We start from the raw sequence: 576,716 nt of genomic DNA, 5'->3' as shown, positions 1-576,716 counted from the left end.
GTCTGTGCACCATCTGCATGGCTGAATCATGAGGAAGTCAGAAGGCGTCTTTGGTTCCTATAGAACTTGAGTGGCTGATGATTGGGATCTGCTCTCTGGGTACTGGGAATCAAATCAAGGATCACTGCAACACCAGCAAATCCTCTTAACTTCTCAACCACCTCTCCAGCCCCAAGAAACCGAATTTCAATTCAACATTTAGCAGTGAACTTGACCACTCCCTCCTTACACCAGTGAACAATTTCCCTTTTGTTTTGAAACCACCGAATGTTTCATTTGAAAATTCATTGTTTTCACATTAGCACAAAAAGCGATGTGTCACAAAAAATAGCAAATTTTTGGGACTTCTGGGGTTTTAGAACAGTTTTCTTCAGCATGAGGCTCATTTTGGAAATTGCTCTGGTGCCTGGCCCCAAGCCTTTTGGCAAAGGCTACCTTTAATTCTGTTTTCAAGATAAAGTACTGCTGACCTGGACCCCTGAGGATGTCAGAGACAGTTTCTGGACCTGCAGGACATTCCCTGGGGCTAAGTGGGGTGGTGAGTGTCCAGTGTCCAATGACTCAGACCTTCAAATGACTCAGACCTCCTCCCTGCTCCCCCGGGAGAAACACACACACTGAGTCAGGAGTCTATCGAAGAAGAATGTCACTTAATTGCATCAGGCAGGAACTTATATAGGCTGCGATAGGGGGTGAGAAGCCTGGAATGAGTCAAGGCAGAGCAAGAAACAAGGGCCAATAATATTCTGCCACATTAAGGGTGGCTGGGCAGAGGCAGGCTTAGGTCTGGTATCCAGAGACAGGTCTCCAAAGTCGAGCTAGGCTCTGGAAGTTACACTAGGCCTCACCAAACTCAAGTTAGGCTTAGGAACTTACACTGGGCCTCATGGCCAGGCCTCATGTGGCCCAACATTTTCTCTTTTTTTTTTCTAGTTTTACGAATTTTTATTGAAACTAACACATCAAGATGACAGCAATTCAGTGTTTTGAAAACAGTAACAAAAAGGAACCCAAACTCAGGCCAGCCAGATACTGACACCACTGAGTTTGTCCCCGCCTGCCCAGCAGAAACAAAGGGTATATTGGTAACTTCTGCTGACAGGTGACAGGAACCTACACCAACAGGCACATCTGTGGCATCACCATGGAAATCAAGATGGGTGTAGAACAGGTTCATTCACACTAATCTCAAAGAGATCGTCCTACTGAGAATCTAGGTGGTTGCTATAGGGGTTCAAGTTCTTTTAGAATGAGCAATAGCAGCCACTGTGACATCCTTGCTCACTTAAGACACAGGTCCCCAGCCGAACAGCACATGCTGGAACTGAAGAAGGGTGGGTGCTTTGACAAAGTTGTCATGGTAACACTGTCACCATTACAGGTGAAGTAAGGAGTGGACAACTTTCCATGGTGGCCAGTCCTCAGGATCATTCAGCTTAATGGAGAATATGGCAGTGGGTTCTGAAGTTTGTGTTGAGGACAGTTATTGCTGAGCGAAATCACATGATCTATAGTTTCATCCTGGTGACTTATTGCCTTAGGTAGGACTGGACAACCAGCCACTCTAGTTAAAAAGGTCCTTAGTGCACACAGTGTCGGGCAACGATTGCAAAGCTGCACCTGGAAATCAGACATCTGAGTTGCCATTGAATCTACAATCTACTGCTTTGATTTGGAAGGACAGGCAGGACTGAATATTGCTTACGTCCACAGCGAGGCTCCAGCAGGGATAGGCTATCGACACTGGACACAGACGATGAGGACTTTTGTGTGGCTTCAGTCCGTTCCCCAGTTTTTACTAGCAAGGTGCCAGCACTCAGGTCTGGCTTTAGACATCTCTGGCCAGCCGAGGGGATGTTTGGAGTACACTAGCCTCGTGCACTGTGGTTCTGGGACTGCAGGCAGCCATCCCTTCCCCATTTCTGGACTCTTCTAGAGAGGCTGTGTCTGGACAAGCCTTCAAGGAGGACTAGGTCAGGGGTGAAATGTCCCAGAGAGTGAAGTGAGGATCTGCATGCACGTGGAGAGCCCAGCACTGCCTGCTGTCCCTGTGGTCCATTGGCTCAGAAGGATCGTGGGTCCACTGCCCATCCACAAAGAACTTGTACTGATGCTCTCCTTCAGGCAGATCCAGGATGGCTACGAAGTTATTTTGGCTTCTTGTGAGGGGAAGTCTGCTCCAGTTGTTGAAGGACCCAGACAAGTAGACCTCTTTTCCACCCCCTGTCCATCGAAACACAGTTGGCCGAGCCTGGGCGGGGGCTTTATCGTTCACTTCAAGATCATGCTGCCAGGCCAGGAACTCTTCCTTCTCTGGAGCCTTGATTTCCTCGGAGTGGAAGATGTCGGCTGTGGATTTCGGGGCTGTCCATCAGGATCTTGGGCCTGTCCCCATCCTTGGCGCCCCCCGAGCTGTCCCTCCGCGCCATCTTATGGCCGCCCTGCCATTCCAGCTCGACGCGCTCGCTGCTCATGTTGCCCATGGCGGGGGTCTGTTCGGGCAGCCGCGGCTACAACTCCCGTGGCCCAACATTTTCCTATCTTAATGTGTGTATTGTATGACTGGCATACATGCGTGGGGTGTATGTCATTTGTGGGCATGCATGTGGAGAGTCTAGGTGAATGCTGAAAACTGTTGTCAATTGCTCTTTAATCTTACTTATTGAGACAGTGTCTCTCAAGCATATCCAGAGATGTTGGTACAGCTGGCCTTGCTTGCCAGTTTACTCTGGGCATAGCGTGTCTTCTTCCAAGGCTGGAATTCCATGTGGTCATGGCAGATGTGATATGGATCCTGGGACTGCTGCACCCACCTGACACGTATGTGGGTTATGAGGATCTAAACTTTGGTCCTCATTTTTACATGGCAAGGACCTTAAAAAAACCACCATGGAATTTTTTTTGATCATTATTCCTTCAGTCCAGCAGTATAATAACTATCTACTCAACATTGACGTGATATTGTGTGTTAAAGACATCTGGAAGATGATGTTCCATGTGGGAGAATGTGTGCAGGTGAGAAACAATCACCATGCTATTTTATAGAAAAGGCTTGGACACCCACAGATTCCGGTTCCCAGGACGGTTATTGAACCCATGCCCCACGGATACAAGGAAACAGTGCATAGAACAGGACATCAGCACTCTGGTGCATATATGTAAACTATCCTATCACAACTAAAACTAAGGCACGTAGTAATGATGCCAACAATAATTAGAAATATTAGAAACTGTCTACACAGTTGTGGGAGGTATTGGATCAACAAGTGCCATCATTTTATTTTAAGGTTTGTTACTAGATTTATAAATTAGGCTTTCAGGCCAATGACAATGGATACTTTCAGAAGAAAAGAAATACATAAATATTAACTCATAGATTGTCAAAGATCAATAAAAAATTCATGTTTCTCTCTATTCATCCCATGTACGTATATGCATTAGTTGCGGTTTCTGTTGCTGTGAATGAGAGACCATGACCACAGCAACTATTATAAAGGAAAACATTTAATTGAGGTGGTGGCTTACAGTTTCAGAGGTCCAGTCCATTATCATCACGGCACAGAACATGGCAGCGTGCAAGCAGACATAATGCTGGAGAAGCAGCTGAAGAGTCCTACATTCTACAGGCAACAGGAAGTTGACTGAGACACTGGGTGCTATTCTGAGCATAGAAAACCTCAAAGCCCACCCCCATAGTGACACACTTCCTCCAACAAGGCCACACCCACTCCATTAAAGCCACACCTCCTAATAGGGCCACTCCCTATGAGACTATGAGAGCTAATTACATTCAAGCTACCACAGCATAACACTGATCCTGGAGACAAGGAACTGCAAAATAAAGCAGAAAAGACATAGGAAAACACCAAACATACAATGGAATGTATTGGTATTTAATTCACAACTAATTGATCATGAGTTGGTCAGTTTCTTTCCTTTAACTTGTGTGTATTCTTTCACGTGGTTTCTCATGAGAAACACTGAAAATCATAGATAGAATTCAGGAAACATTATTACAATGTTAAACTACAATGCAGGGAGACTTACTTTCTATAGCCAATACTAGCTCTTTTCTTCTCTGAATAAAAACAAAGTGTTTACTCCATTGAGCAGAAAGCTGTGCCACTTGACTTTTTGTCTGTTTAGAAATCCTCCAAGGTCCGCTCAGAAGGAGAGTGGAAGTCTTTGATGGGAGTTAGCAGGGCACGTACTACAGAAGGGAAATTCGGACCAGGGTTTTAGAGACGACTTAACATGGGACTAATAAACACACAAATGAAGCTCATGACCAGAAAACAGTTGACAATTATGTAGAGGTGAGAATGATTCTGAAGGGCCTTTTCCTTAGCAGAGTAAACTGAGGCAGAGGCAAATGGACAGGGAAATGATAAACATTAAGTTCCCAAATCTTTAATGGATATCAACCAGGTGTTACTAATTTGAATAAGCCATTTTTTTTAATTTATAAAAATTTCCACTTCTGCCCCTCCTACCAATACCCTCCCACTCCCCCCACTCCCTCTCCTCCCCCTTCTCCAGTCCTAAGAGCAGTCAGGGTTTCCTGCCCTGTGGGAAGTTCAAGTTCCTCCGCGCTCTCTCCAGGTCTAGGAAGGTGAGCATCCAAACAGACTAGAATCCCAAAAAGCCAGTACATGCAGACGAAACAAGACCCAGTGCAATTGTCAATGGCTTCTCAGTCAGCCCCCATGTCAGCCACATTCAGAGACTCCAGTTTGACCACATGCTCGTTCAGTCCTAGTCCAGCTGGCCTTGGTGAGCTCTCATTAGATCAGTCACCTGGTATTAGTGGGTGATCGCACCCCTCGCACTCCTGACTTCCTTGTTCATGTTCTCCCTCCTTCTGCTCCTCATTTGGACCTTGGGGGACTCAGTCCAGTGCTCCAATGTGGGTCTCCGTCTCTATCTCCATCCATCGTCAGATGAAGATTCCCTCTCATCCTGACTTTCTTGCTCACGTTCTCCCTCCTTCTGCTTTTCATATCGACCTAGGGAGTTAAGTCCAGTGTTCCAATGTGGGTCTCTGTCACTATCTCTATCCATCGCCAGATGAAGGTTCTATGGTGATATGCAAAATATTCATCAGTATAGTTATGGGCCAAGGCCAATTCAGGAACCCTCTGCTCTGCTGTCCAGGGAACAATCTGGGGACCTCTCTTTGAACCTGGGAACCCCTCTAGAATCAAGTTTCTTGCAAACCCTAAAATGGTTCCCTTAGTTGAGATATATACTTCCCTGCTCCCATATCCTTCCTTCTTCCCTCCCCCTCATCCCATTCCCCCAAGCTATCCCCCATCCTCCCCTACTCCCTTCTCTCTAACAATTTCCCCTTCCTTCCACCCCCCCACCGCCCCGTGCACCCAAGGTTGCCTGGAAATCTTGTCTACTTCCAATATCCAGGAGGATAACTATATGATTTTCTTCAGGTTCACCTTCTTATTTAGCTTCTCTAGGATCATGAATTATAGACCCAAAGACATTTAACTATGGCTAGAATCCACTTATGAGTGAGTACATACCATATTCCTCTTTTTGGGTCTGGGTTACAACACTCAGTAAAGTGTTTTCTATTTCCATCCATTTGCATGCAAAATTCAAGATGTCATTGTATTTTACCGCTGAGTAAAACTCTAATGTGTATATGTTCCACACCTTCTTTAACCATTCTTCTATTGAGGGGCACCTAGGTTGTTTCCAGGTTCTGGCTATTACAAATAGTGCTGCTATGAACATAGTTGAACAAATGCTTTTGTAGTATGATAGGGCATCTCTTGGGTATATTTCCAAGAGTGGGATTGCTGGGTCCTGAGGGAGGTTGACTCCCAGTTTCCTGAGAAACCACCACACTGATTTCCACAGTGGCTGCACAAGTTTGCATTCCCACCAACAATGGATGAGTATTCCCCTCATTCCACATCCTCTCCAGCATAGGCTTATCTTTGGTGTTTTTGAGTTTGGCTATTCTGAAAGGTGTAAGATGGTATCTCAAAGTGGTTTTGATTTGCATTTCCCTGATCGCTAAGGAGGTTGAGCATGACCTTAAGTGTCTTCTGGCCATTCGAAGTTCATCTGTTGAGAATTCTCTGTTCAGATCAGTACCCCATTTTTTAATTGGGTTAATTAGAGTTTTAGTGTCTAGTTTCTTGAGTTCTTTGCATATTTTGGAGATCAGACCTTTGTCTGATGAGGGGTTGGAGAAGATCTTCTCCCAGTCCGAAGGTAGCCATTTGTCTTACTGACAGTGTTTTTTGCTTTATAGAAGCTTCTCAGTTTCAGGAGGTCCCATTTACTCATTTATTCTCTTATTGTCTGTGCTACTGGGGTTCTACCTAAGAAGTGGTCTCCTGTGCCTATATCTTGTAGACTACTTCCCACTTTCTCTTCTATCAGGTTCAAAGTGGTCAGATTAATGTTGAGGTCTTTAATCCATTTGAACTTGAGTTTTGTGCATGATGATAGATATGGATCTACTTTCATTCTTCTACATGTTGACATCCAGTTATGCCAGCACCATTTGTTAAAGATGCTTTCCTTCTTCCATTGTATACCTTTAGCTCCCTTGTCGAAAATCAGGTGTACATAGGTTTGTGGGATAATATCCGGGTCTTCTATTCGATTCCATAGGTCGACTTCTCTGTTCTTATGCTAATACCAAGCTGTTTTCAATACTGTAGCTGTGTAATAGAGTTTGAAGTCAGGGATGGTAATACCTCCAGTAGTTCCTTTATTATATAAGATTGTTTTGGCTATCCTGGGTTTTTTACTTTCCATATAAAGTTGATTATTATTCTCTCAAGGTCTGTGATGAATTTTGATGGGATTTTGACGGGGGATTGCATTGAATCTATAGATTGATTTTGGTAGAATTGCCATTTTAACTATGTTGATCCTCCCAATCCAAGAGCAAGGGAGATCTTTCCATTTTCTGGTATCCTCCTCAATTTATTTCCTCAAAGACTTAAAGTTCTTGTCAAATAGGTCTTTCACTTCCTTGGTTAGAGTAACCTCAAGATATTTTATGCTATTTGTGGTTATCATGAAAGGTGAAGTTTCTCTGATTTCCCTCCCTGATTCTTTATCCTTTGTGTATAGGAGGGCAACTGATTTTTTGGAGTTGATCTTGTATCCTGCCACATTACTAAAGGTGTTTATCAGCTGTAGGAGTTCTTTGGTAGAATTTTTGAGGTTGCTTCTGTACACTATCATATCATCTGCAAATAATGAGAGTTTAACTTCTTCCTTTTCAATTTGAATTCCCTTGATCTCCTTATGTTGTCTTATTGCTATTGCTAGAACTTCAAGCACTATATTGAAGAGGTGTGGTGAGAGTGGCAGCCTTGTCGTGTTCTGGATTTTAGTGGAATGGCTTTGAGTTTCTCTCCACTCAGTTTGATGTTAGCTGTCGGCTTGCTGTAAATAGCTTTTATTATATTTAGGTATGATCCTTGTATCCCCAATAGCTCCAACACCTTTATCATAAAGGGGTGTTGGATTTTGTCAAATGCTTTTTCAGCATCTAATGAGATGATCATATGATTTTTTTCTTTCAGTTTATTTATATGATGGATTACATTGATAGATTTGTGTATGTTGAACCAGCCCTGCATCTCTGGGATGAAGCCTACTTGATCATAATGGATAATTTTTCTAATGTGTTCTTGGAATCGTTTTGCCAGGATTTGGTTGAGAATTTTTGCGTCGATGTTCATGAGTGAGATTGGCCTGTAATTCTCTTTCTTGGGTGTGTCTTTGTGTGGTTTTGGTATCAGGGTAACTGTAGCTTCATAAAAAGAATTTGGCAATGACTCTTCTGTTTCTATATTGTGAATACATTAAGGAGTACAGGTATTAGCTCTTCTTGGAAGTTCTGGTAGAATTCTGCATTGAAACCATTTGATCCTGAGCTTTTTTTTGGTAGGGAGGTTTTTGATAACAGCTTGTAATTCTTCGCGACTAACAGGTCTATTTAGATTGTTCACCTGGTCTTGATTTAACTTTGGTAAATGGTACTTATCTAAAAACCAGTCCATTTCTTGTACATTTTCTAACTTTGTGGCATATAAGCTTTCGTAGTAAGATCTAATGATTCTCTGAATTTCCTCTGTGTCTGTGGTTATGTCCCCCTTTTCATTTCTGATCTTATTAATTTGAGTGTTCTCTCTCTGTCGTTTGATTAGTTTGGGTAGGGGTTTGTCAATCTTGTTGATTTTCTCCAAGAACCAACTTTTTGTTTCATTGGTTCTTTGGATTGTTTTCTGTATTTCTATTTCATTGACTTCAGCCCTCAGTTTCATTATTTCCAGTCTTCTACTCCTCCAGGGTGAGTCTGCTTCTTTTTGTTCCAGAGCTTTCAGGTGTGCTGTTAAGTCTCCAATGTGTGCTTTCTTCATTTTTTAATTGGGCACTTAGTGCTGTGAACTTTCCTCTTAGCACTGCTTTCATTGTGTCCCATGGGTATGTTTCTTTATTTTCACTAAATTCAAGGAAGACTTTAATTTCTTTATTTATTTCTTCCTTGACCCAGGGGTGATTCAGTAGTTGACTGTTCAGCTTCCATGAGTTTATAGGCTTTCTGGTGTTAGAATTGTTATTGAATTCTAACTTTATTCCATGGTGATCTGACAAGACACAGGTGGTTACTAATATTTTTTTGTATCTGTGGAAGTTTGCTTTGTTACCAAGTATGTGGTCAATTTTCGAGAAGGTTCCATGAGCTGCAGAGAAGAAGGTATATTCTTTCTTATTTGGGTGGAATATTCTATAGATATCTGTTAAGTCCATTTGATTCATTACCTCTATTAATTCTCTTATTTCTCTGTTGGGTTTCTGTCTGATTGACCTGTCCATTGGTGAGAGAGGTGTGTTGAAGTCTCCTACTATTAGTGTGTGTGTTTTGATAACTGCCTTGAGTTCTAGAAGTGTTTCTTTTACATAAGTGGGTGCTTTCATATTAGAGGCAAAGATATTCAGGATTGAGACTTCCTCCTGATGAATTGTTCCTGTTATGAGTATAAAATGTCCATCTCCATCTCTTCTGATTGATTTTAGTTTGAAGTCAATTTTGTTGGAAATTAGAATGACCACACCTGCTTGTTTCTTAGGTCTGTTTGCTTGAAAAACCTTTCCCAACGTTTTACTCTGAGTAGATGTCTGTCTTTGTGGTTGAGGAGTGTTTCTAGTAAACAGCAGAATGTTGGAACCTGTTTTCACATCCAATCTCTTAGCCTGTGCCTTTTTATAGGTGAGTTGAGGCCATTAATATTAAGTGATAATAATGACCAGTGGTTGTTGACTCCAGCTATTTTTTTATTTTATTTTATTGTTTTGTGTAGTAGAGTTTGTGTGTTTCCCTTCTTTGAGTTGTGCTTGTGAAAGGTTGCTAGATGTCTGAGTTATTGTAGGCAGTGTTGGCAAAGTTTTAGTTGGCCAAAGGTTGTGACCATCTCATGAAACTCCCCAGACCCTGCCAAAGGAGTCACTCACATGGTGGAAACTGGAGTTTGGCATATCCCAAAAGAACATGGCCTCTTCCCACTTCCTCTCTGCCTCCATGGACCCATTCCAGGTTGCTATATGTTTGCACCATTCTCTACATATGACATTAATAAACCAGGACTAGTACAGAAAGTGTTTCTCAGGGCCTGCGAGGCACTGTAGGGACCTCTAAAGCGGAAGCATTCTCACAAGGTTGAGCCCTTTACCTGGTGTTTGACACCAATCCCAAGGAGCTTGTATCAGCATTTAGTTGGATCAGATGTCCATTTAAGAGCCACTGGAAATTCTGCTTATGTGGGAAAATCTGCAGAAACATCCAGCATTAATTGAGAGTGTATGAGTGCAGGAGAAAATTGTGCTTTTTCTTATTTCTTAGGACTTTATTGTTCTCTATTATTAAATTGTCCTTTTAATAGCAATAGTTTTCATGTGTTGGAAATTTGAGCCTTGAATTCATATTCCAATGACATCTTCAGGGAAACTTTGTGAGGTAAGCAAGATTATAGCAGGCCATGGGGTCTGTCTTTCTCAGTGACATAAAGGGAATTGAAAGGAGAGAAGGGCCCTGAGCTCTGTTCATTCATTCTGTTTCCCCATGAGGTGCCTTCTGAACAGCGTTCACCAGATGTAAGTGCCTCCAAAGCCATTGAGCTACACAAACCTCTGTCCGTTATAAGCCTGGTTTGTGGTGTTTTGCTATAGCAACAGAAAATGAGCTAAGACTGAAGGCTGAGTCCGAGGGCAGAACTCTTTGTATGGTGAAAACCAGAAATGTTGAAGTAGTTCTGGAGCCAGATAGATGATAGAAGAGTTTTGAAGTGAACAGGAAAGGCCTTGTTCTCATGAGTGATTGAAGCATTGAGAAAAATTTCAGCAAGAACCTAAGAAATAAGGAAAGACTCTAGAGTCCAGAAATCCTTTGAGATTAAGTCATTGAAAACATGAACCACAAAAGTCATTCTGAAGAATTCTCCAATGGAAATAAGAAACACCTTGTTGGAAGCTGGAAGGGAAATGATTTGTTCATTCTTCATGGCCCTGTGTAAAGCTAGACTTGGAGTGATGAAGAAGGACTTTCAGAAGAAGGAATAACTAAGCACCTAACACCCAAGGAGCGGTGCCAAGCCAACAATGGAGAGCAGTTACTTTAAAGGCAGAATTTATAAGGAAAAGGGTAAGCAGGCAGTAACTAAAATTTCAGAAAATCCCTAGCCAGTCATGGAAAGAGGGGGGAAAGGAGTGAAAATAAAAACCTAACAGCTATTGACGGAAGAGAGAGATGGGGTAGATAAGAGGGAGTCAAAGCATTAGCATTTGGAACAACAGGACAAGGACCCTAAAGGCATCTCACTGACTCTGATACTACCCTTCCCATTACAGGCCAGAGGTTGGGGGTTGGGGTGCGGGTGCAGAATGAGCAGTGTGACATGCCCTTAGACACCTCATGATGTCACTCTGGGGGGTGGGCAGAAAGAGCAGGGAGACATGTCCTAAGGCACCTCATGACCTCAGGGAGTGGGGGAGGCAGGATGAGCAGGGAGACTTGTTTCAAGGCACCTCATGACCTCACTTTAAGGGGTGTACCAGGCCCTTGCTCCTTACTTCACAACTCCTTCACTCCTCCAACAAAGGCACAGACAGCCTTAATTGGAACCTCATCCATCACTCCACCAGGATAAGAAATTTTAACCATATTGTTCATTCCTGTGCTCAAGTAATCTTCCTGACTCAGCCCTTAATGCACCTGGAACAATTGGTACATGCAAGAACTCACAACTTGCTATCTTTGACTTACTAACACTTTTCTCTTATTGATTGAAAGAGTTTGTTACAGTTAAGTAGATTCACTTTTTAATGCAATCTATAATCTTTATTGAAAAGATTTTTACAGGTTTAAAAAAACTATAACATTATCACATAATCTTTTTGAAGCTGTGTAAATTTACCCTTTACAGCCCTGTGGTTTACATCAAGTCAACCGAAGGCTTAGATCTTTGTGAGAAAGCTGAACAAGAACCCAGGCCTTCTTCTCAGGGTAAAAATACTATGGTATCTAGAACATTGATAATGCTTGCAGAAAATTTACTCAGATAACAAAACTATTCATAACTGGTTAATTTCTAATTATCACAAGTAAAAATTAATCCAAATGATGGAAAACAATATCAAGATAATTTCTAATATATCAAGTAAAAGTTCTCCTACAATCCTACATCTCAAGGTTAATAACAAATGTCAGGCCAGCAAACTTGAAAGAGGTGAGTCAAAGACAGACTCAGAAGCTGGAAGAACGGGTGGGGTCTGACTCAGTGATAGAGTATGCTCCTTGTATGCTCAACATCCTAAATTTGATTATACATGAACAAAGAGCAAAATTTATGGTCATGCATTGTTGATGCACAGTATTTAAGAGACTAAGGCAGCACTGTAAGTTCAAACTCAGTCTATACTACATAATAAATTCATGACCAGGTTGGGCTACATAATAAAAATTGAGACTCTATCAAACAAATAAACAAACAAGAATTTTGAAAGCCATAATAAACTTGGAAGCTAACACTGTGAATCAATCAGATAATGGCAAAGGTTTATAGTTGCCCCAGAATCTTTCTTTAATGATGAGAATTGTCCTCACTACAAGTGGCCATCCAGACTCTCTTGCAGCTACATCTGGGTGAATGAGAGATGGGGGTAGTGGAAATGACATGTAAGTTCTTTGTCATGACATGAAAAGTAAGTTGTTTGCCAAACCCTTCTTCATCTTTTTACAAACTGGCATGTGGTTGCATGTGGTTGGCTATATGATGATTTCAACTACATGGACAGAAATATTCTAGGGTGAGCAAAAACAAAACAAATTTGAAAAGATGAACAACTCATGGAACATACCTTTACATTTCCTATGAAACCCTAATCAACACAGACTTTCATAAAAGATAAAGCAAACTCTACACAATAAAATATATTTTCCAAGCTAACTATGTTGTATTGTTGAGGCAGCCTAAGTTTGTTTGTAAAGGCTACTTTTTGAAGGTGCCCTGGAAGTCCTAGAGAAGTGGAGCCTAAAGTCTCTCTCTGTTATGAAGACAGTCTACTTCATTTTCATCTGTGCTTTTGTTGGACTGATTCCAGAGATAGTAGAAAAGGGAAGCAGTGGAAGGAAGTCTGAAATGCATGAATGGAAAAGGATAGAATTGGGAATCCAGTGGATCAGTACAGATATGGTGTGCTAAAGATGCTTGGTAGGGAGAAGAGAGATGGCGAATATTAGCAGAGAAAAAAGTTATCACAGAACAAAAGAGAGTGGAAGGAAGGCAAGACAGAGTGACACTCACTAATAGAGTGCAAAACATTCACTTAAACAAATAACCAATCACAATGTATGCTGAATTTACCCAATCTGAAAGTAGAAGAGGCACTAAAAGCTTTTAAATTCATTATGTATTAAATGTTCAGACTTAAATTGGTTTACACTTCTGCCATTATTTTAACTCACACATATATCTGCAACAAGTAAAAAGACAATCTTCTGTAATTTACTTATTAATATAGTAAATGTTTAATTTCTGTGAAATTGTATGTGAGTAGCTCTCTTCAGGATTCCCAGGGAAGCTGAGATTACATGTACCAAACAAACTTTAATGAAAAACAAGAAATTATCTTTTGCCTTTAAAGTTTGTCATCAGGCTGGACAGTGGTGGCACACACCTTCATCCCAGCACTAGGGAGGCAGAGGTAGGCAGATCTCTGTGCGTTTGAGGTCAGCCTGGTCTACAAAGCAAGTTCCAGGATAGTCAGAGCTGTTACACAGAGAAACACTGTTCTGAAAATCAAAAAGAAAAAATTGTAGTCAGGAGCTGGGGTTGTAACTAAGCCAGCAGAGTGATTTTTTAATAACTCCAAGTCCAAAGTTCTATCCCTGTCACTACATAAAACCAGGCATAGTAACACACAACTGTTATCCAAGCTCATGGGAAGTAGAGGCAAGAGGATCAGACGTTCAGCTACATAGAAAGTCAGAGCCTAAGATAGCCTGAAGGCAATCTAGCCTCAAAAAAGAAATAAGTTCTTTGACATTAAAGCTTTCTCATTGTTGTTTACAAGTATGTAACTGATACCCACTGGCAGGTGTATTCTTCATTGAATTAACAAACTAAAGGATGAATGGGGAGGTGGGAGGACCTGAGACGAGATGGGGGAGGGAAAACCATGATCAAAACGTATCTTGTGAAAATATTTACTTTGAATAAAAAAAACCCTGCAAATCTTAAATAAAAAAGAAACAGAGTGAAAAAGGACAGAGTATATGGTGAGCCTTAGAGACTCCATGGACAGAGAAGGCAGCCTCCTCTCCTGGAAGAACACTGACTTTAAGACGATTGGGTTATCATTTGAGATTAAAATGTTCTCACTTCCCCCCTTCTCTATTACTTCAAAGGCATCTGTGTACTCCTTCTATAACAGAAATTGAGTCTCTGTCTCTCAAGTGTTGGTTGGTTGGAATCAGTATGGAAACTGTAACTTCCTCTGCTCTTTATGCTATGACAGACAGACAGACATCTATCATATGTGAGGAGAAATTGAGACTCTACTGTTAAAATAAAAAAGCCACAAGAAATGAAAACTTGCTGCCTATTGCTGGGGACAAAAATCCATAAGAAAACCACACTTCAAACTGGGATTATTATGATCCTCCTTTGCCCATTCTGGGGTTCCATGGCCTCAGAAGGAAATTTAAAATGATAAAGCTAACAGGTGTATTTGAGAAATACTAAATCAAAACACTAGGACTGTTGTATTTGTGAGATCATTTCAACTATAGTTTGAGCTGGGCACATGTCTATCATTCTAGTAATCTGGAGGAAAGGTAAGAAGATTATAAGCTGGAGACCAGTTTAAGCTAAGCAGTGATTTTTGAAATTAGACAGGATTGCATAGTAAAGCCTTGTGGATCAATTTATTTGTTTTGTTTAGCGGAGTTGTTCCTGGTTTTAGTGGGATCACTTTGAGTTTCTCTCCATTTAATTTTATGCCAACTGTCAGCTTGCTGTATATTGCTTTTATTATGTTTAAATATGTTGCTTGTATCCTTGATCTCTTTAACACCTTCAGCAAGAAGGGGTGTTGGATGTTGTCAAATGCTTTTTCAAAATCTAATGAAATGATCATATTTTTTCTTCCAGTTTATTTATGTGCTGGATTGCATTGGTAGATTTTTGTATGTTGCACCATCCCTGCATCTCTGGGATGAAGCCAACTTGATCATGGTGGATGAAATTTTTATGTGTTCTCAGATTCGGTTTGCCAGTATTTTATTGAGTATTTTTGCATCAATGTTAATGAGAGAGATTGGTCTTTAATTCTCTTTCTTGGTTGAGTCTTTGTGTGATTTTGGCATCAGGGTAACTGTAGCCTCATAAAAAAAGTTTCTTCTGTTTCTATTATGTGGAATACTTTGAGAAGTATAGGTATTAGCTCTTCTTTGAAGTTCTGGTAGAATTCTGCACTGCAACCATCTATCTCTGGGATCTTTTTGTTTGGGAAGCTATTGATGAGAACTTCTATTTCCTTGCAGGATATAGGTCTATTTAAATTGTCCACCTGGTCTTGATTTAAATTTGGTATGTGGGCTTCCCAGAGAGGTGAGTGGGTGCTCGCCTGTGCAACCTGCCTGTCCGGGAAGAGAGCACAGCCCCTCCCCCCTCAGCTTCTGCGGCAGGGTCTTCGGTGTTCCACGGGACCCCTCCCTCCCCCCACTGCTGCGGGCCCTTTGTCTCCTGGGTCCTGGGAAGACCAGTTAGCCCTGTTGCACTGCTGAGAAGCTCTTCCCAGAGAGTGCTGAGGAGCTTTATCCAGAGAGTGCTGAGAAGTCCTACCCAGAGAGTGTTGAGGAGTTCTATCCAGAAAGTGCTGAGGAGTTTCATCCAGAGTGGAGGAGATGGGCAGGCACCAATGCAAGAATTCCTCCAACAACCTGAAAGGCAACATGACATCTCCAGAATCCAGGGAGCTCGAAACTAGAAGAATTGAACACCCTACTCCAGAAGAAATAGAAGAAATCGACTCTAAGTGGATCTTTATGAAAATAATAGAGGATCTTAAACAGGAGGTGAAAATCTGCTGTAAAGAAATGGAAGATAAGTATAACAAAAAGATTGAGGAAATGAGAAAAGAAATGGAAGAGAAATATACCAAAAAGTTTGAAGAAATGAGTAAATCCGTAAATGAAATTCTGGGAAACCAAGAAAAAACAATCAAACAGGTAATAGAAACAGTTCAAGATTTGAAAACTGAAATGGAGTCAATGAAGAAATCACAAACTGAGGGCCGGCTGGCTAAGGAAAATCTAGGTAAATGAACAGAGACTTCAGAAACAAGCATAACCAACAGAATACAAGAGATAGAAGAACGAATCTCAGACTCTGAGGACACCATAGAGAAATTAAACACTCTGACCAAAGAAAACAGCAAATCCAACAAATTCTCATCACAAAACATTCAGGAACTGTGGGACACAATAAAAAAAAAACCCAATCTAAGAATAATAGGAGTAGAAGAAGGAGAAGAATTGCATTTCAAAGGCCCAGAAAATATACTCAACAAAATTATAGAAGAAAACTTTCCCATCCTAAAGAATGATATTCCTATGAAGGTTCAAGAAGCATACAGAACACCGAATAGACTGGATCAGAAAAAACATCCCCTCGTCATATAATTATCAAAACACAAAGCATTCAGACTAAAGAAAGGATATTGAGAGCTGCAAAGGAAAAAGGTCAAGTAACTTATAAAAGTAAACCTATCAGACTTACACCAGACTTCTCTATGGAAACCATGAAAGCCAGAAGGTCCTGGATAGAGGTACTGCAAAAACTAAGAGACCATGAATGCAAGCCCAGACTACTTTACCCAGCCAAGCTATTGTTCACTATCAACAGAGAAAACAAAATATTCCAGGATAAAAACAAATTTAAACAATACGTAGCTACTAATCCAGCCTTACAGAGAATATTAGAAGGAAAATCACAACCCAAGGAATCCAACATTCCCAACACTGCCTACATTAACTCAGACATCTAGCGACCCTTCACAAGCACAACTCAAAGAAGGAAAACACATACACTCTACTACCCAAAAAATTGACCGGAGTCATCAATCACTGGTCATTAATATCACTCAATATCAATGGACTCAACTCACCTATAAAGAGGCACAGACTTAGAGATTGGATACGAAAACAGGATCCAACATTCTTCTGTTTACAAGAAACACACCTCAACCACAAAGACAGACACCTACTCAGAGTAAAGGGTTGGGAAAAGGTTTTCCAAGCAAATGGACCTAAGAGACAAGCAGGTGTGGCCATTCTAATATCTAACAAAATCGACTTCAAACTAAAATCAATCAGAAGAGATGGAGATGGACATTTCATACTCATAACAGGAACAATTCATCAGGAAGAAGTCTCAATCTTGAATATCTATGCCCCTAATGTAAAGGCACCCAAATATGTAAAAGAAACTCTTCTAGAACTCAAGGCAGTCATCAAACCACACACACTAATAGTAGGAGACTTCTACACTCCTTTCTCACCAATGGACAGGTCAATCAGACAGAAACCCAACAGAGAAATAAGAGTTTTATTGGAGGTACAGAGTCAAATGGACTTAACAGACATCTATAGAACACTCCACCCAAATAGGAAAGAACATACCTTCTTCTCTGCAGCTCATGGAACCTTCTCGAAAATTGACCACATACTTGGTAACAAAGCAAACTTCCACAGATACAAAAAAATATTAGTAACCACCTGTGTCTTGTCAGATCACCATGGATTAAAATTAGAATTCAACAACAATGGTACCCCCAGGAAGCCAACAAACTCATGGAAGTTGAACAGTCAACTACTAAATCACCCCTGGGTCAAGGAAGAAATAAAGAAAGAAATTAAAGTCTTCCTTGAATTTAATGAAAACAAAGACACAACATACTCAAACCTATGGGACACTTTGAAAGCAGTGCTAAGAGGAAAGTTCATAGCAATAGGTGCCCAAATAAAGAAAACGGAGAAAGCACACATTGGAAACCTAACAGCACACTTGAAAGATCTAGAAAAAAAAAAGAAGCTGATTCACCCAGGAGGAGTAGATTGGAAATAATCAAACTGAGGGCTGAAATCAACAAAATGGAAACACAGAAAACAATCCAAAGAATCAATGAAGCAAAAAGTTGGTTCTTGGAGAAAATCAACAAGATTGACAAACCCCTATCCAAACTAATCAAACGGCAGAGAGAGAACTTGCAAATTAATAGGATCAGAAATGAAAAGGGGGACATAACCACAGACACAGAGGAAATTCAGAGAATCATTAGATCTTACTATGAAAGTTTATATGCCACAAAGTTGGAAAATGTAAAAGAAATAAACATTTTTTTAGATAAGTACCATATACCAAAGTTGAACCAAGACCAGGTTAACAATCTAAATAGACCTGTTAGTCGTGAAGAATTAGAAGCTGTTATCAAAAATCTCCCTACCAAAAAAAGCCCAGGACCAGATGGTTTCAATGCAGAATTCTACCAGAACTTCCAGGAAGAGCTAATACCTATACTCCTTAATGTATTCCACAATATAGAAACAGAAGAGTCATTGCCAAATTCTTTTTATGAAGCTACAGTCACCCTAATATCAAAACCACACAAAGACACAACCAAGAAAGAGAATTACAGGCCAATCTCACTCATGAACATTGATGTGAAAATTCTCAATAAAATACTGGCAAACCGAATCCAAGAACACATTAGAAAAATTATCCATTATAATCAAGTAGGCTTCATTCCAGAGATGCAGGGCTGGTTCAACATATGCAAATCTATCAATGTAATCCATCATATAAATAAACAGAAAGAAAAAAACCATATGATCATTTCATTAGATGCTGAAAAAGCATTTGACAAAATTCAACACCCATTTATGATAAAGGTGTTGGAGAGACTGGGGATACAAGGATCATACCTAAATATAATAAAAGCAATATACAGTAAGCCGACAGCTAACATCAAATTGAATGGAGAGAAACTCAAAGCTTTTCCACTAAAATCAGGAACACGACAAGGCTGTCCACTCTCTCCATACCTCTTCAATATAGTGCTTGAAGTTCTAGCAATAGCAATAAGACAACATAAGGAGATCAAGGGGATTGGAATTGGAAAGGATGAAGTTAAACTTTCGTTATTTGCTGACGACATGATAGTGTACATAAGAGACTCCAAAACCTCTACCAAAGAACTCCTACAGCTGATAAACACCTTTAGTAATGTGGCAGGATACAAGATCAACTCCAAAAAATCAGTGGCCCTCCTATACACAAAGGATAAAGAAGCGGAGAGGGAAATCAGAGAAACATCACCTTTCACGATAGCCACAAATAGCATAAAATATCTTGGGGTTACTCAAACCAAGGAAGTGAAAGACCTATTTGACAAGAATTTTAAGCCTTTGAAGAAAGAAATTGAGGAGGATACCAGAAAATGGAAAGATCTCCCCTGCTCTTGGATTGGGAGAATCAACATAGTAAAAATGGCAATTCTACCAAAATCAATCTATAGATTCAATGCAATCCCCATCAAAATCCCATCAAACTTCTTCACAGACCTTGAGACAACAATAATCAAGTTTATATGGAAAAACAAAAAACCCAGGATAGCCAAAACAATCTTATACAATAAAGGAACTTCTGGAGGCATTACTATCCCTGACTTCAAACTCTATTACAGAGCTACAGTATTGAAAACAGCTTGGTATTGGCATAAGAACAGAGAAGTCACCTATGGAATCGAATAGAAGACCCAGATACTAACCTTCAAACCTATGAACACCTAATTTTCGACAAGGGAGCTAAAGGTATACAATGGAAGAAGGAAAGCATCTTTAACAAATGGTGCTGGCATAACTGGATGTCAACCTGTAGAAGAATGAAAGTAGATCCATATCTATCACCATGAACAAAACTCAAGTCCAAATGGATTAAAGACATCAACATCAATCTGTCCACTTTGAACCTGATAGAAGAGAAAGTGGGAAGTAGTCTACAAGATATAGGCACAGGAGGCCACTTCCTAAGTAGGACCCCAGTAGCACAGACAATAAGAGAAACAATGAATAAATGGGACCTGCTGAAACTGAGAAGCTTCTGTAAAGCAAAGGACATTGTCACTAAGACAAAAAGGCTGCCTTCTGACTGGGAGAAGATCTTCACCAACCCCTCATCAGACAAAGGTCTGATCTCCAGAATATACAAAGAACTCAAGAAACTAGACACTAAAACTCTAATTAACCCAATTAAAAAATGGGGTACTGATCTGAACAGAGAATTCACAACAGATGAACTTCGAATGGCCAGAAGACACTTAAGGTCATGCTCAACTTCCTTAGCAATCAGGGAAATGCAAATCAAAACCACTTTGAGATACCATCTTACACCTTTCAGAATAGCTGAACTCAAAAACACCAATGATAAGCCTATGCTGGAGAGGATGTGGAATGAGGGAAACACTCATCCATTGTTGGTGGGAATGCAAACTTGTGCAGCCACTGTGGAAATCAGTGTGGTGGTTTCTCAGGAAACTGGGAGTCAACCTCCCTCAGGACCCAGCAATTCCACTCATGGGAATATACCCAAGAGATGCCCTATCATACTACAAAAATATTTGTTCAACTCTGTTCATAGCTGCACTATTTGTAATAGCCAGAACCTGGAAACAACCTAGGTGCCCCTCAATAGAAGAATGGTTAAAAAAAGGTGTGGAACATATATACATTAGAGCTTTACTCAGCGGTAAAGAACTATGACATCTTGAATTTTGCATGCAAATAGATGGAAATAGAAAACACTTTACTGAGTGAGGTAACCCAGACCCAAAAAGAGGAATATGGTATGTACTCACTCATAAGTGGATTCTAGCCATAGTTAAATGTCTTTGGGTCTATAATTTGTGATCCTAGAGAAGCTAGATAATAAGGGGAACCTGAAGAAAATTTATATAGTTATCCTCCTGGATAATAGAACTAGGCAAGATTGCCAAGCAAAGTTGGGTGCATGGGGGGTGGGGGGTGGAAGTAAGGGAAGATGGTTAGGGAGAGGGGAGAGGGCGAGAATTGGGGATGGCTTGGGAGAATGGGAGGGGGGGAGGGAGGAAGGATGTTTATGGGAGCAGGGAAGTTTATATCGCAACTAAGTGAGCCATTCTAGGGTTTGCAAGAGACTTGATTTTTGAGGGGTTCCCAGTAAAAATTTAAAAATAAATAAATAAATAAATAAATAAATAAATAAATAAATAAATAAAAAGAAAAATAAAAAAAAAAGAAAAAGAAAACGCTTTACTGAGTCAGGTAAGCCAGACCCAAAAAGAGGAATAAGGTATGTATTCACTCATAAGTGGATTCTAACCATAATTAAAGGTCTTTGAGCCTATTATTCGTTATCCTAGAGAAGCTAAATAAGAAGGTGAACCTGAAGAAAATTCAGGTAGTTTTCCTCCTGGAGATTGGAAATAGACAAGAGTTCCAGGTAACCAAGAGTGCATGAGGGGTTGGGAGGGTAGTTGGAAGGGGAGGAGGTTAGAGAGAAGGGAGCAGGGGAGGAATGAGAAATGCTCGGGGGGACTGGGAGGGGGGAGGGAGGAAGGATAGATATGGGTTCAGGGAAGAATATATCTCAACTATGGAAGTCAGTTTAGGGTTTACTAGAGACTTGACTGTAAATGGGATCCCAGGTCCAAGGAGAGATCCCCAGATTGTTCTCTGGACAGAGGAGAGGGTGCCTGAACTGGCCTTGGCCCATAACCATACTGATGAATATTTTGCTTATCACCATAGATCCTTCATCTGGCAATAGATGGAGATAGAGACGGGGACCCACGTTGGAACACTGGACTTAACTCCCTAGGTCCAACCGAGAAGCAGAAGGAAGAAGAACGTGAGCAGGGAGGGCAAGATCAGAGGGAACCTTCATCCGGCGATGGATGGCGATGCAGATGGAGACCCACATTGGAGCACCGGACTGAGCCCCCCAAGGGCTCCAAAGGAGGAGCAGAAGGAAGAAGAACATGAAAAAGGAAATCAGAACCGCAAGGGGAGCGATCACCCACTGATACAAGGCGACTGATCTAATGAGAGTTCACCATGGCCAGTTGACTGGGACTGAAGGAGCGCTTGATCCAACCAGATTCTCTGGAGGAGGTTGGATTCTCTGAATGTGGCTGGCCCAAAGTCTTTCTAAAAAGCCATTGACAATGACTCTGGGACTTGTTTCCTCTGCATATTCTGGATTTTTGGGGATCCAGTCTGATTGGATACTCACCTTCCTGGTCCTGGAGGGAGCAGGGAGGAACTTGAACTACCCACAAGGCAGGAAACCCTGACTGCTCTTAGGGATGGAGAGGGAAGAGAAGAGGGAGTGGGGGGAGTGGGAGGGTGTTGGGAGGAGGGGTGAAAATGGAAACTTTTATATTTTAATAAACTTTAAAAAAATAAAATAAAATAAAATAAAATAGAAAAGCATTATAAAGGGTTGGAATTATTTAGCAACAAGTTAGAATGGGTTGTATATGCCTTGAAAAGAACAGATTTAATAAATATAATGTATAATCATTGTGAAAAAAAAATTTGGTATGTGGTACCTATCCAGAAAGTTGTTCATTTCTTTTTCATTTTTAAATTTTATGGAGTACATGTTTTTGTAGTATGACCTAATGATTCTCTGAATTTCTTCAGTGTCTGATGTTATGTTCCCCTTTTCATTTCTCATTTTGTTAATTTGGATTCTCTCTCTCTCTCTCTCTCTCTCTCTCTCTCTCTCTCTCTCCCTCTCTCTCTCTCTCTGCTATTTGATTAGTTTGGACAAGGGTTTGTCTATCTTGTTGATTATACAGCCCTACAGAAAGCACTAGAAGGAAACCCCAACCAAAGAAAGCTAACTGCACCCACATAAACAGAGGCAATAGATAACTTCACACCAAAAAAATGCAAAGAAGGGAAACACACACTACCACTGAAAAAAAAAATAAGGATTAACATTCACTGATCATTAATATCTCCTAATATCAATGGACTCACTTCACCTGTAAAAAGACACAGGCTAAGAAAATAGATATGAAAGCAGAATCCATCCTTCTGCTGTATATAAGAAACACACCTCAACCTCAAGGACAGTGATTACCTCAGAGTAAAGTGTTAGGAAAAGATTTTCCAATCTAATGAACCTAAGAAACAAGCAGGTGTATCTATCCTAATATCTAACAAAATAGACTTCAATCAAAATCAATCAAAAGAGATGGAGGATACTTTATACTCATAACAGAAACAATCCATCAAGATGAATTCTTAATCCTGAACGTCTATGCCCCAAATAAAATGAAACACACATATGTAAAAGAAACATTACTAAAGCTTAAATCACACATCAAACTCCACACACTAATAATAGGGGGCTTCAACACCCCACTATTCCCAGTGGACAGGTCAACCAGACAGAAACCTAACAGAGAATAAGAGATCTAGCAGATATCACGGCTCAATTTGGAATTAACAGACATTTATAGAACATTTCACCCAAACAGAAAAGAATATAGCTTCTTCTCAGCACCATGAGGTGCTGAGAACCTTCTCTAAAACTGACCACATACTTAGTAACAAAACAAACCTCAACAGATACAAAAAAAAAATGGAGTAACCCCCTGTATCTTATCGGATCACCATGGTTTAAAATTAGAATTCAACAACAACACTAATTTCAGAAAGTTCACAAACACATGGAAATTAAACAATGCTCTATTGAACTACCCCTTGGTCAAGAAAGAAATGAAGAAAAAAATTAAAGACATCCTAGAATTCAACAAAAATGAAGGCACAAGCAGTACTAAGTAGAAAGTTCATAGCACTAAGTGCCTACATAAACAAAGCAGAGAACCCTCACACTAGTGACTTAACCGCACACCCAAAAGCTCTAGAAAAAAAAAAGAAGTAGACTCACCCAGGAGGAGTAGAGGACAGGAAATAATCAAATCAAGAGCTGAAATCAATAAAATAGAAACAAAGAAAACAATACAAAGAATCAATGAAACAAAGAGCTCATTCTTTGCAAAGCTGTTTTTTTAAAGAGCAAATTGAATGGTGTTTTCTTTATTTTCAATGTATAACTTATAACATGAAGCTCTTTTATGGGTTAGTAAGTAGTAAGAAGGACACAGAACACCAAAGGTGTTTGATAAAGCCTCAAGGAATCATATTATTTCATATTTACCTAAAATTACATAAAATACATGAATCTGTATAACAAGATTGTGCCCCTTGGGCTAACAGTGCTCCACACAAAATCCATAGAATAACAAAAACACTAGTATTGAACACAAAAACCCTCCTTTCATGTCCAAGCGGTTCCCTCAAATAATACAAACAATTGCTATAGGCCATGGATACCCACAAGAGGTTGAAGGTAAGGCCTTATTGCTAAAGTCTTACACTTTGGTCACAGGACTCAGGTGGTTCAATAAGTATCTAGCCTGAAAGCCTCCATTCTGCCGTCTAGCTTCCATACTATCAGAAAGTACTGTGAAAATTGCCAAGGAAAACAGTTAAGTCTTACCTGTCTGTGACACAGCAATGACCAGTATAGCAAGATATCTGTAAGAGTGTAATAAGGGCCGTTCACAGATTGATAGTGAGTGACAGCTGTCTAACTAGACTGAAGGCCCACTCAACAGGAGGGAAATTAGTTCTAGTAGTAGAAACCAGGCTCACTACAAAGAGCTAGTGAGGTCATGGTCTAAGAGGAGATCTACAGCTATCACTTTATCAAACCAGCAGAGCTCTAAACCTTAGACTCACAGACAAATGCAGCTGTCAAAGAACCTTCTATTTACAACAAGGAGACCGTTACAGAAAGCTACAACTACACACAGTCCAGAGATCCAGGACATGAGGACCCTGTGACAACGGATGTATCTGAATGACAGCCCCTGCATCTATTGCTTAGAGAACACTGCGTGAGAGCGGGGAGAAAGATTGTAAGATTTAGAATGCAAGGAGGTGGGCTAGGAGACCCACCTGCTAGAAATGGCTTCGTAAAGGAGACCTAAGCAACGGCAATATCAACAGACATCCTAACTGGGAAGGGGAAAGTCTCATGGACTTCCCACCCCTAGATAAAAAACACAGGCAACTAATGACTGTGGAGATAGAGCTATTGTCCTCTCTCCAGGATGAGCCCCCTTTATGGTTACCCATTACAAACTGGTTACCCTGAAAACATGTACACACAGCAACAAAAATGAACTCAGCAGACCATATTTACATATTTGTGTTTATATGCATGTACTTATGTAAATTTGCATATGTAAATACAGTATTATAAATGTATATACACACAGGTGTGTATGTGTGTGTGAATAAAAAAGGGAAAGTCATCAATTTGAAAGTACGGATGGGATGAGTGGGTACAAAGTACATAAGACGGGTTGGCGGAAAGAGAGGAAAGGGAGAAGTGATATAATTTTATTTTAGTTAAAATGTATTTAAAAGTAAATAAAATTTGAAATGATAAAAACAAATTCTTAACTCCAGATTAGATTCCAACTTTTATTCTCAGTACTATTCATTTACAAACTTCCCTAAGTGTAACATGGAGAGCCAGCTTGTTGGAGTTTCTACTCTGCCTGGTACCCCACAACCAGCAAACCCCAAAGAAAATCACACAGAGATCTCCATAAAATTATAAACGGATTGGCCCAGTAACTCAGGCTTCTTGTTAACTCTTGTAGCTTATATTAACCCACTATTTTTATTTATGTTAGCCATAGTACCTTTCTCAGTGGGGCAGGTCATATGTTGCTTCTCGGTGGTCTGGGCAGGAATGGGGGGAATGGGCTTCCTTCTTCCCAGAACACTCCTGTTCTCCTCGCCCCACCTCTACTTCCTGTCTGGTTGACCAGCCTATACTTCCTGCCTGGCCAATCAGAGTTTATTTAAAATATGATTGACAGAATACAGACAATTCTCCCACACCACCTAAGAGTTGCTTTAATGAGAAATTATAGTATCACTTACCGTTCCTCTTCACTTCCTATCACAGCCACACCCACTGTACTTGTGAGTTCAGCTCTACTAAATTGCTGCTATTGTAGTCCTGCGTAGTCTGGATGGCATCAATGCCAGCATCCTCAGCCAGCTCTTCTAGACTCTGTTTATACACTGTCCTTGAGCTTCAGTCTTCTTGCTTGTTTCTCGGCCACTCACTCCTCTCTACTGCCCAAGCCCTTCCTGCTTGTAGCATTCGTGTAAAGTCTCATACGATATTACAAACTGAAGACAGTGCACTGAGCAGCACTTCAACCATGATGTGTATTAATAAGACTTGGGAGGTGGTGATACCACTGATCACACAGCATTAGTTACAAATTAATTTGTGGACTGAGGAGCAAGCAGGACATTTTGGGCTTGATGCAATTATTCATAACCAGTTCACAGTAGTAAAAGAAATGTTAACCATGTGTTTGGAGGCAGATTTTGCTTTGGTTTTATTTAGCAGTCCTGATAGATTGCTCCGTTTCATCTTGAATTCCTCGTTTCCGTAGGTCCTCAGAGATCAGTCTTATTTATGAGTATTATAAGTTTGCTTACTACGGCTAACCTTGGCATATTTTTGTGTTCAGAAAAAATACTCCATTTTTCTATAAACTATGCATACCATTTGCTGTTTTTATGAGTGTTGTTGTGTCTTGAATATGAAATACACTGTGAAGTTATACAGCCTCTTCACCTGACTACTGGGCATGCAGCTACAGAACATAGTGATTGTTTCTGGCTTCCAGCCTTGGTTGAATTGCAACCTTTCTTTATTCTCTCTTCTGTTGCATGAATTCTAATTGGTCTTGTTAATAATAAAAACCTGGAGTCAGATATCGGAGTAAACGCTGAACGATTAGAGAAGTAAAGGAACCAGTTACTAGAGGGACTTTTTACCTCAACTGAAGGATATCATGACTCTAGGGATCCTCAGACTGAAAACCTTGATCTTCTGTCTCCTCCTGCCTTATATTCCTCTCTCATCTCAACCATATCCATTCCTGTCTCCATTTCCCTACTGCTGGGATTAAAGGCCTGTGACTTGCAAGTACTGTGTTTAAAGGTATGAACCACCACTGCCTGGCCTCTATGACTAACTAGTGACTAGCTCTGCATTCTGATCTTCAGGCTAGCTTTATTTGTTAGATCACAAACAAAGTATGACCGTACTCTTCCTCTCTGAAATAAGAACCTGTATTCTATATCATTGTGTGTTTTAAGTACGTAACCTTCTTGTAATTTGACTTTAGAGGTTCTCACATCTAAGAGCTAGCTTTGAGTCTTTGTAGGGACTTTGGGCTTTTGAGTAAGATGGTACTGCTGACACTTTGGAGATGGACTAAATGCACTTTGCATTAACAGATGACCATGAGACTTTGGATGCCAAAAAAATAATGGTGTCATAACAAAGCCTGGGAACCTTAAAATAAAAAAATTAATCATAAGGAAAATAATTCTTGACTTACTGAAACTTCTTTCAATTATTTTCATTAAAAATATCCCATTGTGCTGGACTGTGGTGGCCCATGCCTTTAATTCCAGGAATTAGAAGGCAGAGACAGGCAGAACTCTAAGTTGGAGGCCTACCTAGTCTACAAAGCAATGTCTGGGACAGTCAGCATTACACAGAGAAACCCAGTTCAGAAAAAGAAAAATCTCACTGATATTATGTAACATAGGTTGGGAGTGTGGTTTTTTTTTTTGGATGATGCAAATGCGTATGAATAAATGTAGTGTTTGAAGCTACTCAGTTTGTACTTACTCATCACATTATTTAGCTTTCATATGCATTTCTCTTTCCTTATAAGTTATTGCAAGTGCTTTGAAAAACTATTGATCCTTCTTCCTATGAATGTTTTAAATTTTCCCCCTAGAAACTTTTCCATTCATAGCAGAATTAATCTGACTATTTGCAGTTGGAATTCTTAAATAATACAACATTAACTTGGAAGCTGTACAGAAACCAGTATTCCATAATTATTTGGTAGCTGATATCCCAGAGATATCAACCAAACATGGTATAACAAGTTACAATAAGCCTAGGCACATACAAGGCTGGATGAGGTAACGCAGTCAGAGGAAAACGGTCCCAAGAGCAGGCAATAGTCAGAGACAACCTCTGCTCTCACTGTTAGGAGTCTGACAAAAGTTACACAACAATAACATATATGCAGAGGACCTAGGTCAGACCTAAACAGGTTCCCTGGTTGCTGGTTCAGTCTCTGGGAGCCCCTATGAGCCCAAATCAGTTGATTCTTTGGGTTCTTTGCTTTTTTTTTGTTCTTGACTACCCTGGCTCCTATAATCCCTCCTTCCCTTCTTCTGAAGGATTCCCAAACTCTGCCTAATGTTTGGCTAATGGGTCTCTGAGTCTGCTCCTGTCAGTTACTGGATGAAGCCTCTCTGACGACAATTATACTAGTCTCCTATGAGAATGGTAACATATCATTAGAAATCACTTCATTCACTTCATTGGCATTCATTCATTCACTCATTCGTTTGTTTGTTTGGTTTTTGACAGCTATGTTTGGTTCTATCATAGGTCTCTGATCTATCCAGCCTCTGGGTCCTTGGCCTCCGGGTGGTGTCAGGAACAGGCTCGCTCTCAGGGCATTGGCCTCAAGTTACTATTCATTCATTCTCAGTTGGGGAACATCTGGAATGCTTCCAGTTACTGGCTCATATGAACAAAGCTGCTGTAAACATGGTTGATCAAGTGTTCTTGAGGTAGGAGGGCGTGTCCTCTGGGCATATGCCCAGGAGTGGTATAGCCTGGTCTCGAAGTAGATCCGTTTCCAATTATCTGAGAAACTACAATATTGGTTTCCCAAGTGACTGTACAAGTTTACACTCCCACCAGCAATGGAGGCAGTTGCTTTGCAACCTCACCAGCATGAATTGTCCCTTGTGTTTCTGATCTTTGCCATTCTGACAGGTGTAAGATAGAATCTTAAAGCTGTTTTAATTTCCATTTCCCTGATGGCTAAGGATGTTGAAAATCTTTTAAAAGTGTTTTTTAGCCATTTTGGTTGCTTATGTTGAGAATTCTCTGTTTAGATCTGTACTCAATTTTAAATTGAATTATTTGGTTTGTTGATGTCTAGTTTCTTGAATTCTTTATGTATTTTGGATATTAGACCTCTGTTGGACATGGAGTTGGTGGGAAAATGGAGCCCCATTCTGTAGGCTACTGCTTTATATTATTGATGGTGTACTTTGCCTTAAAGAAGCTTTCAGTTTCATGGGATTCTGTTTATTAATTGTTCATGTTAGTGCCTTGCTATTGGTGTTCTGTTTAGGAAGTTTTCTCCTATGCCAATGTACTCAAGGCTATTCCCTACTTTCTCTTCTATCAGATAGTTCAGTGTGCCTGGATTTACACTGAGGTCTGATCTATTTGGACTTGCATTTTGTGCAGGATTATAGATATGAATTTATTTGCATTCTTCTACATGTAAACATCCAGTGAGACAAAGCTATTTTCTGAAGATGAATTCTTTTTCCATTGTTTATTTCTGGCTTCTTTATCAAAAATCAGATGTCCATAGGTGTGTGGTTTTATGTCTGGGTCTTTGATTCAATTCTGCTGATCAACCTGTCTGTTTTTATGCCAATACCATGCATTTTTATTACTATAGCTCTTTATTACAGATTGAAATCAGGGACAGTGATACCTCCAAAAGTTCTTGTATTGTATAGGATTGTTTTTGCTTTCCTGCGTTTTTACTTTTCTATATGAAGATGAGTATTATTCTTTCAAGATCTGTAAAGAATTGTGTTGGGATTTTAATGGAAATTACATTGAATCTGTAGAATGCTTTTGGTTAGATGGCCTTAGGTGGCAATCTTTACTGTGCCAAATCTACTGATTTATGAGCATGGCTGATCTTTCCGTCTTCTGATAGCCTCTTCAGTTTCTTTCTGTAAAGATTTGAAGTTATTGTCATGCAGATTTTTCATTAGCTTGGTTAGAATTACACCAAGATGTTTTATATCATTTGTAGCTATTGTCAAGGGTGTTGTTTCCTTGATTTCTTTATCAATCCATGTATTGTTTTATATAGGAGGGCTATTGACCTTTTTTAGTTAATCTTGTATCCTGCCACTTCACTAAAGATGTCTGTCAGCTGTAGGAGTTCCTGGGTAGAATTGTTGGAGCAGCTTATGTATACTATTATATCATCTGCAAATAATGATTGCTGTGAAATATTTGTATAAAATGTAAAGATGTATTGCTTTGATTGGTGGAATAAAAGTTGAATGGCCAATAGCTAGGCAGGAGAGATAGGCGGAACTTCTGGGCAGAGAAAGAATGCTGGGAAAAAGAAGGTGGATTGAATCACCAGCCTCACTCAGAGGAAGCATCATGGGGAGTATGGAAATGAGGTAATGAGCCTCTTGGAAAAATGTAGATTTTAAAATGGGTTAATTTAAGTTATAAGAACTAGTTAGGAACAAGCCTAAGTTAAGCATCAGGAAATGCTGTGAGGAGCCTCTCATAGGCCCTCATGTCAAATTTGGTTTAGCCATTCCCTGTGACCATGAAGGAAACTCCTTCCCAATGCAATTTGTGAACCTAACGCCTACTTTAAGAAACCATACTGCTCTGGATGATAGAACAGCTTATAGAAGATAAAAATTGCAGGAAAAACCATAAAGCAAATATTTTGGCAAACTCCAATAAATGATCGAAGACAAATAATACAAATAAACGACATTATCATTGAAAGTCTTATAGACATAGGTGCAAATGAGACATTAATTGCACGGGAATCTTGATATCCAAATTGCAGGAGGTAAATGTTCAGTTTTTAGGGATTGAAACTTTATCTCAGGTAAAACAGAACATAAAAGAGTCAAATATATAGGGTCAGAAGACACGGGAAAATCCAAGCTATATGTGACTAGCATAACATGAATTTATGGGGACATGTGATGTGGGATCCCCCTCTGTATGCTGTGAATATGTTCTATTACCACTGTTTTGTCCTATAGCAGGGTAAAATATAGAATGGTAGGAAATCAAAGCAGAGATAGAGGAGGAAGGAAGTCAGGCAGATGCAATGTAGCAGCCAAAAGAGAAAGATGTCAGATCCTTACCAGTAAGCCACAGCCTCATGACAATATACAGAAGATAGAAATAGGTTAACTTAAGATCTAAGAGCTAGCTAGAAATATGTGAGCCATTGGCCAGTATTGTAATTAATAAAGTTTTGTGTGATTATTCAGGTCTGGGTGACTGGGAAACAAAATCACAGTCTCCATTTATATAGTGATACCAAATATTCAGTAACATGCATCCACATAAAGTCTATGAAAGTTTAATTTAAAATGTTTACAGACCCACAAAAACTGAAGTCATTTGGAACTTCTTAGTAGCCACATTTTTTCAGATAGGCTCTGTTTGCTGCAGTCAGCAGAGGCATGGCTTCTTTAAGAGACAGATTTCTGGGTCATGCTGGCAGCAAGAATAACTCTGGCTCTTTGGAGAAGCCCTGCTATGAAGCTCTTAAATGGTGTTTGTGAGAAGCATGCTACTAGTTAGTTAATGGTGACAAAGACCGTCTGCATCCCTGGAGCAAGGGCAGTGAACATGGCTTGCAGTGGTGATAAATATACCCTTGGTTAGACAAGGTAGAATCAATAGGGAAAGCCTCAGTGTTAGTTTAAAACACACCAACATAGCATTTTTTAAAAGTCAAAAAAAAAGGATTACAGATACAGTAAAGACAGATTCAGATTTTTAAATAGACAATAGTAAGTTTAATAAATGTGCATGGGCTTAAGACAGAGGAGGATAAAAGATAGAGTCATAGAAAAAAATAATTTAAGGACATTAAATGAGGTTCATAAATGAAAAATAGAATTTAAAAAATCATAATAGGCCATGGAAAGATTGAAAACACAGAGAGAGTCTGGATTTTGTGTATTATTGTGTTTTATTTGGATTTTTTTGACTGTTAATGAGCTAACTGCTAAAAAACGTTTGATTCTGGAGTATGTTAAGCTTAACCAAAATATATTTTTAAAGGTATCTTGACTTCAAAATTTGAGTTTAAGAGTATGTTGCTTTGAAAAATGTCCTGCTTCTGTTTCCACAGAAGATGAGAACCTGTGGATTCCTTCCAGGATAATGTGGTTTGATGGAGCAAGAGCCCCTGAAAGGTTTCCATGAACCTTAAAAATACTTCACCAACAAACAACAGGAAGCAGTTTGGAGAAAACAATGTCAAAATTCTCAAAAATGGTTGCTTATAAATGTTTGTTTTCATTTAAATTAGGTTGATTATAAGTGGATAATTGTCACAGTCAATCCATTTCTTAAAAAGGGGGAAATGATATAGAAATGAATACTTTAAATTGGTGTGGATTTTGGTTTTTTGAGACAAATTTGAGATCAATTTGGATATATATATATATATATATATATATACATACATATATCTTGTTTAAGGTATGTTTATACAGCCATCTCTGTCAATTCTAGAGCTTTGAAGGCTACTTATAATGTACTTGCTGTCTAATTAGGTAATATTATATCCTTTAGGAGTCTTTGATGGAATTGAAGAATAGATAGCTATAATTATAGTTTTCCTTAGCTATTATAAAGAATGAATTAGATATAAAACTTTAGACTCACAAAGATAAAATAGATGATAAAATATTTTCTTTAATTTTTCAGATACAAATAGACTAAATATTAAATCTACTTTTTGCTTGATTGCTGTTTTGTTATATGTAATTTTACTATGTTAAAGTTAAAACCTTCCTTTCTATTTAGACAGTAAGGGGAGATAATATGGGATTCCCCTCTGTATGCTATGAATATGTTTTATTACCATTGTTAATAAAGAAGCTGCTTTGATCAATGGTAGAACATAATATAGCAAGGTGGGAAATCCAAGCAGAGATAGAGGAGGAAAGAAGTCAGAGTCACGTAAATTCCATGTAGTTGCCAAAGGGGAAAGATGCCATATACTTACTGGAAAGCCACAGCCTCGTGGAAATACACAGATTAATAGAAATAGGTAAATTTAGGATGTAAGAGTGAGCTAGAATTATGCCTAAGCCATTGACCAAACAATGTTGTAATTTATATAGGTTTTGCATGATTATTTGAGTCTGGGTGACTGAGAAACAAAAGTGTACTTTCTGTTTACACATGTGATTTGTTGCAGAAATGGAATATCCAAGTTAACATTCTTCCAATATAAGAAAAAACTGTAAATTAACATATGTTTCTGGGAAATATATTAAGAGGTATTATGAAAAAATAGTGACCAACCATTCAGGTTGTACAAGAACAGGGCAAAGCAGTTGCTGATCTTTCAAAAATATCAAGAGTCCTATCTTTAAAATGGCTAATAGACAACCCTGTATGGGTTAAACACTGGCCTTTAACATTGCTAAATTGAGAAATTACAGGCCTTAGAAGAGCTTGGTACAGGAGAAGCTAAATATTCATCATACTGAAGAAACAATCAGCCTTTGGAATCCTTCTATGTTTGTTGTTAAAAAGAAATATGGAAAATGGAGAATGGTAACAGATCTAATAGCTGTTAATAAGGTGATTCAGACAATGGGTTCTCTAAAGCCCAGAATTTCTTTGCCTTCTTTATTACGTAAAAATGGCCTCTTAGAGTTATTGATTTAAAGGACTGTTTCTTCACTATACCTTTACAAAAAAAGTAAAGAGAAAAATTAGCCTTCATGATGCCTATTTATAATTCTCAGCCTGTTCAGAGATAGTAATGGAAGATTCTCCCATAGGGAATATTAAATAGTCTCACCTTGTGACAATATTTTGTATGTTAGTCATTGTAAATAATAGGTAAATGATATCCTAAGTCTATAGTTTATCATTATATGGACAATATTTTACTAGCTAATTAAAGAAGTAAAGAAAGTTTTGCCTTGCTGGGTACTGTAAATTGCTCTTGAAAAAATACAAAGAGGAGATTTTGTTAATATTAAGGATATAAAATGATTCTATAAAAAAAATCTTATCCCAAAATGTCTAATTAGGAGAGGTCAATTGCAGACTCTTAACAACTTTCAAAGATTTCTGGGAGATGTGGCCCATCTGTTGCCCACTATTAGAGTAACAAATCTAGAACTTATTAATTTGTTCCAAAATTTGAAATGTGATAAGTACTTAAATAGTTCCAGAGAATTATCAGTGAAGTTGAGAAAGAATTGGTTTTGTAGAGAAGAAATTACAGGATGCACATGTGAATCATTTGGAACCAGAACATAATGTCATTCTGGTTGTTTTACCCTCCATAAATTCCCCTATAAAAGTTTTCATGCAGAGGGAAGATACTATGTTAAAATAGATATTTTAAAATCTTAACATTTTTACCACATAAACTGTGTAAAAAGTTAAAAGCTTACATGAAAAAAGTTTCTGAGTTGATTCAAAATGGAAAATTGAAACTGCATCAATTACTAGGAACAGATCCAGCAAAAATTGTAGTACATTTTACTAATGATAAAATTGACTCATTATGGGCAGAAAATGAACTTTTGCAAAGAGTTTGAAGTAATTTTTGAGGAAGAGATTAACAACAAATATCCCCAAAGCAAATTAATTCAATTTATAAAGAGAACTAGCTGGTCATTTCTCACATTGTACAGGAAAGACCAATATCTGGAGCCCCTATATTTTAAATTGTTGCAAATAAATCAGGAAAGGCATGTTATAAACCAGAAAATTCAAGTGTTTGTCTCAAAGACTTTATGAGTCTGTGCAAAAGTCAGAATTATATATTATTCCCATGGTACTATTAGATTTTTCAAAATCTCTTAACATAGCTACTTATTCTCAATATGCAGAAAGAATGTTCTACATATTGAAACTGCTGAATTAGTACCAATTATACAAAAATGCCTTTCTTATTCATTCAATTGCAAAAAAATGATCAGAAATAGAAAGATCACTTATATATAACCCATATTAGATCCCATATGGCTCTGCCAGGTCCTCTAGGAAAAGGTCATGAGGAAATTGATCAACTGTTTATAGGAAATGTGCTGAAGGCCTCAGAATTTCACAGAAATATTATATCAATAGCAAGGGCTTGAAAAAAAGATTTTCCCATCCCTTGGCAACAAGTCAGGGAAATTATAATGAAGTCCCCTGCTTCTTTATACAACCAAACTCCACTATCTATAGGATATAACCCAAAAGGTACTCAAAGAAAATAAATATGACAAGTGTACATGTTTCGTTTTATAGAATTTAGAAAAATAAGATATACACAGTACCGCAGATACATGTTCAGGATTTCAATAGGCAGTTGCTCTGAGTTCTGAAAAAGACTGATTTGTATTCACACATTTTATAGATGTTATGACCACCATGGATATATCTGTAAAAATAGAGGCTGACAATGCTCCAGCATATATATTTAATAAAATGAAACAGTTTTTGAATATTATAATATAAAGCATATTACAGGTATACCACACAATCCTACAGGTCAGGCAGTTACAGAAAAGTCAAATTAAACTCTAAAAGATATGCTTAATAAAGAGAAAGAAGTAATAAAGTTTCCCAGAAATCGATTGTATAATGCTTTAAATTTTCTAAACACTAATGAGAAAGGAACGACAGATTCCTTTCTTTGTCAATGACAAGGAAGACATATTGGACAATAGAAAAGCTACTGAACTAAATCACTCTGTGTACTTTTAAAATGTGTTGACCTCAGAATGGAAACCAGTATATGTTTTATGTTGGGGAAGGGGTTTTGGTTTTGTTTCCATAGGATAAGAAAAGCTAAGGATACCATCAAAATTGACAAAGGTTAGATTTGAACAAGAGAGACCACTTGACTAAAAGAGGTGATAGTTCATCAAAAAGCATGACCATCCTATCTAAACTAAATAAAACTATCCAATGCTTTTCATTTGATCAGATAAAACTTGCCAAAAGGGAACCTCCCCAAAGTTAGGATTGGGGCGAGATTTTGTTTTTGTCTTTCAGGAGAATGAAGGCATTCAGCTAAGTAACATTCAAACCACTGGACAAATGAGACATGCGAAGAAAAGGGACAGATCATCCATAAAAAAATGTCTCAATAAAAAGCATAATTTGGCCTATTGGTGTATCATATTTCCAATAGAATAACATTTCATAAATTTTCCCAAATGTTTGTTTCTGCCATTATCTACAGATATAGAATGCAAATGGTCTTTTTGTAGTTCCAGTCCAATTAAAAATTATAGCTAAATTTGGAATTTTTGCATGGCTCTCTCCTTCTCTCAACCCAAGCATGCTTATTCAAGGAAAATTCAAAATCTCTGTCTCATGTCAGAAAAGCCACTTGATATGAAACAGAAGAAAAACCAAAATTAAGAACTATTTTATTGCCACTATTTAATAATTCTTTGGTTTTACTTTGTCTTCTTAAAACTTTTTATAAGGTATAAATATATCTCAAAATTTATGATTAATATATACTAATTTTTTCATTGCATTAATGGTCATATAGAATATTTATTTATTCTAGGAAAAGGCTCATCGAGCTTTCTATACATGATTTCATGTTAGAGTTTCTATCAGGTAACTGGGAATTAAGTTTTTACACTCTGCATGTACATGACAAATATTGATCCTTTAACCTCTTTGAGATCTGTTGCATATGACATTTAAAATGTTTTCCTTCAGTGAGCCAAGACCATGCCTAACAGCAATCTTTGAAGTCTCCAAAAAGATTATGGGGCCCCAAAATGATGATTCCATCTAGATTATAATAATTCCATTAAGCTGACAAACACTACCTATAAACTGCTCAGGAAAATTTCAAGGTGGCTAGCTGAGATGGTTCAGCCTTACAGATTACTCTAGTCATGAATTGAGACAAACCCTGCAATTTCCATTACATGGAAATTGACAACAAATGATACAGCTACTCTTCCAGGTCTTGAGAATTAAACTTTTTTCAGGCTCCCCTAAAGGTGCTATCACCCCTCAGAGAGCTTTAAGTAATTTCAAGAATGTAACAGCCTCATTTTCAAGAGATGGAGCAAATGCTTTTTGATTGTTCAATGGGTTATAGCTATCTGTCATGGTTCTCAGTTACTGTTGGTAATAGTCATGAAAAAAGCTGAAAAAAGAAGATTGAATTCAAGTATTTCATTCTAAAAAGAAAACAAGGGGGATATAGATATAATAAGATAATAGGATAGATTATTTGATCTACTTTTAAAATATAAAAGCAACTACTAGTTTTAGATATTTTACATTGGCTTGGATTTTTGTGTATTTATACAAAATTGAACTCATTTTTGCTATATCATATGTGTGTTATAAACATGATTGGATAAAAGGGCAGATTATTGAATCCACTTTTCAACTAGAAAAACTTGTACTAATACTAATTTTGAATGTTTTACATTCAAAGTGATTTTTGTATATTGGTGCAAATGTAAGGTTTTTTTCAGAACATACTGTATATATGTGTCTACACTTGTTCAAGGTATTGTACCTATACAGCTCATTTAACAATTTAATACAAATTTCTAGTCCTTCAAAGTTTCTATCATAAACTATTTAAGATAATAAAAAAGTGTAGACTAGTAGTTAGTCACCTATAATTAAACTTATAGGCATGTTAGATATGTTTTCAAGGTCAGAGATATATTTTAGGTAGACAGGTAGTCTTCAAACACGTTAGAGATCTACAGAATATGGAATTTAAGAAGCTCTGATAGCACAGGTTCTTTATTTTTATGACAAGGAGATATGTCTGTTCCTAGCAGTACCAATCAGAGAAGATGGCGGGCATCAAGAAAAAACTCCACATGGAGTTTACGTCCTTCGTATCAAAAGTTTGCCATTGGGCAAGAAAGTGCTCTTGCCTTGACTGCTGAAAGTATTGTTCAAATTGGACAAGCAGGACACAAAAGAAAGTGAACTGCCAAACTTTACCAAAACAAAGTAGGACAGCCCTTTGAATACCCTGCTTCACAGAAAAGTCTGTCATATATTCTAGGCCTCTAGGCCAGAGACAGGTGTCATCCCTGGGTGACTGTAAAGGCATCCAGCTCTTTCTGTCATTTCTCATACTTTTTGAAAGTCACTTACTTGCACTTTCCATTTACTTAGCTAATAATATTTTCTTCCTCAGTCTGTGATGGAGTTGACGACTAGATGGTAATATTTGTAGTTTTTCCTTGTTAACAAATTCAGAAAAGAAATTCATACAAAGTGGTGTAACATTTATAGGGTTGACAGACATCAAAAGATTGTTTGGGGTTGGTAATACAAGTTAGGGTTGAAAGAGAATTAGGTGCAACACTTTGTACTTACTGCCTGTATATATCTGTAAATAGTTACTGTACTTATTGTACACAGTTTTTTATGTTAGTTATAACCTTCTCTTTTTATTTTAGACAAAAAGTGGGAAACGTGATGTTTTGTTTCTATACTGACAAATAAAGCTTGCTTGGAGATCATAGGGTAGAACTAGCCACTAGTTAACCATAGAGGTCTGAAGGATTATATAGACAGACAAGAAGTGATCAGGCTGGATGCAGAGAGGAAGTGATAAGGCAGAATGGAGACAGGAACTGATTTCTTTCTGATCTGAGCATCTGGAGAGGTAAGAGGTCATTTGGCTGGTCCCTTACTACTCTGATCTTTCCGTTTTTACCCCAATATCTGACTTTGGGTTTTTATTAATAAGATTTAAAAGGATCTCACATCACTGGTTTATTTTGAATTTGTCTTTATCATGAACTATCTTGTTTCTATATTTATATCTTGCTGGGTATAGTTGCCAGGCTGGTATCTGTGGTCTCTTAAAGTCTGCAAGACATCTGCTTGGGCCCTTCTTGCTTTTAGAATCTTCACTGGGAAGTTTGGTGTAATTCAGATAGATCTGCCTTTATATGTTACTTAGTTTTTTTCATTTGCAGCTTTTCATAATCTTCTTTTGTTCTATATGTTTAGTGTGTTGATTATCATATGGATTTCCTTTCTGATTCACTCTACTTGATGTTCTATAAGCTTCTTGTACCTTCAAAAGCATGTTCTTCTTTAGGTTAGGAAAATTTTCTTCTATGATTTTATTAAAAATATTTCCTGGGCCTTTGAGGTAGGATTCCTTTCTTTCTTTCCTCTATCCCTATTATTCTTAGGTTTTGTCTATTCATAGTGTCCCAGATTTTCTGGATGCTTTTTGTCAGAAAGTTTATAATTTAACATTTTCTTTGATTGATGTGGAATTTCCCTCTGTTTACTGTGAATATGTTTTATTACCATTGGTTATTAAAGAATCTGTTTTGGCCTATGATAGGACAGAATGGAGATAGGTAAGAAAACTAAACTGAATGCTGGAAGAACAAAGACAGAGTCAGAGAGACTCCATGTAGCTGTGGAAGGAGAAGGACACTATGATGTGGGAGAATTGTCTGTATTCTGTCAATCATGAATTTTAATAAAACGCTGATTGGCCAGGCAGGAAGTATAGGCAGGAAAACCAGACAGGAAGTAGAGGTGATGCAATGAGAACAGAAGAATTCTGGGAATTCTGGGAATTCAGGAGAATTCAGAAGCTTCCTCTGCCATTCCTTCACAGACCACTGAAGAGGCAACATGTAAGCTGTCACACTGGAAAAGGTACTGAGCCATTATGGCTAACATAGATAAGAATAATGGGTTAATATAAGCTATAAGAGTTAACAAGAAGCCTGACCTAATGGGCCAATCAGTTTATAATGTTAAGGAGTCCTGTGTGTGATTTCTCTTTGGGGCATACCCACTGTGGGGTGCCGGGCAGGACAGATACCCCAACAAGCTGGCCTTCATGTTACAACACTAGAACCTTACCAGTAAGCCACAGCCTCGTGGTGATACACAGTTTAATAGAAATGGGTTCATTTAAGATATGAGCTAACCAGAAATATGCCTAAGCTGTTGGCCAAGAAGTGCTGCAACTAATATAGTGTCTGTATGATTTTGCACAACTGGATAGCCAGGAAATAAAGGCCCAATGACTGTCTACAGATGTATCTATGTCTTCTATCATGTCCTCAACACTGAGGTTCACTCTTTCATCTCTTGTATTCTGTTGGTGATGCTTGCACCTATAGTTCCTGTTTCCTTACCTAGATTTTCCGTTTCCAGAATACCCTCAGTATGTGTTTTCTTTATTGCTTATATTTCCATTTTCAGGTCTTGAATAGTTTTATTCATTGTCTTCACTTGTTTGTTTCCTTGTTTTTTTTCCTTAAAGGTTGTTATATATTTCCTCTAATTGTTTGCCTGTGTTTTCCTAGATTTCATTAAGAGATTTATTTATTTCCTCTCCAAGAACCTCTATCACCTTCATAAATATGGTTTGAGGTCATTTTCTTAGGCTTCAGTTGTATTAGAATATGTGGGGCTTGTTATAGTAGGATAGTTGCACTCTGGTAGTAACATATTGGCCTGGTTGTTGTTCTTAACTTGGCATTTAGACATCTGAGTTAGGGGTTATTATATGTCTAGGTGATGATTTCTGAGTTTGTCTTCATTGGATATGTGTTGTCTTCCTAGGCTTCTGTTTTCTCTTTGGTCTTCTTGTTTTGTGGCCTGGATTTCTGTTGTCCATGAAATGACTTCTAGTCCAGAAGTGAGTCTCTGGTACGGAAGAATTGTCTGTATTCTATCAATCATGTTTTAAATAAATGCTGATTGGCCAGGCAGGAAGTGTAGGTGGGAAAACCAGGCAGGAAGTAGAAATGATGCAATGAGAACAGGAGAATTCTGGGAAGGAGGAAGTTGATTCCTCCCAGTCCTGCCCAGATCACCGAAGCAGCAGGATGTGACCTGCCCATTGAAAAAGGTACTAAGCCACATGGCTAACATAGATCAGAATAATGGGTCAATATAAGCTATAAGAACTAATAAATAGCCTGTCCTAATAGGCCAATCAGCTTTAAAACTTACAGAGTCCTCTGTGTGATTTTCTTTGGGACTTGCTGGCTGTGGGATATCGGGTGGGACAGAAACCCCAACAAGCAGGCTCCTTCATGTTACAAGTCTCTGTACAAATTTATGGCTGAATTTCAGGAGGTCCAGAAGTGCTCTCTGCCCAAGTTGGAGAATGGAGTTCTGGTGACTGGCATGATCTCTAGTCCAGCATCTAAGTTTCCTTATATGATTTTCTGACTGGCATGACCTGCACCTATTCTTCAGACTAATATAACCTGCAGTTGTTGTGATATGGTCTGCACCTGAATAGCAGATATGAGCCTGAGGTGAATGTAGGGGCACAGTAGGAGGCATTGGCAGTGGGCAGGTAGGGTGGCAACAGGTTGGTTCTTTAGGATCCAAATCAAGGGTGTGGGAAGTTTCCAAGGGCAGGTGGGTCTCAGGTACCATCCCCTGAGCATCATATATCCACCCATGTCCCAGTATTCTTTACTGACCTCATTGCCAGCCATAGAATTAGACTTGTCAAAAATGGAAATGGACTGAATAGAAGAACCCCAGTGAGTTAGAGTCTACTTAAGTGAAAGATTTACATTAATTATGAATCAATCCTAACCAACAGATTTGGACAGGAAGTCAAGAAATTGTTGTTGGTACTGACCTATAAATATTACTTTTTTGAATTGTACACACACAGACACACACACACACACACACATACACACACACACTTTCACATAAATTCTGTCAGGTGGCTTCCTTGCTTTGTTTCCTATAACTACATCATTTTTCTTCTATGTAGAGGACCTTCCTCACTTTAGCTGCTTTGGCTGTTACCCTTCTTTGTTTCTATGCCATTGTTTGTTCATACAAATGACACTAACGAGCAGGAATGTCTATGACAAAAAAATCGTCTTCTTTTAAGGTCAACTGTTCCACATCACAGTTGAATTCTACCTGTCACTCAATGACAATATAAAATACTAATGCTTTTGTCTGTCTCTTTCAGCTTTTCCACCAAGCTTCTTGTCAACCTATTTTCAGTCAGGAATTTGCAGTATTTCTTGTGAAGATTTCTTTGCATAAATATTTTGTTTCTTAATTTTGTGCCACATTTCTCCCTTGCTTTTTAAAGCCCTGTTTCTCAAACTGAAAAATCTCATCCTGTCTTGGCATGTTAAAACAACAAACAGATGTTGTACACATCACTGTTGGTTTTCTGTTTCTGTAGGAGGAAGTTGGATGAGAGAATCTATGTTGATCAGTCCTCAATGCCAGTACCATCACTGCCATCCTTAGAATGTTCCTTCCTGTCTGTTATCCCATTGTACACTGGCTACTGTGAGCATACAGAGTCATTTCATGCCATGCCACACTTACACACAACCTTGGTACAACTGTACAACAATCATTTTGTTACTTTTTAGTATAACTGACTAAAATTATTGCCACTACTTTTTAAAAAAAAACCATTTTCTGTTCAATTTTCTGTTTTTTACTAAAATGTAAGCTTTCTGAGAGAGAAGACTCCCTGAAGAAAGATATTTTGGATTCAAAACTTCTCCAAATCTGACTTTTGGATAGCTTGGCAATATCATTTATTATGCAGATTTTATTTAAGAACGTATATAGTTATAACGAAGGCTCTCAATTTGAAAATATGTGTAAAGAGCAACTAAGCATCTGTATAAGAATATATTCAATTTTGTAGATATTTTTACTTCAGCCATTAAACTTCCTCAAGAGTACATAGATTACATGGATTATTTTATATTACTAACTTATGTTAACTCATTTCACTTACCTAACACTTAAGCAGTGCAAGATGACTATAGGATCTTCCCTTTTCAAATGCCCAGTTCTTGGTCAACCAGATGCAGATGCATACACAAAAGCCACAAGATTGTCTTTAAGCATAGTTTAAAATGGTATCCTTCTCTGTTGCGTTAGTATAATTCTTCCCAATAACCAACACTGAACAAAAAGGATGAATTACAAAATGATTAGATGAAAATAATGGTCTAGGTATCAACATTTTGTTAATAATGGTAAGTTACATAAAGATTTGTATAACTAACACAGACAAAACCCTTTCAAACACATTTACTATAGGTTTACTTTCATCTTTGTTTTGAATGATCTAATACAACAGATCCCTATTTTAACTACTTAATGAAACCAAGTATTTCAAAATAAAAATAGTATTCCTGTCTTATTGTCAACTCAGAGACTTCAGCTTAATAGGAATTAGTCTTGACCTACACTGGAAAGGTCCGAGCATATTAATCCAGAGCAGTCTTCTCCTGCCAAAATACAGCCAGAAAGCTATCAGTTTTGTTGGGTTCGTTCATATTGCTCTGTTCTGTCTCGCTCTATTGTAGCCATCACCAGCATTCTACGCTCAGTCAACACCTTTCTTAGATACAAACACAAGGGAAGATTTTTTTGAAGTGCCAACCAGCCCAGAGCTTTCCTATGCATGGATATATGGAAACTTCAACCCTTGGAGAATTGATATTTCTTAGCTATGGCGGAGAATCGTGGAAGAAAGAAGTTGAGTGCCTGCTTTGAACTTCCAAAAGATGAGCTGTAATCCGTTTATCTCATTAGAAGTGAATCACAATTTCTGTCTTTAATCTTTTAAGAGTATAAAATGCGAGTGAGGGCTGCAACAGTGTAAGACAGGAGAAAGCAAACGTAAGTGAAAGAAAGAGAAATTCTTAATTCTGAAAGAGAGAATGCAATTCTGACAGTATTTTAGATAGGGCTTCTTAGCAAGGGAGAATGTACATATATTAATGTGCTTTGGAAGTTTGTAGATTTGAATCTTAAACCCAACAGAGTAAACTGATTCTAAAAAAAGTGAAGAGGAGTTATCTTATTGTCATAGAACATGAATGGAGTCCTTAAACAGAAGGACATTCAGAATAATACAGACAGTGGAGCCTCTTGGAAATACAGAAGTGGGCCTTCTCCACAGCATCTACTTTTCGGTCACTCCCCCAGGAGAGCTGTTGAAGTTTAAACATTAAAGTTTAGAAAGCACTGTATCTGGAGGTTTCTGTCTTGCCTGCCAGTTCCTGAAGTGCACACTGAGGCTTAATATTAATTAAAAACTGTTTGGTCTGTTAGCTCAGATTTCTTATTAACCAGCTCTTACTACTAAAGTAACCCATTTCTAATAGTCTATACCACGAGGCTCGTTGTACGTTACCTCACACCTTGTTTCTCTAGTGGCTGCTGGTGTCTCTCTGACTCTGCCTTCTTTCCCCCGCTCTCTCTCAGCTTGCATTTCCCACCTAACTTTTGTAGTATGAATAATAAAAACCCAGAGACAGATATTGGGGTTCAGCCTGAAGATCAGAAAAACAAAGCAGCCAGCCACTAGAGCAACCTTTTACCTCTACCAAATCTTCAGACTGAAGGGGCAAGATCCTGTCTCCATGTATCCTCAAACTCCATGCTCCACTGAATTCCTGTCTCTCCCCCTTTACATTCCTCTCTCTGCCCAGCCATATCACTCTGTCTCTACCTCCCTAGTGCTGGGATTAAAAGTGTGTGATCCCAAACGCTAGGATCACCATTCTTTTAGACTGATTCAAACATGTACAATCCTGTATCCTGGGATTAAAGGTGTATGCTACCGTTCCCTGGCCTGTGGAGCTGAGTAGTATGGCTTCTTTGCCCTCTGATCTTCAGGCAAGCTTTATTTATTAAAACGCAAACAATATACCACTATAAACTGTATTCTGCCTGGCCATGTGCTAAAGCAGCTTCTTTATTAACCAATGGTAATAAAACCTATTCACAGCATTCAGAAGGGCATCCCACAACAAAGCACTGCTCCCAAGCCCTATATCATCTCTCTTCCCCTACACTTACTTCCTTGGCAACTGTCTTCATGTATCTTTTCCTGCTGCCTCACCCCTTTTTCAACTCTGCAAAGGTTTTAGAGTTCTGTTGTGACTAGGACCAGTCTGTGAACAGGAAGAATATCAGTGGTGGGTGAACTTTGTCTTCCAGGTCACTCCCATTCCAGTCCTTAGCTCTAAGAATACTACACAGAAGTGGAAGAAATCTGTTGCCAAGAAACCAGGTCAAAACCATTAGAGTCAAGCTTAGTTAATTCATGCTGACTCATATGCAAAATATTGTCTATTGGCTTGAAATAAAGCTAGACACATAAGCCTCCAAAATTAGGATTTGACAAATATTAATAGATATAGTTTTTAAATGATACAAAGTAGCAAAGCCTAAAATGCTTAATCAACCACAACTCTCCATTGGTTAAATTCAGTAATTGACTTTATCTGTTCATGTGTGTGTGTGTGTGTGTGTGTGTGTATCTGTCTGCATATGTGTGTTACTGGAGACTGAATCCAGAACCATGCACAGGCTCAGCAATAACTCTGCCACTAAGCTGTGTCTGTAGCCTCTTTTTTTCATTTTTATTTTGAGGGAGGATCTAACAAAGCTGTCTTTTCTGGCTTTGGTGTTGAAATCATCCTGTTTCAAACTCCCTAAGTGACTGGGATTGCTGTAGTTTCTCTGTCAATAAAAGAAGATCTAATCTTCATATTTTGTTTGCCCTTTCTCATCACCCATAAAAAATCTCCTGGTCACTTACACTCCAGTTCTAAAATTGTCTTTAATGTGTTGATTTTGGAGCAGATATTCATGGAATCTTAACAATTTTTTCGTCTTAATGTCTATATATTCCATCTTTTCTATTGCCGCTTCTATTCTCTGAGTGACATCTGTATCAACACTGACCTTGAGGAGCACAGAGAATACCAGACTGAATTTCATAAATTTCCTATTCCTTTATACTAGTTGATTTTACACACACTTCTAGAATATCTACACTGTCTCCATAGCAAGTTTTGTTACTCTTTGTCTTTGTTTTTTGAGATAGGGTTTTTCTGTAGCTTTGGAACCTGCCCTGGAATTCACTCTGTAGACCGGGCTGACCTTGAACTTACAGAGATCCGCCTGCCTCTGCCTACTGAGTACTGGGATTAAAGGCATGCACCAACTGCCCTGCAAGTTTTGTTACTCTTAACTGCTTAATATTTACACATCGTAGCTAGGCAGTGGTGGCACACACCTTTAACCCCAACACTGGGAAGGCATAGGCAGGTGGATTTCTGTAAGTTTGAGGTCAGCCTTGTCTACTACAAAGTGAGTTCTAGGACAGCCAGATGTGTTACACAGAGAAACCCTGTCTCAGAAAGACACATCATAATAGTTTTGTACTATCTTAGCATTGTGTCTCTCTGTTGGGGGCATTATGATGTTCCTAGCAGTAACATCATGAAAAGAGGTTATGGTGCCTTTTCTGACTTGTCAGCTTGACTATATCTGAAATTAACCAAAATCCAAAACTGAGGGCACAGCTGTGAGAGATTTTTACTTAATTTAAAGTGGGATATTCTACTTCTACTGTGGGTCTTTGACACATCTTTAATTCAGATCTTTTGAACTGGGAAACCCATTGCTAATCTGGCCTATGCCTTCTGCTGGAAGCCTATATAAGGACATGGAAGGAGGAAGCTTTTGTTCTTTGCCTGTTTTATTTGCTCTTGCTAACATCCCATTCTTTCACTGGCATTAGAGTCTACTTCTTGTGGTTCCAGAATATATTGAGGACCAGGTGGAACAACCAGTCCTTATGGACTGAGCATCTACTGGATTCTCTAGTCTTTTCATTCATAGCCAACCATTGTTGCATTAGCAGAACCACAGTTTATGATTCATCCTAATAAACTCCCTTTCTATACAGAGAGATATCCATTCTATAAATTTTGTTACTCTAGAGAGCTCTGACTAATAGAGTAGCTAAAAGCAGAGTTCTCTCCAGTGTATGCCAGAGAGAATTCGGCACTGTGGAGAACTTCCCAGCTTCTGTCTATTGTGTGTCCTGCTAAATACATGTCTTTCTGCTCCCCTTTGTTCACACATGTTTTTTCTGGGCTAGCTTTTTCAATTTTCAATCACTCTGGCCTCTGCTGTTTTCCTAGCTGTCTCATTTTTGTCCTGTGTGATGACGGCTGTCTCCCTTCAGCACTCAATACTGAGAAGCTTCATCCTGAAAGGATACATTTGAATCCATTTTTTAAGGATGAAAGGGTATGAAAAAATCTTGTCTCCTGTCTTTTCTATTCATCTAACAGCTCCTGAACAGACCCAACTCCACGTCCCCTTTATAAATCCAACATGCCTCCCTTCTTCTAAGAAAGAACAGATTACACTACCCACATAAGGCAAGCATTTCATATTCTTCAGAAGATTTAGAGTATCTTATCATTTTAACTACATCATGCATCCTTCCTTTCTCCAGCTATATGCCCTTTGTAAACTTTGAATGTATCTTTTCTTTCATATAGGGTTCCTGTGGGTTTGTATCTGTGATGATGCAAGTTACAAAATAATCCCACACTAGTTCAGAATTATGTAAAATAGAGGGTTATTTATTTATGGGTAGGCTTATAAATCACAGGCCTAGATCACAGTCCTCTGCACTGACATGGACAGGAACTGAATCTAGCAGCCAGAAGCAAGAGCCAGGAAGTGAAAGAGAGCGAGCGCAGGCTTTGCAGCTGCTTTTATAGTCCAGAGACCACGCCCAAGTGGGCTGGGACCTTAAAGGCTGTTGGCTGAAGGAGCTCTCACAGCACTTCCCCTTTTGTTTGAATAAGAGAATTCCAAACCCAATACAAAACTATGAACACTAGGACCAGATATCAAGTATAAAGTTAGAATTACAACCACCATAAACAGTATTAAGCAAGAAACATGTGATAAATGTTTCAATAATTATCCTATCCTAAGGCATATTATAAATGACTTGACCAAGTCATGAAAGGAAATTAACTATGACTATCTAGTCTTCAACCCCATCTAAGACCCAAGAAGTGAAATAATGCTACTTGAGTAAGCAGTAAGTAAAATCAAGGAACTTCCAAAATATGCAACAAATAACAGAGACAACTGGCTACCTGAGCAATCACCCAAAGTTTCATTTGCAATGTTGGAGCAACCAACTTTGACTAAGGCCTAGAATAACTGACAGACCACTTTTAAAGGGAGGAAATTTTTCAAAACCGTCTTATCCTGTCTTGGCAAGATTTGACAGTCCTGCTTATCCATTTCCGGATACTATGTTTATTGTCAGTGGTTGAGGCATGGACATTTCTTTCCCCAAAGGCCAGTTTTGCCAAAAAGAAAACAAGCTCCAAGTGGAGTGTCTTTGGTACTCAACATTTTCTCGGGAATAGATTAGTGCTGCCAGGAGCAATCGTGTCTCATTTCAATAGAACCCTAAGTTATTTAAATGCCATATTCTACAGCTCTTTGAAGTGGTTGAAGATTACCTATCCAGAAAGAATCAAAAAGCAAAGGGAAATCTGGCTTATGATGCTGTATCATCTGCATGGTAAAACTTGATTGTTTGGACATGTGTACATCTGTACTTAAAAATAAGAGCTGTCTTTGGAGTTGGACAATGGCTATCCTTCTCTAAATCCAACCATGCTGTTAAAAGAAAAATTCAGAATTTCTTTCTCATGTAAGGAGCCATCTGGTACAGGACAGAAAGGAGATAGATTTTCAAGAAAATATTTTAGTTTTCTCCATGCCAATTTTGTCTATATTGTGTTTTTCATTGTATATATGTCTATATGAATAATGTCTAAGTTTTCCACAATGAACAATAGATTTTCCTGCAGTAAACTTTGAAGCTTCCAGTGCCTACCAGGCTTGACTCCAGGCCTAGCTTTCTCCTCAAATTTATCCATTCCCACTTCTCTGGTCCCACTCTACTCCACCCAGTTCTCCCTCTTTTCCTCTTCTCTGGTCATGCACCCCCACATCTTCTTGTGTACCCTCTTTCTCAGGCTCTCCTACCACCTCTCTCTCAGGTTCAGGCTCTCAACTCATTGTGGGTGGTTCTTCTTCTAGGAAAGAGGGAGGAGGACCTGAGTTGCACAGTTGCTGTCTGACTGGGCTTAGGAGCCTGTTGGAGGGACCTCCTTCCCGCTGTCCTGGGGCTTTGATACTTTTCCAATGGAATTCTTACCCTTTCCATGTTGTCCAATCAGAAGACCAGAGGATGGAGGAACATCTGCTGTCATGTGTGAGAAACTTAGACAAGAGCTTTCTAGCCATGACTACACTCTATAATCAAAAAATGTGGAAGTCACCAATGAGATCCTGAACATTAGTACCAAGGACTGGACACAGTACATTATGCCCCTGGTCCTTTGCAGCTTTCCATGATGACACTTTATATTCATTGGATGTGGAAGTCACCAGTGAGATCCAAAATATCCCATACAAAGGGTTGGACATAGTGCATTGCATCCCTCATCCTTTGTAGCTTTCTGACTTGCACAGTTATGGTTAAAGAGTTTACAATTGACCCATTACCCTGAGGACTGGACCCTGCTGGCTTCTAACAGGTCTGCCCATACATAGCTTCTTCCTGCGTTTCCACATGTATAATAAAGAAGACCTTTGACACCTACTACCTGAATTTCCATGGCCTCATTTGTCACCATCGCCTATGGTGATGCCTTCATTCCCACCTTCATTGCCTGTGAATGACTGCTAGTGAGAGCTCCGGTGTCCCCAGATCTGTCAGAGCCTGAGTTCATCTTACACATGTGCTCCAATACCTGATCCAAACCTGGTGAGAGCAGCAATGAAAACTTGACTACACACCAGAGAAGGCAACGGTGGACAAGAAACTCCAGAGCTGACCAATTCCTTATCACTCTCCTTCCTTCTTCCCTTCTCATGCTGTTTAAAGTTCTGTAATTTAATTTGTGAACTATAAAGACATAAGAAGAGGAGAAGAAAGAAGAGAAGAAGAAGAGAAAGAGGAGGAAGAGGAGGCATCAATGAATACTGTACAGGACAGGACCCAATCAAGTCCTGGAATGGGGTTCCTATTCCTCACATTTAGGATATGTCTTCCCACTTTAGTTAACCTTATCATGACAACTACTAGCAGACAGTTCTTGACATTTGTTTGTGGGTAATTTGAGATTCTGACAAGTTCACAGTCAACACAACTCATAGCCTATTCTCAGGCAAAAAAAAGCCTGGGTGGGATCCCAAGCTCCTCATTGGTGAGAAGTAGTGTCTAGCCTCTTTTCTTAGTAAGAAGTTGGGTTGGAGTTCCTGGCTTTTTTAGGAGAAGCTGAGTGGCTGCCTCATGTTTTTTATGCTTATGAGATGAAGAAGTTGTTTTAGAGTTCTCAGCCTTTGTGCAAGTTAGCCCTAGTTATGAACTGGGAACAGCAGTGATCCGGAGACAGCTCCATGTTGCCACCTGCAGCAGTCTGCTCACTTCTTTAAAGACATCTCTGCTAGGACAGAGGCCTGATTCTTGATTTTCCTGAAGAAAAGGCTCTTGGAGGAATCCAGTAGGAAGCACAGTTGGGGAAGAAATTACTTTAAAGATAAATTTAAACACAGACCCAGGCAAAGAGTGGTGCTTTGAGGAAGTATAGGATACACAAAATGTGAGTACAGACTCTGGAGAACTGGGCTTACATGTTTTGGCAATAGCCATATATAAGATTTTAGTGACTTTTGAGCCACATCACAAGGTATTGCTTAGAAACTCTTTTTATCCTTTCCCATGTTTTAAATAACCAAGATTATAGAGTAGCTTCAGAAGGGACTTGGATAAGATTGCAATATGATAAGATAAAACCATGGGTCGCAAGAGTTGTGCAGGTTTAAGTCTTGTCTTTTACTGTTAATGGGAATTCTTGTCTGAGAGAGAAAACTATGGGATCACAAGTATGAAAGGAGAAAAGTAATACTCAAACACCATATATATTGAGGTCTTAAGCAAAGTTCATTGCTATTATAACTTTATGTGGGATATCTTGATAAAAAATAAGAACATTGTCACTATGTAGCCAAATTTTTTGTTTGTTCATTTGTTTTGCTTTGCTTTCGAAACAGGGTTTCTCTGCATTGCTTTGGAGCCTCCTGGAACTAGCTCTTGTAGACCAGGCTGGCCTCGAACTCACAGAGATCCGCCTGCTTCTGCCTCCTGAGTGTTGGGTTTAGAGGCATGCGTCACTACCACCCAGCAAACAGAAATCTTGTCAGAAGTGGGATTCGAACCCACACCTCCAGGGGAGACTTTTACCTGAACACAGCGCCTTGAAATGCTCAGCCATCCCAACATGTACCAAATTTTATATCAAATGTTATGATGAAATCCTGGACTCAGCTCACAATATACTTTAGCCAGACTCTAGGACGAGGCATTCCTGTCCTTTCCCATGTTTTCTCCATCTCCTCCAGCATCTCCGTCTTGTCTCTGTATCCATCTCCATCCATCTCAGATTTCCCTGCCTTTTTATCCTGCCTCAGAAGCATCTCAGCAAGGTCAACCTTCTCTTCTTTCTGGAATTGCTTTTACCTTTAGGCTCCAGGACAAAGATGATGTTTTTCTTTCCTTATTGTCTTTTCCAAGGACAATATAAGAGCTGAATGGCATCTCTAGGAGACTATGCTACACTCTAAAGCCTCTCCTTCCTGTTGCTCCTGCTCCTCCTCCTTCCATACCCGAGTCCTTCACAACCTGCTTCCCCCATCTCTCTACTCATCACTACCAAACACCCATCCAGTCTCAGTCACTGCATTCCCTGCAGCCACTAAATCGCTAAATTTGGACTGTCTTTTCCCATGAGAGGTTCTCAGGAGACTCTGACGGGTCCAAAAGCAACCGCTGGAGCCTAAGCCCAAAACAAAAACGGAAATAGAAATCACAATGGATATCAGGTGCTTGAGAATCTTGAGGTTCATTTAAAGAGCTACTTGATACATCTCACGCTCCCACCTAACATTTAATCCACAGACTCTTTAAGACTGGATAACAATAAAATTATATGAAATGAAAAATTTCCAGAAATTTCCAGACAAATGAAAGTCTCCATAACATATATTGGTAAGAGTGTTAGTCCCATACTATATAGTATACTTAGTTTGTGTTATTCTGCCAGAAACAACATTCAAGTTAACAAATATAAAATAGAAATAAATCAGTAAATTTGTATTGCTGTGCTCACCTGCTTCAGTGTTGTAGCTTGTGGATTTCAATAGTTATTTCCTTTTCCCTTATCTGTATCGACAGTTTAGAAAATTATACTTTTGAGAACAGAAATAAAACGCTTAATTTTGTCCTCTGTCCTTGATCTTTCTATAATTGGAAAACTTATTGAACTTATGCAAATAACTATATTCTTATTTTCATGGTCATATTTTAATTTGCATAAGTCCAATAAGAATCTATCTTTTTTGTAATAGAACATAATTAGAAAAAATGATTATATAAATAAGACTTTGAAATGACATATTCCAAAATAATGAATGGAATTACACAAATGATCAGAAACTCTTTTAAGGAACAAAGATTGATTTTATGTGGATTTGTTCTTATAAAGTTCTCTTCAAAACACATCCTGGTAGCTGGTAACTGACTTATAAGATTCTTGGGCTTACTGATAAGTAAGGAAAGCCATTTCCGACAAAGGCTAGGGATGCTGAAACACTCTCAGAACTCTGAGAAGACAATTTAGCCAGATCTTAAAGTATTGTACTGAATTTGGAAGTGAGCTTGACTTTTTACCCTTAAGGGTCTTTTAAATTCAAGTACAAAGTTCTTATAAAAACTGGCCCCAAAATAAAATGTGAGACCTGTGCGGTCATTATTATTCTTGCTACAAGCTGAATCCAATGAAATCACACTTAATTTATAAATGAAAAACAAAAGATGGTAGAGCGCAAAGAGACATTAAGTCTCAATGGATAACGGCACCAGCACACCTCTGTAGATTATAAGGTTTCATTCATATATATCACTGTGAGGGTTATTTTGTTGTGTGTTTGTTAAATCTGTCTGTAAAGTAGACCGGATGTGACTGTCCTGACTATTTTGTCAGTGCTCATCAGATACCAAAGTATTCTAATTCCTCCAGTACTTGATTATTTCCAAACTAAGATTTCCTTTATTACAAAGGACCGTTTGGGAAAACAATATAAACAGGGTTGATCATGGGAACTGGTTCATACACCAGACACCAGAGAGTTCCATGATGTACTTGGAGACACTGAGAAGCTAGAGGTGTTACATCAGGCAAGCGTGAAAGTCAGAAAATCTAAGGAAAGCAATTATGTAAGTCCTAGCCAAGAGCGCGGTATGAGAAGGAAAAGCTCTTAAGAGCCAAACACAGGAAAGGACAAAGTTCACCCACTTCTGCATGCTGCTCTCCTCGAGCGTTCCGAGCGGTGCCCACCTGTGTTGGCAATGGTAAATGTTTTTAATCAATCATTGATTCAAATGCAAATAGTGTCCCGCGAGATCCTCAGTGTCATTTCCAGGCAAAACGATGAGATTCGTTCATACATAGTTATATGGGGTAAGTCCAAGATATGCAGTTGTCAGATTGCTCATCCTTTTACTGATACCAGTTTCGGGTATTTGCTACTAACTTCACGTGATAGACACAAGGACTTCCTACACTTTGGAGGTGGACAGGCCTGAGACAGGTCTGCTTTATTCTAAGATAAAGTGATGGAATGTGGTCATGTTTATGAAGGGTCTCTAGAACTACAACCTACACTCTTCTGCTTTGCTTCTGCAAGGAAAAATCCTCTAATCCCCTGCTAGAGAGCAGAAACATGAGTGTCACCGAGGAAATGGAAGTTGAACCAGTTCAGTTTTTTACGTAGATTTTTACTGAAATATTTCATTTCTGTGAACCACTAAAATCCTCATCTGGCTTATTGCCAAAAACTGCAAAATCTCTCATTTTCAACCCATTCAAAGTATAAATGCTCAGTGCCCTGCTTCACTGAGGAAGGGAGTGGGATTACCCAGTATGAACTAAAGGGTCTTTGGGAAAGAAAGAACCTGCCATCACATCGGAAGGGATTCCAAACTCCACTGTATTAAGGTAGCTTCATAGTCATCAAGTCTCTAGCTTATCCGAATCTGCTCTAGATAACGCCAATTTCGTTCTGCCTTCCTTTCTCCCTCACTTGCTGTGACATTTATCTTGCTATTAGAAGCAAATAACTGACAAGAATCGACTTGGGGGCTGGCAAGCTCGCTGCAAAAGTAAGGACACTACAACCAAGTGTGACTGCCCAAGTTCAGTCCCCAAAGCCCACCTGTTGTGAGCACAGAACTGGCTCCCCAAACCGTGCACTTTGATCTCCAAAAACTAGCTACAGCATACACATACACACAATGAATAAGTAAATGTGACAAAAAACATTCTAAAAGTCAACTTAAAGGAGGAAGGGCTTATTTTTTACAATACATTGCGGTAGAGAAAATGGTGACCCAAGCAGGGGACATCTGGTCCACTGTGTCATCAGTAGAGAGCTGATAGGAAGAGAAGCTGGGCCATGTTTGCTCTTGGTGATCCACTTCCTTCAGCAAGATTCTACCTCCATAGTACCTCACAAACTTCCTAAACAGCCCACAAGCAAGAGATCAAGTTTCAAGCACATGCGATTATGGGCAGCATTTCACTTCAAATTAACACTTGACCTTCCCATTAGGATGTGCATATGTGTCATTTTATTAACCACCATATTTCACGTTCTAAAAATGTCATGTATTCTCAACAAAGCAAAATTTACAACCCAAGTAACCTGCAGAAACAGCATCAAAATATAGTTCACTGATGTGGTCAGAGCCTCATAATCTACAGCAGTGGTCCTCAACCTTCCTAGTGCTCAAACCCTTTAATAATTAATGCCATTGTGACTCCCAACCAGAAAAGCATTTCATTGCTACTTCATAACTGTAGTTTTGCAACTGTTATGAATCATAATGTAAATATCTAATATGCAGGAAATCTAAGATGTGGTCCCTGCGAAGCAGCGGTTCAAACTCCCAAAGGCGTTGACATCCACAGGTTTCAGAACCATTGTTCTAGTACTTCTGAATGCCGTCATAATGGCCACTACATCTCATTTTCTATTTTATAACTGCATTTATTTTCTATTTCCTTTTTTATTTGTGCATCTATCTATATCTATTTATTTATGTGTAGGTGTGTGTGTGTGTGTGACATGAGTGTCACCACACTTGTGCAGAGGTCAAAGCACAACTTGAAGAATCTATTCTCTCCATCTGACGTAGTTTCAGAGATCGAACTCCGGATATCAGACTTGCCTTTTACCACTGAGCCTCCCTGCCTGCATGACAATTAGATTTCAACAGAAGCTTACAGTCAACATTCCAAACAGATCTGTATTTAGTGGCTGGTTGGGAACATGTGGGTAAAAGAACCTTCCTGTCTAGGTAGAAGGAAATGCCCAAAGCCATCAGAATATGCAGGTAAGTGAAGTGATTGACAGAAGAAGGCTTTTCACAGGGACAAACCAAATGGACAAGAGGTGACAGTGACAAGAGCTGATTTGGTCAGCCACAGCAGCAATTAACTACAGCTTGTCTGATACTTGAACTCTAGGAGACCATTATGAGATTATCAAAGTAAATCTTTCCAAGTATCAATAAGGGAGATGGTTTGTCGTTACAGGCCCAGATGCGAAATAACGTGCCCAGAGTTTCAGAACTAATAGGGCAAAATCAGGATCTAGATACAGGGGGTAGGTTCCATGATGGGATGATTTCTTCTGCTAATTCATTTCATTCTAACAAGAGCTATATTTTGTCATTATCTTCTATATCCAAGTCAGAAAATTGAGGGTACCTTAACTCCTAGAGCTTGGATCAGCTACTGGAACACACTGTCGCTCCGTTGGTCTTTATAATAAGAGATAAGTGTGTGTACAAACTAAGAGCAAAAGCATGGTTGGAAAAGAAATGAAGTCCAAAAAAACGCATAAGATTTATTATTTTGGGGACCAGAAAAACTCAGCCCTGGTTTGTAGCTCTATTTTATCGTTTATTAGCTATATGCCCTTGGGCAAGTGCGATAAACTCCCTGTGCCTCAGTTTCATTATCTATAAAGTGTGGAAAATAATATCAGCTTCTACACCTCATAAAGCTTCAGGGGAAGCTGCAGCGGAGCCCGTGGCTGCCTCCAACCGGAAAAGCTAAGCAAATGCCTGCTGCTGGTTTGTTACTATTGTGAAAAGACAACTGCTACCGAGACACTCAATAACCTGAAAATGGAGCCACATAAAAGTTATTTTATGCTTACATGAATGGAAATTATTCAGAAACATAATTTTAAAAATCAGAAAAGATAGAAGTTTGACTTTGCAATTAGAAAGAAATGAAACACACTTAAAGCCCAGCACAAGAAGTTAACATATGGACTGGAAGCAGTGGTGCCACTGAAGAGTCTTTGGGCTTTTATTCCTTCAATTAAGGAAAAAGAAAGAGAGAATATGCATACATATGGGTCATAAAGCACAAAGAGACCCTCACTGGAGAAGTTAAAACATATTTTTAGAGTGTACTCTTTGGCTCTCCAAAATTAGTGTATTTCCATTTATTTATTTATTGTAAATCTATCAACCGAAACTGTTACTAAGTCATAGTATTCCCAAGAGAAAACAATTAAAATCCGTAAACTTTTGTCTTCCTCAGGCTCAAATAAAGTGTAATAAAAGAGAAGTTAATGAAAAATAATTCATACAACAGAATTTTTCAAGTATTACCTTGAAGTTAAGTTTGATTTCTAATCCCATGAACGGTTTCATTTAAAATATAAACTCAGGACCAGCAAGAGGTTCAGCAAGAGGCATGTGTCATGTCTGACCACATGAGTTCATTTCTTTCAAGTTACACATTGTTAAGAGCTGATACCTGCAAATTGTTCTGTGACCTTATATGTGAGTGCACGCACACACATATACACACACACACACAGTGATAGGACACACAAAAATAGATATAGATAGACAGACAGGCAGACAGAGAGATGACAGATAGATAGAGATAGATAATTGTATCTTTCCCCTTAGTTTGATGATATCCCCAAAATACTGGAAAAGAAATATTGACCTTTCCCCTTTTGTTCAGTTTTATTGCCATACCCAGGATAGAGAAAGACAGGGCTCAACTCCTAGAATCTACTTAATAAAAGTCTTAAGGACATTTTTGCCTTTAGACCCTTTTAAAATGGGAACAATGCCTTCTATGGATAAAGGAATTCCAATGCTGAAGTGTGTGATGCACAAATGAACAACCTATAGGAAATTGAGCACACAGGCCATCCTTTGACACCACGTCCCAGGTGGGCCAATTTCAGAGTAATCCGTCTCTCAGAAAGTAGACTCCCAAACAGAATCTCACCATCTCCAGAAGATAAAAAAGGGACTAAAGGTTTGAGAACAGCTTATTAACATTCCAAGGTGACTCTTCTTTATGTATGGGGGCTGTCCTCGAACTTCTGAAATAAAAAGTGAAATACAGTTGCCATTGTGGTGGCATTAGGAAGCCCCAGAGCAGGGGTTCTGAACCTATGGGATTTGACGTCTCTGGGGTCTAGCAGACCTTGTTCCAGGACCACATACCAGAGGTTCTATGATCAGATATTCACATTGAGATTCATAACAGAAGCAAAATCACAGTTATGAAGTAGCAATGAAATGGCTTTATGGTTGTAGTCACCACGACACGGGGAAATGTGTTAGAGTTCTCAGCGTTAGAACGGCTGAGACACTGCTCTCAGCACATGGGTGAACTGTAGTTTGATGCTGTTCCTGCAGGTTACCCATCTCAAGGGTTTGGCCTCCTTTCCCTCTTCTTCTTTCTTCCTTTCTTTATAGATACTTTCTCCCTCTTTCCCCTACTCTCCTTTACTGCTTCCCTCTTTTCAAGATTTCTTGCCATGTGATACCTTTTGTATAGTATACTGCATTCAACATAGTCCCTCATTATATGAAGTCTCTTGATTTTGGGGCTTCACAGTTTCCAGATCTAGGAACTAAATAAATCTCTATTCTTTATAATTTGTTTATATGTATTCTGCTATAGAAAGAAAAACTATACTGAAAGGGGTGAAGTAAGTTATGTTTTCCAGAGTCCTTAATGAAAATAAACATAAGTATTTGGTTTATCCACTTAGTTTTCCCATCACCTACTCTGCGCTTCTGCAATGACATGCATTTGTGGTGAATTCTGTTTGTGGTGATCTGAATAGGTATGGCCGGCACAGACTCATGTGTTTGAATACTGGGTCCATAGTGCAGCGGCACTCTTTGAAGGTGTGCCCTTGTTGGAGGAAGTGTGTCACTGTGGAGACAGACTTTGAGGTCTCATATGTTCAAGTTATGCACATTGTGGTACACAGTCCTGCTGCCTGTAGATTAAGGTGTAGATCTCTTAGCTTCTTCCCCAGCACCATGTCTGCCTGCATGCTGCCATGCTTGGGTGGTTCACTTACAGTTCAGAAGAAGCTCAATCCATTATCATCATGGTGGGACATAGTGACATGCAGGCAGACTGAGAGTTAACATAACGACATGCAGTTAACAGGAAATGGTCTGAATGTCACACTGAGGGAAGCTGGAACAAAAGAGATCCCAACATTAACACACTTCTTCCAACAAGACCACACCTACTCCAACAAAGCCACTCCTGGTAATAGTACCACTCCCTTTGAGGGACATTTTCTTACAAATCCCTACAGTAAGTCAGTTCCAAAAAAAAAATGTTTTCTGAGTTTTCATGGTTGTAGTGTCTCTTCACAGCAATAGAAACCCTAAGACATGGCTTTTATTTCTATCATTTTAATATAAGATGCAGGAAACCTGAGTGACACTGTGATTCTAGTCAGCAGTACACCAGGGAATGATTCTGTGCCTAAAACTTTAAGACTTTGTGCCACTAGCTAGCTATCAGGGGCAGCTTGTTGCATGGTTGCCCTGTCTACATACCGAGATGAGAACTCTACTGAATATATATAAATGACAGAGACCAAGACCTCTTTTCCTTTGCATGTGTTTTTCAATGTCTGTGTGGAGGGACACATTTGTAGAAGTCATAAGTCAATGTTGCATGTCTTCCTCGATCTCTCTCCATTTTATTTATGGAGGTGGGGTCTCTTACCTAGCTCAATAATTCCGCTAATTAGTTAGTTTTCCATAGAGATCCTGTCTCTGCCTCCCAAGTTCCAGGGTCACAGGCAGGGCAACATGCCTATGTGAAAGTTGAATGTGTTCCCAGAGAACCAAAGTCTGCTTGCTATGTTTGTGTAGTAAGCATTTGTCCACCGAGCCCTCTCAACAGTACAAAGTGAAGGTGTTAATCCTAGTAACTCAGGAGCTGTTGCAACATGATGGAAAAATGAGAAGGATGGTGGGAAACCATCTGAGCAAAAACTGAGATTTACCAGATTCAGCTTTCTGTGTGCTCTCTACTTGCAGTGGTAAGAGATGATGCCGAGGTGAGCGACTCTGGATCCTTCAGAGTCTGGTGTTTCCTCTGCCAACAGAAGATGAAAACTCTTCACAGCCATGCCAAGCCCACCTGAAGCTGCTCTGCCCATTCCAGGAAATGGTCATGGTCTTTTTCTCCCAGTGTTTTCACAAGATTTTCTTATGTGACGGAGACTATGAGTATTCTTTAGATACCAAATAAAACTTGGACTTTCCAGTGGGAAGCACTCCACAAGAAATTCATCTACTGGACTAAGATGACTGCCATGGGCCAGCTCTCTATTTGTGACTCCACTATCATTACTGTTTTCTTTTCTACTTTCTAGTTGGAGTCGCACCAACTTCCAAGCATATGATTGGTCAGTTGCTCTTTTGCCATGACTATCAGGCTTGCTCCTGCTAACCTGTCCCACAAACAACTCACCCTAATTTGTAGGAGAACGTTGTCCAAATTCTCTGTGTTTTCCCTCTAGCATGTTGACAGTATTTACACATTGTGTATGTAGACCCCACACAGCCAATGGTCATGAAAAGTCAAGTCAAGGCAGGGCACATAAGGTCCATACCTCTAGAGCAGATGTCATCACCCTTGAGTGTAATATCTTGGGAGATATTCTGCACCTTCCCAAATAGAGCTCTCTCTATAAATTACTGTGGGAATTGCCTCCCCACAATTTTCATTCCCTGAAGGAACAGCAACTTTTCACCCACTCAGGGCATGCCTTTCTGCTTAATATCCTGTAGATCTGCTCCAGAAGGCCAGCAAGACTCCTCCTCCCAAGGGTTCCATAATCTCCCTCCTAAAATGCCACTAGCACCCTTGCATTCAGAAACAGAAGCACATAGGGATATATCTGATGTAAACCCTCAACATTCAGCCTCTAGACCCTATAGGCTCATGGCTATCTCCTGAGGTACCATGTATTTAGTCCAACTTTAAAAATTTCCAAATGTAAAGGTTTTAGACCTAAGGCAATCTCCTAAGTGTAACCCCAAGTAACATAAAATAAAAATCCATTAAAAAAAAACAAATTACAAAGCTTGAGAAATGGTCTAGAGTTAAGAGCACTTTCTTCTCTTGCAGAGGGCTCAGGTTCTATTTCCAGCACCCACACAGAGTGGCTCACAACATCCAGTAACTCCAAATCCAGAAAATCTGTCATATTCACATGCATATATTCATATAAGGACATAATTTGGAAGAAAAATAATTCATTTAAAATTATTTCTTCTGTTTTTTTATGATTATAATTGCACCGTTTCCCTCTTAAATACACACACACACACACACACACACACACACACACACACACACCACATATATATTCTTAAATAAGTGCAACTGATTCATCTGTACAATGTCACGTGTGTGTATGCTTTCAAAGCTAATCGTTAGGCATTAGATAATCAAGTGGTGTGTTCTCCCCTGGGGAAAAGTATTTCTTCTGCTCTTAGCAGTCATTAGTTGCCTATAGTTCTGTGTGAGGTTGAGGCCCCTTTGTCTTTCCCTATCCACTTTGCCGTATCTATTGTCATTGTCCTTGTTCCACTCATGACTAGGCAGACCTGCTAAAAGACACAATCTCACAGCAAACTACCTGCCCTCTGGCTCTTGCCATCTTTCCAACCCCTTTTCCAGAATTATTCCTCAGTCTTCAACACAGGACTTGTGTTATAGATGTATCCACCAGGGCAAGGCTATGCAATTCTTCATTTTGGCTGGTTGTGACTTTCTGCATTAGTCTCTGCCTGTTGAAAAGTTAAGTTTCATTGATGCAGAATCAGGATAACACTTGCCTATGGGTAAAAGAACAAATATTTATAATGTACATATATACATAAGTAAAATTAAAAATAAATCTGTAAAAATTTCTTTGACATCTTCAAACATAAAAATGGTCATTATTTTTTTTTAAAAAAATAATACTTACAAAATACCATGATACAGAATGTATATTCCCAATACCAAGAGAGAAACTGGGATACATTAAGGAAAGACTAGACCAAAGCAAAACCAAAACCCAGAAGGTTAACATTAAATAATTCAGCTTCAAGTCTGATATCTATAATTTCAGTTTCAAAGGTCTTAGATCTACACACAGAAGCAGAAAGTGTGGCGAGACTTTTGTCTAAGTTAGGGTTTCTATTGTTGTGACATAACACTGTCACTAAGAAGCAGGTTGGGTCAGAAAGGGCTTATTAGGCTTAGACTTCTGCATTGCTGTTCATCGGTGAAGGACAGGAACTCAAAGAGGGAAGGAACATGGAGACAGGAGCTGATGCAGAGGCCATGGAGGAGTGTTTCTTACTGGCTTGCTTCCTGTGACTTGCTCAGCCCACCTTTTTGTAGAACCCAGGACCAACAGTCCAGGGATGGCATCATCCACCATGGCCCTGAGTCCTGCCCCATTGATTACTAAATGTCTTCCAGCTGGATCTCAGCTGAGGCTCCTTCCTCTGATGACTCCAGCTTATGTCAAGTTGACCTACAAAACCAGCCCGGCAACTATAAATTCTCAAAATCTGCCTCCAGTGATATACGTCCTCCATCAAGTCTGTCTCCTTAACATTCCATAATATCCCCAAATGGTGCTGCCAACTAGGGACCAAGTGTTAAAATATATGTGCTTGTGGGAGGCGTTTCTCACTTTAACTGCCATGCACCCTCACTCTCAGATGACATACAACAGGATCCACTGTCTCTTGGGGATCTGGTCGTCATGGAATACATACTGAATTTAGTTATAGTTGTTTCTTCTCTTAAAAAATACAAAATTTGGAAATAGAAAAAAAGCTGTTCACATAAGAAACAATAGGATACAGTTTGGGGTTGAAAACTACGCAGAGGAAGGGCTATGATGCAAAAATCTCAAAGGCATTGGAGTGTGAGGTTGATGAAATGGTGCCAAAGGTATTTCCAGGAGCCTCCAGAAGCTGGCCTGACCCACAGAAGGTTACGTTTGTAGACCACGCTCATTGCATTTAAGATTTTAGTCACAGCTAAGCTCTAAGGCCCCCACACTAGCTGAGGAATACAGTGTTGTGGGTCACAGTATGTAGAAATCTCTCACGGGTGCATTTAAAATAAACAGCATTTGTTAACATCTACAATTTTCCAGAGTATTTGGCTAACACTACCTGTCATTACCTAAGATAAATAGGCAAATGTTAATGTCATACTCCCTGTGTCACAAACCTGCACCAGTTATCTTTGTCAACTTGACACAGCCTACAAGTCATTTGAAAAGGAAATCTCAGTTGAGCCATTACCTCATCAGATTGACCTGGAGCATGTCTGGGGGTTGCCTTGATTGATTTGGATGGTCCATGTTACTGTGGGCAGCATCATTTTCTGGTGAGTATCTCTTGAGCTATATAAGAGAGCCATCAAAGTGTAAGTCTGTGCATGAACTAGCAAGCAGGATTTCTCTGTGGTTTCAGGTTCAAGCTCCTGCTTGAGCTTGTGGCTTGCCTGAAGTATCAGACACATAAACCCTTCCCTACCTTAACTCGTTTTCTGTTAGAGTGTTTGTCACAGCAAGGGAATGAAGCTAGAACAAGACCTAGTGGTCTGTTAACTAGTCAGTAGGCATTTGTATAGATACTGATAGGTGCTTACTTTCATAGTTATGTGTGTAAATAGATAGAAATAAAGACAGGTAGATATTTAAAAAGAGAGATGTAGATATGAAGATGCACATGACTCAAATACATAGAGAGAGATAAAGATATATGATTCTGAGAAGTCCCTATAGAAAAATCTGCAGTGATGATGAGAAAAATCCATAATTTTCACATATCTTCTGCCTTTCACTCTCAGCTTACTCTTATATCATCTGTTCCTATATCTAATATTCAAGTGGAGCTTCAAGACTTTTTATTTTTAACTATTTTAGTCAATGTACAAGATAATGGGTTTCAGGATTTGGTTCATATATAATGTAAATAATTATAGAAAACTACAACCACTATATTCTCTGTACTGGCATTACCTTTTTAAAAATTTTTAGTATTTTTCCTTGCTCCTGTTCTCTTTACTATTTATATTAGTTTCTATTCTCACTACTAACAATCCCAGTTCAAAAATACAGTGCTGTTTTATCAGCACAGTGTATAATGAAATCTTACAATCATTTCTTAGCTTCTCCAAACCTGAAACACCTTCTTTCTTTTTCTTAAGAACAAATACTAGAAAGAAAAAGACCTTTAAATTGCTACAACTAACTAAATGGCTAGGCAAGGGAGAATTATACAAATTCTATTGTGTTCATGATTTTCCACTGCCATGACAAATGTCTGAGAAAAATGTTCTAGAAATGGAAAGGTCCGTTTCAGTTCATAGTTTCAGTCCTTTGTTGACTTGGGGTTTCAGGGTCTGTGGTAAGGTAGGACATCATGACTGAAGGTGACCGCAGAAGGAAGATGTTCGGTTCATGGTGGCCAGAAGCAAAGAAAGCAAGAGCAAGACACTGGAGACCCAGCTGACTTTTCACAGGTTTATTTAGTCGCATCAGCCAGCATTCATTTGTAGTTATAAGAAGACTACATTTTATATTAAAGTAGTAGACTTCTTTTTCTCATGGAAATAAATTGTTCTTAATTGTTATGGGTGGAATGTAAAGTGTACCCCAAGGGCTCTTGCCCTGAAGTCCCCAAAGGCCCTTGTAAAGCGTTAGTTCTCAGTGTTAGGGAAGGGATTGGATTATGAAGGTCTGACTTCATTGCTGGATTCATAATTTTATGGTGATATTTGGAGTTGGTGGAGGATGTAAATGATACCTGCACACACACATACATGAATAAAATAGATCTTTAAAAATATATCAAAGGTAACCAAAGACATTTCCTGGTAATGCTTGAGAATATAATAAAATACTAATAAACACAATAAGCTGCTACATAATTATTAAGCTCTATATTATTGCACAGTTGTTAGCACACTTCAGAAACACTAATTTTTGCCATTGTAATGATTTAATATAATTAAATAGATGTTACTTAGAATGATTTAATTTAAAATAATATTTTAAAAATAATTATCATCATTTGTCAAATTTTAGTGAAATTTCTTTCATGTTGTCCAAAAAAGTCATTTTCTCATAAGATATTCTGTCAGCCATTACAAAATACCATATTGTTAAATTTTCAGAAAATTAAAGGCAACTGTTTAAAGTATGGCATTTGCATTTATTTTTCTTTGAAAATTTTTGTAAAGCATTACTTTTCAGTAAAACCATAATTATCTTCAATTCTTATGTTCAATGTCCATCTCCTTTGCCACTTTTAGAAACTTTCAACAAAAATGATTTCTTAATTTAAAAATCTCTCAGCAGCTGTATGCGACAGTTGGACCTACCTTATTTTCCACGGGCACCAACAGAAGCATGAACTAGAAAAGGAAAGCAAACGTAATGAAAGGCCTTTTCCTTACTAAGCACTTTCCAGACTGAAATACTGCAGTCACACTCTGTGGAAGGAAACCTTTGCAAGTTGGTTAACATGTCTCCCCTCCTAGTGTTCTCCTGCCTCCCAACTCCTTCCTACACAAGAAAGCATGTCAACTATCATGTCAGACAGTCATTATCCTCAAATTTCTCCAGTGCTAGGTCAAAAATTAGAAGGCTCCCTCTGGGGTCTGGATGGAGGTGATCACCAGATGTTTAATGCTGTTGTAGGCTATGTTGTACCAATGCTGAGTAGGGATCTCAAGTAATGGGAGTTTTCTTTGTAAAATGTGGTTTCTGTCAAGTGTGTTTTGTCTTTGTATCTGTGCTACAAAGACTTATCTCACCTGATGGTTCTATTGCTCAGGTCACGTGTTCAAAGTTAAAGAAGCACCTGCTGAAAAGGAAATGAACTCTCAGCATTGTGGTATGCCTCTGCACATTGTCTCACGCCTACCTGATCAGGACTGCCATTTATGAGTCATTTCGTCTATTATGAGTTCAGTTTGTCCACAACAGTATTTGATATTTCACATACTCTGTGTACTTGGACAGTCAGCAGTGGAGCAGAGTGCCCACTGGGTCCCATCCAACACTGGACAATCAGACTAAACTATACTTATGACACAGAAAGCACCAGAAAGGGAGAAGGCTGTGTATCACACTCCTGCGCAATACCTTTCTCCACGATTCCGAGGACACTCATCTATCTGAAGCCTACAGGAGACCTCAGGAGCAAGAATTTCTCTGAGGATTTGGAAAGTGAATACTTAAAAAAGAAAATAAATGAATAAACAAGATATCGATTTTTCACACCCTCAAATAGGATATTTATATGTACCAAAGGAAAATAAATTTGTGTGGAATTGTTACTTAATCTTTGTCCGAGCAGAATTCAATCAGGACAAGGGGCCTGATCAAATTACTATGATGACTATCAAAGTTATAAATGCGACATTCCCACAACAGACAGCGTACTGCACTGCCCTTGTGTATGAGCATACAGTGCATGAAGAAAACATGGCTCAGAATGTGAATCATGTTAGGGTAACATGAATGGTTTTATGTTGATAAAATCTATTAAATATGTACCTAAATACTAATAATCATATATATATATATATTCACTAATATATTTAGATTAGCTTGAATAACTACAGTAGAATTTTTTATTAAAAATCTGTATTGAACTAAAGTTACAGTATAAATAAACAAATCAAAATACTAATTTATAAAGAAATACTAAAATAATTAAATACATGAAAGTTAGAAATTAAAAGACTGTTAGTATAATAATCTTATGCAATACTTGAAAAGAATAGACTTTAGTATGACAGGTATTTTCAATTGTAAATTAAAAAAAGTAAAGGAAATTACAATCTTCCTTAAGAATCAAAAACATTTTGTAAGCTAAAGGAGTAGGAAAGAGAAAGACGAGGGGGACATGATTGTTAGGCTGAGTCAGTGACAGCTATCACCAATTCAGAGCACCAAAATATTTCTGCTGAATGTTTCCAAATTTGAATTCAAAGACACCAGAAGGAGTGTGTGAGTCACAGAGATGCCCTGCTCTGGCTCCCTTCCTGTTTCAAGTGCTACAAATGCACTTTGCTAAATGAAGAAGAGGACAAAGAAACCAGTTACTCGTAGCACACAGAGCTGGACTGTCCAACTCCCATGTCATGTGCACCCTTTGACCCTAAACTCGTGCATAAAGAGAGGTGTTTTCAATTCCAGTGTTTTGAATTTCTTTTCGAATCAGATAAAGTTAAAAAAAAAGTGTGCCTCTCACCCTAATTTAAGACATAAAAGCCAGATTTGCTACAAAAGTCATGGGTTTTTTAACATATCAAAGAAATGGGAAAATAATGAAAGTCAAACAAACAAATCTTAAGAGTGAGTCACCAGGGCTATACAGAGAAACTCTGTCTCAAAACACCAAATATGGAGGAAAAATAACAATGAGCCAAATCTTTTGTGAAAGAAACGGGACACTAGATCTCTGAGGAAGAAATAGTCCGTGAGAATGAGGTAAGGAAAAGAAAGAAACAAAATTAGACACAGACTTTTCAGGATTGTTAAGACCCATGTGTGGGTTGTCACAGTAGACAGACATTGGAGGAATTCTACCCACAGACCAAACAACATCCATCTGCCAACTTTTGCTCATGAGTATTTGCCATCTTTAGAAAGTGATACCCCACAAGCAAAGAGTTAGTGTGGGGAGTGGGAGCTAAAATATTAGAGTGTCCCATAGTGTTCTGTCTTCAACTGCTAAATCTTCTCAGAGTAGGTTGAGTTGGAGCAAGGAATCAAGTAGAGAGAACTTTGTTATCTGAGAGATGCGGAATGTGTCAAAGACAATAAACGGACAGATGGGCAGACAGGCAGTCCAACAGACATGCATGCATGTGCTTATATACATGTTTGGCAGTCCCTTTAGTAAGCAAGCTTAAAAAGAAGTCTCTGCCAGGTGTCCAGCGTCTGCACAGCATATAGACCTGCAGTTAGGTCAAGACTGAGGTTCCAAGAACTGCTCTGAAGGCCTTCAAGATTCAAAAGCAAGATGGAGGACAAAAGCAAGGAAACTCCTCAGAGACCAAACATGGCCAGGCATCCATACCAGAGAGAGCTATTCCAACACTCTAAAGAATGGTAACTCTGTTTGGAATTCTGTGAAAACATCTGAACTGTTGTCCACATTCAGATACCAAACCCAGTAAAGGGGAAAGTCCTGACTTAATTTTAAAGCATTTGAATACAGTTGAAAACTAAATTAATATGAATTTGAAATAAAGCGTAAACAGAAATCAGCATTGTCTTATCTCTTACTTCGAATTGCTGCATTGAGAAGTGCAGCCAATGGGGACCACTGAGATGAGGCACCGGCCACAAGTTTGATGACCTAAGACCTCTGTGATCAAAAGAGAACAATGGCCCTCTTAAGTTGACCAGTCTACCAGGGTCACACTGTGATACCAGCCAACACCTACCCCAATAAAATAAAATCAAAATAAACAAGTGTACTTTCAAAACAGAAGCAAATGTTCTATTATTTATGCAGAATGGCTTAGAAGCAATGAAAAGTTATACGGCAAACACAAAAAGAAAAACATATGAATAGTCAACAGAGAGAAAGCAGTCCATAAAACCAAATCCCAAGATAGCTCAGATGTTGAAATTATCCCACTGAGAACTTGGAAGAACCGAGACATACATATTAAGGGATACAGTGAGAGAACTGGGGAATCCGGCAAAGACAACTGCATAAGATCCTAAACAGAAACGCTGTACGGCATGCCTGCCTAGCCCATCACCCTAGTCTATACAAAAACGCTGCATGGCAAGCCTGCCCAGCCCATCACCCTAGTCTGAGGCCCAGCCACACACCAGTGCTCTCACGGACCCACCTTGTCCTGCCTTCATTTCTCATATGTCTTCTGCTCTAAGCTCTGTCACCAAGCTACTTTATTGATCCCATGTTTTCATTTATCAAGAAAAATGAACGATACATATGCTGTGTGACAGCCACTCATTAGATAACAACTAATTACTGAATAAAAAGAAACTTTACTTTTTATTAAAATAATAAAACTCATAATAGTAAAACTAATTATAAATTCACTAGATATGCTGGAGCAGAATATCGATGAACTTGAGGGCTGATCAATAAAAAGCTATCTAAACAGACACTAAGAGAAAAATCAAAGGAGCTAAGATGGAGAAGAATGGAATAAATTGATGACTGCCAAGATAAAAGAATGAGGAAGATAAACTGTTAGAAATAAATGCTGTCAGGTTTATAAACCTGATTTTTTAAAAAAATAAATCGAACTATAGATTCATATAGCTCAGTGAGTCCTAAGTGGGGTAAAGACCAAAGGACAAATGAGTAGAAACAAAATCCAAAGCTTATAGGCACACTATAATGAATCTCTTGAAAACCAAGAGTGATGAGGTTAACTTGAACTACCCAAGGAGCAGGAACACTCTACACAAAGCAGACCAGCTCCACTTCTTCAGACTGTGTGTGTGTGTGTGTGCCTCGCGCGCGCGTGCGCGGCTTCTCTGTATATGCAGCATCTCGCAGTATCCAGAACTGGGTATTGGATTATGAACCTTCCAACGTGGTGCTGAGAACCAAACCTCAGTCCTCTGCCAGTGCATTGTGAATCACGGAGCCATCTCCTTGGTCCCTGGAGCACTATGGTTTGTGAGCACTGACTTCTCAAGAGAAGTCATGGACCAGAAGACAAGGGAAGGATGTCTGTCACGTGTTGAGTGTGGGAAGACGGTGAATCTAGAATTAAAGATTTGACTAAAACGCTTGCTCCTCTGGACGAGTATTCTCTCTACCACAGAGCTGTATCCCCATTTGCGCAAACACAGTATTTATTTACATGCCTATTTCTATTCATTTCTGTATGGCAGCAGAGAAGACTAAAGGAGGAAATACAAACTAGAAGCCCAGTGCACTGTTTCCTGCCCCGTTATTCGATTCACAGGCTCCTACAAACTCAGGCTGAAGTAACTTCCTGCCTCGATGTCCCAGTTTCGTCGCTGCTCTGAGAAAACACTATGACCCAAAGCCCCTTAGGGAAAGCACGGATTCATTTGGCTCACATTTCCAGGCAACAGATGATCTTTAAGGCAGTCGGGGCAGGAATTCACGCAGGAGCCTGGAACAGAGCCACGGAGGCAAACTATTTTCTGACTCACTTGGCGCTCAGGCTCAGCTAGCCCGTTTCCACAGTCCTGGGCCCAGCCCAGGGCTAGTGCTGCCCACTGAACTGGACCTTCCCACACCATTTAATTATCAGGACAATCTCCCACAGACAAGGTCCTGGCCAGTCCAACGGGGCCATCACCCAGCTGAGACTGTCTTTTCAGCTGGCTCAAGGCTGTGGTAAACTCATCCGTAGAGACAATTAGGAAGGACATTTGGCTAAAACCAGTGAGGGAAGAAAGAAAAGCCATTTTAACCAGATCCAAGAGCAGAAAATTTATATGGTCCTTGCGATGATTTGAACGAAAATGTCCCTCATAGGCTCATTATTTGAACACGTGGTCTCCAGTTGGTGGCGTGGTATAGCTGGGAACATGGGCACTTTAAGAGACACAGCCTTACTGGAGGAACCTCATCACTGGGGACAAGCTTAGGGATTTACAGTTCTCTCTCTGTCTCTCTATCTCTCTCCTTTTCTCTCTCCCTCCTTCCTACCCCCTTTTTTTCTGTGGTGAATGTACAAACACAAATGTGTTCAGCAGCTTCGCACTCCTGCCTCGTGCTACCATGCTTTCTTGCAATTATGAAGTTTATACCTCCGGAATTGTAACCCAGATGAACCTTCTTCCTAAGTTACTCCTGTCATAGGGTTTAGCACAGTAGCAGAAAGGGGATGACCAAATCCCTGTAGGTAATAAATACCTCATACTAAATACTTCGTTTTAGCTAATTATCGTCACTCATTATGTGATCCATTGAAAATCTGTTCGTTCAAACTTGGTGTTCTTTTCTACTTACAATAGAAATTTCATTCCTTTGATGTAGCCAGTAACCCTCTTCCTTTCTCATACTTGTAGATGACAGTAGTATTAATCACAGACCTCTGCTCGCCCAGCCAGGAATGGCTGCAGAATTTTTCTCACTGCACAACCTGTGACAACGACTACCAAAGAGTGAAAGTGGTGAGACGCAATGTTAGCCATTCTGTGGCAACCTTGCTTGGTGGAAATTCTATAGTCAACAGTGAGGGGAGTCATATTTATAACTTAAATCAAGTAGTCAGGAGCTCAGTACTCAAAGCAACCCTGGATCTCCCTGCTTCAAATAGCACCGACACTGTGTGAGTTAAATTAAGTGGCAGTGTGCTTGACTTGCTCAGTGTGACTGAAGGAACGGGCTGAGGGTGAACACTTATGCGTTGCTGCTTTCATAATGTGTTTATTAGACCAGTGCTAACAAATTAGGGGGAAAACCATGCTTTGTAAAATAATGTACAATCTTGAGACCAGATCATATGTCTGGAAACAATGTAAATATCTTTGTTCATGATATAAAGATTTCAGACCTTTCATAATTACTTCTAAAGATCTATTTCTTCCATAGAAATGAAATTTTTACGTGAAAAGATTTGGAGACAGAGTCTCCCTGTAGTTCAGACTGTTCTAGAACTCACTATGAAGTTCAGGCTGCCCTCTAATTTATGGTGACCCTCCTGCCTTCACTTCCAACACGCGGGGACTACAGGTGTCAATCACCACACCCGGATTTGGAGGTAGAACTTTTCTATTTTTATTGTTAATTTAAATCTTTTTGAGAATTTTAACATTAGTACTATATTCATGGTGTTGCTAGTCCTTTCTCCTCTACCTGTAACTCTTCCCATGCCTCCCCCACACGTTGCCTCTAAGTTCATGACATATTCTTTAGTTAATGTTTTTTATGTCTATTCTCCTATATGTATGGAAATACAACCTACCAAGTCCATTGAGTGTTGCTTGTGTGTGTAGGTGTTTAGGGCTGACCACATGGGTTTGGATAACCTACCATGATGCTCATCCGTAAGAGTAGACCAGTTCTCCCCCTCTCGGCAGCTATTAATGTCTGTGACTCTTCATGGCAGGAGGTGAGGTGTGTTTGTGTGTGTGAGATCTCCCCCAGCTACACTGGCATGCCATAGCCAGAGGTTAGAGATTTCATGGGTGCAGCTTTCCTGCTATGCAAAAGATACATTGGAGAGAGGACAGTTTTGTCCATAAAAATTCACAATCTAAATATGCATTATAACTAATCTACACAATTCAGTTTTAAAATAAAAATTATTATACCTTGCATGGAAAAGTTCTTTGTCAACTTAAAACCCAGATTGCTTTTTTTTTCCTCCTTTGAAGTGACCATTTCACTAAATTATAGCTGCCCTGTGGTCATCTAAGTAGAAACACCCTTGTTTCAGGTCAGTTTCTGAGGTTCAGAAAGATTCATATATATTCGGGGTTGTGTAGACCAGGTGAAAAATTCAAATAAAATTAATGGGAAATAAAGAGAAAGCAATATTCAGGGGGAATTATGCTTTCTTCTATTTGCATGTTTTAAGTAATTTTTGCAGCGAGAATCCAGTCAGGTGATGAAAGATGATGCATTCTTCAGTCTTCAAGCAAATATTGAGAGAAGCCTCTCTATTAGCTGAAAGTAAACAGCCCAAAATATTTAACTCTAGAATCTGGACCATAAGACACAGTGCTATCATGATTCAAGAAATTAATATTTATATGTTTTTCTCGCCTCACTCACTACAAATTGAATCTTAATGCAGTGAATTCAACTCAAATGGGACAATCTTTCTAGTTTCTAATAGTCCCCAGTATGTTCTTAATTCCTAAGCTTATTAAAAATAATTTAAAATCTGTAAAATGTATTTAAGAAGCAGAAACTAGTAAAGGCTGAGCATTTGGTCAGAACAGTGCTGCATATGGAGCTGGCTTGTGGAAAGCGTGTTTCCTGCCTTCTTCCTGGGGTCCAGAACCTAACTGTCTGACCTGTACCTACTCCCTTCCATCTGCTTTCATAGTTCACAAGCCATAGTCCCCTCAGGGCACATATACCTTATTCTCTTTTTTTATAGTAAAGTTTATTCAAGATGACAATCTAAGATCTGTTTTTCCTAGTTGCTCTCTGGGTTCCATAGCTGTCCATTTAAGCAAGGTTTGGCAAATGACAGATTAGTATGATTTGCTTAAAAAATATCCACCCTAGATTCATGTTCTAATTTTTTTTTAAAGAAGAATGCTATGTAGCCTAGACTGGCCTCAAATTCACTTTGTAGCAGAAGATGACCTTGAACTCAGGATTCTCTAAACTCCATCTTCCTACAGTTGGGAATTACAAGAATGAGCAAGTACACCCAGTTTACAAGCTAATGCTTTGAATTCTCAATTCCCAGATCATGGCAAGTAGTCTTTGAGAGCTGTAGAGCCTGCAGGAGATGGAACATAACTGAAAAAGTGGGGATAGATATTTGGAAGCTACACTCACTCATTTTTCTAATCTAGCTTTCTCTGTTTTCTGGTCAACATGATGGCTTTCTTATCACTGTGGAACAAATGCTCCAAAATCCTGATCTAATAAGTACACCCTCCCTTAAGTTGTTTCTGATAAGTGTTTTTGGTCACAGAAATGAGAAATATGACCAAGGCAGAAATCCTGGAGGAATTTTAGGAGATGACAAGAGAAAGCTCCACATGGTGAATGGAACCTGCCCTTTCCAGGACTGGGACATTGCTGTGGCTCTTCCTTCTGCCCTTAGAGGTCTTCCAGGACCATAGCCCCAACGGCACTGACATCTTGGGCTGTAACATACACACAGAATCAAGCATTTGTTAAACCTCTGAGCTGTTGGAATGTTCCGCCATAAACTCTGCTCCAGTTACCTTAGCTAATATAGACATCTTCCCATAACTCTTGCATTGCTACAAAAACACTTGAAATAATTGTTTTGTGGAATAATTGCTTTTTATAATATTTCAACTTATTTACTAACATTTTCCCTGTTAATGCCTTTTTTTTAAAGTCTCCCTCAATAACTCTATGCCCAGGAGCAAGGTGGAAAGATGGGAAGGTGCAATGGGTAAAGATAAATTTGGCCAAATCACATCTTTATGGTTAATATTTCAAACATTTGTGGATTAATCATACACTAAATGAGCAATTCTATTGTCATTTAAAATGCATTGATCTGAACACAAGTTTTTTTTTTTTCCTGTAAACCAATATACATTGATGATCCAGGACTAGCAGAATTACTCAGTTTTGTCAGGGTTTTTATCCTTCTCTTTATTTTGCAAATTCTGGGTTTTATTTATCAGTTTTTTTTATTTGTTTGTGTTTTTTAACTATATTACAAAAGGTCCCACCATATCCACACTGGAACATCAGAGAAGAAGGAAAGGAAGTAGAGACAGGGAGCACACTGGGTCAGTAGGTAAGTTCATTTTATTCTAGATGACTCAGTCATAAACTGTGTATATTACATGAGCAGACTACAAGGGAGGACATGTGTCTGACTCTGACATCTGGTTAACTAGACAGCGGAGGCAAACATGAGAATGGACGTAGGGGAGCTACCACTTCCGTCACAGAGACCCACAGGGCACATGAGATCCAGCTGTCATGAGGTTCTGCAGGACACCCGAGAATAGAGGGAATTCCTTGCTTTAATAAAATGCAAAAATGAGGAAGCTGAAATACCTCACTGAAAAGGAAAGAAACATTCCAGCATACACAATCCCAAGTCATGTTCAGTTGGCATCAATGTAAATTAAGGAAAGGGGCCACAGCCCATTGCTCAAGAACTTGTTTCTCATTTGCAAAGTCATCCGGTTCATCTGTACTCCCAGCAGCAGGTGTTTTTTTTTTTTTTTTTTTTTTTTGCCACCAACCAGCTCCCAAATCATGACACAAACTTATTAGTTTGAATGCTCAGCCTAGCTTAGGATCATTTCTGGCTACCTTTTTTTTCCTTTAATTTAAATTAACCTGGTTTTTGCTATCTACCTTTTGTCTTGGGGCATTTTACTTTGCTTTCCATGTATCCTGTGGTCTCCATTTGTGGGTGGCTAGAAGCTGCCTGACCTGTTCCATGTCCCAGGTGTGTCCCTCCTCTTTTCCCCATTCTCTTCTTCTTCTTCTCTTCTTTTTCTTCCACACTTGAGCCAGATTTCTCCTCTTATTTATTCTCCCTGCCTGCCAGCCTCACCTATCCCTTCCCTACCTAGCCATTGGACCTTCAGCTCTTTATTAGGCCAATCAGATGCCTAAGAAAGCAAGGAAAAACAAATGCGACACATCTTTACATAATTAAACAAATACAACATAACCAAAAGTAACACATCTTCATACAGTTAAAGTAATATTCTGTAGCATTAAAAATGTAACATAACTTTTCCCAGTTAAAATGATATACAATTCCTAGCAAATAATAATGACAATAATATATAATATTTATATACTATATATTACTATCCATTAGGTAATGTACTACGACAATTATGAAAAATATCCCTAATTCAACCATGACACCAGGCTTTCTTATTCAGAATTTTAATTTTATGCTCATTGCAATAACTTTTAAAGATGTACTTATATATAAATATTATCACAGATCATATTACTGTTTTTTGTCTTTCTGACTACACAAAAAATTTATCACTCCTGGATCATTGCATCTACTTTCTAATGATATTTAAAATGGTATGAAGATCAGTGTATGTTATACATCTATCAATGGTCATTATGAGCAACCAGAATTATTACATGAAGAGGCAACTGCCACAAGATCCTTACCATATAAAATATGCTCTAAACTCAGAGATATGCAGTGGTACTTCATTTGTTTCTTAACAAATACAACTTGTCTGAAGATCAGAGAGTAAAACAGCCCTACTGGTCAGTCTTACAGAACAGGCAGTGGTAACACACACCTTTAATCCTAGGAGACACACTAGTTTGCCATAGAAACTGAGTGGTGCATGCCTTTAATCCCAGGGTTACACACCTTTAATCCCATGGGATAACACTTTTAATCCCAGAACTAGAAAGAATTATAGACAGGAGAGACAACCTTCAGTCTCAGTCTCAGTCTGAGGTTTCATGGAGTCAGGATCACCATTTTTTGACTGAGTTCAAGTTAACGGTAAATGACTGACTGTTTTGTTTTTTGGATCTTCAGGTTGAACCCCAGCTTTTCTCTCTGAGTTTTATTAATAATGCTTTATTTGGCACCCAGAGTGGGGCATGAATTTCCACCTGAGGAAAAAAAATATTTCAGACAGCAAAAGAACAAAGTCAAACATAGCTTATTGATAACCATCTTTTCTCTGGTAGGCTCTGTTTGTTAGAGGCAAACAGAAGCTTCCTAACTCAGCCTTAGCAGCAAAATCTTGCAGCTCTTTTAAGAGGCCCTGCCACCAAACATTTAAATGGTATTTACGAGTAGCCACTGGCATGCTTCTTGGTGGTGGCATAGACCTAGAAACTCCATAGAGTTGTTGCTTAAAAAAAAGTGTGTGAGTATGTGTGTGTGTGTGTGTGTGTGTGTGTGTGTATTCAACATATATATTCTGAAAATGCCTTGACTTCAAATTTTGAGTCAAAAGATATATTACTGAAGAGAAGAGATTTTGCTTTTGTTTCCACAGGAAATGCCTGAATCGGCCGTGGCCCATGACCATACTGATGTATATTTTGCTTATCACCATAGATCCTTCGTCTGGCGAAGGACGGCTATGCAGTCGGAGGCCCACATTGAAGCAACGGATTGAGCCCCCCTGAGGTCCGGAGGGGGAGCGGAAGGAGGAGGAACATGAAAGACGAAATCAGTACTGCGAGGGATGCTATCACCCACTGATACAAGGGAACGGATCTGATGAGAATTTACCAGGGCCAGTCGGACTGGGACTGAACGAGGACGTGATCTAGCCAGATTCTCGGAATTTGGCCGGATTCTCTGACTGTGGCTGGCCCGGGGTCTTTCTGAAAAGCCATTGACTATGACACTGGGACCTGTTTCCTCTGCATATGCTGGATTTTGGGGATCCAGTCTGTTTGGACGCTCGCCTTCCTGGACCTGGAGGGAGGGGGAGGGAGCTGGAGCTTCCCACAGGGCAGGAAACCCTGACTGCCCTGGGGGACGGAGGGGAAGGAGGGGGGGAGTGGGGGGAGTGGGAGGATGTTGGGAGGGGGGGGCGGAAATGGAAACTTTTATAATTTAATAAAATTTACAAAAAAAAAAAAAGAAAAAAGAAAAATAACGTTTGATCAAGGAAGATCCCCTGAAAAATCTCTAATGGGTACAGATGGCCCAGATGATCCAATGTTTCAAGTACCTCTGTTGCAGTTTCCTCTGAGTTCTATATTCAGAACAGCTTCAATACTGCTGGTTGAGATGATTCAGCCTCACAGACTACTCCAGTCAGGACTTGATCATGATCCTAAATTTTCTTTAGGAGCCCATAATAATATCAGCATGCCCCCAATCAGCACGAAGTAGACTAGAAAACTAGGCCCACCTTCACAAAAAACTGCGTTATGAAGGTTTGCCTTTGCTTAGAGTATTGGTTACAAGTTGTTATTGATAATGGTCAGGAAAAAAGCTAAACAAAGGAGATTAGATTCAGAATTTTGAAAAGAAAAAAAGAGGAAGCACTGTGGGATATCACTCTTGTATCCTGTAAAGATGTATCACTGGTGTTGGTTTAATAAAATGCTGATTGGCCAGTAGTCAGTCAGGAAGTATAGGCAGGGCAACCAGATTAGGAAAATTCTGGGAAGAGGAAAGACTCAGTCTGCACTCACCACCCAGACACAGAGGAAGCAATATGAAATTGCTGCACTGAGAAAAGGTACCAAGCAACATGGCTAAATTCAGATAATAATTATGGGTTAATTTAAGTTGTAAGAGCTAATCAGTAATAAGCCAAAGCCGTTGGTCAAACAGTTTGTAACTAATATAAGCCTCTGTGTGTTTATGTGGAACTGAACGGCTGCAGGACGAGGTGGTACAGAACCTTCTGTTTAAAGAGATGTTTCAATGCTGAAAACAGAAAGTGCGTCTTCAGAAGACTTAAAGAAGAGACAAATACTGTACTGTGTGAGCTTGCACTTCCTTCTCTACCTGCTGTTGTGGGAATCCATTCAGCCAATCAGCCTTTGGGGAACAGGCCCTTTGGGCATGGTCTGAGGTGCTATGTGTCCACTGATAAACTACAAGAGAAAGCATGCTAGCACTCTTGCTCTGGCTCTCACTCAGCATGAGGGGACACCCAGGACTGCTGAGAGACAATGCAGGATCCGTGACAGCTTCTGCCATTTTAATGTAACTGTGAGTCTGTCCCTTTCCATTGCAAACCCTTAGTAAACCGGTTTCATTTACCACGGTGTGATTAACCAATAATCTGCACTCATTTTTTTTGGCTGTGTTTTATTTTTGAGTACCATGGATCTTGCATTGTGATATCTTATTTTGTGGGAATTTTTGTAGTTGTTTCTTTGTTATGTATTCACGATGTGTGTTCACAGTTCAAATGTAACTGCAGGTACATGTGTGTGCATGTGCATGCAGAGAACAGAGACTGACATTAAGTGGCTTCCATTGCTTTCCACCTTATATACTGAGGCAAGGTCTCTTGCTGAACCCCGATCTAGCAGCTATGGCTAACATGGTAGATAACTTGCTCCAGGAGATTCCTGTCCTCACATCCCATACTACAGAACAACCAAGGAGAGGTACAGGAAGGACTAGTTTAGGCATGACTCAATGCCTACCTGGGTTTTACACAAGTACTGGGGATTTGAACCTTGGTCCTCATGCTTATATGGCAAGCACTTTACCTATTGAGCCACCTCCCCACCTTCATTTTGTTGTGAGCACTTATGATTGTGATTTTATAGGATGTGACCACCATTTCTACTCTAGATGCCACTTAGAAGCACAGTGTTCTAAGCACATAAGTAATATGTTATGAGATACCTATAACATATTACTAGAATAAAGACATTATAGAATAACATTACTAGAATAAAATTTAAATAATGATATCTTCATCAGCAAACACATATTACTGCAATGATTAGCAATTGAATTTCAGAAAGAAAGAAGAAAGAAGAATCAAGACATTCGCTCTATCATTGTTTAGTGAGAAAGTACAGGTATTGCTAACATTGACCAGCCAGCAAAACACCGGCTTAATGAATTTCAAATTTTCAGTGAACTAAAAGCAAAACTGTCACTGGAGCAAATGCATTTCAGCTACCAGCTAGAGTTTCTGTGAAGGCAAGAATCCATTCTCTGGCTCAGAGTCTCAGATGAGGCCAGCATTCAGGCACACTGGGAACACATTCATTTCAAGGCTGTGCTTGGAACCAATGGGTGCCTCAAAGCTTCCCACTCCCTGAGGTGTGTGTTGGCTCTGGGGCAGTGTCGTTGGGTTCTTCCACACATAGCAGTGGACTTTCCTCAGAGTGAGCAAGAAAACAAAAAGTAGAAGCTTCCTCTCTTCATAGCTTAGCTTTGGAAATGACATCTCGTTGTTGTTGCCATGGTTCATCAGGTCGAAGAAAGTCCTAAGTCTAGCTCACGCCTAAGTTACACAAAGTTGATAAAGGTCTCTGACACAATGGAAAAAATAAATAAAATCAAGGGAGTCAATTTGGCAGTTAATGAAACCACTTGCCCCTGTTGCAGGAGTATTTTTCTTCATTTTACACAACCGCATACATGTGGGGAACACCCCTGTGTTGTACTTCTTGTCTTAACATCTACATAAATAGGTGCATATTCCCATTCTCTCTGAGTTCTTGTACATTTTTATACCCTGATATAACCACTGAAACATCCTCAGAACCAGCCTGTTCCATGACTCTCTTCCATATGGCTTATCTTACATACCTAATATATTCTTCACACTGTCCTTCCCCAACAAAACCCTTCTTGCTTCCTTATTTCTAACTTCTCCTCTGTTGCAAAGGTAGAGGCCGATCTTTGTGCTGTGTGTTCGTATGCGTGTCTAAGTCAGATAACTCCGTGCTGCGTGTCCACAAGTATATCTGAGTCAGATGCCCCCATAATGCATGTCCACATGCGTGTCTGAGTCAGATACCTCCATACTGCATGTCCTCATGCATGTCTAAGTCAGATACCCCTGTGCTGCATGTCCACATGTGTGTCTGAGTCAGATAACCCCGTGCTGTATGTCTGCTTGTGTGTCTAAGTCAGATACCCCCAAAGCTATGATGAAGAAGCAGGGGGTTAGTCATACTAAAGGACTTCCTAAACAGTGGCAGCAGATTCCAAGATGTTTATATTACCTAGCTTGGTTAGTCATGGAAGAACCCTACCCAACTAGGAAGCACCTTCTGCTGGTTCTCATCTATTACTTGCTTCTAAGCCATTACTTGGGCTCTTTCGCATGACAACATGGCTTTTCCTATTTTCAATTTTCTGAGAAACTATCTCATCATATTTGAGGATATAGTGCAAGCTTCATCTCTTCTTGCAAGGTCTTCTCTATTGCTTATTTAACAAAGTCTATTATGAAATGAAATCTCCATTTGACACACATTGTTTGGGGACAGTTCTTCCATGAGAACTGCTTTCAACTTTAACAAAATTTCACATAAAAGTCAGATTTTTTTTAAGGAAGTGGTTGTTTCCTAGTATGCTGCATCATTTACAGTATGTTAACTCTCTATGTAGGAAACTCTCCAACAGATTGATCTCCACAAATATAAAGCTAAGGATATAAAGCTAATTGTTTCTCTTGTCCTAACTCTGTCATGGACTTTTTACTTTAGTGATGAATCCAGAACAAAGCATACTTTGAATCTGCTTTAATCTACAACCATCTGGTATACAACCACCCATAAACAAATCTTTAATGTAGTCAAGCAAAATTGAAGTTTTTTACTGGGAACTCATATGCAAAATTTATTTAAAAACCAATTACAGTTTAAATCAATATTAATTATGAAAACCATTTTATATAATTTACTTATACTAATAAATAAAATCAATAATTAATTTAAAATTATTAGTAGCTGTGTTGAAAAACTCTTGGGGAATTAAAAAGCCACTTTAGAAAGACAAATTTAATTGCCAAAATTTGTGGCCTGTATTTCCACATATCTGTGTGAGGAGGTCAAGTGGAGGTTTCCAGCTAAGTCAAAAACTTCTCATCTTCTTTCCGTAGCAATCTATACTTAAAGAAGTTAAAGCAGGACCTCAAGTGCTTTGCTAAAACAGAGAACATCACGACAAGAGGAACTGACGTTTTCTCTTTCCAAACATAATCTAGTTTGGGGAAAGGAAACTCTTACTAGGTTATAGCGTGTTAAGTAAGGTTCCAAGGGCAGAGAATGACTCAGTGTGAATGCTAAGAATAAAACATGGGCTTTACACCCTAGAAAGCTTCTCCGTAAAATAAAAAATTGAAAACCCACTTGTAACTGAAGAGGTATTTTTACAATTGTCTAAGTGGTTCACTAAGAAGTTTGCCTCTCGCTGTCCCTGTCTCGCTCCCTTTCACTTGCTGTTATTCTTTCTCTCATTTTTAAAGTGAGCATTTGAAAAAAATGGTATATTGGGTAGGGTGTGTGTGTATGTGTGCGCGCACATGCGTATGCAGTTAAGAGGACAACATGCAGGAGTTGGCTGTCTGCATCTACTTTGTGGTTCCCTGGGACCGACCACTCATCATCCAGCTTAGAGAGAGGCACTTTAACCCACTGAGTCAACTTACTGTCCCTAATTAAGGTTTAGAAGCCTAAACTCTGGAGAGCTAAAAAAAAAAAAAGAAAGAAAGAAAGAAAGAACAAAGGGGAAGGGAAATTACATGAAGTTACATGTATTTTTGTGACAGTTGCCCTATTTTAATGAATACTTCTGTCGCAGAACATGGCATGCCGTGCAGAGTATAATTTCTTATTTATTTATTTTTAAAAAAATTATCTTTTCCCGTTTTACACGACAAATCCACTTCTCACTCTCTTCCCTCCATCTGCTTCTTCCACTTCACGCTCTCCCACCCCTTATTCCATGCCCCATCCACTCCTCAGAGATGGTAAGGAATCCCAGGGGAGTCAACAAAGTCTAACCCATTGCTTTGAGGCAGAAACAAGGCCCTCCACCCTCTGTCTAGGCTGAGCAAGCTATCCTTCCAGAGAGAACGGGTTCCAAAAAGCCAGAACAAGCAGTAGGGATAAATCCTGGTCTTACTGTCAGTGGCCCTGCAGTCTGCCCCAGCCATACAATTGTCACCCATATTCCGAGGTGCTGGGATTATATTAAGGAAGCAGTTTCCTGTGTCCATGCATTGAAGGTTACTTCCCACTTTTTCTTCTATCAGGATCAGTGTGGTCAGATTTACATTGAGGTTTTTTTAATCCATTTACTTGAGTTTTGTGCATGGGGATAAGAATGGATCTCTTTGTATTCTTCTACAAGTTGACAGTTAGTCCAGCACCATTTGTTGAAGGTGCTTTTTTCTATTTTATAATTTTAGCTCCTTTGTCAAAAATCAGGTTTTCATAGGTGTGTGGATTAATATTCGGGTCTCCAATTCAATTCCATGGGTCAACCTGTCAATTTTTATGCCAATACCAAGCTGTTTTCATTACTGTATCTCTATAATCTGTGGATTACTTTTGGTATGGCCGTCATTTTTATTGTGTTGATCCTACCTATCCAAGAACATGGGAGATTTTTCCATATTCTGATATCTTTTTCAATTTCATTCTTCAAAGACTTAAAGTTCTTGACGAATAGGTCTTTCACTTGTTAGAGTTAGAGTTACCCCCAAGATATTTTATGTTATTTGTAGCTATTGTGAAGGGTGATGTTTCTATGATGTCTTTCTCAGATTCTTAATTATTTGTATATAGAAGGTCTACTGATTTTTTTAATTGATCTTGTATCCTGCCACATTACTGAAGGTGTTTATCAACTGTAGGAGTTCCCTGGTTGAATTCTTGGGGACACTTATTTATACTATACTATACTATACCATATTTATACTTATTTATACTTATACTATACCATACTATATTATACTATACTATATTTATATCTGCAAATAGCCAAAGTTTTACTTCTTCCTTTTCAATTTATATCTCCTGATCTTTTTTATTGTCCTATTGTTCTAGCTAGAACCTCAAGAACTATGTTGAACAGATATGGAGAGAGTAGACAGCCTTGTCATGTTCCTTTGAGCTTCTCTACTTTTAATTTGATGTTTACTGTCGGCTTGCTATATATTGCTTTTACTACACTTAGATTCCTTTCTTGCATCCCTGATGTCTCCAAGACCTTTATCATGAAGGGATGTTCAATTTTGTCAAATGCTTTTTCAGCATCTAAAGGGATGATCATATGTTTTTTCTTTCAGTTTATTTATATAGTGGATTGCATTGATAGATTTTCATATGTTGAACCATCTCTTCATCTCTGTAATGAAGCTGATTTGATCATGGTGGGTGATTTTTTCTTATGTGTTCTTGGATTCGATTTGCCTATATTTTTAATGGGTATTTTTTCATCAATGTTCATGAGGGAGATTGATCTGTAATTCTCTTTCTAGGTTGAGTCTTTATGTGGTTTTGGCATCAGGGTAACTGTGGCCTCATAGAAAGAGATTGTCAATGTCCCTTCTGTTTCTATTATGTGGAACACTTTGAGGAGTATAAGTATTAGCTCTTCTTTGAAGTTCTGGTAGAATTCTCCGCTAAAACCATCAGGCCCTGAGCTTTCTTTAGTTGTGAAGCTTTTGATGGCAGCTTCTATTTCTTTGTAGGTTGTGGGTTTATTTAAATTGCTCACCTGTGTAGTATGAGGGGCCAGCTTGTTGGGGTATCTGTTCCCACCCGGTACCCTATAGCCGGCAAGTCCCAGAGAAAATCAATCACACAGAGATCTCTATAAGTTATAAAGCTGATTGGCCCATTAGGTCAGGCTACTTATTAGCTCTTATAACTTATGCTACCCCATTATCCTTATCTACGTTAGCACATGGCTCAGTACCTTTTCCAGCTGTCAGCTCACATGTTGCTGCTTCGGTGATCTGCGCAGGAGTGGCAGAGGAAACTTCCTCATCCCTAGCCTTCTCCTATTCTCATTGCCCCACCTCTACTTCCTGTCTGTTTGACCCACCTATACTTCCTGCCGGGCCAATCAGCATTTTATTATAATACATGATTGACAGAATACAGACAATTCTCCTGCACCAAACCTGGTCTTGATCTATTTTTGGTACGTGGTACCAATACAGAAAATTTTCCATTTCTTTTACATTTTCTGATTTTGTGGAGTACAAGTTTCTGTAGTATGACCTAATGATTCTCTGGACTTCTTCAATGTCTGCTGTTATTTCCCCCTTTTCATTTCTGATTTTGTTAACTTGGATAGTCTCTCTCTGCCTTTTGATTAGTTTGAATAAAGGTTTGTCTGACTTGTTGATTTTCTCAAGAACCAGCTCTTTTATTGATTCTTTCTATTGTTTTCTTTGCTTCTATTTTATTGATTTCATCCCTCAATTTGATTATTTCTTGGAATCTATTCCTCCTGGGTGAGTTGTTTCTTTTTGTTCTAGAGTTTTCAGGTGTGCTGTTAAGTCACTAATGTGAGATTTCTCCACTTTCTTTATGTAGGCACTTAGTGCTATGAACTCTCCTCTTAGCACTGCTTTCATAGTGTCCCATAGGTTTGGGTACATTGTGTCTTCATTTTCTTTCAATTTTAGGAAGTTTTTAATTTCTTTATTTTTATATGTATATATTTATTATGTATATAATATACTTTCTGTGTGTATACCTGAAGACCAGACATCATGACAGATGATTGTGAACCACCATGTGGTTGCTGGAAATTGAACTCAGGACCTTTGGAAGAGCAGGCAATGCTCTTAACCACTAAGCCATCTCTCTAGCCCCTAATTTCTTTCTTTATTTTTTCCTTGACACAGGGGTGATTTAATTATGCACTGTTCAATTTCCATGAGTTTATAGGATTTCTGCAATTAGTGTTGTTGTATAATTATGCTTTTAAACCATGGTGATCTGATAAGATACAGGAGGTTATTACAATTTTTTGATATCTGTTGAGGCTTGCAAGCCCATACTACTATACCCAGCAAAGCTTTCCACCACCATTGATAGAAAAAACAAGATATTCCATGACAAAACCAAATTTAAACAATACCTATTCACAAACCCAGCCCCTCAGAAAGTACTAGAGTAAAACTGAAATCCAAGGAAGCTAACTACATCCACAAAAACACAGGAAACAGATAAGCTCACACCAGCAAACCCGAAAGAAGGTAAACACATAAATGCTACCACCAGAAAATAACAAGAATTAATAATATTGGTCATTAATATCTCTTAATATCTATGGACTCAAATCACCTATAAAAAGACACAGGCAATTGAATGGCGACAATGGCAAGATCCATCCTTCTGCAGTATACAAGAAACACATCTCGACCTCAAAGACAGACATTACCTCAGAGTAAAGGGATGGGAAAAAATTTTCAACCAAATGAACCTAAGAAACAAGCAGTGTAGCTATCCTAATATCTATCAAAATTGACTTTAAAGTGAAATCAATCAGAATAGACAAAGAAGGACACTTTGTATTCAACAAAGGAAAAATCCATGAAGATGAAATCTCAATCCTGAACATTTATGCCTGAAATACAAGAGCATGCACATATGTAAAAGAAATATTACTAAAGCTTAAATCACACATCAAACCACACACACTAATAGTAGGAGACTTCAACACTCCACCCTCATCACTGGACAGGTCAACCAGACAGACACTTAACAGAGAAATAAGAGAAGAGATGTTGTGACTCAAATGGACTTAATAGACATCTATAGAACATTCCACCCAACGTTTTTCTCAACACCTTATGGAACCGTCTCTAAAACTGATACCTTCTTGGTAACAAAGTAGAGTAAAATTTCTAAACTCTGTTAATGGGAAATTTTATTCCATACTTAAGTTAGTCACTTAGCTTGAATTTCATGGTCTTTTTTTTTCCTTTTTTAAATTACTTTTTTATAACAATCTTTTCTCATTTTATATAGCAATTCCAGCTCCCAGTACCTCCCCTCCTCCCATTCCCTCCACTTTCTCCCCCTCCACCCCCATCTTCTACTCAGAGAAAGTAAGGTTGCCCATGGGGTGTCAACAAAGTCTGACACATCACTCTGAGACAGTACCAAGACCCTCCCCTCCTATATCTAGGCTGAGCAAGGTATCCCTCCAAAGAGAATGGGCTCCAAAAAGCCAGTTCAAAACAGCTCTGAGATACCATTTTACACCAGTGAGAATGGCTAAGATCAAAAACACCAATGACAGCTTATGCTGGAGAAGATGTGGAGTAAGGGGAACATGCCGCCATTCCTGGTGGGAGTGCAAACTTGTACAACCACTCTGGAAATCAGTATGATGGCTTCTCAGAAAATTGAGAATCAATCTACCTCAAGACCCAGAAATACTGCTCTTGGGCATCTTGGACATATACTCAAAGGATGCACATTCACACCACAAGGGCATTTGTTCACCTATGTTGATAGCAGCATTATTCATAATATCCAGAACCTGGAAAGAACCTGGAAGCCCCTCAACTGAAGAATGGATGAAGAAAATGTGGTATATTTACACAATGGAGTACTACTCAGTGGGTGGAGGGGGAAATACATCTTAAAATTGCAGGCAAATGGATGGAACTAAAAAAAATGATCCTGAGTGATGTAACCCAGACCCAAAAAGACAAACACAGTTTGTACTCACTCATAAGTGGATATTATACATAAATCAAAGATAACCAGCCTAAAATCTATGATGCCTGAGAAGCTAGGTAACAAGGAGAACCATAAGAGAGACATATATGGATCCCCCTGTGAAAGGGAAATAGACAAGACCTCCTGAGCAAATTGGATGCATGTTGATGGGTGGGGCAGAGAGAATGGAGGGTACAAAGGGAAGGGGAGGGAGAAGAGGAGGGAGGAGGAGAACATGATGAAATGGGATGGCCGAGATGGGGGAAGAACAGAAAGTGTGAGCAAGGAAAGAGGTATCTTGACTGAAGGAGAGAGTCATTATGGGGCTATCGAGAATCTGGAATTGTATTTCTTGTTTTTATAACTTAAGTTACAGCTAAGTATGTAGTCCAGAGTATAGCTACAAACTCTGAAGTCTACACTTTTAAAATAGTGTTTATTCTCTAAGACTTTATGTGATTTTCCCAGGTGCATGAGAGACTAGTGGCTACCTATAAAAAAGATGAAATGAAATCTCACCACTCCTTTCTTTCATGTTTCTCCTTTATTTTCAGGTCATGCCTAACAATATCTCCTCCCGCATTCTGTCACCTCTGTTTTCTACTCTCAAGCAAGAAGAGGACAGAATATCCATCTTGGCATATGCACACCTATAGAGATGTGTGCTGATGAAAGCATATGCACACCTATAGAGATGTGTGCTAATGAAGGTGTATGCACACCCATAGAGATGTGTGCTAGTGAAGGCATATGCACACCTATAGATATGTGTGCTAATGAAGGTGTATGCACACCTATAGAGATCTGAGCTAATGAAGGCAAATGCACACCTATAGAGATGTGTGCTAATGAAGGTCTATGCACACCTATAGAGATGTGTGCTAATGAAGGCGAATGCACATCTACAGAGATGTGTGCTAATGAGGGTGTATGGGGTGTATGCACACCTACAGAGATGTGTGCTAATGAAGGCATATGCACACCTATAGAGATGTGTGTTAATGAAGGCATATGCACACCTATAGAGATGTGTGCTAATGAAGGTCTATGCACACCTATAGAGATGTGTGCTAATGAAGGTCTATGCACACCTATAGAGATATGTGCTAATGAAGGTGTATGCACACCTATAGAGATCTGAGCTAATGAAGGCAAATGCACACCTATAGAGATCTGTGCTAATGAGGCAAATGCACACCTATAGAGATGTGTGCTAATGAAGGCGAATGCACACCTACAGAGATGTGTGCTAATGAAGGCAAATGCACACCTATCGAGATGTTTGCTAATGAAAGTCTATGCACACCTATAGAGATGTGTGCTGATGAAGGTGTATGCACACCTACAGAGATGTGTGCTAATGGAGGCAAATGCACACCTATAGAGATGTGTACTAATGAGGGTGTATGCACACCTATAGAGAGGTGTGCTAATGAAGGCCTATGCAGGAATGGAAATCTTCTCCATCTGCATAGCACTTTATCAATGGGAAACAAAAGACATTGTCCACTGTCCTTGTCATGCCTTAGATCTGCTAATATCATAGATCATGATCGCATAACACAGAAGCTACACCAGGCAAAAAACAGGTGATATTTGGAATAACACCAAGTTTTTACACCAGTACTCAAGACATAAGATGCAAGCCAGTAGCATGCACCCAACTTCTACTTAGTTTTTAAATTTTTCACAGACAATATCCAGGTATGTGCCTTTCTTCACAGGGCTCTGGTTGGTTTAAAGGAGCTTGGCACCCCACAGATCAAGACCCCTATGAAGCAAAGCTGCCCAACATGAATTATAGTCACTTTTAAATATGGAACTGAAAGTAATATAAATAGAATTTAAAGTCAAATATAATTCAGACAGATTTGCGTTTATGGATTCAATGACTAGCAAGGCATATTTTCACTTTCTTGTCCTAGAGACATCCTAAATGTGTGAAACCAACTTCTTCTGCACTATGTAAGAAAATTAAGTGAAATAGCAAACAGTCCTCCACAATCTGATGGTCTTGGCCTTGTGGCAATTTGAGACTAGAGCAATTGTGGACCATCTAATAGGCTTGTTTCCCCCTTTAGAACAGTAGAGAGTATGTACAGATGCCCAAAATTCATAGTTATTGAACCAAGAAATCTAATACAGCTTTCATATTGATCCCCAGGGACCCAGGCATTTGTCTATGCTTTCTAATGTACTTTTCAAACCTTGATTTTTAACTTGGAATATGTTTGATTTTTCCCACAACAGAATCGTAAGCTATAACATATATAATATAGCTACAGCATATATTTTAATAGTATTGGTATGTTTCTTATTTAGTTTTTATGTTTCAGCTGTAATACTATTTTGTTCAACACCATAAGTCTTAATAAATATTTGTGATCTAAGGGCTATAAATAGTGAACAATTTATAAATTTCATGCAAGTATTTACAAAGATGTTCAGTGGTAATTTTTGTTCATTTTAAGATCCATTTCTGGGCTTGGAGAGATAGTTAAGTGATAAAGAGTACTTCCCACTCTTCCATGAACCTGAGTTTGGTTCTCAAACCCACATTGGGCAGCTCACAACTGCCTGTAATGCCAGTTCTAGAAGTTTTGATGCCCCCCTAAGCATAAACTCATACAGAGTTCCATACATATACAAAAATACAAATAAATCTTTTAAATAATCTCCTAGTGTTTGTAATATATGCAATACATGACCCTTCATTATAAAAGTACTGTATATATATATATATATATTTCTCCTAAATATATTTATATATAATGTAGTGCCTATAATACTATCATAGTTTTAGTTTTCTTAAGAACCTTGGAATCTTTTAGTTCCTGAGTCTCAGTCTTGGTTTTCCATGTTCATTAATCCTCAATTCTTCCTTTGAGGTATAAAGTTCGTCGTCCCCAGATCCCCTCAAATCTCCCTCTCCGGCCAGGAGTCCCCTGCCATTCGTCAGGCTGCCTAGCCTTCTCTGGCCAGCGATCAATTGTACTGCAGCCTTTCGGAACCTCTACATCAGTGCCCCGAGCTCCAGTGGAGAAAATCACACAACTGCTTGGATCGATTCTAATTCCAAGTTATGGCTTTCACATCCACTGGGCACTCACAACTGCCTGGCAACCCTCTCCCAGTCTCAAATTGGCAATTTCAAATGTTCTCCTTCTCACACCTCCTACCCTGTGTTGTAATCTGTCTCTTTCAACACTACTGAGCTAGAGAAAGAGAGAGAGAGAGAGAGAGAGAGAGAGAGAGAGAGAGAGAGAATTTCCTTTACAAAACTGGCCCTCTGTGATACCCTGGGTTCAGCCCTTGAGGTCCCTGCTCTCCCCTGCATCTCTAGTTTTTGTTTCTACTTCTTTATATTTTGGAGGGGCTTGTGTAGCTCAGGCTAGCTTGGACAGGTTTATATAGCTAAGGTTGGCCTTGATCTGATTCTCCCGTCTCCACCTCCAAGTACTGGTGTGATTGGTGTGTGCCCCCAACTCAACAATTGCTGTATCTTCATGATCCTCTCTCCACACAGTTTTCTACCCTCCATTACTCGCCCTACCCAAGATCTGTCCGTGTTAAAATAAACATTCCAGACCTTCCTTGTCTAACCTACTTCGACATTTGTCTCCCACACGTTTCTCAATTTCCTACACCCACTCCCCTATCCTTTAAAACACCCCTGCCAAGACACAAATGATCTCCTTTTATTGAATCCAATGATGTTTCTTAAGCCTTCCCTTGATCTTTGGGGTCCACCAGATACTTTCAGTTTCTGTTCCTCTGCTGAGCTCTTCCCTTGTTGCTAGGACACCAAGCTCTCCTCATTGGCCTCCCAGCGCATCCCATGCTCTTTTTCTCTCGGCTGTTGATCCCTTTAAAACAGGCTTCTTGAGGCCCCACCTGCAGTGGCCTCCTTCTCCTCCTCTGCCAAATACATGTCCTGGATGATTTAGTCCACTTTGAAAAATCATTGCAGTCTTTGAGCTGATAGCTTCTAGAATTATAGTTCTGACGTCTCTACTAAAACTCAGACCTATATAAATGACTCTTGTGAGACCCTTTTTTTTTTGTAGTAGTACATGCAATGGTCTTAAAATTTATGTGGCAAAAGCATAGCTTACCATATACTCACTGGGCTTGTGGTAAACCATTGATCCTCTCCTAGGCCACTGTGAATTTTCTGGCCTAGAAAATGACATCCGAATTCCCTCAGTTTCTCAAGTCAGAGACATATATACCTGTGCACGTGTGTGTATGGGTGTGTGTGTGTGTGTGGATGTAAAAACTGATGGATATTTATGTCTGTAGTGTTATTCTTATATCACATTACACTAGACACTAAATCCATCCTATCAGTCACTGCTGTCCTACTGCTGTTACAACGTTGACTTGGCTCCTGGCTCCTATGTAATCCACCCAAGAAGAACACTGCAGCCAGACATAAATCTTCTCTGTAATCTCCCACTGTCTCTCATATATTAGGAAAGCACCACAATCTGGCTTTCACTGAGCCACATCCCATCCCATACATCTTGAGAGCCTTTTCTCACAGGCGCTGGCGGGTGGAGTCCATGGATGCTCTGCCCATGCCTTGCTCTCTTTATTCTCGACTCCTAGCACACATCGAGATGGTGAGACACATCACTCAGCCTGCCGTCCCTCTTCCGAGTAATTGCACATCCCTTCCATGGTCTGCAGTCAGAGAATATCACCCAGAACAAACCTTTCACTGTGCTCTAGCTATAAGTCTGTGGCTTCACAATGGTGCTTTGTCCCTCTGTGAGCATCTCTGTGACACTGTAACCTCACACACACACACATAAAAACACAATAAGGTTAGGCCCAATTTAAAAAAGCAGTTTTGAATGAATGAAGAGCTTATGGGCTCATTATTTTTATTATTATTATTATTATTATTATCATTATCCCACAGACAGACTTAAACAAGTGTTTATGTCATATTCATACTTCATTTCCAGGGAAAGATGAATGAAAAGGAAATCTTTATCACCTCTGCCTAGGACGTATATCTATTTTAAATTAGTATTTCATGCTTGCAATAATCTCTCAGCATGTGGCACAGATAGACAATGGACCCAGGATGTGGTTAAATGTGATTGTAGCCAGGCAGGCCAGCAGCCGAGAACCAGAACACTAGTTGCTTGTCATCAGTTATAAGGCCCATCAACCTGTAAGCTTATAAACCCTATCAGTCACCGCTGTTCACATGTGGGTCATGTCTAGTTCATAGGCTCTGTGTACTAAATATGTAAAACTTCGGTGAGAGGTGGCAATACAAGAGTCTGTGAAAATACATGACCACTGGTTCTGCCGGCAACTCAACACAAAGAAACTACTGGGAGCAGAACCCTAATTAAACACTGAACTGAATCCTCAAGAAAAATTCAAAACTTTTTTTTCAGTGGAAACTTTTCTTTTTCTATTTAATGTACAAATTAGAAAGTCATTTAACTTAGCTCCTCTTACAAACACAATATAAGGATTCTCTGGTCTAAGTTCCTCTTACAAACACAATATAAGGACTCTCTGGTCTCAGCAAAAGCAGAAAGGCTTCATCGCTATCCTCTGTCCTTTGCTTCTTCGGGTAACTGACCTTTCCTCTCTGTGACTCCATGCAGAGTCTTCAGGTCTATTCAGGGATCGGCCTGGTGACTTCCTCTACAGTACTAAAATGTCTCACCGTTTATTTTATCATAGAAGTGGTATTACAGCCTGGGCAAAAAAAGAAACACTAACACTTCCTGTCCCACGTTGCACAGGTACCAAGTGAACAACCTAGACACCAGGAACTGATGCCCTACTTGGCCAACTTGTTAATAAAAAGTAGGTTATCTGCCACTGGGTGGGGTTGACAGAGAATGCATAGGATATAAAGTCACATTTGCGTTTCAGACAAACAGGTAATAATTTTTAGTATATGTACGTCTATGTGATATTTGGTGCATCCATACCAACAATATTCAGTGTTCATCTGAACTCAAATTTAACTACATAGCTTATCATTTTACATAATAAATCCCAGCTGTGAGGGTTGACACTAGGGAGTCATTTCAGAAGTCACCTTTCCTGCCAAGCCCCACACACATCTTCCCTGTTTTTGGTAAGGTCTCGTGTAGCCCAGACTGGGCAGGAACTATATAGGCAAGGATGGCCTTAAACTTCTGATGTTTCTGCCTCCAGCTCACAAGTGTTAGGATTGCGGGAATGCAGCACCATGTCCAGTGTGGTTGCTAGTGATTGACTTTGTGCTAGGCAGGCACTCCACCAGCTCGGCAGCATTCCCAATGCACCATCTACGTCTTGAAAATTTCCACTGAAAGAATTTACCAAGGACACACAACCTGCGAGCTCGGTATCTCCAGTCTGCACTCGAGTGAGAGCCCACCTTCCTAGTTTTCTGTGGAGGCAGCAGTTGTTCAGAAGTCAGAGTTCACCAATTAGAACAAGAACACACTATCATGACTGCCAGATCTTTGGTGGGCTCCCAGTTTTACTGTTTTCTTTAGCTACAAATCCAGCATTCTGTGTGCTACTTTAAGATCTAAGTAAAAAGAATTTTAAGTAGTCATTTTCTTTGGATTCCACCAAGTGTTGCTAAGCTTGGTTGGGCAAGAGATTGGTTTTGGTCTTTTCTCAGAAGCTCTAAAGGTGATTTCAATAGTCTTTTAATGGAATAGCTACAACATGATGCTAAGCAGGATGATGTTTAACCAAAGAATGAAGATATGGGTGTGGATATGCAGAAAAGAGTTAGGTACTGCAGATGTCTACAAGTCCACAAAACTGGAGATGCCTCTGAACACCGGTGTGCTCTCATGACTGTACAAGAACCTTAGTAGCCCAGTGGCAGGATTGATGTGGGAGAATTGTCTGTATTTTGTCAATCATGTTTTAAATAAATGCTGATTGGCCAGACAGGAAATATAGGTGGAAAAACAAGACATAAAATAGAGGTGATACAATGAAAACAGGAAAATTCTGGAAAAAAGGAAACTGATACCCCCCAATATAGCCAAGGTCACCAAAGCAAAAGTACCCCACTAAAAAAGGTACTGAGACACATGGCTAACATAGATCAAAATAATGGGTTAATATAGGCTACAAAAATGGACAGGAAGCCTGACCTAATGGGCCAATCAGCTTTGTAACTTATAGAGATCTCTGTGTGATTTTTCCTTGGGGCTTGCTGGCTGTGGGGTACCGGACAGGACGAAAACCCCAACAAGCAGGCCACTTCATGTTACACAGGATATAGATCTAAAAACAGCTGATGGAAAGAGATGCATTTGTAAAATAATTTAAAGTGATTGTGTCCCATTGCTTGAAGGCAACTACCAGTGCAAAACAAAAGTGTGGACCTCTCTCCCTAGGAACTAAATCTTCTTCTATCCTCCAGAAGAGCAAAGGTAGACCCCCACAGGTGCTGTGGATGTGACCAGTTTCTCATGTGTGATATGGCTTTAATGTTATAATGCCATAGGTATAAGGCTCTCAAGACTATCCTCTGCAGTGGGTAATTTTATGTGTCCATTTAACTGAGCCACTGGGTAAGTAGATACTTGGTCAAGCATTGTTCCAATCAGGCCAGCCTAGCTCCAGTTTGCTGGTTGCTACCTTCACATATACTGAGATAGCTATAAAGCCATTACAACACACTTGTAGATAACAACACCATATTGCAATTTTTAAAGGTTGGAAATTCTATTCAGTGTTTCTGTGAGGATACATTAGATGAAAATAGCTTTTGATAGACTGAATGAAGAGCTTTTCCTCTTTACTGAGGGTAGATGTCATCCAGTTTGGTACAGGTATGAATGGAACAAAATGCTAAGACTTCTGTTGCCCTGTTCCAATACCTTTGAGACAGGATAACAGTCTTTAGCTTTTGGGATGGAACTGAAGCAGATGCCATCAACTCTCCTGGTTCTAATGGAGGTCTCACCCTTTCATAATCATGTGAGTCAATGCCTTATAATTATCATCTATTTATCTATTATCTAATTTTCCATAATCTATTTATCTGTCATCTTTCTTTCTTTATGGCTATAATATATCATATGTTGTCTATCTCTTATTATCTCTTATTCAAATATTTATCCATCATATATATCATGTGCTACCTGTCATCTATCCAATCTCCAGTTGGCTCTATTTCTCTGCCTTCTTTGACTCCCTTCTTTGATTACAGTTTCTTAGGACTATAGTCACTGTGGAAACAATAGACTGAGAAAGGAAATGTCTCAGTGCCCATGGAAATGATGATCAGTCTGCTGTGTATCTTTCAAACAAGCTGAGATAGTGTGCTTTTCCTTATTCACAACATGGAAACTTAAAAGATAGGCGAGTGGTTTGGAAGAAGAGGCTCTAGCTGGCATGATAGAAACAGAAATCACTGTATCAAGAATTAAGGAGACCTAACGATCACACTAACTATGCAGAGAGCATACCTTGAACCAAAAAGGCTGAGCAAAAAGCACTTGTACCCCTCCAGTGTACGGTATTTGTGAAAAATAAAGATGGAGAAATAGTTCAAGGACAAAAACCACAGAGACATTTAAAGTAGAAATCTGTAAAAACAAACAGATAGAATGTGATGGACCCAGCTCTTAGCAACTCCTGAGAGCCAACTCCTTGTACGGTGACATCATGTGGGTATCATGAAAGTGGCAATCGTAGGGATGGTTCTATAGAGAAAATAACAAATCTTAAGCGTTTGTGCTTCTTGTTTTATTTTCTACTCCTCATTTATTTGTTTGAGAAGCATCTTAGTAATACAATAGAGGAAGTGTGGGAGGGAACAGTACTAGACTAAAAACAGCAGGGTTCCTTTGAAGAGCGAGTTGGGCAGAGGATGTGCTCTTTGAAGCAGAGAAGGCAGATTCAGAAGTAGATTGAGAAAGAACTATCGGCCATAATACCCCCAGATCTCAGAGCCTACCTAGAATCTAGTTCAGGATGGAAATCTATGAATTTTATTTCAAATTTTATCAAAACCAGGAAAGGGGAATATGTGAAAAGTTTATTTATATTTACAAATCAATATGTCTTGAATTTGTCCATTTTTATTTTTATTTACTTTCTTCCCAAAGTCTCTTGGAAATTTCGAATCTTATGCTTGCTGGTCTAACATAATCTCTAACCTTAGTCATGAAACGTCCAAATGAAGTTTTCAGAACTGGTACAAAAAATAGGGAGGGGGACACCAAAGCAGAAAGAAAAGGGATGAGATGTTCAACTTCAGCTCCTTCAAAAGGAAGCTAATAATTACCCCCACCAAGCATAGAACTCCTGGAATTTGCAAACCATCCCCCGGGAACTGCACAAGACACAATAGCAAAAGTCTTAAATGTAATAATGAAGGCTCAGATGGCATCCTCAGCGATAGCCCTTGTATTTGCCCAACAATATCAGAATGGATCATTAATTTGCTTTTTCTGTGACTTCAAGGCTGGGATGAGCCTTAAACACTGTGTTTGTATAGACAAGCAGATAATTGCTTTTGCAATGTAACAGGAGATAATTGCTAAGCTTATTCCAATGAATAAAGGTAAAAAGAAGACGTTTTCTATACAAGTTTTGCAGTCCTGTAAAAAATTTTAAGAACTATTTTAATTATCAAACTCCCCCATTTGTGCAATGAGTACATTTGACCTCTTGGCTTGAAGAAGCTACATTATTTACTATTGCAAATATGACATTAATTTTGCAGGATATCTAAAATAGTATTTAATGATTGCATCATGCATAAGTATGTGATACATTTATTTATAAACTGATATTTTTCTGCTTAGAGCTTATATAAAATCCTTCCCTGGGTACAAGAAAAATAGTTCAATGGTAAAGAGTACATCCTGCTCTTTCAGAGGACTGGAGTTCCGCTCCTCACACCCACATGGGGTGACTCACACCTGTATTTGCAGATCCAGGAGATCTGACACCCCTTTCTGGCTCCTCAAGTACCAACATCCCTGTGTACAGACACACAGGGAGATTACGCATGTACACATAAACAATAAAATTTAAAAACTTTTAAAAAACAGAACCCTTCAGTGACTCTTTATTAAAAATTATTTCAACTATAGTTCAACAATATATCCACTTAAAGGTATATATAAAGATCAATAATCTTAGTGTAAATTATGTTAATAATTCTTATTTATCTATTCTTTGATAATTTCATGTATATATGTATATAATATATTTTGTTCAACAAGTATATCCTCAGGCATCTCCCAGAGTCCCACTAGTTAATAATCAATTATTTTGAAGCCTAAATGTTAGTGAGGGGGAAACACCCAGGTTGCTAATAGAAAAACTCAAGTCCAAATTTTAACTCTAGGTATTTCTAGTACTGAAATTCATTGCTTCCCTGAAAAAGAAATATCTATGTAGTATCTAGTGATTGAAGGCCATAAAGTATTAAAGTAGATGTGGTATTTAACAATGCAAACTGAATGTAGACAATGCAAGTTTACTGAAAGCAAAACATTCTGATGTCTAGGCGACACTGCCTTCTTTAAAGATCCCCTCAACTAGGGTCATCTTCGGTCCCTAATCCTTCTGCCTAAATTCTTGTTAAATGGCTTTAACAGAACAGTAACTGGACCCTGCAAGACTAACGGTCTCTATAATGCTTTCCGCCTGTAAGTGTTCATTTCTAACCCCGTGGTCGCTTTCTCATTCATGTGAATACTTTCCTATTCACTGGCTCAGGAGGAAACTGCATTACTGTGTTAAAGGTGTTAGAGAATCTGTATTGCATTTGCCTGGCACCTGTAATAAAACATCCTCTTCTCTTCCGCTATGAGAAAGGTCTTTACACACACCAACAGAGAGTGTTGCAGCTGTATTCCTACAGGTACAGCCTTGCTTTAAACTATTTGCTTTTAATATTATCTCATGTTTCTTTAACAATATAGCCTTGGTGTATCAGCTTTTTACATTAATTTCCTTGACAACTAAAAGCAAAGCAAAGCTCAGAAGGTTTCTCAGTTGACATGATTTATTCGATTTTATACTGACCTATGTCTGAAAACCACTTATCAATATGCAAATTAAATCAACATGAAGAAGGTACTGCCTGTGAGTAATTCTCTCTGCTGAATTCCCAAGGATGACTTTCATGCTATGCTGTACATGGATGTCACCTCTCTGGAGTTGTTCAGTACACAGTCCACGTGGACATCCATGATGTATTCATCTGCTTGTGGGTTCCACTTGACTACAATTACAAATAAAACTTAAGAGCCAATCATATGAGTCTGTGCCTTTCAACAATGTCTACTACTGATATTTCTTAAAATATGTACATTTGTGGCAGATAGATAATAGACATATATATATATATATACATACATATATACATATGTATGTATGTATGGAGAGACAGAGAGAGAGAGGGAGAGAGAGAGAGAGAATTTTACCCTAAAATGAGGCAACTACCTCTCTACTAGACACACAGGCTAAGAGATTTAAAAGTCCAATACTAAGAATGTATTATGTCTTTTAAAGTTGTTGCCAAATAAGGCCTCATGGACTAGCAAACATTATGTCTATTGCCATTGTTCTTTGTTAACACTCCAGACTCTAGCTTTGAACATAACATACACTTGACAAACCAAGCATAGAACAATCATTCTGGTATTGATCTAGATACTTCAACCCTACTGGCCAGGTGTCATAGTTTTGGGAGGTGCTATATACTCCATTAAAGCAGAACAATAACCATCCATCATACCCAGCTGTGAACTCTGTGAGCTACAACTGATCTGACAAGATATGTCAACTGGTGAAATATTGGAACAATTGTTATGAGAGTAGTCAACTACTTTCTGATGGGATGTAAGACCCACTCAACAAAGACAGCCCACACCAGGAGCAGTTATCAGGCCCAAGAAGCCATGACTAGACAAGTCATAAACCCTAGAGGAGAACTTACCAATCTTCTTCTACTAAATGAACATAATATTAAAGCAACCCCAATGACTCATCATTATACCCATGGATTAGTGCATTTCTCCTCCATTATTAGACAAGCTTCTTTTGGCAGTATATGGCAATTAGCACAGAGACCCTCAACTGGTCAAGGTACTGAGAATAAGAGATGGCAGAATGTTCAGGCTTCAACATCTATATTATGCTTCCTCTTCCTAAGGCTCAGTGATCTTTGTGAAGAGGAAGAGCAAAGGGAGAGCCAGAAATGGTAGCTGACTCAAGGGAAATAATACCTTATCAATCCAGCATTTGAACGCAAGGTGTTTGTACCAGCATGCCACAAGTCCTGAGAAAGCTCAAGCTAGACAAAATTCTAACATGGAGAGGGAATATATGCACAGATACTCCAGATAAGGAGTTTTTATCAGTTCATAGCTGATGAGAGAGAGAGAGAGAGAGAGAGAGAGAGAGAGAGAGAGTTTTCTTTAAGAGTATGCCCGCTGATTGGTCAACCATGCTCGGGCAGATGGCCACTTGCCAAAGAGTATACAGGCAGAACAAATTGGAGAGTATGCACACTTGAAATGAGGACACAAATTAAGTGGATAATGAAGAGGATAAATCTGAAAGGAGTTGAGGATAGAGAAGGTACTATGATCAACATACATTGTATGAACTACTAGAAAGCATTAATAAAATATTTTTAAAAGGTAAGAACACACAACAAATGCAGACAATAAAATTTAAAGCATAAATTAATTAAAAATCATTAGAAAGTAATTTAGTAAAATGAGCTCAGAAAGAATTAAGTCCTAAAGGATGCTCATGCCTTGGTACAGTAGTCTTCCCCCAGGAATGCAAGACATGCAAAATTTAAAACTCAGTCAATAGTGTCTACCACAATAGTAAATTAAAGAAGATAAACCACAGATCATTTCATTTGGTGTAAACAAACATTGGACAATGCCTTATATTTGATTATTATCTAAATATCAGTCATAAATATTATAAAAGAAGAGGGAAACTGCCTTTTGTCTAATTAACAGAAGTTACAATACACCTGCAACTAACGTCACACTGTACAGTGAACGCTTGGCTTGTAGCTCTTATCATGGTTTGAATGAGAAACCATCCACATAACCAGGATATTTGAATACTTGCTTGCCAGCTGATGGCACTGTTTTGGAAGGTTTTGGAGGTACAACCTTGCTGGGGGAAGTATATTAGAGGTAGCAGACTTTAAAGTTATACAGTGTAACAAGGCCCCAGACATTAGTAGGTCTCCATATGTGAGCCCAACTGACTCTGTGGTGGAAGTACACTCACTCAGGCTGTAAAACTCAGCATGTGGGGATCCCCAAGAGGCTGCAGAGCTGTGCACTGGGTCATGAACAACTTACCAGTGACCTTTGTCTCTGTGGTGACTACAATGGATGCTTTCAAAATTGTTTGCTATGTTAAAAACATTTAGTAGCCTTACAGTATGGAAGCTACTGCGGAGATCTGTATGTCAAACAGCAGCAGAGGTGAGCCAGTAGGAAGAAGGCAGCAAGAGGGGCAGACAAGCTTATTGGCAAGCTGAGGCTGCAGACACCTCATCCAGCTGACTCTTCCAGCTTTGGAGTGCACCAGGACACATTCAGATAATAATCGGCTTCAGAAATTATGTGAAAAGGGCTGAAAATAGTCTGTTAAGTCTTAATGCCGCAACATGAAGATCTGAGTTTTTGCAGAACTGACATTAAATAACTGATCATGGTGAAGTACACTTGCAATCCCAGTGCAGGGGAGGTGGCAGACTCTTGGGCCTGCCAGTCTAGGCTAGAAAACAATCACAGAAATCAGTGAGGTCTGATCCCGAAAAGCAAGGTGAATTGGTTCTAAAGAACAATGTCCAAAGTTGTTCTTAGCTCCCATATGTATACACACACACACACACACACACACACACGCACATGCACATGCATGCACACGCACACACAAAGTGTAACATTCAAGGTAGTTCTTTTTAAAATGGTTGGTTTTAGTCTATAGATATACTTCATAAACTATATATGTATAGAGTATAAAGTTTGAGAATAATTTTTTAAGAAAGAAAAGATGAATTTGTGAGATGTAACACTCAGTAAATGCACTGCTGCCAAGTCTGAGGACCTGAGTTCAATCCCAGAGACCTACGTGGTGGCAAAAGAAAACCAGTTCCTCAGGTGTCCTCTGACAGAGCCGTGCCCTGTGCACGCGCGCGCACACACACACACACACACACGAGATAAATGTGTTTTTCATTTTTCAGAATAATAAAGGATATATGAAGCTTTATAAGATGTATTTGTGCATGTCATATCTCTGTAAAAGATAAGGCTGTATAATGGTAAGAGCACAGAGTTCTATCTCTGTCTAGCCAAAGACGTATAGCAAATTGTTCTTAATGTTTCCCATTTTCTGTGCTTATTTCTCTCTTCTAAATTATGTTTTCTCCTTTTGTATTGTTTGAGAATTTCATACATGCAGATAACACATTTCTGATCTAATCAATACACTCCTCCTTTGCAGTTCCTCTTTTGTCCCTGCCACTTTTCCCTCTGAACGAAGGTCCATTTGTTGCTGCCTTAGAACCGCCTCTGAGAACTCGGGCCCCTGAAGAACAGTCATTCCTCCTTCTCTACCACGCATCAAGTGCCAACAGCTTCTCAGCTAGGAACAGACAAAAACCTTCTAAATTATTTTTATGTCCCCATTGATTTTAAACTATGGAAGGAAACCCACACATATCATGTGCCTTGCAGAGAGAAGGCTGGGGAGCTGGTGGGCAAGGCCTGGAGACACGTGATCTGTAAGTGGGCGGGGCCACGTGGCAGATCGTTTTATTCCTGAGAGCCCTCCGAAGCTCCCCAGCAGGTTGGCCTAGGATTGGGACCGTTGGCCCAATAGATGCTGTGGCAGACCTGAACCACACAGGTAGGAAGCCGTTGACTGTACTCTCTGCCCGGAGAGTGCAGCGGTTGGCCGGTTTGTTGGAGGAAAAACGGTGTCTGCAAGGGGATGCCTGAGCGACAAGAACCTAGATCTCCTCTCTAACTTCCCAGGCAGAAGGGGAAATGATGAAATACTACTTATGGACAACCCTTCCTCTGGGCAGTTAGAGCTGATGCAGAGAGGAACAATTCAAAACTGATGCCTTCTTTTGGAACCGCTTAACCGTTCTCACTGGAGGGGGTCGGTACTCTGTTTCCATTTTCAATGAGATGAGAAAGGATAAGGTCCTACTCCGTTTCATGAATAATAAGGGCTTTCTATTTTCCTTTTCCTTTATCCTAACTGCTATTCCTTCCTAAACAGTACGGATTGAAAATATTTGTTCTGGCAGGAGATGGTGTCTGCTATGCTCTGGATTTTAACATTTTAACAAATGATACTTTGCGCATGGCCGTTACTGTGCACTGAAGGTCTTAGCTATAAGCCTGACAAGATGGCTCCTGCATATAATCTCAGCACTTGGGAGGCCAAGTCAAGTGGGTTGCATGAGCTTGAGGCCAGCCTGGGAGCACTCAGGTAGTGAGTTCGAGACCAGCCTGAAGTGCAAAGCGAAACCAGGTAGATCCGTGGCTGGCTGGCTGGCTGGCTGGGTGGATGGATGAACAGACAAATGGACAGGTAGGCAGACACACAAACATAGTAAGGAGGTCAATCTAAGCTCTTCTCTATAGTATAGAAACCGTGTCATCTTTGCACCCTGACATACCCGGCATGAAATAAGACTGATCAGACTGAGTGGGTGGATGGATACCCACCACAGAGAGCTTTCATTCAAAGGTGGTTCAGCATGAGCAGTGAAAAACAGCTTTAAATCTTTATTTAATATAATTTACAATTCATATTCTTTACCTATAAAATATTTATAGGCATCAGTAAAGGTCTCGTTTTGAAACACTAGGGGAGTGCTTGTCATTTTAGTAAAGCCACTAATTTGAAGTGCTTGAAACGTCACATGGTCTGATAAATAATTTTGTATGGTCCCTTTTGATTTAATGTTATACACACTGGAGGGCTCAAGTGAGCTTTAATGTTGCGCACACCAGTGAGAGCTTGGATGCAGGAGGCATTCTCTTTTCCGCGGACTGTGGTGGCATGATGCCTTGTGCCAGCATGAGTTTTCCGTGTTTCCTTCATATATGACAAAGGACAAATTAAAGCTAGAAGAATGTGTGGGAAGTAAGATGGAGAGAAAGGTGGAAACGCTTCTGTCTGCCTGGCTGCAGCTCTGGCGTGGTCAGAGACCATGGCCTCATCCATGTATCCTGGCAGGCCTGGCACACATTGAGCACTTTGACAGGCTGGTGCTGATGTGGGGAAGGATAGACCTGGAGGAAGGCAATGTGGTGCCTGGCCTCACACACACCGATTAAAGCTTCAAAAGCTCTTCTGTGAGTGTGCAGGTCTGTCTAACTTCACTATTTGCCTTCTGAATGTGCAGGTCTGTCTAACTTCACTATTTGCCTTCTGAATGTGCAGGTCTGTCTAACTTCACTATTTGCCTTCTGTGAGTGTGCAGGTCTGTCTAACTTCACTATTTGCCTTCTGAATGTGCAGGTCTGTCTAACTTCACTATTTGCCTTCTGTGAGTGTGCAGGTCTGTCTAACTTCACTAGTTGCCATGGTGAGCAACACAAACATAATCAAGATTGAACTGCGATGTTGTTTTGTTCCACAAGTGGACTTTCTACTGAAGTACGTAGCCAGTATTGTTCAGTCTGTTTTTCATCTATGTTATTATAACCAAATGGTAAAATATTCCCATCTGGCCATTTTCAAAGAAATTTTAAAAACTATTCAAGAAAAAAAAAGAGATTTTTTTTTCTTACCCACAGTTAAGGATGAGAGTCACTTTTGAGGTGATAACTTCAAAATGGTAGGTTGCCCATGCCCTAGCGAATGACGCCATCCCATGTATATATGGGATGTATATAAGACTCAATGTAGCACATCAAAAAGGAAGACACAAAACAGAGAAGGGGGGGCAATGTGTTGTAGGGGAACCTAGAGAGAGGCACAGAAAAGGAATTTGTGGTGGATATGATCAAGATGCATTGAATACATGTATTTCATTTGCAAAAAGTAAATTTGTTTTAAAAAATGGAAGAGTCTGTGCATTGTCCATCGGAAGACAGAAAACACAGCTGGGAAGCTGATCAATGCACAGAAGAGAGCCAGCAAGTGCACAAACCCTAAGACACGTGACCTCAAAATGACCTCCAGGTCTCAGCCCAAGGGTATTGCTCACTGCAAGAATTTGACTGTGAACTGTTTTTCTTTTCTTATTGTTCTTTATCTGACACATCAGTACAGAGCCGATGACAAGGTGTCCCAACAGTGCGAAACCTGGGTAGACAGTGATCCAACACCATATGCACAAGGGTTTTAAAGCCGTTTCCATCAGAGTGCCTGGAATTTATCTCCCAACTAGTCTAGGATATAGAGAGTCAGTTCCTTGGAAAGCAACGTTGAAGTTGTAACATTGTGCACCCATAAACAGCCTTGCTGGATTCGTTCAAGGATGTTGTAAAATAAAATATTATAGCGGTCTGGCTCAAAGATCGCCAGAATAGAGACCATAACTTATCACTGCTCTGGCTAAATTTCAAAATACACATGATAAATGAGCAGAGGCCATCTGTCCAACGAGAGCAACATTTCCTAATTGTCTAATTTTTAAGGAATTGCTGAGCAATAATAACGGAAATAATAAAAATGGCAATCATGATAGAAATAATAATTAGCATTTATCAGGCAGTTACAGAGAAGCCTCCTCTGTGCTCATACCTGAGGTTGCAACCGTCCTTAACCCCTTTTATAAATGAGGGTGTGAGAAGCCCACACTGTGGCTCTTAGCAGCATCATTTCAAATTCTCTGTATAATAGGATTGTTGTAAAATGACCTGGGGAGCAAAGATGTGGTTTTGCCTCCCCATCTTTGCAAACTTCCAGGGCTTGATGGTTTGCTGTATTATTTGATACAGCACAGCCCTATGTGCAGCTATGTCCATCTGTCCTGAAACACGCAGGACTGGTGGATCTGGAACCACTAATATTTTATGGACAGTCTCAGAAGGTAACTGAGAAAGTAGTTTACACGAGAGAAGTGTTAGGATACGTCCCTTTCACCTTGATCGGTAGAATCTGAAGCTGACATCACACTGCAATCTAGAGTTAGATGACAAGTTGAACACCAATATGTTTTGAGTGTATCCTTTAATAGGAAATGCTACCGGGGGATGCGCAGTGCTCTGGGAAATGGAATCTGAGCTGGCAATTCCCATCCTTCCCGTGGCTTTCCTAGCTCTTCCATGATGCTCCTCGCTTTGGGCTGACCTAAGTTGTACACACATGCCTTCAGGACTAAGCACTGGCATACGGGATCTAAATTTAAGAAAATTAATTTCTTCCTACAAGAAGAAATGGTGGTTTTCTTTATTCAAAATGTGTTTGGAAATACAGCGTTAATAATATTTCTCTGACTTTCCTCAGACACCTTTGGCTCACTCAGGGCAGCTTTCGAGCTTCTGGCACTCGACCTGGGCCTGAGTCTCTCTGCTAGAGTGGTTTTCTGTGGAAAATTCTGCATTGTGAGTGTTCATCCGATTTCCCATGCACGGCTGCTCTGCTCACCCACCTCTTCTCATTTAAACTCCTATTAGCCAGCACTCAGGCGGAAGAATCCAGCACTGTCTTTAAAGACCACTTAAGTTGCAGCCAGAGAAGGCATTGCATTGTCATTCCCTCAAAGAGGAAAAAAAAGAGTTGCGATCTTAGCTTGTTAGAAATCCACGTGGTTTGTTAATGTGGAGTTGCCGGCAAAATAATGACTGCTTCACTGATCTCTTGTTCAGACATTTGGAAACTTGAACATAAGCTGCTGAAAATAAGAACTAGAATATTCCAGTGGCCTCCGTGTGAGCTTGCCAGGAGATATACATACACAACACATGAATCTCTTAGCTGCTTGACCACGGCTTGTGTAAAGGCCTCAGAAGCTCAGGTCTCCCAATAACCCCTTATCACTTATATTTAGTAGTACCATGAGCAGCTCAATAGTCAGGTTCCAAATGAGGGATAGACTGAGAGAGACATGCGCATTAGAGTCGAGAATGAGTGAAGAGACATGCACATTAGAGTTGAGACTGAGGGGAGAGACATGCGCATTAGAGTTGAGACTGAGGGGAGAGACATGCGCATTAGAGTTGAGACTGAGGGGAGAGACATGCGCATTAGAGTCAAGACTGAGGGGAGAGACATGCACATTAGAGTTGAGACTGAGGGGAGAGACATGCGCATTAGAGTCAAGACTGAGGGGAGAGACATGCGCATTAGAGTTGAGACTGAGGGGAGAGACATGCGCACTAGAGTCAAGACTGAGGGGAGAGACATGCACATTAGAGTCAAGACTGAGGGGAGAGACATGCGCATTAGAGTAGAGACTGAGGGGAGAGACATGCGCATTAGAGTCAAGACTGAGGGGAGAGACATGCACATTAGAGTAGAGACTGAGGGGAGAGACATGCGCACTAGAGTCAAGACTGGGGGGAGAGACATGCACATTAGAGTCAAGACTGAGGGGAGAGACATACACATTAGAGTAGAGACTGAGGGGAGAGACATGCGCATTAGAGTCAAGACTGAGGGGAGAGACACGCACATTAGAGTTGAGACTGAGTGAAGAGACATGCACATTAGAGTCGAGACTGAGGGGAGAGACATGCGCATTAGAGTCGACACCGTTTCAGCTTCACGGATCTGCATGGAAGTCTTTTTCATGGTCCAGACAGTTTTTGTTTGGTTTTGTTTGTTTTGTTTTGTTTTAACCAGTCCTGTGAGTATAAAAACAGAAGTCTAGCCTCCCACGGGAGCATTATCTTTGGCAGCTAGCACTTCCTCCCTGTTTTTCTCCCATGTTCTTGTCACGTGGGGCTCTTCATGCTTCCATCTGTCTTTGGCCATAGAACTTAATTGACCGGAACCAGCGGGTGCCTGCCTTCCTTGTCGCCAGGTTTTGTTCTAGTCTTTCAATGACAACTTCCACTTTTCTCCAAACTCACAACTTCTCAGCCCCCTTCCCTCCAGGCCTGTCAGAGCCATACTGTGCTATTGGGAACAGTGGGATGGCGTGTGAGGAAGAAGGGACAAGCGGAGAGTCACTCTGGGTCCTGCTTCCTCTCTGTCTCAGAGTCTGATGGTGCTGCTTCTGTCTGGGGTAATCTTAGCTGGAAATTTATTGTGCGGGTCTGGGTTGCTCTTTATTTAAAAGGACAGCAGAAGCAGATGATTGATTTTATACTAAAATACATTGAGTAGACTCTGGAGGCCCCATTCGTGCTACGTTAGAATACAGGAACTGGAGAGAGATACTGTTAAAACTTTCCAGTCAAAGAGAATTTAGTAATGATTTAATCACTACTCTGAGAGGAATGGAGAGATGGCTCAGTGGTTAAGAGCATTGCCTGCTCTCGCAGAGGTCCTGCGTTCAAATCCCAGTACCACATGGCAGCTCACAACTGTCGGCAGCTCCCGTTCCAGGGGATCGTTCGTCCTCTTCCAGTCTTTGTGAGCAGCAAGCTCACAGGCAGGGGACAGACAGACATGCAGGCAACACATCCCTCCATCCACATGCCAAACAAGTAGAGCAAACAACGACAACCCCCCCCCCCCCACTTCACCGGGTAATATTTACTAAGGCTGAACTCCAGGGAGCTTCAGTTCTGTTTTCCTTCTGGAATGGTTATGATTTCCTTCCTTCTCAGTACAGACGGGAGGAGAAAGTCCGTTACTGCAAGATGGTGAGGAACCTTGTACCACTGTCCTCTCTGCTCCTGCCTGACTTCCTCCTTCCCTCCTTTTCACAAAGTCTGGGGCTGACAGAAAGAAAGCCCCTTACCATGAGGCCTTCACTCAACCATGTTGTCCCAAAATTTCACCGTGTCATGACCCACCACTTGCTCACACAAACCTTTTAGATAACTCATAATGTAGACTTTGCAATATTCACAAATTAAAAGCATTTCCAAATTGCTGATACCAGTTTACGTTCATAGCTACTGTGAGAGTTCTAGTTACATTGTAAAGCCACCAATTATGACCATTGAGATGGAACTGTTGTGGTTATAGACCTATTTCAACTTACATATCTTGGTGCTGATGGTTAATGAAATTGATAGTCTTTCTATACATGTATTAGCCACTTGGATTCTCATTTTGGCATACCTATTAATATTTGGGGATCATTCCACAATTGAGTCATCTTCCCTTTTCATGTTTATCTGTAGGAGCCCTTTGTATGTGCTAGACATGAGTCCAGGTCAGACACACGTGTTACAATACACATTACAGATAATTTCCCTATTCTGTGAGTTGTCCTTTCATCTTTCAGTAGTGGGTTTTGATTAACAAGAATCATTACAGGTTCTATGGCCCATATCCAAAACACAGAGAAACAGAGTTTTATTTTTCAGTTTGTGATATTTACACATAAGATATAGATATATGCGTAGCTAAAAATCAAAAGGAAGGGATTTCAGGCCTACACATGTATTTCACTTGTTTCATGTAAAGCTTTAACTGTATAGTCTTTCTAGTGCCCCTGCATTTTGACCACATCTTGTCGCATGAGGAATTATCCACCCGTGATGTCTTGTCAGCCCTCCTTGCATTTCAGAACTTGGAGGGTTTGAGACTCCAAATTTGGGATTTTCAGATTAGAGATGCTCAGGTTTTACTCCCAATACAACAGAATCTGTAGTTTAGGTCCTGTCTAAGAAATCCTTCTTACTCTAACCATGAAAATGCTTCATTGTTTTCTAAAGATATGGAGAGTCTTTCATGTCTAGTTTTCCAATACATTTATGACTTCCGTTTTGTATATATTTTATGTAAATCTGAAGTCAAAATTTACTTTTTCCTCTGTGTCCTCTGAGCCAAGCACCACTTATTTTAAACATCACAATTCTGCCTGGGCATCTCATCACATGTGAAGTGACCATTTATGTGTAAATCTATTTCTGGGTTTCTATTCTGTTCGAATGGTGGGACTATTTATCCTTGCATCGAGAGCTGCCCTAATTACCACAGCAGGATTTATGCCAGCTCCTGGTGTCTGGCTGTTTTAAGTTGTCCAGATTTATTTATTTTTTTCAAGATTAGCAGGGCAACTCTTGGCCTTCTGTATATAGAACGTAGATTTTGAATTTTCTGCCTCTTTGCTCATAAGTGCGGCATTGCCAGTTGTGTAAAGATTTCGTGTGCACTTGAGAGAAAAGGCACACTGTGTGCTTCTTTGACTCTGACTTCCAGGGGTTAAGCCAAGTTTGGGCCTTGTTTTGTACAGAGCTTCTCTGTTCTGACCTGGTCCTACCTCTAAGCAATTGAAAGACCATGCATTATATTTCCTAGTATGATTGGAAATTTGATAATTTCTCCCTTTTTATAAATTTTGGCATTGTGTATTTTAAGCCATGGTATTAATAATACCAATTTAAAGCAGTAATTTTTTTCCTCATCCTCATTTCACAATAAAAACCTGATGTCCATTAAAGTAGCGTCAGGAGGTAGACTCTGAACACATGTCCAGTAACACGTTGTTAACGCCTGCCGACAAGGGTGACCCTCTCTGACGCACTGGGGCTCACAGCAGCTGTGACTGTCTGCACACTGCACAAGGTCTGCCGAGCTCTGAGCCCAAAAGCTTCCTGTCCTGCAGGGCAGAGCAGCTCACACGGTCCAGTCCCTGCCTCGGGGTTTATACACAGTTAAAGACTGAGGGAGAAAGACAGATAGACATCTTCAGTTGGGCAGCCATTGTAAGCTGTCTACACTCCTGTAAAGAAACCTCATCCTTCCTCCTGTAAGCATCCTAATGAAACCCACTTTGGTCACAAAATAAGTAAGTAAGTAACTGACAGACATGAAAGCAAAATGGGGAATTAGTTGGGAGAAGGAAAGGTCTCTGCAGGAGTGCTAGGTAAATAAGAAGGGGGATACTGGGAGACAGTGAAGCAACTCAGCTGGTAAGGGTGCTGCCACCAAGCCTGACAACTGAGTTTGATTCCTGAGCCCTCGCGGTGGAAGAGAGAACTGACTCCCGTGAGTTGTCCTCTGACCTCTACATGTGGCAGGCATGGGCACACACATGCACAATCACACACAGACATGCACTCATACTAAATAAATAGCTCTTAGTTTTTTCATTCTACATAACAACCCAAGTTCCCCTCCCTCCCCTTCTCCTGCACCCCCACCTCCTCTCATCCACTCCTCAGAGAGGGTAAGGCCTCCCTTGTAGAGTTGACAAAGTCTGGCACACCATGCTGAGGCAGGACCAAGTCCTCCCACCCCCACCATATCAAGGCTGAGCAAGATGCCCCACCACAGGGAATGGGTTCCAAAAAGCCTGTACATGCACCCAAAATAAGTCTTGGTCCCATTGCCACCCCCCAACATATCAGCCACATTCAGAGGGCCTAAGTCCAGTCCTCTTGCAGGTTGCCCAGCTGTAAGTTCAGAGTCAGTGAGTTCCCACTAGCTCCATCAGCTGGCTCTGTGGTTTTCCCCATCATGATCTTGATCCCTTTAGCTCATGTGGTCCCTGCTCCCTCTCAGCTGAACTCGAGGAGCTCAGTCCAGTGCTCTGCTGTGGCTCCCTGCCTCTGCTTCCATCAGTTGCTGGATGTAGGTTTTATGGTGACAATTAGAGTAGTTATGAATCTGATTACAGGGGAAGGCCAGCTCAGGCACCCTCTCCACTATTGCTCAGAGTCTTAACTGGGTCATCCATGTGGATTCCTGGGAATTTCCCTAGCACCAGGTTTCTCTCTAACCCCATAATTGGTCCTTCTATCAAGATATCGATTTCATTGTTCTCCCTCTCTGTCTGTCCCCCAACTCAGCCATCTCAGTCCCTCATGTTCACATCACCTCATTCCCTCCTTTTTACCCCCTTCCCAGTTGTCCCAGGAGATTTTATCTATTTCCCCTTCCTGGGGCTCTCCATTCATGTCCCTTTTCAGGTCCTCCTTTTTACCTGGCTTCTCTGGGTTTGTGGAGTGTAGCCTGGTTATCCTTTGCTTTACATCTAATGTCCACTTATGAGTGAGTACATGCCATGTTTGTCTTTCTGGGTCTGGGTTACCTCACTCGGGATGTTTTTTTCTAATTCAATTTATTTGCCTGCAAATTTCCAGATTTCATTGTTTTTTACCTCTGAGTAGTACTCCATTGTGTAAATATACCATATTTTCTTCGTCCATTCTTCAATTGAGGGGCATCTAGGTTGTTTCCAGGTTCTGACTATTATAGATAATGTTGCCATGAACATGGCTGAGCAAATGTCCTTGTGGTATGAGTATGCATCTTTAGGGTATATGCACAAGAGTGGTATTGCTGGGTTTTGGGGTAGACTGATTCCCAAATTTCTGAGAAACTACCATACTAATTTCCAAAGTGGGTGAACAAGTTTGCACTTCCACTCATAGTGGAGGAGTGTTCCCCTGACTCCACATTCTCTCCAGCACAAGCTATCATTGGTGGTCTTGATCTTAGCCATTCTGACTGGTGTAAGATGGTATCTCAGAGCCATTTTATTTGCCTTTCCCTGGTGACTAAAGGTGTTGAACAATTCCTTCAGCGTCTTTCGGCCATTTGAGGTTCTCCTGTTGAGAATTCTCTGTTTAGATCTTTACCCCATTTTTAAATTGAATTATTTAGTATTTTGATGTCTAGTTTCTTGAGTTCTTTATATATTTTGAAGATCAGCCTTCTGTCAGATGTGGGATTGGTGAAGATGATCCTTTCCCATTCTGTAGGCTGCTGTTTTTGTCTTATTGACTGTGTCCTCTGCCTTATAGAAGCTTTACAGTTTCAGGAGGTCCCATTTATTGATTGTTGATCTCGATGTCTATAGTGATATTTTATTTACACTTTAATAAATAAAGCTTGCCTGAGGATCAGAAGGTAAAACTAAGTCACTAGAGACAAGGCAATAGTGTCAGTTACCTTTAACCTCAGAATTTGGGAGAAAAAGGCAGATGGGTTTCTGTGAATTCAAGGCCACCCTGAGCTACACAAGATCAATGTAGAAACAGATCTAGGTGGTGGTGGCTCACAACTTTAATTTCGGTACTAGGGAGTTACATGCATTTAATCCCAGCACTAAAGGGGAATATAATATGGAATGAGACAGAGACTCGGAGCTCAGTCTGCAGTAATCCATCCTTGGTAAAAGTAAAACTTCTCTAGTGGCTTGCTGCCTTGCTTTTCTAATCTTCAGGTTGAACCCTAAAATCTATCTCTATGTTTTTATTATTTGTGCTACAAGTGTCTGTGTTACTGGTGTTATATTCAGGAAGTAGTTTCCTATGCCAATGCATTCAAGGTTACTTCCCGCTTTCTCTTCTATCAGCCTCAGTGTAACTGGGGTTATGTTGAGGTCTTTGATCCACTTGGACTTGAGTTTTGTAGAGGACAATAGATATGGATCCATTTGCATTCTTCTATGTGAAGAAATCCAGTTAGACCAACACCATTTGTTGTAATATGTTTTCTTTTTTGCACTGTATATTTTTGGTTTCTTTGTCAAAAATCAGACATTCATAGGAATGTGGACTTATGTCAATGTCTTTGATTCAATTCCATTGATCCATGTGTCTATTTCTATGCCAATGCCAAACTGTTTTATTACTGTCGCTTATAGTAGAGCTTGAAGTCAAGAATGGTGATACCTTCAGAAGTTCTTCTATTGTTCAGGATTGTTTTTAGCTATCCTGGGTTTTTTTGTTTTTACATATGAAGTTGAGTATGTTCTTTAGAGGTCTGTAAAGAATTGTGTTGGGATTTTGTTGGGAGTTGCAATGAATCTGTAGATTGCTTTGGGTAGGATTGTCACTTTGCCATGTTAATCTTACTGATCCATGAGCGTGAGAGATTTTTACATTTTCTGATCTCTTCCACAATTTCTTTCTTCAAAGACTTAAAATCCTTGGGATAGGTCTTTCACCTTTTCTTAGAATTACCCCCAGACACTTTATATTATTTGTGGCTATTGTAAAGGATGTTGTTTTCTGAATTTTTGGGAGGGGGGTTTCAAGACAGGATTTCTCTGTATCTTTGGAGCCTGTCCTGAGAATTAGCTCTTGTAGACCTGGCTGACCTCGAACTCACAGAGATCTGGGAATAAAGGTGTGCACCACCACCACCTGTCTCTATTTTTTTCTCAGCACATTTATCATTTATACATAGGAGGGCTACTGATTTTTTGATTAATTTTGTATCCAGTCACATTACTGAACATGTTTATCAGCTGTAAGAATTCCCTGGTAGACGTTTTAGAGTCACTTATGTATATTATCATATTATCTGCAAATAGTGAACGTTTGACTTCTTCCTTTCTAATTTGTATCCCCTTGATCTCCTTTTGTTGCCTTATTGCTCTAGCAGAACTTTGAGTGCTGTACTGAATAGATATGGAGAGAGTGAACAGCCTTGTCTTGTCCCTAATTTTAGTGGAATCACTTTGAGTTTCACTCCATTTAATTTGATGTTGGCTGTCATCTTGCTGTATATAACCTTTAGTATGTTTATGTATATACCTTGTGTCCCTGTTCTCTTGAGAACCTTTATCATGAAGGGGTATTAGATTTTGCCAAAGGCTTTTTCAGCATCTAATGAAATAATCACATGGATTTTTTTTTCTTTCAGCTTGTTTATATAGTAAATTACATTGACAGATTTGTGTTGTGGGACAATGGCTTTACCCTGTAAAGATTTTTTTTCTTGTACTTGTTTAACAAAATGCTGATTGGCCAGTAGCCAGGCAGGAAGTATAAGTTGGGCAACCAGGCAGGAAGTAGAGGCAGGGCTGTGAGAACAGGAAGGGAAAAATTTGGGTGCAGTCATCCCCAAACACAGAGGAAACAAGATATGACTGCCTTGCTGAAAAGGTACCAAGCCATGTGACTAACACAGAAAAGAATTATGGGCTAATATAAGTTTAAGAGTTAATAAGCAGCCTAAGCTAATAGGCCAATCAGTTTATAATTAATGTAGGCCTCTGTGTGTCTATTTGGAACAATCAGATGTGGAACCTGGTGGGACAGAAACTTCTGTCAACAGATTTGTTTATATTGAACTATTCCTGCATCTCTGGGATGAAGCCTACTTGGTCATGGTGGATGAAATGCCAGTGTTTTATTGAATATTTTTTTTCAACAATGTTCATGAGGGAGACTGGTTTGTAATTCTCTTTCTTTGTTGCATCTTTATTTGTGATGTGGGATTCCCCTCTGTATGCTGTGAATACCATTGGTTAATAGCGAAAACTGGCTTGGGCCTGCACAAAGAATAGAGGTAGGTGGGGGAAACTAAACTAAATGCTGGGAGAAAGGAGGCAGAGGCAGAGAGAAGCCACAGAGCTGCCACTGGAGATAGATGAGCTGAAACTTTGCTGGTATGCCATGGCCTCGTGGTGATGCACAGATTAATAGAGATGAGTTCAATTAAGATGTAAGAGTTAGAAAATAAGAACTAGAGCTAATGGGCCAAGCAGTGATTTCATTAGTGCAGATACTGTGTGACTATCTCAGGGCTAAGCAGCCAGGAACCAACAAGCGCCCTCCTACAACAAATTGGCACTCACATGACCAAATAAAATCCATTTAAAACCTGAGAGAACTTGCAAAGGAATTCTAGACAAAGTTTAGCCACAGTTTTTCCCAAAGGGGCTTTGGTTTCTGGCAGAATGCTGCAGCTCCTTTAAGAGAGATCTTATTGATTCAAATGGAGTAGAAAAAAGCCACACCATTTTTGAAATGCCAGCTTTCTGAGCCATGCTGCCAGCGTGAATTCTGACTGTGGAACATTTAAATGGGGTTTTGTGAGCATGGTGCAACAACTACCTAATGGCTTGACATAGACCCACTACATACTTGAAAGTGGAGCAATATGCACAGCTTGCAGAGGCGATGAACAGACTTCCACCATGCTGGACTGTGCAGAGCAAGCAGGAAGTACCGTATATACACTAGTAATGCCACAGCTTAAGTTTTTAAGAAGCACTTAGCAGTTTTAAGAAGTACTCCTGGACAGTAAAGAATTACAAATATGCAATAAAGACAAATTCAGATGGAGAAGACTGCTAAATGCATCAGAGTTTGGGGAAAATGTGTGTAGGCATGGGAGAAAGAAGAAAAGGAGTAAATCATTTTAAAAAACAAAGTCTTTAAAGAGACAGAGTACAGACAGTCATAGATTAAAGGAGTAAAGATAATAAAATAAACCACATAAAGATGAAATATACACAGAGACTTTGGATTATGTATATTATTGTATCTTTAAAATTTTTACTGTGAAGTAACTAAATACAGAGAGACATTTCATTGTATGGGCTGCTAAGCTAAACCAGCATGTATATTATAAAGTTGTCTTGACTTCAAAATTTGAGTCTAAGGATTTGTGCTTTGGAAAAGAGGTTCTTCTTTTGCTTCTACAGAAAATGAGAACCTGTAGATTCATTCCAGGCTAATGTGATTTGATAGACCACAAACCTCTGAGAGGTCACTGTGAACACTCTCAAAAAATTACTTCACCCAGTGAACAACAGGAAGCAGTATGACGAGAACTATAGCTATATTCCCAAATATTGTTTATAAATATTTGTTTACATTTAAAGGGGGATATGCTATAGAGATTTGTATTGGTATGGATCTTTATTGATACAAATTTAAGGTCAGTTTTGTTCTACTGTGTGTGTATATATATATATATATATATATATATATATATATATATTTCTGCTCTTCATGACGGTATTGTGTTTGTGCCACTCATTTGAAAATGTATTATATAATTGGGAAATATAGGTTAACAGATAATCATCTATAACAGTCAAGTTTGTAATCATGGTAGTAAGAGTTTCTAGATGTACAGAGATGTATTTCAAATAAATAGGCATTCTTCAAACCTTTCAAAGACTACAGAATATGGCATCTAAAATGTTTTAAGAACTTAGAGAGATGGCTCAGTAGTTAAGAGCACTGACTGCTCTTTCAGTGGTCCAGAGTTCAATTCTCAGCAACCACACAGTGGCTCACAAACATCTGTAATGAGATCTGTTGCCCTCTTCTAACCTGCAGGTATACATGCAGACAGAACCCTGTATACATAATAAATATTTTTTTTTAAAAAAAAGAAGAACTTAGGACTTTTCCTGACAATGAGACACATCTGCTCCTGGCAGTTCCAATCTACTTCAAGAGGATTATGGGCATCAAAGGGGCTCCTTGTGGAGTGGGTTAGCCATTTGGACAAAAAAAAAAACTGTTCTTGCCTGGACGGCTTGACTGGGCATGCAGGACCCACAGAGAAATGACTGCTGAACTTGCCTAAAGGTGAGAAAGAGCCTTTGGGCTTCCTGTTTCATGAAAGAGTCTGCTAGACATTCTGCAGAACACAGAAGAAAGTAACTGACAAACTGCCATTACAAGGCACAACAGATCTTCAAATTTTCTGCTTTGTGGAAAAGTCTGACAGATACAGTGCCTGTAGACTAAAGATGGATGCCCCAATGGCAGAAGAACTTTGGGTGACTATCCAAGTAGCGAGATGTCTCTGTCAATTCTAGAGTTTTGGAAATTGCTTACAATGCACTTCCTATTTACTTAGGTAATATTATATCCTTCTGGAGTCTTTGATGGAGTTGAAGAATTTATAGTTATAGTTTTTCTTAGTTATGATAAAAGATAAAGTAGATATAAATATTGTAACTGTAGTTCGTGCTTGATAGCTGTTTTGTTTTATGTAATTTTACTATGTCAACATTAAAACCTTCCTTTTATTTAAACAGAAAAGGGGAGGTGATATGGGATTCCCCTCTGTATGCTGTGAATACCATTGGTTAATAAAGAAAACTGGTTTGAGCCTGTATAGGGAATAGAGGTAGGTAGGGAAAACTAAACTGAATGCTGGGGGATAGAATGCTGAGTCAAAGAGAAGTCATGTTGCCCCACGGAGACCAGATGCCGAAACTTTAGCCAGTAAGTCACAGCCACATGGTGATACACAGATTAATAGATATGGGTTAAATTAAGATATAAGAGTTAGCCAATGAGAAGCTAGAGCTAATGGGCCAAGCAGTGATTTAATTAATACAGTTTTTGTGTAGTTATTTCAAGGCCAAGCCACCGGGAACCGATAAGCAGACTTCCTTACAACGTGTTTGGTTTGAGTATAAGGACAACTGTGACCTTATTGAAAAAATGGCAATATTCTGTCTGTTTCTATTGTATGGATCAATTTGAGGAGTATTGGTATTACCTCTTCTTTGAAATTCTGATAGAATTCTGAAATAAAAACATATATCCCTGGGTTTTCCTGTTTGGGAAACTTTTCATCACAGTGTATATTTCTTTAGGGTTTTATAGATCTGTTTAAATTGTTTATCAGGTCTTGATTTAATTTTGATATAAGGTACCTATCAAGAAAGTTGTCCATTTCCTTTAGATTTTACAATTTCATGAGTACAGGTTTTGGAAGTATAACATGATATTTCTTTGGATCTCTCAGAGTCTGTTATGTCCCTCTTTTTGTTTCTGATTTTTTAATTTGGATATTGTCTCTCTGTTTTTTGGTTAGTTTGAAAAGGGTTTCTCTATCTTGTTGATTTTCTCAATGAACCAACTCTGTTTCATTGATTCTTTGTATTGTTCTCTTTGTTTCAATTTTATTTATTTCAGTCCTGAGTTTGATTCTTTCCTGCTATCTACTTCTTCTAGGTTAACTTGCTTCTTTTTGGTCTAGAGCTCTCAGGCATTCTGTTAAGTTGCTTATGTAAGATTTCTCCAAATCCTTTATGGAGGCACTTAGTGCTATAAACTTTCCTCTTAGCACTGTTTTCATTGTGTCTCCTAAGTTTGGGCATGTTGTGGATTCATTTTCATTGAATTCTGGAAAGACTTAATGTTTTTTCTTATTTCTTCCTTGACCCAGAGGTGGTTCAGTTGAGGTTTGTTCAGTTTTTGTGAGACTGAAGGCTTTCTGTAGTTGGTGTCATTGTTGAGCTCTAACTTTAATCCACTGTGTCCAATAAGATACAAGGGGTTCTTCCAATTTTTTGTGTCTATTGATATTTGCTTTATAAGTATGTGGTCAGTTTTACAGAAGGTTCCATTAGGTGCTGAGAAGAAGGTATATTCTATTGTGTTTAGATGAAATGTTCTATAGATTATCTATTGAGTCCATTTGAGTCATAGTGTCTGTTAGTTCCCTTGTTTCTCTGTTAAGTTTCTGTCTAACAGACCTGTCCACTGGTGAGAGTCAGGTATTGAGGTCTCCCACTATTAGTGTGTGGGGTTTAATGTGTGATTTAAGCTTTAGTAATGTTTCTTTTACAAATATGGGTGCCCTTGTGTTTAAGGCATTGATGTTCAGTATTGAGACTTGATTTTGATGGATTTTTCCTTTGATGAATATAAAATGTCCTCCATCTCTTTTGAGTAATTTTAGTTTGAAGCCTTCTTGTTAAGTATAGGGATAACTACACTGGCTTGCTTCATAGATCCATTTGATTGGAAAATCTTTTCCCAAACTTTTACTCTGAGGTAATGTTGTCTTTGAAGTTGAGGTATTTTTCTTGTATGCAACAGAAGGATGGATCCTGTTTTCATATCTATTCTGTTAGCCTACATCTTTTTATTGATGAATTGAGTCCATTGATATTAAGAGATGTTATTGACCAATGACTGTTAATTCTTGTTATTTTTTGGTTTGGGTGGTGGTAATGGTAGTGTGTGTGTGTGTGTGTGTGTGTGTGTGTGTGTGTGTGTGTGTATGTGTGTGTTTCCCTTCTTTGGGTTTTGCTGCTGTGAGTTTAGGTATTATATATGCCTTTGTTTTTGTGGATGTAACTGAGTTCCTTGGATTGAAGTTTTCCTTCTAGCACTTTCTGTAGTACTGGATTATTGGATAGGTATTGTTTAAATCTGATTTTACCCAAAATGTCTTATTATCTTCATCTATGTTGATTGAAAGTTTTTTTGGGTATAATAATCTTGGTTGGTATCCATCATCCTTTAGTGTCTGTAAAAAGGCTGTCAAGAACCTCCTGAATTTAGAATCTGCATTAAGAAGTCAGGTGTAATTCTGGTATGTCTGCTTTTATATGCTACTTGGCCTATTTTCCTTTGCAGCTCTTAAATTTTTTCTTTATTCTCTGTATATAGTGCTTTGATTACTATATGGTGAGGGGACTTTTTTTGTTCCAGGCTATTTGGTGTTCTGTAAGCTTCTTGTACCTTTATAGGCATGTCCTTCTTAAGGTTGGGAAAGTTTTCTTCTATGATTTGTTGAATATGTTTTCTGTGCCTTTGAGCTGAGGTTCTTCTCTTTTTATCCCTATTATCCTTCAGTTTGGTCTTTTCATGGTGTCCCAGATTTCCTGAATGTTTTGTGTTAGAAATTTATTGGAGTTAACATTTCCTTTGACTGATGAATCTATTTCTTCTATCATATCTTCAATGCCTGAGATTCTATCTTCTGTCTCTTGTGTTCTGTTGGTGATGTTTGTGTTTGTTGTTTCTATTTTCTTCCCCAGTATTTCCATTTTCAAAATTCCCTTGCTTTATATTTTCTTCATTGTTTCTATTTGTGTTTTCAAGTCTTGAACCATTTCACATTACCTGTAGGGTTGATTTTTCTTGGTTTTCTTTGCTTTCTTTAAAGGATTTATTGATTTTTTCAATTTTTTCTTAGTCTTTTCCTCCACTTCCTTAAGGGAATTTTTTGTTTCCTCTATCATATTCATGAAGTAACTCTTAGGTTTGTTTTCTTGTGTTTCAGCTGTATTGGAATGTCTAGGTTTTGCTGTTGTGGGATCACTGGGTCTGGTGCTGCCATATTGCTCTTTTGGTTGTTGAATGTATTCTTATACTAGCCTTCATCCATCTTTTCTTCCAACTGCTATGGCCTGTGCCTGTGCTTGTAGTTACACTGCACCTCTGTAATCTGCTGTTTTTCCCATTGGTGTGATTTGCATTTGTGCCTACGTAGTCTGCTGAGGTTGCAGGAGAGGGCTGGCCAAGGGGAGGACTTTCAGTGCTTGGGATTGGGCAGCAAAGTGGGTCTTGGTGTGACAGGATCCAGTGGGTTGTAGGGTGGGGGTGTAGACTATAAGCAGAAATCTCACCTGCCTGCAGCTGGTGGGGACTGCAGCAGATTTATTAATTTTTTTAATTAAATAAATGATAATAGAGTAAACTTGATACATACATATTTGAAAATATAGTGGAATCTGTCATATATAGTTAACATATGCTAATACGTTCATATGATTAAATAATAAAGAAATGAACAATATTAATTACAAAACAGGTAGAGAGACTGTAGCGTTCTTGACATAAATAACATGAACACTGAAAATTAGAAGATTTCCTTCAAGGCTAAGATTCATGCTTGCTATGAAAAAGCAAAGCTGTCATGGGAACTTCCGGTAATGGAATTTCCTTGCCCTGAAATCAGAAGAGAGGCATGACTGTGGTGACGTTCACAAAGAGGACACATGTCCTCTACTGCACAGGGAGAGCCAGTCCTACAGAGAACAATGCTGCCTGGACCCCTACATGCAGGGCCCTGCTGCTAGTGGGAACGGAGCAGAAGGAGAAAGCCTTCTTCTATCTCCCTCTTCTATCCCTGTATGGTTTCTCTCACCCTGTATGAAAAGAGCTAATTTCCAGCCAGCCAGAACTGTTGAACTGGAGCCTACAGATTTCAGTTCCAATATCAGAATACAGTGGGTTTGGAGCTGGCAGACAGGAAGTTAATAACTGGCACCCCTTCTCTGCTTCCAGTTAAGCTGCTTGCCATACTGTCAGCTCTGATACTAATAGAGCCATCCCCTCATCCTGGTTGGTGACTGTGTGCTATGCCCTACTGTGTGGTTCTGTTTCAACTTTTCTTTCTTCTATTTAAGGCATGTATCTCCTAACCAGAATATAGGCAGGGACTGAATTATTCTTCCAAGATAAGAGTCTTAGACCTAATTAAGATATTTAGCACTTCTAAACGTAAAATTTATCACTGGTGTATTTCAGTTGATATCTACAATATCTGGTTTCTATTTGGTCTCTGTGTTTCTTATCCTTTGGGGCTAATGAATAAACTGTATGATCTCTCTAGTTCATTTGGTATATGTTTCATGTTAATCTTTGTTTTTGGTGTTTGAGATAGGATCTTGTACAAATCAGACTCATCTCTACTCAGTGGCCCTGAGCTGCAGATTCTCCCCCCGCCCTGTACTACAGCCATGTGCCCCCATTCTGGTGGATGTACTTGGTGGGTACTGAGGATGGAAGCACATGCCATATGTATGTTACACTGCACTCCACAACTTAACTACATCCTCAGCTCGAGCTGTTACACATTTGGATCATTCCTTGATGTTTAATCTATAAATTAAAACATGACTTTTTTATTTATTGCATTCTAAATCAGTTAATTTTAGCAAGTCCATACAAGTTTTTAAACTCTAGAATACTTTAACTCTGTTACCCTCTCCAATATTTTGCATCATGTTCAACTATTATTTTTATTCTACACACATTTAAACCTTTCAGACATGTTTCCTCTGTTTTCTCATTATGAATAGTTGAACTTACATTTTGGTAATTTCACTCCTTCTTAATCTTATCTTTCCCAGCTTTCTCCTACCACTCCGCTAACTCTCCATGCATCCCTCTCTCACCTCCATGTCTTTTTATGTCCTTTTATTTTTAATGACCCATTAAGTCTACTCACAAATGTGGGACCATTTAACAGAGACAGGAAGACCTGCCAGTAGTCATATTCCTAAAGAAAAATGACTCTGTCTTCCCACAGCAGCCATCAATTGCCAATAACTCTTCCTTCATCTGTGTGTGGGGCCTCATGAGTCTCACCCTCACCCGTATTAGAATGACTGAATTGATTTGGTGCAGGTTCTAGGCAATAACCATAACTTCTGTGAACTCATGAGTACATCCGCCACATTGTATCAGAAGACCAACTTTCTCAGAAACACTACCCATCCTCTGGCTGTTAAACTATTTTCACCCTCTCACCCTCTCTTCCTTGCTGTTCACTGAGCCTTGGACACACACACACACACACACACACACACACACACACACATCACATTTAGGGTCAAGCACTCAAAAGTCATTTATTCTAAGCACTGTGACCAGTTATAGTCTTTGAACCACTCCCCACTGCAAAAAGAAGCTTCTCTGGCTGCAGCTGAAAGCAGTGCTAATCTGTAGACATGAATAATTAAAAACGGTTTGGTAATCTGACTATTTAGCAAAATAACAGCAGTGGATTTCTCCTAGGGCCTATGATCTCCCAGCCATGGATTTTGACCAGGTTTACAATACCACGCACGGTTTATCTCCTGTGAAGCAGGCCTCATCCGGGCTAGATGCTGTCAGTTATATTCCTAACAGTCATGCCACTGTTCCACCCACAGGGTAGGTAGGTCGGCCTTGTGGTATGTAGGGTAAACCCCTGGGTAAGACCATTGGTGACTTTATTCTGCCAGCAGCCTGTATAACACTTGAAAGGGTACCTACATAGTATTCTGAAAGCTAGACAGCAGGGAAGAAGTTGCCAGTCAATTCCTGTGTAATTTCTTATAGCAACATTTCTGTTTTTATTGTTTAATATGGGCGATCAACTGTCATTATACACACTGTATGTGTATGTTTACATAATTACCTTTCATTACCCTCCATTGCCTCCCATAATTCCCTTATGCTTTTTCTGTTTCACTCTCTTTGTGTTTCTTGTGGGACTCGTAAAAGACTTTGTCTGAAATTCTTCCTATATTTTCCATTATTTTATCCCACTATTTAAATTTAGGTACTTCCTGTTGATTGTTTCTTTGCGTTTACTAATCCTAGCTTCTGATACATTTAATTTATATTGCAACTCATTTAAGGAGTTAATTTCAGAGATTACATTTCTCAGTTTTGGAATTTTTATTTAGTCTCTTATTATAAATTCCAGTGATCTTGGCCACCAACAACTTTATAATCCCCCTCTCATCTTAAATATATTAGTTATTTTAAGTTGCTCAACTAGTTTCAATATCTTATTCACCCACGAGTGTATCTCTGCCATCTACATGTTCTTTTGCTTTTTTATTATGGGATCACAAATATTTTGCATAATTAATATTTTCTATTAAATGCTGAGGATTGTGTTTCGGAAATTAGTGATGATACACACGATTGAACTTCCTCTGTATCTGTAAATAATCTCTATAATGAATTAATATTTGCACAGTAGATGACATAATGGATCATTGTAGATGATACACAAGATCTAACTGGAATTGGAGCGCGCTATGAGGACCAAGATGACTTTGAACTCACAGAGTTCCACCCGCTTCTGCCTTCCAAGTGCTAGAGGTGTGTCATCATGCCCAGATCATTTTAAATTTTTTTGGAACAGTTGTTCTAGTTCCCGTCTCTGTTGCTACAGTAAAATTCTGAAAGTAACTTGGAGAGGAAAGGCTTTACCTGGTTTATGGGTTACAGTCCATCACAAGATGGGGAGTCAAGGAAGGAACTCAAGGCAGGAGCTGGAAGCATTAACCATGGAGGAGTGTTGCTTACTGGCCTGCTTCCCATGGCTTGCTCAGCTACCTTTCTTATACAATCCAAGACCACCTGCTCAGATTAGCACCACCCACAGTGGGCCAGGCCCCTCCACACCACCATTAATCAAGAACATGCCCCACAGCTATGCCCACAAGCCAGTCTGATGGAAATCATTCGTCAACTGGTGCTCCCTCTCACCAGATTATGGAATTCTCTAGATTGTGTCTTTGACAACAACAACAAAATGATAAGCACAATGATACATTGTGTCTCCAAGCTCTAAATAGTGTTTGAAAGTATTTTGTGATATTATCTTCAGTAAAGACATCAAAGCCAAAACTTGGTCAAAGAACCAGGTAAGCCCTACCTTTGGCTTTGCCTTGCAGTGACTGGACATTCACAGAGTAGGGATGCTCCTCAGACCCTCCCATCCCTTTTCCCCAGTCCCTGTGTTAGGTGCCACCACAGCGTTGTTGATTCATTCTCAGGCAGATCCCATTTTTCAAACTTTTGTCCAGCCATGTCTTACGTGATAAAAATGATCCTCTATCCTACAATTTTTTTATAATACTCTTTTTCCCACGTGTGCGCATATGTGTACATGCACGTGCGTGTGCACCCGCGTGTAGTAGTGTACATATAATCAAGTATGCATGTCTTTAAGAGTCTTTTAAGCATGTATAACCACAGATGCCTGACAGTTGAAGGTTGAAGTCAGAGGTCTTCCTTGACTATTACTCTCTGCTTCATTTAGTGAGGCAGGACATTACAGCAGAAGCCAGAGTTCCCTTACTCGGTTTGTCTTTCTATGGATCCAAACTCCCATTATGGTGTTCCATGGTCCTCTATTCAACTTGTACAAGGAAGGACAGTTTTATGATTAACTTAAATGTATTATAAAATATTGTAATGACGGAATGAAAGTTTTATTATAAGACATGTTTAGGGAAATGATTCCTGTTTTTATTCTATATTCCTACCACACTCCAAAGGTGGTTTACTGAGGTTTCTAATGATCTTGGCTAAGGATCACTATCAATTTCAACACCAGGAGAAAATCAATTTGAGAAAGTGTCAGCTCCACACCTAACTCAACACACACACACACACACACACACACACACACACGAGATTCATTTTTCTATTCAATTGTCATAGGCTCTTTGGTTAAGGATGTGATGCCACTGGCAAGTAGGTCAGCTGTCCTTGTTGGTGGCCGGTGCTTTCCTGTGTCACACGTGGTGTGTTTACTGCTATGGCAGGTGCTCTCTGTAGAGAACGTGCAGTGTTCTAGGTGACAGAGTGGTCCTTCACATGCTATCTGTTAATCCTTTAGTCTTATCTATAAGCAATGAATTACCATATAATAAATGAATTCTCACTCATAGTTGTTTTTTTTAATGAGGAAGCCAAGTTCTTTCAAAGTGAAATCACTTGAGACACATTCTTCAGTAAACAAAATGCTGAGTTAAGACTGGGATCATCCGAAAGCCCAGATTCATATTTTGTCTCTATTGTTTCCTCACTCATTGAGTTTGGAACAATGTTCTGTGAAAGAGAGATAGCAGTTCTGACATTGTTCATCATCTTCACAATGCAAAGCCACACAAGGCCCAGAGAGGCTGAGCAGCGGTCTCGAGCTGTGGGCTGCAACCCCTGTGGGGGTCACATGTCAGATATCCTGCATGCCAGATATTTATAGTGTAATTCATAATAGCAAAATCACAGTTATGAAGTGGCAGTGAAATAATTTCGTGGTTGGGGTCACCCCAGCATGAGGAACTGTACTAAAGGGCCACAGCTTAGGAAAGCTGAGGACCACTGCCCTGAAGGGAAAGAGACAGAGTCACGGCAATCACATTCAGCGTGTTGTTCTAGACTGGATCTTATACTAAAGGAAAAATAAGCAATAAAACAATTTTACTGAGCCAACTGAAAAAAGGAGCAGTGGCTGTCGACTGAGCCTAGCTCTGTGTAGCCGTGAGCGGGACAGCTCTGTGTAGCCGTGAGCGGGACAGCTCTGTGAAATGAGGAGACGGACTCTGAGCTATGATGGTATAACAATGTATGATGCAGGTAGCAAATGACTTTAGAAGTAAATAATGAAAGCTGCACATACAGCAGACGTAAAGTAGGAACTATGTCTAATGTACTCAGCTTCTAGGTGCAGTTAGAGGACATTTGTGAGTTGTTACTCTCTCACAACTTTTCTGTAAGCTTAAAGTTATTTCAAAGAAAAAATTGAAGATGGATTTCCCACCTCTGGGTACATTCTACTTTAATACAAGTTTAAGAGCAAATTCTAAAATACTTATTTTTATAGTTCTTTAAATAATTCTTTATCTTTTGAAATTAAAATATAATTATTAGTTCCACTTCAATCCCCTCCCTCCAACTCTTTCCATGAATTTTCCCCATTTCAAATTCACGACCTTTGTTTTTGTCGCTGTTGTGTGTGTGTGTCCAGTTATGAGACCTATAAGCAACAACAATGACCAGCACTGCTTAATAATCTTAAAGGTACAGTAGCAGCATGCATATTTTGTTGGTGACCAATAGCTCTCTAATTGGACTTAAGCTCTGAAAGAGGGAAATTATACCAGCTACTAGAAACCTAACCAACTACCAGGCGTTAGCGGGATAATATATCTTTACTCTCTAATAAATATCTGCTTTCTTATACCGGAAGAATTCTTTGTTGTTGTTGTTGTTGTTGTTGCTTTGTAGACCAGGGTGACCTTGAACTCAAAGAGATCCGCCTGCCTCTGCCTCCCAAGTGTTGGGATTAAAGGTGTGTTCCACCACCGTTCAGTTCCAGCAGAATTCTTAACTGTATTGTAAATATTTATCTTTATACTCACAGGTAATTACAGCTCTCATCCCTCATCAAAGAAACTTTTCTTCGCAACAAACAAAAGACTCTTACTGAAAATCCCAACTCATTAAAATGGAGAGAACACATGGCTATGGTGCCTGGCCGCAGTGTTCTATACGCAATGTAACTCTGTGCTGAAAAGCTAGGAAATACTGCAGAAGAGGGGGACAGCATGATTGTATCAGAAGAACAGGAAGTGTGCCGTGACATTGTGTCTCCTAGAAATGTCAGGGAAGTAACATCCCTGAGGTCTCACCAACATGGCTACCTAAACACAGGTCAGACAAGGTCAACATCAACAGACACGCTAACTAGAAAGGACGCTAATATGGAAGGGTTGACTCTCATGGGGTCTCAACGCCAGACAAAGCACAGTGGGGGATGCTGAGAGAGTGAGAGATAGTCTTCCATGGGGGATGACCTAAGATATCTTTTTAAACCTTCATTTCATGGTTACTGTCCCTTACTTCTGTCGGCATCAGCAGGTAAAAGGCTGAAACGTGGCAGTCATGACATCTGTTTGATTTGGTGTGCTAGCAGGAGCGGCAGAGCGAAGGAGACAAGCCACTCAAAAGCTCTGAAGTGGGGCTATGATCTGCTGCCCTGTGTGGCAGTCAGCGAGGGACATCACCTGCCCAGAGATTCCGTCTCCAAAACAGAGAAATTGGTCTATGCTGGAAAGTCTCTCCATCTAGATATATTCTTTCTGAAAGGTTAAGGAACAAAATGTAAAAGTCTAGGAAATAAAAACTTTACCAGCAGAATAACTGGCCAAACTTAAAGTAATTTTTTCCTTACACAGTAATATGGAATCTACCCTCTTTCAAAAAATCAGAACTTTGATGACTTTTCTAGTTGGGTGGTAGTACTGACAGCAATGCTCTAAAGAAACACTCCAAATGAGAGTCAGACTTTGTCTCAGAATACTCGTGACCTTGGCAGACTGGCTGTACTTGTTCCAGGAATAATTGTAGGCAAAGGGCTCTGAATTACCCTGAGCTGTGACTCCTTCGAGCCTCCCATTCTTCCACACAAATAACTTACTGGCTTCACAACCAAATCAGAGCAAAAACTTCCTTACAGACCACACTCTTAGTAATGACAAGATGCACTACCAACTCTTTTCTGTACAGGACTGCAGGTTTTAACTGAGTGACCTTTATGAGAACTAAAGAAAATCAAAGAAAATACTTATTTCCCAGCAAAGCCTAAAATAAAGCCAGCTGGGATAGGTGCTTCACAAATATTGTTGATTTAGAGTAGCAAATGGACAATCAACCAAACTAGGCTCAGAAAAGTACAGGACAGAAAGAATCAAAGGCCTGCATGTCTGGAGAAGCACGCAAGGAGAAGCCCATTGTAAAAGGGCAGCTTATGCTTGGATCACTCCAGCTAAGCTGTAATGTATAAGTTGGATCGCAACAACAAAAGAAAGTGAAGCTCGCTTGAACTGCGTACTAAAGTCAGATACAATCAGAGAGTCCTCCAGTCAACAAACAGGGTGCGTCTTCTGTCTCAAACACACTCCGGCTACATGGCATGAATGATAGTCTGCAAATTACTGATCAGTGGTGGTTAAGAACTACTGAAAGAATAAGATGGATGTGTGATTGGAAGCTGTTGATTTCAGATCATCAAAGAAGGCTTTGTGTAGAAGAGGTGTCTAAGGTAGATAACATTGAACTTAGAAAGACCCAATGGGGAGAACGTTCCCCACGCCATAAAGTACAACATATCTGAGGTTGGAGCGAGCTTGTTTAATGAGGTGGATTAACCATTATAGACTTGAGCAATGAGGGAGGGGCTGATGAATCTCCAGAGGGAGCAAGGACATCAGGGATCATAGTCTATTATAGGTGTCATGAGCATCCATGGGAAGGAAGGCTTCCAGTAAAAACAGGGTGGGATACGGGAGCGGAGTAAGTGCTGAGACTTTCATTCAAGAGAATGACTGTGCCTGCTGCGTGAGCAAGCAGTTGCGGAAATTTAGATGCAAGGTGGTGGGTCCTCAAGACTATCAATAATGCATGTGGATATAGTTAACAAAACCAATTATTAATTATAGACTGGATACTGAAGGAGAGGAAAGCACAAAATGCAGCTCGTAAAGTTTCTCCTAGACAGCTGGGTGGATTTGAGTGCCATGTTCTAGGAATTTGAGAGAATGAGAATTAAGATATTAGATTGGGAATTATATATATATATATATATATATATATATATATATATATATGAATATGCCATAAATCCAGTTCTTGATTCTTGAACTATATAATAGTCTATTGGAAGCTACAGAACTGGATCAGACATGGTCACCTAAGTTCCCAGCTACAGCTGGGAAAAGAGCCTCTGGTGCTTAACGCAGTGGAAAGTGAGATCCAGCAATCCCAGCGGCTGGGAATGAACGGTGAATAAAGCAGAGGACAACCGAATGATCATGGCCTCGCTGCGGATTAAAAGAATATTCCACCTAAGACGAAGTTGTCCAATGTGAAGATCGCTCTCTAGAGCTTCAGTTAATGCAAGCCTAGGGGTCACTGGATTTGAAACGTGGAGGTGATTGCTAGTCTATAACAGAAGTCTTGGCAGAATGGTTGGGCCTTCAAGGAGACAGACGGCGAAGAGATTATGAGACAGTATGTGAGGAACTCCTTCTGTGTTTCTGCAGGGGAGTGGAGCCTTGACACATGATGGCAGTTGGCAGCACCCTGGAGTCCACAGAAGGTTTTAGTCTTGTTTCTCGTGAGGTCTGCTAGATCGGCATGTACATCAGCGAACGAGTCTGGTGCCAAGAGAACAACTGGTGACTTGCAAAGGTCTTCGTCTTGGTTATGGCTGATATTTCCATGATAAAAGATCATGACGAAAACCAGCCTGGAGAGGGAAGGGTTAATGTGGCTTACCCACCCTGAATCATAGTCCGCTGAGGGAAGCCAAGGCAGGTGCTCTAACAGAGAGGGAACTCAGAGGCCAGAGCTGATGCAGAGGCCATGGAGGAGGTCTGGTTAATGGCTTAATCTTTGTGCCCTGCTCAGCCTGCTTTCTTAATAGAACCTGGGGCCCCCAGCTCAGGGGTGTCAACAATAGTCAGGGCATCCCACATCAATTACTAACTAAGAAAATGCCCTAAATAGGCTTGCCTGCCTACAGGCCCATCTTATGGAGGCATTGGGATTCCCTAGTCTCAGGTGACTCTAGCTTGTGTCAGGTTGACAGAGAACCAGCCAGGGCACTAGCGATGGCTAGAGTATAATCCCTGAGAGGAGGAAGAAACACAATCCTCAGCAAGGAGGGGGCAGAGGCACCGGCAAGGAGCTGTGTGCGGAACTGTGAAACCCCTTAGGGCGCTGTTCTGCACATCACCCATCTGCGTCTTCCATGACACTCACAACTCTGAAAGTCACTTAAACAACTGGATAGTTTCCCTTAGGGCATGCCATTGATGAATAACAAGCCTAGAGTTCAAGCTGTTGTTGCAGCCCACACTGAACACTCTCTCCACTATGTAATGCCTCTGTGACGTACCCCTCTGACACCAATGTGCACGGTATGCTGGGACAAGCAATGCAGCTGCTTTAGTGAATGACTCACACTGGGTGACCTAGTGAGCAGCAAGTGCTTTGACATTGCATTTGAGGTCTCCAGACTCTATTCATGTGGAAGGTTTATGCCCACATTCTTTTTGTTTATTTAATGACTTCTGGAATATAATAGGTCTGTAATTATATCTACAACTAAAGATCTTTTAAAGCTCATGACATCTTTTATTTCTTTCTCAACAAATTTTGTTCATATACTTAAATTAACCGTAAAATTGTGTTTATCTTATTATATTAGAGGGAGTCTCACCCAATAAAACAGCAATATAGTTAAACACCTGGTTATAAAATGAATAAAAGAAAACATGTTTCGTGTGAGGGAAGTAAAAGTCCCTATCACCTGGGTCCATGGAAAAGAAAATATTTTCATGTGATCCTAAAGCTGTGGAATTTGTTATCAACTGCCCTGAGTTCGAGTGTCAGGTATGGCCAACTCCCTTGATTACTTTCTACTTCTTCAACATCATGGCTTCTCTTTTGGTATAATTAAGGTAATAATATTAATACAGAGACATTGTGAGAGAGAAGGACTCAATCCTGTAAGATAACCTTACAAGCCCAGAGCACCTCTGTTGTTGGTGTTTTGGGAGTCTTAGTCCATGCTCTGCTTTACTTGGTCCATACACATATACTGTGAGGCAAACCCACCCCTCCCTCCAATAGCAGACCACTGTTCCTCCCAGCCTCCCTTGGGTGAAACAGAAGAGGAACCTCTGGGATGGGGACATTGACCCTCCCTTCTCAGAAACTCACTTCCAGACTCCTTGAAAACTGCCTCAGCTTGGCAGTCTTACCAAAGCAGGAATATTATCACTGCTACACACCTCGGCCACACCTCTCTAGTAGCACAAGGCCTGCTGGACTCTAGGTTCTACAAAAACTGCGCATTCACATGGGAAAGGGGTTAGGATTCATCTCAACTCCTTGCAGCTCAGTCTTGTAAGAGAGCTTGTTCCAGAAAGGGGTTGTTTATCTCTACACCTCCCCGCCCATCCTCCACCCCAGCTTTCTCCCAGCTGTGAGCATTGACAGGCCAAGACCTGGTCAACTTTAGCTTTCCTGCGGCTCCTAGCCCAGCGTGCTGATCATGGTTGAAGGCCTTAGTATGTGACTATTAGACAAGGGGGATATTTTGGAGAATGTTTTTAAAAATAACAATGTGTTCTGGTAGACTAACAAGCAAGGTGTTTTTCCTCATAATGTCTCTCTGGTTACATTTAACAGCAAGTTAAAATTAGATCGTTTTTTAAAGAAAGAAAACCATAGCAACTGTGATGTTGAATGTTTCAGAGAGCACATTTATAAGGATTCTCTTCTTCTCAATTGCCCAGGTTTGAACTGTCGGCTTCAGGAAAAAAAATCTAATAATTTGTTTTACTAATAATCATGTAAACTATGATTGAGTGTAGGTAATAGTCACCCCCAAGTGGAGCCGAAAGCTTGATGTCATGCTTGAAGTAAAAAATAAAGGAAGAAAGAAACAACAGCAGCAAAAGTCAAAGCAGAACTGCAAATACACCGACTAAAGTGTAATCTGATTGAGCATTGAACTCTGTTCCTGTATGTGTGTTTATTACAAGCCCCCAGAAACCATGCAAATCTTCTCTATTGGCATCTGCTGGAGATCTTCCTTATCTGTGCCTGTGGATATGAGGGAATCCACCCTACTATGCTGACTTCTAAGTTTAAAAAAAAAAAGCATTTTTTTTCAGAATGCCACCTACAAATACATTTGACATTCATGATGGACGACAAATAGTTTTCCCTGAAAGTATTTTTTGTTGAAATAAAGATGAAAATGTAACCTTGGAAACACTGACTAATGCCATGTTAATCAACTTGACTACTAAAACAGTGAAGAGGTTGATAGTTTAAATCTGGTTCTTGCGTGACTCATTTGAACAATCGAGAAGAAAATGTACTTCACCTAGGATGAGATTAAAACAAAGCAAAACAAAATCCATCAAAACTGCTCATATTCAACTTTTTATGAAAAGTTTTTGCTTTACTGTCAGAAAAAGATCCAGCGCTGGTTGGGCCCAATACCACAGGCATCCCAGATACTCAGGAGGCTGAGCCTGGGCTGCAGAGCTCTCAGATGCGTCCTGGGCTGCAGAGTGGATTGAAGACAAGTCTCGGAAACGTAAGAAACGTCTCAATAAGAAAGAGAGAGGGAAGGAGAATCATGAAACTGGGAGGTAAATATATGAAAGACCGCATGGAATGGGGAAACAGTCCCAGAGAGACAAATTGTGCAGGTTCTCTTCCACCTGAGGCTCCTATCTCCAAATCTTCAGATGTGAGTCCCTACCCTGGATTAACTGCAGAAACAAGGAAAGTTAAATGGGAGCACTGCCAAGATGGGGAGATTGGGGTGCAATAGAGAACAGAAGGGTATATGAGTGACCTGATCAGGAAAACGGGGCCTCTAATTAGGGAGAGAGAAAAATACAGAAGAAGGAAAGCGTGTAATATTTCAGTATGGTGTCTTTTAAAGTCATAAGGAATCATACTCTTAACTACCTAAAAATACCTATTGCATATAAGTCAGTGCATAAATATACATGTATAGTTTAGGTGATATTTCTCATCTGGATTAACAATGTTCCCTCCAGGAGCTGAAAACTACATAACAACAACCCCATATCAGGTATGAGAAGCCCTCTTTTGAATTATTAGTCAGGGTTGTCCAAGAGATTTCTGGAACATTGCAGACTACTGCTATTGCCGTTGGTTGCCCCCCAGAGATGGAATAAAAATCCCAATTGCTGAAGACATCACGTCTTCAAAAACGGGGCCCAGAAACCCCAGTGCTAGAACTGACCTGAATGCCTCCTCTCTGAGGGCTAACTTTCATGGCATTAGGAGACACCATGCAAACTTACCAAAGGAGGGAGCAACCAACAGTCCTATCCAGCTACGATGCCTGTGAACCACAGCAAACAACGTGGTGTGATAACTAAGGTTGCAGTAACAGTATGCATACGTGCTACTACTTGGAGGTAACTCACAGCTCTCTAATTGAACTTAAGACTCAACAAGAAAGAAATCTAGCCCAATACACAGGGCTGGTGAAGTCATGATCTTAGAGGAGATCCTACCATCACCAAGTAACTAAACTATCATAATCCCTAATTAAATCCTAAATATTTGTCTGCAACAGATAGAAACTGTTACATAAAACCACAGCCAATCACAATGCAGAGTTATAGGGGCCAGACCCAGTCACACATCTGCAATGCAGCTCTGGAATCTAAGTCTCAATAATCACTGGGGACCAGAGGTGGGGAGGTCGTAAGAGCCAGAGGACCAGGGAGTTTGCTGTGAGACTGTGTCTCCTCACAATGTCAGGAGCTACACCCATAAAGTCTCAGCAACATGACTGCATCCACATGAACTGAACAAGGTCAAGAGCAATAGGCATGTCAACATGAATGGAGGAAAGCCCACAAGACTGCTAACACAGAGAGCTGCAGGCAAGTAAGGAATGCTGAGAGTGGAGAAATAGTCTCCAGGGAAGAGCACACCAACTGATTATCCGTACCAAATGCCCAGCCTTGAAAACAAACGTATGAGTAGCATTATTCAGACTGAGCAAGTTATGTTTATATATTTAGAGATATACATGTATGTATATACGATGTGTAGCAATAATTGGTGGAAAAGAGTTCATGGATTTGAAAGAGAAAAAGGAGAAGTATATGGAAGGCTTTGGAAGAAGGAAAGGAAGGGGGAAATAACATATTTTCAAAAAATAAGCTATAACTAAAAGAACAAGGAAGGTTGAAATTTTTACTCCATAGTAGAATTCTTGCCTTGAATAACTTTGATTATTCCCCAGGTCTTAAAAAATTCCATGTGGGAGACTATTTCTCTTGCATTCAATATTCCATAATTGCCAATAGTTCTTTGTATAGGTTGAGGCTTCCTGGCTTTTCCAATTTCCCCATCCACATTAGTGTGTCTGTTGCTGTCCTTGTCTGGCTCATGTTTGGGCGATCACTGCAGGTGTGGCTTCTGACATTCACAGGAGACACAATCTCATGGCAAACCCTGCTCCCCTGGCTCTTACAATCTTTCCACCACCTCTTCTGCAATGATCAAGAAGACTAGGATTTTGAAGGAGAGAAAAGAGATACACGAGAGGAATCAAAGGGCAGAAAGGGAAGAGAACTGAAGGGAAGTATATCATCATCTCAGAATGCAAAAGAATCTTTTTTTTAGGTTCCAGCTTTATTTTCTCAAGGTGCCTGGTCTCTGTTTTACAGCATATGTTTTGACCTACATTTTTTGAACAACTTTGTGCAGAACATTGTGCTAATGTCTGAGTAAGCAGAGAATGACTCCGCTTTTAGACAGCTTATGGGGAGAAGGCAGCCGTGCATACATAACCGATCTGCTTGGGAAAGACAGAGACTGTGTTAGGACAGGTAAATGAGGTAGGAACATGATGGGAAAGTCCTAGCAGGCGGTCTGAAAATGAGCATCTTCTGGAATTAGCAGAGTGCTCATCTCAAGTTCAGTGAGTAGGAAATAAGGTCAGTGTGTGAGGTTACGGGGGGAAGACCTTGTGAACCACACCGCTTCCCTGCAGTTCCCTAAGCCCTGGAAATGCTACGAACAGTTCCAAAGCTCTTCTCCCAGGCACCATGGCCTTGCTAAGGAGCATCGTCTATCTCTAAGATTAAAGACACTTGCCCAGCTGCCACCACTGTGACACAGAGATTGGCTTGGGCCCTGCTCTTTCAGAGTGTCAATTTAAGGATACATGTTGACATTCAGGATGGAATTCTGTGTGGAGGACAAGGGACTTATATTTCTTGTTTCTTGAACAAGTTTGGAGTGACTGACCTTTCAGATGTCTGGATATTAAAGGTTTTCTCATCTGTTCAAAACCTCTGAACACTCTGTGAACAACACTGCCTGCTTTCTGCCCGTCTACTACTATTGTTTCTCTGAATCTATTGGGGCATTCAAAATGATGATTTCTGTAGAAAGGCTTAAGGGTCACTGCAGAAGCACTCTGAAGCCTCTGTCATACAAAAAAAGAAAAAAACAATAAAATCTTTCGTCTTGCCCTGAGAGAAAGACATGTCTTCGGGGCCAGGTGAGAAGAGATGAGGGGAAACGAGGGGAAGGTAAATGTGAAGACAATGGAGGAAGGAGAAGCAATCACCCTTCAGGAGAAGCAATTACAAAGATGGTTATGAATTACATGTTGAAGATGTGACGTCAACACTGGTAGTGTTGCTGTAGGTGCCAAAGTGTTATAGCAACAACAACGGACAAGCTGATATGTTTTAGCTTTGGTGCTTGGCATAAACCGCTGAGATAAGATTCCCGAGAGAAAGTCTTGGAACAGCTCACCTACGAACACTGATTGTTCATATTTATATATAGTCTATTATGAGAACGAATCTCACCAGCAGCTATTTTGAGTATCAGGAAAATTTCAAAAGCTGTACCTGTTACTAAAAACATTCCTGACATAGATGTTGTCTGGGACTCCACCCACTGGAGATCCCAACTAAAGCCCTGAAACTATTTCCACTCCACCCGAATCCTTCATGGTGCAAGAACAGAGTGACGGCTGGCACTGCCTTTGTCTCTGCCTTGGGTAGACTACTACAGATGTGCCTTGGTCAAAGGCAAGTGGTGGCGCCGGACCTGAGATTCACTGCTGTGCCCCTCCCCTTTAGGAAGAACTAGAGCTGAACTTGGCAAAGATTGTAGTCTTTCAGAAATTAATTCTGTCGATAAAATTTTTCCAGGCAATCATGACTCTAGTATTTACCTTTTGATAACTAATACCCAAGGTAATTATTTTAGAATTAGCTATTTCTCTGTATGCATGTGTATACCTGCGTGCAGGTGAACATAGAAGGTCAGGGAGAAATGGTGGCTGTCTTCCTCTGTCACCCCCCCCCCCCCACCATCTTATTTATTTTTTTAAGACAGTCTCTCACTGAGCCTGAAGCTCAATGTTTTCATTAGGGCAGTTGGCCAGCAAGCTCCTTTGGTTTTCTTGTCTCTGCCCCAAGGCAGTGGCGTTACAGGCTCACATAGCCATGCTTGGCTTTCATGTGGATACTGGGGACTTGAACTCAGAACCGCTTGCTTTCACGGTAGTTTCTCTTACCAATTTGGTCTTTCTTATGAGGTGATAAAACTGTCATGGTGCCTTCTGTAATATCTTCATATATAATGTAAACCTTTTTTGTAACAAGGTTACAAAGGCAGGGAAAGGAAAATTTTTTTAACCTCAAATGTTGAAGCACAGTTTTGTGTTGTGCCTTGCACTTTTTTCCTTAAGGTTGATTTGGGTCTCGGTTCACGACGTTTCAAAGATTCTCTGTAGCCCAACTGCTGCTCTCTCAAACAGGCAAAGGAAAGCTCTCGATATTAGCAAAATAATAGGCTTGGAAAAGCTTCTCAAGTATTTTCCCTTAGTAGGTTAGAAGAAACACATGAGATTTTTGTCTCATTGTCTATTATTAACATATTCAGCTGTGCTCTGGCTATTTTCTTGTCTCTTTTTCTCTGATGTAAATATACATCGTCTTTCCATAATACATATATAGGCCATTGCTCTACTCAAACGCAACATAACGTGGAGGAAAGACTCTAAGCAACAAGTTAGTGAGTACCCAGTGGTTGGTTCTGCTGAAAGCAGTACTGTGTCCATGGAGAAGCACCAGTGCCCCCACTGCCACCCTTTAGATTCTGTGTAAAATAAGGAAAAAGTTTGTGCACAGTACAGACTTTAAGTCAGAGAATCATATAAGATAGGAACCAATTATTGTCAATAATGATTAGATTTTAGAGCATTTTCTATTTTTCAGCAAATCTAGAAGCAGAGTTAGCATGAACAGTCCTCTGGATCGGGACTGTTGGGTGTGGTGAGCACCAGTGTGCTGAGAAACTGCTTCATACTGTGAAGCCCGTTAGCATCCATTCTGCAGAACCAGCAGCATAGCCGACTCTAGGGGAACACTTGGCTTGGAGTTGCTGGGAGCTCAAGGTCACTTTCTTCTAGTCTGAAAGCCTGTTTTAACGAACAGCTGTCTTTAAAGATGCCTCAATGTGAGGCTTTTGTTACTAATAGAGTAAACATATGAAGGAAACACTGTGCTCACATTTCTGGAAGCTTTACAGAAGAACTGGGTTTGCTTTCTGCTCCCAATCCACTGTGCAGTTAGCAGTGGGCTTTGAAATGAGTTCAAGACCACCTACCTTTCTGAGGAAATTAATATAGAAATGGACCTTTTTAACTTTTTTGTCTTTTGTGACGATTTATAAGATGTTTTTTATCCAATGCTTTGGTCTTCTCATAAAAAGGTTCATTCTGTGCTGTTCAGCTGTAAATTATTTTTTCAGACATCTAGATGTAGTTTGAGGAATCCTAACCTTAGTGAGCTTTGTGATTGCAGCATCATTGGTCTGGGAGGATGGCCAGTGGACGGTACAAATGCAGTTGATTCTAAGTAATAAGTATCTGTGGTGAGTAAAACAGTATCTGAAGTGCAGCGAAGCTAAACCACTGGGGGTTCGAAATCATTGTCTGAATGGCTTTCCTCCTCTCCCCCGCAGGAGTCTGGGATGCACCGATGGATTCCGGCAAGAGTAGGAATGTGGAGACTACGGTAAGGAGAGTCTACCGCGACCTGCTTACTCCAAAGATGAATGCAAGCAAGAAAATGTCCACCTTACCAAACTCACCCACCAGCCTGGAAGTGTCACCCGAAATCAGGAAGAGCAGTGGAGAAAAGCAAACAGAAATCACAGCGGAGAGAGTAAAACTCACAAAGGGCATCAGAGAGAAGCAAAGCAATGAGTCGGAGAAAGTGACCCTTAAACGGAAGGCTGAAGGGGAAGAAAAGCTGGCTGGAAGGAAAGAGGCAAAGATAATGGAACTTGACAATCAGCTAGTCACCACCGTTCCTCTGCCTCACATCCCTCTAAAGAACATAATGGATGTCGAAATGAAGCTTGTCTATGTTGATGAAGAGGATGTGAGCTATGAATTTGCCCAGCCCCACATGTGTGCTGCGCTTCAGACAACAGGCCAGACTGCCACCATGATGCCACCTGAAAGTGCGCAGAATCTCACCGCCCTGCCACAGATTGACAAATGGCTTCAGGTAGCTTTAAAAGATGCCAGCACTTGCTATAGACAGAAGAAATACGCCGTGGCAGCCGGGCAGTTCAGAACAGCCCTTGAGGTATGAGATTAAAGACAGTATAGATGGCCAGGGCTATAAAATGAAAAGTTGCAGTTACACCAAGGGGTTCTAATCCCAAAGTAGTGAGCAGTGGTCATGGGTTAGAAATATTGAATGCCTGAATCAAGAGTTCCAAAGTTATAGAAAGAAGGTAAGATGTGTCTGTAGGTTACTATCCCTGCACGCTCTTCTGCTTACAAACCCAGGAGCAAATGGCAGCATATATACAAATGTGGTTGGTTTTGTAGCTTGGGTTATACCTATAAAACCCATGGAGTGTCAGTATAGGGTAGTGTGCTGAATATAATCCTTTCTAAATGCAGGCCTTCCAAGAATCCATAAACCGTCCCCCTTTTTATAGTCTCTGTGAGAAAACCCTTAGTTCACATGCAATACTTAATATAAACAACACGATTTTCCTTAAGGTGAGCTTTACTTAAAATATCGTTACTGTTCCAACAAGTTTTATGACCATTGTTATGCTATCTGCAAACAGGGGAAGTTTGTCTCCTTCATGGAATTGAGAAGTTGCTAGTAAATGGAAATAAACCTAAGAATCATTGTTAAACACAGAATAAGGCATGAGAAAAAGTGTGTGGTCTGACTCATTAAGCATTTGGAATAAGTAAATGTCATATCTAGAAATCCCAATGGCCTAGCACAATTGGCTGTGTATTTCAATAATTACAAAAGAACTTCTCAGTGAATTCTAGATATGCCTGCTGAGCATGAAGACTTCAAAGGTGGGTGAAAGAAAGTGTGATTCCTCTTGCCTTTTCATCTTGAAGGGATCAGTACAGTAATAGGATATAAATGTGACATCAAGGAAAACCTGAACCTCCATGAGGGCCAGAGGGAGGCATGGAGTTAAATGTAAGGTGATGAAGTATACATTTAAGGAGGAAAAAATTTCCGCCAACATGTCTAAATCTATAAAGAATTACTAATATGAAATAATGAACAATGTTTTCTCTAAATATTTAAAAAGGAACTGAACATAGACACACTCATGCCCAAATAGATATGAAGTGATACAGGAGCACACAGACAGCTCATGAGATCTCATAAAGGATCAACCACACCCCGAATGGAAGTGGGATGTACCATGTAAAGCTCGGAATGCTATTTCCATAAACTGTTATTGTAATTGGTAAGTGCTGGAAGACTGGGCTACCCACCAGCCTCTACAACCCCACCTCTACTTTGAGCTGTTCCGGTCCCCAGCTCTCTGGCCAAGGAAGACTCCATGTAGACATCACACATTTCTGCAAGGAAATTTCTGCAAATGTGTACTGGTGTTTGCTCCACTAAGTATATTCTTTATGGTGGAGGGCAGAAAGAAAAGATCATTTTTCAATGAATATATATATTTCATATATATATATATGAAATTTTGCTATAAAACTTCAAGTTAAGAATATGTAAGAGAGCAGGAGATGTCAGTATAAACTAGAAGAAAATATTCATAAAACCCGGAGTTCATTGTGCTACAAATCCATGTGAAGATTTAATGACCTAAAGTGATTGTGCTGGACTCTCTCTCTCTCTCTCTCTCTCTCTCTCTCTCCCTCCCTCCCTCCCTCCATCTTCCCCCTTCTCTCTCACTCTGCATTCTCTTCTCCCACCCCCTCCCCAACTTTTCTTCCTCTCCTTCCCCTTTCTCTCTCCCCTGGATTTTAGGGAAGCTTTGGATGCTGACACTAATTACTGGTAATTAACAAAGGTAATTATTTTGAGACCAAAACTTTAGCTTAGACATCTGGCCTAGCTTTTGTTTAATTACCTTGGGAGTTAACTTTGAAATCTTCTCTAGAATGTCTCTTAATAAACCAAAGCTACTGGGAATAGAACAGCTTCTTCGCTTCTTTACCCTTCTTCTCTTGGATATAAACTTCTAAATGCAATACTCCCTCAGAGTTCTCAAGTGATGTCATGCAGCATACCCTTTTCCTCATTACTTGGTGTGACTTTTAAGCAAGGCAGGGCATAAGCAAGGTGAAATGACAACCATGACACTAGAGGGAAGGATATATTAGCAAATATCTGAGTGTGTAAACTTGGGTAATATTTAACCAAAAATGGCAAAACTCTGAAATGGGTGTTCGGTGAAAGCTGGAGATATGTTTGTCTCGTGGAAGCACATGTAGCCAATAGGACTGTCAGAACACCAAAGTATAACGACGTCTCTTAAGAGGAAGGGACCTTATTATCCAAAATAGCTGATCTTGCTATGCTTTCTAGAAAACCAAAAGGATAAAATAATTGAGAGAGAGACGCATGGTAGAAGCACCTGCCCCAGTGCTGTGCCCAGCATTCCCACTGCTTTTCCATTGACCAGAATTTCATCAAGTAAGCACATAAGCTGCAGGAGAGCCTGAGAAAAACAGTGTTCCAGACAGCCTTCCCGCTAAGAAGACCTAGGATATAGGAAGCAAGATAAATAAGGAGCCTCTCGCCCCCTGAGTGCTTACTGTTGGAAACATATTGGGAGGCACATAACAGGCTGGCTAAGTGAGTAAGACACAATCAGTTATGGGAGCCTACAGAGGCTGGATAGCTTGTGGTTGACGATAGGACCAGCAAATGAAACAGGAAATCATGTTCTAGCCAAAACTCCTGGAGATTTGTAAATATTTATTGATTGGTATATTTTCCAATACATCTAATAATCCTTTTGAGGTGGTTTAAATAGGAATGCCATATATATATATATATATATATATATGTATATATATATATATATATATATGGGGAGTGGAGCTACTTGACAGGGAGTAGGAGGTGTGGCCTTGATGGAGAAAGTGTGTCACTGAGGATGGACTTCACTTTTAAGTTTCAAATGCTCTAGCCAGGCCCAGTGCCTTTCTCTTCCTACTGCCTTTGGCTCTGGATATAGAATTCTCAGCTATCAACGCTCAGCTACCTGTGTGGCACCATGTTTCCCATCATAAGAATAATGAACTCAGCCTCTGAAACTGTAAGCCAGCCCCATTTAAATGCTTTCCTTCATAAGAAATTCTGTGGTCATGGTGTCTCTTCACAGCAATAGAACACTGGATAAGACACCTTTGTTTTTGAAAGTCACCACCAATAAAGAAACTTTATAATAATTTTTATGTAAAATAAACTAGTATGCAAAGACTCAGAAGACAGGTAAACTCCTCAGAAGTGGCTGATTTTGGCATTTCAGAAAATATCTGGTATTTATGTAAATGTGATTGGAGAAATAATTTGTGTGTGTGTGTGTGTTATTTTTGTCATGTAAACATGAACCAATTATGCAGATCAGATTAGTCCTTAAGTTTCATTCAAATCATTCATCATTCGCTCTCGTATTTGTATTCATATCAGAAGTTGAGTCATTCAATCAAAAGGTAGAAACTGATGACAGAACCCTAACTCTCATCATGTTCATTCCTGGATGCCATAGCCCTATAATTTGGGGAGATAACTGTATAAATTCTGTCACTGGGGCCTATGAGACGACTCAACATTTCTTTTGGTAGAAGTCTGAATACCTCAGTTTGATCCCTGGAACCCATAGTAAAGAAGAGAACCAACTCCTGAAAGATGTCCATGTCTTCAACTAGTGTGCATGTGTACACACACTCAACAATAATAAATGAAAATGTAAAAAAAAAATCTACTCATTATCAAAATCATAGAACTTCCCTGAGTAAAACCACAAGGTGGGTTTCATGTAATCACTCTTATATATTAATAACTGCACACTACCATTCAATAGCTAAAACATGCCAACCAAAACATAGGAAAAACATGGACTAGAAGGCTCAACACCCATGTTTCTCTTTCAGAGGACGTGAGTTTGGTGGTGCATCCATGTCAGTACTCCCAACTACTTGTAACTCCAGCTCCAGAGGATCAAACACCCTCTTCTGGGTCCTGCAGGCACCGACAAACAGACACACACACAAATAAAAAGATTGTCCTGGAACTCTATTTGTAGACCAGGTTGGCATCGAACTCACAAAGATCTGCCTTCTTTTGCCTCCTGTGCTGGAATTAAAGGAGTGTGCCACCACCACCACACTATAAAAATATTTTTAAGTCAGAAGATATTAGTCAAACATTATAAAAAAAACATCCTCATGGGGTGTATAATTAAAAACAATTGCCAACGTCCAAGAATATAGTAATCAGGGAATTTTGCTACTTACAGGCAAAATACTCAAAAGAAAAACACCAATAACAACAACAAATATCCCAGACTCTGTGTGGCCTGCAGCCTGATTCCATGGCCTCCACCTTAATGGCAGGATTTTAGTCATTCCAAAGCCTCCATCTTCTGAACTAGAACAGGTCTGTGGGTGCCCTTTCAGATTTACAGCTTCAAATAGCTCCTCTTGAAAACAGCCCTAGGAAACAAGACTTGTCCTCCCCAAGCAAGGCTGTCAGTTCTGATTGGAACACTCAGGAAAGGGCTCCTGGGCACTAATCTTTTCTGTCTTAATGCCATCACTGACCTTACTGTTAAGTAATTACTCACATCAAAGAGCTTGTTCAGTGCGTTAAGTGCTGTGTTTTATATGTTTTATATTCTGGGATACTTTCACTCGCTCTTCCCTTTTTTTCCCAAACAAGTCATGACATAGGGTGTTATGTTGCTGTCATTACTCATGAGAAAGTCAAGTGGCAACCGGTTAAATAACCTGTTCATGGGTCTCCTGCTAAAAGACTTTGGAGCCCCATGTTCAGGACTCACCAGCTTAGCTGCTGTGTCTGTGTTTCCGAGTGTATGCTGGCTGGAAATAGAAGATACCAGAGGGTCCCAGAACTGCAGAGGTGGAAACTACATTTAGACAAATCCCAGGTGGCACTGAGCACACAAGGACTCAAGAGCACTGTGTTTGAATGTGCCTGGCTCGATCATTTCCTGTAATAGCATGTGTGTTGAACGTCCCCCCACAGGCCCATGTGCTGGACTTGGACACAAGGTAACACTTCAGAAACTGAGCACCACTGGGAGGAGTAGTAAGGGATGTTGGCTCCTGAAGATGTGTTTGAAGGAACTGATGGACACCCAAGCTCTTCCTTTCTCTTTACCCTTCAGATCATGGTGTGCATGAGTTTGTTCAGCAATTATTTCTGTCATGGTATGCTTATGCCACTGTACCTCAAGTCTAAAATGGGCCACCAATCATAAACTGGGACTTTCAAACTTGTGGAACATAGCAACATATTTTATAGTTTGAATATCTCAAGAGTTGCGTTGCAGTGACAAAAAGGAAACATATTCGCCTCTAGTTATCACGCTATAGCTTCCTCTCTAGCAGTCTTTTATGCCCAACAGTTGACCTGGAAGAATGACTTTCCATTTGAGCAGTTGTTTCAATATCAGTGGTTCAGAAATTGGGGATGTCCCAATTTATAAATGGGGTACAGACCTAAACAGAGAATTCTCAACAGAAGAATCTCAAATGACCAAATGAAACTTAAGGAATTGTTCATCATCCTTAGCCATCATGGAAATACAAATCAAAATAACTGTGAGTTATCATCTTACACCTGTCACAATGGCTAAGATCAAAAGCGCCAATGATATTTTATGCTGGAGAGGATGTGGAGTCAGGGGAACACTCCTCTATTGCTAGTCGGAGTGCAAACTTGCACAACGACTTTGGAAATCAGTAGGATGGTTTCTCAGAAAATTGGGAATCAATCTATGACAAAACCCAGCAATACCACTCTTGGGCATATACCCAAAGGATGCACTTTCATATCACAAGGACATTTGCTCAACCGTGTTCATAGCAGCATTATTCACAATAGTCAGAACCTGGAAACAACCTGGAAGCCCCTTAACCAAAGAATGGATAAAGAATATGTGATACACATACACAATGGAGTACTACTCAGTGGGAAAAAAAAACGACATCTGGAAATTCACAGGCAAGGATGGAAAGAGAAAAACCATCCTGAGTGAGGTAACCCAGACCCACAAAGACATACACAGTATGTACTCACTCATAAGTGCATATCAGACATAAAACAAAGGATAACCAGTCTGTAGTCTACAACCCCAGAGAAGTTAGGTAACAAGAAGAACCCTAAGAGAGATGGAAAAGGAAAGGGAAATAGACAAGCCCTCCTGAGAAAATTGGGAGTGAGGGGAGAGGCGGAGAGAGGAAGAGTGATAATATAAGCCAAGGAGGCAAGACCATGATGGGACGACTCACAGAATCAGCTGGCCTGAGCTAGTGGGAGCTCACTGAGTCCAGACTGATAGTGGAGGAACTTGCAGAGAACCAAGTCCTCTAAATGTGGGTGACAGTTGTGTGGCTTGGACAATCTGTGGGGTCATGGGCAGTGAGACCAGGACTTATCCCAAGGGTTTGAACTAGCTTTTTGGAGCCCATTCTATTTGGAGGGATATTTTGCTCAGCCTAAATATAAGGGGAAGGGTATTGGTCCTGTCTCAAAAATGCTGTGTCAGACTTTGTTGACTCCCCATAAGAAGACTTACTTACCCTCTCTAAGGAGTGGATGGGGAGGGGGTTGGAGGAAGGTGGGGGAGGGATTGGGAGCTGGGATAGTTATGTAAAATGAGAAAAAAAATCTTTTTAAGAAAAAAATTAAAAATACAAAAAAAAAGAAATTGGGGATTTCAAGCATCTGTAAAAACAAATTTCTCAGGGGTGTTTTAGTTAGGGTTTCTGCTGCTGTGATGAACACCATGACCAAAAGCAGTCAGGGAGGAAAGGGCTCATTTCAGTTTATAGCCCTCAGCTTCTAGTCCATCACTGAGGGAAGTCAAGGCAGCAACTCAAGCCAGGAACCTGGAGGCAAAAACTGAAGCTGAAGCCATGAAGGAGTGCTCCATATCGGCTTGCTTGCCTTGGCTTGTTCATGTTCAGCCTATTTTCTTTTATACCCAAGACCACCTTCTCAAGGGTGGCCTGGCATGAGCCCTTCCACATCAGTCAGCACTCAAAAGAGTGCTCTTCAGACTTGCCTCCAGGCTGTCTTGGAGAGGCATTTCCGCTGCTGAAGCTCCTCTGACCAGATGACTGTAACTTGTGTCAAGCTGACAGAAACCAGCACCCAGGACAGTGGGCGGAGGTGCGAAAGAGTGGGCACTGCATCTCTGTCATGCAAGGCAAGAACAGTACAAACTTTCTACCGGAATGTCACCAAGGATGCAGCAGCTTAACACCCCCCCAAAAAAAGTAAAAAATTAAAAAATTAAAAAGTTAGAATAGAAGGAAAATGGAACAGATGGAAAGGTCATACTAAGTAGATTATAGTGTAATTTCATAGAAAGTTCACTAAGTTGTCTGTTTCTTATTTCTCTTTGGATTAGTAAAGCATGGGTCTGAGAACCATCTTTTGGGAATCATTGTTCTAGAACGCATTTCCCTTATGGTAAACGTTAGGTCTGCAGGACGGTGGAGTCTGTACCAGGCCTTCTGATGAGATTACTTCCAGTGTAATGGAATTTGGTAGGAGGCAGGTCCATTTTGGAGCCCATTCAAGGGGGTTTATTTAATGAAGTAGCAAAAATATCTCATTATAGGGCAGCCTCACCTATAATTGCTCTACTGAGAATAATTCTGTAGCGAGTCTCCGGGGTCTCACAATGTGGAGATCCCAGAAAGCTTAATTTAAATGGATTCTCGCACAGTATTGCTGTGTGCAGTAGAGTCAGGTTCTGAGTACCTGGCTGTTGTATTACACAGCCCTGAGTTCCTTCCTGATTTCAGTGCCTAGTTCTTTTTTATTGTTTTTAATTAGCATACAAAGAAATCAGATATATTATTATATTCTCATAAACAGATCACTATACCTTATTCTTATAGCTACCCACTGACTTCCTATCTTTCTCATCCTTTCTGTCTTCTAGATGAACTGTTTCTCCCACTATTAATCCCCCTTTACTTTTATTTTTTCACATATATCATATACATATGTATATATATCGTTACCTTTTCTTATAAGCCCTCGATATAGATCTCTTTCTCCTATTTCATAGAACCCGTTCTATTTTAATGTCCTACACACACACACACACACACACACACACAAATCTAAATTCTGCATGTGGTATTTGTCATACTGAGTCTGGCTTATTTCGTTTAACATGATAACCTTCGGTTCTATCAATTTTTCTGAAAATGCTATATAAAGTCATAGATATAGATATAGATAGATAGATAATAGGTAGGTAGGAGAGAGAGAGAGAGAGAGAGAGAGAGAGAGAGAGAGAGAGAGAGAGAGAGAGATTCTTTATCCTGTAGGTGTACATATCTAGGCTGGTTCCTAATGCTGGCAGTGGTGACTAGGGTAGTAATAAGTATTGACGTGAAAGTACGTGTGTAGTATGTTGACTTAGAGTCTTTCAAGTGCATACCCAAGAGAAGTACACTTAAATCATAAAATCTTTACATTTGGGTCTTTTTGAGATTTCCATAGTCACTGGACTAGAATGCATCCACACAGAATTCTTCTTTCTCAACTTCCTCACAATAATGAGAACAAATATTTGGTATTTGCTTTCATCTAACTGAGTAATGGCATATAGAATCTTATAGGAATTCAAAAAGCTAAATAACTGAGTAAAGCACTCAATAAGTGGGCTAATGAATCAAATTGACAGTTCTCAAAGGAAAAATTTCTAATGGCTAATAAATATTTTCAAATGTGTTCAACATGACTAGCCCTCAAGGGAATTCAAAATCCAACTGCCTTGAGGCCCCATCTTACCCCAGTCAGAAAGTCTTCTGTCAAGAAAACCAGGGGAAGTGGGGCAACCTGCAAGGTAGGGCACGGCCCTAAACTCTTTCTAGTTCAAGACACTCACATTCAAATACACCATCACAGCACCTCCTTAAAGTAGTTTTCATGCCTCCTTGTAGAGACGACAAAACTGATGCTTTCCAAAGCAAAGCAGCTTCCTTAAGGTGCCGCACCCAGTCTGCAGCAGGACTCTTCCTGCCCCAACTTCTTCCCTCTTCCCAGTAGAAGGTATGTAGATGTTGTACAGGGACATTGTTTAAAATGCCTCTTGGACATGCTAGATGACACACCAGAGGCCTCACTTCAAAATAAGTTCCCAGATATTGGCAATGCTGTTGCTCCAGCAGCCTTCCTGAGCAGAAGGGCCATGCCTAGCCAGCACTGCTGCTCCGAGAGCGCTCTGGGTAGCAAGGGCTATGACCAGCTAATAGTTGGTTGTCAGGGGCTGTCATCACCCCTTGTGCGTGTCACCAGGAAACTGTTCTGTACACTGGGCAGCCACAGAATGCAGGGCTGTAATGAACATGATGCTGGGTTTGGAGTCAGATTCTCTGTCTGATGTTGTCCTGTGTGGTGGTGTGATCAACTTCCTTTACTCTTTAAAATCAGAAAGGTAGAAATGACAAGAACTTGTGGCCAAATTGCTATTACAGATGATGCCAGCAACTGCTTACATGAAATCAACAATGGAATCTCATTTATGTACAAGTGATAACAGAACTCAACTTCTTGAGTCTCGCACAGTGCGTTTAAAACTAAAAATTTAAATCTCAGCGTCCCAGAGGGTTTGTTCGACTTTTTGTTGTCAGCATTGCTAGTCCACAGTCCTCTTCTTCGCTGATTTACATTGAAAATGTATGCTCTCAAAGCACCTGCCTAGGATGCAGACAGTTCTAGGTTTGGTCTTGAGAACCCAGAAACAAAGCTCTAATCTAGTTTTAATTATATTTATAATGGTTCAAACAATAACCCAAATAATGCATTGTTCTCTACTGTATTCCTTTTCTGGAAAGAGTGGTCTACATTGAAGACTGTTACAAATGATTAGCTGTTTGTTTCAAAATATCAACCTTCTCTTAGCTGCACAAATCAGGAAGCCAGAAATAGTTTATTTTTTCTTGGTTGCCAGGTATAAACTGTTGAACTTTGTACGTTCAAGATTAGACATTTCAGTTTTTGGTTGTTGCTGGCTTTGTTCATCTGTAACCAGTAAGTATTTGTGATTTAGGACCCTAGAAAGGGTATTAAAAAAAATTTCATGGCAGAAAAATTCATGACATGTACGTCTCTTGACCTCAAAAGTAAAATAATAAAATTGGATGCTTTTCTTCTCTTCTTACTTATTTTTCTATTCACTGAGTTTTTCTCTGACAATATTATAAATGTATACACTACATCCTGATTACCTCACCCCTACTTCTCTCTCCTCCCACCAATGATATTATACATGCATACACTACACCCTGATCGCCTCACCCCACCTCTCCTTTCTCCTCCCAATCCTCCACCTCTCCTCTTCCCCATACATTTCTCTCTCACGTTCCTGTCTGTCTTGTTTCGTGGCCCACAGGAGCTAGCCTGCTACATCACTGTGAACGCGGGCTTGCAGCTATCTATTCGAGCCTAGTGGACCCAGAAGTGGGGACTCAGCTGAAGGCGATTATTACCCCGACCCCAGAATCTACCAGCAGCCCATAGTGCTAGTTGAGCAGTAAGGGGAAGGTGCTCTTTCCTCCATGAGTGAGTGACTGTTGACAAATGCACTCTTTTACAGGCCCGGTGTATGTGTACGAAACCACAGCTCCTTTGAGTTTCAGCTGGAGGGAAAGGATTGCCTTCATAGCCCTGTTGTTTGCCTTCTAACCCATGCTTTCTTCTGACCCCCCTCTTCCACCATATTCTCTGAGTTTTAAACGGAGGGATAAAGCTGTTTAAGGCTGGCCCCTCCACTGCCACTAATTTTCAGCATCCTGGACAATAATCTGCATTCCTTCCTATTCGATGCAAAGAGAGCTCCCTCTGATTAAGGCTGAGAGTAGCTTTTGTCTAAACAGATATTTAGAAGGCAGTTTGATGCTCTGTCGGTTTAGTTAAACAACAGCAGTGAGCTGTCCCATTGAACTTATAACCTCCCCAGGCATGCACTGCTGAGCTGGTTTTCAATGTGGGGCATGGATTATCTTCTGTGGAAACAGGTTTCAAATGTAGTCAGAAGGTGGCTGAGAGCCCCACAAAAGGTGTGCCACTGCTGAACGGATTAGGCACATCCTGTCTGATAGGTTGGTTTTGTAGCTCTTAAGGTTCACAAGAAAAGAATGGGTTTTTTCTTAAATAATTAAGAAGTAAGCAAAATAAGTCTCTAGAAAAATCAAAATTTGCAAATATAAGTACAAAGGGGTTTGTTAACTAACACCTCTTATGTTTTTATGACCACTCCCCGGGGAATGAGAACACGGACGCAGAAATAGGGACCCATCACTCAATGCCAAGACCAGATTTACATTTCTGGGTTGTGTGTGTTTCTGTTTTTGTTGTTGTTATTCAATGTTCTATAGTTTGTATTTTAAAGACACTTCCCTCCAAAATGTCACCATTAGATGGATGTGCAGAAAGACTGTGTACACATAGACATATAATTTAGTTATTTCTGGTGATTGTCATTTCTCGCAATGGAACCACAAAGATTAAAACACTTAAGGTATGTATAGAAGAGTTTATTCTTGCTTAAGGAAAAAAAATTATCTGAGAGACTGAGTATTATTATCCAGAATGGAAAGTGTAACAGGTTCTTGATTTGACACAGTAGAAGCTTTGCTCCCAGATAAACCAGGTTCCGCCACCCCTTACCCTCTGACCGTCCTGACTCCTAGCAAACCTCCCTCTATTGTCCACACAGACGCTTTGGATAAAACAAGTAAGGGACAGAAACTCCCTGTTGGTATTTTGTGCCCACAGTATGGGAGATAGGGCCAAGTGATGCCCTCCAGATAGACACTGATTATCTCAGGAGAACCAAGTTTTCTTGTTACTCCAATGGTAGCAGAGAGTGCAAGGGGTGAGGGAAAATTTTTCAATAGATTAGTCTGTGCTATAATTTTTGTCACTTTACAAATGAGAGAAGAACCACAGCCCATAGGAAAAGGCCACCAACCTCATTGTTCTTAATATAACTGCGATGCTCTGGAGATCCATTAAATGTATCTGGGTACTACAAAGGAATCTAATCCAAATGTGGAGGATCACAAATGAGACCTTATGCACCGATAGTGTTAGTTCCATGAGTAAAGTATCGATTGAACGACTAAATGTTGAAAACCCCCTACCTTGAATGACCATTAATTTATTCTCCTCTAACTCACTTACAATAGGTGCAACACATGTAACACTTTTAAAAAAGAATGGATAGATGTACAAACATCCTAAGACTATTTTTACAAGCATCCAGAGTCAGAGATGGAAGTACACACCTGCCATTTCAGTACTTAACAAGTTGAGGATCAAAGATTTGAGGCCAAACAGAAACTGATGAAACTCTGCATGAAGACAAAACAAAGAATCAATGCATTTTTATATGATCATTGCACATGGCACATGGTACATTACACATGGCACAGAAGTGCCGCCACGAGCCACTCCCATGCAGCTTTGGGATTATTCTATGCAATTCCTGTGTGTAAACTCAGAAAATACCGAATAAAAAATTTAAAACATAATTGAACGGCTTGAAAGATTTAGAAGCCTACCCTTAGATAAGTACCATTTACCAAAGTTAAATCAAGACCAGGTGAACAATCTAAATAGACCTGTTAGTAGTGAAGAAATAGAAGCTGTTATCAAAAACCTCCCTACCAAAAAAAGCCCAGGACAAGATGGTTTCAATGCAGAATTCTACCAGAACTTCCAAGAAGAGCTAATACCTATACTCCTTAATGTATTTCACAATATAGAAACAGAAGAGTCATTGCCAAACTCTTTTTATGAAGCTACAGTTACCCTGATACCAAAACCACACAAAGACACAACCAAGAAAGAGAATTACAGGCCCATCTCACTCATGAACATCAACGCAAAAATTCTCAACAAAATCCTGGCAAACCGAATCCAAGAACACATTAGAAAAATTATCCATTATGATCAAGTAGGCTTCATCCCAGAGATGCAGGGCTGGTTCAACATAAGCAAATCTATCAATGTAATCCATCATATAAATAAACTGAAAGAAAAAAACCATATGATCATTTCATTGGATGCTGAAAAAGCATTTGAAAAATTCAACACCCCATTATGATAAAGATGTTGGAGCGATTGGGGATACAAGGATGATACCTAAATATAATAAAAGCTATTTACAGCAAGCCGACAGCTAACATCAAACTGAATGGAGAGAAACTCAAAGCCATCCCACTAAAATAAGGAACACGACAAGGCTGTCCACTCTAACCATACCTCTTCAATATAGTGCTTGAAGTTCTAGCAATAGCAATAAGACAACATAAGAGGATCAAGGGGATTCGAATTGGAAAGGATGAAGTTAAACTCTCGTTATTTGCAGATGATATGATAGTGTACATAAGAGACCCCAAAAACTCTACCAAAGAACTCCTACAACTGATAAACACCTTTAGTAATGTGGCAGGGTACAAGATCAACTCCAAAAAATCAGTTGCCCTCCTATATACAAAGGATAAAGAAGCAGGGAGGGAAATCAGAGAAACTTCACCTTTCATGATAGCCACAAATAGCATAAAATATCATGGGATAACTCTAACCAAGGAAGTGAAAGACCTACTTGACAAGAACTTTAAGTCTTTGAAGAAAGAAATTGAAGAGGATACCAGAAAATGGAAAGACCTCCCTTGCTCTTGGATTGGGAGAATCAACAAAGTAAAAATGGCAATTCTACCAAAAGCAATCTATAGATTCAATGCAATTCCCATCAAAATCCCATCAAAATTCTTCATAGATTTTGAGAAAAATAATCAAGTTTATATGGAAAAACAAAAAACCCAGGATAGCCAAAACAATCTTATACAATAAAGGAACTTCTGGAGGCATTACCATCCCTGACTTCAAACTCTATTACACAGCTACAGTATTGAAAACAGCTTGGTATAGGCATAAGACCAGAGAAGTCGACCTATGGAATCGAATAGAAGACCCGGATATTAACCCACAAACCAATGAACACCTGATTTTCAACAAGGGAGCTAAAGGTTTACAATGGAAGAAGGATAGCATCTTTAACAAATGGTGCTGGCATAACTGGATGTCAATCTGTAGAAGAATGAAAGTAGATCCATATCTATCACCATGCACAAAACTCAAGTCCAAATGGATTAAAGAACTCAACATTAATCTGACCACTTTGAACCTGATAGAAGAGAAAGTGGGAAGCACTCTACAAGACATAGGCACAGGAGACCACTTCCTAGGTAGAACCCCAATAGCACAGACAATAAGAGAATCAATGAATAAATGGGACCTCCTGAAACTGAGAAGCTTCTGTAAAGCAAAGGACACTGTCAGTAAGACAAAAAGGCTACCTTCTGACTGGGAGAAGATCTTCACCAACCCCTCATCAGACAAAGGTCTGATCTCCAAAATATACAAAGAACTCAAGAAACTAGACACTAAAACTCTAATTAACCCAATTAAAAAATGGGCTACTGAACTGAACAGAGAATTCTCAACAGAAGAACTTCGAAAGGCCAAAAGACACTTAAGGTCATGCTCAACCTCCTTAGCATCAGGGAAATGCAAATCAAAACAACTTTGAGATGCCATCTTACACCTGTCAGAATAGCTAAACTCAAAAACATCAATGATAGCCTATGCTGAAGAGGATGTGGAGTGAAGGAAACGCTCATCCATTGTTGGTGGGAATGCAAACTTGTGCAGTCACTGTGGAAATCAGTGTGGTGGTTTCTCAGGAAACTGGGAGTCAACCTCCCTCAGGACCCAGCAATTCCACTCTTGGGAATATACCCAAGAGATGCCCTATCATACTACAAAAGCATTTGTTCTACTATGTTCATAGCAGCACTCTTTGAAATAGCCAGAACCTGGAAACAACCTAGGTGCCCCTCAATAGAGAGTGGTTAAAGAAGGTGTGGACCATATACACATTAGAGTTTTACTCAGCGGTAAAAAACAATGACATCTTGAATTTTGCATGCAAATGAATGGAAATAGAAAACGCTTTACTGAGTGAGGTAACCCAGACCCAAAAAGAGGAATATGGTATGTACTCACTCATAAGTGGATTCTAGCCATAATTAAAGGTCTTTGAGCCTATAATTCATGATCCTAGAGAAGCTAAATAAGAAGGTGAACCTGAAGAAAATCATATAGTTATCCTCCGGGATATTGGAAGTAGACAAGAATGCCAGGCAAAATTGGGTGCATGGGGGGTGGGGAGTGGAAGTAAGGGGAGATGGTTAGAGAGAAGGGAGAAGGGGAGGATGGGGGATACCTTGGGGGAATGGGATGGGGGAGGGAGGAAGGATTTATATGGGAGCAGGGAAGTATATATCTCAAGTAAGGGAGCCATTTTAGGGTTTGCAAGAGACTTTATTCTAGAGGTGTTACTAGATCCAAGGAGAGGTCCCCAGATTGTTCCCTGGGCAGCAGAGGAGAGGGTGCCTGAACTGGCCTTGGCCCATTACCATACTGATGAATATTTTGCATATCACCATAGAATCTTCATCTGGCAATGGATGGAGATAAAGACAGAGACCCACATTGCAACACTGGACTTAACTCCCTTGGTCCAAATGAGAAGCAGAAGGAGGGAGAACGTGAGCAAGGAAGTCAGGACCAGAGGGAACCTTCATCCAAGGATGGATGGAGATTAGACAGAGACCCACATTGGAGCACTGGACTGAGCCCCCAAGGTCCAAATGAGGAGCAGAAGGAGGGAGAACATGAAAAAGGAAGTCAGGACCGCGAGGGGTGCATCACCCACTAATACAAGGGGACTGATCTAATCAGAGCTCACCAAGGTCAGCTGGACTAAGACTGAACGAGCATGTGATCAAACCGGATTCACTGAATGTGACTGACATGGGGGCTGTCTGAGAAGCCATTGATAATGGCACTGGAACTTGTTTCCTCTGCATGTACTGGCTTTTTGGGATCCTAGTCTGTTTGGATGCTCACCTTTCTAGACCTGGAGGGAGGGGGGAGGAACTTGAACTTCCCACAGGGCAGGAAACCCTGACTGCTCTTAGGACTGGAGAGGGAGGAGGAGAGGGAGTGGGGGGATTGGAGGGTATTGGGAGGAGGGGAGGAAGTAGAAATTTTTATAAATTAATTAAATAAAATAACCACAAATGAATTCAGAAGCAAATTAATTTGCTTAATGACGCCTTCCCTATTAAATACCTAGAAATGGATTGATACTCAACTCTGAAGAAAAGCTAGTTAGTATCTCTGTCTGAAATATTAAAATCACCTCATGCCTGAACACCTAACAAAAATGCTTGATTGACCTGTAGGAAGCCGAGCGGAGTCTTTCTGATCAACACGGTCATTTCCATAGCTCACAAGGGCCGTTTTTGTTTGATTCAAGTGACAACAAATGTTAATGTAATTTTAAAATATAGTTAACTCTGTGATTATTACAAATCAAATCCCTATCAGCTCAACTACAGGATCCTTGCACAACCCTAAATTGTAATCACACTGATGATGCCCTCAGGACGCACATGCACGAAAATTGATGATTCTCATGCAAATACTGGATAATGTCACCAAATACTACTCCTGTTGTCCTATTTTACTTTCCAAATTTATTGCAGGGCCACCAAAGATACACAAAATGAAAAACAGCAATGCCCACTCTTTCTTCTTTCCCATGCCCTCTTCAACCTCCTCTCCCAGTGCAACTCAGTGTTTGGGCAGACTCTTGCCAGGGCTGAGTAGAAGAAATCCGTGTTTCTTTGTCTCAGAAATGTAACATGGAGCAAGCTTGCTGGTTGCTCTTCTGACTATGCTGTGTAGAAGAAAGTTGGCGGAAAATTTCCATTTCAATATTTAGTTATTTTTTTAGCTCCCCTGTTGCCTCATTTGACATTCACTAAGACAAGGGACACTTTATTTCTGCCTAGGGGAATGATTCTGTCCATGTCAGAGACTAAGATTTAGTTAGGCAGGGGGTGATATAAAAGGAAATGGATTTCATTGCAGGATCTCTGTGTGGTTTCCTGTTTGTATGCATTGTTATGGAAACCTAGAACACTGAATTCATATATACGTGAATGCCACCACCAAACATTATATCAAGAAATAAATAAATACTGGAGCATTTGTTTTGGTCAATGTTGATGATGGTGATAACGATGAAATTATACCATGAAGTTAACCACAAATCATTTTTATAAATACTGCATTATTTAAGTAAGAATCTATCTTGAGTCCTGCATCTCCATCATTTCTGCCCCCCTAAACTCCTCTGGTGTCCTCCCCCCCAAATGTATGATTGCTTCAATTATTATTGTTGCATGTATACATACACACGAATATATGTAATTGCATTATATATGTTATATATGACATATAAGGCTGAAACGTAGCATAGGAGAGAAGATGTAGCTTTTTATGTAGCTTTGGTGGCTCTACAATAAATTTGGAAAATAAGATTGAATAGCAGGAGTGATATTTGATAACACTATCCACTATTTGCATGATAATCATCAGTTCTTAGTTCATATAAACCTTAAGAGCATCATCAGTTTGATTACAGTTTAGGGTTGTGTGAGGATTCTGTAGCTGAATTGATAGTGATTTAATTCCCAATGATCAGAGAAATAACTATATTTTAAAGTTACATATGTATAAACTGAGTCTATTTAACTTTGTTCATGTGTACCTGAGTCCAGTAATTACCTCTGATTGGACAACCTATATGGGAACTCCTTAGAGGAGACTGATTCTCCCTCTTTTAGCAAGTATTTGCCACCAGTGGCTCTTTATCTAGCAGTGGGACCATCCAGAATTTTCGGTGCCCACATTGGAACGCCAATAGTTGTCATTATGTTAGTCTTGTTGGAAGTTCATAGATGCTACTCCTTGTCCTATACTCTTGCAGCACACATTCTGGACTTCGAGCCCCTACACTGTTTCACACCCAGGTCCCTGATTCTCCCTGACCTTAGGTGCAGAGGTTGTGTTGCAGATATGTTCATTGGGTTGGGTACCACACAGTCACAGTTTCTCTGCATTTGACACATTGTGGATCTCTGTAATAGTCTCTGTCTATTACAATGAGCTTCTTAGATGATGGATAAGAGCTGCTCTCATCTGTGCATATAAGGATAAAGAGTTAGACTACAGTTGGAGATAATATTAGTTTGTAAAATGACATTAATAGGTTCTCCTCTCAGGTCTATCACTTCTCTAGCCATGCTTACAATATCATTTATGCTTCCCTTCCTACTAAGTAAGCTTTCCATTTAATCACACAGCTTGGTTACCCCAAGATAAAAGTACCACTATTGTGCTTCTGTAAATATCTTGCCAGGCCAGTCATTTGTGCCATTCACAGGCTTTGCCCATTGACAGGACTGCCAATGCTGTTCCTTCTCAGCGGTTTGCATAGCACATTCCACTACTCTAAGGGCCAGTTCTCAGAAAGGAAGCTTCCATGTCAGCTCCAGCCCTATTCCTACACCTCCTGTTACTTCTTCAGCAACAAGGCATGACCTTCAAGTTCTCAGAGGTAATCAAGGGCATTGCAAATAAACCATATTGTTCTTAGGCTTCTCTCCAATGCCTTGAAGGGAGATTTCCTATGCCTGGCATCAGGGTTCCCATTAAGCGAGTTATGAAGTAGCCACTTTCTTGCTGCTTTCTTTCACCCTGTTGGATGGCATTATTAGTAAGAGGACATTGTACAACAGAGATCAGATCTCAAGGCATTCAGATTCAGTCTCTAGATATAAATCTTATCATGATAGTTCATAAGAAATCTGTGGAATGTAGGTGAAGAAGATGGCTCAGTGGACGAAACGCTTGCTGTGCCATCATGAGAACCTTTGTTTAAGCCTTAGGACCAAGAAGAGAGTCTCTGGAAACTCTTGCTGCATCAGGCCTGGTGTCTTAGTTAGGGTTTCTATTGCTGTGAGGAGACCATGACCATGGTGACTCCTATAAAGGAAAACATCTCATTGGGGCTGGCTTACAGCTTCAGAGGCTTAGTGTCACATGAGGGCCGGCTTGTTTGTTTGTGTTTTCTTTCCTGCCCGGTTCCTCACTGCTGTTTAGTCCCAGAGAAAATCACACAGAGATCTCTGTAAGTTAGAAAGCTGATTGGCTCATTAGGTCAGGCTACTTATCGGCTAACTCTCACATATTGATTAACCCATCTTTCTGATCTATTTTAGCCATATGGCTCAGTACCTTTTTCAGTGGGGCAGATCACATCCTGCTGCTTCGGTGGTCTGGGCAGGAGCAGGAGGAATCAGCTTCCTCCTTCCCAGAATTCTCCTGTTCTCATTACATCATTTCTACTTCCTGTCTTGTTTTCCCACCTATACTTACTGCCTGGCCAATCAACGTTCATTTAAAACATGATTGACAGAATATAGACAATTCTCCCACACCACTTACTCTTCTTTTTTTTTAAAAAAAAAGGAAAATATTCACAGTCCATTTATTGGGAATGTGGGCATAGTATTCAAGGCTACTTCCAGTGGTTGGGGGCGCTAATTGTCTGTAATCTATCAATCATGTTTTAAATAAATACTGATTGGCCAGGCAGGAAGTATAGGTGGGAAAACCAGACAGGAAGTAGAAATGATGCAATGAGAACAGGAGAATTTTGGGAAAGAGGAAGCTGATTCCTCCCTCTCCTGCCCAGATTACCGAAGCAGCAGGATGTGATCTGCCCCACTGAAAAAGGTACTTAGCCACATGGCTAACATAGATCAGAATAATGGGCTAATATAAGTCATAAGAGCTAATAAGTAGTCTGACCTAATGGGGCCAAACAGCTTTAAAACTTATAGAGATCTCTGTGTGATTTTTCTTTGGGGTTTGCCAGCTGTGGGAACCTGGCAGGACAGAAACCCCCAACAAGCAGGCCCCCTTATGTTATAATTTAGTCCATTGTCGTCATGGATAGAAGCAAGGCAGCATGCAGGCAGACAAGGTGCTGGAGAAGGAGCTGAGAGATCTATATCTTCATCCACAGGCAGCAGAAACAACTGTGTGTCACACTAGGCACAGCTTTAGCATATGAAACCCCAAAGCCTGCCTCACAGTGACACACTTTCTCCAACAAGGTCACATCTACTTCAACAAAGTCACACCTTCTAATAGTACCACTTCCTATGGGGTCCATTTTTCTTTCAAACTATCACACCTATCAATCACAGAGGCTAAAAACAAAATTCTACCACAAACAAGATGAGAACGGACACCAGAAGTTGCCCTCTGACTTCCTCACGTGTCCCATGGTACATGTATAGTAGCACTGACAAACATGATCTGACTTGCACACATGCACCATGACACATACGGTTTAGGATGACAGGGTTATGAGAGTTTGTAGTTTCTGAGAGCAGAGTATGCAGAAGACACTGGTGTCAACTTTCCTGTCTTCATAACAATCCAGTAAGGTGGGAACTACCACCTCTGTGAAAGAAAAGGAGATTTAACAGAATGTGGTACTCATATAGATGACAAGAGGATTTTTTTTCACTAGACTTCAAAAGCTAAATAGTTGAGTGGAAAAGGAGGGTATGGAGAAAGAATGGAAGGTGAACTCACTGTGTGAATGAGAGGAATGCTATTTCCTGCATGAAAGGTGAAGAAGAAAAGTCAAATAGTGCCTAGTGACTGAGAGAAGGGAAGTAGGAGAAAAGAGGCTTGGCAGCTAGAGCTGGATTCTGGAGAGTTTGAGAAACCAGAGAGACACTGGAATTGGTGTTGAAGGCAGCAACGAATCTCTAATACAATATTATGGGTTAATAAAATAATGAGAATTTTATTTTCCATGATTCAAGTATTGAGTTGGGGGAAAACAGCAAGAATTATAAAGAACCAGAAAGAAAAATCAGTCATCAGAAATAAGAAGAGATTGGTGTCACCAGGATAACAGAGAAGAATGAATGAGGAAAGATCAAACTGGAAACACTGGCTAGTTGCCAGGAACCCTGCAGTTCTTGTCAAGGAGTTGGACATTATCCAGTAGACAATGTGAAGTCTCCTGAAAGGACAAATGTGGAGATGGGTTGAGTGCAATTTTTATTTTTATTATACAATCCAGTGTAAAGAAAACGTATTAGTCACTTCTGAGCTCTGACCTGGGACTAAGATGTGGAATCAACTTAATGGTCCGTGACCAATATTGTGTTTAATTGAAATCATGAATCTGAATGTAAGGGAGCACATAGAATGGAGTGAACTAGAATAGACTAGAGGAGGAAAGAAGAGGAAGGGAGGGGAGGAAAGGGGAGGAGAGGAGAAGAGGGGAGAAAGGGGAAGAGGAAAAGTGAGGAGAGGAGGGAAAGGGAGGGAAGGGGAAGGGAGGGCAAGAGCAAGAGAAGAGGAGAAGAGAGGAGAATAGGAGAGAAAGGGAGAGGAAGGGAAGAGGGAGAGAAGGGGAGGGGAGGAGGGGGAAAGAGGAAGAGAAGAGAGGAGAGGAAGGGAGGAGAAGAGAGGATAGGAGAGGGGAGAGGGGAGATGAGGGGAGGGAAGGGGAGGGAAGAGGAGAGGAGGAGAGGGGAAGTGGAAGAGAAAAGGAGAGGAGAGTAAAACATTAGAGTGTATTGAACATTGTGAAATAAATTTTACTTTGAAAGGTTTATGTATTCTGGAACATATCTCTCTATAAACAAAATAGATGGACACATAAGAGTAAATAAAAAGGAATTGGGAAATTAAGGGAGAGAAAAGAATGAGGAGCAAGAAAGAAATACTGCTTTCCTTTGGTTGGGGAGATGAATGTGTCTTTGAGTAGAATGCAGGCTTCCCAGTGTGGTTCTTGATCAAAATGGTGTGAAAGCCACAGCGTTTGGAGGCAGATTCAAGAGGAAATGGATTAGAAGCCATTACAAGACTCTGGAGGTGATAAGAAATGCTCTCACTGTCTATGCTACTGGTGTTATATTTAGGAAGTGGTCTCCTGTGTCAATATTTTCAACATTACTTTCTGCTTTCTCTTCTATGAGTTTCAGTGAGGCTGCATTTGTGTTGAGGTCTTTGATCCATTTGGACTTGAGTTTTGTGCATGGGAATAGATATGGATCTATTTGCATTATTCTACATGTTGAAATCCAATTATGTCAGCACTATTTTTTGAAGATGCTTTCTTTCTTCCATTGTATAATGTTAGCTTCTTTGTCAAAAATCAGGTGTTCATAGGAGTATGGATTGCTATCAGGGTCTTTGCTTCAATTCCGTTGGTTCACCTGTCTCTTTTTATGCTAATACCAAGCTGTTATCATTACTGTAGCTCTGTAACAAAACTTGATCACAGAGATGGTGATGTCTCTGAAAGTTCCTTTATTGTACAGTGTAGCAGGAAGCTGCTTGTTCGTCCCAGCCACCCAGAACCAAAATAATCATGCAGAAATTATATTATTTAAAAACACTACTTGGCCCATTAGCTTTAACTTCTTCTCAGCTAGCTCTTACATTTTAACTTAACACATTTCCATTAATCTGTGTATTGCCACGTGACAGTGGCTTACTGGGTAAAATTCCCAGCATCTGTCTCCGGCGGATGTCATGGCGTCTCTCTCCAACTCCACCTTTCTTTGTCCCAGCATTCAGTTCTATCTTCCCCACCTATCTAAGCTCTGCCCTACCTACAGGCCAAAGCAGTTTCTTTATTCATTAACCAAGAAAAGCAACACACAGACAGAAGGACCTTTCACACCAGTACAGGATTGCTTTGGCTATCCTGGGTTTTTGGTAGAACAACAATAAATAAATGAGACCTCCTGAAACTGAGAGTCTCTGTAACACAAAGGACACAGTCAGTAAGATAAAATGACAGCCTACATAATGGGAAAAGATCTTCATCATTCCCACATCAGACATAGGGCAAAATATATAAAGAACTCAAGAAGTAGACATCAAAATAACAAAAAAAATCCATTTAAAAATGGGGTATAGATCTAAACAGAGAATTCTCAACATAAGAATCTCAAATGGATGAAAAACACTTAAGGGAATGTTCAACATCCTTAGCCATCAGGGAAATACAAATTAAAACAACTGTAAGATACAGTCTTACAACAGCTAAAATGTGTAAGATCAAAAACACCAATGATAGGTTATGCTGGAGAGGATGTGGAGGAAAGGGAACACTCCTCCATTGCTAGTCGTAGTATAAACTTATACAGCCACTTTGGAAAACAGTATGGTGATTTCTCAGAAAATTGGAAATCAATCTACCTCAAGACCCAGCAATACTGCTCTTGTGCATATACACAAAGGATATACACTCATACCACAAGGACATGTGCTCAACCATGTTCATAGCAGCATTTTTTATAATAGAACCTGGAAACAACCTAGATGCCCCTTAATCAAAAAATGGATAAAGAAAATGTGGTACACATATACAATGGAGTATTATTTGGAAAAAAAAAACAGTGACATCTGGAAATTTTCAGACAAATGGATGGAACTAGAAAAAAACCATCATGAATGAGATAACCAAGACCCACAAGACAAACACGGTGTGTAGTCATTCATAAGAGGATATTAGAAATAAAACAAAAGATAACCAGACTGTAATCCATGACTCCAGAGAAGGCAGGAAACAAGGAGAATCCTAAGAGAGACATTTATGGCTCCCCTGGAAAGGAGAAATAGGCAAGATCTCCTGAGAAAATTGAGAATGTGGAGATGGGTGGAGAGAAAGGGGCAGAAAGAGAGGGGGAGAGAAGAAGGGAAGAGTGGGGAGAACATGAAGAAATGGGATGGTCAAGATGGGGGAAAGACAGAGAAAGAGAAGAGGAACAAAAAGAAGTATCTTGATTGTCGGAACCATTATGGGGCTAGAAAGAAGCCTGGCACTGTGAAAATTCCCAGGAATCCACAAGGATGACCCCAGCTAAGACTCTAAGCAAAGTGGAGAGAGTGCCTGAACTGGCCTTGCCCTGTAATCAGATTGATGACTACCTTAATTACTGCCATAGAAACTTCATCCAGCCACTGATGGAAGAATATGCAGAGATCCACAGCTAGCACTGTGGTACCAAGCTGCCAGAGTCCAGTCAAAGAGAGAGAAGAGGAATAAGATGAACAAAGAGGTTTCAAAAACATGAAGGAAATAGCAACAGAAACAGCTGACCTGAGCTACTGGAAGCTCATTGACTCCATACTGACAGCAGGCTGAACCTGCCTAGAACCATAATAGACCCTCCGAATGTGGGTAACAGTTATATGACTGGGGTAGGCCACTGGCAGTGGGACCAGGATTTATCCCTGATGTTTGAATTAGCTTTGTGGAGGCCATTCTCTTTGGAGGGCTACCTTGCTCAGCCTAGTTATGGGAAGGAGGGCCTTGGTCCTGTCACAAAGTGATGTGTCAGACTTTGCTGACTCTCCATGGGAAGCCTTACCTTTTCTTAGGAGTGGATGGGGGATAGGGTGGTGGAAGGTGGGGAAGAGGAAGGAGAGGAGGGATTGGAAACTGGGATAGTTATGTAAAATGAGAAAAGATTGCTTTAAGAATAAATAAAAAGAAGAGGAAAAAAGAGAAATGCAAAGGCAGACCTGAGCCAGCAATTTTAGCAACTGGGAATAGGAGAAAGCAAGAGAGGAGCAAGGAAGGTGGAGAAAGAAGAGGGAAAGAAAAGGGGCAAAGAGAGAGAGGGAGGGAGAGAGAGAGAGAGAGAGAGAGAGAGAGAGAGAGAAGGAAAGAAGAAGGGAAGGAGGGAGAAAGGGAGGGAAGAAGGGAGGAAGGGAGGAAGGGAGGAAGGGAGGAAGGGAGGAAAACCTACAGATCCAGAGGCAGTCTAGAATCAGAGGAGCATTTTGTGAGGTGCTGTGCTGTGGGACAATGGTCTTCTAATCTATACTTATACTGGTTTAATAAAATGCTGATTGACCAGTAGCCAGGCAGGAAGTATAGTTGGGGTGATCAGAACAGGAGAATTCTTGGAAGAGGAAAGGCTCAGTCTGCAATCGTCATACAGACACAGAGGAAGCAAGACGAGAATGCCTCACTGATAAACGGTACCAGACCACATGGCTCACACAGACAAGAATTATGGGTTACTTTGAGATGTAAGAGTTAATGAAAAGCCTGAGCTAATAGGCCAAATAGTTTATAATTAATGTAAGCCTCTGTGTGTTTCTTTGGGACTGAATGGCTGCGTAACCGAGCTGGGTGGAAACCTCTGTCAACAGAGTTGAGTTTGGCTAAGCAGGAAAAGCTTGTGAGGAACTCGAGGCCCAGCTACAGACGGTGTGTGTGTGCTCCTGGGTAGAAAGTGTCAAGCCTGGCTGGAAAAGAACATCTGCCATGTGTGCAGCATAGGAGAATCCAGCAAAAAGTACAGGCAGTGTCTGGTGCCAACCTGAAATACCAGAAAGACAACAGAATCCTGAAGAATGAGACTAGATTAAAAAATGAAAAGATTAGCCCTGGTGGTGGTAATGTATGCCTTTAATACCAGGACTTGGGAGGCAGAGGCAGGTGAATCTCAGTGAGTTGGAGGACTGTTCTACAGAGAAACTCTGTCTCAAAAAAAAGAAAGAAAAGAAAGAAAGAAGTTAGCAGATTAAATTCAGTAATAAAGGGAAACCACATGTGATCACTCATTAAAGACTAGGAAAACAGCTAATTACCAAATTCCTACAAGTGGAATTAAGACTAAGAATAGCTGTCTTGCCTGTTGAGATCTTTAAAGAGAATATGTTTTGCAAATCAAAATAACTCTGAGATTCCATCGTATACCCATAAGAATGGCCAAGATCAAAAACACTGATGACAACTTATGCTGAAGAGGATGTGGGGTAAAGGAAACACTCCTCCATCGCTGGTGGGAGTACAAACTGGTTCAGCCCCTTTGGATATTAGAATGGTGATTTCTCAGAAAATCAGGAAACAGCCTACGTCAAGACCCAGCAATACCACTTTTGGATAAAGGATGCTCAATTGTACCATAACGACATGTGTTCAACTATGTTCATAGCAGCATTATTTGTCATAGACAGTACTTGGAAACAACCTAAATGTCCCTGTACCAAAGAATAGATAAGGAAAATGTGATATATTTACACAATGGAGTACTACACAGCAGAAAAAAATGACATCTTGAAATTTTCTGGCAAATTGAAGTAACCCAGACCCAGAAATATAAATATATTACTTACTCATAAGTAGCTTTTAGACATAAAACAAAGAAAAAAACAGCCTAGAATTCACAATCTCAGAGAACCTAGACAGCAAAGAGTACCCTAAGAGAGACAGACATGGATCTAATCTACATGGAAAGTAGAATAAGGCAAGATCTCCTGAGTAAATTGAGAGCATGGAAACTATGGAAAAGGGTAGAAGGGGAGGGGGAAGAAGGGAGGGGAGCAGAGAAAAATATATAGTTCAAAAAAATTTAAAAGTGTCAAGGGGGCAAAAAAAGAAAGAATATGTTTTAATAGTTACCACTAGCTAAGAAGTCTTCCTTAAAAATAGGTCTCGCTATATTATTTTCAAAAGCCTAGATATGAAGTGGTTTTGACCTAAAATACTAGACTAACCATGTATTCAGAATAAAGAGCAAAAATGGACAAGCCTGGCTTTCATCTTGTCGCTTTCCCTATTGGCTGTGTGTTTGAGCCCAGTTTCCATGGCTGAGAATAGAGTACAATCTCAATGACCTCTATTAAAAGGAGAAACTACCAAGTTGAAACAAAAGCTGGTTTTCTTGCGTGCAGTCGATGCAAACTCTGAATGTAGGCACAGTGTCTCTGAACAAAGCTTTCTTCCAGTACAGAGACTGACAGGGAAGGGGCCACCGTGTCCAGCAAGCTCACCTAGAAGGAATGAGGGCTACAGCAGAAGCTTGAATAAGATGTAGGAATAATCTGTCTCCAACCTGTTTTACAGAATGTTTGAATTTGAGCACTGAACACCATTTACCAAGTATGAAATTACCAAAAGTGTGAGCAGCCCAACAGGAAGTGGAAGGGTGGGGTCTAGAGGTAGAAATGCACAATTCAGTGCACGAGAATCAGCAGTGGAAGGCAAGTTGAAAGATTTTGGTTTTTGCTTTCACCAATTTTTGTATGTTTTTCTTTTTTTAAAAAAAACAGAAAACAAATGACCTTTTTTTATATTTTACATTCTAATCCCAGTTCCCACTCCCTCCCCTCCTCCCATTCCCTACACCTTCTCCCCCTATCCTACCCCCTCCTCAAAGAGGGTAAGGAACATTGCTTTGGGGAAAGTCGAAGGCCCTCCCTACTATATCTAAGCTGAGTAAGATATCCATCATAGAGAATAGGTTCCCAAAAGCCAGTACAAGCAGTAGGGATAAATCCTGGTGCCACTGCAAGTGGCCACAGTTCACCCAGCCATACAACTGTCACCCATTGAGAGAATTTTTAACTAAAGTCTCTCTCTCTCTCTCTCTCTCTCTCTCTCTCTCTCTCTCTCTGTGTGTGTGTGTGTGTGTGTGTGTGTGTGTGTGTGTGTGTGTGTGTGTGTATAATTGGTGCTAGGGCTAGAACCTAGGTCTTCATGAATTCAGTTCAACACCCTCCAAACTGAGCTATTTCCCCACACCCCAGCTCAGACATTTTTATCGAGTTGAGAGATAAGAAATGTGAGACGAAGTCATAGAATGGATACGCTACATAAAATAAATTAAGGCCAAGGGGAATGCCCAAATCCTCTCTGCAGTGAAGGACTATGAATCTATACTGCCAATAACTGTACTTAGGTGATTGTTCTCAGTGTGTCTGTAGGAACGCTAAAGTTTGGTTTCGTTTTCAAGTCTGGATTCACGTAGCCTAGGCTGGCCTCCATCTCACCATAAACTTCTGATTCTCCTTCCTCCGCAGCTCAAGAGCTCAGGCAACAGGTTTACACTACCATGTCAGGCTCCGAAAGTTTTGATTGATTCATATTTGATGTGAAGATAAGGGTGGGCAGGCTGAACTGCCATAGTGGATGAGTAATAGTGGTGTGGTGATGGCCGACTGCATGCTGTGATGGATGAGGAGCCATGGTTGCAATGGCCGACTGTATGCCGTGGCAGATGAGGAGTCATGGTTGCAATGGCTGACTGCATGCTGTGATGGATGAGAAGCAGTAGTTGCAATGGCTGACTGCATGCTGTGGCGGATGAGGAGACGTGGTTGCAATGGCCAACTGCATGCTGTGGTGGATAAGGAGACGTGGTTACAATGGCCGGCTGCATGCTGTGGCAGTGAGGAATCATGGTTGCAATGGCTGACTGCATGCCGTGGCAGATGAGGAGCCGTGCTGTGACTACAGCTGACTGCTGCTCTGGACATGGTGGAAAGGCTAGAGAAGAGCAGTCAGAAGGAGAGCTTCAGTAATAAAACAAGAGGGAACTGGAAAAACGACCTCACAGAAGGTGACGTGGAGAAAAGAGTAACCAGAGCCCAGGAGTCAGGCTATAGCGAACAGCAACTGTGGGGGTAAGCAGGAGTCTGCATGCTGGCAAGATGAGACTGTGGCTATGGCATGGAATTTTGCACCGATGTGTGTCCGACGGAAGGACAAGGAACAATGGCACAGTGGCCAGAGAAGTGGCACACTCTAGCTTGAACTTAAGGAAGATGAGAGAATGTTCAACCTTTTGGCCCAGGCTTATGGGCGATCTGTTTCAGACAGGACACATGCACAATACACACCACCTCGCAAGCAGGAAAGGGTACGGGGAAGCCACACAACACAACTGAAGTGGGACTGGGCAGGGGGCTGGTGTAGAAGTGGACTTCTCCCTGGGACAGACGGACAGCAGGAGCAGGGCTCCCTCCTGGAATGTTAACGAGTGGGTGGTCTAGTCTCCCCTTTTGCAGAAATGGGCGTGGGAACCTCAGGAAGCCCAGTCCGAGGGAAAGAGGCTTCTGTGGCGGCACTAGGGATGGGGGTTCCTCCCTCCTGCCTGGGGATGGGGTTTCCTCCCTCCCGCCTGGGGATGGGGTTTCCTCCCTCCCGCCTGGGGATGGGGGTTCCTCCCTCCCGCCTGGGGATGGGGGTTCCTCACTCTTGCCTGGGGATGGGGGTTCCTCCCTCTCTCCTGGGGATGGGGGTTCCTCCCTCCCTCCTGGGGATGGGGTTCCTCCCTCCCTCCTGGGGATGGGGGGTTCCTCCCTCCCACCCCTGGCGCTTCTGCCTCCTTTTCTCCTGCATGGACCCTGACGAAAGCAGTAAGGGTAGTTAGTGGAGCTGTGTAGACTGCCCCAGTGACAACTGTGTCTACAACACACATTTCAAGTCAGCCCTCAAGGTTGCTTGCATATTTTGACGTGTTCATTTAAATTTATTGGATTTTTCTCTTGTTTTCATATCTGAAATATTACTGAATAATTGTTTATGATGACTCTGAGAAAATGTATCCATACATACACTAGTCAGCACAGCATTTTAATAAATGAAGGGCCTTATTCATCTAGAGTTTTCAACAAGTTACCTTGAATTATCCATAATGACATCGCTCTAGAGGCCTTAGTAACACACTGTGTGTGCGTGTCCATGTAAGCGTGTGTCAGCTGGTCACGTGCTGTGTCCTTTATCACAGTTTGCTGTGGCTAATTCCTAGAGAACTGGCTTCCAGATAGGCATAATAGCTGTTTGTTGGCATGGGAAGCTTTAATCAATCCAGAAATAGTTTTTAAATACCAAACAGAATGATGAAGAATTAAATCATCGACATTCCCCTCTCTGATGTCCTCAGAAGGTGTGAAGAACAGTAATGGAAAATTTTACACCAGCTGATTGTTTTTCATTTTAATCAATTCCTGGTCTCCAATTTTATTTTAGCAAGGTACACAGAAAACTAAAATGATATTTAAACCAGTATAAAGTAGCTCACCCTCGATATCAACATCCAATTCAGAGTGAACGGACTTACCATACAGCTACTGGGGCGAAAGGAACAGCAAAGGACATGCTTGGACTGTCGCGCCCCTCACACCCACAGCACATGTCGGCGCCCACTGCGGGGATCCTCAGCTGACACACGGGCCCTGCCCAGCAACTCCAGACTCCCACTGAGAGTCCTCCCCACAGATGCCTTCAATCCGAGGTACTGTGTGAGCCTTTCGGCTTTAGAGGCATGAACACTGAGACCACATTTGAAAACATGTTCTGCATGGCTATGTGTTCGTGTGTTTGTGCTCAGAGTTCTGCCATGAAGGAGGATTCGGATAAGAATCTTCCCGTGAAAATGTCCACTTGAGACGTCACAGTGCTGCTGTAAATGCCCCTTGTTAATTTAGGCTCCCAAATAGGAGAAAGAAAGAAAGAAAGAAAGAAAGAAAGAAAGAAAGAAAGAAAGAAAGAAAGAAAGAAAGAAAGAAAGGAGGTATGAGGGAGGGAGGGGAATAAGGAGAGAGAGAGAGAGAGAGAAAGAGAGAGAGAGAGAGAGAAGAGAGAAATGAATCCCAGATGTCTTGGATGAAGGTTTGAAAGAGGTGTTGGTGCCCGTGATTCGTGTTTTTACCTCTACGTGTATCCTGATGCCAGGATCAAGGACAGAGGGATGCTTGGCAAATCATCAGTTCACCCACACACCGTGTGACTAGTCCACAAAGGGGGTGTGCTGTGGCTTACACTCCGTCTGTTTTATATATTTTAAATTGTTCATTTTTTAAATAGTGGTATACTCACAAAGTTAAAGAGGGAGAAACCGTACGCCCTATCCTCCAGACCCCAACTTCCTTTCCAAAGCGGCAGCCATTGTTGAATTTTAATCCATAAATATAAGTAAGATGGCAGTATACTAAGAGCTAAAGACCCTTTTATATCACAATTCCACATGTTCTTACCTGTGACGATCACATAGCATTCCGTTACTTTAAGGACATGCATCAGCCTTGATGAACATCTTTGGTGTTTGCAGTGGCTTGCGTGTAGACACAGTGCTACAGAAACTAACCTTGAATGGGAGCCGCCGTGCGCTGATGCAGGTATGTGCAGGCTCCAGTCCTTGAGGGTGAGCCTAAGAATTTACACATATTTGTAATCTTAATAAACATGGCCGCATGTCATCCCCATCAGCTCTACTTAAGCAAACCTGCCTTTCTGTATTCTCACCGAACCTTGGTGTCCCCATCGGCTCTATATGACAAACCTGTCTTTCTTTATTCTCACCGAACCATCGTGTTCTTTCCAAACCATAGCTCAAAAGCTGTATGAGGCAGACGTGTGACTGAACAGCTGCGCGTGTGCTTGGAGCGTCCCCCTCTCTTTTCCTGCATGCTTCCACCCCAGTGCGGTCATCACCTCCAGCTCTAGTGCCTTGGGGGAAATTTAAGTTGGGAACAAGTTGGAAAAGTTCTTTGCAGGCAAATGCATTTTGCTCTCTATAATGCTCTGTCGAGTAGCTGAAAACCACTTTGCCTCCTCTTTTAATGTGTGTTCAGTTATAAACTTGCATTAGAACCCAATTACTATCCTTTAGGAAGACCGTTGCTGACCGGAGCTCCTACTGTCTCGAAAATGAAGTGAGTGTCCATATTTTCAAGAAATGGAGCAATAACATTTATTTTTTAAAAACTCCATCTATAAAAATTTGAACACACTCTATTAGTTGTAAGGTTCAAGCAAAAATGCATTATTTCTCTTATATTAAGAGATTATAAAATCTGCAAGAGCCACTTTGCTGATTTGAGTATGCATATTTAAGATTAGAATGTCCTTGATTTGATGTTATTTCTAGTGTGTCAAATGCACTGCTGGCTTTTCTCCTGGAGAAATTCTTGGAGGAAAAATAGAGTAGAAGTCACTGCCCCAAATTGGATTTCCCCTAGAATAGGGTCGGTAGCATAGTTGTGCTAATTGTGAGTGATTGCTCCTGACCAACTTTGTAGAAACTGTTATATCTCAATTAGTGTATTATACAAACCATTGATTCCTCTGCAACGAAGGACATAAAAATGTCAATCAATAATGACTCAGCCAAACATGATTTCTATCTCAGGATTCTGTCCAAATAATGGTAATGATTGATAGAAAGGACAGTTTTCTTCCGTGATATCAGCAGACAAGTACCAAATGTTGGCTTTCAAATGCCTCCAATAATGCTATGGGAAAAAAAATGAAGCTTACATCTGGATGGCAGCTAGATGGGTCAATTTCTAAGTTCCTGTATTTATTCTCCATCCCTAAGAGAAAAGGAAGAAAGGAGACTGACTTCACTTTCACAGCTAGGGTGAATTTAACAGCTAGTAATTTGCTTAAAATTGTTTTTATCTGACTGCTTCAAAGTGTTTCTCATTCTGTTGTTATTTATTGTTCCTGTGCTGACGTCACTAACCACCCATGAACAATAAAACAAAGCAGAGTGAAAATGTAATGTACGCCAGTGCCTGAGGGACCAAACCTCCTTCAATTCTTACACCCCAAAGAGGTTGGGGTGGTTATTAACCTCTCATGTATGAGAAAAGAAAAGGTTCTGAGACATCAAAGTCGCATTCCCAGCAAGCAGTCATGCCAAAGCCTGAACATATACAGACCAGTCCCGAAAGCAGATACCATCAATGGAACGAGAACCATGTTTCCAAGGCAATCTTACGTTGAACCCTAAGTAATGAGTTAAACACTTTCCACACTGCCTGCCTGACTCCCCAGAAAGGACACATATGAAGCCAAATAGATATAGATACGGCAGCCAGTTGCTATGAGTTCAGTTCATTTGGGGAGGAAAAGAGTGAAGGTTTTTGAGGCCAATAAGATACTCCTGTGTCTTCCCTCCTTGCCCCCACCCACCTTCAATCCCATGGAAAATGAGATTGACAGGAAAGAAGAGGACTCTTGGCACCTCCCACTATCTGTGCCCATCTATCAGCTCGTGGGCCCTTCAGAGCATCTTTGGGTTGAGGGTTGTCTGATTTTGATTTTTTGAGACAGGATTTCTCTGTGTAGCCCTGACTATACTGAAACTCGCTCTGTAGGCCATGCTGGCCTTGAACTCACAAAGATCTGCCTGCCTCTGCTTCTGCCTCTGCCTCTGCCTCCAGAGTGCTGGGATTAAAGGCATGCGCCACCACCACCTGGCTCAAAGCATCTTTGCACCAGACACTGTCCTAATTTTTCTAGTGTCTTTGCACAGCAAATCACATCTGTGCACTTCAGCATGTATACCAGCTGGGAAATATGCATCTACTTTTAATGATCATTTCTCAAAGAATTACAACTACATGCTTGAAATTTGCCTGTAACTCCCAAATGTCTCCTTTTTAAAGCATTATGGAGAGAATGCAATATCCAAAGGTAGATTTGAGTTTAAATGAGAATGCTGGGGGCCAGAGGCAGATCAGGCTCTCCTAACAGCCTGACAGAGACCAGGTCTTAACTAGGTTCACTAAAATGGGACAGAGGTAAACCTCAAGAAAGGGAAACCACAACCTAGGGGCAACAAATCAGCAGGCACACCACAGCCCCTTCTGCTAGCTCAGCAGGCACCCCAAGTCCCTTTGTCCCCCCACCCTGCCCCGAGTATCCTGATCTCTAAAGATAGCTTTCCCTATCCTGCTGAGGGAAGATCCCTAACCACTAGGACTTCCCACCAATCAGTCCCCAAAGAGAGACATCAAACTGAACATGTAGATCAGAATATAGGCCCAGATGACCAGTTGTAAAAACACAGGAGCGTGGGTCTCCATTGAGCAGTGACAATCCAGCCAGAGCTCGCCTCCATCTCCAAATGTGCTTCTGGTGGCTTACAACATGACGAAACACAACAGAAGAAGACCTGGGAGAGGACACGCCAGGCGGGGCATGGATACAGAAGCACAAGCAGGGGGAGAACCCCAGGAAAGAGGACAAGAGTGTCCCACAGCCTCTTCTCTCTTCCCCAGAACTCAAATGACCACAACATGGCATTCTGTGCTTAGGAGACACCAGGGTGGAAAGAAACAGGGTTTAGTTAGTTAGCACTTGTTTACTAATTAAAATAAATGAATAAATGAAATGGTCTTTTTTTTTTCTTTTTTGTTACTAAGTTCTGGAAAATTTTACTAGACAGGAATTGGCAAGGAATACAGCAGCAGCACTTGAGGTTACCTATTTAGGGCAGAAATTTAATTTTAGGAGATGCAGCATCCAAAAGCAAGTAGTCTGGTTTTGTATCCATTGCATAACCTCTGACAGTTTATCTTACACACACTGGCATAATAAGTAAGATACTAATCCTTGTAGTATTGTTGCATGTTTTTTTTTATAATTCAATATCATTAATTCAGAATTACGTTGTGTGCCTGTCCCATGTCAGGAACTGTGTTAGGCTGGAATATAGGCTAAAACAGTCCCATTCTTTCCCTTATGAGGAATATAGTTCAGAAATTTTAAAAAGCAGTAAAAATAAATGTGATGTACATTTCAGTAAAAGAAAAGAAAATATTGTGAATAAATAACATCTGAGAGCATCTGGAACTTAGGTTTTCAACTTTTTCCATGCGTGCATACATGCATGCGTGTGTGCGTGTGTATTTGTGCGTGCATGCGTGTGTTGTGTGTATTTGTGTGTGTATTTATGTTGCATGCATGTGTGCATTTGTGTGTGCATGTGTGTGTTGTGTGTCTGCATGTGTGTGTTGTGTGTCTGCATGAGTTGAGTGTGTTGTATGTGCATGTGTGTTTCTGTGTGCATGTGTGTGCATGTGTGTGTATTTGTGTGTGTATGTGTGTTGTGTGTCTGCATGCGTGTGTTGTGTGTGTGCATGTGTGTGTTTCTGTGTGCATGTGTGTGTATTTGTGTGTGCATGTGTGTGTTGTGTGTGCATGTGTGTGTATGTTTGTGTGTGCGTGCATGTGTTGTGTGTGTACATGTGTGTGTTTGCATGTGTGTGTGCATGCATGTGTGTGGTTTACCGTGTTCAGAGGTGCACTCATCTATATATATCCCAGAGGTTGACCCCTCAGGTGTCTTCTTCAATTACTTTGAACCTTGCTTTTGAGATAGGCTGCTTCACTGTCCGTAGCCCTAATGGTTTGCCCGAGCCAGCTAGCCGGCAAGTCCAAGGGATCCGCTGAAGCCACTGTGCAGCACTGAGGGAAAGCAGTCACTGCTATGTTTAGAAATAAACTCAGACTGCTAACATTTTATTGGGAAAAAATAAGATGTTTGGAAAAGAAAAAATAACAAGAAAGAGCACTATATTCTAGCAACATCATTTCATTTAAAGGACATTCTAAATTTGAAATGTAAGAACATAATCTTAGAATTAAGACATTGTAAATCTCACCAGAAAAGAATGCCTATAAATCTCAAGCATACACACACACACACACACACACACACACACACACACACACACACACACACAATATTTTAGATGCATACAAATAAAAAAAAACCTTGATTTGAAATGTGGTTATTGAAACTCCCACAGTAGGAAAATAGAGCACAATGATGAAGAACAGTAAAGGGCCGGGGAGCAGCTCAGGGGTCCAGCATCCCTAGGAGCAGCTCAGAGGTCCAGCATCCCTAGGAGCAGCTCAGAGGTCCAGCATCCCTCAGATGAGACAGAGAAAGGTGAGGACAGGCATTGCTTTCATATGACATCATATATTTAAGCTAATATCTAAGGGAGGGTTTTAAGATATATGTGATGTGGAACTCAGCAGCAAGGCCTTTCCCATCTAAGATGTTCAGATCTGAACTCTGCATTTGACCTTCTGTGGCTATTATCTGAGCCTAGCAGATTAAACACCATGATCTCTTATCTTCCAGTACCATCTGAGTCTCTGAAATAACATCAGTGTCTTTGCATGCTGTGTAGGCCTGAGGAGAGAATCTATTTCCTTGCTTTTTCATAGTTTTGGAGCCCGCTGTGGTCCTCAGCTCTGGGATCTTTCTCTCCTCAGCCATCAGTGCAGCATCTTCCTTGCTTTTTCATGGTTCTGGATCCTGCTGTGTTCCTCAGCTCCGGAATCTTTCTCTTCTCAAAGCCATTGGTGTAGCATCTTCAGTTCTCTCCCTGACTTTGACATTGACTCTCCTGACTCCCCCTTTTATATTCCAAGAATCCCATGATCTGCAGTAAGACCCCTCACAAGCCTAGGGTGGGTGCCTTCCTAATCATCAAGTCAGGTGATTGACTGCTTCATTTCACCTGCCACTGTGGTTCCCTGATCCACACTGTGTAACAGTTCCAGGTCCCAGAGAATAAGGTGAAGATGTCTTTGGTAAGTAATGATTCCACCCATCATACCTTTTGTCCCCATTATGCTGCTTCTTTGCTAGCTACTGGCTCCTTGGGAGCAGAGACGTTATGAAACAGTGTTTGCTTGCTAAGAAGGGCTAGTCAGGTTGTGGATAGGAGGGAAAGCAGTGGAGAGCATCTACTCCTTTGTGCTGGAGCCGTATCTCCAAACCCCATAGTGGTGGTGTAGGTGAGCTCAGTGATGCCTGCACACATAGAGAGGACTATAGCTGAGATGAACCTCAAGCCTGAAAGATTTTAGAGTGGGCAGTGCCTTGCAAAAACAGTCAACTTGACACAACCTATAGTCACCGGAGAGGAAAGCCTTGAATTAGGAACTGCCTGGACCAGATTGGCCTGTAGGTCTGTCTATGAGAGACTGTCTTGATTATCAGTTGGTTCAGTCTTCTTTAGGTGATACCATCTGCTGAGCAGGTAGGTATTCCTGGGCTGCACAAGGAAGCCACCCAGGTTCCCGCCTTGAATTCCAGGTCACGAACTGTAACCTACACGTGTAAGCCAAAGAGCAACAAAAGGAAACTAGGACAGATGGTAAGCCTGTCCACTTTCACTGTCCCAGGCAGGCCCCGATTGTCTCTCCCAAGGTTGTTCAGTGCAGACCACCCATAGAGAGCTAACCCCACTCTTGCTAGGGAGACAGGTGTATATGCCGGATTATATTATCCTTATGCTTAATAATCTGGTCTATGGTTGATTCTGATTTTTTTCAATAGCATTTTCTCAATCTCATTACTTGTTTAACTCAACCTCTCTTTCTTTATACATTCTAACCATTTATACATTAAACACTTATACAGTTTAACCATTTTCCAGCCTCTAGAAAAAGATATAGTTATTTTCCTTTTGCTCTATTATCTATATGAAAACATGTTGGCTCTGTGGCTAATTTAATAACCAAAAGATTAATGCAAAAGGCAACTTGATAAAGAAACACTAGCAAGTTTTCTCTTTACATCCCTGACACAGACAGACAATTATCAATGAAAACCAAGCGCTGCGGTTACTTTGATGCGAAGTGTCACTATGAAAGGAAAGTCAGCAGATTTGTTTCTAGAGTAAATCTAAACCCAGTGAGCAGGAGCTGGTGTCTGCAAAGGATAAGATCCTCTCAAGGGTTGGGTTTAGCAAGAGCTAAGTTCTGAAAACTAGTGTCGTTGTGTCCCTCAGACAGAGGGCCTAGGTTTCTTTAAAGAGGTAAAAAGTAAAAGGGAAAGGAAAGGTGTGGAAGGCTGGGCTGATCCAAGGCCGTCCCTGAGTCCCTGGAGTGTGGAGAAGGAACATAGGTCCTTCTCTGAAACCAGAGGAATGTTTGACAGAGTCAGTAAGTCTGAGGACCCCCACTGTCACAGTATATGTAATGGTCTTGAGATGGTCCTTGTTCCCTTCTGCAACATTGTGTGATAGCTCCTGCTGACTTTGTCCCATTTCTCCCTGGAAATAGTATAGATGTTAAACTTCTTAATAAGCTTGCTTGGCATAAGAGGTCACTTGTACAAAACCCCCTCAGCCCACCTGTTCTGTCACCATTGTCTCTGATCCCCTGAATCTTACTTCTTGGGACTCTGCCACTGAAGAATGACCTGTTGGTCCAGGTCAGCAAGGGAGCCTAGTGGGAGAAGAAAAAAGACAATAACAGAAACGCAATATGACAAACTACATTATACACATGCAGGAAACTGTCATAATGAAGCCCACTTTTTTTCATGGGTGTATTCTTATTAGGAAATAAAAATGCTGTAATAACAATAATCAGGGCATACATGCACAGAATCATTAGTTCAAGAACAGCCTGGGCTACATAGAAAACTTGTCTTTAAAACCATGGGAGGGTGTTGTCAGAGACTGTTCATTTGTTTCCTGGACACCCAGACTCCCAAAATAATCACACAGAAACTATATTAATTGCAATACTGTTTAGCCAATAGCTTAAGCATATTTCTGGCTAACTCTCATATCCTAAACTAACCCATCTCCATTCATCTATACATCACCATGAGGTCGTGGCCGACTGGCAAAGTTTCAGCGGGCTCCAGCGGAGGTGTCTGCTTCTGGCTGCGGCTATGTGACTTTTCCCTCAGTCCGACTACTCTCTCCTCCTCCATCGGCTTGGAACTCCAACCTTACCCTATTCTGCTAAGGCACTGGCCGAAATAGCTTTATTCGTTAATCAATAAAAGCAAAACATAGACAGAAGAACTTCCCACATCAGAAGGGGCTGAGGGAGATAATCTCATTGGATAAAGACTCGCCTGCATCTCCAGGAACAGAGAAGGTTCATATCCCAGAACATTTGGGCAGACTTGGCAACCACCTACATTTCTAGTCATTGAGAGACGGAGACAGGAATTTCCCCAGAGCATGCTGTGTAGATAGACTTGCAGAAACAAAGAGTTCTGGGAGTAAGGGAGAGACCCTGCCTCAGTAAATAACATGGAGAATGATCAGAGAAGACAATTGATGTCAGCCTCTGGGTTTCACACGAAACAGACACAGAAATGCACATTCAAATAAAGAAATAAAATACCTGAAGCAAAGCAAAACCTCATCAAAACAATCTAATAATGAAAGAAGTTAGGTCAAATAAAAAAGAATTGAACAGAAGACATCCTAACCTTTGTGCAGAAGCAATGATAACAGGTTCAGATCATTTTTCTCAGGAGCATTAAGATCTGAGGAAAGGTTGTCAGTGTTCTCCCACATAACCGTCCTGAGACCAACACTATGCTAGCAGGCCAAGGAAGGACATTGGTCTTGACTAAAGAATATATTACTCAGAAGCCGATGAAGCCCTATATAATGTACAGACACAGTGAGTGCCTACAACCCTACCATTCAACCCTATCGTTGAGGATTCTAAAAATGAGAAAAAGCACCATCCCCACTTTGATCAATATCCTTGATCAATAATAGATCGTTATGCTGTGCTAAGCTCGTCATGAATGCAATGATAAATGAAGCCCTAAAGGATCGCACGACAAACCCACAGCTTTCCGTGACAGTAACAAGCAGAAGCCACTCAGTGGACTGTATTTAGGCATGTAATTATCAGCAAGCCTATGTTTTCAATCTGACCCATCCCATCTGAGCTCAGAAACTATGAGCCTCCATTTTCACTTTGCAAAGGAGGGATGGGACCACGCCCATGGGGCCATGTTTGTCATCCAAAAGTGATGCTGTAGGATGCAGAAGCACCAGACACAAGTGTAAGGCTTCTCCCACCCTGGCTAGGTGTCATCCTCTGTGCTTTATTCTTGCTTCACAATTGTCTTTGAAAGAGTTATAAATATCGAGCTTCTTAGTAGCCAGGAGCCGGCTGAAAAGGAAGAAGTGGGTGATCACTGTTCCTAAGCCTTGAGCTATTCAAATTCAAAATCCCCACACCACATACAAGGGGTGGGGCGCTCTGAGCCTGCGTTTGTGGAGGGCGGGCAGGCTGAGTGGAGGAGAGGCAGCCCTTCCCACTATGCCAGCACCTACCCTGCTCTCCCCTCCCCTGCCCCGTGTCCCAACCCTCCCTCTTGCTCATTACCAGGGACCTGTCTCCTGTCACATCCCAAGCAGGTTTGCCAGGGCATTCCCCTGCCAGCCACTGCTCTCTCTGCTTTCCTACTCCTGATACAAACCATCCTTACTGCTCCCTGAAGTGCCCTCAAGTCACAGATGCTCCTTTCAGAGACTTCCCCAGCTTGCTTTCTGGAAAAAAAAATCTAGTGGTTCCTTATCCATGTGTTCACTGACAGCTGTCCCTGATATGGGCAGTAACACCTCATCTGGGCTGCTAACTACAGAGTCACTTCCTCCTGGCTACTTCCCGACGCTTCCTTGTAGGTACTGATTACCTCAGATGCCGACCGATGAGAACAGCACAACTGTGTGCTGAGACAGACGGAGTGGCTCTGTCCCTCTGGAGCAGGGAGGTGGCACTGTGGTCCCTGCGGTCACACCATCAGTGTGTCCTCTCCTGGTGAACTGTTGCTCTCCAAGCAGCTTCACCCACTACGTCCTAACACATTCTAGACATCATTCAAGTCACACTTCCCCTCCCTTATCTTCTCTGGAGAAATCATCTCTTAACTTGGTCACAAGAAAGGGAACATCTCAAAACATGTTCAAAGCACGTATCTACTTTCCAAAGTCCCGTCCCCACCAATGTGTCATGGAGCCTGAGAAGAAATGACTTCATCCCAGAGTGGTCTGTCCATCCTCCACAGTTGTTGACCCAGAAAATGTTCTATCCACTGCTTACACTCTCTGCCAAGAGCATGTGTGGCCACTGTTCCATGACCACTGTTTCCCTGGTAGCTTGCACATGGCTTCTCTAGCGTGGAAGAGGTGGGGAGGCAGAGAGGTGGGGAGGATCGGGGGGGATTTCAGGAAGGAGAAGCCCTTATCAGAATATATTGTATGCAAAAGGTTTATTCAATTAAAAAAGAATTTTGAAAGATGGAGGCTAATTTTAAAATGGCTATTTTTTTTTAATTCTATAAATATCAGTACAGCTGCCTGGCACTGTGCTAGGAGGTGATGATGGGAGTGAGCAGGGCAGAGGTGGGGGAGCAAACCTAAGAGGAAAGAAATCAAAACAAATGGCTAGGCACTGCTGAGTCTGCTCACCGCCAAGTCCGGTCCCCAGAACCCACATGGCTGAAGAAGAGAGCCTACTACTTAAGTTGTTCTCTGACCTCCACAGGTCCATGGGGCACATGGGCATGCCCGCATGGGCGGGCACACACACACACACACACACACACACACACAAATAGAAAAGGAAAAGTATAAACACGTTTTCAGTGCCTACATTACGATTGAACAGCAAGAAGTATTGCTTCCCATAGGCCCAGGCTTTGGCTTTGGTTTCAGGTTTCAGAGAACACCACCCCTCTGCCTCGAGCCTCTGAGCTGTGACCCTTTTTACCAGGCAGGGGTGGGGAGGCATGTGAAAGGACCTCAAGACCCACCACTGGGCCTTAGATATAGGAACTCTCTGCTCAAACTGCTCAGACTAACTTCCGTATTCAAAAAGGCTTCCTTAGTCCCACCCTCTTCAACATAGACCTTGCTACCTTTGTGTGCACACCTGCAGGTGACAAGAAAGAAGGATTGCAAATAGATTTTTGCCTGGGTGACCCATGTCACTATTGGCTATAAACATGACAAAGTAATCTGCTATTGAATTTTTAGAGTCAAGTATGCTCCCGTTTTGACGTTGTAGTATGATGCCATCATTGGGCCTCATTCCTAACTGTTCTGGGACACATGCCATGTGGGGACCACAGTTATATGTGCCTGGCGGAATCAGAAATGGACAGAGAAGGATGCAGGGACTGGAGAACACTGTACTTGTCAGTACTCTGAGAATCCTAATGCAAGCCTTTAGTTTTCCCGGTGGTTTTAAGGGTGTATATATGTCAAGGCATGAAGGTGAAGCATATTTTATTTAATGCTTTGTTTACTTGATTTATAGTTTTAAAATATTTAAAAATATAGACTTTCCTTTGTGTTTTTTTCACAGGCCCTGTGATAGTGAGTTGGGCCTGGAACACAGTGCTATGTGGACACCCACCCATGTAAACTTAACTGGTGGATTCCTAGACTCTCCACAGGCATGGTCAGCAGGATGTTTTGTCCAGTGAAGTTCTACTCATAGTCTACTACATTTAGAAAGAAAGAGGTCATATGTCCATCTACATTTGACCCCAACACTCAGGAGGAAGAGGCAGGCAGATCTTTGGGTTTGAGCTAGCCTGGTCTACAACTGCCATGATAGGCTTCAGAGCTACACAGAGAAACCCCGTCTCAAAAAAAAAAAAAGAAAAAGAAAAAAAGTTCATCTTCACAAATCAAAACTACATTTAATAAAATCCCCTAAACAGTTGCATTTAAATCTACTTACTATTCAAGGATAGTAATATCATATTCTTTTTTTTATTAATTTATAAAAGTTTCCACTTCCGCCCCTCCTCCCAATACCCTCCCACTCCCCAACTCCCTCTCCTCCTCCCTGTCCAGCAATAAGAGCAGTCAGGGTTTCCTGCCATGTGGGAAGTTCAAGTTCCTCCCCCCTCCCTCCAAGTCTAGGAAGGTGAGCATCCAAACAGACTAGGATCCCAAAAAGCCAGTACATGCAGAGGAAACAAGTCCCAATGCCATTATCAATGGCTTCTCAGACAGTCCCCGTGCCAGCCACATTCAGAGAATCCGGCTACATTCAGAGAATCCGGTTTGAACACATGCTCGTTCAGTCCCAGTCCAGCTGGCCTTGGTGAGCTCTCATTAGATCAGTCCCCTTGTATCAGTGGGTGAACGCGCTCCTCACGGTCCTGCCTTTCTTGTTAATGTTCTCCCTCCTTTTGCTCCTCATTTGGACCTTGGGGGCTCAGTCCAGTGCTCCAAAATGGGTCTCTGTCTCTATCCCCATCCATCCTCGGATGAAGGTTCCCTCTGGTCCTGACTTCCTTGCTCACGTTCTCCCTCCTTCTGCTTCTCATTTGGACCAAGAGAGTTAAGTCCAGTGTTGCAATGTGGGTCTCTGTCTTTATCTCCATCCATCGCCAGATGAAGGTGCTATGGTGATATGCAAAATATTCATCAGTATGGTTATGGGCCAAGGCCAGTTCAGGCGCCCTCTCATCTGCTGTTCAGGGAACAATCTGGGGATTTCTCCTTGGACCTGGGAAACCCTCTAGAATAAAGTCTCTTGCAAATCCTAAAATGGCTCCCTTAGTTGAGATATATACTTCCCTGCTCCCATATCAATCCTTCCTCCCTCCCCTCCATCCCAATCCCCCAAGCTTTCCCCAATCCACCCCCACTCCCTTCCTCTAACCATCTCTCCTTCCGTCCACCCCCCGACCCCCGTGCACCCAAAGTTGTCTGACACTCTTGTCTACTTCCAATAACCAGGAGGATGACTACATAATTTTCTTCAGGTTCACCTTCTTATTTAGCTTCTCTAGGATCACGAATAATAGGCTCAAAGACCTTTAACTATGACTAGAATCCACTAATGAGTAAGTACATACCATATTCCTCTTTTTGTGTCTGGTTACCTCACTCAGTAAAGCGTTTTCTATTTCCATTCATTTGCATGCAAAATTCAAGATGTCATTGTTTTTTACCGCTGAGTAAAACTCTAATGTGTATATGTTCCACACCTTCTTTAACCGTTCTTCTATTGAGGGGCACCTAGGTTGTTTCCAGGTTCTGGCTATTACAAATAGTGCTGCTTTGAACATAGTAGAACAAATGCTTTTGTAGTATGATAGGGCATCTCTTGGGTATATTCCCAAGAGTGGAATTGCTGGGTCCTGAGGGAGGTTGACTCCCAGTTTCCTGAGAAATCGCCACACTGATTTCCACAGTGACTTCACTAGTTTGCATTCCCACCAACAATGGATGAGTGTTCCCCTCACTCCACATCCTCTCCAGCATAGGCTATCATTGATGTTTTTGAGTTTAGCTATTCTGACAGGTGTAAGATGGTATCTCAAAGTTGTTTTGATTTGCATTTCCCTGATCGCTAAGGAGGTTGAGCATGAACTTAAGTGTCTTTTTGCCATTCGCAGTTCATCTGTTGAGAATTCTCTGTTCAGATCAGTACCCCATTTTTTAATTGGGTTAATTAGAGTTTTAGTGTCTAGTTTCTTGAGTTCTTTGTATATTTTGGAGATCAGACCTTTGTCTGATGAGGGGTTGGTGAAGATCTTCTCCCAGTCAGAAGGTAGCCTTTTTGTCTTAGTGACAGTGTCCTTTGCTTTACAGAAGCTTCTCAGTTTCAGGAGGTCCCATTTATTCATTGATTCTCTTATTGTCTGTGCTACTGGGGTTCTACTTAGGAAGTGGTCTCCTGTGCCTATATCTTGTAGACTACTTCCCACTTTTTCTTCTATCAAGTTCAAAGTGGACAGATTAATGTTGAGGTCTTTAATCCATTTGGACTTGAGTTTTGTGCATGGTGATAGATATGGATCTACTTTCATTCTTCTACAGATTGACATCCAGTTATGCCAGCACCATTTGTTAAAGATGTTTTCCTTCTTCCATTGCATACCTTTAGCTCCCTTGTCGAAAATCAAGTGTTCATAGATTTGTGGGTTAATATCTGGGACTTCTATTCGATTCCATAGGTCGACTTCTCTGGTCTTATGCCTATACCAAGCTGTTTTCAATACTGTAGCTCTGCAATAGAGTTTGAAGTCAGGGATGGTTATACCTCCAGAAGTTCCATTATTGTATAAGATTGTTTTGACTATCCTGGGTTTTTTGTTTTTCCATATAAACTTGATTATTGTTCTCTCAAGGTCTGTGAAGAATTTTGATGGGATTTTGACGGAGGATTGTATTGAATCTATAGATTGCTTTTGGTAGAATTGCCATTTTAACTATGTTGATCCTCTCAATCCAAGAACAGGGGAGATCTTTCCATTTTCTGATATCCTCTTCAATTTCTTTCTTCAAAGACTTAAAGTTCTTGTAAAATAGGTCTTTCACTTCCTTGGTTAGAGTTATTCCAAGATATTTTATGCTATTTGTGGCTATCGTGAAAGGTGAAGTTTCTCTGATTTCCCTCCCTGCTTCTTTATCATATTCTTAAGAAACTGTATCTCCATGGACTTGAATCTTGACATTGTGCTCAAGGGGTAAATACTAGCATTCCCTCCTTCTAAACTTGTCCAAAGACAGGACACAGGCATCTAGAAATTTCTTAATAAAGTTCTTAATTTTTACCTTATCTATTTTAATAACATTTTATTTATCCTTTGATATTCTCACACATTTATACAACATATTGTGATTATGTCATCTGCCACCGCACCTCCCTAGTGTCCCTGTGACCCTCTCAATTTTGTGTTCTCCCTTTCTTTTTTGTTGCTATTTTAAGCCCCTGGGTCCGATTAGAGCTGCCCATTTGTGAACAGGTGCTGCTCACTCATGGCTGAGTCCCGAACGAAAAGCAACCATCAATGGCCAGTAGCACTGCATTGGTCCTAAATTTTGATTGATCACGCACAGGTCTTGCGCAGGTAACCGCTGGTGCTGTACATTGTTCTGTACAACAGCTGTGTCATGTCTGGAAGCCTGCGTGTTCCACTGGCTTGTTTGTTCTGATGACTCTGATTATTTTTTCTCTCTGGGGACTTGGTAAGCAGCTTGGGGAGGAAATCTGGGCTCTCTTTTCTTAATCCCAGCATGGTTATAAACTTCTTTTCCTCCACACAGGCCTGTCTCATCGTGGCTACTCTGAACTCTTTTTTAAAGGTACAGAATTTTATCACATTGCCTCTTGCTGATTAAAATCCACTTTGATCTATCTCTGGTTTTCCTCTTCCAATATTTAGTTGCAGCCTCCATCTGTGGCTTCATATTTGTTTGGGTGGCCAATGCCTAGAGCTGGCGTGAGGACCATGAAGTGACTCATTATTCTCCCAATGGATCCTATTTCTTCCTGCAGTGTTTTCTAGGCCAAACCCACAAAGAGACATCAAAGTTTGATGAGAGTTGGAGTAACCTTGCAACATTTATTCCCGACAGAGCATGGCAGTTATTTTAGATCGAACTTGCCAATTATTTTGGTTAATACATGTAGACCAGAGTCAGGGCCTTGGAGATTTCAAATATGTTCCCAAGGTACATGTGACCATCCGGGGAAGGAGGGTCAAGGGCTGAGAACTGTCTAGGCAAACACAAAAATGGAGTCAGAACAGGATGGCATTACCTAAGCCATTTGAATTACTCTGCATCAGCGGGAGACCGATAACTTCCCCTCACCCTCCAACCTTCCCAAACCACCAGGCACTAGGCATGGGCAGGGAGTGGCCATAGAAACTCCGGTCTGGCTGACTATGAGGCACAAACAGTTAATCTAATGTAAACAAGTCATATGGTATTTTTAACTTGGATAAGAATACACATCTATTTTAAAGTTGTTTGCCTGGTCAGTTTCAGGCATCTGTTAGTTTTTGTGTTTCCCTCTCCCTCTTTCTCCCCCTCTCTGTCTCTGTCTCTCCTGAAACTAGAAATCCCATGGTATTGTTTTGATATTCTGCCATCAGGGCTCCAAGAGTTTCATCAAACACGGAACAGGGAGCAAACCTCTCCCTACCCGACGTTATACAGCAGCAGTCTGGGTGGGAGTTTCTCGCTCTCTGATTCCACAATGGAGCCCTGAAGGACCCCGATGCTGCCTCCCTTCACAGCTCATTTTCGGGGAGATTCCAGGTTGTATGAAATCTGGTGCCTTTTCCCCTCATGGTAATCTGTGCATGGAGTATATCTGCACCCACATCGCCTGCACCACGTAGAACTCCTGGCTTTTGCTTTTGACCCTCTCATGTTTTATCAGTTCATAAGTCAGAGAATTCATTCAGAATTTGTCCAGTAGCATCTCTAGCTATTTAAACACAGAACCTTGACAATATCAGAATTGCTTAAAATGGTTCTTTGTTAGTTATCAAAACGTTGTCTGAATCACACTTTGAATCAAATCTTCACAACCGCTTCCTTCAGTGCCACTGGGTCCTCACTAGTGATCACACTCTCCCCTTGATGTTCATCCACCTCATCACTGCACTCAGCTCAAGTCAGGCCAAGGGTACCGAGGTGACATCACCCAGAAATTCTCAGATTCAACATGAAAAATAAAATTCATCCTTGGTTTCTCCACTTTTTAACAATCTTTGTTTTCATACTCTGAGAAATTCATTCATATGTGCTGAATTTTGGTGCCTCTCTCTCTCTTTCTCTCTCTCTCTCTCTCTCTCTCTCTCTCTGTCTTTCTCTCTCTCTCTCTCTGTCTCTTTGTCTTTCTCTCGTTCTCTCTCTCTCTCTGTCTCTCTGTCTTTCTCTCTCTCTCTCTCTTACTCACACACACACACACACACACACACACACACACACACACACACACACCGTTACTCTGCCCTCTCTCCCTTTCTCTTGTGCTGAAACCTACAGATTCCCAACAAGCCCAGCCCTCACTGAGACACAATGCGAGAGTCAGTTGATATCTCCATCTCTTAAGAGAATAACCCTCCGCTGAGCTACCCAAGGGCCCACTAACTTCTTTTCTCACTCGTACCAGCCTTTGCCTTGTATCTAACTCCTAGGTTCGCTCAGGTGACCTCAGTCTTTGGGGGTTTGTCCTTATCTTTTTCTCCTCTTTGCTTCCTTTTTTAAACAGAGAATGTTAGGTATCAAGCTGTCTCTAACTCAGCACATAGCTAGATAACCTTGTGCTTCTGATTCCCTCGCTCCTTCCAGTGAACAGAGCCCAGAGACTGCAGGTGTGGACTGTGTGCTCACAGCCGTGTTTTATTCCTTCCTTCTGTAGAGCTCTTCACTGAATTATGCCCAAAAAGAGTCTTATCTTGGGGCAAATTAAAACCAGAAATAATCCTGTGATCCAGAGGTAGACACTGTTGATACTTAGGGATCTGAAACACACTAATACTAAATAATGACTCCTCCCAAACTCTACCATTACTAAACACAGTGTATTTTATTTGCTGAGTCTGGCAACCCCCTTGCGGCTCATATCACAAAAGACCTGTTTCCCTTGACAGAATACTCACGTAAAAATAATAATAATCTTGCCAGGTGGTGGCAGACACCTTTAATCTCAGCACTTGAGAGGTGGAGGCAGGAAGATCTTTGTGAGTTCCAGTTCAGCCTGGTCTACAAAGTGAGTTCCAGGACAGCTAGGGCTAAACAGAGAAACCCTGTCTCAAAAAAAATAATAATGATAATAAACACATTTTTTCAGATAAAAAAAGTAGTGAAGCATTTGAAAATACTTTTCTTCAGGAAATTGATAATGTTTTGATGTCCATAAAATTTGTATATGCTGTCCATGCAATATACACCATATGTGTGTGTGTGTGTGTATATATATATGTGTGTGTTTATATATATATATATGTGTGTGTGTGTATTGTGTGTATGTGTGTGTGTATGTGTGTGTGTGCCTGTGCATGTGCATGTGTATACATATATATTGATACATATATAAAGTTCTTTGGAAACTCCCAGGTTTGGAGAACCCCACCGATTCCTTCTCTTGGATGTGGGCAGGGTAGTTAGAGAAACAGAAAGGAAAACAGCCGTGCAAAGCAGGAAATGATGCTTGAACTAAAACACCTTCGCAGTCAAAAGCTGGCTCATGTGTGGGTCCACTATTAACCTCTTAGGAGGTTAACGTCTGCCAACAACCTCGCTATTCAACACTGAACCTCATCATAAAGATTCCAGTAGCTCCTAGCGCCGCCGTGCTGGAGACCAGCACTCTGGAATAAAGAACAACCTCCAGAACAGAGCAGCCTGTGCTAACACGTGTGAGGAACATGACTTCTGGAGCCCCTGCGAGGGAAGCAGGCTGTCTGAGTGAGGAACATGGGTTGTACCTTTTGGAATGGTATGGACTATTGTTTGATTTTATGAATGTTTTTACCATAGTCTCTTTTCATCCTTGCCATATTACCGTGCACGCCATACAACTAGAAGTTCTCATAATGAGGACTCCATATAAGATATTTGTGACTTGTCAAGAAAGACAGCTACGCCTGACCTCTGCCTCGTCTCTACCCACTCACTATAAATCTTTGCACAGTATCATATTTCAAAATGTGTTTTATAAAGTTAGGCACCGGTAGAAATTCCTTAACAAACTGGGGCATTTTCAGGTGACTGACACATGATATAAGTGGCAAAGACATTGTTAGTGCCGGGGAAGTTTACAAAATGGCTTTGTGTGGGCTGAAGAGATGGTGCAGCCGTTAGGAGCACTGACTCTTCTTCCAGAGACCTTGGTCCAATCCCCAGCATCCGCATCGTGGCTCCCAAGCAACTTAACTGCAGTCCCAGGGATCTGACACCCTTTCCTGACCCTCACAGGCATTGCATGCGTGTGTACACAGACCACATTTGGACAAAACATTCATCCATGTAAAATACAAATGAATAGAACCTTTATTAATTGATCTGTACTCCAGGTTTGTTCATGCCCTCTAACTAGTGTGCTCATGACTAGAGAGTTCCGGGGGTACACTTCCTTCTACTCGTCTTCACAGAGACTCGTGAGGAAGGTACCCATAAAGAGTGAGCTGTCAGGAAGAGCCTGCATCTGCTCCTTGAGCACCTAAGGAGGTGCCATGGTTCCAGGGGTAATGCACAGCTCTGCCATGCTCACTGGTGCATCGCACATTCCTGCACTGGAGACCATGAATGGACAGAAACACTCAGGTGTGAGCCGCCGTCTGTGTGACATGGGACCAAGTCACACTCGGGCCTGAGCCACGGTATGCATGATGTGGGACCAAGTCACACTCGGGTGTGAGCCGCTGTATGTGTGATGTGGGACCAAGTCACACTCAGGCATGAGCCACAGTATGCATGATGTGGGACCAAGTCACACTCAGGCATGAGCCGCAGTATGTGTGATATGGGACCAAGTCACACTTGGGCCTGAGCCACGGTATGCATGATGTGGGACCAAGTCACACTCAGGCATGAGCCGCAGTATGCATAATGTGGGACCAAGTCACACTCAGGTGTGAGCCGCAGTATGTGCAATGTGGTGATCAAGTCACACTCAGGTATGAGCTGCAATATGCGTGATGTGGGACCAAGTCAATCAGAATCAATGCATGCTGCTTTTGATTCAGTCTTTCACTGTATTTAACCAATAGTACATTTTGATCCCCCCCCCAAAAAAATAAAAGCCAGTGCTTTCCTTGTCATTATACTTGTCCTTTTTACCTTGCCGTCGCTGACAAGAGGCAGATTTCTCTAACATGCACACCTTCTGTCTAGTAGCCATTGTAGTTGCCAGTCCTATCGGACAGAGAACTGAACGACTATATCACACTGTAGTATTTAAGAATGTAGCGGGCCCTGCGCTGTGTGAGTTGGGGCCCACAGTTAGCTACTTAACTGTAGCTTTGTGACCCCGAAGATGGCAGTTGCATCCCTCAAGCCTGCATCTCCTCGTCTGTAGAAGTGGAGCACGGCTAACATCTGCCTGGCATGATTCAATGGAGGCAGGGCGCTTAGACAACCCTTGTCGTACCTAAGCAGTCAGTAAATTTCTGTTCTTTTTATTGTTTGTGCTTTACTCCAAACGTGGTATAATTATCACATCATATGGGTTTTTCCTTACATATGGTTAACGAAAATATTAAGACAGAACTTTTCCCTTGGTGTGTGTAGTCTGGGGCGGCTGAGCTGGCAGCAGACATGGTTTGGGGTGGTGTCTCCTTGCTATGCTTTGTTTTCTAGGCTGAGTCTGTTCAAACTTCACTTCCTGTAAATCTGGCTGAAACCCTTCCTTTCAGGAGAGGAAGACGTGGTGCACAGCCCTGGGGGAACTCTGGTGGGCTGCTGGCTGCAGCAGAGCGCTCTTCTGTCTTGGACTGGAGACTGCCGTATCTGTTACCCCTGCTCCCACATCCCTGGAATCCTTGTTTCTCTGACAAAAGGGCAAACTCCTTTCTGTTGGGTGTCACTCATCACCAGCTCTGGGACACGGCACCCAAGTTCTCCATCAGAACCTCACAAGTGGTGTTAAAGTCTTTCTCGTGTGAGGGAGCTGCTTCCACGCACCATGAAAACAGCCCGCTCTGTGGAGACGCATGGACGCTGCGCTCCATCCCTGTCCAGAGCTGAACTTCTCTTGCAAAGCTTTTTGTTTCTCTTTTCAGCCAAATGCTCAAATTTGAAACCAGTACCTTTTCCCCAAATATTGACAGAACTTTTTTCCGTGGTATGTTTAGTCTGGGATGACCGTGTCAGTACCAAACAGAATATTCAAGGCAGAAATGTCCAGACGTGAGAAGCCTGTATTTGAAATCAGGAGACTTTCTGAGTCTTTTCCCCTGCTGTCCATGGAGGTGTGACCTGGACAGAGCCAGAAGTCCTGAGTTTAGGTTTGCTGCCTAGAGGACAGAGGCCAGCACTTGCCCATCCTGCCTCTTGAAATTTGGTAAAAAGAGATTTTGTATGAGAAGCGCTATTTAAGTTCCAAATCTCCTTGTGTGTATCTTTTGTGGTTCAGGATTGACTCTGAGATGCTCAACAAAAACTATAGTTAATGAAGGCTACGCTGTAATTGAGGACCATGGATGGACAAAGGCTTCCTGTACCCAGAAATCACACGGCACATCGTCTTCCTTCTGATTTAGAATACGATGATAAAGGGCTGATGATATCAGCAAAGACACCCTGACATTTTTCACGAAAGAGCGGTGAATAATTTCCCCTTGTTCTTTTTTTTAAGAGCAAACTCCTTTTTTAAAGTCATAATATTGACTAATATATTCTCCTCATTTACATAATATAATATATTCTTCAAACTTTTTATTATCCCTGAGTGGCCATAAAAGTCTCAGATGTTCAAAATGACTTTTTTGTAGATTTACAGCATTCCATAAAAAATTTTAGGTGTAAAAAAATATTTTCCAATGAGCCAAAACTATCACAGCCTCATAGATGTTTTTAAAAAGGTGTTATTCAGCATACCATAGAATCATGGTGTTAATTTAAACATAGAACTAGGAAGGGAAATATTCACTGATGGCGGTATTAATTTTATACTAACTGGATTCACACTTGATGTAACAGAAAGGATCAAATAACCTCAGAATTACAATCTTTCATGGATTAGAAAAAATCTTGATATACACAAACATTATAATATCCATTAAATATGCATACATCTCTGAAGTGTTTATGGGAAATATTAGAAGACATTGAGATGGGACAAGATTTGAGCAACCCAGCAGTAACTTGGTGCTGTGACACATAAATTGAAGTTGTGGTAGTTCTAGCTTGCATCAGTAGCAGCACGCGGCTACGGCCTTGTGGCAAGATGTACTCAGCTTGCTACTTCCTCTTCCCCGATTCCTTCTAGAAACATTTATATCTCCAAGTTGAGGTGTTAGCCAGATGTTGCCCCCATTAAAACTATGAAGAGACAGAGAAATCTCTTAAGACAATATTTTCCAACATGAATTGTGTGAAACTTGTTCTTTAAAAACAAATAAGAGTTTAAATGAGCAAATCTCCATGTTCAAAGTAAGTCTGTAGAATTTCTTATGCCATCTCATCCTCTTCGACATTCTCAGTGTGTATCTGAGGTTCTGTGCGCTGAGCAGCCCTGGAGGGAAGCTCGCCATATTTGTTCTCAGGAGCTTCTCTGATGTAACAGCCCACAGATGACACAGCTACAGACCTGCTTCTGCCCAGATGGCACCTGTGCCATATGAGGAAAGGAAGAATGGGAGATGACGGCCCTGTGTTCCCTCTGCATCTCATTGTATGTCTTCCTACCAGGGCATGCACATGAGGAATTTGGCAAATAGATCCTTAGATGTGTCTTTGATTTCACAGGAGTTATCCTCCTTGCCAGAGCACATTTCTAGCCCTGTCCATGTTCTAGTTCATGACTTTGGGCTTAGGCATAGCCAAAGCAGTGCCCATGGACCTCGAATGAGATTAAACCTGTACCATTGTCTTCCCTTGATACATCCTGTTTTTTACTTGAGAATATGTGTCCTAGAACACACACACATCTGTTACAAATTCTAGCTGACTTGTAGTCAACTATATTTTCAGAACCAAAACCAATCAAACACAGTTAATATCAGCCAACCTTAGTTAACCTGCAGCAGCATGCTTTCCTGTGTGGGAATGCACATGTGTGTGTACCTGTGTGTGTTCATGTATGTCTGTATGCATGTGTGTGTGTATGTGCACCCGCACATGCACACGATTGGATGCTGTAAGTTGGAAAGTTTGAGGGTGCTTTGTTCCTCAGTGCTTTATTATATTCTTAGGGTGTTTGTCACAAAATAATTAATATGGGTATAAATGCCACATGATAATTAAGACAACCATAGGAATGAAATCAAGAACATCACTGACTGTGGACTGTTGGCTTGTAAAAATGTCTTTAATTCTTAACTACTTGCAAACTGTGCTTTGTCAGAAACGTGATTCTTGGTAGCTGCCTTGGCTTAGGGCAGTTACTACAACATTCCTAAAAGAAATACACCCTCCCACAGAACATAGCTTTCCCTTCTTACACTTAAACATTATGATGCTGTGAAAAACATTTAATTAGTAAGAAAAAATGAATAAAGCAATATATCTTAAGTTTATACATTAAAGCCCAGAGTCTCACAAACATTATCCTCAAATGTCTTCCAAATACTAATCTTCATATGGTTATTATCCTGCAAAGGAGAAAGAATAATCTGGAAACTACTGCCCAGGGAGCCAGCAGTTGTTGAAGGAAAACCACTAACTTTCCAGGCTGCCGGACACAAGGACCCAAGGCCTGCACTCGTCAGCAAGCGCCCACTTGAGAATAGCAGAACCCTGGCCCTTTCCCTGTCTCTCCTTACTTATCCATCTCGTGGTCACTATCTCTACTTCTACATGGTCTAACCTTCTGTACTGCTGGCACCATGTGGTCATTGTCCCTACTTCTACATGGCCTAACCTGTGCTTCTGGAATCGTGTGCTCATTGTCTCTACTTCTATGTGGTCTAACCCACTATGCTGCTGGCATCCTGTGGTCATTGTATCTACTTCCATATGGTCTAGCCTTCCATACTGCTAGCATCACATGAACATTCTGTCTACTTCTACATGGTCTAACCTTCTGTGCTGCTGGCATCATGCTGTCATTCTTGGTACTTCCACATGGTCTAACCTTCTGTGATGTTGTATCACATGGTCATGGTCTCCACTTCCACATGGTCTAATCTTTTGTGCTGCTGGAATTAACCAACTCTACTTCCTCTATAAAATAGGAGGGTGTAATAAAAGAGTGATTAGTATGTGCAAAAGTGCCTTATCTGTTTGTCCAATAGGTGTTGATCTATGAGTTGTCCTATCTAACCCACATCCTACTATCTTCTTAATGGTAACCTAGTAAGGAGATAGAGGAGGAACAAGACAGACAGAGAGACAGAGAGTCGGAGACGAGGAGATGTAGACAAACAGTGACCAATGACAGAGGAGAAAAAGATGGATGGTAAAAGTGGCCATGAATAGGAAGGCGATCCTTTGCCACTGGCAGTCGGCTGAGGGACAGGATCGCATACTAAGACTGAGATGAGCGGCAGACATGGATTTGAACTGCAGTTCCACCGCAGGCTGATGACTTAATACCTTCTCTTGATCCCAGTTCCTCACTGGAAAATTAGTAGTAATACTATGTAATAAGAAACCATTTCTAAAGCGCTGTTTTTATTGGGATACTGTTTGTAAAGAGTTATTCCAATGCCAAATACATAGCTCTTCATAAGTGCTGGATTGGACCTGTTGCACGGGAGCTTAGTCTGCCTGGGATAATATATCTACCTGACAATATGGACAACCGCCTTAAAATAAGCAAACCTGTTAATATTATATCCATTTTAAAGGTCTAGCTTTCTGAGTTGAAATGCAGGGGACAAGATAAGATTTATTGTATTAATTCATCTCACTCCTTCCACATTTTATCTGTCATACCCATAGTGTAACTAGCATTTTGGGGTGTCCCTTTAAAAAGTCCCGAAGGTTGATGTATGTCATTTGCATGCTTCAGAGCATACACAGGTTAGCAGCTGGTCCGACCACGGTAAAACACAATGCAGTGAGCCCTCAGTGGCCACACCTCAACTTTAAGGACAACTAGGAAGAAAAAAAGTCAAGGCTGTGGCACAGCTATTTTAATAAATAGGAGTACAAATGATTAATTACTTCTAACTGTCATTCAACAGCTTGTCACCCAGGGAGTAGCCTTATTTCTCATAAATTTAATAGAGGTCACACCATGGCCTACTTGGCTGAAAAGCAAGGCTCTGGAAACCCCAGTGGTCTTTTAAAGTCCAGTGATGTGTGAATATAATTCTTCACTTCTTTTAGCCTTGCAAACCCAAGTGTCTCTCCTGGGGAGAAATTTGAGTAGATCAATGTGTGCCATGTTGGAAGTTCCAAGTGATGAGCTCCCGACTCGTCCCTCCTCCCCATGAATAACCATGAAAATGTGGCACCACCCGGCGTTATTCTTCACAGTGGAGATGCTCTCTCTTCCCTCAGGGAGCAGAAAAGACATCTCCGTCCCCACCCCGTGTACCACCACCGGAGTGGAAAAGCCCTAATCCCTAAGGAAAGGCACTGGTGTCTGACAAGGAATTTCAAAGATCCCGTCGAGAAATTTGGAAGATAGAGGCAAAATTGTTGTGCCTAATTCTCCTCCATGAACATCCATTAGCCCACGAGAAGAGCCTGAAGAAAGCAAGAGGTACAATAGCTGCAGCGCTACAGGCTCCAGCTGGGATTTTATTTTAAAGCCTAAAGGGAAAACAACTGACGCATATGGAACGAGGATGTGTCTGTGTCTAGGCTGGCGGCAGACTTCGCTTAAGTGTGCATGTGGGCCCGGGTTCCATTCCCAATCGCACACAAACAAGTAAGCGCTCTCCACGCCCTTTGCTTGCCTACTTTGGAGACTTAGGAGGATCTTTTGTCTTTTGCAATCAGAACACCAACAGACAGAACTCCCTCCTCTTGAAAAGTCATTTCTGGGATGTTTAATGCTATTTTATACCGCAAAGCTGTTCTCCTTCTATGCGTAACTGTGAAGTCTCGTCAATTATGTCCAGGGCAGAAACGACTCAGCAGAGCTGCTCCCCGAGTTGAGCCGCCACGTTGATAGAACAAGAAGAGTTGGAAGAGCAGTGAGTCCTGCAGACCGAAGTTCATCTTGCATTTGCTACTTTTTCTGTTTGCTCCCTTACTATTCTCAAGGGTAAGGGGAGCATGTTACAGGGCATATTTCAGGTCTAATGGCACGGAGTGAGCTGCAGAACAGCCTGGTCTGTTGGAGCATTTTGCCCAGATTTATTTCCTCTGCCACAAAGCAGGTCTTTGACAGAATTTCATGCATGTGACTAGGAAATGGAAACATTAGCTTGAGTGGCATCCGGAAGACTTATGTGCAGAGGAAAATCACCAGTCACTGGGAAGAGAAGGTCTGCCGACTTTCCAGCAGGAGAGCCAGACAGCGGATGAAGCGGCAGATGAGCAAGTTAAGCCACCGAGTCTTACAGAAGAAACAGAACTCTCATTTAAGCATAATCCCAGCTTCAGTTAATAACTGAACAGATTGCCGGATGATTTGGTACAATTTTTAATACCTGGAAAATGGGGCAATAATATCTACCTTACGTACTTCTTAGAGTCACCAAGATTTTAAATGCAATTAACATGTGACTGTGTCTCAGAATTAGAGTTCATTACTAATGGAATCTTTAATATCTTTCACCTTTTAGAAATTGTCCTATACATTTCTAATTTTATTTAACATAAGATAAATTCTTCTGGCTTCTTGTTTCTTAGTCTAAAATTTATTCTGCAATTTAATCTTTAATTTTTCAAATTTTCATTATTTCCTACAATTCTATTATCTCAACTACTCATTCCAAATAATCAAAGGACTATTTGCTACTGAAAGAATATTTTATAATTTGGGGGCATTTATGTACGTGTGTGCAAATGTGTTCAGGTATGTGTTCATATGCTATACATGCCTATGGCAGTCGGAGATCAACCCCAGCTGTCACTTACAGAAACTGCACACCTTTTCTTGAAACAGTTTCTTACTGGCCTGGGACACACCACACAGGCTAGGGTGGCTGCCCTGCAATCCCAGGAATTCTCCTATGTAACCCAGCCCTTAGGAGGCCAAGAAAAATGACTGCAGGTTCAAAGCCAGCTTGGAGTTGCACAAAAAGACCTTATTTCAAAAAGAAATATAAAAGCATAACACGCAAAAATCCCAGGCTTATGGGAATTAATAAAAATTAATATGAACATAAAAGACAGGATGTAAACGAACCAAGCAGATAATCCACGCAAAGGCCCACTCTTGCAAAAGAAATAAAGAAAGCAGATGGTAAAGTTTTGAAAAATAATAAGCCCACTCTTTCTTAACTAGCTCTCATAAGAGACATGAAAATAAAAGCAATAATTTTCTGAGAAATCACAGATGCATACTGCAAAGCTATGCATAAGAAAAACTGAAATAAATGAATTAACTATTGAAAGGCATTAGCAAACAAACAACCACGGAAAAGGAAATCAAGAGGGAGAAATAAAGTCAAAAAGAATGAGTTAGAAAGAGGAAAATTCACAGATTTATCTGAGCGTGTTGTTCTTAAAGAAAACAAAATAAAATAATCCAATTTCTGGTAATTCTGGCTGAGAAATCAGCAGAGCCATCAGAATTACACAAGTACTAAGACTGGTCAAAAGGAGGCCACCTCGGAGCACAGGTTTTAAGATGATCTCAGAATAACAGTATTCTCCACTGTAATGACAGATTTTATGGTCTCGATGAAACTAATGACTTTGTGGGAAAATAAACATTTACAAAAATGGGAACAAAGCACCAAAATCTCTGGAGAATAAAAGTTAAGTGGTGGAGAGAAGGTGGAAGGGACTGAGCTGGGAGTGTTCTCATTGACTTATTCCCCAGTGTGCCCAAGCCGTGAAGAAGAATTTCCATCTGCCTCATAAAGTGGAAACCACAGACCAAGTCTGTGCAGCAGCTGTAACGCAGAACCAGGCGTCGCAGAGGTCTGAATGGGCGTGGCCCTCTAGGTTTAGATATTGAGTATTTGGGCCCAGTTTGTTGAACTGATTGGAAAGGATTAGGAGGTGTGGCCTTGGAGGAGGTGTGTCACGGCCGATGAGATTTGAGGTTTCAAAGGACTGCTGAATTTCTAGAAATGTTTCCAAATGCATGCCCTCTTCTGTCTCCCCATCTCATTTCAGACTGGAAATTCACAGGGTTGGATGCACAAACTGTAGTACAGATGTTTGGGGAGAATCTCCCACCTAACTTGATGGAGCTGGAGTAGGCTCTGTAGTAGGAGCTCTGTAGTAGGAGCTCTGTAATAGGAGCTCTGTAGTAGGAGCTCTGTAGAGCAGCTCTGTAGTAGTAACTCTGTAGTAGGAGCTCTGTAGTAGGAGCTCTGTAGTAGGAGCTCTGTAGTAGGAGCTCTGTAGTAATAGCTCTGTAGTAGTAGCTCTGTAGTAGTAACTCTGTAGTAGGAGCTCTGTAGTAGGAGCTCTGTAGTAGGAGCTCTGTAGAGCAGCTCTGTAGTAGGAGCTCTGTAGTAGGAGCTCTGTAGAGCAGCTCTGTAGTAGGAGCTCTGTAGAGCAGCTCTGTAGATTAGCTTGCCAGAACTCGGTTTTCTCCCCTGAAGATGAATTGATCAACCAAGGCATCAGAACTCATAACAAAGTTCACTCTTGAGTTTTGTTCCCAGGCCATTTAGAGGACACATCGGTCCCATGAGCCTTCACTACTGGGGTCGGGTTTTCAGCCTCTCTTTAGATACTGTCTGTGCTGGTTATTTTTCTATTTCTGTGATAAAACACCTAGGCAACTGATAAGGGTGTGTTTGGGGCTTATGGTTCCAGAGGATTAGGATACAAAATGGCAGGGATAGCAAGTGGCAGATGTGGTGGCTGCACCTGGGAGCCAAGAGCCGTGAGTTCGCTCTCCAACCAACAAATGGGAAGCAGAGAGAACTAACTAGGAATGGTTGTTGAAACTTCAAATCCAGCCTCAGTGACACACTTCCCCCAAGCAAGGCCACATCTCCTTCTCCAAACCGAGGCAACTAGAGCCACGTGTCCACATGTCGAGGCTTACGGAGGACATCAGTCCTAGCCACCTCACGGCCACTGTTTAACACCACTCTGTAGAAATGCAAGGGTAATCCACTCCTGATCCACATTCCTCTGCTGCCAGGAATATCTTCATGTGTTCCTGTGGCATGTGTGTATCCTTTCAAAGTAACTGTGTCTTTTCCACACCTCAAATTGGGTGTGTGTGTGTGTGTGTGTGTGTGTGTGTGTGAGTGTGTGTTTTACCAAAATTTGGTATATATGTATGATTTGAAAGGGTACAGTTTGCATACTGGCCTAGGCATGGTGATGTGGTGACCTTGGGAATGTGTGGTTGGTATGTGTCACATCTAGGGGAATCAGGGAATAGAGATCAGAATAGGGCCAGGATAGATAGGGCCCCTATGGCCAACCCCAGTCAACTTCTAAACCTCCCAGAACAGCAGCTCCTGCCGAACTGAAAGTGCCAAAGCCCAGGGGCCTGGGGGCGGGGGGAACATTTCATACTCAAACCAGCGTCTTGTTCCTCAAGACTTACAATATCCTCACAAATCTTCAGAGATTTCTAAAAAGTATGGTCCTAGAATAAAATATATTGCCACTCATTGTTCAACAGTTTAAGAAAGCTAACATATTAACCCTAAAAAATCTTGCTAATGATGGTCTACTTGAAGGAAAATGTGTGGTAATCATTTTGAGAATGAGACAGTATATCTGTTACTATTGGGCTTTTTAAAAAAAAAATCCAATAACGAACTTTGAAATTTCTTTGTCCATGATATCTAAAAATAGGTTGGTCATTTATTACTTAGAAGAAATATGAGCAACCTTAGGAAAAGTATCTTCTAATGTCAGAGTATAATCACCTTACTATTTCTAGAAAATAAACAAATATTTTTGTATAGTATATATCTTCTTCTTGAAATTTGAGTTTGATTCTAATTGGCTACTGAAATCTCTTTCTAACATCTACCATCTCATTAAAACAACTCTATCTATAAAAGGTTTTAGTGCATTATTCCTTTAAATGTTGTAATTTTTCATTGTGTTTTCTTGAGAATGATCTGGGATTCCTTCTTAACCAAAAACTAAGACTTAATATTATTTTTCCTGATTTAAAATATTTTTACTGAAATTAGAATTCTGTAATTTAATGCATTATATTCCTGTAACTCCATGTCTTAATATGCTAAATATTTGAAGAAAATATTTTTCAGCAAATAAAGCAGGGTTCAGTGGCTCTCCTTCATCAGACTGACAGATACCACATGAAACTCCTCCCTCCATCTTCAGGAGACTTAACCACTCAGTCTGTGAAAATGCCCACATGGGAATGTTAAAGTTTCACAAACTATGCACAGTGTCGTTAAGATGGCGATGACGGCCTTCTTTCCATACTGACCTGGGCCCGTACTCTCCACTTTAGCACAGGACACTTCACCTTATTCCGAGCTGATTTCGACAATGCACTGCTTTGAAAATAGCAGCTCAGCAATCTTTGATAAAATCAATAAAGTTCTCAACTCTGCAGCGCTTGATTGATAGAGTAAGATTATCGCAAATGCACACAGAACCTACCCAGAAGCGGGCTGGTTCCTTGTTTTAATCTGAGCTGACAAATTATCTTGTCTTTCACTGCTGTCTGAGAGTTTGCTTTCATGAAGTGTTCTCGTTTGTGTGTTACGAATGGTCATTTTTATTGCTTTTCTGTCCTTGAGTGTCATGAACGTGGAGACTATTGCAGACATCGGAAGGCTGAGTGTTTATTCTTCACTATCTCTCGGTATCTTAGACAGTCTTTAATATAAGAAGTCTGGAGGTCGCTCCCTCTTGTCACGAGGGATCTAAGTGTCCTAATGGAGTACTCACAGACCCTTCTCTGTGGGACCTATACATTTGTTCATCAGGATGCGCCTGACAGCGAAGGTCTGTCCACACACAACGAAGTGAATAACACAGACAATGATTGGCTTGTTTCTTCTCTTAAGAATTTACAAAGAGTAAAAATTCTGATTTTATTTAAGTGATAAAAAGTTTACAACTTTAATACTAGGAGATTATGAGTAAAACCACATGAATTATAGTAACATTTCCATCTGTGTTTGTTTTGCATTAGTAGTTAGGTCATACAATTGATTTTTTTCTGGAAAATTCTGTTTTGTTATTTTCAGATCCTGTAGGTTCAGACTGATAGAGGAGAGGAAAGCATGTCAGATTACAACATGTCTAAAAGGTTATGTTTTCTACAATTCCATTTTAAAATCTGCTTACAATCACAGCTCTGAAGTCAGACTCCAGGAAACACATACTCCACCTGTGTCAGTTGCCAGTCTCACCACGTTATCTCCAGGAACTGCCGAAATTTAGCACTGACTGAGCTCGTTCCATGGTATCCCCTACATATACTCTGGTTTCCTTTGTCTTCCAAGTAATTGAAATGGTTTTTTAAGTGTTTTCTGAGATCACTTGCAAAGATAGGAATGAAATTCGACATTTTTGTGAAAGGTAGTTTAGAGGTAAAATTGTTTGGGTTCATATATGTAGTTGTTGTTAGAAAAGATGTAATAATTCCTGTACTTAAATAACTATTAAAAAAGAAAAAAAATAAAAGAAAGAAATAGGCAAGGATTAGGAACAGAAATGTATGCAAAGTTACAATTATTCAAACTTGATGGAAAAAGGCCTAATTAATTCATATCTAAATGTGAATGCAGCAATGCTGACCTGGCACATAGTAATAGGTGCTCAGGAAACATTATCTACGGGATGTATATACATGCTCTACCTATCAAAATGGCAAAGAGTTTTAAAACAATATAAAACTGTAAAACAAGACAAAGTGGCAGTTAACTAGCAATGTGAACTAGAAATATGAACTATCTATATTCTACATTCTTTTCCAAATAACTTATTTTGGTTTTGTTTGTTTTTTTAATAATTTTACCCCTGTGATAATATTACCCTATTAACTGTCTACCACTCTCTCCTCATTTTAATTCCTCCTATGTTCTGTCTATTCCCTCTCAAATTAACTATCTTTTTAAAAATTTTATTGCTACACACACACTCACATACATGTACATATGTGCATGTGTGTATACCATGCTAACACCCTTTAGTGTTGTTCATATGTATATATTTTATAGCTGACCATTTGGGGATGGATAACCATGGGGGTCTCCTCCCTGCAGAAGAATCTCCTTCTCTCTGCAGACATTTATCGCCTACAGTTCTTCATCTAGAGTGTGCCTTATCCCATTTCCCCTGTCTGTGTTGTCACATCAACTGGTGATGTCACCAAGGTAGTCTTGTTTCCATGTAGCTTCCCTATCACACACAGAAGACACTGTCTTATAGTAAATGCCCTGCTCCTCTAGCTTGTAAAATGTTTTTGTCCAGTCTTCCAGAATATTCCCTGACCTTACATGTACAGGTTTTGATGTAGATGCATCAGCTGGGGTTGTGCATCGTCAGCTGACCTCTGCATTTTGGCCAGTTGTGCATTTCTGAGGAGATCTCTGCTGCATACAGAAGCTTCTTAATAAGGGTCTGAGCTCGACATGTCTGTACTTAATATTTACTCTGTCTGGGAAAGTGGCTGCAGTAGGTTCTCTACTAGGTTCCAAGAGGTCACATGCCAGGTAGTGGGCTAGCCTTAGAGTACCAGCATAAATTTCCGATGTGGGATTCCCCTCTGTATGCTGTGAATATGTTTTATTATCATTGATTAATAAAGAAGTTGCTTTAGCTTGTGTCAGGGTAGAACAGAGCTAGGCAAGAAAACTAAACTGAATGCTGGGAGAAAGAAGGCAGAACTAGGGAGATACCATGTAGCTGCCGAAGGAGAATAATACCAGAACCTTACCGGTAGGCCGCAGTCTTGTGGTGGTACATAGATTAATAAAAATGGATTAATTTAAGATGTAAGAGCTAGCTAGAATATGCTTGAGCTATCAGTCAAATAGTGTTGTAATTAATATAGTTTTGTGTGATTATTTGGGTGTGGGTGGCCAGGAAATGAATGTGCAGTCTCTGATTACAAATTTCCTCCTTTTGAATGTGATTTGAGCCCAGTGACGTGGCTTTTATTATCTCAAAGGTGTATTGAGTTTATTTCCCCCTTAAGTTTGTCTCTCTTGGTTGATCTTTTTTTGTGGTTCATGAGCTTTACAGATGGATAGTACTACAGATTGCTTTGCTCCCTTGGAAGCTTCCATAGAACCTCCAAATACAATGAAAGATGGTTCTCTGAGAGAAGCTTCCAGGTTGATTCTGTCCAGTCATGTGTCTAAAGTGTATGTTGTCTTCAGCCATGTGGCCTTACCTTCAAGTTCAGGGGAGCAACCAAGGGCAACAGCATTAGCCTGCATTGTTTTGGAAGTCTCTTGGATTTCCTGACCAATGAATGACTGAAAGGGAGGTCTGGCACTGGGTTTTCTGTTAGCCTATGGCGCTTGTGGGAAAACAATATCACCCTCTTAGCATAATTTAAATCATTTAAACTGTATACACATGTACACATAGACTTACATATGTATATTTCATATGTATTTTTGAGGAAACAAAGTGATATACTTCATATGGCTTTTGCAAACCTCCTTAGTGTTTATCCTTAGGATAAATACTTGCTCGTTCCCACTCCCTCCGCATCATCCTTCTCCTCTTTTCACAAGTAAGAGTCCCTCACCCCCTTTTTTCAACCCTCCTAGGGTTCCTACTCCTGCTGGCCCTGGTCCTTTCTATTTTCCTGGTTTCTGAACTTACTCCTGTCCAAAGATTCAAAGCTGAGATCTATAAATAAGAGAGGATATACAGTGCTTCTAGTTTGAGATAAAACCAAAAAGGCAAAATACTTTAGAACAGAAGGTAACTACTGTCAACAAAGTTGCATTTTTAATAACAAGCCGGACACAAGACTGGATGCATTGTTATCTCCAGTGAGAGTGTTTCTCTCAATATAAGTATGAATAAAGATACAGAAGAGCCAAGAAGCAGGTATTCTGAATGAAGTCGTTGGGCAGAAGGTGTAGTTTCCCCTTCCCCATAAGCCTCCCTGGCAAGAGCGTTAGAGAACTCTGGGAGGGAAGAAGTCCTGACCAACTGTCATGCTACTGACACCTTGTTAATGTTTGTAGTTCACACAAAATATTAATTATTTTCTTCCTACAGTTTGCCTATGTTGCCCAGAAACCACTGACTTCCTGGAATTTTTATTAAGAATTCCATATTCTTGCCATGTTTCTCAGATACCGTGGCTTCTGCCAATAAATCCTAATAAATTTTTCACTTTTCTTTCAGTAACATCCTCGAGAATCTGATTCAGACTCAAATTAATCACCGATCATGTTAATGGCTCCTAGGAGTTTACTTCCGATACCCCTTATTATATTAAATCAAACTTGATAGTGAGCTAGATTATTGCTCCGTTGGGTTTTCATAAAAGCACTGGTGTTTAATATAATTTATGCCAGGTTTTCTCCTCATATCTTTGCTTATTGTGTGCTTTCATTTTAAAACAGACATTTTTGCAAATGCCACTCCTCAATATCTATCACACCTTTAAAATACTTTATATGTAAAATTTCACAGTAAAATATGACATTTTTATTATACTCGCACAATAATGAACAGGAATCACTTAACTTACAATCAAAATATTAAGATTTTACATAGTTCTGAAAATTATTTGCACATGTGTACATCTTGCTTATTAAAAAGCTAGCACTGCGGCAGCAGAATGACAACTTAAAGTCTTGTTCTTTTGAAGCTCTGCAGCAAAGGGGCAGTTCTGGGGAAGCCGTTTGACGCGCATGCCGAAGACATAGCAAGCGTGGCCAGTTTCATTGAGACCAAGCTCGTCACATGCTACCTACGGATGAGGAAACCTGACCTGGCCCTGAACCACGCACACAGGTAAAATGAGCACTAATGTCTACCAGTGAGAACTGTGCACATGTGTGTGTCTGACCTTGCCCTGAACCATGCACACAGGTTAAAATGAGCACTAATGTCTAACGGTAAGAACGGTCCTTGTTCTAAACCACGCACACAGGTAAAATGAGCACTAATGTCTACTGGTGAGAACTATACACACATGTCTGGATTTACCTGTCACTGTGTTTTAGTTTAAAGAGAAAAACCCAAAAAATTACATGGTGCCTGATTTGTGAATCTGAGCAAATCCTGAAGCCCACAAAAGATCTCAATTCCTAGAGGAAGAAGAGACCCGGAAGTTATTGTTCACAATGCAAGGGCAAACGGCATGAGCAAAGAAAGGGAAAGAGAAAGTAAGGAAGAGAGGTGCTGGTGAGGGAGCACACGGTAACTCGGACTATGGATATCTGGTGTCAGTACGGTTGATTCAAAGGATGCTGATGTCCTCCAGACAGTTTTCCAAAGGCATGAAATAACAATAACAGATAACAATCTCCATCCTTTTTGTGTTTGCATCCTTCTGTGGAATTCTGTGTGGTTTTGTAACCATGTGGGTTCCTAGAATCTCCATGGTTACTGGGCCTACTTTGCAGTCTATGAAAATGTACCTGCCTCATAGTCAATTTCTGAAAGGTCTTATTCTCACAGTGAATAACCCACTGAAACCTGCAGCAAGGATGAATGGATTGTGCTGTACTGTTCAGCTGTCCCTTCTTGCCTGGCTCACAGCAATTTGCTGGGATCTTTTTGTTTCCCATTTTCTAATCTTACATCCCTTGGACTATTTTGTATACAAATGGCAAAACTAATGTCAATGTAAAAACCAAACCAAACCTTCATCTTAGTAGTCACTAACCAACGTGAGTTGCGTCCATTACAAACCGCACTGAGTAGGATGGAAATGCTGTACCATCTTCACAGCTCTGAGAGTGGGCTTGACTCCACAGCAAGGACCTACAGACAACAAAGGCACTTACTTTGAACCTCATAAGATAACCTTCTTGAAAAAATTCTCCCATGTAAGAAAACTGCAGAGACTAAGAAAAACATATTCCTTTTGACTCCAAAAGAAAATTCTTTCTTCACCAGCCTATCTAGCAACGTTTTATGCAGTCAGAGCCCCAATATCAGGAAACATGGCCTTTTAAAGAATAGTGTTCAATTTCCATTTGAAAGAAGTAGTAATGGAAACACATATTTCAGTATGTCAAAAATATTAGAATGTCAGGATTATTTGGGAGTACAACGTGGAAAACTCATTATGATTGAGACTAGTTTTCTAAAACTCCAGAGGTATGTGCAAGCAATGATGAGCTGAGATGTGAATAAAGTAATTATATGTCACCTCCTTTATGCGTGATCACACACTAAAGGAAACCAATATGTAAAATATCTTTTGCATGTCAATAAGGATTGAGGGGGTTTTATATCACATTTAATCATGAAAGTACCTCAAATGGTATGATCACATAACAATTCTGTTTGGTTATGAAAGTATGCAATGAGAAGAAAGAACTAAGAATCTGTAATTCAAACGGAAGGACAATAAGTTGTCACTATCACTGATGATGGAAGTGGCAGTGCACTGTTTAGAATCAGGTATTTTCTGTTTTAAAAATAGGGAAGCTGTTTCAAAACCCTGAACATAACTGAGGTAAAACATGATGATGATGATGATGATGATGATGATGATGATGATGTGAAATATTGAGACTGACTTTTGTCTACTGTTTTCTGCTGTAAAAAAATTTGCATTTCTGTTTCTAAAGTTGAGCATTAAGTAATAAATGTGATCCAATAGAGATGAATGCTGACCAAGGTTTCTGTCCTGCCCAATCCCACAGTCGTTCCGTCCCAAAGAAACACACAGAGGCCTACATTAATCATAAACTGCTTGGCCTATTAGCTCAGGCTTCTTATTAACTTATAACTTGTATTAGCCCATATTTCTTGTCTGTGTTAGCCACATGGCTTGGTACCTTTTTCAGCAAGGCACTCTCATCTTGCTTCCTCTGTGTCTGGGTTCCTCGGTATTGAATGCAGACTATTTCCAGAATTCTCCTGTTCTCGTCTACCAGCCAATACTTCCTGCCTGGCTACTGGGCAATCAGAGGTTATGATTACCGGATTTGAGTTAGAGGAAACAGCAGGAGAATGCCTTAATGAGAAAAGGTATCAAGCCATGTGTCTAAACACAGACAAAAATGATGGGTTAATTTAAGTTGCAAGAACTAGTTAATAATAAACCTGAGCTAATAGGCCAAACAGTAAAAAAATAAAATAAAATAAAATAAAATACAAGTGACAGGGTACTGATCATTGTCTAAATGCTGCCCAATGTGTGGACAACTGCATCCACAGAAAACATGAGAGAGCTTGGGAAGTAATTTTAGACACAAAATAACAGTGTCAAGCATGGCTTCTGGGTAGCAGCATTTTCTCAGATGGGCTCTCTTTGCTAGAGGCAAGAGCATCTCATTTAAGAGAGGTTTCCTGACTCAGCTTTAGCTGTGAAACCTTGCAGCTCTTTTAAGAGACCCTGCCACCAAACACTTAAATGGTGTTGATGAATAGCTGACAGCATGCTTCTTGGTAGTGGCAGGGACCTTGTAACTCAATACAGTTGTGGCAATAAACATGACTTCAGTCAGTACCTCTGCCATGAAGCTAGACTCTCAGAAAGTTAAGGAATGGGATGGATCCAGCCTTCAAAAGCTGCAACTTTAAACCTAACCATATCACTTAGCAAGTTAAAGACTCGTGTAGTCAATAAAAGACAGATACACAGTAAAGACAGATTCAGATGAAGAAAACCTCTAAATGGTATAAAGTGTGTTTAAAAATATATGTAGGCTTGGGAGAGAAAAGAAAAAGGAAATGAGAGAGAGAGAGAGAGAGAGAGAGAGAGAGAGAGTAGTTGGGTGTGCTGGCACACACTTTTAATCCCAACACTTGGGAGGCAGAGGCAGACAGATCTCTCTGAGTTCAAGGACAGCCTGGTTTACAGAGTGAGTTCCAGGACAGCCAAAGACACACAGAGAAACCCTGTCTCAAAAAGCCAGAAGTTAAAAATAAAAATTAAAGAAGTAGAGTTTAAAATAAAGCCATGTAAAGATGAAAAATACACAGAGAGTCTGGATACCATATGTTATCACGTTGTCTTTAAATTGTTTGATGGCTGAGGAAGGAGCAAAAGTTGCTGAAAGACATTTGATTATAAATGCTGCTGGATTAATCCAATAGGAGCAGATGGCTCTGATATCTGAGTTCTACATCCAGAACAGTTTCAAGACTGCTAGCTGAGATGATCAAGACTCACAGAATGTTCCATTCAGGACTTGACCATAATCCAAAACTTTCTTTAGGTCCCCATAAGATTATCAGCACCTGCTGGTGGGTAGACGAGAACAGGAGAATTCTGGAAAGAGGAAAGAGTCAGTCTGCAGTTGACACAGAGAAACCCAGACACAGGGGAAGCAAGATGAGACTGCCTTGCCAAAAAAGGTACCAAGCCACATGGCTAACACAGAATTATGGGCTAATACAAGCTATAAGAGTTAATAAGAAACCTGAGCTAATAGGTCAAGCCGTTTATGATTAATGTAGATATCTGTGTATTTCTTTGGAACTGAACGACTATGGGACCAGGCAGGACAGAAAGCTCGGTTAAGAGATTAAATGTTCAATTCAGACAATAATGCATCAAGAGATAGGAGCCATTTTACTGAGCATGTTACATGGATGGGAGCTACAGAGGTAACACACATGGCTGTCACAGTAAAACGTTTCCCAAGTTCCCAGGTTTAGAAAACAGAGTCTGACATAGAATCAATAAATACACTTCATAAAATAAATTAATTAATCAGGATGTTTTGTTCATAAATAGCTCACAACCATTAGTTATCCTTTGCAGAATTCTGTATTGTGTTATTACCACATCGTGATAGTTGATACTAATCATGACTCAGAATTAAAATATTCCTTTTTGCATTTATTTGCATCTGCTGCAGCATTTTCCTTTAATTTTATGTAAATGGAAGGTCTACTGCATGTATTTATCTTGTTAAACACAAAAACTGGCCTTGAAACCATCAGGTAGCCCTGCTTCTCATAAGAATAACTGCACATGCTTTGGGGTGTGACTGACTGCAAAAACTGAGAATGTGAGGGTCTAAAACCAACAGAAACACTTGAGGAACCAATCAGCATGCATTGTTAGGGAAACGGGATAAGAAGGCTCTAGGAACATAGGGAACAAAACTTGTTTTCCCCTTTTTCTTCTAACAGATACAAGCTGGCAAACACAGACATCACTTTTTACTTCAACCCCGACTTACGCCTAGACACACCAGACATGTTCTCACTCCCACAAAACAAAGCATGACAAACTACTGCACACGTGAAGAAGTAGGAAAATAAAATTAGTTCTTAGAAGATAATCGGTTCAAAGAAATAGTTTCCAAGATGCCCCCCCGGTGTTGGCAAACAAAGCTTCCAGTGTTGTGGGGGGAAACATCAAGAACACTGAGGTAAAACTGCCTGATGGGCTGAGTCTCAAGAGCAGATCAGAAGCCAACACAAGGACAGAACCTAGGACAGAATGGAAAGATAGCACAGGTTAACCAGTATGAGGACGGAGACTGCCCAAGAAAGGCTTCCTAAACTTGAAAATTCCTCAGTAAAATCACCCGATGTGAACAGCAGAGAGGTGGAAGCAGAAAAATTCTAAGTTCAAGGTCACCCTCCACCACATAGTAAGCTTCTTTCTATGTGTGAGTGTAAATATATAACTGATATCACAATGGCCTGGAAAGGAATACAAGTATAATTTTATTACATCCAAGTAATTCAATGAAGCGATGCAATATTAACTCTGTATTAGGTGGTAATAAATTAAGGATGCATTTTATAATCTCTAAAGTTATCATTTGAAAGGATTTAAAATGTAGCTAAAAGACCCAAAAATTTGACTTAAAGTTAAAATAAGATTTAATTGACTGAAAATAAATTTTAAAAAAAGGAAGAGTGAGGAGGAAAAACAATTGAAGCAAAAGAAAACAGTGGTGCGGATCGCAAACTCGACCGAGTCGTACCAAGAGTGACGTGGACTACCTGGAACTCACCTGAAATTTGAGCTACATAGAGACTCTCAGTCTGGATTACACTGCATGTCGTCTATATGTTATTTATAGGAATCACAGGTTTCCCTCTTCCCTGTCTCCCTTCCAGTCTCCCATACACCCCTCCCATTCCCCTTCAAATTCAGGCCTCCTTTTTTCCACTAATTGTTATGGTATAAATATGTATATGTGTATGTGTACACATATACATATTTATTTCTAAATAGAATCTATTGAGCTTCTATAATATAATGTGTATGTATGTTTTCAGGGCAGTGAACAATTGATTTGTGTGTACATCTTAAATAGTGATATATCACACAACAAAGTTTCATTTCATGTTAAATTTTCTGTTACTATCAAAGTATATTGAAAGAAAAAACAATAATCAGACAAAAATAAGACTCGATGTATTTCTAAAAAATTTGAATTCTCCTTTGAATAAATTAAATTAGAAATCAGTAACAGTTAAAATAGTTCAAAAGTCCTTCTAAATATTTGGAAATCAAGCACTATGTGCATAGGTAACTTGTGAGTTAAAATATAAGATAACAAAATAATCCAAGGAATGGACTTGGATTTCTATCTATTATTTACTGGCCTTGACTTTCACAAATTGCCTTATTTTTTTGTATGTTTTCCTACCTACATATCCAACTAAATTGTTTAAAGCATCTCTGAATCTCAGAAACTATCTTACATATGTTTTGTTTTACTTCTACCCCAGCAAAGGCAGACTGTCTTCTGGGCAAAACTTATCATAGTAATAAACTTTATTATTTTAAGATACCTTTTCTAAGCCTCCAGATTTTAATGAAGTAGACACTCTGGGAAAGTCCATGAAAATACAATTTCTAAATATCCATTGTCTCAGTTGTGAAGATAATTACAGTGTTCAGAAGGTAGCATCAGCTTCCAGTGTGACAGGTTTAAGATGAGTGATGTGTAAGAGAACTAATAGGAAGATTAAAATCCCTTACTGATTTCAAGAAATACGGAATCTTAAATACAATTCTCTCTTCTCTTTCATGCAAAAGTTGAAATTTTGGTCATTAACTTCAATGGGTCAATAACATTATATACAAGTAACTAGTAATTTTAAATAAATTTAAGTAAAAGCAGATCACAAATATAAACATGTATTCATGAGACACACATACACTCAATTTCATAAAATAAATACTGTTAGATCTTTGATTAAAGGCCAACCCCAACATGGTAGAGGCTGGTTTCCAGGGAAGAAGGATAGAACACAGTTGGTATAAAGTGGGGAAAGGGGATAATGGAAAAGAAATAACTGGAGTGGGGCAAGTAGGAAGGAGTGTGCAAAGGAATAGCTGATGATAATAAACCTGGAAAATTCCATACAGAAAAGTAGTACCATGTAAGTTTCCTCAAATATACACAGATGCAGCTATAAAAGGAGCTTAAATGGGATTACCCTGTAATGGGGAGTGAAGGCTTCTCCCAGACACCATAGGTTATCAAATTAAAAGCCCAGTGCCAGGTAAGGATTACCCTTTCTTGGATGATTGGTCAGTGGAGGTCCCATAAATCCCCCAATATTATAGGCTATTGCTATTCCTCTTGGTAACCTCCTAAAATGCGAAGGGAACAAAAGTATGTATGAGCTGAGACAATATACATCAGTCATAAGACCTGGAAAATTCAGACTGCAAGCATCCTGGGAGCTTAATCCCTGTGGTGGTTTGAATGTCACTGGCCCCAATAATCTCATAGAGAGTGGCACTATTATGAGTTGTGGCCTTGTTGAAGTAGACATGGCCTTATCAGAAGAAATCTATCACTGCGAAGGAAGCTTTGAGGTTTCCTATGCTCAAGCTAAGCCCAATGTCACAGTACACTTCCTGCTGCCTGTGGGTCAAGACATAGGATTCTCAAACTTATTCTCCAGCACCCTATCTGCCTGAATGCAACCATGAAACACCATGATGATAACGGACTAAACCTCTGAAAAGGTAAACCACCCCAATTAAATATTTTTCCTTTATGAGAGTTGCCAGGGCCATGGTGTCACTTCCCAGCAATAGAAGCTCTAAGACAGCCCCAATGACTAGATTTTATAGCTCTGGAATGGTCTCTGCATGCCACTAGAGACAAAGATGAACAACTCCCTTACCCAGCTATGAGTTACAATAATAACTAGTCTGGTAAGAAGTGCTCACTGCGGTAGTAATGGCAGGAATGCAATAGGAATAACAACCACCTTCTAATTGGATATAAAAGATGGAACCCATGTCTGATACTGTTAATTGGGCCAAAACCCCTAGTTGGGGAGGATATAAACCCATATCAGTAGGGTATAAAACTATTATTGTACTTAATAGACATAGCAATAAACTGTCTCATAATTTCTACCTTTATACCTATAGATAAGTAAATTTCTAAATCCTTATCAGAGAAGCTTCTACTTAATAGCCAGTGGGTGTCTGTTAATACAGAGACCCACAGCCAGTCAATGTGTAGAGAGGGGCTCATTAGTCCTACTCCTTGGTTAGGAGATACGGGCAGTTGATGACTGCTAGCATGGGATTTGTCTTCCTCTGGAGACCCAGCCCCTAAAAGGCTATGTGTGCTCAAACAGAGGGAGGGCCCTACACCCAGACATACACCAGCAGCAGCAGTAAGAGGACTCTGTGGATTTTTATTTAAAGAATGCATGATATTGGGAGGAAAACTGGTTGGGGGGTAAGAAAGGAATTAGAGGAGTAATAAAGAGTGGATTTGATCAAAACACCATCATATGAATATACAAAATCCTAAAACAATAAAAATAATTATATGTAAATAGCCTTCTATAAAAAATAACTAATAATTTTGAGTGGATTGAAGTAAAAGTAAAGCACAGTAAGACGAAAGTGAGCATGGCTGGTGCCAGCTTCTTGAGGTGAGACAATGGAGAGTTTATTCATCGTCAAGGTTGCTACTCTATATAGGAAACAATAATTTGAAACACAAAAAGGGTATGGAAGAATAAGTTGATATATAAGCAGAAGTTTATACATATTTACGTTCCTGGATAATTCATGGTGTCTTGCTCTGATGAAGCACAAGACTACTTGTTTGATGATATCACTATTAATTTGTGAGATGCTATATTGTTCATATTCATTTTTTTCGGCTCCTGGGATTAGAAAATCCCATTTCTTTCTACTTGCATCCAACCCCAGTTTACTGACGTCTCCTTTCAATCTAGTAAAATAATAGCATCCTATCCCTACATGTGTGTGCGGTGTTTGTCTTTGTACAGGCTTGCAAGTGTGGAGAGAGAAAGATAAGTTACAGTACTGTCATTTTTAAGATGCCTAGTTGGCTCTTTGGCAAGTTAGACACTGTGTCTTCAAGGAGTTGGGCACATTAAAACATTATGTGGGTCATTAGTATCTCTACGCTTCTTGTTATTGTATTCTCATGAAAATACATCTACTATAAAAAGATGTTTCCACTGAAGATGACATTAAATACTCCAAGTTTCTCTTTAAATTCTAAAAGGAATAAAAACATGACAATATTCTGTAGAAGAGCAAAGATCATGTGCACTGAGCCTGTGTAAGGAACAACCGTGACAGTTTCTTGGACTACAAGGTTGACTACATTAAGAAACATAATAGATGTTGGGCAGGAAAAAATACAAGTATTCAATGCCTCTATCTTGTGATAGTTATGAACGAAGCATTTTAAAGCTGCCTAAATTGGTCCCTTCACATAATCTTAGTGAAAAGCAGGGATCCTTTCACTAACACCAGACGCAGTTTCCGCACGTGTCTTGGGTCAGGAAACAGCAGGCATGCCACTGACACCACGGTCCATTTTCTTTCCCGCAAAATTTCTTGTGTTTCGCTTCTTCTTGAACATAGTGAAAATCACATTGTTACCCTGATCCAGTGGGGTTTCCTGACAGTTGGGGTGCCAGTGGTATGTATTGAAATTTTTCTCTGGAATTTAAAAACACCAAGTTCAATTACTATGTCACTGACTCCCACTTTCCTCATGTACAGTTTTTTTAGATTTTTAGGAACCCATTTTTGCAACCTTTAAATAGCAAGATTTCATCCTAAAATATGCCTTTGACCACATTTCCCCACCCGGACTCCTGTAGCCTTGCTATTCCTCGGGGACTGTCACATGAATTAGTGAGACAACCTTGCAATGTAGACGTGCAGTCATGTTTATATACAAGGTGGACATTAAGGGGAAGCTATTATTCTGCTAAGGAGACATGCTTCCAGAACGTCCCTCTAAATATTTATAGGCATACTTGCAGATGAATGCCATAGTCAGCTTGGCCAGAGATGCTTGTGCATGCAGTGGACAGCCATTAATGTAAAGATTCATGACTGGTCAACATGCTGAGGATAAGTGACTTCCCTGAGTGCTTAGCCATAAGCAGAACTCTACATCATCCCTTTCAATGTTCAGGGAACGACACAGGAAAGAAGAAAGCAAGAATATACGTACCAGAGGACAGGGAGGAGTGCTGTAAGGTGCCATCTTCTATACATGATATGGCCATTGTACTCATGGACCCAGAGCAGCCGTGGTCACCTGAACAAGGCCTGTACTACGGTATTGACCCTGTCAACATTCCCCCAGAGAGGAGGTCCCAGCTCTCCATGAGGGCATGCCAGTGAGCGTAATGGTTTAGTGAGAAATGTCCCCATGAGATCGGCTCCTGAACACGTGGTCTGCAGCTATTAATGGAACAGGTTTGGGGAAGTTTGGGAGTACAGCCTTGAAGAAGAAAGTCTGCTGGGGGTCAATTTTTGAGAGTGTATAGCCCTACTCTACTTATAAAATACTCTCTCCCTCTGTCCCTCCCTCCCTCCCTCTCTCTCTCCCTCCCTTACTCCCTCTCTTTCTCTTTCATGCTTGTGTTTGAGATGTGATCTCTCGGCCTTCCTACACCTGTTGCCATGCCTACTACTTCCAACCATGCCTCCCCAACATGATGAACTTCTATCCCTCTGGAGCCGTAGCCAAAATAATCTCTGTTCACCTCTTTTGGTCAGGGTATTTTTTCTGAGCAATTGAAAAGTACAGTAAAGGATTGGGAGTCATTTTCTCCGGTGAGGAGGTCACTGCTAAGCTGCCTGTGGTTTCAGGTCCTGATCTCAGTGGAACTCACAGAGAGAGAGGATGGGGGGGGGAGACAGAGAGATGGACAAACACAGACAGAAAAACAGAGACAGAGTAAGAGACAGAGGTGGGGGAGGTTAAGCGGGAGGAAAATGATGGGGAGATTGAGGAATGAGAGAGGGACGGGAGAGGATAGGAGATGGATAGAATCCCAGTACATTATATACACGCATAAAGCTGTCAAAATGTTTCCAAATATATTTTTTAAACTAAATGAAGATGAAATTTATTTAAAAGATCATTAAGACCAAAGTAAATAAATTCCAAAAATAATTAAATTTAGCCATCCAATACCCAAAGAGTACAAATGGCTCAGTGTCTCAGGACCAATATCTACTTATCTTCACAAAAACACAGAAGACAGGAACCAGACAACTCAAATATTTTCTCAGGAATTTAAAATAAAGAGGGGAAAGGGGAAGACAACAGTGAATATGAAAAAACATTTTTTTAAAGAGTCAACTTTTTTTTCTAATACAAAGTCTTGGCTGTGCTCTTTAAGCTGCACCCAAACTCTGAGCTCCAGTAATCCTGCTGCCTCAGTCTCCAGAGTGCATAGACATGTACGACATGGCCTGGCTAAGAGAGGAAAGATTTTAAACACAGGAAAATCGGAACAGGATCTGTTGAGCCCGTCCTCATTGTAGGAAGTCTGTAGGAAGGTTCTGAAACCAAATCAGCTTCCTTGAGACTATCCAACTTGCCAAAGACATCATAAACATCACCCTCTATGTGTATGAAATGTTTTCTATCTTCCGAATGCTCAATTTGTAAGTTTCACTATACTGGACCTTGTTGTACACTAACTAACCCTGGCCAGCAGCCTCCCTGAGCTGTTCCTGTTCTATTTTCCACTCCTTTCAGGGCTCTTTCCCCTTATATTCAGGTTGACTGCATCTTAGTTGACCAGCATTGATATTGTATTTCTCATCTCACCCTTGGATTTTTTCTTTTCTAACAGTTAATCCTGATCTTAACTCAGAAACCAGTGTCCGTTTGCCCTTTATTATTCTTGAATGAATATAAAAGTGATTGACAACTGAAAATACAAATTATAAATGTGGTAGACTACATAGCAATCGGTCTCGTTTGGGTCCTCCCTTTCTCATGTGCAATGCTGCTTATTACTGGTCTCTTCGTGGCTCTTGTTTCCCCAGGGCCACTGGAGAGCAGGTCAGGGTACTGAGACACAGTTTCCATGAGGTCACTCTACCGAGAGCAGTGAGGAAGACGCAGCCAACTCTTCTTCTGGAGGAGTTTGTTCATGAGTTGTGTTAAGTTTTTTTAAACATTTGTTTCCAATGGCGCTAAAACCCATTCTGATGATTGGAACAAGTCCCTTGGTTTTCTGCATCCTCTTTCTCTGAAGATTTTCTCGAGGTAATAAAAAACTTCACTCACTTATATTTTGCTCATTAACAAAGTTTTGTCCCCTGCGTTTTGTACACGTGTGTTCTGTCTCCTCTCCCCACATCCCTCTCATTTCATACACGTGTGTTCTGTCTCCTCTCCCCACATCCCTCTCATTTCTGCCCCACTTCTGCCTGTTCCCTTGCTTCCTCACAGATACCTTTCCCATGTTCATGGCTTTCTGTTTTGTTCTCTGCCCCACAGAGTTAACTCCATGATCATGGGTTTGGAACTATCTAGTGAAGCATGGTGTCCAACTAGTGCTAAGCCTCCCTGTCTCCCAGAGTCTGTTAGCTGTCAATATCTGCCAAAAGTGGCAGGTCCCTGAGAGCCCCCTCCCCGTCTATACCTTTTAGATGAGCCAGGTTTGTGCAGGCCCAGTGCAACCTGGCCCAGCTGCTGTAGGTTCATAATTGCCGTGGCCACACCTTACTTAGAAGATGATGTTCACCAGCCCTTCTCGTTATCTTCGGGCTCTTTCCAATCTTTCACCTCTCTTCTGCAATGAGGCTTAAGGGTTGGCATAAACGTCTTATTTAGGAATGAACCTTTAGCCATTTTTTTTACTTTCAACATCTTGTGTAACCAAGAACTTCTTGGATTCACCTCCATTTGCTGTAACAAGAGCTTCTCTGATTAAGTCTGAGAGAGGCTCTTATCTATGGGCATACTTCTTCTTGTTTCTTTTTTATTCTTAATTTTGAAACAGCATCTTCTGTAGTCCAGGATGGCTTCAAACTCCCTATGCACTGAAGTATAACCTTGAATTCCTGGTCCTCGTATCACCAGTTCTGGCGTGCAGTAATTACTGGCATGCACTGGCATACAGAGATTTATTTGCTTACAGTTTCCAAATACAGTGAAATGTATAAGCCACATTACCTACAGTAAGCGTGAACGTTGAGAACTGAAGGACTATGTCGGTTTCCCTTTCCTAATCTTCCTACAGGACCAGCTAGTGGGGGAGGGGCATAGAAAGTTCTAGGTTGTCAAGAATTAATTCTGCAGCTGCAGATGAACAAATGTCTCTGCCATGTAGGGAAAAGCTTGTGCAACCAGAAGCCTGGGTTTGAGTCCCCACATCACTAGCTAGTCTTGACCTCACTAATCACTGATTCCCTTCCTTTCAGTCCTGCATCTCTTAAATAAGCATCATCAGTACCTATCATGGGAGCAAAGGGACCCTGCACATGTCTGAAAACTGAACATCTCAATGGAAACCTTGGTCATAAGATAACCTCTGTGGTTTATTTTCAAACGTATCAGTGAACTGTAACTCAGGGTCACCCGTGAGAGCACTGATCTGTATAGCATGGTCCCTATCCATACTGACTACCATCACAAAGAAAGGAGTTGCTTTGGTGGGGAGGATTGCCTTTAGGCTTGAACTTGCTGCCTTGGTTAAGCACCTGCTGTATGAGTATGAGAACCAACGTCAAAGTCCCCGGAAGCCCAACAAATGCTGCACAAGCATGGGAGCCAGCCTGCAATCCAGCCTCAGAAGGCAGGACAGGATCCCAAGAGCAAGGTAGCTAGCAAGACTGGCCAGGCTGGGGACCTCTGGATCTGAGAGAGCCTGCCTGAATGAGTTCAGAAGATCACTCAAGGAGGATTCTAAAATCAACCTTAGGTCTGCCCATGCATGGAGCACACACATATGTCCACTTGTGTGTGCCCCCACACATGTGAAAACATGCATATACACACACATACACACATGTGCTCTGCATATTCGTGAAAAGTAGAGAAATAAAAACAATACAAACATTTTCAGACATAGACTTAAAAACAGCTAATTGTAAGGACCAATAATAAAACTGAAGAAGTCTATAGGCATGTACTATAATGGCTGTTGGTGTAAAAGTTAGAAGCAATCAACTCCAAAGAAAGATGAAAGACTATGCACTTTCCACATTTAGCTAAAACAGTCTGAAGAGATCAAAGCTCATTTGCACAGACTCCCACCACCCAGGCTATAAAGCTGACATTCATATTGATGTCTTGTTCACAAAGCAGCTTCCCCTTATGCCTTTTCACCCAACAACAGCATGTGGGGTCTTCTCTGGGTCTCTTGGCATGGAGAAGTCATTACAAAGGATACTGCACTGAGGGTTACACTTGCAAGAGGCAAACCCAGGTCAAGTCAGCTCTTATTGGAACAGGGTTAAAGCATGTTGCCAGTGTCAATACCTGAGTTAGTGCCTTTGCCAGCTTGAGACCGAGGTTCTCTCTGTTTTCTTGGCAGGTGTGCCTGCACTTACGCTAGCCGTCTTTCCTAGCAGAGCTCACTGTGCCATGTAGGAATTACAAGTATCCCTTGGACTTGGTGCAGCTAATGAGTGTGGACACTGTTGTAGGTAGCCCATTGTGGGGCTACATCACTGAAAACATAGTATTAGCTTCGTGAGCATTTTGCAAGCTCTTTGACTTATGGTCCCTCCCTTATCTCCTCTCCTGTTGCTGTGGAAAGAATTCCTCATAGTCACCTTTTCTTGAGACAATGAACTTTCTCATTTTTTACAGAATCCTGATAAGCAGCCATGTGTCACATTATATATGTTTCTTAAAGGCACTGACTGACTGCAAACTTTGCTGCTAAATTATAATTGTGAGATACATGTTTTCTATTACTTTTTTCTTACAAAATATGTATTAATTTTGTATGATGTTTGGCACATATAAACTTTAAATAAGAATCTCTTGATGTTTCCTAGATCACTTGTACAAAATAATTTATAATATTTATTATATGCTAATGAGATGCTTTTATTATTTGATGATTATAAAGTTTTATTAACACATTTTAGTGAAAAAGTAGTGTTTGGTATGTGAGTGTTTAACAATAATATTAACAGATGAAGTAAGTTTAATATATAATGTAATTATATATTTACATGATCTTTTTGCTTTTGTAGACTACTATAAGCTTTCACGCATGGGCCTAAAGTGAGTTGTGAACTTTGGTTTTTCAGGTAGCGTTCCTTTGTAGAATTTGTTCCACACACATAAACTTTAGTAAGTAGCTCTTGGTGTCTGTAGAAAGAAAATAACATCAAATAGTGTTGAGATGCTGCATGCATGTACCTAAAAGGTCTTTGAGGATAGAGAACAGAAAAATAGAATATAGACTATCTGGCCACATGTGTACCATCTGCCCACTCATCTCCATGCTGCTAAAGATTGACTTTTATTATTTTTTAATTGTGTTTATGTGTCTGTGTCCATATGTGTGTATGAGCATATGAGTGAGATGCCCATGGAAGTCAGAGACACTGAGTCTCTGCAGGGCTGGAGCTACAGGCACTGTGAAGCATCTCGCATATACGCTGGGGAACGAACCCAAGCCTCCTGAGTCAGTTCCCCAGCCCCATCTTCAATCCTATAGTAAGAGCCTCCATCGGATTTGACTTTGTACTTCTACAGATGTCCTCAAAACCTGTGGCCACACTATATTTTGAAATGGTGCTGAAGATCCAAAATAGTTTTCTTAGGTCATCTCTATAAATATGAGCTACATAGAAATTAAAATCTAGGAATTAAAGATATATTCTTGTCCATTTAAAATAACAATAAGCCCAATGAATGTTACTATAAATGTACATTTTATAAAGAAGACATTTTAAAGCATGCATAAGAGAAATAGCACACTTTTTTGCAAATCTATATAGTGTCTGGCATAATAAAAGAAAGCCGGGTTCTCATATCTGATTCTACAGCCAATCTGTTACAATATGGTCAAGTAATATGAACAAAATTCAGTCTCACACAAAGAAATGTAGTTAGATAAGGACAATAATTTGCATAGCCTTTGCAGATAATTTTGACTATTGCTATTTGATACAACACCAAGTCTTAGCAATGGGTTTCTTAAAGATTAACAGCAATGTGAATTCTTACCTCACATCAACGGACTTGGTGTTCCACCCATCACACTGCTATAAGTCTTCGCTCTACCGTGTGTGATGAATGGATTATTTACCTACTCGTGTATGTTTAGTGATGTTATCCATTGGTCATTTGGGAAATATTATGCAAATTTCCAAATGTTGACAAATTTCATTACACAATTGCATTTTTTAAAAACACATTTGTTAATATCACAAATTGAATCAGAAAAACCTCTATGCATTGGAGACTGTCAAACACACAGTGACAGATGCAAGTTTTCCAAAATTCTAAATTTGCTGGAAAGTTCCAACTTTTATCCTTGGCAGTAGGTGCTGTCGGTTGTTTTCTCTCAAGTGACGGCAACCCTTCCTTTCACTTGAAGGAAAGTGTCTGCCAAATTCCCAGTCTGATCCTCATGGTCTGTGTGTCGCTCCTCGGAAAACACGGGGTTCTGTGGGGAGCCTGGTTATGTTGGCTACCACATGTAAACAAGGGCGAAAGTGCTTTTCCTCGAGATATCCCTGACATTCAAGTTTGTAGAAGCATCTGATGCTACTGCCCACCCCACCACAATGAATACTAAAAAGTCATTCCCTTGAGGATGGAGATCTATCATTAAAAAGAAGCTGTTTTCTGGGGGTAGATGGTTGGTGGTAAAACAGACACTCAAAACTGTAAACGGTTTAGCACTGGTGGGATTTCTGGGGCTTAAAAAGCTCCTTTAGTGTTTGAAATATAAATACAAATGTCAAACACGTGAAACAGAGAAGCATCTAGGATGGCGTGGACATCTGCAGGCCACACTTTGAGAGCAGCCTTGACAGCATCCCAGCTTGTGTACCCTCATCTTCCTTCCCAACAGTCGCGATGATTATATTATGTGAAAGTGTTTCCACCATGTGCTTGCTTAGTAATCCTTGAAGCATTAGTAATATTTTCATGAAATTAAAAATTCTGTCACTAATGAGCTACCCCTTAATCGACTCCTACTTTCTCTGATGATTAATCTGTTGTTTTCGTTGAGCAAATTTCCATGCAATTTTTTAACAAAATTTTTCAACTCCTACCAAGCCATTTTTGACTACACACCTCATCTGGACTCCCTGATTTCCATCCTTAAGTGTGACCCTTTGAAAGCAAATCTCACTTTGTCCAAGGCATGCAGAGTTCAAGTCAGTGCTGATCAGGGAGTTTCTTCCTTGATGCCTAGCTTTCAGAGCACCAGGAAACACTGTGAAGGATACGGAGAGAAAAAGTCTTCAGCTGTCTTACCCCACTGACACCTATGAACTACACTATGAATAACACAATATGGGAAGGTATCACAAGGCAAAACCATGGTCGTAATAGTGGCAGGAATGTTACTGAAGTAACTAAACACTCTCTGATAGGATTCAAGGCCCATGCAAAAGGAGAAAACATATGCCTGGTACTGTAAATCTGGCCAAGAAGCCATGGTTGAGGAATTTTTAAGACCCACCACGAACATAATAATATTATTTCTGTTAAATGAAGATAATATCAAGCTGCCCTCTAAATTTGTATTTTCATACCAATAGATTAGTGAAGCTCTCCAACATCATCTAATAGGTTTCTCTGTGCAGTGGACAGTAGATTTAGTGGAAACCCACAACTGCTTAGAGTGCATAGAACCTTGGGGTACACACCACAAGTGGGGCATCTGCATCATGCAGCCCCAAGGCTTAGGGACTGCTGTGAAAGAGAGGGAAGGAAGATTGTGTGATCTGGAGGCTGGGGAGGACGAGAGCAGATGAAACAGTGTCTTCCAGATTTGACAAGAGAGCTGTACTCCTGAACTCAGAGCGACTGTGGGTGCCTACATAAGATCTGTAAGAGATCAAGCCAGTGAGCATCCTAGCTTGGGGTGGGGAGGGGCTCATGAGCCCCACTCTTGGCTGAGGGACTTCTTGGGGAAGGAGAATCAGTTTTCTTTAAAGGCATAGCTCCTAGCTAGTAAGTCAATCACACTGCAGTAGCTAGACCATATGAGCAATACAAATTGGACCCTATGGGTTATTTAAAAAATGAGGACTAGAGAGATAGGTGTTGATCACAAAGGAATTAGTAGAAAGAACCTTGGTGTGATGGTGTGAATGAATTGTCCCCCATATTCTTGAACATTTGAGTACTTGGTCCTTAGTAGGTGATACTGTTTGGGTAGGCTTAGGAGTGTAGCCTTGCTGGCAGAAGGAAATGTGCTACTATAGGCTGTCTTTGAGGTGTCAGAAGCCACATACTGTTCACAGCTTGCCCTCATGGCTTCCTATCTTGTGGCTCCAGATGTGAGTTCTCAGTTGTTCCTAGCACCTTGCTTCCTGATTTCAAGCTTCCCACTGTGACGGCGATGGACTCACTCCTCTGGAACAGTAAGCCCAAATAAATGCTTCCATCTCTAAATTACTTTGGTCATGGTGTTTTTATCACAGCGGAAGATGAGTAACCAACACAGAGGATGAATACGATCAAAATACTTTGTATAAAATTTTCAAGGAACTGATAGAAATGTTATATTTTAACAAATGAATCTCAATTCATATTTCCTTTTGAATTCTTTCTGCATCAACTCCTTGTCTGACTGTAAAGTACCCTGGTATTGCAAATTCATTTTCCAAACCTTCTATCTGTCTCATCTACTTTGTATGCATCCCCAATTTAACCCTTTTAAGTAGAGTTCGTTAACGATGATGGTATGGGACAGAATTTACAATTCTGTCAATATGTTCCTCTGAGGGCTCATTGCTTATTAACTGATATTATTTTCAAATAAAGTTGCACAACACATGCCATTGTCATTTTATTCACAGAATAGAAGCACTTCTAAAGATATCCAATAGACAAGCATATAATTTGCAAAGTAATGTGTTATGGCATTTCATTTGACACAAATCATAGCAGGTTGAGACTGAACACATGGGGCCCAAAAGGACAGGATATCAAAACAGGGAATGTAATCATCTGTACATAAAGAAACTAGTCCTCAAAAAGAAACTATTAATATCTTTATTTGTAATGTCAGTGTTAGTGGATCTCTCTAAGTAATAGTAGTTTGACTTGGAACTAAACATTGAAAGCACTAAACATAGCAAAATTGATGTCCAGAATTTGGGAATGTAATTAGGTGGTTGAGTACTACCCTAGGGTGCAAAAGACCCTGAGTTCAATCCCTGTCCCCAAAGTCTTTGTCCAATTCTAGTTTTCACTTTAAATTTGCATGATATAACATGTCACCTAGGAGTCTACCTGGGGTTTATATTGCATAAACAAACATAATGTCCATTATGGTACAAGTTAATTAATTCTTATAAGTAATGAGAAGACTCACAGATAATCATCAGAAGTTCTATTATTTCATAAAATGACAGAAATATGTCCAACATTTCTTTTGTAGAAAGTCTTAAAAAGGCTTGACTATGAACAAAATGTTGCTGTATGAATGTAGTTTGTCCATAAACTTAAAAACTCAAGATGTTATTATGAGCAATTTTAGTATTTGATAATATAAAAATGATTTCATTTTTCTATCAAAAGTCTTTCTATTCTCACATTCTCAAATAAAAATCCCTCTAATTATAATACTCTAAGAGAAATAAATATCCCATATTATGATCCAGTAAAATTATGTAGTGGAATCCAATATCATTTATTCCAGTTCATTTGAAAGAACCTTGCATAATTTGCTATTTAAAGACAGCATGAAAAGCAATGGAACACAAGCAGACATTTAGTGCTCCCATACAACAAGGCTACTCAAAATACCTCTTGAAGTATGTATTTACCCTTCTGGCTCTTTGCCTCAGAACTTATGCAGTGTCTGGAGCATGGTTTACACCCAATAATTGTTGCTGAATGAATCATAAGTCATTTCTTGTAGGTTAGAACAGAGAGGAATTTATTAATTGTACTTTTCAAAGCCGTCATTCTAAACTTCTTCCCACCCAAGTAACACAGAGAATAGAAAAGCATGAACAGCTCGGCTCCCTGTTCTTGAACCACCGCCACCACCGTCCCTCCCTCCTCCCCCTCACCATCACACCGACAGATGAACAGGGCCTTGCACGGACATCTTGGGTTTCTGAATCTTGATTGCTTTTTGCAAGAGTTGATAGTTGATATTTGTATCACAGACCCTGAAGTAAAGATAATAGGGCTAACACTGCATTATTTTTAAGGGAAAATGTCAAGAACAAAAAAATGAAAATGTCAAAAGATATACTGTATTACTTAAAGACTACCCTGTTGGCAGAACTGGCCAGGTGATTTACAGAAGGCCTTTGCTGGACAGTCTTTGGATTACAATGTAGATGAAAAATAAATGGGAATCCATTTCCTGTTTATTCTCTCTAGACGTTTGACAGATGGAGGAAAAAATGAGAAGAAACAATTATAGCCTACAAGCTTGTAGGCTTCTTTTCCCGTTTTCCAGATTGTGAAAAATAATTTTTGAGGGAATTTTTTTCAAAGGCCCTACTTTGTCTCTGCTTTTTGTATACTATTAATAACACTAGCTGACTGTCGCCCCTGGTCACCTCTGCATAAAGATAGAGCAGTGTGAGAGTGTGTGAACTTGACATTCAACTGGAGAACAGCTTTTAAAAAGAGGCCCTTTATGTAATTAGATTACATCCTGTACGAATGAAGACATTCTAAAGAGTTGCTCACGGCCTTCCCTTTGGCTAGCAAACTACTGGAGTCAAGGAGTTGAGGAATTGGGATTTCTCCAGAGTCCCATGCTAGGAAAGGAAAGGGCTGGGACCTAGGTGCCGGAGGTGATTCCATGCAGCTCGGACAGTTCTGTCAGACCACCTTGCAAGGAAGAATGCAGCAGAGATGAGGGCAGGACACAGCTTGACCAGGAATGTATGATTACACATACGCTATCCTCTATTTAAACCTGAGCCTCATGCCAGAACCATGAGTAAGGACAGACTTGAAGGGAGGGATATCACAGGCCCTCTCTGTTCCCTTCCCCAGTATGACCGCACTGAATCAATCCTCGTCAGCTTTCCTTATGCGTTACCTGCTTGGCTGCTCTTTTGTGGGTGGGTGGCTCAAACCCAGTCATCAGGACTGCTGAGGCCCAGTCTCTAACCCTAACAACTTGGAAACAACACATGTAGATCTTATCAGGGAATCTCAGATTACGTTAGGGTCTCTGGCAACTCCTGCAGAAGTGCATTATTTAGCCACCTTATTAGCATTTTTATTGCATGAATATTCAAGTGTCCACTGTTTATGAGCCATTCACAAAGTGCCCACATAGGAAAATGAACGGCAAGGGCATGTCTTCCTCTAATGGGGGAGCTTTCCCTGGGTAAAAAGTAATGAATACATAGAATAGTCAGAGAAAAGTAGAGAAAACTGTTCTCCGCTGACAAGAAGTTATAGCCTAGCATACTTCTGAAGTTCCAGTAGAGAAATATGTTTACTTTTATGGTGACTTAATACATACTCACTAAGAAAATTCATTAAGGTGAAGGGGTACAGAAGACCTGAAGCTAGGAGACTCCTCTAGGCTCCTATTTCTTGGTCTTGATGAGCAATTAAATTTTCTCCTGCACCCTTAGTTATCATTGGATTCTAAGAGGCCAACCTCACAGTCAAGGTCTAAGTCCGTGCACTTACACAGAGCTCCTGGCTGCTCTGTGCAGTGAGCTAATCCCCGCTCAGCACTAGGCAGGCCGGGTTAGAGGACAGCCTGGGCCACCCAGTGAGACTGTGTCTGAGATGTGACCAGGACATGCAATGTTCCGTTATGACTGTGCATTCCTTGGTGTTATGACACTATAGCAATGTAAGAATTCATCTCATAGATTCTTGATAATGTCGAGAAATGGAGTGCTGCTCATTAGAGATAATGGCATAATTTAATTCTTCCACATGCAATTAGCTGTATATCTAATTATAATTTTAGGTGCAAAAATGTGAGAAATGATGTTCAAGCTACATGAATTCCCCAAAACTAATCTTTTTTCCCAGGATGTGACTTCACAAAGACCTGGAGAAGCAGCCGAGGGTGAGTCCTCCAGTGGCTTCCTGGGGAGTTAGTTAGGATTCCCCTCACACTGCTGCAAACACATACCCTGCTCCCATTCTGGAAGAGCCATGCTTTATTTGACAGCGATCTAGTGCGGCTTTCTTATTTCAAAAACCAATGCCTTCGTTTCTAATTTTATGCTCTGATACTTTATGAAATAGGTCCATTCCTGCCGTGTAAATTAAATTGGGTGCTGACTGATTTTTTTTTTTTGTTTTGGAGATTTTTGGTGGAGGGAGTGGGGGTCTGGATCACAGATGGGAGATATTTAAACTGAGTGCCTAGACTCTCTAGTTCTTAACAGCAAGTGGAAGGTTTTAAGTTTAACTTTTGCTTCTATTTCTAATTGTCAGTGATCAAATGAAGCTTGTTTCTCTATTTGAGATGCCTCTGCTTCGTATTTGGTGGTTGCTTTTCCATAGCTGTCATTCCAGCACACTGGCATCTCTGACATCAGTGGTCACGTTGTGTAGTGGCATTTCACTTGTATTTTAATAAATAAAACTTGCCCGAGGAGCAGAAAAGTAAGAGTCACACTGGCCAGTCTTACAGACCAGGCAGCAATGATACACACCTTTAATCCCAGTAGCCATGCTAGCTTGACGTAGAAATCAGGCGGTGCACACCTCAAACCCAGCCCAGGGAGGAATATAAGACGGGAGGAGACAGCTCTCAGACAGTCTCATTCTGAGATTCCTGGAGGCAGGATCGCCATTTCGGACTGAGGTCGAGGTAAGAGTCAGTGGCTGGCTGTCTTGCTTTTCTGACCTTCAGGTTGAACCCCAATTTCTATCTCTGAGTTTTTATTATTAGTGCTTCAGTGTTGAATGAGTCTCAAAGAATCATCTTTGCTGACTTTTCTGTAAATCTGTTTCAGAGAAAACAGATTGCTACATTATTGGACATCTTGGAATAAATTGATTTTTCTGATTATACTACAAGAACAATAGGAATTAAGCAAACAACCTGTTAAAAGCATTTTCCCCCCACTGGCTGCTGGTAAAACCAGAAGAAAATGTATCCCTGGTCTGCAAAGATTAGGAAACTGTGACGTGAGCCTCATCCAGGTTTGTCCCCAGCGCTGGTCTAGCCTCATCCAGTTTTTTCTCCAGCTCTCGCTTCTAAATCTCATTTTCCTCAATTCAGCTATTGTATGTTTGTTTCATGGTTTATCTACAGCAAAATGCATAGAACATAAAACTCACAGACTTGTCCAGTTGTAAATGTGCAGCTCAGGACCGTTAAGCATATTACACGGCCATGCAGAACACCTCCAGAACGGTGCTGAGGCCGCAGCCTTTCATCCGCTCCCTGGCCACACTCAGAAAACACACTGTGCTCTCGGTGCCTACATAGTTTCCTTGCATGCAATGATCTGATTCGTCCCCTAGTGTTTATGGTATAGACCTTAATCTCCAACGCCATGTTGTTGTGAAGTGGGACCTACAGGTTATTCTATCACATACACTGCTTTTATAAACAGACTAATGTCCTTGTCATGAGAGTAGTTGTGGGTCTGCAGAGATGGGTCAGCAGTTTAGAGAACGTCCTGCTTTTACAGAGATCCTGAATTTAGTTTCCAGAACCCAGGCCAGGCAGTTCATACCATTTCTACCTCCAGCTGCCTTTCCGACGTGTGGAGGCACCTGCACTCCTCACTCACATGGTACACATACATACTCTAACCACACACACACACACACACACACACACACACACAAACACCATTTCTTTTTGACATGGTTTCCTGATAGAAGGATGGGCTTGGCCACCATGTTAAAGCAAACAAAAGTGCCCTTGCTACATATAAGCTGCCTGATCATATGCTTTACAGCCTCCAAAACCGTGAGGCAAACAAACATCTATTCCTTACAAACTGCACAGCATGCAGAATTGAGCAGCGCACAGAAGACTGGGGCAGCAAGGAGCTCACACAACACAATACTGGCCTCTGTGTGTGCTTATTTCTAAAGTTTCATCAGCGTCACAGCACATGTTTTGATTTCTGAAGCTGAGTAACATGCATGTCCGTGTGTGTGTGTGTGTGTGTGTGTGTGTGTACATATCTGTGCATGTTGTATGTATCAGTGTATGTATTATGTATATGTCTGTATGCATATGTGCCTGTGTGTATATTGTTCATATGTATGTGTGTTTTTGTGAGTATATGTGTGTGTTTATATGTACATATGTGCATTTTTATGTGTATGCAAATGTGTATTGCCCATATTCATGTTTATGTGAATTTGTTGTGTGTGCATATGAGTGTTTGTGTATGTGTTTCTGTTTCTGCGTGTATACATATGTGTATGTGCATGCTGCAGTTTCTTATCCTCTCTCATCTAGCAGTGTTGTTGAGAGCGGGGTCCCTTGTTTGTCCTGCCTGGCTAGCGAAATAATCACACAGAAACTGTATTAATTAAATCACTGCCCGGCCCATTAGCTCTAGCTTCTTATTGGCTAACTCTCACATCTTGATTAACCCATTTCCATACAATCTGTGTATCACTGTGTGATTGTGGCTTATTGGCAAAATTCTAACCTAGTCTGTCTCAGGTAGGAGGTTCATGGCATCTGCCACACTGCCTTGTTCCTTCCAGCATTCAGTTCTGTCCTCCCTGCCTACCTAAGTACTGCCCTATCAAAAGGTCAAGGCAGTTTCTTTAATAACCAATGAAAGCAACACAAATACAGAAGGACCTCCTACACCATAGCAGTGGATGCTTAAATGTTTGTACCCCTTGATTATTGAGAATAAACACGATATGTTTCTTCAAGACACTCTTTGCAATTTCTTTGCCATTACTACTGCTTGATTTCAGTGACTGTGATAAACTATGAGACAAAAGACAACCATCAAGAGAAGTCTTTGTTGACTTTGTTGACTGAGAACTCCAAGTAACAGTCCACCATTTGGGGGAATCACACAGGAAGTCACATGGCTGATCACAGTCAGATACAATCAAGAGAAAAGAGACAGTAAATGCATCCTTTCCTGCTTGCTTTCTCCTCGCTTCCACAGTTCAGGGCTCCCTGCCTACACAGTGATGCAACTCATAGAAGCTGGGTCTTCCTATATCAATGAACAAGCAAGAAAATCCAGGATAAACAAGCCCACAGGCCGAGCCATTGTAAGCAACCTCACTGGGGCTCTTGTCTCAGGTTAATCTAGGCTGTGTCAAGGTGGAAATGAAAACCAGCTATCACAGGTATAGATCCACAAGGATGAACTGTTGGACCATACAGTAACTCTAGTTTGGGTTTAAGAACTTGTTTCTGTGGTGACTGCACGCAGGTTTGCGTGTTTGTCTGTCCTAACGGCAGCTGTCCCATTGCTGCATCACCTCGGTGGGATCTTGTTTCCTGAGGCCTGGTCATGCTGAGCATCTCTGTGCTCAGCAGCAGCCTGGGGTTCAGTCCTGAGTGTGCTCACACACGGAGCTGTCGCCTCCAGAGCCTGTCCCCCTGTAGTGCAGCCTACTGCATGTCAAGACATCGAGCCAGATTTTTGCTTTGTAAATATTTCTTCTGCTCTTCCATAGTTGCCCTTTCAGACTTTTAATGAACAAAAATTTTAATACCCATACCATACAATTGATGTATGGGTTGTTTTGTTTGTTTCCTTGCGTTATTATTACCATGAGTCAGCCTGAATCATGTTCTAGGAGAGAATACCGCTATACCCAACCTCCCGTCAATCTCAGGCATCTCTTTATTCTTCTCTGATATCTTAAACCCTGCCTTGCAATTGACCCTTTTTATTATTCTTTTAATATAACAGTATGGACACATCTAAACAGATATATATATATATATATATATATATATATATATATATATATGGCAATGATTGAACACAAATCATAATTTTCATTTTACATTGATGCATAGATTGGGCCTTGCTCCTGTTGTTTCAAAAATGGTTGTATGGAAAATACCTTGGAAGAAAGGCAAGGTAGTTTGCAGCCTTAAAACATGAAAATGGAATTTCCAGTTATAGCACACAGGCAGTGGCAGCTGGACATGGTAGGACATGATGGCATCTCAGCACTAGTAAAGCTAAGTTGAGAGGATTGATATCTGGAAAGATCATATCCAAAAAAAAAAAAAAAGAAAGAAAGAAAAAGCATCATACTTAGGGTTACAAAAGATCTCTCTCCTGGATCTCAGGATTCCAGTCCTACTGTGCTGCCTACTCCATGGGAAGGAACCCCTGGCGCTGCCGCACAGGTTCCTAATCCAGCAACTTCCTAATATCCTTGCTTGCTGATTGAAGATGAGACTTGCCTATCCTTTGTCTGTGATTAGGGAGGCTGAGGCCTCTCATCAGCATTCATAGAACTACACTGGGAAAACTTGGTAAAACTTGCAAGAAGGGAGATCTCTGAGCCCCCTGCAGTGCTGAGGAAGGTATTACAGAAAATTCTGTGGCCTTAGTTGGAAGTTATTTTGTCTAATCTCCCACTTAGTGAGGAATTTCTTGTCAGCATCCTGACAGATGGCTTCTTAAATATCACCTAAGCAGGTCAGAGCTGGCTCTGTCGGTGCTTGTGGAGGTCGTGTGGAGGTCACCTTCAGATGAGCTGGCCTGTCTGTAATTCCATGGCACTCACCCTTCAGATGAGCTGGCCTGTCTGGAGTTTCATGGCACTCACCCTTCAGATGAGCTGGCCTGTCTGCAATTCCATGACACTCACCCTTCAGATGAACTGGCCTGTCTGCAATTCCATGACACTCATTTTTGCTTTGCCTTGTCTGGCATTATATGGAATAATAATCCTGCTTGCCACTTGGAAGGCCTAGGATTTACTGAGTCTCAAAATAATGTTATTTCAATATCTAAACATATTGACGTTTTCTATTCAGATCTTGTTTCCCAGACCAATTAGACACTCCAGACATGTCCCAATATGGTGATGATCTGTTCACAAGCTCAGAGCTAAATGATTCAAAAGACTTATGAGACCTAGTGAAAATAGCACTTACCATATTGAAATAATGCCTTCTATTGATTTAGCATACGGTTTTATATAAAATTCTGTGTTTGTATTGTTGTATCATATTTAAAGCGCAGTCAGTTAAAATATTCAAACTTTTCTACATGAGCCAACTCAAACCATGACTCACTTCATAGGCACAATTTGTTAAAATGTAATCTTCTCATTGAACTACCCCTAATGACTTGGGGTTTCTCTTCTGCCAGTTTTGGTTCATGCTTGTATAATATTTATGCCATCTGAATATTCTATAACCATCCCTTCAATCTTTTAATATTAATCATGAATGAAAATGACTACAGTGGGCCCTGAACTTGAGCTACCTTCTTCTGTGATGATCTGGCCCACACTGACTGGCTATCATCCACTGAGCAGTAGCATTCGCCAGCACTGATGTCACCGTGTTTCCCACCAGGATGCTGTGCTCTGCTAGAATGGAAACAGTTCATAATCCTGACATCCTCTAGCTCTCCTGATTATTCCTTTGTAAGGATGTCAGCACCTTATTGGGAGAATAAGTCAGGTTTGTCTCAGAAGCATACATCAGTAATCTCTCTGAGATATGATAGCAAAGGTTTATTCACGCTTCATTCACGGAGCGAGGAAAAAGTCACAGCTTCTGGTGGAGAAGTGGGGGCAAAGCCTCTCTGGAGAGAGAGGTAGACTACCCTGCCTTTGCTCACCAAAAGAAGGGGAGAACTTAAACTCTCTCTGTGAGAGGAAACAGTTACCCCTTGTAGTAGGAGGAGCAGGCCGCATCCCACTGCCAGGCTAGCTTAACCCCCAAAATAACCATACAGAAATTGTATTAATTAAATTACTGCCTGGCCCATTATATCTAGCCTCTTCTTGGCTAACTCTCACCTTCTAATCTAACCCATTTCTACCAATCTGTGTAACACCATGAGGTCATGGCTTACCAGGAAAGATTCTAACCAGCATCAGTTTCAGGCAAGAGAATCATGGCATCTGCCACACTGCCTTCTTCCCAGCATTCTGTTCTGCCTACTCCATCCACCTAAGAGCTGCCCTATCAAAAAGCCAAGGCAGTTACTTTATTCAACCAATAAAGCAACACAAATACAGAATGACCTCCTACATCAACCCTTCTTGTTCAGGAAAAACATTAAGGGTTCTCATGCCCATCAACAGGGAACATGAATGGTCTCCAGAATGGTGCAAACCACACGTTCAACACATCTTGGATGGTATAAACAAATTTTCCATGGTGATGGGTGGGGCAGGAACATTTGGCAAAAATTTTCCAAAATTAAGGGGGGACAAAACAGAAAAAAAATGTCTAATTTTTGACAATAAAAGAAAATATGACAATAAAAAGTAATACCCTTCTAAAAAGTACAATAAAGAAAATGAGAGAAATAAAAGTCACAGAATGGAAATAAAGAAGCATTTTATTTACAGATGTGGTCACAGTCCATGCAGAGAATCTTAAAGTATCTTTGGAAAGGCTTTTAGAAGTAAATCTCCTTATAAATACATAGCAGAGTACAAGATCGATGTCCAGTGAAATCAGTTACATTTCCCTAAGTCAGCAAAGAGCAGGGAAAAATCAAAGCCTAGAGATCATGGTCCCTTATGGAAACGGAAAACATCAAGCATTCTGGGGCAGAGCTAACACACTCATGTAAGATTCTCATACTAGGATTCCAGGACATCGGGGAAAGAAAGGAAGCCTAAACTGTGGAGAAACCGATTTATTGATCATATGATGTGATATTGTTAAAATATCAAAACTCTCTGAAATTTAAAAACATCAATGGACAGTTTTGGCAACTAGCATACCATTTTAAAAACTACAGAAAAGTTAAGTTTCTCAAAGTTTTAAGCAACTATGAGGGAGTAATGAAGTTTACAGTGAAAAGCATAGATTAATGTCAGTTACCTTTGCCTTATACCATACACAAACCTGGACTTAAAGCTGTGGCTGTTGGGTAGAGCTCCTACCTAGGCTCAGGGCTTGAGCTTTAATTCCTAGCACTAGGGGAAAATATAATTAAAACAAACTGATAATAAAAAGAAGTCAAGCATGGTGACGTATGTCTTTAATCTCAACACTCAGGAGACAGAGGCAGGTGAATCTCTGTGAGTCAAAGTCCAGCCTGATTTGCTGAGTGTGTTCAGATAGACAGGAGTACATAGTGAGATCATTTCTCAAAAACAAAAATAAGGGGCTGGAGAGATGGCTCAGAGGTTAAGAGCATTGCCTGTTCTTCCAAAGGTCCTGAGTTCAATTCCCAGCAACCACATGGTGGCTCACAACCATCTGTAATGGAGTCTGGTGCCCTCTTCTGGCCACCAGGCATACACACAGACAGAATATTGTATACATAATAAATAAAATAAATATTTAAAAAAAAACCAAAAATAAATGAGTAAAAACAAACTCACAACAAACAATATTTAGACCTATCTGTGATGCCTGATTTGTGGATGGCGCCGTGAACAAGCCTTGTGGCATACTTCTGTAACCCTATCACTCAGAAGTGTGGGCAGGAGGATTGCAACCCCAAGACTGGTAGTACACAGTACCACTGTGGGAATGCAGAGGACTCTGGTCCCCATTGGTAAGAGAAAGTAAGCATATGCCCGCCCCAGGACCCACCAGTCTCTTTCCAGGTGTTTTTTTGAGAGAAACGAAACTTCAAGCCATTGTATTCATACTGAAAACCAACAGAAACTAATCGGTTGTTAAAGGAGCAAAGCTACTACGGGATGCACGGATACTTTGAAAAGCAGAATGGGAGCTCAACCTCCACGATGCAGCCGTGGGTGCAAAAGCATTCCAATGACGATGCTGTGCGAACAGAGCAAGGCTCCCTGCTGCAGTGGAGCGCCATGGTGGAGTGCTTAGTGAGCTTGGATGAGGCCCTGGCTCCACACCCCAGCACTGAAGAAAAAATATCTACTATATGGTCCCATTTTTATAACATTCCGCAGAAAGCTGACTAAAGGTACTTAAAGTTGATCTAGAGAGAAAAGCTATAAGCAAGCAGAATGAAATACACTCATCATTCTTGTGAATGAAAGCTAAAGTCGGGTGATAGACAACTGAGAGCTAGAAAGAAAACACATATTTCTGATATAGTAAGAATAAGAGACAAATACATTGCAGAGGTGACAAAACTTGATTGGTAAATCAGTCAGCTCTCTTTTTTTTCTTGATCCACGTCTGTTAATTTAACCAATTACAAATAGGAAACAATCCGGGGTGGGAAATGTATCTGTACTGAACATACTGGCTTTTTGCTTTGCACTGTTCCCTCCATGATGCACTATCACAGCTGTTTACATAGCAATGACATTTCAGTGTGCGCTACAAGTAATCTAGACATGATTTAAAGTGATGGAAAGACATGCATGCAATGCATGCAGATCCCACAGCATCTTACACAAGGCATTTGAGCACCACAGATTTTGGAATCAACAGGGGGCCCTGGCACCAATGGCCCGTGGATAACAACAGGTGATTTTATGAAAGAAAAATTGGGCAAATTGAAAACCCAGACAGCAAAATTAATAACTGTGACTAAAATGAGTTTAAGGAGAATAACAAAACTTAAGCCCATGACAGCACAAATTTAATATAACATTAATATAACATTTTATTTAAAAATAAAACAGTGTAACTTCCTTAGCCTTTAGCTTTAATATCCTGCTTGTTTTTAAGATTTTTGTGAATCATCATTAATTCTTTACTACAAAAGGTGAAATAACAGAGTGCTGTCACCCTTCTCAAACTTACATACAATGATAAATATCAGTGAAAGACTGATGGGGCCCTAGACCATCTCCTGCAGTTAATTCCCTTATGAAAAGAATTCAGTCTACACAAAAGGACAAAGAAATTAGATATGTATTGTTTTGGAAATCAGTAACTTATTCTTGCAGATAATATAGAACTGAATTGATATTGTTGATATTAAGTAAAAAGAATACAAAATAAGTTCAAATATAAGCCGTGAGAACAAGAAGTACCTAACAATGTAATGGAAAAAAATTTCGTTCTTACATCCATTATATGTAGCATTTCTCAAATTTGGGTGTGCATTCAGATCTCCTGTGGTGCTTACCTGTGAGACCTGGTTCTGCACCTGACAGGTAGGAGTTAGGGTTTCTGATTGTATTGGCCGTTTCAGTACTGCTGTAGACCATTCTCTGAAATATAAGGTATAGATGTGAAATATGCTCCACTGAGCATGTGTGTATACATGTGTTCTTGTATGCAATCTTAAAACATGAGAACTTACAAGGAATTAGTGAAACTATTTGTCAAAGGTTGGCCTCTGCCCAGTCCCAGTGGTTCCATCCACAATACAACTATAACTTCAGAACACCTCACATACCTAAGACTCGGCGATCACTGCAGAGGAGAGGGTGGGAAGACTAAGAGGATCAGAGAGGTTGGTGTGAGGCTGTGCCTCCTACTAATGTCAGGATCTACACCCATAAAGTCTCACCAACATGACTTCACAAATATGAGCTGACACCAGTCGACATACCAAGGATGACACCCATAGGCATGCCCAGCAGAAAAGACCCTGATGCCTCAACCCTACACAAAGAGTGCAGGCAACTAAGGAATACTAAGAGCTGGAGAAACAGTCCTCTCCGTGGGAGAGCACACCAGTTTGTTACCCAGTACCAAATGTTCGCTCTGAAAACATATATACAGGTAACATTATGCAGACTGAGCCAGCTACATTTAGGAAATGTATGTATACGCATATATATTTACATAGGTACATGTAACAACAGTTAATGAAAACAGAGGCCATGGATTTGAAAGAAAGCAAGGAGGGTATATGGGAAACTTTGGATAAAGCAAAAAGAAGGGAGAAATGATATAATTTTACTAAATTAACGATAAAAGAAAAATTTTAAAGCTTGTATAATATCCCAGTTCATCCTTAAAGGCATGAAAGGTTGAAATGCTACTGAGATCAATAAAATTGTTTAAGGAAGAGAAACACCACATTTTGGAACAAGAATACATACCAAAGTTTAGCTTCATAATAATGAAAATCAGCAAATTTATCTTTTGGTTTGATTGGTTTTGTTTAGGGGTTTTGTTTGTTTCTAACTTGTGTTTGTGTACGTATTTGTTCTGAGATGTGTTTCTCTACACAGCCCAGCATAGCCCTCAACATGCACTGTTCTGCCTTCCAGCCATCATTGGCTCAATGTTTCTTCAGTTTAAAGGAAATAAAGACTGTAAGCTTCATCAGAAAAAATAAATATGTTACATTAGCTAACACATTTCTTCACAAAGCAGACAATAGCAGGCTTTTTCCCTTTCTTGCTGAAGAGGATTTATTTTAAACTCAATGATTCTTAGTACAGTTTCCGTCACGTGTAAGACTGACCACATCAAGCATGGAAACATTATGTCCCACCGTGATGTAGGTGTGCCTGTGACCTCAACATCCAGCACTGAATAAGGACAAACTCTTTGCCTAATGAATCAGGAAGCTAAGGACAGGTCTGAAACAATCCTCACCTCAGACGTCACTGTCTCACATGAACTTGACATATCAAGGGACCTGCCTGTTGATCCAATTATGTGGATTTAATACAAAGGTGATGTGGGATTCCCCTCTGTATACTGTTAATATGTGTTATTGACATTGGTTAATAAAGGTTCTGCTTTCGGCCAATGGCTTACCAGAATACAGCCAGGCTAGAAAAGACATGCAAAGAGAGTAGGCAGAGTCAGAGATAAGCCGTGTAGCCACCGCAGGAGACAGATTCCAGACAGAGCCTTACCAGTAGGCCACAACAACATGATGATACACAGATTAATAGAAATGGGTTAATTTAAGATTTAAGAGTTAGCCAGGAATGTGCCTAAGCTCTTGGCCAAGCAAGGTTGTATTACTGCAGTTTCTGTGTGACTATTTCGTGTCTGGGCGGCTGGGAAAGGAACAAGCAGTCTCCAACTACACAGAGAAATGTCAAAACACCCACAAACAGAAATTATAAAAGCACAAGGCTACCAGGGTGGCAAATTTCTTCTAAAAAGTAAACTTCTACCTCACATACTCCGTTATTTTACAGGATCCTTTGCCCTTAACATGAGCCTGTCAACCAAGCAAGCAGCCAGAACCTGCTGCTCACACCAATTCCCTTCTCCTCTCAGAAACTCAGACTTCCTGTAATTCCCTCTGACAGGACGCCGGCTTCTTCCCAGAAGCCCTATCAGCATACCTAAATGAGAGTCACTTCCTCTGTGCTGAAGACCAGACTAATCAGCGCAGAGGCCTCCTTCTGATTACAATCACAGTTCCCTCGCTCCAGCCCCGGGGAGACTGTCCGTTTTGGTCATAGTCAGCCCTGCTGACTCTCCAAATGGAGTCAAATGAGAAATGATCAGACGGTTAGAGGACAAATCATCATTTGCTCGGCGAGTCGCACACAACCGAGAATAGATCTTTAAAAGGACATGTCATCTGGAGACGCAGCAACAAATTAATGGAAGTGTGGAAACTACGGTTTCACAACCAGCGCTAACATTTGCCTGCCCAACAGCTAACGGGAACACACAGTGAAAGCTGCAATTACTACAAGAGGGTCAAAAATAATGGGTGGCCAGATGTGACCTCTCTTCTGACGGTTCTAAACGCCCCTTTGTGGTTCCACCCTCACGGGGGAGGCTGGTTCTGGGTCTGCTTTAAGAGCCACTTTTTCAAGTGGGGAATCACATGGTTCAGGGAGGGAGAGGCTAAAGTCAAAATAACATAGCCCAGACTAACAATAGACCCACATCTGATCCAATATTGCCTCCGAAACCCAGAAGGCTCATAATTACAGGTGATTTCTAAAACTCAGAGTAGTTTCCATGCTGCCTCCTCTACGTGGTCTCTGCCCACCCACACCATTAACCATTCTTAATGTCCCCTGTCCCTCTTCCCTCATCCTGTCTCGCTTTCCTCACTCCTACTCCTTCTTACAGCCCTCCATCCTTCAACCTAATTCTTTTTTTTTTTTTTTGGAAAAGCAGAAACAGGAAACCACACTGTAAGCTAGCAGCATACACTCATTAAACAATGTGCCTACCACACCTGAAGAAGAGTGCTACCCGTGTGTAGATAGAGGAATGGAAGAGTTAGAACTCAGAAGAAAAGCTCTGATCAGAGTCCGAGACCACGTCCCCGGACAGAACTGTGCTGCTGGTCATCTGGGCTTGCATTTGAGGATTACTTTCAGAGAGTAGAATAGGCAACATGCTTTACAGACTCACTGCTCTCTGATCCGGTAGAGCGTTAGCAGTCAGTGTCTATTAGGAGCTTTATCTTCCATCAAACGAAGCCCTGTGATAATTCTTAAGTATCCTACAATTCACTGAGATCTCACTAATATAAATGTTCCCTACTCTTCAGGAAACAAACACTCATTTTCAGAAATCGTTACTCGTAGAGTACAGCCCATCCTTGCTAACTGGGACCCTCTGATTAAGAAGCCATCACAGCAGAGGCAATAAGGTATACAACACAGAGCTGGGGCTATTAATCCACTAGAGCTTCTTTAACCTCTGTTTTCCGTTTGTGTTTCAAGTGGAACAGATTGAATCACCTTGTCCTGTGTAACAACAATCATCCTGGGCCGCATGGAGGGAAGTTGCTTCCCTTTGGCCCTTTCAGAAGCAATGTTTCTGGGAGTGAAAATATTTTAATCTGTGAGTTTCTCAACTTCAAGACCATGGTTCAGCCGAAAAGAATCTCATGGATTCTCTAAAGTTAGTCAACTCTGTTTACATGCATTTTAAGAAGTGGTTTATAGATTCAGTATTTCTCAAAATGAAAGTCAACTGCTCACTTCAAAAATGACCCAGTTCCAAGTAACCCCATCAGCCTATGGGCAGTCTTAGAATGTTCTATAGTAACCCCTGTTGGCTCCATAGCATCTGAATCCCCACATCTCCAAGTGAAGCAGGAGCTGCATCTGAGGCTTGCACTAACAGAGGACTCCCTTATCAACGATGGCTAAGAACTGCTTCTGAACAGACCCCAGTTCTGTCAGATTCCCCTAGTGTCCCCTAGCCTAAGAACTATGAAGGAACAAGAAAGGGGAATTCCTCTCAATTTATCTCTGGAAGAAGAAGCTAGGGAGACCTGTTCATCTTGAATTTTGATTGAAATTCTAAATATCTTGGACAGCACAACAAAGCTCAAGAGACTGGACGTTTACAGTGAGTTGAGCCTTGTAATTGCTCTGAAGAGAAAAAGAAGGTCAGTTGAGAAAGCCCTCAACTGAGAAACAGAGGCTGGCCGAGACCAGCCTCCTCGGCAGATATACACACAGCCACCCCATGCCACCACACCTTCCACAAAGCCCAATTCTCCAACTAAATGCATCTGCCCCTCCCCCAGTTACAGCCCCTTTTATCAAAAATTCAACAATTCACAGTCTCTCCCTTTTTTTAAAGTAGCCACCACAGAGGACATGGCATGAAACCACTTAGGGAAGCATAGTAGGGAGGCCAGAGGCAGGAGACGTAAGGGCAAGTGAAGTGTACAATACAAGATGGCGTCATAGAGGACCCGCAACTGTTGCCTGGTATACCGACACACGCAAACCAAACAGCACCATGTTGTATACACAGCATAAGTTAGGGTTGGGTTCCTTACCAGACTTACAAAAATCAGTTCAGCACTGCCAAGTAGCTTCTATGGTGCCAACTTAATCTGTTTTCCAATCATGCTGGCTTGTTTGTCTTCCCCAACAAATCACGAGGGACCTCATCTCATTCATTAGCATGCTTTAAGATGATAGAGAAAATTGAATACATGTGATTACATTCCTATATACTTCTGGTAATTGTCCTTTAAGAATTAATGCCATTTGTATTTCTTTGATCTCTTTACAGGAGTATTGTTTTAAACCCAGCCTATTTCCGAAACCATCTTCGGCAGGCAGCCGTGTTTAGATGTCTGGAGAGATATTCAGAAGCCGCCCGGTATTTTTGTTATAACTTTGCAAAGATTTATTTAAAGTTAAATTAGTTTTACCCTCAGATTCTGGTAATAGCATAAGAGGACATTCCATTTCTCTCATGGAATATGATTTTACTCAAATTATTGTCTTATAAATGTCAAGCCAACAATTATTGAGTATCTTTTTCTTTAATTAAAGCTATTCTATGTTCATAGCTCTTAGCAAAATTCAAACTTTCCAGCCATGAGGTCATTAATGATGATGGGAAAACTTCCATAGATATTAGAAATGAACTTGACCTCTTAGTCTCGAGGATGCTCTGATTGTAATGACACAGTTTTGTGACTCAAACTGTGAAGATGAAGCCCGATTGGGAGGACAGGACCCCTGTAGTCCAGAGGGCCACCTCTGAAGAGACAGCATCTGTTGGGTGGCACAGGCTTTCAGGATGTCCAGATTGTTATCGCTTGGATGAAAGGGAGCTGAGTGAAGCAATGGCTAATGTTCTCGTTCCCAGAATCCAAGGTCCCAGAACCTGGCAAAGGATGCCAGATTCTCACAGTGGCTGCACGCCCACTCCAAAGTCCTTCCCACTTGTCAGAAGCAAAGCTACTTTTCTTCCAGAGTCAGATTCATCATGCTGATTCTTCCTCTTTGATTGGTCAATTTCCTCAAGGACTTTCCCTCTTTCCTAAACTACAGAAACCCACTGTCCTGGAAACACATATGACTGTTTCCAGGAACTCGGTGGGGAAAAATGTCTAGTTTCTAGAATTTCTCCATGCACACCTCCTAAGGACAAATCTAGATTAAAAAGGATGAGGTGTCTAATCTTTGGGTGATTATTGTCTCTAGAACGTTTGGATGTAAATATTTTTTGAGTGCTGAATAAAATGGTTTCATGCCATTGACGCTGTGATATGAAGTCCCCCCCATCCGACTTGGGTCCGCACATGGCTAGAAGCTCAGTTAAGTGATGACTGTGAACAGCGGAGCGAACCCAACTGCCTGTGCTTCACAGTCACACATCGTCTTTCTATCAGGGCTAGCATCTGCTTTACAGCACAGAAACAGCCCTTTCCCACTCTCTTGTTTTCCTTCTACCAGATATTGTTCGTTGAATGTGTTTTTTTCTATTGAGCATGTAGAGACCTTCTTCCGAGTTTTTATTTTCTTGTGAGTTGCCCCTGAGGCAATTAAAGGATTCAAAAGAATCCTGTGGGCTAGGAAAGGGAGTTTGAGGGACTGGGAAAACGATTTAATTTGTAAAGTTCTTATCATACAAACATGGAGACCTGAGTTTGGAGCCTCAGCACCCACAAGAAAATCTCAGTGTGGCAGATTCAATGCACAAATCCCAGAGGCAGAGATTAAAGAGACTAGTATGTCTCTGGAGCCCCTGGCCAGCCTGCCTTGCTGTGTTGGTCAATTCTGGGTTCAGTAAAAAATACCCCCAATCTTAAAAACTAAGGTAGAGAAAGATTGAGGACACCCAGTGTTGACCTCTGGTGCCCACACAGAGATATACAGATGTACACACACAAAATACATATTCCACACACAATGGAGCTTATCACTACAAAAGAATCTAATACCAAGTTCCAACATAATATCATCCTATAAAAACTGGCTTACTAATGTGTTGTGAATCCAATCTAAAAATTCATAGAAAACTAGCTAAATCTTGCGGCCCAGATTGTAAAACACACAAAGCCCACAAGGGGTGTTCTTATGTTAACTCAAAAACACAGCTGGTTCCACAGGAATTCAGAGGGAGACCCCAGTTAAACAACTGGAAAAAATGGAAGTTTGGGGAAACTTTATATGTTAGACGTCAAGAAATGCACAAATCCAGGTAGGTCTGTTTGTTTGCTTGTTTAGTTGGTTGATGGGTTGGTTGGTTGGTTGGTTGGTTGGTAGTTAGTTAGTTAGTTGGTTGGTTTATTGTTCATAGAAGAGGGAGGAGACAGCATATCACCGACTCTATGTATCAAACCTAACTGACGCAAAGCAGTGATCAGAAGTCATTATGGGTCTCAAACAAGGAATGAGATAGAGGCTTAGAGCGTGCCGACATTTGCCATGGAACACTGGCATCAACAGCTCCACTCTTCGTGCCATGTCCCCCTGCAATGACACAGATACTTCTGTTGATATCATTTGATGATGACTCGACAAGACACTCCAAGTGCATTCCTGATAATCATTGATTATGCTGGTGGGCCTTTTTCCCAACAGAGAAGTAGGCGTAGTTCCTATCCCATTCAATTACTCATCAGAAGCAGGAAGTGTCTTGGAGTCTTAGCAATTACAGTCATCAGTGAACAATACCCTCCACCACCACCACCACCACCACCACCACCACCAAGGAGTGAACATGGACATCTTTTTTTTTTTACTTATTCTTTTTTTTATTACTTAAAAAATACCAACCTAAATTCCCACTCCCTCCCCTCCTCCCAGTCCCCTTCCTCTCCCTCCACAGACCCTCCCCCCCACTCCTCCAACCCTAAGGGAGTGCCATGTACCAGGCACTGTGGAAAGTCCAAGGCCCTCCCTACTATGTCTGGGTTGACATCCCATGAAGCCGGTATATGCAAGTAGAGACACATCCCAGTGTCACTATCAATGGCCCCTCAGTCTGCCCCAGCTGTCAACCCCCTTCAGAGGGGCTTGGTGAACATGGACATCTTAATATCTGCTTAGATACTGGTTTATTAATATAAACCAGCACATACAATATTCACCGTTATCAGCAAGTCTCTGGGAGATTTGGGTGGTTGGCTTCCAGCATTACAAGCATAAGATATTGAAATAATCTATAAAGCTGGCACACTAGGACTTCCTGTAGGGTGTCAGGTAGACAGGTTTCTGGACTTGACAGCCATCAACCAAATAAAAACAAAGGCTTATTGTGTGAAGTAGTCAAAATAAAACCTCTACTCCCTAATAATTGTATTGCTCAGCCAGTGTTTCATCAAAATGCAGTATTTATGAGAAGCCCTTGGAAGCTGAGCAGCTGAGGCTCTCTGAGCCTAAACACCTCTGCTGAATAAAGAAATAGGTTTGCAAGATTCCCAAGGTATGAGCTCCCACCAGCATGGCAAAGGATGCTTCTGAAATTAGCTGGAAAACTCTGTCAGGTTTGCAATAGGCAGGTTCCTTTATCGTATGTGTCCATGGCCTTTCAAAAATATCCCTGAGAGGACAAGAACACAGTCTTGGTTGAAACAGAATAAAATTAGGGTTATTTCTCATGGTATAGCTCTGAAAGGATTCTGATCATCACAGAAGAAACAGTTGACATTGATTAACTTGGTGGAATCATACTTTATGCAACAAAACTAAATTATTATTTCTGTAACCAGCAACATAGCTCACTACCCTGAAAAGCCTTCTGTGAAGTGATGATCCCAACAGCTCTAGAAGTTTCTCTGTGTCTATACATATAAGAATGTCTGCGGTGCCCTCCTCCCCTAACACACATGACTATGTGTATGCACACATCCAAGGTGCACTTTGTGGGGAACATGACAATATGTTTTTAAGTACTCGGAGACATAAAAACAAAAATTCCAACTCTGTGAAGAGAACTGACTCACAACCAATAAATGCCTGCTTTCTTCCATCTCTGTGCGCTTTAAAGGAGCTCAGAGCCTGAAAATACCAAGTACTGGATATGGATTATGTATTATTTTAGATAGTTATTTAGTCTGTGATAGTATGCGATTGTTTAATAGTTATAGCAGCAAGAAGATGTTGCATTAAACTGAAGATTGGGCCTGGTTGAAAGCTAAATAGAATGTGCACACAATATTGAAGATCATGTGACATATACTGCCTCCTGAAGTGAAGATACGCAATGAGAAAAATGAACAAGTTATTGTTCTATGCATGAAGATACAAAGTGCAGGTAACTCTACAGATAATAAGCAGGAAGCCTCTGTATCCATCACTATCAGCAGTGAAGGATGAACCGTGTGCTTCTAAATCTCTGAGTCAGAGCAGTGATACCACACTAAATGGCTTGCAAAGCCAGGAAGATTGTGTGCATAGTGATGTCTGAATTTCAATTATAAGATATGAGAGTTAGTTACAAGATATCAGGATGTTCAGATATAGTGGCAAATGCCAAGAATCTCAGTATTTGGAAGGTAGAGGAAGAAAGATCATGATTTCAAAGCCAGCCTAGGCTATATAGCAAATTCCAAATCAAGCCTGGCTGTGTAAGACCGTATCACAAAACCAAACAACAAGCAAATGCAGATAGACAGAAATCAGCATGGTGAGTTCTCAGAAAACTGGGAATCGCTCTACCTCAAGAACCACTTTTAGGCATATACCCAAAGGAGGTACACTCGTACCAAAGGGACATTTGTTCAGCTACGTTCATAGCAGCATTATTCATAATAGCCAGAAACTGAAAATAACCCAGATGCCCCTCAACTGAAGAATGATAAAGAAAATGTGGTACATTTACACAATGGAGTACTTACTACACAACGGCAAAAAAAAAAAAATCGTGAAATTTGTAGGCAAATGAACAGAAGTGGAAAAACCTATCCTGAGTGAGGTAACCCAGATCCAGAAAGACAAATATGGTATGGACTCATTCATAAGTAAATATTAGGCATAAAGCAAAGGATAACCAGCCTACCGTCTGCAACACCAGAGAAGCAAAGAAGCAAAGAGGACCCTAAGAAAGACAAGCATGAATCTCCCTAGAAAGGGGAAATGGACATGAGCTCCTAAAACCTTCATCCAATAACTGATGGAAGCAGATGCAGAGATACAAAACTAACCACTGGACAGAGGTCCTGGAGTTCTGTAGAAGAGAGGGAGGAGCCATAACATGAGCAAAGGAGTCAAGACCATGATGGGGAAACCCACAGAAACAGCTGACCCAAACTAGTGGGCGCTCACTGACACCGAACTGACTACCAGGGACAAATCTAGGCCCCCCTGAAAGTAGGTGACAGTGAATGGCTTGGTCAGTTTATGGGGCCACTGGCAGTGGGGCCAGGAGCTATCCCTAATGAATGGTCTGGCTATGGGGACCCATTTCCTATAAAGAGAAACCTTGCTCAGCCTAGACACAAGGGAGAGCGCCTTGATCCTGCCTCGATGTGGTGACTTGACAGAATTTATTGACTCCCCATGGAAGGCCTTACTCTCTCTGAGGAGCAGGTGGGGGAAGTCGGGGGAGGTAGAAGGAGAAGAAGGTGGGCGGAGGGGAAGGTTGGGAAAGTAGGAAGAGGGGAGAGAAGTGGAACTGGGATTAGTACAATAATATATATATATATATAAACAAAAAGATTAGACGATAGATAGATAGATAGATAGATAGATAGATAGATAGATAGATAGATAGATAGATAGATTTTTGTTACTTCTCTACTGCTTTGTTTAGATGCCATGATCAATATGATGTATGAAAGGAGTTTGGGGGGCATTACATTTTCAGAGAGTTATTAGAGTCCAAGATCATAATAGTGGGGAGCATGTCAGCAGACAGACAGGCATGGTGCTGGAGCAGTAACTGCCCAAGGCAAGGAGAGCTAACTTAGATTGTCATGGTTTCTTGAATCCTTAAAGTTCATATCCAGTGACACACCTCCTCCAGCAAGGCCACACTTCCTAATCCTTCCCAAATAGTTCCACCAACTGGGGACCAAGTATTCAAATATCTGAATCTATGAGGGTCATTCACATTTAAACTACTACATTCTATATATTATATTAATAAACTAGAGTGATCATAAAAACTTATTATTATTATTATTTCAAACTTGACACCATGATAATTAAAGTATTTATTTTTAAGGATCACACACAGATAGTCATACATATACAAAGCATGTAGTCATCCTCCCATGGGTCCTTCCAAAGATAATACCTGTTGTTCGTATCCATAGCAAGAGGCTATACAGAGGTGGAGGTTCAGTCTTAAAGATCTCTTGAGACTTTGAAATACAGTTTTCCAAGAAAGTTCTTGATGTGTAGATGTTGGCACTTATTGGAGGTTTATTAAATACAGTGATACCTTTTCTAAAAGTTGAGGTAAATCTGGAGAGATGGCTCACTGGTTAAGAACACATACTGCTCTTCCAAAGGACCCAAGTTTGATCCCAGTACCCACATCAGGCACCTCACAACCATCTCTAACCCCAGCTCTAGCGTAAACCAATGCCTCTGGCCTCTGCACTCACATACCCACACACGAACATAATTAAAACTAATAAAACAAATTTAAAATATAAGCAAATACATAAACAATTATCTGGAACACATACACACAAATAATAAAAAATTAATAGTTGAAATAGTCCCATTAAAAGATATCCTATTGAACAATCAGTTTTTCAATAACCAGTATGCAGAGCTTTCCAAATTTAAAGTTCATTTTAAAAAAACTATTTTAAGAAGATTATTTGCAAGTTATAATAGGTTCACACCTCTGCCATGAGCTCAGAAGTAGAATAGACTACATCAGGTGCATAGTGGTGGTACAGCGAGCTGAGGCCCCATGTGAAAGAAAGAGGAACAAGAAGGACATAGTCTTCTAGAAGTGCTCCACTGACATGAATTTATTTCTTGTGCATGCATTCTTTATTGATGTATTTAGCAATTTTTTTAGGTTAGAATGCAAGGCCAGGGCTTGCACTGAACTTTTCACACGTGTGCCATTGTCCTTTGCCTTCACTTGCCAACCCTTTGCCCCACTCCCCCCTGTGCTGGGTCCCGTTTTTCCACTGACAATAATTTCTCCTCTGCATTTGTGTCACCTGCTCTGTTCCCACGTGGCCTCGCCGTGCATGAAAGGCTGAAGTTCTATATATGAGAGCATGCAGGTTTATCTTTCTGAGACTGGCTTGTTTTGTTTACCATGATGGTCTGAGGTTACATGCTCTCTCCTTAAAATGTCATAATTTCATTCTTTTTCATGACTAAATAAAATTACGCTGATATACACCCCACATTTTCCTACCCATTCCTCTAGGCTGGCTCAAAATTTTTGCTCTTATGCATAGTGCAGCAATGAACATGACTGTGCAAGTATCTCTGTTGTGTGCCCGTCTTTCAGCTATACCGCAAGAGGAGCACAGCTGGATGAGACAGTTGTTCTATTTTCAGTTTTGGAGGACCCTCCATCCGGTTGCCATAATGTGTGTATGAGCTACACCCTGGCCAGCAATCTATAAAAATGCCTCTTTCTCTAATTCTCCACAGAATTTGTGGCTGACTTTGATGAAAGCCATCCTAACTGGGTGGGTTAGGTAGAATCTCAGTGTAGTTGCAATTCCCATTTTCCTGGCATCAACAGGTGGGCTTTGAACTACTTTCCAAAACTGGCCATTTGTATTTCTTCCTTTTTGAACTATCCATTCAATTCATTCCATCATTTATTTAGTTAATGACTTGGGTTTGGGATACTAAATTTGAGAGGTCATTTGTAAATTCTAGGTATTAACATATGTCTAATATGTAGTTGGCAATTTTTTCTCCCATTCTGTGGTTGATTTTTCCCTCTGCTGATTGATTATGTATTTTTTTTTTACTGTTAAGAGGATTTTTAACTCCGTTCGTCAGTTCCTCGTGTTAGTTCCTGTGCTATGAGAGTCCTTTTCAGAAAGCTTTGGTTTCTGTGGATATTGCAAAGAATTTTTTCTTGTATTACCTGTATCATTTTCAAAATTTCAAGTCCTGTATTAAGATATTTAATACATTTGAAATTCGTTTTCACAAAGAGTTTCATTCTTTTACAACGGAAATCCAGCTTTCCCAGAGCCATTTTTCCAATGTGCATTTTGACATACTACTCGATTATTCCATGACTGTATCTGTGTGAGCATCCATGGGTCTTCTATTCTAGTCTGATTTCCCTGTTTGTTACTATAGCCCTGCAGTATGATTTGAGGTCAGATATTATAATCCCTCTAACGTTACTTTTTCTGCTTAAGATTGTTCTGACTGTTCAAGAGTTATTATGTTTCCAAATGAATTTTATGGTATTTTTCTGAGAACTAGAACTAGGGAAAACAATCTCATTGAAAATTTGATGGAAGTTATCTTTAATCTGTTGATTTCTTTTGCTAATATAGCCATTTTCAAGTATTAATTCTGTCTGCCATGAGCATGGGAAGTTCTTTACTCTTCTAGTGTCTTCTTCAATATTTTCAGTATCTTAAAGTTTTTATTTCAAAAGTCTTCTACTCCTTAGGTTAGGATTATTTTTCTGTTGTTATCTTTCCCTAGGCTGTGTTTGGGAGTCTTTTGATTGGCTCTTGTAGGTTTTTTAAGCTATTGTAAACAAATTTCTTCATCCTTATTTCTCAACAAGTTCATTATTGGTGTATAGGAAAACTACTTTTTTTGAAATTTAATTTTGTATCTAAACACTTCACCAAAAGTATTTATGAGATGTGAAAGTTTTCTGGTGGAATCTTTCCTGTCTGAAGTTTAGGACCATACTTCTGAAAACAGGACAGTTTGATTTCTTTCTTTCCCGTTTGTATAACTTTCATTCCTGTGTCTTATCTTGCTGCTCTAGCTAAATATTCTAGGAATACATCAACTCAGAACAGAGAATGAAATCTCTCTCCTCTTAGGGTTGATGTTAGAAGAAATGTTTTCAGGGTTTTCTCCTACGTAATATAATGTTACCTCTGGCTTTTCATGGACTGCCTTTACTTTGTTGAAATAGTGTTGTGATGGGTTTTGAAGTTTATCAAATGCCTTTTCTATACCTATTAAGATTATATTGTGATTTCCACCCTTGAATCCATTTTTATGATTATTGAATTTAATAAATTGCATATTTTCATCCATCCTTTTGTCATGAAGTCTATGTTACCACAGAAGATTTTTTTATGCCTGTTTGAATTTGGTTTGTAAAAATCTTATTATGTTTTGTAACTATATTCATTGGGGAAATTGATTAATAGCTTTCTTTTAATATCTATCTTTTTCAGTTCTGATCTCAAGGTATTGCTAGTGTTACAGGCTGACTCTGGTAGTAGTCTTTCTGCTTTACGGAACAGCTTGGAGAGTGTTATCATTGGACTTTATTTAAAGGCTAGACAGACTTTGGCAGGGAGTTCATCTGCTCAAAGACATTCCCTTCATTACTGCTGCTTTAAAGGTTTGCTGTTGTGGGTCTGTCTACATTGTTTTGCTTCCTTGATTTAATTTGTGAGCAATATGTGTGTAGGGATTTCTTCAGTTTTTCTATACCTTCCAGTTTTTAATACAAACTTTAACAATATTCTCTAATCATCCTATGAATTCAGATAAAATATTATCACTAGAGATAATAACCACCGCTTCTTATCTCTACTTTTACTAATCTAGGTCTTCTATGATTTCAACACCCTTTCACCATAAGAGCTTCCTGAAACATTAGAAATAGAACGAACTTATCTCAGCACAATGTATGTTGCTTGTAGCAACCTACAGTCAGTCAACATTATACTAAGAAGGAAGAAGTCCAGATCATTTGTACTAGAGACCACTTCTCAACAATTATCCAATATTGTGCTTGAAGTCTTAGATACTGCAATAAGACAAAAGAAGAAATAAAAATGATGTAAACCAGGAAGGAAACATCAAAGTTTCTTTTTTACAAATGGCATGATTCTATACAGAAGAGTCCTTAGAGACTTAGCCAGAAAACTCTTATATCTTCAGCAAAGTAATGGTATATAAAATCAATAAACAAAAACCAGTAGCCTTCATGTATACCAATAACAAACATACTATAAAAGAAATCAAGGAGATAATCCCATCTACAATTGCTTCAAAAAATAAATAAATATTTGGAATAAATTTAACCAAAGAAGCAAAAGGTACCCCTAAAGAGAACTTGAAGTCAGAAAAGAATAGAAAATGTAGAGGTGATATGTAACATGAGGGCCTGCTTATTGGGGTTTCTGTCCTGCCACCAGGTCCCACAGATGTTTTGTCCCAAAGAAAATTACACAGAGGTCTATATAAGTTATAAACTGATTGGCCCATTAGCTCAGGCTTCTTATCAACTCTTATAACTTATATAGCCCATTATTAGCCCATTATTCTTATCTATGTTAGCCACATGGCTCGGTACCTTTCTCAGCAGAGCAGGTCACATCCTGCTTCTTCAGTGTCTGGACAGGACTGTGGAAAAAGCTTCCTTCTTCCTAGAATACTTCTGTTCTCATTGTCCCGCCTCTACTTCCTGTATGGTTGTGCCATCTATACTTCCTGCCTGGCTACTGGCCAATCAGTGTTTATTTAAAATATAATTGACAGAATACAGAATTGTCCCACACCAGTGGTAATGCTCGTGGACTGTGGGGATTAATGTTGTGGAAGTAGCACTATTCCAAAAGCGCAGTTCCATCCACACTGCAATGCCATTCTCCAAAGCAACAGAAGTCTTAAAAGTCATGTGGAAGCACAGACGGTCCCAGAGAGTTAAAACAATGCTGAGCAGATTGATGATGAGAGGGATGATGATAAAGATGATGATGATGATGATGATGCAGGAGTTATCATACCTGATTTCAGTTTACACTACAGAGTCATAATAATAACAACAAAAGAAAACAAAACAAAACATAAAAACACAGCCTGGTGCTAGCAAAAAGCAGACACACAGACTAGTGAAATAGAATGGAAGAGCCGGGAAGTCCACACACCTTCAGCCACCTAATTTTGGAAAGATGCTAAAACACACATTGGAAAACAGGCTTTTCAACAAATAGCACTGGGGAACCTGGGTATCCACATGTAGAGAAATAAAACTAGATACATGTTGCCCTTTCCATATAAAGAATCAATTCTAAATGGACCAGAGACCTCACTGTAACACCCTGATACTCTGAACTGTTAGAGGAGAAAGTGAAGACAACACTTCACTTGGGCGGGAACTTCCTGCCTGACTCAGATGCTGGTCAGTGGCAAAAACCACCAATACCTGACAAATGGGACTCATGAAACTGCGGTTTCTTCAGAGCTAAGGTCACAGGTAATCCAAGGAAAAGAGGGCAGAAAATTTTTGCTGACTGTACATATGACAGTGTCTGGACTACACAAATAACTTAAAAACCTAAACAAGAAATTAGCCAAATCAGTAGATGAACTAATTGATGATCAGGTGGTCCAACAAAAATAAAATACAAATAACAAAAAATAAAATTGGTAAAATGTTTAATCTTGTAAGCCATCGGAGAAACGCAGATCGAACCTCTATTGAAGTTCCATTTGTCTCTTCAGAAACAAGCTACAAAAGTGGTAAGGGTGTGAATAAAGGGAACTATTGTGTACACCAGTGAGAGTTTGCACAAGTCCAGTCACTGTCGAAAGCAGTAGGGTACTTTCTCATATAGAGCCAAAACTGCCCCAGCTATACAACTGTTGGGTATTTAACCAGAAGATGCCAAGTCACCAAGACACAAAAATCCTTGTGGCTCACCATTCACAAGAACTAAGTTATGGAGCCCATTGAGGCGTGGAACAACAGCAGAATGGATAAATAAAACATGCATACATACACAGTGGAATTTTTCGGTCATAAAAAAACTTATATAATTTGCAGGGAAATAGATGCACTGAAAATAAGCAAAGTAAGCCAGCCTCAAACAGGAAAATGCTGTATCTGGTCCCTCCTCTGTGGTTCCTAGATTTTATATGGATACCAGACACCATGTGTGTATTTATCACATAAATGCAGAAACAAAACTATTGTGGGGAATAATAAGGACCCTCTGCAGAGAAGCAGAAACGGCAGAGGTGAGAGAGTAGATGGGCTTGAAAAAAATATGCTAAACATACACACACGTGTGGAAATGTTTTCTATGACATAGCGTCATATAAAATGAATACACACAGTGAAAAACTTTTCAACTATGCTATAACTTTAAAAGAATGCAAGGAAAATATGAGAGCAGCTTTTCTGGGGTCTGCGGAAATTTGAGAGTGCCAGTTATGCTGGCGGGGGAGGGGCTAGTTGAGCTTGTGCTACACCCTTCTGACACTAGTCCAGTAGCTAGTGTCCTAGCTGGGGGTGTCTTCTATGTGCATTCAGGATGTGAGAAGCAACACCATTGCGTACAGGAAGAAGGCCACCTGAGTATGAGTCACTTCACTGAAGGGGTGCAATTCGAATGTCAAATAAATGTTCAGAGTCATGGGCTCCACAGCAGAGCACAGAAGAGGACAGGTGGCCCAGATGTCAGTTTACCCACTGGCCTCAGATGCAAGGTTTTCAGAGTCCAGGGTTGTTGACATATGAAGAGATCTGCTCCCCACTGCTGAGGGACTGAGGACAGGGCTCCTGCGCCTGTGCATTCCCCTCCTGAACTGACCGGGTGTCTCGGCATCGACGCTTCTTGTCATGTCAGTCTGCCCCCAACTGCTGTGCAACAGCACCCCAGGTTTTCTGTTCACCCTGCAACTGTGGCATATTAAGGCCCCCTAACTTGCGGTTGTCCCCTACTCTCAGACCCTGGCTAATTTTAAACAGGGGTACTCAGAGGAAGGCCAAATGACAACGTTCAGGAGTGGTGTGGGAGAATTGTCTGTATTCTGTCAAACATATTTAAAATAAATGCTGATTGGCCAGGCAGGAAGTATAGGTGGAAAAACCAGACAGGAAGTAGAGGTGGAGCAAAGAGAATGGGAGTATTCTGGGAAGCAGGAAGCTCCCTCCGCATTCCTGCCCAGACCACCAAAGAAGCAGCATGTGACCTGCCCCTTTGAGAAAGGTACCAAGCCATGTGGCTAACATAGATAAGAATTATGGGTTAATATAAGCTACAAGAGCTAATAAGTAGCCTGAGCTAATGGGCCAATCAGCTTTATAACTTATGGAGATCTCTGTGTGATTTTCTCTGGAACTAAACAGCTTGGGTACCAGGTGGGACAGAAAACCGCAATGTGCAGGCCCCTCATGTTACAGAGGAGTAGTTCTCTCCTTCCACCATGTGGGTTCCAGTGACAGATGTGGGTGGTCAGGATTGGCAGCAAGTGCCTCTGCATGCTGAGCCATCTCACTGGCCCTTCAAGCACTCTTATTTAATTTCATATACTGTGTGCTATGTTATGAAAAACTAGGCTGACAGATAGGTGATCTCAAACTATCTTATCCTTGTCCGTTTAAAAGTAACGTCCCTTCCCAAGCACTAGATTTCAGAGTAATTTTATAGTGCAGTGCCTTTGGAGATAAACATATGACAAATAGATAAAATGACATAAAATTATGCCAGTTGTTGCTATACTTGGCGTATTCTCCCTCTTGGCCACGTGTCACCTTTGACCTCTACCCTTTGCCCTCTGAGCTTCTGATACTTGATTTGCTCATGATCCACCATCTCAGGCCACTGCCTTCATCCTCTTCACCCTGCGGCATCTGTGCCAATGACACGTGGAAGCTTCACATTGGAAGCTTTGTAGCTAATGCAGCAGTGCTGGTGTCTTGAAAGCGGAACCATAGAAATCTTCCTAAGCAGGCAGGATCACAAGGGCAACCACACCTGACTAGATAGACACTGTTATCGTAACCATAGGTTGGTTATTGAGGCAGGGTGCTCCTAATAAAGATGAATTTGCTCTGGTTCCCTCAACCATCGCATCTGAGAATTATGTGCTTTCTTGCCCTTAAGCCTTCCACAAGCAGGCTGTTGACATCTGCCTGCTCAGCCTCTGGACCGTAAGAAAGAAACCTCCATTCTTCGCATAATGTATTCCCTAGTCACTCTGCTGAACAGCATGAAATAGACCAAGTCGCTGAACATACACTGTTGCATGTTTCAGACCTCTGGCTTCTGCTTAAGATTTCCTCCCTCCCTTGTCAGTATTTGCCCTACAGAAGTTAGCATCATTCCCCATGTAAGCTTTGTCTGCCATTCTCAACAGATCTCCTTGGTGGTTGCCTTATTTAAATAAATTTAAAAAAAGATGGTTAGTGATTCCAGCTGCTTTTCTTTTCTTTGTTTTGACACTGGGTTAGAGATAATTTGAGGCACTTGAATGTTTTAGAAATCTGGTCTGTAGATGAATGCACAACAATAACTTCAAAAGGCAAATACATTAACATAGAGCGTTTAGGAATAAATGGTCAGCTGGCCTAAAGTATGACACATTAGCGTATCATAATTCTGTGCCTAGTCTAACCATGGGCATCAAGACTCAGCCTCATTTTTGGTCAGCTGAGCCACAGCGCCTGTGAGTTTACAGGAACTTCAGGGTATGTTCATTCGCAGCGTCCTTCGGACAAGCTGGACAATAGAGCTTCACGGGGGCAGGAGCCAGCGGGTGTCGTGAGAAACAGCAGGAACATAGGGTATTTGCTGTCTTGTTCCTGCTCCTCCTGTTTCTTCTTGTTCTTTCGTTCGAGGTTGATCCTGCTGGAAGTAATGTATATATAAATCAGCGTCTGCCAAGGAGGGATCCAAAAATAAATTGAAGTGTTGAGGAACGGAGAGATATAAAACAGTAACTGTAGAAAAGGAGTCACTCAGAAGCCGGATCATAACAGCTAGCAGGGGGGAACTCTGTCAGCTTCCTTGGTGTCACGGAACTCTGTGATTTTAAATGAGATTATTATGTGTCTTGCAAAGGAGGAGAATATTCTGACAGGAAGACTCGAGACAAGTGACTCTGAGAAGAGAGCAGTGTTGGGAGTTTATTGGAACCCAGTAGATGCAATTAGAAGCATAAAACCCATTCATTCTCCATGCAAGTTGTTAAAAATGTATCAGGGTTTTTAAGGTAAATCAGTTCTTCCGTACGCAGAGAAGGAGGTTAAATAAAGCCTCTGCACTCATTTTCACCCCTAAACCTTGTCCTTTGCTGGGGCCACTCTGACGCTGACGGAGCAGCTGTGTGCTCTGGCGTTCATCACAGAAAAATGCCTATCTGGGGCCACGTGTCGGGAGGTGACTAAAATAATCCATTCCTTTGTTAACTGACTTTCCCACGTGTAGGTATCACAAACCTATGTGAATCCTCAGTTACAGTCTGCCAAAATGGTGTTCACAGTGTTTGACTCCTAAGCTAGCATCAGCAGAGACAAAGCTAGTGGCAGATCAGGCCTCAGTCAAACATCTCTCTTCTCAGTCACAATCCATGATAGCACCCCGTGCACAGTGGAGGTGTAGTGCGCACAGTTTCAGAGGGATGCATCAAGCTCAACACGGTCAAGGCTCCAATTCACAGCCAATGCTCTGTCTTAAGGACTCTTAGGGCTCAACAGACAAGAACATTTGCTGCCAATGCAGAACACCCAAGTTCAGTTCCCAGGACCCATGTCGAGTGTCTCAGGACCAAATGTAGCTCCCTTTGCCTCCCATGGGCACTCATGCACAAACCCACACAGAGAGACACATAATTAAAACTAAATATTTGAAAAATAAAGCAAAATGACAGAATTGTGATTATTGAATAATATAACAAAATATTAGCATCAAGCTAGCAGATAGCTAAAGAAAAACAAGCTGACTTCAGTGTTGGACTTTTCAGATAGGTTCCAAATTATAAGTAAATTACTATAGAAATTCTTAATCTTTTCTATAAAAATATTATTCAGATTGTCATTGAGAATCATTTTTTTTGCTACTTTTTTAACAGTAATATTTAGTTTTACCCTAGGTCCCTGACTATCTTGTCTCAGTTTCTCGTCCACACAAGTAATGTCAACTACGGGTTCCATTTCATGAAGCAGGCCTTAAGTCAAATCCCTGGTGCATGAACTGGCTTTTTGGAGCCCATTTCCTATGATGGAATACCCTGTTCAGTCTTGATACAATGTGTGGGAGGAGGGGTTGGCCCTGCCTCAACTTGTGGGCTTTGTTGACTCCCCATGGGAGGCCTTCCTCTTTCTGAGGACTGGATGAGGGTGGGGTGGGGAGGAGGGAGGGAGAGAAGGGGAACGTGGTTGTAATGTAAAATGAATTTAAAAATTAAAAAAAAAGAATCAGCTCAAAAAAATCAGATATTGGCTGGTTACTCCCACATCTTTGTGCTGTTCTTTGTCCCAGGGTAAGACTGAAGGGTTTGTAGTTCAGTTGGTGTTACACTTAACCCTGGCTAATGGTATGGTCATTAATAAATTTATCAGAGAAAAGCAAACACTCCAAACTAATGTTTACAGTAATAATAATAATGACAAGCTAAGAATTTGTGTTGTCTTTAACTATTACTAAAATAATTTATAAATACATAGTTCATGAACTAAAATAGTACCTGGAAATATTTGTCTGTACAATAACTGAGTTCAGAGAAAAAAATTCCTCTTGCATTTTAAAAGAGAAATAATATTAGTAGTTATAATAATAATAATAGCTTTAAAGATCTTGTTGGGGTAGGAAGATGACTTAGTCCGGAAAGTGTCCACTGTGTAGGAATTATGACCTGGATTTGGATCCCAAGAACCCACATAAAGAGCCAGACACAGGGCTGGCGAGATGGCTAAAGCCAGACTCAGGGCTGGCGAGATGGCTAAAGCCAGGCACAGGGTTGGAGAGACAGTTGAGCAGGCAGAGGTGCTTTCAGGTCAACCCGAGCTCAATCCCAGAAGCCCACATGGTACAAGGAGAACCAACTTCTAAAACTGTCCTCTGACCTCCACATGCATGCCATGTCATGTACACATTCTCTCTCTCTCTCTCTCTGTTTCTGTCTCTCTCTCTCTCTCTCTGTCTCTCTCTCTTTCACACACACACACACACACACACACACACACACACACACACACACACACACAAAGTGAATTAATGGAATTTTTAAAAATGCAGCCCAGCATGTCTCTTACCCAAGCCTCAGGGTCACAGAGACAGGTAGACCTCTCCAGCTCACTGGCCAGCCAGTGACAAAAAGCAGAGAACTCCAAGTTCAGTGAGCGACTCTGCCAACAAAAAATAGATGGAGAGTGAACAATAGGAAGACAGTTGACGTCAGCCTCTGACCTCTGACGTTACACACTTGCACACACATGCATGGGTAAAGTTAATGAAGAGAGAACAGGTAAAGGCCCCCATGTATGTTATTTTAACTGTAAAGAAATGATGGCTTCTGACTGTTTTCTCTTTCAATCAGTTGTCCACATGAGTCCACATTTTCTGTAGAAATGGAATGTAGAGACTCAACTAACTAAAGAAATGTTTAACCAAAAGGGAATAAGGCTGAAGGCTAGGAGCTGTATGGTGTTTTCTGAGGGTTGTCAAATATTAGGGTTCAATCTGTAGGTGTAAAAGTATTTCAGAGAGTACTAAGCCTTCATACCTTGTTCTGTAGCCTGGAGATGATAACCACATCTATGACACAGATAATTATGAGAATTAACTGAGACAGTTTATATCAAGCATTTAACACAGTACTTTAGCCCATCATAATATGCTCTCAACCTAAACATGAGCTATTATCATTGTTTTTGTTGTTATTAAAAATTAGAGATCTTGGAGATTGGAGATATGGCTCAACAGTTAAGAACACTGACTGCTCTTCCAAAGGACCTAGGTTCAATTCTCAGCACCCACCTGGCAACTTAAAACTGTCTGTAAGTTCGGTTCTAGGGTATTCTAACCCTCACACCAATGAACATAAAATAAAAGTAACCTATTTTTTAAAAAAAAAGAGGAAAAAATTCAGAGATTTTGGGCTAGAGAGATGGCTCTGCTATTAAGAATACTGGCTGCTCTTCCAGAGGACCTGGGTTTACTTCCCAGCACCCATGTGTGACTCCAGTTGCAGAGGATCTTCCCTCTTCTCACCTAGGCATGCACCTTATGCACAGACACATATACAGCGGAAATACCAATGCACAATATATAGAAAATAAATAGTTATAATTCAAAACTCTTTGAAGACCGATGAAGCTGTCTCACAAGAAGCGATGGTGCTGGACAGACGGTTCAGTGATTGAGGACGCCTGCTGCTCTTACAAAGAACAAGATTTTGGTTCTTACATCTGTAAGTCCAACTCCAGGGCATCTAAGACCCTTGTCTGGTTCTTACATACATCTGTAAGTCCAACTCCAGGGCATCTAATACCCTTGTCTGGACACTATGGGCGCACACACACATGAGTAAAAATAAATATTTTTAAAAGGATAAGTTTCTAGATAGTAACACCAGCGTGTGTGAACAACCACTGGGCTGGTCTGCACTTGACTAGTAGATCCAGTCTCCCACTCAGGGTCAGAGCCTACAGGATCCCACTGTTGCGCAGAGATTGAGAGGACAGTGACTGCTGGATTAAAAAATGGCAAGGCAGACTCTATCTATTGCCAGATTGTGTGTGTGTGAACATATTGAGAATTTTATCATCCTGTGTCATTTTAAGTAATATCTCGTGTATTTCTGCTGATCATTAGAATATGGACTCTCCTGAACTGGACACATGGACCTTCAAGGGATGAGAGGTTCAGGTCAGCTGGTTATGACTCCAACTCCTCTCCTTCATTTTTACATCATTTCAGTCAAAACACAAAGACACCTTAAACAAAACTTAGGCTGGAAATTCTAGCAACACACCGTCTGGAGCACCAAATGATGCTCCCACCCCAGTTTTTAATACTGGCATCAGATCATCAAACTATTATGCACATAAATTAACCTTGATTCCACTAATTATGAAAATTGCTTATAAAACAAAAGCTCTGCCTCTAGATCCAAGTGCTCAGAAATGATCTACCCTAGAGAATTGTAGTGGAGGCAGGGAGAAGCGTGCCCCTCTCCCAGGACTAGAAATGACCTTGGGCAAGGAAGTTAATCCCTTTAACTTTCAGTTTTCTCAACAGTAAAAGAGAAATAAGTCTACTATTCCCCACTAACTAGAGCTATTGCTCAGCCATTAAAGTGCTGGCCAAATATGCATGAGGACCTACTTTCAGATCCCCAGCACTCAGGGGAGATCCAGATGTGGCAACATATGTGTAGCCACAGCTCTGGTAACGCAGAGACAGAATGATCCCTGGGCTTGCTAACACTAATTGGGAATTAGTAAACTTTAGGCTCAGGAAAAGACTTGTCTCAAAAAGAGCGATGGAAAGATGTCCATAAAGAAGACACCTGACGGGCTGGAGAGATGGCTCAGTGGTTAAGAGCATTGCCTGCTCTTCCAAAGGTCCTGAGTTCAATTCCCGGCAACCACATGGTGGCTCACAACCACCTGTAATGAGGTCTGGTGCCCTCTTCTGGCCTGCAGACATACACACAGACAGAATGTTGTATACATAATAAATAAATAAATCTTTAAAAAAAAAAGAAAAAAAAAAGAAGACACCTGACATCGACCTCTGCCGTCCACACATACAGGCACACACGTGCATCCACACACAAACGCACATGCACACAAACAAAAACAAACATTATGTTACAAAATAATCCTGAAAAATAAATGAAATAGCAGACCAAACAAACTGTATCTGGCCCACAGCACGCCTTCAGTCAAGACTTCTGCTGTTATTATTATGCTAAGATTTAAAGACAAACGTCTGAGCCCTGATACATGGCACTAAATTCTATGGCTACCCCAAATTTATGTGAGCCCCACAGCCCTCATCCATGACCCTCTGCTCGGCCAGGCTTGATGCCCATTTCCTTGTGTGCAGCGTCTTCTTTCCTCGTAACTGCAAAGAAGTCACATTCTAAACTTGGAAGGGGAGAAGCAGGAAGAGCTTGGAGAACGTGTAAAATCCCGTTGCTGATCATGGGCAAGTCTGAAACTGGGCTTAACTGTTTGTCTCTGGCGGAGTCCTGTATGCACACATGCAGCTCATGCGCTCACACAGTGCTGTCCCCTTGTTCTCATTTTCATTTTATTAATTAATGATGAACATTTTTAATAATTTTAGTCCATATTTTAGTACAACTATCACCGATCATATTTCTTCTATGAAATGCCTACTTTTATATTTATCTTACATACAATGTTTATTAGTTTATTTTTCTTTTTATCATTGAATCAAATTCTGCATGTTAATAACTTATAGAAACATTTATTGTAGGCAACTTCTAGTTGATAAAGGCTTTCTTCGCGTATCTTTTGTTAAGGATAAGTCTAACACTCTGACACTGTGGTGATCAAATTTGATCAACTTCCTTTATTTTTTTTTCTGCTTGAATTCTAAGATATCCTCTAGTAACTGTCCTACGTAGTTCTGCTGCTGTGGTAAACACTGTGCCCAAAAGCAGCTGAGAAGGAAAGAGATTATTTCAGCTACAGCTTATAGTCCATCAAAGAAGGAAGCCAGAAGAGGAACCAGGCAGGATTCTGGGGGCAAGACCTGAGCTGAGGTCATAGAGGAGAGCTGCTTCCTGGTTTGTGCCACACGCTTGCTCAGCCTGCTTTCCTCACATCTCAAGCTCACCTGCCCAGAGATGGCACAGTAAACTGGGACCTGCCCCACAGACTTATCTACAAGCTGGAAAGATAGAGACAATTCCTTAACTGGCGTCTAAACACGTTCTAATGGTGCATGCGCCCATACATGAGCAGATTACTAAGTGTCTTAAAAAATGAGATCAACATCTATGCTGACTATGAAAGTTTTAAAGTTTTCCCTTTGCCTTTGAAGGTTTGACTTCATAATATAATTGATTTTCATACATGATGTGACATACAAAATGCTGTGTTTTTGCCTTGTCAGAGAACTGGTTACCTTTGCACCATCTTACTGAATTCTTTCACTATTCATCTTCAAAATTAGCTGTGTCAACGTCAGTTTTCTGTATATGAACACACTGATTTCTGGTCTCTATTTGGCTCATACACTTATTTGTCTGTTACACTGCGCCGACCACAGTATCCAATATACAACAGTATAATAATTATAAAAGCAAGTTTTATAATCTTGGTATCTGGTCAAACAAAACGATCTTCCCAACTGATTTTTTGCAAGAATGGCTTGTCCATTTTGATCCTTTACTCTTCCATGTGTGCTGTAGAAACTATTAGAACCGCAAACTAGGCTGCTGACACCTCTGTCTACAGATCCTCAAACAAGACTTAGTGTGTTTCCGGGATCCGAGGCCCGTGCAGGATTAGCTGCAGCAGTCTCTTTGAAACTTTCTCCTAATACTTTCACCCAGCCTGCTACTTGTAAAGGGAACATTGGTGTGGATGATCTCTGTGATCTTCACTCTGTTCGGGCTCTAGACTGTATCCCCCTTTCCCTATTTTTATGTTGTACTGAAACACAGTTACTAAACCTCTAAGGGCTAACAGTATTTTTAGGAAAATCGAAAACACCAGCTCCAGTATTTATCAGCAAATCCTCTTGTGTAACTCTATTTGAGGCTTTTTTTTAATACCTCATAGACATAGGAAGTGTACAATAAGCAGAAGCAATGTGAAGAGCCAAAGCTGAAATAATTGAGTTTCAAACTATTGATAATATCAGATAATGACTCTTACAATTCAATGAGCACCCATGATTCAATGGTAATATAAAAATGTTTTATTAAATAAGTATACAGAGCATGAAGAAAAACATTTCCTTACAGAACAATGCCAGTTAATAAATGTAGAAAGAATGAGAGAAAATCAATACAAGCAAATACCACAGTAGTAATTGTTGTGGGCAAGATAATGAACTCTGGTTTCTAGTCCAGTACGTAAGGAGCGTAGAAGTCACCACTCCATGATAATAGCACAGAAAATGCTAATGAACTGAAAAATCAACATGTCTTCTCAAATCCATCAGGGACACCAAGTCACAGGAGATGAGCCAAATGGAAGAACAGCAGAGCTCTGAGCTTAGCACGAACTGCCCTTAGGAAAGGCTGTTTAGTCAGATTCTAACCTGCTGGGGTTTTAGCAGAGTCTAATTTAGGCAGCAGAACTACTCAACTTTATTGCTCTGTAGCCATCCTGTGGCACCTAAGTGTGAACAGGCTGGGAGGAAACGATCAACAACTAAGAAGCAACTGGTGATGTGCTCAGTCAATCCACATGAACGTATTGAAAGATGGAGACCTCAGGGGGTGGTGGAGTGCTTTCTCCACAGCCCTCCAGAAGCCCCATCTCTTAGTACTATCACACTAGTGAGTAAAATATTGGTAAGAATTTTGGAGAGGCACAAGAATTCCACCAAGGGCCAACTAAAGATCACACCTTTTCCACATACAAAATGTACTCATTTGGGTGGTCCTGTAACATGAGGGCCTGCTTGTTGGAGTTTCTGTCCTGCCCATTTCCCACAGCCATTTAGCCGATTCCCCAGCCATTTAGTCCCAGAGAAAATCACACAGAGGTCTCCATAAGTTATAAACTGATTGGCCCATTAGCTCAGACTTCGTATTAGTTCTTATAACTTACATTAGCCCATTATTCTAGTATATGTTAGCCACATGGCTTAGTACCTTTTTCAGGGGGGCAGATCACATTCTGTTTCTTTGGTGTCTGGACAGGACTGGGGAGGGAGCTTCCTGTTTCCCAGAATTCTCTTGTTCTCATTGCCCCACCTCTACTTCCTGTCTGGTTGTCCCACCTCTACTTCCTGCCTGGCTACTGGCCAATCAGCATTTATTTAAAACATAATTGACAAAATACAGAATTGTCCTGCACCATTGTCCCAAGACCTTACTTAAGTACCAGATCCAAAGTCTAAATCTTATAATTCTTTTACATGCTGTTTATATTTGATATGGTTAAGCCTCAAGGTGATGTGGGATTCCCCTCTGTGTGCTGTGAATATCATTGGTTAATAAAGAAGCTGTCTTGGTCCTGCACAGAGAAGAATAGAGGTAGGCAGGGAAAACTAAACTGAATGCTGAGATAAAGAAGGCAGAGTCAGAGAGAAGCCTTGTAGCCCACCATCGAAGACAGATGCACTGGAACCTTGCCAGTAGGCCATGACCTCGTGGTGATGCACAAATTAATGGAGATGAGTTATTTTAGGATGTAAGATCAAGCTAGAAATATGCTTAAGCTATTGGCCAAACAGTATTACAAATAATATAGTTTCTGAGTGATTATTTCGTGGTCTGAGCAGCTGGGAACGAACAAACGGCCTCTTACTACACCAAGGCATGGTTCTCTGTGAGACAAACTCCCCTTCAGCTGTGCACCTATGAGGCTGAACAAGCTAGAGTGTGTCTAAAGCACAGTGACACGTCCAGCATAAGATACACATTTCCCATTCTAAAAGTGAAAAATAAAAAATAGAAAGGGAGGCATTGGTCTCAAGTAAGTTCAAAACTCAACTAAAACTTGAAATATTAGGGCCCCAGAAAAAAATGATTTTTACTGCATGTCCCGCTTTATGGCACATGGTGGAGGCTGTTAGTTCCCCTGTATTCCAGAAAAACGTTCTCCATGACTTTGCATGGTCACTACCATGTGCTTGTCTTTGTCTTGGCCGTTTGCATAAGTCACACTGAACTCACACATGGGTGGCTCATTAGTTCTGAAGCCTCAAACAAGTCATGTCCTCACAGGCTCTGCTGGTCTTTGCCTTGAGTACAGGTTGCAGAGGTTCAACCCTATGAAGCTTCCCTGTCTATGTCTCAGGGCTCTGCAGAAAACATTGTGAAACTTACTCAGAGGTAGCCTTGTCCATGCGATCTTGCATTCTTCGCCTCTTCCAAGGGGCCCCACGTGGATGCATTCTCCTGGAAGGGATGCCCTTGGTACAGTTGGAACTGAGGATTTGTGTTCTGGAATATGAGCGATTCCCTCTGAGACCTTATCAGAATGGAATTTACTGTTCTTATTCCTGCCAATGTTTTGTTCACAGTGTCTTGGTTTTTCTCTAACACCCTGTGGCTTTCTCTATAGCTTACTTCTTCTTAATCTTCACCAGGATAATCCTTGTTTCTAGCATTCACCTCTAAAATCTTACAGCCTCTGCCTATTTAATTCCAACAAGTTTTGTGTTAATTATTATAGCAGTACCCCACTCTTGTACCAATTTTGGCCTGAATCTATCCAGGTTCCTATAATGAAACATCTTAGACTATATAGTTTGTAAGGAAGGAAAATTGACTTATTGAGATTCTGGAGGCAAAAAAGTCCAAAAAGACACCAGCAGGCTTATGTCTAGCAAAAGCCTACGTAAAGCAGATGACACCATATGTGCACTGGAGTGGCACAGAGAACGGAACAGAGACAGACTCACAGGTCAAGTCCTTTCATGAGAACACTTGTGCTAATCAGGAAGGTGGGGTCCTCTCAAGCTAATCAGTCCCTTAAGGGCCCAAGTCTCCTAAGATGATTGCACTGGATTTTGAGTTTCAACATGAATCTTAGAGGAACATAAACATTTAAACTACCGCAATCACCAACCTGGAATTCTGTTCCTGTAAAATTACTCTGCAAAAGTGAAAAAGAAATACACTAAGAGGAGCAAAAACTGAGAAATTTGTTGCCAATGCATCTGCCTTGTGAGAAATGATTTCCTTTGTTTTCAGAGAAAAGGAAAATTATCTAGGCCTAGAACTCAGATCTACAGGAAGGAAGAGAACTGAGAAATAAATTTAATGGAAAAATAATTGGGTTTTAGACTTTTTTATAGATTCTTTGTGAATTTCACATCATGAATCCTAGTCTCAGTCATCTCCCCACCCATTCATATCCACCCTCTGCCCTTGCAACCTCCCCCACCAAAAAAAAATAAAATAAAATTTAAAAGGAAAACAAAAATAAACATACAAAAAAGTCTCAGCATAGAAATTCTAATGTGGTCCAGTGAGTCACGCAGTACACCCTTTAGTTCATTTTATACGTGTGCATCACCTTGAGTCATTGGTCTGGCTCAGGGCCTCTGGCTTCTGCTACACCCTGGATGCTGGGCCCTCACTGGGACTCCACTAGGTATCCTGTTTTTGTCTTGTGTCATGGAGATCCTGGAGCTTTGGATCTGTAAGACCAAAACCTTCACTTGCTCCAGCAGTTCTTTGATGGAGTAGATGTTGGGATGGGCCGACTGATAGCCCGGGTTCTGGGTAACTGGGTGGGTCAGCCGGCCAACTTTCCCTCGTGGACACCACAAGGGCAATCTCTCCAGTATGGCCCCTGAGCTAGCTCACAGCAGGCAGCAAGGAGTGGGTCTAGTTTTCTGCTCTCACATCCTCGGCTGACTCACCTGTACCCACACTACCAGGGCCATCTCTACTGCTTTGCCCAGACAAAGTGCATGGCCAGCTCTCCTGAGTATTTCAATTAGTGAGGTGCATGGCCAGCTCTCCTGCCTGCCACAGGTGGCAAGGGGTAGGGTAGAAGAAAAGGCATCTTTCCCTCATCCCTACCACCTCATAGTGGGCCAGGGGGTGGGGTCAGCTTGCCTGTTCTCCTGCCCTCAGGGCTGGCTCACCTGACCCCCTACCATAGGGTCAGCTCTAATTCTGTACTTTAACTTTGAGGACAAGTGTATTACAATTTCAAAAGAAGAATCCCAGAACAAGCATATAAACTGTAAACTTCAAAAGCTGCCCAGAGGAGGATGAAGAAGAGGAGGAGGGAGTGAGGGAACAATGATATTTCTGTTAAAACCAAATGGATGGCAGTCACATAGGAAAGGAAGGAGTTCTAGAGAAAGCATGCTCTAAACCTCAGGGAAGGCATGCTTAGAAAAAAAAAGAGAAAAGAAAAAGACAGAACTACAGATTGGCAAAAACGTGCTCTGTAGAAGGTTGTGTTGGAGCTGTGGGGATTATGGAGGAAAAGATGGATCTTTGTGAGAGAACCTGGCTGCCTACCACCCAGGCCATTCACCTGCCTGACTTGCTTAACTCTTAGAGAGGAGACGAGAGTGTGTCTCCATGTAGAGGCTGGTTCCAGTAAGATTTCATACAGAATTCCACTACCGTACATAACTTGCCCTTTGCAGAGATAACCCCAAAATCATACTGCAGAGGGATGGAAGCTGGAGAACAGACATACTCAACGTTAGCAAAAACCTAGAGATGTAGTTCAAAAACTGCTCACCTGAAGGGACTGGCTTCTGGACTGAAACTTGAGTCCCACATCCCCACCCATCACCCTACCCTACATGTACATCCAGACACACCCACGCACCATCCAACCCCACATGTACCTCCAGGCATGGGCGATCATTTAGTAAAAGAAAGTAGGGCTCCCTTCAGGCACTCCTAGCTAGAGAACCAAGGACATTCCTGGAAGGGAGGCTTTGGGGTATCTTGCTAATGAACTACAAATAACAGCTTGATCAAAATAATAACAGCAATGCATTGGGTTATACACTCTTATATAGGTGTGCTTGTGATAAAACAAAATGAATGGCATAAACACTGCCAGAAGTGATGGGTTTCTTGCAAAGCTACACACACTACTCATGAATGATGTACTTCTACTTAAAAGTGGTGGACTTGAATTCATTGTATATAAATACTTTGTAAACTCTGTGGTAATCACCAAAGAAGTCTGCTTAGAGAAAGAATATGGAATTATCTAACACGTTCAGTCAGAAGTAAAGCAAAAACTTGTAGAAAATCAAAGCAGGCATATGGAACAAGAGCAATAGATAAAAAACTAAGAATTAGGATAGATATTTATTTCATTATACAAATAATCACTTTAAATATCCCAGCCCTCTAAATACTCTGGGCTTGTTAGAATGGAGAAAAAGATTCAACTTTGTTGTTCATAAAATTCCCACATAAAGACGAAAATGAAAAATAAAAAAATAAAGGAATGGAAAGACACATGTCATGGTAGAAAAATAAGTATCATAATAACCAATCAAAAGGAAGCAAGGACTTATGAACTAATTTAGGGAAGAAAAACCCTTAGGAGAGTTAAATTGTTCTTTGAATTAAAAGGTATCACATAATGATAAAGAAATCGATTCTGTGAGAAGCGTAACTATCTTTAACATGTATGAACATAGCACCATCAACATATGTGAAGCAAGAACTGATAGGCACACAAGTTAAAGAAAATAGATGAATCCATAGTGCAGCTGGATACTTCCACACCTCTGTGCTGGAGACAATAGCTCCAGCCAGCAGTAAGTGGGTGATGGACTCAGGATCAGTAGCTCCTTCATTCAACTGAACACCATTAACGTCTATAAATACTTTATTCACATGAACCTTCACTGGTACAGAATAAATCAGGTTGTAAGTCATAGTTTAGTAATATTGTTCAAATAGAATCTTATGTATCTCAGGCTTGCCTTAGATATTCTATATAGCTCAGGATGACTTTGAACCTATGATCTCTCTGTGACCTTTTAAGTACTAAGATTGCAGATGGTGCCACAGTGATGGGTTTACATGACCCAGAGCTTCCTGCGTGCTAGGCAAGCCACAAATGAGATGCATCTCCAACCCACACCTGAGTACGTTTAAAACACTGAAAAATACAAGATATATATTTTCAAGTCCATAGTGTCAAAAATTATCAAAGATAGCTAAAATATTCCAAAATTAAACTTAAATATTATACAACGTGTTTCTAAATAACACATAAGTCAAACTCTCAGCAAAAATGTTAAAATATTTTGTTTCAATGAAAATGATAGTTTTCTAAAGTTTGGGAAACAAATTTAAAACATCAAGCAGTGCTCAGAAAGATGAAAACTATCTGCTATCAACTCTCTAGGGCTCCAATTATAAAACTAGAGAAAAAGTACATATTGAGCAGAAGAAAAGAAATAAAACTTAAAGCATCAATCAATAAAATTGAACATAGGAAATCATTAGAAAAAATTTACAAACGATAAATATAGTTCTTTAAAAGATTAGTAAAATTAGTAAGCCTTTAGGTGGAAAAGGTAGGAGAGATAAGAGACAAATTATTTATCTCAGAAGTGGAAGAAGGGGAGGGGCATCCCTACAGACACTGGTACTAACAGGACAAAGAAGGGTTGTTGTCAACATTCTACAGTTCAGATCTCATGGTCTAGTGGAAGAAGGGGGGCATCACTGCAGATACTGTGGTACTGACAGGTTAAAGAAGGGTTTTTGTTAATATTCTACACTTCAGATCTGATGACCTAGTGGAGGAAGGGGAGGGGCATCCCTACAGACACTGGTACTAACAGGACAAAGAAGGATTGTTTTCAACATTCTACACTTCAGATCTCATGGTCTAGTAGAAGAAGGGGCCATCACTACAGACACTGTGGTACTGACAGGACAAAGAAGAGATGTTGTCAACATTCTACACTTCAGATCTCATGGTCTAGTGATTTGGATTATCTTTGGATGACAGAATCTTCTAAGTTTCATATAAAAACTCCCCAAATCCTGCAGGAAACCAAGCCAATACTGTCTCTTTAAACAGAAAGCACAAAGCCAGCTTGGTTCGCTGGAGAGCTCGATCAGACATTTGAGGAAGACATACCAATTGTTCACAGTCCCTTCCAAAGATGCAGTGTGATCTTTTCTAACTCCATTTATGAAGCCAACATTACCCTAGTTACAAAATCAAAAAAACTAGTACAAAAAAAGAAAGCGATAGACCAATGCTCCTCACTGACACGGGTGCAAAAACCCTCCACAGAATATACTCAAATCAACCAAGCTATGTGGAGAAAGAACTGTATTCATGACCAAGTGAAACTAACCCAGGTAGGAAAGTCTAGTTCAACACTGGGAAAGAGATTAAAGTAACAGTGTGGCAGGAAGTAGACAGTGGAATAAGTTAACTCAAGGTTATTAATAGCATAAAACGGGTCCTTTAGGTCCCCTACTGTGCCTCAGAGGGTGGAGGTGCTTGCCAATAAGCCTGACTTTCTTAGTTCAATACCTTGGTCTCACATGGAGGAGAAAATTAACACGTACATGCACGCAATGCATACATACATACATACATGCATGCATATATACATACATGTCACAAGATGTTTTAGAAGAAACAATTCATTGGCAGAGAAAGATTGGAATTTCTTCCCATCTTGTGAGTCAGACAGAAGATGCTCAAGAGCCAGCGGTGCACACACACAGGAGAAAGGCAGGTGCCAGGCAAACGCCCCACTGAGAATGTGGAAGCTCGGGGCTCAGCACTCTTGTATCTTTTTCCTCTGCTCACTAGCCTACCCCATTCTCAGCATTACCTCCCTCTTCAAATAAACTGCATTTTTGTCTTCTAACTGTGTGTTCCAAGTCCAGTCCTCTGGGAGACACAGAACCTGGGTACTACAGATACCACCCCAGGACTCAAGACTGTCTGCAAGAATAGGCTGAAGAAAATATTACCTGCTTATATCAGCAGATACAGGAAAGCATCTAACGAGATCCAATTCACACTGATTGTATTGTGTCTGCAAAGTCAAAATCGAGAACGTCCTGATAAATATCTACACACAAACCCTTCAATATGTATAATATTTAATGGTTAGATGCTTAATGCTTTTCCTCTAACCGGGAACAAGGCAAGAACACCACTTTTCATCGGTGCTTTTCAATATGCTGCCAAAGCCCTGGCGTGACCAGGCATTTAGATTCATTAAACCTTCAAATGGTTTCCTCATATTTTAGAAGAAGCTAGCATACAATTATATTTTTTAATATGAACTTGCACTGAATTTCCCCACATAGGGTGGGCACCCAGGATCTTCCCCACTGCCCATATCTGTTTATAGCTGTTTGGTTTCTTGATGAGAGCCGTTCCAACAAAGATGGAATCTCAGGGTAGTTTTTATATTCAGTCTCCTAATGACTAAGTATATTGAGTATTTTCCCATGTGCTGTTTTTAACAATGTTCACAGCAGTATGTGTTCTTCTCATACAGAAAATAAATGAAGTTGAAGGGGTGTTGCCAGGAAAGCAAGGAGAGCAAGGCTCAGAGAGGAAGAACTGAGAGGGGTTGAGGTGAATCTGATAAAAGCGCATGATAAACACTTACGAAATGTCTATTGAGACCCATTATTTTCTACAGTTAATATACACAAATAAATACTAAGGTTTTATTTCACTGATCTGTCCATTTATTGATAGATTTCGAATATCTAGTCTTTAGTGTTCGGGTTTCTGAGTTCTTTAGTCTTCCCCACTATCAGAGGACCAGCTGACTGGCTTTGCTCCATTCTATGCTCTGCCTCTTCAACTGGATCTTCTCTTGTGCTTTGTAGATGCTTTTGAATTTGATACAATTCCATTTGTCAGCTATTGTTATTTCCTAATCTATTTGGAAGTCATTGCTTATCCCTGTATCTTGAAGCATTTCCCATGGTCCTCTTGCAGCCTCGAAGCCCCGGGTCTGCCTTTAAGGCTCAAGTTCCATTTCGAATTGATGCTTGTACTATTGAAAGGTGGGGATCTAGCAGCAGACTCCCACATGTAATACATGTATCCAGTTTTCACAGCAACAGTTGCTAATCTCTGTTTTCTGTATACTTGTTGAGAATCAGAGGGCTGTGGCTGTGTGACTCTATTTCTGAGTCTTTTGCTCCCTTCGACTCATTCCTGAGTCTGCTTTGCGCCTGTGCTAGGTTGGCTTCTGTTGCTCTGGCTCTAGCACAGTTTGGATTCCAGTCCTGGGATGTTTGCAGCGCCACTTTCTTCAGGACTGCTTTGGCCACTGGAAATCTCCTGTGTTTCCACATGAATCATGGATTTTGTTTTGTTTTGTGAAAAATGATATCGACTTTTGATGGGGATTACACTGAATGCACAGGTCGTTTTCAGCAAAGGGGCCATTTTCATGATGTTAACTCTGCTGATCCGTGAACATGGGCGGCTTCCATCATCTGCATCTTCTTCAATTCCTTTTCTCAGTGGTTGAGAGATTTATCATGGAAGTCTTTTATTAAGTTTATTTCTTCATATTTTCTGTTTGAGCGGGTTTAAATATCATCAATTTCTTGCTTTTCAGCAAGCTTGCTGTATATGGCTTTATAGGATGTTTCTGCATAATGGTACACTTCTCAGAGTGTTTATCACTTCTCTGCGTCTTCTGCTGAGATCTTTTAATCATGAGCTTGCATCACCAGTAAATATGGATAATTTTGCTTTCTTTCCTGTTTATTAGACTTACATTGTGTTATCTAGGTCAACTAATCAAACAGACTACAAGACAGAGAAAGAAACAGTCACCTCAACAAATAATTCTGCAACAATTGGACACTCATTTCTAAAATAATCTCAACAAGAATACTTCACAGTTTACAAAAAATAAATATATATATAGACGAAATACATTAAAGATGTAAATGAGATGACCTGTGGAAATTTTCTTAGATATAATAATGACTTTTTTGGTTCAACACCAAATGCATGTTCTATAGAAGAAATCATTTTCAAGCTGAACTTCATGAAAAGTGAAAATATCAGTCTGTAACTCAGAAGGTAAAATGCTTATTTCGTGAGCACTAGGACATGAATTTGGATTCCTACACCCGGGTAAAGGCAGGCACAATGGTGCAAGTCTGTCCCCAGTCGTGCTGAGAGGTGACCGGAAAAGTGTAGATCCCCGGGGCTCAAAGGTCATGAGTCTAGCAGCCAGTCAGCAAGCTTCAGGCTCAGTGATACCTTATCAAAAAGTAAGGAAGGACACGATCAAGAGAGACACCTAATATCAACCTCTGGCCTCTACGTTCATGTACACACACACACACACACACACATGCACACACCTGCACACACTCAATCTGTAAAAGACACCATCAAAGAAATAAAAGTGGATGGAGGTGTAGTTCAAGTGTAAAATGCTCATAGAGATCCTAAGTTTGATCCCAAGCACACCAGGAACTATTTACAAAATATATATCTAACCAAGTATACAAAGAATTCCATAAGATGCAACAAGAAACCAAACCAACCCAACTTAAAAATAAGCCCTAAATCTTAACTGACAGATCACTAAAGATGATATACAATGACAACTAGCTGTCACCAGAACATGCATATCAGAAAAGATAACAAGCTACCACTACACATGTTTGAATGAGTACTTGGGATCTTGACCACTGACATCATGAAGTTGTGATCAACTGGAGACCACATTCTCATCCCTGCCGATGGCAAAGCAAAATGTTCAACTTTATCCCTAACTGCTACCCCTCCATGCTAGTAATGCATCCTTCAGTGGGTTCCCACCTCTGCTAGCTTACTACAGCTGTGATTCGTCCACACAGTGGGGTGGACATTAGCCAGTGCTGAAAACAAATGAACTAAGAACCACAAAAAAAAAATGAAAAAATGAAAAGCACCTTAAAATGATATTGCCAAGTTAAAAAAAAAAACTAATCTAACCTCTGCATGTTGTAATGTTCCAACTCTGTGACTTTGCAGAAAAGGTGACATTACATAAAAAGTTCAGTGGTTGCCATTGTTTAGGAAGAAGGGAGGGAGGGAGCACCTAGTGGTGTTTAGGACAGTGAAATTGTTCTGCACAGTGTTAAAATGCTGGATGCATTTTATTATATATTTGGTAAAGGTCATGGGATACACACAGTCAGGAATGAACCCTGCTATTCAGTATGGGCTTTGGGAGAAGATAATATAAAATCACAAGTTCATCATAGAAAACAAGTGTGCCGTTCTGGTATGCAGTGTTGGGAGGGGGAGTCACTGGATATGGGGGAAACGCTCTACTTTCTGCCTAATTTTGTTGTGAACTTCAAAAATAATAAGCATATTTATTTCCATGCCCCCTCAAGTATTCATCAATTGGAAAAGAATGACCAATAAATTGTTGTTGGTTAAGAAATCCAGCGATTTGAACATAATTAAGTGATTTGACATTTGATAATAATAATAAATGATACTGGTGCTAATATCACTTGTAATCACAGCACAATATCAGGCACCCCTGGTAGTGTGCAGCAAACACAGAATGGTTACTGTGTCGTTTCTTCCTAAAATATTTAATTTCAGTTTCATCATGAGCTAACATCAGACAAACATCTTGGGAGACAGTTCATGTGAGAATCAGTCAGTGCTGATTAAAGGCCAAGGACCAGGCTAGGGAAATAGCTTAACACTGAAAGCATTTGCCATGCAAGAAAGAAGACCAGAATTCACATCCCAAGAGCCCGTACAAATGCCAGTGAGCGCAGCTGCCCACATATAATTCCAGCCTCCGAGAGTGGACCCAGGGTATCCTTGGAGCAAGATTCAGAAAAAAACAGCCTTATCTGTGCTTCTGGGTTTAACTGAGAGACCCTGCCTCAAAGAATGAAGCAGAGGAGGAGAGCAGGATTCCCATCGTCATCCTCGGCCTCTGTGTGCACACACATGTGTACCCCCATGCGCCCACACACGCACTCGTCCACATGTATGGACACACTCACATGCATACATATACTTGGAAACAAATTCAAGGATAGAAAAGACAAGGACAAGTGAAGAAATGGCAAAGGTGGGCGAGACTAAACAGAAGAAACAGGTAGACCGGATACTGGAGCAGAGGAAGGACACTAAAGAAAGATGTGAGGTTTGCGTGCCAATGTTAATTTCCTGATTTCATTCATCATACCACAGTTATGTAAATTGTTAAAACTAGATGAAGCTAAGGATGCTAGGTTGAAAGCTATGTAGTACTGTTTTTTTTTGCAAATTTTCTATAATTTTAAAATTTCTTCAAAATAAGTTTTTGTTTAAGAAAAATGGATTGTTTGTTTTCTGTATGTGCTGTACTCCCCAGGGCTTCCCTAATCATTTTATCCACCATATTCTCACATTTGAAAGCCAAGACTTAACGTTTTGGGGACATTTTCATCAGTTTTTGTCCCAGCCTATTTTGGGATATCCTTCTCTGCCTGCTATAACTTCAGAGCGTGTTCTTTTTCTGTACCCTACAGATTCCAGTTCAATTTTAGCTGCTGAAGCTCCTTCTGCAATTCTTTTGTACTATGCCTAATTGCTGGAGTGAAGCCCAGCGCTAACTCCACTAGCGCTGAAGTGAGGAGGTCAGGGTCGGCAGCCTTGCGTCACCACCCCGAGCTGTGGGTGGTGCCCAGACAGCAGTCATGGTGGGCACCTCTTCATCTTCCAAAGGCTCAGGACAGCCTGCTCTTTCTTGACTGCTGAGCTTATATGTCCATCTCCTGATTCTCACCAATGCTTGACTTCTCCTTCCCAAGCACTCATTTCTCAACTTCATGCTAAAAAAATGTACGTTTTAATAATAAATTTCTTTATTATTAAGAAGAATAGAGCTGTTATTCAAGAAAGAATCCACTAGCCTCTGACATATGAGGGGATTATAAATGTTGGTGTTATTTCACTTGGACTGTCATATAAACACTTTGATGTTGTCTTTATTTAGTTAATATTCTCTCGCACTTTCTCTTTTTCTCCTTCCTGAATACATTTATGCAATTAATGTCTTTTATGCTGCTATCCGTCTGCTCCAGTGTATTTGTTTTTATTGTCTTTCGTCTTTATTTTAATTTTTATTGAAAATAATTTTTTTCAGGGCTGGAGATATGCCTCAGCTGTTAAGAGCACTGGCTACTCTCCCAAAGAACCTGAATTCAATTATCAGCACCCACGTGGTAGCTCATAACCATCTCTGATTGCCTCTTTTGGTGCTCATAAAGCAAATCTTTGTTAAAAAGGAAATAAATTTTTTCATACAGTATGCTCTGATCACAATTTCCCCTTCTTCACCTCCCACCCGAAGCTAGCTCTTCCTCAACCTTCTAACTTCATGCATTCTTTCTCTCTCTCTTTAGAATATGCAAAAAAGCATGAGAAACACACACACAAAAACAAAAACACAAAATCCAAAACCATAATGTACAAGTAAAAGACCAATAAGGTAAAATAATGCCCAAAATGAGACGAAAATTTTCCGAAATACCATTGAGTTTATTTTCGGTTGGCCTTGTAGTGCTGGGAAAGGGATTTGCCCTTAAGTGTGGTTTGCATACCTAGTGAAATCCCACTGGAGAAAGCAAAATTCTCCTATGTAATTGGTCATCAGTTGGTTCTTGATTAAGGATGGGAGACCATACCCACTTTCTCCTGCCAGTTCTGGGTCCCATCTAGTCTAGCCCTGTGCAGGCCCTGTGCTGCTACGCCATCTCTGTGAGTCCGCCTGTGTGTCAGTCCTGCTGTGTCTAGAAGACACTGCTTTCCTTGATGTCATTCATCCCCTCTGGCTCCTGCAATCTCCCAGCCTCCTGTTCTGCGGAGCTTTCTGACCCCCTCCCCCGAGAGAGTATGATAAAGACACACCATTTAGGACAGAGTGTTCCAAGGTCTCTCACTCTCTGCACATAGTCCGGTTGTGTGTCTCTTTATTAGTTCCTGTCTGTTTCAGGAGAAAACATCTGTGAAGGTGGCTAGGGGAGACCTCAATCTAATGTGTATACCAAAATGTCGCTAGGAGTCGTCTTATTGCTACATTCTTTTAGCATTGCAGTAAAAATCGGGTTTTCCCTAAGGCCATGGTCTATTTAGTCTCAGGTTCTTGGCCACCTGAGCAGTGCCAGGCAGGGTTCCAATCAGAAGGTGGTTGGTTACCCCCACAAGCTTTGCGCCGCTGTTGCACCGTTGAGTCGTTCAGACAGGTCACGGTTGTAGATTACAGACAGGTTGGTGTTCACCTTTCTCCTCCGGCAGCCTGCAGAGCCCTCCTATACCAGGCACACTGGTCCAGAGGGGCAAAGGTTCCGCGTAGGCATCAGATTGACTTTTCAGTGCTTGGTGAGGTGTTCCGTGCTGTCCTCAGCAGTAGAGTCTCACCATCAGACCATCGCTTGTGAAGAACTGCCAGTAACCTTGACAGTAGCCCTGAGGTATTCGGAGGGTTCCATGGACCTTCTTTAGCCAACCTCTTCATTAGAGGTGACCCATTCCAGATCCCAGAGGTTTCACTAGTGGGGGGGAAAAGGTTAGTCGGGGCTTTGTCTCCATTATTTGAGGACTCCATTTACATTTCGTTCATATGTGTATATAGTTTAAGAAGAAGAAAAGTGTGTTTCTAAAAGTTCTTTTGCCTTTTCCTCTTTTTTGAAAATTTTGCATTTACCTTTCCATTGCAATGATGTCTTCTGGCCCGACTTTAAGCAATTAATACCTCAGTAATATCCAAATACTTCTGTACTCGCTCAGAGCTTGTCCTCAAGTTCCACATGCATGGATTCTATTCCCTTCAAGGCATCACTATATGTTTGTATCACAGGCATCTGTTCAAAATTAAATTCTTTATTGCTCTCAAAATTCTACTCTGCAGTATCTTGATTGTGGAATATAGGAGATTAAATATGAAAATACCCACAGAATACAATGCAAGAATTTTAATTAATGCTACAAACTAGTATTTACAAATATAAAAGATACACTCAACATTATGTTAACTTTTTAAAAGTCAGAGCATATACATACATGTGTGTGTGTTATAGGTCTGTTTTATTTATGGGCAAATATGAACAAAACCCTCTAAATTAATTAATTATCTCAAAGGGCTATCTATAATTTATATAATAAACCGGGGGGATTAAGTCTCTTTCCACTAAGACTATCTTTTGGCCAGCTTTCCCATTGCACATTCAAATACATTTGCACGCAGCACATACATTCACGGTCGCTTACACACCAAGCTCACATACTTCCATCCTGAATGCTTACCCAGAGCAGTTTCCTTTATCAAACGTCCACTCTTGTGCCTATGCCACAGTCTCTACCCAGAGCCGTGTCTCCTCTGGTCTCCTCTGACGCCTTCCTCCTGACACTTTTTCCTGAGGACGCTTCCCTGGCCCCACTTTTCCGCACTATTGCTGTGCCTTGTTTGTGTGCTTCTTGTGCACATCCTACGTCAGTTATTTCCTTAAGCACCAATTTATTCTCAAGAAACCATTGGTTTCCTGAGGATGGAGAACTGACCAGCTCGCTCCTTTTCCCTTTAGCACTAATTTTTATCACCATATCACATAACTCACAACACAATTAGTTGTGGATCTGAAACTAGAGCATAGGTGAAAATCTCTGACATGCCATAGAGTTCTCTGAAATGAGAGGTGCTGTTCCTGGTATTTCAATGCAAAGAAGAGTCCACTGCATTTAAATCAGCATTGGGAAGAGGCCCTTGTGCTGATTAATGTACATCTGGGCCTTGTCTAAGGCCATACCACCTTCAACACGCCCAGTCTCGTCTGGATCTTAAATCTAAATAAATAAAAACATAAGGTTCCCTTAGAACAGGTGTCAACACACAGAAGGAAATAGAAGCTTCTTATTCCTGGACTTTGTAAAAGTCAATGAAAGTATTTATATTTTATTACAGACACGGTAATAAAAAACTTCATGTTGATTTTATTCGTTTTTGTTTTTTATTTTCGGAGACAGGGTTTCTAGACTCAGACTGTGCTGGAACTCACTCTGTAGACCAGACTGGCCTCAAACTCACAGAGATCCGCCTGCCTCTGCCTCCCAAGTGCTGGGATTAAAGGTGTGCACACAATTGCCCAGCTTATGCTGACTTTCAAATCTATTTCTCATAGGACTTCAGCTTCTCTGAGTTGTATCAACCCTTGAACACAAACTGCGTCATGATGACCACAACACCTTGCTTGTCCACCCTCCACTGTGATACAAGACACGTGTTCCGCCCAGCACACGCATGCACATTTCTGGGATTCCTGGGAACGAGCTCTGTATACTTCAGTCAAGGAAAGTGCAGTGACAGAGAGGGTCCCGTGTGGAATACCTTGAAATGTTGTGCGTACTTTGCCGCGTGTGCTTTGGTCCTACAATCTAAGCACAGATATGCTCACACAACCAAGAAATGCATTTAGTATCCGATCTCGCAGGAAGAAACTATGAGGATTTCTTTGTTTGAACTCCGCAGCAAATTTCCCCTTCCTGTTTGTCAGCACCCACCTCACCTTTGACAACAGCTCATCGGCTGGACAATTCATCCTTGGCCTGAAATTACTTCTTTTCTGCCTGGAAAGCCTGAAGAATCAGCCATTTGCTCGCAGGTGTTTGGTTTCTTTACTATCGACAGAGAAACCTTTAACGCCTTTCTGATATTTCGAAAATAGGTTTCAAACTTGCGATGATTACTGATTTGGCTAGCTCTGTCTTTTGCCTGTGAGCTTTAGCTTGACTGGAAGGCATGCTGGCACTTGCCACTGTTTTGATTTTCATTTTCCTCTTTGTTTGTTTCTTTTCCAGTATTTTGCAAACCAATAGGCTAAATGCATGTGCAACATAACCCTGCCATTTTCTGGGTTTCCATTAGTCTCCAGCCTCTGCATTCCTCAGCAAGGAACTGGGAAACACCAGCTTCAGCCAGTGTGAGGGCACACGGGGCTGCTACATGGATCCTCTTTGTGGGAACTGTCAGGATGACTCTAAGGCATGCACAGCCTTCTCTTTGTAGGCTGAGGTGCTTTACATGTGATTGCTCAGAATGCTGCCTTTGAGTCCTCTGATTTCTGTGGAAGGCATTGCATTCCTCATATGATTCTCTGAACTCCTTACTGCTGTAGAAAATTCATAGATTGCTCCCCTTCTCCAGGGCTTGTTAAAACCCAAGCTTTCTGATAGAGGGAATTCTTCCTTGAATCAAGAAGAGCTAAAATGGATCCCATTTGGACAAGACAGTAAGTTCTCTATGGCCTCCCCCAGGATGATAATAGCTATTCAAAGGTCGATAACGGAGTTATTCAGTCTTTCTGTCTATAAAGAAGTGGATTGTGTGCATGTATGAAAAGCAAGGCCTTCTCCACCTGGTTTTTCCTAATGTGTTTAGCTAGCCCTTAGTTCTTACTGCTCCCCACCTAGCCCATGCTCACCCTCTCTGTGCTCACCCTCACCTTCCAACAGGGCAGAGATGCCTTCGAATCTTGTGAACATGTAAGAGTCTGTTGTGAGGCTCGGTGTGCTGTCTCCTCTTCTATGGATTAGTACAGCTGTTTCCTGCATGTCCACAGAGCTCTTTCCCACCTTCAGAACAGCTCTCATGAAAAAAATTCCTGCTTCCCAAATTATCTGCTTTCATTTTGATTTATAATATGCTACCATTAATTAATTAATACCACTGAGCACATATGTAAAAAGTAAAAAAATAAGACAAATACCACAAACACTATGGCTGTTTTTTTTTAAAAAAAATATGACCAAAGAGCATCACCTCTGCCTGAGTTCAGGCAGCGCCCGAGTCCACAGTGGTGGTAGACTGCGCCCCAGATGGCAAATAGAGACTAGAGCCAATGCCATGAGCCCGCTCAAAGGCACCAGAAAGGGTCCTGACCATGTACACCCATCAACTATGGTGTTAGAACCCAGAGTCAGGTCTAAGTAGTCAATGTATGTATTCTTCCTCCACAGCTGCACACTAATGTCCAAACTTCTTGTAAATGATCTACAATGAGTACACAATATCTAAGCGATTGTGTGCTCTTAGTGTGCATGCCATTTCACTTTCTAACTCCATAATCTGTGCTGTTTCCCAGATCTGGAAAATAGCTCTCTCTCTCTCTCTCTCTCTCTCTCTGTCTCTCTCTCTCTCTCTCTCTCTCTCTCTCTCTCTCTCTCTCAATTTTGCTTATGTTCTCTTTTATGTAAGGACCCGTGTTCAGAAGTCTCACCTTCCCAGTGTACTTGTGTGTACTGTATAATATGTAAGCTACTTAAAATACATTTGTGTGTGATTTGTGTGTGTGTGTTATGCTTTCTGATTCCTATTCATAAATCATAAGCTACAAGCTGGACATTTTGAAAGCACAATTTAGGCATGAAAATCAAAGTTCTGTGGATTCCAACCGAAAACTGTGGGGTAGAGGATTCGTTTAGTAAGTTTAGCTGACTGAGGATAAATACATTTTATCTCTAAGAAAATATATCATATAGGAGAAAAAGTGCACATGTAAATGAATTTTTAAATATCCTAAGTCAGGGAGAAGATCAATATAATTCAACAAGAATATATTACAGCCTTCTATATAATCATCTCTTGGTAGGAAGGAGAAATAAAAGAAGCAGAAAATGAGATTTCTGCCCTTGAGGAGCTTACAATCCTATTAGAGAAAGGATTTTAATTCTCTCTATGGGGTATTAAGCAGGTGCATTGAACCATGGAGAAAGGCTGTGCAATAAGCATACATGTATCTCTCACCCCGCGAGAACTACGGGACACTGTGCCATCTGTCATTTCATCCAGGACAGTTTAATAGTGAGAGGGACCTGTCACTCTGCGGAAGGAAGAAGCTAGGACCACCGTGGGGAAACTTAAAGATGTGTTTGCCCTACACGTATGGACGTCATCACTCAGACCTCTCACTCTCTTCACATTTGCTTGAAATCCTAGCAGCTCTAACCAACATATTGTCCTGATGTTCGTCCATCTGAGCAGCCGAACATACAGCAGATGAAGGAAAGATACAAACTACAGAGGATGGAGCCCGTTTGGGTCTCCTCTTACTCATCTGACTGTAGTTTCCCTTTGAATGTCCTAGCTCATGAACACGCACCACTAGCCATGTGGGTTTCCACTAAGAAATTTGATCTGCACTTCTAAAACGTACCTGCCTACCCCAGGACAAAGGGAAAGCAGGTTAAGATGAGCCGGGCACGCTTCCTTCTGCGGGTCTGAGGCAGCTCTCTTAGAAGTGCACTGCTGAGACAATCATACTTAGTTCACAGTTGGCCAGGGGACTTCACATCATCCAGCCGCTCAAACAGTTCAGAATTAAGTTCTGCGACCAATACGTGTGGGCATGTTGTCTGGCTTGTCCCACACATCATCAGCTACGACACGCTTCAGAAAGTAAGTGGTCATTAGATTTTAGTTAAATGAAGGAGGGGGTACCTGCAGCTAGAGACAGGAAAGTACAAGTTATAGGTGACAACCGTCATTGTCCTTCCAGCCTCATAAAAACAGCTCAAAGGAGTAGTCAAGTATGCATGCCCCACGTATCATGTATCAGAATTGGTTGCTCCAGTGTGCACACATACATGCTCACCTACTCTGTGTAACTGCCATTCAAACAGACAGATAGCAATGAGGCCAAGTGTGAAAACCTTTGCCCCCATGGAGCTTATATGAACTCATCCATTTCATAGTCATATGGCAAGTGACTCTCCTGAACAGGTCTTATCCAATTCCTAGTAGATGAGTTGATCCCTGAGCTCCGCAAACACTCGTGTATTGAGATTCCTTTAAGGAACTGCACATAGCTGATCAAGGTGAGAACAATGGGGAAGACGTGAGTCAAGGGTCACAACAGGTGGAAGGCAGGGCTATGTAAACGAGACACAGACGGCTGTATCTGAGCCAGACACAGAGCTCACGGTAGGATGCTCACCTAGCCTAAACTGGGGTTTTCTCCCCAACACCAGCAAAGAAATAAAAAAGGAGGTGAAGGGAAGGAAGAAGAGTGGAAGGAAGAGGAGGAGGAAAAGGAGGAAAAGTGGGGAGCAGGAGAAAGAGGCCGCACCAAAGGAGCAGCCTTGGCCTTTTGGCTCCTAAATGACACTACCTCTAATGACAACAGAAAATCAATATCCTTTGGCAGAAAGTCTAAATAAGCCTGTTTGGAAATAAGCATCTGAACACAACCATGTGTGTTTCATTTTCTTAACTAACAGTGTGATGCTGGGACAAAAACATAATTACTGAATATTTATAGACATCAGAGACTATCTACCATGCAGTGTATAGGACAGAGATTTTAATCCCTTGACAGCACAAGAGCAGGGAACTGTTATCAGCCAGCATTGTCATGCCAGAAACCCCAAAGAGCCAGGTTGGATAACTTGTCCGCAGTCACACAGCTAGCAAATGAGGAAAGTGGGATTCAGAGTGAGGCAGCACAGCGCCTGCATCTGTGTTCCGGGCACCTCTTTCCAGCTCTACTGCCTTCTGCTGCTGCAATGGATGGGAGTTTGGGGTGGGCACTGACTGTGGGTGCCCTTCCACGGGAGTTTGGAGTGGGCACTGACTGTGGGTTCCCTTCCACGGGAGTTTGGGGTGGGCACTGACTGTGGGTGCCCTTCCACGGAAGCACAAGTGTGCAGTGCACTTAGGAAAGAAGGAAAATATCTTCTATTGTGGTATTTTGTTCTTGAGGAAACAATTTAGGTCCAGGCTATTTTCCGAGGCGTCTCAAATTGATAGCTTATCTCCAGATGGACTGTTAGAAGGACTTAGACACTGAACACAGGTTTTAAGGAAAGAAAATGTTGAATCCTGTCATCCTGACATCAGGCTAGGTTTGGGTGGGTTTCACCTGAGAAAGTTAAGCCACTTGACTTACACTGAAGCCAGAAAAGAGATAATGGATACTTCACACGAGGATCTAGGATTTTGTGGGAAACAAGTCTGAACACATCTGAACGTTGTCTGGTGTCCACTTTAAACACCCTATCGCTCTCTAAGACAGCAATGCTTCTGTGTGACTTTAAGATCTCTGCTATTTTGGAAGAATGAGCCAGTGCTGTGCCGGGGAGCCAGTGCTGTGCCGGGGAGCCAGTGCTGTGCCAGGGAGCTGCTGGCGTGGTGAACAGATGCTTTGGTGACTCTGGGATTTCCAACAAAGAGGCTCTCTTGGTGCTGTGGGCAGTGGCAGGGCTGGGAAACTAAGCACTTTGTTCCCCTAGTCTGACTAAATTCACAGTGTGACAAAGAAAACTCCCAACACAGCCACAATTATCACAATGACACCTGCAACTCCAAAAGAATTTTAATGACCAACCACCTTAAAAATCTCAATTAATTTCAGAAAATGATTCTCCGCTTCTCTCCTGCATCTGAGAGTGAGTGATGGGGTTTGGGCCATCAGAATAATCAGTGCAACCGCCACACATGCTGAGCCCAATACTATGTTCAAGACACCTCCATAGGACACTAAATGTAAACACCTGCTGTCACCTTGAGTGACCACTGTTGGAAAACACTGGAAAGGAAACCTGGCTCACTGTTAGAAAACTCAGAGCTCTTAAATCACCTTGCTTTTTCATCTGGTTTTGTTTAATTGGTAAAAACATTGTGTAACCATGAAGAATGTATCATTTCTATGAACATGACTTCACATGGCTGACTGTAGTTGCCATGACAACATCACAGTGTACACTTATCAAACTGAGGCTTGCCCACACGCACTAACCACTCTCTCCCTCTCCCTTGCTTCCTGTAGGTCTCAGGCTCTTGAAAAGTAAACAATTGTGCTTAAGACCATGACCGATTTGCACATTATGCCAAACAATTAAGATGTCTGAGATATCTGATCGGGCTGTACAATCTCTGTACGTTCTGGGGCTGCTTCTTACTCAAGCAGGGATCTGGAAATGGAGTGGCAGGCAGGAGGATGACAGTTGGTTCTAGCTATTTCCACCGTAAGCTGTCCCTCTTCTGTGAATGGGTTTATTTTCTACTCTGAATGCTCCCGTCTCCAACTGATTTACATTTCATGTTGGCTGAGAATCTGCTGGGAAGAACTGCTGGAAGCAGAGTTAGACCCAGGACTGCCTAGCTTGAACCAACCAGACACTGCCCTACCATTTTTGCCCCACTTCGGGCTGACCCGAGATCGCATCCTTCATCTGAGCCAAAGTATTTCCCTTCCTTTAGTCCTGCAAGAAGCTGGCTAAAACTTTATGATCTTGTCTAAGACTAAAATCATTGCACATTTCCATTCCTACCAAAGATGAGAGTGTTCTGCTAGGGAGGAATGACCCAAAAGGGAACATTCATTAAGGTCATTTAAATATCAGAAGACAGTGGCTGACAGGAACATCCACTGAGAAATATCCCAGAGGGACACATTCCCCATGTTCCCCGTATTCCCCGTGTTCCCCGTGTTTCCCAAGCTCCCCATGTTCTCCATGCAGAAACAGTTTCTCTGGTTTCCAGGCTCCATCAGTGATCTTCAGAGACTCAAGACATCATTTAATTTAATGTAGGGGAGTAACTGTAGTCAGTGTCCCCTGAAGGACTGCACTGCTTAGTTCAGGCCGAGCTCCACACTGCTTTGTCTTCACTGTTTCCTTGATCATTAGATATTCGTTCATTCATCTAGAAAGGGACATAAACCAATTTTAGGTTTGTTTGTTTCAAACTCTTCTGTGGAAGCCATCCCTGGCATGAGATCACATCGTGTCAGGTTTACCGTCTTAGATCCCTTCTCTCCTGCTTGCGTCATTTAAGGCTGTTCCTAAAAATGCTGCCAGGATCTTGGCTGGTGGCTTGCAGTCATCACGGGGCAGGTGTGGGACTCCTGATGTGCCTTCCCATCTCCTCCATCTCATCCTCTCACCTTCAGCTGTGTCCCCCAGAGCCGCTGACATTAAAGCTGGCATTCTCTCTGAAGAGCACTGAGCTTGCCATCCCACTCCTCCCTGGAAACCCTCAAAGGTTTGCCATGTCCCTCCAGATGAGATCTGACTTCCTCGTGCCCTTCTAGGTTAGCCAGACGGCATTGCTGGATTCCCCACGCTTCCAAGATCTACGCCTGGGTTGTTCTGCACCCTAACTAGAATGGGCTTCCCGGTCTGTACTCCTTCTGTCTTACTCGTCAGTGTAAGCCGGCCCCCTCCCTAACACTATCAGGTCTCTCTGCCGCATTAATGCGTATATTGATTATTCTACTTTATTCATTGTGATATAATTATCTTTGTGCATGTTTGCCTCCTCATTAGACTCTAATAATAGGAAATGGCTTATTCATCTTAGAGTTCCATCTTTGTGGGCTTAATGAATTCATGAAATATGCAAATGAGGGAACCAAAATTATGTACTGAGATTCCTTTCTATGTCCATGAGGCTCTCCCAGGGTCCTGTTCCTTCACAAGACCTTTATGAGCCCATACAGCACAGGGGTCCATGAAAAAAAGGACATCACTTATGAGCCCATGGTTAGAGAGAAAAGTAGAAACTCTGTTGGAATGACTGGGGCCAGTGGTGGTTGTAACAGGAGGAGCAGGCTGCTTGTCGTACCGACCACCGGGCTAGCTTACACCTGAAATAATCACGCAGAAACTGTATTCATTTAAACACTGCCTGACCCATTAGCTCTAACTTCTTACTGACTAATTCTTACATCTTAATTTAGCCCATTTCTGTTAATCTGTGTATTGCCATGTGACTGTGGCTTATCAGCAAGATTTTAACCAGTGTCTGTCTCAGGCAGGAGATCCATGGCATCTGCCACTCTGCCCTTCTTCCCAGCATTCAGTTCTGTCTACTCTGCCTACCTAAGTTCTGTCCTATCAACTAGGCCAAGGCAGTTTCTTTATTCATTACCCAATGAAAGAAACATCCAAACAGAAAGAACTCCTATACCATTTCCCCTTTTCTGTTTAAACAACAAGGAAGGTTTTAACTTTAACATAATAAAATTATATATAGAAAAACAGTTATCAAGCAAGAATTACAGTTACAATATCTATATCTATTTTATCTTTTATCATAACAAAGGAAAACTATAACTATAACTATCTATTTTTCAACTCTATCAAAGGCTTTAGAAGGGTACAATATTACTTATGTGAACTGGAAATAGGTAACTTCCAAAACTCTAGAAATGACAGAGACAGCTCGCTGTCTGTACAGTCACCCAAAGTTCTTCTGTACCATTGGGGCATCCATCTTCAGCCTTTAGACCTATAGTATCCAGCAGACATTTCCATGAGGCAGGAAATTTTAAAAATAGTTCAGCCACTTTCTTTTGTATCCTGAAGAAATCACAGACTCTTTCATGAAACAGGAACCCCAAAGAACCATCTCACCTTTAGGCAAGTTTAACAGTCCTCTCTTGGTGGGTTCTTCATGTCTAGTTTATGAATCAGTCCAGGCAAGACCAGCTTCTTGCCCAAATGGCTAACCAACTCCATAAGGAGCCTCTTCGATGCCTATATTCCTCTTGAAGTAGCTGATGCTGCCAGGAGTAAATGCATCTCATTGTCATGAAAAGCCCTAAGTTATTAAAACATTTTAAATGTCATATTCTGTAGTCTTTGAAAGATATGAAGAAAGCCCATCTAACTGAAATTTATCTCTATATATCTAGAAAATTTAGCTAACATGACTTCAAGCTTGACTCTTATCAATGATTATCCATTAACAACCTGCATTTCCTAATTATACATTACATTTTTAAATGAACTACACAATCACAATACCTTAATCAAGAGCAGAAATATACATATAACAAGATTGACCTTAAGTTTATATCAGTAAAGCAAGATCCATACCAGTGCAAATTATTCATATCTATATCATATCCCCCTTTAATTATAAACAAACAGTTATAAACAATATTTGGAAATATGGATGTAGTTATTTCTCTCCAAACTTCTTCCTGCTGTTTGGGGTCATTGCTGACATTTGCTTTGTGGGGATGTTCACAGCAACCTTTCAGGAGGCCAAAGTCCATGAAAACATATTTGTATGGAGGAAATCCACAGGTTCTCATCTTCTGCGAAAACAAAAGAAGAACCTCTTTTCCAAAGCACCATATCTTTAGAACCAAATTCTGAAATCAAGATACCTTTATAATATACATGTTGGTTGAGTTTAGCAGCCCAGACAATGAAATGTGTTTCTTTACTTAGCTTCTTCACAGTCAAAAAATTCAAAAAAAAAACCCACAATAACATACATAATCCAGACTGTCTGTAAATTTTCCATTTTTATGTGACTTATTTTTACTCTATCACTTTACTCTATTTCTTTAAAGACTTTACCCATTTTTAAAGCATTAACTTTATTTTATGACTCTATATACTCTTTTTATTTTCTCTCCCAAGCCTATGTACATTTACCCAACACTGTGACTCATTTAGAGGTCACTTATGTCTGAAACTGTCCTATTGTGAATCTAATATTTTACTATCCAGGAACACTTTTGCTTTATGCTTTTAAAATGCTAAGCACTTAATAATCTAAGCTATGACATTCCTAGGTCAAATACAGGTACTGCAGCTTGCCCCACCCAGTCCAACATGGTGGAGCCACTTGCACCTCTGAGAGCCAAGCACACAGCTCCACTTCTAGGGACAAAGCTGGTCCACACTGCCATTAAGCAAGCTGCAGCAATCTGCTCATAAACCTTATCCAAATTCTCTATCTCCTACAAGAAACAGAGGCCACGCTAGCAGCATAGCCCAGAAAGTTGGCATTTTAAAACTGTGTGGTTCTCCCTGCCCCCCACTACAGCTGAATCAGGAAAATCTCTCTTAAAGCAGCTGCAACAAGCTGCCAGTAAAGAGCAAGAAGCTGTGTTAAACTCTGTATTGTTTTTGAAGCTTTCTCAGAATTTATGTGGATTCAGTTGACCACATGGGTGCCACTCTGTAACAAGAGGAGTGGGTTGCTTGTCGTACTGACCACTGGGCTAGCTTATATCCAAAATAATCACACAGAAACTGTATTCATTTAAACACCAACTGGCCCATTCGCTCTAACTTCTTATTGGCTAATTCTTGCATCTTAATTTAACCCATTTCTATTAATTAATTAATTAATCTATTAATCACATGTATTGCCACATCACTGTGGCTTACTGGCAAGATTTTAACCAGCGTCTGTCTCAGGCAGGAGATCCATGGCACCTGCCACTCTGTCCTTCTTCCCAGCATTCACTTCTGTCTACTCCACCTACCTAAGTTCTGTCCTATCAACTAGGCCAAGGCAGCTTCTTGATTCATTATCCAATGAAAGCAACACACAAACAGAAGGAACTCCTACACCAAGTTGCTACCCTCCCTGCTAAAACAAGCCCAAGAGACCCATCTGAGTATGACTTCCTCCCCATCACTGTACAATGTCTGGAACTGCAGGAACAGATAGTTCCATGGTGTTCTCCTGCCCAAAATGCTTCAGTTGTTTCTCACATCTAGAAGACAGAATCCAAATCCATGTGTCTAGAACCTAAGATCTATCAGATTCTGTGCTCCCTGTAATTCTCTGGACATTTCTCACTATTCCTCAATACAAACCCTTATCCCTCCTCAGATCTACATTCATGTTCTTTACCTTCACTATTCTTACATGTAATGTTGTAATATGCATGCATCTTACATGTAATATGCCAATGGCAAAAAAAAGACCCAGGTCCATTTTTTCTCTTCATCATCACTTAGACAACATGAGCATTTCTTCAGGTCCCAGTGCAAACCATTTCTTAAGAGCCAGGTAATCACTTTTCCACTTAAAATTCTATACCATTTATGATTTCTGATGAGTTAATTTTATGTCCTTGATATTTGCTTATCTATCTATAGCTGTCAAATACCTTACACTTGGTTACTGTTTTCAAGTACAATGTCACATCAATAGTCAATGGGGAGTCATCGAGGCCAGCACCATGTCCTTGCATTTCTTCATATTGCCATGACTCCACACCTTCCTACAAAACAAACACTTGGGATAGCTGATTCGATAGTTAATCTTGATTGTGAACTTGATGGGATTTATAATCACCATGGAAATGTGTCTCTGAGCATGTCTTTGTGAAAGTTTCTAGATTTGTTTTGTTGAAGGAAAAAGACGCACCCTAAATGTGGGCAACATCATGTGATGAGGCCAAGGTTCTGGACTGAAAAAAAAAAGATACAGCAAGCTGAGTACCAACATCCATCTCCCTCCTCTGCCTCGCACTCCTGCCACATGCCACCCCAGCCATGATGGACTGCACCCTTGAACTGAGAGCCACAGCAAGCCCCTCCTTCCTTCAGTTACTCTACCAGGTGTTTTGTCACAGGATTAAGAAAAATAACTGATCTAGTCAGATTCCAAACTGAAAAGTAAAATAAAACCTTCATACTAAGCTGAAATTTCAAATCCCCTAGACTCCATCAAGAAGGCATTTTGTTTCTTTATTAGTGAATATGAATTATGTAGAGTATTGGGTTTCATTGTAACGTTTCCATGCATGCTTGCCATACGCACCCTATGACCCCTTCCTCATTCTCCCTTACCCTGACCCCTTTCTCAGATCTAAGAGGACTCCTACTTTCACAAGCAGAAATGTTTTTATAGAAGTAAAAGTGTCTTTCTTGACATGGCCAAGGAGAAAAATTGATTTTGTTAGATTAAGAAACCACCTAAGAAGAAAACGTGTCATCTGGTGAGACAGGCAGGGTGAGGCCTAGGCAGAAGCAATAGTATCACCACCTTGTTTGACCAACCACAGGGGATATCTGCTTCTAGATAATCCATCAACAGTTGTCAACTTGGCAGGAAATTATCCCCAGTGGAGTCCTGTGGAAGATGTGAGGAGGAGCCCAACAAAGAGAAGTTTACCATACCGATCCCAGAGAAGAAGCCAAACTGCTTTTCATCTCTACCACTGTAACTATCTTTTTGAAACTTAACCTCTTTAAACCTGTTAATTCATAGCTTGGGCTTAAGAATTAAACGATCTGTAAAAGTACTCTAAGAAGTAAAGAACAGTTGCCATGGTGGTACTATTGCAGCTGTGGGCTGTGGTTACCCACTGTGAGTCACGGAAGGAGAGTATTTTCAAATTTCCAGACCAGTGGTAAGTAGTGAACCCGAAGCAAAGCTCTCACATCCTGGAAGGCAGTCGTGTAGAAGCAAGAATCTGGAGGTTGGCAGGAACCAACTAAACATGTCTGATCCTCAAAAAGTGGCAACAGGGGCTGGTGGGATAGTCCCAAGGCTAAGGGTGCCTGCAGTCAATTCCAGTGACTTGAGTTTGATTCCCACAGTCCTCAGGGTAGGAGAGAATGGCTCCCAAAAGGTGTCTTCTGCCTTCCAGGCATGCACCAGGGCCTCAGGGCAGGGGGGGCAAGGCTCAATGTCTCCCCTGTGGCGGAGCTTTCTCAGCCAAGATCTCCTGCTGCTTGGTTGCAATGTCTTGTGATGAGCTAGGTGAATCCCAGAAAAATCTTCTTCATTCCTTCTCTGTTTAAAGAGGAACTGTGCCACCTCCCCAGTAGCTGCGGCATCTAGGTTTTCCAGGGTCTCAGTTACTGTAGATTCCATCAGCAGAGCAATTGCTAAGGCTTTCACAGTACTTCTCATGTCATCCATATTAAGCTCATTAAAAAGTGGAAGGCAGATCAACCCTCACACTCCTGAGATGTTTTCAGACTTGCTTCGCTCTCTTCCTCTTGCCTCAACCTGGTCTTCAAAGAACACAGGGCAGGAAGCATTCCAAAGTCCTCACTGAAACCTTAGATCACCAATACACGCCCTGCACGGTACATCTCACAGGATGCTACTTGGCCGGTAGCATCTCTCCTTTCTGTAGAAAGAAGGTTGGATATGTTTAACTTCTTCAGTACCCAGCAAGAGCCAATGTGTATATGCCCAAAACATGTAAGAGATTCCGGTGAACTGGTTTTGGAAGCAGGAGATGGCCAATGCTAAGCCTAAAGAAATGCAGACAGTAGCTGTACAATACCACCCCAGTAATGCTGAAATCCCACCTCTGAAAAGGAGGGAGCAGAGCCTCAGATAAAGAAGACAGTCCTTGCCTACACAACAAGCTCAAGGCCAGTCCTGGCACATGAGATCCTGTCACTCACTTCCCCCCAAAAGAGAAAAAAGGGCACCAAGCACCTAATAGATATGATTTTATTATTTAAAAATAAACAAGAATTGAGCACCTCCTCCTTAGCAGCCCTGTCTGAGGCCCTACGCTGGAGGCTCCCACGGCTTCTGTCCTAGAGCGCAGTGTCCAGTAAAACCTTGGGTGACCAGAGATGCTCTAACCACTCAATAAGAGAGCCTCTAGTGAGGGGTAACTGCTGGCTACCTACCAAAAAGAAGTGTCTGTAAACTTGCGGAACTGAATTCAATTTTTCCATTTCCATTCATTTAAATATAATTAATCACTTAAGGCTAGAGACAACCATTTGGACTGCGCAGGTCTAGAGAAAAAAGGCAATGCCAAGAAAAATCAACAAATCACTATTGAATAGGAAATCCAGCAAGAAAGGGCCAAGTTTCTGATGGAGGATGTTAGACAGGAGAGGTGGAGGCTGCAAAAGTGGGAGGGAAGCAGGGGCCGCTGAGAGCTCTAGGTCACCCCCAGGAGCTTGGATTTATGCATCCATTTGCATTTTACATTGTTTAAAGACTGCTGTAGCTAACTGTTATATGGGAAATGAGGAAGTCTGCAAAAAATGCTTGGGGTGTGAGTGTGTGTGTGTGTGTGTGTGTGTGTGTGTGAGTGTGTGTTAGAGTAAAACTGATGGTTTGCCCCTTCTGCTCAGAATAGTATCTCCTTCTTAGTATGTATTTATACTCAAAAGGCATATACATTTGGGCATCAATATTAATTCATCTAAAATTAATAATATATATGCATATGAATATGTAACATGTATCATCTTGAGCATTTTTTTAGTATAGGGAGGAAGAAACAACTTCTTAAGTGTGTTAAAATGGATTGAGTCTATAGTTAGCCAACATGCATGCACCCTTCTGAGTGTCTGTACCCAAGAAATACAAGGAGTAGCTGCGTGCGGAGCCCACGAGGTCAGCTTTAGCCTCTGGCAGAGCCAGTTCCCAGTTGTAACAGGAGTAAGGGGAGGGACTTAAAAGAGTTGAAAAGGCAACCATGACAGCTGCTAATGGTGAGGAAAAAGCACCATGCAGAGATCAAAACAGACGGGTTTATTAATTAACCTGGCATGAGAACGCTAACAAATGGTTGCCGGGCTATTTCAAGTTGCCCTTGTACAGAGCGGGGCCACGTGCGTTGCGTGAGCCCTGGAGAGAGAACTAAGGCCGCAGGCTTTAGCTGGAGGAGACAGCATTTGTGGCTCTGCCGCTGTGGAATCCCAGGAATTCGGAGCAGCGTCCTTCTGCGCAGGTCTTCCAAAGAGAATAGATTCTCATCAGTCTCATTTGAAAGGTTTAAGTGTGATCCTGCCTAAAGGCAAGGTGATGGACAAAATGACTTCTCAAGGTCCCAGCCAGCCAGCCCAGGGCGGCCACACTGAGGGCTGCGCTGCGATTTTCTCTTGTTTACCGTACCTTACTGTTTCACACCACCGTGTGGCCACGCTGGGTAGAGATGTTGTAAATTTTGAAAGCAGGCAAAGGCCATGGGATATGGCAATTATATTCAGACTCTCTGAGAATGGCACGGCCTGATTGAAGACAACCCTCTGAAAACTCGGCTGGCGTTGATGTGCTCATACACAGGAACCTATCACGACCATAATTTAGAAAATAAAAGCTAATTTCTGTATTACCAGGAAAAAGGCCTAATTCTGTGATTGTGCACATGCCACTCTGTAGGGACAGGATTTGAGTCACAATAAGCTGAGTCCGTGACACACATACCTTTTACTTACGAATACATCCGTACATATGCCAGATTCCGACCCTTTTACATTTAACAGATGTGTTGAGTAAAGCAACATGACTTCCCTGACAGCTCCACAACATGAATTCAGACATAATATGAAAGCGGTGGGAGACGTGCTTGCAGGGACGCGACGCTGGCTGACATGTGACTGAAGGCGTCACACCAAACACAGCTTCAGATGCACCACCCTGGGCCGGTGCGCCTCCTCCCACCCCCCTCTTTGTTTTGTGTCATAAACGCGTCAGCATCCATCAGCGTCTTTAAGCTCTGCTGCGAGCTAACTTGCACTGGAATTCGTACTGGACAGATCGGATTGTCGCTCCATCGCCACATCTCTACTTAGAATTGTTCTTCCAAACGGGGACATTGAAAGCAACCCAAGGCCAGACCGTTAAAGCTGGAGTCCTGGGTCTCTATAGCACAGAGTTTAATTTCTCTCTTTAGTTTTAATAAATAAATCTGAGACAGCGCTATTGTCCATTCAATGTATACAATTGTGTGATTGTAAGCAAGGTACAGGGACACTGCAGACAAAGCAATGGCGAAAGCATATGAATCCCTGCCTGGGGGTGAGTGGATGCTCGCCAGTAAAGGGCCAGGTAATGAAGCTTTGCAGGCCACAGGCTTTGTGGCTCTGTGGCTCCGTCACAGGCCTCAGTGCCTCCATTGCAGCAAGGGGCGAGCAGCGTGGTAGTCCTGGAATTCCACTTACAGACAGTGTGGACCAGATCTAAAGCACATGCTGCAGTGTGCTGCTTGCTCCCTGTGGCAGTGGAGGACAGCAGAAATGCCAAACTAATAGCACGGTGCCAGTGAGATGCATTTGTGGGGGAAAGCACTTGCATCAACCCTAACCGCATTAGTGTGGTCGCCAGGAACCCACATGCAGGAGGAGAAACTCAACGTCTGTACGGTGCTTTCTGACCTCCATATGTGTGCTGTGGCATGTGCACACAGATAGATAGATAGATAGATAGATAGATAGATAGATAGATAGATAGATAGATAGATAGATAATAGATAGATAGATAGATAGATGATAGATAGATAATAGATAGATAGATAGATAGATAGATAGATAGATAGATAGATAGATAGATAGATAGATAGATGGATGTTAGATGACACATATATACATACATACAGAAATAAATGTGACGACCACTGCAGAAAAAGTACGAAACGCAGTGCGCCATAGATAGCCTCGGGATGTAATTGACATCTTGAGGACGTGAGCCCCATAAGGATGGCTACGCAAGACTGGCCAGATACATTTCCACAGTGACAGCCTGCCTGCTCTTTCTGAGGAACAGAAGAGTGCAGAGTACCCAAAGTAGGATGAATTGTCCACAAAAAAAAAAAAAAAAAAAAAAAAAAAAAAAAAAAAAATGAGGTAAGATGGGGCTGGAGAAATGTCTCGCTGCTTAAAAACACTCGCTGCTCTTGCAGAGGTTGGAGTTTAGTTCCCAGCACCCTGGTTAGGCAGCACAACCGTTTTCAGCTCCAGCTTCAGAGGAGAGAATGACTTCTTTATCTAGAAGGACACACACACACACGCGCACGCGCGCGCAGGCATGCATGCATGCAAGCCCGCACCCACATCTTTAGAAACAGCAGGTCAGAGAAGTGGTTAGATGGCACGGGAGTCAGATGCCGTTAACTCTGGTTTTAACTTGAAGAGAGTCAAATCCTGGAGAAGGCTGTTCTGCCCCAGTGATTGCAATGGTCTCGCTCTCAGTCCTGATTGAAAATAGAATAACAGAGAAGAAGGAGTCTAGCTTGGAGGCTGTTGCAGTAAACCGTGTCAGAGATTATGGACCATATAAAACTGCTGGAGGTATGAGGGGCAGTATTCTGAAGTGGGTTATTGGATAGGGAATGTGAGAGGAGGAGGAGTCAGGAGTGACTCCAAGGATTGGGGGATGGCTGCAGCAAGGACTCTACTAGGTATGCAGCAACTGAAATGAAATCAGTGTGTCAAAAAATACCCACACCCCATGCTGATCACAGCACAAAAGTCAAGGTTAGAAATCCACCCTTGCTTCCGTCAGTGGATAGATGGAAGAAAGAAAACATGGTGCAGATATACGTGTGCGCTCTTCAGTCACAGGACAATGAATCCCTGCTTGCTGCTACATAGGTGAACATGGACAGCCATGTGCTGAGTTTGATAAACCAGATTCAGGCGGAAATACATCACACCCTTACTTGTGGAAATGAAAGCTGATTGCTAGAGGTATAGAGTGGATTAGCAGAAGCTAGAGAGGAGTGGGCGGGAAGAGTCAGTCACCGGGTACAAAGTGATGAGAAAATAAGGTCTCTTGTCTAATACACAGTATGGTGACTGCATTCATTAGTAACATAGCATAATTTCAGTATCACGAAAAGAGAGGATTTTGAATGTTTCGCTACAAAGAATAATAGGGACTTGAGTGATAGATGCTAGTTATGTAGATTTGATTTTTCTCACACACTATAGGAATAGGAATATATATTCATATATATATGATATGTGAATGTACACATCCACATATATAGGATATATGTATGGATATATTCATATATATAAATATATGTAGAAACGTATGTTCATCAAAATATCCCATTATCCTCCATAACTTGTATAATTATTATGTGTTAATTGAAAATATAATAAAACCAAGGTACAGAAGAGAAAGTCTAAGAAAACTGCAAGGTTTGGGGAGGGAGGGAGGAAGCTCAGAGTCCCACATATGATTTTGTTCCATTAGATACAAATTAGGCATCCAGTGAAGACATCGAGAAGTAGGAAGGCTGGGAAGTTAAATTCCAGGGATTCGGGAGATTCAGAGAATGCTTCAGACACATGGGGGAAGAGTTGGAATGCCAATATATATTTGGCGCTTAAAACCATGAAATCAATGTGCTCACCAAGAAAGTGAGAACAAAAGAAAGTGAGAATCTGGGGAGAGGAGGACTCCAGGAGACTCAAGAGAAATCTAGGACATAGGAGAAAACCAGAAAGTCAAGTGGGAAGTAAGGTCATCCCTGAACCAAGAACACATGTCACACCAGGACAGAGGTGAACCATCGCCCTCAGCAGTGTGGAGTCGTGAGAGGCACCGGAAGGAACTGATACATGCTTGGAGTACACACAATGTTTTGCGTTTCTGTCTTTTAAGGTTTTTGTTGGTTTGTGTGGGTTTTTTGTTTGTTTGTTTGTTTGTTTTTTAGTGGAGAAGAAGTAATAGTCAGGTAGTCACGGGGGGGGGGGGGGCAAGAGAGTTCGCAGTGGGAGAGATAGCATATTTGTGAGCTGACAGAAAACCTCTAAAAGAAAGAGGAACTGGAAAGAGAAGAGCGACCAGAGAGTGGAGAATTGTTAGAATTGTTCCCATGGCTGACTCAGCCGAGTGAGGTCCCGTGTGGAAGCTGGTGTGCTGGGTTTACGTTCTGCTGCGTAAACTGCTTGACATGGTGCTTAGCAGTTATAGACAGACAGACAGACAGACAGACAGACAGGAAGTCTTCGCTTCATTGAAGGGAGCAAGCTGATGTGATCTGACCATAGTGCAGAAACCCTCGATGGTCAGATGCATAGAATGCTGACAGAAGGCAAAGACGGTAGTAACACTGAGCCACACTGACTAGTGCTCAGGACTTGGGGCCGTTAGAACAGATACCTGACAGAGAGTAGGAAAACAGTGGGTAATGTCTGCATTGATTGATGTAGCAAGTCTGCCAGAGTCTGGATCTCACATGGTACCTGAGTCCTAGGAGATGCTCATTTTTAATTCGACAGTATGAAACCCCGGTCAGCTGCCTCACGATCATCACATGGCACAACATGTCCACACACTTGTTGGGTCTCTTTACAGACTACACTGACTCTCCAGGCTGCCCTGTGGAACAGAGGAAGGCCAGTAGTAGATGCGCGGCTGCCCTTCCCCTGGGGAAGCAGATGCGGTAGACTCAGTCTTTCTGACTTAGATTCTCCATTTGCTCCATTTCTGACCTATCTGTATAGTCAAATTCAAATGGAAAGAGGAACCCAGGTACAGACTAGGGTGGCAAGGTAGTTCCCACCTCCTCTAAAAACAGCACTGCCGCCCTTGGGAGTGGATTTTTTCACATTTTCTATTGATCCTTTGACTTCATAATTGACAGCTGAATGTCTGTAAGAACACCGTCATGGCAGGTTGACTTGCTTTGGGGGTCACTATGAGAAGACTCTCCAAGTGCTTCTACCAAACACAAACCTCTGAAATGCACCTTTGCCTCCTGATGTCTATCCATACTTACACAGCATCAAAGCCTCCTGGTAGACTTTTCCTGTTATTACAGCCTCGGGGAAACATGACAGGAATCTTCAAAGATAACTGTCATTTCTTTGAAATGTTAGGATACAACTCTTTTCCAACATTCCATGTGCATTAAGAAACCATTGAGTTGAGTAATCCTCTAAACACTATTGTTTCTCCCGGTGAGTGTGTGTGTGTGTGTGTGTGTGTGTGTGTGTGTGTGTGTGTGTGTCACATGAACACACAAACATCCTTGAGCGTTCTTGCAGAAGCCAGAAGAGGACACCAGATGTCCTGTTCTGTCACTCTCACCACATTTCTGTGAGACGGGGTCACTCGCTGAGTGTGGAGCTAAGTAGACAACGAGCCCCAGAATGCTCCGGTCTGGGGGACCCCACAGCTCTGCAGTGACAGTCACACGCATAGCAGGGGCCTAGACTTTACATGGATGCTGCGGAGCCGGCTCAGGTCCTCATGTTTGCACAGCGAATGCTCTTACCCACTGAGCCATCTCCCCAGCCCCACTGTTAATTTTCGAAGTCCTAATTTTTGTCTGTCATGAGCAGGAATGTAAATGTTTTAATTCTTTGAGAAAAGTGCTATAGTAAGTTTATAGTTTCTCTGCCTCAGACAACCTATATTTAGGGAAGGAACATTTCTAATTCAATTTACAGTGATGTCAAGAAACAACACGTATCTGCAGGCAAAGATAGGAAAAACAGGCAGGAGTACACAGCGATAGCTCCACTTAAATAAATAAACTTTTGGTACTGCTGATTAGGTACACAGGATTATTATATGTTTAATTGGCTAACGTGACAATTTGGAATTACTTCTAGTCACATTTAATTGGATTTGCAATCTCTGGGGAAAAAAGAAATAGAGAATCCTAGCAAAGAGACAGCTATAAAAGTAAACTGTTTTCCAAGGGGTGCTAAGTAATGAATTAATATCCATTCCACAATAGTTTTAATATCCCCCGGCTTAATAAGACCAATGCATTGACTATATGCACTGGATCTGGAAGCTAATTCAATTAGACGCAAAGTTGGGAGGGGGTTATCTGTTGAATTGTAGTTTTGTTTTGTTTTTTTAATTTTCAGTTGCATAAAAGCAAATTTAATCAGAGATAAATAATCTTTTAACTCAGGTAAAGCCTGAGGTGTACTTAAATGCCCGTCTAACAGTCCAGAGCTGCGCTAGGCTTGCAGACATCTTAAAGTCTGGGTGCATGGTGCAACATAGAGCTGGTAAGAAACACAGTCCCACAAAAGGGAGCCGTTAGGATCCGCTGCTCTGTACAGCGTTTGATGCTTCGTACAAAAGACCAACGCACAGCACAAGCATCTGTGCATAGTACTCTTGGGCAACTTGAAAAACAGTCAGCTACATACTGTGTCCTAAAAAGTGTTCTGCTTTACTTACTCTTACTCAGGTTAAATGTGCACATGGTTTGTGCATGCTGTCTATTGCTTTCCCTCTGCCTTGTAAGCTCACGGTATTTTACATCTGTTTTGTTCCAAGGAGTGCCATGATTGCTGACTACATGTTCTGGCTCTGCGGAGGAAGCGAGCACTGTGTAAGCAAGCTCATCAAACTGTACTGGCAGGTAAACACCCATGCCTCAGTGAGGGAGGAGGAGCGCGTCCCATTTCTAGAAGCAAATGAAGAATGAGTGCTTAAAAGACCACTGAAGAAGGTAGCTCTGGGCAAACCAATCAGACAGCCACCGCCCAGCGGTAATGTGTCTGTAATGAAGGAGATTTCTGAAACTAATTTTAAGGACAAAATTCAGGGTTGTTAACCGCTGACCCGTACTGGAGTTTTACAGCTCAGTGAAACTCAGACATCACAGGAACTATTTTTCCAGGCATACTGTGATGACGCGGTCCTCTAAAATACACTGCACCTCTGTGCGTCCTTTCTGAGCTACAGGCTTTAACAGCAAACATCTCAGGGTGACAAAAAGTTGAGGGGAACATGGGTGACAGACTGGAAACTGGGCGACAGCAGACGTTCTGTCACCAGCTTCTCAAAGCGACAGCAGGATGTCCTCTCAGAGCCCTGGTAGACGAAAGAGAAGCCACCATTCCTCAGAGTTGTGAGGAAAACTTGACTCATTAGCTCGCTCTTTCCATTTAAAATTCTCAGTAACTTTTATGTCTTCCCATTCAAATACTTGAAGCTCGATTTACATTTTTAAATTAGCCCTGTTGTATTTGAGACCTGTCATAAGGGAGAAAATGGGGAGTGAGTTTTGGATAAACACTTTTAATCACCAAAAGAATTCCCTAATAATAATTAGATAAATATGAAAAACAAAGCAAAACAAACAAAAATCAGAACAAAGCAGTTACAGTGGCCGGAGGCAAGGTAAGAACACGCAGCTCCCAACACCCAGCAGCTTGCCCCCACCTGTAAATCCAGCCCCGCTGGGATCCAACTCCTTCCTCAGCACCTGCACTCACACGTGTGATTCCCATGCTCACACACACGCATACATATATTTAAAAAGAATGGTATTTTTAAATATTAATTGTAAAGAATTGGTAGATATGAGAAACGAGCAAGCAATATGATGCATACAATATCTGACGTCTGATTGGAGAATTTCCAAGGTATCTTAAAAGATGCAAGAGAGAGTTTGAATCTCAGGAAGGGATCAGCAAGTCTGGTGTGGAGTCGTTCCTAACAAAGGTTTGATTTGAGCTATTCATTCACAAAACCAATACGTAGTGTGTGCATGCTGCACTTCCTGTATTGAGTTAGGGGGAAATGTATTCAATGCAGGCACATATAAAGAACAAATTATAAGGCTGATGCTTTTAAACAAGAGTTTTCTTTCCTTTATTTTTCAAAAAACATAAATATTCTCATTTTATTCACCTTAAAGTAAGAAAATAATCTCCACTTGGCAATACGTACATGTTTGCAATGACAAAAATTAACATCAAAAATTCTATATTTTGTTATTCAATATTAATAAGTGATAAGAAAATACACTCTTCATTGTATTCTTTTAATTGGAAGGAAGCAACCTGCCTAGTGAGACGAGCCCCTGGCTGCAAGCAAGACCTGCGTCAGATGAGCTCCAGTCTCAGCTAGCCATAAACCCCTAGTTAAAATCAGTCTCTGGCTTCAGTAGAGAGTAAGAGGTGACTGACACACTGAGAAGATTATCCTCAAAGCTCATTTCACTACTAAAACTTCATCCAAAAATCTTAGACTCATCCAAAAATGACATCAGAATTTTTAACAAAAATGAAGCCGCTGTGAAGTGAGGAATGCCTGGCTATCTAATCTGCCCTAGCAATCTCACTTATCAGCTTCATAATACTCCTTGACATTACACTATATAGATACATGGATTACATCTGCGCATCCATTAGTAAACAACCATTAAGGTTGAACGGTCAGAGTCCAGGGATGTAGTGTGTGCATGTCCTCTATCACTTGGGAGGCTGAGCAGGAAGACCCTGTCTCAAAAAAATTGCCTAGACCAGCACTATTTTCTTCTCCTTTCTAAGATAAGAAGCGTATGCAAGAAAAGAGCTAAGATAATGAGGAAAGGGACGAAGATGATGACGTATGAAAATGCTATAATGAAATTCACTATGATATAAGTTAATTCAAAGAATGAAAAAACAGTTACTATATTGTAGGTAGTCCCTAGCGTAAAATGGTTGATTTAGGAATATTTTTTTTTTAACTTCACACTTGTTTTGGTTTTAGTTTTGGTTTTTTCACCCACAGTACAGCATTTAACAATCTACATGAGATGGTCAATGTTTCATTATGAAATAGCCTGGCTGCTAGATTTGCCTAGACAAAGCCCGATGCAAGTGTTCTGAGTGTGTTCAAGGTAGACATTTGCCACGCTGGATGCACTGAAGGCATTTCAGTTTAGATGGGTGAGGCTTCAGGAGCATAATGCCTCTGTAAGTCCAAGTGCCTCTGCCAGTTCCCTTTTCAAGTGCATAAAACCCTGACTCCTCTGCTTAGTTAGTCTCTGTGGAGGTCTTAGTGTAGAAATGGAAACTTTCAGAATGTGAAGATTCTAGTGCCAGGCTCCATGCACTCTGCATTTATTGACCCACAAACTGTCAAATACAACAGAACTGATCTGTGCCACTGTTAACTCAGGAACATCCTTCGAATGCATTAGAAACACTTTCCACATCATCACTCCATCAGGGATGGAAAAGGGCATAGCAGTCTGTGCCATATGACAGCTCACAGTGAGCTACAGCACTCGGAATAAAAGTGTTTGCGCATCTTATTCTATAATAGCATCACCTCTGCAGAGGTCAGGAGGGTTGAAAATAACTTCTGATGGCTGCATTAGAACACACTGTCCCTGTAGCAAGATGACCAGTCTTCTGCCACCAGCCATCCTTGTGGAGAACATCTTGAAACTTCATCACAAGGCTGTGCCAATCAGCAAAATGGGGAGTGCTTGGACGGGCTGAAAACTGGATGTTTGAATCAGATGCCTTCAGAGACAGGTGTGTGTAGGGGGGTGTATATGTGTGTTCCACAGAGAGGCCAGAAGAGAGTGTTAGATGCCATGGAACTGGAGTTACAGGCAGTTTTCAGCTTCTCAGTGTAGGTGCTGAGAACTGAACTCTGGTCTCCTGAAAGGACAGCAGGCATTCTTTTGCACCAAGCTGTCTCTCCTACCTTTGCAATAATGTTAATATAAAAACGTTATCCAGTCAGAAGATCCATTCTACCTTCAGCCCCCAGCTCCTTAATGGCAGTCTAAATTGTCCAGAATCGTATAAACAAGGAGGTTGCAACCTTCCACTGACATAGACTCTCAGCCATGTGTTTACAAGACATTCGTAAGTTTGCACGACCTTGTCTTCTGCAATGAGATCGCAGACCGACCCTCTCTGCACTGCTCATCACTTGGAACCGGAAAAGGCAGCAATAGAAATTTTACTGTAAAACAGAGAAGTGCAGAGAAATCCCACTGAACAGGAGCAAGCTGGCCAATCTTCAGTTCACTCCCCACCGAATTTTTATTTTCTCAATTTTCTTCACCAATATGCAACCTTCAGGTCTTCAAATCATAATCTCAGTACTTGCTGAGAATCAGATTCAGTTGACAAACATCCAATCCAGAATAATGCTCACAAACATCACACACACACACACACACACACACACACACACACACGAGCACATGAGAGAGAGACAGAGGCAGAGACAGAGAGACAGACAGAGAAGACAGAGACAGATAAAAAAAAGGGTGTTTATTTATCTCATTGCATTAGAAATTGACCTTAACATCAAAGCAACACTGAAAAAGAATTATGACTTTTACTTTATTATAATAAGGTTGTAATTTTTCTGGTATAAGAAGCTGAAATGTTTGACATAACATTAACTTCAATGTTTTATTTTAATGGCAGCAAATAGTAAAACTTGGACTAACAAAACCACCAATTGCAAATGGAGTCACAGCTGCTGTAGCTCACAGCATCTCAGGTGTGTAAACACCAATCAAGAAATACCAACATCTTCTATTTGAAATCATATGACATCACTTCCTCTCCTTAGGCCACTGAGGTCTTTGTTAGGATGACATCATCAAGGTTATCTACGCCAGCAATTTCTTCCAATGTTAAGATAAACGATTTGCCATGTGTCTATAGTGTCTCCACTGAAAACTCTTGGGAAGCTGTCAGTCTCAGCTCCAGGGCTGGAAGGATTCAAGTTATCTGACTCTAGGCATTTCATTTAGAGATGCTGATTAGAGAAAGGACAAGAGGGAGGTCCCCCAACAGAACTACTTACAGTTGACTTCAGCATCTTCAGGTCAAAGCTTCCCCTCACTTGCAGGCTATAATATCCAGTCATCACAAAGCTACAGTCTAGAATGAACCCATTATCAAATTATACTACATTTTCTTTATCTTGAAAAAATGCAAAACTACTAAGCAGACAGAATCCTTTCTAAACCCCTATCTTCAGAGAGACTTCTCTAATAAGAAAGAATTCCACAGTGGCTCTTGCATCGAGACAAAGGGCTCCTGAAATGCTCTGCTGCTTGGCTGTGAGGAAGCCAAGGACTTTCACAGCAGGAGGGAGCCCTCTTTGGGGATTGTTGGAAAAGCTGTTGACACCAACACAGGCCTGTGCAGAGAGCCTGACATGCGGAGCCTCTTTCCGCAGTGAAACAGCAAAGGCTGGGGCAGTGCCAGCTTCACAGGTTCTCCATCTGTGCAGAGAACACGGAAACGTCCCATCCAATTCAAGTTGTACTTGGCATTGAAATGTTCTTCATCTCACAACTATCAGTGGCCTGCATAGCTTCCAAAGAAAGCTCACTAAGAAGGTTTTTGGATTTTGGGTTTGTTTGTTTGTTTGTTTGTTTGTTTGGGTGTGTTTCTTCTCTTCTCAATGGACAGAACCAAAAACTGGATATCCCCTCCTCACGTGCCCAAAGATTTAGTAGGCTATATTGACCCCCAAGGTATTCCCGTACATGTCAGGGGTTGAGCCCACCTAACTGCTTCTTCTCTTTTTACACAACACTCTTTATTACCATGACCCCTTTTGTCCTTGAAATTGGGCCTAGAAGAGATACCTGCTGCTTCTAGCACTAAAATAAAATAATATCCCAAGCACGTTCATGTCATAGTGCGCTTCCATCAACTTTGCTCTAGTCATTAAAACTTGAAATCTTTATAGTTCAGCCATGCAGACACTTTTGAAGTTGGTGACTACTTTTCTTATACACTGAGAAGCAGCCTTCATCGTTCATATTAATTTGCCATTAACTATTTGTAGTCATGACACTACATGCTAGGGAAACAGAAGTAAGCAAATAGACATCATTCCCTCCTGAGAGACCACACATAGCTTTCCTCCTCATCAGCAGCATCTCTTTCTTCAGCTTCAGTTACCCACAGTCAACAGAGACTTGAAAATATCAAATGGAGGTCAGGTGTGTTGGCTCCCACCTGCAATCCCAGCACTCTGTACGCAGAGGCAGGTGCATCTTCATGACTTTTAGACCAGCTTCACCTATGTGGTGAGATCCAGTCCAACCAGGGACGCCTAGCGAGCCCATCTTGATAAAAAAAAAAAAAGAGGGAGCAACAACGAGGCAAAGAGAAAAGAGGAGGAGGAGGAGGAGGAGGGCCCAAAGCTAACCTGCATGCCATTTGGAGTAACCCGATGACACACCCCCACGTTAAATCCCACAGTAGTCATTTCATCCTCCAGGCCGTTGATGATAGTATACAGTACTTGTGTTGAGTTGGCACATATCCTTAGTAATTGGCCCTAAGTAGAGAAGTAGTGATTCTCACATGTCAAAGGACGTATGTGAAGGGCATCCTTTACGTGAGAAAGCAGAGGCACAGTAAGACAGAAAAGGAGAAAGCACATTCGCATAACTCTTGTTGCTTTAACTCTTGTTACTCCTCTCTGCTGCTAATCTCTCATTGTGCCTAAATTATAAACTATGTCTGATAGACCTTTTGCATGAGGGAACATACCTCCTTTAAGTAGGATTAGATATAATCCATAGTTTCAAGCATCTATTGAGAGTTCTGGAAGACTTCCGTCATGGGTTAGAGAGAAACAACCATATTCTACCGTAAGATATTTACAAGGAAGAATTACAGGACTGTAAAGTAATTGGAGCACATAGCACTGCTTAGTATGCTGTCTCTCTTCCATGGTGCTGTCAAAGCACATTGCAAAAATGCCACCCAATAAGTTGTCTAATAAATCAATCAAATTAAAAATTAGTTTGACATGAAGCCAAAACCAGTAACATCTAACATGAGAATATTTTGCGATCATTGTTTTGTAATTAAGAAAGTCAGTGATTATGCAAAGAAGTGCTAATTGCCCTGATTTTATACTTATGCATTGTATATGTGGATCAAACAATCACACTGTACTCTATACATATGTACAACTATTTTCTGATTATAAATTACATACCTGTATACATATGTATATGAAAGCAGGGCTCTCACAGGCTGCACACTATACAGTTACTTGTGGTTGTCTGAATGTAAGACCAGCTCTCTGAATTAGCTTGCACAGCATGGGAAATGGATTTCTTTAGTCAGGAAATCGTTCAGCGTTTTCCTGTACACATGCATATGTGGTCTTTTTGCCTTGTTTTGGTTTAGTTTGGGTTTTCTGAGACAGAGTTTCACTATAGCTTTGAAGCCTGTCCTGGAACTACCTCTTGTAGATCAAACTGGCCTCCAACTCACAGAGATCCGCCTGCCTCTGCCTCCCAAGTGCTGGGATTAAAGGTGGGTGCCACCACTGCCCAACCACACGTATGTGTTTGAAGCTCAAAATTACAGATGCCTTTCTAGCTTCCACTGTGTTGAGACTTGTAAGACTATATGGAAAAGGCTGCTGTCTTACAAGGTTTTTTGCAGTGGTTGGTGTTCATGCTCCACGAATGTCCAAGGCATTGGCTATTCATTTCTTCTGTTCAAGATGATCACAAAGGAAGCATATAACCATATAAAAGTCTCTGTAATGACCAGTGAACCTTGTAGGTAATTTGTCTCTGGAATGAGTTGGGAGTTCAGACTAACAATAAAGCCTAGCTTTCTACTCTTGTTTTTTTCTTGATATTGCAAAGTCATTCCAATATTACTCACTTACTTAGTGAAAACTTACGTCTCTACATCAGAACAAAAATAAAACCTTCAACATGAAATTATAGGTAAAGTAAGGTCAACGAACCAGAAACATCTATCATTATATTGAATAAAACACCTACATTTTCTAGAGAAGAAAAAGTGTGCTCCCTAGGCATGTGCCTCCATGTGAGCATTCCCCACAGAAAGATACAAAGTAGAAATTCCATGTGCGAATCTCACTTAATGGCCAGTGTTCATCATATGCTTATTTACTTGGCCTTGTCAGACAGAGTTTGTAAAATGGATGCCTGGTGTCTGAAAGCAGCCAAGTTACTGAAGATTATTCAGATTATACATAATTTGAGAAGTGCCAAAGCCACTTACCCAAAGATATTTCTCCATCAAATGCCACACATTGTGCTTAAACTCCCACTACTTGGCATCAACACTCCAGTCGCCCTTGGGTCAAAAGCAAAATAAATTTGATCTGGGAGAGCTTAACTCAGCAATGGGTGATCTCTGGATAGAATGATGGAAATGGGTTTATCGAGGCTCTTTGGGAAGCTGAAAGGACATAACGGAAGGAACGCGAGCAGGAGTAAAACAAAGAAAACTGACAGAGCGCCCTGAGACTGAGCGCTGTGCGTGGAGCAAAGGATCCTGGGAAGGCAATGGTCCTGATGCTGACTGATGCTCACTCCCTGCAGAAAAGTAAACAGAAGCCCTGTAGCAGGAGGGAAAGTGCAGGGCTGAGGACCAAGCTCCAGGCTCGGGTCTGCTGCTAAATCCTGGCTTCATTCCTGTATGGATCAACTAAAACTAACGTGCTAATGTTACATGACAACCACCGTAAAACTCCCAGTAATCAGCATGACTCAGATTCAGATGATCTAGGCTACTCTTCATTAGGTTCATCTCCAAGCTTGAGAGATGTCTACCTATGTTCCGCACATCTTTCTACCTCCCTTGACCGACAACATTTTACTGTGGTTCCTAGAAGGAAATGTGGCATTCCACGAGAAAACCAGAGTACAGTCACTATAATCCTCTGCGCCAAGTGTGCTCACATCAGGAGAGCCAAAGGAAGTCACAAGGTCAACCCCAAGCATTAAGGCAGTCCTGCCCACTGCAGAACCAGGGCAGAGTCATGAATACAATATTGGCACAAGATGGGGGAATGAGGAGATCAACAAGGGTACACTATTGTTCTCTTGGCTTAGGCTTCTCTGTGATAAAGTACTAGGCCACCCTCAGTGGATCTCAACGGTGGTGTCTAGGGCCAACTGCTTTAGGATCACCTGGATTAAGAGGCGATCCTGTTTCATTTCTCTTGGCTGTGTCCAAACTTCCCTAACAAAAAGCAACTTAGGGGACAAGGGATTTTCTCCAGCATACTATTCCAGATGACAGTGCACCACTATGGATAAGTCACTGCAGGAACTTCAAAGCTACACATCACACCCATAATCAGAAAAAGAGAACAATGCATGCTTGTGAGCTAGCTTCTGCTTGCTTACACTGAGCTCCACTCTAATCCGGTTCAGGACCCCCGCCAAGGGAGTGGTGCCCACATCAGGCGGTGTCTTCCTACCCTGATTAACTAAGACACTCGCCCCCCAGGCCAGCCTTTAACACATGCCATCCCTCACTGAGACTCTCCCAGACACCTCTATGGTGGGTCAATTTAACAACTAATCTAACCATTAGAGATGGGGGGGGTGCTCTAGCCCCTATCCCAATGACTGCCTTGAACTAAGTGTAAGCGCATTCCAAATCTGCCACGTTCATAGCCAGGTTAGCCTACCCTGCAGCTTACCTGGAGCTGCACGAGGGGGAAGGGCTGGGAGAGTCTGCCTCTGTCCGTCCACAATGTCTTTCCTCCTGGGAGTTAAGCCCTTCGCGCTTCCAGCTGTTAAGTATGAGTAATTGCTGTCCCCATCCCGCCATGAGAGCTCTCCCAGTGCTTCGGTGGCCTGGCTTGCTGCCATGGCACAGCTACACCACGATGGCCACTGAAGTCTTCTGAAGCCACTTGCCTGAAAAGAGATTTGTCTATTAAGATAGGCAATATTGAAATTCCCATTTTACAAAATGTCCTATTTTTTCAATTAGAAGGCAAGCTAAAGAGGAGGTGTCCAAATTGAGATGCAAGGCAAACGAGAGCTTCTTTTCCTGGCTCTTGGAAAAAAAGATAAATATGGAAATGAATTTCTCATCTAATTATTCATTCCTGTTTATATATTCTTTAATGATATGTTTCCATGGTTACCAGCGTTGTTAAATGCTGCCTGTGTTTCATTTTGCTTTGATGCTATTTGAGGCGGCAAGCCAGTAGGAGAGGTTCACTTTTAACTGAAAGGTGTAATGAGGCATATGTTTGATCCAAGGTTGAGTGTTCCCATGAAGGAGATAGTGACCGTGACATTGCTGGTGGTGTGGTTTTGTGTAGTTCTTCACTGGTGTTCTGTAAGTTTTGTAGGCCTTGGACTGAGAAAAAGAAGGGGAAAGACAGACCGTGGGGAAGAGAAAGAAGGGCACAATCTGAACCATACACACATGCAAATTCACATTAATATGACGGTAAGATGGCATGCACTTGATTTGCCCACACTGCCAAGTATGTGGGCTTGCTTCTCCCTCTCCCTTCTCCACACACCACCCTCTTCTTCAGTCACATGCCTGCCTGCACGCTTGGTGCAGAAGCCTCCTCCCAGCAAAGTGGAGCAGCTACTTCACCTCAGTGTGGGATTCGGCCACGGGGCCATCTCCCCAGAAACTGCTTGCCTTTGGTGCCCTGAGCCTCTGCCAAATAATAGCTCTTTTGTCAGCCTCCAGGTCACACAAGAACCTGGAGGCAGAGATCCCTGCCCATGCCTCAGAATGTGCACTGCAAGGGGAAGCATCCTGCCCCCGCCCCATGTTGGCATAGACCATTCAGATTGTTTAGAGAACAGTGGCGTGAAAAATAGTCCCCAGCCCCGCCCCCCACCCAAGCAACACTTACTCTGTCCTAGAAATGCGCGCCAGGCTGTTAGTGACCCTGCTTGGATTTTGAAGAAGTGTCTGTCAATGACCCAGGAAAATCATAGCCCATTCTGTCTTTTTTGTCGTCCCCCCCGCCCCGTCTCTTTCTGTCTCTGTCTCTGTCTGTTTCTCTGTCTCTCTCACTCTATCTGTCTCTGTCTCCCCCTCCCCTTGTCTTCTAAAGAGGTTTTGGGATTTTTTAAAAGGAAGAGTAAACTCTAAATTTCTTTTCATTTTCTCTTATTTGAGAATAATATAGGTTCTAAAAAGGGAGGCACTCTGAGGCTCCTTCTTCTTGGGCAAACTGGCTGCTCAGTGGTCCAGTTCCTGTAGCTCCCCTCCCAGGCTGTCAGGATGGCGCTGACACAAAGGCTCCGTCTGCTATAAACTTGAAATCTGCAAAGGCCTCTTCCTTCATTGTTGTTTGCATCTGAAAAAAAGTCAAAAACTGTTATGAGCAAAACCAAATTTAGAGGTTTTATGGCTATCTTTTATATTTCTCACAGGATTTTATGGGTTATTGATTTACAAGCTTGCAGAGAAATTGAGGTCACTTTTTTTTGGCATCTGGAGATGTACAATTACTATCCTATGAAATCATGGTATTTCCAAGCTGTGCTTACCCAGGTGTAGGATAATCTGTAAAACTCAAAGGTTTTAATGTTTATTTTTTCTGCTATCCTTTGGGTAGTACTACACACCAATTAAAACAGCAGGTTCTCTCTTCTTCAAGTCAGATGACTACATGTTCTTCACTAGCTTCTGAAAACAGCCTGTTCTACCTGTACCTGGGTTGAATAATTTTCTTTTTCCTAACAATTTTCCTTCTCCTAAATAATGAGACCTTGACATTTCAAATGTCAACCTTTAGCATATGACATATTTGATTTTTCTCAGGATCATAAATTAACAATGAAGCTAACCTATTTCTTTTTACAAGAAAGCTTAAGTATTCTTATATGTAGTGCAGACTAAAGTAGGAGTCAACAGCCTCTGAGGAACAATTACATCCAGAGAACCTTGGGGGGATTATTGCCAAGATATGGGGTCCAGAGAGATGGGAATCACCGCATTTCGAATGCGAGCCTTCATTTACCATACTCAGAAGCCCACCTCAATGAGTCTAACAAGGCACATAAACTTCCTTCGTGAGATCATGAAGGAAGCACTTTTATTTATTTTTATCACTTGGAGTTTCAGTTTGCTGTTGAAATAAAAAAGCACATGGAAATATACCCATATATAATACATATATATATATATGCACACATATCAATTTTGCAAAGCCATTTAGCTTATCACAGACATAATTATTCCCCCTCTGAGACATCTTGATGTTCGGTGACATGATCAATAGTCTTATATAGGAAGCCAGCAGCCCCATAAAATCAGATTCCTGAAATCTGGTGGCATGGCCTGGAAGAGATTAATTGCAGGCAAATAAAAGACATGAGAAAAGATAGGAAATGTCTGGTTGTTAGGAAAGTTGAAACTTGAGAGAGGAAAGAAATCACAAAGAGGCAGAAAACCAAAGACAAACTTCGAGTGACATCGGTAGCTGCGGTCATCTCTTCTGAGCGGTTCCAGACACACTGCCATTTGTCCTTGCTCACTGCACAGCAGATGTGCAGCTCCATGAGGGCTCCCATGAGCAAGCCACTCATCTCAAGGATGAACCCATCCTTTGGATGAAGACTGCTTGAACTTTTGCCTGCTATCTAGGATTCCACACTTGTCCTCTGGAGCCATAGGCAAGAAATATTCCCATATTTGGAAGCCTATCTTGGTTGGCTGGCCAAGGCTGTAGACCCACTTATGACTCTCCAGAGTCTAATGGCTCAGAGCTTGAGGCCCTGATGTAGATATAACTGATTTCAGCCCAAGCTCGCTCTCTTGAAATAGTTGTGTGACCTTTGCACCATGCTAGAGAATACTGTGTGATGGAATAAACTGTTTCCCTCATCTGCAAAAGGGCACAGGTCTAGTTTTCAGTGTTATTTTAGGAAACACTTAACCAAATTCACAGAGAACACCCATCTAATTGACAAATGATTTGTGGGTGTGTTCATGAACTGATGGGAGCCCACATACACACAGCCTTTTGCCGTTTGATGACTCACATTAGTCTTTGCACCACACACCCTTTCTGTTTCTTACTCAAAGTCTCAAAGTCATGTCACCTAGTGGCAGCCTAACATAAAACAAATGCTTTGTAGAAAGAGCATCACAAATTTACAAATGGGACAGTCAAGCTCTTGTCCCAACCCTGACATTAATGACATTCATGCAATACCAAGCCAATCCCAATCTGAAACCACTGGTCAAGAACTACAATGAAAAACAGCACACACACTCTCCGGTTATGGTGGTACACAATATAATTCCAGGACTCAGATGGTCAAGAGAGGCGTAACACAAGTAGTTCAAGGGGACTTGGGATATATAGTCTCAAAGGACATTCATTTCATTTAATTAAATAACACATAGCTAGGCATAGGAATGCTTCCCCTCACATAAGTCATGAAGTATAAAGATGAAATACACAAGAAGTGTGCCAACCTGTCTTGACATTTACCCCCGAACTCAGAGGCTAAGACCGTGTGTAGTACCCAGCTGTCCTTATAAAAATAATTGCAGGTAATGTAGCTATTTCTTTTTTTAATACCTTCTAGTGATTCATCTGCAGTCATCAGAACAAAAGTGCTATTGCATCCTAAAGAGTCTGGAGGCCGCTGAAACCCACACATGGAACTCTTGAGTTTTGATCAGCTGGTGTTCCCCCAAGGTGCAAGTGGGAAATTGTTCACAGTCTTCAGAACAAGAACATAATTTAAATTCTATTTATAAATTATATGTACTTTGTCACTGAATGAGCTAAGCAACCTAAGCATATTAATATGGAAGCTCCCCTACCTAGAAACCTTTCATATAATTTTTGTAAATCTTTTCTTTGAGATGGACATGGTAGTTGACAGTATATCCTAATCTAATGAGATGCCAATGGACAAAACTATCCTACTGTGAGCAGTAGGTAAGAAAACTGTCTGTGTTCATCATTGTGAAGAGGGCTTTAGTGTGGCCGTAGTTTAATACAGCCACTTGTTCAGCTATTAATATTGGAGCCTACTTCTGGTTTTCATAACAGAAGAATTAGGAGTCTGCTATAGCCAGGCAGTGGTGGTGCCTTTAACCTCAGCACTCTGGAGGCAGAGGCAAGTGATCTATGAGTCTGAGGCCAGCTTGGTCTACAGAGTGAGTTCTAGGACAGCTAGGACTACACAGAGAAACCCTGTCTCGAGTAATGGAAAGAAAAAAGATTCCACGGGAAGGAAAAAGGAAGGGAAATTGATGTTTGATCTCCCAGAAATTTACAATCTAATTTTAAAAATGCAAGCTTTCAGTACAGGAGAAATCATTGCTTTTGGAGACTGCAGCCCTTGCTTCTGTTTTTAATGCTGTGACCTTAGATGAATCACCAGAACTCACACACTTGTCACTCAGTTGGTATGAAATTGTACCATAGATCTTTCCCTCCCCCAGTTCCATGTTGAAGGTAGATGCAAATAATTTCTACCACTAAATACAAATGATTAAAAATTATCACAGGAACATCTTTAGCTCTAAAGTTCTGGAGTGATTCAATTAACAGAAGCACCATTGACCATCGAAATCCAAACCTAAGCCAGGCATGCGGCTCACTTTTGCAATTCCAGCACTTAGGAGTCTGAGGCAGGAGAATTACCAGACTTCGAAGCCAGCCTACACTAAATAGTGAGGCCGACTGTCGTGGTGCACATCTTTAATCCCAGCACTCAGGAAGCAAAGTCAAGAGGATCTCTGTGAGTTTGAGACCAGCCTGATCTACACATCAAATTCCAGTACAGTCAAGAGTACCGAGAGTGAGACGCTGAGAGGGAGTGGAAGAGAGAGACCTTAACCAGAAGGAATGGGAAGCAAGGGTGTATTATATCCACACAAACACATTTATGTATTATGCATATATATATATATTTGCTAAAGAGCTATAGCATCTGCATATAGTGCAAAAGTAAAAGAAAGAAAATTTCTTTAGAATTTAAAATGCTACTCATTTATTATAACTGCTTTTAAACAGCAAGAATTGCAAAGTAGGGAATTCAAGATAGCCATATCCAAATCTGTTTACCTCGAAACCGGTAACCTGACCATGCAATCATTCTTGGTTTACAGACAATGAAAATAAAATGTAAATGCCTCATTTCTTCATCATGAGGAGGTCTATGACTGTCAGGTCCCTGGACTGATGGACCCAGCAGCAAAAGCTGTACACATCTCCTCACAGACACCAGACACCAGGAGGACATTCAACGGCTGTTGCTTCATAAAAGAACTCCTGTCCCGCACAACAGACATTCAGCATAAAGTACTGACCACTGTGGTGAGGGAAAGCAATCCACCGCTACATACTCTATTCTAATATGCTGTTGCATTGATGATACAATCAGAGAAATGTCAGTCCAGTTATCACATAAGTGACACAGTGAACAGCCTGTAGGGCAGTCACATGGAAAGGTAGTTAGGAAAATCTGCTCTCTATTTCAAGGCACTGAAACCTTCCAAATTAAACCTATACATATTTATAGGGATTAAAATTTTAAAATGCCACTTATAAAGTTTTATTTTTCATTTTCTAGTAAATTATGCTTATCATTCAAAATTATATTATTATTCATACAATAACAAAGAGTTATGCTAGCCATTAAAGACTAGGTACCATCTCAACTATATAAGTTCGAGTATAGGAAATTACCCTTGAAAGTAATAACAGTTATTCTGAAAATAGAACAATGGAACCATAATATTCCGTGCCTAATAACACCTATCTAGATGGACTCTATAAGGGTTAAAGAAAATGGCATATATAAAAGCTTGTATTACAGTGCTAAGTGAAAGATGATTATTTTATCTTTAAATGCTGTTTTTCTTTACTTTTTATAGTACAAAAGGCTTAATTGATGGGAATGCATTATGAGTGAGATTCGAATTTCCACTTATTACTATTTCTGTATTAGAACAGACTAATTCTACAACAAACAACCCCATCCGCCCTCACTCTCCGCCACTCAGAAGATTGAACCTTGAGCCCCCTGTGGACTAGATAAACATGTTCTCACTTTAACTGAGTCACGGCCACAAAAGACATTATTATCCTTCCTTTTACCTTTTGTCTTGAGGCAACATCTCAATCAATTACCTAAGCTGGCCTTGAACTCACTCTATGGTCCAGAATGGCCTGAACTCACTCTGTGATCTACGACAGCCTAGAACTCACGCTGTGTCCCAGAATGGCCTGAACTCGCTCAGTGGTCCAGGACAGCCTAGAACTCACTCTGTGGTCCACAATGAATTTTCAGTTCTCTGTTTCAGTCTCCTGAGTAGCTGGGATTGCAGAACTGGGCCTCTAGGCCTGGTTTAGTGTTCTCTTCAGTCCCCAGTGGGAGAAAATACAGTACACATTAAACAATGCTTCATGGACCAGGCCCAGAAGTTACTCCTGCCTACCTTCCCTAACAGCCTGCAAGTGTCTATGAAATTCTTGTCATGTCCGCAGTAGGTTAAACCTTAATTTTTCAAAAGGAAGTGATTTATAATATAAAAGTCTAATTTTAAATTCTATAAAATTAAAAAGTGGTTCCTCTAAAAGCCTCTTAAAGCCTCCCCAGTCTCAATGAATTAGGTTGGGAAAGTCCTGAGGTGCTCTCCAGATCAAATTTTCTAAGAAATTAACTTAGTATGATTGTGGTCAAGACTAATATTGGGAGCAATAAGGAAATAACTTGATAGTCTAAAATTATTTGATTACATTTTCTAATTAGAAGTGACAGAATTCCTTCTTGCTGCATTACTTCCATCAGGTATCAGTCAAGAAATGGGGGAGGTGGCAAAAATAATCTCAGCACCCTGAAATCTTCTGAGTATTACAGCTTCTGTCAGCTTCACTGGGATCCTTCCAGTACTCATGAATTTTTGCCAGGAGGGTCGAGCTCTCTAGGTGTGTGAGAGGGAGATAAATTCCCTCCCTTCTTGTCTATTCACACTCACTTATCTTTACCCTTTGAAGGATTTATCTCCTCCCTCCTCCCTCCTCCTCCTCCATCCTTCCTCCTCCTCCATCCTTCCTCCTCCTCCTCCTTTTCCTCCTCCTCCTTTTCCTCCTCCTCCTTTTCCTCCTCCTCCTTTTCCTCCTCCTCCTCCTCCTCCTTTTCCTCCTCCTCCTCCATGGTCTCCCTGTCACAGTCATCATGGGCAAGGTGACTTCTAGAGTGAACGGTTCTTTTTACTTAGCTAAAGTACGAAGAAAAATTATTATAACTTGCTGTTTGTAGAGGAAATAAGCTGCCCACATGACTCTTGCCTTACGGAATTATACGTTTTTAAGACTTATAAATGCAGGAGTGACAGTGAACTGTTCACTGAGACCCATGGACACATGCATGTGATTTCAAAGCTTCATTTGGAGGAGCAGTGTGGAGAAGATTGCACATTGAACAATGGGACCTGGGACTGATTGCTTCACTATTCTCATGCAAACCATGTCTACTGACATCAACAGAACATTGAAATCAAAGTCAAGCATCGTTAGAAATTTGCTCCTCCTCTGATAGTTTCTTCTTTTACAAGCAACTAAATATTCATCTGGTCTCAATTTCCAAGGTCAAGAAACATGCTTTATCGAAATCTGTATTTTAACTTCAATATTTATATTAAAGTATTCTAATTTTAATAATATTAGTAATAATAGTTGACTTGTTTTTTGAGAATTTCATACATGTTTATAATGAGTTTTAATAATATCCATCCCTCCTCTCCACTCTGATTTCACTCCCAGACATCCTGCTTGCCGCTTCTTGGTGTCTTTTCTTATTTTCTTCTTGCTAACCCACTGAGTCCATTAGAACTATAGGCGATCACCCACTGGAAGATCAGCAACCTATCAGAGGCCTCTGGAGAAAACTGACTGCACCTCATCAACACTCATCTTCTGCCAAGAGCTCCTAGGCCAGGGGTGGGACCTCACGTTACTCTACTATTGGGCTGGAATGTTGAATGACTTGATCTTGTGTAAGTCTGGACAGGCAGCCACAGTTACTGTGAGTTCATGAGGACAATGGCCCTGTCATGTCCAGACTTTTATGTTGGTTTAACTTAACAGCCCCCCAGAATCAAATGTCTCTCTTCAGTCAAAAAATTCCAAGAAAACACAATAACATACATAATTCAGACTATCTATGTATATATTCCATCTTCACATGGCTTTTCATTACTCTATTACTTGTCAATATTTATTTTATTATCTTTACTCCTTTAACCTATGACTGTCTTTTTATATCTGTCTGTATTCTTTTTCTTCTCTCTCCCAAGCCTACATACATTTTTAAACACATTGTGACCCACTTAAAGTTCCTATTGTGTATCTGAAATCCTTTCCTGACAAGGAGCATTTAAGAATGGTAAGCACTGTGGTCACGCTGGCCTTGGCTGCTGTCTCTGCCTTTCTTGCCCTTTCAATATGGCGGAGGTACGTTCACAGCCTCTGTGAGTGGAGTCCTGCTCACTGACCCAGCTCCAAGGATGCAGCAAGTGTATGTCACCATTAACCAACTTGTAGCATGCTGTTCACAAACGCCATTTAAGTGCAGGACCTCCTGAAAGACTCAAGAGGTTTGTGCTAGCAGCACAAACCAGGAAGCCACCATTATTTTAAAGAAGCCACATCTCTCTTTGCTGTCAGTAAACAGAGCCTTTCTGAAAAAAAAAATGTAGCTACTAAGAAGCTGTGCTTAACTCTGTTCTTCTGTGTCTAGCATTCCTTCCCAAGCTGTCTCAATTTTTATGTGGGTATAGTTGTCCCACGCTAGTGCTATTTGTAAGCAGAGATGGCACTTGGGTTTCCATACTGCCCAGACCCCAATAATTATACAGAAACTAAATTAACTGCAATACTGTTTGGCCTACTAGCTCAGGCTTCTTATTAAGTAAGTCTTACATCTTAAATTAACCCATTTATATTATTCTGTGTATCATCACAAGGTTCCAAGATGCCATGTAGCTGTCAAAACAGAAAGATGCCCTGATAGATGATAGAGTATTTTCCTTAATTTGCCAAATGTAAATAGACTAAATATTCTTGCTTGATAACTGTGTTGTATATGCAATTTTATTATGTTAAAATTAAAACCTTCCTTTTTATTTAGACAGAAAGGGGGAGATGATATGGGATTCCTCTCTGTATGATATGAATATGTTTTATTACCATTGATTAATAAAGAAGATGCCTCGGCCTATAGCAGGGCAGACTATAGCCAGGTTGGAGGAGATACAGAGAGAGAGTAGGGAGAGTCAAAGAGATGCCATGGAGCTGCCAACGCAGAAAGACACCCCGGAGCCTTACCAGTAGACCACAGCCTCATGGTGATAGACAAAATAATAGAAATGGATTAATTTAAGATATAAGAGTTACTTAATAAGAAGCCTGACCTAATAGACCAAACAGTGTTGTAATTGAGTCTGGGTGACCAGGAAACCAAAGCATGGTCTTTGCTTACACACAGATATGCCATTTCTGGACATATACCCAAGGGTTCTATATCCACATAAATGCTTGCTTTTCCATGTTGATTGCCACTCTTTTCACAATAACTAGGAAATTCAACATATATGTCCATCAACTTATGAGTGGGTAATGAAAATCTATATACATCTATACACAGTGAGATTTTATTCAGCTCTAAAGAAGAAATCAAATTACAGAATCTGTGAGTAAATGGAACTAGAAAAAGAGTCATACTGAATGAGGTAGCCAAGACTCAGAAACACAAACACTGCATGTTCTCTCTTTAAAATTCTATTTTTTAAATTGGTTTAAACATGTAAGAATCTCTCTCTCTCTCTCTCTCTCTCTCTCTCTCTCTCTCTCTCTCTCTTTGGTTTTACAAGGTTTCTCTGTAGCTTTGGAGCCTGTTTTGGAACTAGCTCTTGTAGCCCAGGCTGGCCTCAAACTCACAGAGATCCACCTGCCTCTGCCTCCCGAGTACTGAAATTAAAGACATGCACCACCACGGCCCAGCTACATGTAAGAGTCTTATGAAAGACACAGTGAGGTCTAAATTACAACAACCATACATACACCAGTAAAACTGATAATCAAAAAGAAATGACCAGTTCCTGTACAAATGCAATACCCAACCACAGAAAAGAGAGAATCCAAACAGAGCAACAAGAACCAATGAAACTGAATGAATAATAAAAAAGCTTTCTCATTTAATGAAGAATGAGGTAGAAGACTTCATTGCTGAACTCTACAATTTAAAGAATGATTAATATCAATTCTTCCTAAATTATTACAAAAATATTGAAGAAAGGGGAGTTCTCTCAAAAACAATATATAAGGCTAGTATTATTCTGATATTAAAAACCAAATGAAAATTACTAAAGGTCAGTATCCTTGACGACACATATTTTCAACAGGACATTAGAAAATTAAACACAACAACATGTTGAAAATCACCATCATCAAGTGGGATGCATTTCAGAGATGCAAGGATGGCTCAACACACACAAAATCAATGAACGTGATACAACCAGTAAACAGGATGAAGACTAGAGGAAACGTGAGCTAGTGCGGTCGCTGTGGAAATCAGTATGGTAGCTTCTCAAAAACTGAAAAGTAGAATTAGCCTATGATGTGATCTAGCTACACTACTCCTGAGAATATATCAGAAAAAAATTAACACAGGGATACTAACGCAAAACTTATTTTAAATGCCAATCAGCAGATAAATGAATTTATAAATGTGGTGTATTGATACAATGCATTTTCATTCAGCTGTAAGAAAAATGAAATTGCTTCATTTTCAGAAAAAAAAATAGACAGAATCTTCCTATTAAACTAAATAAGCCAGACTCAGAAAGACAAACATCGCATGCTTTCCCTCATGTGTGCAATATAGACTTAAACATATTTGTGACTTGAAAGTAGAATGGGGAAATCTGTGGGAGGAAAAAGGGGTCTAAGAGGAGGGAGATGGAAATAAGAAGGGGAACGGGAGAGAAGGAAAGGGCATGCTTTCTTTCATATGTGCAATCTAGCTGGAACAATACATATTACACAGATGGGGGTGAGGAGGCAGAGAGAAGCAGACAGGGGTTGTTTAGGGATGAGAAGGAGACCAGCAAGAAGAAGCAAGGAACTAGAGTGTTGGGGTAAAAATAAGAGAAGTCCTAGTCTACACATTTGTGAAAATTTCATAATAGATTGTTACACTAATTGTAAAGTTGATCATTAGGAGTGCTAGCAGGATGGCATCTGCTGCCAAGTCTGAAGACTTGAGTTCAGTCCCCAGGACCTACATAGGGAAAAGAGTTAAATACTGACTCCTGCCTGCAAACTGTCCTCTGACCTCCACACAATGTTATGTCTCTGACTCTGTAGCTCTCTGTGTCTTGTTTCTCTGTGTGTGACTCTTTCATATATTAAATAAATAATAAATATATTAAGAATATTTGAAGCAATTGATGACTAAATCATCAATAAATAGATCATTGTCTGCCAATGACTCACTCTTATATGTAAAGAGGCCCAAACTCTGCACCAGAAACCAATATAGAACTAATAAAGCAAATCATCAAATTAAAAAGAACTGACAAAAATTAGTAGCACTACTATATTCCAGTAGCAGATTGTTCAAACTAGAAATGAAGGGAGTCATAGCATTTACAACAGATACGGATGCTCAATAAAATTACTATGAACAAATTTAACCAAACAGATGAAATGTCTACAAAGAAAACCAAAATATGGATGTAAGAAATAGAGGAATGACAGGAACAGAAACATATCTCATGTGGATGGACTGAAAGAATCAATATTGTTGAAAATGTCCATAACACCAAAAATATTTACAGAGTCAATGAAATCCCCATCAAAATACTAGAAATCAGAAAAGTTGTACCCTGCCATCTGCATGTAATTGGAAGGCATTACACTGCCTGACTCCGAAATGTCCCACAGAGCTGTAGCGCCTAGGAAGCACTGTATTGGCATACAAGCAGACAGAACAACCGAGGGAACAGAAAAGAGAGGCTGGAAGTCAACCTCTGTGTCTACAACCAGGTCATTATTGATAAAGGTGCTAAGAAGCCACAGGGAAGAAAGGACATTCTTTCCAATAAGCACAGTAGCAGCCATGACTTCCTTTCTGTTCAATGGGTTTGAAGTCCAACTAGACTTCTGTTGTTGCCACCAACATGTGAGTGCCACTTACGCACCTGTCCTGTGACCTTGCCTTGCTGGTCATTGTCACAGTTTGTAAATACTGCATCTTGATATAACTGTTTAATTGCTCCCTTCCTTCTGAAACTTGATCAATATAGACTGGAAAAAAGAGGAACAAGTGACACTAAGTTTATTTAATAAAGCCTCAAGAAATCATATTAGTTTATATTTACCCAAGATTCTATACAACACTTAGATTTTATATTTATATATTTGTATGTATATATGTATGCATGTATGTATATGAGGTACTCCCCACAAGAACAATGGACTAACAAAAACCTCAGTATCAGACAAAATATATCCTTTTCAAAGGTTGTCAAGTTTCCAAGAGGCTCCATCAACAGTAGAGACCACTATGCAGGCCTTGGTTCCCTCTCAGAGGTTGGAGGGAGGGCCCTGTTGCAGAGAACAAGGCACGCTTAGGACACAGAACTCGGGTAATTTGAACTGGATGGGGCCTAAAAGCCCCTTTCCTGCAGTCTAGCCTCTGTGGTACCAGAAAATAAAATTTTCAATTTTAATAAAGCATATAGGCTGAATTTTTCCTAGATTGTTCCATTAACCAGTTACCCAATAATGTAATTACACTAAGTAGTATATGAAATATTGCTCTATTTCTTTACCAGAGCAGTGTGAGGCAAGTTTAAAGTCCAAAAGATTGTCTAGTCCTAGAAAAAAGCAAAACACAGTAATGGTATTTCAGGATCCAATGAATGCAAGAGCAACCCATATACTCAATTCTACTCTAGAGTAATTATCATTTTTCCTTAGGGTTATAATAATTTTCTCCAAGCTTTATTCCTTCTGAAAATGTCTTTCTTTCATTCACTGCTTTGCTCAGTTGTGGGAAAAGTTCTCTCTCATGTAGCCAAGGCTGTCCTTGAACCTCTGTTCCTCCTGCATCTACCTCCTAAGTGATGGGATCACAAGCACATACCACCACGCCCAGCTCGAGAGCGCATTTCTCATTCAGAAACTGTATAGGCAGGCGGTCTGCTCACTTGCCCACTCCCTTAGGTGTCTCTAGGATGGAGAACACGGAGACAAAAGAGTGACCCATGTTGGTTCCCGCTGGGAAGGAGTCTGCTCTCCTACAAACACACCCACAAGGCCCGAATGCAAGGCCTGAAGCGGTAAGCCAAGGGCACAGATCTGCCAAGGAGCAGATCACACTGCCTCATGCAAACCACACTTCTGCCACTTGCAGCAAAGCTGGTGAGTGCTGTCGGGCATGTGCCTTGCCATCCCTGCTGTGAGATGGTTTCATCAAGCTACCCTGCCAGCAGTCACTTACGTTGCCAGCAATTGGAAAAAAAAAAAAGGGCTGGAGCGTGTTCCCTCCATCCTGTCCTGATTGTGATCTTGCTAATGTCTTCCTAGAAGCAAGCTGGAAGATTAAATACCTTCACTGATTTTTTTTTCAGCCAGAATTTAAGACAAAATGTCCACTTCCAGGATATTCAGAAAGACCAATGGAAAGCCTCAAAGGTGTTAGAAATTGTTAGACCGTTGTCCCCCCCCGCCCCCCACCCCCGTCAAGTAAAGTGTTAATGTGGTGCAGTGTCTAAGAATAAGACCATATTTGGAGATGGGCTCTTTGAAAGGAGGGCTAGGTTAAAATGAGATCTAGGTTAAAATGAGACCAGTCCAATAGGAGTGGAGTCATAAAAAAAGAAGATTAAGACACATAAAAAAATAACTGGGAATGTATCACAGGCGTCAAGCATATACCTCACATTCAAGAGGCCCTGGATTCGATTCCAACACCAGATACACACTCACAAGAAGAAAGAAAAGGAAATAGAAGGAAGACACAGGAAGGAAACAGCTATCTCCAAAATAAAAGGAGAGGCCTCCCTAGACACCATCACTGCTGGCACCTCAGTCTTGGGCCTCCAGCTTCCAGAGCAGTGAGAATATAAACCTCTGCTGTTCCAGCCAGTCGCCTTTTGGTCCTAGCTGATTAAAACAGGAGTCAACCGCTTAACTAAACAGTAAAACCAAGTTCTGAGCTTAAACCCAAGGTCTGAGGCATCCGTCCTCTATCCACACCATTCCACATATATCTCCAGCTGCTTCCAACCCACTTGGTCTAGCAAAGGCCTCCCAGGGCTGGCTCCAGCTCTGAGTCCATAGGAGTATGACACTGAAGGAACTATTTCTCTTACAGAAGACCAGAGTCTTTACTCATCTGAATCTCTAAATTACAGACTTGTTGCCTGTGTTGACCTGATTAGGCTTCCAAAGATGGCCTAGGACGTAGTACCCACAGCCTTACCACACGTCCACAGCAAAGGGCAACTCCCTCTGAGTGACATCCAACAACTCTATTCCACAACCCCCTTCAGTGCCTTGCACTTGGGAAAACAGAGTTATGGACAATCTAAGAGCAAAGAGAGCATTTGATGTCATAAGAAGCAGGCCCTTTTTATGTGGACAACATTAATGATCATGGAAGCCATGTGAAGTCACCGAGGAATGGAACAAGCAATGACTAAGCTCAGTTAGGGTACTTGATTTAAGATCAACTTCATGAAGTCCATGGGTTTGAAAAGCTAATATTGTGAAAATGGCTATTCCGCCAAAGCCAGCCCACAGATTCAACAGAGTCCCCGCAAAATCCCATATTGTTCTTCACAGGTTCAACAGAGTCCTGTAAAATCCCATATCATTCTTCACAGATTCAACAGTCCCTACAAAACTCCATATCGTTCTTTACAGAAACAGAGACAAGCAATCTTAAACTCCGTGTGAAAACACAAAAGATCCCAGGTAGTCAAAGCAATCCTGATCAAAAGGAGAACCATACCAATTTCAAGTCATACTATAGAGCCACAGTTATAAAAACAGCATGGTACTGGTATAATAACAGATCAGTGTGGGGCAGAATACAGGACCCAGAAATAATCTCATGTGGCTGCAGTCACTTGAGAATCTACAAAAATGCCAAAAACATACATTAAAAATAAACAACCTTTTTAGCAAATGGTACTGGGTTAAACTGGATATGCAGAAAAATGAAGCTAAATTCCTATCTCTAACCCTGGATGAGAACTAGGTACAAATGGATCAAAGTCCTTCGAAAGGACCTGCAACTCTGGCATTGTTAGAGGGGAAATTAGGGGAAAGACCTTAAGGTATCAGAATAGACAAGCATTTTCTGAATTCTCACTCCAGTCCCTCAGCAGTGCCAACAACTGGCAAGTGGGACTTCATGAGATTAAAAAGCGTCTCGCAGCACACTGTGAAGCAAGGAAGAGACGAGAGAGGCTACAGAACAATAGACACCCTCATTGTCTATACAGCTGACGAGACTGAGACATAAAACATATAAAGAACTCAAGCTGCAGAATGAGAAATCAAACAGTCCAATCAGTTAACAGATGACTGAAATGGAAAGAAAATCCTAGAAAGATGAAATGCAAACAGTCAATCAAGCATGGAAACATGTTCACCTCCACTGGCCATGCTTGAAAACATGTCTACCTCCACTGGTCATGCATGAGAACATGTCCACCTTCACTGGCCATGCATGGAAACATGTCCACCTCCACTGGCCATGCATGAAAACATGTCCACCTTCACTGGCCATGCATGAAAACAAGTCCACCTCCACTGGCCACCAGATAAATTCACACTGAGAGTCCATCTCACCCAAGTCAGATGGTGGCCATCAAAAAAAGAAATAGCAGCAAATGCTGTCAAGGATGAAGGTGAGGAGGACTATGCATGACTGGTGGGAATGGAAACTTCCTCAGACACCATGAAAACCAGTATGGAGGTCACCCAAAACAACCTGAAACCGAACTACCATATAAGCCAGCTATGCCTCTCCCCAGTATCCAGAAAGACACTTGCAATCAGTGTTTATAGCAGCATGATCCATACCAGGTTACAGAAACAAGCTCTGCCCAACAGCAGAGGAATGGATAAAGAAAATGCGCTATTTTTTGCACAGTGGATTTTTGCAGGAAAATGATTGTGACTAGAGATGATCACATCAAGCTGAGTCAGCCTCAGAAAGACTAAGGCCATATTTTCTTCTGTTTTTGAGTCTTACATGTCCAAATACATAAAATCATGTAAGCTGTTGATGACAGGAAAGAAGGGGATTCACCAAAGATGAGAAGTGCAAAGTGGAGTGGGAGCGTGGATGTGTCGGGGGTAGGAGGTATTCACAGTATACCACATACTTACATGAGAATGGCCCATGTAGGGTGTAGGGGAACTGACCCTGCCCGCTTGCCTGAGCGGAGCAGCCCTGGTGGCCTGGACCGACCAGTTCAACTACCACCCAGGCCCACATCCTGGGCTTTGGGTTGGCCCATTCAAACATCTACCCCATCTAGGACCTGCTGGGGCTCATGAAGAGACAGGTCCTGTAGAATGATAACCACTGGGCAGCAGCAGGACATCCGAGAGGCATTCCCGTGAGGATTCAGTGATAATGATTGTGTACCAGAAACCAGAGGCCTTGAAACAGACCAGTGGCTCATTCCAATGAGTATTTGCAAGTAAATTTGACCGGATGAAAGGGTATATTGCGTGACACACAGCTCTCGATGCTACCAGTCCAGATGAAAAGGAGTTGGAGAGGCAGGACAGACAGAGGAGGGAAGAGGTTTGCTGTTGTTCTTTTGGTTTTGTTCTTTTGTTTTTAGGTTTTGCCTGTGTGTGTGTGTGTGTGTGTGTGTGTGTGTGTGTGTGTGTGTGAGAGAGAGAGAGAGAGAGAGAGAGAGAGAGAGAGAGAGAAAGGTTTGGTTTGGTTTTTTAAAATTTTTATTTGAGTTCTGTTGTAGGGGGAGGGGAGGATATGAAGGGACTGGGAAGTGAGTAGAATTGGGGTACAAATGTGAAATTCCATAAAGAAATTATATATAATATAAATATATATAATATATATATGCTATATGTATATAGTATATATATATTATATATATATTTGTGGTTTTGTTTTCAAGACAGGGTTTCTCTGTAGCTTTGGAGCCTGTCCTGGAACTAGTTCTTGTAGACCAAGCTGGCCTTGAACTCACAGAGTTCCGCCTGCATCTGCCTCCCGAGTGCTGGGATCAAAGGCATGCGCCACCACTGCCCGGCTTAAATATATTTTTTAAATGGCCCATGTAACATTTCAGAATGAAAAAAAATCAATTTCTTGCTTTTCACCTTATTAATGCTTTCAAAACATAAAGTTGATAATGATATAATTTGTTTGCTAGGTTCTCCCCCGCTATTACATAACTCCAATCTGTTGGTTGTAGATAATCTTTTCAGGGGAACTTCTTATTCTTATAAATATATATATGAACTTTTAATAGAATATGCTTTTATGCTATTTTCAGAAAAATGGGGTAGCTATAGACATTCTTTTTATTCAATCTTCAAGACTCCTTTAGAATGAAAGTTGTAGGAAAAGAATAAAAGCTCTTTAAAATTCGAGATGGTCCTTTTTTTTAATCTGTTATAAGTATGGTTGTGGCCTGTTTAAAAGAGGAAGCTGGGAGAAAAGGGCAAGGTCCTAGCAAGAACTGCATGTGAGCAGATGGAATTTAAAGACCCATCTTGCACAGCTGAGTTCATCTGTCACCTGTGATCTCGAAGTAAAGATACTTTGCTGGGAAAACCGAGAAAGGCTCTTATTACTAAAAGCCTTCCCCAGCAGTGGGAGAAGAAGAGCATGTGTCCTTCTTTTAAAAATAATTCAGTACAGGTGGCTCAGAGTATTTTTTAAGTATTTTGTATAACTTGATCCACCAATTCACGAGTAGGCTGGCTATAAGGCTATACCTGTGAATTTTGTTTTCTAAATCAAGTAGAAAAAATGACACTTTGAAAAACAGAATTTTTATTTTTTATCTTAAGACAGGCTTAGGGTACAGGTGGCTGTTTACAAACTTTCTTCAGTTAATTGGATTTCTTAACGTGAAATAGTATTTTCAAAACTAATTAAGTTACATTCTAATGAATATTTAAGACCAAAATATGTTATCTTTGCTGTACAGTATATAGATTTTTAAATCATCCATAAAGGCAATTATATTTTTTACATTCTCAGAAAGTCTTATGCTATTATAGCTGCTAAGTGGGTCGTTTGCTTCCTCCCAGGCCATGATTGAAGAAGCCATCACCAGAGCCGAGGCTTTCTCGGTTATGTACACACCCTTTGCAACAAAAATAAGGGCTGATAAAATAGAGAAAGTAAAAGAGGTGTTCGTCAAAACTCACCCCGCCTATGTGGACTGTATCTACACAGGTAAGTTCCTCATCACATAGTTGGCTAATTCTCTGCCGCCATGGCAACCAACACAGGGCTCTTTGCGCCTTGTTTGTTGCTTCGACTTGCAGGTGTAAGCTTTAATCTGAAGAGTTCAAATGTGAGCTTAATTTTAAGACTTTAAGTAGTGCTAGCTTTCATTTCAACACAATATACTATGTATGGTCACAACTGTAGACATTTTAAGGAGTAAATCCAGAAACTTTTAAGGTTTTAAAGAAAACAAAATGAAGTCATCAAGACTAGTGACAGAAAGCTGCCTCCCCAGCCCCTTTCCGTACTCCCAGCAAATAGTGTTTCCTTGAGGACAGATTTTTATTCTTACCGAAGGCATGCTGCTTGAGATTCCCACCATCTACCTCACCCCTCACCTCTCTTTCTCTCTAGACAACCACAGATACCTGCTTCAGTTACTTTTCTTAAGTGATGGAGAGGCTTATTTGGGCTCATGGTTCAAGAGAAAAGTCGAACGCGGCAGGAAGAACTAGGGCCAGATGTAGGGGTGGGAGTGGAGGGAGGTAGGGGAACATGTGATAAGCTTCAGTGCCCTCCTCTCCCTCCAGCTCCTCACTTCTCCAGCTAAGTTTCTCTTCCCAAAAGTTTGACACCTCCCAAAACAGTGCCACCAGACAGAGGCCTTGTGTCGGAAGCTGTAGTTCCGTGAAGGATGTCGCCCGTCCAAACCACAGCAGCACGGCAGAGGACACGGACTGGGCTCACTGCTTTTCCTCTTTTCCAGCTGTACAGTCTCTTGCTCTTGTTCCCTCGCACTATGTGGTTTTGGATTCGAGGAAGATGTCTACGTACATACCAAACAAAACTATGCTCAGCAATGCCTGCCAGATGAAGCAAGGCCTCCAAAGGCATGCACCTGGTGTCCCGGCATCAAATTAAGAAATAATCTTTTCTCTTTCCTGCTCCCTGGGGCTGACGCTTTGATTTATGAGGTTAATAACAAGTCTATTATTGATCCCTTTTAAAGTATCAGGTACTGTATATTTACCCTCTTGTTGTTCCCATAATTTATGGGGAAAGATGATCTACTTTAGAAACAAAGCAGTAACAAGAAAAGACAAACAGCCCTCTGAAGGTTCCCTTGACAGACTGATGACAGCAGGCCTCAGATGTGAACCTGGCCCTGGCCCTTGAGCCACAGGCTTCTAGACTGCTGATTTTCATCCCTAGTACCCTTAGTGCTACAGAGGGAAAAAAAAAAGGTAATAAGTCCAACTATTGATGGCTGAATCATAAATCCCTAAAGACCAGGGGGAATTTGAGAGGATACAAGAGGAATGGAATGTAGAATCCATGCTACGGTGACCATTGATACTCGTGTAGTGAGTGTGAGCACTCTCTTAAGCTCAGCAGAGGACCCAAGAAAACTACAGTGCAAGAGGAAGCAGTCCTCACACAAGCCCGGCAACCCGTGTGAAAGCAGGGCGTGCAGCAGGGATCTAAAAGCAAATGTGCTGTGATGGCGTAAGGTGACAGGAGAACCCCGGAGAGCTTTCTAGCCAGCTAGCCAAACAGAAGAGAGACTATGCCTCAAACCAGGCTGGAGAAGACTGCCACCCTTGATTGTCCTCCGCTGTCCACACATGCGCTGTGACGCACATGCCCACACACAAACATACACAAATACTCAAAAGCAGTTGGTTTGTTTGCTTGTTTTATTTTTTATTAATTTTTATTGAGCTCTACATTTTTCTCTGCTCCCCTCCCTGACTCTCCCCTCCCCTTCAATCCTCTCCCAAGGTCCCCATGCTCCCAATTTACTCAGGAGATCTTGTCTTTTTCTATTTCCCATGTAGATTAGATCCATGTCTGTCTCTCTTATGGGCCTCGCTGTTTTCTAGGTTCTTTGGGATTGTGGTTTGTAGGCTGATTTTCTTTGCTTTATGTTTTAAAATGGCTTATGAGTGAGTACATATGATAATTGTCCTTCTGGATCTGGGTTACCGCACTCAAAATGATGTTTTCTAGCTCCATCATTTGCCTGAAAATTTCAAGATATCGTTATTTTTTTTCTGCTGTGTAAATGTACCACATATTCCTTATCCATTTTTTGGTCAATGGGCATTTAGGTTGTTTCCAGGTTCTGGCTATGACAAACTATGCTGCTATGAACATAGTTGAGCACCTGTCTTTGTGGCACGATTGAGCATCTTTTGGATATGTACCCTAAAGTGATATTATTGGGCCTTGAGGAAGGTTGTTTCCTAATTTTCTGAAAAATCGCCACACTGACATCCAAATGGGCTGTACCAGCTTGCATTCCCACCAGCAATGAAGAAGTGTTCCCTTTACTCCACAACCTCTCCAGCATAAGTTGTCATCAGTGTTTTAGATCTTGACCATTCTTACAGGTGTAAGATGGAATCTCACTGTTGCAAAAGCAAACTTAAAGAAAGATTAAAACACAAAAGAAAAGTATATTTTAAAAAATTAGTCACTATTTCTCAGAACTTATACTTGGTTGTTTGATATAATTTTCTTTAAATTAACTCATTATATTTCGTGGATTTTCTGTTTTTGGGGGGGGCAAAGCTAGCACATAAAAATCATGTCTACTTATCACCATGGAAGACTGGATCCAATTTAGCTATTTCCATCCTAATGTCTAGAATACAGAGGGAGTCATTGAGATTGCCAATTCACCAATTTCTATTCTGGTGAAATTTATTTAGCTATATTTAACCTACTTCCCAGAGAAGTCATGACAATTAATTAATACTTAGGAAGCATTGTTGCCATTAAGAGTTTAAAAACAATAATAACATTAATGAGCCAGACTCACATCTCCTGAAACTCCATCAAACCTGTTATCAAGATGAATTATGATCTGTTGGCAAGACAATTCATGCTAAAGATCTTACACTTTCGAAGAGACGATAATTACACATCACTAATGATTGTTTCTATTATTTTTGAATTACTAATTGCTAGTGTATGACAGTGCGGTATAAGAACCTAGAGTAAGAAGATAAAGCATTTCCAGGGGGTGTGAGTAGGGAAGGCAGCTTAGAATTCAGATTTCCTCGGGGTCACTAAAGCTCTTTGCCTCTGTGGAATCTGTGCTTTAAGCACACAAGACGACTGAAAAGTGACATTATGTGCTTCTGGGTCAAAAGAGCAGGGGTTTCCCCCCAGAACTGTTAGCTGGGAGGAGGGCGAAACAATTATTAGTGTTTTATTACTAGCGGTAATGCAGCTTTGAGGTGTGGCTTCTTTACCCCCGTCACCTTCGAGGTGATCTACTTAAATGAGCACCGGGATCACATGAAGCCAGCAGGAACGAGTCACACCAAGGAATCACTGTGTTTTCTTGGCACGTCCCCCAAACCGGCTTTTGCCTTTCATTTACTTTGTAATTTTTTTTTTTTTGATCTGAGACAGGCTCTTGTTGTCTAACCCTGGCAGTCTTGTACCTGGCCTCACACTTACAGCGATCCCGCCTCCTCCGCCCCCCCCCCAAGTGCTGAGATGATTGGCTGGTACGATGACCAGCAGTAGACAAAGGAAGCTTCTACCCAATTGGAAATTCGATTGCCCACTTACTTCAGCAGACATTTGTGCGGCGGCCATGACTGCACAGTTACATGCAGATAATGAAAACAAAAACTAGATCACCATTCTGCCACTGCACTCAGATCCTCACTCACCCCATCCTGACCACTGAAAACACTCTTCTATGTGCAGCGCCGCCATAGAAGCACCCAACATTTTCATATGCTCTCTTTACTTATCACCTGCATCTTGGGTGTGTAAGTGTGTGTGTGTGTGTGTGTGTGTGTGTGTGTGTGTGTGTGTGCACATGTGTACTTGCAAGTCTATATAAAAGGATGCCCATTAGAGGGTTGTGTGTATACAGAACTGTTCATCCGTGTGCACATTTGAGTGTGTGTGTACAGAACTGTTCATCCGTGTGCACATTTGAGTGTGTGTGCACAGAACTGTTCATCCGTGTGCACATTTGAGTGTGTGTGTAGAACAGAAGTCAACCTCAGGTGTTGCTCCTCAGGGGCTGTCCATCTTATTTTAAAAGTCTCATCATACAGGCTAAAGAAGATGGTCAGCATGCGCCACGGACCTTCTGCTTCTTCCTCCCCAATGCCAGCATTACACGTGATTATCACCACATGTGGCTTCTTACTTGGGATGGAACACAGGAACTCATGCTTACACGGCATGTACTTTACCATCACCTCGTTTTTAATAAGGGTTTACTCTGTACCAGGCATTACCCCAAGCTCTTCATGTATGTGCACAGACTCAACCCCACATTCAGTCTTCTACAGACAGCGAAGAAACACACTGCAAGCACCCACCAAAGGTTCAGGGGAGAGATGGTGTTGTCCTGGTCCCTCCCTCGAAATTATGAAGTTTGCACTGCAGCAAGAGACATGAGATGAAATTTGAAGGTTCTCTAAACTGGTGAAATGGTCTGAAGAAACACAATAGATAAGTCGTGTGACAGAAACACCGAGAGTCGGAGGAAGGGGTATCTAGCAAAGTTTTGCTGGAGAAGCTGTTGTTAATCATTAAAACTTGGAGACCAGCACACTGGATCCAGCCGGTGGAGGCTGGCAGACAGTCCTCCATCTCAGAAACTCTGCCCAGCTCCGGGTCACCTTCATGAAGCCTACGTGGGATGCAGTGCCTTCCTCCCTGGTCATGGCAGTGCAGCCAGAGCAGCTGGAGTTGGCAGAGGTGACCATGAGCAGGAAGGTCCCCCAGGCTCCAACATGCTTTCTCCAACCCAACTTCTCTAAAAGATATTTCTACACTGAAATTAGAGGCATAGGAGGAAGGTATAAAAGTAATTCAATCTGAAATAGTTTTAGAATTTAAGTCCAGGTGTTAATTTTTTTCTGAATGAACTAATTGAATGAGAAAGTAGTCTAGCATTGATTTGTCATGAGAAAACTTCCTCCCCTTCTGTGGAAGAGCCATTTCTATCAGACTGATGAGGGGCGAGTTCAATTGCAGTTGAATTTCAGCTTTGTAGAATGCTCAGGCTCCAGAGCGTGCACCAGAATTCAGGGCGCATCCTTTTCCAGGTTGGACCCCCCCAAAATCTTCAAGCCACATCATAATAGAGCTTCATTGTACTGTGTTTCATGGAGGAAAAATTACTGATTTTTTATAGCATAGCTATCCATTTTTCTTATTTAAGAAAACATCCAGCTTGATTCATGTGGTGTAGTCGGGGTACATAAAACAAATAATAATTCACCAGCCCTGGAATTATTATGCTTTCATTTATAAAGATTTTGCTTGTGATTTTTATTCATATATTCCAATGAAATAATGCAATTCCACGCAGTTCTTATTCTTGCATGGCTGTATTTTAATAATAATAAAGTAATACAATAAGCATACCCTGTCTCCTCTTGATGAGAATATCAAGATTTATTTGCTAAATAAATAAATATTCAGTAATGGATCTGTGCTTAGCCATGTTTAATAGAAAAGTTTTCTGGATCAGATATCAATTACTTTAACACTTAAGTGGATAGAGTCATATTTTGTCTTTCCTGTGCACTATAACTCCCAGGAGTAAATACGTATGTTCAGAGGAATAATATATTGTTTTTAAATAGACCTTTAAAAATTGCTTCTCACTCGAATTTATAAGCTTGGCTTTGCACAGCCATCATTTACCAGTAAGGATAATATATTCTTATTTTCTCTAGAAACATAGTCAAATTTCCCATTTTTTTTATTCCTTCCTTAAATCATCTAATTTTATCATGATCAGGAGTTTTCAAGATCAGAATGTCTTCCTCTTTGTAACCAGATTTCGCAAATTGGAAAAGTTATGGAATTAAAGAGCCTGCATCCCCAACATTTTAGGAAAATGTTGCAGGCAACTTTTAAGAGCATGAGGGGAAACTCCACTGGCATTTCTGTCGCGTTCTCCACAGAACTGGAGAACCGTTCTCAAATAAAGATGTGCTTTATAAATGGACTGGAGGTCTTCACTGTGGACACAGTGCTGCTCTTCCTGGTGTGACGTGCTGCCGGGCATCACCGCATCGGAAGTGGGTGCTTCTTAGCCATAGTCCGCGTGTCACTTCAACGCCACTGCTCCCTATCTAATGCATAGCGTCACGATCCCTGAGCAAAGGCAGACAGTGTTGCTCCGGGAGGCATCAATCAATGATCCAAAGTAAGATGAAGTTATGTAAACATGCCCACCCCCTCTGAAGACCATCGGGTGGAGTGGAGCAGGGTGGCATGACTGAAATAAGGGACGTACCTAAAGCAGATGTGTCTTATAGCTGTTATACCCACAGTGCTCACTCAGCAAAACAGTGTAAATGGAAGGTCCCCTTAAAGACCTCTTCCCACTCAGTTCTCTGGACACGCCTCGAATGTACCCCCCTCAAGAATGGGTCAGTTCCTTGCCAGAGTCAGACTTGATACCTTGTCAGTTTCTCAGGTGTCAGGCGATCTTAGCCTCCACAGCAGAGACCACCTTAGACGGCATGGAGGTAGTGTGGTTGGTAAACACCCCTACCAGTTTCTGCTGACTAACCTAGTCACTGTACATCACTAGCTAATAAAGCAGGCAGCTGGCCATTCAGATCCATTGCCCAACATTATTCCTAGAGAGACATGCAAGGCTCTATACTCACCATGTAGAAAATTGATAACAGACCAAAGTAAGGATGCCATCAAAGCCCAACTTGGCGACAATGGTTTTTATTTGTGTTACCTACGTGGATATGGGTGAGGGGCTACCTAACAGGGCAAAATGACTCAAAGACAGCTGCATCCCCAAAACTCACCCAGCATGTGTGACAGTTCTTAAAAGGTGGAAACCTTGGGCAGCTCAGCAGGTCAGTGAGTGCCCTTTGCTGGTGGCTCCTTTGTTCTGAGCCTTCTTCCCAGCAATGCTACTGATCTCTGACTCTATGAGGCATCTCTCAACAGTCCTTACCATTTATACACAACTGGGAAGGGAGGGACCTAGTGAATCTGGTCAGTTTCAGGAACTTCCTGAAGCTATTTTGAGTTGTTTGTGTCCTTTTTATACCCTGCATCTTAAGGAGCTTCCCTCCAAGACAGAAGGCACTAGTTTCCGAGGAAACCGTCTCTCTATCCCAGGAAACACTGCATGCCCAGTCACAACAAACAACAGCTCTGCATCCTCAGGTTTAACCTGAAGTGTTTGTTTGGAAGTCAATCTTGCACAAACGAAGTTTTCATGTTGGAGAGATTCTTTCTAAACTCATGTGTCTAAACCTGGATATTCAGTGTGCATGTACAATGTATTTCTCCTTAAACGCTTGGCTCACAGTTAGCCAATACCTTCTGAGTATGAGTGGTTTGTTTTATTTCAACTTTTTTTCTTTTTTAAAAAAGAAAACAAACTATCTTTTTTTTCATTTTACATACCAATCCAAGTTCCCATTTCCTCCCCTCCTCCCATTCCTTCCACTTACCCTCCCACCCCACCTCCATCCACTCCACAGAGAAGGTAAGGCACATTGCTTTGGGGAAGGTCTAAGGCCCTCCCTACGATATCTAGGCTGAGCAAGGTATCCACCCAAAGAGAATGGGTTCCCAAAAAAATAGTATATGCAGTAGAAATAAATCCCGGTGCCACTGCCAGTGGCCCCTCAGTCTGCCCCAGCCATGCAACTGTGAACTACATTCAGAGGGACTAGTTTGGTCCTATGCTTGTTCTGTGCTAGTCCGGCTAATGTTGGTGAGCTCCCATTAGCTCAGGTAGACTGTTTCAGTGGGTGCACCCATCATAGCCATGACTTCTTTGCTCATATTCTCACTCCTCCCACTCTTCAACTGGACTTTGGGAGCTCAGTCCAGTGCTCTCCAATGTGGGTCTCTGCCTCTGTTTCCATCAGTTGCTAGATGAAGGTTCTATGGTGATATTTAAGATATTCATCAGTCTGACTATAGGGCAAGGCAAGTTTGGACACCCTCTCCTTTATTGCTTAGGGTCTTAGCTGGGGTCATCCATGTGGATTCCTGGGGAGTTCTCTAAAGCCAGGTTTCTTGTTAACCTCATAATGACTCCCTCAGTTAAGGTGTCTCTTTCCTTGGTCTCACCTCTGTTCTTCCTCCATCTTGACTATCCCGTTCCCTCAAGTTCTCCTTGCCCCTCCCCTTCTCCTCTCCTCTTCCACTTCCACCTTCCCTTCTACCCCACCCCCATGATCCCAGTTTTGTCAGGCGATCATCTTGAGTGTTTATTGAGGACCTTGTAGATTCTCACTGCTTTCATTTGTGTGGTGCCACAATCCACTTGGTGTGTGTGTGTGTGTGTGTGTGTGTGTGTGTGTTGTTTATGTGTGGTGTGATTGTGCATGGTGTGCTTGTGTATGGTGTGTGTGTGTGTGTAGTATGTGTGGTATGCTTGTGTATGTTATATGTGTGGTGTGATTGTGTATGGTATATGTGTGGTGTGATTGTGTATGGGGTATGTGTGTGTGTGGTGTGTGTGTGATATGCTTGTGTATGGTGTGTGTATGTATGGTGTGTGTGGTGTGATTGTGTATGGGGTGTGTGTATGTATGGTGTGTGTGGTGTGATTGTGTATGGGGGAGTGCGGTATGCTTGTATATGGTGTGTGTTTATGGTATGTGTGGTTTGCGTATGTGGTGTGTGTGGTTTGCTTGTGTGTGGTGTGATTGTGTATGGGGGGACTGTGGTGTGCTTGTGTATGGTGTGTGTATGTGGTGTGTGTGGTATGCTTGTATGTGGTGGGTGTGTGGTGTGATTGTGTGTGGTGAGTGTGTGGTGTGATTGTGTATGGTGGGTGTGGGGTGTGATTGTGTATGGGGTGTGTGTGTGTGTGTGTGTGTGTGTGTGTGTGCTTGTGTGAATGCACGTGCCAGAGGACCATCCAGTCTGTCACTCCTCATGCCCATCTTCCTTATCTACCTTATTTTGTTTTGAGACAATGTCTCTCACGCGCCTGAAACTCACCAAGCAGACCAGGGCTGGCTGGACAGTGAGCCTCAGCCCTCAGGTTACAAGAGCAGAGCAGTACACTCAGCCTGTTTATGTAGGTCCTGGAGATTGAACTCAGCTCCTCCAGCTGGTAATCAAGTACTTCCTGACTGAGCCCTTCCCCCAAGGACTTCCTGACTGAGTCATCCCCCAGCCCTATTTATTTTCTTTTTTTCTAACTATTTTATGACATACCATACATACATAAACATGCATTTTAAAATGCACAGCTCTGCTGTTTGTGGTGACTCACAACTGTCATCCCCTACTCTCAGCACTTGGGAGACTGAAGTAGGATGGCCAGGACTTCAAAGCAAGCCTGCACCACTTAGTATTGCAGACCAGCCTGGACTACAAACAAAAAAAAAAAAAAAATGTTTTTAAAAATTGTGATAGAAAGTTGGGCATGGTGGTGCACACCTTTAATCCCAGCACTAGGGAAACAGAGGTAGGCAGATTGTTGTGAGTTCAAGGCCAACCTGTTCTACCTAGTGAATTCCAGGACAGTCAGAACTACATCAAGACACCCTGTCTCTTCCAAAGTTCAAACCATTTTCCATCCATTACCGAGATAATCACTGCCCTAACTCTTAGAATCATTTCCTCCTGCGGTGGTTTGTGTATGAGCTGTGCCCTGAGACACCTGGGCCAGAAGCTTGGTCCCAGTGTGAGACCAGGAAGGTGGTGGAGGCTTTGAGAGGTGGGAATGGAAAGAAGTTGCTTACGTCATGAGGCACCACCATTAGAAGGGTTTCGGCTCATCTCTCTGTAGTGGGGAGAAACCAGAAGAAACTCCAGACCCCAGTCTGTCCTGGTCAAGTCCAGCCCTCCCCTGAGTCCCACCCCACACAGGCACCCCACTCCTTGCTCCCAAGAACTGCTAGTGTAAGATCCCCCACACAGCCCATGGCACCAGGAAAGACAGGCACTAGATGTACATACCGAAGCTTGAGTTTTTCAGCCTCAGAACTATGATCAAATATAAATCTTGTTTGCCTCTAAGGAACCCAGCTTCAGGTACTGTGCTGAACCCAAAACTAGCTGAGATATGATAACCCAAAGCTAGCTGAGGTACTCCCATCCTCTCCTCCAGTGCCAACATGCCAACATCCACCTCCTCACTCCTAAACCCTGACTTTAACTTGCCTCTGTGGAACATTATACATCTGAAATTGTGAGGCTGGAAAAGATTCCAGTTTTGTGCTGGGACCTTGTGGGACTTTGAACTTCAGCCCCAACCCTGAGGAAAGCTGGGGATCACTAGCCGCTTTTTAGGGAAAGTGTCAGCTAATGGGAAAAACCCAAGCTATCCAAAACTGCTGACTCGGTTGAGTAATGATGGACCAATCAGAGAGGATTCCAAACAGCCCCTGCCGTTAGCAAAGGGTCCGCAGATGTCCAAGAACATGACCAAGGGGCTGTTGCTATCCCCCTTAGACAATAAAAGCCTATCAGGAACTAACAGCTGAGCTTTACCTCACCTTTAGCCAATTGCAATACAGGATAAGCAATTTTGTACTTTAAATCTGTAATCTTGTGACTGTCTTATGATGTTTGTCTTTAGAAACCCTACAGAAATAGACAGGGTCCTTCTCCCTCCATCTGCTGTGCCAGACTGTGAGACAGAGGACCCATGCTAGCCCGTACATAATAAACGAAGCCTTGCGTTCGCATTTGGAAGTGTGGCTCCATGGTGGCCTTCTTGGGGGTCTCGGGATGTAGGCACTACAGAATCACAGGAGAAATACTCTGTATTTGACTTGCTTTGTGCGACAATGTATTCGTGAAATCCATCCATGCTGCCAGAAGCACCAATTGCTTTGCTCGGAATTGAAATGCATCTTCCACTAGTGGTGGACATGACTGGCCTGCAGTTTCTGGATGCTACCAATAAAATTCATATAACTCCAGTGATCCTGCTGGTCCTACTGAACTGGGTCTTGGAGTCAAATTGATGGGCATATGGCAGGAGAGATAGACATTCAATCAAGTTTTAATAGATAAGATCAAACTGTTTTTCAAAGAGAAGTGCCAATTTAAAATTTCCCAATCAAGTATTCATTTTTTATTTTCGTACATCTCACGATTCTGTGTTAGCTTATCTTTAATCCGAGTGTCTGTGCCCGTTACACTCATCATGTGGTTGATTTTTTTTTCTTGGACATTTAGTTTGTGTATTAGCTCGTCCTGGGCATGTAGTCTGCTTTGGTCTCCTGCCTGCTATTCTGAAAGTGACAGCAATGTGTCTATCAACTTGTCGTCACCCACTGTTCTCTATGTCAGTCCTGTCACAGAAAGTGGATGTGTGGGGGGGGGGGGTGTCTCTGAGTCCAGAGCCTTCGATCCGTCTTCTCTTTCCGTTTGTCTGCCCTGTAAGAAGGCCATGTTGTCTGAGTTGAATTGCTGTGGTTTCTATGACCCCTTGAAGCCCCACAGAATGGGTCTTCTGCTTTGCTTTCCTCTTATTGTGGTTATTATCCTTGGCCCCTCACGTTTATCTCCATATAAAACACAAACCATAGCATCTTGTTGATTATTATTTTTACATCTACCAGACTCTGAAAAGATGGCATCCCAGTCCAGAGCGCTGTCTTTTATAGAGAAACTGGGTTCAGCTCACAGCACCCAGATGGCGGCTCATGGCCACCCGAGACTCCAGTTCCAGAAGATCTGGTGCCATCTTCTGATCTCTGCAGACACCCGGCTGCACATGAGGTACATAAAATAAAATTAATAAGTCTTTTTAAGAAAAACCTCCTGGAAACCTATGTATCAACTTGGATAAATCATCATGTTTATAGTTTTGAATCCTGCAATTAATGAATGTAAATCTTTACAATTTTTTTCAGTTTTTATACACATCTTGATTTTCCTTCCAATTTTTTTCAAAGACGTCAGCTGCTTTAATTTTTGATTTTCATTAACAGATAATAATTGCACATTTATGAAACAGAGCATAGCATGTGTACCTTGTGCTGGATAACAGAACAGGACAAGCGGCGTGTCTGTGACCGCTAACATTTCTCCGTGTTTGGAACATTCGAAATCCTGAGAAGGAATGCAGTGTGTGTTGTTGTTGTGCATTGGGTGGTATCCCCAGCAATTTTCAGTGTCCCCAACTGCAACTCTATGTGGATTAGGCAGTCACTCCTCATGCCCCTTCTGCCAGTCCTAGATAGAGAGACTACTCTCCATCTCCATGAATTTGACTTCTGTAAGGTGCCATGTGGAGTCAGGGAATTGGTTATCCATTTGTATCTGGCTTACTTTATCTCACAGAATGTCTTCAAGGCTCACTCATATAGTTCATACCATAAGAAGATTTCACTTTCTTCTTAAGCATGATATATGTGTGTGTATGTATGTACGTTCATATGTGTGTATGTATGTATATGTGTATATATCACATTTTCTTTGCCCATCCACTTATCAGTTCAGCACGAGTTCTCCCCACCTCTTGGTTATTAAGTGTAATGTTATGAATGTGAGCTTATGACTACCTATTTGAGCCTCATCTACTACCACTTATTTGGAGTACATATTTAGAAGTGAAATGTCAGAATCAATTTTAAAGGAATAGCTCTGTCACTTTTCATCACAGTCACCTGGTTTCTATCACTACTGTGATCAACAAGGGCGCTATCAAGACGTGCTCAATTTTGGTGTTTGTACTTGGTATAAAAATTAACAATCCCCAGTCCTCTTATGAAGAAAACATATAAAGAAAATATTCGCCCCAGAAATTGAACTTGATATATTTATGTTTTACATGTCAACTCTAATATTTTAAAGATTATTTGTATTAGCTGTAGATGTATTGAGCTTCTGGATTAATCCTGGCTCAGGAAACTTGCATATTAAGTACCAATTACCAGCTCAAACAACGCAGCATACATACTTTCAAAGGCTAGCCGGGGTACAGCCCAGAAGAAATGCCTGTAGGTAGGACTGCCTTCAAACCCAGCCGACCCAATGGCTCCATATCTCTTACTGCTCTGTTTCCTTGATCAACTTTATTCACGCCTCAAGTGCTATGTCCTAGACAGCAACTGCAAACGTTCAAGTATGGGGGTTTTTTTATTGATTTTTATTGAGCTCTACATTTTTCTCTGCTCCCCTCCCTGACTCTCCCCTCCCCTTCAACCCTCTCCCAAGGTCCCCATGCTCCCAAGTTACTCAGGAGATCTTGTCTTTTTCTACTTCCCATGTAGATTAGATTCATGTATGTCTCTCTTAGGGTCCTCATTGTTGTCTATGTTCTCTGGGATTGTGATTTGTAGGCTGGTTTTCTTTGTTTTATGTTTATAAACCACTTATGAGTAAGTACATATGATAATTGTCTTTCTGGGTCTGGGTAACCTCACTCAAAATGATGTTTTCTAGCTCCATTCATTTGCCTGCAGATTTCAAGATGTTATTTTTTTTCTGCTGTGTGGTACTCCATTGTCTAAATGTACCACATTTTCCTTATCCATTCTTCCGTCCAGGGGCATTTAGGTTGTTTTCAGGTTCTGGCTACGACAAACTATGCTGCTATGAATATAGTTGAATACATGTCCTTGTGGCATGGTTGAGCATCCTTTGGATATATTCCCAAAAGTGGTATTACTGGGTCTGGAGAAAGGTTGTTTCCTAATTTTCTGAGAAGTCGCCACATAAATTGTCATCACTGTTTTTGATCTTGGCCATTCTTACAGGTGTAAGATGGAATCTCAGAGTTGTTTTGATTTGCATTTCTCTGATGACTAAGGATGTTAAACATTTCTTTAAGTGTCTTTCAGCCATTTTAGATTCCTCTGTTGAGAGTTCTCTGTTTAGGTCTGTACTCCATTTTTGTATTGGATTATTTGTTCTTTTGACGACTAATTTCTTGAGCTCTTCGTATATTTTGATACACCTCTGTCTGATGTGAGATTGGTGAAGATCTTTTCCCATTCTGTAAGTTGTCGTTTTGTCTTGTTGACCGTGTCCTTTGCTTTACAGAAGTTTTTCAGTTTCAGGAGGTCCCATTTATTAATTGTTTCTCTCAGTCTCTGTGCTGCTGGGGCTATATTTAGGAAGTGGTCTCCTGTGCCAATGCGTTCAAGTGTACTTCCCACTTTCTCTTCTATGAGGTTCAGTGTGGCTGGCTTTATGTTGAAGTCTTTGATCCATTTGGACTTGAGTTTTGTGCATGGTGACAGATATGGATATATTTTCATTCTTCTACATGTTGATATCCAATTATACCAGCACCATTCGTTAAATAAGCTTTCTTTTTTTCATTTGATATTTTTTGCTTCTTTGTCAAAAATCAGGTGTTCGAAGGTGTGTGGATTGATATCCAGGTCTTTGATTTGGTTCCATTGGTCCTCCTCTCTGTTTTTATGCCAATACCAGGCTGTTTTAGTACTGTAACTCTATAGTAGAGTTTGAAATCAGGGATTATGATGCCTCCAGAAATTCTTTCATTGTACAGGATTATTTTGGCTCTCCTGGGGTTTTTGCTTTTCCATATGAAGTTGAGTTGAGTATTGTTCTTTCGAGGTCTGTGAAGAATTTTTCTGGGATTTTAATGGGCATTGTATTGAATCTGTAGATTGTTTTTAGTAAGATTGCCATTTTTACTATGTTAATTCTCAGGAGCATGGGAGATCTTTCCACTTTCTGGTGTCTTCTTCGATTTCTTTCTTCAAAGATTTAAAGTTCTTGTCATACAAGTCTTCCACTTGTTTGGTTAGAGTTACTCCAAGATCTTTTATGCTATTTGTGGCTATTGTGGATGATGCTTCTCTGATTTCTTTCTCAGCCCACTTATCATCTCTGTATAGGAGGGCTACTGATTTTCTTGAGTTAATCTTGGATTCAAGTATGATTTAAGGTAGGAAACTGCACCACCCAAAGGAACAATGGAGACCTCATCCACAAACTGTACCCTGGAGTCAAGGGAGCAGAACAGATTGACCGACTTGAGTCACTGTGTTCCACTTTTCAAAACACCTTTAATCCCAAAGCTTTGGAGGCAGAAGCAGGTAGATCCTATGATTTAGGGATCAGTCTCATCTACATAGTGAGTTTCAGGCTAGCCAATGCTACATGATGAGATTCTGTCTCAAAAAAATTTTTTTTAATATTTTTATTTGTGTTTGTATGTTTTGTGTGTGTTTGTGTGTGTGTGTGTGCACGCAGGTGCCCAGAAGAAGATTCATATACATTGAAAGTGGAGTAAGAAGCAGTTGTGAACTGTCTAATATGTGTCCTGAGAATCAAGCTCTGGCCCTCACCAAGAGAAGCAAGTGCTCTTAACTGTCCAAGCACTCCAGCCTCAGGGTGGGGGAGTGACTGAGAAAGTTTTTCAAAGATTTTGGTTTTGTTTTTGTTTTACCAAAATAATATTTTTATTGATTATTTGGGAATTTCACATAATACACCCCAATGATATTCTCCAGTACTTCCAGGTCCACACCCCCACCCTGTAACTCCCCCCAAAAATGTCCAGTTCATGTTGCTCATATACTCACTGGAGCATGGGCACACTGCCAGTGCCAGACACTTAAGGCAAACTGAATCCTTCCCCTCTGGCACCCCTGCCAGAAGCCATCAGCTGTGGAGAGCCGCACTTGAGCATGCTTATCACAATGTTTGCGAAGTCCTGCTCAGTGGCTTCCTGTTGGGACTGTGTTTTTCTTTTGTTGGGAGGGGTATGGGGGTAGTGAATAGGACTTGTCACAGAAGCCATCTGTGTCTCTCATTCTCAACTATGAGTCTGCAGTCATCCATACCACTGCAAAGGAAGCTTGTCACTCTTTACAGTCAGTGGGAACATGGATCATGAACTTCCACATGGTTGTTGACAAGAGCATGAACCACAGACATCCAAATGGCCACTGATATTAGCATGTGCCCCACAGGCCTCAACATGGTCTCGGTTGGCTGTACAGACCATGAACATCAACACAGCCCCCTGCCTCAGCTTGGGCCTCACAGCACAGGTCATGGACACCAGTATGGTCCTAATGCCAGCCCTGCCCATGGACATCAACATGGCTTCAGGGGGCAGAACAGACCATGATGTCCACATGGCCTTCAGTGGTGACGTAGACTATGGCCTTCTGCAGGGGCACAGACCACAGGCATCACCATGGCCTCAGGTAGCAGCACAGACTTCAAACGTTCATTGTGGTGCTGTCATTTTTGTCTTTCAAAGAAAAGGAAAGAGAAGAGAGAAAGGAAGGAGGGAGGGAAGGAAGGAAGGAAGGGAAAGAAAGAAGGAAGAAGAAAGGAAGGAAGGAAGGAAGGAAGGAAGGAAGGAAGGAAGGAAGGAAGGAAAGAAGGAAGGAAAGGTGGGTTATTCCAGCTACTTAACCAAGCAATGGGCATGCCAACCGTTACCCAGTGCAGTTGGCATGGGCTGGTGAACCCTTAGTGTTCTAGTAAACAGTGAAGGGAGTAGCTGCATCTTTAACTGTTGCACTGACTCGGACCTACTCCAAGTGGATTTGAGAAACTTCAATGTAATGAATCCCAAAGACCCAGTACAGCTGACTAAAGAAAAATTTGCAACCAACAAGGTTTCTGAGCAAAATAGAAATGAAATTTATATAAAATTCCTATGGGGTTACTTATCTTTCTAAATTTTATACAGGCTATGAAAGGAAACTTAAATACACCAAATTGGTCTCAGAGAAGTAGACCAGCAGCCTGAAGTGAAAATGAGGATTCTTGGGAATGGAAGCCAATTTTTTTTCCTCTTGCATGTGTAACTCTGTAATTAAAGTGGCCCAAGGGAAAATACAATTTATTATGCAACAATCCATTATTCATATGGCTGGTTCACACATCAAATGCAAAACTCAAAGAATACTATCAAAGTGTTAAGCGGTGGGGTGTTTGCTTGCTTGGGGTTTGGGGAGACTGGGCCTCATTGTATAACCCAGCCTTGCCTCAAATTTACGACCTAACTGCCCAGCCTCCAGAATGCAGGGGCTGCAGACGTGCACAGCCTGCTCCTCTGTGTCTTTAAAAACTTTGTATTATTTATGAGAGAGGGCAATGACGACAGCTTAGCTGAAAAGTTGCTGCCTTTTGCTACTTTCTTGCTGATGTGAGTTTGTGGGAAAGTTCCAAGACAGAAGAATTGGCATTAAAAAGAGTACAAGATAAAACTCAGAAACGACTAGGAAAGAGGTAATGACGAAGTGTCGGCGTTCGGAAGCACAGCAGAAGCTAAACTCAGAAACTGATCAGTAGAAAGAAGCCATATAAAACTCAAGCAGGCCTAACTCCCACAGAACAATTGGGACCTTTAGAAATGAGATTTCGCTCTAACCCAAAATGTCAGAACATTTTGTTATGGACAAAGGGCAGGGAGATGACAGACTCCAGGAAGCAGAGAGATGAAACTTAGGAAAAGGTAATGATGGGATGCAGATAGAGCTGCATGCTCCCAGAGGAGAGTTTATATCCCTATCATTTTCATTTATATTATTGCTTTTGTAGAGCGGGGCAGGAGTTACTGAGAAGGCGCAGCAGGGAAAGTCACTTGCCACCAAAGAACTGATTCCTCCAAGTTTTACTGTGTGTGTACATGTGCATGCACACAGACAAATAAATAAATGTCATTTTTTAAAGGAAAAAATTCTTTGAAAGGTTCATTCATGGTCTGTCAGCCGTAGTTATGATTAGGTGTCCAACGCTGATAATGGTACTTATAGTTCATTCTTTACTGCCAGAGAGTTCAAATTTCATTTTACAGATGTTCAACTTTATACCAAATACAACTATCCCTGACATATCGATGAGTCTGTTAGCCCACAATCAATATTTCATGTTTTTGTTGATGCTTTTCCATGCTGGTAGGATTTCCCACAGCACAATCTTTTGTGTCCAGATGCCCATAATGTTTGAAAATTCTCTGGAGAACAGGCAGTGTCTGGTGTTCAGTCTGAGTGGTGGTTTGAATGAGAAATGTCTCATGCGTTTGACCACTTGGCCCCCAGTTGGTGGTGCTGTTTGAGAAAGGTGTGGAACCTTTAAGAGATGGAATCTTACAGGAGGAAGTACGTCACTGGGGCAGGCTTTGTCATTCCACATCTTTGTCTTCCGCAACCTTCCCTGTGAGAGATGAAGTATGACGGCCAGGCTGGAGTCATATTTCTGTTGCCAGGCTGTTCCCTCCTTAATGGACCGTCTCCTTCTAGAACTGCAAGTTTAAATAAACCCTTTCCTTCTCTGCATTACTTCTGTTGGAGTATCCAGTCCCAGGTACAGAGAAGTAATTAATGCAGTCTAATTGTGAAACTAGCCTCTCAACCCCATCAAAGCTGCTTCTCCCGCCCCAGAGTCTGATCAACTGAGTAGCCCTCTGTAAGATAAACCATGACCCATTTGAGCTTGAGTTAAAACGCAAATCAGTATAATTCTTCCCTACAGAACATAAGCCATATCTCAGAAGCAGGAGACATTTGTTCTCATTTGCATCATTCAAAATTTGGAACTTGAAAAATAAAACTGTGTTTCCAGATTCAATTGGAGAATTGATTGTGCACTCGCCAGTTCCCTCGTGGTGCGAATATGGCCTGAAAAAGCAAACATCAGTGACACTAAAACCCGCTGGTGAGGTAAGAAGGGTCCTAGCGAAGCAGCAGAGCCGCTGGACTGGAGAGTCTGCAGGAAATGACGGACATAGTCAGGGAAGCCTTCCAGACAACGGGAGGCGAGTGAGACACAACCGGAAAAGAGGGAAAGAAGAGCATGATTTTGTGCCCTTGGGGACACAAACAGAAGTTCAGAAGAAGGACAGACACAAGCTGGTGCAACGTAGAGAACTCTGATGAAGTGATGGCAGATTTATACCAAAATTAAAAACATAAAACCGAGACACAAATTTTACGTGCTTGCTTGAAGTTGTTGGAGACAGGGCCTTGCTCTGCAGCCCTCAAACTGCACTCGACACCTGTCTCCAGAGTGTGGGGGCTCAAGGCAAGCCTACCACACCCAGCTTATCTATGCCTTTTAAAGAGGAAACATTTTCATCATTTATGAGAGAAGGCAATGACTCTTGGTTACCTGAGAAAGAAGCACTGAGATTCCTGAGGGAAACAAGGGGGGGGGGGGGGCGGGGGAGAGGCTGTATCAGTGCGCAAAGGTACTGCTAGTAATGGTGCATGTTGCGAGACCATCTCTGTACCGTGACTTTGTTTGATGGAAATCCAAGTGAGAGGATGACTGTAAGACACGGAAGGGGAGTAAGGTGGTGTACAGCCAGCACTCTGAGGATTTGAGATGCCGTAACTTTAAGGAAATTGTGAAAATGCAAGTCAACAATGGCCTTGAAATTTGATCCAGAGAAAAAACCATGCTTGAGCAGTGATCACTCTCATGACTTTGACAAACATGAGGAGAAAAGACAGAGAAAGACATCAACTCGGGGAACAAATTTGTCCCATTTGAGTTAATGTTTGGAATGCTGAGCAGACAGCAGTGTCCCAGCAGTCACTGGGAAACATGCGTTAAGATTTGGTGAAATTTTTAAGATGAAACTGTAACATTCATCTTCCCTGTTTTAGTTAGAATGAGTAGGAAACCCACAAGACTAGAGAAGTCCTCCCAAGCGTGTGTGTATGCCACTATGTCACGGAGCCACAGGAAGCGTTGGGGAATCCCTGGAGAAAGACTCAGCATTCCTGTTTCAGTCTCCCAGTGGGTTTTCTACTGCTGTGATGAGCACCATGGCCAAAAGAAAGCTCAGGAAGAAAGGGGCCGATGTGACTGACAGGTTCCCGTCCATCATCAAGGAAACCAAGCCAGGAACTCACGGCAGAAGCTGAAAGAAGCAGAGGCTGTGCAAGAATACTGCTTACTGGCTTGATCTTCATGACCTATTCAGCCTGCTTCTTTCTATAGCCCAGGACCACCAGGCTAGGGGTGGCAGCACCCACAATGCACCGGGCCCTCCCACATCAGCAATCAGTCATAGGCCCATCTGACGGAGCCATTTTCTCAGCTGAGGCTCCCTCTTCTCAGATGACTTCTCCAGCTTGTGTCACATCAAGAAAATATCAAGCAGCACACTTTGTTTCTTTTCCTGTCACCGCATAAAATACCCTGAGAAAGACAATGTACAGGGGAAAGGGTTTATTCTAACTCACAGTTCGAAGACACAGTCCATCAAGAATGTGAAGTCGGGGTGGCGGGGGCTTGAAGCAGCTGGTCACATGAAATCCACAATCAGGAAGCTAAGGATGATGGCGCATTTAACCGCTGCTCAGTTCCCTTTACCCTCTTACACAGGCCAGGATCCCAGTCAGGAGATAGTGACCCCCTCAGCAGGCAGACCATCCCACCTCGAATAACACAAGGTAATCCTCCAAAGGCCATCACAGCATATAAAAACAGGAGAGACAGACAGACAGACACAAAGCACCAGAAATAAGATTTTAAAAAGGAAAGAGCAGAAATTGAGAAATCAAAGAGCTTCAGGAACTTCACCAGCTGATTGGGCAATGCTAGTCTCCCCTCAGACACTACATTCTGGATTAATGAACAACTATTTAAATCTCTTTTGCTAAGCATTAGCTATCTTTCATCTGGTGGTGGGAAAAAGGCTTGAAAAATAGGATTTTGCAAGAAGTGTAATCTTTATGGTCCCTCTTTGATAGTATTTTCTAAGAATCTACTTTCGTGTGGTAAAAACTTAGAATTATGTCACATCTGCAAGCTGAATTTTAATAATAAATTCTATTATAGGCTTTTTTAATTTCAGCTCCAACGGTGATAAACTCTAAAGGGACAGACTAAAAGAACCTATTTTCTCCCAGCATTCTTGACATGACAGGAGCAAAAGGGACATTTCTTAAAATCAGTTCTGCCAAAGGACAATGTAATATGATTAACTTTCTTATCCATCAGAAGCACAAGGTTTTCAAACACACAGGTTTGAGCACAGAGTTGAGTACAATTCCACTCAGACTAATGCTGCATGAACATCACATTTGGGAAGTGTGTTGTCATGTGGGGTCATAGACTACCTGCCGAGCTAGACGTTCACAGACTGCGATTACTCTGCATATAAATGGAAGGAAAAACAAAACCAAGACCAACCGTTTACATTCCTGTCTAAAGTTAACAACCTTACCTAGACGTTAATAATTAATCAAATACACATTGGAAGAGATGAATATAGGACCAAGAAGAGCCAAAACATGCTTATATTTTGTCAGCTTTATAATAAGTTGGCTCTGGGGTTCACATTAATTTTTCTAGTCTGTCTAATCACTTCCCATGGTAACAATGATCTTCTCATCATTCAGCAAATCTTCCAGGACAGCCAACCTTTCCACACCTGCCTGTTACCTGCTCGATCAAGCCCTCACGCGCCTACTTTGTTTCATCATTAGCACAACCGAAACCCGGAATGTCAAGGTGTTCCACTTCCTATGCAAAAACTCCAGTCCCCAGCAGTGTCATCAGAGCTGTCTGGGACACTCTGCCCTGAGGATTTCACAGACTGATTTTTATTTGTGTGTGTGTGGGTGTGCTTGTTTTGGGGTGGCAGACATGCACTTGAGGGTAAAGGTCAGAGAGTGACATCAAATGTCTTTCTACATTACACCGCACCTGAGTTTTTGAGACCACATCTCTCACTGAACCCTCAGCTAGCCTGTTCAACTAGATGGCCGGCTGCCCAGCAGGCCTAAGGACCTGCCTCTCTCTGCCCCAGCAGTGGGGCTGTAGGCTCATATTACTACACTTGGCTGTTTTTTCTTTTAATGTGGATGCTGAGACTTAAACTCTGGTCCTCCTACTTATGTGGCAAATGCCTCACTTTACCAGAAAACTGAGCCATCTCCCCAGCCGTTGAATGTCGATCACATCTTGAAGATCAGTTTCATAATCTGCAAGGCTAGCAAAAAGACGTACCTTATCCCTCATGTGTGTTGAGCAAAAAGAGATCTTAATAGAGCATGTGACGCAGAAATATCAGGTAAATGCCAGTCCTCATTAAGATCCCAAACACCCAAGAAAGATTACAACGTGTGCAGTATGTTTCTATCCTAGGTTTGGATTTTATGATATTTAGTTCATGGAAGAATCAGAATATATCAAACTATTTAACACATATGTTCAATAGATCGCCAAGAACTTACTCCGGTTCTCGCACACTGTAGCCTTACAAATGGGAACACGAAGAGACTCTGGCAGCTGCCACACGTGAAACACAGTAGGGGCTCCAGGGGTGGGAGAGTGTGAGCCATGGTCAAATTTCCAATGCTGCAGGCGCCAGAACCTAGCGGGATGGTGCACTCAGAATCCCAGCAGGGCAGGGGCCAAAGCAGGAGGATCATGAGTTTCAACTCAGTGTGGACCATGTGGGAGACCGTGCCTAAATAAATAAGTAAGCGGCTTCTAAGCAAACATTTAGCTGAACAGGGGCAAGGGGTCTGAGACAATACAACTAGGATAAATCATGACTTTCATTCATTAAAGAAACCTGGCCAATAAAGAGAGGAAGCTGGAATTGGAGCATTCAATGCTATATTATTTAAAAACTGATCCTTAACATAATTCCAATATATTAAAGATTGGTGTCCTTCCTCTCTTCAGGAGGACTCACCACGAAGCTTACTTGGCCTTGCGTTCCCCCATCGCTAATTGAGAAGTCTTTTTATAGTAGAGCAATGGTTTGCTGCTCATAGTAAAGACGAGTGGGGCAGATCTCACTGTCAAGGCACAAAGATGACCTCCCCTCCCCCGAAAGTAGCTTAAAACCACCCAGTCCCAAAGAGGGCACAGTGGGCAGACTGTGGTGGGCAGGTTGTGGGTAGCAGTCCTTGCTGCCACTTTCAGGCTGCTTCTGTTGGCTAGGCAGCTCCCAGGTAGGTCCCTCGACTTTCCTAATCCCTTGGTGTAAGTGACGTCAGTCATAAAAACAACGCGCACACAACACTTAAAGCACTGCCGGGAAGTGGTCCTCGGCCAGAAGCAGCTCTCACAGCCATGAAGAACTGAACTTGCTTTAGATCTGTGCTCCCGACACAAGTCTAATCACTACAGTCAATGCCGCCCTCCCTTCGGGGTTTTCCTCACATAACTCTGGTGGAGTTAGCGTGTGAAGATAGCATGTTTCACATCACGCTGTTTTCATGTGTACCTTCTTCGTTTTGCTATTGCTGCTTGTTTGACTTATCCTTCCCCGTACATTCTCTCCCATCCTCCCCTCTGCTCCCCCACGCAAGTGTATACCTTGGTCCCACTTGTTCTCCTCTCTCGCTATCCCCTCTCTTGTCCTGGTACCTAGCTTACTGGACCCTTTCCCCCTCACTAACAGACCACCTTTTAATTCTAGGTCATTTGTGCTCCATAACTCTCTCTTCCCACAACTTAGAATCTCTCCATTCCCTTTGATGATCCTCTTTCTAAGTTTGCGATCTCCTCGCGTGCACACACGCACATGCACACACACACACACACACACACACACACACACACACACACACATCCTGGTTCCACATGTACGGGAAAAACATCCTCTTTCTTAGCCGGGCTTACTTTCCCTACCATAATGACTTCATTTTTCCCCATGGATGAACAGACTTTCATTGTGCATACATACCACATTTTCCTTATCATTTCATCTGCTGATGGACATCAAGGTTGATTCTATTTCTTAGCTACCATAAATAATGTAGCAGTAAGCATGGATTTATGACTATCTTTGTGGTATGTTGATTTTAGAGTAGACACCCAAGAATGATATTGCTGGGTCATATGGCAGCAATATCCTGTTTGGTTTTTAGATATCCCCATGCCATTGCCATAGTGACTGTGCCTATTTGCAATCTCACTAGCCGTGAATAGGGACCCCTCTCCTGAGTCACAGCCTTGACGACACTTGCTGCTTTTTCCTCTCCTCTCCTTTCCTTTCCTTTCCTTTCTTTCCTTTCTTTCTTTTTGTTTTGTTTTGTTTTTGTTTTTTGAGGCAGGGTTTCTCTGTGTAACAGTCCTAGCCTAACTCACTTTGTAGGCCAGGGTGGCCTCAAACTCACAGAGATCTGCTTACCTCTGCCTCACAAGTGTTGAAATTAAAGACATGAACCACCACAATCCAGCTTGCTGCTGTTTTCTTAATGGTGGCCACTATGACTGGGCTAAGATAGAGTCTCAGACCTAGAAAACAAAGAGGACCCTAAGCGAGACATTCATGGATCTACACAGGAAGGAGAAGAAGACAAGATCTCCCGAGTAAACTGGGAGCGTGAGGTCATGGGAGAAGGTAGAAGAGGAGGAAGAGGAAGGGAGGGGAGTGAAGAAAAATGTATAGTTCAATAAAAATAATTAAAAAATTAAAAAAGGAATAAGCTCTAGACTTTCTTCCAATAAAGGAGTATGGGAATGGTGGATTTTAAGAAACTGACATATTAACAAAATAAATATAGGTACAGTTTTTTTTTTACTTCTTTTGGTTCTTTGTGGATTTCACATCACACATTCCAATCCCACTTACTTCCCCATCCCTCACATCTGCCCTCTGCCCTTGCAACCTCCCCCAAAACAAAACCAAATTAAAAAAAAAGAAAAAGAACAAAGAAACAAAGCAAAAAAAAAAAGAAGAAGAAGAAGAAGAACCTCGTCATGGAAGCTGTAGTGTGGGCCCTGGAGTCACACAGTTTACCCTTCAGTCCATTCATCTTTACTTGTAAGAAGTGTGCATTGGTCTGGCTCAAGGCCTCTGGCTTCTGCTACACCACCAATACTGGGCTCTCACTGGGCTCCTCCTGGACATCCTGATGTTGTCCTGTGTCATGGAGATCCTGCTGTTTTGGATCTGTAGATTGATCCCCTTCACATGCTCCAACAGTTCATAGGTACTGTGGATGCTGGGGTGGACCATCTCACAGTCCTGGTTCTGGGCCTGGGTGGGTCAGCCCACCAGCCTTCCCTCATGGTCACTACCTGGGTGAGCTCTCCAGCTCTGACTAGGTTAGGTCACCCGTGTAGCCTGCAGCAAGGAGCAGGGCCTGGTCTCCTGCTCTCGGGTCCTCAGATCACAACACCAGGGCCAGCTCTGCTGTTTTGCCCTGGTGAGGTGCAGGGCCCTCTCCCTGATTGCTGTATGGATATCTGAGAGGGGTAGGTTAACCCTCATGCCCTCAGAACTGGCTCACTTGTGCCACCGGCAGCGTGCTGCCCCGGCAGGGTGCAGGGCCCACTCTTCCACCATCCGGTGTGCTGCAGCTGGTGAGGGGCAGGGCTTGTTCTCTCATTCTTGTGACCCCAGGGCTAGGTCTCTCACCTGCTGCAGGTGGCAAGGGATGAGAGAAGAGGGCATTTTTCCCTCGCCCATAGCAGGGAAGCGGGCATTTTTCCCTCACCCATGACAGACAAGGGGAGTGGGGTAAACTCTGTTGTTCTCACACCCTCAGGTCTGGGTCATCGGGGTGAATGCCTGTGGTGAGGGGTGGGACCATCTCTCCTGAGTGCAGGGGTAGAGGGGTGGGGGAGCAGCTCTGCTCTGAGGAGTGGGACTAGCTCTCCCACTACAATATCCCGTGAAAGGCGGGGCCAGCCATCCCTGGGGGCCAGGGAAAGGCAGTCTGGCTGGTCACAGCATAGTTCCCATGAGCCCCTGTGCTAGCACAGGCCACGAACACCATCACAGACCCCATCTGCAACAGGACCAAGAACCAAGGCATGGCCTTTGGCAGCAGCCTGGGGCCTGAACATCATCATGGCCCCGTAGCAGCATAGGCCACCCAGATTAGTATGGCACCTGCAGCCACACAGCCCTCAGGCACCAATGATCTGACCACACCCCAGGCACCCACACAACCTTCAGTGATACCAGGAATCATAGACACCACTCCAGACCCTGGCCGCTGTAGGGCCACAGACACAGACTTGGCCCTAGGCAGAGCCCTGGTCTGGACTAGTCCCAGGTGGTAGCACCTGCCACTCAAATTGACCCCAGAACGTTCTTAACAGGTTTAATTCGAATTTCCACAAAGACTAGGGATTTTGCACATATTTATTGGCCTTTTGTATTTCTTCTTTTTTGAGAATAGTCGTTGAGAAAAGCTGGGGACTGGTGTTGGTGTTTAATTTTGAAGGTCCTCACATATCTGGCGTAGTAATCCTGTCTGCTGTGTGCTCAGAAAGAGCTCCGGTCCTGTGGGCTGTCTCTTCACTCCGGCCTCTGTTTTCTCTGCATTGCAGAAACCTTTTCACTTTGTGCCATCTCATTTGCCAACTTGGAGGTTATGTCCTGTGCTGTTGGCGTCCTCTGCAGAAAATCCTCGCCTGTATCTAATCCTGAAGGGCTTCCCCTGTTCCCTTCTGGCTGTCTCAGAATTCCGAGACTTACATGAGGTCTCTGATGCGTTTTGGACCGTGTTTTGTGTAGCATGGGCTGCTAACTCCAGTGCCGCTGCTGGACATGCAGAGAGCTGGTTTCCCGGCACCTCTCATTTTCATTCTCACCTGGCTATTTTTCTCTTTCCTTTTATGTAACCTTATTTCTGTAGTCTTCAGCTAGGATACAAAACCAAACACACGGAGGACAATAGCCCCTCCTACGAGCTGCTCCTGAATGCCTGCTGTTATGAATGGGGAAAGCTGGCCGTGGGATCTGCTCATGGCTTATTACCGTGCTTTGTGTGTATTTATTATCACCAGGAAAATACAAATGATGGAGGACAATTTTATATATTAGCCGCTTGTGCTTTCGATGCACATAATTTTACGCTGTGCCTTTAATGTTTATATTTATTGCTTTTCTAAACACAATTCCTGAAAATGATGCAACTGCAGCCAGACTCCTGCTTCTTTCTCTTCTGTCTGCAGACACCCAAGGGCTCCACGTACTGCCGCAGACAGCTGACTGGTCAACTTTTCCTCCTCAGCAGTATCTCTTGACGCTTGGGTTCAAGAACAAAGAAGATGGGAAGTTTTTGGAAAAGGTGTCAGGCAGGAAGCTGCCCACTTTCACAGGTGATTGGAACCTCGATGTACTACATTTTGAAATGTCCCCATTTCTAAACTGGGACAAGGCTGGGACTGTGTCCCAGCACCAAGCTTGTAGAAGGGCCTAGATATACAAAAATGTTTGGTTTTAGGTCACTTTTAGTCTTTCTAATTTTCTTTGTGGGTTGATTAAAAATACATGAAATGCTGGTTTCAGGAGAGAATCTCCCAGGAACACATTGTACATTATCATGGAGTGCCTACCAACTCCTTCCTAGCATCCCATCCAGACACCGCCATCACCACTGCCTGGCATAGCCACCAAGACTACAGGCTTTCAGGTCTGGGGACTGGACTCAACAATTGAAGCACTAGCTCAAGAAGCATAAGAACTAAATTTTCAATTCCCAGAATTCCACAGAAATGCTGGGGGGAGCTTAGTGTGGTGCTAGCCGTGAAAGGCAGAGATGGGATCACCTGAGCAAGCTGGCTACCTAAACCAGCCACACCAGCACATTCCGGGTATGACTGAGAGACCCTGTCTCAATCAGTAGGGTGGAAGAGCAATGGAGGGTGAGTCCTGCCTTCAACCTTGGCCCCCCGACATGTATGCACACACACACACACACACACACACACACACATGCACGTGCACGCCAACTTAAAAGATCACACACACGCACACACACACACACACACACATGCATGCGCACGCCAACTTAAAAGATCACACACACACACACACACACACAATGGAAAAAGAAAAATAAAAAATATAGTCTTTTATCATTAACAAGCAAATATGAAGCCATTGCTCAGCATGACTAGTCCATGAAATCGAAAGCACCCATGTCAATTCCAGGTCACCTGGATTCTCTGCTGGGGCATTAGCGTCTGCTCCTCTCGTTCCTCAGACAATTAGTCAGGAGTCCAAAGCATCTGGAGAGCACACAGTTGATGGTGTTAAGTAATTTTGGTTAAAATTTTCAAGAAAATGTTTACATGGAATTGAAATCTTAGAATTACAGACTGACTTGATGACCAGGCTGAGCTTGCTCCTTGTGAAGTACCCGCACAATTAGGAACTGGAATTCTGCCTGGCACAGTACCACACGCACCCCCCTCCCCCAGGCTTATCTCTGCCTAGGGCCACATTCAGAGTCATTAGCATCTGCACACTTGAAGAATACCTGAGTGGGGCAAGACAAGGATCAGACATGCTTATGACAACATTTCTTCACAATTCAAGGCAAACATATTCTGCTGAGATACCCAAATTATCACAGGTTGTCTCTTAGATCTCTCAATCAAAAAGCTGAGTAAATGTCAGTTTCTAAAGGGTGACATCTCCTCTGCCTTTCTCCTCAGAGAGCTTTTATTGTTACACACATGGGCTGGGGGTGGAACCTAGTGTCCATACTAAAGATTTCCTATCTCTTAATATTGAAATATCTGTCTGTAGCTCACTAAAGAAAGCATTCTGAAATGGAATTCTGAAAAAAAGAATAAAAATTTATTGTTACAATTTCTAGAACATAAAACGCCTTTCTCTCTGCTGACCAGAGAAGATACAGTGAGACTCATGGAGACAGTGGGGAAGCGAATCCTGCCAGTCCTGGACTTTATCCGCAGTACACAACTGAATGTGGGTATCAGATGGATCTCTTGTCCCGTGTGTGAGCGCCCATGTGTGAGCACCTGGGGTTTCTAAGCTTATAAAAAGCTGAAAGAGCCAACATTGCAAGGATTGAGTTTAGGGGGTTTTGTTGTTGTTTTCTTTTGTGTTTTAGAAAGATGCACAGAAATCACATTTACAAAAGCAAACTGGTGCTAGCTAACAATTTCATTCCTCTTCCGGTCCCACACATGTCCCCCAGGCTACACTGTGGTCCTGAATGTTGTCAGACAAATATCTCCTTGCTGAGCTCTCCCTCCCCCTGCCTTCCTACCCAAGGCTGCTGGAGATTTTTCATTTCAAATCAATAAGAGAATGTTAGCAATCATAGTGCCTTCCCTACTTCATTTACTGAGCCACTGCACAGGACCGCCTCATTATCTTGCACGGGAACTCAGAGCTCGTGCCTGCACACCCAGTCTCAAGCAGGATGCCGCTCTAAACATTGCTGTTGAGCTGTGTGTGGCCTTCAGGTAAATGATGTAATCCCTTTCCCCGATCCCGGGAAAGTGTGCTTTTCCTCCAATTCTGTGTTTTAATATGTCCTAAATGTGACTTGAATTCCTTGCTGCTCTTTTACACACTGTATGCTATTATACTGAAATACGGAAAGAGACTTTCTCATTAATACATTATAAAGGCTGCAGATCTATACCCCTTTAATGTTTTCCAAAGGGCCTTAAGTTGGAAATTGTACGAATCTTCTTCTTGTGGCTTTTGTATTACATTGTTGATTTGATGTTCGTAGGAGGAGAGCCAAGGGGGTCGTCACGAGCAGCTACACAGCATCTGCTCAGCAGTTCCTTGCTCACTAACATCACCCAGCATTTTAGGAAAGTTATAAAATGTCCAATCCATTTGCTTGATTTAATTTAGAAAGCATGCTCTTAACAGACTTCCCTGCCGCCAGCCCCTGCTCTCTCCAGGCGTGTTCTACTCGGTCACCTCCCTCTATTTCTGCTGCTAAGGAGTCCGTATTTCTCTTACTTGGCTCGAGCTGTTGTGCCAAAATGCTGTAGAGCCAGTGGGTTCAACAGTAGACATTTCTACAATCTCAGAGTAATCGTCCAAGATCAAGGCGGCAGCCTGCTGTGGTCAGGTAAGGGCATTCCTCTTGGTTCTCATAAAGCTGAATTTTCCCTGTGTCGCCAGAGGGCTCAGGGAGAGACAGAAGAGCTCAGGCAGCTATTCTTACAAGGCCTCTCTCCCTCCATGGTGGCTGCTCTACTCTGCTTTTTCTTGCTGTGAGAAACTCCATAACCAAAGGCAACTTGGGAAAAAGAGAGCTTAGTTCACCTTATACTTCCAGTTAACAGTCTATTACTGCAGGAAGTCAGGGAAGGAACTCAAGATAGGAACGTGCAGGCAGGAACTGAACCAAAGACGAGCAAGAATGCGCTCGCTCTCTCTCTCTCTCTCTCTCTCTCTCTCTCTCTCTCCTGATACAGTTCCAAGACTGCCTGTCCTGCTGTGGAGCTACCAACAATGGCCTGTGGCCTCACAGCAATGAACAACCAAGACAATTCCCCATACACATGGCCACAGACCAGTTTGACCTAAGCAGCTCCTCAGCTGCGACTCCTTGTCTGGGTCAGTGTTGGTTTTGCCAAACTGACAACTGAAACCAGCCAGGACAGGGCCCCACCTTCATAACCTCATCTTATTCTAATCACCTCATGCACAGGGCTCATCTCCAAACATGCTCACACTGAAACTTGAGGTTGAATGTATGCGCCAGGAATTGACTCAGATTCTGTCCCCAACAGCCTCATTAGCAGTGCCACAAATTTGGGATCTTATTCTGCAGTTCAGCCTTTATCATAATTCCTTGTGCACGCGCTCGCACGCACGCACGCGCGCGCACACACACACACACACACAAACACACGCACGCACGCACACACTTGCACACACATATCTTCCCATCCTAACTGAAAATCCACACACATCATTACTACCGTCACCAGGTTACTAAGGCAATAAAGTATTTCCTACCAAGAACCATCATCCCCTGAGCATTGGTTGGTCCCTTCTAGGCATGGCTACCCTGGCAGCCCGGGTGCTGGGTGCAATGGGAGACATCTGTCTGTGCTCTGTCTCTGAGGCAACATCTGCCCAGCTTGGCACTTGTTTAGATGCTGCTGACTTGAACTATATGGTGTGAGTGTAGGTTGGGCCTTTCAAGTGCCAGGCACTGTCTCTGAGTCCATACGCTTTCCTTCTCACCTCCCCAAGTGCATCGTGACCGCTTGGAAGTTTACAGATTCTCTGTGGATCTGAAAATGAGACCTTCTCACCACAATTAAAGAAATTTGGATGGCCAATCAGCAGGGTCCTCTGCTGTGCAGCCAGTCTCAGAGCAATAAACACCAGAAGTCTTGTTCTCTCTGTCCATCTCACCGAGTTCCCTGTATTTACTCCTGTTGGAAACAACACTGGGAAGACTATCTTAATGGAAGCAAAGTGAATGAGTCTAAAGTTTTTTTCTGAGACAACGGGTATTGGCTTCCAAACATTGGCTTCCCCGTCTCATGTCTGCCCAGCAAGGCTTCCTAAAGCAGGGCTGAGGAAAGCTGACTACAAAGGTAACTTAACGAAGCAGATGAAGAGTTGGTGACTAGGAAGAATTTCCACCTGCTGCCGTTAACAAGCAGTTTTCAGTGGTGTGTTTAAGTTCACAGTGTCTTGGCATCGATTCAAATATAAAATGCTGTGCATTTGAATCAGTACACACTGTGCTGTCTCTGTATGTGCCCTAGAAGCAGGGTTTAAGTTCATAGTGTCTTTGCATCCATTCAGATATAAAATGTGGTGCATTTGAATCAGTTCACACCATGTTGTCTATGTATCTGCCCTAGAGGCACGCATTCACCCAAGGTGCACAAGCGCTTTATTGAGCATTCAGATTCATAGAAATTTTAATTATTCAGACTGGTTTGGGTTTTGTTGGACAAAAGGGCTGTTTCATTAGTTTTTCTTTTTCCTTGGACATCCTGCATACTTCAATTTTTCTTCTACTGCAAGGGTAGTGCTAGAGTCCCATAGGTCTCAAATCCTTTTCCTTCAGTCACTGACTTGCTCAGTTCCCCACGCCTAGGCAGGACTTGAGGGGTCCTCTCCAGGCATGGTGCAGATCAGCCGCCCATGGGAAGGTTGGACTCAGGTCTGCGGTCCCAGCGACCACAGACTCTGACCATAAAGATCCAGCATCACAACATTGTATCTGATGCCAGGGGCAACATCTGTCCTGAAGTGCCTTGGATTTGTCAGTCACTCTTAATACAGTGATTCGGACATGTCTTCGCTTGTCCACCAAGGCAAAGAGCCATCTGTTGGGGGCGTCCATCTTTATGTCCAATCCTAGCAGTTAAGACGGGTGCTTTGCATCATATGTGCCCGGAGACATGTTGACAATGTCCCTTAGTGTAAGTAACTCTCGAGTATGAAAATAATACATATTACAGCTTTAGCATTCATTTCAGTGCAGGAGACCCAGAAGACAGCATTAATCTTTGACATAACACCATCATATGAATTTGCAGCATTATCACACTTACATTGTCATATAAATGATGATAAATATGTGAATGTTAAAATAATACTTAGACAATGCCAAGAATTCTCATGATATTTCTCCCTAAACATATTCTATACTAACCTCTCTTATAAACAAGGGGTATTCATCCAGCATCTTTAATTAAGAAAAAGCTGGCACGACAGTGCACTAAACTACAATAATGTGATAACCGTAAATTAGAGTATCATTGCAGAATTTTTCACTGACTGTTCTAATTTTAAATTTTCCTACAGTAAAACAAAGGGTACATTTTTGTTCTTCACAAAATAAATATACAAAAACAGGACAACAATGTACCATCAATACAATCACATTAAATATAAAGTGAGCAAAACAAAATTCTAAAGCTTTCTGCCGAGTCTTTGCACCTGTCATAATCAGGACATTTTCTCAGCCCAAACACTGTTGACATGAGACGGAGAAACCCTGCTTAGAAGCTGGTGCCAACTGCTTTGGAAGTGCGGCCCAGAAGGCCCTGTATGGTGCTCTGCTCGTGCGAACCATCTCCCTCACATCATCTCATTGGGCCCTCACAACGCCCTTCACTTTACCAACGAGGAGCCATCCATAGCTTGAAGTGGTAATGCATATTCACATAGCTAGGGTACCAAAGTTTGGACACAAAATAGAAACTAGAATGACTTCTCCCGGTATTCTTTTATTATTACATTATAAGTTTTTTTTAATAAGACAACTTGGAAGTTTATTCCATAGTAGGACTCTATTGTTTTTTAATACTTGAGATCTTTTTCATTTGAAGGTAATCTTAGTTGTTTGTGACCCACTCTTGTGATGAAGAGGCAGGGGTTACAATGTTTCCCAGTCCTGATTATCTGAACCACACCACAGACACGCCAATATCTGTCTATCTCTCCACATATCAGTGCCCACTCACCATGGTCTTGGAAATGGAGGAAGCAGAGTCCTCTTAAGTAGCAGGCCAACGGGTGTAACTGTAAAGAATTCGCCCCTGATAGTGATGAGCGATGATCTTCTTTACTTGTTAACTCACACAGAAACATCTGCAGGACTGCATTTTGTTAAAGTTTCTTTACTAAAATGTAGCAAAACTGAACTACATAAATATTGAATAGTTCAAAATTCCCTTAATTTCTTAATCCCTACATAACGTCTAAGGTTTCAATCTTGTCATCTCTCAGCTTCCATTCTTCTGTACCTTCTTTAACACCACGAAACAGTTCCTTCCCTGTTAACTGGGCACCAGGCTTTACAGAATCCTCTCTGGAAACGGCTCTTTGGTTTCTCCGCACACTCACCAACTTCATGTGGCTGAGTGTACTTTGCAGCACCTGCGTCTTCATCTCAAGAGCAGATCACAAAACCAAAGCGCCTGGAGGTTTTGTTCGGAAAACCTCTCATGATCACGCAGTCTGTTAGCGTGTCTCATGTTATTTTAAGCTATCACGCAGTTTCAAAGCTCAAACCACCAATAAACAACTTCTTCGACTGTTCTGGCTCCGTTGGATCATGGCACAGATACACAGAATTAAAAATAAAGTAAATCTTGGATTGAGCACCAAAATACAAAAAACAAATTAAATCAGAAAATTAACTGAAAATGCTTCGTGGAAACATGGACTTTGACCTCTTGCAGAGGTGGTAGACAGCAAACAGGGTGGCTTTCCCCAGGCTGAGGGAGGGTCCTGTATCTCAGACCATGATGTCCTCTACACTCTGTCATAGGCCTAATTTACCTGTCTCTAAAAATGGCTCTTCCAGGTACACAACACATGGATAGACAAGGATCATTCTGTTCCTTTACAAGCTATAAATTAAAGCATGTCAGCATGTTCCTCATGGCTTCCAGTCCTGTTGAATGTCAACCATTCAGACCCCAGCATCTTTACTGTGAGGGCTTTTTTTTTTTAATCCCCCGTCATCAACATTTTAGTCCTAGCTAGACAATGCTGTTGCACACCTTTAATCCCAGCACTTGGGAGGCAGAGGCAGTGGATCTGCATGAGTTCAAGGCCAGTGTCTTCAAGTTCCCTGGATGCTCTCATTGGCTGCTGTCTGCCTTGAACCTTCTACTCTGTCTGTGCTCCCTGGCTAAAAGCTGAAGAATCTAAATAATAAAATTTCTTGGGGGAAAAAAAAAGATGCAACTAACCATGTTTTAATACCTTGTTAATTTTACTTTTCATTTCTTCCAGATAAAAGGATTAAAACTGTTTACATGTGCACATTTGAGTTGAACAATAGTATACGCTTCCTATGCATTTCCTGCTTGCAAACAGTGTTTCTGTATGTCATGCCAAGTGGAAACGCACGCCCCACATCGGGCGCTGCCTTTCCTAGCATTATGCAGTACCATTTATTTACTCAGCATTTCTCAATAATTGCTACTAAATCCAGGCAATTCTCTTTCAGAAGCTTGCATTTGAACTTGCTATTTGCCTAACCTTCATCGCGCCTGGGTGAGGTTTTAACTTCAATCTTGGCCACTTTATTACCCTCTCTCCAGAAACTAAGGGGCCATTTGATCACTCCTAAGGTCTCACAGGGTGGAGGGGGCTAACTCTCTTTGCCAGCACTAAAAGTTTAGGCTAATTCCTTCATGTTCCACTATTTCCTTGATTTTTCTTAAAGCAGCCACATTAAAACCCTCCTGCTGATATCAGATATTGATGTTCGTCTTTTTTCCACTCAGTCTTTCAAAGCTCTCGTCTTACATATACACGACATTGATCTATAGCCTCCTGATAGCCAGAACTGCATTTGGTTGTGGGGAGGGGAAGGCTGGGTGACTGTCAGCAGACAGAGATTCTTTCCCCGGGGTCTCATTCACATGGAGAACTTCCTGTTTTGTTATGCACCCAGCAATCGAGCTAACAAAGCACTGTTGCCTTCAACTATTTTTATTTTCCTGATGTTTTGGAAAATTACACTAATAGATTATGTTCCCGAGCAAGCTGCAGTGGATTCTGCTCCCTGACGTTGAGTCAGTGCCTCGCTTCCCTGCAATAGGCCCATTGTTTCCCCTAAGAAGGACAAAGGAAGCCATTGTTCTTTAGAGAGAAAATGCCACTGTTCAGGGACACGCCACAGCTGAATGGTGGCTGCTGGCTCTCTGCTTCAGACAAGGGATCTCAAGCCCACCCTGCAGAAGCATCACTCCTGGAAGTTGGTAGATTTTCGTATAAATAACTCATCAGAAATAATAAGTAAAAATGGAGGACATCACTTGGACCACACAGGTGGCCATCAGGGAGAAGGAAAGTCAAAAGACGGGCCTGCCTAACCTTCGTCCCTTTGGCAGATTCTAGGAGAGGCCAACCTGGCGGGCTTGCTATCCGTCACAGTGCCGGCCTGACATTTCAGAGTGTCACTTCTTAATTTCAAGTTGAAGTTCAGTGATCTCTCGTTGATTCTGATTTCTAACCACAGCTTTCTCTTCAGAGGAAAATCTCTTTTAGAAAGAAATCCCATGTCTCCTTTCAGGGAATCATTTGACACAAATTCCTCCCAGGTAGGAAGCAGAAAGAAAATGATGTCATCCTAAAATCCTGCTTGAGATGCCTGGATATCTGAGCAGGTGCCTACATCCTCCTAATGTCGAGGGCTATGCAGCAAATCCATGGATTCCCTGAGAAAGGTGAAGGCAGTGTGAACTGTCTTCTTAACAGACTCACCCAGGGACTCTGCCTTAGCTGGTCCAGGAGTCTTGCATGAAGGATGAGGAAGGCTGCTGGTCATCAGCCTTGCTTTCCTGAGCTCTACTTGCCTACTGCCTTCAGAACCCAGCTTAACTCAGGCCGTTAAGTTTGGGCCATAATGTGCCCCCCATCTATGTTTCATGAAGAGAAACCTGGGAATTGTATCATATGCTCTGCCTTTCCTCTCGAGCATGGCAGTCCGTGTTCAACCTCTCTTCTGGGTCTGTCAGTGACAAATGCATAAGAGGCCACCTTATTCTAAGTGGCCCCATCTGTGGGGAACCAGAGAGACGCCTGTGTATTCATGAGGGACAAGCACTTTACAAGTGCACAGCGCAGTCTACCACAGGGTGGTTCGTGTCAGTCGTTGAAGTAGTCCTAGGAGGACTAGCGTACAAACGGCCCAGGGAGAAACTACAGCTAAGGGCAGAGCAATTTTTTCAACTCGCGTAAAAAAATTGACATAACTAAGAGAAGGGGTAAACTCTTAGTTGGTACGATGCTGAGATAGCGTTAACCAAGTCACTTGTAGAAGGCCGTGGGCCCGTGAGAGGACAGCTAGGGGAGTCCAGGTTAACCCTCAGTCCTGACTGAGACGACAGCTAGGGGAGCCCAGGTTAACCCTCAGTCCTGACTGAGAGGACAGCTAGGGGAGCCCAGGTTAACCCTCAGTCCTGACTGAGACGACAGCTAGGGGAGCCCAGGTTAACCCTCAGTCCTGGTTTTTCCCAACATCCTCCTTTCCTAAGGCAAGGCAACTGGAGAACCCATCTCAACAGTCCCACTAAGAGCTGCCTTTCATGTATAGGCACCTCCTTGAAAAAATGCAGAGACCATTTCTAAGGTGATAGAATGCACTGGGTTCTGTGGCTTTCAAAAGACGTAGATGAGCCAGGTCTGGTGGTGAATTCCTTTCATCCCAGCAGAGATAGTTAGATAGCTGTGTGAATTTAAGACCAGCCTAGGTGATGTAGAGAATTCCAGGCCAGTCAGGGAGAGAGAGAGAGAGAGAGAGAGAGAGAGAGAGAGAGAGAGAGAGAAATATTCCGTCCCCACATTGATTGACTTCAGACCCAGAGAGCTCTCTTTCTGTGTTCTCGTTCTGAAGCATGACTTCTTCCCTGTGAGACTAGGGGAACTTCCACGCCTGCTCAGGTGTAATGGAGAAGCTGCACTACGCCAGCCTCCTCAGCCGGCTGCAGAGAGTGAAGGAGCAGGCCCAGGTGATCAATCAAGCAATGGCAGAGCTGGCAACCGTCCCTTATCTCCAGGACATCAGTCAACAGGAGGCAGAATTGGTAAGTATTTGTTTCTCTCTGTTTAAGCTTTCACAGGCCCCGAGCCAGCAGAAGACGGATAGGGGCTGAAAAGGCTTGTGGTAATAGATGGTGTCGGAAGGGAGACGCGGGCCTCGTCCCGCATTCAGATGGAGACACTGGGAGATGGGAGCAGTCTGGAGCTCCATGGTCACTTTCCTTTTCCTGTCTTCCTCCCTGCCTCCCTGCCTCCCTGCCTCCCCCTCCCTTTCCTCTTTCTTTCTCCCTTTGTTTCTTTCTTTCCCTTTCTCCCTTTCTATATAGCAAGAACGTTGTAATGTGTAAAAGCATAGGAAAGGGCTAATTATTCAATTTACATATAAAGCTTTTTGCTTCAATTAAAATGAAAGTATGGGTACATGTGTGTGTGCATGTGTATGCGTGTGCATGCAGAGGCCAGAGGACAAGCTTAGCCGTCTTGCCTTTGCTCAGGCACCTGCCACCATTTGTTTTTACACAGGATTGCTCACAAGTCCAGAGCTCACCAAGTAGGCTAGCCTGGCCTAGCCATGGAGCCCCAGGGAGACACCTGCTTCCACTTTCCCAGCTCTGAGATGACAAACACTGTTTACCAGGCCAAGCTGTTTCTTTTCTTTGACATGGCTTCTAATGATCAAGTTCAAGTTCTCATGCTTGTGGGATGAAGCACTTTAGCAACTGAGCCATCTCTCCACCCCAGATGAAATTCTAATCAATGGTCTCTAAAACCCCAAGATGATCTTGTATGGTCCTCTTCCGTAGAAGAGGCAGGAGAGCAAAGCACTTATCTATATAAAAACACCACCCTACAAAATGTCCCTAAGTGTAGGTCTCCTGCAGCATTACCATACACAGTGATAGACTCAGGAAAAGTTTGAGAGAAAAGTGTGTGTGTGTGTGTGTGTGTGTGTGTGTGTGTGTGTGCGCGCGCGCGCGCGCGCGCGCGCGTGTGTGTGTTGTGTGTGTGTATTTTTTTTAACTAAATACATTCAGGAAACCAGACATTTTATTCTCGCACAGACCAAGTCAAAAACTACTTAAAGAAACAGCTTAGAAACAATCTTCAAACAGATGTGTGTTTTATACTCATAATTAATATTAGAAATCATACCACCTCATTTGAAAAGTAATTATTGAACAGTGTGCTGCCCATTCAAGGAGAGGTCTGGAGAGCCTAACGTGTCCTAGGGAAGGGCTCTTTCCTTTGAAGCTTTAATTGAGAGTAGCTAAAACTAATTATAGACTTGAATTGAATTCACAGCACAAGGATGAGACCATCCCAAACTGATTACCTGTAATTTCCAGATAACTAAAGGAACCCTCCCTCTTTGAGCTTTTACAGACGTAACCAAGAAATGAGCTTCTAGCATTTATATATTTATCTAGACTTTTTTTAAAGTTTGTTAAATAAATGCTGATATTCAGAGTAATGTTGTCAAACAGTCTGCCAAGCCCAGTGATAACGCAATGCATTCTAAAGATGAACCCCATGAAATAAGCCTGCTGTTCACGGAATCTGTAAGTCAAAACGTGCTAATCCTGTCTGACCCATCATGGCGGTGTGCAGAAGAATGGCTTTTAAAAGGCGCTGTGTTCATCCTGCCATTCATGAGGCATTCAACAGTGTGCTAAGTGTGATGCTTTCAAAGGGCATATTATAACCAATTTTAGATGATTAATGTGCCTGTAAGATAAGAGAAGCAAAAGAAATGTTAATTTGGAATGGAAAATCTTGACCCTGTCTTCCTAAAACGCATATTCAAGACATAAGTAAGAAAACTCCAGAGGAATTCTCTGCTTGTAAGTCTCTTGAGCCACACCCCTTTGGGGTTTCCTCCCCCAAGAAATGCCTATATTTCAAAATATGCACAAAGGGCTCAAAACCAACATCACTGAAATGCCTTCCTAACGTATGTATAATTTTTGCAGTAGCTTATGCTTTAGAAAATGGTATTTCATGGGATGATTTTATATTGTATACACTCCCAAAATTTAGAAAGATAGATGGGCAGACATATTGATAGATGATAGACCGACACTATCAAACAGATGTGCGGTTACAGCCCCGACATTTGAACAGTCTGTATTGTAGAAGGTTTCGTCACATTATGCAATAGATTTTACTTTCCAGTTTTCCAAGTATGGGTTAACCTTAAAAAGTAAATCCCAACCTGACCTTGTAGGGCACCATGGGGACAGCGGTGGCTCAACAGAAGCCTCATGAGTGACTCTGCTCGCCGCCTTGCTGATGAAACCCTACGGCACCAGAAGCCATCTAATGGTTAGCCTTCAGTCTCACATGTTCTGACCCAGCCCACACATGCACCACGTGATAGAATTTGTTACTAGTTTCTGGCTCAGTGGAGCTTTGAACTTGGGATCCTCCTGCCTCAGCCTCCCCATTGCTGTGACTATACTGACTTTGTCTGTTTCTTCTGAGATGCAGTCTCACATAGACCATGCTGGAAACTCTCTACTACCCAAGGCTGATCTTGAGCTCACAATTCTCCTGCCTCCACCTACCAAGTTCTAGGACGGCAGGCATGCACTGCCAGTCCCAGCCCATCATATTATTTTCAGTTGGAATATAGCAAATGGCTTTTATTGTTGTAGGCAAAGTGTGCCGTTTCAAAGGGACCTTTAAAAAAGAAGAAGAAGAAAATTAGTTATTTCAAATTTTTTAACAACAGTAAAAGAGTTTAAATGAACAAGAGTCTTTTAAGAGGCAATGAAACAGTGCAGCTTTAGTACCGTCCTCCGGAGAGCTTTTTCATGATGCCGAGAATTATGATACATTAGCCTCAGGAGAAAACACTGAAACACATTCATGTACTACATGGCGTTTCCTGAGAGAATTAACTGCTGCCGTCACCCTTTACAGTCCAAATCTGCTTTAGCAAAACATCAGCACTTACTACATTAAACCCTAGATGCTTCCTACAAATTTGGAGGAAGAATCTTTCCATTGTTTCGATATTTTATGTGTACAGCAATGCTCAGTTATGACTGAAGCAGCATCGAGGTGATGGTATTCATCGTGGGGAATATGAGCAATAAAATGATCAGCGTACAAATGATTTTTTAATTAGGTTTTAATCTGTGTGTTTAGAGAAGTTACTTCCGTGTGAATTCCATGCTGATAATTCTTATCTTGGTATCACAGCTGCAGTCGCTAATGGCAGACGCCATGGACACCCTTGAAGGAAGAAAGAGTGACAAAGAGCGTGTGTGGAATACAATCCAAAAGGTAAAACTCTGAGCCGAAGGAAAAATGCATCCTTTCCTCAGAGAAAATGTCCACATTGGGTCAAGTCTGCTTAGGAGATAAACAAGAGAGGAAAGCAGTCCCTGGGGTGGCTTTTGGTCTGCCTTCTCTGTGAAGTGAATGCACTGGAAAGAACTAGAAATGCAAGCAAAACCAGCGACAGATTTGTTTAACTTGTCAGCACGCACTGTGGTCCTCATGCCCTCCAGCCTTCCTGACCACGATCCTTTTCATTTTCAATTTAAACCATCTGCTTCTTCCTTATTTGTAATGGTATTTTGAAATCCTTTTCCTTGGAATTTTCACTGATTTTTTAACTGCTTTTTTGTCTTTGTCTTTGTTTTTATTTTTGTTTGTTTGTTTATCTGTCAATCACTTGGGAAACACATCCTGGCTCCGGCTCCATGATCTTGCACTTTGGTAGGGGATACTTTTGGGATAAGGTTTCGTCACTGATGATCAGGACAGCATTCACGGGTTGTCCCCAGGTCCTGAGAGACTTGTGTGACACTGTAGAACTGTCTGGAAGAGTTGGCAATGCTTACCTCCAGCTTTCTCCTGGGTAATACCTTCTGATTGCTCTACTTCCCATTCATTCTTCTCCCATCCCGCTGTGGAGCCTGAGATCAGGAAACAAAAGGAACGAAACAAAGAAGGCATCAGTCAATCCATCCGGGAGGGACTCTCGGATGGAATCTGAATCTGAGGAGACCTGTGCTCTGAAATCAACTTGAAACTCTGAAAATATACATGAGAAACAAAATCCACAGAATTCATAGATGTTTGAGTATCAGGGCTACCTTGCTGGGCAGGAACAGTTCGACTATATGAATGGCTGTGAACAACATGCTTTTATAACTTGTAGCAACAAATGAGAATGGCCTGGCCTGGGAGATCAGAGATCAGGAGACCAGCTTTATGATTGCGGTATTTTTAGAACATTCAAAAATTAATGGTCACTACCCAGGTGAAGGAGAAATTTGGAAGGTAGGGAATACCTTACTTGGTAAAGGGCTTGAGTATGTGGGCAGGACAACTCCCAGATCTCACATTAGAGACAAACAAACAAACAAAAAACCCAGCCCTTTGTGGTGGTGAACACTTGTTACCCGGGGGAGGAGAGGTGGAGACAGGCAGGTCCCTGGGACTCCGAGACTGTCCAGTCTAGCTTACTTTGTGAGCCTCAAATCACTGAAGGGCCCTGTCTGCCTCCCAAATCTGTGCTGGCACCTGAAGAATGGTACCCAAGGTTGTCCCCTGACCACCACATGCCTACACACACATACACACAAATTTTCCAAACAGGGTGAAAAACATGCGCCAAGAATACAGAGAAATCAGGAGTATTTGTTTCGGGGGCTCACTTACAGTTTCAGAGGGTTAGTCCATGATCACCATGACAGAAAGCATGGTGGCAGGCAGGAAGCCATGATGCTGATCTGCAGGTGGACAGAGAGAGACCGACTCAGCCTGTCAAGGGCTTTTGAAACCTCAAGGCCCAACCCCAGTGGCACACCTCCAGCAAGGCCACACTGTAAATTTAATTCTTTCCAAACAGTTCCACTAACTAGTGAATAAGTATTCAGACATATGAGCCAATATAGGGCCATTCGCATTCAACCACCTGACAGTCGGGAACATGGCAGCAGACAGGAAGGCATGGGCTGGGACAGCAGCTGAGAGCTCACATCCTGATCCACAGACAGGAAGCAGCGAGCACGTACTCAGAATGGCAGGAGTCTTTCGAAACCTCAGTCTGCCCCCAGTGTGGTGGCTATTCTTAGCTATCAACTTGATTACTTCTGGAGTTAACTATAACCCAAAACCAAAGGACACACCTCACCTGGGAGGATTCCTGCTTAATGTGAAGTAGGGAGATCTACTTCTAATCTGGATCTTTGCAGTAGGAAGACACACCTTTAATCCAGATGTTTAACCCAGATCTAATCTTGGCCACATCTTCTGCTGGAAGCCTATATAAGGACATGAGCAAAGGAAACTTTGGCGCTGTTCCTGCTTCTTCCTACCCCACTAGCAAGTCCATTCCTTCACTGGCATCGCACCTACCTCTTTGGAATTCTAGGGAGACAAAGTGAGACATCCAGCCTCATGGTCTGAGTGACTACAGGATTCTTGGACTTTCCATTCACAGCCAGTCATTGTTGGATTAGCTGGGCATAGCCTGTAAATCATTCTAATAAATCCCTTTTTCATATCTGTGTATTATACATTATATATAGCTATATTATGAGTCATTCTATAAGTTCTGTTATTCTAGATAGCCCTAACTATTACACCCCAGAGACATACCTCCTCCCACAAAGCCATACCTCCTAATTCTTCCCAAACAATTCTACCAACTGAGTACTAAGTATTCAAATATTTGAGCTTCTGAGAACCATTCTTATTCAAAGCATCACAGCAAGCATATCTGCAAGCAAAACCCTCAACATAAAGAAAAATAAAGAATGGTACCAAGATGGTTGCTTGAGCAAAGAGGCGGGGCTAGAGAGAGGCCTTCTGAGGCCTTTTACCAAGGAAAGAACCTGTCACATGGGAAGCTTTTGGCTAAGAACGTAAACTGCGCAAGAAGGAGACGCCACACCAGGGAGCTGAGTGAGAATTTAATAGAAGAGGTAAAGGCACTTGCTGCCCAGGCTGACAGCCTGAGTTCAATTTCAGGGAGTTGCATGGTGGAAAAGGAGAACTGACTCCTGTGAACACCACATGCATGTCATGGTACATGTGTGTGCAGAGGCAGTTGCACACATGTGTCATGGTACGTGTGTGCACAGAGGTGGGTGCACACACATGTCATGGTACATGTGTGTGCAGAGGCGGTTGCACACATGTGTCATGGTACGTGTGTGCACAGAGGCGGGTGCACACACATGTCATTGTACATGTGTGTGCAGAGGCGGTTGCACACGTGTGTCATGGTACATGTGTGTGCAGAGGCGATTGCGCACACATGTCATGGTACATGTGTGTGCAGAGGCAGGTGGAGTGGGGTACGAGAGAGTGCAGAGGGAGAGAGAGAGAAATGCAATTTTTAAAAGAATAACTATGAATTTGTTAATTAAGAAACGGACAAGGTAAGGGAGAAAATAAAGAAAATCAGTACCATCCCCTTGAGCTGGAGATTCAAGAGAAGAGTTGCAGAGACGAATTCTGAGAAGTTTTCATTAGAAATCTGTTAAGGTGCCGCTCTGTCACTCCTGGATGTCTGAAGGAGAAGGGGGGTCAAGAAGGGTTGGACACAGAACTTTGAGGAGGATCCGCTAAGCCACAGATAAGTGAAGTGACGAGGGGGCTCAATGAACTTGGAGGAATTCTGTAGCTTCTGGAAAAACTAGCCTCAGAAATGGCGTGTGTTTCTGTACTGGGGATGGTTTTTCTGAAGAGGTGCTCACAGGAAAACAGCAGCAAATGGAAGGCAGAGAGGCAGGAGTGGGCGAGCGTCTCCTGTTGACACAGACTAACAGCTGGCAAAGCAGAGACGGGGTGTGCAGAGAATGAACCCTCCTGTCACAACTGCCATAAGAAGTGGGCTTCGAGTAAAGAGAATACACGTGTAGAATGGAGTGCACTGACCCTGGGTGCTGTCGAGTTGCCCACGAGAAATATGGAGCCTCATGTTCTTGATAAACACTGAATGAAGGTGACAAGGGATAGGAGAAAGGGGGAAGACAAGAAGGAAGGAGGTGTCAGTCACGCCTTACTCCAGAGGTGTAAGTTTCTAGACCCTTGGCCAGGTAATAGTCATGCAATCATCTGTGTGGCTGGCACTGCTAAGGGAGACCATATAAAGAGAAAAGGGAATTGTGAAGGGCACACTTCATACTGCCGAAGAGAAACCTGCGCAGGAGAGCAAGGACTCGCAGAGAGAATTCGAGCTGGAGGGAAGGAAACTCAATACTGAAGAGTCAGCAGCATCACCAGCAGTTTCCCCTGGCTATACCAATAGCTTTAGAACAGGGATCAGCAGGCCACACGCTGCAGATCGCATCCAGCACAGCACCCGTTTCTGTAGTGAAGTCCATTGTCACAGCCCTGCCGTTCATTTACATGTGGTCTGGGTCAACCTGGCCACGGTAATGACTCAGTCAAAGCTGTCTAGCTGCATCAAGTTTCCAACAGTACACCTCCCAGAAATATGTGCATCCTCTGTAAATGTAAATATTTACAATGACAAATCCAAGTATTCACAGAGCCACACCCCAATGAGTAAACCCTAGGGCCAGGCCAGAAAGGGGAAAGAGAGATAACATCTTTCTGTGTCTTTTGAAAATGCTTCGTGCAGATTCTAATACAAGAATGAGTATTGGGGCTGGAGAGATGGCTAAGTGGTTAAAAGCACTGTTTGATCTTCCAGAGGATCGGAGTTCACTTCCCAGTACCCACATGGCAGCTTACAACTGTCTTTAATTCCAGTTCCAGAGGACCTAACACCCATAGAAAAATACCAATGTACATAAAATAAAAATAAATAAATTTTAAAAAAAGAAAAGAAAATGCTTCTTGCACTTGGCCATGAGCTACTCTCATGGTGCCTGTGTTCATGGGCATGCCTAGCCTGTTGTTTCTTACTTTGTTCCTACATCAGCTGTCTGTGCTGTGTAACAAACAACCCTAAGTACAGCGAATTAAAAAGCAAAAACAAAAAACTATTGTCTCTCAGACCAATACACTGATCAGACTCTATGGCAGTTCTCCCACCTAATTCAACCTTACAGCATGTGCACATAGGTTTGTGAAGGTTCCAAGAAGGCTGTCTCACGTCCTCACAGCTCACACTGGTCCACGGAGACAGTTGCCTGCACATAGGTCTCCTGTGTGAAATGGTCTTCAAGATGGCATTTAACTTGGTGCCAAGAGAACAGTCTAAGAGAAGGAAGTGAATGCATTCGGTCTTTAAGAGTAACTGTCTTTCTACATCACCGTCTGCCATACTGTGCTGAAGGAAACAGTCACAGGCCAGCCTAGACATAAATGGTAGGAAGAACAGATTTCACTACCAAGGAGATGATGGTGAGCATCTCAGAGACGAGGCACAGCAGCGGAGGGACTCTGTATCCTGGGCTGGAAAGCATACCTTCAAGCACACAGGAGTCAGGCAGACAGTGAAGTCCAGGCCCCCTCACTACACACCCAACCAGCGGGCGGGCATCTAGAAAGACTGGCTGGTAAGCAGCCAGTCTTTCCAAATCAAAAGCCCCAGCAATGGCTGTGGCTTTCTAAATAGAAGCCCCTGAGAGATCTTTAGGAAGATGCGAACGGGAAAGAGCAGGGTGCCAAATTCTTCCCAAGGGCTTTTAATTTGGCTAATGCGCCTCTCCAGAGGATGATGGCATCACTCTCAGACAATTCCAGTAGCAAGTAAGTAATTTCCTTTTACTGCTACAGAGTTAATTTGTGTGTGCAGGAAAAAAAAAATAATTAAAAAAAAGCCCTAGTTGAACAAGCTGCACTGTGCAGTGAGCTCACTGGAAGTTCCTATCAGCCTCGCCACCTCTGAGATCTGTTATCTGGAATAGAGACAGCTGTTGTACCTAATGAAAACACTTGAAATTTTCATCTGAAGCAGCAGAATTATGGCAGAAGCGGCTCATTCTGCACAGTTAAAGGGTCTGTCAGAATCCCCATTGCCTCACAGTTTCCTGGGCTCCACGTTGTTATAGGTCTATAAAAAACAACAACAACAACAACAACCAGACAAACTCACCACGCTGCTATGCTGCTCCCTGACTCCTGAGCACTGAGCTCCTGGCTGTGCTTTGTCTCCTCTGGTTCCCCAGAAACAACCGTGTTGGCCCCCACTCCCTGAATTCAAACACATTCTTCACAGAGTCCCAGGGGAGTGATGGTGGTTTGAGACTGACTCTGTAAAGTAGTTATTTCCAGTAACTATGTCAAGATTAAGCTACATTATTGCTGGTTTAGTGATGCAAATACAAAACTGGGCAAGTTACATTTTAAAAAGAGCGGGGATTTTCTTATGTCGGAATGTCCCATCTACGGTGTGGTTAAGACCATCACACTTTGCTCACTCTGATTCTGTAACAGCACTGCCTGGGGAGGAACATTGTTTCGAACATCCCGCTAAAATCTCTCTGACACCTTCCTCATTCAAGTGAAGAGCAAAATATCCCCTTGGTTTCCATTCTCTCAGACATCGTCCTGGATCTTCGAGACTCATTCCTGAAAAATCAGTGCCCTCTTACTATCTGCAGCCTACTTAAGCAGGCAATAAATCACCTAAAACTATAGAATATGTTATAGGGCAACATGGTGGGGTATGATAGGAAAATGGAAGGTGTCAAATACAGAAGAAAATCGTGCCTATCGTGGACAGAACTCGTTTTAGTACGGGAAGCAGCAAGCGTGAGACACTAAGGTGGATGGGGTGTGCGCTCCCAGTTATCAGTGATCAGCTATGGTAAATCCTGCGTAATAAATCGACTACTGAGAAACGGTGTGAAAGAAGATAGAGCGCTTTATTAAAAGCAAACACATTTGAAAGCTGCCAGGAGAGCAGGCTGAAGGAGCAAAGGACTCGCAAGGCATCGTAGTCGCTTTCTGAGCGCAGTGATGAGCACCAGGGCCAAGGCAGCTTACAGAAGAAAGAGTTTATGGGGGTGCTAACAGTTTCAGAGGCTGAGTCCATAGCCTTCCTGGCAGGGAGACTGGCAGCAGGCATTGGTGCTGGTGCTACGCCTGAGGGCTAACACGCTTATCCACCAGTAGGGGGCAGACAGAGGCAGACACACCTCCCACAAGGCCACACCGCCTAATCCTTCTCAATCAACTCTACCAAATAGGAATCAAATAGTAGTCTGTGGAAGCCATTCTTATGCAAACCACCATCCCAGGAAAGGTTATTACAGCGATCCAGGAGAGGAAAGGGAATCCCAAGCCTCAAGTTCAGGTGGGAACAAGGCGAGCTTTCATCTTCTCCTCAGAAGGCAATGGTATTTAAAGAGAGACCAGTGCACAAAAGAAACACAATTGCTGCCTGTGTTGCTCCTCTGGAAGCTGGGACTGGAGCACGTTAAGGGGTGGGATTTATTTTGTCTGACGATCTGAGAGTACCAACCATCCTGGAGGGGAAGGATGGCGGCAGAAGTATGGGTGGTTAGACACACTGTGTCCACAGTCAGAGACTGAGAGAGGTACGCTGGTGTCCTGCCTGCCTTTTTGCTCGGTCCAGGACCCAGTTCCCTAGAGTAGTGCGACCCACACTCAGAGTGATTCTCCTCAGTTAATCCTCCCTGGAGAGCCCTCCCAGATATACCCAGAGCTGTGTCTCCTAAGCAGTCAAGTTGAAAATGAAGACTGCCTATCACACATCCTGAACTAACAAACAATTTGGAGACAAACCAGACCTATCACAAATTAGGGCAAGAGGCAACTTTCTTTCTCTCAGTCTCGGTTTCCTTACCCATAGAATAAGAATATGGGCTAGAAAAGTCTAAACCCTTCCCCAGATTTGAATAAATAGATCTCTTGAAAGCCAAATCGCCAAAATCAAAAAATAAACAATTTACTGAGTTCTTATGGAGCATTATGCATACCAACTCATTAATCTTCACTGGGTAAAAAGTATAATTCATTAAATAGAGGAACCAGCAGGTTACCCAAACTCACATGACCAGTAAGTAACACAAACCATGGCTTGAGCTGACTTGGACTTCTGAAACCTGTGATGGAAACCCAGGACACGTGACACGTGATGGAAACCCAGGACACGTGACACCTGAAGAGCTCTGAGTGATTGCAGGCCTCCAACAATGTGCTCAACACTGTGTCCACGTTCACATGTGAGGCCAGGTGTGGGGTCAGGGTAGCCACTAAACAAAGAGGAATCTGGCCAAGGGTCTTCAGTTCTCAGATTCTTTCAATCTAAGCTAAAGAAGCCACTATGAAGTTTTTGGTTTAGTCTATCATTACAGTTAATTGACTTTTGGGCTGGAGATAGGGTTCAGTGGGTAAACTGCTATCTAAACAAGCATGGAGATCTGAGTTCAAATTCCCAAAGCCTACATAGTTTGGACACTGTAGCACATAGCTATAATTCCAGTGATCTTAAGAAGACATGGTAGGTGGTCACAGGAAAAGCCCTGGAGGTCCTTCGGCCTGACAAGCAGTGGCAAAAACCAGAGATAGTGTCTCAAATGAAATAGAATTCAAGGACCAAAACTCCCCTCGTGCTTACTACAGCACGTATTTACACAACCAATAAACACACTAAATAAGATAATTAGCTAATTAATTGACTTTTGTATAGGCTCCTCCTCCTTTGATGTGTAGTTTTCTGTTATGAGACACTGAACTGCAAGTCACCACCTTCTGAGAACCCCAATATGTCCGCCCCCTCACACATTTTTACACTTTTAGGTCCTGCAGTTTTGTTAGTTACCACTGAATCCTTAAGTCTGATGAAGTTGGATGCTTTTTTAGGGTTTTATTTTTAATTATGGAGATATACGTGTCTCTGTGTGGGTCTATGCACATGAACAGAGGTGCCCACAGAGGCCAGCAAAGGTCATCAGGTTCCCCTGGGGCTGGGGTTGGGAGTCATCTGATATGGGCAGTATGTGACACTAACCACTGAGCTATCTCTCCAGCCCCTCCACTGAGGTTTTATGAAGGGGCCTAACCAGAGAAATAGGAGGAGATATGAAAAAAAAAGCTTGATATTAAGTTGGCACATCTGATTTCTTCTCACTATAAACCCAAGAGGTAAACAGTGCAGCAGGAGAAGTTGTTCTCTCAGTGCATACAAAGCCGAATGTCCCAATGAGATCAGAATTTAGCCTGCTATAACACACTATTTTACTCTTCTGTTTCTGGGTCACTCATCTGAGGCTCGATGAGGGAAATACACTTTGATATTTCAGAAGCAATGAGAGAAGTTTCCTCAGCTATAACCTGAGACCTGTGAGCTTTCATGAGAAGCAGTTTTGAAGTGGGAAGACACTTTCAAATTCATGTAGTATTACAAAATGCAGTGAACTTCAATGAATCCAGCAAACAGAGTGCATGCATGTCCTCGAAATATCCATACGAAGGTACTCCAAATGATTTGCATTTTTATATTCCTTTTCATCTCAAAGCCTTCACTTTCACATCAGCCATTGTCATCCCAGAAATGGCATTCAGAGGTATACTCGCTGGTCCTTTGAAGACGAGCTTGTGATGGGCTAGGTGACCCAGCAACTCAGTTCTGTTGCATTGGCGCAGGCAGAGCAGAGGTGCCTGAATACAGATTGGGAGGTGGGGCAGGGGCAACTGGCTGAGGAGCAAAAACATGTAAACTGCAGCCTTTTATTTACTGCTGCACCAGCATTCAATCCTGAATCCTCGCAGGGCTCCTCGGGGAGAGATCACCCACGCAGCAACATCTCTCATCCGCCAGTCTGCTGGGCTGACTAATGCGCGAGTTTTGTGAATGTTCTCGTCTTTTCCGAGACTCAGCGGCGGTGCCGTTCATTCACAGAGCAGTTAGGCCTGCAATCAGGCTCTCCCTGTGTGTCTTGCCCTTTAAAGCATTTCCGCAGATTTTTTTACAATTTGACTGTGAATCTTGCAACTGCCTGGGTATGTCTGTCCTCATTAGCATATCCATATTCGACTCTGGTGTGAGCTCTGAGCACAGCTAAGCAGTTCTGTCCACAGCCTCGTGCAGGCCGTGCGGGAAGTCTCCACGCTCTTGTCAGTAGCTGTGCTGGGAAAGGCAGGGACAAGCAGGAAGAGACAAGGCCAAATACTCTGAAGGATGAATCGCTACAATTTGAAATCAGCAGATTCTATGTCTACAGGTTTCCAGGCACTGAAGCCTTACAGAAGCTCATGGTTGCCATCAGAAGCCACACTTTTGGACAAAGACACCGTGACTATACTGAGGAAATCCGGAAGCCTTGGTTCTTACCAGCTGCCATCACAGACCAGTGCTCAGCTGCAGATGGTGAAACCTGGCTGTCGCTGAAGTCAGTGACTCTCCCCTTGTCGGTAGGGACAAAGTGTAGAGTTAGTTTGTTGCTTTGGTCCGCTCTCCACGACGCTACAAAACATAGAAGCTTTGTTTAGGCTTGCAATGTCAGAGGTCTTAGTCCACGGATGCTCCGCTCTGTTGCTTGTCGATCACCGTGCAGCACCGCGGAGGCTATCTGTTCACCTGGCGGTAGCTGGAAAGAGAAGGCAAAGCCAGGAAAGACCGGAAGAGGTTAGGGCTCCAATCTCCCTTCAAGGGCACACTCCTAATGCCCTTAACTTCTGCACACTCTGCCCCACCCCTGAAGACTTTACCCTCTCTGTGTAACACAGCACCTGAGCCTATAAGAGACGGTCTAGATCCCAACAATGGCCTTTTCTCACACCATTCCTGGCAGCACTATTTTGTACCTCATTTCCTACCAAAGCTCAGCTTTGCCTCCAAACCTGTGAAGCTCCCTTGATTGGCTGAAGATGGTGCCTTCTAAAACTTTGACTACTTGACAGGACATTTTTGCAGCAGAAGTCTAATCCTCATGTGTCCCTCATCTAAGGAGCTCAAACCCAGAGGTGCAGCCATTTCTAACAGAATTCTAGGTGACATCACAGCCAGCCTGCCGTCACTCAGGTGGACCTAGCAAAATACTCCTATCCAACTGACCATCTTAGGCTGACTGAAGTGTATCTTGGGTTAACGACTATAATCAGTCAGAAAAGGTTCGCAAAATTTATTGCAGAAAATAAAGTTAATACTGATGATAATAAATATTAGCAGGGAAGATTATTGACCTCGTGTTATACCACACACGTGATAGCGCTGTAACGTCTAAGGATGGAGCTCATGCTATACCAACATTCGATAGCGTTGTAACATCTAAGGATTGATCTCGTGCTATACCACACATTCGATAGAGGTGTAATATCTAATGATTGCAACAACCGCATGACACAGCTGTCATTGTGTTTCTATGAAGGATGAGGAAAAGAGCATTGTAAAATTCACCAGGAAATAATCCCAAGTCTGTACTGCATGGTTTGATGAGGAACCAGACTTGAGGAGCAAAGTCCTGCTCCTCATCTCAGGCTGAAACATTTATGCTAAGATAAACACAACTGCCTAGGGCATCAAAGAACATTGCCTACTCTGAGTTCCAATTCTCCAAAAGCAGCCAATGAGAGCAGCTTTGATTCTTGCCTTGGCTGAGTGGATGGTAAGGCTATTGTGAAGAAAGGCTTGAGATCACGGCTTGTTGTCCATCTCAACGTTTACCCGCATGCGCTTCAGCAGCTGCCTGGCCTGTCCCAAACCCCAACACCCACAAGTCTTCACCGATTGCCCTATTTTCCTGTCTCTCTTCATGGACATACTGTATTTACTATTGCTTTCAAAGTTTACCATTTTCCCTTTTCCTGTAACTTCAGAACTTCTAGAGCGTGACTTCAAAAAGTCTGGACATTCTTGTGCTGACGACTGTTGCTCTGAGTTGTCCTCTGAAGCCTGCTCTCTGGTGAGTCTGAATTAGCATTCTAAGATTGCTCGGGATTTCCAAGGCAGCAAAATTTCATAAGCACGTATTGTTGCAGCCTCTCTAGACTTGGCCATCCTGACACAAAAGCCTTGAGTCTGGCCATGAAGCAGCATATTGTTTACCTCCTTCACTTTCTCAGCTCTCCCTGCCTGACTCACTCGCAGCTAGTACAAGGAAGTAATTAACTCTATGCAAAAGTTTGTCAAAGTGCCTCTGTTCAGAATTCATTGTGATATTGATGTGGGAGCAGCAGAGGAGAGCATGTGTCTACTGTATTTTGAACTAAAGAGTACTACTCCGGTATTCTGTTGCATGAATTTTATATAGTAAGATTTGCTATTCTTTATCATTTTTGAAAATAACAGGACAGACTAAAGAGATGGCTCGGCAGGTAAGAACACATGCTACTCTTCCAGGCATCCAAATCAGATGACTCAACCTTCTGTATCTCCAGCTCCATGTGATCCGATATCTCTAGTCTAGTGCTAGTGGGCTCCCATGCCCTTCACTCCTTCACCGTTGTGGCAGCCAAAGATGAGGAGACCACGGTTGACCTTTCTCCCCACTGAGATATCTACTGATGTGCCAACGGAAGTCCTGCATGGACAGAGGACCTCACAGGGAGGGGGGAGAAGAACTCAATGTGATGTGCAACATCACAATCAAATACAGAGTCGGCCAAGTAGCACAGATGGAGGAAATGTGCACTCATGGTTGCAAGATCTGGTTTCTGGTTTTGCCTGACATGTTGAGAAATACACCCATGAGAAAGAGGAACCAAGGCGGCGGCGGGAGGGGGGGCTGTCTATAGGAAAAGCTGCTCTCCCCAAAGCCCAGTGGCACAGGAAGAAAAGGACACGGCTTAGGGTATGGAAGTATAGTCAGAGGTGAAGATCTTTCCTGGCTGAGACAACATCGATTTTCCTTTAGGTTACTTGAGTTTATGGGGTGGGTGATTGCATATTTATCCTAAGTTTTCTTTTTAATATTTCTCTTTGCATCAGAAAAACTGAGAAACTGTATCAATCTGCTTGTTCTGTTTTACTTAAAGAATAAAAGTAAATCCAAAGACATTTGCACCATGTTATGTCAATCTCCTGACATCTAAAGACAAGATTTATGGCAGTGGTTCTCAACCTTCCTAACGCTGGAACTCTTTAATACAGTTCCTCATGCGGTGCGGACCCAACTGAAGACAGACACTCTAAAGCAATCCCACACTAGCTCAGAACTGAGTATAATAAAAGGTTATTTATTTAAGGGTAGACTCACAGATCGCAGTCTCCTGCACAAACAGGAAACAGGAACCAAATCCAGCAACCAGGGGAGCTTTACAGCTTTTATATGAGACCAACCCAAGTGGGCAGGTATCTTAAAGGCTATTGGCTGAAGGAGTTCCCTTAGCGCCCAACTACAAAATTATTCTCATTGCTACTTCCTAACTGTAATTTTGCTACTGTTAAGAATGTAAAAGATATGATATGCAGGACATCTGATAAGTGATTTCTAAGAGGCTACGACCCACAGGTTGAGAACTGCTGATTTAGAGGTTTGGTGCATTATAACAGGGAATGAGGGGAGCAATATAAAACCAAATAAAACAGCCAATTCAACTGCCAGCAGCTTTTCCAGAAAAAAGCTGAGAGGCCAGACAAAACTGGTACACTGCTTCTAAGCTGTTGGAAGGAAAGTATTTTCTAGGCACAGAGCAATATCCGGTGGAATACCACTCAGGATGAGAAGGAGACCACCCAGATGAAGAACCCATAGAAGTTGTCAATCAAAGACCTACCTAAAAGAATGCCTGAAAGAATTCTCTAAGTGAAAAAGATGTAATTAAATTGAAGGGAAAAAAGAAAAGTGCAGCAAGCAAAACTATGATCACAAAACAATAAATTTTCTTTCCTTTTTGTATTTAATGGTGGGATCAAAAATAATCACAACGTATAATACGGTTCTAGTTGTATTGAAGGAAATACTTAAGATAAGTGTATTGTAAGTTGGGAGAGATAAAGAGATATTAAAGCAAATGCAACGAAGAAAAAACTAAACCAAAAACACTCCCAGTGATCTGTCAAGTGGAATTTAAATGCTTCCAGGAAGGGAAAAGAGAAACAAAGCCAAAGGAAAAATAAAACGGTGCGTGCGATGGTACTATGGGTGTGCGATCAAGTCACTGGGCAGCCAGCAGTGCCTGCCTCAGTACGGTGCAAGGCCAGGGCCGCCGTTCTCTCCACTCCTGGGAGGGACCTGCTTGCTTGGGGCACTGTTTGCAGCGGGTGCCTGCCCCAAATGCGGGCACCACCTTCCAGTGGCGTTAGGTACATGCGAGGGAAAGCTTTGACTTTTCGCCTCACCGCTTCTGTGTCCCGCTGGCAAGGTTGTCTACCCCGTTGAGTGGATCTGCTCTATGGCCGCCACTGCAGCTAACACCACCTGCTACTGCTGCCTTCCTCTGCTGCTATAAAAGTCAGAACCCAGTTTCTTCTGGTTACCTATGTCGGCTTCAGATCAGGACTCTTGGTGGCCCTCGGGCCTTCACTGCCTCGCGGACTGAATAGCTACTGGGTCCTCAGCCTCGGCAATGAGGCACAGCAACTGCTGGATGGCTCAGCTGATTCTGTGTAAGCCAATGTAACAAATGCCCCTGTGTTATATATTTATCCTACCACTTCTGTTCCTCTCCAGAACCCTGATTAACACAGTATGTTTGCCTCTAACATATATATCAATTGATATATTAATTTAAATGATTTAAATGGCCTAAAAGCACCAATTAAAAGGCAGAGATTGTTGAAATTGGCAATAAAATATGGCCCAACCATATAATGTACTAGTTTGGCTCTAGAAAGTTTCCCATTGGTCCATATGATCCCTAGCCTGGTTACTCTTGATAAATAATGGAATCTTTATTGGGGGTGCATGTTTTTGAAACAGGGTCTCACTATGTAGCCCTGGCTGACCTGGAACTCACAAAGATTTATCTGCCTGTGCTGAGATTAAAGGTGTGTCATACACACACACACACACACACACACACACACACACACACACACACCCTACCTACAGTGATACCTTTAGGAAGTATGGAGTACTAGGTGGTCTGGTCATTCAGAACACCATCTTGAGTGAGATATCGGGCTCTTAGCCCCTTCCTCCTCCAGTTTTGCCCCTTGGCAATAAAATGCTGCCTCACCACAGGCCCCAGACAAGTGAGCAGCTCTCATAGAAACTGGCTAACACCGCTGTCAATGAACTCACGGCATACATAGCACAGACAATTAATCAAAAGATGGAGGCAGATACATCATACAAACATTAGGAAGAGGAAAGAAGGTGAAGAGGGGCTGGGAATAGTATGCCCATCTGTAATCCTAGCGCTCCAGAGACTGAAACAGGAGAATCATGAGTTTGATACCAGCCTGGGCTATATAGCAAGTCTGGAGCCAGCCATATCAAAACAAACAAACAAACAACAACAATAATAATAATAATAATAAATAATTGGTTGCTATTCTCAGAGAAAATTACTAGAGACGGAGAAAGCCATCTTATAATGATAAAATACTTGCTTCATTAACAACAGAGTCATAAGCACACTTGTGCTAATACTCGGGCCACCAAGATATAAGGAGCAAAGCTGATAGGAAGACAAGGAAGACAGGCATGGCCACAGTCATATTTAGGAAATTTTCTTAACTAAACAAATGTAAAATCAGCTAGGATATGGAATGATTTAACAGTACCATAAAACAACAGGATCTAACAGTTAGTATTTATAGACCTAGCCTCCCACTAAGACAAGAGTGCCCATCCTTTTCAACAGTCCATGGAACATGTACCAAAATAGACAATCACAAAATCTTAAGATCTGAATATCATAAAGAATGTGTTTCTCTGTGTAGTGGATTCAAGCTGGAAATCAATCACAGAAAAATAATGGGGAAATCCCCAAATGCTCCAATAGTCTGTGCATGAGGAAGTAAGTTCTAAAGAAAATAGAGATTGTACGTTTGACTGAATATGAATGAAAACACAAGAGATCAAAATTCATGGAATACAGCTAAAACAGCACCAAGAGAAAAATGTGAAATGCCAAATGCACGCATCTGAAGACGGAAACTTGCAAATTCATCAAAGGTTCATTTGAAAACCCTAGAAAATAAGACAGAAGAAACGCAAAGCAGCAACACAAAGACTATAATAAAGATAAGATGACAAATCAATGAAATTGAAAACAGAAAACTGGGAAATCAATGCAACCAAAAGCTGGCCTCTGAACAGACCAATAAAGCTGAAATCACTTCTTCTGATAGGTTGTCAATGCCTTTGCCACCTGAGCTGAATTCTGGCCAGTGCCCTCATTAAACCTGTAGGGGAGAAGGAGTTGGCAGTGCACATGGGTCATCCCTCAGAGATGCTTCTGCTAGCCCAGATTCTTGTTTCTTTAAGGCACATTGTAAATCTCTACTCATGCAATGTGCATCACCTCATTGTAAGAAATCACCTCATTGTAAGAAATTACATTTCATGGAACCGGCTGATGCCTGCCAAGCAATAAAAACTCTTCAGTGATCAAAATAAAGAAGGGGAGAGAATGACACATCAGCAAGCCAAGGGTTAAACAACCGAATAACCAGCTGTCCCTTTCAGAGAACACATATTGAAGGATCGGTGGTATCTGAGGCAGGAAGAATGAAGCCTAAGCCCAAGTCCTCCCTGTCTGGACTCTATTGCTTAACCTTGGTCAAGTCGTTCAACCACCTAAGACATAAAGTTCCAATATCTACCCGAGTGAGAAGTGATTGAATGGGCATGGTGTATGCACTCAATAAATGTATGTTTTGCTCATAAAAGATTTTAATCATTTTGCAAAACTGACAAAGAAAAATAAGACACAAATCACCAACACAAATAAAATGAAATTCCTATAAATGCAGTAAACATTAGAAGAATAATAGGAAATTACTCCAAGTAAATAGATATGCAGATAAAATGTACCAATTCTAAAAAACCAAGAACCCATACCTTGCCTAATATAGTCCAAATGACCTTTAATGACAAATTCCCTGAAACAAAAAGCCTTAGGCAAATCTGATTTTAGTGAACAGTTACTGTAGCTATATTTAGAGGAATTAACACCAATTCAATAGTGTGGGGGTTTTTTCTTCAGAGATAAGAGAAGTAGGCATTTGCCAATTTTTGTAGCAAACCTGGCCTTATGCTATCACTAAACTAGACACGAACTCTTCGGGTATTTTCTAACCTGAAAACCGACACCCCTTGTAAATCTAGATGAAGAAACCTTTAAAATATTAGTAAATAAAATTTGGAAAAATATAAAAGTACTATATTAATTAAAAGGTGTTCTTGCTTCACAGATGCAAAGGTGACTATTTTAAAAATCACTCTGCTCTGTCATATTAACAGACTACAAAAAGAAAATCACGTTTTTTTATGGGGGACATAGCTTGTTGATTACCTGTTAGTCCCCAAGCATGAGAACTGGACTTTCGATCACGGGGACCCTTGTAAATTCTGGGAGGACATACCAGCCTACCTGTAAGATAGCTGCCTTGGAGAGGGGGAGACTAGTCATTGCCTGGAGCTCTGGGCTTCTGTAATGTGGAAAGTCAATTGAAGACCATTCCTACATAAACCTGTGCTTCCACATGTGTGTACATACATGTACATATATGCTTGCCCAGTACATACATGCATGCCAGACACACATACACACACACACACACATACATAAAAAAAGAAAATCACATGATCATTTCAATTTATGCAAAAAAGGTCAAATCAGATGCCATACATAAAATAATATTTGGAAAATTAGAAATAGAAGTTGTTTCATTGAATTGTTAAAGAACATCCGTAAAGATTTTACAGCTAACAACACACTTCAAAATGAATTGTTTCCCTTCAGATCAGGAGCGAGGCAAAGATGTCACTACTTATCACTCTTACCCAACACAGAGCTGGAAATGCCAGCCACTGCAGTAAGATGGGAAAGAGAGAGTGTGCAGGATGTGCAGGATGTACAGGAAGAAAACTGTCCCTATTCATAAACGACATGATTGTCTGCGTAGAAAATCCCATAGCATGCCGTGCACATACATTGTTTAAAATAATGTAAGTTCAGCAATGTTGTAAGCGAAGATCCACGAACAAAGCTCATTTGCATTTGTACCGGCAGCAATCAGGAGAAACAGAGCATTAACAATTGCTCAGAGTAGATGTTTCCAGTGAATCTAAGAAAACATTTACAGGACGTATTCACCAAACTTACAAAGCAGTATGAAAATTACATAATGAAATGCATCATTTTGTAGAATTAGTGTGTTACTTCAAAAACCACAAAATAACAATGAAAGGAACCAAAGATCTAGATGAGTGAAGAGAGACGCTGTGTCAGCGAATGGCAGAAGCGAACGGGGTTCACATCGACCTCTGGACACGGATACACATGCTGAATACAATTTCTATTAAAATCTCAGAAACAAGTTTGATACATACAAGAATATTTTAGACAAAGACAATGGGAACAGATTTTGCTAGAGAATAAAGGAGGAAAATTGGAGACAGGGCTCTGCAGTTATGAGCACTTCTTGAAGCAGTTATGGCTGCTCCTAAAGGGGACTCAGGTTCCCAGCATGCACACCAACTGGCTAAAGACCACCTGTGCCTTAGGTAGGGTTTTTATTGCTGTGAAGAGACGCCATGACCATGGCAACTCTTGTAAAGAAGACATTTAACTAGGGTGGCTCACCCATTGCGTTCACGCTGGAGTTGGAAGTGCTACACCTTGTGTGCAGCAGGAAGTCACTCACTGGGCCCTATCCTGAGCAAAGAGATCCCAAAGTCCACCCCCACAGTGACTCACTTCCTCCGACAAGGCCACGCCTCCTAAAAGTGCCACTCCCTTTGGGGCCACTTTCAGGAGATCTGATACCCTCTGGGCACCAGGGCCACATGCACTCAAGTGCATACACACTCACACAGACACACACATATGGATTCACAAATAATGAAGCAAATCTTTTCTAAAGGAATAAAGGAAAATCATCCTTTGCAATTTAAAAATATTTCAACTTCTTTAATGTAAGTGCAAAGTTAATTCAATATGCAGACTATAATATTTTCAGCAAATGGAGTGGGAGCTTGAGCACATTTATGGGGAAGAATCATAAGAGCAGCACTACTCTAAACAAAAATCTCCTTAACTTGACACAAAGCTTTGATCACAATCTAATCAACAAATTAGACTTCATCAAAATTAAAATCGTTTTGTTTTCCCTATGGAAGGTTTATTAAATAAATGAAAATACAAGTTCAAAATGAGAAAAAAATTTTAAAACCACATATCTAAACATACTTACATATAATCACATACACATACACACACACACACACACACATGTAAACTAAGCATGACTGTAATCAAAACCCTAAGAAGGCTGAGGCAGGAGGATTGTGAGTTCAAGGCCAGCTTGGGCTATAGTGAGACACTGACTCAAAAATAAATTAACTAAGTGTATAAAAGTTCTCAAAATTCACCTGTAAAGAAAATGGAGGACAATAGCATGTGGTAGCCTGAAGAACAAAACCTCCAGATGTCCCTCCGTACTTGTCAAACAGCTAAAATAAAAATCCTGCAAGGTTTAATCCTGGTGAGGATGTGAGGAACTGGTTCACAGCAGCCTTCCCAATGGGAAGAAAAGATGGTGCAGCCAATTAGAATAGAATGTGGTCATTTCATTAAGACATGCACAGAAGGGAGAGAGGATGAAGGTGCAAAGGGAAGTAAATATAATCAAAATACATTTTATGCATGTTTAAAATATAGTGATAAATCCATTATTTTATGTAATTAATATACTTTAATATGATGAAATAAATATGCAGCTACCAGATGACCTGGTAATTATTCTCCTGGGCATCTATCCCAGACAACTGAAGACTTACAGTTACACAAAAAACAGGTGCAAAATGTTCACGCCAACTTAATTCACAGTAGCCGCAACATTTAAATGATCTAAATGGTCTGGGCATCCTTCGTAGGGTAAATGGCTCACCCAACTATTTATCTAGATCATGTGATTATGCCCATCAGTAACAAGAAACAGATGTGTTTGTCAGAATAGACCTCCAAAAGAGAACAGAATTAGATAGTCTGTTTAGACAATCTTCTCTCAGTGACACACTGATTAGTAGTTGACAGCTTAAAGAAAGGAACAGAGAGAGAAAAATGAGCGGCTATTCCAGACCTTGTAAAATCCATGTGCTGCTTGTAGGTATCAACGTCAATACACTGACTATTGTGTTCTTCTATAGTTCGAGATGTTAATCACCCCCGTGAGACCTGGGAACAGAAGGATGCAGCTTCTTCCTAAAGCGCCTCTAACTAGACTAGAGAATGCAGATCTGCAATTACCTTAAAATGAAAACTTTGGTAACATGCTTAACTTTTTGGTTCATGCCTGTGGGCCCAGCACTCAGAAGGCTGGGGAGAAAGATGCTGCAAGATCAAGACTGGCCCAGCTTACAGAGCAAGTTTGAAGTCAGCCAGGGCTGCACAGTAAGACTCTGTTCAAAAACAATAATAGCGATGATAAAACTCGTTCAATCTTCACATAAACTTTTGCACTTAAACTCTAAAAAAAATTTTAAAAATTTAAAAAAAAACACAATGAACTTTTAATCTGTTTAGTCATAATGAAAAAATACCATAGTCTTAATGGCATATGACAAAAATCTGTTTGTTACATTCCTAGGGGCTGAAAAGTACAAAATCAAAGTACCAGCAGACTTTGTGTATAACAAGGGTCATATTTCTCTTCTAACAATTGAGCCATGTGTGTTTATTTGTGTGTGTGTTTTTGTGTTTCTGTGGGTGTGTGTCTGTGTATGCATGTGTCTGTGTGTCTCTGTGTGTGTATATCTGTGTATGTGTCTGTCTGTGTGTCTATCAGTCTATCAGTCTGTGTATAATTGTGTGTGTCTGTGTGTGTGTGTGTGTGTGTGTGTGTGTGTGTGTGTGTGTCTTCGTGTGAAAGAAGGGACAAGCAAACTCCTTTGGGCTTTGCTTTCAAGGGCAGTGATTCACGAGGGCCCTACTTCTATGATTTGATCGTTTCCCCAAAGCCCCATCTTCTCTATACTTTTTAGCTTTGTGTTCAATTATGTTCATGGGGAGGTATGTGCATGAGCATTCAGGTACCCACAGAGGAGCCGGAGTGACAAGAGGTTGCACAACACCTGGTACAAGTGCTAGGAACCGAACTGGGGTCTTCTGCAAGAGCAGTAAGCTCCCCTAACCACCAAGCCAGCTCTCCAGCCTGCGGCCACCACCACCTTCTCTACTAGGACATCAGGGAAAATTGCAACAGAGAATGTTCAGGAGATGCCCATATGTGTCCCTGAACAAAGTGCTACCAACGTTTAATAATAGGATTTATTTTTAGCTCTATACAAGATTAAAAGTGTTGTCATGGAGGGCATTTTTATCAGGAGTAGGTATGTATTTGTCATGGAGTCTTTTGTATGCTTGTTAACATTTCTGGCCTTGGCACCTGAGATTTCCATGTTGTAGAAGACAATAAATCCACTAAGTCAAAAAAGAGAAACACCAGGGCCTGACTGAACAGTAGCCAAAAGCAACTGCAGAAGCAGCGCTGGTTCAGAGCCGCGCTTACTTCAGAAATCAATTTCAAGCATGTTTGGAAATAATTGTAATTCTAATAAGAATTAAAATTCAAACCATTAAGGGCGATAAATATTTAAAAGCATTTGGTCTGGAAATTAATCTGGAACAGAGCAAAGAAAGTCATGTAATCAAACCCACTGTGGTGGAGTAAAGTATCTGTTTTGCTGGGAGGATTTTTGGCCCAAACTGCTAATCGCTGAGAACACATTCTCATTCTCTAACCAGCGCCGCAGTCACATGAGCCTGATATTTATTCCTGGAGAGTTTGACTCTGGTTGCTTATTCTTTTTCTTCTAAAGGCAAAATCATTTATAGTTATTTTTTTTCTTTTCCTTTCTTTCTTCCTTTTTTCTTTCTTTCTCTCTTATTTTTTTTTGATTCCTTTTCTCCTCCAATTCCTGAGTTGTAACCATCTACAAGCAAACCCGTTTAGACATGCCTACTCCTTAGACTCAGACAACCTGAAACTTAACATAAAGCCCAAATTCCGTATTTTCTTTATTTGGATAATTTAACCACTCATTCATTTGTGTTTGAGATGGACTTCTTTTTCTCAAAAAGATCTATTTCATTTTTCAGTTGTGTCTGTCTGTGTATGTGCGGTTATGTGCACGTGACTGCAATGTGCTAGCAGAGACCAGAAGATGGGCATTAGAGTCCCTAGAGCTGGAGTTAGAGTCCCTTGGGAGATGCCTGAGCTGGTACTGCCACTATTGGCAGACCACTCTGGTTTCCAAGCTGTTGACTAAGCCTGTGCGGGGGATCCAACCAAGAGAGGACTTTTCAGACTAAAAAGTGAACTAAGAGAACCAAAGCCATGCTGGAGGAGAAAGCTGCAGCTAATTTGAGCTCTCTTTGTGGGTTAGTTAATTGGCTAAATTCGCTTGCTAGGCCTGCTGTAGCCAAATGCCACAAACTGAGTGGCTTAAATGAAAGGAATAATTGCACTGTTCTGGAGTCTAAGAGTCTGAAATGAAAGCACACACAAAGCTAGTTCCTTCTGAGTTTCAAGAAGAGGGTCTGCTTTGTTGCATTTGTCTCCAAGTTTCTGGGATTTCTGGTTGTCATTAGGGGGTCTTGGCTTGCAGGAACAACACCCCAATCTATACCATCATTGTCACTTGACTTTCTCTGAGTGCTCTCTCCAAAGCTCTTCTTTTGTGTGTGCTTGTGCGTGTGTGTGTGTTTGTGTGTGTGTGTGTGCTTGTGTGTGTGTGTGTGTGTGTGTGTGTGTACACTACTTTCTTTATTATCTGTTATCATACATTTTGGGATTTTTAAAAATATTTTTTATTGATTTTTATTGAGCTCTACATTTTTCTCTGCTCCCCTCTCTACCTCTCCCCTCCCCTTCAACCTTTTCCCAAGGTCCCCATGCTCCCAAGTTACTCAGGAGATCTTGTCTTTTTCTACTTCCCATGTAGATTAGATCCTTGTATGTCTCTCTTGGAGTCCTCATTGTTGTCTAGGTTCTCTGGATTGTGATTTGTATGCTAGTTTTCCTTGCTTTATGTTTAAAAACCACTTATGAGTGAGTACATATGATAATTGTCTTTCTGGGTATGGGTTACCGCACTCAAAATGATATTTTCTAGCTCCATCCACTTGCCTGCAAATTTGAAGATTTCGTTATGTTTTTAGGCTGTGTAGTACTCCATTGTGTAAATGTACCACATTTTCCTTATCCATTCTTCTATCGAGAGGCATTTAGGTTGTTTTCAGGTTCGGGCTATGAGAAACAAAGCTGCTGTGAACATAGTTGAGCACATGTCCTTGTGGCACGATTGAGCATCTTTTGGATATATTACCCCAAAGTGGTGTTACTGGGTCTTGAGGAAGGTTGTTTCCTACTTTTCTGAGAAATCGCCACACTGACATCCAAAGGGGTTGTACCAGTTTGCATTCCCACCAGCAATGCAGAAGTGTTCCCTTTTCCCCACAACCTCTCCAGCATAAGTTGTCACCAGTGTTTTTGATCTTGGCCTTGATCTTACAGGTGTAAGATGGAATCTCAGAGTTGTTTTGAATTGCATTTCTCTGATGACTAAGGGTGTCGAACATTTCCTTAAGTGTCTTCCAGCCGTTTTAGATTCCTCTCTTGCAAAGCTCTTCTTTTTAAAAGGACAACAGTCACTTTGGATTCCAATGACCCCAGTCTGATTTGATAACCAGTGTGAGAGCAAGTCACCGCTGAGTGCTGAGTCACAAATGGAACAGAGCGGAATCAACTATCTCAAGTTTCAAGGAGCTCCACCGAGAGGAGCAGGAAAGAATGGAAGTGTGGGAGGACACAACACGACTACTGCACTCACTCAACAGCAGCACCGGTCTACACAAGGTCCAGCCAACAAGACCAGCCAGTGTTCCAGCTGGCTGCACAAATTTGACTTGATGGGTATCTTAGTTTGGGCTTTTTTGCTGTCAAGTAACACCATGACCAAGGCAACTCTTATAACAGAAAGCATTCATTGGGGCTTGCTTACAGTTTCAGAGGACTAACGTCCCTTGTCCTCATGGTGGGGAGCATGGCAGCACACAGGGAGACTTGTGCTGGACAAGGAGCTGAAATTCCTACATCTGGATCCACAGGCAACAGGAATAGAGACCCTGGGCCTGGCATGGGCTTTAGAAACTTCAAAACCCACCCCCCAGTAACACACTTCCTCCAACAAGACCACATCTACCCAAAATCCTTCTCAAGCAGTGCCATTTCCTGATGACTAAGCTTTTACATATATAGGCCTATGGGGCCATTCTTTTTCAACCTACATTCCACTCCTGACCCCCATAGGTTTATAGCCATATTATAATGCAAAATGTATTTAATACAACTTCAAAGGTCTCCATAGTCCAAATCACAATCTCAACACATTTAAAAATCCAAAGTTCAAAGGTGTTCTGAGACTCAAGGCAATCTCTTAACCGTAACCTCCTATAAAATAAAAAACAAAAAACAGACTACATACTTCATATAATGTCTCAGAACATTTCCATTCCAAAATGGAGGGGAAAGATCATAATGAGAAAACATTAGACAAAAAGAAGACTGAAAACCAGGAGGGAAACCTTAACTCTTCATCCCCATGTCTGATGTCAAAGCACTCTTCAGATCTCCAGCTCTTTTCAGCTTTGGTGACTGCAACACACAACCCCTCTCTCTCTGTTTCCACACCCTGCCTACAGCTTTCTTTGGCAGCTTATCCCAACTCTGATACCTCTAACATCGTGAAGTCTCCAGTTAAACCCAGGCTTCACACAGTGGCCTCTCTAGGCTTCCATGCAGGGACACCTCTGACACACGTCTGACTTCAGTGGCTTTCTTTAGTCACAGAGGGAGCTTCTGCAACCCCCTTTTCCACATAGCTGAAGGTGTCAAATTCTGGTGCTTGCTGTGACTGGAACCTGGCCCCTCCTTCAAATAAATTTGCATCAGCTAACTGGTTTTGATGGTTTTTGTCTCTGCTGAAGCATCCCTTTAATTCCTTTCCACAAGCTGGAAGTTTAGTTGGGTGGAGTCTTGCTCTGAGCCACTCCCTTTATTCTATTTAGCATCAGCCTTTTCTTTAAACTTTTATCTCCTTGAGCACTGAATTTGGCTCTAACATTTACATTTTCTGATGTTCCTTTTGTATTTGTATTTTTCATTGACCAACTTGCTCTTTTTCAGTACAGATCTTCATTAGAGTGACCACTATTAACCATGTGACACAGTCAATACTAGGTTGTCTTGAACTCTCCTTTGCCAATGTCATTTATACAAAAGTCTTCAATTTAGGCTAAAGCAGATTTTTAGGACAAGGATAAAATGCAATCACATTCTTTGCTAAAATATCACAAGGAAGGTAGGTCTCTAGGCCACACTAATATTCTTCCCTTCTAAAACATCTTGATCTAGGCTACCACAGTTCAGATTGTCCCAGCATTGCCTTCCATACTCCTACTAAGATGATCTATTAATCCTCACTTAAAGAACCCATCTGCCTTTCTAGTCCAAAGCCCCAAAGTCTTTCATAGTCCTCCAAAACACAGGATCGTCAGGCCTGTCACAACAATACCCCAGTCCCTAGTACCAATTTCTTAGTCACCATTCCACTGCTGTGAAGAGAAACCATGACCAAGGCAACTCTTATAAAGAATGTATTTATTTGGCTCTTGCCTATAGTTTCAGAAAGGTTTAGTCCATTATCATCATAGTAGGGAGAATGGCAGAATGCAGGCAGGTACCAGGATGTAGCTGAGAGCTACATCCTGCTCCATTGGTAGAGAGAGAGAGAGAAACACTGAGCCTGGTTTGAGTTTTTAAATCCTTGAAGCACTCCCCAGTAACACACTTCCTCCAATAGGGTCACACCTCCTAATCCTTCTCAAATAGTGCCACTCTCTGATGATTAAGCATTCAAATATATAAGCCTATGGAGGCCATCCTTATCCAAACTATCACAGAAAGAGAGAGGACATGAAGGTGGTGAGGATACGTGTCAGAGGGAACATCTGGGAGAGTAAGAGGGGACAGTTCAGGGTGCATAGGATCAAGATTCATTGTACACATCTATTAAACTGTCAATGAATAAATAAAAATTAAAACTACATATTTGAAATACTAGAAGTTAAGATAGTAACAAGTTCAAGAGAGAAAGAGGGATGTAGACCCATTGGTAGAGTGCTTGCTTAGTATTCAGGAAGCCCTAGGTTAGACCCTCAGCACCATGGAAATGAGGTGACAGATGTAATGAATACAGGGTAAGTTTGAGGGCTTCCTGGGCTACAAGAAAACCTGTTTCAAAAAAAAAAATTCTACCTAATGACAATGGACAATTTATTGACTCTTGGATATAACTGATAACCAACACCCACAGAGTAGAACAGAGCCCACCCTCCATCTGAGAACTTCAGTTCCCTGCAGTAATCAAACATCCAGATTTCTCTGCAAGAGCCATCAGCCCCTCACCCACTCCACTGCGGCCCCAAGTCAGCACTGGCACATGCGGACATAAGGAAATGTTACCTGCCCATTTTGCAAATGGAAAAATTGGACTCAGAGTGGCCAAGCAGTCTGACACTGCAGCAAATAGACGATGTGCCAAAGAGAGAGACTAAAGAATCCTGCGCCCCAAGCAAGCTCATTTTCTCTCTTTGTCACTTCCTCATGTGTTTCTTCGTGCTTCATTTCCCTAAGGGCTTTATAGAACCTTCTATCATTTGCAATCTGTTCTTAGTTGTATGAATCTATTTTCCCTTCAACCAGCATTTTTCTTTTTTTGACTTAAAAGAGGAAACTAAAGACCCAGTTTTACTAAACCCTTCCGCAGCTCTCTTGTGCTTCAGTAAGCACAGGCACACAAATTGACTTGCTTTACTGAATACCGTGTGTCGTTGGCCTAACAGTGTAATCCAAGGGAACAGCCCCACCGCTGAAAGTGTGTGTGTGTATCCTTAGGACCAGACTACCAGATCTCACATGAGTCCAAGTCGGGAATTTTATGACTGGGTGTGGCCTCTTATTATACAAAACATCAGTAAGACGTGAGGCCCAGAAAGCACACAAAGCAAAGATATAATAAGCCAAGAATATCGTACTCCTGCTGAGTCATCATTAGGGCTCTTGCAAACATACCAAGTGTACCGCATGCTTATTGCCGTGCCTTGACAGTCTGGAAACCAGACAAAGGTGATGGTGTGATGGGCTGTGGACATGGTGTCTGTTTATCCTACAAGGGAAAAGACAGCCGCCTATTACGCTGCATATCAGTCTTAATTACAGTGTAGGAAAAATCACTAGTTTCGGAATCTGCTCAACTCCCTTTCCAGAAAGTAAAGGGTTACTGGGGTCCGTCACATCCTAGGTTCTGAGAATAAGGACAGTATGGGATTAGTCTCACAAAATAGATATTATATAAGTCAGTATAAGTTATTGCATAAAAACTTGGAACATTGGGGTCAGAGAGATGAGTTAAGAGCTTAAGAGTTAAGAGAGTGGATGAGGGTTTGAGTTCCATCACCCACAATGTGTCTCACAGGCTTCTGTAATGCCAACTCCAGGAGATCGGACACCCTCTCCTGGCCTCTGAGAACACCAGACACACACATGTATGTACACATACATACAGGCAGGCAAAACATTCGTACTCATAAAATTAACCTAAAACCTTTTGTAAAAACAACGTGCAGTATGCAGAGATGCATGAACAGCTGTAGGATACATTCCTAAGGGCCAACTTGGGCTTGTTCATAAAAGAAGACTCTACATAGGAATTGACATTGACTCAGAAGTGCAAAGGAAATGGGGTCTTGCAGAAGGCCGAACCCCAGAAGGGCCAAGGATGCAGAGGCACCTGGTGTGCTAGAGTGACTGAGAGATGTCACAGGGCTAACGCAGATGCAGTGGTGTGAGACTGTTCACAGGTCCACTGGCATCCTTGTGGGCACGTGAACTCATTTAAAAAATTTTAACCAAGACAGACAAGGCCAGATTTATTTTAAAGGAATCACTGCAGTGTCCGTGTGGGGAGGTTGACAGAGGGACTTGGGACAGACTGGGTGGGACGTGAGCTCAGGCTAGACCACTCAGCTCCAGTCTCCTGTTCTCTACCACACTGACTTGGCTTGCATTTTTCTTTATTTTCTTTTAAGTTTTTTCTCCCTAAGACAGGACCTCCTTTTTTAGCCCAGGCTAGCTTTCTACTTCAAATCTTCTGGTTTAGACTGCCACGTGCTGGAATTGCTGGCTTGTGCAACCACACTTGGATATCTTTGCTTTGGTTGGTTGTTTGTTTTTTTTTTGAAGGGGAGCCCTTTTGGTCAACACTGCTCTTGTTAAAAACAATTGTCAGAAACAAAAATGAAAGCAGCTCTCACTTCTGAATGATTTATTTTTTTTTTCTTGTTGGAGAAGACTTGTTTTTGTTGAAGTATAATTGTCATTTCAAATTGTATTTGAGCCAACTGGGAACACTGTAATTGTAGAGAAGTTGACAATGACACATTGTCAGTGCAAATGGCAGGAAGGAGGCACCAGCTCAGCCACCAAAGAGATGGCGGTGTCTGCCATTGTGTTGGCTTTGATTGTGCCTAATGACTTTGTTGTTGCTGCTGCTTTTCTTTTTGGTTTTACTCGCCAGTTTCCTGAAAATTGGACAGAGTAAAATACATGGAGTAAATAAAACTGGCTTGACTTCAGGCTATTTTGATGATTCCTGTAGGGACAAGGCATCATAAAAGACACCACGCTTTTGGAGACATTTACCTGACGAACTTCGGAAAGGTTCTCGGAAAGAGTTGTTTTGCATAAATAAGTTATCTGTTTGCCTACAAACCCCAGTCAAAGTTTCCGTCACCTGGAGTGATGTGCCCTTAGCATAACGTGCCGACGAGTAAAGCCATTTATCGCTCTCACTTTGACAATCCGAATTATCTTTTGGATATAGCCCTGAATAATAAATTGGATGGTTTAAGAGCAGGACTCAAAATTAGAAAATTGAAGTTGTAAGTGCTTTTATCCTAAGTAGATGGCACCTTGAATAGCAAGTGGCCCAGCTCTGAGCTGACTCAATGACAAGGGGCTTTTCAGTGTTAGACTCACACCGTGTGCAGGTCTGGAAGGCCAGGCTAAGTGTGAAGTGTATCTACTGACTTTCATGAGAGCCCAGTTCAGCAGATGTGGAAACTTTTATCCTATATTTCTTCAGACAAACATTATAAAATATATCTAGCCATTTACTACAGGATTATTGCAGACTTTCCTTGAAAAAAAAAAACCTAATCACTTTTCTTTTCCCAAGAATTATTGCTCAATGTGGCCTTTTGTCATTGTTCCACCTGTACTAAAGAAAATGTGCTTTCAAATTTCTTCTTTTGATTATGAGGAGCAATGGCTCCTGTCAAGACAATATGGAATATCCAGTTTTCTCCAATGTGGGCCAGGGTCCGAGTCCAGAGATGCTGGACTCATGCACTTTGGGGGAGCAGATTCACTTCCTCTCTTGGTTTTTTTCAAGCGCTAGAGAAAACTGCCATGATTACACCATGCATTGTTTTGAAATCCCTTGATCTGCTGGCTGCCAGAAAGAACACCGATGTGATAGGCTCCTCCATCCCCGTTAGATGGGTGGAGTAGAAGAGCCAACTCCTTCAAGCCTGCAGAGTAAAGCAAGGGGACCAGAAACAGAAGTCCCTGTTCCCCGTGTGTCCATCAGTACTGTCTCTGCTCATGGCACTGGAATAGGACCTGGGGTTCTTCATTTTCATACGTTTCCAAGGCTCTGTGAAGGTTACTTTTACCATTATCACAACCAAATACCTTAAAAGAAGCAGTTTAAGGGAGAAGGGTTCTATTTTGGCACATGGTTTCAGAAGTGATGGAGTTCACCATGACAGGGAAGGTGGGATGCGGGAGCAGGAGGAATCTGGTCACACTGTGTAGGCAGAGAGCAGACAGTTATACCTCACAACTCACCCTGAATGATGCACTTCCTTTAGTGAGGCCCCACCTCTTAAATGTTCCACAACCTTGCAAAATAGCACTACTGGCTGGGGAGCCAATATTCAAATACGTGAGCCTTTGGGGACATTCCACATTCCAACTAGAACCCCCAAGTAACCAACAAAAACTAAAAACAAAAAAAAAAAACTTTCTGTTTATTTCTTCTAGGTCGGACGAATTGAAGACTTTCTGTATCAGCTAGAAGACAACTTCTTAAAAACTAAGAAACTGAGAACTGCTCGGAGGCAGAAGACAAAAATGAAGAGGCTTCAAACTGTACAGCAAAACTAGATGCTAGGGAGCAGGCTGCCCAAGGTGTTTAAGGAAACTGAGGTGGGTGGTACCTGGGTGACAAAGGCCATGACCAAAGCGGTGGACGGCACACCCCTGCCAAATATAGCCTATACTTCATCCATTTCAGCTATAAACAATAAATGTTTTCAACATGTTTGACTTGACTCAGGCTCAAATTCTTCTTGTTTGAAGAGCTCTTGTAATAACTGCAGCTGCCTCCTTTACCTGCCTTGTCCTTCCAGACTTAACTAAGGTGTGTGAGGTCTACCCAAGGATGATCATGTTCATGTGTGCTCCTTAGGAAATAATCACATGTCACATGCAGGTAAATGCCATTTAAAAAGGTGAAGCTGATGGTACACTTTCTCAGTCCTTAAGGCCATATGCAGTTCAGTTGATACTATCAGCACTCCCACGAAAGTCTCCACTTCTTCCTCTCGATCATTTATACTGCATTTTACCTGCTCTTCAGGCAAAACATAGATTCACATATTTGACAGAATGGTGAATGTGTAGCCAACATGAGAAACTCCAGCTAAGGTCCGTAAAAGGATTTAGAAATAAGGATAATAGGAGGAACCTAGACAGAAGGTAACACAGACAGATAAGCACAAGTTACAAATCTTGAGAATAAATAAATAGTACCTTCATATAAAAATATGAAATGAAAGAGTACTGAGCAGTTCTTGGTGCAATGAGATGGTGAAGGAACAAATTAAAAGCTTGCTCTTAGCATATGGGATGTTTATGTAGTCATAACACAAGACATAAATATTGAAATGAAACAGTCTGGACTTTGGAGTCTCTGGAAACGATTTCTTCAACTCCAACTTGTATCAAATAGTACCATTCCATCCTCCATGCCCCCGGGAATCCACCTCTATTGCTGACCTCTACTCGCATTAGCTATTAATAGAGTTATGATCAATTAAAGACCATAAACGTTAAGAAGCTCCTTTTTGCTTCGAAGCTCATACCAGAACATTTTATTTCCTATGAGCACTAGGAAACTATTTTTTTTTCTTGAACATGAGTCTAGCTGAATGAGAGAGGTCCAGGTTGGCTTAGTTGTCCATCTAACTAATAATAACACCTTTGGCCACTGACCAGGAGTCCATATTGGGGTGGGGAGACTGAGGAAATAGTCCAGTGGGCAAGAAAGGGACCTGAATTTGAATTCACGATATTCATGTAAAAAGCTGGGTGTATGGAAAAGAGTGAGAAGGTAGAGACAGAATGGAAAGCAACTTAGGAAGACACTCGCTCTCAATCTCTGGTCTCCACATGAACAAAGTGCACACATGCACACATGAACACACACATACACACTCATACAAAAGTTGAAAGACAAAATTCAACTATAAGAAATATGATCTTCTCTGGCATTTTCTTGAAAGTGAAGATAGAGAGTTTTATTCTGTAGCCCTTCCAAGACACTAAAAACAAACCTAGAAAGAACTTCTTGATAAAATAGAAGAGAAAATATACAATTTTCTCTTTTTTTCAATAATATTAGCTACATAGCTAATCCTTGTTATTCACCATGTCCATTTACCTTCGGCTGAGAACAAAGTTCTGCTGACCTCTAAAGCCAGAAATAGCTTCTCTTTCAAAATATCTATGCTGGGTAGTTTTCTGTCAAGCTGATACAATCTAGCATTGTCTGAGAGGAGAGAACCCCAGTTGAGAAAACACCTCCAGAAGATTCAGCTACAGGCAAGCCTGTAAGACATTTTCTTAATTAGTGATTTATGGGGCAGGCCTCAGCCCTGTATGGGTGGTACCATCCGTGGGCTGGTGGTTCTGTGCTCTATAACATAGCAGGTTGAACAAGCCATGGGGAGCAAGCCAGTAAGCAATACTCCATGGCCACTGCATTAGCTCCTTCTTTCAGGTTCTCACCCTTCTTGAATTCCTGTTCGAACTTTCTTCATTGACGGACTGTGAAGTAGAAGTGTAAGCCAAATACTTTCCTCAGCACCTTGCTTTGGTTGTGACGGTGCATCATAGCAATAGTAACCATAACTAACATGATACCTATACAAATTCCTGCCATGTCGACTCCACAAAGGTGAGCAAATCTGCCTAGAAGCTGTGTTGGGGAGCCTGCCACTGGGTCACCCCCAAAGAAGGAATCCCAGGGACCCACAGCCACCATAAGCCCTCTAGTCAACATCTACCTGATTTCAACCACCTGATCATTTCTTCATAATTTCTTGATTATTCCTCAAGGAATTTTGGAGCTGTGTTTGTTTTCTTGGGCTTTTTATTTTTTAATGTGAATGTGTGTCTGAATGTATGTGTGTGGCTGGTGCCTGTGGAGGCCACAAGAGAGTGTTGGTTCTCCTGGAACTGGAGTTATAGATGGTTATGATCTACCACGTGGGTGTTAGGAATCAAACCCTGGTCATCTGGAAGAGCAGCTGCGACTCCCAATCCCCGAGCCATGTCTCCCTCTTCTTCTTTGACTTTTTATTTTCCAGTTGTTTAGATCTGTGAGAAAGTGACAAGAGTAGACAATATGACCAATGGACCCACGACACGAGTCTTCCCCAACTATTAGCATTTTGCCACATTCTGTCTCTTCCTCCTTCACAAGACAACAGCATCATTGCCCCCACTGCAGGCTAACCTACTTTCTCTGTCAGACAAGCCCAGAAGCCGCAGTGGTGTGTTTAGGAAGCGCTAGAAGAGAAGGCTCTGGACAGAACAGTCCGCCACAGCCATCTCCTCCTGGTCTCTGTTGGCCTGTCCTCAGCGTCGCTGATGATGGCCACAGCACCCAATCTTTGAAGAGGAAGTGGAAGTAGCAAAGCTGTCTGCTGCTGCTTTGGTTTGGTAACAAAGAACCTTGCAGCTTACAGACATGGTACAGTCTTGGAACTGTTAATTCACACTTTTAGACATCTTCACGAGTGGCATATATTTTCCCTTGGAGAGCAGGTGATACAACTTGAGAAAAGCAAAGTCGTTCTAATTTGCTTTCCGTTGTTGTGTGAAAACAGTCCAGCCAGAGCAACTTGAAGGTGGAAGGGTTTATTTGACTTACGGTCACAACCCATCACCAAGCGAAGACAAGACAGAAACCTGAAGCTTGAACCTGAGAGGAACTCTACATACAAGCTTGCTTTCTCTGGCTTTCTCAACTACCTTTCTTGTACAGCAAGCCCCACCTGCCTCTGGATGGCACCCCCTTCAATAGGCTGAGCCCTCTTACATCAATCAATCAGCAATTGAGAAAATACAATGGAGGCAGTTCTTCACTTGAGGCTCCCTTTTCCCAGGTAACTCCAGGTTTATGCCAAGTTGACAGCCAAAAACTATGATTAAAGGTCCTTCAAAACCTCACGTGGATGATCATCAGCATAGATGCCAACTGAGTAGGGTGACTATGTGAGCATCATGCAGTCTGCAGGGGAGGGACACACAGGAGCACAGGGAGAATCCCCAGGCTGCTGCTGTGAAGACTGTCTGTACCTTCAGAGTTAGAGGCTGAAGTGTTTGATTTAAGCACTGTCTTGGTGGGCACTCCTACATGCTTCTGATGAAACCAAATTTCAGGAACATATACTAAAGTAATTTACCAAAGGCATATTGAAAAATAAAACTCAAAAGCATTCACCACAGTTTGGAAGAGGATTTTAAAAGATAAATGCAGTCAAAATTTCCCAGCATAAGTAATAGGCTAAATGATTTATGGCAGTCTATTCAATGCTTAGCCTAACAATATATAAAAAGTTTATAATATTAAAAAGTAGCACTCAAAACCATATATAGCATAATTATAACTAGGTTGTAAAATATGCATATAAAACACTGAAGGGAAATACAATAAGGTGTGAAGAATAGTTATATCTCGTGAGGTAATTATGGCCAATTTTATTTTCTTTCCCTTAATATCATACAGTCCGTTCAATACCATCTTTTAAAGATGATTTAGTATCATTCTGCAGAGTAACAGCTTTACTTTCCACGCTTGCGAGGAAAACTGTATACTAATTCTTGTGTCAGAGAGAGTGCTATCTCACAGACAGGCACCAGAGGAAGGCTGTCTTGTGGAATTCTGTAAGACACACTCTTATGACTGTCACCACCAGGAATCTCAGGCACGGGCAGCCCAGAGTGTCACAGGAGGAAGCATTCAATAGAACAGCAGCAGTTTAGTGACATCAACACTTACAAACGGCAGTTCAGTGTCTGGGCTGTCCCTGTCTCTCTTGCTTGTAGTCCATTTATCTTTCTCATCTGGTTATGTCTCTTAGATCCTTCCCCATGCTCACAGGACATCATCTCATGAAATATGAGATGATCATAAACCAGCACTCTTAAATCAAAATGTATTGAAAGTTGAAAGACCATGAGCAGAGCAAAGCCTTGATTTACTGTGGCTTGATTCATGGAGATGGTACGATGGCGTCTAAGTTCAATCAAATATTTCACTCATTGCCTGATCCACTCAGCACTTCCTACGGTTCATGGACATCAATACAAAGAACGACTGTGCATCCTTGACAGGCAGCAGACTGTCATGATGGGACAAACTGACACCTGGAGGCAGGCACATAATTGTGACAAGCCATCAAAGGGGAGGAAAACCTGAAAATGGATCCAAAGAGCATCCCAAAAGTTATAAATATAAGCACATTTTTCTTGGGGCTCAAAGGAGAGAATCCAGAAATACTAAGACTGCCTAAGACAATCAGCGCTCAGAATCATTCTTCCAATACATTATATGATAAACAATAGGAGAATTTAAGGATTGATTATTGTGTTGTGCCTTTGCTGTGGTCTTACATTGATCCCAAGACAATGTGCAAACTTGATATGCATTAGTAAACAAGACTGTAATTTTCATTTTAAGTACATGTTTGGGGAAGTTGCAATGCATATATTTTTCTCTCTTTTGCATGTATTTTTCAAGGAACCAGAGACCTTCATTCTTGATGCTAATATTCTGTGTCCTGGTTAGGGTTTCTATTACTGTAATGAAATATCATCACCAAAGCAATGTGAAGAGGAAAGGGTTTAATTGACTTAAACTTCCACCTTTCACTGAAGGAAATCAGGGCAGGAACTCCACCTCTAAGGAGAGTCACACCTTCTGGTGTCAGCCTATGTAAAGGACAAGGATAAAGGAACTTGACCTGTTTGCTCTTGATATTGCTGGCAGCTCCATTCCTTACTAGCATTCGAGCCTACTTCTTTAAAATCCTGTTGTATACTGAAAACCAGCTGAGACATCTGGCTTCCTGGACTGAACAACTACTGATTCTTGAACTGTCCGTTGGTAGATAACAATTGTTGGCCTCGCTGGACCGCAGCCTGTAGGCCATTATAATCAGCCTGTTTTAGGTAGGTAGGTAGATAGGTAGATAGATGGATGGATACAGATAGTTTCTTATAGTTGTGTTCCTCTAGAGGACCTGATTAATACACCTTGTTTTTGTGTTTTGCTATGTTTTGTTTTTCCGAGACTGCCTCTAGTAGCCCAATCTGGTCTTGAAGTTGCTGTGTAACCAAGACTGACCTTGAACTCCTGACCCTCCTGCCTCTGCCTCTCAAGTGCCGGGATTATAGGCACATGTCACCATGATCATCTAAACTTTTAACTTTTTATTTAACTTTTCAAATCTAAGTTTAAGAATGGATCATTCCATTCTTTCAGAAACCTTCAACGTGTTCTGGGAAAGTGAGGGTCTGGAAATAACTCTTTAATACAGCATCCAACTACATTACTGAGTAGCAACCATTGACCTGGAATTCGATACTCAAACCAGTCTGTTCCTGCTTCTCTAGTGCTGGAGTAAGAGTGTGAGCCAACATGCTGAAATGTCACCTTTTAACCCTAACATGAATGGATTTTAAATATAGGTCAAGTCCTCAAGCAAGACATTTTCTTTGCTGTGGTTTGGATGCATAGCATCCTCCACTGACTCTTGATTTGAAGTGGACTCCAGATAATGGTGCTACCCTTAAGAAGGTTCAGAAACTTCAGAGGTGGTACTAAGCTCAAGGATACAGGTCACTAGGGCTGGGCATTTTGAGGACATCATCCCTGACTGATTCAAGTCTCACTCTTTGTCACTGACCAGCCATGGAGTAAATCGCTTTCCTAAGCCACATTCTCCCAGTGTTGTGTTTTACCCAACCTCTCAGGTCCAAGCAGTGATGAATCTGAAACTGTGGGCTAAAGTAAAACCTTCCTCCCTTATGCTGTTTCTGTAAGGATTTTGGTCATAGGGATAAGAATAGTAACTAATAAAAGTTTGAAGTTGAATAGTGACTAAGTAACCTGAAGCGGCCATCTCCTGTGACCAGATGGGTTCTTGGCCCGACTGTCATCAGACCTCGGCACTCACTCTGCATATACGTGACAGTTGTGTTGCTTGGTCGTCTTATGGGGCTCCTCCTAACAGCAGGAAAAGAGGTGTCTCTGACTCTTCTACTGGCTTTTGGGATCCTATTCCTTCCTCATCCTGGGTCACCTTGCCTAGCCTTAATACATGAGGAGGTACATAATCTACTACAAGTTGATATGCCATGTCTTGTTGATAATCATAAGAGACTTGCCCTTTGCTGGATGGAGATGGAAGAAGAGGACACTGGGGAGTGGGAGGGGGGAATAGGGGAGAGGAACTGAGAGGGGAGGGTGGGGGGAGGTTGTGATCAAGATATTAAATAAATAGATGAATTTTTAAAGAAAAGAAAAGATGTTTCAAGTTGAAAATGACTGTAAATGTTACATTTAAGTTCAAGTTTAAGGATTTAGAATAAAAAGAGTCTGGAAAACATCTGTAGTAACTTCACATAGATTACATGTTGAAACGATAACATTTTAGAGTTCATGATTCAAGGAAACATTACTAAATTAATTCAGTTATCTCTGGGTTTCACTAGAACTACTAAACATTCTAAGATTGCGCTAACCTGAACGAAGTCACCTGGAACTAGAAGGCTCTATAATTGAACAAGACGGGGTGAAAGAACTGGAAGATGACTCAACAGGAAAGAGCACTCACAGTACAAGCATAAGGACAAGAGCTCAAACCTCCAGCACCCCTATACAACCCTGGCTATGACTCAGCATTGTGAGCAGGTAGGCAGACACAAGAGGACCACTGGGACTTGATTGTCACCAGTATAGATCGAGGTTCAATGAGAGATGCTGTCTCAGAGAACCAAAGTGGAGAGCAATGGGACAGCATGCTCTGAGTTTTCTTCTGACCTTGTATCATACACAGGTGTATGCACATGATGTGGGATTCCCCTCTATAAGGTGTGAATATGCTTTACTACCATTGATTAATAAAAAAAGCTATTTTGGCCTATGGCAGGGCAGAATAGAGCTAGGTGGGGAAAACTAAACTGGATGCTGGGAGAAAGAAGGCACAGTCAGCTAGACACCTTGTAGCTGCCAAAGAAGAAAGTCACCAGAACCTTACCGATAGATCACAGCTTCATGGTGATACACAGATTAATAGAAACGGGTTGATTTAAGATGTAAGAGCTAGCTAGGAATTCGCCTAAGCTATTGGCCAAGCAGTATTGTAATTAATAAAGTTTCTATGTGATTAATTGGGTCTGGGCAACCAGGAAACATAAGCGCTGTCTCCATTGACATGCACCCTTGCCCACAAGCATGCACCTAATATGTGTAAGACATGCACACACAAAGGAATAATAAAAAAAAAAAAACAGGTTGAAAAAATTTTATTCGTGTTAGGTTGGTTGAAAGTTTCCGTGGACCTCAGGACGGAAGCAACAGACCTTCCAAGACTGGGCATGAAAATTGCATAGCCTGTAGCTCTCCAACCCCTTTCATACTTGTCCTATAGTGTGAGGAATCAGTAAAAGGGCAGGGGCCAGTCGTGGTGGCGCACTCCCTTGACCCCAGCACTAAGGAGGCAGAGGCAAGCATATCTCTGTGAGTTCAAGGCCAGCCTGATCTACATAAAGAGTTCCAGAACAGTCAAGACTACATAGAGAGACCCTGTCTCCAAAGAGAGAGAGAGAGAGAGTAGGAGGAGAAGGAGAGAGGAAAGGAGGAAAGGAAAGGAAAGAGGGAGGAAGGAAGGGAGGGAGGGAGAGAGGGAGGGAGAAAATAAAAAAGAAAGGAGAAAGAAAGAGGCAGGTCTTGAGTCCACTGAGTTCAGTACAAGTCCAGACACTCAGCACATCCTGCTGTGGACATGAAAACCACAGAGACACATTTTAAGTTTCCTGGTATAATTTACATAAATTTTCCTGAATTACAGAACTACAGAATTTGCCTGGTTAACGACAGTAACAACAAAACCCCCCACCATGTACAACATAGCCTCCTGGGACTACATCGGAAGAACAATCTCAGGAAAGGTTACACTTCCTGCTGGGATGCTAGGAGACACTCAAGGAGCACTGAGAAATCTGACTGTCCTAGTTAGTGTCAGCTGTCAACTTGTCACAGTCCAGAGAAATCAGAGAGAGTCTCAACTGGGAGATTCCCTACCTCAGACTGGCCTATGGTACATGTGTGATAAACTGTCTTCGTTGTTAATTGATGCTAGTGGCTCAGTCCACTGTGGGCACCGCCATCCCTAGGCAGATGATCCAGGGCTGTACAAGGTGGCTGAGCAAGTCAGAAAGCAAGCCAGAGGGCAACATTCCGTCATGCTCCGAGCTCTACTTCCTCCCTGACTGACTTCCATCAGTGGTGGAAATAAAAAGTATATTTTTAAATAAAAAGTATAAAGTGCAATCTGAAATAAACTCTTTCCTCCACAAGTTGTTTTGGCCACGATGTTTATTTGCGGAGGCAGAAATGCAGACTACACCAGTGGCTTTAGTATGAGGGTGATGCATGCATACATCCTCCTCAAGGGAGACACTAGGGATGGAGTGGGTGTCTCTGTAACTAACGCTAGTCTCCTGAGTCACATTACCCTATAAAAACATAAGTGATAGCAAAGACGTGTCTATACTAATGCACAATAAAGACTCCATTAAATTCCGAATACGGCTGAAACAAAACACTTGCTATGTACTCCAGGGACAGAAAAGTCCCTTGCCACTAGCACATATGGCAAAGAGTGACATATTGATGAGGAATTTACCCCATGTAATCCTAATTAAATAAGAACATTTAACTATATGGCAAAACACAGAACAAACATTGGGACAGCTGCATGAAATAACAAAAACTGAATTAACTTTCTCTTTCTGTAACCTGAACCTCAGTCATGGTAAGGGGACTCATACGGGTGGTTAGGGGATGAAACTGACCATGCATCAGAATTTGGTGCACAGTGGGACACAGAATAGAGACCCTTGTAGGATGTCAGTGTGATGGTGACTCTTGACCATCAACCTGCCTGGATTTAGAGTCTCTTAGGAGTCACACCTCTGGGTTTTCAAGTGAGAGAATTTCCAGAAACATTTAAATGAGGTGGGAAGTGCTACCCCAATGTAGACTGCGCCACCCTAGCACTACTGGGGTGCCTTCATAAGCTGAAAAAATAAGAAAACCAGCTAAGCACAAACCTGAATCACTCTCTGGTCACTGACTGCAGAGAAAATGTGACCATTTGGGTTATACTTCAGCCACCATGCTTTCCCCCACCTCCTGATAGACTGCACCTTCAAACCATGACTCTAAAAAAGCCCTTCCTTGAGTTGTTTTTCTGATATAGAATGTCACAACAAAAAAAGTAACAAATACACTGAGTGTCCTCCAGTGTCCATTTCCCACCCCCACCCACTCTCTGTCATAGAGGGTGAAAAACAGCCAGTGTCCTGAGGAGTCAACACTGTAGCTAACAATGCTGTCTGTGGGGCAGGGTCCTGAGGAGTCAACACTGTAGCTAACAGTGTTGTCTGTGGGGCAGGGTACTGAGAGTCAACACTGTAGCTAACAATGCTGTCTTGTGGGGCAGCTCACCAGTAGTAAGGAAGAAGGGCCACCAATGCTGGGGTGGAGATATGAGTTCAGGACGACACCAGATGTATGTTCAGGAAGAAGATACAGAAAAAAAAAATCTAACAGGGGAGACACCATAATCTAGAAGATAGTTTTCCCAGGACAAGGCTCATCCACTGTCCTTGAAATATGCCAACCCCTGCATTTCCCCAAATGTGGGAAACTTGACAGCATAGTATGTGATAATAATGGACTGTTTAAGAAATTGATGGCAGTGCATGCCTTTAATCCCAGAATTTGGGAAGCAGAGGCAGGCAGATCTCTGTGAGTTTGAGGCCAGTCTGGTCTACAAGAACTAGTTCCAGGACAGGCTCCAAAGCTACAGAGAAACCCTGTCTCAAAAAAACCCGGGAAAAAAAGAAGAAATAAAGAATTTTAAACTAAATATGTTTGTGTTTTTACAAGAATTCTAAGCAGATCTTCTAAAAATAAAGGGATTCTCCCTTATTCATTTCAAATAAATAATCTTTTTTAAAAATCTCAAATATGTCCACTCTATTCCTTGGATATTCTCACTATCATTACCTTAGTTCAGGCTTTCTGCATCATCTATGAGTTCCTGATGTAGGAAGTCCTTCTGTGTTTGTATTGCTTTCATTGGTTAAATAAAGAAACTGCCTTGGCCTTTTGATAGGGCAGAAACTTAGGGAGGCAGGGAAGACAGAACTGGATTTTGGGAAGAAGAGCAGAGTCAGGCAGATGCCATGAAACTCCTGTCTGAAACTGATGCTGGTTAGGATCTTTTCTGGTAGGCCACAACCTCATGGTGAACACAGATTGGTAGAAATGGGTTAGATCAGGATGTGAGAATTAGCCAATAAGAGGCTAGATATAATGGGCCAGGCAGTAATTTAATTAATACAATTTTGGTGTGGTCATTTCAGGGGTTAAGCTAGCTGGGCAGCGGGACACAGCCTGCTCTTCCTCTTACAACAAGTTCCTATTATTAATGGTCTTGTCTCCATTGAAGCTACTCTAACAAATTATAGACCAAGTATCATAAGCTATAAACATGTTCCTCTTAGTTCTAAATGGTAGAAAGTCCATAGCAAAGGTGAAGACCCAGAGACTTGTAACAGCTGAGTTCCTGGCTGCAGGGGGATGCTTTCTTTCTCTGTCCTCACCTGTAGAATAAGCAGGAAGCAAGCTTTCTGGGGTCTTCTTTGAAGGACACTAATCCCATCATTAAGACTCAAACCTTTGTCTCCAAAGGCCCAGCTCCTGAGAACATCCACCAGAAAGAGGTTCAAGTTTCAACACGTGCAGCTGGAATCACAGTCCGGTGTTCTAACAAGTTCCTTCTCCCCCTGTTCCTTCACTTCGATCCCTGTTCCTCTCAGTGTACTGCAGTCACAACAGCAGAGCTCCCTTTCTGGAGCATAGGCTGGACCTCCAGGAAGACCTCAAGACCCAGCCCTGCCTAACTTCCTGGCCCACCACTGGAGAAGCTCCACCCCAAGGATCCCTTCCTCATTCTCTACTCTTTAACACTCCAGCTCAAAATGTCACTTACTCCTTACTATCTCAGTCTACTCATCTCTCCCCTCCCCCGCACCCAGGCAGACAAGCGATGCTGTTCTCCCTCTGTGCCAACAGTGTCACTCTATTGTGCACAAGAACGATGCAGATGGAACCCGGGCCATGCGCATGCTTGGAAGTGCTTCACACACAGCTACACTAGAGCCTTGCCTATTCTTATCAAATATAGTGTCGAATTTCAGAGAGCAGAGAATTTTTCTTTTAAATCCTCAAGGGCTCTCCACATTTTCTACAATAAAATGAACTTTCCAAATTTATTTATAGACAAGAAAAGAAGTGGAGGAAGGAGTAGACATGTGACACTTTCTAGAAATGAAGCTTTGGGCACATTGCTCCTCTGTGTGTTGCTCACCCCATTTGCAAAGCAGAAATCATAATGTCAGATCTTATTCATGTGGGACTGTCATAAGGGTGAGTGGGTTGAAAGAATGACCATAAAATTCTAATTCTGAATTAAACCCAAGATTATTCTACTTGTTTATGTGTGTGTGTGTGTGAAAAAGATATATATCAAAATATATATATATTGCAATATATATATATGTATATATATTGGAAAAAGAGTTGGAAAATTTCTCTAAAGTTGTTATTCAAAAAATATTTTTATTTAACAATGGTAGAAGATAAAGCATACTATAATTCCAACTCTCCTGTCTTTATTAATAAATTCAGCCATTTCAAGATACAATAAAAGGGGTATAAGAGATTCCTAAGAAACACCTAAATTTGTATCAATCATCTTCCTTCCACAAAACTAGCATTTCTATTAAAATGATATTACATAAGACAATGTTAACATATAGAGATTTTCTAAATCTTGAGACCAACTAGCAAAAGGCAGACTTGACTAGTTTTCTTTTGTATATATTCAAATTGAAAGAAAATATGTCAGAAATTATAAAATGCAAAATGGAAAGTTACAAAATAAAATGTGCCCACAAATGTAAATTGTAAGTGCATATAATCAAAGACCTAATGGTAAAGAGTGCAAAGACACAGAGTTAAGAGTGCAAGGACACAAGAGTTAAGAGTGCAAAGACACAGAGTTAAGAGTGCAAGGACACAAGAGTTAATAGTGCAAGGACACAAGAGTTAAGAGTGCAAGGACACAAGAGTTAAGAGTGCAAGGACACAAGAGTTAAGAGTGCAAAGACACAAGAGTTAAGAGTGCAAGGACACAAGAGTTAAGAGTGTTAGGTCCATGGTAAGAATGACGTTAAGTGAGAACTACAAAGACATGGAAAGCTCCTAAAGAAAATGGGTTTCTCTAAGAAAAGGGAAAGGAGGGACTTGGAAAAATGTGTGTGTGCACAGTCAAGTGCAGACATTATTCCTAAATATGACTATAGTGGTAGAAATGCTGAGATAATAAGCTCCATTGTAAATACGTGAGGACACAAATATGCATTTTGATCATCACTATAAATTTCAATGCGAAAAGGGAGAAGAGAAGGAAGGGGGAGGAAAGAGGAGAAAAGCACACATGAGAACATGACACAACACAGACAACCCCAGAGAAGAGTGAGTACCTCGGAGCACAGACCACCAAGGTACAAGCTGGAGAGCGACCTCCCTAACACAGGTGCCACACAGTGTCACTCGTATACCTGTAAGTAACCCTGATAATACCCAGGTGTGCTAGAGGAACTGGTTCTGCTGAGGAACCCCATAAGGTTAAGAGTCACTGTTAAGAGTATTTCACAAACTAAAGATGTCACTGTGAAATGTTCCAGCGGGTAGACACGTTTACATGTTGCCCTGGTGACCCAAGGTCCATCCCCAGAGGCCACAAGATAGCAGGTGAGAACCAGCTCCCAGCAGTTGCCCTCTGACCTCCACACAAATGTTGTGACATGGGTGTGCTTGTGCATACATACACACAAAAAATAAGCAGATATAATAAATATAAAGTAATATATAAAACTTAAAGAAAGAAGGAAGGAAGGAAAGAAAAGGAAGGAAGTAACAAAGGAAAAAAGGAAGGAAGGAAGGAAGGAAGGAAGGAAGGAAGGAAGGAAGGAAGGACAAAAAGTCCATAAAAGCTAAGGAGATGGAGATAGCTAAGGAGACAAAGATCTTAGCATCCAAGCATGAAAATGGTAGTTCAAATGCTCAAAACCCACATAAACACTGGGTGAGCCCACCTATAATTCCAGTGCTTATAAAACAGAGAGAAGAAAGACACCTGAATCAAACTAGTTAGTGAGGCTAATCATTTCATAAATCTCTAGGTTCAGTTCAGAGACCCTACCTTGGTGAGTAAGATAAAGAGCAATCAAGAAAGACCCTTGACATCAACTTCTGGCTTCCATGTGCACATGGACATATGTACACTCACATCTCCATACATGTGGTTGTACAGAATTTTCCTCTGAGATTAAAACCTTCCTTCTTGAAGGGAGACTTCTTAAGACACTGGGTGTGGAAAGGTAGGTAGAACAACAGAACCTTCTAAGGGGAGGTGAAACACTCTGTTCTGTTGGGTCACTCGTTAAGACAGAAAGTACACGACTCAAAATAGCTTCAGGAAGTCCCTGAAACTGACTGTATTCACTAGGTCTCTCCCTTTGGAAGAGTCCAGATTAGGTTCTCAGCACAAAGGAGATTTATTTGCTCCAGAGAAGCAAACGGCAGAGAATAAGAGACAAGGATAGGGGATGAAGACATGAGAGAAAGGGAAGAGGACAAGGGAGATGGATGAGACAGGCGTGACCCTTAGACAAATGGCAGTTTATAAAGGTAAAAAGAGAAACCCCATGTTAGGATGAGGTGTTGAATTTTGATTGGACGGGTTAATTAGGGTAGCCAAAGAGGGTGTTGATTACTGAACTTCAATACTTTAATTGCTGAACTTGGTAGTCAGCCTCAGGTGTAGGAAGTTGCCAAATAAGGGAACAGACCTCTGTGGGTAGCTTTTGGAATGTAATCTAATGTTTTTTAGCAAGGCCAAGGGAAGAGGGAAAGGAAAGGCCTTCCAGAGCCATAGACACCAAGCTCAAGCCAGCTACAATCGCTTCAGTAAAGACTCTCAGACCAGCCAAGGACCTGTAAAAAGCCAACAAGACCAGTTGCCTGGGAAAGACTCAGGCCAACTCAGGTCCCTGGGAAGGACACCCTCTGACCTGTTAAGCTGCCCGCAGGCTGGGCCGTGTGCTCCAGGCTTGCAGCTGTGTGAGTTGCTGCATACGCTAGGGTGAGCTTTAGTGATGCAGCTGTCTTTGGATCATTTCTGCTCCTGTCAGTAACTCCTCACCCACCATCCTGAAAGTAACCCCAATAAATCTCATCGGTTCACCCTGTTGCACTTTGGTGGCACCTACTTTGATCTGTCATGTTTCCCTGTCTGGGGTGAGTTGATCTTGCACACACCTCCTCAGGAGCTGCACCACACAGCACACATTTACCCACACACGTGAACATGCGTATGTGCACATCACACACACACACATGTGGGAAGAAAGACAGAAAACCAACACGGCCACAAGTCGCTATCGCTTCCAGGCCACGGCAGCTTCTCATCTAGCTGCCAGACATCAGTTCTGCCCTTTGACAGGCTCTCCCCGGTTACCAAGCACATTTCAGACATTGCCCCTTTGATATGTGGCTCTGCCCCATGGAGAAGATGCAGAAGAACGGCCACTATTTCACTACTAAGGAAACAAAATCTTGGGGAAGGAAGGTCATACTTCTAGAAAGAGGCACGCTGAAGGTAAAAATCCAGATCTTCTGGGCCCAAACACACTGTGCCTACTTCCACTTCATGCTGAATAGCGATCAAGGGAAAACTTTGATTACTTCAAAACCCTTGGCAAGGGCTTCTACCCTTTTCCTTCTACCAAGGCAATGTATTCACTTTTTGAGTTAATCTTACCTAGCCCAGCATGGCCTTGAACTCAGTGGGTAGACAAGGATGATCTTGAACTTCTGATCTTCCAGCCTTCAGTTCTCAGATGCTAGAAATACAGGTGTGAGCCACCAAGCCTGGCTTAGTACAGTACAAAGGAATCCAGGGCTTCATGCATTTGAGACCAACACTCTAAGGTAAACCAGTTGAGCTACTGTGTTTTAATAACTGGAAGAGAACAGACCAAGATGGGTTAAGTTCATCATATCACAGGCTTTGGCAGCAGACTCGGACCACAGATGGGCAGAGGCAAACCCCAGGGTGTAATGCTCCAAGCAGGGATTGTAACAGGAAAATCAAAAGAACAGCTGTAGCTCCTTCAACATTACAGGTTTTAAAATTCCAAGCATGTGAAGAACCATAAAAATCACAAGTAGGCCCCTGGATCATAACAGATGAATAACGGATTTATAATCTTTAAAACGGCAAGGAGAATGGCTTACGTTTGTACCACTTCCTTTTTTGATTACAATCATTGTCCCAGGAGCGAATTCGTATTGTGCCTTCTCTGATTCTTTCTGCAATCCATCACCAGGAAACGCCAGAAGGGTAATGCTGCGGTAAATCTCAGAAAGACAATAAAAGCTGCTAGAACTTCTGACCTCTCAGTTGCTCTGTTGTGGGTTTTGGTTGTTGCTTGTTTATCATAATTCAATCAGGCAGCCATTTTCTTACTGCGGCCTATGGGCCACTTCATTAACCCAGAAGAGGGAGGTAGTCTGGACAGTTAGCTCCCAGAATATTAAAAAAGGTTAAAACCAAAAGCCTGATGCTTGCTGGTTTTAATAAATAAACCTGGATATTAGTTACATATCTTACTCCGGGTTTCCAGCCTGGTTTCCCTGTATTGTTTTGTCATTTTGCTAGTGTTTTCTAGCCAAATGTAGTTTGAATGTCAATAAACTTTGGGGAAATTGCTATACTTTCCCTTCTCTGAAACACCCAAACTGAAACAGAATAAAAGAAAAATTACTTTTCCCTTAGTGGGTGGTTTGGGAAGTCCATTTGTTGTGTTTCTTTGATTGGTTAATGAATAAATCTGTTTTGGCCAGTGGCTTAGCAGAAATAGAACTAGGTGGGAAAACTAAACTGAATGCTGGGAGAAAGAAGGCGGAGTCAAAAAGAAGCCAGGGGAGAAAGATGCAAGCTGCCAGCCACAAACTTGCCAGAAGGCCACAAGCCTCGTGGTAAAATACAAAATAATGGAAATGGGTTAATTCTAGATGTAAGAGCTCGCTAGCAATACACTTAAGTGACTGGCCAAACAGTGATTTAATTAATACAGTTTCTGAGTAATTATTTTGGGTCTGAGCAGCCGGGATGGAATGAGCAGCCTCCTATAACAAGTGGGGACTTCGTTTTTCCAATTCAGTCTGTTCTCCTTTCTTTTAAGGAAACATCTATAAAACTGGTAAGAACCATTTTAAAATCAAATTCTCATTTTTTTTCCCCTCAAATATCACTGCTTGCAAAATACAGTACGAGTGTCTCAAGGATAGCATGCATGGAGACAGCTGCAGGGGGCCTGCATGTGGCTCTAGCTGACTACAAACCACTACAACTTGAAGGAGGACTCTGTGCCATGCGTGTCTCTGCTGTCTACATAAACACCTGGAAAACAAGAGCTCCGCCATGTAAGCAAATCATAGCAAAGATGGGGACTGTGTTACATTTTATAGGCGGTACCCACATCCTGCAGTTAGGAAACTGCAATGATGGCATAAAAACTCAGTAATTTCTAAATTAAAAAAGAAATTATTTCATGGGGCTGGAGTGATAACTTAGTAGTTAAGAGCCAAGTTCAGAGCACAGCTCCCATGTCCAACAGCTCACAACTGCCCATACTATCAGCTCTAAGGAATCTGATTCCCTTTTCTGGACTCCAAGAGCACCAGCAGTCACACACACACAAAGATGCACATATATACACATGATTAAAAATATAATTTTTAAAGCACCATTTATTTTCCATCTCTTGTTGCCTTCTTTCTCTCCATTGGTCCAGCTATAGCACCTATGTAATTATGGCACAGAAAATACATTACATGTCACAGAGACTGTCATTTCACGGCTGACCTGATGACAGAATTGTGTCTTTTCCATCTCTTCTGCTGTATTCCCCCTGGTCAGGGGCAACTTTATACACAGGCAACATTTGAGACCTATGGGAATTTCTCCCTTCCAGGCTGCAAACCTTGGGGCACATTGTTTTATGGATAGTATTACATCATTTCCACACAGTGCTTTTGATTGATGCAGCAATCTCCAGAAATCATATCAGATACACAAGCAGCCTCTTGCTTGTTATTTTCACTGTGATCAATAAGCAAGTGTAAATGAAACACATTTATAGATTATTACACAGATTTGACTAGCAATATTTTAAGATTTCTTTCTTTCTTTTCTTCCTTTCTTTCTCTATTGTCTCCCTCTGAAGTTCTGACTGTCCTGGAACTCACTGTGTAGACAAGGCTAGCCTCAAAATCCCAGAGCTCCACCTGCCTCTGCCTCCCAAATACAGGGGTTAAAGGTGAGTGCCACCACTCAAAAGTATTTACTTCATTCGTAATGAAGTTCATGTGTGTATCTTCATGTTGGTATGTACATGTGAGTGTAGATGCCCTCAAAGGCCAGCAGAGGGCACAGGTCTCCTAAAAGTGCCTTTGCAATAGTTGTGAGCTTTCCAATGTGTGTCTGGGTTCCAAACTCTGAAGCCCTACAAGAGTGCTGTGTACTCATCAATCTCTCAAGCACAATTAAGGTAATCACCAATATGATTGCAGGGGAAGGAGAGTTCAGTCACCCTTTCCACTACTGCTTAGATTCTTAGCTGGAGTCATCCTTGTAGATTCCTGGGAATTTTCCTAGTGCCTGGTTTATTGTTAACCCCATAATGGCTCCCTCTTTCAAGGTATTTTTTTCCTTGCTCTCCCTCTCTGTTTTTCTCCCCTACCTACTCACCTATCACCCTCACCCCTCACCCCTCACCCCTCACCCCAAGCTGCCAATTTACTAAGGAGATCTTGTCTATGTCCCCTTCCAAGGGGATCAATATATGTCTCCCTTAGGGTTCTCCTTGTTTCCTGTCTCCTCTGGGACCATGGACTATAGGTTAGTTATCCTTTGTTTTATATTCAATATCCACTTATCAGTGAGTACATACCATGATTGTTTATCTGAGTCTGGGTTACCTCACTCAGGATGGTTTTCATAGTTCCATCCATTTGCCTTCAAATTTCCAGATGTCATTGTTTTTTACTGCTGAGTAGTACTCCATTGTGTAAATGTACCACATTTTCTTTATCCATTCTTCAGTTGAGGATATCTAGGCTGTTTCCAGGTTTTGGCTATTACAACAATGCTGCTATGAACATAGTTGAACAAATGTCCTTGTAGTAGGAGTGAGCATCTTTTGGATATATGCCCAAGAGTGTTATTGCTGGGTCCTGAGGTAGATTAATTCCCAATTTTCTAAGAAACAACCATACTGATTTCTAAAGTAGCTGTACAAGTTTGCGCTCCCACAAGCAATGGAGGAGTGTGCACCTTACTCCACACCCCATCCAGCACAGGCTTTCATTAGTTTTTGATCTTAACCATTCTGACAGGTATAAGATGGTATCTCAGAGTTGTTTTGATTTGAATTTCCCTAATATCTAAAAATGCTGAGCAGTTCCTTAAGAGTTTTTTGGCCATTTGAGATTCCTTCATTAAGAATTCTCTGTTTAGATGTATACTCAATTTTTAATTGGCTTATTTGATATTTTGATATCTAGTTTCTTAAGTTCTTTGAATATTTTGGTGATTAGCCCTCTGTCAGATATGGTATTGGTGAAGGTTTTTTTCCCATTCTGTTGGTTGCTGTTTTTCTTATTTACTGTATCCTTTGCCTTACAGAAGCTCCTCAGTTTCAGGAGGTCCCATTTATTAATTGTTTCTCTCAGTGTCTGTGCTACTGATGTTATATTCAGGAAATGGTCTCCTATATCAGTGCATTCAAGGTTACTTCCCACTTTCTCGTCTATGAAGTTAAGTGTGGTTGGCTTTATGTTGAGGTCTTTGATCCATTTGGACTTGAGTTTTGTGCATGGCAATAGATATGGATCTATTTGCATTCTTGTACATATTGACATCCAGTTATGCACAAACATTTGTTGAAGGTTCTTTCTTTTTATCATTGTACAATTTTTGTTTCTTTCTCAAAAATCAGGTTTTCATAGCCAGGTGGTGGTGGCACATGCCTCTAATTCTAGCACTCAGGAGGCAGAGGCAGATGCATCTCTGTGAGTTAGAGGTCAGCCTGGTCTACAAGAGCTGGTTCCAGGACAGGTTCTAAAGCTATAGAGAAACCCTGTCTCGAAAAAAAATCAGATGTTCATAGGTGTTGGATTAATATCAGGGTCTTAGAATAGATTCCATTGGTTCACCTGGCTGTTTTTGTGCCAATACCAAGCTATTTTCATTACTGTAGCTCTGTAATAGAGCTTGAAGTGAGGAATGGTGATGCCTCAAGAAGTTTCTTTATTGTACAGTATTGTTTTAGCTATCCTGGCTTTTTTGTTTCTCCACATGAAGTTAAGTATTATTCTTCTAAGGTCTGTGAAGAATCATGCTGGGATTTTGATTAGAATTGCATTGAATCTGTAGATTTATTTTGGTAAGATTGCCATTTTTACTATGTTGATCCTACCTATCCAAGATCATGGAAGTTTGCTGTGGGACAATGATTTGTACCCTGTCAATTGTATTTTAATAAAACGCTGATTGGCCAGTAGCCAGACAGGAAGTATAGGTGGAACAACCATGCAAGAAGTCGAGGCAGGACGATGAGAACAGGAGAATTCTCGGAAAAGCGAAGCTTGGTCTGCAGTCATGACCCAGCCATAGAAGAAGCAAGATGTGACTGCCTTGCTGAATAAGGTACCGAGCCACGTGGCTAACATAGACAAGAATAATGGGCTAATATAAGTTGTAAGAGTTAATAAGAAGTCTGAGCTACTAGGTCAATAAGTTTACAACTAATGTAGACCTCTGTGTGACTTCTTTGGGACTTAATGACTGTGGGAACAGCACAGCACAGAAACCATAGTCAACAGGATTTTTTTTTTCATTTTCTAATATCTTCTTCAATTTCTTTCTTTAAAAACTTAAAGTTCTTGTCATACAGGTCTTTCATCAGTTTAGTTAGAATTAACCCAAGATAGTTTATGTTGTTTGTGGGTATTGTAAAGGGCGATGTTTCTCTGATTTCCTTCTCAGCTCATTTGTCATCTGTGTATAGGATGGCTACTGATTTTTTTTAGTTAATCTTATATCCTGCTACATTACTGAAGGTGTTTATCTGTTGTAGGAGTTCCCTGGTAGAATTTTGGGGGGCACCTATGTAAACTATCATATTATCTGCAAATAGCAAAAGTTTGACTTCTTCCTTTCCAATTTGTATCCCCTTGATCTCCTTTTGTTGTCTTATTGCTTATTGCTCTAGCTAGAACTTCAAGTACTATATTGAATAGATATAGAAATGTGGACAACCTTGTCTTGTTCCTGGTTTTAGAAGAATCACTTTGAGTTTCTCTCTATTTAGTTTGATGTTGGCTGTTGAATTGCTGTATATTGCCTTTATTATGTTGAGGGATGTTCCTTGTATCCTTGCTCTCTCCAAGACATTTATTATGAAGGGATGTTAGATTTTGTCAAAGGCTTTTTCAGTATCTAATGAGATGATAGCATTGCTTTGTTCTTTCAGTTTGTTTATATGGTGGATTACATTGATGGATTTTTGTATGTTGAATCGCCCTTGCATCTCTGGGATGAAGCCTACTTGACCATGGTGGATAGTTGTTCTGATATGCTCTTAGATTCATATTTCCAGTATTTTATTGAGTACTTTTGCATCAATGATCATAAGGGAGACTAGTCTGTAATTCTCTTTCTTATTTGCATCGCTGTGTGGTTTGGGTACCAGGGGAATTGTCACCTCATAAAAAGAGTTTAGCAGTGTTCCTTCTGTTTCTATTGTGTGGAACAATTTGAAGAGTATTGATATTAGCTCTTCTTTGAAATTCTGGTAGAATTCTGTTCAAAATCCATCTGGTCCTGGGTGTTCTCTGGTTGGGAGACTGTTGATGACTGCTTCCATTTCCTTAGGGGTTAAAAGCCCTATTTAATTCGTTTATCTGTTCTTGATTTAATTTTGGTATGTGGTACCTGTCCAGAAATTGTCTATTTCCTTTAAATTTTCCAATTTTGTGGAGTACAAGCTTTTGAAGTTTTACCTAATGGTCCTCTGGAGTTCCTCTGTGTCTGTTATTTTGTCCCTCTCTTCACTTCTGATTTTGTTAATTTGGATGTTCTCTCTCTGCCTTTAGGTTAGTTTGGATAAAGGTTTGTCTATCTTGTTGATTTTTCTCAAAGAACCAACTTTTTGTCTCATTGATTCTTTGTACTGTTTTGTTTCTCTTTTATTGATTTCAGCCCTCAATTTGATTATTTCCTGACATCTCCTTCTCCTGGCTGAATTTGCTTCTTTTTCTTTCCTAGAGCTTTCAGGTTGTGTGCTATTAAGTTGCTAGTGTGAGATTTCTCCGGGTTCTTTATGTAAGCACTTAGTGCTATGAACTTTCCTCTTAGCACTGCTTTCAAAGTGTATATTCTTTTGTGTTTGGGCAAAATTTTCTATAGATGTCTGTTAAGTCCATTTCAGTCATAACTTCTGTTAGCTCCTTTATTTCTCTGTTGAGTTTCTGTCTGGCAGACCTGTCCAGTCATGGGAGTCAAGTGTTGAATTCTGCCACTATTAGTGTGTAGGGTATGATGTGTGATTTAAACTTCAGTAATGTTTCTTTTACAAATGTGGGTGCCCTTATATTTGGGGCATAGATATTCAGAATTGAGACTTAATCTTGATGGATTTTTCCTGTGACAAATATGATATGTTCTTCTTCATATCTTTTGATTAATTTTAAATTGAAGTCTATTTTGTTAGATATTAGGAGAGCTATACCCACTTGTTTCTTATATCTATATAATTGGAAAGTCCTTTCCAATCCTTTCTCTGATGTAAGGTCTGCCATTGAGGTTGAGGTGTATTTCTTCTAATCAGCAAAAGAATAGATCCTGCTTCATATCCATTCTCTTAGCCTGTGTCTTTTTATAGGTGAATTGAGCATTGATATTTAGAGATATTAATTACCAGTGATTGTTAGTATATGTTATTTTTGGTTTTGGTAGTGGTGGTGGTATTGTGTGTGTGTGTGTGTGTGTGTGTGTGTGTGTGTGTGTGTGTGTTTTCTTTCTTTGGGTTTTGCTGTCGTAGGATTATTTTTTGCCTGTGTTTGTGGGTGAGGTAGCTTCTTTGGGTTGGAGTTTTTGACTAGTACTTTCTGTTTTGCTGTATTTGTGAAAAGGTATTGTTTAAATCTTTTTTTTTCATGGAATATCTTGTTTTCTCTGTCTAGAGTGATTGAAAGCTTTACTGGGTATAGTAGTCTATGCTTCCATTCTTTCTTTATTCTATATGTTTAGTGTTTTGATTTTGGGGCAGCAGGCCAGTCTATTTGGTATTCTGTAAGCTTCTTGTACCTTCATAGGCATACCCTTCTTTAGGCTGGGAAGTTTTCTTCTATGATTTTGTTTAATATATTTCTGTGCCTTTGAGCTAGAGTTCCTCTCCTTCTTCTACCCCTATTATTCTTAGGTTTGGTCTTTTCATGGTGTCCCAGATAGTCTGGATATTTTGTGTTAAGAATTTGTCAGATTTAACATTTTCTTTGACCAATGAATCTATTTCTTCTATCATATCTTTAACACCTGAGATTCTTTTCTCCACCTCTTGTATTCTGCCTCCCAAGTGCTGAGATTAAAGGTGTGCACCACTACTGTCCAACTTTCTTTGCCTTCTTTAAGGGATTTGTTGATTCTTCCAATTTTTTGTTTGTCTTTTCCCCTACTTTAAGGGAACTTTTTATTTCCTCTTTAAGAGCCTCTATCATCTTCATAAAGTTATTTTTAAAGTAATTTTCTTCTTCTTTGTGTTGGGATATTCGGGTCTTGCTGATATAGAACCTCTAGTTTCTGGTGCTGCCATATTGCTCTTTATGTTGTTGAATGTGTTCTTATATTGACGTTTTCCCATCTCTTCCTCCAGTGTGTGCAGGTGGAGCCTGTGACTTAGGTGTTCGCTCTTCCTCCAGGTGCAGGCAGGATTGTGTCTCTGGTGGCTGCTGATAGGTCTCCGAAACTCCTCCAGATATATGCGGGGCCAAGGCTCACATAGTCACAGATGCCATGGGGGATAGTTGGGGGTGTGGGAGGCTGTTCCCAGATCTCTCTGGCTTCACTGGGTGGGGGTAGGGCACTCTGGGGGCTAGAGCCTATAGTAGGGCCTTCCTGTCAGGAGCCCAGACACTCACCTCTCTAGGTGGGGGCAGAACCAAGTCTCTGGTGGTCAAAGATGCTGTGGGTGCTGTTTGGGGGTGCAGGGAGGCTGTTCCCAGGTCTCTCCAATCTCTGGTGGATGGGGGTGGGACACAGATGTGCCTAAGGGTCTAGAGCCTACAGAGTCTTTTTTTTTAATGTTATCTCCCTTAATTTCACAAGTTGAGAATTCCAGAGTGACTAAGACCTGCTCTGATTAGTAATATATGTCTGTGCCAGGACACAAGAAGTTTTCAAGGACATTAAGCAGAGTGTCTAACCACAGGACTGTATTACAACACTGGTAAATTGGTTGTGCACATGGCCCCTGTTTTAGTGAGCCATACACATGGCTACCTACAATGCAATTAGACCCTGTGATTGTAAAACACCATAGCACCGTAACCTCTCATGAAATCTACTGCCATTCTAGCCATGAAGCTGCATGGAGATGACATTTTCCAACCACTAAAAGGGAAACATTTTCTCTGGTATCTTAATGTAAGGACTTCCAGAAATTTTCCAAAATGGAAAAATATGGCCATCATTCCTGAAGGAAGAGCTCCCCTCTGTATCAATGCAGTTCCATAAAAACACAAGGGTCATAGGCAGGCCACATATGTAATCTCTGAAGCTTCTTACAAAACCCATAATGTTAAAAAGTGGGCCTTAGGAATATAGCAAGGTAGTAAAGTGTCTGCCTAGTCTATTAGTTTATTTTCCCAGTGCTGTGATAAAATGTTAAGAGAAGCAGTCTGAGAGACAAAGGGTTTCTCACGGCTCATAGCTGAAGAGCACTGTCCATCATGACAAGGAAGTCATGACAACAAGAGCTTGGAGCAGTTTCTTCTGCTTAGAATACTCTGGATGCTTGGAGCCACAAATTCCTTTTCTTCATTACTCAGAGAGGCAATGAACTATATTTAGGATATAAATATAAATACATGTCCTAAATCAGGGACATGTAGGGAAAATTTTTCTTATATCACACACACAATCAAGAAGAGAGAACAATGAATACAGGATGCCTCTCGGCTACCTTTCTCCACTTCTGTGGTCTAGGCTCCAAGGCAGAGAATGACACCTCCCACACTAGGACATCACACCACTTCAATAAACATCGCCAAGGTCATTCCCAGAGGCATGTTCCAGTTCAGGGGACTTATAGAGTCTAAATGCTGTCGCTTTGACAATGAACTCAAAGCACATGCGGCATCACCTCCATCAGCATTCTGGCTCAGATGCACTCACCCAGCTTGTGCTAATTACTTGTAGCTACTGAATCACACAGCTGCAGAGTCTGTCACACAAAAACGTTACATACCTTTTTACACAAGGCCGCCAGAAATCATTGCCCATTTCTATGTCATAGGTAATCTTCACTGTCTGTCTGAGTAGATCTGAAATCACTTCACAAGCATGTTTCTGGGCGTGTCAGTGAGAATGTTTCCAAAGAGATCTAACTATGGAGGAAACAGTCACCCTGACGTTGGTGGCACCGTCCTATGGACACTAATCCAGAACTCCATGGAAAGGAGTCAGGGCACTGAATGCCATCTTTTCTCTCTCTCTCTCTCTCTCTCCCTCTCTGTCTGTCTGTCTCTCTCCCTTTATCTCTGTCTCTATATGTCTCTCTCCCTTTATCTCTGTCTCTATATATCTGTCTGTCTGTCTCCAACTGTCTCTCTTTCCTGACTACAGACACATGTGGCCACCATCTCACACTTCTGCTGCCACTTATTTTTATTTCCATGTATATCATGTAGCCATGATAGACTACATGTATTCCCTCAAAGTGCGAGTCAAAATAAATCCTTCCTAATTTAAATTGCTTGCCAGGAATTGTGATACAGTTAAAGAGTATCAAAATATATTGTATGGAATTCTCAAGGAATTTTAAATTACTTTTAAAATAACATTTTTGCTTTAAAAAAGTAATTGATACAGAGAACAAATCTTAAAGCTAGGTCGCTTATGAGAGCTTCTTCTCCCTGTGTGCCCTGAGCGAGGCCCTGTGCGCTCCTGCAGCTCCCTCTGGACAGCTCCACCACATCTCTCCCCTCCTTTCACTTCTTATCATCCTTTACAAGACTGCTAACTCTTAGTAAATGAAGACTGTGTCATTGTCCTTCTCCCCAGCACCTACTCAAAGACGCAATTAGTGACCGATAAGTGGAGAAGTGAATCAGACAGACAATCAATCATATCGTCTTTAGAACAAAGTCGCACACAATGGAAAAATTTGAATATTGTGAATAATTTAGATACAAAGGGTAAGGCGTGGATAATCAGTCCAATATTTTTAAAGCTGAGTCATGTATGACAAAGAATAGGAAGGATTTTACGAGCATAAAGAGAGGCAGATTCCATGGCATGGAATGGTATCATCCACAGTGGATCTTCTTCAATTAACCTAATCAAAAAACCACCATATTATAGACAAACCCAGAGATTTATATCTGTGGTGAGTCTAAGTTCCACAAGTTGACCACATAAACCACAGCACATTGCTACCCCAGTCTGCTGTTATATTTATATCCTGTAGCTGTTTGCTTTCACCCCACAAGGGCAGCCCTGACTGGACCCGCAGGACCTGTGATATTTACTGTCTTAGGCTTTCTCTGAAAAACTTAGCTGGCCACAAATTTACCAGTGAGTCTGGCAACTCCCCATATAGGAAATATTCAAACAGAGGCTGGATCTGTCCAGGCTGTTGAAGGAATGTGTTCTTTTGAGGGGAAAAATGGCAACCATTGAAGCCCCTCCCCTCCAAGTAGATCTGTTTATGCATCTATGATACATCTGCTTTCCCAAAACAAAAATCAATGCAGGGGATGTGATCCAATCACCCGGCATGCATGAAATGCTATTTGATCCCCAGCACTGTACAAACTGGGTATGGTAAGGAAATTTTTCTTTATATGTCCCCGATTTAGGGACTCTATCCTAAATATAGTCCATTGCCTCTCTGAGTAATGAAGGAAATGAATTCGTGGCTTCAAGCATCACTAGAGTGCTCTCAGAGGAAGCTACTGAACTGGACTCAAAGAAAACAGACTCCAGGAACCTGCCCAACTGCTGTTGGCATTTCCAAGCAGGCCTTGCTCCAGCCTCCCCCTCTCCGTTCCTCACTGCAGGGTCTAATCACAGTTGCCCCTCAGCTACTGTTCTTTATGATGCTGGATGACTTTAATGAAGTGGGAGCCACTGGTGAGAGTGTCCTTCTACCATTATTGCAGCACATTTCCAGGGCAGCTGGGTAAATTGTTCTACAGATAAAGCAAGCCACAATAGTGTCTCCATGCACTGCCCACAAAGACACTAATCCTCTTTACAGTCCACTCTCCTACAGCCCAGAAGATACTCATTGTTGAAGGCAGCTGGAAAGGCCCCGCCTTTTGAGGTGGGAATCACTTTTAGCTGCTGTCTGCTTCTTCCCGGGGGTCTCCTAAGAAGAGGTGATGGGTTTGAGCAAAGCCTCCCTGGGTCCTTCCCATTTGTGAAGTGATTTTCTCTTCTCCTTTTCTACCTCAACGGCTGTGCTAGGGAGCTGAACTCTTGCTCCCAACTTTCTGCAGCGTAATTTTACTTGTCTGAAAGAATTGGTTGTTTTAGAAGAAAAAAGAAGAAATCTATTGAGCCTGTTATTTAAAAAAGAAGGAGGATTGTATAATTCACAGCTGTCTTAGGCCAGCCAGGCAGAATACTTGGTGCTTCCTCTCTCCCAACCTCTGAGGCTGGAGAATAACTACAATAATAAAAGGTTGTAACATGAAGGGAGCCTGCTTGTTGGGGTATCTGTCCCGCCCAGTACTCCACAGCCTGCAAGCCCCAATAAAAATCACACACAGGACTCCATAAGATTATAAACTGATTGGCCCATTAGCTCAGGCTTCTTGTTAACTCTTATAGCTTATATTAACCCATTATTCTGATCTATGTTAGCCATATGGCTTGGTACCTTTTTCAGCTGTCAGCTCACGTGTTGCTTCTTTCATGGTCTGGGCAGGAGTGACAGAGGGAGCTTCCTGCTTTCCAGAATATTCCTGTTCTCATTGCCCCGCCTCTACTTCCTGTCTGGTTGACCCACCTATACGTCCTGCCTGGCCAATCAGCGTTTTATTAAAATACATGATTGGCAGAATACAGATAATTCTCCCGTACCAAAGGGTGATGGGGAAAACTTGCCCCCAAGAAGCATGTCTTAGTCAGGGTGGCTATTGCTGCAATGAAACTCCGGGACCAAAGTAGCTGGGGTGTAAAAGGAACGGCAGGCTGCTTCTCGCCGCCTGCCCGGCTAGCTTTATCCGAAATAATTACACGGAAACTGTATTCTTTTAAACACTGCTTGGCCCATTAGTTTTAGCCTCTTATTGGCTATCTCTCACATCTTTATTAACCTATTTCTAATAATCTGTGTAGCGCCACTCTGTAAAAGGAACGAGCAGCAGGCCGCATTCCCACCACCCGGCTCCTGGCTAGCTTTACCTGAAATAATTACACGGAAACTGTATTCTTTTAAATACTGTTTGGCCCATTATCTGTAGCCTTTTATTGGCTAACTCTTACATATTGATCTAACCCATTTCTAATAATCTGTATATCACCACGAGGTCGTGGCTTACCGGGAAGATTCTAACCTGGATCTGTCTCGAAGAGGAACGTCATGGCGACTGCCTGCCTCTGTTTTCTTTCTCCCACAGTTCTGTTCTGTCTACTCCGCCTGTCTATGCTGGTGTCCTATCAAAGGCCGAGGCAGCTTCTTTATTAACAAATGAAAATAACACATAACAGAAGGCCCACCTACATCACTGGGGGATAAAAAGGGTTATTTGGCTTACACGCCCTGAGTCACAGTCCACTGAGGGAAACCAAGGCAAGAGCTCAAAGAATTTAAAGCAGGCAGGAACCTCGAGGCAGTAGCTGATGCAGAGGCCATGGAGGGGTGCTGCTTACTGACTGACTTCTTATGTCTTACTCAGCCTGCTTTTTATAAAAACCACCCATAACGGCCCTCCCCCATCAGTCACTTAAGAAAACACTCTTGAAGCTTACCTTGAGCCTGATCTGGGGGCATTTTCTCAGCTGAGGGTCCCTCCCCTCAAATGACTGCAGCCTGTGTCCAGCTGGCATAAACCATATAGCACAGTGTTTACAGGAATGCCCACAGGACAGGACACGTCTGGTCAATGAGGCTCAGAGAGGTTCTTCTGAGCTACCATTAACTGAAAGGATTCCTGATGTTTAACAGCCCCTGCTCTTTTCTAGTCTCTGAACATTTGTGTCTCATCCTTCTCATTTCAGGAGAAAAGAAACCTTAAAATGCCTGCAGAGCCCAGTAAGGCCTCCTCTGCCCTCCAGCTTGTCCTATATACACTTTTCCATTCTTGGAAAAGAAAGCATCGTGTTCTACTTTGAAGACTATGACCGAGTTTGAGTATAACTTAAGAAATATTAAGACACACCTGCTACCATCGCCACGGCATCTGTAACTCCCAGAGCCTTGGCCCAGACTGACCCTGGAGAGGTAAGTGTCTGGGTCCTCGCTGAGAGGGCCCAGCTCTCTAGGCCCTTGTCTGGGTAAGAACACCCCACTCTCCCACCCCCACCCACCAAGCCCCAGAGACCCCAAGCAGCCTCCACACACTTGCTACCATCTTCTGCTACATCTGTGACCACAGAAGCCTTCACCCAGACTGCCCCTGGAGGGGAGCCCCAGAGGCAGGGACCCACCTGTACCCAGAGGAAGAACAACCACCTAAGTCACAGGCCCCACTGTCACCAATTGGAGAAAGAGGGACTCCTGAAGCACAGACCCCACCTGCATTCACTGAGGGAAACATGGGCAAATGACTGTGTTAGAACACATCCAACATCATAAAGAGCAATTGCCACCACCAGAACCTAGTGGTCCTACAACAGGAAGACCTGAACATCCTAAACCAGAAGAAGCAGAAGACCTTCGATAACCTTCGATATAACTTTATGAAGATGAAAGGAATCCTTAAAGAAGAAATGAAAAATTCCCTCAAAAATTGAAAGAAATCAATAAATCTCTTAAAGAAACCCAGGGGAAAAAAACAATCAAACAGGTGAAGCAAACAGCTCAAACAGTCCAAGATTTGAAAACTGAAATAGACAAAATAAAGAAACAGGAAACAGATGGAATCCTGAAAATGAATAATCTGTGTACTGAATAGGAACTATAGATGCAAGCATAATCAACAGATTACAAGAGATGGAAGAGAGAATCTCAAGAGTTGAAGATATGATCGAGGAATTAAGTTCATTGGTCAAAGAAAATGTTAAATCCAACAAATCTTTAACACAAAAACATCCAGAAAATCTGGGTCACCATGAAAAGACCAAATCCAAGAATATGGGAATAAAAGAAGGAGAAGAAGTTCAACTCAAAGGCATGGAAAATATATTCAACAAAATCTTAGAAGAAAACTTTTCTAACCTAAAGAAGGTTATGCTTATGAAGACACAAGAAGCTTTAAAAATACCAAATAGACTGGTCCAGAAAAGAAAGACCCCTCACCATATAACAGTCAAAGCACTAAACATATAGAATAAAGAAAGAATATTAAGAGCTGCAAATGAAAAAGGCCAAGTAACATATAAAGGCAGATCCATCAGAATTACACCTGACTTCTCAATGGAAACTCTGAAAGCCAGAAGGTCCTGGTCAGATGTGCTGCAGACACTAAGAAATTATGGATGCAAGCCTAGACTACTATACCCAGTAAAACTCTCAATCACCACAGATGGATAAAATAAGATTTTCCATGATAAAACCAAATTTAATTTACCTATCCACAAATCCAGCATTACAGAAAGTACTAGAAGGAAAATTACAATCCAAGGAGATTAGCTACACCCATGGAAACACAGGCAACAAGTAACCTCACATCTCACACTATCAAACCTCAAAGAGAAGAAACACATAAACATTACCACCAAAAAATAACAGGAATAAACAATCACTGGTCACTAATATCTCTTAATATCAATGGGCTTGATTCACCTATAAAAAACACAGATTAACATAATGGATACAAAAACAGGATCCATCCTTTTCCCGCATACAAAAAAACACAACTCAATCTCAAAGACAACCACTAACTCAGAGTAAAGGGTTGGGAAAAGATATTCCAATCAAATGGACCTAAGAAAAAGCAGGTGTAGCTATCCTAATATCTAACAAAATAGACTTCAAACTAAAGTAATCAAAAGAGATGGAGAAGGAAACTTCATACTCATCAGAAGAAAAATCCATCAAGACAAAGTCTCAATTCTGAACAGATATGCCCCAAATACAAGAACATCAACACACGTAAAAGAAACATTACTAAAGCTCAAATTGCACATTAAACCCTACACACTAATAGTAGGAGACTTCAGCACCCCACTCTCACCAAGGGACAAATGTGCCAGACAGAAACTTAACAGAGAAATAAGAGAAATAATAGATGTCATGACTCAAATGGACTTAATAGACATCTATAGAATATTTCACCCAAACACAAAAGAATATACCTTCTTCTTAGGACCTCATGGAACCTTCTCTAAAACTGACCACAAAGCAAACTTCTACAGAATTTCAAAGAAGAGTTAATATCAATACTCCTCAAATTGTTCTATACAATAGAAACAGAAAGGACATTGTCAAACTCTTTTTATGAGGTGACAGTTACCCTGGTAACCAAACCACACAAAGATGCAACTAAGAAAAAGAGTTACAGACCAATCTCCCTCATGAACATTGTTGCAAAAATACTCAATAAATTACTGGCAATTCTAATCTAAGAACACATCAGAAAAATCATCCACCATGATGAAATAGACTTCATCACAGAGATTCAGGCATGATTCAACATAAAAAAAAAACCTATCAACATTATCCACCATATAGACAAACTGAAAGAGCAAAATGATATGATCATCTCATTAGATGCTGAAAAACATTTGACAAAATCCAACACCCCTTTATGGCAAATGTCTTGGAGAGATCAGAGATACAAGGAACATACCTCAACATGATAAAGGCAATATACACCAAGCTAACAGTCAACATCAAGCTAAATGGAGAGAAACTCCACTAAAATCAGGAAAATGGCAAAGCTGTCCACTCTCTCCATATCTATTCAACATAGTACTCAAAGTTCTAGCTAAAGCAATGGGACAACAAAAGGAGCTCAATGGGTACAATTTAGAAAAGAAGAAGTTAAACTTTCACTATTTACAGATTATATGATAATATACGTACGTGATCCCAAAAATTCAACGAGGGTACTCCTACAGTTGATAAACAGTTTCAATAATGTGGCAGGACACAAGATCAACTCAAAAAAATCAGTAGCCCTCCTATATACAAATGATAAAGGTGTTGAGAAAGAAATCAGAGAAACATCATCCTTTACAATAATCACAAATAATATAAAATATCTTGGGGTAGCTAACCAAATAAGTGAAAGACCTATATGACAAGAACTTTAAGTCTTTGAAGAAATAAATTCCAGAAGATAACAGAAAACAGAGAGGTCTCTCATGCTCTTGGGTCGGTAGGATCAACATAGCAAAAATGGCAATCCTACCAAAAGTAATCTACAGATTCAATGCAATCCCTTTCAAAATCCAAGCACAATTCTTCACAGATCTTGAAAGAAAAATACTCAACCTCATATAGAAAAACAAAAAACCTAGAACAGTCAAAACAATTCTCCACAATAAAGAAACTTCTGGAGGCATCAGCATAGCTGAATGTCATGTAAAAGAATGCAAATAGATCAATATCTATCCCCATGAATAAAACCCAAGTCCAAATGGATCAAAGATAAATCTAGCCACACTGAAGCCACATAGAAGAGAAAGTGGGAAGTAACTTTGAATGCATGGGCACAGGAGACCACTTCCTTAACATAACACCAATAACACAAACATTGAGAGCAACAATTAATAAATGGGACCTCCTGAAACTGAGAAGCTTCCATAAAGCAAAGAGCACAGTCAATAAGACAAAATGTCAGCCTATTGAATTGTAAAAGATCTTCACTAACCCCACATCAGACAAAGGATTGATCTCTAAAACATATAAAGAACTCAAGAAACTAGACATCGAATTACCAAATAATCCCATCAAAAAATGGAGTAAAGATCTAAACAGAGAATTCTCAAAAGAAGAATTGCAAAAGGCCAAAAGACACTTAAGGAATTGCTCAACATCTTTAGCCATCAGGGAAATGCAAATCAAAACAATTCTGAGATACCATCTTACACCAGTTAGAACGGCTAAGATAAAAAAAATGCCAATGAGGGCTGGAGAGATGGCTCAGTGGTTAAGAGCACTGTCTGCTCTTCCAAAGGTCCTGAGTTCAATTCCCAGCAACCACATGGTGGCTCACAACCATCTGTAATTAGGTCTGGTGCCCTCTTCTGGCCTGCAGGCAGAGTACTGAAAATACTGTATACATAATAAATAAATAAATCTTTAAAAAAAATGCCAATGATAGCTTATGCTGGAGAGGATGTGGAGTAAGGGAAACACTCCTCCATTGCTGGTGGGAGTGCAAACTTGTACAGTCACTTTGGAAATCAGTATGACAGTTTCTCAGAAAATTGGGAATCAATCTACCTCAGGGGAAGGATTGGGAACAAGGAAAGTTATGTAGAATGAGAAAAGAATGGTTTTTTTTTAAATAAAAAAAAAAAGAAAAAAACAAAAATAAATAAACAAACCAAAAAGAAATGTTAAGAATAGTTAAAGAACTAAAGAGAAGTAGGCAGATAGTGCCTCGGAAATGTACAAGTCCTAACCCACAGAAGCTGTGAGGAGATTATGTTCCATGGACACAGTATTAAAGATGCAGGGAAATTAAAATTGCTAATCAGACTTAAATCAAAAGATTTTTGAGCAAGACTCACTGCAATCACTGTGTCCTTAAAAACTGAGACAGAGCCGGGCAGTGATGGCACACACCTTTAATCCCAGCACTTGGGAGGCAGATACAGACAGATCTCTGTGAGTTTGAGGCCAGTCTGGTCTACAGAGTTTGTTCCAGGACAGGCTCCAAAGCTACAAAGAGAAACTCTGTCTCAGGTGGTGGGGGGAAGAAAAAAAACATAAATTAGTGTTTTGCATGAGACTCCACAGCAGTCATTGAAGAAGCAAGGTGTATCCAGTCAACCAAGGTAAGTGACCTCTGGGAAGGAACACAGCCCAGCCAGTCATTGTTACACCAGTTCAAGACCAAAAGCATAGCAAATAAGTTTATGTTCTGGTAAGCTACGTTTATATATATTTGTCTCAGAATTACAAAGTAATGTGCTTATCTACCTGAGCAATTTAGCATTTGAGGCATTTCCTTCCCAATAGGTTCTGCCATAAACCAGGTCTTAAGACCTATTTTACCAAAAAGTTTCTATATAATAGATATTAGGAATGAGCCAAATTATAAAGATAAATATGTGGGGTCCAAAGCCTTATATGTTTCTGTATGACTGTTCCTGGAAAACTCAGAGAGACAGCAACACCCCAGCTAGAAAGCAGCAACAGGACAGGATTGCTTCCAAGCCCAACTTAATGAACCGACGAATCCCTTGAGGTGACTCAAGGGCAGTTACAACCCCAATCAACTTTCCATCTTACATACTCACATAACACCCCAGTCATGTGCAATGGGGAACAGGAAGACATGGAGGGTTGTATCCTGCATGAGGGAGGTTGTATCCTCCCTCCCCTCTTTCCACTAAGGGATTTCAACAGACACACCAACATTACATCTGTATATATTTGTCTTCTGACTTCATAGCCACAACTCATGGCAGTGGCCATGGCAAGCCCAGGGGGAATAGTCCACCTTGTGCCTACTTTGAAAGACAGAGCTGGTCTGGCCCCTTGGTGAAATGATCAGTTGCCTCTGTGATGTGGCTTTTAGAGGAAGCATAAGCCTATATAGACCTACCCCCAAATGCCTCCACTTCCCTGTGGTGTTCCAAAAGCTGAGAAAGTACTGTCAGTCTGTTGAAAGGATTGCCTTCTTACTTATCATGGATCTGATTTTCACAGTGGAAAACCACTTGCCATAGTCGTTGGATAGCAAAATGTCAGTTAGTAGGCGCTGCCTTCGAACGTGGTAGTTGAGATGGCAAGGGAGCCAATTATCATGGCTATAACTACAAGGGAACATGGAGATATGCGTACCTGACCAAGCTATGGAGAATGGAAAGAACTGACCTCCAAAGACCAGTTTTCCTACATGGCTTACAATTTTCTTCCTGTCAACTCTTAAAGGGGCAGGCTGCCCTGCACATCTGTCTCTAGCTGATTAGCCTGGAAGGGCTGAGAAAGCTGCCTCTGTTACACCTCCCAGTGAAATGGAAGCCTCTGGGGTTCTCGCAATTGTTCAGTGCGCAGGGATGAACTCACCGCATTTATGAGAGTTGGCCTCTAGCCACTTCTTAGGAATACACATAAACTCACCTTTATTGCTCAATAATGTTTTCCCTTTTGCAACTTTTTATGAATCACTAAAAAAAATGGGGCTTGTAATTTTATTTTTTTTTCAAGAGAAGGAACCACAGATTATACCAAATCTCCCAAATGGGAACTTCTCTTGCCTGCTGCTTCAACCAAAAATGATTTGTCAAGGGAGCGGTCGATGTTTCAGCACCGACAGCTCCAGATATTAATTTGGTCCAAATCCAGCTGCTTTGCTCTCTAGACTGAGTTGCCGCATCTCTCTTTATGAGCCCAGTCTCCCTTCTCTGGAGCACTTAAGATGCAATGCAGCAGAATTCATCAGCTCTCTTTGCCTGTGGGGTGTGCTCCCCACTGGCCCTGCTCTGCTTCAGCATCCCCTGCCCTTGGCCCCCTTCCATAAGAACAAGTCTTGTTGTCCTGATGCCCTCGTCATTGTTACCTCCACAGGACAAATCCAAGCCCCCTTCTGCCGGGACTTCTATAATACATGGCCTCTCGTGACCTGCCTATCCTCTTCTTGTGGTTTGAAAGGGAATAACATACACACATCATCATCGTGTGTTCGAACACCACTCAGCTCATGGAACTACTCAGGAGCCTTTAGTGAGTAAAGCCTTGCCGGAGGAAGTGGGTCGCTGGGGGAGGAAGCTTGAGGTTTGCCAGGCCATCTTCACTGCCTGTTTTCTTTCTACTTCCTGTTCTGCCGAGATAATGGGTGGCGAGGAATGCCAGATTTGTATTTCTGACACCATGACTTCCCCACTGTGAAAAACTGTGTATATCCCTTCAAACAGAGCCAAACCAAACCCTTTCTCCAGTTGTTTCCTGTTCTTCCAGTAAGAAAAATAACTAATATGTTCCCATATCCGCACTCTCCAGCTTTTATAAGCATATTGCTGCTAGGCCAATCCTGAAGGAAAGACACAATCACATGACACAGTTTAGATGCTTATCTGGGTCTCCAATGCTTTCCCAGTGAAGTTCAAACTGTTTAGATAACATCTGACCCTCTGTGTCCTTTCCCTGAGTTGCTTTTCTGGATGTGTCTCATTTCTTCCTTCATGCGTACACTGCTGATCAGAGAGTGGACTTGACACTGAAGAGTGTGGCTCACCCATCGTCCTCCTCCCGACTCCTACAGTTCACCATCATGAACAACAAAAACCAATTCTATTGTAACTGGCTATTATTTTAAATAATGGTACACTGGAAATACTATAAATGTTTGCAGAAACTGATGAGCCAGGCCTAGCTGTGATAAGAACCAGAGGAAACACAGAGGAAGGTCTCAGGTCTCAGGTCTCAGGTCTGCTGGACAGTTTCCATGGGAAAAGGCAGAGTAAATAAGCGAAGCCTAGCTTCTGCCTTTTCTATGCAGCTCTATCTCAGACTGCTCTCCTCCATCCAAGTGACCGGCTTCAACTGGAGAAAAATCAGATAACACTCGTGGGCAACTGCTTCCAATGGCAGAAAATAACGGCCTCTGACGCTAACCAGCATTGTGCGTAGGACAGAGAGTGGATGCTGGGAAGTTAAAAGTGGTGCAGATGGAGGACACATTACCTCCGGCTGGAGTTCTCGTTTTCTGCACGCTCAGATCTGCCCATCCTTCGTGACCCAGGGAAAACATCGTTCAAGTCCTGAGCCAGCTCCCAATCCAGGATCTCCTGGTTCAGAGCACGGTCTGCTCTGACTGCTCCCCGCACCTCCTTCTCTGTTTATCATTTCCATCCTTTACTCTTTCTCGTGTAATGAGAAAGACACACACACGCACACACACACACACACACACACACTGTGCTTCAGCTCTGGCTCTACAGAATGAAATAAGTGGTTCATAAATTGTTGAAAGTAGGATTCATAACTAGCTGAGATCTAACCACCTCAGTGTCTGTCAAGTAGTAGCCCGTCCCTATATGGCGGTTGTCAAGAGTATAATTTTTATCAACGTGTTGTCGTCGTCATTATATAACACTCCAAGAATGTGAGTCATCATTCATTCATTTTTAGAGTTCGAATCAAATATTTCATACACAAAAGCTGTTTGTTTCTAGCGATGGAATGGTTCAGTCAGTGGAGGAAAAGGGGGGGGGGGAAAGTAAGGTGAAATCAACAAACACTGGGATTAAAGTAAGCCCGCCCTTTCCACTGTACCGCCCCGGAAGGAAGTCCATGCTGTAAGGCTGAAGCTTATCAAAGATATGCCAGGAGAAGGGTGAGGAAGATGCCTTGTCCTGCACATGTCATGGCTCTGAATCAACTCGAAATAAAGCCCCAATTCTGCCTGTCCTTTTAACTAATATCTTGTATCTTCAGGAGATCTTAAAATGGATTGCAAAAAGAAGGGAGGAAAGGACAGTATCAGGAGTCAGGGAGGAACCATTGGTGATTTCAGACAAGTGTAGCTCTCAAACAGCATCAGATAAGTTGCTTTGGACAATGGATGGTGGAAACACACAAAATAAATAGTCTCACACCAGCAAAACCAAAGTAAGGGAAGCACACACCAACAACAACAACAAAAATGGCAAGAATTAACAATCATTGGTTTCTAACATCTCTCAATATCAAAGGATTAGATTTCCCAATAAAAAGACACAGGCTAACAGAACAGATGTAAAAGCAGGATCCTTCTGCTGCATACAAGAAACACACCTCAACGCCAAAGACAGACATCACCTCAGAGGGAAACATTGTAAAAATATTTTTCAAGTAAATGGATTCAAGAAGCAAGTCGGTTTAGCTATTATAATATCTAAGAAAATAGACTTCAAACTAAAATTAATCACAAGGGATGGGGGAGGATACTTCATGCTCATCAAAGGAAAAATCCACCAAGAAGACATTTCAATTTTTAGCATCTATACCCCAAACACAAGAGCACCCACATTTGTAAAAGAAACATTACTAAAGCTTAAATTGTACATCAAACCTCACACATTAATAGTGAGAGGCTTCAATACCCTAGTCTCACCAATGGACAAGTCATCCAGACAAAAACTGAACAGAGAAATACTAGAGCGCACATTATGAGTCAAAAGGACCTAACAGATATCTACAGAACATTTCATCCAAACACAAAAGACTATACCTTCTTCTCAGCACCTCACAGAACGTTCTCCAAATTAACCACATACTCAATCATAAAGCAAATCTCAACAGATACAAGAAAATTGAAATAACCCCTTGTACCTTATCAGACCACAAGATTTAAAACTAGATTTCAACAACAACAGAAACAACAGGAAGCTGCAAACTCATGGAAACTGAATAACTCTCTACTGAATGACTGCTGGGTCAAAGAAGAAATAAAAAAAGAAATTAAAGCCTTCCTAGAATTCAAAGAAAACTAATGCACAACATACCCAAACCTATGGGACACTATGAAAGCAGTGCTAAGAGAAAAATTCATAGCACTAAGGGCCTACATAAAGAATTTAGAAATCTCTCACACTAGCAAACTTAATAGCCCATGAGAAAGTTCCAGAACAAAAAGGAGCAAACACACCCAGGAGGTGTAGACAGCAGGAAACCATCCAACTGAGGGCTGAAAGCAATAAAATAGAAACAAAGAGAACAATACCTAAAAGAAAAAAAAATCAATGAAACAAAAAGCTGGTTCTCTGGGAAAATCAACAAGATAGACAAACTCTTACCCAAATTAACTAAAAGAATAACCAAATTAACAAAACCAGAACTGAAATGGGGGACATAACAACAGATAGCAAGGAAATCCAAAGAAACATTAGGTCATACTTCAAAAGGCTGTACTTCACAAAATTGGAAAATCTAAAAGAAATAGACAAATTTCTCAATAGATACCACTTACCAAAACTCAAGACCAGATAAACAATTTAAATAGACCTATAATCCATAAGAAAATAAAAATAGTTATTAAGTCTCCCAACCAAAAAAAAAATCCCAGTGCCAGTTTTAGTACAAAATTCTATCAAAATTTCAAAGAAGAGCTAATACCAATACTCCTCAAATATTCCACAAAATATAAACAGAAGAAATATTGCCAAATTCATATTATGAGACCACAGTCACTCTGATTCTGAAACCATCAGATATTCAACAAAGAAAGAGAATTACAGACCTATTTTCCTCATGAACATAGATTAAAAAAAAATGTAATACTTACAAACTGAATCCAAGAACACATCAAAAAGATCGCCCACCATGATCAAGTAGGCTTCATCCCAGAGATTGAAGGAATGGTGCCTGACATATGAAAATATGTCAATGTAATTCACCATATAAACAAATTTAAGGAAAAAAAAAACACATGATCATCTCATTAGATGCTGGAAAAGCCTTTGACAAACTCCAACTTCCCGTCATGTCTTGAATAAGACAACCAAAGAGGATACAAATTGGAAAGGAAGAAATAAAAGCATTAATATCCACAGATGTTATGATAGTTTACATAAGCAATCCCAAAAACTTTACCAAGGATCTCCTACAGTTGATAAACACCTTCAGTGAAATTGTTGGACACACCATTAACACAATGGCTTATGCTGCTACTCAATGTCATGATGACATCCTAGCCAGAGCTGCATCTAAGAGCCATGAATCTACTGCAGACAGGGTCTGTGCTGATGCCCAAGGCTCCTGTAACCATGGAAGGCCATGCAGACACCTGAGATCCAGGGCCATACTGCTGCTGGGGCAATGGTGACATTCAGACCCAGCTGCTGCCAAGGATCACGTTGGGATCCATGGTACAATTGTGGCTGGGGTCTGTGTTGAAGTCCAGGTCACACAGAGGCCGAGGGTTAGAGCCACAACCTGAGGTCTTGGTGGTGTCCAGCAGCCATGCGGCCACCAGACCCATTCCCACCTGACTGACCATTCCTTCCGCCCAGAGCTAGGATGTCATCCAGACCCAAACTGCTGCTAAGGGCCATGTCTGGGTCTGAGGTCCTGCTACAGCTGGGGTCCATGTGAGCGCCTGTAGCCTGTGTCAGGAGGCCTTAGAAACCATACCAGATGAAATCAGACGGCCATGCTAGGCCAGCCCGTACTTTGCTGGCACTGGGAAAGTTGGCCTTGCCTCTCGGTGGGTACTGCAGCAAGAGAGTTGGCCCCTACAGGATGGAGAGACAGACCCTATCCCTCACCACAGGCAAGGGTGAACCAGATGGAAGGCATGCATGTAGAGTTGACTTCACCATCTTCCCAGAGGCTAATGGCCTCAGGACCAGGGCTGACCAGTTTGGCTACCATCCAGGCCCCACAATTGGGCCTTGGGTTGACCCACTCTAGCATCTACCCATCTAGGACCTGCTGGAGCTGGTGAAGGCACTGGTCTTGTGAAACAACACAGGCAAGATCTCCAAGACTTGTGGCACCCACAGGATGTCCCAGAGGAATTCCAGTGAGAATCCAGTGATGATGGTGTACCAGAAAACAGGGCCTTGAACCGGACCAGTGACTCATTGTAATGAACATTTGCCAGTCAACCCGATGGGACAAAGAGGTATACATATGACATAAAAAAGCCTCCAGTGCCGCCAGGACAAATGGAGAGATTTGGAGAGGCAGGAAAGAAGAAGAAGCAAAAAGGATTTTCTGTTGTGGTGTTTGTTTGTTTTTGTTTGCTTTCTTGCCTACTTTGATTTCTTTCCTTCTGTGGGGGGCCATGGAAGAAATGAGGTAGGATATGAGGGGGGACCAGGAGGAAAGCAGAACTAAGGTCCATGATATAAAACTCCCAAAGAGTCCTTAAGGAAGTTAAATATAAAAAAGAAAATTAACTCAAAAAATTAGTAGTTGTTTATATATTTCTGGCTGAAATAACCCAGACCCAGAAAGACGAACATGTTATGTACTCACTTATAAGTGGCTATTAACTATAAATGATAACCATGCTACAATCACAGACCCAAAGAGGGTAAGTAACAAGGAGGCCTCAAGGGGGGAACACATTAATCTCCCTGGGGAGGGGACATAGAATAGTTTTCACAGGTGGAGTAGGGGCAGGTAGGGATGGGTACAGGAGGGATGAAGGGGTGAAGGGAAAGAATACGGGAAGAGATGACTGGAGTTGAGAGGCATTTGGGGGGGCAAGATAAGAACCTAGTGCAATGGAGACTCCCTGGAATCTATGAGGGTGACCCTAGTGAAGACTCCTACCAAAGGGGAGTACAGAGACTGAACAGCCATCTTCTAGAATCAGGCTTCCACTGGAGAGGCTGGGACACCAACCCAGCCAATAAATCTTTGCCTTTCAATTTGTCCTGCCTGTAAGATGTGCTGGGGCAATAGCAGTGCAGAACTTACGGGAGTGGCCAACTCACTGGTCCAACTCCATACCTGGGTCATGAGAGGGAATCCATGCCTGACACTGCCTGAATTCCAGGAACCAGAGGCTGGAGAGCCCACACAACAGGCAAAAGAAAGAGAAAGAGAGCGGGGAGGGAGGGAGGGAGAAAGGGAAGAAGCAAGAAAGGAAGTCAATGAAATGATTCTTGATAATATCCTGCTATAGTTGTAGACCAGAGCCTGGTATAGCCATCATCAGAGAGGCTCCATCCGGCTACTGATGAGGGCAGATGCAGAGACCCACAGTCAAACACTGGCTTGGGGAGCTTGGGGAATCCAATAGAAGAGGGGGAGGAAGGATTGCAGGAACCAGAGGAGTAAAGGATACCACAAGAACATGGCCCACAGAAATCATCTAAACCAGGGCTCGTAGGGACTTGCAGAGTCTGAACCAACAATCGGAGGGGCTGTTTAGGTCTGACCTAGGCCCTGTGCATATATGTTATGATTATGCACTTAGATGTGTTTGTGGAACTCCTAACAGAGAGTAGGGCCGACTCTGACTCTTTTACCTGCTCTGGGGACCCTTTTCCTCCTGCTGGGTTGCCTCATCCAGCCTTGATATAAAATATGTGGCTAGTTTTATCATAACTTGTTAGGCCATGTTTGGTGGATGTCCCTGTGAGGCCTGCTCTTTTCTGAAGGGAAAGAGAGAAGGAGTGGATCTTGGGAAGAGGGGAGGTGGGGTGGGAGGACTGAGAGAAGAGGAAGGAGGGGAACTTTCTTTCAGTTAACCTTTAATGTACTTCTCTGAAGATCATCGTCCAATCTTCAGTAGACCAGAGGGAAGGAAGGAGGGCACAGACCGGGACTGCTGGGCGGCACAGGGGAGATTTAATGTAGCTGTGTCGGTCCTTGTCTCTATTTGTCTCCTCTAGACAGGGAACAGTCTTTCAATTGGTTATCAATACCAAGTGGTCAGCCCTGAAATCAAATCATATATATATATATACATATATATATGCATACACACACACAAATCACATTATATATACTGACTGAGATTATATTTCTGTATTCAGGAATATGTATTCAGAAGTATATACTATTACTAAATTATATATACATATATATATGTATTATATATTATATATATAATGCAGGCCAGAGGCCACCAGTCTGAGAATAAAGTATGTAGGAAAAGTATATGAAAGAAGGTAGAGGGAGAAAAGGGAGGAATGATGTAATTATATATTTTTTAAATTTTTAAAAAGAAAACTAATTAAAAAGAAAATAATTTTAGAGAGTTTCAGAGTGATAGGGGACACACACACACACACACACACACTCACACCCCAGATCTAGTTTCCTAAGTGTCCCCGCAGCTTCCTCCAGAGCTGCCCTTGGTTCTTCGCTCCTTCAGCACCCTTCTTTCACTGGTCCGCAGCCGCCGCCGCCGCCTCCGCCGCCGCGCGTCAGTTCATCACCTCTGAGTCTTCCTAAATCTTCAGGTCTATTGTCATTCTCAGTCTCTACTGCTTGCAGCTTCGGCTCTGCTGAATCTCACCTGTGTGGCCAGGGAAAGGCCAGAGGAGACAAATAGAGACAAGAGCCAACCGGCACAGCTACATAAAATCTCACCCGTGCCGCCCAGCAGTCCCCCGCCAGGTCTGTGCCCTCCTTGCTTCCCTCCGGTCTACTGAATACTGGCACAATGATCTTCAGAGAAGTACATTAAAGGTTAATTAGATTTTAACATATTTCATGCCACTCACAGAGTATGATGGAGCTTACATAAATGTTATGTCTTATTATAGATTTTGGGTAAGAATCCTTTTTTAAATTGACTAAATTTAAAACCCACCTGTTCACTCTTCATTCTTCCATGCCATTATATATTTTACATATCTGGGGCAATCCTGCAGGACCCTGGTCAGTAGCTGTGCCCATAACATACAGGCCTACTCTAGAGGAGAGACATTACATCTTACTGACCTTAGATATGGCCATTCTTTATGAGAATTCCCAGACAAAGACAAAGGGTGTTAAGGACAGGGAACGTTTTTCTACTTCACAGACAGTATGGCTATACATTGAGTGTGTCTGCTCCCTTATTCTTAGACACTGAACAAATTTCCATATATGAAACAGATTCAAGAGAGCCAAATGATTCCACAAATATATACATGTTGTAGGTACCTCCAGTTTGGATTTGCAATCTAACGCAGAGCCCTTTAAGCTTCTCATGGAGGTGACTTTTGAAGCCAAGCATTTCCTTTTCCTGTTCTGTTTTCTAAGCCAGAAAATACACACACGTCTTCAGATCTATCAAGTGAGATGGTTCAAGTCAGTCAGAGTGCTTGCTCCTGGCTTGACACCCTGACCTCAGTCCCTGGGAGCCATGGGGGAAAAAAGTGACTTCCCCAGGTGTGTCCTCTGACCTTCAAACACTTGCTGCAATGCATGGAAGCCTGCGTGCACACACGGAAAATAGAAATAATTTAAAAATAAAATCCCATCATGCTTGAATGTTTTCTCTCTAGACATGTCATGTCTGGTTCAGAAATCTGCTTGCTAAGGATAAGAATGCCAAACACATCCACACAGCAACTCAAACATCCCTCCACTTGCAGTTTCTCCTCCTAGCCTCAAGAGGGCAGCCAGTAGAGCTTGTCCCCGCAGTGGATACTCAAGACTGCATCCTTTGTTCTATTTCTAGATTTAATATTACCATTAAAATTTAAGAATATTGAGTTTTATAATTTTTGAATTTTTTTATTTTTATTTTATGTGTATCGGTGCTTTAGCTGCACGTATGTCTATGGGATGGTGTCAGAAGCCCTGGAACTGGAGTCACAGACAATTGTGAGCTGCCGTGTGAGTGCTGGGAATTGAACCAGGGTCCTCTGGAAGAGCAGCCAGTGCTTTCAACACTGAGCCATCTCTCCATCCCCAAGAATATTGTTTTTTAAGTTATTTCTTCTCATCTACATTTCTTCATGCATACCTTTCTCAAATCTCGATGAAACCAGATTTAATGATTCAACAAAATGCCCATCCATGGACTGTCATCATGAACTACCAGAACGGAGCAAGTAATCATCTGTGAAGCAGACAGTGAGTTCTCTCACTGAACACAGCTACTGAGACCACAGGGAAGAGAAGCACACTGGGAGGGGCTAAAAGAGGGCGAGTTACCTGCTCTACTTAATTCAGTTCGTTATCTTTCCAAGAAGGAAAATGACATCTGCTCCACATGCCACCAAGTAATTTAAGTAAGAAGATAGGAGTGTCGAATTGAAACATCAGGTAAAGGTGCTTGTTGCCAAGCTTAACAACCTGCGTTCAATTCCCAGAGCCCACAGTGGGGAAGCAGAAAGTCAGCTTGGACTACTGGTGTCCTCTGATGTGCCTTGCCAAGCCAGACTATCCGAGTCTGACAATCCCTGGGACCCACTATGTTTGAAGGAGCAAAGCAACTCTAGCAAGCTGTCCTCTGACCTCCACAAATTCACATGCAGGTGTCCCACTCCACCCACCCCCACACACAGGCAAATAAACAAGTGTAATTAAAATCTAAAACTAGTGTTCCAATGTGGGTCTCCGTCTCCATCTCCATCCATCGCCAGATGAAGGATCTATGGTGATAAGCAAAATATTCATCAGTATGGTTATGGGCCAAGGCCACTTCAGGCACCGTCTCCTCTGTCCAGAGAACAATCTGGAACACTGGACTTAACTCCCTAGGTCCAAACGGGAAGCAGAAGGAAAGAAAACGTGAGCAAGGAAGGCAAGATCAGAGGGAACCTTCATCCGACGATGGATGGCGATACAGACGGAGACCCACGTTGGAGCACCGGACTGAGTCCCCAAAGGTCCAAATGAGGAGCAGAAGGAGGAAGAACATGAAAAAGGAAATCAGGACAGCGAGGGGTGCGATCACCTACTGATACAAGGGGACTGATCTAATGAGAGTTCACCAAGGCCAGTTGTCTGGGACTGAGCGAGCACGTGATCCAACCAGATTCTCTGAATGTGGCCAGATTCTCTGAATGTGGCTGGCCCGGAGTCTTTCTGAAAAGCCATTGACAATGACACTGGGACTTGTTTCCTCTACATATACTGGATTTTTGGGATCCAGTCTGTTTGGATGCTCACCTTCCTGGACCTGGAGGGAGGGGGGAGGAGCTTGAACTACCCACAGGGCGGGAGACCCTGACTGTTCTTGGGGATGGAGAGGGAGGAGGGGAGGGAGTGGGGGGAGTGGGAGGGTGTTGGGAGGAGGGGCGGAAATGGAGACTTTTGTATTTTAATAAACTTTGAGAAAAAAAATTTAAAACTAAAAGAATAAAAGGCACACATAAAACTTGGAAATAGCTAACAATATTCAAGAAACACTTATAGAAGACTGTCATAGTTAGCTTCAGCTGTCATCTTGACATGAATCTAAACATGTTTGGGAAGAGGGGATTCTCAATTGAATTATCTCCATCAGATTTGCCCTGTGGGCATATGTGTGGAACATAATTTACATTACCGATATAGGAAGTGCCAGCCCACTATGAACAAGTCCCTCCTTAGGCAGGTGGGTCTGGGCTGTTTAAGAAAGGTAGAAGAACAAGCCAGTAAGAGCAAGCTTGTAAGCAGAGTTCCTTCATGATCTCTACTTCAACCCCTGGCTCACGTTCCTGTCTTGGCTTCCCTTGGTGTATTGTAAAGGATAGGATGAAATAAACCCTTCCTTGCCAAGGTGCTTTTAGCCAGTGTTTCACCACGGCACCAGGTCAGAACGCCTACTGCACTGCCTACTTCATGCCCCACTGCTGTCTTCACGGTGCCTTTACTCCCCCACAGAGTCTGTGAAGGGAGGAACCAACCTGTGAAGGACCAGAGGCAGCGTATATGTTTTTGCTTGCAAGAGATAATTTTTAAATACAGTACCTAGTATCCCACGAAGGCTGGACAAATACCAGCTCCTTTTAATGTTACATGTTGGGAAAGAGCATTTAGCTTGGTGAGTGGTAGAGATGAGCCTTGAGAGTGGATAGCAAGTCAAGCAAAACACTGAGCAAACCACCAGAAAACCGAGGCAGGGCCTATTAAATGGAAAGCTAAGAAGATATATATATATATATACAGTAGGCAAAGGAAGGTCAGCGGTATCTGAAGAGGCTGGGTGAATAGAAATTGATATGAGAAAGACTTAAGATAGGAATTAGTTTCAGAAGAAAGGTGAGATTCACCATAATAATTACCATAATAATTGAGAATTTAATTATTCAAGGCCAGCCTGGGATACTTGAGACCCTGTCTCAAGAAAGAAAGAAAGAAAGAAAGAAAGAAAGAAAGAAAGAAAGAAAGAAAGAAAGGGGGAGGGGGCAAGGAAGGGGGAAAGAAGGAACGGAGAAGGAAGAAGAGAAGAATAAAAGGAAAAAAGAATCCTAGGAAGCTTCTCATTGTCTCCTCTGTGTGTGACATAAATTCTGTGGCTATTACATGAATCCACCAGAATGAATGAACTGACTCCTAGCTTCCACCAACCTGAAAGCTAAGTCATTCATCAGGGCTCTGACTCAGAAGGCCTCTGAGAGCCTTTACTGAGACACACATACCTGCATCCATACTTATATTTTGAGCTCAAAAGCAAAGCCTACAATTTAGAATCTTTATATTTTTCCATCCAAAATGCCTGACAGAAAATCAAGCACATACTAGACATCCAGTTATTTGCTCAATTGACTTTCCCTCGTAGAGTGGATCTGACACCTCTTTCACCGGGTAGAGAGGACGGTGGACAGGTCAGCCATGCTTTGAAAACATCCCCAGGATTTTAGAGATGGATGACTTCTAAATTCAAGATTATAATAGGTTTGTTGTTATTGTTACTATTGTTGCTATTTCTATTCTTACCTCTTAGGCATTATCCTATTCAAAGACCCCACAGGAAGAGACCAGAGTCTTTTAGCAACTCAGAATGAGAGCAGCCTGCCTTCCAGCACACTACCAAGAATTAATTGCCTACTTTGGGGGAACGATCAGCACCATTCTATCTCGAATGGGAAAACCAGACCCTCGGGACTCAGAGGGCTTCAAAGTTGAGCCTGCTAAGCTGCATCAATTTAAGGAGGATTTAAATGCTTTGCCCTGCGTTCTCTCTGTCAGCAGCAAGTGATCTGAGATGAGGTCTGGCAGGAAGAGCGTCAGCATCAGCACCATATCAGCGTTGCGGTGTGGTGGGCCGGCGTGGTCTATCCTGGGCACCTGGAGTTCAAAGATGGTGGCTGTGCTTTTGTGAACCTTGATTTATTACTAGAAACTGGGGTTGGAGGTTAGCAAGAAGCCTTGCAGTTAAAAACGGACGAGCTTCTCTCCATTTCTGGGGAAATTAGGAACCTGCTGCTGTGGCTGGAACTGACTTCCATTGGGTGCTGCGTCTCCTGCTTTATTAAAACCCCAAATTCTTAAGTACTTGAAAAGTAACAAACCAAAAATACAGCCTGAAGAATTCCTTGTCAGTGTCCCTCAGCATCTCTGGTTGCCCTTCTGCTCTCTCCTGACACTCAGTGACAGCCGCCCATTTAAAGGGCGCAGAAAGGGCAAGGTGGGTGGGGCTCTTTCTTCTCCTAATGAAGTCGCAAGCTGCTGCTGAACACACAGCGGTAAAGTTCCGGAGCAAGTTTCCGAAGCAGCAGTCACAGTTAAGTCGGTACATGTGCTGAAGTCTCCTGAGCGCCCTGTGCTGTGGATCACAGCTAACGGGCAGCAGAAAGAGTCCCTAGCCAAGAATGGAAGACAAGAAGCCCACTGGCCTAGACATCCCGTGAGCAGCCTATGCAGGCCTTCCCAAGGATGGTGTACAGGATTCAAAGTTGCTCTTCAGTGTCTGAAAGTACACTATGCGTACCACGCACATGCTGAAATACATTGTCATCAGTATTGTAATGCCTTGTGAATAGCTTATCGATATTACTCTGGAATATTTAACATTATTAGTTAGGACTCTAGGCAGTGTGCTACTTGGATCATTTCCATGAATATGTATTGTTAACACTTTACTCCTCAGCCTCTTGCTCTTCTGTGTCCTCTTGTTCCTCCTTTGCACTTTTATTTCTCCTCCCAAATAGTTTCCACTTTTATGTCCCAGGTGTCATTCTCTTGTTCCTCCTTCCTCCCCTATGCTCACATCATGTGTGTGTATATATATATATATATATATATATATATATATATATATATATATAAATACTGTGTGTCCCAGTGTGTGGTACTCACTTTCAGGAGCTGTTCAGGAGTCAGATCTGTCTCTCCACCATATGTGTCCCCAGAATCTAACTCTCTCACCTGACTCCCCTGAGCCATCTTATAGCCCCACATGTTTACGTATATTCTGTTTATAAGAAAACACACAATATTTATATTCTGAGTCTGACTTATTCCTATTAAACATCATGATCTCCAGTCCCTTTCATTTCCTGTAAACATCGTAATTTCTTTCTTTACAGTTGAATAAATTCCATTGTATGTGCACCACAATTTCTTTATCCATCATTTGTTGGTGAACATCTGGGCTAATTCCATGCCTTGGTTATTGCGAGTAGGGCAGCTATTCATGGATGTGCAGGGATCTCTGTGCTATGCTGACTTGGAATTATTCATCACTCTGTAGTCTTGTGTTGAAGGAATTTATTGATCATATATCAACAGAGAAATACATATTTTAAAATATACATTTCTTTTTTAATGTTTTATTACTTCTTTCATTTTTTGATATTGTAATACACAAACATCATTTCCTCCTTCCCCTTTCTCCCTCCAAACCCTCTCATATTCTGAAGAAACCAAAAGGAATCATATTATTAACTAGCTACCTAAAAATATTACGATACATTAAGTATAATTTAAATGAAATATTTTCTTGCTGGGTTGCCAGTGTTCCTCCAGAAGCCACAGATCGTCTCACACATGAGAAGACTCTTGAGTTGCTGGTCAGAGTTGTTCAGGAGACTCCCAAAACATTACAGACTATTGCAACTGCTCGGAGTCGACCCCAGAGGTGAAAGATAAATCTCTATTGCTAGAGACACCATGTACTGCAGAAGCACCTGAGCTGGAACTGACCAGAATGCCTCCTCACTGAGGACCGTATTTCACGGTACCAGCAGGCACCACTCAAGTTCCCAGAGGAGGGAAGAAGTGAACAGTCTTACCCACCCGTGACCACACCAACGACCAGCATGTCGTGACAACCCCAAGGGTGCGGCAGTGGCAGGCATATCCCGGTGGTGACCAGTAGCCCTCTAAACTATGTTTTTAACTGAAACAGAATTATGCTACTTTCCTCCTCTTGTTCTCCGTCCAACATCGCTCCGAGGTACTCTCCCATTAATCCTTCCCGTGTTCCTCAACCCTCAAATTGTGGTGCTGGAGAATTATCTGTATTCTGTCAATCATGTTTTAAATAAACACTGATTGGCTAGGTAGGAAGTATAGGCGGGTCAACCAAACAGGAAGTAGAGGCGGGGAGATGAGAACAGGAGTATTCTGAGAAGAAGGAAGCTCCCTCCAGACTCCTGTCCAGACCACTGAAGGAGCAATATGTGACCTGAGAAAGGTACCGAGCCATGTTGCTAGCATAGATAAGAATAATGGGTTGATATAACTTATAAGAGCTAACAAGAAGCCTGAACTAATGGACCAATCAGTTTATAACTTATGGAGACTTCTGTGTGATTCTTTGGAACCTTACTGGCTGTGAGAACTGGGCAGGACATAAACCCCAACAAACCTGACCCTCATGTTATAAAGTTGCCTCTTTGCCTTTTGTTATTGATACATACATGTTTGTGTATATGCACAAATAGAAAAATACAACCTTCCGAGTCCATTTTTGGTGTCTGTGTATGTATGGTTTCAGGGCTGACAACTCTGTATTGGACAACCCATAAGAAGGCTCATCCCATGGAGAGGCTGATTTTCTTTCTCGCAGTAGCCGTTAGTTGTCTGCAGTTCTGATGGGTGGGACCCCACAAACTTTTCATGTTTGTCCCATGTCCATTGCTATTGCCATCATCCCAGTCTTATTTGTACAGCAGTTTCTAGGTGAGACTGTTTCACGGCAGACTTCCTGGCATTCTGCGTTTTACAATCTTCCTGCCTCCTCTCCATCCTTGTTCCACAGAGACAAGAGCGGTGATGTTGGTGTGCCCACTGGGGGCTGGGCTCCCTCCGGTCCATTGTTCTCTGCGTTGTGCCCACTTGTAAGTCTCTGTGATGTCCCTTCTGCTTCTTTGATGAGGGGGAACAACTTCATTTATCTGGGAGATAAGATTTAGATTTAGAATGTAGTAAGAAATTATGCCGGTCTAGCAAAATGGCAGAGTAGTGGATTCTTTTCTAAAAACGTCCATGACCTCACTATAAAGCTGGCTAGGTTTTCAGTGCCAGGCATAATTGTCTTCCTGTTGCAGGGGCCTTAGGTCCAACTGAAAGTTGTTGGCTAGCATCACGTGAGTGTGACTGGTTGTTCACGGACATCCTATTCTCAATAGCCAGGAAATAGAAGCAACGCTGACTAATTGTTCACAGACATCCTATTCTCAATAGCCGGGAAAAAGAAACAACACAATGTCTTTCAATGGAGAAATGAATAATGAAAGTGTGGTATGTATACACAATGAACTACTATTCAGTTGTAAAGAAAACTAAAATCAGAGTCAGACAGAATGCTCAGCAGTTAGAGCACTGGCTGCTCTTCTAGAGGTCCAGAGTTCAATTCCCAGCAACCACATGGTGGCTCACAACCATCTATAGTAGGATACCCTATAATATAATACCCTCTTCTAGCATGCAAGTGTACATGCAGAGTACTCATACATAAAAATATATAACTTTTTTAATTAAAAAAAGAAAAAAATGTGAAAAGTTTAGGTACATTGATAAACCTAGAAAAAATTAAATTATCTTGTGTGAGGCAATCCAGACCCAGAAAGACAAATGCCAGACGTTCTCTCTAATCTGTGGTTCCTAGCTCCAAGTCCTCCACATGATTATATAACATGGGGCAACCTCAGAAACTGGAAAAGTATATAGGGACCATAGGTAGGGGTGGGGAGGCAGGGTGGGGAGTGGAGATGGGGGGATAGGTAGGGAGTAGGGGTGGGGAGTGAGGGTGGGGAGGTAGGTAGGGAGTAGGGGTGGGGAGGTGGGGTAGGAAGTGAGGCGGTGGGATATGGAGTGGGGGTGAGGAAGTAGGGGTGGGGAATGGGGTTTAGAAGGAAATAGCGGGATTCAGGTGATATGAAGTGTGAAACAGAAAAATGGGCAAGGGGCTGCAGCTGGGGAAAAGGGAGGAAGGTCAGCACAGACAAAGGAGGGACAAGGGACAAAAGACAGACACCAAGGTTGTTTGATAAAGCCTCCAGAAATCATGTCATATTTCCCTAAAACTACACAATACGTGTAAGTGTGTGTGCATTCTGCTTATAGCAGGGAAAGTAAAGCCGCTTGAGCTGACAGTGGTCTCCACGAGAACCAGAGACCAATAAAAGCCTCGGCAGCAAGTGCAGGGACCTCCTTTTGAACGCTGGTCAGGGTAGTCCCGATGACTCCCAAAACAGTATAATTACCAATAGAGTTGGCTCTCAGGGGTTGAGGGTGAGCTACTGCTGCTGAGGACAACACGTGTGGGACACAGGACACACGTGGTTTGAGCTGGGTCTGACCTGCATCTGAGAGCCTCTTTCCTACAGTCTAGCTTCTGCGGTTCCAGAAAACACTACACAAACGGCCAAGGGAGGAAGCAACTACCTGTGCTACCCATCCGCAACATCTGTGACCATGACAATGACCAGCAGCGTGGCAAGAAGAACATCGTTTCTATCACACCACAATTCCAATGTGGAAATCAAAACATATTAGTTACTGATTTTTCTAAGTTTTATAACATTTTCTTTAAGATCTTCACAAATTTATGGCAGATTGAAACTATATTTTTAACCCTATCATTTCTCACTCTTTAAGCTTAGTGGTGTTAAAATGTAGAAATGGCCCAGGCTTCCCTAGGAGGATAAAATTATAAGGATAATATGAAACAATATAAATTATATTATCACTTTCTAGTACTTCAGTCATTTCAACAAAGTAACATTATTTTTCAAACCTATACTATTTCTTTTTTAAAGTAATAATTTTATTTTATTTTTAAGAGTATGAGTTTTTTGCCTGCATGTGTGTCTGTGTACCACATCCCTACCCACACCCTCAGAAACCAGAAGAAGTTACCAGAACTATTGGAACTAGAGCCATTGTGAGCCATCATGTGAGTGCTGGGAACCAAACCGAGATTCTCGAAAGAGTAGTAAGTACCCTTAACTTATGAGTCATCCCTCCAGCCCCCTAAATATGCCCTACTTTCTTCCTTTATAACACCATGATATTATCTGAAATTGTAATCTGCTGTACTTGTAATATCTCCTTCCTACACCACGATCACTTCATCATTATGAGCATGCTGGTATAATTAGAAGGGAAGAGGGAAGGGAGAAGAGGAGGGAGGAGGGGGAAAGAAGTGGGAGAAGGGAGGAGGAGGGGAAGAGGAGGGAGGAGGAAAGGAGGAGAGGAAAAGAGGAGGAGGAAATGTAGCTTATTAGAAAAGTGTTCACCATGCACACGGTCCTAAGCTCAAGCCCTAGTCCAACAAAATAAATCAGAATTAAAATTATATACTGCCACTTACCCTGCCTATCTATCTTTTTACAAGGTAAGTAGATAAGATACTTTTCTCATCACAGTTACTAAGCAAACATTACACAAATGTAACAAAGCTATTCAAGCAGATCCATACATAAAAGACATTTGTGTATGCCCTTCCCCCACCCACAGCCTTGAGTGCCAAGACCCCCTTCTCAGCACATCTACATCGCTCTGCTCCATGAGCCTGCCTAAAACAGCCACGGGTGGAGTCTTTGCCCTGCCAGTGTTTTCAGGTACCTGGTCCCCTGATTTCCACATCAACACCGACTTCCCTTCTGAGCAGTTCCATGCCAACAGAAGGGAAAGGAGCATAGTTGTCCTGTGGCATGCACAGGACAAGAAATGCTATGTTCATTCTGTTACACCCGAATTCTGAAACCCAAATCACCACCTTGAGATTCACTCCATTGCAAAATCAGAGTATTTGGGAGTTAACTCGGGTCCCTCTGTCTGACTGAAGTGGCGGCGGCAACAACAGCAGCAGTGACCGTGACAGCAGCAACAGCAACTGGAACAGCACAGAAGAGGGACTCGGAGCGGCGAAAACTGGGGGTTTATATAGGGGCAGAGACTCTGGGAATGCCAAGCCTCGGGGCTTGGGATTGGCTGGCCCCTAGCCATGAGGGGAGTTCCTGTCTTCCAGGCTTGTGACTGGCCGCTCCCTAGGCATGAGGGGGAGTTCCTGTCTTCCAGGCTTGGGATTGGCTGCCCCCTAGGCATGAGGGGGAGTTCCAGTCTTCCAGGCTTGGGATTGGCTGCCCCCTAGGCATGAGTGGGAGTTCCAGTCTTCCAGGCTTGTGATTGGCTGCCCCCTAGGCATGAGGGGGAGTTCCAGTCTTCCAGGCTTGTGACTGGCTGCCCCCAGGAGATCTAAGGAGGCTCTCCAGGCCTGAGGAAGATTCCCAACTGCCAGTAATTGCCTGAGGCTCAGATTGGTCCATTTTCCCTGCTCAGGGATTGGCTAGTTTTGAGTCAGGGGCAGAAATGGCTCAGTTTCTGGGGCCAAACTGTGTTTCCTTTTCTGGTTCTTTCTACCTTTTTAACCCTAATCTTGGGGCCAACACAAATATCTTTGGTATGTCTTGAATCTAGGGACTTAATGCATTTCTTTTGGTCCTAGTTTCAGGGTTTGGGGGCTTTTCTCTGGCTCTAGGTTTGGGGACAAAGTGCCAACTCCAGAGGCTCCCATTTTCAGGTTGAGTTTCTTTCTTTGGGTCATGGCTTGGATGCCAGCTGTTCAGGGTTTGTATGGGGGCTACAGATCAGACATTTTCTAGGGTCTGGGTCTCTCTTGTTCCTTTGCTAGTGATTTTTGCCATGCACACATTTTTAGTTTCTCTATGGTTGAATTTGCTGCCTTTTCTTCCTTGGTATTCAGAAGCATTCACAGCCTTATAGGACTATATCCCATGGGCTAGGGGTTTAGCTGGATGGTAGGCACAGACAGGACATCACACATGACAGCGTCACAGGACCAGCATGCATGAGGCTCCACATATGATTTCCAGTAGTTTAAAAAAAAAAAGAAAGAAAGAAAGAAAACCACAAAGTTGCTGGTATCTTGGAATGTATATTTTTAATGCTAGTACATATATATTGTGACCTCCATTAATGGCTGTTGCAACTTAAGTGTGAAATGTCCCCTTATAGGTTAACATGCTTAAAAAATCCATTGGTCCCAGAAGGCAGTGTGCTTCGGTGAAGCTGTGCACTTTGAAGAGGTAGATACTCCATGGACTGTCCAGCAGGCCTTGAGCCTTTATAGCTTGATCCCACTTCCTGTTTATTCTCTGCTTCCTGAGTGTGGATACAATGTGACCAGCCGGTCTCCTGTTACCATCACAATGTCTCCCCAGTCATGATGGAGTGCTCCCTGCTGAAACGGTAACCAAAAGTAACCCCATCCCCCTTAAGTTGACTTTTGTGGGGTATTTTATCCCAGCAACAAAAAAAAAAAGGTAGCCAAGACAAAGTTTGAATTACAGGAAGCGTCAAATAATTTCGAAAGGGCACAACTTCAGTCTTATTCTAGGTGTTGTCCCCATGCGGAGATCAAATGCAGTCGCTTTCTGCTTGCTCAGAAATAGAACCTCTCTAGGTAACCCATGTTGACTTAGAGTTCAACATGTAGCATAGGCTAAACTTGAACTTGACACCCCAGCCTAACTTCATAAATTCTAAAATTGCAAACCCAGTTTGGGAGGTGTTACAGCTCAGAAGGAAAATGGGTCCTGGCATTTGGGAGCCAAGAAATACGGAGTGTCACCGCTCAGGTGGAAGACTCTCTGGCAGTCGGGAGACAGGAAATAGTATAGGGCACAGTAAGCATAGCAGCTTACAGCCCTGCTCTAGAGAAGGTTTCTCCATAGTTACTTCTCTGCTCCTGCAGAAGAGGGCTTCCCCAGAAAAATTGTTACAACTCAGCTCTGGTGCTCCAGAGTGTAGCAGCTCTGCTCTGCTAGGGGAAGGCTTCCCCAACCCAAGCCTTACAGCCCTGCTCTGCTTCTGACTTCTCTCTGCACTGCTAACGGAAGGCTTCCCCAGGGAAAGTGTTACAGTCTCCTCCATCTATGCTACAGGGAAAGAAGGTCTCACCCAAACCTTGTTCAAGAGATTTATTGGAAGGGAAGAATCCAGGATAGCGGCAGCCTCTGCCAGGGAGGAAGAAGAGCAGTGGCAAACTGAACAGGAACAGGGTTATCTAGGGCTTCTTAGGGGTGGAGTTTCCCAGGGAGAAGAGGGATTGGCTAGTTTTTCCCTGCCCAGGAATTGATTAGTTTAGTTGGCCAGTGGCAGATGGCTCTGACTTTATGACCAAACTGTGTTTCTTTCACTGGTCATGTTTAGCTTTTTGACTCTAATCTTAGGACCAGGACATATTTCTTTCACTGACTCTGGTTCTAGGGACAAAGTGTGTTTCTTTGGCACTGGTTCAGAGCCAGGGTGCATTTCTTTGGTTCTGGGTTTGGAAAGAACACATTTCTTTCACTGGTTTGGTTCTCGGAACCAGGATGTGTTTCTTTCACTGGCTCTGGTTTCAGGGCCAGTGTGAGTTTCTTGGGCTGATCTTTTTATGCTACAAGTTTCATTGCTATTCTCTTGATTGATTTTTATGTTAAATTTATTTATTTTTATTTTCATATAAGAATAGATTGTACATTGAGTATATGTCTTCCTTTTCTCCACCCTCTCCCCTCTCATTGAGCCTCTGGGGCAGTGGTTCTCAACCTTCCTAATGTTGTGACCCTTTAGTATAGTTACATATTGTGGTGACCCCCAATGATAAAATATTTTTGTTGCTACTTCATAACTGTAATTTGCTACTGTTATGAATTTTAATGCAAATATCTGTTTTCTGATGGTCTTTGGCGACCCCTGTAAAAGGGTTGTTCAACCACCAATGGGGTTATGACCCACAGACTGAGACTCATTGCCCTTGCGTTTTGGGTCTCGACAATTTCACTTATCCTTCTATGCCATATAAGCATGATGGCTTTATTTAGATACCATCTACATAAGTCTAGTTGGTTCTGTAGTTGGTTATCTAGTTGGTTCTCTAACTGGACCTAACAATAACATTCTATTGCCTGACCTCCATGAGCTTGTAACGATATCACAATGCAAAATGCATTTAGTTCAATTTCAAAAGACCCCATGGCCTATCATAGTTTCAGCATTGTTTAAAGGTCTAAAGTTCAAAGCCTCTTCTGGGATTCACACAATCTCTTAACTGTAATCCCTATAAAATCAAAATTAGAAAGAATACATCACATGCTTCCAACATATAATGGTGTCGGATATACATTACCATTCCAAAACATAGGGAAGGGAGCATAGTGAGGAAATACTGGACAAGAGCAAGAAGGAAGACCACCTGGGGAAACTCCAAACTCTGCATCTCCATGTCTGATGTTAATGTGCTCTTTGGATCTCCAACTCCATTGATCTTTGTTGAATGCAACACACCTCCTTCTCTTGGGCTGGTTCCACTCCCTGTTAGCTGCTCTCCCGCACAGGTATCCCACGACTTTGGCATCTCTAATATGTTGCATTCTCTAAGGCAATCCAGGCTTCAACCTCACAGTTTCACGCAATGGCCTTTTTAGGCCTCCATCCTAGAACACCCTGACACGTGCCTGGCCTCGGAAACTCCCCTTAGATGCAGAGGAAGATTCCAATCCCTCTTTCTTCTGTCCTTCCCTCTAAATCCAGAACTGCATGGCCCAAGCTGCCTTTCTGCAAGCAAAGCTGTTTTCCGGGGTTGGAACATGGCCCCCTTGTTCAGTTACACCAGTTTTCTGGTTTGGATGATTACCTCCAATGCCTAAGCTCAGCTGTCCTGAAGCTCGCTCTATATCGGCTGCCTCAGATTTAGAGATCTGTCTGCCTCTGCCTTCAGAGTGCTAGGATTAAAGGTGTGCACATTAACCACCACACCCACCTCTGAGATTTTCTTTAATCCTTTTTCACAAGCTGCAAATTTACCTGGATGGGATCTTGCCCTAAGGTCAAAACTTCCTTTATTCCATTTCTTAATCTGTTTATCTCCTTGAACACAAAATTTTGTTCCGTCTCACTTCCTGATGCTCCTTTTCTCCTTAAATAGTACATTTTGTATTTTTCTTGCTCAGCTTTCTCCTTTTCATTATAAATTTTCACTAGAATTAACACTAATAACCGTAAGCAGAGTCTTATCACAGCAATACCACAGTCCCTCGTACCAACTTCTGTCTAAGTTAGGGTTTTATTGCTGTGAGGAGGCACAGTGACCATGGCAACTCTTCTAAAGGAAAACATCAGGACTGGCTTAGAATTCAAGGGTTTAGTCCGTTATCATCATGGTGGGAAGCATGGCAGTATGCAGTAAGATACGGTGCTGGAGAAGGTGCTGAGAGTTCTGCATCTTGATCCACAGGTAGTAGGAAGACAATGCCATGCTGAGCATGGCTTGAGCATCTGAGACCTCAAGGGTGCCCCAGTGACACACTTCCTCCAACCAAGTCACACCTATTACAACAAGGCCACACTTCCTAATAGTGCTACTCCCTGTGGGCCTATGGGGCCCATTTTTATTCAAACTCTCACACGAACTTACTGTAAAAAGTATGTGCTTATGTATATATGCACACGCACGCACATAATCAAACTATTTCACAGCATTCCTGTAAAGTTGTTTTTCTCTGATTATACAGTTATAGGATGTGAATCTCAGAAAGGCTAAATAACTTGCCCAAGGCCGCACAGATAATGAACACCATTTGGAACTTATGCCCAATTCTATCTGACCTTAAAAACCATCGTTTTTGGCTCCAGACTGGCGTATGCCTCACCTTTGGTCTGCGATGGAATTTGGCAGCTTAATAATTGCCCACAGACGCCACATGCGCTTCTCTAATAAAAACAATGCTTGGCGATGAAAAGCCCCAAAGAAGAGATTGGAGAACTTAGGAGTAAATGTACAGAAGTCAGAGCTTTGAAATTTTTCCCATCATATTTCCTGAAAGCAATTGTTCATGAAGATAAGGTGGCACTTCCCGTAAGCCGGTGACAGCCCAGAGATGCTGACTCACTCCAAGTGGAGTGTCATTCCTGGAACCGCGTCCTATATAAAGTGGCCTGTCGGAACCGCAGCACAGACAATGGTCTCTCTGGTCATGGCCCTCTCCTCTGGCTTCCCTTCAGCAGGAGGTTCACAGGAAGCTCTCTGCCTGCCTGGCGCTCCACCATTGCCCTGAACTAGCGAAGTCAGCATTCTACGGTTCTTACCCCACTACACACTGATACAGTAACAGGGCACTGTCTCCCTTTAAACAAACGAGGTTTGGAATGAATCATTTTTAACGTCTCCCTTACTATTTTAGCATTTCTTTTAGATCGTTTACCCTGCTTCATTGCTCAGAAAGTCTCCCACTTCCCTCCGTGTATGTGTAGACACACACACACATATGTGCACATTCATGGGTGTGCTTCTAAGTGGAGAGGTCACAGTTCATTCAACCTTGGAGGTCATTCCTTGGGAACTGTTCAACTTGGTTTTGACTTGATATTTGTCGGGTATGCTGGGCTGGCTGTCCAGTGGAGGTAAGAAGCTAGCCCAAGGATCTGCACGACTCTGCCTTCCCAGCAGAGCAGTGAGCGCAAGGACACACCTTCCCAGCACCGTGAGTGCAAGGACACACCTTCCCAGCACTGTGTGTGAGTGTAAGGACACACCTTCCCAGCACTGTGTGTGTGAGTGTAAGGACACACTTTCCCAGCACTGTGTGTGAGTGCAAGGACACACCTTCCCAGCACTGTGTGTGTGAGTGCAAGGACACACCTTCCCAGCACTGTGTGTGTGAGTGCAAGGACACACCTTCCCAGCACTGTGAGTGCAAGGACACACCTTCCCAGCACTGTGAGTGCAAGGACACACCTTCCCAGCACCGTGAGTGCAAGGGCAGACCTGGGCTGTTTTTAGGTAGGTTCTGGGATCAAGCTCATGTTCGATGTTTGTAAGGTGAACACTAACCAAATGAGCCATCTCCCCAACCCATGAAAGTCAGTTTTGTAGTTTTACTCCTGTGCCACAGAAAGCAGAGTGTCGCCAGCTCTTTCTCCAGAGCTCTGTCTCCAAGTCTCTGCTACCTCTCCATTTATGCTCTTTAAGTACTCACTTCTGCTCTGTTCTTTCTCTGTCCCTCCTCATTCCTCATCTTTCAAACTAAACACTCAATTCATTCACTCAACATCTCCCGCACATGCCAATGAGTCACCTTAAATAGATGTTTGAATTCCTTGTTTTATTTGGTTTGTGCAATATTTAACACCACTCACCGTCCGCTGCTTGAAACATCGGTATTCACTGATGTCTTCGTTATCACTATGTCTGCAGAAAAGCGACAGCAACCCAGCTCCACTCTGTCACCCTCAACAACCTAAGGTGTCCCCCTCATCTTTCGGAGACCTCAGCGCAAGTCATATCTGGACTATGGCTTTGGCACAGAAAATACTTTCTGTCGCAGACCCTTTGGAGCAGAGTTGGAGCATTTATTTCATTAGGCGGTGAGAAGGAAAAGAGGCCTCCAGAAGGACACACTGAATTGTGGAGAGGATGACTTATCCATGTACAGTATTATTTCCGAAAGGAAAGTGAGTCTGTGTGGGGGGGTGGAATTGCAAAGACTAAGACATGTAGGCGTGTCTTAGTTAGGGTTTCTATTGCCATGAAAAAACACCACGACCACGGCAATTTTATAAAGGAAAACATTCAATGGGGTGGCAACTTACAGTTCAGAAGTTTAGTCCATTATCGCCAAGGCGGGAAGCATGGCAGCAAGCGGGCAGGCACAGTGCTGGAGCAGCTCGGAGTTCTTATATCCTGTTCCACAGGCCCCAGGAAGTGGTCTGTCTCACTAGGCATGGCTTGAGCACATATGAGACCACCAAGTCTGCCTCCAAAGTGACACACTTCCTCCGACACGGCCACACCTCCCAACAGTGCCACTCCCATTGGAGGCCATTTTCTTTCAAACCACCTAAGGTGTGTCCTCCTCGAGAGAGTCACAATCAATTGTCCCAGCATGAACGCCGAATTGGTCTCTATACCGTATTGGTGGTCCCTGAGCTGCATCATTTTTCAGTTCTGCTCTATTCTCTGTGTGAGCAAGTGCCATCTTGCTGACTCGTTTCATCATAAAAGGTGATAAAGAAACCATTTTTCTTCCCTCTCTCTCCCTCTGTGTGTGTGTGTGTGTGTGTCTATCTGTCTGTCTGTCTCTCTGTGTATCTTCCTGTCTCTTTCTCTCTTAATATTCATTTATTTATTTTATGTGTATATGCCTGGGTGTGTGTCTGTGCACCATGAGGGCAAAGGAGGAGCATCTAACACTGGAGTTACTAGCAGTTGTGAGCCACTGTGTGGATTCTAAGAACCAAATCCAGGTCTGTAAGAGCAGTAAAACCACTGAGCCATCTCCCCAATCCGTTTTTCACTTTCTTTGATGAGTGAGGCTGTGGGGCGGCTCAGTGGATGCCTAGGGTAGAATCATGCTCTGCTAAAGTATGATTTCTCCGTTCAGGAGCCACGTGGATGGTAAAGGACTTCAGTACACATCCTTTCCCTGTAAATGGGTTTCTGGTACGATCTCAGGAACACTGCAGGTTTCCTGCTGGGAAGGGAGAGAGCTGCTGTGATCCTGCTAGAATTTCCTGCCTTTCTTCTGGTGAAAGGCTTCGAACAACCTCCAGGCGGAGGGGCTCCTTTCTCCTCACATGACCCCCCACATTTACCTGCTTTTCTATCCTGCCACAATTCCCCAGTTATTTTTTCTAATCCTCCCCATTTTTATCTGTTAGTGATTTCATTTATGCTTCTCCCTCCTGCATCCAAGATGTTCGTTATCCACAAGATCCTGCTCCCAAATATGAAATTCTACAACCTCCATAAATGACTCCATTCTCACTCCTTCAAATGTTCCCATTAGTCTACATTTGCCAAATACTGAAATCACATTGAAAGCAAGATTTACACTAATTTTGATCTGGAGCATAGAAAATGCCTGGAGTGTTTGCTGAATGCATTAAGTGTATATGTCTAGGTTTCCCTCTTTAGCCCCAGATAGCAAATATACATGTACATTCTTATATGTACATATTATATTTGTATAACATGCTTATATACATGTATATGTATTGCCACTTCTTTTTGAATTGTTGTGACAAAACACCATGACCACGGCAACTTCTAGAAGGAAGGGTTTATTCGGTGCTTATCTTCACAGAGGGAGAAGAGCCAACATAGGGGAATGCACTGAAGCAAGCCCCAGGCATGTCAGTTAACCAGGGATCTTCGACCACAGCACACCTGACCAGGGACCACCGCCAACCGCAGCATGCCTGACCAGGTACCGCAGACCACAGCATACCTGACCAGGGACTGCTGACCACAGCATACCTGACCAGGGACCGCTGACCACAGCACACCTGACCAGGGACCACCGACCACCGTACACCTGACCAGGAACCGCCGACCACAGCACACCTGACCAGGTACCGCAGACCACAGCATACCTGACCAGGGACCGCTGACCACAGCATACCTGACCAGGGACCGCTGACCACAGCACACCTGACCAGGGACCGCAGACCACAGCACAACTGACCAGGGACCACCGACCACCGTACACCTGACCAGGGACCGCCGACCACAGCACACCTGACCAGGGACCATCAACCACCGTACACCTGACCAGGGACCGCCGACCACCGCAGCATCAAGCAAAAGAAGCATACTAGAATACATGGCTTGTGAAACCTCCAACCCAACCCTAGTGACACACTTCCTCCAGCAAAGTGACACCAGCTAAGCCTACTCAAGCAGTGTGTCACCAACTGGGTATCAAGTATGCAGATGCCCGAGATCAAACGACCACGATGTATAAATAAGTAATCTTGCTTTTGCTTTTAAATTTTTGTTTCATTTTTTTGAAACAGGTTTTCTCTCTGTAGCCCCCCCCTGGCTGTCCTAAAACTTGCTCTGTAAGCCAGGCTGGCCTCAAACTCCAGAGATCTGCCTGTCTCTGCCTCTCCAGTGATGGGATTAAAGGCCTGCGCCACTACTGCCCAGTATTTTACCTTTAAAAACTTTTTAGCTTTATTTTTGTTAACTGAATATGGGTGTTCTGTCTATGTGTATGTATGCAATGGCCACGGAGACCAGCGGAGGGCACGGGGTTCCCTAGGACTAGAGTTACAGACAGTTGTGAGCCACTTGTGGGATCGACCCTGGGCCCTCTAAGAGAAACTGCTGCTCCTAACCACAAAGCCATCTCTCCAGTCAACATCTTTAAATTTTTCAGTTTTGCAGAAGAAGCCACAGAAATTTCCAATCTCCCCCCATGGAAACTTCTCCTGCTTGATTGTTCTAATAAACTATGAGAATCCGGTTCCTTGGAAGACGTCCCTATAACTCTCCCCTCAAACGCTTTCTTTCCATGGCCTTACTCTTCGCATCCATTTCTTCTCCGTTTTTAAAGTTCCCACCCATTCACCCTGGGTCCCATGAATCAAGCTTTCCTTGTCCTTATGAGTACTGCAGGCACCTGGTATGACAGACTCACTCAAGGTAAATACAGTGACATCTTAATAACAGGATTTGGCTTTTCCTATAAAGACAGCAGAATTCTAGGTCAAGAGCATCCTAGATTTTTAGACGCTCATCATGCAAGGCCACTGTTGCCAGATTTCTAGCCAATATATAGCTTATTTGACTAATTTAAAATTATTGCTGGCATCCCTCAGGCTCCTTAATAAACCCTCTAGTGCTAATTGAGCAGAGTGAGAGGTCTATATTGACAGTAGGCACCTGATTGAGAGTCTTTCAAATGCTAACTAGCCTCCCCTGGAGGATGTGTTTCTGATTAGGGTACTTTAAATATTAGCAAGCTGGCCCTGGAGGTAAGTTAGGCTAGCTACACACACACACACACACACACACACACACACACACACGGTTCATACTTTCCATGCTGAATGAATTTAATCTAAGTTGCAGGCAATATAATGCCCTATTTTGCAAGGCCCCACAAGCACGCCTAATTTGTCTACTGGGTAATTAAGCCATGCAGAGTGGATATGTAACAAATGTCCCATCAGTGCACAAATGAGTGGCTTTATTTCTCTATTTGTCATAAGGACAAAGCCTCTTGGTGGAACTCAGGATTCATTTCGTCTGTCTAAACTTCAGCCTTCCATCTCGTCCACAGTAGCTATCGTTGGTCTCGGTCTCAGGAAAGTGCCTACTTTGGAGTAGAAAACACACAAATATTGTGAGTTAGCCTTCCTGGAGGCTTCCACGCCACCTCCGGAAGACTAAGTGAAGCTAGTTGAGAGCACTCTCAAGACTTTTGTTCTGCTCAAGCACTTCATGGCAAGATCTCCACAGCGGAAGCAGATTCCCCCCTCTCAGGGTTGCCAATTGCCTTCAACCTCATTAATGTTCTCACTATTCAAGAGGGGGCTGTGGTTGCCATGAACTTGTCATAGATCAATTAAATCCTGGGAGTCTCTGAGGTGACATTCAGATCGGTGACAAGGTGAACAGAAATCAATTTCCCCCTTCAGTCTGCAGGCGCCTACCGGTTTCCTGGGATGCCTGGTGAACTCTCATTTCAGACACAAAGGCAAAGATGGCCTCGCCTTTGGGGCCAGAGGCTGATTGCTGAGGTGCTGCTGGGAAGAATGGGAACCCCAGGGGTCTTGCCTTGCCATTAGGGGCTCTGATACAAAAAGACCTCTTTATTCTGGAGTCAGAAAAAAAAAAAATAGAGGATGGAATTCCTATTTCACCAATCCTTGAAGTAAAATTACCTCGCACATTTGGGCTTCAAACAGGGATAAGAGCAGCAGCCTTCATTACTCAGCCAGTGCATGGTGGGAAGAAATGCTTTCTGAAGAAGAATGCCACCTCAGGGGGAGGAAGGGAAGGAAAGATGAGTCAAGGTGGAGCAAGTGAGCCCACCATTTAATATATAACATCCCTGACCTGTCAGACTCAGCTGTGTAATTCCTGAATGGGTGGGTCAAAGCAAAAAAAAAAAAAAAAAAAAAAAGTAGATAATTAAACAAGCCCTAGAGCATAGAGAGGCCTGACGCTTCCAGCTTGCTCACAGTGCTCAGAGATGGGCTAGGTTTTTAATATATTCTGCTTCCTAATTAGCAATCAGGGCTGATTTGTCAGTCATTCTACCCATGATGCATACAACCCTGGAACAGAGGGCGGGGCAAGGCAAGTTCAGAAAATCAATTATGCTGATGTTTACATTCCCTCAAGGCTGGGGTGTTGCAAAAACTGCCTAAATATTATCCTTCTCCTTACAAAGGCGCTGGAAGGGAGGGTGAGACTGCAATTCAATATAATGAATAAATTTCTGGCTGTTTGGGGAAAGGTACAATGGCTGAATATTTATGAGACTGCTGATGGGTAATGCATTTCATGTGATCTGCAACTGTGAAAATAGAATTCCATTTTTAGAGCTCACAGGAACAAGCACGTGTTCAAGAAATGGAGACCGCTTGTACCTGTGTGAAGTCCCGTGCAAACGGCTCACGGTTTAGCCTTTTCTTCAATGGCGGATGGAAGAATGGGAATTTACTGACCGCCTCAGATAAACACACTTTTCAAGGTCACATGAGACTCAGAGAAGAGGCAGCACAAAACATTCTTCTAGACTTCTTACAGTCAGTCTTCAGCCAAGCCCCTACCCTCCATCTCAAGCATTCCCGGAAACCCAGACTTATCTATCCCACCAGTATGGCGTTGCAACCTCTAAAGCCAGGAATGCTTCCTACAGGGAGCTTCCCAGACCTCCTCACAGCTGCTGGCCATGGTGACCTCTATCATTGAAACCCCCTCCTTCCTGTTTCCATGGTCCTTGTTCGTCACCCCCGCTGTGCCGCCAGTCCTCCCTCCTTTACAGAACTGCGCTCTGTTGGCATCTTCCGTCTGTGGATTCACACCTGGCTCAGCACACCTTGATCTCAGATGCCTCGCTTATGTGGTTGACCATCAAAGACACTAAGTAGGCTTCGTCTCCATAACCCAGCAAGAACGGTCTCCAGCACTTTTCACCCCATGCGTCCCGTGGACAAATGACTGTACCCTTGCCCCACCCCCACTCTTCTTTGTGCCCTCCCTGTTACTGCTGGAGGTAAATGACTTCGGAGACTGTCGCTGATACCTCACACTGTGATGCTCATGTCCTTGAGAGTCCCAACCTCTCAGGTGTGAGCTGGGCCTAGTGATTTACTTCTAACAGCTAGAACATGGTGACTTGTGACTGCTAAGAGGAGGCTTTTTAAAAGGGTATGTTATATTATGCTTGTTTCTTTTATTTTCTGAGACGAAGTCTCCCATAGTTCAGGCTGGCCTTGAGCTACGCAGCAGAGCGTGACCTTGAATTCCTGATCCTTCAGCCTCTGCCTTCTGATTGTGTGGATTAAAGCTCCGCATCACTACGTACAGTGTGGAATTACACTATGGTAGAGTTTATTAAATGTTTTTTACAAACCTCCCTTTACACCTGAGAAAAATTAACATGATCCCCAGACATACAGGTACAAAAGATTAAGAATACAAATCAAGCATTTACTTTTCTTTTAAAAAATCATAACTTTACTTTTAAATAATTATTTTTAATTTTGTTTTATTTTTAAGTGGAGGGAGGGGTTGTGCATGTAAGTGTGGGTTCTCGAGGACAGATGGCATCATCCCTCTGGATGTGGAGCTGTAGGCAGTGGTGAGCAGTGGTGAGCATCGAGGACAGATGACATCATCCCTCTGGATGTGGAGCTGTAGGCAGTGGTGAGCAGTGGTGAGCATCGAGGACAGATGACATCATCCCTCTGGATGTGGAGCTGTAGGCAGTGGTGAGCACCTGCCTGGGATACTGGGAAGCAAAGCATTCAAGAAGTACATGCTCTTAGCTGTTGAGCTATTTCTCCAGACCAAACTTTAAAATAATTCTTTGATGAACTTCATTTTACCATTTATTAAGGATAAAACAGGATCAGAGAGATGTCTCGGCAGTTAAGATCACTCTTGTTGATCGTGCAGAGGACCTAGGTTTACTCCTCAGCACCCTATGGTGCTGTGGGTAACTCCAGTTCCAGGTGATACCCTTTTGGATCCCCAGGGCCTCCTGAGTACACATGGTGCACATACATACATGCGGGCAAAACACTCACATACAGCAAATAAGTGACTTTTTAAAGACGTTTACTATGAAAACAAATGGGTATTCTAATGATATGGGTATATTCATTGAGTATTTGCTACTACAGAACATAAAACATAGTCATGATTCTTCAGAATTGATGAATACTTTGATTTTATAATAGCCGATGCCACTCCACATAAATATATAGTATAAAATAACAACAAGGTGTTCTGGGTAGCATTTATGGGCATGACATGGTCTGATGGCATGCATAATGTGAAATGTGCATGTCATGTGTTCAGAAGCAAGGCAGCAGTGCATTCATGGGTACAGCACCAGTAGGAACTGCCAGAAATGTTTTGTTATGAATTTGGTTGCAAATTAATTTTTGGTTGTAGCATGCTCAGAAGATTTTTACTATTGTCAAATTTTTCACAACCTCTCATTTTATGTCATTACAACTCATGTTTCAATAGACTTTGATACATAATGTGGAGACTTATTGTTTTAAATAGAGATTAAGTAACAAGAGATATTGACTGTTTGTCTGTAGAGAAATAAAGAGGATTTGTTCACGCGGTTGTGAAATCTGAAGTCCCATGATCACCTATCTGCAAACTGGAATACAAAAGAGCTAATGGTACAGTTGCAATTTAAGTCCACAAAGAACCAAAGTGGCCAATAATGGAAAACTTGGACCAAGGACAGGAGACTAGTGACTCAGCCAGTCAGGCAGAAGCAATTAAATCCTCCAATCTTTTTTCTCTATTTAGGTTGGATGATGTCCACTTACATCGGGAAAAGCAATGTGTTTTGTTCACCCTCAAAGTCTAAATATTAATCTCTTCTCAGACAAAATCGCCCTCCAAAATATTTAGCCAAATATCTGGTATTTTATGGCCTATTCAACACATAAAGTTAAACCATTATGTTTATAGTTGAGTGCCTATCCATAGTATATTAGCACATGACACATCAAACCATCCTATGTGTTTCTATCCCATAGAAATGAAAATAAGGTCTGATACTAAACAGTCACTTGTGTTCACCCACCTCTTTGTAGATGCCATGTGACCGGCTGCCTCAAGTCCCTGCCATCTTGACTTCCATCATGATGAACTGTGTCCTTGAACTGTGACCCACATTAAACCCCTTTCCCCCCTCAAGCTTCATTCATTTTATCACAGCAACAGGAAAAGAAGCTAAGATGTGTTTAGTAGGAGCTAGGGAAAGGGATCTGTCTTAGTTAGTGTTCTATGGCTGTGAAGAGACACCATGACCACAGCAACTCTAGCAAAGGAAAGCGTTTATTGGGGCATGCTTACAGTTTTGAAGGTTTAGTCCATTGTCATCACAGTTGGGGGCATGGTGACAGACAGAGATAATGCTGGAGACAGTAGTTGAGAATTCTACATCTGGATCCACAGGCATCAGGAAGAGTGAGCCACTGGCTTGGCTTGGGCCCTCAAAGTCTCAAAACCCACTCCCAGTGGTACAGGTAGTCTAACAGGGGCACATCTCCTAGTCCTTTCAAATAGACCCACTCCCTGGTTACCAAGCATTCAAATCTGAGTCTCTGGGGGCCATTCTTATTCAAATCAACACAGACTCAAAGGGGATTCATTCTTTAACAGGAATAGGATTTCAGTTAGGCAGAATGAAAAAGCTGTTTCCCACCAATCCCGTATTTTCCACACTGCTCCACAGACATAGACTGTGTTGGTTTGTGCTGGGCACTCAGAAGACTACAAGGAACTGAAAATGACTCTAGTAGGGTCCTAGTCATCACGAGGTCACAGCACGTTCCCCTAACCCCACATCTGTAAGATGCCACCATGAACACATTACCTGTCACATGGATTCCATTAGGTGATAAAAGATGACAATGTTTGTGGACAGTATATTTACTATGCTCTACTTTTATCATCATTTTAGATTCTTACATTTGTTACAAGTTTACTGCTACCACGTCATATTTTACTGGGAGCAATCACACACATTGCTTATTTATTGAGTCTCTTGATTGCATCAAAAGTCAGTGTCGGGTCTCTGTAGTTCAGAGAGCTTGCTGCTCTTTCAGAGGACAGGAGTTTGGTTCCTTGTCAGACAGCTCAAAACCACCTGTAACTCCAGCCCCAGAAGACCCCAGCACCTTTTTCTGACCACAGTGGGCACACACTGTTATGCTAAGGCACAAGGTGGGCCTTGGCGGGTGGGTCCAAACCACAGACTTGTGAGGGACAAACATGCCATGCAGACGGAGCTTACATGGGGAGTTTTGTTGGGGGAAGCGAAGGAAGATAGGAGAGAGAAAGGGGGCACAGAGTGGCCTGTTGGGGAGAGAAAGAGAGAGAGAGAGAGAAAGAGAGAGAGAGAAGGAAAGAAGAGAGAGACCGAGATGCAGAGTGAGGAAGAAGAAGAAGTAGGTGGAGATCTGCCTTTTAAAGGGACAGGGTTCTGTCTGCCAGGCACACAGAGGTGATGCACTCTGCCAGGTCCCCAGGGGGTAAGACAAAGTGTGCCTGGATGCTAAAACACACACATACACACACACACAAAATAAATTGTTCAAGACAGAGACTATCTGAAGGCTGGAGTAGGAGCTCAGTGGTACATTGCTTTCCTAGCATGCATAAGACCTTAGATTTGATTCCTATTATAATAATAAATTAATCAATTAATTAATATAAAAGAGTAGTATAGTAAAAAACTATACATATTCATGAGAATCTGTCAGACACATGGCTGATACTTTGTACAATATTTTTGACTGTATAAAGTGTGACCATGCAGTTTTTAACTAAATTGCTCCCAGCCTGGACTGTGGCGGTGGATTCTACCATAGGTGAAGTCCTGAGCTGTGTCCCCAGCACTGAATAGGACCGGATATGGCGGTACATGTTTGGGAGTGCAGCACTAGTGGAGACTGGAGGCTCAGAAATTCAAGGTCATCCTCAGCTGTGTGATGATTTCTAGGACAGATTAAAATGTAGGACTCCAGGCCTTTCCATTTTCAAATAATTTTAGAGGTACAAAGATGTTTTAAAAATAGTTCAGAGTGCATGTGTATGTATACCATTTGCTCGGCTTTCCATAGTGCTAGTTGCTAATAACTTGGGTAATTAGCAAAACCAAGGCATTAGCATAGTAACACTGCCATTAAGGAAGCCTTCTTTCCCATCCAACACCCTTCTCTTTTCCGGGGTCCTACCCGGCATCACGGCATCACGAGCCGGCTTCTTACTCTTCTCCACACACTGGAGCACTTCCTCACCTTTCCCTTGTCTTCACACCCGGGAATGTTTTTTTATCATGGACTTATTTTGGGTTTTGCTGGCTTGTGATATGAGCCTTTGGGACAAGACTACTGGATAAACTCCGTTTGCTTTCCTCGGAGCACATCAAAGGGCAGATGAATTGAGTTCACAACAATGGTGGTGCTAGCCTTCATCATTAGCTGAGTGGTGCCTGCCAGGGCGCTCCTACCTCATTAAGGGCTGTAAATTGAGGTTTGCCAACACCCACTTGCCCTGTGACTTCAGTCTTCCTGACATTAGTGGTTCTTACGGCTGTGCTTGCCCAGTCAGGACTGAATTTTTAGGGTACCTTCTGTATAGGGATTTTTTTATTTATGTTTTAATAAACAAAATTTGCCTGAAAATTAGAGGGCAAAACTAAGACACTAGAGGCCAGGCAGTGGTGTCAAACACCTTTAATTCCAAGATTTGCAAGAAGGAGTGAATTCAAGGCCACCCTGAGCTACACAAGATCAAGGCAGAAACAGATCCAGATAGTGGTGGCTCACACCTTTAATCCAAACACGAAAGGGGAATATAAAACAGGAGGAGACAGAGGCACAAGGCCCAGTCTGTTGTCACCCAGCGTTGGTAGAGGTAAGACTTCTCCCGTGGCTTGGCTGTTTTGCTTCTGATCTTCAACTTGAACCCCAAAATCTGTCTCTGGGTTTTATTTGTGCTACACTTCTGCCTTTGTTTAGTGGTTGTTTTCTATATGGAAGACCTGATCTTTCCCCTGTTTATTTGATTATTCATTTAGATCTATGTAGATTCTGGGGTGTTTATTTAACCTGTTAGAATCCAACAATAGCTTGTATATTTGTTATTTGAATCTTTCCATTTCAGGTTTCAGGAGTCCCCTATCCTAGTAAAAGCTCTCCTAGCTCCTCCTTATCTTCTGATACCACAAGCTGTTCTTGTCTCACATTGTATTTTTGCTCCCTCAGCTCTCAATTCAACCACTTTTCCGAGGGGCTCTGGTTTCTTTTATTGGAAAATAGTGTTCAGAAACAAAATCACAAAGTGTGGTCGTGGATGCTAGGATATTGTTTCTCCTAGGCCCTCTCAGTAAACAAAGCTAGGAAGTGTGTGTGTGTGTGTGTGTGTGTGTGTGTGTGTGTGTAAGCACATATCGATTCCTCTGATTACAAGACAACACAAGGAGGTCCATTCTCTTCTCCCCTCTTTATCTGTAATCTCTTTTTCTAACAGCTGGAGACTCTTCTCTCATCAACAATGATAGATTCAATACTAGTATCCACAAAAAGTAGCAGCATGATTGCCAGGCTGCGCCATAAGAAGCACACTCACTGTCTGGCTAACAGTGTGTGTATACAGCTCTTTTCATCGTGTGTCTCACATTATCCGCGCAGAATGATGTTTTCCAAACTATATGAGTGAGTCTTTTTGTTCTCTTCTCTCAGTGTGATTATAATACCCTGACAGTATATTGGTTTGTATCACTATGACCAGAATAATAGCAGAGACATTTTAAGGGTGAAAGGGTTTATTTTGGCTCAGTTTCTAAGCATTTTCAGTCCATCGTCGCTCCTCACACGGCATTGACTAGGGGAGCATGAGCGGACGCTCCTCACCTGGCATTGACTAGGGGAGCATGAGCAGACGCTCCTCACCTGGCATTGACTAGGGGAGCATGAGCAGACGCTCCTCACACGGCATTGACTAGGGGAGCATGAACAGACACTGCTCACATGGCATTGACTAGGGGAGCATGAGCGAACACTCCTCACACGGCAATGACTAGGGGAGCAAGAGTGGACGCTCCTCACACGGCATTGACTAGGGGAGCATGAACAGACACTGCTCACACAGCATTGACTAGGGGAGCATGAGCACATGCTCCTCACACAGCATTGACTAGGGGAGCATGAGCAGACGCTCCTCACCTGGCATTGACTAGGGGAGCATGAGCACGCGCTCCTAACACGGCACTGACTAGGGGAGCATGAGCACACGCTCCTCACACAGCATTGACTAGGGGAGCATGAGCACACGCTCCTCACACGGCATTGACTAGGGGAGCATGAACAGACACTGCTCACACGGCATTGACTAGGGGAGCATGAACAGACACTGCTCACACGGCATTGACTAGGGGAGCATGAGTGGACACTGCTCACACGGCAATGACTAGGGGAGCATGAGCGGACGCTCCTCACACGGCATTGACTAGGGGAGCATGAACGGGCACTGCTCACACAGCACTGACTAGGGGAGCATGAGCACACGCTCCTCACACGGCATTGACTAGGGGAGCATGAGCAGACGCTCCTCACCTGGCATTGACTAGGGGAGCATGAGCACACGCTCCTCACACAGCATTGACTAGGGGAGCATGAGCACGCGCTCCTCACACAGCATTGACTAGGGGAGCATGAGCACACGCTCCTCACACGGCATTGACTAGGGGAGCATGAGCAGACGCTCCTCACCTGGCATTGACTAGGGGAGCATGAGCACGCGCTCCTCACACAGCATTGACTAGGGTAGCATGAGCACGCGCTCCTAACACTGCACTGACTAGAGAACAGAGCTCAGGTTCTACCCTTCAAAGATCCACTTCTACTTACCTGTCCCCAGTAGCCAGATCCCACCTCCTCAGGCCCCCTTGACATCAAATAGCAACCCAAGCTAGGGGCTGGCAGCTCAAAACATGAGCCTGGGGTATATTTCAGATTCAAACAACAAGAGCAACCTTTTTTGCTTTTTTACAGGTTACATTTCCATTTTGTGTTTCTCTATTGGACTGTGACTGTATGGAGGGAAAGGTGTGGATGTTAACACTGCCACAGTTCTGATAGGTACAGTAAGCGTTCCAGCTCGGATGGAAAGGTACCCCGAGCAGTTTGCAGCCAAGCAATACCACAAAGTCACACTGCACAGCAAACCTTACTGTGGGATGATGTTCTTGTATACTGTAAAGATTTGTCATTTATATTAGTTTATCAAATGCTGATTGGCCAATAGCCAGGCAGGGCATATAGGCAGGGAGACCAGACTAAGAGAATTCTGGGAAAAGGAAAGGCAGAGAGACATAGTCACAAGCCAGATGTAGAGGAGGCAAGATGAGAATGTTTACTACGAAAAGGTACCAAGCCACATTGTGGGTTAATTTAAGTTGTAAGAGCTAGTTAATAATAATCCTGAGCTAGTAGGCCAAGAAGTTTATACTTACTATAATCCTCTGTGTGTTTCTTTGGGACTAAACAGCTGCAGGACCAGGCAGGATAGAAACTTCTGTCTACAAAACCTCACACAAGAGATTTATTAGGAGAGAAGAACCCAGAGGTTGGTTGCCTCTGCTCAGGCAAGAAACAGCAGGAAACTGAGCAAAAGACAGGGTTTATATAGCTTTTCTTGGGGAGTTGGGTGAGGCAGAACTTGCCAGGGTGGGGATTGGTGGAATTTCAAGTTCAGAGCTTGGGCTTCTTCCTTTGTAGGGAGAAGGCAGGATTCAGTCATCAGGGCAGTTAGAGTGTTCTGCAGGTGGAACCTGTCCGTTGGAGGCCCTCATGGGAGGGGTCTGGCCGACACTCACTTGCCTCAAGTGGCTTACATTTCCACATTTTTTGTTTATTGTTGATGAACACTCAGGTTACAGGAAAGGGGGGAAATGTTATGATTAGACTACTTCTTGCTAATTGGGGGGCATCAAAGCCCTTTGGGTGAACTTAATCTTTACCATCAAGGTAAAATTGGAAGTCGTAGGCCTCTGGTTCTATAGCTAGGGACTGGTAATCCTGTAATAGCAACTGATTAAAAGTCTGATCAGAATTCTTTGGAATGTGTTGTTGAAGAAATCTAGACAAGCAGTTTATAAGACAGGGTGTGACTAGCAGCATTAAGAACAAAAGGAGGAGGAAGTAAAGAAGGGGAGCATCCGATTCCATATTGGACCGTCAGTGAGCCAGGACCCAGAGGCGTCGAGCTGGTGCTGACATTTCATGAGCTCCATCTGGAGCTGTCAGACCTTGTCTTTTACTATACCTGGCTGGTTGACATAGAAGCAAAGAGAGAGACCCCCTTTCCCTGCTGTTAGTACATCTAATCCTCCCTGATTGTGAAGCACTACATCTACCATCTGAACCACCCTCTGGAGATCTGGGATGAACTGAGAGGAGGGCCAACGGTAACTAGCTAGGGAAGTAGTCAGTTTTGCTGCTCCTGTGCTGACTCCGAAGGTTAAACCCAGGGCTGCTAGAGAGGATCTGACCGGAACAACTCATTTGTCTTACCATGCTGCTGTCAGCCTTGTGCTGGAAATTGGCAAGGGTTGTTCATTGGGCACCACCCCTAGTTTTGGAAAAAGGAACACCAGGGCATGAGTCCCATAGGCAGTGATAAACTTGAATGCCCCAGTGTGAATGTTTGGACATTGGGGCTGGGTAGTAGTCGGAAGGGTTAAGGTATTATTGCAGTCTGCAGAATCCAGTGTGCCCTCAAAGCATGCTCCTGGGGAGTTAAAGTAGCCCGTGACACTGAAGGAGAGAGGTGGGAGAGATAAGAGATGGTAGCGATATTTAGATTAGAGCAATTAACAAGCATCCAGGTAAGAGTCTAATAAACCTATGAGTGAGGCCACAAATGGTGGTCATGAGTTTGCCACAGGAGGGACACACAGCCGGCATTCTCCACGGTGGTCAGGCGAGCGCTGATATGTGGAGGTTACGGTCTGTAACGAGATGGTGTGACAGTGATGTGGATCTCTATCATCTAAAGCGGTGATGTTAGGGATGTGAGAGCTTTGGACCACTTCTTCTATCGTGCCTATGCTTAGGATTTGAGAGACTGGAACGTGTGCCCTGTGCTTTGAGAGTGTCTGATGGGCAGCTGTGGTAAGTGCTATAGTAAGTTCACCAATGAACCCTGTCTCCCAGCCACAGTGCCATGGATCATTAATTAGAATAAAACAGTGAAGAAGGATGCTTAAGAGAAATCCCACACTAGCTCAGAATTGAAAATAATAGAGGGTTATATATTTAGGGGTAGACTCACAGACCACAAACCTCTGCTGGGACAGAGAACAGTAACCAAATCCCGCAGCTGGAAAAGAGGCCGGACGTGCATTTTACATCAGCATAAATAGTATAAGAGGCCACACCCAAGTGAGCAGGTAACTTAAAGGCTACTGGCAGTAGGAATTCCTACAGTACCTCCCACTTTTGTTTAAATAAGAGAGTTCTAAACCTAATACAAAATTATATATAATAAGAACAAATACATCAAGCAAAAAAAACATGTGATAAATGTTTTAATAATTACTCTATACTAATGAGTTTAAGTCTTGTATAATAAATAACTTGACCAAGTCATGAAAGGAAAGTAACCACAACTATCTAGTCTTTAACCCCATGTAAGATCCGAGAAGGGAAATATTACTTGAGTAAGCAGGAAGTGCAATCAAGTAACTTCCAAATGTACAACAAATGACAGAGACAATTGGCAACCCAAAATCTCATTTGCAACATTGGAGCAACCAACTTTGGCTAAGGCCTAGAGTAACTGACAGACCATTTTCAGAGGCAGGAAAAATTTCAAAACCATCTTACCCTGTCTTGGCAAGATTTGACAGTCTTTTTTTTTTTTTTGTATTCTGCTTGTCCTGTCAGGACTTCATGCATTTTGTCAGTGGTCAAGGCATGAGCAGTTCCTTGCCCAAAGGCCAGTTTCTGCCAAAAAGAAAACAAGCTCCAAGAGGAGTGTCTTCAGTGCTCAACATTCTCTCAAGAATAGATCGGTGCTGCCAGGAACAATTGTTTCTCATGTCAACAGAACCCTAAGTTATTTAAATGCCATATTATACAGCTCTTTGAAGTGGTTGAAGATTACCTATCTATGGCAAATACAATCTCTATGAATCTAAAGAACCTGATTAGTCTAACTATAAGTATGACAAACATAGACGACTATTGATCTATAATTCTTAATACCTATATAACTTTAAGACTTTATATTAGAATATTATATAAAAACAACTGTGCAACAAATGAGGACAATGACCTCAAACTGTAAACAATGTATAAGTATCTTGATTGGAGGTAGAAATGTACATTGCATACAAAAATGTTTTAAGCAGAAGTAGAAGCATGTGTGCATACAATATGAAAAAATATTTCCTAGATATACAAATATTGTAGACAAAAATAGGAACATATTCAATATAATTTAAATTTTATCATTATACAAGAATCTATACCAATGTAAATTGCCTATAAATAATAGCTCACAAGTATTTACTCTATTACTCACTATTATTATTAGTGTGAGCAAGCTCACACTAATCTATCATCCCATCCAATCCCTCCCCCTTTTTTAAAGAGATCCCTTAGTCTACATAATTTCCCCCCAACCCCCAACCCTACACCAATTATAATCAACCCCTAAATGATGTCCCTAACCCTGAGGACAAACTTTGTTGGGAGAAGGGATGTCATCTTTTAGAATTACTTCCAACTGTCATGAGAGCTATGTTCTTTCTATGGGAACCTGTGAAAGTAAAATGATGGTTAAGTTTCAAGACTACTGTCTGGTATAACTGCAAATAGTCTCTGAGGATTTGGTCAGGTTTCTTTGAGGTTTCTATTTGGAGGTCTGGCCAGAACATTGCTTTAAAAAAAAAAAAGTGCACCATTTCAGCTAACCAAGTTGGAACCATGTTGAGCAGCTGGTACCCAAAACTGTTGGTGAGAGGTGGGAGTCTCTCGGACAATAAGCACCCATATGTAAGAGCTACCCTGGGCAGTTGCAGTTAAGAAGTGGAGGAGAGAGCAAGGTGGGATGGCAGGAGCTGCCACCATGGAAAACTGAGCATGACAACTCAGGCCAGGGAAACGTCATGGGGCCAAGCTCTCTGCGGTAACAGAGCCAGCATCTACAACCTGAGCCCATGGAGGAAGGGAGGATGGTTCGAAAAATGAACTCTGAGAGAGGGAGTTTCTCTACGCTCTAAGTGGAAGCTGAGAGGCAGGAGAGTAGCCCAAGAGGGCACAGAGGAGCTGAGATAGGAGGAATAGGTCGCGAAGCTTAAAGAAGCTTCCGGCAACTCTAGGCGGAGGAGGTAAAAAGAAACAGGGAAGGTTCTAATAGAGGGAAAGGAATCAATGTCTTAGTAACCAGAGATGCCCACACAATGGGGCCCTAGGAGCCGGAGGGAGGACACTTACAGAGTAGGAGGGGGAAGTGGATGCATAGAGTTGCCTGTTTGGCACCAAATATTAAGCATTACGGCTTGGATGGAAAGGTATCCTGGCAGTTGGGAGCCAAGGAATTACCACAAAGTCACACCACACAACCTACCTCACACAAGAGGTTTTCTGGGAGGTAAAATACATCAGACATGCAGCAGCAGAGAAGGAAGCAGAAGACAGGGTTTATAGAGCTTTTCTTGGTGGTGGCGGGGATTCAGAGCTTGCCAGGGTGGGGACTGGTGGGATTTCAAGTCCAGAACTTGGGCTTCTTACTCTGTAGTGCAAGGGCAGGGTCCAGTCATCAGGGCAGTTAGAGTATTCTGTAGATGGAACCTGACACTTGAAGGTCCTCATGGGAGGGCCTGGCCACTAGTGTCTCGTGTGGCTTACACCTGTACTTAAAAAGGAACTCAAAGAAGTATTTCTCCCACTGATCCCTCTAGCCTGGCCCCATTCATTCCTTCCCTTCCCCTTCCAGCTAAGAGCCTCTATGAGTAATTCACGTCTTCTTTCTTGCTTATCTTTGGTTTTAGTTCTCTTACATAAATGAGTAATTCTTACATTTTTGGATCCATCTTTCTCCCATGAAGGGTAACATGCTAGATACATGTCTTGTGGCTTTTTGTTAGTTTATTTGCCACTTAGTAAGTCATAGAAATCACTCATATCCACCAAAGGATGAGACCGGTTCATTCTGCTTGAAGGGAATTTGGCACTCCTTATAAGCTATTCAACCATTGTCCTACGCTTGGAAATTTAGGTAGCTCTCAAAGCCTTACAGCTACAAATAACACTGTAACATATAACTTCACTGGAGCTCCATCATAAAAACTCAGAGACTGATATTGGGGCTCAATCTGAAGATCAGAAAAGCAAAACAACCAACCACTAGAGGGACATCTTCCCTCTTCCAAATCTTCAGACAGAAAGGGCAAAATCCTGTCTCCATGAATCCTCAGTCTCCACACTCCACTGAGTTCCTCTCTCTGCCCAGCCATTTCACTCCTGTCTCACCTCCCTAGAGCTGGGATTAAAAGTGTGTGACTCCCAAACACTGGGATTAAAGGTGTGAGCCATCACTACCTGAATCTGTTTCTGGATTGATTTTGTGTAGCCCAGGGTAGCTTTGAACTCACAGAGATCCATCTGCTTCTGTCTCCCGAGCCCTGGGATTAAAGGTGTGCCACCATCCCCTGGCCTCTAGTGGCTTAGTTTTGCATTCTTAAGCTTGGGTCCCAATATCTGTCTCTGGGTTTTATTATCTAGCTAAACTTCACCGTAATTGTTTTGTGTTTTGAGGAAATCTTCAGAGTAGATTCCTAAATTGGCATGCACTGTGTTGAGTCTGGCCAACTGCTTTTCCTTAGTTGTGACAGTCAATCATCCCCACAGTCGGCTTGACTGGATTTGGAGTCGTGTGAAGACACACCTCTGGGTGTGTCTATAGAGTGTTTTCAGGAGAGTGTGACTGACTATGGATGGAACATGATTCTGAATGTGAACAACACCATTCCTTTGGTTGGGGCACTGACACAAATACAAAGAAAAACAAACTGAGCAACAATATTTATCTCCCTCTGCTTCCTGAAAGGACATGAACAACTCTTTCATGCTCTATCAGTTTCTATTGCTGTCAAGAGACTTCATGACCATGGCAACTCTTTATATATATATATATATATATATATATATATATATATATATATATATATATATATATATCTTTATAATGTATATCATAATTCTTTATTGAATCTTTGGGAATTTACATCATTCAAACCAATTCTACTCACCTCCCAGTCCCTCCATTCCCACCCTTTACCCCTACAGCACTCTCCCAAAAGAAAACACCCAAAAATAAATGTAAAAGGAGCAGCGGGCTGCGTTCTCACCTGGATCCCAGCTAGCTTACCCCAAAATAATTACATGGAAACTCTATTCATTTAAACTCTGCCTGGCCCATTATCTGTAGTCTCTTATTGGCTAACTCTTACATATTGATCTAACCCATTTCTAATAATCTGTGTAGCACCATGAGGTGGTGGCTTACAGGGAGGATTCTAACCGGCATCCATCTCGGAGAGGAGAGTCATGGCGACTGCCTCACTGCCTTCTTCCTCCCAGCATTCTGTTCTGTCTACTCCACCCACCTAAGGGCTGGCCTATCAAAAAGGCCAAGGCAGTCTCTTTATTAACCAATGAAAGTAACAATAGACAGATGACCCTCCTCCATCAAATAAAAATTAAAAAGAAACAAAACACCCACTTCTATCCTCTGTCTTTCCTTTCTCTCCAACACCTCCTCTTTCCTCCTAGTGGCATTAGGAGCTGCTGCAGTGTGTCACAAAGTGTACCCTGTTGCCAACGTTCATTGCCATGAGTCATTGGTTTGGTTCACGGCCTCTGGCTTCTGGCACACCATCATCATTGAACCCTCATAGAAACTCCTCTTGGGTATCCTGCTGTTGCCCTGAGTCACGGAGATCCTCTAGCTACCACTCTGCTGGACCAGTCACAGATGGAGTCACACACTCCAGCAGTTCACACATGGAGTCCATGTTAGGGTAGGCCAACCCAAGGCCCAGGATGTGGTAGGGCCTGGTGGTAGCTGGGTGGTAGCTGAGCTGCTCAGTCAGGCGAGGGGCAAAGTCAGCTCTCCTATGCCTATGTCACCAGGGCCAGCTCATCCACACCCATGGTGAAGGGGGAGCCATCTTTTCCCAGTGCTGGGGCCAGCTCTTGCATGAGAGGTAGAGCCAGATATCCTACTACAATGTCCACCACGGGGCAGGGCCAGCTATTCCAGGGGCAATGACGGGTGGGGCCAGCTCAGTAGGGCCCTCGGATTTCAAAATGAATGGTTCTTATGGTTCCTTGTGGTATCAGGACATCAACACAAACCCCAGCTGCAGCAGAACCCAGACACAGCCCTTGGCACAGCTCAAACCAGGACATCCCCATGGCCCCAGTGGAAGCTCAGGGCACCCAGATCAGTATGATCCTGGCAGTACAATAGCTCTCAGACACCAAATGGGCCCAAGTGGCAGCTGAGATCCCTGGCGTTGTCATGACCTTCGATGGTTAGATGAGTCACAAATATCAACATAGGCCCTGGCTGCAGTAGGGCCTTGGACCCAGAAGTGGGCCTAGGCAGCAGCTCAGGCCCAGATAGCATCACGGTCCCTTGTGGCGGCACAGGTGGCCATGCCAACTCTTATAAAGGAAAGCATTTAATTGGCATTGTCTTGGTCTACTATTGTCATGGTGGGAAGCATGGCAGCGTGCAGGTGATAGGCTGCTGGAGAGAGCTGAGAGTTCTACATCTGCACCCGCAGGAAGCAGGAGGAAACAAAGAGACATTAGGCCTGACTTGAGCTTGGGAGACCTCAAAGTCCGCTTCCCAGTGATGCACTTCCTCCAACAAAGTCACACTTGCTCCAACAAGGCCACACCTCCTAATAGTACAACTCCCTGTCAGCCTATGGGGGCATTTTCTTCCAAACCACCACAATGCCCCACCACAATGATGGACTGTATCTCTTAAAACTGTGAGAAAAATACAGCCATCATTCATTCCTTCCTTCCTCCCTCCCTTTGCCTTTCTCAGGTATTCTCTCCCAGCCATGAGAGAAGAAACCAGCCCAGGGGCACTGCTGCTCACTCCCACCAGCAGCGTGGGAGGAAGTGGTATTCTCGCGGCATACCAGGACGTACCGACAGGCTTCCTGCCTTCCACCTCTGATGAGAGAGTCCAAGTGAATCTGAACAAATTTCATGCGTTGAGGGCGACTGTGTATTTTGTGCTTGCTCACAGGCTTCGCCCGCCCACATGTGACCATGAAGTCTTCTTCCTTTGCCTCTCTGTTTCTACAAGCCCTGCAGAGATCTCTTAAGAAAGTGAGTCTGTGACAAATATTCTCTCCTAGTGAATCACTTGTGTTTTTATTCAGTCAGGAAAGATTTGTGGATTTTTTTTTTATCTACTTTTCTCATTCTGGGCTTTTGTTGTGCTTGAGTGCCAAGTCAGAGCTAAAGAAGCCTACCTTCCGCTTTTCTTCAGGGGAAGAGGAGACCTGTGTTCTCTGTGTTCTCGCGCATGTTTACAATGCTCTTGCTTTATAAATGTAAACCTCTAACCTTGGAGCTTTATTCTTGTGTGTGCCATAGCGAGATGGCACGGGTGTAGTTTAATCCTCTGCCAAATGGCCACCCTGTTGTCTGACGTTTGTGAAAATGCTCAGGGATCGCAGATAAGATGCTATTTAATAAACTAATTTTTAAAGCAATAAAAATGAAGAGATTATGAAAACCATTAACAGACAAGATCATTTAAGAAAAAAAATAAATGCATTCCAAAAAGTAGACAGATAGAGCTGAGCAACGAGAGCCGCACTCTGGAATTTGTACAGAGAAGGGTCGTTTCACAGGCTTCTCCACAGTGTCGGACACACGTGCCCTTGTGCATACCAGGTAAGGGCTGTGTCACTGAGCTCCGCCACCAACCACGGTGATTCTGAGACCTAATTTATCAAGGCGACGTAAGACTCTTAAATATGTGCCAATTGCCATACCCCATGGCTGGTTTTCAAATCTAAGAGAAATGCAATAACTCTCACCTGACAAAGGAGCTGGTTTAGAAAAGCATTTATTTCTTTGTTTTTCCGGGGTTGTTTTGCATTTCATCCTGCAGGGTCAGAGGCAGAATCCAAAGCTTCAGGCCACGTCTAAGCAGCACCCGGATATCCCTGACACAATTTAGGTTCTTAGGGAAACAGCTGGATAGAGCACTGATCCGAGTCTTCCAGCTGTGACTTTTGATCCTTTGCTTTGGGCCTCTTACATGTTTGCCAGTTCATGTTCATTCTTTCAGAGAAACTTCAGACACTGAAAACAGTCGTTTGTTTTCAAGGGAACAATTCTGAGATAGAACTCTTTTTACTCTGAACAATTATGAGAGCCCAGTAAAGTATTTCCAGGCGATATTCCATGAGCAACTTGATTCCAGTTAGTCCTGAGTGCTTCTGCACCTCCCACCTGCTAACATCCAGGGATGAATCATTCGATTTCATAAACACTTGTTGTTAATTACAAGCTAGATGATGAATCTCGCTATTCGTAGAACCAGTTTGACATTTAGGGAAGGCTCCAGTACCCAGTTTTTAAGGTGTCCACAAGGTATGTGGATTGAGAAGCTAGGATTCCTACCAAGAGACTTATCCACACCTCTCCGCTGTTGGGACTGAGTCAGCCAGCCTCTTCACTCCGTGTTTATGAGAAGCTTTCCCCCAGGGAGCTCTCCTCACATTCATTATCTCATTAATCACCCAGCTACTCCCTCGGAGGAAGGAAAGTGGGGAAGCGCCTTCCAGCAGCTCTCTGACTCCCAGGAGGAAGTACTCAGACTGGGAGAGAAAAATAATCTCCTTGTCTGTAAAAATGAGTCCTCTGGCTTAGTCCACACCTTTTGCCCTCGGTGCCTGGAAATAATGAGAGATTTGAGAGCTTCTTCACTCCTTAGGAAAAAGTAATTGCATGTAGCTAGTCATGCAAACTAGTAGAGATACGCCACTATGGGAATTTTAATAAAAGCTAAATTATGCTGGGTGGGAGACCATGGTGTCTCCAGATACGCACATCTGATGGATCACTGTTAGGGTCCCAGTCAACTAGGCTGCAGTAGGCTGACCTATTCTTGAGCATGTTGACCTACTCGGTATACATTACATGCACAAATAAAAAAATTAATTGACACTTGAGATACTTTTCATACAAATTTTACTTAATCCTGTTAGAAAACATTAGAAGAAGTATACCGGACACTGCACCCAATAGATAGCAGGGTGAGATTTGAAGCCCGTACATGAGGCACCGTGTGTGCATATGTGTGTGTGTGTATGTGTGTGCATGCATGTATGAGAGGGTGTGTGTGTGTGTGTGTGTGTGTGTGTGTGTGTGTGTGTGTATCAAGTCCAGAGGTTAACCTGAAGTGTTGTTTCTTGAGTGACATCTTCCTAATTTTGTCTGGTTTATTTTCAAAAAAGGGCCTCTTACAGGTCTGGAACCTACCAAGTAGGCTAGGCTGGCTGGTCAATGATCCCCGGAGATCCAACTATCTCTGCCTCCACAGAGTTGGGATTATATGTGCTTGCTACTACACTACGTTTTTGGTTTTTGTTGTTGGGGTTTCTGTCCTGCCCGGTTCCCGCAATCATTAAGTCCCAAAGAAATCACACAGAGGTCTACATTAGGTTATAAACTGATTGGGCCATTAGCTCAGGTTTCTTGTTAACTCTTATAACTTATATTAGTCCATTATTCTTGTCTATGTTAGCCATATGGCTTAGTACCTTATCAGCAAGGCAGTCACATCTTGCTTCTTCTGTGACTAGGCAAGGACTGTAGAATCTGTTTCCTTCTTCCCAGAATTCTCCTGTTCTCATTGACCCGCCTCTACTTCCTGTCTGGTTGTCCCATCTATACTTCCTGCCTGACTACAAACCAATCAACATTTATTTAAAATATAATTGACCATTGTCCCACACCAGGTTTTGTTTTGCTTATTATGTGAGTTCTGAGGCTGGAACTGAGGTCTTCCTATTGGCCAGTACTTTAGTTCCTCAGTTCCAGGTGTTTTGAATTTTTAAATCCATGTTCTTTCCAACACATGGACTTTCTTCCAGCAATGGCATGTTCCACCTTACTTCCAGTGAATCTCAACATTCCAGTGTAGGAATTCTGAAACTGGCGTGAATCCACACTTGTCGATTCTGCACTTGTTTGGGGAAATGTTGTTTCTGGACAATGCTGGAGCTCCAGAGCCTACATGGAAGAGGAAAGCCAGCTCTACTGCCCAGGAAGCCAGTTCTGAGGCAGCTGAAGACGTGCCTGGAGTACTCACGGCCTTAGAAAGGAAGCTATTGTGACTGCTTCTTAAACCCTCAATAGGTTAAACTGTGATTACCCTCACTCAGTACCATAAACTTCCGGCTTTGCCCTCTAAAAGATGCAACACGCGTATATGGAGCACAGTGGTTTTTATGCTTTGCAGTCATGGTGATGGAGCCCAAGGCTGTGCACTTCAGGCAAACACTGTGTCACTGAGCTACATCCTCATCTTCCTCTGACAGGGTTGAGTCTCTTGCCATAACAATTCCCAGTCAATCTAAATCTCAGAAGATGGGCTAGTGAGGCCTCTTCCAAAGTTAGGAGGGGACCCTTGGTTAGGTAAGTTGGCTGTGGGGTAGGAAGCAGTGATGGACGGCTATGTATTTGCTACTAAATAAAACTGATTCTAATTGGGCCCTAGTACTTCTTCATTACAGCAAACTTTGTGAAAATTATGAACCATGCAGATTAAGAAATGCCAAACAAGATTCTCATCTGCCCACCTGGTGTATGATGATGTAGGAGTATACAACCTCTCTATTCCAGGTTCTATTGTACACAGAATTCTCCCCTCTGGACAGTAAATCCCCAGCCACAGGTGGCAACCCTGTCTGGTCCAACTTAGGTAACCTAGGTAGCAATCACATTGTCCACTCTTTAATCATGTGAACATGTCTATGCATTAGTCCATTTGGGCTGCTGTGACCAAACACATGAGGATGATTCATAAAGAAGAAAAATCACAAGGTGTGGTGGCACACACCTGTAGTCTTAGCACGCAGGAAGATGAGGCAGAAGAAGAGAATTGTAAGTTCTAAGTCAGCCTGAGCTACTTTTTGAGAACCTACAAAACCAAAAGCACAGAGTTTTGGGCTAGACAAATGGCTCAGCAGTTAAGAGCACTGGCTGTTCTTCCAAAGGATCCAGGTTTGATTTCCAGCACCCACATGACTGCTTACACCCACCTGTAACTACAGCCCCAGGGGATCTAACAACCTATCCTGGCCTCTGTTGACATCAGGCACAACCATGATGTACAGACATACTTTCAGGCAAAACACCCATACACATAAAATGCTTGTAGAGCATTCCTGGAGCCAAATTTAATCCCTAGCACCACACGGACATATCATGGTAGCACATGTGTGTAATCCAAGTACTAAGATAGAGGCAGAACATTCAAAAGTTCAACATCATCCTCAGCTACATAGTGAATTGAAGAACAATCTGGGCTACATGAAACTCTGGAGAGAGAGAGAGCGAGAGAGAGAGAGAGAGAGCGAGAGAGCGAGAGAGCGAGAGAGAGAGAGAGAGAGAGAGAATATCATAAGTTAAGGATCAAGGCTTCAGTGGGGTGGTGTCAGATGGGGATCACTCTCCATTTCCTAACATGGTGCCTTGGGCTATGGTATAACTCAGTTGTTAGAATGTTTGTCTAGAAAACACAAAATTCTGGGATCGAATCTTAGCACCGCATAAACCAGGCTTGGTTGCATCTGCCTGGTAATCCCACTACTCAGGAAGTAGGGCAGAAGGATCAGAAATTCAAGGGTCATCCTCAGCTACATAGTAAGTTAAAGGCTAGCTTGGGCTACATAAGACCCTGATTTATTGTTTAGATTAATGTCTTTATTGGTGGAGAGCACATGCCACGCCATGCACGTAGAGGTCAGAGGACAGCTTTGAGTCAGTTCTCGTGTTCCACTGTGTGAGATCCGGAGGGGAAGCTCAGTGGATCTGGCTTGGTTACAAGTTCCCTTATCTGCTGGGACCTCTCACCAGCCTCAAGGCCTTGTTTGGAAGAACAAAGCTAGTGCCTAGCTGCTCTATCATCCGGTGGGAGAACACGGCTCTTCCATGGTGGGATACATGTGGGGAGGAAAGGCAGCTGACGCCCAAAGTCCCACCTCTTCTGACTGGTAACTTCTTTAACAGGGAGTTCAGGAAACACATTCAAACCACTGCACAGAAGGACTGAGGGTTTACAGCTGGGTTGGGCTGGAGAGATAAAGAGGGAGAGAAACTTCAGAAGACTGGAACGGAGAGAATCTAAAAGGCACAGCACAATGGTAGAACACTTACTGAGCATGTGGAAGGCCCTGGGTTTGACCCTCAGTACCAGCTAAAGGCTTCTGGCATTCCTGCTAGCCTAGTATTCCCCCTCTGATCTATATTATTTAGCTCCTCAAAAAAAAAATAAAGCCATGATTTAATATATATATAAATATAGATAGATGATAGATATATACATAGATATAGAGAGACAGACAGAAAGACAAACAAAAAAACAAAGCCATGATTTAATATATATAGATATAGATAGATGATAGATAGATAGATACATACATATACAGACAGACAGACAGACAGACAGACAGATATAGATGCATTTCTACTCTGAAGGGTTGATAGTGCTCAGGGTTAGTGTGAGTTGCCATCCTCCCTGACATGGTAAGCAGCTGTAGAGAGGTCACACACAGGTCATGAGTGGAATGTCCACGCATCACTGCTGGAGGAGTCAGACGTTAAAGGCAAGCCACAGGTGAGCGAAGTCTGCTCCTTCATCATGATTTGTTTGGCCCACACAACATGTAAAGCACAGCATTTTATTTAAAAATAAGAATTTTCAGAGCTAGAGAGGTGGCTCAGCAGTTAAAGACGCTTGCTACTGCGCCTGGGGGCCCTGCTCCAGTTCCCAGGACCCACGTTGGGCAACTCACAAGCACCTGTCATTCCAGTTCCTCAGGATCTGATGCCCTCTTCTGGTCTCCACAGGAACCCACGTACACACGGAATACACTCACAAAGACACATACACATAAATAAGAATAAAACAAATCTTTTAAAAATTATAATAAGAATTTCAAGGTTTTATTAAAGCCGTGAAGATATTTCACCACTTATTTTTGTCCTTGGGTCACAACAGTTGGCAAAGCTAACTGTGGCCTCTTTGCAATGAGGCCTGCTGTCTCCGCTTCACCATCTCCAAGGAGAATCCTGGGTTTTCTTACATCTGCTGCCTCCAGAAATTGTGCTGCTTACCTGGCCTCTATCAGCGCCTAAGTTTGCAGACTCTGAGTTAAACGCTTCCTTTATGCCAATCATCTGTGGCCAGAAACAAGGAGCCAGGCATCTGTAAGAGACAGTATCACCCTGCTCCATCAGCAGGGAGCCCTGGACAGGGAGCCTTCAGCAGAAAAGCTGTGGGTACTGCGGCCATGCCAGGGCACAGCTGATCCATTACACTGACACAGAGAGGGCATTTTTACAAATATTAACATGTATCATATAAGTCAAAAAGGTTATATCATACAGGCATTGCCTGCTGTTTGAATCTCATCTAATTAGGAAATATTGCCTTGAAAACTTTTCACTTGGGAAGTGAAAGAATAATATATGCATAGTCTTTTACTATTTTCAGGATATTTCAGTATTGTTTGAGTATTGGGTTTTGTTGCTGTTGTTGTTTTAAGACAGGTTCTTACTGTAGCCCTAGCTGGCCTGTAACTCATGGCAATCCTCCTGCTTCAGTGCTGGGATTACAGGTGGGTGCCACCAAACCCAACTAGTCTTTGATTTTAAATGGGAAAATGTTATGCTGTTTAAGCCCAGCCAAAAACTCCCCAAAAATGTTTCAAAATTTAAACACTCTTAAAGACCAAAGGATTTGGGTGAATATGTGCTGTACAAAACATTAGGTACATAATTATTACCTAATGAAAGTTTTAGTGGATATATTTTTTGTGTGTATGTGTGTCCATCCTTGGGACTATTCTGTCTTTGAGGCTTGTTACCATGGAGTTGGATGGGTATAAATGGTTTGGTTCAGTTAGTAGGGTACTTACCTAGCATGCAAGAGTCTCCGGGCTCAATCTCCAGAGCCACATGAAACTGGGAGGGAGGGGCAGAAGACTGGCCTGGACTACGCAGGACCACTGTATGGCACTATCCCCTGGCCATCTTCCGCATTTACATGAGATCAACTGTGCCTCCTTGTGATCTGCCTTAGAGTGTTGACATCTCCTTCAAGGAGAAGGGGTGGGCAGGGCCATCGAATCCTGATTGAATCCTGACTTGAGTACCCATCTACTCCTCCTAGCCAGCTGTATTCAATTCTGTCCCAACTGCATCTGGCCTCACAGTCTTGGGAAGGGGCTGGAAGACATAAACTAGGAAGGCATGATGGAAGGAGGCCTTCATCCCTGCAGCTGTGGGAGAGCCATCATCCGTGCTACTTAAAGACTTTCTAGTGAGGCACTTTGGGGTCACAGACACTCCTATCAGTAACCCCTCACCCGCGTTCTGTATTAAAACCTCAGGAGAACTGAGGTAGACTCATCCTTTGCTTTCTCTTTAGGACCTTAGTGGGAGGAGGAAGACATTGTTTACGTCTCCCCAGAGAAAGAATTTTTACAACAGACTTTGTCTCAAAAACAAAAAACAAACAAAACACCAAGCCTATGGATCAAACCAAACCAAAGTGAAAATAATTTTTATAAGTATGATTATTTAAGGCCTGTGCTGTTTATGGTCCCTCCTCTTTCTCTTCTGGGGACCTAGGATAAGCATCCAATCAAAGAAGTTTCTTACCCATTAATTCTTTGTGTCATGCACCTCACTAACTTCCTCCTAAGATTTAGGATTTTTGCTCTGCGTTAATCACTTCCCGGAACCTTGGAAGTCAGCAACAGTTGGCAGGACTCATTTCTCCTTCGCCCACCCACTGTTTGTTATGCTACATGCCAAATCCACTGACAAATAACAAGGCCTTCCGCATGTCCAGACCTTCCCATAAGTCCTTTCCTGCCGCATTGTTCCCTGCATCATCGCCCGTATATCAGTCGGTAAGCTCTACAGGCAGGATACCTTGATGGCTGCGGCGTCTCCTAACTGCAGAGACGACAGTCATGACCTGAAACTGGGAGGCAGAGAAACGCTGCGCTCGTATCTCCATACCCATCGACATAGACAGACATCGGAAAGATTGGGCTATTATCAAAAGTACCTTGTTTGCAAGGTAGTTTTTCCTGTGTACTGTTTCGATGACAGTAGAGAGCTAGCTCTTCATATAATCACTGATCACTGCCTTGGTCGTCCAGTCTTTTATAACCCAAATATCACCTAACAGGCAACCCCCTCTTCCATAGTCCCTGAAAGTGCAAGGGTCTTTGAAGCCGTCCACAGCAGCTTAGCTTCACGTTCACTTCGAAGCCACGCTAGTCTATCCTGCGCGGCTCTTACGGCTTGTTTCGCGTAGGAGAGTGCCATTCCATCAACATTAAAAGACCGCCGTGCCTTTCAGGCCCCTTCATCAATAGTTCTCTTTGCTGGCTCACGTTCTTTCCTCACAGGCTGCTCAGCACTCTTAGGAGACATTTGCATATAATAACGTGCAGAAACTGACAAGATAGCGGGAACATGTTGAGGCTGTGTTTGCACAAGCCTCAGGATAATCGGAAGAAAAGCTGAGACTCCCCTGCAACGCATTCTCAATTTTCACCCCGGAATACGTGCACGAATCGACAGTTCCACTGAGATAGCGCAGACCGTTTCCTAAGGAGCTTCCCTGGTTCAGGGTGACTATGGGGCAAAAGCCGTGCAATTTCTTCTAACGCAGATATTTGCACAGTAGATTCAGATGGCGAGGCGTGCCGGTTACAATAGTAGGAGAGAAGGAAAAGATACAGTTCAACAGGAATCAAGTTTAGCAATAAGTGCCCTCAAAATTGAGACAGAGTAACTTCAGTTTGGGGGAAGGGGGTGGTTATCAATGTTTCTAATCTATCTCAAAAAATAGGCATCAATTTGATAAATTAAATGGGCAAAATAGAATCCATAGAACAAATGCGTCTACCTGGACTAATGGTGTCCGCGCTTGAAGCATTCAGGCACTCAGCACATGCCATTCGCTAGCGCTTGCGACAAGACCGTATGCAGGCGGTGACAGAGGCCAGTGCAACGGCCCAGGGATTCAGATAAGTGTCACCACCTCGGACTTCCATCCCTGGGACCCTCAGGTTGTCCCCTCCCCCCGACCTTGACACTAGAGCTGTGGTATGTGTTCCCACCCTACCGCCCCCCCCCCACACACACACAAATAAATCAATTTGATTTCTAAAAGTAACAGGATATTGAGATTAAGATCTTTTTCCTTACCCATTTCAATAGAAGCCACCAGAAATGTGAAAGTCAAATATTAAAAGAGAGCGAAACCCCAGTTTCCCCAGCTTCACTCGCTACTAGATCAAGCATATTACACGGCGTTATACCAGAGCTGGTACTGAGCGGGTAAGGAGTTAAATGCGAGGTCCCTCGGTATCTGGGCTCCTCACAGTCAGAATGGCCTTTGCTTCTACAGCGCCTCAAGGCGCAAACGGGTCGTTCCCATTTATACCACAAACTAAGCCCAAGAGGACATTCCCAGTTGCCACACTGTGCACCACTCTGACCCTGACTACATTTTATGCTAATTACATTGTGATTTTGACCCAACCTCTTGTAGACTTTCTAGGGAATCGTGGGAAATCTGGTCCACTAAGATTTGGAAAGGAAAGGGGGGTCACAGCGATCCATGAATATGCTACCCACCGCATGAATATGCACAAAACTTGCTTTAAAATCCACAATGCAGAACCACTGAGCTGCTCGCTTTGGGATCACCAACTCCAATCTTTCTGTCTCTGCTTCACTTCACTGAGCAGACTTCTGCTCAAATTGTATCTCTTGGCTGAGTTTTCCAAGAGATCCCCCTATTAGAAAGCCAAGAAAGAAACCAGGGAAACCCACTCTCGGTAGCACACACAACCCAGCATTCAGAGGTCTAAAGAGGAAGAGAGAACATTTAAGGCCAACCTGGGAGAAAACCCTTTCTTACACAAAGAAAAAGGAAATTAGCAGTTTTATTTCCCCACTGGGAAGAAGGAATGTTACTATCTCCTTACCTTGAGTTTGAAGGATGGTTTTCAAGAGAATATTTAGAAATTTGACATTCTGGAATGAGAACACGCTACCTCGGGCAGACAAATCTAAAGAAAACTCAGGCCGGGGAGACAACACCACCACCTGAACAGCCAGCCCCTAGTGTTGCCAGCCTACCAAGATGGCCTGTGGCTTTGCCTTCTCTCTTCCTCACGGGACTACAAAAGGCAGGGGTAAAGAAAGATCCAGTTTTAAGACCCAAAGGAAACAAAATGCCAGACTACATCCTCCTGAACCATGCAACCACAGTAGGAGGTCAGAGTTCAAATGCAGTTCTGAGGGTTGATTATCTCCTTGGTCTGAGAAGTAATGAATAAAACAAGAGAATTCTTGTCACTGAACATAAGTGGGAAGATTTCATTTGCAGAGACTGATAAGAAACCTATCAGTTAAATCTCTCAAAGGAGGGGAGATCAACTGGGGTGAAATGGTTAGTGATTGTCTTAGGGATGAGAAGAAAAAGTGTTGGAGATTCTTCTTTACCAGAGTCCATTAATCTCCCCTCTCCTGCAGGATTCCCTGAACTCCGTCTAATGTTTGGCTGTGGGTCTGCTTACCTCAGTTGCTGTGTGAAGCCTCTCTGATGACAGTTGGGCGAGGCACCAATCTGGTCACAGGAGATGGTCAGTTCAGGATACCTGTCCACTATTGCTAGGAGTCTCAGCTGGAGTCACCCATGGAGATTTCTTGAAATTCCCTTGTGCCAGATTTTTACCTGACACTGAAATGCCCCCCTTTTCCAATAGTCTCTTTCAGTAAACGTCCCCATTTTCCTCCTGATCACTCATGCTCCCATCCATCCTCAGTCCACTCAGGAAATCTCTTCTGTTTCGCTTTTTCAGGGAAATCTGGGTGCTCCCCCATGAATCCTTCCTATTACCTAGTCTCTCTGAGTCTATGGATTGTGGCATGGTTATCTTTTATTTTAAGCTAATATTCACTTATATGTGAGTATGTACCATGTATGTCTTTCTGGGTCTGGGTTACCTCAGTCAGGATGATTTTTTTCTATTCCCATCCATCAGCCTGCAAAGTTTCTGCTGTCCTTGATTTTAGCAGCTGAGTAATATCCCATAGTGTAAATATATCACATTTTCTTTATCCATTCCTCAGTTAAGAGACATCTAGGTTGTTTCCAGGTTCTGTATATAACAAATAAAATTGCTGTGAACATAACTGAGCAAGTGTCCTTGTGGTATGATTGAGCATCATTTAGGTATGTGCCCAAGAGTGGCGTAGCTGGGTCTTGTGGTAGATTTATTCCCAGTTTTCTGAGGAACTACCATAGTGATTCCCAAAGCGACTGTACAAGTCTGCACTCACACCAACAATGAAGGCGTGTTGCCCTTGCTCCACTGGGTGTGGGATGTTTACTGCACTTCTGAGTTTGTCTTTGTTGGATGGCTATTTTGTTCCTTGGTTTCTCTTTCCTCTTTGGTCTTCTGGTTTGGGCTTCCTAGATCCAGACTGGCTTTTGGCAAAGTCAAAGACTTCTTCCAAGTCACGGAGCCCAGTGAGGTGAGGGTACAGTCAGGGGTTATTGGACAGGCTTAAAGAGGTTTAGCAGGCAGTGGGCAATGTCTTCCCTAGAGACCCTAGGACCAGTCTGGCCTCCAATGGAGCCTCCGGGGTTGTGGGCTCATGGTACCTTTTAAACAAATGAACCCCTTTACAGTCACTGTGAGTACCAAACTCATCCTTAGCTTCATTTTACCATCCTACTCCTAACTTTTTACTTATTCGGGAGTTGGGTATCTCAGCATACATGTAAAGCTCAGAAGAAGACTAACAAGGGCCAGTTCTCTCCTTCCACCACGTGGGCTCTGGGGATCAAATTCAGATCATCAGTTTTTACCCACTGAGCCATCTAGCCAGCAGCCCTCCCTTTCATCCCCCCCCACTTTCTTTTACATCTTTGTAGTACACATTTATGGAAGTCACTTCAAGGATTTTTCTGAAATACGGTGAGAAAACAAAACATTTATCAAAATGCCTATAGACCTAGCTTAAAATAACCCAAATGAAAATTAATCTTGAACATCATTTAGCTGTGTTCTCATGATTATGCAGGTCCCAGGGTCTTTCATTGCTTAAGGACATCAAGATGAACATCAATTATTATTGTGCTTTAAGTGTGATTAAGTCCACAGAGGAATATAATGAATGGTGACTCCGATGAAAGCTTGCTCTTTGTTGCTAGCCTAGAGTGAAGTGGAAAGTAGGGAATGTTCTGAAACCACCACCTTTCATTTTTAAGTATTTCTAAGTTAATGCATATCTCTGTCTGCCATTTGGATGTAAAGGAACAAATATTCTTTCTACCTGGGTACGCTATTTAAGATTTAGAGTTCAGTTAATAATACTGAAAGATGACAGTTGTAGAAGTAGCAATGTTTGTTCCTATTTACAATCAGAACAGTAACCATGAGAAACACTGGAGAGTACCTTCCAATCCCAAATAACCCCTCAGAGGCTTAATATTAATTATAAATGCTCAACTGATAGCTCAGGCTTATTGCTAGCTAACTCTTAATCCATTTCTATTAATCCATATATTGCCGCATGGCTCATGGCTTTACCTGTCCTCTAGTATGTCTTACTTCCTGGGTGGCTGACTGGCATCTCCCTCTCCCTCTGCCCTCCTTCTTCCCATCATTCTCAGTTTGGCTTTTCCACCTAATCTTATGCTGTTCAGCTACTGTCCAGTCAACTTGTTTATTAAACCAATCATAGCAACACATATTCACACAGTGTACTGTAACATGAAGGCCTGCTCATTGGGGTTTTTGTCCTGTCAAGTTCTCACAGGTGGTAAATCCCAAAGAAAACCACACAGAAGGTCTACATAAGTTATAAACGATTGGCCCATTAGCTCAGGCTTCTTATTAGCTCTTGTAGCTTATATTAACCCATTATTTTTATCTATGTTAGCCACATGGCTCAGTACCTTTTTTAGTGAGGCAGATCACATCCTGCTTCTTCTGTGGTCTGGGCAGGACTCCAGAAAGAGCTTCCTTCCTCCCAGAATTCTCCTGTTCTCATTGCTCCGCCTCTACTCCCTGTCTGGTTGTCCCACCTATACTTCCTGCCTGGCTATTGGCCAATCAGCATTTATTTAAAACATGATTGACAGAATATAGACTTGTCCTGCATCATTAAGGACTATTTCACAAAACTGAAGTCAGGGGCTGCAGATGTAGTTCAGCTGGTAGAGTGGACAAGGTAAACCCCAGAATGTCATAAACTGGGTATGATGGTATATATCAATCACCCAGGAAGTAGAGGTAGGTGGGTCAAGTTCAGACCATCTTGATAATACAGCCTATGTCATGGTTTTGAGGCTAGCCTAGGATACCTTAGAACTTATCTCAAAAAGAAAGGAAGGAAGAAAGAAACCAGACATATTTACAAGCACTCATTATTTTTCTAAACAAATTAAGAATCATATTGCTCTTTTAAAAATAAAATTATATTCATCGCCAGACAAAGATTCTATGCATCAGCGTGATAGTGGGGCCAGGACAGTTCAGGCACCCTCTCCTCTGCTGTCAAAGGACCTAGCTGGGGATATCCCCGTGGACACCTGGAATCCCCTCTAGAGCCAAGTCTCTTGCCAACCCTAAAATGGATCCCTTAATGTAGGTATCTTCTTCCCTGCTCCTAAATCCACCCTTTCTCCATCTCCACCCTCCCACTCCCTCAAACTCTTGCCAGTCCTTCCCTTCTCCCTTCCCTCTCCCTCTCTCCCCTTCCCTCAACCTCACCCCATCCCTGCCCCACCCCTATGCTCACAATTTTTGCCTGGCAATCTAGTTTGCTTCCAATTTCCAGGAGGATCTATATATGTTTTTCTTTGGGTTCACCTTGTTATTTGGTTTCTCTTGGCTTGTGAACTATAGGCTTAATGTCCTTGGTTTATGGCTAGAGTCCACAAATGAGTGAGTATATATCATATTCATCTTTTTGGGTCTGGGTTATCTTAGGATAGTGTTTTCTATTTCTATCCACTTGCATGCAAAATTCAAGATGTCATTGTTTTTTACTGCTGAGTAGTAGACAGAGACCCTCATCAGAGCAACAGACTGAGCTCCCAAGGTCCAGTTGAAAGGCAGAAGGAAGAAGAAGCAAGGAAGTCAGGACCTTGAGAGGTTGGTCCACCCACTAAGACAGTGTGCCTGTTCTAATGGGAGCTCACCAAATCCAGCTGGACCGGGTCTGAAAGAGCATGAGATCAAACTGGACTCTCTGATTGTGACTGACAATGGGAGCTGACTGAGAAGCCATTGATAAAGGCACTGGGACTTGCTTTTATGGCATGTTCTAGCTTTTTGGGACCCTAGTCTATATGGATGCACAGCTCCCTAGGCCTGGATATAGGGGAGAGGGTCTTGGACTTCCCACAGGGCAGGGTTCCCTGCCCTCTCTCAAGCAGGGAGGGAGAGAGAGGAGGGGGTATGAGGGAGCAGAAGGGGATGGGAAGAGGGAAGGAAGTGTAAACATTTGAATGGAAAAATTTTTAAAAATTTAAAAAAATAAAGTTATAATCAATTTGGCAAAAATTAAGTCCTTGAAAGCTGAAACTGCCAAAGCCAAGCATACCCAGCTGAACCTATTTTTTTGCAAATGGATTCAGTCTGGCACATCTGGCAGTTACGAAGGTAAACTCTAAGCCTACGCTAGTTCCCCAAGTCTTTCCCACACTTGCTGGAGTATTAGCAATGCTGCATCTTTTGGCAGCGAGACTACAGTTTTGGGGAGGTATAATGCTAATGCTTTACGTTACATTTTCAATCCGACATAAATGACACTGACCCATGGCTCAATTCCATCTGAGCTCACGTGGAGAAGACTGGTGTGGAAGGCTGAGGCTCTCCCAGAGGCTGCCACACACCTGTCAGCATTCAGACATTTTTTAGGCACGTGACCGCCGTGGAATGTTCTAGGATCACCAGGTTACCACTTTCCTCTGCCTTTCCCTTCATTTTCATCGTATGTGTTCATTGTACAGGGTAGTTACACACGGACATTGTCACACGAGCTTTTATTGCACATTCTCCCCCGTCTCTCTGGCCTCCCTTTTCTCATTCCTCACTTTTCCCACTAGTCTCCCTTAGACAGTTTCACTTCCGTTACACACACACACACACACACACACACATTGATAAAGAAAGGAAGGAAGGAAGACAAAAAGAAAGATTTTTTAAAAATTAAATCCCTATTCCTCCTAAGGCCCATGTTGCGGAGACATATCAGATTAACACTTCTGAGAAGAATGGGCGCCATAAGGGTACATTGAGGGATGTATCAGATGGAGTTAGTCTTCATTTTAGCAGTGGAGTTGGCCCACTTTCCCCTCTAGAGGGCTTTTTCATTGATGCTACAATTCAAACTGTCGTTGAACACCTATGCTCTGTCGGGAGGTGCTAGGAGCTAGCTGTGTCTTTTTGATAAGTAAATTAGGTGAAGCTGGGACTGGAGGGGTAACTCAGTGGTGGAGCCCTTACCTCCATGTGTAATGACATAAATTCTATGCTAAAAGAAAACAATAAATGATATTGGAAGACATAAAAATTAAACTAACCCAGGCTGGGGAAAAGAGCAGATTCACGTAAGGCTCTTTGAAGAAAAAAGCAAGCAAAGATGGCAAGCATCCTTGAGAGAGACAAGAGCAGAGAGGCAGGACTCACTCACGTAGCGCATACTGCAGGAAGCATCTATGTGGGAACCAGTGATGATGGCTCCAGCGAGGTAGGAGGGGCCTTGAGATCGGCCAAGGAACCTCCCCATCCCCCACCCCCACCTCGTGGAACACTTTAGGGAAGACAAAAGGGTTTTAAACAGGACAACGGCACACTCGCTATGAAAGATGAACAGAGTCCTTCCACTGGGCACTTCTGAGCCTTTCAGATGTCCTTGCTTTTCCTGAAGGCAGGATGGAGGATGTTCCTTAGGGACTTCTGAGCCTTTGAGGTGTCAGAGTTGCTGGGTCTTCGTTCAAGTACAATGTAGGATCACAAAGGCTGAAGTCATGCTCCTGAACTGTGGCTTTGAAGGCTGAGAGTTCTGTCTCTCTCCTTTTCACATATCTGGTAGAGTGTGCCCACAGGGCTGGCGGCAGTGGTTTGTGACAGTGGCCAGCCCAATGAAGCAAACTGTGTTGGCTTCCCCTCCTCTGTCTCTCCTCAAGCTAGGCAGATACACCCGAGCAGAAGCCTTTGTTCCAGGCTCTGCTTTTGTGGGTCTCAGGTTTGAACTGAAGGCCACCAAGCAGATCCAGGAAAGAGTTGAGTATGCCTCAAGTAAAGCCTGGCTGGCAGTGGACTACAGATGAGGAATGGATTCACTTACCGTGGCTGGGAGAGGTGACGGGGTGTGTGTGTGTGTGTGTGTGTGTGTGTGTGTGTGTGTAGATGAGCAAGGCCGAGCCCGGGGTTTCTGGCTCAGGCAGTAGGGTGGGTGCTGAGGTCACAGTAGGCCATGTAAAATGCATGGGAAGGACTAGGGCGTGTCCATCTTATGTGCTGCTTATTTTATAGTCCAGATAAAAAGCACACGCTGTGAGGTTCTTTGACAATACAGGCTAGGAAGTGTTAAATCACCCAAGGGCTAACATCCTACAGACAATTTCACATGTATAAACATACATGTACATAGTGCATGTAAAATGCAAGGAAATGAGGCCAAAGAGCTATGTGATGTGTTTGGGCCGAAGCTTCAGTGAGCTCGATGTGGCTTACTAATCAAGAGAGCCACTGTGTGCTTCTCCGGGTGCCCTCAGAGTGTGTGTAGTGCACACTTTCTTATGAACCGTTCCAGTGAAACTTTAAACAAACAAGCCCAGTATCGCAGCAAGTCGCCGTCTGGAGGCTGATGATAAGAAAATGGGTAACTCACAAAGCCATGCTATGGGATTCTACATTAAAAAAAAAAACAACAACAAAAAAAAAAACTTTTTAAAAAGAAATTTCTGAGGAACAATTTTATTTTTTGAAAGAATAAAAGCTTAGAAATTCTTTGCCAGGACTTTATAAAGAATATTGATATAATCCCAAATGCAGCATCTACATTCCGGGAAGAAATACATTGTGCGCTGCAGTGGGCCAGGCTTTCTCTTTCAGCCCACCAACCAGCTCCCAAATCATGACACAGACTTATTAGTTTTGAATGTTTCTGGCTAACTCTTATAGCTTAACTTAACTGTTTCTCTTTATTTATCCTTTGCCTCGGGGCTTATTACCTTCCTTCTCTATATCTAACTTCACTGCTTCTCTGGCTGGCTGTCATCTGCCTGGCTTCTTGCTTCAGGCATCTCCCTTGTTCTCTCTTCTCTCTCATTCTTCTCTCTCAAGCCTAGATTTCTCCTCCCATTTATTCTCTCTGCCTACTCGCCTTGCCTATCCTTTCTCCTGCCTAGCTACTGGACATTCAGTTTTTTATTAAACCAATCAGGTGTCTTCGGCAGGCAAGGTGAAACAGTTGTAACATTATCGTTACATACTTAAACACATCTTTTCATCATTAAACAAATGCAGCCTAAACAAAGATAGAACACCTTTACACAGCTAAAGCGATATTCTGCAGCAGAAACCAATGCAACACATCTTAGACTAGTTAAGATAATACTGCACAACACTGCAGCGGCAACAATCTACAGGGTGGTACAGCCACAAACAGACCTCTACACTGCAACAGCTGGGTCAGATACACCTTTGACAGACAGGCCGACAGTGGAACACGAGACAGATGCCTGGCTATCATGGGAGGTCACTCCTGGGACAGTGTGAAACAATACGTTAAGATCTTCCCATGATGTCTTCCAGTGTGATCACTTGCAACTAGTAAGCTAAATAAAGTAATGGAGAGAAAAAGAAATTCCATATATGCAAGAAAGTACACTTTGGGGCTATTCTGGTTGAGTATCCCTATTGGAAATAAATTCTTGATCTGTTTCATATTTAGGAACATCTGTGTGCACACAACGAGATGTGCTGGGCATGCAACCTAAATACAAAGGAACAAGAAAATATTCTATCAGGCATACTTTATTCCCTGAGCTTGAAGGTGACCTTACACAGCATCTCCAGTTCACCTAGTCAGGTGAGATGACAAGAAGCTTGCTGCTAAGCAATCTGAGGTTAATATCTGGGACCGACAGGGTGGAAGGTGAGAACCTGCACCTTAAAGGTTTTCCTCTGACCTCTGCATGGGCTCTGTGGAGTGCTTGGGCCCTTCAGCTAAGGCCTGCAATCCCAGCACTCGGGAGGCAGAGGCAGGCAGATCTCTGTGAGTTCAAGGCCAGCCTGGTCTACAGAGCTAGTTCCAGGACAGGTTCCAAAGCTACAGAAAAACCCTGTCTCGAAAACCACAAACAAATGTATGCTGAAAAAGCGTCTGATAGTGGACCTAAGCACTTCGGTGCTGTGCTGGAAGGAATCCCAGTTTGGAGCATTTGAGATTTTTGATTTTTTTTCCTTTTGTTGAAAATAAATTCTTTTCTCACATAATATATCCTAATTATGGTTTTCCCTCCCTCTACTCCTCCCAGCTCCTTCCCATTTCCTCCCATTGGGATTCACACTCTTTTTGTCTTTTATTAGAAAAAATAAAGAGGTTTCTAAGAGATATATTAAAATATAACAAAATAAAACAAAAATTATCACATCGAAGTGGACAAGACAAACCAAGAGAAGAAAAAGAGCCCAAGAGGAGGCACAAGGAAATGAGACCCATTTGTTTGCACACTCGGGAATCCCATGAAACACTAAGCTGGAAGCCATACTATACAGAGAGGACTTGGTGCAGCCATGTAGGCCCTGGGCTTGCTGCTTCCATCTCTGAGAGTTCACATGAGCTTTGCTCAGCTGACTCAGAGGGCCTTGTTCCGGCATCGTCCTTCCCCTCCGGCTCTCACACCTTCTCCACCTGCTCTTCTGTGGTGTTTCCTGAACTCTGAGGAGAGGGATTTGGTGGTGGCATCCCATTCAGGACGGAATGGTCCAGGTCTCTGTATTCGGCTGAGAATTGCCTACGTAAACTGTGAACACAGCATACCTTTGCCAGTGGCATGTCATCTCGACACTGGATTCCAGAAGTAGCATCATGTCCCTGTAAACAGCTTTTCACACGTTCACTGCTCATTCACGGCGAACTGCTGGTAATAACTTGCCCATTGATCTTGATAATTACATCTTGATATTACAATGCTTTTCTGGATTAAATTCATTACTGTTATCATAAACTGTTATCACAAGTGCTGCATGTATTTTTCGGTCTGTTTAACCTTTCGGCTTTGCTTCACATATGTACGTGTGTGCATGTGTGAAGGCATAGGTCGTCATCTTCAACTGTTACCTTAACTTTTGATACAAGTTCCTTCATTTCCGGACCTCACCAATTTGGCTAGGCCGGCTAGGCAGTAAGCTCCAATGGTGTGCCTGCCTCCTCCCCAGAATTAGAGGTGTGCACCGCCACGCTTTGGTTTTTATGTGAGTGCTAGGGATCCAAACATAGGTCTCTGACTTGCAGAAAAGCACTTTAGCAATTGAGTCATTTCCACAGTCCTTTTTGTTAATAATTATTTAATATTCTTATATTAACTTAGCTAAAAACTTTCAAAGTCAATTAACTGCGATTAATTTTTTTCTCCTGGTTTGACGCACTGATGTACACTGCACATACCACATGTTTTTCTGTTTAGATAGTGTAAGATCGATCCTTTTGTGAAAGTGTGCTGATCAACTATCTAAAATTAAGTAACCTCACATACAATACAGAAACCCAGCTTGGTCATATGTAACTCTTTCATATAATACAAAATTTCATTTGCTAATATTTTATTTTGAAATTTGAATTCTCATACAAGATTAGCCTTGTGTGAGATGCCCAAAACTCTGCAGAACTCATAAATTCCACGTCTCTAAGAATTTGTATGAGTTGTGTGAGCTTCACACACCAGGCAAGATGGGCTTTAATTTGTCGTGAACCGTTAGACGGAATCCACCACTGAGCCCACGGGGCCTGTGAACCCTTTACAGGCGGATTCTTCTCCTTAGTGTTTATGAGGATGTTGTCCATCTCTCATGCCAGCAACTTCTCTTTCCCTAAAACCAGAGTTCCCACCAAGAAACAACTTCCAATTTGCTCACATTATCTAAAACCTGAGGCCTTCCCATAATGACTTTAGGTCTGGATATATAATGTGTTAGCCAATAAAAAACATAGCAAAAACAACAGAGCAGAGATTTTCAAATTATTCACTGCTTTTGGAACCTCACAACTACTATACGAACAAAGCTGAAGCACTAACACTGACACAGACCCCATCATCTGTCAATCTAACCAAAACGCCAGTCCCAAAGCCCAGGAAACTGAATGGTAGATGGAAACGGGGCTTTGTAGAAGTGGCTGAGCTGTGACTCCCAGGTTGCGATGTTCCAGGAACATCCAGGTGGGAGCGTCCCAATGTGATCACACGTGTTCCTTCAGGAGGAAACGGCATGATGGAGGAGCACAGACTGGGGTGACGGGAGAGGTGAGGACCGGGTCTGTCCTAGAGCCCCACCAACCTGGGGACAGACTGGTACTGCACTTCTCCTCGCCAAACTAAGGGAACTTGTGGAGACTGTGGAGGAGGAGTGCTTTGTTTGGTAGATAAAAGGCCTGCCGGCTGGTCAGACACTCATGATCCGCCATCAATTTGTATCTGTAATTAAGTCACTACATTTTAATGTCACCAACAGGAAACAAATACGGATTTTAGTGTCAGTTATGGTTCTGTAACAAACACTTTAAAACATACATTGTGAACACATGCTTGCAAGCCCGCACTTGGGAGGTGGTGGTAGAGGATCAGAAATTTGTGGCTATACTGAGTTATAGGAGACCCTGTTTCAGTAAACAAGCAAACAACGAAAAGCAGAAATAGCTAGGGAATTGGCTGGTGAAAAGATAATGAATTATGCAGAAGTTCATAGTTGGCTATGTGAGGTAATATATATGCTAACTGCTTCATTAATTCATTCTATAACAAAGATTTCAAAATACCATGTTGTACACCATAACATAAAAACTCCCATCAGTTTAATAAGAATGAGAGGAGAGAGTAAGAGTGTATGGGAGAAATTGTTCAACGTACAATACATACTTGTATGAAAAAGTTTTCATACAAAAGAAATAAAAACTAAATTAAGAGGGGCAAAAGAGGATGGTTCAGTGGTTGGGAGCACTGGCTGCTCCTGCAGAGGATCCAGGTGCAAAGCCCAGCACCCATGGCAGCTCACAATTATCTGTAACTCCAAATCCAGGAAATCTGATGCCCTCTTTCGGCCTCCATGTACACCAGGCAATTATGTTGGTGTGCAGACATACATGTAAACAAAATACCCATACATCAAAAATTAAATAAAAAAAATGAAACAAAGTATACTGAAAGGAACTCAACATTGTGCTGGGAGAAAAAAGCTTGTTAGAAATAGAGATGCTGCCAGGAGTAGTGATGTGGACCTTAATCCTACCTAGCAACTACAAGGCAGAAGCAGGAAGATGAGTTCACAGAGCATTCAAAGCTATCCGTCCCAACAAAAGCAACAAAAGGGTGCTGGTGATTCTATCATTGGAAACTCAGAAGTAAGGATCACGGCATATCAGAAAGGGCCGTATCCTGCAGAGAAATGGCTGGGAGAAACACACATGTCCAGTGTGTGCTGAGAAACTCTGGAAGAAATGAGGCGAGCTGCTGGAAACAAGGCAGAAAAGGGTCCTTTCATACAGTGGCAAGAAACTTAGTGAATTGTCCTGCTGGTGTGCAAAGTGAGTTTGGACGTGATCAACTTGGATACCTTACTGAGATTCCTGAGTCCAAAGCAAAGGTGTAGTCCGGTTTCCCCTGCTGCTTTTATTACCCTGTAAATGGGAAGACACCATCTGAGGAAAGGATTGCTGAGCAGAAAGGAACAAGAATTTAATGGTGCAGAAAGTTGCCTACCTACCCAGGCGGTAAGGGTCACCGCCTTTACCTACCCAGGCAGCAAGGGTCACCACCTTTACCTAACCAGGTAGTAAGGGACGCCTCCTTTACCTATCTAGGTAGTAAGGGACGTTGCCTTTAGATTTCCTGTCAACCAATGTGTGCTCTGGAGGAGACTGAACCACCTTTCACTAACTGCCTCGGAATGTCAGTGTAGTGGTTAATTTCATGTGCTAACTACACGGGATTAAGGGATACCCAGATAGATGGTTAAGCATTATTTTGGGGTATGTCGATTCAGATATTTCTGGAATATATTAGCAGCAGAATTAATAATTGAGTAAAGAAGATTTACCCTATTAGTATAGGAGGACACCAGCCGACCCACTCAAAGCCTAACTAGAGAAAAGCAGGGGAAGAGCCAATGAGCCATGTGTAGTCTGGGGCATCCACTGGCTCTTGCACGTAGTCACATCTGGACTCAAATCCAATCATCACTGGTTCCCCTGGTTCTGACAGCTTCAGGCTTGGATTGAATGACACTACCAGCCTCCAAAATCAGGAGAGCCAATTCCTATCAGAGTATTTTCTGTAACTAAACTAGATAACAGTTCTGCTTCTGAGGAACTCCACGCTAAGGTGTCAGTAGCACCCACGTTTCCAGACACAGAACTGCGAGGATGAACGGGAGCTAGGCTCTGGAGCTGGCTCTCTGGCGGACTTAGGGGCATCGGTGACTCACTTTCTAGTACCTTGCTAGTGTGTACTGTGATGTGCTCCCTATCAGCACTAGATTCTCCCAACCACTTACAGAAGCAAGGAGCTAAGTGGCTCAGTAACGGAGCTTGTGAACCAAAGAATGACATGGGTAGTCATGCCCAGTGTCACTGAATAAAGTGGCCAGAGAACGGACCAAGCTGAAGGGTTCTAACTCACAACTCGTGAGCTGCACAAAAGACCTCAAAGAATCTAGGTGTGCCCCAAAGAAAATGCTAAGCAATTCAAGAACAGGACCCTACCCCAAGTGGCTGGACTAGCACGCATGTTGGATTTTCAAGGATATGGGGTGGCTATGAGAAGAGGGAGGTTACTGGCTCAAAGAATGGGACACTCTAAGTTAGAATGAGGACATGCTGAAGACTGAGCATGCCGGAGACACTGGACTCCTAAATTCTGATTGTCCTTTCACCTCCGCCGTCAGCTACAGCCTTTCTATCTTCTGCCAGAATTCGTCTTGAGTTATCTAAATAAAGGGTAATGGCCTTCACCAAGTCAGTGGTCTGTACCCAGAGAATGTTTGTATCTCCTTAGTCTTGCCTTACAACTAGGTCCAAGTACCCACTGATCCTGAAAGTTGAGGTATAGTGTATGCCTGGCATACGCAAAGCCTTGTAGTTATGCCCAGCACCACATAAACCAGGTGTCTTGGCACACACGTATAATCTCAGCGCTTCAAAGTACAGGCAGGTCAGCCTAAGCCACCAAGTACGTTCAGGGTCAGGCTGGGCTTGAGATGACGTTTTTAAAGGCAGTGCCTCGCAGCCTGTTGGGGTTTTAGAAACAATGTCCTCATCTGCCTGTCAATTCCCTGATTCAGGCTCTGACTCAGGGCTAGATTAATGTCACTGTATTTCTGGAAAATTCTAATATAATCTAATATAATAATAAGATGGGCTCTTCTAAAGCCTTCTGAGATCTGTGAAGAGGCAAAATATGTTCTTACCCATCTCAGCAGAAGCTTGGAATAAAGATGGGACCACCACGAAAGCTGCCTGAGGAATAGCCTCTTATCTAAGTGCTATGGGCTGTAGGATACATGTGTGAGCTAACAGAGACTGAGAGAATCACTGTCAGAAATACAACTTAGACTGATTAAGAAGACAAAACCAAATAATAAAACAGTTACTTTCTTAATAAAGGAAGTTGCTGATAATTCTGCATGATTCAGAATCCTAATGCACTAAGCACATACACAACCTGCCTTTATCTGATAGGGATATGTCAGTGCTCTACAGCCGACAGTGACACACCCTAGACACAGGTGCTAGAAGTTAAAGGTAACTACTTGCCAGTAGTTTTCCGAGTTCATAGCTTCTGTTATTTCTCCTCTTTGAAAAATTTAAACTGCCAATAAACAATAAAGATTACGTGCTTTCTCCCAGAGGGAAAAAAAAAGTTGATGCACACACTTAAACACGAAATTTTACATCAACTACAGGATTTTCACCCCGTTCTGTAGAGTTCAGCTAAAACACCCCCATCCTACAGATAGCCCAGTATACAAATACTCAGAAACATTAGTGAAACATATGAGAATAAGCTAAATACAAAACCGTCCGGAGAACTAAGTAAGGAGGCATTCATGTTTGTCCATGAAAATTTCTCTGAAGAAATTATGACAGAACACTAAAAGATGCTTGTGTTTTAAGCTATTTATTTACAAAGTTTTTGCTAATAATTGCTTTTAAAATATAACAAAACAATGTCATATACTAACCTGTGAAGTGCACACACATGGTACAGAAAAAAGTCCATCGTCCAACTATTAGAGCAGATTGTTGAAAATTAAGTAACAAGGAGACTTACAATACCCCTTGAACATATAGGAAATAATACACTTGGCCACAGGAACCTGATCATTCTGTATTATTGACTCTTAAATACTACAATAGAAGACAATGGCAGATTTACCAAATACTTGACATTAAATTTCCAATCTTACATTTCATGACAGAACTACATTCAAAAGTTTACCACGCATTATATCTATGCATTTCACCGCAGACTACCAAGACAGATGGCAACTTCAGAACGACTATATAGAAAATAGAAGCAGGTCATAACAGTCTTCTCCTTTGAAATAAAATTCAATACAGTGGTCAAAACTAAAGCAAGATTTGACGGTGGCTAGAACAAAAATAAAAATAAAGCCTCTGAAACAAAAGTACATACTAATATCTGTCTGTGCAGCATATACAAATCTTTTGCCATCTTTCTGTCCTTACCTCAATTTTCAAAATATTTTCAATCTTAATTATACAGTTAGAACTGGTATATCTTTCAAAATTCATATGCTAGATATTTTATTTTAGAAGAAAACCAACTGCAAAAGAGAAGTAAGCACTAAAACAACACACGTGAATAAGCCCCCAGCATTAACCCAGAGGTTTCTATTCAGCACTGCATTCTCATTTATTCTCTGCAGAAATCGTGACACACAAATATGTACTTCCAGAAATTCATTCAAGAAACTATACAAATACACAGTAGTATTTTACATCCACCAAGCAAGTTTACTCTGTTAGGTTACAAAGTTACTGATTATCATGAATAACTTAACTTATGGGACTTTGGATGTGAGAGTCAAACAGATAAATTACATCGAAATCAATATTTCTTTTACATGGATTACCTTGAAAAATGTAAGAAAAGTAGTTTTTCAAGAACATAAAATGGCATTGGTTAGTGTTGCTTAGACTTTCACCAAGTGCTAATTAGAAGTACCATTTACGTCAGCATCTTATTGAAGTATGAGGTCCCGTGGAATAAGTTTCATATCAAGTGAGTTGTAGATCTACTTAATGTATGACTTCTCCGTTCAAAGAAAGAAGGGAGGCTGACAAGGGAAGGAGACGGAATACCCTGTGAAAGACATGACAAATAAACTTCAAAGTTTTCTTTTCAAAACTTGTGGCAGAGCTCAATGCCATGCCTACCATTCTGACCCTCCCTCTACTAATCACCATGACAATCCAGACAAAGTTCCAAACTCTTTAAAAACAAAATGTAAGATCAGAGGAATGGAGCAGAAATAACACACAATTAAAACTACTTTAGCATTCTGAAACAAAAGCTAGATGACTAATTTACCCAATGTTAAGTCAACTAGAAGACACTACTTAGTAATTAAGAGCACTGGCATCTTCCCTCTGGGAGGCACTCATGGTCAGAGCTACAGGTTCTGACCTGTAAGTCAGTCACAAGACAGACAGGTGAGGCACCTGTGTGCTGAACACAGGACAACTTTCAGGAACCCCGGGTCACTCCTTCCAGGGACTGGACCTGGGTCCCCAGTCCTGGCAGGAAACACTTTGCCTGCTGGGCCATCTAACTGGTTCTCTCTTAAGTCTTATTTTACAAGTGTGTAGGTGTGCGTTGTGAACTACCTAATGTGGGTCCTGGAACCAAACTTGGGTCCTCTGAAAGAACAGGAAGTGTTCTTAATTCTTGAGCACTCTCTCCAGGCCCCTCTTAATTCTTAAAGCATAATTAGGAAGAGTAAAAAAAAAAAAAATCACATCATAGAAAAGTCATCTATCCTCAGATTTCTGTCCCATATGCACAACTCCCATGTGGACATGTATTTTTATGTGCATTTTACTCCACATGAAATCGAACAGGACAGGAGCACTTATCAAATTGCTGAGGAATAGAAACTTATTCTTTCAAAGGTCAAAGTTATTCATCATCAGAATCTTAAACTATAAACAGAAAAACATGCAGGAGGTTCTAAAACCCAAGTAGGTATAATCAGAATAAACTAAAAGTCTACTTTTTAAAAAAATGCATATGGCTAACTACCTATATCTAAACCCAGGGTCTATAAGATAACTGGTTCCACATTTTCATGCAAAAAAGAGTAAAATCAGTAGTTCAGAGAGCAACATTAATAAGGACTACCACTCAAGTGATGAAATTTGGTACCCTCAACAGTTAAACTCTGGGACCTGCTCTGCTAGAACTTTTATGATTTACTATATAAAAGCCATTTTTAAGAATCTACATATTATAACACTCTCCTTTAGATGATTATTTTCCTAAGAAAGAAAATTTTTAATGGAACCTGCTTATTATGAACTTAATAAATTCTTTTGTAAAAATATCTTTTATTTGGCAATATGCAAAAACTAGTTAATCTAATTTACTATAAATTCAAGGCGATAATAAAGCTGAGAATTCAAAAGTCCCAACCCACATAAAGTGATTCAATGGAGAATGTTTTCTTTTTTTCCACAAATATGAATTTCAAATAGCCAATAAGCTCACATTAAACTCCACAAGGTTTATTTCCATTGGCACATAGCTCCTAATTCTTCACAAATGTCAAAGGTGACTTCGGAAGAACGGGTTTTTTTTTTAAAAAAAAAAATTTGAAAAAGTTTTCTTTTAAAAAAAAAATCAGTTACTTCCTTCAGTAATTTTGAAAAAAACTAGAACAGGAGGTAGAATGCTGCAGATGGGGACCAGGAAGACTACATGTGCCCACCAGTAGGGTCTGAGTGCCAGACATAACCATGCTTAATCCAATTGCAGTGCTTGTGGAAACAGAATTGGCAATCTGTTAGAACAGAAGTAAACAACTGAGGAGAGAACATAGAATTCTTAAAGATATAGTCTCTATAAAATATTACTACAAATAACAAATTTTCTACAATTCTTCTAAAAACAATACAACCCATTTACCAATATTTAAAGGCAACAATATTTACAATGGCTATAATGAAAAAAAACAAAACAAAACAAAACAAAAAGTTTTGGACTTAAAATATAAAATCTGCTGGGCAGTGGTGGCACACGCCTTTAATCCCAGCACTCGGGAGGCAGAGGCAGGCAGATCTCTGTGAGTTGAAGGCCAGCCTGGTCTACACAAGAGCTAGTTCCAGGATAGGTTCCAAAGCCACAGAAAAACTCTATCTCAAAAAGAAAAAAAAAATTTTATAATCTAACCCACATTTATAATCTTCATTGTTTTTATAATTTTGCACATCTATATTATTTTCATTTTCTTTTTAAAAGAAATTTGTATTTGCTAAAGATAGGGCCTCACATAGGGCAAGCTGGTTTCAAACTTGTTACAGAGCTCAATAGCCAAGGCTGACATTGAATTTCTGGTCCTATCTCTGTACTTTGGTGATGTGACACTGTTAGAAATGTCTTCACTAATCATTCTAACACCCTGAAGGCAGACTGCTGAGGCACACTTAGTATTTGCACGTGATTTTAGATTCCACAGAACCCTTAGTTGTAAAGGGTACATCCTACTCATCAAGCTAAGTGAAAAGAAACAAACCTTAGTCCAATGTTACTGGCACTTATCAAATAGAAACATAATGTTTATATTAATAAAGTGATAAGCCAGACCAATTTATGAAAATTAGAACATCTCAATTCTAGTAAAATTTCACATTCAATAAACTACATAGTAGGTATGCATCTAACTCACTAAATGCAGGATCTTAGCTGGATGTAAAGACACCAGCCCAGTATGTGAGAGGCAGAGGCAAGTGGTTTCTAGGTTTGAGGTTAGCCTGGCCTACATAGTAGTTCTATGAGAGCCAAGGCTACACAGACCCTGCTGGAGGAAAAAAATGAAAGAAGGACCTTTTCAGTTGCTTTTATAAGTAAAAACAAAGTCAATGACCTCTCGACATGTGAGTGGGTCCTTTAGCTTATTGAACTAACACTTACCGCTAAGGATGATGTGCTGGAGAGATGGCTCACGGCAAGTTTGCCACTACTGGGAGGACTCCTTCCCTCTGAGCTATGGGACGATGAGAGAGCCATCCGCAGGGCTCGCTTGGGAGTTTTGGAAAAAGAGAACGCTCTTGTAACCTGAAGTTTAAAAGGAGTTAATATTAATTAACTAGACAACTTTAAGATGGTCCACAAAAATTTCTCTACACACACACACACACACACACACACACACACAAAAACAAAAAAAACAAAAACAACAACAACAACAAAACAGAAATATATCATTTCCACAAATAGGATTGCAGCCCGGCCCTCGTGTTACACATAGCAGTGGGAAAGTGAACTATGCTCTAGCCTACTCCCTCTTGCACCTGGGAACACTGAAATCCAATGGAAGAGAGAGAGAAGCAGAAGGAGACAGCTAGCCTGAGACACAGGAAATTTAGGGTTTTGTTGGGTTGTTTGTTTTCCATTTCTTTTTGTAGTGCTGAGATTGGACTCAGGATTTCTGTGTGATAAAACGAAACGAAAAAACCACACATCACTAAGTTATATCCTCAGCTAAGACCCATCTCTTATCTTGTCATAGTGTAGTTTGTGCATTACAAAACCACTTGAACCCAATTTGTTTACTGATGGGGAAGGAGTTCCTCTGAATCATGATCTAACTAGTTTACCTACTATGTTACATGTGTTAAGGAAGAGCATATATAAAAGTAGTGCAGTTTCCCTTTCAAAGGGAAACAAATCTTGTAAATAAAGCAGCAAACTATATAAGGCCATGTGGTGGTTTGAATAGGAATGGCTCCCATAGACCTAGGTGTTTGAATGCCTGGCTTAGAGTGGCACTAGTAGGAGGAAGAGGGCCACCGCAGGGGTGGGCTTAGAGTGGCACTAGTAGGAGGAAGAGCCCCCGCAGGGGTGGGCTTTGAGGATGCAGGTGTTCAAGCTACACCCAGCATGGGCACAGTTCACTTGCCGCTGCCTGTGGATCAAGATGTAGAATTCTCAACTCTTGTCTTCCTAAATGCTGCCTTTTTTTCCCATCATGATGATAATGGACTAAACTTCTGAAACTTTAAGGAAGCCCCAATTAGATGCTTCCCTTTATAAGAGTTGTTGTGGTCATGGTGTTTCTTCACAGCAATAGAAACCCTAAGACAGATTTCAAATATTCCTTGGCTCTCTGAAACCCCACTTCTACTTTTTTTTGGGGGGGCGGGGGGAGGCTATCTTCATAACCCAGAAACCCATCTGCCTCTTCCTCCCACGTGTCTCACTTAAAGGCATGCATAAGCACACCCAGGTAATTTCTACCTTTTAAAAGCCCCATCCCAATGTAAGCTGAAAACACAAATAGATCTTGTTTTCCAACTCAGTCATATGCTCTGACTAAAAACTATTCTTGGTATTACTTAAGATGAATGAACACATTTCTATCTAAAACACCAATACTACTTATCAACTCTGGTCTGATTCATGCAATAGCCACTACATCAAGAATGCCACAGCAAGTTCTAAGTACTGTGACAAAGACGCCACTGAACATTATAAAAGCAAATCTGTGAATCATCTCCCAGGACTGTAGAGCGGTTCTGTTGTAGACTGCTGAGTGTGTACATAAATGTGTGTCTGCATGTGCACACAGCAAGCCACAGGGCAATGCTAAGGAATATTACTTTAAGTGTGCAAATCTGTGTTAAGCAGATATATCATAAAACACTTGTTTTATGATATATCTGCTTAATTATGTAAATATGTGTTGCTTTTTTACAAGTCTGCCTAAGGCAGCCAACTGGTCTAATAAAGAGCCAAAAGGCCAATAGCTAGGCAGTAGAGGAATAGGCAGTGCTGGCAGGCAGAAAGAATACATAGGAGGCAGAATCTAGAGAGAAAAGAGAGGAGAGAAGCGGGGAGAAAGAGAGGGAGATGCCCAGCTGCCAGTCAAACAGACACAGAATAGGTCATACAGAATAATAATAATAAAAAGTTAAAAAGACCTGAGGCAAAATGTAGATGAAGAGAAATAGGTACATAAGTTGTAAGAGCTCGTGGGACAAGCATAAGATAAAGCGTAGTGGGACAAGTACAAGCTAAGGTTGAGCATCCATAACTGCTAATCAGTCTGTGTCTTTATTTGGGAGCTGGTTGGTAGCCCAAAAGCAAGCCTGCTACAAGGCAACCCCTGATATGTGATCAGGTACTTTCTAACTTTTACTTTCTTCTTTTTAAGTTCTGGCATTGAACTACCAAGTAAGGCACATTGACTAACCAACCACAAACCTCTGCCATCCCCCCGAACTAGTATTATCAATGTTTCAATGTCTAGCCCCTTTGAGTCATAGAGACAGAGCTTGAGAGTTTACAACAGCTCTAGAATATTCTTTTATTGGTGTTGATGTCAATATTAGCTTAACTTAATGTTAAACACACATTTTAGAAATAAGTCCAGAATTTCACCAAACTCACCTTTTTTGAAGTCTTTTTTATTGCTCTAGATGCTCGACTCAATGTACTATCCATATCTTTTGTATTTACTTCAAAAGATTCTGGATCAGCCACATACATAAGATTTTCCTGTTGAAAAAAATAATTTATTTTAAGTTCAGAAAACAATTGTTTCCAAAATCAAACCATTAAGTATTGACATATATATGGTAATATTTATAAATAAAGGTACTTCAGACTCAGTGGTAGCAGGTCCTGGATGTGATCCGTGTTGCCACCCCATCCCACTATCCCCAAAACTGTACTGTGCTTAACATGATATCTACCCTGAAATAAACTAACTTGAGGATAATTTAAAATAACTGAGTAAATGAATAGTTTACTATGGACCACATTACATAACTCGAATCAACAGAATATACATCATATAAAAGCTTACTAAACAATCTAAAACTAATGTTATGAATTTAGGAGAGTTAATTCTTAAATATAGTCTGCCACAAAACCAATAATACATAAACTTTCCTTAAGAGACTCTCACCCCTGACTTTCTTCCTCAGTTTGTTTCTGGAAGAAACCTAAGGTCCTACGGCAACAGCAGCTAGGAATCACAGTGTGGTGAACACTCTTCAAATTGTGCAAATATTCTGTGTAAATACGAGCGAAGTGCTCTTTTCGAAGAGGAGTGTTCCCAGAATATAGAGTACATCCCCCAAGGAACAAAAGCCCTCCTGGTGTAATCTAAAAACCGTGGACCAAAATTAACTTTAAAACAAGAAAACCTGGGGCTGGAGAGATGGCTCAGAGATTAAGAGCATTGACTGCTCTTCCAGAGGACCTGGGTTCAATTCCCAGAACATGGCAGCTCACAACTGTCTAAAAATGCAGTTCCACAAGATCTGACACCTTCACACCAATGCACATAAAATAAAATCAAATTATATATATATATATATATATATATATATATATATATATATATATATATATAAACCCTTTGTCAGAATGTGGTCCAAGAATGGAGTCATGTGAGGGGAATTCTGGGCGGTTGCGAGAATTCAACCAATGCCAAGAAAACAAGACAAGAGTCTTGTGACCTCAGTTTCTTCAAAGACAGAACTGTTTTAGGAATGTGTTTTTATGTTCCTCCCAGGTGTGGTAGACAGGAGAGAGTTTACTACAGATTACTCATTACAACTATTTGGGGTTTTTTTTGTGTATATGTCTCTACGGAAAAATATGTTTTTGCCACATTATCGTACAGTTTCCTCGGGGAACTCTTTTAATCTTCAGGCTCTGAACAAAGTTACTATTTTAGGAGGCTCCATTCTCCCAAGCTCTGCCACATCTAGAGTATAGACAGCCCTTCTCCAAGTAATTACAAATATTACTATCCACATTTTGTTTGGACTTTCAAACAAAAACATTCATACTCCTATGAATGATTTTCACTTTAAATTCATAAATCTAGGCAAAAAAAAGGGCAAGTGACCTCCTTCCCCCAGCACTGTAAATGGAGCCGCACATCAGCACCATCAGTCTGCAGGTACAAGAATTGTGTACCATCTTGTGAAAGCTATTTTTTCTGAGTTTCTTGTACACAAAGTGGAGAAAACACCCAACATGTCTAGTCCAAAGTACTTACAAGGAGAAAGTCAGATAGTGTTCAGGAGAACTGACTAAAAAACCAAGCTACAAACTGAAAAGCACACCCTATAGTTATAAATGGCTATTTAAAATGAAACGAACCCCAAAATATAAATGCCTATTTTACTCTCCACCATTAGCAGCCAAATGGCCTTATTTTGCTGAAGCTATTTTAGTTTCTTCATTAAAGTAATCACATTTGGGGCTGGAGATGTAGCTCAGCTCTTAAACCACATACAGAAGACCAAAGTGCAGTCTTTAGCACCCACGTCAGGAATATTAAATCTGCCTGCAACTCCAACAGATTGAGCACACTGTCGCCCATGCATGGGTGCTCTCACAAGCACATATCCCCACATACATACATATAATTTAGAGAGAGAGAGAGAGAGAGAGAGAGAGAGTCATTCTCACTGCTCGAAACCCACTTTTTCCATTTGACACAACTGCTAAATGACAAGACAAATCCAGTTCCCAACAGATAACAGTACCTATAGATGTTTGGCTCTGTAAGAAAGACACAATATAAATGACAAACGTTTATTTTGTCATTATTTCCAATTTCTATTTTACATTCCTTATTAACATACATACACTTCATTGGTCAAACTTCTGTTTACCAAGTATTTCTCAATTAAGCACATATTTGTTTCTGAAATGGTTTCTCACCTTTTACACCGAACTCATACTTGTAATTAGGTGGAAAGGAATAAGAATATACATCTAATTTCTTAATACTTAACTAATTTTCATAGTACCATGGGGTAATAATTGAGGTTCTACACTATTATGATAGTCTTATTTCAAAAACATCTACTCTGAAACTGAAGAAATGGCCCAGCAATTAATACTGGCTACTTTTTCATAGGACCCAAGTACAACTCCAAAGGACCAGCTGGCATCTCACAGCCACATATACTACAGACCCTGGGGAGTCAATGACATCGCTGTTTCCTTCTGTACTGCACATATATGGAGTCCAGACATAGAGGCAGACATCTGTGGAAATAGTTTCTCATCTACTCTTCCTATAGGCTCATATACAAACTTTTAGAACAGTGCAGTAGTAACCTAATCACTATAGCTGATTTTTTAGAAGTACAATTTGGAGCCAGCAAACCAGTCAGTGGGTAAAGGCATTTGTTTGGAAGCCTAATGTCTTACTTCAATCCTCAGGAGCACTATGGTGGAAAGAGAGAGCCGACTCCACAAGCTGTCCTCTGGGCTTCCTTCACAAGAGCACAGTGGCATACACAGCCCACTCTCCAAATGAACGAGGGTCATTTTAAAGCATAAGTGTAATTTAGTATCTCCTATGGTAGCACTGTTTCTTCTTTAAAAATCATCCTAGGGATCAGTCTGTCAAATTCCAAAATTTCTCCATAGGACTTTAGAGACAGCAGAAATCTATAAACTAATTAAAGATGAATCAACACCTGCGTATTAATGTTATCATTCATGGATACCAAGGGCTCTCGTATTGCAGATTTCTGTTTCATTATTTTTTGTGCTGGATATTAAAAGCAGGTCTTGGAAATGCAATGCAAACACTCTACCACTGAATTATAATTCTAGTCAAACACAAACTTCTTAAAAGAACTTCCATGTTTCTGAGAAGGCTATTCCTATGGGTTTTCTAACAAGTTTTATTAGGAGAGTTCATTTTCTATACTTTCTGACAACTGTCAGCATTTAAAAAACTGACACATGTGAAGCATTATTTGCAACATGTGTGTGCAATTTTACTACTTCACTAAGCAGTTCAAAGTTCCGCACTAGGCGGAGGTTCTCATCAATCCCCTCAGTCACTTGCCATCCGAGGAGCACACACACACACACCTCACTGACCTGTTGGCTTTCCACAGCAATAGCGTAGGTTCTGATTCCTGCCTTGCTCTACCTACAGCACCACAAGTTGAACGTAGTTTCATAATGTGCTGCTTCCCAATGGGAATGTACTTCCATAGCTGTGAAGCAACACACACCACATCCACAGACCACATAACTATAGTACTACTCTACAGCAGACTCTCACAGGATGGACCATCAGTGTGCAGTCCGCTGTTGGCTAAAGATGCTAGGGATGACGCCTACAGCCGTCAACTGTGCTCTGGGAAGTACAAACATTTAAATATATTTTCTGTTAAGTATGTTTTACTTTTTAACTATAAGTAATCTGTCAATGTTCATTTGACTTGTTCAACTTGTGACACTGTTCTAAAAGAAGAAAGCTGAAATTGCAACGGAGAGGATTGGACAATTATTTGAAACAGGACTATGCAAATAGTTCACTAAAAACTCTAATGTACATATCAAAGATTCACCTATTTATAAAAAAAGAAAGGAAGGAAGGAAGGAAGGAAGGAAGGAAGGAAGGAAGGAAGGAAGGAAGGAAGGAAGGAAGGAAGGAAGGGAAGGAAGGAAAGGAAGAAGGGAGGAAAGGCGGGAAGAAGGGAGGAAAGGCGGGAGGGAGAGAAAGAGAAAGAGAGAGGTAGAATTATAGACAAAATTGCCCACATGACTCTGATAAATGTACATTTCAAAAAGCTTTTTTTCCTTTGTTCTTTTGTTTCCGAGAGCATAACTAAACTACAAAACGATGGCCACAAAGAGAAGACGAACGGGACAGGGAGGGAAGACGAGAATTAGCATAGCATACTTATTTTTAGTTGATTTGGTTTTACTCTCATGTGCAAATACTATTTTCAACTTAAGAGTAAAAACTATAGCATAAATAAATACATATTATAACTAAAATTTATTCCCTGAATAAAATATTCAAGAATGAAAAAAGGATCAATTTAGATTATAAAGCTAACTCCACCTTTGCTCAGTTTTTATAAAATGTTCTTTACAGTTAAGACTTCTAGAATTTAAGACTTTAGGGTTGCGGGGCAGTGGTGGTACACACCTTTAATCCCAGCACTTGGGAGGTAGAGGCAGGCAGATCTCTGTGAGTTCCAGGCCTGCCTGGCCTACAAGAGCTAGTTCCAGGACAGCCAGGACTATTACACAGAGAAACCCTGTCTTGGGGGGAAGAAAAGACTCTAGGGTCTGGAGAGATGGCTCAGCAGTAAAGAGTATTTGCTGTTCTTGCAGAGGACACAACCATGGCTCACAGCATCCACATGGCAACTTAAAACCATCTGTTAACTCTACTTGTGGAGGATCTGATGACCTCTTCTGGCCTCCACAGGCACTGCACACACATACATATAACACTCTTAGAAAGTAAGTTCCTGCTCCATTTTTCTATTGATGTAACTATTTCTGAGCATAGAGTAACTACCTGAGAACTAGACAGGGAAAAGTAGTTTCATAACTGTTTCCTGAAAACAAATAAATTCCTTCTCATCTGAAGAGAAGATAAATAAGGGCCTTTTCCAGCTAATGGGAAATAACCAGGTATGCCAATAGAAGGCAAACTAACAACAGAGCCGTTTCCTGAGATATGAAGAAGAAGCACTAGCTCCAGTGAAAGACTCTGGAGCATATCAGCATTACTGCCCTCCTCCCCTGGGAACGAGGAACCTGATAATCATCCACAAGTGTACTGAAACAATGGGTACTTTCCAATTCTCTGCGGGTTTTCTTCAAATAAGACCCAGTTCCTGGAATCGGGTCCAGAAAACCTGCAGATGTTTCCTCTTACCTCACCTGATCTGTCCCGCCATGGCTCAGACCAATCATTGCTAGTTACCCTTTAAACGAGCCAATCCAAATAGCTGACAAACAATTTCTGGACTTTCCCCTCTGCTTTTGCGGTTTTTGGTTTTAAAAACAGCCTGTAACAGCCATTCGGGGTCCTTCCCCTTCCGAGGCTAAGGGACCCCGATGCGCCAGTCAATAAACTTCCTCTTGCTTTTGCAACTGCGGTGTGAGAGCGGTCTCTTCGGGTGGGCCCTCCTCGGTAAGTGGGCGCTAGGGTCCAACACCGGTCTCTAGTCAGGAAAGAAGCAGGTGGGAGGACACAGACAAACGAACAAAGTGGGGGAAATACATCTGAGGAGTCCCAGGCTTGCTACTTCTAAGAATTATAACACTTTCAAAAACACCATTTATAAATCCTTTTCTCTTTCTCAAATTAAATGTAAACAAAATTTAAAACATAGTTCAACCTTGTATTTTTTAACATAATTCTGAAAGCATTGAGAGCTTAGTCAAAGTATGTCAAATGTAAAAGAAACCATGGATGGGCAGTTTTTCAATTATGGAGACAAAAGTGCTGAATCTAAGATCGAAACTACTGAGGTGGTATACACTATCAACTGTAAACGAAAGGGGCTACAGTTTACAAGTTCGCTTATGAATGCTAGTACACACACACACACACACACACACACACACACACACACACACCACACACACACACATTTCTGGTACCTTAAGCCAATAAAAGCATCTCATTGACACCTGAGTCATCGGGCCCTTCTCATCGCTCCTGTAGGCATACAGAGTTCCACAACAGCCCGGAATGGAGCATAACAAGGCTATTTGGGGATAAATCCACAGTAAGGGTGGCCCTGCATCAACCTCCTTTTCCTCTCCCTTCCTTAAGCTAACCTCCCTGACTAGTTATACTTCAGGCTCCCACAGGCAGAAAAAAATACCTTTAGATTGTGAGTATAAGAAACAAATGAATTACAGGTTTAAACTTGAGTAATATCCAATTCACAACAGTATGCATTTACAACTATCTCAAAAGTGTAAAAAAAAGTCTGAACCCAGAAATACTTGAAATTCTGAATACTAAATATCTATACCAATAACTTACAGAATATTTATAAAGACAAATCACATATTAACTTAGTAATAAACAATACTGCCTCACAAGCACAAATCTCTTTCTATATGTCCTGTGTCTATTCCCCAAGTAGTTATAATTCTGCTTACAAGTTCAGGAAAATCAAAATAACACTATTCATAAGCAATCAGTGGCAATAACTAAAATCAAAACATAAAACATTATTTTTAAAAAAATAAGTTTATGGGTATTTTGCATGTATGTATGTATGTGTGTGTGTGAACTGAATGCATGCCTGGTGTCCACAGAGACCAAATGAGGGTATCAGATCCCCTGGACTAGAGAAACAGAGGATTTTAAGGCACCACATAGGTTTGGGGAAAAGAATCTTTTGAGTCCCAAGCAAGATCGGTATGTGCTTTGTAACCACTGAGCCATCTCTTCAGCCAATGTTTTTTCATTTTTACTAGAAATGTTGAGTTAGTGGCAAAAACACAAAACTGTAGCATAGGGCATTTAATCCTCAAGTTACTTCTGGACTAACAATACTGGCAAAAGGTGACAGTGCTTGAGCTAATTATTAGTAAAACTGCACTGCTGGCATTAGAGGTCAAAAATACATATACATGTACACATGTGTATACATATATACATACATGTGTATGTATATGTGTATAACAAAAACTACCCTCTAACTGATAACATAGACCATGCAACTAAAGGTACATGCTGGCACTGAGTGGTGGTGGCGCCTTTAATCCCAGCACTAGGGAGACAGATGCAGGTGGATCTCAACAGAGTTCAAGGCCAGCCTGGTCTACAAAGCAAGTTCCAGTACATTCAGGACTGCTACACAGGAAACCCTGTCTCAAAAAACAAAACAAAACAAAATAAAACAAAAAGCAAACAAAAATGCACATGCTGGCAAGAGACTAGAAATTCTGTTGTAAATATTTTGAGTTGAAACTTTAAGCAGACTGAACTTTACATTTTGAAGCAACAGAATATGGAGCATCATATCAACAGGGAGAAAAGATTATAAGGTTTTGGGGGATTTGCTTTTCTTTTCCGGTTTTTCGAGACAGGGTTTCTCTGTGTAGCCCTTGCTGTCCTGGAACTCTGTAGACCAGGTTGGCCCCAAATTCACAGAGATCTGCCTGTCTCTGCCTCCCAAGTGCTGGGATTAAAGGTGTGCGCCACCACTGCCAGGCAACAAGAAAGTCTGATAAGAATAAAGATGCCTGAATCCTATGCTAGCTATACAATCATCAGTCATTGTTCTCGGCTTTAGTTTCACATTTTTTAAGTTTTCTTTCACCCATTTACAAATGGTTACAATAGAGTAACAGTACATACAATAAAATTTAAGCAGCATCTAGCTGGGTGTGGCCAACCTAGCACGTGGGAGGCTAAGGCAAGAGGACTGCTGAGTTTGAGAATTCCGTGGATTGCACACCCAAAAAAGGACACATTTAAGCAACAACAAAAAAGAGCAAACTTCAGTTATTTAGGGTACCAGGAATAAAAAAAACCTACTGATTCAAATAATTAGATTGCCTTTTTAAGAAATATCAGTTACATGTATATTTATACCTTTTGTGCATACATATTTAGAAACATACTTTCTTCAACATAGCAAAATATTCTCAAATAAGACATGAACTGGGGGCTTTAAATTTTTCACTATGTGTGAAATCTTAAATACAGGAAAGAACTTAGAGCTGATGCCACTGAATCTTTGAATGTATAAGCACAATTCTAAGGAAAAAAAATTTCAGCAGACTGGAATAACTCTGTGTTTAAGTAGAAATCAGAACATAGGTAAATGTTTGCTGCCATCTTGTGGATAATTAAAATTTCTGAAATTTCCTGCATTTGCTGCTTGATTATTCATCTTCCATCTAGAAAGTCAATAAAAATATTTTTAAAAATTCTCATTACCTTTGCATTTTAATATTATAGCTACATGCCTTGAAAGGACTGCTTAAGCATCCTGTTTCCCAAAAAGCTATATGCAAACTTCAACAGCATTGTAAGGCATGTACAACTATGATAAATGTTATTCCATGGCAAGGTTGAAATCAACTCTTATTACTACTGCTAAGCAGGATCTATCTATCACAGCAACAAGATCCTATCCTGTATCATTTCTGCAGATCTGTATGAAGACCTCGCAAAGGAATTGTAAATGCATCCAGCATCTACTGAAGATTCTCTGATTTCCGGCAATTCCTTTACTTCCCGTCATCACACCAGCTCTTCATTGTAGTTTGCTATAAAGTTATTTTGTCTTAATGATGGTAACTAATTTAAGAGTTGCTATGAGAAAACTCGCCTTGATAGAAAAGCAACATGCTACAACCTTCCACTGCTTTCAATAAGATGGCAACAAAACGCTCTCTTAACCACCACCAATCATCCCTATCCCAACAATCTGAAATCCAAAACACTGCATAAAACAATGTGCACTTAGTGCTGAGCTCAGGAGCAACTGATCTCAGAATTTCAGATTAGAGATATATCTGACCAAAATCTGCAAATGTTCTACAATATGAAAAACTTGCCAAAAGTGTGAGACACTTCTGGTTCCAAGCACTTTGAAAAAGGAATATTCTGCCTGTACTAAGCATTCCTAACAACACCAATGGAAATTATGAGACAGGAAGTGAAAACACAGTAGCTAAGATGGCTGAGCAAGAGGCACAGTGACAGGAAACAAGATCTTCCTCGGTGCTGAGGATAGCCAGATGAGGGAACACTGCTTTAAACTTAACACAGGCAGGGTGCACCGAAGACGGCAGTAACTCAAAGCTACTCTTTCTTCAACTTGCAGCAAAGCAGAACCATGCCTCTGACCTGGGCAAGAATCAAGTCTAAGCCTTGGACGTCAAAGTCACCAACAGGCACACCTCGGTGAAACCCATGCTGGGCCAAGTCACAAAAGCAGGGACTAAACACGCTGACAAGCAGCAGGAAGACCGCCTCCACCAGCAGGACGGTTAACTGGGATCTGGAATCATCTGGGAGGCGGAGCTCGGGAGGGTCTGTGGACCAGGCACCTGACCGCTGTGGGTGGCTGTGCTGCACCACTCTGGTACCCAGGACCTTATAAAAGCTGGAAACCAAGCACAAACATTCATCACTCTCTGCCTCTTCACTGTGGAAGCAACGAAACCAGCCACTTTAAGCTCCCACTGCCGTGACTCCCCACCATGATGCACCACTGAGCAGTGACACCTAACAGTGACGGAAGCACTTTTACAGCCACTGAGCAGAAACCATGCACTATGTTAAAGGACAACAGAAAGCACCAGTGTCAGGCTAGGTCAAACGATAAACATGAAACACTGAGCTCAAAGGCAGCAAAGGCAAAGGAAACCAGAAGAAAAAGGAGCAAAGACGTTCAGTGATTAGACGGGGCTGGAGAGACAGCTTAGTGGTTACAAGCACCAGCTGCTCTTCCAAAGGACCTCAGTTTGATTCCTAACACGGCTCACAACCATCTGCAACTCTTAACTCCAGGGTATCCACTGGTCTCTTCTGGCCCCCATGAATACCAGGACACAAGCATACATGCAGACAAAACACCCATAAACACAAAATAGTAATTTTTTTAAAAAAAAAATTAAAACATAAAGTTAGAAAATGACTTGCAAAACAGCTACATAAGATTTTATATACACAAAATTACCTTAATGTCAACATTTTAAAATGTTCTTTTAAAAGAAAAAGCATCTACAAAAAAAGGGAAAAAAACCCACCACACAGGGCATTATAAGTTCCCAAAGCCTCTCACTAAGCTGCAGCCACAAGAGCTAGAAGGTTAAAAGGGACTCAAAGATTATTTCATGTATTTAAAATTTTTTAAAAACTCTCCCAAACAACGTCATTTGAATAAAACTAAAGGCTCTCTTGTATCCCTGATTGGCTTGTCATGGAGATATGGTCAGCCTGACTGCACTGTGTATGTGACATCGGTTGGAGAACTTACAGCATCTGCTTTACAAATGGTGTTGGCAACATGTCGGCATAGCATCTTCAGCCAGTCTGCTTTTGGAAGCTCCTCTGATGTCATCTGGAAGCTGAGCAGTACGTTGGCCTGCTCTGTTGGTGGCCTCACCAGCAAGGCAAAAGCATTATGGCAGTCTAGGGTTCCAGATGAACAGTGTTACTCCTGGGTGTCTAGGAATTTTCATTTCCACCATTTCCACAGACCACTAAAATCAGCTTTCTTTTCCCCCACCCCTGCTTTTAAAAAGGAACCAACAATAACCTGAAAACAAATAAAAAGTACTCTTTGTGACATTTAAATTCCTCAATAATAATTTAATAGATATAATCTTAGAATTTTAGCATTTAAATTTCAAAATTAAAATGGCGACACAAACACTAAAAACTTGCAAAAATCACACACAAAGTATACAAATATTAAAGAGTAACTGCTTTGTAATTGAAAAGCTAAAATAATCTATTTTAAAAATACAATGCTGAAAAAAATTTGAAAAACCTGAAAACAAACAATCATCAAATTCCTATTAAAGAATATGTGGAAACGGGACAACTTGTGAAGACAGTTCTCTCCATCACATGGGTCTCTGAGATCAAACTCAGGTTATCAGGCTTGATGGCAAGTGCCTACATCTGCTGAATCACCTCTCTGGCCTCTCTACCTTCCTAGTCTAGATCGTAAAGACATCTCCCTGACCTATATCTTAACATGAACACTTTCCCAACTATAACTCCCCCAAACTCAAATAATTGTCTCATCATAGGCTCTAATAAACACACAGTTGAATAACTAAGAGAAAATAGCTTTGTAAGTTACTGTAGGCTGGAGATACAGCTCAGTGGTAGAGTGCTTGACTAGCAGGTGCAAGGCCCTGGGTCTGCTTACCAGCAACACACATGCCTTGCTGCTCAGAGCAGTAGATCACTGAAATAGCTTAAAGTTATTTAAATAACAAAAAAAGATGTTGCCTAAAATAAGCACACAACACTAAGTGCTAGCTAAACAGATAACACTACTTTGGATAAATGTTCATTTTGAGCGTTTTCAGACCTACAGAAAATCATTCAAATACTCAATACTAATAAGTTAGAAGGAAAAGCTTTCGTTAGGCCAGTGCTGCGATATCAATCAGGAATGACACCCAAAAGCTGAGCCAAAGGCCTGTCTCCACCTGGGACCCTGGCTCTGAGCTTTGCAGCTCCACTATGAGTCTCCAGCATGTGCTCTCAGACAAGATGAATCATATCACCACAGTCTACAGCAATGAAACTAAGAAAATGGACTGAAATTTCCAAAATTATCAGCTGAAATATCTTTACAAATAGATTATCTCAGGAATTTTGTTGCAAAAGAGAAAGGTGGCACACATGCAATACACAGGTACACACACACAAATGTTCACATGCCTACTTATTTTTTAATTATATTTTATTTTGAGATAAGGTCTCACCACATAACCATAGCTGGCCAGGAACTCACTATGTAGACCAGGCTGGCTTCAAACTCAGATCTGCTTGCCTCTGCCTCCCTAGTGCTGTTACTAAAGTGAGCTGCCATACTCACCTTTCCCATGTGTATATGTCCATTTATCTGATCCAATGCCAGCCAAGCTTACCAGTTACTGTGGGCTATTTATTTCACATACAACTACTCTTTAACCTCTACCGTTTCTAAAAGAAAATTGTGTAGGTGTCTGTTCCGTGCACACTCACTTGCTAGACTATGTGTGCTTTAGTGGACGATTTGTGGGAGTTCTTTTCTTCCACCATGTGAGTCCCAGGGACTGAATTCATGTCAGTCTTGGCAGCAAGCTCTTTTACATCAAGTCATCGTGCCATCACTACCACAACTCCCTTCCCAAATAAGCATCCTAAAGATATCCCTGGGACCGGAAAGATGCCTCAGTGTCTAGGATCACTGGCTGCTCTTCCAGAGGACATGGGTTCATTCTCGGTACCCACATGCTGGTTCACAACCATCTTAACTCCAGTCCTAGGGATCTGGTGCCTTCTTGTGGCCTCTGTGGGCACTGTATGAATGTAGTGCTTAGACATCCACACGTTATTTTTTTTAACAGGGGGGAAAAAAGAAAGGATACTCCTAGATGTACCATTGGCAAGAAAAAAAGACATTAAAATATATGGAGCAAACAAGACCAGTGATTATGCAAAATGACAGCTGGGTGGTGGTGGTGCACGCCTTTAATCCCAGCACTCAGGAGGCAGAGGCAGGAGGATCTCTGAGTTCGAGGCCAGCCTGGTCTACAAGAGCTAGTTCCAGGACAAGTCCCAAAGCTACAGAGAAACCCTGTCTGGAAAAGACAAAACAACAACAACAAAAGTAGGAACAGCAGGAAATCTAAGTTTCAGTGAGGACAAGCTGTTATTGAGTAAATCCTTTCCCCATGAGCTTACCTTCCGTCTCTCTTATGTCCAACACCTTCTTAATCTGTGAAAGCGGCATTAGATGAATATGCTTAAGAGAAGCTGGCGGTCGGGTGCGGTCATGAGGACTTCTAAAAGTACCAATAACCTTATGCCGTTTTCTCGCTATCTGATTGCAGAGGGAAAGTCATAATCATTATTGTGATAAAACCAAAAGTTCACACATTTAAAAATAACAGCACTAATCACAAAAATCTATATGCAACTAATCTGATGATTAGCCATTCCAGTTACTATGCGATAAAAGCGAGAGACCATGACAAAAAGCACACATGTAATTGTATAGCCAGATGCTCAGTCAGAAAAACAGGCCTAGGGATTGGGGGTGTGGAAAGTCCAAGGGCATAGAAAGACTAAGAAGCAGAGCAAGAACAAGAACAATGGCAGGAGTCTTGAACAAAAGCCAGGAACCTCAGATGGGAATAGTTGTTCTGAGACAGTTGCCCTGGCTTCAAAGGTGCTAACTGTAGTTTAAGGGGAGTATCCAAGTGACAGAATAATACAGAGGAAGTATGAAACAGCTCCTAGTCTCATGACTGTTTACATAAACTGACAAAGGGAAGTAATTCAACACCTGAAATCCCAACTCTAAGGAGGCTAATGCAGGAGGGGACCTTCAGTTCGAGGCCAGCTTGAGCTGCACAATGAGACTGACTAAAAAAAAAAACACACACACACACACACACACACACACACACAAAGCAATAGAGATTATAAAGTCAAAGTGCTGTACGCGGCTATAACTTTACCTTAACTGGATACGCAAAAGGAAGAGATAGGTAACTGGAGAAGAGCAAAATCAGAAAGATCCTGTGATTCGTGATATAATGAGATTTTGCCAAAAGAAAAGAAAAAAAGAAAGGAAAGAAAAATCTCCTTTGCAGTAAAACAGATTTTGCTGAAAGTAATTAACATAAAATGAGTGCAAATATTTACTTGAATTGAGACTGACCACCAAGACTAAGACAAATATGTTTAAAAATACATTATGTGGTATTGGGCTAATGAACAAGATGAGCAGCAAGACAGCATATCACATTCCCACTAAGCACATATGCAAATGTCTATTCTATACATCACAAGACTATACCAAATATTAATGGTTCATTTCCATGGGCATAGTGAAAGTAAGCAACATATACTCTAATTCCTCCACAATGAATGGACATGCTTTCTATTTGGCTGACCAATATAAACCACTATTTTTGAAAAAGAAAACCAGAAGAGCATGAAAATCAATGACACAAACATTAATAAGGATGATTTGAAAAAAATTAAAACATAGATAAAATACTCAAATGGAAAATAAATCCTTAAATCTAGATTTAGTTTAACATTAGACATCTGGCATATTAAAGACAGTACAGGTTTTACGGATATTTAACTGTTCCTAATATATAATAGTGATTGCTCTAGGGATTTGTTACATACTATCAGAACATTAAAAATAACTTTTGTCTCAAATTTGCTAAAAGATCCATTTTTCTTTTTCTATTTTTGTTGTTTGATTTTTCTTTTTCTTTTTTCCGAAACAAGATTTGTGTAGCCCTGGCTGTACTGGAATTAGCTCTGTAGACCAGGCTAGCTTCTAACTCACAGAGACCCATCTGCCTCTGCCACCAGAGTGCTGAGATTAATGTCATGAGTCATCACTGCCCAGTTGAATTCTATTTTTCTTAAGTGAGCTAAAGAAAAAGGTCTAGCCAGGCAGTGATGGTGCATGCCTTTAATCCCAGCACTAAGCAGGCAGAGACAGGTCGGTCGCTGAGTTAGAGGCCAGCCTGTTCTACAGAGCTAGTTCCAAGACAGCCAGGGCTACACAAAGAAACCGTCTTGAAAAGCAAAAACAAAATAAAACAAGGGTCTATCTGGGAGCTTGAATACTGATGTCCAAATTTAATATTAGAAATACGGCAACTGAACAGACATAGTGACATATGCCTGTAACCTCAGCACTTGAGAAGGTTGGGTACCTCAAACCAGCCAGGAAGACATAGAAGACCCTATCTAAAGCAGCTGGGCTGTGGGTACACATACCAGCAATGAATGAGCTGAAGAGGAAGAGGCAAAAGGATTACAAGATCAGTCCTTACTAGACTCAAAATAAAAGACAATAAGAAGAGACAAAAGTTTCTATTCAAACAACTGAGATAAAATTTAAGAGGATGTACTGGCTAGTTCTATGCCAACTTGAAACAAATTAGAGGCAAAGAGGAGGGACCCTCAGTTGAGAAAATACCTCCATAAGATCTGGCTACGTGCAAGCCTGTAAAGCATTTTAATTTATGAATGCTGTGGGTGGGCCCAGTCCATTGTGGGTGGGGCTATCCCTGGGCTGGTGGTCCTGGGAACTATAAAAAGCAGACTGAGGAAGCCATAAGGAAGAAGCCATTATGGAGCATCGCTCCTGCCTCCAGCTTCCTGCCCTGACTTCCTTTGATGATGAACAGTGAAGTGGAAGGGTGAGCCAAATAAACCCTTTCCTCCCTGAGTTGCTTTTGTTCATGGTGTTTCACCACAGCAATGTTAACCCTAAGACAAGGGAGGGAGAAAAGACACTGGGCGCCATTAGGGTGAACTGAGAGACCAGGGCCTGAAAAGGTACAGGGATTGCTCACAGTAGAATTAATATAGAAGGGAAGCCAGTGGGTCAACTATGGTAAAATATGAAGGGGCCATAAAAATTTAAAAAATAAAAAATAAAATCACTATTCTACTAAAAGCAAAGATAAACTCCACAACAAAACTCTAAGATCGAAATAACTAAACCTAACAGAATGGGGCCAGGAGACCTAGAGATTTCAATAGGAAAAACCTAAAAAAGTCTTATCAGAAACAGTCAAAAGAAAATACAGTTCAACTGTATACAGTTAAGCCCCTGTTAAAGCAAATTCAGGTAAAACAGGATTACAGGTGGCTCCTGGCCTTCTTCTCAAAAGCAAAGCAGGCTGAGGCTCTGACTGCACGGGTCAGGCAGTCCACAGACACCCACTGCATGACGCTTATGATTTTTTTCACTCCAGGATATGGTCGATTGTGTATCATATTATCACTATCTCGTGCTTTTTCTAACATTACAGTCAAACGAAAGTATCACTACTTAACCTCTAAGCACAGAACCCTTTAACAGGCAGGTCTTGAGATTTTACTGCACCTACAGCTGCTCTGTGCATACATACCTTGGTCTCTAAGATTGGCCTGTGTCTTATATTTTAAATAATGGACATGATGTAAGAGGTAGTTCTTTAAGGAAAGCAACACAGAAAAGGAATAAAGAATAGACTTTAAAGAAAAAAGGAAAGCCAGTAGTCACTTTGATGAGGGCAACAGGAAGTTACCCAGTTAGAAACATGTCAAATGAGTTTTTTTGTCTTTTTCACCCAATGAACATCTTTATGTTTCTGAAATAAAGGAAGCTGAATTCCTTTCTAACTGTGCCGAATAGATTCATGTCATTTGACATAAACTAAAATCATATGAGAGAAAGGAATCCGAATTAAGAAAATGCATCCATTAAGATTGGGTTACAGCGAGTATGTTGGGCATTTTCTCAACTGATGTGTGAGGGCCCAGCCCATTGTGAGTGGTGCCATCCTTGGGCTGGTGGTCCTGGGTTCTATGAGAAAGCAGGCTGAGCAAACACGAGAAGCATTCCTCCATGGCCTCTGCACCAGCTCTTGACTCCAGGTTCCTGTCCTGCTTGAGCTCCAATCCTGACTTCCTTCGATGATGACCAAGGATGTGTAAGTGCAAGCCAAATAATCCCTTTCCTACCCTAGCTGCTCTAAACATGCTATTTCATTAAAATAACTAGAATACTTCCCCTCATTAAATTGGTTATTTAAAAAGAAATGTTAAAAGAAGGGAAAGCTTAAAAAGTACATAAAGTCAATTATCTGCTTGTGGGGTATTATGAGAAAAAAAATATCGACTACAGTAAGGTTAGTTTTGGAATTAAAATTATTACATCCCATCAATAAGACCTTCTAATTGTAAAGAATCCACTTGGCATAGTGGCTCATTTGTCATGCCAGCTGACTTGGAAGAACTGCCCCAGGTTCAAGGCCAGCTTGGGCTACAAAATGAGATGCGATCAAAGCAGAAAAAAGAAATCAAGAGATTCACAGAACTAAGTCACAAGTTAGCTCTTTAACTGATTTCATCTTGACTGCAAAGGGGAACTTACATTTAATTAAAACAAAGACAAAAACTGTTAATTTGTAGATCTTGTACATAAAAACACAAGGTTCCCCAAACTCGTAATTTAAGCACTTATCTGTAAGGAATTTTGACTTAAGATATGACATCCAGAAATTTACCAAAGTTAATATTTTAGACTTTCTCCCAAAAGCATTCCACTGAATGAAATCAACAAATGATTTTAATTTCTTCGGCAAATAACTAAATGTCCCTCAAATTTCTATGCTGTACTCCAGTCAAAGTTTGATTTTAAACATTCAGGGCAATGACAAAATACCTCAGTGTTAAACTGCACTGAGTAAAACTTTACCTCGAGGCAGTCATTGAAGAGGAAGAGAGTGACCTGCTCTCCTCGGTCACAGGGGTACTCGCCTAAAGAAACTGTTTCCACTCTTTGTACTAAGCTTCGATGAGAAGATAGGAGATTAGCCTGTGAACATATAGATAAAATATGGTCAAATGTTATCAAGTAACTTTTACAAGTTGTCGTTCAAAAGTGGTACTAAGACTGCTAATATATTTTTAAAGATCTGTTTCTATTATTCTTATTTATGTATACATGCCTCTTTGAGTATATGCTGTGTGTTTAAAGGGACCCTCAGAACCCAGGTGCTGAATTCCCTGTAGCTAGATTATAGGTAGTAAGTCACTTGACAAGGGTGATGAGAATTGAACTCAGGTCCTTTTCAAGAGCAATAAGTGTTCTCAACCCCTGAGGCATCTCTCCAGCCTGAGACTATTTATATAGAAACTATAGAAACCTCATTAAAGCTCAGCTAGTAAAGTTGCTTGTTGTCAAGTCTAATACCTGAGTTTAGTATCCAGGCTCACACAATGGAAGGAGGGAATGGACTCCAAAAATCTGTCCTCTTGATTGCTAACCTGTACGCTGTGGTGTACAAGTACACCATACATGGCATGTGGCCACAAATAAATGTAATTCAAATCAACAATAACAAAAGAAACCTCATTAAAGCAATAAATAAAATGGTAATCATCAAAAAATACTTACTGGGCATCCATCTACTTCATAAACTACATCAAAAATCTGTTTCTGTGCTTCTGTTTTTCTTTTATCCTCATTGATATGCCTGAAAAATTAATGTTTATTCTGTAAAACTTCTATTAAAATAAACATGAAATGATCATATGAATATATTTCAAGTCACAAAGTCTGACTTTCATGCCTTAACTTTGATACATGATGAATCAGATAAACATTCTTCTAAACATTCTATGGATATTAAAAAATATTCACAGATCTTTCAGAAATGTTATGTTTCACTGAAAATATTTTACTCATTTAGTCAATAAACACCTTCTAAGACACAGTTAGCTTGCATATTTAATGTTAACAAAATTCTGAGTTTGAAACTCAGTTAAGCTTTATGTTTTATTCTCACATGGCAGCCACTTCCCTGCGAAGAACACCACACTCATACAGAGAATGCTGAGTCCCTTTCGCCTTTCACCTTTGTGCCCAAAACTAAAATTCATCAAAACAAAGATAATTCTCTTGAAATTAGAAAATGCATGATAGAAAGCCCTACACTTACTGGACGAGAGCCCTAGCCAGCAACTGTATCCTACTAAACACAAGAGATTACACAGCGAGCAGCTCATGAATGCACGCGGATGGGGGCTGTCGCTGAGAGCTCACGGTCAGTGTGGAAAACCTGCACTCGCAGTGCACATCCTCCTGGAGGAAGAATGTCGCTGTCAGCAGGAAACTCCACAGCAAGAAGTTTCCCTCTGGAGCTCACATCTTGCTCAACATCAGCAGGGAGTCTTGAGATTATAAGTCATGAAGGAAAGCGTATATGGACTCAGGATCTTATTCAACAGAACATTCATGAAACTATGAATTTAAGGAATGTTTAAAGACATCTCTTCACTGCATGAAGTTTAATTAATATGAAAAAAATCATTCAAGTAAATAAATATAAGACATAGTAGTACGAAAAAGGACCTATGAATACAAGGTTTACAAAAATGTATCTCTGTAAATCAGAATTTAAATGAAATCAGAAAATACTACGAACAAAACCATGCGCGTGTGAATAGCACGAAAAAGCCTTTGTCTAGGGCCCAAGAAGAAAAAGTCTATTTGTGCATTAATAGCTGTTTTCTTCTAGACCAGGACAATCTCTTTACATACAGTTAATGACAGAAGTAAGCAGCCTGATCAACATACTCTTACAATACTTATCATTTTAACTATAACCAAACTACTAGAAGAATACAAGTCATTTATTGATACTCTTCTAGTTATGACAGAGGTATCACTACCAGTCTAAATCCAATAATAAAAACATGGAAACAAGCCAGCAAGATGGACCTATGGGTAAAAACACTTAAAACACGCAAGCCTGACAACCCTGAGTTCAATCCCCAGAACCCATGTTCACACGCTCATCACAGTCTCTCTCTCTCTCTCTCTCTCTCTCTCTCACACACACACACACACACACAGACAACTACAAACAACATTTTAAAGTAAAATATAAACTGCTTACGTCATTACTTCTTTTAGTGATCCAATAGCTTTTTCTAACGTGCTTTTGTCAGGGTTTTCGTCAGCTGTATGCTTCTTAAGATCTGTAATAATAACATGGCTTTTTCTATGACTAAAATCAGTACAGTGGTTTTCCACCTACACCTTAAAAGTACATCAATCTTGATGCAGGGTAACTATTTATATACGTAACATCCAACCCCTATATTGAAAAGAAGTTTGTTGCCAGGAATGTCAGAGCAGATCTGTAATCCCTATTACCTAAGGAATTGGAGATAGGAGGACTGCAAGTGTGGAACAAAACTTGGCTGCACAGAATTATCCTTTTTCAAAACAACCAAGGTTGAAGTTTTGCTTAATATGTGTAAGGTCATGAGTTTATTCCTTAGCATGATGGCGTATGCCTAGAATCTCAGCACTTGAGAGGCAGGGATAAAAAACTAATACTGTAGGCCACCTACTAATATACCTAATTAGAGATGCCACATTTGTGTTGATATTTAACAGCCCACTAACTGTCATAATTACATTTAACCTAAAATTATTACTCAGCATAAAACCTGTTCTAGATATAATTTAAATAACTTAAAAGCATAACTTATATGTGAAAAATTATTGTGAGTTCCAGGATAACCAGGGTTATTTAATAAAACAATGAGCGGCTGCTACGAGCACACGTTGCTTTAGCAGAGGGCCTAAGTTCAGTGCCCAGCATCCAAACTGAGATGCTCACGCCTACATCTCCAGCTCCATGGGATCTGATGTGCTCTTCTGGGCTCTCCGGGCACACAAACTCACATGTGTACCACCACCAACAACAACACTCAAGCATATAATTAATATTTTTTTAAACGATCAAGAAAGTTTTAACCTAAATTCTTAAAACACTATCTTCTTCCATTAATGTCTCTAAACTATTTTACTAATAAAATTTTCAGAATATGTAGCACTGATTTTTTTTTTAACATTGCTTTGTCTCCCAGTCACAATTAGAGACTCCTAGGTTTCTCAAGCTACAATGCTGAATGATCCTGTTATCTCAATACACATTCTTTTTAAATTTCATATGGGGACACATTGCCCCATCACAGAGAGCATTTGTGCTATTGTAGAGGTTCCTTTTTAACATGCTAACTCTGTTTCTCCAGGCTTTTCTGGTGGTGGAGAGGAGAGCGTGTGGTGTGAACGGCATTTGTTCTTCCTTTGTTAATTTTATACAGGGTCACTCTAAGTCCAGCAGGCTGGCCTCGAACTCACGGAAATCTGTCTGCCTCCCAAGTGCTGGGTTAAAGCTATAACCTGGCTCTTCTCAGGTTCCTTACTATGTTCCAACACTTGACAGTCTTACCCATTTAACACCACATCCAACTAATGTTTATGTGGAAGAATCCAAAAAGGCTTAGAAGTTCATTTTAGTCTTGACAGCATCTGATAAACTCCTATTTAACAAAAAGTCTTCCTGAGAGCCAGACATTGGCTCCCATGTATAATCCCAGCACTCGTAGGCTGACTAGAGGAATGCATGGAGTTAAGACTGGCCTATGCTAAAGACCCTGTCTCAAATTAGTAATAAATAAAATTAAGAAAGAGAAGCTAAGTATCTAATGAAATAATTTGGATATGCAAATTTCATTTTAAAAAGATCAGCTTAGAAAACCTAAAAGTTGGATTATTGTAACACTCAACATAATCTAGACAATAGGATAAAGACTGGGGAAACCATTCATACAGCAGTAATTTCAACTACAGAGGTCATCTGGAAGAGAAAAATCCCCCTTTTTTGTTAGCACTGTCATTTATATTACCCAAACATTTTGTAGAAAAAATAGATTAAACAACCAATAAATAAACTCCTGAGTTTCCTACTTTAATTTTTAAAATAAAAAATAAAAACTGACTGACATTACCCTAAAAAATATTGCTTTAGTCAACTGAGCATAAAATGAACAAACATATATGTTTTTAACCAGAAGTAAAATTTAAACCTAAAAGCTATGCGAGAAAATCCTCTTGCCGCTTGCAGTTTTAATCACTAAAATAAGATGTGGGTCTCTGACAGGCTCTGCTGGAGCCCAGGCTGTCTCAGGCCTTCTATGCAGGTCCTCTGCTTCACGTCCCAGCCTGTGACTACAGGGCTGCAGCGCCAGTCCAAACGCACTACTTCCCCAGCTCCAATCTCAGATTGTTTAAATAGGGAAATATTAAATATAAAATATAAGAGCACTAGGAACTTGGGGTATATAAGTCCTCTTCTTCTGATGTTTCTGTGGGAATTCTGTTACTTGAATAAATAGGTTTAAAAACCATGACACCAAGAAATATAAGGAACTTTTAAGCAGAAAGTGACCACTATCATAACAAGGAATGTTAGATAGATCCAAGTATTTGTAGCCTTAGAGACTGCTTTCAAATTTATTATAAATTTGATACCTACATAAAAACAAACTTTAATGCTAAGATCTAATAAACTCTGAAAATAAAAACAAAATAAACTCTGAAAATAAAATTAGCGACTCTTTAAGAAAAACGTGTTACAGACTGGAGCATGCAGCTGTGGGCTGGAACAATAGCACTATAGAAACCTATTAATCACTGCAATCAGGACAATGGAGAGGCAGATGTTCAAGATCATACTCAAGAAGAGAAGGAGAAAAGAGGGAAGGGAGGGAGGAGGAAGGAGGAGGAAGAAGAGAGAGGAGAGGGAAGAAGAAGAGGAAGAAGAAACTATTACACTAAAATATCTAAAATTTAAAAAAAATTGGGCTGGAGAGATGGCTCAGCGGTTAAGAGCATTGACTGGCTTTCCAGAGGTTCTGAGTTCAATTCCCAACCACATGATGGCTCACAATCATCTATAATGAGATCTGCTGCCCTCTTCTGGCACACAAGCATATATGCAGACAGAACACTGTATCTATACTAAATAAATAAATTCTTTAAAAAAAGAAAGTTCAAGCAAACCAAACCACAATAAGCAAAGCACCGTTTAGAAGTAAAGCAACGCTGGGCAGCCGCTGTACTGGCCGGATGAGAAGTTCCACAAGGCTCTGCCGACCACACTCTGGTTTAGCTTGATTTATCTAAAAAGAAGTAATTTATTATACACAAAAATAGTTCAAAACATTCTATCACAAATATCCTAGTCAAGAATTAAAAGAGGTAGCAGGTGATGACCAAAGGTAAAGGCACTTGCTGCCACGTCAGACACCCACGTTCAAGCCTCAGAATCTACAGAGACAAAGGTCACGAACCTCTGGCCCATCTTGCGTACACAAGGACAGAGATGAACAACCATGCATGCACATGCACAAAACAAATCAATAAATAAAAAAAGAATCTATGGAGTAGATGTAGAGTAGCAGCTACTCTTTAGCAGATCACCATGATTCAATAATTAAAATTCTGTCTTGGTCAACAAGGTTAATACGCTACAAAGACTGTTCCTCTCCACACTTGTATAAGACTACACACATCACTCCTGAAGACGTTTTAACCTAGCAATTGTTCTGACACCACTGGCTAAAGTAAAGCACTGATGGGAGAAAGACAATCATTAAAGTCAAACACAACATCATTGGAATATCCATAGTGTTCCAAGAATTAATCATTGGTAACATTATTTCCTTTTAAAATCAGCATATGGGCCACCATATGCAAGGTCCTGGGATCAATCCTACAACATCCCTATTCACTCCACTGTGTCTTGGCTCCTCTGTGTAAAATACCACATCTTCTAAGTCTAAACATCATAGTCACCTACAGGAACAACTGAAATTAACACCAGTATTAACATTATAAATTACTCTTTTAAATAGTATTTTAATGAATTCTTTCATAAGTGATTATCAGAGTTTTGTACGAAAGAAATTTATATTACCTTGAGAAATGCATGAAATCTGGGCTTTTGTTTTTCACATTTAATAATTGTTTCTTTGCTCATTTCAAAGAAGTTTACAAACGGAGGATAGGTTTTTACCAAATCTTTTGACTAGATACAAAAAAAGAAAATACAATTTGTTATAAATGTCACCCTTAGACAATGAATCTTTGTGGCACAACTGACAATCAAAATCAGACGTATAAGCAAAAGAAAAATTTTAAATAAGTTTCCTCAATATTTCTATTAAATACACGAATTTGTCTTACAAGTAAGTGTGTGTGTGCGTGCACACACACGCACGCACGCTGTTGATATCTCTTGTTTTCACATCTGTTTCTGTTGAATTTGCTCCCTCGATTAGGATTAAACCAGAAAAAACACCTATCTGAGGGTGTGGCTCAGGCTAGGGTGCTTACTAAGTGATCATCACACACTGTAGAAGGAAAGAAAGAAAGAAAGACTTAAGACTAGGGGTTAACTAGCTCAGTGTTAAGAGTATTTGCATATAATAAAAGAAGCACTATGTCTTCGAGACTCACTATGTAGCCCTGGCTATCTTGGAACTGGCTCTGTAGACCAGGCTGGCCTCAAACTCATAGATCTACTTGCCTCTGCCTCCAAGTGCTGGATTAAAGGTGTGAGCCACCACTGTCCAGCACATGCAATGTTTTTTAAAAAAAAAAAAATCGTAAATATATATAACCATTTGAGGATAGCAAATAATTTTACATAAGTCACTAAACAACTCTGAGATAACTAGTGTTCTGATGATGAACCTGTATAAAGCTGGGAATACAGAAAGCATGTTTCAAAAGTCAAGAACAACTCCAGCATATTCTGGAACAACCATGTGAAATCTTAATGGCATTTTCAACATTTTCTCCCCGATAAGTCTGAAATCTATGAGGTTGTAAACAAACACTTACATATTTAAGAAAGATGTCACCAATGCTTTTGCTCTCATCCCAATTAACAATAAGGTCTTCAAGATCATCCTGAAACAGAACAAAACACTTAATTCGACAGCTCGTTACACATCTCATACCTTTTATGAGATCTTTTGCTGGGGAAAAAAAAATACTTTATGTAATACCTTAGTGTTAGGTGTAAATTCCTTTTCTCAACAGAGAACTAACCTTTTGTCTACAGAAAAAATTAACCTCTGGATTAAGAAAATATAAACAGCACTGTCAGACAGACCAATCCTAATTCCCCAATATAACTAATAGTTCAATGCTTTGTCTTACTAATTATAAAGCTGATTGGCCTTATCAATTATGAAAATGCTACTTTTAATACTGTTGCTGTAGCAACTAATTTAATACAAGTCATTAAAAATTATAACCTGTAACATGGTCAAGCAAATTTTAGCAAAAGGGACAGATGGTAACTACGGGAAGGCCATATGGCTTTGTTACCAGTACTCAGTTCTGCAGAACGGAAGTGAGCACAGAAAGTAGACAAACGGGAACAGGGAGTACCAGTGGGAGCCTTCATCAGAACTCTCCCCTCCGGGCTCAGAGACAGTGACTGTAAGAGCCAGGAGGGATGGCTCTGAGGAAGCAGCATCTTCCAGACACAAGATGACTGAACACATACAAACTCGGGGACTGCAGCAGAATGCACAATACTGTACATATGCAAGCCAGACAAAATCCCAGCACTGAGGAGAAACAAGTCCTACCCCTAGCCAAAAAGTTATTTGGAACTAATACCTTCTGCGAAACAGAAAATTAGTTTTTGGCAATGGACTGTCACTGGGCATACCAACCACACGTCAGGACAGGCCTATGTCCAGAAAGAGCTGGTCAACACAAAAGACTCCATGACCTTTTTGTTGTGTTTGGTATATTTTTTTGTCCTGCTAGCTTTTTGTTTGCTTGTTTCTTTGCTTGCTTGGATTTGTTGTTGTTGTTGTTTGTTGTTGAGGTAAGAAACAGGAAGTTAGGTGAGCAGGGAGGTGGGAGCCCCTGAGAAATGGGGAAGTATACTATAAGAAGTATAAAATGAACTCTACTATAAGACTCTTTACCAGAACAGAGGACTAAATGCAGTCGATGAACTATAGTTTGCTAATTTCTGGTCCATAAAATTCCTCAATCCTCCTAAAACAAAATAGTCATAAAAATTTGAATGGGGAGACGGCTCACGTGTCTAAAGCACTTCTTGCTTTTCCAGAGAGCCCGGTTCAGTCTCCAGCACCCACAACTGGAACTCCAGAGTCCAGGACAGCCAACGCCAACCTCTGACCTCTGTGGACACTACACACATATGGTATACATACAAATGTGCAGGCAAAATATTTATCCACATACAATAATTCTTAAAAATGCTTTTGTTGCTTGACAGTGATGGCACATGCCTTTAATCCCAGCAGAGGCAGTCTCCATGAGTTCAAGGCCAACCTGGTCCACAGAGTGAGTTTCAGGACAGGCTCTAAAGTTACACAGAGAGACCCTGTCTCAAAAAGCAAAAATAAATAACTAAAATAAAATAAAATTATTGAAGACATTTATAAAATTTAAGCCGAGAGTAGTGTTTTAAACATGTAATCCCCACTTAAGCAAGGAGGATCACAAAGCCAGCTACATGGTAAGATATGTTTCACAAACAAAACTTACTTTCCTAGCTAGGAAGAAATGCCTGAAATGGAGTCTGGACCAAAGCTACACAGAGAAAGCTTGTCTCAGGAAAAATAAATAAAATAAATAAAAAAATAAAAAAACAAAAACAAGTCAGTAAGAAGAAAAGGCAAAACAAAGTGGAAAGTTCACAAAACAACAACAAATAAAAACAAAAACAAAACCACTATGGAGTTCATTTTGTGTTGATCCTACTCCTGAGCACAGGGTCTCCCCTGGAATGCAGTTGATATGCCCAAGTAGGGTTCCACAGAAGAAATACCTGAACTGTTACAATAAGTATACACAGCCTCCAAAGAGAACGCCATCAACCTTCAATGCATGTTTACCTTTATCTTCATATGCACATCAAAGATATCTGGGATGCTCCCAAAAATAGTCTTGATCTCCTCTGGTGCAAGAATAGGTCCACCACGTTGCCCTTCTTCTTCTAAGGGCACCTGGAATAACTAAAAGGGGCTCCAGTTTAGGGAATGTGAGAGAAAGAAGACTAAAGTACAAACAGTGACCAACAGTGTGGGCGGCATCATAAGCAGCCGAGGGGAAAACCTCTCCTAAATTTCACAAGCTTTCCTCGGGACACCGCATTTTCACTCACATATTCATATACTCTGTTACGTAGAGGAGGGGTGTCAGGTGCACTGGCTGCTCTTCTAGGGGACCCAGGTTCAGTTCCCAGCCACCATATGGTGGTTTACAACCTTCTGTAACTCCAGTCTCAGGGAAACCAATACACTCTTCTTGGTTCCACTGGCACAGCGGCAAAACACCCATAAATTAAAAAAAATAAATAAATAAATCTTTAACAAAAGGAATCTAACAAATACATTATTAGAATTAGTAGAAAAGTAACCCCTACACTTTATTCAATTTGTAAGGAAGAAAGCAATAAGTTTTCTAGACATATAATAGTACAATGCTAAATGTTTTAGAAATAGTAGCACAAAAATTCAATAGCAAAGAAAATAGATTTCCAAATCTCATGAGAAAACCTGAACTCTGCCCACTTATTGCTACAACTTTTTTTATATTATTAATGTCAGTGTGTGTATCTGTGTGTGAAAGCTTGAAGGGGAGATGTAAAGATGGAAGAGAAAAAACCTGGGTGCACACATGCGACAGTGCACATGCAGAGGTCAGAGGAAAGCTTTGAGAAGTCCATATTCCCCTTCCACCATGAGATCCTGAGACCAAAGCAAAGTCTTTTGAGGTAAGTGCAATTTTTACTCATTGAGCCATCTCACTAGTGGGTCCTGCTGTACCAGTTATAAGGAGAAAAAAACCCAAACCAAACCAAACAAACCAAAAAAAAAAAAAAAACACCTCGAATAACAAATCACACATAAGCACATCTTATTCATATGACCCAAAAATAAATCTAACACAAAACTTAAACTGAGCGTGGCAGCGGACAACTTTAATCCCAGCATTTGGGAGGCAGAGATAGGTGGATTCCACAACATCAAGGTGAGTCTGGTCTACATAGCAAGTTCCAGTGCAGCCAGAGCTACATAGGAAGACACTGTCTCAAAAGTTAAAGAAATTTAAAGAATGTAAAAATCGGTGCCACATAATACAAGACCATTTAAACACATGTATAAGTAAGATACATATGCTCAAAACCAGAGAGCTGTGGGTGAAACCAAACACCAAATCACATACACAGTCACAGACTGAAACTCAACACAGTAAGGATGACAATACCACCCAAAAGAAAACCCAATATCCTTTAAAAGAACAAGACACAAAATCATAGAAAGGAAACAAGATGGGGAGAGTCTTTTAGAAAGTTGGCAGCTCACGCGTACTTACTTGAATGATTGTTGCCAGGATATTGACGTAATTACTCTCCGTCTGGTAGAGCTCTCTTGCCACTTGCCACCTGGCTGACTGCTTTGGAGGAACTGGAGTAGAACTTCTCGAAGACTTAGCACAAGACTTGGGTGTTTCTGAAAAGGAAGAGAGGTTTAACTGGAAGGCGGATCTAAACACTAGACAGACTTACTAGCACCACCATAGAGATTTCTGTTAAAGTAAAATTTCCTGTGAGACAAGGCCAGAAAAACACAGTGACCAAAAAGGTCATTAATTCAGAGCTGAAAATATAGCTCAATGGGAGAAAGCTTACCTCACAGATGTGAATGAAGTTCTAGGTTCAATCTCAACACCAATTAAAAAACTGATGGAGATTTTACTAATAAATGGCCTATAGTCTTTAAATCTGCCAAGGTCATTAAATTAAAAGGAAGTTTCCTAGATGGCAGGAAACTAAATGATGAAAATAATGTGTATCCTGGGTTGTATTCTAAACTAAAATACAAACTTTTGTTATTGTTGTTTGGGGGGGGCTAGAAATCAAGGTTTAAGAAAACTAGAGAAATCTAAAGTAAAATACAAGAGAGGTTCGTGCTATTGATGTTATAACTGCTATGTGGTTATTTAGGAAATGTCTCCAAACGAGCTGCAGTGTGCATGTCTGTAAGCTCATCATTCAGGACGCTGGAGGAAAGCATGGCTTCCCAAACACCCAAGGAATACAGTGCTACCCCGTTCCTGTCTCAGATCAGGGCTGGGAATGCACCTCCCCAGCACGTGGGGTCCTGAGAGCAAGTCCAGTACTCAGAAAGCACGAACACAAAATGACCAAATGCAGACTTAAACATCCAGAGCTAAAGACTTACCATGCCGTCAACTTATTCCCTCTCAGAGTACAAATGTATATGGAAGAATATATGTGTGAAGACTTCTGACTGAATTGATTCTAAAGAAAACATGGCAAAATAATTCCATGTAGAGAACCTGAAAACTCAGGTTTTTTTAAAAACCAAAAAAACTAAAAATTAAAATAAAATAGAAAATAAATGTTAAAATACTTCAGCGTAAAACAAGAGGAATCCAGGCACTATGTTGTATGCCTTTAATCTCAACACTCAGGAAGTAGGTGAATCTTTATGAGTTCAAGGCCAGCCTGAAGTGACTTTCAGGACAGTCAGGACCATGTTAAGAGACCCTGTCTCAAAAAGAAGAAAGTAAATCATCAAAGAGGAATGGGTGGGCTATGATTACACTATTACAATAATGTAAATGTCCTCTACACTGACAGAGGGCCCCTTTCACAGATAACCAAATGGCTCTGTGCTTAAGAACATTGGCTGCTTTTGCAGAGTTCTAGGATCAGTTCCTAATACCCCAACAAAAGTTCAGAACTGACTAACTCCAACTCCAGAGTTAGCTCCAAATCCCTCTTCTGACCTCCAGAGAGCAGTGGTTCTCAACCACACTGCGTGTGTGTGTGTGTGTGTGTGTGTGTGTGTGTGTGTGTGTGTGTAGAATGACCCTTTCACAGAGGCCACACATCAGATATCCTGCACACCAGACATTAGGATTCTGAACAGTAGCTTAACTACAGTTACAAAGTAGCAACAAAATAATTTTACTGTTGGGGTGGTTGGGGTCACCACCTCATGGAGAACTGTATTAAAGGAGCACAGCATTAGGAAGGTTAAGAAGCACTGCTCTAGAGGAACCAGATATGCCCATGGTGTACACACACACATGCTGACAAAATATAAAACATTCATACAAATTAACTAAAACTCTAAAAAATTAACAAAAAATTATTAATTCAAAGTATCTCAACATAGAAAGATCTAGTCCAACCCAAAATGGGAGAAGACAGAAGAATTAGCATGTTTTAAGCATATATCATGAAACAAAAATTGGCTAAGAGCTTAATATTCACTTTCGTCCTATCATATGATTAGAGCACTTCAGCATCACATGTGCAGCTTCCTAGGACGATTTCACAGGAAAAAGGAATGTTTCACAAAGAAGTATGTGGGATGGAAAAGAGTAAATAGTCCTAACCCTTACCTACTTTTACACAAATATTTTTAAATATTTTTATGTTAAAACAATGATGTGTATTGTGAAGCTCTAAATTGTTTGAAAACAGTAAGAGTTCCAAACATTCCCCACATGCCCTACACTCAGCAGTGCCGTGAGCCTCAAGACACTTGAATGAGGAACGTCCGCGATAGAGTGATGTTAAATTACACTGTGTCTAACTGGGGTCCGCCAGCTGGAGATCTCAAGAGTGCATTCGCATGTCTGCTTTAATGGTTAGTTTTCTATCTCCTAAACTGCATATTCAAGCCCTAGATCTTTAAGATTGGTTCCTTACTACCTCAAGCCCTTGTCCACTACAAATACAGGACCAAGCCAAATATGGTCATGCAGGTCTGTGACCCCCGTTACTCGGATGGTTGAAGCAGAAAGATTTCAAATTTAAAAGCTACTCACATAGAGACAGAGACCCACACTGGAGCACTGGACTGAGCTCCCAAGGTCCAAATGAGGAGCAGAAGCAGGGAGAACATGAGCAAGGAAGTCAGGACCGTGAGGGGTGCGGCCACCCACTGAGACGGTGGGACTGATCTAACAGGAGCGCACCAAGGCCAGCTGGACTGGGAGCGATGGAGCCTGTGATCAAACCGGACTCTCTGACTGTGGCTGTCAATGAGGGCTGACTGAGAAGCCAAGCACAATGGCACTGGGTTTTGATTCTACTGCATGGACTGGCTTTGTGGGAGCCTGGTTTGTTTGGATGCTCACCTTTATAGACCTGGATGGAGGGTGGAGGACCTTGGACTTCCCATGGGGCAGGGAACCCTGACTGCTCTTAGGACTAGAGAGGGAGGGGGAGGTGGGGAGTGGGAGGGAAAAGGGAGGTGGGGAGGAGGTGGAAATTTTTAATAAATAAAAAAATAAAATAAAATAAAAGCTACTCACTTTTCACCTGACTAAAACTGAACTATCATCTTCAAAGATAGTGTCATTTAGGCCGAGGCACTATCTCCTTCATTTAAATTACCACATGTGGTAGCACACACCTGGAACACTGACTTAGGGGGTGAACAAGAGGATTAGTTCAATGCCAGTCTTGGCTACATACAAAATCCAGAGTCAAGACGGGCTATGAGACCGTCTCAATGAAACAAGGAAAAGAGTTACTACAGTACAAAGCCACTAAATGACTTTTAAAGCCGAGACGTGACATGTTTCAATTTTTCCATTTTTAAAAGACTTATGAATCCAAAATGTATAAAGCCAAAACTCAAAATGGAGATGTAATATAGGAAACCACAATATAAAAAAAAAAGCCCCATATACAAGAAAAACTGAGGAAGGGAGGATGAGAAAAGACAGGAGTTGAGTGTAGTGCAGAGGTTCAGAAGTTCTCCTTTGGTTAAATTTAAGATTCCTACTACAAAAGGACAGAAATGTCTCAAGTTAGCAGTTAAACAGAGAAGACACAGTCAGGTAACATCAGCAGAAAAAATTAAAGACATGGAATTAAATGAGATCACTAGAAAAATACAATGAAGAAACTCAGAAAAACCATAAAGCATTTGGAAGTTAGAGTTGGAAGGAAAAGTTAGGCAAAGGAGAAAGAAAGAAGCTACATCACAAAGCCCGGGAAGGTTGGAGAAATGCATCCATGAAGGAGTCTAGTTGTCAAACACTGAGAACTGTGAATTAGATAAAGACCGGCGCCTAGGCAGAGAAACTGTATGCAGTATGGACTGCTACTCAATGGAGAGAGCTGAAAGGACAGGAGAAATGAGAAATGAATTCATGATCAATCAGAACACACTATGGAGTCTAAAGCTTTTTGTCTTAAATATAGGAAACACTACATATTCACAGAGAGAACTACTGGTGATCAGAGCAGTGTTAATTATAGTTCTCCTGTCAGTTCCACAATAAGAGACATCACCCTCTTCTGACTTAACCCCACCTATTCATTCACCTTATTTTCCCCATAATAAATGTAACATTTCTTACAACTATGGTGGTGTGTTCCTAAAATCCCAGCACTTGAAGAGCAGAGTGGTCAGCAGTTTAAGACTGGCCAAGGCTACCTGAGACCTTGCCCCCACCAAAAAGCAAGCCACCCTTTAAAATAGCTGTCACTCTCCAGCTATAGCCCTGGGCACGTCATCACACCCTGACCCTCTAAGTTCAGTGGCCTGCAGATCAGACACCACCTATTACAAACACACAAAAAAGCATAGAGTAACAATTATTCAACAAAAGCATTACTATACACAGTGGACACAGTTGATTGATTTGTGGGATATTTGTGTGTGTGTGTGTGTGTGTGTGTGTGTGTGTGTGTGTGTGTGTGTGTGTTTTGTTTTAGACAGAGTCTCACATTGGCCACACTGCCTTAAATTCATCTTCTGGTCTCTACCAGCCCAGTACAAGCATTACAAGGGCTATGCTTAGCTTTCCAAGTGTCTTATTTCCTCAACTAGAATAAAGTTAATTAATAGAAAACCTTTCCTATTCATTCACTGTAGTAGAGATTTATTCTTTTAGTCATTTCAGTCTATTCCATTTCAAAGATTAATTTAGAAAGATGTGAACTACCTCCATAGTGAATGCTAGACTCGGGTGTGTTGGAGATATCAAGGAGTGAGCCAATAGACAGGGAATGCTCAGCCGAGGGCCGCTTCCGGGGCGGGAAAGGGGAGAGGTCGGTCTCTCTGGAGAGCTGAGCCAGGGTTTCTCTCAATCTGCGTCTTTTGCGGTTGCTGTTTGGAGTACTCAGTGACAGCAGAGACACCGACTTCTTGAGCTCAGGAGTGTTCGTCTGAAACCAAAGCACAAAAGCTCAGTGTTGTGATGGTTCTGACTGAGACAGGAATGCAAAAGACACATCCCAAGTGGCAAAATTCCAAATTTTGTACAATGATTCTTAGAATCTTATAGTCTACTAGACAATTCAGAAGCTTCATAAAACAGAAGGGCCAAAACAACACTATAACTGGCAGCCTAGCACCTCTTTTTCAGAGCCCCTTCTCCATGAATTACTAACTGTTTTTTTGCTTGTTTACTAGCTACTCTTTTTAGGGCATGACCTGAGAGAGAATGAGCCACACATTCTCCTTTTGTCCAAGCATATAGAGTGAGGGAACTAAGTACACGCCAGTATTTCCTGAGAAACACTGCCAGCTCAAACAAGGGTTTGAGAGCTCTCTGTGCATCTAAAGCACATCTGAGACTTCACTGGGAACTGCACATCAAGAACAAGACCGAAGAGCACAGTGAGATAAGTGCACACATCTTACCGAGGAAACATGAAGTCTACAATCTTACACTCAATATAGCATTCAGAAATTATTTTCACTCTACTGAGGCGGGTCTTGCTGTGTAGCCTAGGCTCACCAGGTACTTCACTACATTGCCCTGGTTTGGGCCTCAAAACTCACTGGAAAGCTGCTGAAGCCTCCTGGGTAACAAGATTATGATCATGTACATCATGCCTGAGTTCTCCACTCAAACTTACTAAATCTCTAACTGAAATAACTCTTCCCATAAATCTGTTTAATAGTCCTCCTTCTTGCCAGGCGGTGGTGGCATACGCCTTTAATCCCAGCACTCGGGAGGCAGAGACAGGCAGATCTCTGTGAATTGGAGGCCAGCCTGGTCTACAAGAGCTAGTTCCAGGACAGGCTCCAAAGCTACAGAGAAACCCTGCCTCGAAAAAAAAAAAATAGTCCTCTTTCTTGATACCCAACATGAAAACAAGATCTTTCTTGCTTACATTCTACTAAGAAAATTACCTTTTTAAGAACAATGACTCACGGTTCTGAATGATAAACATGTGGCTTTAGGATATTAAGAACTCTGAGTCTTCCATCTACTGAAATCTACCCACTGCTGTTCTTTTCCATAACTGTTTTAAATGTCACCCTCAACTACTTACTACTTTAAAGTTGTCTCAAACTTTCCTCTCCCTCACTGTTCTAATTAATGTCCTTACTTGGTTAGTCTCGAATGCTGGTTCAACATTCGCTAGTCCCATTCAACCTTGCAGAGCCTCTCAGACTGAGATCTCTACAATGCTTGAATACAACCCACCTTTGACCTAGTAGGTTTCAAGTTTCTAATGACAAAGGTGTTACTGTTGATGCTGGTATCATCAACAATCAGCGGAGAGTAACTGGTGTTACAACCATGACCAAAAGCAGCTTGGTGAAGAAAGGGATTATTTCACCTTACAATTTACAGTCAGTCCATCCATCAACCAGGGAAGTCAGCACAGGGCACTGGAGCAGGAACTGAAGCAGAGGCCACGAAGAAGTGCTGCTTACTGGCTTGTTCCTCGTGAGCTGCTCAGCCTGTTTTCTTACGGTTCCCAGAACCACCAACCCAAAGGTAGCAGAGACCACCGTGAAGTGGATCCTCCCACATTGACCAAAAATGTACATGACAGGTTTGTCCACAAACCAATCTGGTGGAACATTTGCTCAACTGAGGTCCTTCTTCACAAGTGACTCCAGCTGTGTCAAGCTGACACGAACTCATCAGGACAGTGAAAGTTGCCTCACTGCACTGCAGCTCCACTAAAATTACATAGACTAAGAATATGGGTATATTCAACTACTCTTTATACATGCATACAACATGTATGCAATTATACCATGATTTCTACATGTTCTGGAAACAAAAGAATCACTTTTCTAAAAAAAAAAAAAAAGAAAGAAAAAAAATCACAGACCCAATAGCTCAAGAGCAAAAACATACCTTTTCATACAAATACATCGTCTCTCCAGCACGAGCATCCATTTGAATGCTTCCCCAGAACCACTAGAGGAGAAGAAAATATTTAAGTTAAATCTAAATCTACCTCAGCAGAGAAATTATTGCGCTGTTAAAGCTGACTAATTTCACTCGAGTTACTTGCCTCTTGCTTGACAACAAAAAGTTTCTTGGAAGGTTCAAATGGAAGTTCCTTTACTGCATTCTCCTCAACAATAAGGTGGGTGCACCTTTCATCCCCAACTGGTAAACAGCTGCCTCCTAGAGAACAGGACACAGCCACGCACAATCAGCCAGAAAACTGCTCTCCCACCGCCATCTCTACAGCAACTATTTATTAGGAAGTGGTTAAACAAGTCTGGGGAGAAAATGTAGATAACTTTTATGGTATCAGCCTTTTCTAATAAGGGCTTCAAGGGTTTATTTTGGCTTGGTTCAAAGGTTCATTCATGGCAGATAAGCAGGGTAGTAAAGCATAAGATGAGTGGTCAAATTTCAGGAAGCACAGGGCCTACGCTCACTTTCTCCTTTGTGTGTATGGGACAGCACACTCACGGCAGGCTAGACCCTCGTCTCTGAGCCGCCGCACATACCAGGCCATCTTACCTTGCATTTCAGTCATTTCTTCCATACTGTTTTTCTCTTCATCTGAAAATCCCAGGAAACTTAAAATGCAATCTTGAAATGGAGGAACTTTAAATTCATTTCTAAAGTCATCAACGTCTGCACTGAAACACCTAGAAACAAATGCACATCTGCTTAAATTCATCAGTTAGGCGCATCCACTTCCAGCATCTCAGTATTATATAGGCCTTAGTATAAGGCATTTATTGAAAATATTTTACCTAAGATCCTGAACTGTTCACAACTACAGTTGGCTTTTGGTTTTGTCTATTTTATTTTTTTAAGAGACAGGGTTGTCTGGGATGTTGCTTAGTAACATGGATAGGCCCCAGGGGTCCATTACATCAAAACAAGTGCAATCACAGACAACCTTCACATCAATCAAATCCTGGTTGTTTGGGAATTTATATCACAGATATTCTCCAATTCCATGAAATTTTACACGATGATAAAGTGCCACAGCAGAGAACGAGTAATTGGAGAGTTAGTAAAACAAGATAATAAATTGCAAGCAGCAATTCAAACATAAAGTAAGAAGAAACTATAATATAATCCAAATACCTGAAAGCATTAAGCTATTACCTAGTAAATTTTAAAATGTGTATGATAAATACAAAATTTTAATTGTATGTGTGCACATGAGCCGCAGTGCACACATGGAAGTCAGCGGACCCCTAGAAGTCTAATCTCTCCCTGATATGAGCCTTGGGAATCAAACAGGGTCAGCAGGCTTGGTAGCAAGCACCTCCACCACCAAAGCATTTCAACTGCTCAGTCAAAGTATTTCACAAAAATCAGCCTGTGAGACGACTCAGCAGGTAAAAGCACATGCCATGAGTGCCTTACAGTGTAAGGTCAATCCCTAGAACCAACTCCACAGAGTCCTCTGACATTCAAAATTGTGCTGAACCATGCATGCCCACACACACACTATCATGCATACACACAAAATTATTTTACAAAGTAAAACCCAATGATACTAAATCTTTCAATTAATTGTTTCATAATCTATGTTTTACTTCCTAAGCTATTCAAAGACTAAATTTATTTTTTTTCCTTATGATCTACAAATTTAGTTTTTGTTGGCACATGGCTTTATTTTTAAAAACAAAGGTTTAAAATCACACATTTAAAAAAATAATATGCTGGACTAGAGAGATGGTTCAGTAGTTAAGAACCCTAGCTGCTATTCCACAGGACCCAGGTTTGATTCCCAGGACCCATATGGTAACTCCAGTTCTAGAGGATCTGATGCCATCTTCTGGTTTCCTCAGGGACTACATGCATGTAGTGCAAAAAGGTGCATTCAAGTATGTATGTACACACACACACACACCAATTTTTTTTAATAAGTTGAATTCACACAAACTATTGGATGCCTAAGCACTTACTGCTCATCCCGTCTTTCCCATGCTTTATAAATCCACTCTGGCTTCACAATGGGAGTGCCCAGGCTCACAGCAACCTAAGAATATTAACATCAACCACAGTAAGTTTCCACTTTAAACAACTGCACTCAAGGAAATTCTTCTAAAGAACTGTGCAAAAGTCTTAGCAAAATTTGACTTTATATTTTGTTAAAGATAAAGTAATTTTAAAATAAGTCCATGGTACTCAACTTTTTTTACTTTCTTTTTATTTATTCTTTGAGTCTTTCACTTCACACCATTCGTCTTTCCATCCCTTCCTAACTGCCCTCTCTCCTTGCAATCTCCCACCATTAAATAAAACTTAAGAGAAAAAAAAGGTCATCACGGAAGCTGCAGTGTAACACATGAGTTAGGTAGTAACCCTTTGGTCCATATATCCCTTCTTCCAAGTGTTTACTGCAATAAGTCATCGGTCTGCTTCAGGCCTCTTTCTGCTACACCATCGATGCTGGGCCCTCACTGCGACTCCTCTTGGATACCCTGTTGTTGCCCTGTGTAACAGAGATCCTGCGGCTTTGGGTCTGCAGGACTGGACCCTTTACATGCTCCAGCCGATCACAGATGGGGTGGATGTTGGGGTGAGCCAATCATAACCCTGACTCTGAGTCTGGGTAGCTGTGCAGTTGGTCATCCCTCTAGCTCTCCCTTGTCCTCACCACCAGGGTGAGCGCTCCAGCACTATCCCAGCCTAGTTCATCCTTGCTGTAATAACAAAGGGGTCTGGTCAGCTCTCTTGCTTTCAAGCCCTTAGGGTCAGCTCTCCCAGACCTGGAATATCAAAGCCAGCTCCACTGTGCTGCCCAGAGAAGGTCTAGGGGCCATTCTTTCTCCTGAGTGCTGAGGCTGGTGAGGAGAGCTCTCCCACCTGCGGGAGGTTGGGGGTAAGAGGCATCTCTCCCAGGCCTATACCACCATATGGCAGATTAGGGGCAGACTCAGATCTCCCACACCCCTCAATAAGGTCAGATGTAGTGTGCTGCCCAGGAGAGGTACCCAATTCTTTCATTCTATTTTCTATAGACATAGTTCTTAAATTTATGCTTATTAAACTTTGGATTCTCCTTTGTTTCCAGTTTCACACCTTCAAAGTACTTACTGGCCAACATAAGACTAAAAAACAAAACAAAACAAAACCAAAAGACAAAAACCATGGGACTAAGTCACTACACTCTTATGAGTTTAAATTATTAGGTGAGATATAGAAAAAAGGCTCAATGCCTGCTATCAAGCCTGATGACCTGAGCTCAAACCCAAGAATCCACGTGGTGAAAGGAGAGCCAAACTCCTAAAACGGAGGTTCTTAGAGGGGGAGGGGGCTGCCATGACAGCATAGCCAGCACCACAATCTGACACTGACCTTGCTATTAAGATAAATATGAGGCATTGTGTAGGATCTTGTAGCTATCAGAATAATCTTGTTGTCTAACTTAATGTAGAATGATGCAGTATTACAAAAAAATTAAAAGCAGTGTGTATTTTTGTATTTCTTTCTTTTGTTAGGATACTATAATCGTAAAACAAAGGCGGTATTTATTACCCGAGTTTTATGAACAGCGTGCTGCTTGTTACTTAAGGAGTACTGAATGGACAACTGAAAAGCTTTCCGTGTGTACCACAGAACTGACTTATAATGAGTGTCATCTACCAGCCCAAATTTTGACCCTGAAGATTTTGATACTGTTTGAAGGGTAAGTTGTCCTTACTAAGTGTAATGCTACTGGACAACATAAAACTGAAAGACAAGTAAGATTTCTTAGACTACTGGCATTCACAGAGATAGAAAATAAGTGTTGATCTGAAGCAAGTGAAGGAGAGGCCGTGAAGTTAAGAACAAAAGGGTTAATAGATGGATTATAACAATAACTGCACAGTAGATGTAGTTATGGCATTGAATTATGAACTTAAAATTACTGAAGTTTTTGTATATTTTAGGTATATTTAATCACAATAGGAAACTGTAAGTCTACTAGTGATAGTGAACAATATTACTTTCTTATCACATAGGAATGAATTAGGTAAGTAAATTTAATTTTCAAACATACCTATGATATTCTAGACACTTCTACCCTACACCTATTGCTAACTGTCTATATTATGCTCTAGAACAGCGATACTCAGCCCATGGGGGCTGACATATCAGAATAAATCGTGCATATCAGATATTTACATTAGGATTCATAACAGTAGCAAAATTACACTTACAAAGTAGCAACAAAATAATTTTACTATTGGGTCAGTTGTTATGGGTCACCACCATATGAGGAACTATACTAAAGGGGTGCAGCATTAGGAAGGTTGAGATCCACTGCTCTTGAGGCACCAGACATGCACACGGTGTACACACATGAACAAAACGATCACACATAACAGCATTAAGAAGGTTGAAAACAACCATTCTGTAAGCTTTCTTCTGATATCCTATGTTCAACATGACACACACACATGTATTATTTGGGGAGTGTGCAGAGGCAAAGGGTGGATGTAAAGGGCCAAGGAAATGAATGAGTTAAGATAATATGATGTAAAAGACCCAAAGAATAAATAAAATTTTTGAAAAAAATCAGACTGTAGGCAAGCTTGTAGAGCAGTTTCCTAGATTTTCTTAATCAGTGATTGAGAGATACAGGAGGAATCAGCTCATTGTGGGTGGTACCACCCCTGGGCAGAAGGGCCTGGGGCGTAAAAGCAGGCTGAGCAAGATATAGAGAGCAAGTCAATGAGCAGTATTCCTTCACAGCTTCTGTATCTAGGTCTGTCTTGAGTTCCTGCCCTGACTTTCTGTGGGGATCAACTGTGATGTGAAACTGTAAACTGTAAACTGAAATAAAGCCTTTACTCGGCCCCCCAAAACAACCAAACGAAATAAAATGACCCTGCCTTGGGAGGAAAATACTTTCTCCTGTTTCTTTTTTTAAATAGATAATCCTTTCTTTTTAATGTAAGATAATTAACATGGGGTCATTTTACAAAAGGCTATAGCCTTTTGTAAACAATCAACAGTGAAATATCTGTTCTCACAATTCTTTGTTTGTTTGTTTATTTTTTTTTTTTTTGAGATAAGAGTTTCTCTGTAGCTTTGGAGCCTGTCCTGGAACTAGCTCTTGTAGACCAGATTGGCCTCAAACTCAGAGATCTGCCAGGATTAAAGGCATGCGCCACCAACTATTCACAATTCTTGACCCGCCTGTCTCTACTGGTCATACCACATTTGCGAGCAAAACCCATCTCCCAGCTCTCACCGTCTCACTCACCTTTCAACATCTAACTTGAGTTTCACTGCCTTCTTAAAGCCTAATTGGCCACAATCTGTGATTTCAACCTGTCATAGAGATTCTGCTTTTCTTCCCTTTTGTTTTTTAAAACGGACTCAAATAACACAGGCTAACCAAACTGCTGACCCTCCCATTGCCACCTCCAACATGCCGGGATTATACCATGCAGTACTGAGAAAGGTGTGCAGTGCTGGGGCCTAAAGAGTCCTTCCTGCAAGCTGGGCAAGCACTCTGTAACTGAGATATATCACAAACCCTTTACCAAGCACTCCAACGGCAAAATTTCAATCTGATCCTCAAAAACGGCAGAATCAACAAAAGAGTAATATTAAACCCATACCAAGCCAGGCATGGTAGAGCTGGACGGGTAAACAGGAGGATACTAACAAGCTCAAAGCTAGCGCAGCCTACAAAATGATTTCTAGACTGTCCTGGACTATACTATGAGGCCATTTCAAAACAAACATAAATAAAAAACCATTACAGAGTAATACTATATTGAAAAAATAATATTAAGTTTACATACCCTGAATTTTTCTCCTTGTGTGCAATTTGCCACCAGATGTGTTACTTTGGAATTACATTCTTTTCGAATAACTCCACCCATATGATGAACCAATGTCACCAATTTCACCTCAAAAGAAAATATGACAAAATTGATTTTAATTATTTTAAACAAATCTGTATTAATAACTCATTTAGCATAACTACTTTACAAAATTTATACAAATTTTATATAAAAAATTAACGAGTAGCTTACTGCTGTTGCTACAGGCAAAACTATACAAAGACAAAGAATGCGCAGAGTGTTAAGTTAGCAGACAACTGACTCTAACACATTTATTGCTTCCGTTTCCACCTGATTTACTTTTTATAATATTGGGTATCAAGGCCAAGACCATACCTCCACAAATATATTGATTTATTTTTTCAAGAGTTTATTTATGTGTCTGTGAGTATACACACATAGAAGCAGGTATTCAGAGGCCAGCAGCAGGGGTCAGTTCACCCAGAGCTGGTGTTACAGGCAGCTGTGAGCTGCCTGACATGGGTGCTGGGAACCAAACTCTTGTTCTCTAATGAGCAGCAAGTGAGCCACGTCCCCAGTCCCAAATATACTGACTTTTAACATCAGGTTATATAACATCAATATTTGTCACACAAATTTCAGCAACATTTACTGGTTCCAACTTACTGTGAACCAAAAAACTGTTTCTGTGATGTCTCTGCGGTGGGAAGAATAAAGTTTTGCTTGCATAACAATATCAATTCTGCGTATTAAAAACGTCAGTTAACTAATGTAACTGATCATTAGCAGGAAAGTAAAATTTTCTATTAATTTACAGGATAGCTAGCACTTACAAAACATCCTTTTTTTTTCTTAACAAAGCTCTTTAGAATTTTTCTTTAAAATTTAGAACCTGATGGTCCCAGCATTTTTTCCTTCAAGATTTTTAAATGAATTCATGATACCAAAAATAAATAAATAAATGTATTTGAATCTGCAATACTAGGAAAATGTCTTTGAAGCTGCTTCATACTTACGAGCTCTTCCTTCTTCCTGAACCCAGTGAAGCACAGCACCAGGTTCAGCATGCTGGTACAGTACAGTGGCCGACAGGAGAACGGCAAGGGCTGTGGAGGACATCATTTTAAACCTATGAGCTTCCTTTACACTTAGGATTTAGAAAACATTTCCTCAAGCTTAATGATTTCTCTTCTTGCCAATTAACTTTTCAATACCCAAGGTTTACTTGAATTTTCCAATAATGCGGAGGAAAGGGGAATAATAAAAGTCAGTCTCTAAACTCCACATTAAACATCTTCCTGCCAGCCGTGACTGTATACTCCTATAATCAGTCTCAGCATTCAGGAAGCTGAGACAGGAGGATTGTAAGTTTAAGACCATCCAGGAATACAAAAAGGCCCTACCTCAAAAAACAGCTTAAAAATGGAACTGGGCATAGGGGCAAGCCCCTGAATCCCAGCACACGGAAGGCAGAGGCAGACAGATCTCTGAGAGTTTAAGGCCAGCCTAGTCTACAAAGTGACACCCAGAACAGCCAGAGACACACAGGCCTTGTTTTCCAAGGAGGGGGAAAAGCACTTGCTGGCAAACCTGATGACCTGAGTTTGAACCCTTTCACCTTTCACCATAATGGAAGGAAAACCGGATCCTCCAAGTTGTCCTGTGACACACACAATATGTTAAAAATTGGGGTATGGGGGACTAAAATAATCTTATTAAAATCTTACAAAAATGGATATGGCACCAGCTTTAAATGGAAAAAAGAAAGGTTTATGTGTACTGTACACATTTCTGGAAACCAAACCTCTGCAAATCTGTCCTAAGGTATTACAGGTGTCATAAGTAAAGCCATATGTATGGGCTTTTACATACACACATTGTATGGCTTTCAATGGCCTTGGGTTTTGACTACTAAAAAATTAAAAAGAAATACATAAGAATAGTCCCCATTAATTATCTTCTTGTTGAGGGAAAGAGAGCCTCATGTAGCCTAGAACTCACCACATAGCCAAGAATGCACTTGAATCCAGATCCTTCGATCTTCACCTCCAAGTGCTAGAACTATAGGCCTGAGCAACCACATCCAGCAACCATGAATTATTCTAAGTGTTACATATACTCAACAATTAACAGGATTTTCTAAATATAAATTTTCAAAAATTTCATTAGTAAAAATGTATTCTTGAAAAGTCACGGTAAGTGTGTATTTCTCACCTCTCTCTTTTGGGCACAGCTGAGTATAACAGGAGGTCCAACAATTCTACAGTCAGTCTTGCGCAAGTCATTGAAGACAGAATTCTGGAAGTCAGTAACTACAAACACATTCTCAAATTCTGGGGAATCCAAACTTCCAAATTCTTCCATTGAGTCCATCTTTACACAGGGGACTTTGACTTCCTAGATTTTTTATTTTATATGGTTATTATAAATAAAAACATTCATAGGCCATATAATATACATAACTCCCTAAAAATGACTCCTACACTTTTTAGACATCTTTAAAATTTGTAGAAAACTTAAGTGTTAAAGTATACAATTAACATTATACCATACAATAGTGGAAAACTGTTATTTCTCTACTTCTGCATCATATATCCCCAACCACATCAAGAAGACACAGATGGATAAGGGAAAGATATAAACTTAGTAAGATCTATGACTCAGAGGCCTATAAACCACCTGGCATAACAGTAAATTCCGAGTACTAGAACACCAGAAACTTTCCTTTCTGCTGCTATAGTTTTAGTGTTTGATAGTAATGGGGACTGAACTTAGAACTTTGAGCATACCAGGCGAGTACTCTACCAATGAGCTATTGCCACCGCCTTACTGTTTTTGTTTGTTTGGTTTTTGGTTTTTTTGAAACAGGGTTTCTCTGTGTGGCTTTGAGCCTGTCCTGGAACTCGTTTTGTAGCCCTAAGTTGGCCTCGAACTCACAGAGATCTGCCTGCCTCTGCCTCCTTAAAGGCATGCACCACCACCGCTCGGCCTACTGGTTTTTGGTTTTTTTGGTTTTTTTTGGCCTACTGTTTTTCTGAGGCAAGGTTTCACAACTTAGCCAGGCTAGTCTGAACTTCTCTATATAGACCAGGATGGCCTTGAACCCTCAGCAACCTTCCTGGACTGCCTGTGCAGTGATAACAGTTATAAGCCACCATGTCCCACTTAAAAAAAGTAAACATACTTTGATGTACTGTATTGGGTTTATATCCACCATTTTTATTCTGATCAGGAAAAATAATACTGTACATACACTGCTATCTTCAAAAAATAAGAAAAAATTACCATAACTTAAAGAATACCAGAGTTAATAAAAGGTTTCTAATTAACAATCTCATTTCACTTCATATGCTGTAAAGACAGGTCATGAGCCAAGTTGGCTGTAGAGGACAGATGTACAATAGTATACAAAGGCAAGGATCTTAGAACGATTTAAAACAAAACAACCAAAAAATTAACATACTGAAGATCACACATAATTCCTGTGTTAAAAGTCTGAATGGAGCCAGGTGGTGGTGGTGCACACCTCTAATCCTGGCACTTGGGAGGCAGAGGCAGGCAGATCTGTGTGTTCAAGGCCAGCCTGGTGTACAGAGTGAGGACAGCCAGGACCACACAGAGAAACCCTGTCTCAAAAAAATTAAATAATTCGGAATTGATAAGTAAATTATTTGGCCTTTAATTTGAAAGACTGGAGTGATGGGTCAAGCCAGCTATCCCTGAAATTCGTATATTGAACCCATAACCCAAAATATTGAAGCCTTATCTCACAACTGGATTGCATGTGGGTAAGGATGTTAAGGAGGCAACGAAAGCTAAACGAGGGGCCTGAGTAGCCTTCAATCTGATTGGGGTGTTCATAAGAAATGTGAACATACAAAGGAACACCAAAGATACACTACATAGAAACGAGGCAGGATACAGTAAAAAAAGAAAATAAAAAAGCCCCGTGCAACACAATAGAGGCTTCCAGACACTCTAAACTGCTGGGAACAATTTTCATTAGCTCCCAAAACTGAGAAAATTAAGTTCTGTTGTTTAAGATCTCTAGTCTGCGTTACTTTGTTTGAACAGCCCTAGCAAACTAATGTAACTGAAGGGCAGGGCGTTAGCTAGCTCAGTAGTAAAATGCTTGCCTAGCATTCACAAGATCCTGGGTTCAATCTGCCAAAATATAATAAATGATGATTATTATGGAGATGGACTAGAGAACTAGATAGATTACAAATTCTGAGGCAAATTAATTGATAATCACTGTTTATTGGTATTAGTAATTTGGAAAAACAACAAGAATTTAAACAAAATTAAAGGGAAAAGTACTAAAACATGTAAAGAAAATTATCAGATTATTGTACATATTACATCCTTTATTTAAATTAAATAATGAAGTCTCTAAAATTTGGATTTATAATAGATGCTATAGTTTTGGTCTTCAGAAACAACCCAATTCTAAGTTAAGTATAGGCTACTTCCTACATTTCTAATTCAGAGTGCACAGTATGCCTGATGCTGATTCCAGTCCCAGAGTGAAGCAGTTCAGCCGAGGGAAGTGAAGCATGCCACATGCAATGAGATGCTTGACCTACCTACCATATTAATAACACCTTTTATTAATTTTTCATCCGATTTTCCAGGACAACTTTCTTTTATCTTTATAACGGGGACTTCCATTATCTTAATAGTCTGTAGAAAAGAGACTTAAGTATAAGAAAGACAGGTGGGTGAAGACTCTCTTTAGAAGTGAACTACAAACCCCATCTCCTCACCTTTACTGCCTTGAGAAGCTCTTCTTGTTTCCAAGCTTCCTGGACCAGTATCAGTCTTGTTTCAACCTGAGGCATTTCTTCTATTAAAATGTAAAATGTTTCAATATGTTAGGGTACCAACAGCACAGCCAGCAAGCACTTCCTCAGCCTTCTTCCTAGCTAGAAAGTCTTCTACCTGAGGAAGGTAGAACATTCCCAGAAGTTAAAATAACCTAATTCTGAGTTTCCTACAAAAATATTTGACTACGTATCACTTTTAAAAAAGAAATGATACAAGCAGGCAGTGGTACCACACTTCTTTAATCCCAGCACTGGGAGGCAGAGACAAGAGGATCTCTGTGAGTTGGAGGCCAGTCTGGTCTATAGAGCAAGTTCCAGAACAGGCTCCAAAGCTATACAGAGAAACCCTGTCTTAAAAAAAAACAAAACAAAACGAAAGGAAAGGAAAAGATAAACTGTAGCAAAAGACATACAAACAACAAAGAAATAATTCTCCCCAAGAAGCATTACAAGCATGTCCCTCCTCCTTAAGGCACAGGGAGCTTTTCACAGACCCCCTACAAGGCAGTGAGATAAGCGGCTCATCGCATAACCACAATGTTACAGCTAGACAGTCTCAATACAAGGAAAGCAGGATCAGCACAAAGACGCCCGTTTTCAAAGTGGGGAAGCATTAGCCCAGATGATGGACAGAGAAGACAGACATCGTGCCCGACTTACTCAACACACAGCCTCTAACTTAACTGTTACATCAGTGACAGAAAAACCAGCAGTCAGTACTTGAGGATTAAACAACAATTCTCTTTCTTTATAAAGCAGATAATAGGCTTACCATCAACAGTTGAAGAAGACGCCATGCACAAGTTTTCCTTGGAAGTTTCAGTAACTTTAGAATCAAAAATAGAAGAATCTGCCAAGTTAGTTATCTCAGTAGGAGACGTTAATATACTGTTGTCAGCCATTGTTTGCACTGTTTTGTGGTGGCTGAAAAACAAAATTTGGAATTTAAACACATAAAACAAATCTAGTCACTGAGCAACAAGCTTTAGAGCAGTGGTCCTCACCCTTCTTAATGCTGCAACCCCATAAAACAGCTCAAGTTATGGTGATCACAGCATAAATTTATTTCGTTGCTACTTCATACTGTAAATTTGCTACTTTTATGAATCGTAATGTAAATATCTGATATGCAGGACATCTGGCACATAACCACAACAGGCTAGAAGCTGTGCTTGTGTTATGTAGAATTTATCCTCTGGTCCCAGATAGTAGAGGATGGTCATGCCTAAAATCAGCTCAGGGAAGGTAGAGATAGAAAGACCAGGAGTAGGAGGCAACATGAATTCGAAGCCAATTTGGGGAACAAAGAGATCCTATCTCAAAACCTCCATCAGCATAAGTTTCTTTCTCTATAAAATAAAGCTGATCAAAACTGGCTATAGAAATACAGTAACGCCAGGCGGTGGTGGCACACGCCTTTAATCCCAGCACTTGGGAGGCAGAGGCAGGTGGATCTCTGTGAGTTCGAGGCCAGCCTGGTCTACAAGAGCTATCTCCAGGACAGGTTCCAAAGCTACAGAGAAACCCTGTCTGGAAAAAACAAAAAAAACAAACAAAAAAAAAAGTAATACAGTAACAAGTAACAACAGGCATTAAAAGAACACAGAAAACTCCCTGACATAACACACAAAAGGTGATCACAAATATTTCCCTCTTTCTTCTACATTTCTATCTTCAATCTATTTCTCTTCCTAAATGTCTATACAACATCTGCTTACAATAATCCCATCTTTACTCTTCGACTCATTCTCCCTGCTCAAAATGCCTGTCAGTCTCAAATCCAAAAACTTTAGTGTCAAACTAAATTTCTGAGCAGTTTTAAAGTTCAAATTACAATGTACTTTATAACTGTGCTCGGCCTAGCATGTCTTCTACTTCAGTAACCACTCTTGACTTATGGATTTCTCAGAACCTTTCATAAGTAATTATACAGCTTACATATTACTGGCATTTTTATATTAATTTCCAAACATCTCTAAGATTTGACAAGACAAATAAATATAAATTAGTGTCAGTATAAATCTGAACTATGAAAGAAAGCTCTTTTAGATTTCTAGGATCTAAGAATTGAAAAGTTAGGCAAGCAGGAAAATAAAGTTTAAGTTTAAAGTTAAAAGTCATACTTCATAGTCTGAGTTTGTAGCTCAGTGCTAAAGTTCTTGCAAAGTATGCTGCAGGCCCTGGGCTTTATATTCAACTTGGGGGAGGAAAGCAAATTTCTTAAATAAATATAACCAATAGTCTCATGACTGATCCATTTTTCTCTACTTCAGATTCATAAAGGGACTGCTCTACATTCTTAGTAAAGAAACAGTTTAAACTGTATGCTTTGGGAAAACAGTAAGGTATGAATCTTCATTTCTGGTTAGTGATTAGGTAGCACAAAACATACACACTAGAGACCTACACACAGAAGAAAAATCATACACTTATAGGTCAGCCACCTGTCTCCTAGCTCAGCTTTGCATTAAACCTCTATTTCTATATAAAAGAAGCAGACATAGATTACAACTCAAATCCAGGTTGTGATAGAAAATGAGTAGATATTTTGGGATGACAGGTAACAATTCATATTTATACAATACTCACGACTCAGCACTGTTTACTGTCTATCCATGGCAATCACTACTCTAAGCACTGCAGAAGTGCTCCAATAGTTGTCTTTACTCAGAACAACTACAAATTCCATGGTCTTCTTCCTACTTCTCCTAAAGAATCATTTCCAGTGAAAAACACAAGGCTCTAAGTCACTTAAAGAAATCTCACAACATAATGACTCTATAGGTCAGTATCTGGCTCAGCCACCGTCAGAGGAGCTTGAGTCAGTAGATGGAACAAACAGAGAGACCCACAGCCAGACATTACACACAGAGTGAGACCCTAAACGGAAGTCTCCATCAGAAGAGGATGGAGAACATCAAGGAAACAATACCCTCTAAATCAACAGGACTGGCGTACATAGGAGCTCACAAATCAAATGCAGAGGAAGTTGACACGATGTCCCATCCCTAACCAAGAGGCTGTCTCCAATTGACAACCACTCAAAAGAGAAATAGTGTTCTCCTGAGTCTCACTGGGCACAAACCACAAAGGGCACGCTCCACACTCAACAGTAGCTGCCCAACTGAAAACGAACTCTGGCATTTTTGTGGAAGTATTTTGCCTCATAGTACTTTGTCAGGGATTTTTTTTAACCTTACTGGTCTTTTGTTTATACCGTATGGTTTCCCATTTTGGCTTCTATGGGTGTTCTGTGCGTGTCTCTCTGCTTGGGTATGTGCTTCCCATGCTTTTTCTGGGTGTTCCCTTCCAGTTTGTTTTTTTTCTATTCTGCTTTGTTTTCCTTTGTTTGTTTTTCTTATTTGTTTTCTAAAGAGAGAGAGAAAAGAAGCTGTGGAGTTGGATGGTGGGGAAGTGGGATAGGATCCAGAAGAAATGATTAGACTGTATTGTCTGAAAAGAAAAATCACACAAAGGAAAAAAAGACAGGCAGAGGCAGTATGCGCCTTTAGTCCCAGCACTCGGGAGACAGCAGCATGTGGATATCTGTGAGTTCGAGAATAGCCTGGTCTACAAGATTGAGTTCCAGTACAGACAGGACTGTTTCACAGAGAAAGCTTGTCTTGAAAAACAAAACAAAAACAAACAAACAAAAAATCAAAAATTTCTAATAAATCAAGACCATTTGAGAGGCTGGAGAGATAGCTCAGCAGTTAAGAGCAGTGCCTGCTCTTCCAAAGGTCCTAAGTTCAATTCCCAGCAACCACATGGTGGCTCCCAACCATCTTTAATAGGATCTGCTACCCTCTTCAGGCAGAAAAATATACGTGCAGGCAGAAAAATATACGTGCAGGCAGAACATTGTATACATAATGAATGAATGAGTGAATGAGTGAAATCTTTTAAAAAAAATAAAACAAAAGATCTGAGCTGCTCATGGTATTGAAAGCAGTACTGTCACATGAAACCTGACCTCCAAAGAGCCAACAGCAGGAATTAATGAAATGGTTAGTAGAACCCTGGGGCTAGAGGGAAGGCTGGTGTGATTAAATTCACTGCTCTTCAAGAGGACCAAGGTTCAATTCCCAGCACCCACATGTCAGCTCACAATTACCTGTAACTCCAAGATCTGGCACTCTTACACAGATATACATGCTGGTAAAACACCAATATACACATTTTTTTAAAAAAAAATAATTACTTTAAAACAACTTTCCACTGGGCAGTGGCGGTGCATGACTTTAATCCCAGCACTCAGGAGGCAAAGGCAGGTGGATCTCTGTGAGTTTGAGGCCAGCCTGGTCTACAGAGCTAGTTCCAGGACAGCTAGGGCAGTTACACAGAAAAACCATGTCTTGAAAAACAGAACAAAACAAAAGGTTAGTAAAATGTACTTTGAATGTTTCCAATAAAAGAAATGATAAATGCTTCCAGTAACATAGCCATTACCCTGATCTGATCATATCGGATCATTACATATTATATAAATGTACTAAAATATCCTAGGGCTTGAAGTGTAGCTTAGTGAGAAAGCATAAAGAGGTTCAGGGTTCAACCTCTCAGTTTCAGGAAAAAAAAAAGGAAACGTCAAAACGCAGCCCATAATTATATGCCAATGACAAGGCTTCACAATATATATAACACACATAATATATGTATATGTATGTTTTACATATACATACATATGTATATGTATGTATATATGACACGGTTTACGGTTTTTCAAGACAGGGTCTCTTTGTGTAGCCCTCTCTGTCCTGGAACTCACTCTGTAGACCAGGCTGACCTCAAACTCACAGAGATCCACCCGCCTCTGCCACCTGAGTGCTGGGATTAAAGGCATGCACCACCACTGCCCGGTGGAAAGTTGTTTTTAATTAATTATTTTTTTTTAAAAAAATGTGTATATTGTGTGCGCCATCACTGTCAAACTTTTACAATCATGTTCAGTGATACTTTCGTTTCCATGACCCTCTTTAACTTCAAAGGCTTAATTAACTGCATATATCATTTATTTCCAAAACAGCTTCAAAATTTACAGTGGAAGAGTTACATGGTAAACTAAAGCTATAACTATAGTCCAACAGTCGGATCTCAGACTGGAATGCATCCATCGCTTTTTCTCACGTTCACATAGGCCAGGGACTTTTATAAATAAACACAATAGAATCAGGGATCACCAAACAACACATCTTTGTCTGGGGATGTAGCTTTGCAGAAGCATGCATGACGTCATCCCCAGGTAACCCATAAACCAGGCATGGTGAAAGTACACCTTACAGGAGGCAAGCTCATCAGTTCAATGTCACTCTTCGCTCCACAGTACAAACCTATGCTGGGCTCCCTGACAACCTCTCACAACACATTTCTTTTAAATTGAGTTTCCTCATAAAAACGTTATCCAGGGTAAAGAACCAAATTCCAATAATGAACGTTATTAGCAATTGTGATTAGTAGTTCTCATTTACTTAGAGTTTAACATTTTTCCAGGCACTATCCTAAATCTGTTTCCTTGCCATTCGTTTAACCTTTGCAGCCATCCTAACAGTGGAATACTAACTACTGCCGTACACAGTTTGTGGCTAAGGCAGTCGCTCACGCGGCTTCTCCAAGCCGGGTCTAACTACACTGATAGCGCTTCCCTAACCACTAACCACACACAGCTGTGGCCAGGAAGGGGGCGGGGCGGCCTGTGTTTTATATTTAAAAATGGAAAATCGGAATTCTGCAGGAATTCCAGTGGGAAACCACAAAACAATCAGGGCAGTTCAGGGCTGCAGCGGGCGGGCGGGCAGCCAAAATCCCGGTTCCAACTGCGCCCTTCACCCTGGGGCGCCCGGCAGCAGCAGAACAGGGAGGAGGGGGGCCCGGACTGGGACCGCGACGACGGAAGACCGGGCCGGGTACAGAGGAGGGGACGGAGGGTGGAAGAGGGTGACGGAGCCCGTGCTGCCCACCGCGACGGGGAGGCGACCTCCGACGCCGCCGCCCACGGCTCGGGCACCGCATCCCCTCCCGTCCCGCACACACCACGCAGTCCTCACCACGCTTAAACGGAAAGAAGAGCCGCTCCGGCGCCGTCCTCCGCTATCCTCACACCCTCACGGCCCTCACTGGCGCCATGGCTCGAGGGAGGCCGCCGCCGCTGCCGATTCAAAAATCCGGCCGCTCTCTCCGAGAGCCATGCTGATTGGTGCCCTCGGCCAACCTCCTCGCCATAGGCTGGAGCCCCGAGGGCAGTGCTGATTGGTCACAGCCCAACGCCCGCCTCCAGGCGGGGCCGGTTGATTGGCTGTGCGTGACTTTCAAATAAGCTAAACGGCTGTAGCGTGCGGACGTCAGCGGAGTGCCCGGATGTGGTCGCGAGGGGGCGGCGGCCCCCTCTAGAGCGGCAGGTGTCTCTGTGGTTACCGCTTGTTTACTCAGTAAACAGCGCCTTTCCTGAGGACCAGTCCCTCTCTCTATCATCTCCTCCACCTTCAAGAAACAGCACCCAGCACCCCAAGTCGTTCCGCTTTTATTACTTCCCAGGTTCTCTTTTGAAAGCCAAGCTTGCATCTGAGCAATTTATAATTAATTGTGTGAGGAGATTCTAGAATCTCCGGAGGCAAAATCGCCTCAGGGTTGCTCCTCCAACCCCGCCCCAAGCGCAGGAAGGTCCTGGGAAGTCAGGACAGAGAAGAAGTGAACAATTTTTACCTGGGGTCAGTATTGCTCTTCTGCAAATTGTTTCTACAATATTCTATGTTCTAAAGTGTTCTACAATAGAATCGTTTAAGAAAAATGCACTTCTAGCTGGGTGTAGATGTGACCCCAACCACTGAGGAGGAGAATGCTGGAGGCAGAGGACAAGAGCAGCTTGGATAACACAGGGTGACCCTATCTCAAAACAACTATCTTTAATTAGAAAAACAAAACAAAACAAAACAAAAAAACTATCAAGTGAATGCTGACTTAAATGAAAGGGAAGTGAATCTGCTGCTAGGCCCCCAAATCTCAATAGAAGGTAGAAAACTATTTTTCAGATTTATTTATTTTAAATTTTATGTGCCTGGGTTGTTTTTTTTCCTACATGTATGTATTTTCCTTGATTTAGATTTATTTTAAATTTTATGTGCTTGATTTTTTTTTTTTTTTTGCTTGCATGTATGTGTTTTTCTCGAATGTAATTGCATGCATCGTATGGGTGTCTGGGTGCCCTTGAAGGTAAGAAGCCGCAGGCTGGGATACCCTGGGACTGGAATTACAGAGGATTATGGGTTACCTTGTGGATGCTAGGAATCGAACCAGAGCAACAAGTGTTTTTAACTACTGAGCCAACTCTCCAGTAAAAACTACTACTTTAAGAACAACACAACTTCTTTTTAGATTTGTCAGACTCTGTAGCAATTTGAAAAGTTTGTGGTGTACTTCAGAGAATGAGTAAAACAGTCTATAATCATAGCTTTTGTGTTTCTGCCTACCATTATGTAAGGCCTGCCTTTCACTACAATTCTGTGCTAGCTGTTAGGAAGGAAGAAAAGAAAAATGGGCGTTGAAATTGTCCTCTGGAGCTTGCTTGCATACTTGAGCTTGGGTGTGGCGGGCATTCCAAACATTCTCATCGCTAAAGTACTTAAACTGGAAGCAGCCCACTTCCTTTGTGACTGCCTTAGGGAGCCAAGCTTCCCCAACTGTCTGATGAGGATGTGTGCAGCCTTCCAAAGCTTGTGTGGCACATGCATGAGAAATGAGCAGGAGATTCCATCTCGCTTGCAAGTTTTTATTTACTCAGCAGATATGTATTAACCAGCAGAAAGCCACTGGGGGGTAAAAGCATAAATTAGAGCCAGACAGTGATGGCGCACACCTTTAATTCCAGCTCCTGGGAGGCAGAGGCAGGGGAATCTCTGTGAGTTTGAGGCCAGCCTGAGCTGCAGAGCGAGTTCCAGGACAGGCTCCAAAGCTACACACAGAAACCCTGTTTCAAAAAGCAAACAAACAAAAACCCACCAAGAATGAGGTATAGGTCCTGCCTGTGGAGGCTTCTGTGAGGTGTGGTAGTGCGCACTTGTAATCCCATCACCGCGGAGTGCAGGTGGCTACAGTTTAAGAACAGTCTGGACTCTGAGACCCTGTCTCAAAATATAAAGGAACCCAGAAATAACAAATGAATGTAAAGGAAAACAGTGTTGTTGTGATAAAAATGAACCGGCATCAGCTGCAGCAGGTGAAAAACAGACCTACTAGGCACGGCATGCAGAGAAAGTGGGTATTTATTTAGTGGGTTATGAAGGGGAAAAGGAAGGAAGGGGAGAAGGGGGAAGAGCAGAGAGAGGCAGAGAGAGAGAGGAAGAGAGAGGGGGAGGTGAGAAGTGGGGAGAACGGTGAGAGGCATCAGGAGTGGGGGGCTTGTCTCTTCAGGAGGGGAATATTTTAGAAAATTACTCTTATGATTTCTTCTGATCTTTGTGGGCATCAGACAAAAACATGATATTTATACATTCATACAGCAAAACACTAATACACATAAGAAACATTTTAAATCTAAAAGTGTTTTAATGTGAAATATAAAAAAGACATGTACATTGCTCTTTATTAAACAAGTTCCAAGACAGACAAGATCAGATACCCTGTCTCAAAACATAACTGAAGAACAATTGATAAAACTTGGAGAGAGAAATTGGGCTTCAACCTGACAATCTGAAAAGCAAAGCAGCCAGCCACTGCTTATCTTGACTTCAGGCCAAAAATGGCAATCCGCAATCCTGCCTCCAGAAATCTCAGAATAAGACTAGGTCTGAGAGCTGTTTCTTCCCATTTTATAATCCTCTCTAGTTCTGGGATTAAAGGTGTGCACCACCCAGTTTCTATGGCAACTAGTGTGGCTACTGGGATTAAAGTTGTGTGTTACCACTGCCTGGCCTGCAAGGCTGACCAGTGAGACTGTTTTACTCTCCTAATCCCCAGGCAGCTTTATTTATTAAAATACAATTGAAATGCTGTTGTCTGGTTTCTGTCCTCCCACCAGGTCCCATAGCCATTTAGCTCCAAAGAAATCACACAGAGGTCTATATTAATGATAAACTAATTGGCCCATTAGTTCAGGCTTCTTATTAATTCTTATAACTTATATTAACCCACTATAATGTTATAATGTGAATAATGTTAGCCACATGGCTTGGTACCTTTCTCGGTGGGGCAATCACATCTCCCTCCTTCTGTGGTTGGGACATGACTGGGGAGGAATAGGCTTCCTCCTTCCCAGAATTCTGTTCTCATTGACCCGCCTCTACTTCCTGTCTGGTTGTCCCACCTATACTTCCTGCCTGGCTACTGGCCAATCAGCGTTTATTTAAAACATAATGGATAGAATATAGACAATTGTCCAGCACCAAACTACACAAAACAAATAAAAATGTGTATATATGTATATATACTAACATATATGTGTATACTAATAGGTTCCCCTCCATCCCGTACCAATAGGTTTCTCCAACTAAGCAGTAAACCAGACCAAATCAAACTGAAAAAGTATTTATTTGAGCAAAGATGTATTTGAGCAAAGAAACTCCTGGTTGAGTTCTCCAGTCTCAGAGCTTGAGGCCTGAGAAGTGTCCACCAACAAAACCAAGTAGATTTTGTAGATTGTAGGTGAGGGGTAGTTGGGTTTGTGCCCAAGTATGGTCAAAAGATGAGCACTTTAAGGTGACTGGCAACTTCAGAGGAAGCTGCAAAAATTCAGAATTGGGCTTTTGACGACTTTCCTTTGTTCAGAGGCTCTCTGAGCCAGCGGGGTTTGGCAAGAGAAACAGCAATAGGGCTTTCTAGATCATGCAGGGGTGAGCTGGAGGTTCCAACCAAATACATGCCATATATAGATACCAAAGTATATATGTGTACACACACACACATACACACACACACACGTGTTTATGAAAAACAGGAAAAAGAAGGTTAGCAAATATTTCATTATCTTGATATATATCTATGTTTTATTTCCTACAACACAGGCTAGGTACATGAGTATAGTTTTTAAAATTTATTGTATGTGTATGGATGTTTGTGAATATGTATGTCTGTATACCACAGTCATGCCTGGTGCCTACAGAGGCCAGAAGAAGATAGCAGGTCTCCAGGAACACCATGTGGGAGCTAGAAGCAAACCCAGGTTCTCTGGAAGAACTGCCAATGTTCCTACCCTCTGACCCATCTCTCCAGCCCTGAGTATTTTTTATAAACCAGTGAGTAATGACTGTACCTCTTCTTTTTCCTTTTTAAACTTTATCGGTTGTTCAAGTTGACATTCAAGAACTTCCAGAGTACTGTTTACAGCGATATTTGTAACACTGATACTAGCTGTTTGGACCAAAAACAGCCATATTCTAAGAGTTTTGTATCAAAATAGATCAATAAGCTCAGGTTGACTTTATTTTCTCTCCTCCCCATCCACATTTGAGACAAGATGGTGTGGTTCCCAGCCTGGCCGCTAGCTCACCACCTCCGTGGATCTGACCTCCTGCCTCTGTTTCCCTGCAGCTCTGGGATTACTGCATTACCACCACAGTTTATGCCATTCTAGGGCTCCAACCCAGGGCCTTGTGCTTGTGAGGCAAGCACTCAGCTAAGAAGCTAGAGCCGCAATCCATTGACTTAGTTTTCTTATGTCTGATGTTTTATTTTTTTATTTTATTTTTGATTTTTTGAGACAGGGTTTCTCTGTGGTGGAACAACTCTTGCTGTACTACAACTCTCTCTATTGACCAGGCTGGCCTTGAACTCACGGAGATCCACCTGCCTCTGCCTCCCGAGTGCTGGGATTTATTAAAGGTGTGTGCCACCACCATCTACATGGCTTATGTCTGATCTTAATGCGATTTTTTTTTCCTATTTACTAACTTGGCTCTAAAAGCTACTACTTTGTGTATAAACTAGAATAAATTACCTACAAAGTAAATAGTACAATTGAGGGTTTGTTTTTTTTTTTTTGTTTTTGTTTGTTTGTTTGGTTGGTTGGTTTGGTTTGGTTTGGTTTTGGGGGTTTTTTGTTTTGTTTTTGCTTGCTTGTTTTCCCTGAGACAGGGTTTCTCTGTGTAACAGTCCTTGCTGGCCTGGAACTCATTTTTGTAGACCGTGCTGGCTTCAAACTCAGGAGATCCACCTGCCTGTGCCTCCCAAATGCTGGGATTAAAGGAGTGTACTACCACCACCCAGCTTTAGTTTTCTTTTAAAATACCTAACACCTTCTTCCCCTTTGTTATGCCCAAGTTTCTGGTCCCCAAATGAATTCACGGAGCTGGATTTCCAATGCAAATTACATGAAGGTTTTTAATTCAAACTTAAGTTTGTACCAACACCTTTCCAGCACCCCAACAGGGTGCAGAAAGTATGGCAGGGAGCCCTGGGAGGGGAGAACTGTTAAAGGGACAATCAGGGGAGTTCGTGTCCTGTTGTCTTGGGATTGGGTAAGGAGGGCATAGGATAAGGTAGTTTCTGAACCTATTGGTCAGTTTTTGGGCAAGAAAACCTAACAAAGAGCCATAAATTACTGACAAGGTATCTTCAAGGACAGGATGCCTCCTAGGAAAATCTGGACCTGGTTAAATTTTATGGCCCTGTTCCCTATCTTTTTAATTGGCTCTTTTTAGGGTATCTGATCAAATTTCTGCTATGGCAGCACATTTCTGGAGCTGAGATCGTCCACCCCCAGCTCATTATATGGCTTAAGATGACACCCCTTCTTTAAAATGGAGTTTGCAAAGTCAGGCCCTCATATCCCTCCTTTCTTGTGACTATGAGAACCCAGTCATGGGCCTCGATCTTGCTTTAATATGAAGAGGGGGCCAATAACGATCCTTGATTTGTCTCTTGTTCTCTTCTGCATTTGATCGTTTTTGTTGTTGTTTTGTTTCGTTTTTTGGTTTTTTTTGTGGTTTTTTTTTTTTTTAGTACCCTGGAATGATCAACATAGAAATAACATTTTTTTAAAATCCAGTGCTCCATATAGTCCCCCTATATAAGGGAGTTTTCTTTTGATTTAGCATCTCAACCAGGGGTTACAAGGTGATGTATTCCTGTAACTGCTTCTGACTGACTTTAAGGCATCGCTGTCAGGGCCTAACAAACGTGAAATGCTAGTCAAAAACAAAGAGGGTATTTAGGAAATGGGGTATTACCAGGAGCATCTGGTTTACGAACTCTGTTGAAGAGTCAGAGTTTTTCTATGGGCTGGACTGGTCCACATCATCCTTCAGCAAGCCCAGGGTTCCCAGTCATATGGAGCAGATTGTAGTCACAACTGATGCTTGACATGTCTGCCAGCCAAGTAGAAACCTGTTGAGACAAGTTTAAACTAGGAACAGAAGTTAAAATTTATGTACTTAAAGAAAAATAACACATTTGAAGCTTTTAGGCTCATACTGAAAATCATAGAAAAAACAGATAACAGGTATCTGTAAAACAGCAGAAATATACTCATGTCTTTGAGTCCTAACAAAAACTGTTAACTTTGGGTTAAAAGCATGTAAGCCTATATTCAGAAGACAATGAAAAAATTTTTAAATCTTCAGGTTGTGACCCAAACAGTATGTATCATTGCTCTATCTGCTTTGTCAGAGCTATAACACAGAAAGGAAAAGAAATCTGAAGCAATTTTATTTAATTATTTATGTATACCGTTATAACTTGCACTTATATCTTAAATTATCTTTTTAAACACTTAAAGTTTATGAACCTTTATATCTCCAGACCTTTATATATCTTAGAACATTCTTCTGATGCTGCCAAGCTCACAAAGCTATTGCCATCAATACTGTCAGCGATCTCAAAAGGATAAAAAAGTACAAACCAAACAGCCTCTGAATCTATAAAAAATAACAGGGACCAGCCCATATAAAGTCATACCCAGGTTACCATAGCATTGGAGGCAGAAGTATCAGAACAACAGGCTTCACCAGGCCCGTAAGGTGAGGGGTTCCTGTGGAAGAGGGACATGGAAAAGACTGACCATATTTTGTCTAGGCGAAAGTAGTGCGATCAATTCTCCAATGTTCATAGTCTGGGTTGGTTCCTGGCAGCAGGGTGTAGCATTAGGGTGTCTCACCCAGTGATTACCATTGTCACTATCCAGGTGGAGACATCGTGGTGTCCCATAATCTTTGGAGACCTTGAGTTACTGCTGGGATCTAGGAGTCTCTGCCTGATATAAACTTTTTAATTATTATTTTAAATGCCACATTCTGCAGATCTCTGAAGTATTTTAGGGATACCTATGTATATCTGATTAGACAAACTTTGTTACTAATTACTTGTTTTAAGCTTGACTTTAAAAACCTATACAGGGAACTGAGTAAGGTTCATCCCTGCAATTAATTATATCAGTATCTTGAGGACATCTGACTATTAACTTGTATTTTCTAATTGTCTACAATATGTTAACAGCTTTTATAAGACTAGAACTTTACTCTCCATGTTTGTCAGGTTTTAGCTTTAAAAATTCTTTTAGTATTAATACCTTGACTCCAAAATTCCCTTTCTCCTGCTTGCTGATAGTTCTCTACACTGCATTCTCATACAAAACTCCATGTGGTGGCCATGCTGCTGCTTCTGCCCTGGTCTCCAGTCTACACTTGCCCACCATCCCTACTCCATTTCCAGCCTCAGGCTTTTCCAGTCAGGACCTCCACTGCCTGTTTCTTTCTCCAGAGAGAAGGCAGTCCTACATCCAAGGCTGGTCTTGAGAGTGATGACCCCAGGCTAACATAGCAGTTTAAGACCCCTCCCAGATGTGAGAGAGACAGAGACAGACAGAGAGAGGGAGGAAATTTAACCATCATTTAAAAATAAGAGTGGGCCTGTCTCTCTTGGCTTCAGGTAGGCATTGCAGTGTTTAACTGAGTCAATGCCTGAGGTCTTATAACTTGTCTAGAAGAAAATCATTAGTGAGAAATAACTGTTTTCGGGCTCAGAGGTTAAGAGCATTGCCTGCTCTTCCAAAGGTCCTGAGTTCAATTTCCAGCAACCACATGGTGGCTCACAACCATCTGTAATGAGGTCTGCTGCCCTCTTCTGGCCTGCAGGCATACACGCAGACAGAATATTGTATACATAATTAAAAAAAGAAATAGCTATGTAAATAACAACTCATATGGTTTTAAGCCTAATGTCCAAGGAGTATGATACCTTACACCATTAAAGAATCACATCAATCACTGTATTCTTTGGACATCTTCCTGCTGGGTCTTAAGACCATACAAGTAGCTAAAATTAATCACTTTTTTTTTAACTGTCAAGATCTCATGAGAATCTTTTTGTGGATCACGGCTTGAGAGAAACCCGTGGCTCCTCTAACTTCTTTTGTTTTTCAGTTGTCCCATGCATGTGAGAATAATTCAAAGGCCTTGCTTGACCATGACTTCCCTTGAAGTATGGAGATTTTTTTTCTTGGTACACTGCAGTGTAAACCTAACATCATGAGAGTTCAGCAGGTGGGATCAGTCAGCAGGCCTAGACATGACAAGTACAAGATGACACAGCTAATGCAAGGGCAGTCATTTGTCCTGGAAGACAGGATTGCCTAAATCACCTTAATGAAAGAAATCCATATATCCAAATGGCATACTTAACAAATAAATATTACTTGTGTATGTACTGCTAAACTGCAGGGCTTGGTAAGTTCCCAAGTAAAAGTTATAGAAAACATAGCAAGACAGTCTTCCTACACTTAAATCGACCTACTATAATGATACCTTTGGTTTTGAATACATGTAAGTGGCAGCTAGAGACAGAGCTTTATAGTGTGAGTTAAATAATGATTCAATAAAATAAACTTTGGTGGATGTTTTGAAACACAAAATGCTCGGGTCTGACATGGGAATGCCAAGTCCACCTTGAGAGGTTGAGATGTGTTTCTTGTATGCAGAAGAAGGATGGATTCTGTTTTCATATTCCAATCTGTTAGCCTGTGTCTTTTTATAGGTGAGTTGAGTCCATTTACATTAAGGGATATTAATGCTACCTCCTGTTAATTTAGTTTGCGTCGTTGGTGATGTTAATTTGTGCGTTTTTTTTTTATTCTTTGGGATTTGCTGTTATGAGATCATCAATTGTCTGTATTTTTGTTGATGTAGCCAACTTCCTTGGGTTGGAGTTTTCCTTCTAGTATTTTGCGTAGGGCTGGATTTGTGGCCAGGTATTGGTGAAATCTAGTTTTGTCATGGAATATTTTGTTTTGCCCTTCTACAGTGATTGACAGTTTTGCTGGGTATAGTAGGCTGGGCTGGCATCCATGGTCTCTTAATGTCTGCATAATGTTTGACCATGACCTTCTGGCTTTCATTGTCTACCTTTATATGTTACTTGGCCTTTTTCCTTTAGAGCTCTTAATATTCTTTCCTTATTTTGTATGTTTAGTATTTGATTATTATGTGGCAAGAGGACTTTTTTTTTGGATCTAGTCTATTTGGTGTTCTGTAAGCTTCTTGTATCTTCATAGGCATATTTTTCTTTAGGTAGGGAAAGTTTTCCTCTATGATTTTGTTAAATAAATTTTCTGTGCCTTTGAGTTGAACTTCTCCTTCTTCTATACTTATTATTCTAAGATTTGGCCTTTTCTAAACTTTGTTTTCCAATTTATTGATCGATAGCAATTCCGTATTGATCGCTGATCGATCGCTAGGAGCGCCAAAGGGACTCGAACCTGGGTCCCTGGCACTAGAGCGTTAGGCGCCCTTAGCTAAGCTGCTAAGATTTGGCCTTTTCATGGTGTCCCATATTTTCTTGATATTTTGGGTTAATCTTTTGTTAGATTTGATGTTTTCTTTAACTGATGAATCTATTTCCTCTATTGTATCTTCAGCACTTGAGATTCTCTCTTCCATCTCTTGTATTCTGCTGTTCATGCTTGCATTTGTGGTTCCTGATCTTTTTCTCATGATTTCTGTTTCTATAATTTCTTCGGCTGGTGTTTTCTTTATTGTTTCTATTTCAGTTTTCAAGTCCTGAATAGTTTCTTTCATATGTTTGATTTCTTTTTCTTGGTTTTCTTTGAGTGATTTCCTGATGTCTTCCAATTTTTTGTTTGTCTTTTCCTCAATTTCTTTAAGGGAATTTCTCATTTCATCTTTAAGAATTTCAAACATTCTCTTGAAGTTATTTTTTAGATAATTTTCTTCTGATTCATCCATATTTGGTTGTTCAGGTCTTACTGTTGTAGTGTCTTTGGATTTTACTGGTGTTGTGTTGCTCTTTGCGGTGTTGCATGTGTTCTTACCTTTTCTACTCACCTTTTCCTCTGATAGGTGTGGTTGGGGCTGTCTGAGATTCTGTTGAACAGTCTTCTAGGTGCCAGTGAAATCAATGCTCAGATGATTGTTCCTCGTGGTACAGTCGGTGTCACAGTTCCAGTTACCCTGTTGGTTACTTGGCATTCCTGGAGATAGCTCAGCATTCCTGTGCTTCATTTTGTTCCCTTGCAGTTTGCTGTCTCAGGCCTACTTTGGCCTAGGTTGCTGGCTTTGATCTGTTTCTGTAAATCCTGGTCTGGGTCCCCCCCCCCCCCTGCAGAACTCCCTGGCTTGGAGTTGGACCTGTTTAGGTTGCTACTCAATCTTGATCCACCAGTGTTCCGGGACTGGGTTGGCTTCCAGGACTGGATTTGCTCCTGGCTTCTGCTCCCAGTGGAGCTTGTCTCCTCAGGCCCTCTCTGTCCTAGGTAGCTCTACCGATTTGGTTATAAACTCGTTGAGGCTCTGGAACAGCAAGCCTTCCCTCCCTTCCCCATCCTTCTCCCTTTATCCTAAGAGCTGCAACGCCTCCACTAGGGAAACCATTTCTCTCGAGCTGTAACACTTACACTAGTCATTTGCAGAAATTAAGAGGGAAGAACCAGACCACAAACATAATGAGATCACAGCAAAACCCTAGTCCAACAGTGACCAATATCTGGGATCCACTCGTGATCTGGGCTTAGGCAACCCCGTTTCTCTTTGCCTACCACAGCACCAATAACTCATCTTACAGGCTCAAGTCAGCTTCATTACACAGCTGCTGATGTCCTCGGTAGTCATCCCACAGTTAATGACATAAAAACCAGCACTGCCTGGGTGACATTTACATGTTACAGCCTGAGATGCAAACTTGGCCCTCAGTGCACTCCCTCTGTGTGCAGACTCTGAGGAAATAGTTCGGAGACTTAAACCTCAACAATACTGGTCGTGTGTGTGTGTGTGTGTGTGTGTGTGTGTGTGTGTGTGTGTGTTAGAGGCAGGGTTTTTCTGTATAGTTCTGCCCTGGAACTCATACTATAGACCAGGCTGACCTTGAATTTGCAGAGGTCCTCTTGCCTCTTCCTCCCTAGTGCTGGGATTTAAGGCATGCACTACCACCACCTGGCCTCTGCCCATTTTTGTCTCAAACTGGCTGTTTATATACTGTTGCAAAAGGAACGGCAGGCCGCTTCCTGCTGCCCGCCCGGCTAGCTTTACACCCAGAAATAACAACACACAAACTGCATTCATTTTAACATTGCCTGGCCCATTAGTTTCAGCCTCTTATTGGCTAATTCTCACATCTTGCTTTAGCCCATATTTAGTAATGTGTGTAGCACCACAAGGTGGTGGCTTACCGGGAAAGATCCTAACCTGCATCTGTCTCGGAGAGGAGAGTCATGGCGACTGCCTCACTGCCTTCTTCCTCCCAGCATTCTGTTCTGTTTACTCCGCCTACTTAATTTTCTGTTCTATCAAAGGGTCAAGGCAGTTTCTTTATTAACCAATGAAAGTACACATAGACAGATGACCCTCCTCTATCAATATACATCTTCCCTACTACATCTCACTATGCAACCATGAAGTCAAGTATTAAAGGTTGCAATGTGTAGATTACCCTGGTTTTGTTTCTGTTTTGAGACAGAGTCTCATATAACTCACTCTGGCCGCATCTATAAACACAGACACACACACACACACACACACACACACACACACACACACACATATATGTATATATTTACAAAGAGACAGACCTGCCAGAATTTCATTTGAAGCTTTGTTTTAATGAATAGCCATGAAATTTCTATCAATTTTTTTTAAAACTATTAACATTTTCCAATGAAATTGTCACACTTTCAAATTGGTTATGCTATAGCATCTTCTAACCTGTCACCCTTTCCTGTAAAACAAGCTTTATAGTCAGAGTGAGCCATAAGAAGCTGTTTTGCACACTTCGATAGTCAGTAATTAGAATATGAATCTTCTCTTTATTCATGTGAGTCATTAGGCTGTGAATCACTTGACACCGATTTGCAGCACTGCAAAGGCAGCCCTGGTGCTTCACTGGGCACTAGAATTAGCTCCCTAGATAGAGCAAAAAGGAAAAGCATTAGTTTAAATAAGATAATTTGATTAGCAATTGTTAGCTCAGGGAAGAAAACCTCACTCTGTTCACTGGTTTCATGTTTCAATTTTACAGATGACCTTTTTCAAGATCAACAACAAAGAGGTCATGCAAGGTTAGCTAACTAGGAAGTGGCAGAACCAGGATCAAAAAGCTCATGTCTATTAATCTACTCTCTTACAGTATGCATACAAAAGCACCAATATGCTTACCCATAGTACGTGTGCTTCACCTTTTGTTGTTCTTTTTTGTTTTTCTGTCTTTTGAGACAGGTGTCCTCCATGTGGCCCTAGTTGTTCTAGAACTCACTGTGTGTAGACTTGAACTCAGATAGACTTGAACTCAGATAGTCACCTGAATGACTTTTGAACCATAGCCAGTCCAGTTATGAATGGAAGAGTGTTAATGTTCAACATTACCAAACAGATTCAGTTAAGGCTTGCTCAGGTTCATACATCCAGGCAATTCATTTACCGAGGTCTCAGTTGAATTATAGTCTTTCATGTGTTATATACTGACACCTGTAAATTGCTTTCATGTCATCAACGCATCTGAGATCCCAAAGTGACTATCAGTTCAATTTTGAGAGTGACTCAATCTTCACAGAAAAGTGTTCTCTGATAATCAGAGTGCTTTGATTATATTTAGCTATATTGTGGTTGCAATTCTTGTAAAAGTGTAAAAGTGGGGCCCGGCACGGTGACACATACCTGAAATCCTAGCACTCAGGAGGTAGAGGAAGCCAGCTAGTCTAACTGGCTTAGTGAGTTCGGGTCATCCAAACAAATAAAGCACCTATATCAGTTACTTTTCTATTACTGTGATAAAACACTGTGACCAAAGCAATTGATAAAAGAATGGGTTTATTTGGGCTTATGATCTTTGAGGGTGAAGCATCCACCATGGCAGAGAAGTGTGGCAGCAGGCAGCAGGCAGCAGGCAGCAGGCAGCAGGCAGCAGGCAGCAGGCAGCAGGCAGCAGGCAGCAGGCAGCAGGCAGCAGGCAGCAGGCATGGGGATTGTCTGAGAGCTCACTTATGGAACTGTAGGCAGGAGGAAAAGAGAGTGAACTGGGGGTGCTGTGAGGCTTTGAGACGTCAAAGCCCACCCCCAGTGATGTATTTGCTCTAGAAAGGCCTCGCCTCCCAGACCTCCCCAAACAGCACCACCACGAACCAAGCATTCAAATGTCAGACCCTGTGAGGGACATTCTCACTCAAACCACCATAGTCCAACTCTTCAAAGCAGTGGCTATTTGACCTTGGTTACATAACTGTATGATGTAAGTGGATTTCAGATTATATCTTAATGGGAATTCTGTCAAATGTTTAAGCAATGTTTAACTGTTTTTACATAAAAAGAGCAAACAGAAGATAAGGGACCATTTATTGATTAATGTACCACTACAAGGTCTTGGAGTAGGAAGGGAGAGCGGGAAGAAAGAAAAATATCTTGGACATAGATACATGAAAGAAAATTCCTGTGGCTATCCATTATGATAAATGAGGGTTATTGTATTTAAAATCCAGTGAACTGTATAACCTCATTCACAATGAGGAAACTGTGATTATTTTAATAAGTGCATAAACTATGTAACCAAAATAAATGCCCTAGGAAGACATCAAAAAGATTAGTGGTGTCAGATTAAAGGTAATTTCTGTGCGGGACTCAGAGGCAGAGGTGGGAGGATGGACTCCAGAGGCCAACCTATTCTATACAGCTAGACCTGAAAAAGGGAGGTGAGGGGGAGGGAGGAAGATCAGATCAGACCACTGTCAAGTTTGTTTTTATTCCCTGAAGGTTTATCTTTTTGTCACCTGATTAGGCTTCTCTTTTTCCCCCTTTTCTTTCTGTTGTACTTTTGCTTAAACCTAGGGCCTCCTGTGTGTTAGGCAAACACTCTACCGATGAGCTATATTTCTTTATACTTCCCAGTTTGCTCTCTTGAGTCTCATTAAGTTGCTCAGACAGGACTTGAACTCATTCTGGAACCTTAGTTTTCTTGCTGCAGTCTTCTGAGTGGTTGGGTTGGCAAGCCTTTATCCCGAGGCCCAGTGTAACTGACATGGGCTTCCCCAGGAAGTCACTCTGCTCGTGAGAATATTATTAAATCTTGTGGCAAAGACTGTGCAAAGGAGTGGCCTGAGTGTGGGAATCCACAACATCTGGAGCCCAGTGACAATAGGACCCAGAAGAAGTTGCAAATCCACGGTGGTAACACAGTAACTGCTGTGCTAAAAAGCACAGGGGACTCTCACAGAGTGTGAGATGCCAAGTGTCAGAGGGTCATGGAAAAGTGAGGGAACCCCACATTGTGGACAACAGAACGTCAGCAGAAATCTAAAATGCAGGTGAGCCAGCAGGGTGGCTGTGGTGGCGCAACCCTGCAGTCTCAGCACTTGGGAGGTGGAGGCAGGGGAATCAGGAGTTTAAGGTCATGAGATCCTGTTCCAAAACATTAACACACCAAAAATAAGATAAAGTAGCCACGCAGTTTTCATACCACTACAAAGCAAATGAGCACAGCCATTTAGTTACTGGGATTTATCCTCCAGGTGCTGTGTGAGGCATAGGAATAAACCCATGAAACACGCTGATGTGCACCTATTACAACTCTTTAAAACAGGAGCCCAGCCAGGCAGTAGTGGTGAACGCCTTTAATCCCAGCATTCGGGAGGCAGAGGCAGGTGGATCTCTGTGAGTTCGAGGCCAGCCTGGTCTACAAGAGCTAGTTCCAGGACAGGCTCCAAAGCTACAGGGAAACCCTGTCTCGAAAAAACTAACTAACTAAATAAATAAATAAATTAAATAAATAAATAAAAATAAAAATAAAAATAAATGAATAAAACAGGAGCCCATGAGGCTCGGGCATCTTCAGACCTGCTGTATAATTAATAACTCCCTTCCAGGTGAAGGGGTTGCGGACATGCAGCCGCACAGCTAGTTTGTGCTCTGCTGGAGTTAGACCCAGGGTGGATGGATGGCAGGCAGGCAGGCACTCTGCCATGCCTGGCCTCAGATGGCTCTAATCCTATCACACTGCTCTCATTTCTGTACAACTGAAAAACACAAAACTCTATATGTATGCTAATTATCGGCAATAGAGAGGTAATTTTGGCTAATGTATGTAAAAAAGGAAATGTTTCCCTAATGAGCACTAATGTGGAAGTCGTGGTGCTGGATCCAGTTGCTGTTGTAAATGGGAAATGCTCTCACTTGTTACTTTCACCCTTTCCTCACACCCAGTTGAACTTATTTTATGGATGCTATTAAAATATTGGGTCATTTTCTCCTTCATTAAACATAATTTTCTTTAATTTTTCATTAACATTTTGCATGCTTCCTCCTTGAAGATTAAGCAGAGTCATTACATATACTATTGAATAATTAGATCATTATCAGTAATTTCAAATTACATTGTTTCATTGTTCCGAATTGAAGTTCTTTCCTTGCTGGTGGTGATTTTATCATCTTGTTGAACCCTATAGTCCAGACACCGAGGAGGAGATGCCCCAAGAGACCACCTCTAACACCACAGCTGATGTAAAAGCATGAGGATTTTATTAACTCTGTCATGACAGGGTCTTCCAGCATTAGAGGCCAGAAAGACCCTGAAGAGCTGGTACAGGCTACGTTTAAAGGAAAAAGCCACAGAAGCAAGGGGGTGTCTGGGAGTTGTTCTTTGACTATTATGATTGGCTTATTCGAAAGGGCTATTACCAATAATTGGCTGGAGAGCGGTTGCCAGAGCAGATGAGGTAAGAGGTCACTTTGACCCTGTTTCCCAGGGACTGAGTCAAAATATATGTGTGTGGGTAATTGTTCAGGAACTGAGTCAACACCTTAAAGGTTATCTCACCCCAATTTCTGGAGAACATACGTGCATGTGTAGCTGTTAGGTCCTTGGTTCCCAGGGGGAAAGGGGGGAGCATTACCGCTGAGACTGAGAGGGCTCAGAATTGTCAGAAATGGCTTTAGAGTTATCTTAAAGTTTTACAGTCTATCTTCAGAAATGGGGCGTGACTGCCCATCACTTGATTTGGTTCTTTGCTGTTGGTGGGTTTTATTTGGATGTTAGTGTTTTTGTTTTGAAACTAGTTTCTTGTAACCCAGGTCAGCCTTGAGTTCACTAGGTAGCCAAGAATGACCTTGAATTGCTAATTCTCCAGTGTCTATCTCCCCACAAGTTCTGGAGTTAGAGCTTTGCTTGCGGTGTATTTGACGTAAATCTCACTGTGTCACCCTGGTGGTCCTGGAAAGTACTGCCTGGACCAGACCGGCCTCAGATTTCTCCTGTTCTGCCTTGGGGTGCTGGATTTAGAGATATGTACCACCATTCCTGACCTATATTGGTAGTTCCTCTCATTTTCAAAAGACTCTTAATGTGTAGTGGGAATCTAGTCGAATCACTGCAGCTGGGTAACATTTTTGTGTATTTTGTTGAAGGTACCTGGGCCTCGAGGAACTTCTGTAAAGAACAGTGATTGTTTCCTATGATTGATAGACTTGCTTTGCTGGAAGAGTTATCCGTCCATCGCCTATCTTTAGTCACAGACTGTCCAAGCACACTTGGAGGTCTTGTATTATTGGATATGCAGGCAGCACACAACAAGGACGAAGGCTGTGATTTCCTTCAGATAACACGCAGAATAAATCAGAGGGACTTTTGACAGGAGGAACTTGTTGGATCCCAAACACAACCTTTATGGACAGCCAATAAATATGCTTCTGAACAGAGATATGGGGTTCCCCCTGCTGCCAAAGAGCCCAGACTCCATCCTGGGGTGACTCTCCTTCGAATGGCTGCACAGCACAGCTCACCAGACATGAATGCAGACCATTTTTACAATTTAAATGTGAAGAAAGAGAGTCACCTTTGTCATGCTCCTTATGTACTTTGTCAAGTTGCTTATGAAACTTGTGGTGTCTTGTGAGTTACCAGTGGTGTACATCCAAGAAGGTCCAAGTCTTTTACCTACTTTCCCCCAAAGCTGAAAGAACAACATTGTAAAGATCATGTTTATTTACTTATGTATTTGTTGCAAGTGTCTGTGCATGGACACACAGTTTGTGGGCATCAGTTCCTCCTCCACCACGTGGACCTCTGGGATCCAGCTCAGGTGTTCAGCCTTGGCAACAAGCGCCTCCACCTGCCCACCCATCTCACTGGCCCATGAGCACATCCACAAGCAGGGGAAGGAAGGTGAGAGTCCAGCTTCCTGGGAAACCTTGGATACCTTAAAGTAGAAACCTCTTCATCTGAGATTTCAAAATCAAACAAAACCTGAACAAATAATAATGATAATACTAATATATACTAATTTTAAAAGCTATAAGGATGAGAGGACGAGACAGGAGGATCAAGAGTTCAAAGCCAGCTCCCTGCGGTCACACACCATTAGTCCTAGATACGTTGGGAGGCAGACTCTGTCAGTTTTGTGACCAGCCTGGTTTATATAGCAAGTTCCAAACCAGCCAGAGCTTCACAACAGTCACTATCTTAAAAAAATGTTCAAGGACAGTCTAGTCTATGTAGGAATTGCCAAACCTGCCTGGGCTACAGTGACTTAAAAAAAAAAGTGTCTTAAAAAAGAAAGAAAGATAGGGAGGAAGGGAAAAAGAGAAAAGAAGAGAAAAAAAATAAAATCTAAATCTAGTTGGTGTAATATTGAGTTGGAAGTGTCACCCTAGCCTCTCCCCCTCCCCCTGGGAGTTGCCTTGGCCTGGACTCCACCTCTCCGAAGCCTGCCAAGTACTGACCCCTCCCCAGGGAGGGTCAGGATCAGGATCATTGCCACAGGCTATTTAGGCTCGGGCAGAAAAAGGAGCACATGGTCTTCGGGTTTTGAGGGTTTTGAGTGTGCTCTCCTCTCTCTTCTCCCAGCCGTGCTCCTGTCTACCCGAGAGCTCGGCATTCATTAAACATGGGCATTTTTGATTTGGTCTAATCTGGTCTAATTGAAGCTATTTTGCATCAGCGGAGAGGTTCTTATTAAGATTTTACTTAACAGTTGGACATCGTAAAATGCACTTATTTAAAAAATATACAAAACAAAAAAGATATTCTTGTTTTTTTTGTTTTTTTTTTTCATTTGTTTGTTTGAGAGAGGGTCTCATGTAATCAGGTTGGAAAGTATTCTTGGTTTTGTTTTTGCTTTTTATTGAGAGAGGTCTCATGTTTCTAAGGCTAACCTTATTGACTGTGTATCCAATGCTTGCCTTGAAGCTCTGATCCTCCTGTCTTTGACTCCTGAGTGTTGGGGCTACAGATATTTACCAATCACCATACCATGTTCAGAATTATTAAAATCATAAGTCTAATAAATTATCTTAGTTGTGCAGGTTGGGGACAGCTATAACCCCAGTGCTGGAGATCAGGAAAAGGATTGTAAGTTTTAGGCTATCCTGGGCTACAAAGCAAATTCAAGTTCTTGTTTAAAACTAAGCAAATAAAAATCTCAAATTTTATATGTACACCTAACAACTAAAATTATAAAATCATATTTATAACAAAGACTATTACTATTTTCAAGCTTCTATCTGTTAAAAAGTACTAATTTTATGGCTATAAATGTGTGTTTTTTACAGTTTCTGTTTGATTATCATTATGGTTTGTGATTTCTCTTAGATGTTGCCTCCATAGAATTATAAAAATGTTGATTACATTTAGAGTTACGATAACAAATAAAGGTGAATGAGCAGCTAATACAGTTGCCCAAGTTCTGGAGGGCTGTACTCCCAGAGTGGAGCTTCGGACTTGCAGTTTATATTTTTTTGTATGCTTATTTTTGCATCAAGTAATCTAAAGTAGAACTTAGCTCTTCAACATAGGTGGGATGATAATTGGCACAGACACCTGGCTGGAATGTTAATTTACATCAAGATCTTACAAAAACAAGCAACATGGGGTATTGTGACCCACTTGGGAGGTGGATGCAAGAGAATTTCCAGGTTCAGGGTAGGCTGAACAATTTATCAAGACCTTATCTCAAAATAAATTTTTCATAGTATAACTAGGAAAATAGCTAAGCAGTGGAATGCTTGCTCTTGCTCAGGATTCATGAGGCCTTGGTACTGAAGGAAATGTAAGTTTCAGTTGATCAGGAAAAAAAAAAAAAAAACAAGAGTACAGTCTAAACTTCAAAACTGTCTTAGTGCCGGCTGGTGGTGGCACACACCTTTAACCCAAACATTCGGGAGGCAGAGAGGCAGAGGCAAGCAGATCTCTGTGAGTTCAAAGCCAGCCTTATTTACAAG

At 41.5% G+C, this 576,716-nt stretch overlaps 3 protein-coding genes, 1 long non-coding RNA gene and 1 pseudogene across 8 annotated transcripts; 3 read left to right on the top strand and 2 right to left on the bottom strand.

Moving 5' to 3' along the window:
* Positions 1-1,969: 1,969 nt before the first annotated feature.
* Positions 1,970-2,483, bottom strand: LOC148118866 (5'-AMP-activated protein kinase subunit beta-1-like). The gene is given in 2 exon segments (XM_087899412.1): positions 1,970-2,347; positions 2,349-2,483. Coding segments are annotated over 2 exon segments (513 nt in total).
* A 40,603-nt stretch (positions 2,484-43,086) lies between these two features.
* LOC146890010 (uncharacterized protein C6orf136 homolog) lies at positions 43,087-49,238 on the top strand (annotated as a pseudogene).
* Positions 49,239-100,546: 51,308 nt separating this feature from the next.
* Spata16 (spermatogenesis associated 16) lies at positions 100,547-393,599 on the top strand. Its single transcript, XM_048452627.3, has 11 exons — positions 100,547-100,641; positions 136,413-137,044; positions 201,627-201,772; positions 237,305-237,394; positions 295,305-295,389; positions 322,857-323,004; positions 349,828-349,974; positions 351,480-351,592; positions 360,010-360,174; positions 363,335-363,418; positions 393,318-393,599. The coding sequence occupies exons 2-11, from the start codon at positions 136,430-136,432 to the stop codon at positions 393,438-393,440; spliced, it is 1,716 nt and encodes a 571-aa protein (XP_048308584.3). The 5' UTR covers positions 100,547-100,641; positions 136,413-136,429; the 3' UTR covers positions 393,441-393,599.
* A 105,609-nt stretch (positions 393,600-499,208) lies between these two features.
* Ect2 (epithelial cell transforming 2) lies at positions 499,209-557,291 on the bottom strand. 5 transcript variants are annotated; one of them, XM_048452628.3, is made up of 25 exons: positions 557,133-557,291; positions 551,861-552,012; positions 551,029-551,108; positions 550,853-550,945; positions 548,477-548,659; positions 547,279-547,368; positions 546,260-546,367; positions 542,423-542,496; positions 541,014-541,144; positions 540,553-540,668; positions 540,393-540,455; positions 538,233-538,455; positions 533,610-533,746; positions 532,127-532,246; positions 530,082-530,150; positions 529,153-529,263; positions 528,259-528,355; positions 525,277-525,358; positions 523,773-523,851; positions 523,071-523,190; positions 518,531-518,669; positions 516,099-516,253; positions 505,738-505,845; positions 503,260-503,403; positions 499,209-500,433 (listed from the first exon to the last, which is right to left on the bottom strand). In XM_048452628.3, exons 2-25 carry the CDS (start codon positions 551,988-551,990, stop codon positions 500,344-500,346), a joined length of 2,742 nt encoding a protein of 913 aa, XP_048308585.2. In that variant the 5' UTR covers positions 551,991-552,012; positions 557,133-557,291; the 3' UTR covers positions 499,209-500,343. The 5 variants fall into 5 exon arrangements, with proteins under 5 accessions (XP_048308585.2, XP_085538436.2, XP_048308586.2 ...); XM_085682310.2 differs by having other exon boundaries at positions 551,029-551,105; XM_048452629.3 differs by lacking the exon at positions 550,853-550,945.
* A 176-nt stretch (positions 557,292-557,467) lies between these two features.
* LOC146890011 (uncharacterized) lies at positions 557,468-576,165 on the top strand. Its single transcript, XR_014999281.2, has 2 exons — positions 557,468-557,792; positions 573,906-576,165. It is a non-coding gene; the product is annotated as an uncharacterized LOC146890011 (long non-coding RNA).
* Positions 576,166-576,716: the final 551 nt, after the last annotated feature.

The sequence above is a fragment of the Myodes glareolus genome, chromosome 20 (assembly GCF_982192425.1).
Source record: "Myodes glareolus chromosome 20, mMyoGla1.1, whole genome shotgun sequence".
NCBI lineage: Eukaryota > Metazoa > Chordata > Mammalia > Rodentia > Cricetidae > Myodes > Myodes glareolus.
Note: the sequence above shows the minus strand (reverse complement) of the source record. Positions and strands in the feature narration are given on the sequence as shown.

Coding starts and splice junctions, on each gene's coding strand:
- Spata16 (XM_048452627.3), top strand. CDS start 136,430: ATGGATTCCGGCAAGAGTAGGAATGTGGAGACTACGGTAAGGAGAGTC. Junction 137,045..201,626: donor AGTTCAGAACAGCCCTTGAG/GTATGAGATTAA, acceptor GTTCTTTTGAAG/CTCTGCAGCAAAGGGGCAGT. Junction 363,419..393,317: donor TGTGGAATACAATCCAAAAG/GTAAAACTCTGA, acceptor TATTTCTTCTAG/GTCGGACGAATTGAAGACTT.
- Ect2 (XM_048452628.3), bottom strand. CDS start 551,990: ATGGCTGACAACAGTATATTAACGTCTCCTACTGAGATAACTAACTTG. Junction 540,669..541,013: donor AGAAATGACTGAAATGCAAG/GTAAGATGGCCT, acceptor CCTGTTCTCTAG/GAGGCAGCTGTTTACCAGTT. Junction 505,846..516,098: donor CCATTTGTAAAGCAGATGCT/GTAAGTTCTCCA, acceptor TTTTTTCAACAG/GAAAATCTTATGTATGTGGC.